Source organism: Nycticebus coucang, chromosome 22 (assembly GCF_027406575.1).
Source record: "Nycticebus coucang isolate mNycCou1 chromosome 22, mNycCou1.pri, whole genome shotgun sequence".
Lineage (NCBI taxonomy): Eukaryota > Metazoa > Chordata > Mammalia > Primates > Lorisidae > Nycticebus > Nycticebus coucang.
Window position 1 is genome coordinate 50,887,741 of NC_069801.1, and position 554,500 is coordinate 51,442,240.

The following is a 554,500-nucleotide window of genomic DNA, read 5'->3' on the forward strand; positions in this document are numbered from 1 at the left end:
GCCACAGGCGCCGCCAAACCCAAGAGTTTGATGTTGCTGTGAGCTATGATTTTGCCACAGCACTCTACCCAGGGCAACATAGTGAGACTCTGTCTCAAAAAAAAAAAAAATAATAATAATAATAAAACTTGCAAGTCAAAATTACTCCTAACTCGTGGCTGCAGAATGGATATTGTGTTAGTAGACATGAAAACAGCATTCATCTTGTGTGTCTCCATTAGAGCCCGTGGGTGAGCAGGTGCAGTAATGAGCAGTGACTCGTGGGTGTTGGGTGTCCATGAGCAGTAATATTTTGAAAGGAATTTTTCTTTTCTTCTGAGCAATAAATCAATAATGGGCTTAAAATACTCAGTAAACCAGGCTACCATCCACCTTTTTGTTCCATTTACAGGGCACAGGCAGAAGATATTTAGCGTAATTCCCAAGGGCCCTAGGATTTTCAGAATGGTAAATCAGCATTGACTTCAACCTAAACTCCCCAGCTGGATTAGCCCCTAACAAGGGAGTGTCAGCCTGTACTTTTGAAGCCTAAAACTGGGCCTGACTTCTAACTAAGAAAATCTTAGATGACATCTTCAAATTCAAGGCTATTGGGTCTATATTGAAATCTTACTCTGTATAGCCACCATCATCAATTCTCTTAACTAGGTCTTTTGGACAACTTGCTATAGCATCTTCATCAGCGCTTCCACTTCACTTTGCACCTATTTTCTTCCTTTTTTGGGGGGGGGGGCGTGGAGGACCAGGGTCTTTGTCGCCTGGGTTGGAGGCTAGAGTATAATGGCATCATTAGTCCTTGCAGCTCATGGGCAATCTCAAACTACTGTGCTCAAGTAATCCTCCTGCCTCTGCCTCCCGAGTAGCTGTATTAAAGGTGCTCACCACCACACTGGTTTAATTTTTCTATTTTCTGTAAAGATGGGGTCTCACTATGTTGCTTAGGCTGTTTGCAAACTAACTCCAGGCCTCAAGTAATCCTCTTGCTTCAGTCTCCCAAAGCGCTAGGATTACAGACATCACTGCATCCAACCCACTTTTTTCTTTTTTAAGCAAGCCCTTGTATGGCAACCCAAATTTACTGGAGTACTGATGCTAAATTATACAAAATTGTATCACTTTAAGGCTTTTAGTTTACATTTGTCACTGTAAAGTAGTTGCAACATTAGATTGGTCAGTTCAGATACTGTGGCTTCTTATTGGGTAAACACATAATCTTGTTGGACAAACACACACATCCAAATAATGCATACAAAGCCTCGAGGAGGCTGGACCCATGGCTCACGCCTGTAATCCCAGAGGTGGGTGGATTGCTTGAGCTCACAGGTTCAAGATGCCATAGCCCTCTACAGAGGGCAACAAAGTGAGACTCCACTTTGTTTCAAAAAAATAAATAAATAAAAATAAGCAACAAGGAATTGTTAAATAAAACATCAATAGTTACTGCAAATTAGGCCTGTGACCAATTACATGATTAAAATTACTTCCCACATTCATGTCCATGGAAGTTATCCACCATTTAACATCTCAACCAAAGCATTACACATGTGAAATAATCTCTAACGGGAAAAAAATACTAAGTGTGTATATTTGGTATTTTTATTTGTTTTTGAGACAGAGTCTCACTCTACGCCCTTGGTAGGGTGCTGTGGTGTCACAGCTCACAGCAACCTCAAACTCTTGGGCTTAACCGATTCTCTTGCCTCAGCCTCCCAAGTAGCTGGGACTATAGGCACCCACCACAACACCCAGCTGTTTTTTTTTTTGTTGCAGTTGTCATTGTTCTTTAGCAGGCCCAGGCCAGATTGGAACCTGCCAGCCCCAGTGTATGTGGCCGGTGCTATAACCACTGTGCTGTGGGCGCCGAGCCAGGTTTTTAAATTTTTTAAAAACTATATAGCTGCATTAAAGTGCTTGTTTTATACAATACTATGATAATAATCTTGAATTTCTTTTCTTTTTTTTTTTGCTTTTGCAGTTTTTGACTGGGGCTGGGTTTGAACCCACCACCTCCAGCATATGGGGCGGGCACCCTACTCCTTGAGCCACAGGCACCACCCCTTGAATTTCTTTTTAAAAAATTATAATAAGCTACAAGTATCAAAGAAGTGAACTTCTCTGGAATATATATAGGAGGGTTTTTTTTGTTTTGTTTTGTTTTGTTTGAGACAGAGTCTCATTTTATCACCTTCAGTAGAGTGATGTGGCGTCGCAGCTCACAGCAACCTCCGACTCCTGGTCTTAGGTGATTCTCTTGCCTCAGTGAGTAGCTGGGACTACAGGCACCCACCACAACGCCTAGCTTTTTTGTTGCAGTTTTGGCTGGGGCTAAACCCACCACCCTCAGTATATGGGGCCGTGCCCTCCTCACTGAGCCACAGGTGCCACCCCAGGAGTTTTTATTATGCTAAAATAGTGGCGTTTTGGATTTATGTTATTGTACTCTCTAATACAAAGTATGGAGCATGTTAGAGCATATAGTACACCATTTTTATACATTTATAACATTGGTGGATAAGAATGTCTCTAAGCAGTAATACTGGATGTAGCCTCTGGTTTTACCAGCTGCATACCTAGGACTTACTATATAGAGAAAAATGTCTCATGATACTGGAACATGATCAGAATATGCAAACTAACACAGTAGCTTTCACCCGCCTCTTAAAGGTACCCACAGAAGAGTCCACATAAGATGTTGATGGGTTTAACAAAGTTGGAATGCTGGTGCTGCTGAATTAGGCAACAGTTCTTCAGACGTGGCTGAGAGATACAATATATTTAGTACATTAAAGCAACTGGCATGAAAAAAAACAAAATAAAGCAGCTGGCATGATGACTTACTTCAAGGCACTGGGATTTTTCTATTAATTTGTCACACTGGGTCATCAAAGATCTCATTAACATTTTTTATTTTGAAGCTGCACGGTTGTTAGATCTAAGGATGCACAGTTGTTCCAATTGTCTTGCTGGATTTTGACCTACTTTCTTCCCTACAACAACTCTTTCATCTTCCAAGCCACGCTTATTACCAACCAGAATCAATAGAACATGAGCAGTGTCTCTAACGTGAAGAATTTGTTCTTTGCAATCTTGTGAATCATTACATGGGGGCTGTGGATTTTTATGTCCAAATCTCTCATTGGTGCACATAGTCCTACTCCTGCAGCATCTAAGATGTCAAGTGTACGCTGGAAGGCGTCCACTTCAACCCGCTGTCTATAAGTATCTTCTATCATAGGGTCATATTTTTCAACAAAAATTCCTTGAACAAATTGTATAACCAGAGCAGACTTTCTAGCACTCCCTGAGCCAAGAACAACTAGCTTATACTCACACACGATACAAACTTGTGTAAACCCACGTACTGCTCATGCGGTCACCCTGTCCCACCAGCCGGCATTGACCCATTCTCCGTGTGGGTCATTACTGTGGGTGCCACAGTGTCCCTGCCACCACCACTCAGGCTAGTTGACAGGCCTAACTCTGGGCCTTCACCTTCTACTTGTATATATGGAGACAACTTCCATCCTTAAATGTCATGAAACAAGCCCTGCTAGCATCAGACTTTCTTTCCATGGCTTTTCCGCTCTTTCAGCCTTCATAGAATTGAAGAGCGTTGGGGCCTTGCTCGGAATTAGGCTTTGGCTTATCGCAACGTTGTGGCTGGTTTGTTCTTCTGTCCAGATCATTGACACTTTCTCCATATCAGCAGTAAGACTGTTTTGCTTTCTTATCATTGTGTGTTCTTTGAAATAGCGCTTTTAATTTCTTTCAAGAACTTTTCCTTTGCATTTACGACTTGGATAACTGGTGCAAGAGGCCTAGCTTTTAGCCTGTTCTGAGCTTTCCTCACTAAGCTTAGTCATTTCTAGCTTTTGATTTAAAATGAAAGACATGTGACTCTTCCTTTAACTTGATTGATCACCATTGTAAGGTTCTTTCTTTTTTTTTCTTTTTTTTTTTTGAGACAGAGTCTCACTTTGTTGCCCTTGGTAGAGTGCCATGGTGTCACAGTTCACAGCAACCTCCCAACTCCTGAGCTTAGGTAATTCTCTTGCCTCAGCCTCCCAAGTAACTGAGATTACAGGTACCCACCACAATGCCTGGCTATTTTTCTTTTTTTTTTTTGCTGTTTGGCCGGGGTCAGGTTCGAACCCTCCACCCTCGGTATATGGGACTGGTGCCCTACCCACTGAGCCACAGGCGCTGCCCCCATTGTAAGATTATAATTGGCCTAATTTCAATATTGTTGTATCTGAAGGAATAAAGAGATCCTAGGAAAGGGAGAGAGATGGGAGAATGGCCAGTGGGTGGAGCACTGAGAACACATAACACCATTTATCAATTTAGTTCTCTTTTTACATGGACAAGTTTCTTGGTCTCCCAAAACAATAGCAATAGTAACATGAAAGGTCAGTGATCACTGGTCACCGTAATAGCTATGATAATAATGAAAAAGTTGGAATATTATAAGGATTACCAAATGTAAGCCAGAGACACCAGGTACACCGTCCATTGTGTTGGAAAAATGGCACAGAGAGATATGCTGGCCACAGGGTTGCCTCAAACCTTCAATTTGTAAGAAACACACAGTCTACAAGGTGCAAAAAAGCAAAGCACCATGGAAGGCAGGTTGCCTGTACTACAGTTTGGCCAACAGAAAACATCTGTGAATACAGTTACCATTTACTGACTGCCTGCTACTTGCTATGCCTTGTTGTTACAACCACCATGGAAGATAGTTATTAGCGTTAGGAAAAGACCACTTAGCCTGAAGTTAAGTGACTTGTTCACAGAGTGTAAGTGACAGAGCCAGAATTTATACACCTTTCCAGCCTTCTCCAAAGAGAGATGTTACATTGCCTTTTTTTTTTTTTGTAGAGACAGAGTCTCACTTTACGGCCCTCTGTAGAGTGCCGTGGCATCACACAGCTCACAGCAACCTCCAACTCCTGGGCTTAAGCGATTCTCTTGCCTCAGCCTCCCGAGTAGCTGGGACTACAGGTGCCCACCACAACGCCCGGCTATTCCCCCCCACCCCCACCCCCATTGCAGTTTAACCGGGGCCAGGTTTGAACCCGCCACCCTCGGTATATGGGGCCGGCACCTTACTGACTGAGCCACAGGTGCCGCCCTACATTGCCTTTTTAAATGATTGTTACCATTTATTAAAATCCCAACTATTAAGTCCATTGAGTAACCTCTGGCATCTCCACAATAGTTGCACAACTCACTGAGATCAGTGATTTGCCTGAAAAAGAGGCAGAGTCTCTTTCTAGACATCCTTTTTTGTAAAGGGCTGGATAGAAAATATTTTAGGCTTTGTAGGCCATGAGGTTTCTGTTGCACCTCCTCAGCTTTGCCCTTGTAGCACAAAAGCAGCCACGCATGATACATGAATGAGTGTGGCTGTATCCAAACAAAGTTTTATTTACAAAAACAGGTGGCTCACTGATCACAGTTTGTTGACCTCTGCCTTAGACCAGTGCTTCTCAAGCCATTTGCTGTGCATGTACATCATCTGGCGATCTTGTTAAAATGCAGATTCCAATTTACTAGGTCTAGAGTGGTGCTTAAGAGTCAGAGTTTCTAGCCAGTTTCCAGATGATCTCAATGCTTCTAATTTGTGAACCATTACAGGCTGTAGACCTTTACTGTCCAATAGAGTAGCCCTCCCTATACAAGGCTATTGAACACTTGAAATGTGGCGAGTGCAAACTGAGATGTACTGTAAAACACAAGCTGGATATCAGATCTCAGACGTGGTACCCTAAAGTATGAAAGTATTGATTACATGTTAAAATGGCAATTAAATAATTCCACTTGTTTTTATTTTTCTAATATACCTATTAGAAAATTTAAAATCACATACACATCATACATTTGTGCTTTGGATTATATATCTATCGGACAGTGTTGCTCTAGACCATACCCACCTTTAAAAGGTGAGCTAAAACCAAGACTTACCAGTAAGAGAGAAAATGCCTCAAGAAATTGAGAACATTGGATTGACATTGGAAGTGTCCTGGAATTTAACCAAGACTTTCATCCAGGTAGGTCTTAGATGTGTGGATCTTAGCTATGACATGTGTTTATTTGTTATTTAGAGCTAAGCAAAGGGCTACCTTTGTAAAGGGTTCTGTTAGCCAGGATCATATCAAAAGCTCCAATTTCTGGAATTTATAAAATGAAAAAAGCAAATACAGGGCAGATTGTTTTTCTTTGCAGAAGTTAAATTGATGGCTGAGTGTGGTGGCTCACACCTGTAATCCTAGCACTCTGGGAGGCCAAAACAGAAAATTTGCTTGAGGCCTGAAGTGTGAAACCAGCCTGAGCTAGAGTGAGACCCCCATCTCTACAAAAAAACAGAAAAGTCAGCTGGAATACCCCTCTAACCAGCTGCTTGGGAGGCTGAGGCTGGAGGATCACTTGAACCCAGAAGTTTGAGGTTGCCGTGAGCTTTGATAACACCACTACACTCTAGCCAGGGTGACAGAGAGAGAGTCTGTCTCAAAAAAAAAAAAAAAAAAGTAGAGTTTTATTTAACATGTTATTTGAATGGACAGTAACACATCTTGTCAAATTCTAAGGGCAAATCAACGGCCACCTATACTTATTAAACTTGGCATATAATGTTATTCAACCCCGAGTCTAATTTGATCACCCTCAACACACACACACACACACACACACACACACACACACATATACATAACCCACCACCACTCCCCTGTTGTCTGGATGTGATGCTGTATCAGAACATGGCATCTGGAATGACTCTCCAAATATCTACCCATTCTGATCAGTTTGGAAGACAAATTTTCCTGCCACATTTACCCCTCAGAGCCACTTCTGATTTCTTCTCTTTTATAAACAGTGTGTGCCTTTAAAGCTAAGATTTCATTTTTGTTAATCCTTTCTTTCAAGGATCTCATATTTCTCAGCTGGAGATTCTTTTAAACAAACATTTCTTGTTTTGATCTGAGCAACTCATTCTGATCTTTCAAAGGGAGTTGTGAAAGTCTGGGCTCTCATGATTGAGACAAAGATTAAGAATTTATGATCAGCATAATATAAATGGGGTAATTTTGTGTGTGTCTAATGTACATATGAGAATAAGCTATTTTTTTAAATTAGAATTTCTTAGTTCTGTCTTCTTAGAATTCACTTGCTGACTCATTATGAACTTCGAACAAATCACTCAATTCTGCTAATACCTCTTTAAAACTATGCTGCCTGGGGCGGCACCTGTGGCTCAGTCAGTAAGGCGCCGGCCCCATATACCGAGGGTGGCCGGTTCAAACCCAGCCCCGGCCAAACTGCAACCAAAAAATAGCCGGGCGTTGTGGCGGGCGCCTGTAGTCCCAGCTGCTTGGGAGGCTGAGGCAAGAGAATCGCTTAAGCCCAGGAGTTGGAGGTTGCTGTGAGCTGTGTGAGGCCACGACACTCTACCAAGGGCCATAAAGTGAGACTCTGTCTCTACAAAAAAAAAAAAAAAAAGAAAAAACTATGCTGCCTGCCTACATAATGCCTGCAAACATGAATGACTCAGTGCTTCTCAAAAGTGTGGTCTGTGGAGTCTTTCATAGAGCCCCAGAATCTTCTGGAGAATTTGTTAAAATGGAAAATCTTGGACCTCACCGTATTTACTGAATCAGAATCTTTAAGTTTGTTAGCATTACATAAGAATCTGATATTAGGCCAATTTTTCTTTCCATGTGGTCATTAGAAAAACATGAGCCATAATTTTTTTTTTTTTGCAGTTTTTGGCTGGGGCCAGTTTGAACCTGCCACCTCTGGTATATGGGGCCAGCGCCCTACTTCTTTGAGCCACAGGCACCGCCTACCATAATTTATTTATTTGAAAAGGTATCTAGAACATTTAACACATACCAGAGGCTGGGGATTCAGCAATGAACAAGCCAAAAAATGGTATTTGCCTTTATGGAGCTTACATTCTAAAAGGATGAGACGGACAAAAAATAAGAACAGTAGGGCTTGGAGCCCGTAGCTCAGTGTGTAGGACGCCAGCCACATACACCTGAGCTCGCGGGTTCGAATCCAGCCCGGGCCCGCCAAACAACAATGACGGCTGCAACCAAAAAAAATAGCCAAGCGTTGTGGCTGGTGCCTGTAGTCCCAGCTACTTGGGAGGCTGAGGCAAAGGAATCGCTTAAGCCTAGGAGTTGGAGGTTTCTGTGAGCTAAGATGCCATGGCACTCTACCTAGGGTGACAGCTTGAAGCTCTGCCTCAAAATAAAAAAGAGTCCATGGCAAGTTGGGTCAAGTTGGATGGGAACAGATAATTGACTGTTGGTGGGGTGGGAGAGAGGAATGTTCAAAGCCCAACTAGAATAGATTAAAGAGAGTGGGAGATGTGGAAGTGGAGACAAAGAACTTCGGAAAAATTTCAAGAAGTTTTACCACATAAGGAAGCAAAACGTCCTAATTCTGCCATAACTAGAGTCTTGGGGTTAAAAGCGGGTTTTCTTTCATCATTTTTTTTTTCAAGAGTGTCTCATTTTGTCACCCTTGGTAGAGTGCTGTGGCATCATAGCTCACAGCAACCTCAAACTCCTAAGCTTAAGTGATTTTCTTGCCTCAGCCTCCCAAGTAGCTGGGACTACAGGTGTCCGCCACAAGGTCTGGCTGTTTTTAGAGACAAAGTCTCACTCTGGTTCAGGCTGGTCTCCAACCTGAGAGCTCAGGCAATCCACCCACCTCGGCCTCCCAAGTGCTGGGATTACAGGCGTGAACCACTCTACCCGGCCCTACTTTCGCAATTTTTATTCAAAAAAATTCAGGAGCTCTCTGTCTTCTCTGCACTGGGAGCAGCTTTCCTGCCAAAGCCCCCCACCCCCGAAAATGTACGCCTGCTCAAAGTTCATCTCCACCCCCTCCTTGGTCAAGAGCACCTCTCAGCTGCTGAGCCGACCACTGTCTGTGGTTGTGCTGAAACGACCAGAGACATGGACACGAACAGATGAGAACCTCAGCATCTTGGCAGCCTCACGTTCCCTGGCCTCACTTGTCCCTAGCCGCAGCTTCCAAACCAGTGCTGTTTCAAGGGACATTGACACAGCAGCCAAGTTCATCGGGGCCGGGGCTGCCACAGTTGGTGTGGCTGGCTCTGGGGCTGGGATTGGAACTGTGTTCGGGAGCCTCATCATTGGTTATGCCAGGAACCCTTCTCTGAAGCAACAGCTCTTCTCCTACGCCATTCTGGGCTTTGCCCTCTCGGAGGCCATGGGGCTCTTTTGCCTGATGGTGGCCTTTCTCATCCTCTTCGCCATGTGAAGGAGCTGTCTCCACCTCCCATGGTTCTTTCTCCCGTTCTCCTCTGCCCTGTGTATTCCTTTCCCATACCTCCCCAGGCAGCCTGGGGAAAGTGGTTGGCTCAGGGTTTGACAGAGGAAAGGTAAATAAATACTGTATTAATAAGAAAAAAAAATTCAGAAGTAGAATAGAACAAATCCCCATATACCCTTTACCCACTGTGGTTAGCTGAATAATGGCCCCACCGGATGTCCAGGCCAGAGTCCACAGAACCCATGAATATGTCACACAGCAACATAATGGGACTTTGTGGTCATGATTAAATTAAGGATCTTGGTGTCTGGGTGTGGTGGCTCACGCCTATAATTCTAGCACACAGGTGGGTGGATTGCCTGAGTTCAGGAGTCTGAGACCAGCCTGAGCAAGGGCAAGACCTTGTCTCCAAAAATAGCTAGGCATTGTGGCAAGTGCCTGTAGTTCCAGCTACTCAGGAGGTTGAAGCAAGAGGATTACTTCAGCCCAGGAGTTTGAGGTTACTGTGAGCTATGATGCCACAGCACTCTACCAAGGGCAAGGGTGACAAAGTAAGACTCTGCCCAAAAGAAGGAAGGGAGGGAGGAGGGAGAGGAAAAGGAAGAGAGAGAGAAAAGTGGAAGGACAGAGGGAGGGAAAGAAAGAAAGGAAGGAAAAGAAAGGAAGGGAAGGCAAGGGAGGAAGAAGAGAGAGAGAGAGAAAAAGAAAAGAAAACAGAAAAGAGAAAAGAAAAGAAAAAAAAAGATCTTGGGAAGGAGAGATTGTCCTGAGTTATCCACATGGATCCAGTGTGATCACAAGGGTCCTTATGAGAGGGATTCAGGGGGTTCAGAGTCAATCAGGGGAAGTGACAATGGAAGCAAGACGTTGGAGTGACACGCTTAAGGGACCAAGAGCAGTGGCCTCTAGATCCTAAAAAAAGACAAGGAAAAGGATTCTCTCCTGAAGCCTGGAAGCAGAGAGAAATACCCAGGCAGTGGGAAAATCCAGGGAGTATTCAAGAAAGAAAAAGTGATTAGCTATCTCAGTCAAAAAAGTGCTGGGGAGGCCAGGTTGGTGGCTCATGCCTATAATCCTAACACTGTGGGAGGGTGAGGCAAGAGGATCACTTGAGCCCAAGAATTTGAGATTGCTGTGAGCTATGATGCCACGGCACTCTACCCAGGGTGACAGAGAGAGACTTGGTCTCAAAAAAAAAAGAGAGAGAGAGAAAATCAGGACACCCTCATGGAAACCCAGAGAGGGGGTGTTCTGATATGGTGGGGGGCCCTTGGCTCTACCTCCTGCTGCAGAGAGGGCAGAGAAGGCAGACAGACTGGCAGTCTGATGTGGGGGTGAGGAGCCGGGCAGAGGAGGAGCTGCCAGAAGGAAGCTGTTTTAATATTGGAGAGACTGCGACATGACACTTGTTCACAGGTGCAAAGAACAAGCCAGCAGAATGAAGACAGTTCTGGACACCAGGGCTCCAGGCTGCATCAGTGTGGTGGCCGCCCAGCTCCACAGTCGTTCAAGTGGAACAAGAGGAAGCCAAGTGCCAGGTGAATGGAGGCAGCCAGGTGTAGCTCTGCAGGCAGGCTTGTGCTGGAGCCTGAATCCTGGATCCCAGGAGAAACAGCCAAAGGCTTTGGGCCTCTGCAGCTTGAGAGGCCTCAGGGGAGGTGGGCAGTGTTTTCAGAAGGGCTTTCCCAGGGCAGAGAGAACAGGTATGGGTTTTGGATCCAGGACTAAGTAGAAAGAGACAGGGTGGATTCAGCAGCAGAAGGCATATTCTAAAGTCACGGCTATCAGGAGGGGTAGCACGTTCCTAGTCTTCAGAAGTGTACAAACAGAGGCTGGTGATTGTTCGGCAGGGTTGGCACATAGACGATCCAAACCTCAGGTTGGGGTTGGATTCTGTGACCTTTAAGGTCCCTTCCAGGCGTGGAAATCTATAATGCTTATCAAGTTTCCCTGGTCATCTCAAAGGATTTTGTGAAATGATCAAAAAGACTATTTTTTTATTTCTTTTTTTTTTTGAGATAAGAGTCTCGCTTTGTTGTCCTCGGTAGAGTGTCATGGCGTCATAGTTCACAGCAACCTCCAACTCTTGGGCTCAAGTGATCCTCTTGCCTCAGCCTCCTGAGTAGCTGGGATTATAGGTGCCTGTCACAACACCTGGCTATTTTTAGAGACGAGGTCTCACTCACTGTTGCTAAGGATGATCTCAAACTCCTGAACTCGAAAAATCCACCCAACTCAGTCTCCCAGAATGCTAGGGTTACAGGTGTGAGACCCAGCGCCCAGCATTCATTTCTTTTTAAATTATGACATTAGCATTAACTCCTGAGGTTAGGGGTAGAAAGGGATAGTGCACATTCATCCACAAAATAATACACCTGGGCAGGAGTGGTGGTTCATGCTATAATGACAACACTTTGGGAGGCTGAGGTGGGCGGATTGCTTGAGGTTAGGAGCTTGAGACCAGCCTGGGCAACCTCGAGAGAACCGTTTTCTACAAAAAAAAAATTTTTTTTAATTAGCTGGGTGTGGTGGCATGCACCTGTAGTCCTAGTTACTTGGGAGGTAGAGGCAGGAGGAATACAGGCCCATTATTTCTTCTTATAATCTGGGAGACTGAGACAGGGTGAGTTCAAAGCTCCAGTGAGTTATGATTGCACTACTGCACTCTACCCTGGGTAACAGACTCCATGTCTAGAGGAAAAAAAAAAAACAGCACATCTAGCAAGTATCGTAGCTCTTTTTTTTTTTTTGAGACAGAGTCTCCCTCTGTCACCCTGGATAGAGTGGCCACGATGGCGTAATTCACAGCAACCTCAAACTCTTGCCTGAGTAGCTGGGACTACAGGCACAACGCCCAGATAGATTTTTTTTTTTTTTAAGAGGCGGAGTCTTGCTCTTGCTCAGGCTGGTCTCAAATTCCTGAGCACAAGCAATCCACCTGCCTAGGATTACAGGCGTGAGCCACAGCCCCGGCCTAGTACTGTAGCTTGTTACTTATTTGGAAATCATTGACTAGTGTTTGGATCAGTGGTGCTCAGAAGTTCCCAAAGGTCACTTGAAGAGCCTATTTAAAAAAAACAAACAGAAAACCTCCACCCTTCCATTTTGACTCTGGAGAGCTGTAGTAGGGCCCAGGAGTAGGCATTTTAAATAAGCAGTATACTCCACCTGGGAATCCGGTGCGACAGATTCCAGGACTCCTCTTTGATTAACTGGGTAAAGATGACGGAATGAGGATAACAACATTCCTCCAAATAAAGTGCACTATAAATTGCAATGCGCTTTGCAGATGGGCTCAGCAGAGTGGAGCGTGTGCCGGAAAAGGCTGGGGGCAGGTGTAAAACCCCAGACTGACTCTCAGGCCCAGGTATTTTCCCCTGGCACTGAGCAGGAAAATGGAGGATTTTGCAGGCCTCAATTGCATTTATTCCTATCACTCCTACCGGGGGTGAATAGGAGTCACTGCCTCAGTCTCCTGGACTGTAAAAAAAAAATAACGGGCCTATATTCTCAACCCATAAGGGAGAATAAATCGGGCAGCGCCTGTGGCTCAGTCGGTAAGGCGCCGGCCCCATATACCGAGGGTGGCGGGTTCAAACCCGGCCCCAGCCAAACTGCAACCAAAAAATAGCCGGGCGTTGTGGCAGGCGCCTGTAGTCCCAGCTGCTTGGGAGGCTGAGGCAAGAGAATCGCTTAAGCCCAGGAGTTGGAGGTTGCTGTGAGCTGTGTGATGCCACGGCACTCTACCGAGGGCCATAAAGTGAGACTGTCTCTACAAAAAAAAAAAAAAAGGGAGAATAAATCTGCAAAGTGTGGATCATCAGGACCAAGTGGGGCTGGATAACTCTGAAGAAAGCGGCTGGGGACTAAATATTTGAAAGCCTAATCCCCAGTGTAATGGTAGTTGGAAGCTGGACCTTGGGGAGGTAGTTAGGGTGAAACAGGTGGTCCCTCTCCCTCTGCCTGTCCCTCTCTGCTCCTATGAAAGGCCATGTAACCATGAAGGGGCCTTCATCGAGACACTACCCATGCTGGCAGCCCCATCTCAGAATCCCAGTCTCAGAACTGTGAGAAAAAAGTCTATCAATTAAGCCACTGAGTCTGTGATATTCTGTTATAGCAGCCTGAACGAAGACAAATGATCTCCTTCTGTTTCTTCAAAGAACTCAGAAATCAGTCACAATGGAATAATGGAGGCCAGATTTGCCATCCTGACTGTCAAAAAACTGGGCAGAATGTAGAAGCAACAGTTTTTTTGTGTTTTTTTTTGGTTTTGTGGTTTGTGAGGCAAAGTCTCACTCTGTTGCCCTGGGTAGAGTGCCATGGCATCATCACAGCTCACAGCAACCTCAAACCCTTGGGCTCAAGTGATCTTCTTGCCTCAGCTTCCCAAGTAGGTAGGACTATAGGCACCCTCCACTATCCCCAGCTAGTTTTTCTATTTTTAGTAGAGATGGGGTCTGCTCTTGCTCAGGCTGGCATTGAATTCCCGAGCTCAAGAGATCCTCCTGCCTCAGATTCCAGAGTGCTAGGATTACAGGCGTAAGCCACTGCAGAGTCCAGGAGAGCCTGAGGCAACCGTTCCTAGATACTGTTAGTAACAAAGATCAGTGGTCCCCAAACAAATGAGGTGAACCCTATGCTTACTCCAGCTAACTGCCTGGAAAGAGCATGGGCAGAGCCCAGCAGAATCCCTGACCTGAGAAGATGAAGCTTGGAGTTTGGGGAAAGCAGGGTAGGTAGAGTTCATGAGAAAAAATACTGGAGAGATGTGGGCGGTGCCTGTGGCTCAAAGGAGTAGGGCACTGGCCCCATATGCCAGAGGTGGTGGGTTCAAACCCGGCCCCAGACAAAAAATGCAAAATAAATAATACCGGAGAGGAGAAATTTGTGCAGAGAAACCCTAGAGGTGTGTAGGGTTACCCTTTTGGAAGAGAACACTTAACAGAGTGCTGAGCAGCACGTGCATGGGAGGAAATACCCGGGCCAGGGAAAGAATCACTGCAAAGAATTACAGGAGCCTGATGTTAACGGCCCCAACGGGCTGAGAACATTTCCTGTTCCTACCAGTCAGACTGGAAACCTCATTATCCATGGGGTATTGAGTATGGCATTCAGAAGAGCCTGGCCTCAGTAGTGGAGAATAATTAATCCTAGGTAATAATTAGCCTAAACACAGCTCTGTTCCCACCCAATAAATCTTAAAAGCAAGACCTGGAAGGATCAAACTGTTCCAAGCAGCTTGACGACACTCGCCGAACAAAGCTCACAAGTATTTATAGGAAATCAAAAACATCTAGCACCTCACAAATTAAAAATTAAAATGCCTAGCATCCAATAAAAAATTATGCAACATGGTCTAGAAATACACCCTCAATTTACAATCAATTGATTTTTGACAAAGGTTCCAAGAAAATTGTGAAAAGAGTAGTCTTTTCAACAAACGGTACTGGACAGCTGGATATCCACATACAAAAGAATAAAGTTAGACCCTTTCCTAATAGTATAAGGTGTCCCAAAAGTAGACCCTAGAGTCACCATACATAGGGAAAAATGGGAAATTTTAGCTAAATGTACCTTTGTTTACAAAATATTCATTATAAAATTTTACAAAATATTTACAAAATAGGGTGGCACCTATAGCTCAGTGGGTAGGGTGCCAGCCACATATGCTGAAGCTGGAGGGTTCAAACCTGGCCTGGGCCAGCTAAAACAACAACGACAACTGCAACAACAACAAAAAATATATAGCTGGGTGTTGTGGCGGGCGCCTGTAGTCCCAGCTACTTGGGAGGCTGAATCAAGAGAATCGCTTAAGTCCAAGAGTTGGAGGTTGCTGTGAACTGTGATGCCACGGCACTCTACCCAGGGTGACAGCTTAAGACTCTGTCTCAAAAAAATATATATTTACAAAATAGTCTCTACATGTTAGCCACATCTTTGTGAAATTTTTTTTTTTTTTTTTTTTTTTTGGCCGGGGCTGGGTTTGAACCCGCCACCTCCGCCATATGGGACCAGCGCCCTACTCCTTGAGCCACAGGCGCCGCCCTTTGTGAAATTTTTTAAAGCAGTGTTTAGTCATGGTGGAAAACAGTATGTCTCAGAAGGATAAGCATATTTACTATGTGACCCAGCAGCCTTACTCCTAGAGAAATTAAAATGTAGATCTACACAAAAATGTGTACACAAATGTTCATTCATAATAGTCATGAACTGATGAACAGATAAACAAAATGTGCTATGCCCACACAATGGACGATTATCCAGCAATGAGAAAGAATGACGTATTGATACGGGCTACATGCATGAGCCTTAAAAACGCTATGCACATGAAAGAGCCAGTCACAAAAGACCACATACTGTATGGCTCCACTGATGCGAAATATCCAGAATAGGGTGGCGCCTGTGGCTCAGTTGGTAAGGCGCCGGCCCCATATACCGAGGGTGGCGGGTTCAAACCCAGCCCCAGCTGAACTGCAAACCAAAAAATAGCTGGGCGTTGTGGCCGGCGCCTGAAGTCCCAGCTACTCGGGAGGCTGAGGCAAGAGAATCGCTTCAGCCCAGGCGTTGGAGGTTGCTGTGAGCTGTGTGATGCCATGGCACTCTACCGAGGGTGATAAAGTGAGACTCTGTCTCTACAAAAAAAAAAAAAAAAGAAATATCCAGAATAGCAAATCTGTAGAGAAAAAGTAGTTGCCTAGGGGTGGGGAGCTGGGGAGTAACTACTAATGGGTACAGGGTTTCTTGGGGGGGTGTGTGATAAAAAGTTTCATTTGTTGGGCGGCTCCTGTAGCTCAGTGAGTAGGGCGCCGGCCCCATATGCCGAGGGTGGCGGGTTCAAACCCAGCCCCGGCCAAACTGCAACCAAAAAAAAATAGCCGGGCGTTGTGGCGGGCGCCTGTAGTCCCAGCTGCTTGGGAGGCTGAGGCAAGAGAATCGCGTAAGCCCAAGAGTTAGAGGTTGCTGTGAGCCGTGTGACGCCACGGTACTCTACCCGAGGGTGGTACAGTGAGACTCTGTCTCTACAAAAAAAAAAAAAAAAAAAGTTTCATTTGTTTTATTTATTTGTTTAGAGAGGGTTCTAGATCTGTCATCCAGGCTGCAACCTTGACCTTCTGTGCTCCACCTATCCTCCTGCCTCAGCCTCCCAAGTAACTGGAACTACAGGCACATACCACCACACTTGGCTGAAAATGTCTTAAAAGTGATTATGATGATGGTTGCACCACTGTGTGAATACATTAAAAACATTTACTGGGACCAGGCGCAGTGGCTCACACCTGTAATCCTAGTACTCTGGGAGGCTGAGGCAGATGGATTGCCTGAGCTCACAGGTTCGAGACCAGCCTGAGCCAGAGCAAGACCCCGTCTCTAAAAAATAACTGGGCACTATGGCAGGTACCTATAGTCCCAGCTACTTGGGAGGCTGAGGCAAGAGAATCACTTGAGCCCAAGAGTTTGAGGTTGCTGTGAGAAGTCATGCCATGGCACTCTCCCGAGGGAGACAAAGTGAGACTCTGTCTCAAAAAAACAAAACAAAACAAAACTGAATTTACATTCTATATGTTAATTAACTATTTTAGAGACAGTCTCACTCTGCTATCTAGGCCAGAGTGCAGTGGTGTGATCGTAGTGCACTGAAGCCTTGAACTCCTGGGCTTATGTGATGCTTCTGCCTCGGCCATCCAAGTAGCTAGGACTACAGGCATACAACACCATGCCAGCTAATTTTTTAGTTTTTTTAAAAGGTAGGGTCCTGCTATGTTGTCCAGGCTGGTCTCAAGCTCCTGGCCTCAAGGAGTCCTACTGTCTCAGCCTCCCAAAGTGCTGAGATTATCTAGGGGTCCTCAAACTTTTTAAACAGGGGGCCAGTTCACTGTCCCTCAGACTGTTGGAGGGCCGGACTATAGTTTAAAAAAAAAAAACTATGAACAAATTCCTATGCACACTGCACATATCTTATTTTGAAGTAAAAAACCAAAACAGGAACAAATACAATCACACTGCCGCATGTGGCCCGCGGGCTGTAGTTTGAGGATCCCTATCTCCTGACCACCACACCTGACCTGAATTGTATATTTTAAATGGGTGAATTGATTGCCATGATGGTGTACCAATAATCCCCAGCAACTGGGGAGGCTAAGGCAGGAGTATTGCTTGAGCCCAGGAGTTGGAGGCTGCAGTAAGCTATTATCATGCCGTTGCACTTCAACTTTGGCAACAGAATGAGACCCTATGTCTAAAATAAATAAGTAAAAAGCTTTAAAAAACGGGTGAATTGTACAGTTTGTAAATTATACCTCCATAAAGTAGTTATACATATATTAAAGTAAAATTGCTAGGCATTAAAAGAAGCAAGAAATATATAAAACACAATAAGGAGAAAAATCAATCTACCTCATCAACCTAGAACTGATGACAGATATTAGAATCTGCAGAGAGAGAGACATTAAAAGTCATAATTGTGTTTTGTATGTTAAGTAGAGGCATGGAGGATTAAAAAAGACCCAAATCACATTCCTACGGATGAAAACACCACTATCAAAGGTGAAAAATGCACTGGTGGGATTTAGTGGTAGATTAAATACTGCGCAAGAAAAAATGAGTGATTCCGAAGACATAGTAACAGAAACTATCCAAAGCAAAATACAGAGAGGAAGAAGAATTTTAAAGCATAACCGGTGAACTACAGGACAGCTTCTGGAAGCCTAACCACATGTATATAACTGGGAATTCAGAAAGACAAGAGAGAAAAGGGGGGACAGAAAGTATATTTAAATAAATAGTGGTCAAAAATTTTGCAGGTTTGCTCATGCCTGTAATCCCAGCACTTTGGCAGGCTGAGGCAGGAAGATTGCTTGAGGCCAAGAGTTCAAGACCAGTCTGTGCAACCCCATCTGTACAAAAAATAGAAAAATTATCTAGGCATAGCAGTGCATCCTGTAGTCCCAGTTACTTGGGTGGTTGAGGAAGGAGGATTGCTTGAGCTCAGGAGTCCGCGGTTGCAGTTAGCTATGATGACTCCATTGCACTCTTCCTGGAGTGATAGACAAGATCTTATCTCAAAAAAAATTTTTTTTATTTTTGCAGCTTTGATGAAAACAAATCCAAGAAGCTCAATGTACCTGAGCACGGTGGCTTATGCCTATAATTCTAACACTCTGGGAGGCCGAGGCAGGTAGATTGCTTGAGCTCAGGAGTTTAACCTGAGTAAAACTCCATCTCTACTAAAGATAGAAAAGCTAGCAGGTTATGGTGGTACACACCTGTAGTCCCAGCCACCTGGGAGCCTGAGGCAAGAGTTTGAGGTTTCTGTGAGCTGTGATGGTACCATGGCACTGTGCCCCAGACACAGAGTAAGATTCTGTCTCGAGAAAAAAAAAAGCAGCTCAATGAACCCTAAGCACAGGAAACGGTGAAGAAAACTGCACCAAGTTATTCATCATAATCAAATTGTTCAAAATCTTAGAAGCAGCCAAAGAAATAAGACACCTTATATATAAAAGAGCAAAGAACAGATTTCTTCGTTTTTTCCCCAGAGTCAAATTTATTTATTTATTTATTTTATTAAATCATAGCTATGTACATTAATGCAATCCTGGGGTACAAGGTGCTGGTTTTATATACAATTTGAAATGTTTTCATCAAACTGGTTAACATAGCCTTTTCACGGCATTTTCTTAGTTATTGTGTTAAGACATTTACATTCTACACCAGAACAGTAGATTTCTTATCAGACACAACGCAAACTGTGGGGAAACCTCTTTAAATTTATACTAACAGACCTGCTCTACAAGCGAAGTTCAAGGAAGTTCTTCAGGCACAAGGAGAATGATACCAGATGGAAATATGGATCTACACACAAAATAATAAGGAACACTGGGGATAATAACTACGTGGCGGAATAGGTAATATCTGTTTCTAACATTTGAATCTGTTTCAAGATATTTGGCTGTTTAAACAAGAATAGCAGCAATGTCTTATAAAATGTATGACAGCTGCGCCGAGGTCAGGTAGGGAGAAATGGAGGTATACTATTATTAGTTTCTTTTTTCTTTTTTTTGAGACAGAGCCTCAAGCTGTTGCCCTGGGTAGAGTGCTGTGGCATCACAGCTCACAGCGCCAATTCCTGGGCTCAAGCGATTCTCCTGCCTCTGCCTCTGCCTCCCAAGTAGCTGGGACTACAGGCGCCCACCACAACGCCCGGCTATTTTTTTGGTTGCAGCCGTCGTTGTTTGGCGGGCCCGGGCTGGATTCGAACCTGCCAGCTCAGGTGTACGTGGCTGGTGCCTTAGCCGCTTGAGCCACGGGCACCGAGCCTAGTTTCTTATACTATATGTGAAATGGTATATCTCATGAGGATAGACTGTGACAAATTAAAGATTGCTACTATAAACCCTAAAGCAACCACTAAAAACAGAACTTTTGTTTGTAAGAGGATAAGCAAAGGAGATAAAATGAAATCATAAAACATATTTAAGTAATCCAAAAGAAATCATGAAAAAGAGGGAAAAGGGGGCGGCGCCTGTGGCTCAGTCGGTAGGGCGCCGGCCCCATATACCGAGGGTGGTGGGTTCAAACCCGGCCCCGGCCAAACTGCAACCAAAAAATAGCCGGGCGTTGTGGCAGGTGCCTGTAGTCCCAGCTACTGGGGAGGCTGAGGCAAGAGAATCGCTTAAGCCCAGGAGTTGGAGGTTGCTGTGAGCTGTGTGAGGCCACGGCACTCTACCGAGGGCCATAAAGTGAGACTATCTCTACAAAAAAAAAAGAAAAAGAGGGAAAAGGGAACAAAGAACAGATGGTAAATAGCAAGATAATTTAAACCATGTCAATAATCACATTAAAATGTAGGTAAATGGCCTAAATATCCCAATTAAAAAGCAGAGAGGGCTTGGCACCTGTGGCTCAAGCGGCTAAGGCGTCAGCCACATACACTGAGCTGGCGGGTTTGAATCCAGCCCAAGCCCGTCAAACAACGACAGCTGCAACCAAAAAATAGCTGGGCATTGCGGTGGGCACCTATAGTCCCAGCTACTTGGGAGGCAGAGGCAGGAGAATCACTTGAGCCCAAGAATTGGAGGTTGCTGTGACCTGTGATGCGACGGCACTCTACCCAGGGGGACAGCTTGAGGCTCTGTCTCAAAAAAATAAAAATAAAAAGCAGAGGAGATTGCAAGATTCAATTAAAAAGCAAAACCCAGGGCGATGCAAAGGGGTAGGGCGCCGACCCCATAAGCCAGAGCTGAAGGGTTCAAACCCAGCCTCAGCCAAAAACTGCCAAAAAAAAAGAAAGCAAAACCCAACAATATGCTGACTAGAGCATAATTAAATATAAATATAATTACATATAATGAATTTAAATATAAAGACACAAAAAGGCTAAAAGCAAAAGGATGAAAAATACACGGGGTTCTGACATTTCGGTTCATGTGTTTGCCGCTGCACTTACGTTGGCAGCGCTGTACAAACAGCTCAGTAAGGGTGGGTAACCTTGGTACTCGTGTTCATGTCAGCATGTAGCAGTGTCTTGCCATGTAGCGTTCCTTATTATTGTTGTATGTTTTTGTGTGCTATTGCAAGAATGTTGGAGCTTGAATTAGAACAATGAATAAACATTAAATTTCTTGCTAAACTTGGAAAGAGTGGAAGTGAAATCAGGAACTTGTTAGTCCACGTCTATAGGGATAACGGCATGAAGAAAGTGGCAGTGTACAAATGCATTAAACATTTTTCTGAAGGGAGAGAAAGTGTCACTGATTTAGAGAGGTTAGGGTGGCCAGTAATGAGCAGAACTGACGAAAACATTGCAAAAAAGTCATCAAATTGCACAACATTGCAAAAATTCATCAAATTGTACAACACTGCAAAAATTCATCGAATTGTGCATCAAAATCATTGGCTGACTGTGAGAAGTGTAGTGGACCAAGTAAACATTGATAGAGAAATAGGATAATCTTAACTGAACATCTTGGCATGAGAAAGCTATGTGCAAAAATGGAGCTCACTGATGAACCAAAGTGAAGGAGAGTCAAAGTCTGCCAAGACCATTTGGAGGGGCAAGCTGAGGTTTGGGGCCATGTTAACACAGGGGCAAAGTGCAGAGTGGAAGTCAGTCAGATCTCCACCACGGAAAAAGTTCCATCAGTCCAAATCAAGAGTCAAAACCATGTTGCTAGCCTTTTGTGGTATCATTATTCCATTTGAGCAAGTGTTCATTATGAGTTTGTACCAACTAGACAAATAGTTAACCAAGTTTACTATTTGGAAGTACCAAAAAAGGTGCATGAAAAAGTTAGACAAAAACCACCTGACCTTTTTGCCAACAACTCATGGCTTTTGCATCACAACAATGCACCAGCTCACATGGCGCTGTGAGGCAGTTTCTAGCCAGTCAACAAATAACTGCTTTGGAAGACCCCCCCCCCCCCCCCGCTCACCTGATCTCACCTCCAAGTGGCTTTTTTCTTTACCCAAAGATAAAGGAAATATTGAAAGGAAGACATTTTGATGACACTCAGGACATCATAGCCAATACAACAACAGCTCTGATGGCCATTCCAGAAACAGAGTTCCAAAATTGCTTTGAAGGGTGGACTGGGTGCTGGCTTTGGTGTGTAGCTTCCCAAGGAAAGTACTTCAAAGGTGACCGTAATGACATTCAGCAATGAGGGAGGTAGCGCTTTTTCTAGGATGAGTTCGTGAACTTAATTGTCAGGCCTCATATACCATGCTGACATTAATCAAAAGAAACCTGGTGTAGCTAAATTTTAATTCTTTTTTTTTTTGCAGTTTTTGGCCGGGGCTGGGTTTGAACCTGCCACCTCTAGCATATGGTGCTGGCGCCCTTCTCTTTGAGCCACAGGTGCCGCCCCTGGTGTAGCTAAATTAATATCAGACAAATAAATTTCAGAGCAAAGTATACTACAGTAGCTCCTCATTATCTGTAGTTTCACTTTCCAAGGTTTCAGTTACCTGTGGTCAGCTGAGGTCTGAGAATATTACTTCTTTACTCTTCTGCATGAGGGCCATTAGTGAGTAAAGTAAGGGTTCCTTGAATACAAGCCCTGCAACCCAATCACAGTCAATCTGATGACTGAGACAGCTGCCCAGTAACTAACAGCAATCCAGGCAGGATGGAATAGGACAGCACAAGATTTCATCACACTGGTCAGAATGGGAACAATTTAAAACTTATGAATTATTTACTTCTGGAGTTTTCCATTTACTTCCCAAAGCCTACGTTAATCACCTCACTTTAGATCATCACATAGGCACTTTATCATCTCACATGACAAGGAGAAGGATGAGGGTTTTTTTGTTTTTTTTCCTTTTTTTTTTTTGAAACAGTCTCACTATGTTGCTCTTGGTAGAGTGTTGTAACGTCACAGCTCACAGCAACCTCCAACTCTTGGGCTTAAGCGATTCTCTTGCCTCAGCCTCCCGAGTAACTGGGACTACGGGTGCCCGCCACAACACCTGGCTATTTTTTGTTGCGGTTGTCATTTTTGGTTAGCTGGCCCAGGCCATGTTCGAACCCGGCACCTTTGGTGTATGTGGCTGACGCCGTAACCAGTGTGCTATGGGCACTGAGCCGAAGGATGAGTTTAATAAGATGTTTTGAGAGAGAGGCCACATTCACACAACTTTCATTACACTATTGTTATAATTGTCCTATTTTGTTTTTAATTTTAATTTTTTTTTGAGATGGAGTCTCACTCTCTTGCTCTGGGTAGAGTGCCGTAGTGTTCCATAGCTCACAGCAACCTCAAACTCCTGGGCTAAATCAATCCTCCTGCCTCAGCCTCCCAAGTAGCTAGGACTACAGGTGCTGCCACTACTAGTGGATATTTTTTTTTTAGAAACAGGGTCTTGCTCTTGCTCAGGCTGGTTTCAAACTCCTGAGCTTAAGCAATCCACCCGCCTCAGCCTCCCAGAGTGCTAGGACAAAAGGCGTGAGCCACCACGCCCAGCTCCTATTTTGTTTTCAGTTGTTATTCTTTTACGGCACCTAATTTATAAACTAAATTTGATCATAGGTATATGTGTATGTATAGAAAACAATATAACATATGTAGGATTCATTGCTATCCGTGGTTTCTGGCATCTACTGGGGGTCTTGGAACATTCCCTGTGGATAAGGAGAGACTACTGTGCCAAAGATAAAGAAGATAAACTCATAACAATAAATCAGTCAATCAAGACAATGTAAAAATCCTAAATGAGTACGCACTTAATAACAGCTTCAAAATCCATGAAGGAAAAACTGATAAACCTGCAAGGAAAAATAGACAAATCCATACTTCCAGCTGGAGATTTCAATACCCCCCTCAACAATTAATAGAACAAGGAGACAGAAAAACAGCAAGGGTGCAGAAGACTCAAAAGTATTATCCAGTACCACGACCGATTGATAGAATTCCACAGCAGCAGAACACAGGTTCTTCTCAAACTCCTGGCCTCAAGTGATCCTCCCACCTTGGCCTTACTTGTTCCTGATCTTGCGGAAAAAACACACAGTCTTTTCCCATTAAGAATGATGTTAGGAAGGACAGTGCCTGTGGCTCAGTGGGTAGAGCGCTGGCCCCATATACCGAGGGTGGCGGGTTCGAAACCAGCCCCGGCCAAACTGCAACAAAAAAATAGCCGGGCGTTGTGGCAGGCGCCTGTAGTCCCAGCTATGCGGGAGGCTGAGGCAAGAGAATCACCTAAGCCTAAGAGCAGGAGGTTGCTGTGAGCTGTGATGTCATGGCACTCCACCGAGGGTGACAAAGTAAGACTGTCTCTACAAAAAAAAAATAAAATAAATAAATAAGAATGATGTTAGGGGCGGCGCCTGCAGCTCAATCAGTAAGACACCGGGCTCATATACCAAGAGTGGTGGGTTCAAGTCCGGCCCTGGCCAAACTGCAACAAAAAAATAGCCAGGTGTTGGGGCGGCACCTGTGGCTCAGGTGGTAAGGCGCTGGCCCCATATACCTAGGGTGGTGGGTTCAACCAGCCCCGGCTGAACTGCAACCAAAAAATAGCTGGGCGTTGTGGCGGGCGCCTGTAGTCCCAGCTACTTGGGAGGCTGAGGCAAGAGAATCGCTTAAGCCCAGGAGTTGGAGGTTGCTGTGAGCTGTGTGAGGCCATGGCACTCTACTGAGGGCCTTGTAGTGAGACTCTGTCTCTACAAAAAAAAAAAAAAAAAGAATGATGTTAGATGTAGGGTTCATAGCTCATAGCAAGCTCCAGCTCTTGGGCTTAGGCAATTCTCTTGTCTCAGCCTTCCAAATAGCTGGGACTGAGCCAAGTGAGACCAGGAGTTAGAGACCCACCTGAGCCAAGTGAGACCCTGTCTCCACTAAAAGTAGAAAAATTATCCAGGGGTGGTGACGGGTGCCTGTAGTCCCATCCAGCTGAGGCAGGGGGATTGCTTGAGCCCAGGAGTTTGAGGTTGCTGTGAGCAGGGCTCATATGTTTGCTGGCCATTAGTCGATCTTCTTTTGAAAAGTTTCTGTTCATGTCTTTTGCCCACTTTTTAATGCGGTTGGATTTTTGTTTGTTTGTTTCTTGCTGATTTGCTTGAGTTCTTTGTAGATTCTGGTTATCAGTCCTTTATCAGATGTACAGCATGCAAATATTTTCTCCCATTCTGTAGGTTGTCTATCAGGCAACAATCTAATAATTGTTTCCTTGAATGTGCAGAAGCTTTTTAATTTGATCAATTCCCATTTATTTAATTTAAATTTCTTGTTGTTACTGTGCTTGCTTTTGGTATTTTTTTTTTTTTTTTGAGACATAGTCTCACTTCGTCGCCCTCGGTAAAGTGCTGTAGTGTCATAGCTCACAGTAACCTCAGTGTTTTGGGCTCAAGTGTTCCTCTTGCCTTAGCCTCCTGAGTAGATGGGACTACAGGTGCCTGCCACAATGGCTAGCTATTTTTAGAGACGGGGTCTTGCTCTTGATCAGGCTGGTCTTGAACTCCTGAACTCAAGCAGTCTACCCACCTCAGCCTCCCAGAGTGTTAGGATTAGTCATGAGCCACAAAGCTGGCCTCCCTGGCACTTTTGTGATTGTGATAGCTAATCACTTATTCCTTCTTGAATACTCCCTGGATTTTCCACTGCCTGGATATTTCTCTCTGCCTCCAGGCTTTAGCAGAGAATCTATTTCCTTACCTTTTTTAGTATCTAGAGATCACTGGTCTTGGCCTCTTGAGCGGGTCACTCCAACTTCTTGCTGCCATCGTCCCCTCTCCTGCTATCAACTCTAACGCCCCTGCCTCCCTCTTATAAGGACTCTTGTGATCCACTGGGCCCGTCTGGATAACCCAGGACAACCTCTCCTTCCCAAGATCCTCTATCTATCTATTTTTGAGACAGAGTCTCACTTTGTCATCCTGGGTAGAGTGTTGTGGTGTCATAGCTCACAGCAACTTCAAACTCTTGGGCTTAAGTGATCCTCTTGCCTCAGCCTTGCCGAGTAGCTGGTACTACAGGCCCCAGCCATAATGCCTGGCTATTTTTAGAGATGAGGTCCTGTTCTTGCTCAGGCTGGTCTCAAACTCCTGAGCTCAGGCAATCTACCCACCTTGGCCTCAAAGAGTGCTAGGATTACAGGTTTGAGCCACCGCGTCTGGCCTGGGTCTTCTTCATAAATTCTTTGGCTAGGCCAATGTCTATAAGAGTTTCTCCAAATTTTTCTTCTAGAATTCTTACAGTTTCATGCTTTAGGTTTAGGTCTGTTATCCATTGTGAGTGGAGAGAGGTGCAGCTCCTGTTTCAGTCTTTCATATGTGGCTATCCAGTTTCCCCAGCACCATGTAGAACAGGAGTTCTTTCCCCCAGTGTTTCTTATCTGCTTTGTCAAATATCAAATGGCAATATGAGGAGCGTTTTAGATCTTAGTTCTTTGTTCTTTTTTGAGACAGTGTCTCATTATGTCCCCCTCGGTAGAGTGCTATGACGTCACAGCTCACAGCAACCTCAAACTCTTGGGCTCAAGCGATTCTCTTGCCTCAGCCTCCCAAGTAGCTGGGACTACAGGCGCCTGCCACATGCCCAGCTATTTTTGTTGTTGTTGTTGCAGTTGTCATTGTTGTTTTAGCTGGCCCAGGCCAGGTTCGAACCCGCCGGCCTCGGTGTATGTGGCTGGTGTCCTACCCACTGAGCTACGGGCACCACCCTAGTTCTGTGTTCTGATCCATTGGTTTCTGTCTCTGTTCTTGTGCAAGTACTGTGCTGTTTTGGTTACTATAGCCTGGCTATTTTTTTGTTGCAGTTTGGCAGGGGCCAGGTTCAAACTGGCCACCCTCAGTATATGGGGCCGGCACCCTACTCAAGAGCCACAGGTGCCACCTGGTTTGCTAGGATTTTATTGCAAAATTTTGTGTCTGTGTTCATAAGGGATATTGGTCTGTAGTTTCCATTTTCTGTTGAGTCTTTTCCTGGCCTTGATATCAGGTGATACTGGGTTCATAAAATAATATGGGGAGGATTCCTTCCTTCTCAATGTTATGATTTAACTTCTGCAGGATAGGTACCCATTCTTCTTTGTAGAAAGCATGCACTTTAAATACGTGTAGCTTATGGTATGTCAATTATACTTCAATAAAGCTGTTTTTTAAAAACTTCATGAAACTATACACTTAAGATATGTGCATTTCATTGAAAGTATTACACACACACACACACACATATATATTTTTTTGAGACAGAGTCTCAGTATGTCCCCCTCGGTAGAGTGCTGTAACCTCACAGCTCACAGCAACCTCCAACTCTTGGGCTCAAGCTATTCTCTTGCCTCAGCCTTCTGAGTAGCTGGGAATATAGGCGCCCACCACAACACCCGGCTATTTTTTGGTTGCAGTTGTCACTGTTGTTTAGCAGACCCGGGCTGGGCTCAAACCCACCAGCTTTAGTGCATATGGCTGGTGCCCTACTTACTGAGCTATGGGCGCTGAGATATATAAATACATATTTTAAAAGATTCATGAATATCCCGTCTACTTTGACCTGGAATTGCTGGTCAAAGAATTCTTGGCCCTCAGAATCCTAGTGGGAACCTCCAAGCAGCACAACCTTGAGTTGGACCCTTTCCTCTCTGGGAAGCTGTATCCTCTTTTGTCAAAAGCCTGACTGGACTCTGAGGTCCTTGCCTGCCCTCACATCTGCGGTTCTGTGAGTCTAAGGATGAAAGGAGAGTCCCGGGCAAACAGTGATGGCAGACAGTTAAACCAGATCAGATTTCCAGTCCAAACCCTGGGCTCCAGCCTAAGCCACTTTAAATTCCATTAGTCTATCCCTGCTTGTTTGCACAGCAAAAAACCAGTTGTTCTTAAAGTACTGATCCTGGGGCCAGGGCCAGGGAGGCTGAGAGATGACAAATATTGACTCTGGCTGCCTGAGTCCTTGCTCCAGGCTGCTCGGCTGATGTAAGACAGGGAAGGAGCTGCCTGGACCCACCCTACAGAGTGCTGTTTAGGAGATTGCTATGACACCTGCTCTTTTCTGAAAGGAAGAACCAATAAACAAGAAAAAAACAAACACCTGTTCTTCTGCCAGCCGCCGCCAGTTTACAGGCTGCAGCCCTTTGGTCTGCGCTCTGGCTCTGCCCTCTAGAGAGATCTGGCTGAGAAAGACTGAGACAGCACAAGGGGTACGATGGCCTGTCTGGATCTTCTCTGGGTCTTAAAAGCTGTATGATGTCGGGTGGGCAACTTCATCTCTCTGTGCCTCTGCAAAGTGCGAGTAACCAAACCAGGTCCCTGTAGTGGTGGGGAGATCTCAGAAAACGGGATGCCAGGGCAGGCCTGTGGCTCACAGGAGTAGGGCGCTGGCCCTGTATGCCAGAGGTGGTGGGTTCAAACCCAGCCCCGGCCAAAAGCCACAAAAAAAAAAAAAAAAAAAGGAAGAAAGAAAATGGGACGCCAGACACACACAGATAAGGCTTTGCAGAAGTGCCCAGACTGTGAGCTCACTGAACACCCACTAAAGCCCCCAGTGCGGAGCCCGGCACCCCTTTCTTCTGCAGGAAGCTTTGCTGCTTCCACAAGGCATTTGCTTTCCAGGGCTCACTCTTTCCTCTCAGGGGGCCTGCAGGAGAGTCTGGCGCTGTGTCCTCGTTCCTCATATACAGAGCAACCCCTCCTCAGAAGGAGGAGTCAGATGCGGTCCTCCTGTCCAAAACCTCTGCCGGGACCAGCAGCTTCCAGATTCAAGTTCCCTCTCTGCAGCCCAGGATCCAAGGCTCGTCCTCCTGCTCCAGGGACCTAGGGCTACATCACACCCTCCCTGCACTGTCCCCTGCCCATGCCCCTCCTGCCTGGCCCCCAGCATCTCTTCAGCCTGGAATGGCCTTTCCCTCCTTCCTACCTGGCTCCCTCCGAGTCCTCCGTCATGGCGCTGCTCAGACATCACCCCTCCCAGGAAGCCTTCCCAGACCTCTGACGCCAGCATGAAACAGTGGCATGTGTCCAGACTACAGCGTTGGTACACCTGGCTCTGTCCCCACCAGCCAAGTTGCCTTGCCTCTCCAAGCAAGAGATTTTAGATGCCCTAAAAACATCCGTACTTCATGCTATGAGGATTAAAGGCAAAGCTCTTACCACTATGCCCAATTTGAGGTAAGCACTCAGCAAACGCTGGCTGTGTGTCCTTAGACTCCTGGCATTGTCCTTGCCCTGCTACTGATGTGCCAAATGCACTTGGACAATTCTGTCTTAGCCTTGGTTTCCTTGTCCTGTAAATGAAGCATCTTGGGTTTTTGTTTTATTTTGAGACAGAGTCTCACTCTGTCACCCTGGGTAGAGGGCCATGGCGTCATCATAACTCACAGCAACCTCAGAGTCTAGGGCTCAAGTGATCCTCCTGCCTCAGTCTCCTGAATAGCTGGGACTACAGGCATGTGCCACCACACCTGGCTAATATTTTTTATTTTTTGTACAGACAGGCTCTCACTCTTGCTCTGGCTGGTCTCAGACTCCTGGCCTCCCACCTCAGTCTCCCAGAGTGCTAGGATGACAGTGTCTTAATCCCCAGGGGTGTGTGGATGGCTTTGGTTGAGGGAGAGGAGAGGAAAGGATAAAATAAAATAATGTACCCTCATATGGTACCCACGCCTCTGGATGTTTATCTGAGAAGTGCCACAGGCCACCGAAGAGGCCCCAGACTGGATGACTGGATGACAGGGGTCCACCTGTGTCTCTCCCAAGGGGCCCACCTGCAGCACCACTGGTCCGTACCGGGAGATGGCTGCTTTCCACCTGCCTGAACCTCCACGGCTGACCCGGTATGAGTAAACAAAGGCTCATGCTCTGATCTTGCCATGCTTCTCCTGGCCAATGCTCAGGGCTTCCTCAATTTAGAGTGTGCTGGCATTTGACTGCTGAAATGAGCCTCCTGAACTTTCTTGTCCGCAGGGACCAATCCATCCCTTTCCCTTGAGACTGGCATCCTGGTGGAGAAAGCAAGGCCCAGGAGGGCAGGAGGTCCGGTGCTCCCTCCTAGGTATACTGGACCACCCCCCACCAGCCCTGCCACCCTCCCAGCCCCCAGAGGGCCCTATGGTCCGTGAGTTCTACCAGTAAACAGCCCTCAACCACCCCCTCTGCTCTGCCCACTTGGTCCATGCCCTTGGCATCTCTTTCTTGGGCTGCTATAATTAAAGGTCATAATGGATCCAGTTTCCCTCCTTAATGCCCCTTGGTGACGCCCCACTGCCCTTGGCATGAAGTGGGACATACCGGGCAGCTCTCCCCTCCCCGCCTCTCCTCCTGGCTCTCTCCCTACCAAGTGATGTCGCCCTCTCTGGATGTTTCCTGGCTGAGCCCTAGCCCGCCACATCCACGCCTTCATTCACATGCCCCTCACCTGGAACGCCCCCTCCCCGCCCTACCTCGGAAATTCTCCATCCCTCGAGACCCTGACAAGATGCCTCCTCCTCTGGGAGGGAAGGCTCCTTTGGTTCAGTGTCACAACTAAGGATACACCAAAGGCTCTCACAGCACCCCTGCCCCCCCACCCCCAGTCCTGCAGTTGGAAATTCGCTGAAGGTGACAGGGCTGAGGAACGACCATCCTCAGGCAGGACACCTGGGAGCTGATCCTCAAGCAGTCGGGGCCAGAAATGTGATTACCCTGGCTCCCAGAGGCCCCTCCTGGGTGCCCTCAGCTCTGCGTTTCCTGTTGTCCCCACCCCATGGGGCATGGTGCCTCCGCCATAAGGTCTCCCATGCCACATGTGCCGAGACCCAGTGCTCTTCTCTGGGACTGCCTCGTGCTCACAGCACAGCCCCAAGCAGGTTCACAGAGACAGTTTGATGAGCGAGGGAACTACTGAGCCAATGAATGGACCAGGGCTCGCCAGTCTCCTGGATGCTCATTTCTGGTTCAAAACTGACAAGAAATTGATATAAAAACTGATTTTATTAATTTTCAATGGGGATCCTCTCTTTGGCCAGACTCCAAGTCTCTCAGTATAGGATGGGACGCTTTCTGACCTTCAAGCTACATTTTTAAATACCCCACAGCGATTCTGCCCCAGCCAAGGCATAATCTGGGCTGGGTGTCATAGACCACATTTGAGTCCCAGATCCAGCACTGACTGCTGTAGGATCCCGAGCAAGTCACTACCCCCTGTCTGGGCCTCAGTTTTTTCTTTTTCCTTTTTTTTTTTTTTGAGACAGAGTCTTACTTTGTCACCCTTGGTAGAGTGCCGAGGCGTTACAGCTCACAGCAACCTCAAACTCCTGGGCTGAAGTGATTCTCCTGCCTCAGCCTCCTGGGTAGCTGGGACTACAGCCGCCCACCACAACAGCCAGCGTGGGCCTCAATTTTCTTGTCTAATGAGGATATCCAACACCTTGCCTGCTTAGGTGTTGTGGAGTTGGAAAGGTATTCAGAGAAGCAACCCACCCAGATTCCAGGATCTCTACTTCAAGGAGCTTGAGCTGTTTTGCTGGGCAGCTGGGCATAGGGTGAGGGGTGGGGAGTTGTGGGGTGAACAGAGGGTGGTGAGGGGCTTCTCAAGCTGTTCTCTCTCCAGCTCTTTTTTTTTTTTTTTTTTTGAGGCAGAATCTCACTTGGTAGAGTGTGTGTTGTCATCATAGCTCATTGCAATCTCAAACTCTTGGGCTCAAGTGATTCTCTTGCCTCAGCCTCCCAAATGTCTGGGACTACAGGTGCCCAAGACAACGCCCAGCTATTTTTAGAGACGGGTCTCACTCTTGCTCAGGCTGGTCTCAAACACCTGAGCTCAAGCGATCCACCCACCTCAGCCTCCCAGAGAGCTAGGATTGCAGGCGTGAGCCACCACACCTGGCACTTCTCAGCTCTCCTATTCTATAGCTCAGAGCCTGCCAGGGTAGCTTCCCACAGTATGACGCCAAATACGGTGTCTTGTGTGCGATCTCATGTGATTAATCGGTGGGGCCGGCTGGAATAGCTCAGCTGAGAAAAGTGCTAAGGTTGCATGCAAGCCCAGCCATATCTGCCTGAGGTCGCCAAGGGTCAGGAAGTGGCATATAGTTCACATGGGTGCCAATCATAAGAGCTAAACTCCTCAGTTTGGTATTTAAGCCCCAGACTTATTTTCTTTCCAAGGGGTGGCAAGATTAGAACCTGCGAGCCTGTTTTGCAGCAAAGCAGCAGATTTCCTCTGTGTTGCCTCAAAGACAGGCCTAAGACCCTGGGAACAGGGTGCCCCCATCTTTGTTAGAAGCTAAGATGGTAGTGAGCTACCAGTTGCTGGAGGCATTCAAGCAGAGGCCAAACAACTTGAAAACAGGAGAGGTGATTCCTATTCAGGAATGATGTGTAGATCCCACGAGATGATTCTGAAGGCTCCTTTGCTGTCTAGGATATGATGTTCGTGTGAAGGGCATCAGCCTTCCATGCTGGCCTGGGTGGCGCACTCAGGGTCCAGGACAGGAGTACTCATCAGACCAGTCAGAGCAGTGCTGCACACGGTCCCGGCAGAGATTCCTCGGGATACAGTCACAGTACTTGAAGACAGTGGAAGGGCAGCGCCACCACCCAGGGCCACAGGGCGGGCACTCAGTCACTGGAGAGATGAGAGCCAGCAGAAGAGCAGCTGGTGTATCCTGGAATGACCTGGCACCAGGGCACTCCTTAGCTCTGAAACCTGCCATAGCTCCCCAAAGCCCCACCCCATCTGATGTGGCTGACTGTATCCCTGGTTTTCCTGGTTCTTCTGCATCAGGGAGAATCAAGAATCCACAACTCAAGGGCTATGTGACCTTGTTACGTCTGTCTGAGCCTCATTTTCCTCATCTGCTTAATGTTGTTTTTAAGTAAAGGAAGAAAGGCCAAGTTCCAGGCACACATTCAAGGCTCAGACCTGAGTGGGTACAATTAATGGCTCCTGCTATGCTCTCCCTCCTCCCCCCAACCCCAGCCATAGCAACCCACTATGAGTCCCCAAGGGCGCCACCCAGCCTTCTCCTTTGCCCTATACCCTGGTCCTCCTGCGTTCCTCCTCACACACGGCCTCTGCCTGTAGAAATCCTGTGTATTCTCTAAGGCCTGCTGGAATGCCACCTCTTCTGAGAAGTCTGCCTTGATTCCTCCAGGGCCCCAGCACTTCCTTTTGATATCACCGTGATGTGATTCCTGGGGTAGGATACATGCCTGATTCCTGACTGTCCCCCACCAGAACCTGGCACAAGGCCCAGCCCCCATCAGGCTTCAGGTATTTGTTGATTAAATACTCGGGAAGAGATTTAAAGGAAACTGAGGCAGTGAAATGACCATAGACTTTGAGTCAAGAGACTGAGGCTTACACCTGGCTCCCTCCCTGTCATTCACTGTATTAAGTTTCTTCTCCTCTTTAGTTCTCCATTTACCTACACATAAGTTAGGGCCAGTGATTCCTGCCCTGCTTTCCTGCAGGTGTATCGGGAGGTACAGAGGAGATGAGGGAAACTCGAGTTCAAGTCCCAGTTTATATCCCTTGCATGGCCACCATCTAGGTCCCAGTTTTCTCATCTGTCCCCTTGAGGCAAGTTCCCCACCACAGATGAATGAACCTCCAGAAGGAGCCACTTGGAGTGGCAGCTGCCACTGGGCTGTTTTCAAATAGAGGATGCCAGGAAGATATGTAGAAGAAACTGTCAGCCTCTCCCTCTGGCCACTGCCTTGCCACCTGCTCCAGCCCAGCCTGCGCCCAGACGCTCACCTGGGCTCAGTTCATCTGAGCAGTCCCCACAGTTGTTGGTTCCATCACATTTTTGGTCCAAGTAGATCCAGGAGGCTGGGTCTCCGCAGTGGGCCACCAGGAAGCTGGGCAGGCTCCGGGGCACATCTCCTGCAGGACAGATGAGACAGGAAGAAGCCCACATCTGGCCATAGCTTGAGGTCATGCCCGTCCATCTCAGGAAGGGTGGGTGAATCACGGGCAGAGGAGTACTCTCTCCCTATGTAGCAAAAAGATGCCCGGAGAGCTGCTATTCCCTGGCTGCCGTATGTTCCCACCCTACACCACTTGCTTCCACTGTTCCCCTCCAGGAAGTCCTCCTTGACACTTACCTAAAACCATTCCACTTTCAAGTTCAGGTTCAAGTCCTTTCCAGGAAGCCTCCTCTAACTGGAGACTAATAAGAATAAATGTAGGGCGGCGCCTGTGGCTCAGTGAGTAGGGCGCTGGCCCCATATACCAAGGGTGGCGGGTTCAAACCCGGCCCTGGCCAAACTGCAACAACAACAACAACAAAATAGCCGGGCGTTGTGGCGAGCACCTGTAGTCCCAGCTACTCGGGAGGCTGAGGCAAGAGATCGCGTAAGCCCAAGAGCTGGAGGTTGCTGTGAGCCGTGTGACGCCACGGCACTCTACTGAGGGCAGTAAAGTGAGACTCTGTCTCTACAAAAAAAAAAAAATAATAATAAATGTAGGCCGGGTGTGATGGCTCACCTGTAACCCTAGCACTCTGGGAGGCTGAAGTGGGTCAACTGCCTGAGTTCAGGAGTTTGAGACCAGCTGAGCAAAAGCAAGACCCTATCTCTAAAAAAATAGCTGAGCATTGTGGTGGGCTATGTCTATAGTCCCAGCCACTTGGGAGGCTGAGGCAAGAGGATCACTTGAGCCCAAGAATTTGAGGTTGCTGCGAGTTATGACACCATGGCACTCTACGAATAGTGACAAAGTGAGACTCTGTCTCCAAAAAAGAAAGAAGGAAAGAAAAAAAGAATAAATGTAGACCAGGTAGAGTAGTTCACACCTGTAATCCTAGCACTCTGGGAGGCCGAGGCAGGTGTATTGCTTAAACTCAGGAATTTGACACTAGCCTGAGCAAAAGAGAGACACCCCCATCCCCCATCTCTGTGAAATAGAAAAAACTAGCCAGGTGTGGTGGAGGGTGCCTACAGTTACAGAGGATCACTTGAGCCCAAAAGATTGAGGTTGCTGTGAGTAAGCTATGATACCATGGCCCTCCATCCAGGATGACAGAGGCTCTGTCTCGAGAAAAAAAAAAAGAAGGTGAGGTGGCTCAAACCTGTAATCCTAGCACTCTGGGAGGCTGAGGTGGGTGGATCACCTGAGCTCACAACTTTGAGACCAGCCTGAGCCAGAGAAAGACCTCATCTCTAAAAAAAATTATCTGGGTGTTGTGGTGGGCACCTGTAGTCCCAGCAGTTACTTGGGAGGCTGAGGCAAGAGAATTGCTTGAGCCCAAGAGTTGGAGGTTGCTGTGAGCTGTGACGCCAGGGCACTCTACTGAGGGCGACATAGTGAGACACTTGTCTCAAATAAAAAAAAAAAAGAAGTAATGTGAAGACTTGCACTTGGGCCTCAGAGCTCAGGGCATGGAGGGTTCACACACCCTGTGAGAGGGAGTCAGAGCATCTTTTCTTGAAAACGGATCTGTGTGAGACAGCAATGTGACAGGGCCCCTCAAACTCAGCCCACATCATAGAGGTGTAAACCTCAGGTTTGTGCCTTGGACTTGCCAGACCAGCTGGAAGTGTCATGGACGCTCCTGGAGACTGTCCAGGAAGAGGGACCCTGGCAGTTAATATGTGTCCTGTGGGACACTGGTAGAGTGGGGAGGGCAGGAACTGGTCGCCAGGGGTGGTGGCTGTGGGAGTTCAAGGGGTTTCCTGGAGAAGGGGACACTCATAAGGGGGGGAAAGAGAGCATCTCCAAATCCAGGCAGTGCCACCATCATGGGAGAGGATTAAAATGTGGTCTGTTGGGGCCAGGGGCTGATCAACCAGTCAGGGGCACTCCTGGGAAGCAGGCCTCAGCTCAAGATAAGGAAGATCTTTCCATGGAAAAACCGTCCAATTCTGGACGTGGCTGCCTCATGTACTGAGCTCCCCACACCAGGAGTATGCAAGTAGAGGCTGGTGGCCTTTGCTGGGCTTGCGATAGAGAGGATTTGGGATGGGCTGGGGCATGGCCTAGATACTGCTGAGACTTCTGTTGTCAAGAGTCCACAGTGCAAGGTCCCCCCTCCCAAAAGCTCCCCGAACCCTCCACTCCAACTCTCCAGGCTCTCTCTCCTGTGGGGCCAGGCACTGCCTTGCACCTTTAATACCTGTTGCAGCCACATCACCTCTCGCTGCAGGTCTCTAAGGGCTAGAGCCAGGGCTTCCACTCATTCATTCACCTGTTATTTAGCAATAATACCCCTCTGTGCCCAGAGGAGTTCACAGACTGATGGGGGGTAGGGGGAGATATGCCAATTGAGAGTGACAACCAGTGTGACTGAGGTTGGGACACAGGGAAGCACAGGAGCTACAAGAGCCCAAAGGAGGAAGCTTAACCCTTTAACCTAATGCGGGAGCCGGGGGAGGCTTCCTGGAGGAGGTACCACTTGAACTCTGCCTTGGAGGATGAAAACAGGTTCTCTGGGAGAGGAGGAGATGTGCAGAGTGAAGTCATCACTCAGTGGGGACCCACAGCATGTACCTGACTGGCACAGGCAGGGGCCGGTGTTCCTAACTGGGCTCTAAATTCCTAACTGGGTGCAAAAGGTGCCTGATATGCTCGGGGCTGGTGGTGCTTTCGTACAGCTGCAGGGAGAGTTGGGAGTGGCTCCTGGGCAGGCCCGTCAAGGGTAGGGCCAAGGCCGAGCAGGTACTCACGGCACAAGCCCTCATCCTCGTCCTCGCCGTGGGCACAAGTGCGGATGCCGTCGCAGACCCTGCTGGCCGGGATGCAGTGGCTCTGGTCGTGGCACAAGAAGCCTGTCCTGTTCATCAGTGTTATACAAACCTGGGGTCCTGAAAGGGCAGCAGGAGGCCCGGAGAGTCAAGCGTGGTGCTCTCAAGGGTATCACTGCCATCAAACCTGCCTAAGTTCCCTTACATAAGCTGAACCGAGGGGCTGGGGTACTGGAGAACATGCTGGATTCGTGCCATAGATGGGGCTCAAGCCCCTGTTTTACCATTGCCAGCTGCTTGACCTTGGCAGATGACCTAAACTCTGAGCCTCAGGTTCTTTGCAAAATGAGGGTCATAGCACACACCCCATAGAACTATTGGGGGGATTAAGTAGAAGCTTTTCTGTGAACAAACATAAAACAGAATGTGCAGAATAAATAAAGTTTCTCTCTCTTATTGAAAACTTATTTAGAGTCTCATAGGGAGCTTCTGAGGACAATGTTCAACTCGATGAAGTGGAGTTTTTTTGTTTTTTTTTCGAGACAGAGTCTCACTCTGTTGCCCAGGCTAGTGTGCCATAGTGTCAGCCTAGCTCACAGCAACCCCAAACTCATGGGCTCAAGCAGTCTTCCTGCCTCAGCCTTCTGAGGAACTGAGATTACAGCTGCCATTGCAATACCCAGCTAATTTTTCTATTTTTAGTAGAGACAGATCTCACTCTTGCTGAGGCTGATGTTGAACTCCTGAACTCAAGCAATCCTCTTGCCTCAGCCTCCCAGAGGGCTAGGATTACAGGCATGAGTCACTGCGTACAGCCCCCAGTGAGGTGGTTTTGTGTTTTGTTTTGTTTTGAGGCAGAGTCTCACTTTGTTACCCTTAGCAGAGTGCTGTGGCGTCACAGCTGACAGCAACCTCAAACTCTTGGGCTCAAGTGATCCTCTTGCTTCAGCCTCCAAGGTAGCTGGGAATACAGGCACCCTGTATTTTTTAGAGACACCTGACTATTCTTTAGAGATGGTGTCTCATTCTTGCTCAGGCTGGTCTAGAACTTCTAAGCTCAAGCAATACACCTGTCTGGGCCCTGCAGAGTTCTAGGATTACAGGCGTGAGCCACCACGCCCGGCTTCAGTGAGGTGGTTTTAATGATGGAGCTCCTGGTACCAGCTCAGGCTGTCAGAGCTGTCCCAAGGATCATATGTTATAATCCCTTACATCTGGGCACAACTTCACGGTCTGCAGAGCACTTTCACATTTTTGTTCTGTTCCCCAAACACCCCCGTGAAGTGTCATCATCAGCCCTCCATGGGGGGAGAGGGGTAGGACACTCACCCTAGGGCTGCCCTAAAGAATTAGAGAGACACCAGCAGATGAGGTGGGAAGCCAGCCCAGCCCCCAACTGCGCATGTGAACGGGGCACGTGTGTGCCTAATGGGAGCAGGTGGCGCGTGTGTACCTAATGGGAGCAGGTGGCGCGTGTGTGCCTAATGGGAGCAGGTGGCGCGTGTGTACCTAATGGGAACAGGTGGCGCGTGTGTACCTAATGGGAGCAGGGACTCCTTTGTGTACATGTGGCTCACCTCTCAGCTCCCTGAGCTGCCTCAGCCAGTGTGAAGTGGGCTAGCTCTGAGGGACGACCTGATTGTCACAGACACACACATAGACACATGTGCCTTGATGCAGACATACTCAAACACAGATATCAGCTCCCAGGTGCACAGTCACACACAGATACACAGACAACAGACGTGTACACTCACACACCTGTACACGCATACGCAGACACCAGCAGATTCACTCACAGACACGCCCAAACACACAGGTGCACTCCCAGGCATTCACATCTGCCCAGCGCCGCGTGCCTGCCCAGGCAGGTGGAGTGCTGTGGATTTTACCCCCCACCTACACCTGCCCTGCCCGGCTACGGCCGACCCTCCGAAGGGTAAAGCTGTTGACACCTCATGCCCAGCTCAATCCCCTTCCTGTGGCTCCTGGATGGTGACCTCCCTCCCCAGGGCAGCCTCCAAGGCCCTGGTCACACGCCCACTGCCACTCCAATCCTTTGTGTCCCTACTTCTCCTGATGCCCCCCCATCACGGGGACTCCTCCTGGCACTGCCCCTACCAACCAACCCCGACTTTCCCTGCACACCTCGGTTCCCTTCCGCCTCCCCAACATGTCCACCCAGACTCCTGGCTTGGGGCAGAGCCCCATCCCAGACTCAGAGCCCCACGAGCCCTACTCTCGTGTGCTCGCTGGATTCACGTGCACACTGCTCTCCGAACTGCTCCGTGAGGGCAGGGGCTGAAGCTGAGGCTGCAGGGAGGCGCTGCACGCGACCCTGTCCTCTGGGGAAGAGGAGCCCAAGCATGGGTTGCGTGGCCCGAGGCGGCCAGGCTGCGGGGCAGGAAGTGCAAGGGCTGTTGCGGCTTAGATGAGGCTTCTCACCCAGGCTAGGGTGTCTGGGAAGGCTTCCTGGAGGAGGTGACTGGGTCCTCTTAAGAACTTGTCACAGATGTGCAAGTGGAGGCTCAGAGAGGGGTGTCTGTCAGTGTGTGTGCAGGAATCTGTGTTCGCATCTGTGTCTGCACCTTAAGGAATGGTCTAAAAGTCACTTAGTGCAGAAGCCAGTCAGGATTGGGGCTCCCTCATCTCTCTGTGCCCCCACTCCCTCTCCATCCACTCTTTTTTTCTTTTTCTTTCTTTTTTTTTTTTTTTTTGAGACAGTCTCGCTTTGTCACCCTGGGTAGAGTGCTGTGGCGACACAGCTCACAGCAACCTCAAACTCTTGGGCTCAAGTGATTCTCTTGCCTCAGCCTCCCAAGTAGCTGGAACTACAGGCACCTGCCACAATGCCTGGCTATTTTTAGAGACTGGGTCTCGCTCTTGCTCAGGGTGGTCTCGAACTCCTGAGCTCAAGCAATCTATCCCCCTCAGCCTCCCAGAGTGCAGAGATTACAGGCAGGAGCCACCTCACCCGGCCCCCCCCTCTCTGGACCACCCTTACCTGGCATGCGCAGTGGGGGTCCAAGGATGATGATCAGGGCAACGAAGGCAGCTAGAGTTGCCAGCAGGAGCAGCATGGAGGCCAAGAGGCAGGCCCGACGGCGTGAGCAGCAGAAGGGACTGCAGCCTTCTGGGAAACAAGCCGGTGGCCTACATTGATGGGGCAGCCAGTGATGGGCCCACAGAGGCCCCTCCTGCACTGTCCCCTGTGAGCAGCCCATCCCCCACCAGGGCAGGCTTGCTGGGGGAGGGGGCTCCTAAGCCCTCCACAGTGTGCCTGGGTTCTGCCTATAGATCCCCCCAAGCGCCCATCCCTAGCCCAGGCCCCACAGCTGGGAAGTGGCAAGGGCAAATGAGGAGGACCCGTCTGTGCGCCACAGCCCTCTCCCTCCCACTCTTCCCCAAGGGGGCAGGCTCCTGCGGACACGGATGAGATGGACAATTGCATATCCAGCCTCTACCGTGGGGCCAAAACTGTCGGACTTTTCATAGCTATTATTTTTATTTTCCAAAATAACCCTTTATTTTATTAATGAGGAAACTGAGGCTCAGAGAAGAAAAGGTCCAGGTCACTCTTTGCAGAACTGGATTGATGTAAAAACCTGTGTCCTGGCTTGGAGCCTGTAGCACAGTGGTTATGGCGCCAGCCATATACACCGAGGCTGGCGGGTACGAACCCAGCCTGGGCCCGCCAAACAGCAATGACAACTACAACCAAAAAATAGCCGGGGGTTGTGGCGGGTGCCTATAGTCCCAGCTACTTGGGAGGCTGAGGCAAGAGAATTGCTTAAGCCCAAAAGTTTGAGGCTGCTGTGAGCTGTGACGCCACAGCACTCTACTGAGGGTGACAAAGTGAGACTCTGTCTCAAACAAACAAACAAAAAACAAAACCTGCGTCCTTTCCACAGTTTCATTCTGGAGTCTTCCAGGACACTAGTTGGAATCTGTTACAGCACTTCCTTTTTTTTTGAGACAGTCTCGCTTTGTCACCCTTGGTAGAGTGCTGTGGTGTTACAGCTCATGGCAACCTCAAACTCTTGGGTTCAAGCGATCCTTTGGCCTCAGCCTCCCAAGTAGCTGGGACTACAGGCATGTACCACAACACAAGGCTATCTTTACAGATGGGGTCTCACTCTGGCTCAGGCTGGTCTTGAACTTGGGCTCAAGCAATCCACCTGCCTCAGCTTCCCAGAGTGCTAGGATTACAGGCATGAGCCACCGGGCCTAGCCTTCACTTCCACATTGAGTAAGTCACTTCTTTTCTCTGTGCCTCAGTTTTCTGGTGTGGAAAGCCGGGATCATAATCATCACCTTAGAGTTCATTAAGAAGATTAGAGCTAGGCTGGGCACAGTGGCTCCACGCCTGTAATCTCAGCACTCTGGGAGGCCGAGGCAGGTGGACTGCCTGAGCTCAGGAGTTGGAGACCAGCCTAAGCAAGAGCGAGACCTCGTCTCTAAAAAATACCCAGGCGTTGTGGCGGGCGCCTGTAGTCCCAGCTACTTGGGAGGCTGAGGCAAGAGAATCGCTTGAGCCCAAGAGTTGGAGGTTGCTCTGAGCTGTCATGCCACAGGCACTCTAACAAGGGCAATACAGTGAAACTCTGTCTCTAAAAAACCAAAAAAGATTAGAGCTGGTTGAGTGGTTGTATTAGAATAGCACTGGGCATGTAGTTAGAGTGTGGGTCCTCATTAGTGCTTACCGAGCACCTATTACGTGCCAAGCTCTACTGCAGAACAGCAGTCATAGGCGACGTCCCTGCTCTCACAGAACTGTATTCACTCCTTTAATTCTCGCTTCCTTACAAAATAATGAAAGAATGCCTTTTAGAGGACCTACTAGGTGCCCTGCTCTGTAGAGGGCACAGTGGCTGTGGCTCTGGTCCTTGAGCTCTGCAAGCTCGAAGTTGCCCTTAGGAGACAAGGCCTGAACTTGTATGAAGGACACATGAGCTGCTGTCCAATTCAGGCCACAGTTACCTCAAACAAAGGGGCAGCGCGGGTCGGATTCATCCCCTGAGTCAGGCACACACTTTGTGAATATGGTGACCCAGAGATCCAGGAAGCAAGGAAAGACCCCACTTGGGCGCAGACGTGTCATTTCCATTCAACCCACTCACATTTCCAATTCAGGGTCCTCAGAAGCGTGGGTGGGATTTCCAGAGGCAGGTGAGGGGAGGGTGCAAAAAGAGGCATTCCCTGCAGAGGGCATGTGGGGACAGTGTGTGGCCTGGTGTGGGGGGAGCACAGGATGTGCCTGATGGGAAACAGTTTTAGGAGACACTGCACAAATCGACATCCCATCAACCCTACTAGCCCCGGCCAGTGTGGCTCTCTCATCATCGCAAACACAGGGCAAACTCAGGTAACCAGGGAGACCGCATGCAAGGAGAGGTGTCCTAGTCAGCCAAAGAGCCCTCCTCAAATATTTGTACAGACTGTGAACAAGGTGGGGCCACAGGAGAGACTCGAGGGAGAACTGGGAGAACCGGCAGAGGCAGACTGGGGCTCACACCCAGGTGAAGAAACTGCACTTTAGAAAGCCAGTGGGTGCCAACCCATCTCCCTGCACAGATGGAGGAGAGGAGGCCGGGCTTCCCACAGCCACACCCATCACCATGGGTGGAGCTTAGAAACCAACAGCAGCGAGGAGCAACGGAAGCTCTGGGGCTTTGCAGCCAGAGGGACCTCCATTCGAATTTGAACCCTGCCCCTGTCCCCTCCTGGCTATGTGACCTTGGCTTGGTTACCCAACCTCTCTCAGCCCCAGCTGCCTCATCTCTTACCGCCCCATAACAGGGCCCGTCTCAGAGTTGTCCCAAGGACTGAAGGAGATCACGCCCGGCCAGGCACACAGTCGGGGCTGGATCCTTTACAGCTGTTATTATTCTCTCTCTCTCTCCCTCTGGACACAGTGGGCCTGTCTCCTCACTGATCAAATGTGGGCCAAGGCAGGGCACACTGGAGATGCTCAGGAAGTGTGAGTTCCATCCTCTGTCTCAGAAAGGTAAAGAGAACTGTCCTGGTCACACAGTGAGTCAGCGGCACACAGAAGGGCTAAATAGGGATGTCACTTTATCCCTTAGAGATAAAGAAACTTGCCCAGGTCGCCGGCTGCACCAGGGCCTTGACTCTGGAGCTCTTTTCTCTGTGTCCCAGCTGGGCACCGTCTGCATGTGGGACCACGAGGGCGGCACACAGGAGGTGCAGGGTGAACACTTGTGCCCAGAGAGAATGAACGACCCTACCGAGCAGGTGCTGTCAGCACTGCTGGCCGGGAAGCTGGAAGCAGACATCACCATGGGGAGAGGTCTGAGGGGCAGCAGGGCCTGGAACCCACTTGGTAGCTAACTGCCTGGATACCAAGGAGCCCCAGCTGGGGGCGGTAGAGCCCTCTGGCGCTGGCCCCAGGCCCTCCCGTTCTTTACCTGCCCCTCCGGAGAGGACTTTGGTTCCAGCAGCCCTGTTGCCATTATCTCCCTGTGGAAGAGAACAGAGCGAGGGGGGCTTGGGTGGGTAAGGGCCCACCTTGGGGCGTTAGACGAGGGAGTTTTTTAGGAGTCACAGAGTGCCTTTTAGGAGGAACCCCAGGGGCCCCACAGCCCAACATGCTGACTGCCCCTGACTCATCACACCTGCTTCACGTGTCCCCGCTGTGCCTCTGCCTGGAATGCCTTTCCTCTCCAGTCACACCCTGACTCCGGCAGCTCCTCCCGAAGTTTTCCCTGAAGCCTTCTGGCCTCCATCCTCCTGGCTGTCTGCCTCCTTCTCAACACTTGCCACCTGAGCAGTGCAGCTGGGTCCCCTGACAGTGAGCCCCAGGGCAGGGCAGGAGCTGCCTTGTTACTGCCCACCCTTCCCCAAGGCTTTGCTTTATCCGGGGCAGGAGACCAGCCAGCCCACTCTTACCTGGGGAAAGACCTTGTTCATGTCTCCACGGCCTATGGCTGGGGACAGAAAACTCAGTGCAGGTTCCCTGCTGTGTCACCAGGGCAGCCAGGAGGAGGGCTGGCAAGAGGCCTGGCCCAGCCCACCCTCCCTTGCAGGAGGTGGTTAATCCCCTCCCAGCTGCCTCCAAGCAGAGCCAAGCCCTGCCGGGGCCAGGCCTCTCCCACCTCTGCAGTCTGACAGCATCACTCTGAGGTTGGACTCCTCCTCTCCATTCTACAGATGAAGAGCCTGAGGTTCAGAGAGGGAGAAACTACCCAGGGGCCACACAGAAGGTGAGAGGGGTGAGACTGAAACCCAGGAACTTTTTATTGTTTGGGATTCATTGAGGGTACAAAGAATTAGGTTACACTGATTGCATTTGTTAGGTACAATACCTCTTATAATTGTGTCCCGCCCCCAAGAGGTGTGCCCTACACCATGACCCCCATTCCCTCTCCTCCTCCCCACTCCCCATTTGCTAATCCCCCAGCCCCCCACCCTTGTATTAGCTCATCTGCTGCCTTCATGTTACAATCGAGTACATTGGATTCTTGCTTCTCCATTCTTGTGATGCTTTACTAAGAAGAATGTGTTGCACCTCAATCCAGGTTAATACAAAGGATATAAAGTCTTCATCTTCTTAATGGCTGAATAGTATTCCATGGTATACACATATCACAGCTTGTTAATCCATTCCTGGGTTGGTGGGCATTTAGGTTGTTTCCACATTTTGATGATAGTAAATTGAGCTGTAATGAACAGTCTAGTGCAAATGTCCTTATGATAAAGGATTTTTTTTTCTTCTGGGTAGATGCCAAGTAATGGGATTGCAGGATCAAATGAGAGGTCTAATTTGAGTTCTTTGAGTATTCTCCATATTTTCTTCCAAAGAAAGGATATCACAAAGTGTCTCACACTAGTGAGAAGGATAGTGTGTGATATTTTGATTTGCATTGTTAAAATGTCTATACTTTCCAAAGCAATCTACAGATTGAATGCAATCCCCATTTAAATACCAACGTCATACTTTCAAGATTCGGAAAAAATAATTCTTCATTTTGTATGGAACCAGAAAAAGCCCCATATAACCAAGCCAATTTTTAGTAATCATCACCCTACCAGACTAGGCGATACTACAAGGCCGTAGTGATCAAAACAGCATGGTATTGACACAAAAATAGAACATAGACATTTGGAACCAAATAGAAAACCATGAGATGAAACTAACATTCTATAGCCACCTGATCTTTAATAAACCAAACAAAAACATACATACACTGGGGAAAAGAATTCCTATTCAATAAATGGTGCTGGGAGAACTGATAACCACTTGTAAAAAACTGAAACTGGACCTGCACCTTTTACCATTTACAAAAATTGATTGAAAATGGACAAAGGATTTAAATCTAAGGCATGAAACAATAAAAATCCTCAAAGAACTTGTGACAAAGTCTCAGCCAAGGGAGCTAGGACAGGAACTGTGGGATCCCATTTCCAAAGTCCGAGATCCTGGACAATTACCCTAGACTGTGCCTTTGGTCGACCTCAACAGGTAGACTGTAAGAGAGCCACACTTGAATATTCCAACCCATCTAAAATGCACTTTGTGCCAAGTTCCCCTCTCCTGCACACCTAGCGTGATCCTGTAAGTGCTTGTATGCTCAGCAACCCCAAACTCATTTTAATATCAGCCTTTGCCACGCACAATTAGGAAAGGGAAATCTGTTGCAAAAAAAAAAATCCTCGAAGAAAGTATGGGGAAAATACTTGAAGAAACTTTTTGTGAAGAAGACTTCCATAGCAATTGCAACAAAAGCCAGGAACTTTCCAAGATGTGCTTTTTACCCTACATTAATGATGAGAAAGGGCTGAGCAGTGGTGGCTCACACGTATAAATCCCAGCACTCTGGGTGGCCAGTGCAGGCAGATTGCTTGAGCTCAGGAGTTTGAGACCAGCCTGAGCAAGAGCAAGTCCTTTGTCTCTACTAAATAGAAAAAACTAGCTTGGCCTTGTGGCAGGCACCTGTCGTCCCACCTATTGGGGAGGCTGAGGCAAGAGGATCACTTGAGTCCAAGAGTTTGAGGTTACTGTGAGCTACGATGCTACAGTACTCTACCCAGGGAGACAGAGTGAGATTGGTACTGGCTCAGTGAAGAGGGTCTGGCTGTCTATCACTGTCAGCCAATACGCAGAGACTGGGATAGGGCCACCAAACTTTGTCAGAGGCCGGCAATTCTGGAGACAGTGAGAGTAGCCTCTTCAAGACTGTTCTGATCTTCCATTTCAAAAATTACAGTTTTATGCATGTAAGTTCAAAGTAAAAACCATGTTAATCTTTATCTTAAACAATAATCAGCATAACCCAAGGCCCAAAACATTCCAATTCAAAAGCTAATCTCCTATGTCAATCCTCCTAAACTACTCAAAATAGGCATCTTTGGGGTAAGAGTTAAATTTATAAAACAATAATAAGAAGGTAAAGGTCGGGCGGCGCCTGTGGCTCAGACGGTAAGGCGCCGGCCCCATATACCGGGGGTGACGGGTTCAAACCCGGCCCCGGCTGAACTGCAACCAAAAAAAATAGCCGGGCGTTGTGGCGGGCGCCTGTAGTCCCAGCTGCTTGGGAGGCTGAGGCAAGAGAATCGCTTAAGCCCAGGAGTTGGAGGTTGCTGTGAGCTGTATGATGCCACGGCACTCTACCGAGGGCCATAAAGTGAGACTCTGTCTCTACAAAAAAAAGAAAAAAAAAGGAAGGTAAAGGTCACTTAGGACCTAAACTGATCAGACCAGCTGTGTCATGTTGGCCTTAGCCTGACTGACTCCATCTTATTTTCACATGTGTGCTCTCAAGACTCTGTCTCAAAAAAGAAAAATATTTAAAAAAGAGGAGAAGGGAGGATTTCCTTCATAGCTGCATGAAGATACTGACAGAAATATGAGAAACAAATGCCATCAGTGTAACCTGGTTTCTTGTACCCTCAATGAATCCCCAACAATAAAATAATAATAATAACAATAATAAAAAGAAATATGAGAAATATCTAGAATTAGGCTGGGCACGGTGTTGATTCCTGTAATCCTAGCAGTCTGGGAGGCCACGGCAGGTGGACTGTTTGAACTCAGGAGTTGGAGACCAGCCTGAGCTAGAGTGAGACCCTGTCTCTAAAGATAGCCGGGTGTCGTGGTGGGCACCTGTAGTCCTGGCTATTCAGGAGGCTGAGGCAAGAGAATCACTTGAGCCCAAGAGTTTGAGGTTGCTGTGAGCTAAGATGCCATAGCACTCTACCAAGGGTGACAAAGTGAGACTCAGTCTCAAAAAAAAAAAAAAAAGAAAGAAATATCCAGAATTAACATTTCAGTGGCTATAAAGCAGGACTCCTTTTCTCATTGATGTTCTTCTGTTCAACTAAATAAGTAATCTAGGTTGAAAGAATATGAATTTTCCATAAAATTATGAAGGAAATATAATTTTAAATTATTTTTAAAAATGGCAATGGCCAAGCACAATGGCTCATGCTTGTAATCCTAGCACTCTGGGAGGTTGAGGTGGGAGGATCCCTTGAGCTCATGAGTTCAAGACCAGCCTGAGCAAGAGTAAAACCCTGTCTGTACTAAAAATGAAAAACGAAAGCAAGAGAATCACTTGAGCCTAAGATTTTGAGGTTGCTGTGAGCTATGAGGCCATGGCACTTTACTAAGGGTGACATAAAAATAAATAAATAAATGGCAATGTGCATATTGATTTTCCCCAAGATGATGCCTGAGGTGGGGGAGGAGGAGGGAGCCAGTTGCTTTCTGAGCAATCCTATACCCCACCCAGCAGGTTGCATTTCCCCAGCAGCCTGTCCCATTGCTGAAGGACCAAGGCCTTGGAGGCTAAAGGGGAGAGTCCAAGGACCTGCCCCCAGGGTGGAGGAGACATGTCCACGTCCAGAAACAAGTTCTGAGGCTCCAGGGAGGGAGCCACAGATTTTCTAACCTGTTATCAGCCTTTTCTTTTGCACTGGGAAATAACATGTTGAATCCACATGGGCAGGGGGAAGCTGCGGACGCAGGGGCAGGCTCAGGAGGCAGCACTTGGTGTGGGAGGAGCTGAACCCTAGGCCAGGAGAAGAGTTCCCACGAGGGCCCTGCTGGCGCTGGCTTGGGAAAGTTACTCCATTTCTCCAGGTCTGAGTTCCTTCATCCATAGAATAAAGGTATAGGCTACATGAAGGGGTTGTTTTAGTTTAGGGTTCCTGAGAATCAGTCTCTAAGAGGTAGAAAGCAGGTAGATTTAACGGGGAGTGATCCGGTTACTGCTGGTCAGGGAGAGAAGGAGGTGAGACAGAGAAGGGACGGGTCCTACAGTGGGCACATAACCAAGCCAGCTCCACTGTGTGCCTTCCAGAGCCGGGGCTGAAGATGCCTTTCAGGCTTACTGCACTTGAGGCAGTGGGGGTGGGGGTGAGGATGGGGACTGAGGTATTTATCCTCCAGCTCCTGCTGGTCATCGGCAGAGAACAGGTAGAGGGTGTTAATTCCTGGCTCCACTGGACTGCCCCGAGCAAGGAGATGCCAGTGTTGGCAGGTGCAAGCTGGGCTGGTGTGTCCTGATGTGGAAGGGTTGAAAGGTCTGAGCAGGGCACCCATGGCACCTGCTAAAGATACCGACTAGATTTCATTTCACAGCCCAACTGCAACTGATTGGTAAAGGCTGTCTGGCTCATGGGGTGCAGGATTCTGAGGTCAGGCTGATGAGTGACGTCTGACGTGGGTGTGAGACTGGAGAGTGGTGTCAGACGTGATGACTATTTGCCATCCCTGGACCGATTCATGCCCTTTAGCCTCTGCCCTTCCTTGTGATTCTTCAGAGTTCCTTTGTGAGAAAGATGCCCCTTCCTCGGGATTCCTGCCCCAGTCCAGGTACGGCCACATCCAACCGTGCTAGAGACATTGCATCTCTCCAGTGCTCCTGCTGTCACCAGGAACCCGTGAGAGAAGGGTAGTAGGGGGTCTTGGCAAGGTGGAGGAGAGGCCCTGGTGCCTCTCAATCCCTGAACTTCTGGAACCACAGCCCTAATGCTCAGGGGAGGAGGATAGACGGAAGGAAGGCAGCTGTTTTTGCTGAGCAGCTCCCATGTTCCCGGCACTACGTCAGCCACTGCACACACTCCTCTCCCGTGATCCTCACAACTCCACAAGGTAGGTAAGATTATCAGACCCATTTGACAGATGAGGAAACTGGGGCTCAGAGAGGTTAGGTAACTTGCTCGAAGCCACACAGTGAGTAAATGGCTAGTTTTGGCCGCTAGGCCTGTGGACCTGTGGCATTGATTTGTGCTTTTGTGTATTTGAGCTCCTGTTCACCATGACTCTGCCAATGCTTAGTGCCATGGGACTTTCTGACTTCCACTAGCCTGATGCCTGGGAAATACACCAGGCAGCTCTCTGGCATCGTACTCTGCCGTCCCCCCTTCCACCAGTGTTCCTTTCAGGAGAATTTTGAGTGATGGAGAATGATGAGTGGTGGGCGAAGAGTTCCAGCAGCAGCTAAGGGTGGTGGCTGTGTGAGGGTAAGAGCAGGAAATTGAAAGGGGTGGGAACGAGGCTGCCAGGGTTCTTCAGGGAAAACTGGAATCTCTGATCAGCAGCAGACCCAGGGGACTCAGGCTCCGAGTGCTGTAGCCACATTTTACAGAAGGGGGAACTAAGGCCTGGAGCGGGGAGAAAACTTGCCCACGGCCACACAAAGGTCAGTGCCCTGATCGGAGAGCACACCTTCCTCTGCAGCAGGTAACCCCAGAACTGTTGGCTTGTGCGCCTCAATTCTTGTTTAGCCTCAGCTTCTTTCTCACCTAGGGTCGCAGCCCTGGGCGCCAACCCCAAGTGCCCCAGGAGCTGCTCTTGAAGGGCACTGTTCAGATGCTGGGCCCACGCTATCCCCTCCTGCTCTACTTTATCTTTCTGGTTGGGTAGAATTTACTTGAGGGGCTTTCGTTGTTTATTCTTGTCCTTGCTGTTGGGATGGTTATATCATGGATTAGAAAGGGCTCAGGCTGTATTGTACAACCTGTACCTCCCCCTGCTGGGCTCCCTTGACCTTGGCTGGGGCCCCTGTGCCAGCGCTGGGTGAACTTCTAACAGTTGCATAAGCTTTGAAACTGATAGTCCAAATGTTCCCACTGCTGGCTGTGTGATCGTGGTTAGCTCACTTAACCTCTCTGAGCTTCAGCTTTCCCATCTACCAGTGGGTCCTGGAGAATGAGAGGACCCCATTGGGTGGACCTCTCTGGGCCTCCCCCACTGAACCCCAGGCCAAGCCCACTCTTTTCACTTGATCCAGCAGCCTTTTCCTCTTTGTCCTATCCCCCAGAAAAAAAGTTTCAGAAAATAAATACAGAAAAGTAGGAATAATGTAACAAATAATCATCTAATTAAAAATGTTAGCATTTGGTCATTTCTGCTTCAGACTTTTTCTATCAAGCATAGCAGCATTGAAGTCCTCCTTGGTTATTTCTTCCTCTCCCTCTCCAGAATCCGTTTCCTGAATACGCCATATGTTTCCAGTGACTGCTTTTTATATTTTTGCCACATGTGCATATATGCATGAAAAAATATATAATTGCCTTTATGGTCTTTAAAAAACATTTACATAAACATCACCTTAGGCGTACATATAGACGTATCCCTCCTGATCTTTACACACTCAGAGCTAGAACCACACTGTGGGGGTATTTACAATTTTCTTACATGTTGCAAACTGGTCTTCTACGTGGCTGTACCAATGTACGTTCCATTAGCAGTTCTGAGAATCCCTGTCTCTCCATCTCATTAGCCTATGAAATTGTCAGATTTCTGTCTCTCCATCTCATTAGCCTATGAAATTGTCAGATTTCTGTCTCTCCATCTCATTAGCCTATGAAATTGTCAGATTTCCCGACATCTGCTGGTCTTGTGAGTGTGGAAGGAAGTGTGGTTTAATTTTCACTCCCCTGGTTATCCTGACTGTTACCACCAATAACATCTACCAAGTACTTTTGCCACACGCTGTACTCCAGCTTGATGTATATTAACTCGTTTAGTCCTCCAAGCCATAGGCAACGGAGACTATTGTTATCTCTACAGATGAAGAAAGAAGCACAGAGACATTAAGTTACTTGTCTAAAATTCATAGCCCAGAAGATGGCTGGCTGAAGCCAGCTTTCCACAGAGGCTCCCGTTCGGAAGGAGAGTTAAAGGACAAAAATTCAGCAAATAACCCGGTGGATTTGAGCTGCACTAAGAGAGAAGGTTGTAGAACGCACGTCAACCCCGCTGAGGCGAGCTGCGACCACAGGGATACAAACAAAAGGTACAAAATCCATCACCAAGTGGACGGGAGTCCCCTCCCCCATGAGAACGGCTCAGAGTGCCCCACAAACAACCAGGCAGAGTTCAAAGGTCCTCCCACTACACTCCACGGGAGAGACCCCCTAAAAACTGGACCTACCTCCCCTACTAGGGTGCCACGGCGTCCTCCTGCCAGACATAAAACTGTATAAACTGTATATAGTCTCTACCTGGAATTCTGAGCTCCCAGCGCTCCCCTTCACTCACACTGGGGTCTGGAGGCCAGTCCTGGTCGGTCAGCGGAGCGGGGACTGCACCGGAGTGGCAGTTCCCTGAGGCATAGTGCGACAGCCGTCTTTTGGTGACAATACGGCCAGGCATAAAACTGTGTAAAGCTGTGTGTGTTCTCTGCCCGCAACCCCAGGCTTCCAGCGCTCCCCGCACTCCCCTCTGCTCTCGCTCCAAGGTCTGGAGGCCTGTTCCCCAGGGGTCCAGACTCTTGGGCAATTGCTCGAGGGGTGTAGACAGTGCTGGGCTACAGCCGGTTGGTGCAGACTCTGGGATACGGGAGCGGAGAGAGGACGGTTGGCTGGAGGGGAGCTATACCAGAGCAACGGTTGCCTGAGCCATAAGGCAGCAGCCCTCTTTTGCTAGCAATACGGCTCACTACAGAATATTCTGAAGCCACACCCCCTGTCACCCTGGGCAACCAGAGACTCTGAGTTTGCCTGAGGCAACTCCAATTTGCAAACCAGGGAAACTCCCAGGGCGGGGCTGATCCAGAGGTCTGCTTTACTAAACCTAAGATGCACCTGGCCCTCAGGGGATCGTCAAACTATAGACAATACAAGAGCAAAGACAAGCTGATTTGGAACTCAATTCAGCTTCTCTTCTGCAGGGGAAACGCAGAGTTGTTCTGTTCTGTTCTGTCAGTAACATTAATCAGGGGCAAGACTGGACCTGAGTGAAAACCCCTCAACCTTCATCTAGCACCCGAGGTTGTCAGGCCTCACCTCCTCCTGCTGGAGAGAGGCAGAGCACAGCGGCCTGGCAGACTTCCTTGTGATTCAGGCAGGTACAAACTCCTGGAGTACCGATTCACTACAGGCAACTGGGTCAGTCAACTGCAGGGCTATCAGTGATTGGGTGTGAAGTGGTGCAAGGTGGGGAAGGAGGCAGCAACCTTCCCAGACTGATTTATAGGCTGGGTGGCTTCTCCTGACTCCACGCAGCACTGGAGCAAGCCACACCAGAGTAGTCACCAGACCCCTGTGATCCAGTTCCCAGAGACCTCTTAAATTCTCTCACCCGAGACAGGTGCAGACTGAGACAATTGATTTGGACATTTTTGTACTGAACCAATCACCAAGGCGAATATCCTGAGGACAAATCAGGTGATGCCCTAGGTGCACGGTGGTAGGAAGGTTTGATTTTTCTTTTCCAATTGTTTGCCGGTGGGGGGTGGGGTGACTTAATTGCTGATATTTCTCCACAGCTGAGACTTCAATCCAAAGTATCTGTTTCACTAGGGTGGAACAGAAACCAGCTGAAAACAAGGCAGAACCATTTAGCCCCACCACACCAGACAGGGCCCCAGTTTCTCAGGCCACAACACTGTACGGGCCCTTGACAAAGCCCCAGGGGAAAAAATCAGAGGGAGTAAAACAACCATGGGGCGGAATCAGCGGAAAAACTCTGGTAACATGAATAACCAGAATAGATCAACCCCCCCAAGGAAAGATATGGCAGATGCAATTGAAGATCCCATTCATAAACAACTGGCTGAGATGTCAGAAATCGAATTCAGAATTTGGATTGCAGACAAGATTAACAAAGTGGAATTAGGAATTCGAGGAGAAATTCAAAAGTTGTCTCAAGAATTTAACGAATTTAAAGACAAAACCACCAAAGACTTAGACACACTGAAGCAAGAATTTGCAGCCCTCAAAGATATGAAAAATACAGTAGAATCCCTCAGCAACAGAATGGAGCGAGCAGAAGAGAGGATTTCTGACATCGAAGATAAAGCCTTTGAACGCTCCCAAACTCTCAAAGAGGAAGAGAAATGGAGAGCAAAAACGGATCACTCTCTCAGAGAGCTCTGGGATAATTCGAAGAAGGCGAATATCCGAATCATAGGAGTTCCAGAAATAGATGAAGTGGCCTCGCTGGGCACAGAGGCCCTTCTGCATGAAATTATGAAAGAGAATTTTCCAGACATGCCTAGAGATTCTGAAATTCAGATAGCGGACAGCTTCAGAACCCCAGCACGACTCAACCCAATAAGACATCCCCAAGGCATATCATAATTAACTTCACTAAAGTTAATATGAAGGAGAAAATCCTCAAAGCTGCCAGGAGAAAGAAAACCATTACCTTCAAAGGGAAGAATATTAGAATGACTGCAGATCTCTCTGCTGAAACTTTTCAAGCCAGAAGAGGGTGGTCACTGACTTTTAATCTCCTAAAGCAAAATAACTTTCAACCCCGGATCTTGTATCCCGCTAAACTGAGTTTCATTTATGATGGAGAAATTAAATACTTTAATGACATTCATATGTTGAAGAAATTTGCCATAAGTAAATCAGCTCTTCAGGATATTCTCAGACCTATCCTCCATAATGACCAACTCAATCCTATACCACAAAAGTAAACTCACTCAGAAACTTAGGATCAAACTCCAATTTCCACACTGGCAAAAGGATTAAAAATGGCCACTGGACTTTTGAAAAACTCGATACCCAAAACTTCACCAGACTTATCAATATTCTCCATTAATGTGAACGGCTTAAACTGTCCTCTAAAGAGGCATAGGTTAGCTGACTGGATACAAAAACTCAGGCCAGATATCTGTTGTATACAAAAGTCGCATCTTAACCTAAAAGACAAATACAGACTCAGGGTGAAAGGATGGTCGTCCATATTTCAGGCAAATGATAATCAGAAAAAAAGCAGGTGTTGCAATTTTATTTGCAGATACAATAGGCTTTAAACCAACAAAAGTAAGGAAGGACAAGAATGGTCACTTCATATTTGTTAAGGGTAATACTCACTATGATGAGATCTCAATTATTAATATCTATGCACCCAACCAAAATGCACCTCAATTTATAAGAGAAACTCTAACAGACATGAGCAACTTGATTTCCTCCAGCTCCATAATCGTTGGAGATTTCAACACTCCTTTGGCAGTGTTGGATCGATCCTCCAACAAGAAGCTGAGCAAAGAAATCTTAGATTTAAACCTAACCATCCAACATTTGGATTTAGCAGACATCTACAGAACATTTCATCCCAAGAAAACTGAATACACATACTTCTCATCAGCCCATGGAACTTACTCCAAAATCGATCACATCTTAGGTCACAAGTCTAACCTCAGTAAATTTAAAGGAATAGAAATTATTCCATGCATCTTCTCGGACCACCATGGAATAAAACTTGAGCTGAGTAACAACAGGAATCTGCATACTCATACAAAAACATGGAAGTTAAATAACCTTATGCTGAATGATAGCTGGGTCAGAGATGAGATTAAGAAAGAAATCGCTAATTTTTTGGAACAAAACAACAATGAAGACACAAACTATCAGAACCTCTGGGACACCGCAAAGGCAGTTCTAAGAGGGAAATTTATAGCACTGCAAGCCTTCCTCAAGAGAACGGAAAGAGAGGAAGTTAGCAATTTAATGGGAAATCTCAAGCAAATGGAAAAGGAAGAATATTCCAACCCCAAACCCAGTAGAAGAAAAGAAATAACCAAAATTAGAGCAGAATTAAATGAAATTGAAAACAAAAGAATTATACAACAGATCAATAAATCAAAAAGCTGATTTTTCGAAAAGGTCAATAAAATAGATAAGATGTGTTGCTTTTTTATTTTGTTTTTTTATTAAACCATAACTGTGAACACTGTTGCATTTATGAGGTTCCGTGTACTGATTTGATATACAATGGAAGATGCTTAAACTGAACTGATGAACACATCCATCACCTCGTTTACTTACTTGTTGTGGTAAGACAATTATTCTCTGACGTCACATGAGTTAAGTTGTGGAGCAGGACAGCTACAGAAGAGTGAGGTGGCTGCCCGCCTGAGCCCCAAAGGGCCAACCTAATCAGGAAAAAAAGAGTAAAATCTCTAATCTCATCAATCAGAAACAACAAAGACGAAATAACAACAGACTCGTCAGAAATCCAAAAAATCCTTAATGAATATTATAAGAAACTTTATTCTCAGAAATATGAAAATCTGAAGGAAATTGACCAATACTTGGAAGCACGTCACCTTCCAAGACTTAGCCAGAATCAAATGGAAATGTTGAATAGGCCCATATCAAGTTTGGAAATAGCATCAACCATACAAAACCTCCCTAAAAAGAAAAGCCCGGGACCAGATGGTTTCACGTCTGAATTCTACCAAACCTTTAAAGAGGAATTAGTACCTATATTACTTAACCTGTTCCAAAAGGTAGAAAAAGAAGGAAGACTACCCAACACGTTCTATGAAGCAAACATCACCCTGATCCCCAAACCAGGGAAAGACCCAACAAGAAAAGAAAATTATAGACCGATATCACTAATGAATATAGATGCAAAAATATTCAACAAGATCCTAACAAACAGAATCCAGCAACACATCAAACAAATTATACATCATGACCAAGTCGGTTTTATCCCAGGATCTCAAGGCTGGTTCAATATACGTAAATCTATAAATGTAATCCAGCACATAAACAAATTAAAAAACAAAGACCATATGATTCTCTCAATCGATGCAGAAAAAGCTTTTGATAATATCCAGCATCCCTTCATGATCAGAACACTTAAGAAAATCGGTATAGAAGGGACATTTCTTAAACTGATAGAGACCATCTACAGCAAACCCACAGCCAATATCATATTGAATGGAGTTAAATTGGAATCATTTTCACTTAGATCAGGAACCAGACAAGGCTGCCCATTGTCTCCATTGCTTTTCAACATTGTAATGGAAGTTTTAGCCACTGCAATTAGGGAAGAAAAGGCGATCAAGGGTATCCATATAGGGTCAGAAGAGATCAAACTTTCACTCTTCGCGGATGATATGATAGTATATCTGGAAAACACTAGGGACTCTACTACAAAACTCCTAGAAGTGATCAAGGAATACAGCAGCGTCTCAGGTTACAAAATCAACATTCATAAATCGGTAACCTTTATATATACCAACAACAGTCAAGTTGAAAAAACAGTTAAGGACTCTATCCCATTCACAGTAGTGCCAAAGAAGATGAAATATTTGGGAATTTATCTAACAAAGGACAAGAAAGATCTCTATAAAGAGAACTATGAAACTCTAAGAAAAGAAATAGCTGAAAATATTAACAAATGGAAAAACATACCATGCTCATGGCTGGGAAGAATCAACATAGTTAAAATGTCTATGCTACCCAAAGCAATATATAATTTCAATGCAATCCCTATTAAAGCTCCACTGTCATACTTTAAAGATCTGGAAAAAACAATACTTCATTTTATATGGAATCAGAAAAAACCTCGAATAGCCAAGACATTACTCAGAAATAAAAACAAAGCAGGAGGAATTACGCTACCAGACCTCAGACTATACTACAAATCAATAGTGATCAAAACAGCATGGTATTGGCACAAAAACAGAGAGGTAGATGTCTGGAATAGAATAGAGAATCAAGAGATGAATCCAGCTACTTACTGTTATTTAATCTTTGACAAGCCAATTAAAAACATTCAGTGGGGAAAAGATTCCCTATTTAACAAATGGTGCTGGGTGAACTGGCTGGCAACCTGTAAAAGACTGAAAGTGGACCCACACCTTTCACCATTAACTAAGATAGACTCTCACTGGATCAAAGATTTAAACTTAAGACATGAAACTATAAAAATACTAGAGGAGAGTGCAGGGAAAACCCTTGAAGAGATCGGGATGGGCGAGTATTTTATGAGGAGGACCCCCCAGGCAATTGAAGCATCTTCAAAAATACACTACTGGGACTTGATCAAACTAAAAAGCTTCTGCACAGCCAAGAACATAGTAAGTAAAGCAAGCAAACAGCCCTCAGAATGGGAGAAGATATTTGCAGGTTATGTCTCCGACAAAGGTTTAATAATCAGAATCCACAGAGATCTCAAACGCATTAGCAAGAATAGAACAAGTGGGCAGCGCCTGTGGCTCAAGGAGTAGGGCGCTGGTCCCATATGCCGGAGGTGGTGGGTTCAAACCCAGCCCGGGCCAAAAACCACAAAAAAAAAAAAAAAAAGAATAGAACAAGGGATCCCATTGCAGGCTGGGCAAGGGATTTGAAGAGAAACTTCTCTGAAGAAGACAGGCATGCGGCCTTCAGACATATGAAAAAATGCTCATCATCTTTAATCATCAGAGAAATGCAAATCAAAACTACTTTGAGATACCATCTAACTCCAGTAAGACTAGCCTATATCACAAAATCCCAAGACCAGAGATGTTGGCACGGATGTGGAGATAAGGGAACACTTTTGCACTGCTGGTGGGAATGCAAATTAATACATTCCTTTTGGAAGGAGATATGGAGAACACTTAGAGATCTAAAAATAGATCTGCCATTCAATCCTGTAATTCCTCTACTGGGCATATACCCAGAAGACCAAAAATCACATCATAACAAAGATATTTGTACCAGAATGTTTATTGCAGCCCAATTCATAATTGCTAAGTCATGGAAGAAGCCCAGGTGCCCATCGATCCACGAATGGATTAATAAATTGTGGTATATGTACACCATGGAATATTATGCAGCCTTAAAGGAAGATGGAGACTTTACCTCTTTCATGTTTACATGGATGGAGCTGGAACATATTCTTCTTAGCAAAGTATCTCAAGAATGGAAGAGAAAGTACCCAATGTACTCAGCCCTACTATGAGACTAATTTAGGGTTTTCACATGAAAGCTATAACCCAGTTACAACCTAAGAATAGGGGGAAGGAGGAAAGGGAGGGGAGGGAGGGGGGAGGTGGGTAGAGGGAAGGGGATTGGTGGGATTACACCAGCGGTGCATCTTACAAGGGTATATGTGAAACTTGGTGAACGGTCTGTGAAGCTAGTGAATGATGCCCCATGATCATATCAATGTACACAGCTATGATTTAATAAAAAATAAATAAATAAATAAAGTTTATTTAAAAAAAATAAATAAATAAATAAAATTCATAGCCCAAAAATGGCAGAGGCAGGATTCAGACCTGGCTGAGGAATTTGCTTTTATCCCTACCTATGACCTCATTGCTCCGAAGTGTGATTTGTGAACCAGAAGCATCCCCAGCACTTGGGAGAATCCCAGGTCTCCCCCAGACCTACCAAACCAGAATGTGCGTCTTCAGAGGATACCCAGATCTGCACGAACATTAAATTTGAAAAGCCCTGCCCTACCCTTTTCTGTTATGTGGCTCCCCTTTAAAATATATCGGTCACATGGATTTCCTCCACGGTGAACTGCCTTTGCAGATATCGCCCATTTTTCCATAGGGAGTTTGTCTTTTTCTTATTGATTCGTGGATTTATGCTGGATTTAAATAATTTGTTACATGGGTTATAATATCTCTTGCAGCCTGTGGCCCATTATTTGCTTAGAGTAACTTCGGCGGGCTTCCTCTACCTTTCTAAATCCATCTTTCTTTCCCAGAACCGGGTAAAAATCTCATCCATGCGGCCTTCTTTGCTGGTCTCTCCTCCCCGGGATTTACCTTCCCTGCATTGCTCCTGCCCCGTGTGCTCTGAGTCTGGCTGTGAGATCAGCAAACCCTAGCTTGAGTTAGACAGACCTGGCTTTTTAATCCTGACTGTGCCGAATTAACCCCTATCTAAATTAAGGTGGCAAGTCTCAGACTCTCCAAGGCTTAGTTTCCACATCTGAAAAATGGGGATGAGAATACTTAATTCAGAGTTATGGTTGGGATGAAGTGAATGCACACATGTGAATGTGGAATATTATTTCTGGATGCCTTGGTTTGTTTCAAAAAGATCTTCCTGAGGCCAGGGGAGGCTTCTTAGTCCTGGGCTCAGCATTATTGGACAATGCTAAGTGGGCACCTCAATTAGACTGACCCGGGGACCTGAGACATCTGGTTCCAGACGTGCCTGGAGACAGGACCCTGGCCCAGCCACAGCATTTATCACTCCTTCCTGTTCCTCCCCTAACTCTGGGATTTCCTCTCCTCTCTGGTACTGTTTCCTCAACTGTAAAATGGAGATGGTAAGTCCCATCCTGCTTTGCTGGAGGGATGCTAAGGATGCATTTAAGATAATACTCGAGGGTGCTATAAGGGGCTTTGCAAATGTCAGAGGAAATCAACAACCACCAAGAAGCCAGTGTGACTTATCTAAGTAGACACTTTTACAAGGTAGCATTATAATACCGTTTAATGCAGATAACCCACATTTAACCCCCTTGCTTAAAAACTTTCCATGGTTCTCCACTGTGCTCAGGATCCAGCACAGGTTTAAGCAGGTCCTTTTTTAATCTAGTCTAGCCCCACTTATTTCTATGCTTTTGCATGCTGAAGGGAGACTTGTAACTCTCCCTGCATTTTCTTTTTTTTTTTTTTTGTGATTTTTTTGGCCGGGGCTGGGTTTGAACCCGCCACCTCCGGCATATGGGACCGGCGCCCTACTCCTTGAGCCACAGGCGCCGCCCTCTCCCTGCATTTTCTTTTGGCTTTCTTTACAAAGTTCACATAAGCATTATGAAATTAACCGATTTGGAGCTCCAATAATGACGGGATGATGGCACCCCTGGGAGTAACAGTGCCAAGAGCTTTTTCTGAGATAGTCTTAAGCTGTCACCCTCAGTGGAGTGCTGTGGCATCGTAGCTCACAGCAACCTCCAACTCTTAGGCTCAGTTTTTCTGTTTTTGTAGAGATGAGGTCTTGCTTTTGCTCAGCCTGGTCTTGAACTCCTGAGCTCAAGCAATCCACCCGCCTCAGCCTCCCAGCGCTAGGATTACAGGCATGAGCCACCATGCCCGGCCCTGCCAAGAGCACTCTAGCCTGGGGCAACAGAGTGAGACTTTGCCTCAGAAAAGAAAGTTTTCATGAACTTTCATGAAAAGAAAGTTTTCATATTAAATGAAAGAAAATAGGGTTACTGGGCATTAAATAAAAAGCACCACTTTGGGGCTAAGAGATTGTTGGCCTCTGGACTTGCCCTCTGGTCTATCTTCCACATTACTTTCTAAGTCAATCACTCTAAAATACTGTTAACCTCTTGCTTAAAACCTTTCCATGGCTCTCCACTGTGCTCAGGATCCAGCCAGATCCTTTTTTTGTCTAGTCTAGCCCCACTTATCACTATGCTTACATGCTGAAGCTCAGCAGACTTGCAACTCGCCCCTGCTGCTCCCTGCATTTTCTCTGGCTTTTTTTGGAAACGGTCTCAGCTCTGTTGCATGGACTCCAGTGCAGTGGCATCATCACAGCTCATTGCAACCTCAAACTCCTGACCTCAAGTGAGTCTCCCTGCCTCTGCCTCCCTTTGTTCTTTTTTAATACTTTATTTGAAAGTATCAGTTTTGTTTAATCATGCTAAAGTAAAAAGGAGCAAACAAATGTTTGAGTGCCTACTGAGTATCAGGAATGACTGGGTATTTCCACATGAAAGGAATAGTCTTTTACAAACAATATGGGAAATAATGTCTAAACTTCGTTCAAACTTTGAAGAGGAATCAAAGTATCTCAGGTGTATCTCATTCAGGAAGCAACAAGAAACAAAGACCAGGCACAGTGGCTCATGCCTGTAATCCCAGCACTCTGGGAGGCTGAGGCGGGTGGATTGCTTGAGCTCCTGAATTTGAGACCAGCCTGAGACAGAGTGAGAGCCCCCCCATCTCTAAAAATAGCCTGGCGTTGTTGTGGGCATCTGTAGTCCCAGCTGCTCAGGAGGCTTAGACAAGAGGATCGCTTGAGCCTAAGAGTTGGAGGTTGCTGTGAGACGTGACATCGTAGCACCCTACCAAGGTCGACAAAGCGAGACTGTCTCAAAAAAATCCCCAAAACAAAAGAAACAAAGCCAAGAGAAGGTGGAAGAATACAGGGCAATTATACAATTGCTTCTTTTTATCTAGGAATCTTTTTGTACTGTCTTATTGTAAAAAGGGAGGCCTTTCCCAGCAGCCGGCTCTCTTACTCCTACAAGGCAGCAGCATTTTGTGTATTCCCCTAGTTTGCGTCACTGGATGCATTAGTTACACTTGAGGCTGGTTAGGGACCTTAAATAAGCACTAGTGATGGGACACAAGCTGACAGGACTTTTTTTTCTGAGACAGAGTCTTAGAAAAAAGACTCTGTGGCCCTGACTAGGTGCTGTAGTGTCACAGCTCACAGCAACCTCAAACTCTTGGGCTTCAGCTATTCTCTTGCCTCAGCCTCCCAAGTGGCTGGGACTATAGGCGCCCGCCACAACACCCGGCTATTTTTTGGTTGTAGTTGTCATTGTTGTTTGGCAGACCTGGGCTGGGTTCAAACCTGCCAGCTCTTGTGTATGTGGCTAGCGCCCTAGCTGCTGAGCTACAGGCACTGAGCCTGACAGGACTTTTCTTTCTTTCTTCTTTTTTCTTTTTAGAGACAGTCTCACTTTGTCGCCCTCGGTGCATCACAGCTCACAGCAACCTCCAACTCCTGGGCTTAGGTGATTCTCTTGCCTCAGCCTCCCAAGTAACTGGGACCAGGGGTGCCCGACACCACGCCTGGCTATTTTTTGTTGCAGTTTGGCCGGGCCGGGTTTGAACCTGCCACCCTCTGTATATGGGGCCACGGCCCTACTCACTGAGCCACAGGCGCCGCCCTACAGGGCTTTTCTTAAAGGTAACTCCAACCCATTCCCCACATTTCACGCAGAGTTCCCATGTTTTCTCACAGAGACAATGACTGCCCGACAGCGACTGCTTTATAGACTCCCGCTCTTCCCCATTTGGACATGTTCACAACTTTCTAACTGCTTAGTCAAACAGCACTACTGCCGATGTCAGTAAGGCCCTGTGATTAAGGAATGTGTTGGTTTGCAAAGTTAACATTTCATGTCTGGATATGGTGGCTCATACCTATAATCTTAGCACTTTGGGAGGCTGACGTAGGAGGAATGCTTAAGGCCAGGAGTTTGAGACCAGCCTGAGATCCCCATCTCTACAAAAAATTTAAAAATTAGCCAGGTGCTGTGGCACACGCCTGTCGTCCCAGCTACCTGGAAGGTGAGGAGGAAGATTGCCTGAGTCCAGGAGTTTGAGTTTGAGGTGAACTACGCACTTTATCCTGGACGAGGGAGTAAGACTGTCTCAAAAAACTCCCCAAATTCCAAGACATAGTGATTCATATATAACGGTAACGAATCATATTGATTCTGGTGTATTGTTACCTATCACCAATGTTTTTAAATCTATATTACTGCGGGCAAAGAAATGGCAATAACACTAATTTTTGTTCAGTAAAATCTGTACTTAATTTTCTATCACAGGAGTTAATCTTACTGTCATAATGAACTTTTTTTTTTTTTTTTTAGAGACAGAGTCTCACTTTACCACCCTCGGTAGAATGCCGTGGCATCACAGCCACAGCTCACAGCAACCGCCAACTCCTGGGCTCAGGTGATTCTCTTGCCTCAGCCTCCTGAGTAGCTGAGGCTACAGGCGCCTGCCACAATGCCCGGCCATTTTTTTTGTTGCAGTTTGGCTGGGGTTGGGCTTGAACCCGCCACATTCGGTATATGGGGCTGGCACCCTACCCACTGAGCCACAGGTGCCGCCATGAACTTTTTTTTTGAAAACATCTTTACCTTATACTTGATATGCTACCTAATAGAAAAAGAGTTCTTTGGAAAGACTTACTCAACAAAAACCTTTAGTTTGTGCAAAATAACATAAAACATATTGCTGAGAGGATCACTTTTGTTCCAACATGGTCCTTGATTGTCACATCATATAGCAATAGAATATTTTGTAATTCTTCTCTGGGTTGGGTAGGGGTGGAAGGAAAGATTTGGAAAATCAGATACTCAAATTTCAGCACATAATTATTCAAATAAAGTTTAATGATTTCAGTTCAATACGACTGAAAATGTAGTGTCACTAAAGGACGTTTCTTGGTAAATTTCAAATTACAGGTTTGTAGACCATTTCTGAGCAGAAGCATCATATCCTACTAAGTATTTGGCTTATTAGTTAACTAAGGTAACAGACAGTCTCATTGTAGGAGATAAGGAAGAACAATGATTAGCTTGTAGAATTTGGATAAGAAAGGAAAAAGACAAAAACCAAAGCAAATAACAAAGCAGCTACAGATATTAGTAAAATAAAAATACAATCCCAAACATCCAGTTCTTAAATTACTAGAAAAAAATACAGGTTAAGTTGTAGCAGAAACAGTCTTCACAGATTTGGGTAACTTTATTTGCATTTCATAGTGATTTCTTAAGGCCTATATCCAATGAAATAATTTTAAAAAGCTCTATGAGAAATGAAAATTTAGATGTCTATTACATTTTTCTTAAAAAAGAAAGCTTAAATTTCTGAACGAGCAAGATTCACTTTTGTAGGTAGAGGCCCTGCTTCTTCATGATCTTCGGTTTTAGATCTAACAACCAGGAGAGAAGAAGTTGGGTATCTGTTTAGCTTTTGTTCATTCACAAACTCCAAGTCACCATAGATACTCAGCTTCTGCAAAAGAAAACCAATGCACATTGGTAATTTGGATAATTAGTAACCTTTCCTAGTAAGTCTTCAAATCACAATTTAACTTATGGATATTTGGTGTAAAAAAAAAATCTATAAACATCTTCGAAAATGAAAAATGCTTTTATTCAAAGTGATAAGTGATTAGCTCCCAGTGGATGGCCGAGGAAAACTTCTCCACACGTCCCAACTTAAAATCCTTGGAAGTGTAAGAATTATCAAGAATAATTTGCATAGATTTAAATGAAGTTAGTGTGGTCATACCTAGAACTCTGGTACTAGATGTTCAATGGATGCCTTAAATGAGCAAGTCCTACACTGGAAGGACTGGATGTGGTGGCTCACACCTGCAATCCTCGCACTCTGGGAGGCCGAGGCTGGTGGATTGCCTGAGCTCACGGGTTTGAGACCAGTCTGAGCAAGAGTGAGACCCCTGTCTCTAAAAATAGCCAGGCGTTGTGGCAGGTGCCTGTAGTCCTAGCTACTCTGGAGGCTGAGGCAAGAGGATCACTTGAGCCCAAGACTTTGAGGTTGCTGTGAGCTATGATGCCACAACAAAAAAAAAAAAAAGATCAAGTCCTTCCAGATCTTAGCTCTCCTACCTAGTGGTAAAATAATTTGGTGTAAGTTGTCCTGCTACTAAATGTTTTAACTTAGCATATATGGAAAATGATATATACCTTTTTAAGAACAGACATGAAACACTAACACTGATAGAAAGGTCTTTATAAACATAGAAGTTCCTTAAATTGTTACTATCATTCAAGAAGTTACTACATGAAAGCATAAACAAAATCACTGCAAATGCCATCAACTCAGTAGGACTAAATGGTAGTATCTAACATCTTTTCAGACTAAGTTTCTACTTAGATTTAGATCAAAGTAGAATAAGTAAGAAGGAAAGAAAATGAGAAGTCTTCACTAGGAAATGGGATAGATTTTGTTATTAATCAACTCATACAGCAACCAATCTCTGAATCTGTGAGTTAGAAATTGAAGTGCTGACATCACTGGCAGGGCAACTGACTAGGTTATAAAGCAAGAACTCAGAAGTACTTGACATTAGAAAGGTGCTTTTAAAAGATACTGGAGACGAGAAAATAGCTTTGAGAGGCGGAGCAAGATGGCAGCCGAGTAACAGCTTCCTTGCATCTGGGCACCGTGAGTCTGCGGAGATAGGACTCCAGGCATCTCTGGCTGGTGGGAACTGCCTATCATCACTCCTATGAAGATACAGGGAGTCAGTGAGAGACTTCTGGACCCCAAGAGGAGGACTAAAACAGTGGAAAACCGGCAAGTGGTCGCGTGTGTTCAATCCGTCTAAACCCGCCCACAACTATCCCTTTTTCTTTCTCAATTTTCCTAGTTTAATTATAATTTCCCATTGCAGCCTTTTTTAATAACTAGAACTTCATTTTTGCTAGTGTTTCTACCGATATAATTTGGTTTTTCACCCAATTTTATCCCCGTAAAGTTTTCTGTTTGTTTCTTTTGGTTTGATTTATAGCATTTTTGTCTTTCCTCTCTACTTGGTGGAGGTGGGGTACTGTGTCTGATCAGGTTAGCAAAGAGCTGCTGACCTCAAGGGAACCACGCAACTGGACACCCCCAGAAGGTGGGGTCTTTTAAGGTTGTGTCAAAGTACCCTACTGTACACCTATATTGCCCTGTCTCCCTCTTTCTGTGCCTCTCTTCTTTTTGTCAATATTCCTTATACGCACCCCCTCTCCTTTCTCTATCTTTCTTTTTCTCTTATCACTCGGTCCTCCTTTCTTTCATCCCCTTTTTTTGCTCTTCAACCTTCTCACCCTTCTGGTCCTGTAACCCTTAGTCCACAGGCACAAGAACTTAAAGAGCAAGAGGAAGTGAAAGGAAAATTAGGGCAAGGAAACAGATAAAAGAAATCACTCATGAGGAAGAATCAGCAGAAAACTCCAGGCAACATGAAGAACCAGTCTAGAACAACCCCACCAAGGGACCATGAGGTAGCTACTGCAGATGATTCCACCAGTATAGAAATGTTAGGAATGACAGAAAGGGAATTTAGAATACACATGTTGAAAACAATGAAAGAAATGATGGAAACAATGAAGGAAATTGCTAATAAAGTGGAAAATAACCAAAAGGAAATCCATAAACAGAATCAAATAAGAGATGAACGATATGAAGAATATAAAAAGGATATAGCAGACCTGAAGGAACTGAAACAGTCAATTAGGGAACTTAAAGATACAATGGAAAGTATCAGCAACAGGTTAGACCATGCAGAAGAAAGAATTTCAGAGGTAGAAGACAAAGTTCTTGAGATAACTCAGACAGTAAAAGAGGCAGAAAAGCAGAGAGAGAAAGCAGAACGTTCACTGTCAGAATTATGGGACTTTATGAAGCGTTCCAACATACGAGTTATAGGAATTCCAGAAGGGGAAGAAGAATGCCCCAGAGGAATGGAAGCCATACTAGAGAATATTATAAAAGAAAATTTCCCAAACATCACCAAAGAGTCTGACACACTGCTTTCAGAGGGATATCGGACCCCAGGTCGCCTCAACTCTAACCGAGCTTCTCCAAGACACATTGTGATGAACCTGTCCAAAGTCAAGACAAAAGAAAAGATTCTGCAAGCTGCCAGGAGTAAGCGCCAGTTGACCTACAGGGGCAAATCCATCAGAGTTACCGCAGACTTCTCTAATGAAACTTTCCAAGCAAGAAGACAATGGTCATCTACCTTTAATCTACTTAAACAGAACAATTTTCAGCCCAGAATTCTGTACCCTGCTAAGCTAAGCTTCAAAATTGATGGAGAAATCAAATCATTTACGGATATACAAACATTGAGGAAATTCGCCACAACAAGACCAGCTCTACAGGAAATACTTCAACCTGTTCTGCACACTGACCACCACAATGGATCAGCAGCAAAGTAAGAACTCAGAAATCAAAGGACAAAACCTAACCTCCACACTGATGCAAAAGATAAAACTAAGCAATGGACTCTCACCAAATAAGACGAATAGAATACTATCACACTTATCAATTATCTCAATAAATGTTAATGGCTTGAATTCCCCACTGAAGAGACATAGATTGGCTGACTGGATTAAAAAACACAAGCCATCCATTTGCTGTCTGCAAGAAACACACCTGGCCTCAAAAGACAAATTAAAGCTCCGACTTAAGGGTTGGAAGACAATTTTTCAGGCAAACGGAATTCAGAAGAAAAGAGGAGTTGCAATCTTATTTTCAGATACATGTGGATTTAAAGCAACTAAAGTCAAAAAAGACAAAGATGGTCACTTTATATTGGTCAAGGGAAAACTACAACAAGAAGACATTTCCATTCTAAATATTTATGCACCCAATTTAAATGCTCCCAGATTCTTGAAGCACACCTTACTCAGTCTGAGCAATATGATATCTGATAATACCATCATAACAGGGGACTTTAACACACCTCTTACAGAGCTGGACAGATCCTCTAAACAGAAATTAAACAAAGATGTAAGAGATTTAAATGAGACCCTAGAACAACTATGCTTGATAGATGCATATAGAACACTCCACCCCAAAGATAAAGAATATACATTCTTCTCATCACCCCATGGAACATTCTCCAAAATTGATCATATCCTGGGACACAAAACAAATATCAACAGAATCAAAAGAATTGAAATTTTACCTTGTATCTTTTCAGACCATAAGGCACTAAAGGTGGAACTCAACTCTAACAAAAATGCTCAAGCCCACCCAAAGGCATGGAAATTAAACAATCTTCTGTTGAATAACAGATGGGTGAAGGAAGAAATAAAACAGGAAATCATTAACTTCCTTGAGCATAACAACAATGAAGACACAAGCTACCAAAACCTGTGGGATACTGCAAAAGCAGTTTTGAGAGGAAAATTCATCGCTTTAGATGCCTACATTCGAAAAACAGAAAGAGAGCACATCAACAATCTCACAAGAGATCTTATGGAATTGGAAAAAGAAGAACAATCTAAGCCTAAACTCAGTAGAAGAAAAGAAATATCCAAAATCAAATCAGAGATCAATGAAATTGAAAACAAAAGAATCATTCAGAAAATTAATGAAACAAGGAGTTGGTTTTTTGAAAAAATAAATAAAATAGATAAACCATTAGCCAGACTAACTAGAAATAGAAAAGTAAAATCTCTAATAACCTCAATCAGAAACGATAAAGGGGAAATAACAACTGATCCCACAGAGATACAAGAGATCATCTCTGAATACTACCAGAAACTCTATGCCCAGAAATTTGACAATGTGAAGGAAATGGATCAATATTTGGAATCACACCCTCTCCCTAGACTTAGCCAGGATGAAATAGACCTCCTGAACAGACCAATTTCAAGCACTGAGATCAAAGAAACAATAAAAAAGCTTCCAACTAAAAAATGCCCTGGTCCAGATGGTTTCACTCCAGAATTCTATCAAACCTTCAAGGAAGAGCTTATTCCTGTACTGCAGAAATTATTCCAAAAAACTGAGGAAGAAGGAATCTTCCCCAACACATTCTATGAAGCAAACATCACCCTGATACCAAAACCAGGAAAAGACCCAAACAAAAAGGAGAATTTCAGACCAATCTCACTCATGAACATAGACGCAAAAATTCTCAACAAAATCCTAGCCAATAGATTACAGCTTATCATCAAAAAAGTCATTCATCATGATCAAGTAGGCTTCATCCCAGGGATGCAAGGCTGGTTTAACATACGCAAGTCTATAAACGTTATCCACCATATTAACAGAGGCAAAAATAAAGATCACATGATCCTCTCAATAGATGCAGAAAAAGCATTTGATAAAATCCAGCATCCTTTTCTAATTAGAACTCTGAAGAGTATAGGCATAGGTGGCACATTTCTAAAACTGATTGAAGCTATCTATGACAAACCCACAGCCAATATTTTACTGAATGGAGTAAAACTCAAAGCTTTTCCTCTTAGAACTGGAACCAGACAAGGTTGTCCTCTGTCACCTTTACTATTCAACGTAGTGCTGGAAGTTCTAGCCAATACAATTAGGCAAGACAAGGAAATAAAGGGAATCCAAATGGGAGCAGAGGAGGTCAAACTCTCCCTCTTTGCTGACGACATGATCTTATACTTAGAGAACCCCAAAGACTCAACCACAAGACTCCTAGAAGTCATCAAAAAATACAGTAATGTTTCAGGATATAAAATCAACGTCCACAAGTCAGTAGCCTTTGTATACACCAATAACAGTCAAGATGAGAAGCTAATTAAGGACACAACTCCCTTCACCATAGTTTCAAAGAAAATGAAATACCTAGGAATATACCTAACGAAGGAGGTGAAGGACCTCTATAAAGAAAACTATGAAATCCTCAGAAAGGAAATAGCAGAGGATATTAACAAATGGAAGAACATACCATGCTCATGGATGGGAAGAATCAACATTGTTAAAATGTCTATACTTCCCAAAGCTATCTACCTATTCAATGCCATTCCTATCAAAGTACCTACATCGTACTTTCAAGATTTGGAAAAAATGATTCTGCGTTTTGTATGGAACCGGAAAAAACCCCGTATAGCTAAGGCAGTTCTTAGTAACAAAAATAAAGCTGGGGGCATCAGCATACCAGATTTTAGTCTGTACTACAAAGCCATAGTGCTCAAGACAGCATGGTACTGGCACAAAAACAGAGACATAGACACTTGGAATCAAATTGAACACCAAGAAATGAAACTAACATCTTACAACCACCTAATCTTTGATAAACCAAACAAGAACTTACCTTGGGGGAAAGACTCCCTATTCAATAAATGGTGTTGGGAGAACTGGATGTCTACATGTAAAAGACTGAAACTGGACCCACACCTTTCCCCACTCACAAAAATTGATTCAAGATGGATAAAGGACTTAAATTTAAGGCATGAAACAATAAAAATCCTCCAAGAAAGCATAGGAAAAACACTGGAAGATATTGGCCTGGGGGAAGACTTCATGAAGAAGACTGCCATGGCAATTGCAACAACAACAAAAATAAACAAATGGGACTTCATTAAACTGAAAAGCTTCTGTACAGCTAAGGACACAATAACCAAAGCAAAGAGACAACCTACACAATGGGAAAGGATATTTGCATATTTTCAATCAGACAAAAGCTTGATAACCAGGATCTATAGAGAACTCAAATTAATCCACATGAAAAAAGCCAACAATCCCTTATATCAATGGGCAAGAGACATGAATAGAACTTTCTCTAAAGATGACAGACGAATGGCTAACAAACATATGAAAAAATGTTCATCATCTCTATATATTAGAGAAATGCAAATCAAAACAACCCTGAGATATCATCTAACCCCAGTGAGAATGGCCCACATCACAAAATCTCAAAACTGCAGATGCTGGCGTGGATGTGGAGAGAAGGGAACACTTTTACACTGCTGGTGGGACTGCAAACTAGTACAACCTTTCTGGAAGGAAGTATGGAGAAACCTCAAAGCACTCAACCTAGACCTCCCATTCGATCCTGCAATCCCATTACTGGGCATCTACCCAGAAGGAAAAAAATCCTTTTATCATAAGGACACTTGTACTAGACTGTTTATGGCAGCTCAATTTACCATTGCCAAAATGTGGAAACAGCCTAAATGCCCACCAACCCAGGAATGGATTAACAAGCTGTGGTATATGTATACCATGGAATACTATTCAGCTATTAAAAAAAATGGAGACTTTACATCCTTCGTATTAACCTGGATGGAAGTGGAAGACATTATTCTTAGTAAAGCATCACAAAAATGGAGAAGCATGAATCCTATGTACTCAATCTTGATATGAGGACAATTAATGACAATTAAGTTTATGGGGGGGGAAGCAGAAAGAGGGATGGAGGGAGGAGGGTGGGGCCTTGGTGTGTGTCACACTTTATGGGGGCAAGACATGATTGCAAGAGGGACTTTACCGAACAATTGCAATCAGTGTAACTGGATTATTGTACCCTCAATGAATCCCCAACAATAAAAAAAAAAAAAAAAAAAAGATACTGGAGACAATCTTTAAGGGTTTATCAATACTAACACGTGCTACAACATGGATGACTCTTAGAAACATTATGCTTACAGAGCTCAGTCACAGGAGACCCCACACTGGTGGTCTGCGGCTGAGGGGGCAGAGGACATGGAAACAAGCACTAGTGAGGGTGGGTTTTATGGAAACAAGCACTAGTGAGGGTGGGTTTTCTTTCTGGGGTGATGAAAATGTTCTAAAAGTGACTGTCATGATAGCTTACTTGAATATGTCTCTGATGTGGTCTACCACACACCTGTCTCAAGGCTACTATCCTGACACAAGGAGGTGTCCCAGTATTTCATACTTTTCTAGTAAGAGAATATCTTCAAGACAAATTCAGTGGTTGATGGGTTGGATATGGATCTGAAACAGTGTGGCCTCCATAAAACCCAGAATTAACATGTGACCATTTGCTCTGGGACACTGTGAGAGAAAAACTTCACAACTCTACCAAACAGCATTTAAAGACTTTGCAACAGCAACCAGGAATTGGTTGAATGATTTCAAACATCAACATAAAAGAGGCTATCAGGGAGGGTGTGGGGGGAGTGGGAAGATTGAGATGTTGGTCAAAGGACACAAAATTTTGGACAGGAAGAAGGAGTGCAGGAGATCTTCTGTACAACATGGTGATTAGAGTTAAGAACACTGTATTGTATAGCCCAAAATTGCTACCCAGAGTAACTTTAAATGTTCTTGCCACAAAAAAATGGTGTGTGAGATAACGAATATGTTAATCTGTTTTATTTAGCCACTCTACAATGTATACATAATATAGCAAAACATTATGTTGTACACTATAAATGCATATAATTTTTGTTAATTTAAAATAATAATTAAATTCTCTGATCTCCTTCCTGAATGTTTTTATGTTCGTTCATTCTTTTTTTTTCCCCTACTCCTTGAGCCACCCTATTAGGCACCACCCTATTCTTTACGAGGTTTTTGTTTCTAATCCTTATCTTAAACATTGTTATTGTTATTAAATTTAAGCCTCTTTAATTTTGTGAAGGCAGTGTATCTTACAAGGGTATATGTGAAACTTGGTAAACGGTCTGTGAAGCTAGTGAATGATGCCCCATGAATATATCAATGTACACAGCTATGATTTAATAAAAAAAAAAAGGAAAAAAAAATTTTGTGAAGGCAAAAAATGGAAACCTAATAAACACATGTATATGTAAAAATAAAAAATATATAATGATAATTAAAAAAAGAAGAGAAAGAAAAGAAAATCCACGTAGCAAAGTGAGAGAACATGGATAATCTAGCTAGCATGTGGCATGACTTTGTGGCTACTGAATACACTCAAATTATTAATCAAGTGCAAGATTTCAATAAAGGTATTTTCAAAAGTGTGAACTTGAGAAGTTTACCACTCAAATATCCTTTATGAAAACAGTTTTGTTTTTTTTTTTGAGACAGAGACTCAAGCTGTCGCCCTGGGTAGAGTGCCATGGCGTTACAGCTCACAGCAACCTCCAACTCCTGGGCTTAAGCGATTCTCTTGCTTCAGTCTCCCAAGTAGCTGGGACTACAGGAGCCTGCCACAACGCCCAGCTATTTTTTGGTTGTTAACTGTCATTTGGTTGTTTGGCAGGCCTGGGCTGGATTCAAACCTGCCAGCTCTGGTGTATGTGGCTGGTGCCCTAGACGCTTGAGCTACACGTGCCGAGCCATGAAAACATTTCTTAAGGAGGAATTCCAACAAAAAAAAGAAGAGTCCCTCAAAGAAAAACACATAGAATACAAGAAACAGTAGCAGTTGAGATGACCCAGAAACTGGGAAGAAAGGTATATCAAAACAAAAAGATCTATTAAGAGGAAGTATTTGGAAGTTTCTCCTGGAAAATCTTTGTTTTATTCAAGTTTACATTGGCTTTTATATGACTCTAATCACTAATTACAGTAGTTGATTCCACTGTGAATATACAATTATATTATAAATTTTTATTTTTCAAATCCAGGTACAAAGCATGGAAGAATAAATTCAGAAGATTTATTATTTATTTGTCATAATAATATTTTATTGTCAAGAGTATGGGAAGAAAAGGAGAGAGGAAGGGTAGCGATGAGGTGTCAACAGAAATTTATAAACAATCATGAAAGTAATAACACACATTACAATACACACAAAATAATAACACACATTATAAAAACTTGAAAATGAAGAGAGGAAGGTGAGTTGGGAAATATTGTAAGGGAACTTCCTCCTTTGGTAGGAAGATGTTAGATAATGTCTAAAGTTGATAAAACAAAAAACAAGACAATTTTAAAATGGAAACTATTTGTACAATTTTTTAAAATTACTGACTGGCTCTTCTAAGAAGTGAAGAAGAAGACATAATTTTATACTGTATGTATGTATTACTTGTCAAAGTTAAAAAATAAGGCTGGGCACAGTGGCTCATGCCTATAATCCTAGCACTCTGGGAGGCTGAGGCTAGAGGACAGCTTGAGCTCAGGAGTTTGAGACCAGCCTGAGCAAGGGCCAGGCCTGGGCATGAGCCACCACGCCCAGCCCAATTCCGTTCTTTTCTTGAGAGCTGAATCATCAAATTTTACCAATCATTTACCTTAACAGTTAAATCATCAAATTTTACCCTTTGAATCATCAAATTTGAATCATCAAATTTTACCCTTTCTCCAAAACACAAATCCTTTCCCTTAACAATTATGTTTCTTGGGCCGGTTAGATTTTAATCACCAAGGAAGCTACAACATCTTCCATCTCTCTCAGGGTTGGATACCAGAACAAAATAACTCAAACACTCTAGCACAGCTGCCTCTAAAGCAGCCTTAACATCATGGCAATTAAATTAAAATTCTAAGTAGTTCCACAAGCCTTTTCTCCTGTATACTACCTTAGAAACTGATGCCTACAGGTTCATTTCAGCTTTAGGAACAAGGAGAGACACTTTCCCCAAGCCAGTCAATATATCTATCACCATTGTAGTTAACATCACAGAAAACCAGGAACAACATTTCTTGTGCTAGGAATCTGTAATTTTCATGTGTGCCAACCCCAACTGCATTAAAACCACTAAATCTCTCATTCTATTGGTAGAGAGACCTTGTTTCTCTAGTTCAACAAGTAAGGGATTTAAGACAGTATGTAGTCCACCTTCACATACTTCAAATGGTCTAAGACAGTGATTTTCAACTGGTGAGCTGCACCAGACTGGTGCGCCAGGAGAGGATCTTAGATGTGCCACAAAAATTTTTAAAGATAATTAATTAAATTATTTTCAGAAAGACCAGCCCGAGCAAGAGCGATACCCTGTCTCTAAAACAGTTGGGTGTTGTGGCAGGTGCCTATAGTCCCAGCTACTTAGGAGGCTGAGGCAAGAGGATCACTTAAGCCCAGGAGTTTGAGGTTGATGTGAGCTATGACTCCATAGCACTCTACCAAGGGTGACTAAGTGAGAGTCTGTTGCAAAAAACAAACAAATAAATACTTTTCAAAAGAAGTTCAAAACACAGTAAGTACATTCTTTTTTTTACTCTTTTCTAAAATCAATATAATTTAAATGTGCCATGGAAGTCTAACTATAGGTTCGGGTGTGCCCTGAGATAAAAAACGTTGAAAAACACTGCTCTAAGGGTTAGAGTGACATTTACCTCAGAGGGGACATACTGCTCCACAGCTGTAGCAACAGTTGCACAACAAATCCAGAGCAACACCATTACCGAGAGGACAAGAGTTGTAGTTAAAATCCACCCAGAGTTGCTGGAAAAAAAAAAAATCAATCGTTAATTAAAATTTATTAATATAAAAACATTAAAAAAATAAAATTTGCTAATATAAGAATAAAAGATCTTTTTATATATTTTTTCTTTTTATTTTATGTTTTTTTTTGTTATTTTTTTTTTCTTTTTTTCTAGGAATAAAAGATTCTTAATAGTTCAAGACAATCAACCTATGGGTACTTAGCTCAACAATATAATTAAGGCTTTGTGTACACCTTTAGAACCATTTCATAAAATACAGAAGGAAATATTATAATTAATCAGGGTTGTAGAATGTCCTTTCCTTTACCTCCAAAGTTTCTGTAAGTAGGCTATATCACTTTCAGAGTAAGAATAATAAAATCAGACATACTGATTTTCTACTAAACATATAAAATTAAATCAAATTACTGTCAAGAGTATTTTCTAATTACTAAATGAGATAAGGCAAATGAAAGTGTCCCATAAGTTGAACACTGCACATGAACCAACTTATATAATGTCTGATTTACCTGTAGTGATTATTAAGTATACACTCTATATTTTTACATATTAATCGTGGTAAGCATAAAATCATTGTAATCATAAAATTATAAAAATAAATTAAATTTCTCTTTTAGATGCTTTACTTGAGCATAAAGAAAGTAAATAAACATTTTTATTTTTTAAACCAAAAAAAAAGAAAGTGTCCCATAAATTGTACACTGTTACATACAAATGTTACATGTTACTTTGCAAGGTATTATAATACTCACTTTACAAAAACTTAACATCCTAAAAAGTTAAGGTATAGAATAGGTAAATTTTAAAGGGATCCTTTGTTTTATAGAAGAATTCACAACAGGTTTCCAAAAGTCAGCTTCTCTAAACATTTCCAATATTTAATTTGCCGCAATTTACTTACACTTCAATTTTTAAAAGCCTATCTATTATGCAGTGTTCTGTAACTATCAAAGCATATCCTTAGTAAAGTGATAGTTATAGTTTCCTTATGATTAAAATATCTTAGGTAGAAGGCCAGTTGTGAGAATCAGCAATTAGAGGAGTTTTTCCATTAACTGACCTATTAAGAGTCAAAGAACAGGAAAAAGTCAAACTATTTTTTCATATTTAAAAGTCTAATTCTGAAAAACTGTATAATAGAGGTAGTGTCTAATTTTTACATCATCTAACACTACATAGTAAGAGATACATATTTACTGCCATAACCCATGCACTGGATAGTTTACAATGCTTGAACATGGTAAAGAAATGTTAAGCACAAGCACTCTGGGAGGCCAACGCAGGTGGATTGCCTGAGCTCAAGAGTTCGAGACCAGCCAAGCCAGAGCGAGACCTGTCTCTAAAAAATAGTCGGGCGTTGTGGTGGGCACCTGTAGTCCCAGTCACTCAGGAGCTGAGGCAAAAATTGCTTGAGCCTAAGAGTTTGAGGTTGCTGTGAGCTGTGACACCACAGCACTCTATTGAGGGCACAGAGTGAGACTCTGTCTTAAAAAAGAAAGAAAAAGAAAAGGTAACCACAGTTACCATTTTCAGAAAAAAGAATGGAGGCTATACTGCATCTTAAAGCAGGTAACTTCTATATGACGTTTCAAGTATTCCAATTTAGAAAGATAATGAAGTAAAAAATACTTTTAATGAAAAAACTACCTTCTTTTCTCTATATATTCCAGCCCTAACCTGGATATTAAGAAGGATATATTTGATATCTTGATTCCAAAGGTACCAGGTAACCAGAAAATGAGAGCTCATCTTAGAGTCTATCTTCTTTAACCTCCACAACAAAGTGTTACAACAAAGTGTTACTATTATTATTGTTACATCCTACACAATCTCTCCAGCTCCACTAGTTCCTGTTCTCCTTTGTCCACTACTCTATTTCTTGCTTAATTTACCAAAACTCTCCAATCTGGTCCTCTAATCTATCCTGACAGGTTTAATTACTTTCCTGCTATCTGGTTCCTGTCTACCTGGTTTGGTCAAATTTCTGACTCTATTTATACTCCATATATAGTAGTGTATTTTATACATTCAGCAGGAAGCCAATATATCTAAAAAATATTTTTTAACAAATCTTCTGCTACAATTAGCAAAAATCTCTACTCGTCATTTAAGGCTTATTTCTGTCTTCTCTGTAAATCCTGCCCCTGAAATCTACAGTAGACTAGCAGACTTAGGTATTCTGCACGTGTGTGTATGTAGCAAATATTGTGGTGATGTGTGTTATTTCTGTGTCTGTCTAGATCCGTGAACTCCTTAGAGCAGGGGTGTCCAACCTGCAGCCTACAGGATGCACACTGACTTTGTGACTTTTTTTGCTTATCTGTGTCAGATACCACAAAAAGTATGCATGGATCTTTTTTTGCTAATCAGCTTTCATTAGTGTTTGTGAATTTAATGTATGTCCCGAGACAACTCTTATTCTTCCAATGCATGGCAGAGGAAAACAAACCTCTGCCTTAGAGGCAGATACTAAACATCTTTTCTAAGTCAAGTCCTTAGTAAATGCCTGGCACATAATAGATTCACCCAAAAGAAATGACAAGTGAAAAAATAAGGATGACCTCAATTTCTTTTTTTATTTGGCGGGGCTGGGTTTGAACCCGCCACCTCCGGCATATGGGACCGGCGCCTCACTCCTTGAGCCACAGGGGCCGCCCAGATGACCTGAATTTCTATTCTGGAGATGAGGGTACCTCCGTAACTCCTATATGGTACAATAAAAATCAGCACTGCTTTGGAAGGCTGAGGTAGGAGGATCTCTTGAGGCTGAGAGTTTGAGACTATCCTGGGTAACATAGCAAGACCCTGTCTCTATGAAAAATTTTAAAAGTTAGTGGGGCATGGTGGTGCACATTTAGTCCTGGCTATTTGGGAGGCTAAGGTGGGTGGACTACTTGAGCCCAGGAGTTCTAAGTTACAGTGAATTTAAGATTTATGATTATACCACTGCACACCAGCAGTGTGAGTGACACGTCCTAAAAAAAAAGTTATACTGTAGTGAGTTTAAGGTTTATGATCACACCACTGCATGTCACTGCTTGTAGATCACACCACTGCTTACAGAATTCAATGAGTAGAAGATGCAGATTTGAAAAACTAGGTTTGAATTTTAACATCGGTGGCTACATAACAGTTGATTTACCTCTATGATCCCCCTTATCGCAGCAGATTGTTCTGAGTCAAATAAGATCACTGAGGTGAAAAAACATTTAAAAAGGTAATACTTTTTATTCAGATGTAGATGCAGATATTATAATAATTCATGTTTCTGCAGAGTAACTTCTAAAGAATAAATTTCAGAACTTTCTAAGGAATAAATTTCTAATTATAATGTTAGTTGTTTCTTAAGTTAAACATATACAAAATTACTTTTAAAGACAACATAAAGCTGGGTATAATAGCTCATGCCTGTATTCCCAGCACTTTGGCAGGCCACGAAGGGAGGAATGCTTGAGGCCAGGATTTTGAGATCAGCTCGGGCAACATAGTGAGATCCTGTCTCTACAAAAACATTAAAAAATTAGCTGGCATGGTAGCATGAATCTGTAGTCTCAAGTTACTTGAGAGGCTGAGAAAGAAGGATCACTTGAGCCCAGCAGTTCAAGCTTGCACTGAGCTATGACAACACTACAACCCCAGCCTGGGGAACACAGTGAGACCTGTCTCAAAAAATATAATAAATAAATAAAAGAACAACATAACACGTAAAGACACAATTTTATTTTGTTGTTGTTTTTTTTTTTAAGAGACAGAGTCTCACTTTGTCCGTAGAGTGTTGTGACGTCAGAGCTCACAGCAACCTCCAACTCCTGGGCTTAGGCAATTCTCTTGCCGCCTTAGCCTCCTGAGTAGCTGGGACTACAGGCACCTGCCACCATGCCTTGCTATTTTTTTTTGTTGCAGTTTGGCTGGGGCTGGGTTTGAACCCACCACCCTCGGTATATGGGGCTGGCGCCCTACTCACTGAGCCACAGGTGCTGCCCATAACGGCACGATGTTAAAGGGCAATATATTACCAATAAGATGCCAGGCAGTACAATATAAAGAGTTCTAATTAATTTAAGATCAGATGATTACTTAGATTTCATCAACTATCAAACTATAACAAATATCCTAAAGACTGGAGAGAAACTGCCCTTTCTTGCATAAGCAAAAAGCAGGTTTAGAAATGTAAAAAAGGAAAAAAATTTAAATTCTCATCTTTTCAGTCTTTCTTTTTTTTTTTTAAGAGACAGAGTCTCACTTTATTGCCCTTGGTAGGATGCCATGGGTCACAGCTCACAGCAACCTCCAGCTCCTGGGCTTAGGCAATTCTCTTGCCTCAGCCTCCTGAGTAGCTGGGACTGCAGGAGCCCACCACAATGCCCGGCTATTTTTTTGTTGTTGTTGCTGTTTGGCCAGGGCTTGGTTTGAACCCACCACTCCCAGTATATGGAGCCGGCACCCTGCTCACTGAGCCACAGGCACCGCCCCCATCTTTTCAGTCATTAAACTTTTTGTTTAGTAAAAGGTACTAATTTACTAATTTTTAAGTTCCATATAACTCTACTGATATCTGATAAAACCTCACAACAAATTATTTCTTTTTTTTATAATAAATTATTAATAATTTAATTTTTTATACTTTTGTAATTTCAAAATCTTTCATAATTAGCATAATCACACCAAACAAGTATGAATTTTATATTTTTGAAGAACAGCTTTGCTTCTTCACATAAACCTGAGCAATTTGAAATTATTTCTATCATAAGACATTCCAGGGTCAGGGTGGCACCCATAGCTCAGTGGATAGGGCATTGGCCACGTACACCAAGGCTGGTGGGTTCGAACCCGGCCCAGGCCAGCTAAAACAATGACAACTGCAACAACAACAACAATAACAATAAAATAGCCAGGGGCTCAGTGCCTGTAGCACAGTGGTTACAGTGCCAGCCACAACTGCAATAAAAAAATAGCCGGGCGTTGTGGTGGGCGCCTGTAGTCCCAGCTACTTGGGAGGCTGAGGCAGGATGATGGCTTGAGCCCAGGAGTCTGAGGTTGCTCTGAGCTAGGCTGAGGCCATGGCATTCTATCCTGGTCAACAGAGTGAAACTGTTTCCAAAAAAAAAAGAAAGAAAGAGAAAATAAAAGGACAGGCACAGTGGCTCAAGCTCTAGCACTCTGGGAGGCTGAAGCGGGTGGACTGCTTGAGTTCAGGAGTTCGAGACCAGCCTGAGCAAGAATGAGATTCCGTCTCTAAATAATAGCTGGGCGTTGTGGTGGGTACCCGTAGTCCCAGCTACTTGGGAGGCTGAAGCAAGAGGATCACTTCAACACAAGAGTTTGAGGTTGCTGTGAGCTATGACACAACAGCACTCTACCCAGGGTGACAGAGTGAAACTCTATCTCCATTTAAAAAAAAAAAAGAAATTCCAGGAAGCATGTAGTTTGGACTACTGTGGTATTACACTGGAGATAGAACAGCCTAGTAGAAGGCTGAGTGCAGTGGCTCAAGCCTGTAATCCCAGCACTCTGAGAGGCTGAGGCGGGGGTGGGGATCGCCTGAGCCCATGAGTTCAAGAAGTCTGAACCAGAGCAGGACCCTGTCTCTAAAAATAGCTGGGCATTGTGGTGGGGCCTGTAGTCCCAGCTACTGGGGAAGCTGAGGCAATGGGATCACTTGAGCCCAAAAGTTTGAGGTTGCTGTAAGCACCACAAACATTCTACCTAAGGCAACGTAGTGAGACTCTGTCTCAAAAACAAACAAACAAAAAAAATACACACACACAGAACCCCCTAAAAGGCTGAGGCGGAAGGATTGCTTGAGCTCAGGAGTTCGAGGCTTCTCTGATCAAGAGTGAGACCCTGACTCATGAAAAAAATGGACAAACCCAGGCGGGTGCCTCGGCCAGTGCCTATAATCCCTCGGCGAGAGCCACCCAGTGGCTTCAGAGGCTTAGGCAGCAGGATGCCCACAGCCAGAGTATGAGGTTGCAGTGAGCTATGACACCACTGCACTCTGCTCAGGGCATGGGGTAGAACTCTGTCTTGACAAAACAAACAAACAAATCCCCAGCCCACTAGCGTGCACACATTGCCAAGCAAAGACTTATTTACCACTATACTGAAATGCCTGGCCTGATATCAGACAGATTATATAATAATCAACTAAGTAACATGGCCCATTGAGTTTCCCTTCTTCCTTTTCTTGGTGTGTGTGTGCGTGTTTGTGAAGGTGTGAGGGGGTGCTCATATCAAAACCCCATGAAGGAGTGGAGGTACATACACTCTGATAAAACCCTCCTCTCAGTCTTAGAAGGTTTGATAATCTTTCCTGGGAGGGCGCAATGTACCCATTACTCCAACTTGCCCACATTTCCTTCACCCTTTAGAACTCCTGGCACAAAGCTGACATTCTTTAGTGTAGTACAGAATACAAAGCCCTTCTTCATCTGTAGTCCTCTATATCTCCTCTAGCCTCATATCTGGTCATGCTGATAAAAACAAAAATAAAAATCTGACTCCAAGGCCAGGCATGGTGGCTCATGCTTATAATCCTAGTACTCTGGGAGGGAGATATGGGTGGAATGCTTGAACTCAGGGGTTCAAGACCAGCCTGAGCAAGAGTGAGACCTGTCTCTACTAAAAACAGAAAAATTAGCTGGGCACTGTGCTGCATTCCTGTACCCAGCTACTCAGGAGGCTAAGGCATGGAGATTGCTTGATTCTAAGAGTCTGAGGTTGCTGTGAGCTATGATGATGCCACAGCACTCTACCCAGGTCGACAGAGTGGGACTCTGTCTCAAAAAAAAAAAAAAGAGAACAAAATCTGATTCCCAAACCATTCAGATATACTTTAAATTAAAATTTAATTTAAATGTCTAGAGGAAAAAAATGTCTAGAATAGCACATTTCTTACTATAAATCAAGGAATCCTAACAGAAAGAATGCTCTTGTATTGTGAAAAAAGTTACCTGCTTGGGTTTCATTAAAGTAGCATGTGTATTACCTTTTAAGCAAATAAAAATATCTAAAAGTACAAGTTTGGAAGGAGAAGGTAAAAAGATTTTACTTCTGAGCTGCCAATATAATCTTAAATTAATAAAAGGAATGCATTGCTCTAACATAAGTCAGATTTTATCTTCTATACACATAATAAAAAGGATTACATACAGAGAGAGGCACCTAAAAAAGCCATCACTTTCTCCGTCTTCAAGGTAGTTCCGGTGTGCCTGTGAATTTCTCATTTGCAGATCTGCTGAAATAATAAGGTGTAAGTTTATGACACTCACAAGCAGGTCTCACGTGACTACTTCTAGATACACACATTCTGCAGATATCCAATTGTGCACATATAATGTGATACATTTTATAATGTGTGTGAGTTCCTCTGGCACATCAAAATCAAATAGATATTCTACCACATTATGGGATTCCTGTTTTATATTCAAATTCTTACTGACACTGATGTCTCCTTTTTAATTAGATGTGGCCCTGAATTTGGTTTATTTTCATCAAAGTTAAATAAGTTCTAGTATAGGCATGGTGGCTCATGCCTACACTAGCACTCTGGGTGGCCAAGGCAAGAGGATTGCTTGATTTCAGGAGTTTGAGACCACCTTGAGCAAGAGTGAGACCCTGTCTCTACTAAAAATAGAAAAATTAGGCTGGTGTATTGGCAAGTGCCTGTCACTACTACTCATGAGGCTGAGGCAGGAGGATCACTTGAGGCTAGGAGTTTAGAGGTTGTAGCGAGCTACAATGCGCCACCTGGGGTGACAGAGAGACTCTGTATCAAAACAAAACAAAACAAAATGTTCTTATGTGTTGTCATTATCCACCCTCTTCCACCTGCCAAAATAATTAGAAGGTTAATTAAATCAGTATCTAAAATAGATAGAGTAGAGTAGTAAGTTTTAAAGGTAAGTAAGCACTAACTTAGCTTGACATTTTATGTTCTGTAAGTTAAAATTCACTTTTAGCATGTACATAAAAATAGAACAGGGACTCATACTTTTGGGATAGTTGGATAATTTATTGGGAAATACCAGAACACTTGATTAATTCTGTACTCAAAACATCTTTTGAAGCATACTAAATGTTCTCAAAGTCTGGTCCCTAGACCAGGTGCATCAGTAAAATCTGGAACTTGTTAGAAATGCAAATTTTCAGATCCTCTCCTAGATTTATTAACTTGGAGATGGGGTCCAGCTGTCTGTTCTAATAAGCTCTCCAAATTCTAATGCATGTTAAAGTTTGAGACCCACTATCTTAGACATTATCTAGTCACCTTCCATTACTAAAAACAAACATACAACCAACCCTACGACAACTAGATTTGACTGCTAATTCTTTTATCCAAATTACTTAAAATAAAACTTACAGGACATTTTGCTTAGAGTTGATTCTCTCAAATTTGTAGGTTCCTGCTCCAAATGTGCATACTGAATTTCTGGCTTAGACTAAAATGATAATGAAAGCAATTAAGTCATTTGCACTTCTTAAGCTTTTTTTCCAGTAACAAGTTCTATACCCCATCATCTCTATAAACATTTAAATTAAGAAAAAGTAACAAGAAGCACAGCATAAAAAAACACACATTAGCCACAATATATTTTAATTGCACTTCCTAAACATCAGATCCAGTGCCTTTCAAAGAAACAGATTTCTGGCACCATTAACCACTTAGTTTAACTTCCTGACAACATTTTTTAAAAAAGGGGAGAGAGGGACAAATTCTGATACACTATATTAAACAGCATACCCTGCAAAAAAGAGTTCTAATTCTAGTTGATCAGGAATAGTTTAGCAGATGGTCAAAATTTTTGGTTAAACACATATTATCTCTATTTTTTCTCATCTGAAACATTCCATTCTTCCCCAAGTATGAGCAATTCATAAATTACAGACAAACATGCCATACTTTTATATAGTTCTGATCCTCTGGAATGAGGATTTTTCATTCCAATTATACTCAAGTTCACACAGACATTAGCAAGAAACACAGCTAATCTCACACCATATCAGGAATGAATGAGGCTGCACTCTGAGAGTCAACCTAAGCTTTGATGTGAGTAGTTTTAGGTAAACAGACCTTATTCCTAAATTTAAAGAGAGCAAATTCCTGTTTTTACTCATTACCAAATTAAGCAGACAGGACCCAAGGCTCACAATGGTGCTAAAACTTACATATTAGCCATATTGTAAGCCACTCAATAAGCCCTAATAATGAAAGGTTTACTTTGTTACCTGTGAGGAAGACAATGCCACAACATAATTTGTTGACTGGTAAATCTGAGAAATTCAATTACTGAATTAAAAGAAAGACAGCCCCAGAGGGTAGTATATGGGTCTTGGTGTTAAGTACCCCGAGTCTGAAGCCTAATTCTGTTATTTACTGACAGCATGACCTTAAATACATTCCTCTCAGCTTCCTCCTCAATAAACTAGGGCTAATATCTCAAAAATTTGTTTCAAGATTTGAGATAATATCTAGTACAAGGAACTTCCAAGGAATAGCAGTTAGCACATCACATGGTCAATGATGAGACAGGAGGAAGTTACCTCTTTAGGCAAAACACTTCTACGATTTCTCTATAAACAACTAAAAATAATTTCATATCACTTTTCTCTAATATCCATATGTGGCCATATATATGCCACTATTTATATTCAACACATGTTAATTATTCTTATCTCTTGTATCTAAAAATTCCATTTTATCAATTTAACCACTATAAAATTTAGCAGACTCAGTTCTGGTTAGATAAAAACCAATGGGTTAGATAAGAACGAATGAGCAGAGGAAAGAATAATCAAACTGTAACCTGATCCCAAGCGTTTTCATGTAGGCCAAACAAGCACCTAATTATTATGTGATGATAAATATGTGTAAGTGACTGAATATAAGGTTCTATGCCAAGAAACTCATTTAAGACATACACATTTACTGTTGTTGGTATTTAGATGAATCTATGAAGCACAGTTGTCACCTGGAATATAACTATTTTTCCATCATCAGCTTGAAGGTAAAAAGTCCAGGATGAGGTTATGAAGCTTTGGGCAGAATCCACCATGTCACTCCAGAATGACCTCACCAGAGTTAGAGGGAAGAGTAGATGCATTTTTGGCATCAAGGACATAAGCTTAAAAAAAAAAAAATCATAAGAAATATATTATTTTTTACACATATATATCCAAGAGAAAAACATAATCAAGAGTCCTCAAATCCTTATTAAAGTATAAACAATTAAATAAATATACCACAATCATCAACATTAGAATAAATTTTTAGTAATCCATGCAAATTAACTACAGTAGAATTTAAAATCCCAGGCTACTATAATTCGCCACCAAACACACTTATAACCTCTATCAGAATAACAGGCTTTTGAATTAAGTCCAAAAATGTGGGGACTCTTTTTTTTTAGACAGTCTCATTTTGTCACCCTAGGTAGAGTGCGCTGGCTCACAGCAACCTCAGACTCCTGGGCTCAAGCAATTCTCTTGCCTCACCCTCCCAAGTAGTTGGGACTACAGGCACCAGCCACAATGCCCAGCTATTTTTAGAAACAGAGTCTAGCTCTTGCTCAGGCTGGTCTCAAATGTGTGAGCTCAAGCAATCCACCCACTTCCACCTCCCAGAGTGCTAAGATTACAGGCATGAGCCACTGCGTCTGGCCTAAGGTGGAGACTTTTTTTTTTTTTTTGTAGAGACACAGTCTCACTTTACCGCCTTCAGTAGAGTGCCATGATGTCACAGGACTCACAGCAACCTCTCTAGCTCTTGGGCTTCCGTGATTCTCCTGCCTCAGCCTCCCGAGCAGCTGGGATTACAGGCGCCCGACACAACGCCCGGCTGGTGGAGACTCTTAAGATACAATTAAATAAGGACTAGAATGTCTCAAGAGGCAGAATGGGAAGGGACAAATCACACCATTCTCAATTTTAATGCCTTCATGGAGAATAAATCATGCTACAATGAACATCAATGGAAAAGAGGAAGGTAAAAAAATCAACCAAAAGAATACATGCATATAATGGTAGACATCTAATAACAGGTAGGCTGAGGGGGAATTCTACAGGCTGAATATAAGCAGTAAGCTACTGATAAGATTTTTTTTTTTTTTTTTATCTTGAACAAAGAATAATATTATTTTAGACAAATGAACACAGGTTTCAGTATTTGGACATATACTGTGAAGCAATTTAGACATATTTTACAAAAATGCAATCTTTTGTATAAAATGGCATGCTAAAAAAGTCTGTTTAGTGCTATAAACTTGGGGTATTAAATATGTTCCATAATCCACTCTTCCCCTACCTTTTTGCAGTCAATGAACAGGTACTGATACATTATTATTAACAGAAGCCCATCGTTCACCTTAGGGTTCATTCTTTGTGTTGTTGTGTATTACATGGGTTTTGACAAATGTGTAATGTCACGTATCCACCGTTACAGTGTCATACAGAATAGTTACACTGTCCTAAAAATCCTCTGTGCTCCCGTGTTCATTCTTCCTGCCCTCTTCCCTAGTCCCCGGCCACCACTGATCATTTTACCATCTCTATAAGTTTGCCTTTTCCAGAATGTCATACAGTTGGAATCATATAGTATATAGGCTTTAAAAATATGCACTCTAAGTTCCTCCGTATCTTTTTGTGGCTTGATAGCTCATTGCTGTTCATTGCTAAATAATATTCCACTGTTTATCCATTCACTGATCAAAAAATGTCTTGGTTGTTTCCAATTTTTGATAATTATGAATAAAGTTACTACAAACATTCATGTGCAGGAGCTTGTGTGGACCTAAGTTTTCATATCACTTGGGTAAATGCTTACGAGTGCGTTTGTTGGACCCTGTGGTAAGACTATGTTTAGCTTTATAAGAAACCGTCCAACTGTGTTCCACAGTGAACGTACCGTTCTGTGTTCCTGCTGGTCCACATCCTCAGCAGCCTTCCGTGTGGTCAGCATTTAGCATTTTAGCCATTCTAATAAGTGTGTAGTGGCATTTCATTGTTGTTTTAGTTTGTGATTCCCTAGTGATAGATGATGTTTAGCATCTTTTCAGGTGTTTATTAGCTTTGTGTTTATCATCTTTGGTGTTCAGACATTTTTGCCTATTAGAAACATTGGGTTGTCTTATTGTTACATTTTAATAGTTCTTTGCGTATTTTGGATCACAGTCCTTTACTGCTAGGTGGGTGTTTTGCCACGTTTTTTTCCCAGTCTGTAGCTTACCTTTTCATCATCTTAACAGGGTCTTTCACAGAGTAGAAGTTTCAAATTTTAATGAAGTCCAGCTTGTCAATTTCATCTTTCATGAGTTTTACACCATTGGTGTTGTAACTAAAAAGTCATCAGCAAACCCCAAATTACCTAGATTTTCTCCTATGTTCTCTTCTAGGAGTTTTATAGTTTTGAACTTCATATTTATGTTTATGATCCATTTTGAGTTAATTTTTGTAAAAGGTATAAGATCTGTGTTTGGATTTACTTTTTTGCATGAGGTAGTCCACTTGGTCCAGCACCGTTTGTTAAAAGACTATCCTTTTTCTTTTTCCTATTAAATTGTCTGGGCTCCTTTGTCAAAGATCAGTTGGCTGTATTTGTGTGGGTATATTTCTGGACTCTCTCTTCTAATTTTTTTTTTTTTTTTTTTTGATGCCAGAAACATCCTTTATACAAGTATTTACATAGTACAGCTAAGTGTTTTTACTCAAGTTGGTGTAGTTTAGAATGCTCACACCATCCATTACATGCTACTGATAAGATTTTAACATTAATTGGTATCATCTCCCCTCCAGTTTTGTTTTTTTTTTTCTTTTAGAGACAGAGTCTCACTTTGTTGCCCTTGGTAGAGTGCCATGGAGTCACAGCTCACAACAACCTCCAACTCCTGGGCTTAGGCGATTCTCTTGCCTCAGCCTCCCAAGTAGCTGGGACTATAGGTGCCAGCCACAACACCTAGCTATTTTTTGTTGCAGTTTGGCTGAGGCTGGGTTCGAACCCACCACCCTCAGTATATGGGGCCAGTGCCCTACTCACTGAGGCCACAGGTGCCACCCTTCCCTCCAATTCAGACACAGCACTGGACCCCTCTATAGAGCACAAATGTGGAATCCCATTTGCTGAACTCTATGGCTCACTTTGGTTCCTCTATAAAGGCATCACAGGGTATCAGAGAGTCTTTAGCATCAGAAGATATGTATTCAGAATTAATTCACTGAGTAAGCCTACAATTATAAATTTAAAGAGATCAGGGACCATGTGCATTTTATTTCATAATGTATACCTGTGTTTAATCTGCATAATCTATATAGGACAGGGGTTAAACAAAGGGTGACACAGGGTGATATATGTATATAAGGAAAGGTACCTAACCCAACTGGAATGATGGAGTTAAGAAGGTTTCAAAAATGAAATGACACTAGCTGGTGTCAGGATTCACTAGGCAGGTGGAGAGTAGAAGAAACAGAAGCAATGAAATAGTGTCATATTATAAAAATTAAGAACTGCTTAGTATGTATACAATTAAGAGAAAAGGAACTTAAGACATTTGAAATGTTCAAACTTAGCATTTGAAAATATGTGTAATATTACTTATAATACTAGAAACACAAATTAAAACTATAATAAAAGTAGTACATTACCAGGGGGTTATGGGAGGAGAAAAGGAGAGTGATTACTAATGGGTATGGCATTTCTTTCTGGGGTGATGAAAACATTCTGGAATTAGATGGTGATGACGGCTGAAAACTTAGTGAATATACTAAAAAGCATTTCATTGTATACTTAGATGAATATTTTAGTATATGAATTATATCTCAATTTTAAAAAAATGGTACAAATTCCACGAAGGGCAATTTTACTCCATTTCTCAAAATTAAAAATGCATATATTGCCAGGCACGGAAGGGCATGTAGTCCCAGCTATTTAGGAGGCTGAGGTGGGAGGATTGCTTGAACTTAGGCCTGGGCAACATAGTGAGATGCCATCTCTAAGTAAAATGAAATAAAATAAAATTTAAAAATGCATGTACCTCTTAACTCCGCAATTCTATTTCTATGATTTTATTCTGTAGGTATACCCACAAATGTGCAAAATATACATCATTTATAAATGAAAAAGATTAGAAACAAGCTATCTGTTCACAAATAAGGGACTGCCTAAATAAATTAAAATACATCTATTTGGAATATTATGTAGTGAAAAAAATGAGTAGCTCTTTATGTATACTTATATTTACAAAAAATATATATGCATATCCTTCCTTGCATATGCCTAAAATACTTCTGTACTGGTGAGCTTGGCTACAGTAATGAAGGAAAACTGAGTGGCTAAGGGTCACAGGAGGTAGGAGACTTTTCACTATATGTATATTCTTTTTATCTTTTGAGTTTTGTGCCATGTGACCATATTTCTTATGCAAAATTTAATAAAATTAAGAAAAATTTCCCAATATCTTTGGAGTATAGAGTATGAGAAGTAGAGAGTTTTAAGAGATGACACTGGAGAGGTAATCAGAAGCAAGGCTGTGATAAGCAGTTTAGTCTTAAAACTAAACATAATTAATGGCGCGGTGGCTCATGCCTGTAATCCCAGCACTTGGGAGGCCAAGGCAGGTGGATTGTTTTGAGCTCACAGGTTTGAGACCAGCCTAAGCCAGACCAAGACCCTGTCTCTAAAAAATGGCCAGGCGTTGTGGCGAGCGCCTATAATTCCAGCTACTTGGGAGGCTGAGGCCAGAGGATCACTTGAACACAAGAGTTGGGGTTGCTGTGAGCTGTGACACCACGGCACTCTACCAAGGGTGATCAAGTGAGACTCTGTCTCAAAAAAAAAAAAAAATTACACGTAATTGGGAGCTACTGAATTATATAGGATAGGAGAATGGCATGAGATGTCAATTTAAGAAAAAAAATGGACACAGAGTCAGCATAGACTACAAAGGGTTAAGGCATAAAATCACTTTGAAAATTATTTTAGTAATACAGATAAGAAATGATGATGTGAGTTAAGGCAATACCAGTTGAGATGGAAGAAAACGACTCTGAAATACAAATTCTGAGCCTGTTTTTTCCTATGTAAAATGGGAATAATATTTTTACTTGTGAGAAAAATATAATGAGATTATGAATATAAAAATAATTTTTAACATAAAATATTATATAAAAGTATTCAATCAACTTGTATTTGCAAACGTAATTTTGTTTACTGAAAATATAACACTAAAATAGGATCAAGTGGGTGATAAATACTTCAAGCAATACAAGTCAATGAATATGAACAGGCAATTTTGAAAGGCAATATTATTTCTTACTTGTTCTTGTCTCAATTCAGCAAATGGCAGCTGATTCTGGCAACCAAGATGGCAAGCATATTGCTCATCAGATTGGGAGTATGCTTCTGTACATGCTGTAAGAGAAAAATAGACAAATTACTAAAAAGAAACAGAGAGAAAAAGAAAGGGGAATGATAGAAATGAAAGAGGTTTAACATTTTACAAATAAATTTTTTATACTTAAAATCATTTTATCGATACAAATTTCCAAAGTTGGTAATTATTTTAATAGCACTCCATACAGTCTCTTTCTCACAAGTCAAATGTTTCAGGTATAAACCTATTAATTGCACATCTAGGCTCTAGTTTTCTAATGACATTAAAATAAGGCGATCCTCATAGCTAAGGTGTGTGTAGTGGAAAAAGACTGACTGGCATTCTGAAGATGCCCCTGAAAGTCCATTATTTGTTAGCTGTGTATGTGACCTGAGTTGAGCTGTTTAACCTCTGGCTACTGATTTCTACTTGTCTAAAACGGAAATACTACCACCTACTGCATGGGGATGAATGAAATAATGTATTTCAGTGATTTACGCAAATGTAAAACAGTATTACTGTTAAAAAGCGAATCACTTAGTTGAGAAGCAAGTGTATTCATGTGGCAAGAAAAAAGTAAAAAACATAATCAGTTTAACACCCTAAATTCTAAGAAAACTGATGTTCTATAGCAAATGATTTTAAATTTGAAATGATTTTAAAGTTGAAATAATATACTTCTCTTTGTTTAGTTCATTAAAGCTACTTCTTTCTCGTGATATAACACATCACGCTAACGATTCACTTCCCAACTCAATCCAGCATTTGTAATACACTTCTCAGAGGTGTTAGATAATAAACTAAAACAGCATTAAGCATAATATAAAGATAAACTGTCAGGAGACTGAGCCATAAAAAGAAGGTTATAATTTCACAGAAGACCAGATGTAAGTCATGGCAAAAAGGTGTCTCTTTCTACACAGAATAAAGTATAGTGAATGGAGACGATTCTTTAAAAAGTTAAATGTGTCAATTGTGTCCTGATTACAGGTTTCTTTTATTAAGCACATGTCTTCCAGCACAAGGTAAGAGTGGTTTAACAGGCGACAAAACCTCTGGTTACTTCTTTTAACAGCATGACCAACAAAGAATACACTGCTAAATACTGAGTCAAAGGCCTCATTCAGTAAAAAACGTGGAGCTAAGCCAACTAACCTATGATTGAAAGGTTTAGGAAAATTACACTGTCTGTGAAAAGGTAGTGATGAATTACAAGTAGGGTAATTACTATTGCTTTTGTCTAAGTGGAATGCTTGGTTAAACAAAGGTGTCATATCTATAGAATAAAATTAATATTGCTTAAACAAAATGACAAAATTTAGAGCCCATGAAATTTCTAACAGCAGCTACTAAAACTCTCAATTCATGATAATTACAGTATATTAGATGACTAGTTTAAACAGTACATTTGTCACTTTTCTAAAGAAAATATGTAAGCAGTATAAACACAACTCAAAGAAAACACCCATGTTACTTTACGTTCAGCTGATGTTAGCATAGCATCTTACCAGATTCACATTCCAATTTGGTCCGATTTAAATCAATTCCATCATCCACAAACTGACAAATTGAAAACAGCCTGCAACCTCTCTGACATGCGTATAACTCCTCTTCCTAGGGAGTTCAAGAACAGGGAAGATTACCAAAAAATAGTATTTTTCTCTCAGGGAAAAAGAGGTCAACAAGAAAGTACATTTAGTAGAGTTTATTATAAGTCATCCAATTAGTTTTATAACTAAAAGAAAAAAATGATAGGAGCCAGGTAATTACTCAAGATTTTTGCCACATAAAGAGGTTTTAATTTCTTATTTTGAAAGTGATAGTAAAAAAAAAAAAGCCAGGTTGGTCAAAATACCACCCCTTTTCCATATTCTTTGTTAAAAGTTGTGGGGGTAAAATTGAAAATAAAATAAACAGTGAGATAAATCATCAGGCTTATCAGGAAAAGGATCATGACTAGTTTCACATGGCAAATGGTAACACAAGGGCCCTGACAAAATGAGGTGTACATCCATAAAAATATTTACACAAAAGGTATTTTTTAAAAACTTGGCTTGCTTAATTTAGCTGAAAATAAGAGCCAATAGTGTGACATATGAGAAAGGCTACTGCAGTCAGACCTGGATCAAAACTTTTAGGTCAGTGAATGCACAAGTATTTTACCTATCTAAATCTCAGGGTTTTCCATCAAAAAGGAGGTTAAGAGCTATTATCTCAAAACCTCTGGAGCTCTGGAAAAATTGGGGAAGATAGCCTAAGGGGGTGTGGAACCTGCAGCCTTAAGGCCACCTGTAGCCCTCCAGATCCCCAAGTGTAGCCCTTCCATGACTCCCCACTTCAAAGAACTCAAATGTGACTTGTATTCATCTTTTGTTATGTGTATATATTGAGTATTACAATTTTAATACAGTTTTTTCTTAAAATGTGTATACATTTTTTGACACCCTCTGTAATTCATTACTGGAAAATATTAACTGCTTAATAAAACTAATAAAAATGTCTTCAATGGGCTTTTCTTTAATAGAACACAGACAGTATTTGAAACAAACTAGTGCATATGGGAGAGCCCCCTCAACTTACTGTGTGATCCACTGTGTACTAACTGGCAGGCACCTAATAAGGAAACAGCATGTGCATATACCAGTAGCATCCAATGGAATACAAAGGTTTGCATTTCTTTCTAGTAGAAGGATTAGTAAAATTTATGCAGCAGCAACAATCCATTAAGAGATGGCTGCAGACAAATATTAAATAAGCTTTATTAAACAACTGTGAAGATAGCCCATTTTTGGACCTCAGTTTTAGCTGCATTTATTGTTAAGGTGAAATTGAAAAAAGAATTAACAATTTAAGATAAATGTCACACTGAGTAGCTTTTGCAAGCTTTGTAAAACAGTGAAAATTCTTTCATGTCTTTGGATCACCACAGATTTCCTTACATTGCACAGAGAAAGCATGGCCTCATTACCATGAGGTATACCATATGCCACTTTCTGGTACGCTTTCTTTCTTTTTTTTTTTGTAGAGACAGAGTCTCACTTTATGGCCCTCAGTAGAGTGCCGTGGCCTCACACAGCTCACAGCAACCTCCAACTGCTGGGCTTAAGCCATTCTCTTGCCTCAGCCTCCCGAGTAGCTGGGACTACAGGTGCCTGCCACAACGCCCGACTATTTTTTTTTTTTTTGGTTGCAGTTTGGCTGGGGCCGGGTTTGAACCCGTCACCCTCGGTATATGGGGCTGGCGCCTTACCAACTGAGCTACAGGCGCTGCCCACGCTTTCTTTTGTTAAGCAAACTTAGTAAGTCATCCAGTACCAACTTCAGAAAACCATAAGGCATAGTGAAAAGAACCTAGGTTCAGGAATCAGCCTTACTCTGTACAACCCTGGCCAAGTTACTTAACCTCTGATTCCACACTTATAAATGAGGACAGTACTAAATGGGCTCAAGTGATCCTCCTACCTTATCCTCCTAAATACCTGGGATTAACAGGTACACATCCCCTGCCTAGCTAATTTTTTCTTTTCTTTTTCTTTTTTGTCTCTTTTTTCCTGTTTTTAAAAGGAAAATTGTCTCTTTTTTCCTGTTTTTAACTCTCTTTTTTTTCTTTCCTGTAGAGACTGGTCTCAAACTCCTGGCCTCAAGCAAACCTCCCACCTCGACCTCCCAAAGTGCTGCCATTACAGGCGTAAGCCAATGCAAGACTGATGTCAATTCTTGACTATTAGGAGTATTACAATAGTATTACTATTATGCTATACTATTTAGTAACTAGGTATAACATTCACAAAATATTTAATAAGCATCCACTATGTGGCAGACACTGTGGTAACACTAACATATTAAGCAATACCTGGCAGAGAGTAGTCACACACTTGGTAGCTATTAAGAATCAAATCCTTATTCTAAGTATTTCATCTTCTCTATTCCAATACTTCATGCCCTATACATCCCTAGTGACTGGAAGCTTATATAAAATTTATCTCTCCTTTAAGGCACAAAGAAATAAATGGTGCTCCCCACAATGCTGAATACCAGCTAAGTTCATAATTAGAAGGTCCCTCAATGATACCATCTATAGCTTTTATAAAAGGTCTGACAATTAAGTCCACAAACTCATTCTAGAAAAAGTGCTACATGCTTCATTGGTGAATATCACTATGGTCCCCTCTGAAGTACTCTCCTTGGGAAGCTATGTGCTGACACCAGCACCTAGTCTACCCTTCAAAGCAATTTTGGAACTCTTTTTCTGGACTGGCCATCAGAGCTGTTGTCATACAGCACACAAAAACATGCAACAGTGATGAATGCCACTCAGTAAGACACCACTACACACTGACACCAACAGACCTGTGAGACACGGAAACCTTACTGAGTTGTCTGTACAGTGCTGCCAACCTAAGTGCACAGTGGCAAGTTTGCGAATTTAACTATCAGACCTCATACAACTATCAGCTCTCACAGTCACTACAGAAAGAGTTCCAAAATTAGGCCAGGTGTGGTGGCTCACGCCTATAATCCCAGCACTCTGAGAGGCCAAGGCGGGCGGATTGCTTGTGCTCGGCAGTTTGAGACCAACCTGAGCATGAGAGAGACCTCATTTCTACTAAAAAAAGAAGTAGAAAATAAAAAGGAGTTCTGGGCGGCGCCTGTGGCTCAGTCGGTAAGGCGCCGGCCCCATATACCGAGGGTGGCAGGTTCAAACCCAGCCCTGGCTGAACTGCAACCAAAAAATAGCTGGGCATTGTGGCGGGCGCCTGTAGTCCCAGCTACTTGGGAGGCTGAGGCAAGAGAATCGCTTAAGCCCAGGAGTTGGAGGTTGCTGTGAGCTGTGTGAGGCCACGGCACTCTACCGAGGGCCATAAAGTGAGACTCTGTCTCTACAAAAAAAAGGAGTTCTAAAATTGCTTTGAAGGGTGGACTAGGCTCTGGTGTTGGTGCACTGGGTGGACTAGGCTCTGGTGTTGGTGCACTGGGTGGACTAGGCTCTGGTGTTGGTGCACTGGGTGGACTAGGCACTGGTGTTGGTGCACTGGGTGGAGTAGGCACTGGTGTTGCTGGTGAAGTGCTTTCCAAAAGGAGCACTTCAAAGGTGACCACAGTGATATTCAACAATGAGATATGTAGCACTTTTTCTAGGATGAGTTTGAGAACTCAGTTGCTACAGCTTGTATATGCATTTTTCTCATCCTGAGCTAAGTCAAACTAACTATTCTCTCATTATTCAGCACTATTAATACTGTACTCACCAAACTAGTTTTATAAAACAGATGAAATAAGTATCTGTCACTGTGTACTAGGCACCGTGCTAAGAACGTCACACAATTATCTTTAATCCTCACCCTACCTCTCCAAGGCCTGAGGCTTTTTTTTTTTTTACAGGTGATAAAAATGAAATTATGAGAAGTTAAGTGATCAGCAAGGATACACAGATAGTAATAGTGGAACTGGGAATGGAACCCAGGTTTGTATGGTTCCAGAGCTCTCAGCCAACAAACAACCAGGCTGACTCTACTTAGCTTTGTTATTAACATGACATATGCTTCTTCCATTTGAAAAGACAAATTATGCAATTATACTTCTGAGGACAAATAAAGAATATATTAATCACAATAATTTTAAAATGACTACTTACAAATAGGTATTCTACTTTCTTGCAAGAAAAAATTAGTCCTCAAAAGGTCATTAAACTGAGATTTCTATCTGCCAGTTACAAATTTCAGACCAAGAGAAGGTATGTGAGCTTGTAAATTCATCTAATTTCTTACAACACATACTGGGAGTTTTTTTTAGAGACAGAATTTCACTTTGTCACCCTTGGTAGAGTACTGTTGCGTCACAGCTCACAGCAACTTCCAGCTCTTGGGCTAGCCGATTCTCTTGCCTCAGCCTCCCGAGTAGCTAGGACTGCAGGCACCCACCACAAGGTCCGACTATTTTTTTTGGTGCAGTTTGGCTGGGGCCGGGTTTGAACCCACCACCCTCGGTATATGGGGTTGGCGCCCTACTCACTGAGCCACAGGCGCCACCCAATACTGGTTTTTCCTGAAGCACAAAGCACAATAAATAATCCAGAAAGGCAAGAGAAATCAGTGAAATAATTAAATATGTTTAATGCAACTTTGTTAGTAGGAAGCAATAGTGAAGCCAGTTTTAGGACTGAATTCCTACTCCACTACTTCTTGGCTATTTGACCTTAGGCAAGTCACTTAACCTTTCAGAGCTTCATTTTCCTTGACTGTAAAATCCTACTTTGCAGGGTTGCTGTGAGAATTAGGGATACTGGTAGGATAAATCCTCCACCACACTCGCTAACAAATTATAGATAGTCAGTATATTTTAAGTCCATCGGGAACAATATGGTTTATAGTTTCTGGTGAGAACAGCTTCAATGAGTAAAAATTATTTATACTATCGCATCAATTGTTAAACAGTAGATATTATAAAAGTAGCTAAAGGTCCCATGAATGTATATCCTTCAAATTATTTAATTATTCTCCCAACATTCTGGTTCATACTACAAATTTGCTATGTGTCTCCAAAAAGGAAACAAACGCTAGTGTGATACAAAATAAGTCTCAGCCCAACTTCAAGCTAATTCATTATTAGTGCGTTTCCTCGTACAATCCTTAATGACAAGATTTTTAGAAAAGAAAAAAATAATGTAGTTAGGGACAGTGCACACCGACTTAAGTCTAGAGTCAGAACTTCTCTTTTATCTCTCAATTGATACATTAATCTCTGACTCTAAAAAATTTAGAGTAAGCCCCCTCCTACACTTTTCCTTTAAGTGGATCATCCTCCTGCAATGTTAAATCCAGCAAGGAACTACTGCAAGTGACAGCATTTAGACTTTTTCATTTCACAAGCCTTAAAAGCACTTGACAATATGAAACATGGTAAACTTCACCAGAACTGTCTTCCCAGCCACTTTGCAGTTTGAGAGCAGAAGGCTAGCTAAAACGGTTAAGCAATCTGCATACAGGAGATGAAGGAAAAACAAAAAGCAGCAGCATCAACAAAAGCTCTTATACAGCAAGGTGGGGGAGGGCATATATCCAAATTATATATAAACAATTTAAAATGTAGAGTAAAATCGAGTTCTTAGGCTGACAGAAACAATTTGAGAAGGGGTAAATTAAAAGAAGGGCAGCAGCTGCGCAGAGGAGGGCAGGAAGTGAGGATAGGGTCAACCCTCCTCGGTAAACTGTGAACTCACTCTTCAGGGCAGTCATTTCTTTATTCCCAATCGCCATCCCTGTCTTCTGCAGTCAGTGGTTGTTTTTCAAAAGCAGAAACCTAACTGCTTCTTCTCAAAGACATCTCAGTCCCTAGTGGCAGTCTTATACACAGTATCTCCACACAGTGCAGAAAGCCCTTCCTCGGTAGCTTACAATTCTTTGAGTTGACTTAACACTTTCCTACTATACTGGAATTGTCTACTTGTCTGACTCCCCGAACAGACTGTGATCCAGGCACAAGCGCTCAGTAAACATGGGGTATGAATTCATCTTTTGTGGACTCATCCCCCCTTCCGTTCCTTGAAGGTGAGGACCCTGCATTAATCTTCTGTATCCTCTTCCCGCTGAGCGCTCAACTCCCCTGTTACCTAGCAGGCTCCCAGTAAAGGGATCAGGTCTTTTTCATCTTGTGTCCCCAAGCCTACCACAGGCAGCGCAGTACAAACTTCCGCTAATCACAACCGAAACGGGGGGCAAGCAGGACTAGGGAGAAAACAGGAGCTACACGGGCGGGAGACGGCGGTTGAACAGCAGAATCAACTGCCAGGTTCCCAGAGCAGACACAGGTGTGGGGAACGCAGACAGACTGCCAGGGAAGGGTCGTAGCCCGTTCGGATGGGCCCTACCTTGGGGTAGGTGTGCAAGGGGTAGGTCAACTGGCAGGCCCGGTGGCAAGACGCCGTATCGCCCAAGACTGAGTCAAACGCTTCAGCCGAGGCGGTTCCCGCACCCCCGGCCAGGGCCATGACCAGCAGCAGCAGCAGCGGGAGCCCCAGTTGGGCCCTGACCCAGAGGCTCCCCTTCGGCGCCGCCATTTTGTTCCCCTCTGTCACAGCAGCTCCGCTTGTTGCTGTTTTCTTTTCAGGGTTTCCTCCTCCTTCTGGGGCCAGCCCCCTTCCCCGCCCTGCACGCCGCCGCTTCCGCCTCCGCCGTCGCTTCAGCTCCGCCCTGACCCGCCTGAAACTGCCGCCTTCTGCCCCACCTCTGTGCCAACGAACTTCTCCTAGGCGGGCGAGAGGTGGTGGATGCAACCATCGCGAGTATTAGCGAGAACCGCGCCCCTGACACCTCCCTTTGCGGGGCAGGCTGGGGGATGTAGTTCTTTGCTGGAGGGAGGCGCACGGTGCTGTCGGGAAAGTTGGCTTCGGAAAACTACAGCCGCGTCTTCCGGCCGCCGCCTTCGCAGTGCATGCTGGGGAGTGTGGTTCGCTGCGGCCCAGAGGTGCGTGGCTGGTTGGCTGAGCTTCTTCCGGGGAGCTGCTGCCCGGGAGGAATCGTCTGTTTAGTTCCTGTGTTAGCGGTTAGAATTGGAAGCTTCAGAGATTGCCGTCTGGAGGGGCCCAGCAGTTGCCAGGGTTGCTTTTCTTGGTGGGTCTCACATTAGACCTGAGCTCCTGAGCGCTGGACACAGAGGAGGATAGTGTTTCTCCTTGCTTGGGGGTCCAGTGCGTGACATTCGTGGTTAGGGTACTCTGACCACCGAGCAGTTGTTTCTGGAAGTGGCGTTTTGTGAGGTTCCCCCTGTTGAGGTCTGGACGTGGTTGTTGGTTGCTGGTTGATAGGGCAATTTTGGGATTGCGGCGATGGTGGGGTAGTTGTTAAAAGGGCTTCATGGAGCCCAGTGTGATCCTAACTGCCCATCCTAAGATAGAAGTATTTAGGAGTCACCAGGTTCAGTACCTGGCCCAGATATTGGAATCCGCTCTACAGCGTGCACTTCTGGAAGCTCGAAACCTCCTAACTCAGAAAGTAGACCGATCATTGTGTACGGGTTTAGTTCTTAGGAAGACCTCACTTTTTTCACTTTATGTAAATTCTATTCAAGAGACCCCATAATTAAGAGTTCTTGCAGATAACCCAATTGTGTCACTTTGGGGAGCTAGCATCACAGCAGTGTTGGTGAAGTTTTAGAATCTGCCCTCTTTTGACCAGAACACACTGCAAGCACGTGAAGTTCCCTAACAATGGACAAATTCGTCATTCGAACGCCTAGAATCCAAGATAGTCCTCAGAAGAAAGATACTGGAGGAAAGATTTACAAGCAGGCCACGATTGAATCTCTGAAGGTGAGAAGGGGTCTGGTAGCAAGGTGGTGTGAGGGATTCTATTGTGGAAGACTTATAGATTATTTCTGGCTATGCCACCTCCCCCAAAGTGTACCTGACCACTCCTTTCTGTTTTTCCCCATACCCTGTACAGTCTTCAGTTTATCAATTCCTGCACTTCTGTTGCACCGGGACAAACCTCCTTGCTTATTACTCTTTTCCAAAATGTTCTTGTCTGATAGGAATGTTAAATTACCAAAACAATTCTATAGAGACTGTATAAATTTAGTCAGGGATAGGTGATAATTCTGTATCACATGGCCCCACAGCTACAACTGAGACTAAGAAAGGTACTGTTTGAATAGACTCTTCACTTCCTTGACTTCCAATCTGATTTCTGTTAGCAAGAAAGATGCAAGGAGTAGGTACAATGAATCAGTGAACATAGGTACCCAGTAAATGCCAAAGTAATTATTTCACGCAAACAATACAGACTTGTAATTAGCCCCCTTTGTCATCTTTTACCTTATCTTGTACATTTTTTTTAATCGCTAGGACTGAAATTTTAATTAAAATTAATAATTCAGGTGAAGAAGAGGCCTAGAGTAGTGTTTATTAAGCTTCTGAGAAATCACATTTATATAAAAGAAATGAAACAAGTCAGCAGAAGTACAAAAAAGATGCAGCTTACATTATTGCACTTGGATGAAATACGCTGCGCATGGTAGCATAATGTTCAGGCCAGGCTAGGCCAGGAGGAGGAAGAGACAAAACAAGAGTACAAACCTCCAGGTAACATTTATGACTTCTTCTCAGTTTCCTTTATTGGTTCCTTTTCCTCCACTAGATTCCTGTTTTTGCTCCTGAGAACTCAGTCATATTTTATGTATTTGGCCAGGGTGACTTTATCCATCCTAAGGCTTTCTATAATGGCAACTGCCAAACCTGCATCTCCAATCTAAATTTTTTTGTTTTCTGAGACAGAGTCTCACTATGTCACCCTTGGTAGAGTGCCGTGACATCACAGCAACCTCAAACTCTTGGGCTTAAGCGAGTCTCTTGCCTCAGCCTCCCGAGTAGCTGGGACTGTAGGCACCTGCCACAAAGCCTGGCTATTTTTTTGTTGCAGTTGTCATTGTTGTTTAGTAGGCCTGGGCTGGGTTCGAACCCACCAGCCTCCGTGTATGTGGCCGGCGCCTTAACCACTGAGCTACAGGGGCTGAGCCTTCAATCTAAATTTCTGAAGGTGAGAGGGAGATGTCAGGCTAGCGAATATGTATGAAGGACTATGACAGCAAGGCAGCATTCTGAGTACTTGACTCCGTCCTGAGTACTAAGGCCAGCTCCTTTTCTAGATGCCCCACAGGCTTTCCAGATCCATATTGGAAAGCAACCAAGGGGAGTATAAACAGAAGCCCTGAGTTCCAGGCCCCGCTTGGCAACCAGCTGACATTTAGTAAAGCAGTCCCTGTGGAGGTTGAATTATATTCGTGATTCTTCAAGGGGGCGTTGTTGGGGGTGCAGGGGGGCAAGATAATTAATTCTTTGGTGCTCTTCTGTGAGTTAACAGGATGCTCAGCATCCCTGACTCTCAGGCACTAGCTGCCAATAGCACCTCCGGCTGTGATAACCAAAAATGCCCACAAATATTTCCAGGTAGCCTCTGGTTGAGACCTGCTGAACACTAGATGATCTTTAAAGTGTCTCCTAGTCTTGCAGCTCTGTGACTTCATAGAATACATTCTGCTTTGTCAGAATATTCAGGATTAATTGTATACAGGAGTGGAAGAAGAAGGTGGAGAGGAACAATTGATTTATACGTACACCTGCCTCACCTACAAACACCCAGATTTGTTGTTGTAGTTTTTATTTATTTATTTATTTTTGCAGTTTTTGGCCGAGGGCTGGGTTTGAACCTGCCACCTCCGGCATATGGGGCTAGCACCCTACTTCTTTGAGCCACAAGTGCCACCCTATTTTTTTTTTTTTTTTGAGACATGGTCTTACTTTGTCACCCTTGGTAGAGTGCTGTGGCATGATAGCTCACAGCAACCTCAAACTCATAGGCTTAAGTGATTCTCTTGCTTCAGCCTGCCAAGTAGCTGGGACTACAGGCGCCCACCACAACGCCCAGCTATTTTTTTTTTTTTTTTTAGAGACAAGGTCTCACTCTGGCTCAGGCAATCCTCTTGCCTTGGCCTCCCAAATGCTAGGATTACAGGCATGAGCCACTGTGCCTGGCCTACAACGTTGTGGTTTTTATTAAGAGATAGGGTCTCACTCTGTTGTCCAGGCTGCAATGCAGTGACCCAGTCTTAGCTGACTGTAGCCTCAAACTCATGGCCTCAAGCAGTCCTCCCACCTTGGCCTCCCTAAGTGCCGGTGTGAGCCCCTGCACCTGGCCTCAGATTCTAATATACCTTCACCTGCCTCTTCTTCTCTCTGTGTCCTCACTTGTGCTCCATGTGAGAGTCAGTATGTGTCATGATGAAAATAAGTGATGTGGGTCAGTTGCAGGGGCTCATTCTTCTAATCCTAGCACTCTGGGAGGCTGAGGCAGGAGGATCACTTGAGATCAGGAGTTCAAGACCAGCCTGAGCAAAGCAAGAGCCTGTCTCTATTAAAAATAGAAAAATTAGCCAGGCATAATGGTGTATGCCTATAATCCCAGCTACTTAGAAGGCCGAGGCAAGAGAATTGCTTGAGCCTAGGAGTTTGAGGTTGGAAAAAAAAAAAGAAAGAAATGATGTGAAGATTATGGAATCAGAATAAACAGCAAACATATGGGATAACATTTCCCTTAAATGCTTTAGCTGTTCTTTTAAACCTGTTCCTTATTCTCCTATATTTGGTTTTATATCCAATACCAAGTTACTAGAACTAACAATGTAGGGAACTATCCTTAATTCTTTGTCTCTTATATACAGTTTTCAATTCACCTTCCTAAAAATGCTTCTTACTTGCTCATTTCCCCCTTTGAATTCAAGATCTTATTACTTCTCACATAGAGCAGTGCTGTAGTCTACTAACTTGTTTCCCTGCCCATGGTATCAGTCTCCCCTCCCCTCTTATGTTGGAGAAATATGCCTAAAACAGAAAAGAAAATCTACCCTGCCTAATCTTTCTGTAATTTCTCCTTACCGACTGATAAAGACTACATTTCTTTACATGGCGCCCAAGGCCTTCCATGAACTGACTGACACCTGCCTGTCCAGTCCCCTGCTGCTCATATTATCTACATTCCATCCAATGTCAACTATTTTAAATTTCCCAGAGATGTTCTCTTTCACACCCCTGTGCCTTTCCATTTATTGCCCTTAACCTGTTGTCCTCGAGGCAGTGTAATAACAGATTCTAGAGCCAAGCTGCCTAGGCTAAAATTCCAGCTCTGCCACTTACTACCTTTGTGAACTTGGGCAAATTAATCTCTCTGTCTTCATCTATTTAATACGGGTTTGAATGAGTCAATAGGCTGGTCACGGTGGCTCACATCTGTAATCCTAGCACTCTGGGAGGCCAAGGTGGGTGGATCACCTGAGCTCATGAGTTTGAAACCAGCCTGAGCCGGAGCAAGACCTCATCTCAAAAAAAAAAAAAAAATGCTCTGTAAATATCTGAGCGTTGTGGTGGGTGCCTGTGGTCCCAGCTACTTGGGAGGCTGAGGCAGGAGTATTGCTTAAGCCCAAAAGTTTGGGGTTGCCGTGAGCTGTGACTCTACAGCACTCTACTGAAGGTGATATAGCGAGACTCTATCCCCAAGAAAAAAAAAGTATCAATATATGTAAAGTGCTTGGAAAGCAGCCTGGCATGTACTAAATACCACACAAGTGTTTTCTGTTGCTGTTATTATCGAGCCTTATGAAATCCTATTTTGTCTCCCATGACCTAGTTCAAGAGTCTTCTCTTCTATGAGGCCTTTCCTGACCATGCTTCTTTTCTCCAGATGCACTTCCTCCTCTGAGTCATACCTGCATCTTAAACATGCACATATCTTTGCACTTAAACTTGTGCTGTATTACAGTTGTTTCACTTGCCTGTGCCCTGTTACTTTAAGTTTGTTTTTTTTTTTTTGAGACAGTTTCAAGCTGTCGCCCTGGGTAGAGTGCTGTGCATGGCTTCACAACTCTTGGGCTTAAGTGGTTCTCTCCAAGTCGCTGGGACTACAGGTGCTCGCCACAACACCCAGCTATTTTTTGGTTGTAGTTGTCATTGTTCTTTGGCGGGCCGAGCTGGATTCGAGCCTGCCAGCTCTGGTGTATGTGGCTGGTGCCCTAGCCGCTTGAGCTACAGGCGCTGAGCCTACTTTAAGTTTCTCGAAAGACTATGTCCTTTTTTTTTTTTTTGAAAGACTATGTCTTATTGACTTTGTGTTCACAGGACTTGGCATATAGTAAGCCACAATACAGTTTTCTAAGTATCCGGCATTAACTGATGGCATCATTGGAGCATCCATTATTCCTTTTTTTTTTTTGTAGAGACAGAGTCTCACTTTATGGCCCTCGGTAGAGTGCCGTGGCCTCACACAGCTCACAGCAACCTCCAACTCCTGGGCTTAAGCGATTCTCTTGCCTCAGCCTCCCAAGTAGCTGGGACTACAGGTGCCCGCCACAACGCCCGGCTATTTTTTTTTTGGTTGCAGTTTGGCCCGGGCTGGGTCTGAACCCGCCACCCTCGGTATATGGGGCCGGCGCCTTACCGACTGAGCCACAGGGAGCATCCATTATTCTTGATGACCAAATGAACTAAACTAACAGCCTTGGCCTGGCGTTTGACACCCTTCCTATCCTGCACTAGTGTCCCTGCTTATCTCTGTGGCTTCTCATTTACATGTACGCATTCCAGCCACACGCCATTCCTTGCTGTTCTTTGAATGGGTGATTATCTTTAGTATCTCCAGGGCTTTTTTGGACTTAGTGCTGCCCCTTTTGTGGAAAGCCTTTCTGTTTTTTTGTTTTGTTTTTCTTTTTGAGACAGTCTCATTATGTTGCTCTATGTAGAGTGCAGTGACGTGACAGCTCACAGCAACCTCCAGTTCTTGGGCTTAAGCAGTTCTCTTGCCTCAGCCTCCTAAATTGGTGGGATTACAGGTACCCACCACATCGCCTGGCTATTTTTCTGGTTGCCGTTGTCATTGTTGTTTAGCAGGTCCAGGCTGGGCTTGAACCCACCAGCTTGGTGTGTGTGGCCGGTGCTTTACTCACTGAGCTCCGGGTGCCGAGCCCCTCCTGTTTCTTCTTACAGAGTGAATTCTTTTTTTCTTTTTTTTTATTGTTGGGGATTCATTGAGGGTATAATAAGCCAGGTTACGCTGATTGCAATTGTTAGGTAAAGTCCCTCACAGAGTGAATTCTTATTTATTTGTCAGAACCACTCAAGAACCGCATTCCCAGGAAATCCTAGGTTATAAATTCTGAGTACAGGGGTCTTGAGAATTTTATTTGTCATAGCATTTATCTTACTATATTTTAATTATCTGATTACCTGTAGTTTTCTCTAATCCACAGTGAACTTGTAAGGCTTGATACAGGGAAGTATCTTACATTCCAAATCTGCTTCAAGATCTAACACAGTGTCTGCTGCATTGTAGATTTACTGAATAAACAATAGGCATTGTTATTCTGGCATGCCTTTATAGGGTTTTTTTTTTTTTTTTTGTAGAGACAGAGTCTCACTGTACCGCCCTCGGGTAGAGTGCCGTGGCCTCACACGGCTCACAGCAACCTCTAACTCTTGGGCTTACGTGATTCTCTTGCCTCAGCCTCCCGAGCAGCTGGGACCACAGGCGCCTGCCACAACGCCCGGCTATGTTTTTGTTGCAGTTTGGCCAGGGCTGGGTTTGAACCCGCCACCCTCGGCATATGGGGCCAGCGCCCTACTCACTGAGCCACAGGCGCCGCCCAAGGTTTTAATAGTAAACTATTATGCAAATATTACTGTGAAACAACCTTAAACCCAGCACTATGCTAAGGACTTAATAAGAGAAATTTAAGATCAATATATGAGCCCTCATGAGACTTCGGTAGGGGGAATCAAATTATAAGAAATTAATAAATAATGATACAAAATCATATGGGATCCATTACAAATTGTTATTTAGACAAGTTAAGGTTTAGAGGGAAGAGATGAGAGAGCTTGGTGTCTGTTTTAGTGGTCAGAGGCTATGTGTGCCTTGAAGGGAAGGGAAGACTTGGCTCAGTAGGGGAAGTAGTGGCACATAACCCTTCATCCGTGGGATTTGCTGTTCTGTTGCCTTTATGTACCATGATGCCTACTTTCATGGGTACGCAATGGCAAATTAAAAATAAGTTGAGTTAAATGTGAATTTTAGAGTTCGCTAGGCCTACTATTTGCCAAGTGACTTATTTCCACATCCCAGCATCACATAAGGCCAAGAATCTGCTGAATGTTCAAGGTTCAGTTTCCTCTTCAGTAATGTCGGGAATAACAACATTTAACACTAAACAACTGCAGGGTTGTTTTGAGGGGTAAATGAATTTCGTGTTGGAAGGGCTGAACATCATACCTGGCATGTAGCAAAAACTGATAGTTTCCTTTTCTTGTATTTGGAGAAGAAAAGCTTTGTGTAGTGAAACTAGAGCTGTGAATTATGGTGGTAATGATTAACGTAGTGACGGTACTCGTGACATTTATCCAGCCCTTTCTAAGGGCCAGGTATTGTGCCTTACGTACGTTAACTCTTTAAACTTAAATCTTTAAATCTTAGCATCAGCTTGATGGAATGTATGCTTTTATCATTTACATTTCACAGATGAAGAATCTGTTAAATAGCTTGTCTAACATCATACAGCTATTAGTGGCAGAGCCGGGATTTGAACTAGACAATCTGGATCCATAGTCTGCCCCCTATAGGGTGAACTTAAGAAAAAAAGTGGAGGAGGCGGTGCCTGTGGCTCAGTGAGTAGGGCACTGGCCCCATATGCCGAGGGTGGCGGGTTCAAACCCAGCCCTGGCCAAACTGCAACAAAAACATAGCCGGGCGTTGTGGCGGGCGCCTGTAGTCCCAGCTGCTGGGGAGGCTGAGGCAAGAGAATCGCGTAAGCCCAAGAGCTGGAGGTTGCTGTGAGCCGTGTGATGCCACAGTACTCTACCGAGGGCAGTAAAGTGAGACTGTCTCTACAAAAGAAAAAAGAAAAAAAGTGGAGATTTCTGAATGCAAAGCTGAGAGGTAAAAAATTGTGGGATATTAGGACCATTGTACTTCTGTTATCAGCATGTTACAAGTAATTTTGCTATAGCCTTTTATCACATTCAATAACGGTGATACTCAATAGAGTTCATGTAGTGTACATTTAAATGGTAAAGGTTAATTTGATTAATCTCTTCTACTCCCTTAAGGGAAAGTGATTTCTTTTGTTGATTGCAATAGATTTTTTTTTATTAAAAGATCCTGGAATATGCTGATTTATTTAGGTTCATCACTTCAGAGTGTTCTATAAACCTTTCCTCCCTTTGTAGAATTGACCAGCCAATATGTTGCTTCCTGTCCTACCAGTGGAATGGTGCCCATTTTATTGCTTATGAGTGAATCATTTTCTCTAATTGGTTTTGTCAAACTTGATGTTTCTGCCGTCCACCACTGTAAGACCAGCTGGTACACTGGAGTACTTATCTTCCTGGTGGTAACTATTTCACTACTCACTGTGGCTTCTCCATTGATATTTTGTGTCCATTTCTCTTGTTACTCTAATTTGAAAGAATCTATTTGGGGGCACATATTTTTTCTATTTCTGCCCTAAAATTTCAAATGTAAAAACTGTACCGTACCTACTCCTTGAAGGTAGGAAGATTTTTGTTCAATTACACCTACAGTGCACTGGAGATACCAAGATATTAATGAATGAGAAATTGTTCCAGCCCTCATGTTATTGGTAGTCTAAATGGGCAGACAGCCTTGTTGATAATTATGCAGAAACCACAGATAGACTAGTAGGAGTCTATACTGGTTGCAAAGGAACCCAAAGGAGGAGAGCATTGTCAACTGTGGCAGAAGAGCAGCAAAAAGGGCTTTATAAAGTCAGGGCTTTATACTAACACTCTGGAAGGCAGAGACAGGAGGATTGCTTGAGGGTAGGAGTTTGCATCCAGCCTAAGGAACATAGCAAGACTTTGTCTCTACAAAAAATAAAAAAAAATTAGCTGGGTGTGGTGGTGCACTCCTCTTAGTCCTAGCTACTCAGGACTTGGGAGGCAAGGCAGGAGGACTGCTTGAACCTAGGAGTTTGAGATTGCATTGACTTATGATGACACCACTGCACCCCAGCCCACCTGACAGAGTGAGAGCTTGTCTCAGGAAAAAAAAAGAAGAAGAAGAAAAATAAAGATTTCATAGAGAAGGTGATGTGTGAAGAGAGCTTTAAAAAATAAATGGGTATTTATCAGGTGAAGTCCAAAAAACAAAATAGCATCCCAGGCAAGGTATAAAAATTTAAAAGACTGATTCATTTAGGAAGCTATAGATAGTTTGGTATATGGGGGTGGAAGGGGGGGGCAATGATGAGACCAAAAAGGATGCCAAGGACTAAGTCCTTATGCCATGCTGGAGAGATCAGACTTCTGTAATTCCATATTTTGAAATGATCTGATGTGGAGCCCCTAACTCAATTCCAACAATGTAAAAATGATGGATAAAAGTCTGTAGTAGAGGGCGGCGCCTGTGGCTCAGTCGGTAGGGCGCCGGCCCCATATACCGAGGGTGGCAGGTTCAAACCCAGCCCCGGCTGAACTGCAACCAAAAAATAGCTGGGCGTTGTGGCGGGCGCCTGTAGTCCCAGCTACTCGGGAGGCTGAGGCAAGAGAATCGCTTAAGCCCAGGACTGGGAGGTTGCTGTGAGCTGTGTGATGCCACGGCATTCTACTGAGGGCCATAAAGTGAGACTCTGTCTCTACAAAAAAACAAAAGTCTGTAGTAGAAAGCTGAACTTGAAAGCAAGAAAGAGATGCTAGGAAAAGAGAGGAAATCCAAACCCAGAGTAAGTTGGAGCTGAAGCCATATAGTTTAGGGGGATATTGAATTTGGATATAATGCTTAGAGCAGCTGAAGTTTTAAGGCCATTATGAGGACAGAAGATAAAAACCTTAGGCTAGGCTTGGCGCTCATAGCTCAGTGGTTAGGGTGGCGACCACATGCACCGGGCCTGGTGGGTTTGAACCCAGCTAGGGCCTGCTAAAACAACAATGACAACAATAACAAAAAAATAGCCGGGCATTGTGGCAGGCGCCTCTAGTCCCAACTACTTGGGAGGCTAAGGCAAAAGAATCACTTAAAACCAAAAGTTTGAGGTTGCTGTGAGCTGTGACAGCACAGCACTCTACCAAAGGTGACATAGTGAGAGTCTGTTGCAAAAAACACACACACACACACACACACACACACACAAAATCTCAGGCTAATATGATATAAGGAACTGGAACTGATTCTCCCCTCCTTGAAGTTGGGAGTGAAGACAGGACTGCCTTGTTTGTGAAAAGTGAGCTAGAAAAATTCCATCCATTGGCCCAAGGATGCAGCATGAAAATTGTAATCTCCTCAGGGTCTTAGATGGAAAAAGCGTTAACTATAATAAATTAGAACCATGCGCTTATTACCATACATGAATTTATATAGTCATCTCTCAGTATCCATGAATGACTGGTTCCAGAACCCCCTACAGATAGCAAAATCCATGGATTCAAGTCCCTTATTAAAATAGCATATTTGGGGTAGTCCCCGTAGCTCAGTGGGTAGGGCGCTGACCACATACATCAAGGCTGGCAAGTTCGAACCCAGCCTCGTCCAGCTAAAACAATAATGACACCTGAAATAACAACAAAAAAATAGCCAGGTGTTATCAAGGGGGCCTGTAGTTCCTGGCTATTTGGGAGGCTGAGGCAAGAGAATTGCTTAAGGCCAAGAGTTTGAGGTTGCTGTGAGCTATGATGCCACGGCACTCTATCCAGGGCGACAGCTTGAGATTCTGTCTCAAAAAAAAAAAAAAAATAGCATATTTGCATATAATCTGTATAGATCTTCCTTATATTCTGGATTACTTATATAGGTTAAGGATCCCTAATCCAAAATTCAGAATGCCTCCAAATCTAAAACCTTTTGCTGACATGATGCTCAAAGGAAGTACTAATTAGTGAATTTCCGATTTTGGGTTTTCAGATTAGAGATGCTCAACTGGCAAGTATAATGTGAATATTCCAATATCCAAAACATTTCTGCTCATAAGCATTTCTCATAAGGGACACCCAATCTATAATACCTATTTCAATGTAAATGCTATGTGAACAGTTAGTGTATTATTTAGGGAATAGTGGACCAGAAAAAAGGTCTGTACATGTTCAGTACAGATGCACCCAACCATTTTTTTGAAAAAAAAAAAAAAATGTTTTCAGTCTATGGTTGGTTGAATCCACAGATGTGGAACCCAAAGAGTTGGAGGGCCAACTGTAGTTGAATTCACATGATTCGCAAAGCTGAATAAAGTTAGTATAAAAACTGATCCAGAACCAAGAATATCCAAAGATCTTGGCAAAGGCAAATGTGAAATTTTCCTGTTAAGACATTTCACATTCTAGGCACAAAGGATTTTCATGGAAAAAAATCCCCTTTAAAAGTGAACTCACGTTAAAAAATTAAAGTCTGTAAAAAAATAAATTACCAAGAGGGAGAATGAGCAGATAGATATAAGTAATAGAATTTCTACTCCAAGAATCAGAGAGCAATCTGATAGAGACCTTAAATATGTTTAAAATATCCATAGAGATAAATAAATAGAAACTATAAGATAAGTACAAGATGGCACGGAAAGAGCCCAGGTAGGTATGGAGGAGGAAGCGAAAACAGAACTTGTTCAGTGAAAATACACATTTGTTGAAGCAGAAACACACTGAGCAGGCTGAAAATAGAAAGGCCACTGCTGAAGAGAAAAATTGTGAATTGGAAGGTAGATCTGAAAAAAATCAGATCTAGACTGTATCAAAGAGAAATATAAAAGAAAAAAGACTTAAAGCATAGACAAGCCTTCGAGTAGAGGTTTCTGAAGTAGAAGCTTGTGAGTAGAATACTGGTAGAGATTTCATCAAACAGATATCTTAAGAATTATGAAATCATACAATAGAATGATAGAAACATAATGTATAAATTATAACCCATAAAGAAGTACAGAGAAAAAATGTCCAATTATCAGTAATCATAATAAATACAAATGTATTAAACATGCCTAATAAAAGATAGAGATTCTCAGATCAGATTGGGGGATGGGGAGGAAGACAAGGCAGGCAAAGGCTCTGTAAAGCATAATGATCCAGAAAACTTGAAAATAAAGAGATGGAAGACAACATACCAAAAATAAATTGTCCTAAGAATTCAGTGAAGCATGCCTGTAATCTTAGCACTTCAGAAGGCCAAGGCAGGTGGATCACCTGAGCTCAGAAGTTCAAGATTGCCTGAGCAAGAGTGAGACTTTATCTCAAAAAACTAGCCAGGCGTTGTGGCAGGCGCCTGTAGTCCCAGCTACTTGGGAGGCTGAGGCAAGAGAATCTCTTGAGCCCAAGAGTTTGAGGTTGCTGTGAGCTATGACACCACAGCACTTTACCGAGGGTGACAAAGTGAGACTCTGTCTCAAAAAAAAAAAAAAAAATTCATTAAAGTAATGTTTATGGAGGTCCAACAATTAAGTTTGTGAACTTGCCACTGTGCACTTATGTTGGCAGCACTGTACAGACTACTCAGTAAGGTTTCACAACCTTGATATATCAGTGTCTCACAGCTGTGTTCGTGTCAACATGTACTGGTGTCTTGCTATGCAGTGTTAATTGTTGTTGTTGCATGTTTTTGTGTGCCATCCCATGTCAATCTTGGACTTGAATTAGAGCAATGAACAAATGTTCATAAATTTTGTTAGACTTAGCAAGAGTGGAAGTGAAATCAGGGACATATTAGCCCAAGTTTATGGAGATAAATGGCAGTGAACAAAGGGATAAAACATTTTTCTGAGGGGAGAGAAAGTGTCACTGATAAAGAGAGGTTGTGAGAGGCTCTAATGAGTAGAACTAATGAAAACATTGCAAAAATTTGTTGAATCGTGAATCACAATCATCAACTTACTGTGAAAAGCACAGCAGACCAAGTAAACACTGATAGAGAAACAGGAAGGTCTTAACTGAAAATCTTGGCATGAGAAAAGTGTGGCTCTTGCATTATGAGAATGCACCAGCTCACAGGGCACTGTCTGTGAGGGAGTTTTTCTTTTTTTTGTAGAGACAGAGTCTCACTTTATGGCCCTCGGTAGAGTGCCGTGGCCTCACACGGCTCACAGTAACCTCCAACTCCTGGGCTTAAGCGATTCTCTTGCCTCAGCCTCCCGAGTAGCTGGGACTACAGCTGTGAGGGAGTTTTTAGCCAGTAAACAAATAACTTTATTGGAACACCCTCCCTGTTCACCTGTTTGGCCCCCAATGACTTTTTTCTTTACCTAAACATAAATGAAATATTGAAAGGAAGACATTTTGATGACATTCAGGACACGTGAAGGGTATGATGACAGCTTTGATGGTAATTCCAGAAAAAGAGTTCCAAAATTGCTTGGATGGTTGTCTGGGCGCTGGCATCAGCTCATAGCTTCCCAAGAGAAGTACTTTGAAGGTGACCATAGTGATATTCAGCAATGCGGTATGTAGCACTTTTTCTAGGATGAGTTTACAAACTTAATTTTCAGACTTCATATAACTGGAGAAGTATGGGAGAAAGAAATATTTCTTAGGGGACTAGATTTCAAAATTTTAAGACATTTGTATATGAAATTAATAGAAAGCTATCTAATACTATTAAATTGAATCAAACACTAATAATACTTTTTTCTTAAGACAGAGTTTCGCTCTGTCACCCTGGTAGAGTGCCGTGGTGTCATCATAGTTCCCAGTAACCACAAACACTTGGGCTTGAGCAATCCTCTTGCCTCAGCCTCCTGAGTAGCTGGGACTACAGCCACTACACTCAGCTAGTTTTTCTATTTTTATTAGAGGTGGGGTCTTGTTCTTGCTCAGACTAGTCTCAGAACTCCTGAGCTCAAGCAATTCACCTGCCTCAGCCTCCCAGAGTGCTAGGATTACAGGCGTGAGCCACTGTACCTGGCCAAATAATACTATTTTATACTGTAACAGATCATAGAAAAGGACTTTGTCTCAATTTTGACGTAGACCCCTAAAGGTTGAGAAGCAAAGCAGTAGGCATCAAATGATTCCCAAAGGAGCTTCTATGTAGACCGTCTGTGCAGAACTCACGAAGGCATGAAGAGGGTTTTGGAATCCTGATGCCATCACCCAACATAGGTTGTAAAGAAGGCTGAAATTAAATTTGGATGAAGTGAGAGTTCTGTGGTATTTCCACGTGGACAACTTGACTTCAGTTCCTGGAGTTGGTGGACAGAGATCGGACCTGTGCTTGGGAAAGCCTAGCGACAAAGGGTAGCTGACCGATGGCACAGGGAGATGTGACTGTGACAAAGATAGGGGGCAACTGTGGGACAGAATGCTGTCTGGCCTGGAGTTGAATGAAAGTCGGATTCATAAGCATCTTTGGAAGGACAAGGGGATCCCTGCAGAGTGAGGTGGGTTGCCAAAAACTGGGGACTCGAGGGAGGACTTGTAAGCAACTGGCTGGAGAAGGCATTGCCCACATTATGGGAACTGGAGGTGAGAGAGCTTACCAGTGGGAAGTCTCCAAGGAACTGCAAAAATACAAAAAAAGGGTCACCTTTCGGTCTCTGCCAAGTCCAGCGAGCACTAAAACCTAATTAGCATAACATCACAACAGGATGCAGGGCTCTCCCTTTCCTTTCCTCTGTTCCTACCTCTGAACCTGGGTGAGTCAGAAAGCAACGCAAACAAGCACATTGGGGAGGAGGAGAAGCAAAGATGGGGAAAGAGGGGGTCGAACATTCTCTGTGCCACTGTGGGTTTCTGGGCTGGAAGCAGACTCCCGCCAAGGGACAAGGCAAGACTTCTTTAGTTGCTTGTTAGTGTACATCTTGAAGAATTTTCACAAGGAGTACACCAGCATCCCAGTTAAGAAAGTGTTACCAGAAACCCAGAAGTCCCCTAGGCTCCCTTCTAAGCCCTCACTGTGCCCACTTCCCCAGGGTAATAACATCCAAGAGAAGATTTGTGTGTGTGTGTTTGGTTATAACAGCAACTTTTTTTTTTTTTTTTTTTTTGTAGAGACAGAGTCTCACTGTACCGCCCTCGGGTAGAGTGCCGTGGCATCACACGGCTCACAGCAACTTCCAACTCCTGGGCTTAGGCAATTCTCCTGTCTCAGCCTCCCAAGCAGCTGGGACTACAGGCGCCCGCCACAACGCCCGGCTATTTTTTTGTTGCAGTTTGGCCGGGGCTGGGTTTGAACCCGCCACCCTCGGCATATGGGGCCGGCGCCCTACTCACTGAGCCACAGGCGCCACCCTATAACAGCAACTTTTATTTTTTGTTTCCAGTTCACTTTTAAAGAAATTCTTAGTTGAAGTAACATTAAAACTATAGCAAAGCTGCTGCAGCACAGTACAAAGAACCTTCCTCATCCCCTTTCCCTAGATTCCTCAATTGTTAATATTTCACACTTAATGGAAAGGTGCACGTTAACAATCAGGTGGTCCACATGCGTGGTTTCTTCTAGGAAGGGAAGGCGAATGAGTTCAGTAAAGGGTGTAAGGAGACTTTCTAATGTTTTATTATTTTGTGTGGTGGCAAAATGTTAACTTTTTTTTTCATTGTAAGTAGTGGGTTATTCTGTGTACCTTTCTGTGTATTTGACATTTTTTTTATTTTATTTCATTTTTTTTGGCTTTTTTATTTTATTTCGTTGCTTATTTTTTATTTCTTTACTTTTTTTTGTTGTTGTTGTTGTTGAGACAGGGTCCCACCCTATGCCCCTGAGCAGAGTGCAGTGGACGTGGTAGCTCACCACAACCTCAGACTCGGGCTGCGGGCACCCCGCTGCCTCAGCCTCCGGAAGCCGCTGGGATTACAGGTGCTCCCCGTGGCGCCCGGCTGGGTTTTTCCATTTTTTTTCACGAGTCGGGGTCTCACTGTCGCTCAGGTGAGTCTCGAACTCCTGAGCTCAAGCGATTCTCCCTCCTCAGCCTCCCACAGTGCTGGGATTACAGGCGTGAGCCACCGCACCCGGCTGTGTATTTGACATTTAAAAAAAATTCTTTGGACAAGAGAGAGTGTGCATTTTATCCTCTAGGAAAAACAGAAATTTTGAGGTGTGCTTTCAATTGCTGAAATAAATGTGTCTTTATGACTTCGCTGCTCTCTGTTCTTGCCTATGAATTGAGATCCTTCTAAGTGAGCTATAGAGCTGATTCACCTCTGCAGCATTTTGGTCTCCTCCTAAGTGCCCAGCGGTCTCTGACATGGTAAGAGGAAGACTTGCGCTCTTCCTAATAGATGCACCTCTCTTCCTGATTTGCAGCAAGCAGGACTTGCTTTTAAGCAATTACCCATCATTTAGGGCCATTGGTTCAGGTCATCATCAATAATTCATATGCCAATAGGAGCCCCATTAGCTCAGGTGAAGGCAGATGTCTTTCTAATGAAAATATTCCATTTTCAAAATGACTTTTCTTTTTCCCAGAGAGTTGTGGTTGTAGAAGACATAAAAAGATGGAAAACTGTGTTGGAACTTCCCGTTCAAACCAAAGAGAATCTAGTTGAAGCCTTACTAGAATTAAAGAAGAAAATACCCTCCAGGGAAGTGCTAAAATCAACAAGGATAGGTATGTTCCTTCTTAATTTTATGAAAAGTGCTTATATTTTGTTTCCTTTTCTTTCTTTCCTCTCTCCCGCAAACTTGAAATTGTCTGTCATATGAGTCCTTTTCAAACTATCTCTGACAAAGAACCATTAAAAGAATGTTTCCCCTTGGTTGCAGGTCAGTACTTTTATAATATGTGTTAAAAATTACCAGAAAAATGATATTAAAATCCATGAAATATAAACCCCAGTTTTTTTTTTTTTTTAATGGTATTTGGCCGGGGCTGGGATTGAACCCGCCACCTCCGGCATATGGGACCAGCGCCCTACTCCTTGAGCCACAGGCGCCGCCCCAAGCCCCAGTTTTTAAATTTGATTCAACAGATACAGAATTACTCTTGTCAAAGTGCTATAAAAGTTCCTAAATACTTACATTCAATTTCTATACCTTACCTCATGGATGGTAACTGTAGTGAACTACAGATAACATTTTGAGTGTGCAAATAAAAACATGTAAATCATGTTCTGGGTACCATTCTGGTCTATACAAGGTATATGCAGTCACAAAGGACAGAAATCGTTTACATATGTGGACTTCAGAAAAGGCTTCATGGAAGAGTTGACATCTCAGTTACATCTTGAAAGAGACTTGGCTTTTCTATCTTAAGTCGAAATAGCCTGCAAAGTGTGGTTTATAAAAGAAAAAGATAGCAACATTGCTGCTTTATCATTTATTACAGCGTGAGATATTTAAAAGGTAAGGCAGGAGCTGTGTTGAACTGCTGTTTTGCCCCAGTATACTACTGTGAATAATATGCACGGGAGGGCCAGCATGTGTTCCTCAAGCTGCTCCCGCCTCCCCAGGGAGTCCAGGGCGTCACTCGCAGCTGCTGTTCTTGCCCTCACTAGAGCTGCCATTGCCTTGTCTGCCTCCCCTTGACCTCTTGTTCATGAGAAGCAGGAGAGAGAGCAGCTTCAGACTGGCACTAACAGCTGGGAAGAGCTGTAGGAAATCCCCAGAGGGTCCCCCAAGAGTCTGAGTGTTGCACCCCTGTAATATAAACCAGAATCTGAGAAAATTAGACACTTAAAGAACATAAAACCCTGTCATTGGAGCCAAGGAGATTCTCCCATCTGCTGCTGGATTTTCTGTCTTTATAGGTTGTGGTCACTAGAGGGCATTAAGACCATTCACATGAGCAGATAAAGTATTTCTACCAATAGGGGGTACTAGTGATTAATATTTTATGACATGGTATATATGTGTATGTATAAGTTCATATTTAGGCACATTCCACAAATACCATATATGATCTGATCTTAAATATTATCATAAGAGGCTAGAATTGTCCTACAAATGCAGAACAGATGACAATTTTAAAAAGTCATTTCTATTTGTGCTTTGAGTACAGTTTTGAGTGTGCTTTCAAGAATGGGTGTGTCTAATGGTCAGAGATTTCGATTTGAAGATTATAGTGAAACCACCGCAACAGGGCTGGACTTAGGAGGAACTGAAAACCATTTAACTTTTAAGTCTTGACCCCACCCCGAGCCTCCCCTAAACCTGAGGCTACTGTAGAAGATAGCAGTTTCTTGGTTTCATAATTAAGTCAGTTGCTGTGTTGAAGATTTCTTTTGGATCATCGCCTGAGGGTGTTTACATTCTTCAACCTTTAGCCTTCCTGCCTGGCCCTATCCTGTGGGTTATAAATGACCAGTGTTTACTAAGTACCTTCTTTGTGCTGGAAGCTGTGCAGGCATGATAATGAAGGACGCAGGTATGTCCTGCCTGAAGTCTAATGGAAAGACAGTTTAGCAAGACTGTGTCATACAACATGCTGAGTGCTCTGATGATGGGCAGCAGTTAGCCAAACGAGTATTTGTGTTGGGAGTAGGGGAGAAGGTGTTGAAGAATATGTCAGGCCGCACAGAGGGCAGAGATGGGAGGGAGCGGGATACATTCCAGAAATTAAAAGAGGTTTGGTGTGTTTGAAATGTAGTATGCTGGGGAGAGTGTGGCAAGAAGTGAAACTGAAGAGACAGTCTGGACCAGATGGAGAAGGCTCTTTGTAAGCCATTCAGACCTGTTTTATCTTGGCATGCGTATTAGTTATCTATCACTCTGTAGAAATTACTATGAAATTTAGCTGCTTAGGACAATGTTTATTATGTCACAGTTTTTCTAAGTCAGGAGTCCAGAAGCAGCGTCTCCGTATGTTTCTGGCTCGTGGTCTCGTATGAGGCTGCAGCAAGCTGCTGGCTGCGGTTGCAGTCATCCAAAGGCTAAGGCTTGACCAGGGCCTGAGGATCTGCTTCCAACATAGCTCACTCACGGGATTGCTGGCAGGAGACCTCAGTCCCTCCTCCTCTGGGTCTCTCCTTAGGGCTGCTCATTGACACGGCAGAACAAGTGACCCAGGAAAGAATAAGAAAGTAAAAGAACAACAATATGGAAACCACAGTGTCTTTCTATCCAAATCTTGGAACAACACACATCAGTTCTGTCCTATTCCGTTGGCCACACAGACCAACCTTGGTACAATTAGGAAGACAACTACACAAGGTCATGAATAGCAGGAGGTGAGAATCGTTGGGGGTTATCTTGTAGACTGGCTACCACAGCATGTATTTCTTTTTACTTATCCTAGATATGTATTATACTTCCTGGGCCTGCAGATTCATGTTCATTTGGTGAAAACTTACAGCTGTTTCTCTTCAGAGGTGCCTCTCTTTCCTGCTCTCACTCCCTCCTTCTGAGAGTCTATAATTAGAAGTATGGGCGGCGCCTGTGGCTCAAGGAGTAGGGCGCCGGTCCCATGTGCTGTAGGTGGCGGGTTCAAACCCAGCCCTGGCCAAAAACCACAAAAAAATAAAAAATAATAAAAAATAAAAAAAAAAAAAGTATGTTAGGGGCATGGTGGCTGGCGTCTGTAATTGCAGCACTTTGAGTGGCCAGGCAGGAGGATTGCTCAAGGCCCGGAGTTTGAGACCAGCCTGGGCAACATAGTGAGACTCCATCTCTACAAAGGTAGAAGAAGTAGCCAGGCATGATGGTACACACCTGTTGTCCCAGCTACTCGAGAGGCTGAGGCTGAAGGATTATCGAAGCCCAAGTGTTTGAGGTTGCTGTGAGGTATGACGCCACAGCACTCTATCAAGGGCAACAAAGCAAAACTCTTATCTCTCCCCCCCCCAAAAAAAAAGTGCATTATACATGGAAAAATATTTCCAGTATATTTTCCAAGTCACTAATTCTTTCTTCCTTTGACTCTAACCTTCTATTTAACCCATTCACTGAGTTATTTCAGAAACTCTGTATTTCTTTTTTTTTTTTTGTAGAGACAGAGTCTCACTTTATGGTCCTCTGTAGAGTGCCGTGGCCTCACACAGCTCACAGCAACCTCCAACTCCTGGGCTTAAGCGATTCTCTTGCCTCAGCCTCCCGAGCAGCTGTGACTACAGGTGCCCGCCACAACGCCCAGCTATTTTTTGGTTGCAGTTCGGCCGGGGCTGGGTTTGAACCCGCCACACTCGGTATATGGGGCCGGCGCCCTACCGACTGAGCCACAGGTGCCACCCAGAAACTCTTTATTTCATTTTTACATGTTTTCTTTATCCCTGCGATGTCTCTTATGAATGTCATTTTTACATTCTGGTTATTGTTTCTTTTCTTTCTTTAAACATTTAATATATAGCACTTCGGTATTTATCCAGCTATTCTAATATTTATGGTTCTTGGGGATTTAAATATGTTGTTTACTGTTTCTGCTGACTCTCATGGTGCTAGTCTTCCCACGTGCTTGTTGATTTTTCGTTGTGAGCTCATTATTTCAGTCTGTAGCAATCTGTATTACTAAATTAGACGTGCTTCTCTCTAAAGGATATTAGCTTCTTTTGTTTCTGCCAATAGTCAGGGGTCACCTCTGACCTGGAATACTTTAGCACACCTCTCAAGGCTTCCAGCTTAGAACAAGAGTTTTAGGATTAGCTCTCCTACCTCACTATTGGCTGAAAGCTAACTTTATATCAGCAGTACTGCTACTGGTATCAGCACTTAGGATAACTACACCCCTTCCCTGAGCCTACCCTTCTAGCCTCTGCTAACTTTTTTTTTTTTTAGATAGAATCTCACTATGTCGCCCTTGGTAGAGTGCTGTGGAGTCACAGCTCACAGCAATCTCTAACTCCTGGGCTTAGGCGATTCTCTTGCCTCAGCCTCCCAAGTAGCTGGGACTACAGGCGCCCACCACAACACCTGGCTATTTTTTGTTTGTAGTTTGGCCGGGCCGGGTTTAAACCCACCACCCTAGGTATATGGGGCAGGTGCCCTGCTCACTGAGCCACAGGCGCTGCCCCAGACCTTTTTTTTTTTTTTTTGTGGTGTTGTAGTTGTCATTGTTGTTTGGCAGGCCCGGGCCAGGTTTGAACCCACCAGGCCCAGTGTATGTGGCTGGTGCCCTAATGGCTGAGCCTGCTAACTTTTGTTATGGGAATGAGATGGCTTTTATCCAGGATCTAGTTGCACTATAGTAAAAGGGTCGCTCTAGTCCACCATAAAGCCTGAGAGTTTGCTCTTTATCTTAAAGATGGTAGGGTTATTACTGAAGAGTTATGAATTGAGAAGTGACATATTCAGATTTTCATTTTAGAAAAATCTATCTGGTTGGATGGCACCTGTGGCTCAGTGGGTAGGCTGCTGGCCCCATATACCGAGGGTGGCCGGTTCAAACCCGGCCCTGGCCAAACTGCAACAAAAAAATAGGCGGGTGTTGTGGCAGGTGCCGATAGTCCCAGCTACTCGGGAGGCTGAGGCAAGAGAATCACCTAAGCCCAGGAGTTGGAGGTTGCTGTGAGCTGTGTGACGCCACGGCACCCTACTGAGGACAATAAAGTGAGACTCTGTCTCTGCAAAAAAAAAAAAAAAAAAAAAGCAGTATCTATCTGGTTGTTACGCAGGAAATGTGTGGGACAGAAGCAAACCTAGAGGGAGGAAGCCCAGTTAGGAAGGTACTAAAACCTGTGGGTAAGAAATGAGGTTGGCCTGCAAGGGGTAGTAGACATGGCAATAGAATTGTAGTTGGAATCAAAAGACATGCATGTAATAAAATCCAAAGGACCTAGGGATTGATTGGATGTTGGATGAAGGGAAGGCAATGAAGGTTGAGTCCTGGGTTTCCCATATGGGTACCTACTGGACGGCAATGCCACTCATTAAGTCAGGATTTGGAGTTGGAGGGAGTACGTTCAGTCTCAGACTTACTGTGTTTGACACACTGTGAAATATCACAGGAAATGTCCAACTGGATGCTGGATATATAAGGGTGAAGCTAAGGAAATAAAATTTTAAGTTTATAATTGGGAGTCATTATCAGCGTGTAGCTAGGAATAGAGGTGATGGGAATAGATAAACTTGCCCAGGGAGAGTATGTAAGCAAAGCAAAAAGCCAAGTCCCAAATCCTGAAGCAAACCAATATTTAAGGGACTTTTAGGAGGAGACTGAGAAGATGTGACCAGAGAAACAGAAGAGAATGCTGTCCTGAAATGCAAAGGACAAAGTATATTTCTAGAAGGGAATTGGTTAGCAGTGTCCATTGTTACAAGGCCAGATAAGTTATGTGTAAAAATTGTGCATTGGGTTTTACGGAGTAAAATCATGAATGATCTTGGTTAGGAGAGTTTCAAAGGCAAGATTAGAAGTAGTTTTATTCCCCAGATTAATATGGGAGTATATAGGATTAGGTTACATGGTTTGCTTTTATAAGGTTAAAGTCTGGGTTTCAGTTGCGGCCTTCACCCAAGAAGGTGCAGTGTACCCATGCAATGCACTCTTGGGTAGGAATTACCCAACTCGCCCCCACCACTTGAATTTAATTGAATTTTTTTCTCACGTGAGCATGTAGTGGTTAATGTACTGGACATAATTAAGTACTGAGTAGATGTGGTGGTGGTTTTTCCGTTTCTGTGATACTGCATTTAGGAGAATGTTCTCCAGGTTCATCTAGGTTGTTACAAAAGATATGAAATTACCATCATTTTTACGGCTAAATAGCATTCCTTAGTATACGTATACCTCGGTTTATTCATCCATTCGTGTGTTGAAGGATTTGTAGTTGTGAAGCATGCTGCTATCAACATTCAAGTACAAATGTCCTTATGGCAAAATGACTTTTTCTTTTGTGTGGATACCTAGTAATGAGATTGCGAGATCAAGTGTTGGGTCTGCTTTTAGTTCTTTGAGGAATATTCATGCTTCTTTCCGTAGAGGCTGTGTTAGTTTGCAGTCCCACCAACAGTACGTGAGTTCCTTTCTCTCCACACCCAGGCAAAAATCTGTTGTTTTGGGACCTTTGATGTGGGCTGTTCTTATAGGGGTTAGATGATATTTTAAAGTTGTTTTGCCTTGCATTTCTCTGATGTTTAGGGACAGTGGTCATTTTTCCATGTGTTTATAGGCCGTTCATCTGTCCTCATGAGACAACGTTCTATTCATGTCTCTTGCCTAGTTTTTAATGGGGTTGGTTGATCTTGTTGATTTGCTTGAGGTCTTTTACTAGCATTTTGTCAGATTTGTAGCACACAAATATTTTCTCCCATTCTTTAGGTTGTCTCTTTGCTTTGTTGAATGTGTCTTAGCTGTGTAGAAGCTTTTTAATTTGATCAGGTCCCATTTATTTATTTTTATTGTTGCTGCCATTGCCAGTGGGGTCTTTTTCATAAATTCTTTCCCTAGGCTGATACAATTAAGAGTTTTTCCCATACTTTCTCCTAGGGTTTTTATAGTTTTATGACTTAGATGTAAATCCTTTATCCATTGTGCATTAATTTTTGTAAGTGGTGAGAGGTGGGGGTCCAGTTTCAATCTTTTGCATGTGGATAACCAATTCTCTCAGCACCATTTATTGAATGGGGATTCTTTTCCCCAGACTATGCTTTTGTTTTCTTTGTCAAAGATCAGATAGCAGTATAAGGTTGGTTTCATTTTTGTCAAAGATCAGATAGCAATATGAGGTTGGTTTCATCTTTAGATTTTCGATTCTGTTCCATTGAGAGTACCATGCTGTTTTGATCACTATAGACTTGTAGTATAACCTCAAGTCTGATAAAGTGATGCCTCCAGATTTGTTCTTATTTCATATAATTGTGTTGGCTATTCAGGTTGTTTTTTGGTTCCACACAAAATGTACAATTAAGTTTTTAAGATCTTTAAAGTATGACATTAGCATTTTAATGGGTATTGCATTAAATCTGTGAATTGCTTTGAGAACTATAGACATTTTGACAATGTTGCTTCTCCCAAGCCCTGAGCATGTTCTTCTGTTAACAGCCTTTTCTCAGGGTTTCATAGTTCTCTTAGTAGAGATCCTTCATGTCCTTTGTTAAATATATTCCAAAATATTTAATTTTCTTTGATTCTGCTGTGAAGGGTATTATGTCTTTGATTTAGTTTTCAGCTTGACAGTTGTTGGTGTATGTGAAGACTACTGATTTTTGTACATTGATTTCATAATCTGAGACACTGGTGTATTTCTTCGTCAGTTCCAGGAGGCTCACAGTTGAGTCCTTGGGGTTTTCTAGATGTGTGATCATATCATCAGCAAAGAGCAATAGTTTCACCTCCTCTGTCGGCACGTGGATACCATTCATATCCTTCTCTTGTCTGATTGCATTGACTTCTAGCACTATGTTGAATAGTAGTGGCAATTGTGGGCATCCTTGTCTGGCTCCAGTTCTGAGGGGGAATGCTTTTAGTTTTTCTCTGTTCAATATGCTGTTGGCTATGGTTTTGTTATAGATGGCTTCTTAAGTGTTATTATCAAAAAAGGATGCTGAATTTTATCAAAAGCTTTTTCTGCACCTATTGATCTTACTGAGAGGATCATATGGTCTTTTTGTTTTTACTTCTGTGTAGATGGTGAATTACATTTATAGACTTGTATATGTTGAACCAGCCTCACGTCCTTGGGTTGAAGCCCATCTGATCATAATGAATTATTTTTTGATGCATAGCTGAATTCTGTTTGCTAACATTTTATTGAGTATTTCTATGTCAATGTTCATTAATAATATTGGTCTGTAGTTTTGATTTTTTTTTTGTTGTGTCCTTTCCTGGTTTTGGTATGAAGGTGATATTTGCTTCGTAGAAGGAATTCGGAAGGGCTCCTTCCTTCTCAGTGTTTTGAAATAGATTCTGAAATGTAGTTATACAGTCTTCTTTGAAGGTTTGGTAGAATTCTGGTGTGAAACTATCCGTCTGAGACTTTTTTGGTTGGAAACTTTTTTATTGTTTCAATTTTAGTTCTTGACATTGGTCTGTGTAAGAGTCCATTTCTTCCTGGTTAGTCTAGGGAGGTAGTGTGGTTACAAGTGTTTCTCCATTTCCTCCATGTTTTCAACTTTCTGGCCATAGAGATTTTTGTAAGTATTTGGTGATGATATTTTGTACTTCTGTGGTATCTATTGTTCTTTCCTCTTTTTCATTTTCTTTTTTGAGACGGAATCTCACTTTGTCACTCTCAGTTGAGTGCCGTAGTGTCATAGCTCACAGCAACCTCCAACTCTTGGGCCAAAGCAATTCTTTTGCCTCAGCCTCCCAAGTAGCTGGAACTATAGGCACCCACCATGGCACCTGCCACAAAGCCCAGCTATTTTTAGGTTTAGGCCAGGTGGTTTAGTTTCCATGACTCTGTATGGGGATGAGATTTTTTTTGTTGTTGGCATTGAGTTCTATTTTAATTCCATTATGATCTGTAAAAATAGAAGCTATAATGTCTGGGGTTTTTTTTGTGGGTTTTTTTTTTTTTTTTTTGTAGAGACAGTCTCACTGTACCACCCTCGGGTAGAGTGCCGTGGTGTCACACGGCTCACAGCAACCTCTGACTCTTGGGCTTAAGCTATTCTCTTGCCTCAGCCTCCCTAGCAGCTGGGACTACAGGCGCGTGCCACACCCGGCTATTTTTCTATTGCAGTTTGGCCGGGGCTGGGTCCGAACCCACCACCCTCAGCATATCGGGCTGGCGCCCTACTCACTGAGCCACAGGCGCCGCCCTATAATGTCTGTTATTAAAAATCTTTTGTGGTTTTGTTTGTGACCTAGGCTATGATCTGTCTTGGAGAATGAGCCATGAGCTGATGAGAAGAATATATATTCAGTAGTATTAGGATGACGTGTTCTATATGTGTCAGTTAAGCTTGTTTGTTCTAGAGTTATATTTAAGTCCATCATTTCTCTGTTTAGTTTCTGTTTGGAGGATCTGTCCTGCTCTGTCAATGGGGTGTTGAAGTCCTCAGCTATTACAGTGTGATTTTTTTATCACATTGTTCAGACCAAGTAGGATTTGCTTTATAAATCTGGAAGCATCTAAGTTGGGTGCATAAATATTTAGGATGAAATGTCGTCTTGTTGGGTTGTTCCTTTGACCAGTCTATAATGTCCATCTTTACCTTTCTTTACTTTTGTTGCTTTAAAGTCATTTTTATCTGTAATAAGAATTTAAACTCCTGCTTTCTTTTGGTTTTCATTTGCGTGAAATATTGTTTTTCAGCCCTTCACCCAGAGTCTTGATTTGTCCTTAGGGGTTATATGCATTTCCTGAAGACAGCATATACTTGGCTTTTTTTTTTTTTTTTTTTAATCCAGTAAGCCACCCTGTGTCTCTTCAGTGGGAAATTCAAGCCATTCACATTTATTGCAAGGATTGGTAGGTAGGGTGGAGTTCTGTTTATCTTGTATGGAAGGTCTGTTGCCTTCTTTATCACTTGGGTCACTGTGGAAGCGAGGCTTTGTCCTTTAGTTTCCAGGTATCTTTACTGTGGTGGTGGTCCATTGTGTTGGTTTGTGTATAGTACAGGTCTGACTATAGTGCAGAGTAGGTCTTATAGTGGCAAATTTCCTCAAGGTTTGTTAATAAAAAAATTTGATTTTTCCATTTAATATGAAACTTAGTTTTGCAGGATACAGAATCCTAGGCTGGCAGTTTGTTTTGTTTAAGAAGATTAAAAGTAGGAGCACACTCTCTTCTGGTTTGTAAAGTTTCCACTGAGAAATCGGCTGTTAACCTGAGGAGTATTCCCTTGTAGGTAGGCTGCTGCTTATACCAGACTGCTTGTAGAACGTCTTTCACTTTGTTTGACCAGGTTCGTTACATTGTGTCTAGGAGAAGCTCTGGTTGAATTAAGTTGTCTAGTGGGAATATATCTGAATTTCTGGCTATGCTTAGTAATATTTCAGTTATCATATCAACTAGAGTTTCTATTTTGCTAGAATTTTTTTTTTTCTGGTTTCTCCTCATGAATGGTTTCTTCTTCTTTATTTCCTTTCCCTACCTTCTTCTCTCTTTTTTTCCTTCCAGTTGTTCTTCTTTAGCTCTAGGCTTTGGGGTTAAAATGATCCTCTTGGGTATCCAGGAGAGTTAAAAAATATATATATATTTTTTTTTAAAGTGAGAACAGTAGGTGGCACTCCAGTATCAGCAGAGACACCCACTTCTGAATGTGAAGCTCTGTGTCTGGAATGTTACAGAGCGGAGAGAGTGAGGAGGCTGCGTCTGGCTCCCGCTCTCACAGCCATTGCAGTACATTGAGCTCCATAGAGACAGCACCAGGGCAAGTGAGAGCGGATGGGCACTGGGCGACTCTGTGCCTCACTGAGGAAAAATAACTAAACATGGGCAAAGGAGATCCTAAGAAGCTGAGAGGCAAAATGTCATCATATGCATTCTTTGTGCAAACTTGTCGGGAGGAGCACAAGAAGCAGCACCCAGACGCTTCAGTCAACGTCTCAGAGTTTTCTAAGAAGTGCTCAGAGAGGCGGAAGACCATGTCTGCTAAAGAGAAAGGAAAATTTGAAGATATGGCAAAGGTGGACAAGGCCCGTTATGAAAGAGAAATGAAAACCTATATCCCTCCTAAAGGGGAAACAAGAAAGAAGTTCAAGGATCCCATTGCACCCAAGAGGCCTCCTTCAGCCTTTTTCTTGTTCTGTTCTGAGTATCGTCCAAAAATCAAAGGAGAACATTCTGGCCTATCCCTTGGTGATGTTGCAAAGAAGCTGAGAGAGATGTGGAATAACACTGCTGCGGAGGACAAGCAGCCTGATGAAAAGAAGGCTGCAAAGCTGAAGGAAAAATATGAAAAGGATATTGCTGCATACCGAGATAAAGGAAAGCCTGATGCAGCGAAAAAGGGAGTCGTCAAGGCTGAAAAAAGCAAGAAAAGGAAGATGAGGAAGATGAAGAGGATGGAGAGGAGGAGGAAGATGAAGAAGATGATGATGAATAAGTTGGTTCTAGCACAGTTTTTTTTTCTTATCTATAAAGCATTTAACTCCCCGTACACAACTCACTCCTTTTAAAGAAAAAAATTGAAATGTAAGGCTGTGTAAGATTTGTTTTTAAACTGTAAGTGTCTTTTTTTGTATAGTTAACACACTACCGAACGTGTCTTTAGATAGCCCTGCCCTGGTGGTATTTTCAACAGCCACTAACCTTGCCTGGTACAGTATGGGGGTTGTAAATTGGCATGGAAACTTAAAGCAGGTTCTTATTGGTGCGCAGCACAAATTAGTTATATATGGGGATAGTAGTTTTTTCATCTTCAGTTGTCTCTGATGCAGCTTATATGAAATAATTGTTGTTCTGTTAACTGAAAACCACTCTGTAATTGTAAAAAAAAGATGCAGCTGTTTTGTTGACATTCTGAATGCTTCTAAGTAAATACAGTTTTTTTTATTAAAAAAAAAAAAAAAAAGATCTGTGTCTGGATTTTGGGTTAACCGGTGTTCAACAACTGGTTATCAATGAGATTAGGGCTGGGCTTCCTGTTTCTGTTCTTGAAGACCTGAGGAGTGGTGTCACAGCCTGGAGAGTGCACTGGACATTCAAGGACATCACATCCTACTTCTGGAGCCAGTTAGGGAGTTAAGTGTCTTTGCTTGAGTGGGAATTATGCCTCAATGATCCATATGAGACCTGCGGATTGAAAGGAGGACTATAGGGAGGGCAGGACTGCCCCAATCTGCTTGGCAAAGCTGCAGGATCAGCCCAAAGATGGCTGCCCAAGCTTAGAAGACAGAGCCAAACCCAGCCACAGCTGGTCAACTTGTAGGGCCTCAGAGTCTCTGGGAAGCCATGCAGAGTGGTGCCCATGTGTGTACAGCAAATTCAGGGCCTCAGCAATCTCCATGCCACCCTGTGTCTCACCCAATTGGAGTGGCAGGCCACGTTTCCCCAATGCTTTTTAGACCACAGAATCCCCTGCTTGCCTGATCCCATACCTAGACCCACCTCAAGAGACAGAAGCTTGAGGAGTGAGGAAGACATTTGTAAATGAAACTGTGAAAATAGACACTCTTTCAAGAAGCTTGATATTGAAAGAAGAGAGATACGACAATATCAGAAAGAATTGAAGAAAGTTCTGGTTTTTAAAATAGAAGAGGATCTTAATATGTTGAATGCTAATGGCAAGGACCCGAACAGGGTGAGCTCCCTAAATTGTTAACATTGACAAGCAAGATGAGGATTAGTAAGAACTTTGGATCCTCATTTGATCTGTGTTTTATAGACTCTAAAATGATTCTTCATTTGTTCATCTGACACATACTGAACACCCTCCATGTAGGGTGCTAGAGAATAATGCATGGTTTGTGTTCGTAAGGCACCCACATTCTCTCTGAACAACTGGGCATACAGATGTATAATTATGATTGACATGTGGAAATGCTAAAATTAGGGGTGAATCAGTACAAAGGTCTGTGAGAGTACAGGGGAGACAGTGACTAGAACTGTTTGAGTAAATTGGGATGGGTTTTCTAGAGGTAATGGAATTTTGCTAGGTCAAAGTAAGATCCATTTCATTGCAGGAAAAAACATAGTAAAAGAACGCAGGCTTATCAATCCTGAGAACAGCATGCTAGAACCTAGGATACGTGGCTAGAATGGACACAAGTGGACAGAGATGGGATCTGATTAGAAAGAAACTTAAATGCTAGAGGCTAGGACCTATACTCTATCCCAGATGCCAATATTTTCAAATCTGTATTTCTTAGAACTCTGGTCCAAAGAGGTGTTACTCAAACAAAATGTTTTGGGTTCATATAACCTTGAAAATGCTGAGCTGCTGTTTCCTCTTCTGGAGAGGCTTTCAGTACACTTTTTTTTTACAATGGTCTAGGAAAAATCCCACAGTAAAGAAACCAATTTGTTATAATTTTGTTTTATGCGGGGTTTCCCAAGGAACTCCTTTGGGGGTTGGAGAGAGAATATCCATTAGCAACCTATGAGCTTTGGAGAAAACTGTTATTGTAAGTAATATTTATTGAACATCTGCCATGTGCTAGACAAGGTTCTGGGTGCCTGTAATAAAAACAGACAAAATTCCTTACCCTTGTGAAGCAATAAAGAAGAAACATCCTACATAAATTATGTAGTGATGTTAGAAGATGATGGTGATGTGGACTAAAGAAAAAGTCTAGAAGGGTAAGGGCAGCGGGGAATGTGGCTGGGGTGGGCAGGACTAGGTCTCAGTGGGAATTGAGGACATGAGCCAGGAGGGCCAGGGGGCTGTAGTCGCGAGGTGAGGCACATGAAGGCGTAGAGAAGTGAGAGAATGGAGAAGAGACTTAGATGTCGTCAGGGAGGGGGGCCCAGACTTAGCAAGGAGTGTCTGGAGGGAGGGGAAGCCAGGAGGCCTTGGTGCCTCTCACCGGGTTGCTATGCTTACCCTCTCCACTGGCTCCTTCTTTCTGCCTTCAGACATGCACAAATCTGTCCCTTTGTCTTTTCCAGACACCTTATTTCTCTTTTTCCCTTTATAGCCAGATTCCTTTAAAAATGATGGCTACTCCCAACTCCCATTTCTGGCCCACCCACCCCTTCATGAAAATCATTCCAAGCTGGCTTCTCCCAGGGCCACTATTCTCATGGGACACTTGTGATTTCATTCTGTCCAAATGCAATGGACTTATCTCAGTTCTCATCTCCCCAGACTGTGAATTTGAGACCATTGGTTGCTTTCCTTTCTGTTGACACAGATGACACTGAACTAATTGTTAATTATGTATCTATTTTTAAACTGTTTGTTTCCTTCATAGCCCTTATCTTACTGTGTATGTATTTATTTAATTCTTTACTTTTTTATTTTTATTTTTTTAATTTGCTAGGCAGTAATTCCAGGCCAGCAGGCCCATACTACTCAACAGCGTATTTCAAGCATCAGTGTGGCATACAGCAGGAGCTCAGGGCATAGTTCTTTAATGAGTAAAAATGGCAAGGCTCTCCTGGCCTTCTACCTGTGTTTCTTACCTTTCTGTGTTTCTGCAGTCCTTTTCCCCTCTCCCCTAACAGGGATTGTTTTTCCATAAAGCTCAGCCCTCAGTTTTTACTGCCCCTTGGACCACTCGACCAGAGAGCTTGTCCACTGCTTCTGCTTGGCTAAGGCCTTAACTCAGATACCTCTGAACACGCATCTCCTGACCTGATTTATTTTTTAAACTTAGATTTTTAGAAAGGTTTTACTATTTTCTTAAAATCTTACTAATTTAAGAGGCAAAAATGGCGGCTTGTTTTCATTTGCTGCTTAGAAGGAATTGCTTTTCCCTGTGTGCGCTGGTACTTTGTAAATTGGCCGTTCACATTCTTTGTCCATTTACTGTTGAGATCCTCTAAATTTCTCTTACATATTTCTTCAAGTTTTATACTGCCGATGTCATAACTCCTTTAAATCCATTTAGCTACTTCACCCTATAAACAAAGAAACTGAGGTCCGGAGAGATGAAGTGACTTATCCAGGGCCATCTAGTGAGTTAGCACCAGACAATAGTGAGAACCAGGTCTCTTGGGGCAGCGTTCCTTCCCGGATAGCAGCCTGCTATTGTGCCCTGCACCCTAGCCATATGTGCCTGCATTTTATTGGACTATGTCTATGGGTTCTGCCATCTGCTCACACTTACCTCTTTTAAACCAGAATTTAGTGCCTTTTATTGTATACTTCTTTTTTTTTTTTTTTTTTTAATTTTGGCCGGGGCTGGGTTTGAACCCGCCACCTCCGGCATATGGGACCAGCGCCCTACCTGCTGAGCCACAGGCGCCGCCTTTTATTGTATACTTCTAATGGGAGTTTTCTTCTAATATTTCCACTTGAGTCAGGGTCTCTAGCGTTTTGCTCTGACATAAACTCTTTAGGTGAAAATGTCCAGTAGGAAGTTAGAAATGTGGGATTCAAGCTCAGGTTTAGACTAGAAATAGATATTTGGAAGTCATTTGCCAGGAAGCTTTTGCTTAAAATCACCGAAGTGGATGAATTCTCCAAGTAAAAGGAAAGGTTAAAGGGCTAAAGGATTGAAGATCCATTGTGGGGGAAATGGGAGGAGGGAGAGGAGCGGTGAAAGAGGCTGAGGGGTGTAGTTAGAAGAGAGGCAGGGCAGCGTGGTGACGTGACGCGCAGGCACAGAGGGGAGGGTTCCGGGGGCCCAGCAAGTGAGTGGTCTCAGTGTTCTCAGGTGGCCTGGGAAGATGGGGAAACTTGGAAAGCGCCTTGGGCCTGGCGGTTACAGGGCTTCTGTTAGTGGCTACCATCAACAACAAACCCCAGTACTTACAACGTGTCAATACTGTCACATCTGCACTTCTCATTTGTTTCTGTAAATTAAATGTAATTATTTTCTCCATTTTACAAATAGGAAAACAGAGGCTTGGAGAGTTTAAAGTAACATGCTCCAGATTAGACACCAAATAAGTACAAAGCTAAGATGTTCTTATAACATGTCAGGCCACCTCCTGAACCCTAAAGATGCATAAAAAGCTAAAATCAAGGTGTTGGTGGGACTACCTACATTCCTTTCTTCTTCTTCTTCTTTCTTTCTTTTTTTTTTTCTGAGACAGACTCTCACTTTGTCACCCTGGGCATTATAGCTCACAGCAACCTCCAACTCTTGACCTCAGGTGATCCTCTGCCTCAGTTTTTCTTTCTTTCTTTTTTTTTTTTTTTTTGGAGATAGGGTCTTACTATGTCGCCCTCAGTAGAGTGCTATGGTGTCATAGCTCACAGCAACCTCAAACTCCTGGGCTTAAGCGATTCTCTTGCCTCAGCCTCCCAATTAGCTGGGACTACAGGCGCCCGCCACAATGCCTGGCTATTTTTTGGTTGCAGTTGTCATTGTTGTTTAGCAGGCCCAGCTGGGCTTAAATCCTCCAGCCTCAGTGTATGTGGCTGGCACCCTCCTCACTGAGCTGTGGGCGCTGAGCCAGTTTTTCATTTTTTAGTAGAGACAGGGTCTTGTTCTTGCTTGGGCTGGTCTCAAACTCAGGAGCTCAAGCGACCCACCCCGGCTTGGCCTCCCAGAGTGCTGGGATTACAGGTGTGAGCCACCGCGCCCCACCCCCTGTTCCTTTTTGGAGGCTATAGGGGGCAGTCCCTTTCCTTCCCTTTTCTAGTTTTAGAAGACCCCTGCGATCCGTGGCTTGTGGTCCCATTTCTTTAACTTTATAACTAGCAGTGGCAGGTCAAATTCTTCTCATATTTCATTTCTGACTTACCTTTCTGCCTCACCTTTTTGCCTCTTCTTCCCCTTTTAAGAACGCATATGATTAGATTGTGCCTACCTGGAAAATCCAGGGTAATCTCTCCTGGAGAGTCCTCTGTCCTTTTGGCCCTCCTTGGGGTTCCCCCTTCAACACTGTTTTAGATCAGGAAATCTTAGGAGCTATAACACTTTTGTGCATTTGTTTAGGTATCAGACCCTGTGCTTAGCCCTACTTGGAGTCCCCTAAGTACAGGCCTCTGTCTTGCTCTGCTTTCCATCACAGTGCCTAGCACGGGGCCTGGTACATGCTAAGTATTTGGTGAATGAGCAAAAGACTGCTTCCTGCAGAGACTTTGTCTTAGTAATGTGCTGAGATGCAGAAACCTGCTAACTTTAAACCCAGGGGACGTGGCCTAGGTCATAAGACCAGCTAGTAGCACTGCTTACTTTAAAACATAAACTTCATGGAGCAAATAATGACTTTTTGCAGATCATTAACTTCCTTGTTATAGCTACTGACCAACTTATGACCTTCAGGAAAGGTCATGGAGCCTCATTTTTTGTTTCATCCAAATCAGGAGGAAGTGAGACTGTGTGATCACCAGAGGTAACAGTAGAGGGTTAACGCATGGGCTCTGGAGCCAGACTGCCTATGTTGAAACCTGGCCCCGCTTCATGCTTGTTTTTGTAAGTTACTTAACCTCTCAGCACCTCAGATCCTTTATCTGTGAGATGGGGAATTATAGCACCTAGTCCACAGATTGCCCTGAGAATTAAATAAGATATGCAAAGTATTTAGCACAGTGGCTGTCATTATTAATGTTATGAAATTCCCTTTGTGATCTAAAATTTATGGTTGTGTCCTGATTTTTTTCTAGAAGGGCATTCCCAGACGCCCCCTCTTCTCTTTTCCTGCCCCAGACTAAATTACCATTCTTGCTGTCTCTCTTCTTTCCTTCCTCTTGCTGAAGTCTTGCATCCCCCCTGGGTTCCCTTATAGCCCTACCCTTCCTGGCCTGGTTTCCCTGTGGCGGGCAGAGCCTCCTGACCAGTCTGGGTATGGCTCTTGGGGGAGCATTTGTGGGATGTACTGCCCCCTGCAGGCCAAAAGTGCCCGCAGATCACTGCCTTGACTAGTCCTGCGGACCAAAAGTGCCCTCAGATCCCTGCCCTGACCTGAGAATTGAGCTTTCCGTCCTTTGGTGACCTCTCAGGACCTGTGCCCTTCTGATTTAGGAATACCAATAAGATGGACAACTTTATCCCAACAGAGCCTTACCGAGTACTTCTTGCGTGCCAATCCCTAGTAACAGAGAAGTGTAGGGTTGGGGTTAAGGGTGCAGGCCCTGGGTCAGGCTGCTTATGTTCTAATCCTGGCTTCCAGACTTGTTAGCTGTGAGACGTTGGGCAAATTACTGAGCTTCAGTTTCTCATTTGCAAAAAGACTTATAATAATGGTATTTAATTCTTTGTTTAGTTATAAAAATTAAATAATTCATATAAAATCTGGAGTGGTAAATAGGAAGAATTTTCTGCAATGAGTAAAAATTAGAAACTGTTCTTTCACCGAGTATGTTTGATTTCACTTCTTTACGGTTTCATTATTTTGTTTGCAGTTGTGTAATTTTTCCCAATCAATTCTATCCATATTCAAATGTTAGTACAAAACCAGTTTGAGAACCACATGCAAATAATATTGTTATTTAACTGTTTAAGTCAATTCAGCAAACATTTACTGGCTGTCTCTTTTGTACTAGGCCCTATGCTAGGAGCTGGGAACAGAATTTGGTCAGTGTAGGGAGGGAGTCAACCATGGAAGTTCTATAGTGTTTATTTTTTAAATTACATATGTACGTACAGCCTTAAAGAACTCCACTAAAATTACCAACTCCTCTGAGCCGTGGCACTGCATGTGTGTCTGCGGTTCAGCTCACAGTCTAGTGCACTGGCTCACCGTGCTAACAAGCCTCCCAGCCCTCGCCGTGCTGTAACAGAGGTATATTCAGGTTTCCTCAGAATAGATCCTTCCCTTCACGGGATCCGCACCTTATCCTTGTCTCTCTCCAGGAGCAGCACTGCTGTCCAGCATTATATCTGAGAAATGAAGCTGCAGAAACCCCAGAGAGTATCTCGGCTTGTCAAGTCCAGTGACCGTCTCTGTCCTGACATCCTTGACCGCTGCTGCCTTCTTTCTTTTCAAACATTCTTTCCCACTGCTTTTTAACACATCTCCTGTCACTGGTTCTCCTCTTCCTTCTCTCTTCTGCTAGCGCCCACGGTTCTCAACCTGTGGGTTGGGACCAGTGAAGATATATCCTGCATATCAGATATTTACACTCCTATTTTTAACAGTAGCAAAATTACAGTTATGACTTAGCAACGAAAATAATTTTATGGTTGGGGGTCACACAACATGAGGAGCTGTATTAAAGGGTCATGGCCTTAGGAAGGCTGAGTTGAACCACCGTGCTAGCCACTAGTCCTTCAGCCAGTCTTTACCTGGCTGTGAACCCCAGCTGGGGCATGGTCCGTGGCCTCTTCTCCTTCTCCACCTTCCTTCCCTGAGTAACCTTACCCACTCTGTGATCCAACAATTTTTAATGGCTGCAAAACCCATTGTTTAAATGCAGTATAATTTATTTGACAAATTGGGCCCTTAATGAGCTTTTAGGCTCTTTCTAGCTCTTTTTGTGCACGTATCTTCTGTGCACACTTTGGCAGGGTAAACGGAGGCTGCGTTCCAGGGAGTGTGTTCTCCTCATCTTTGTATCCTTGGCACCATGGATCAAGTAGGTGCTTAGTAAAAATGTTAAAATGTCCTGAATTTAAGTCTTTGAAGTCCTGCAGCATATCTTTTTTATCTTTGTATTTTTAGCATCTACAACAATGACCAGGAACACACAAAAAAATTATTTGCTAAAAGAATAATTTAGGATTGTGGAAAGCTCTTACCAGAAAAGGAAGGTATCCAGTAGTGATTTCTGCTTTTCAGTAATGGGTGTTTCAGAAGCGTTTTCCTGTGCGTTGCCAGCTTGGAAATACCTTTAAACATTTCTACATTCGATTTTGGCCAAAGGGTTGAGAAGCGATACCTGTAGACATTTCTGATGAACACTTCACATTCCTCTTGTGATAAGTATTGATAGACTCCTTTCCCTGGTCTGCAGAAAGGCTAGATAAAAATTCTTGTTTTTGAGTCTGTCAGACTGGAGTGCTATGGTGTCAGCTTAGCTCACACAACCTCAAACAAAAATTTTTAATAAATAATTAGAGTGGGCGGCGCCTGTGGCTCAGCCGGCCCCATATGCTGAGGGTGGCGGGTTCAAACCCAGGCCCGCCCAAACTGCAACAAAAAAATGGCCGGGCGTTGTGGTGGGCACCTGTAGTCCCAGCTACTTGGGAGGCTGAGTCAAGAGAATTGCCTAAGCCCAAGGATTTGGAGGTTGCTGTGAGCTGTGTGAGGCCACGGCACTCTACCGAGGGCAATAAGATGAGACTCTGTCTCTACAAAAAAATAAAAAATAAAATAAATAAATAAATAATTAGAGTGAGACGTTAAAGACTCCTAATACTATGTTATCCTTGTCTTCCCTTCAAAGTGACATTTCTTTTTCACTTCCAGGATTCCCTTCACAGAACCTTTAAAGTAGGGACAGATTCTTGTTGGAGCCTTACACAGCTAGTGCCCAGTGTAGTACCTAGTGCAAAGGGTAGTCAGGTCAGTGATGTGGAGAGGACAAATGAACCGGCCAGTGTTGGACTATACAGTTGGCATAACTGGAGAAATTTTCTAAAAGTTTTGAGCATTTTCCTAAATTTAAATCCTTCTTCTGCTCCCCTTTGTTCAATTGTGTCTCTGTTACTATATGTTAAATTCTTATTTGTCATAGGTTCTACTTCTGAGTTTCTTTCTTTTCCTCCCTAACCTCTTCATTTTTTTTATTCCACATATCTATCCATCTATTTTATTTTTGGTGTTGGTTCATATAATTTTAATTATTGTTGCTTTATAATGTGTTCTAATATCGTATAAGGCTAGTTGTACCTCAGAACTCTTCTTTTTCAAAGTAGTATTTTATATTCTTGCCTAGTTATTTTCTAAAATAGGTTTAGAAATAGTTGGTTGTGTTCCAATAAAAACAACCTACTGAGTTTTTTTTTATTATTAAACCTATAAATTAATTTCTATGCTGGTATCTTTGTGGTAATCTTTCCATTTCATGATATGGTATATTTTCCCTTTATTCAAATCTTCAGTTATGTACTTTAGTAAAAATGTTATTCTTCATATAACGTGATCTGTCAACCAACCAATCCGCTCTCCTGATTCGCATCTCCTGCCGCTGTGCTCCCTGCTAGAGATAGAGATGAACTCATAGGCTCAAGAAGTTCATTTTGATGAGTAAAAGCAAGAACGGATCAGATAGTTAGAACCAGCCCTGGTAACTGTTGTTCTGTAGAAGCACAAGATGCTAAGGAAGCAGACTATCAACCTGGACTGCAGGGGTGAAGGAAGGCTTCGTGTGGGGAAGGACCCCTGGATGAGTCTTACAGGCTGAATGGAAATTAGCCAGATGAAGAGAGAAGGAAGAGTGTTCCTGGGGGTTATGTTGAAAGATAAAAGAGACAAGAAAAAAATATTTAAATGTTTTAGGAGCTGCAAATAGCTGTGATATTGGACGACAATGGAATAGTAGCTGAAAATGAAGCTAGAAAGTAGGTGGCAGGTTGTGAAGGGACTTGTGTGAAAGGTTAAGAGTTTGGATATAAGATTGAAGCATTTAAGTGGAGGAGTGAAATGGTCAAATTTATGTTTTCAGAAAAAAGTCCTTAAGAGAGAAAATACTAAAATTAAATAAGGGCCACTCTAGCTGCAATATTGAGGGATACCACACTTAGCCAGAAAGGCCAGTCTGGGGCGCTGTGGTCATCTGGAGATGGTGGGGATTGGGAAGAAGGCGTTTCCCAAGCTACTAAGGAGAGGGATGTACGTGTACACTCACACGGCCACTCTGTCAGTGTGCACCAGTGCTTGAGGGTTTTTACTAGTTTAAGCAGGATTTTTGCCTTATTATTCTGACTGGTTATTGCTGACTTAAGAAAGCTGTTGGTTTTTTAAAATATACCTATCTTAAGGCCTAGTGCGGTGGCTCACACCTGTAATCCTAGCACTCTGGGAGGCCGAGGCGGGTGGATTGTTTGAGCTCAGGAGTTTGAGACCAGCCTGAGCAAGAGTGAGACCTTGTCTCTAAAACTAGCCAGGCATTGTGACGGGCACCTGTAGTCCCAGCTACTTGGGAGGCTGAAGCAAGAGAATCACTTGAGCCCAAGAGTTCAAGGTTGCTGAGAGCTGTGATACCACTGCACTCTATCCACGGCGACAAAGTGAGACTCTGTCTCAAAAACAAACAAACAAAAAAAAACCTATCTTGTATTTTTTCTTTTCTTTATTTATTTTTTTTAAGACAGAGTGTCCCTGGCTTCACAGCTGACAGCAACCTCGAACTCTTGGGCTTAAGTGATTCTCTTGCCTCAGCCTCCCAAGTAGCTGGGACTACAGGCACCCACCCCAGCACCTAGCTATTTTTTGGTTGCAGTTTTCATTGTTGTTTAGCTGGCCCAGGCTGGATTTGAACCTGCCAGCTTCAGTGTATGTGCCTGGCGCCCTACCCACTGAGCTACAGGCATGGCCCATATTTTTTCTTTTTCTTAAACTTTTAATTCTAAATGTTAAGTTGATTTCTTCAACTTTTCAAGGTATTTATCTTATTTAAGTACTTTTGTGTATTAATATTTTTGACCCTCTGCCTTTTTTCCATTTTTATTATAAAAATTCAAACATACCCAAAAATGAAAAGAATAGTATAACAAATTACATAATATAGAATAGTAATAAAGAATAGTATAGCAAATCTCCAAACACAGATTCAGTAACCATTAAGATTTGTGGCTTGTAATCCTAGCACTCTGGGAGGCTGAAGCGGCGGATTGCCTGACCTCATGGGTTCAAGACCAGCCTGAGCTAGAGCGAGACCCTGTCTCTAAAAATAGCTGGGTGTTGTGGCAGGCTCCTGTAGTCCCAGCTACTTGGGGGGCTGAGGCAAGAGAATCGCTTGAGCCCAAGAGCTTGAGGTTGCTGTGAGCTGTGAAGCCACAGAACTCTATCCAGGGCAACAAAGTGAGACTTGTTTCAAAAAAAAAAAAAAAAATTGTGCTCTACTTTATCTTTCCCTTTTTTGCTTTTGTGTGACTAAAGTATTTTATTTTATTTTATTTTATTTTTTCAGTCACATTTTAAGTTTATTTACAAACGTCTAGTATGCTGTTGAGTTCAAAAGTTTGATCCCTTTTTCAAAGAGATTGCACCTCTTAAAATGCTCTCCCTATCTGTGAAATGGGTGAATTAAAACATCGTCACTTCTTAAGTAGTTGGTGTCTTAACTATAAAGAAGGGTGCAGCAAATCCAGATCCAAGTACAAAGACATTATAATTAGTAACTGCCGCTTATTTTCCACTGAAAATGGCAAATTCTTCCTGGTGCCCTCCTCACAGTGGCTCCTACTGAGGACAGAGGTTGTGAGCCTCCGTTGGAAGCTCTGGGGAAAACGCAGAGACCAAAGTCGGAAGAAGCTGAAGTATTTTAAAGTAGAATCTCAGACCTTTTGTCATTTCAGCTCTGCATACTTCTGTGTATGCATCTTCAAAAAAATACAGTTATTTTCTTATGTAACCACAGTGCCATTGCTATCATGCTTAACAAAATTTACAATAATTCCTTGGTATAATTTAGTATCTTGTGCATATTCATATTCCTTGTTTATCTCAAAATATCTTTTAACAGTTGGTTTGTTCTGATCGGGATTTGAATCACACAATCACATGTCACATTTGGTAGTTTAAACTCAAAAGACTCTTCAGTCTATAGCAGTCCTTAACCCTACCCCCTTTAAAAAAAAAAGTCATGAGTGGCACCTGTGGCTCAAAGGAGTAGGGTGCTGGCCCCATATGCCAGAGGTGGCAGATTCAAACCCAGCCCCAGCCAAAAACTGCAAAAAAAAGGTCATTATTAAAGAAACCAAATCTGCTATCTGGGGCAACGTCCACATTCAGGATTTGTCTGTTTCTTCCCACTGTAATTTAACTTCTTCTTCTTTCTCTCGTATTTCCTATAAACTGGAAGTTAACCTCTGCCTGACTGAGTGGATTATGGTTCATTTTCTCTTTTGGAGGAGGAAGGGAGACTGCTTCATAGGTGGAGCTAGGAAGTGCCGCCTCTGTATCATAGCCCCACTCCTAGGGATGCTAACATTGATCAAAATAAAATAAATATTTAATTTGTTTTCTTTTATTGTAATTTTTGAGTTTAAGGAATTGGTACTTTCGTTGTTCTTTTTAAGAATCTGTTGATCACACTTCTAGTGTCTGACTTGCTGCTCTGGCTAGCCTGATGGTCCCCCTCCCAGCGATTATCTTGTTATCTCAGGCTTTGTGAAACAGCTCTCTTCTGCTCAAGAGCCTTTACATCCTTGGGTGTGTCATATCAGTCCATCTAGTCCTGTGCTTTTTCAGAAGACAGAACAACCATTCCTTTGATTTCTCTCCCCTGTTCCAGGTCACACAGTGAACAAGATGTGTAAACACCCAGATTCAGAAGTGGCTTGTCTTGCCAAAGAAGTTTACACAGAATGGAAAACTTTCATTGAGAAACATTTGGATAGGCCTTCTATTGAAGTCCGAAGTGATCCCAAAACAGAGTCACTTAGGAAAAACGCCCGGAAATTACTCTCAGAAGCCTTGGAATTAGAGGTAATATCCTGGTTAAAATGTGGTCGCTAGGTGCTTTTGGTTAAATGAGCTTCATGTTTTCATAATGACCTTTCATAGTTTTAATGCTGTGGCTTTGTTCTAACTGGTTATACTTTGAGGATTCTGGATTCGTAAGCATTCTGGGAGACAGTGTTTTGGGAATGCAGGCTTTAGAACTAACAAGACCTGGGTTGAAACCCTGGCTGTAGTACATTCTAGCTGTGACACCTAGAGCAAATCCCTTAGCATTTCTGAGACTCGGTCTCTTTATCTGTAAAAAGAAGATTATAATTCCGACCACCTAAGGTGCTGGAAAAGTTAAATGAACCATTTATACAAAAGAATAGCATGTAGTGCCTGTTGATTAGAAGTTATTTAATATGGGTTCAAGCCCGGCCCAGCCAAAACTGCAAAAAAAAAAAAAGGTTGTAGAAGTTATTTAATAAATGTTGGTTCCTTCCCGTTTAAAATTTTTTTCTTTCCCACTGAAGTAAAAATTCTGGAACATACTGTGTTAGGGAGTATCAGTGACAAGATAAATAGCCCTCTTTTAAAGAAACTCAACTCCCTGGTGTTTTTTAAGGTTTTTTTGTTTTGTTTTGTTTGAGACAGAGTCTCACTTTGTTGCCCTCAGTAGAGTGCTGTGGCATCACAGCTGACAGCAACCTCAAACTCTTGGGCTTAAGTGATTCTCTTGCCTCAGCCTCCCAAGTAGCTGGGACTACAGGCGCCCGGACTGGGTTTGAACCCACCAGCTCCAGTGAATGTGGCTGGTGCCCTAGCCGCTGAGCTACAGGCGCCGAACCCTCCCCTGTGTTTTGTCAGCACTCATATCTGTAGTTCAAAGGCATAAACTCAACTAGATGGACATATTCCTTACCATTTTCAGAGCCAGCCATTCAGGTGATATTAGTGGTTTTAGATACATATATACTGGAAGACTTTTTGCTCATTAACAATGTTATTAGTCGGGTGGCGCCTGTGGCTCAGTCGGTAAGGCACCGGCCCCATATACCGAGGGTGACGGGTTCAAACCCGGCCCCGGCCAATCTGCAACCAAAAAATGGCCGGGCGTTGTGGCGGGCGCCTGTAGTCCCAGCTACTCGGGAGGCTGAGGCAAGAGAATCCCTTGAGCCCAGGAGTTGGAGGTTGCTGTGAGCTGTGTGAGGCCACGGCACTCTACTGAGGGCCATAAAGTGAGACTCTGTCTCTACAAAAAAAAAAAAAAAAAAATGTTATTAGTCATCAATGGCAAACAAAAATTTTGTAAGCTACCATATTTTGCTATGTGAAAGGCACTCCCATGTATAATGTACACCCACATTTTTGGCCTAAACTTTCAGGAAGATGCCCCTCAAGAAAGTGGCCAGCTCTTAGAGAGACACCTCTGGGAAGGGCTAATGCTCCCCTTGCAAAGGAGCCGGTCACACCTCCCTCCCAAGCTGTCTGCTCTGTGAAGGCTGCCGCTTCCCTCTGTCCCAAGAGCCCTTCTCTCCCTGCCATGTCAGGGGCTATGGCTGAGATGCCCATGTGTGTGGCGGTAGGGTGGGAGCTTCTAAGGCCAATCGGCCCATGGGCAGCCAGGCGGATCCCTAGGACCTGTGGGGGGTTCCTGGTCCCCCCTGCACAGCCAGGCCTTGTGCCTTGAGCCTTGCCCCACTTGGCTACAGCCCACCACTGTCCCACCACTGTCCCCTCCCTTGATTGTGGCATTCGGTGAAGGTTGCTCCCGTCTGCTCCCACTGGATCCCAGATCCTCCTGGACTGGAACCCTGTGCGTGTGGTGGCCTCAGGAGCCCACTGGCCTCCCCAGCTACTGAGCCATACTGCCCATGTATAATGCACATACTCATTTTTCCCTCAAAAATTTGGGCAAAAAAAGTGTGCATTATACATGGCAATATATGGTAATTAATACTCTGAAAAATTAGACATTGTAGGGTCGGGAACTTACAGCTTGGGGGTCATATGGCTTTCTGGATCTTTGAGTGCTGCCTTTTGACTAAATCAGATTTTACAGAACAAATCTTTTTTTTTTTTGAGACAGAGTTTCACTTTGTCGCCCTGGGTAGAACGCCCTGTGTCACAGCTCATAGCAACCTCAAACTCCTGGGCTCAAGTGATTCGCTTGCCTCAGCCTACCAAGTAGGTGGGACTACAGGCAACCTCCACAATGCCTGGCTATTTTTTAGAAACAGGGTCTCACCTTGCTCAGGCTGGTCCTATACTCATGAGCTCAAGCAATCCAACCACCTTGGCCTTCCAGAGTGCTAGGATTACAGGCATGAGCCACTGTGGCCAGCCCTAGAACAAATCTTTCTAATAAAGAGATTGTTCTGTGAAGTTTGGATTAGACCAAGGGACGGCGCTTGGGGATCTGGAGGGCCACATGTGGCCTAAGGCCACAGGTTCCCCACCTGTAAGTCTTAGTGGCTCACCCTCTAATCCCAGCACTTTGGGAGGCCTAGGTGGGAGGATTGCTGGAAGCCAGGAGTTTGAGACCAGCCTGGCCAGCATAGCAAGACCCCTATCTCTACAAAAAAATAGAAAATTAGCCAGGTATGGTAGCATGTAACTGTAGTTGTAGCTACTCAGGAGACTGAGGCAAGAAGATTACTTGAGCCTCAGGTCTTGCTCTGTTGCTCAGGCTGAGTGTGCGGTGCAGTCATTGCTCACTGCAGCCTCTAGCTCCCAGGCTGAAATGATCTTTGTGCCTTCGCCTCCTGTGTGACTGGGACTACAGGTGTGAAACATCATGCCCACCTAATAATCTTTCTTTTTTTTTTTTTTTTTTTGTAGAGACAGAGTCTCACTTTATGGCCCTCGGTAGAGTGCCGTGGCCTCACACAGCTCACAGCAACCTCCAACTCCTGGGCCCAAGCGATTCTCTTGCCTCAGCCTCCCGAGCAGCTGGGACTACAGGTGCCCGCCACAACGCCCGGCTATTTTTTGGTTGCAGTTTGGCCGGGGCCGGGGTTGAACCCGCCACCCTCGGTATATGGGGCCGGCGCCCTACCGACTGAGCCACAGGCGCTGCCCCTAATATTCTTTCTTACTTTGTAGAGATGAGGTCTTGCTGTGTGGCCCAGGCTGGTCTCGAACTCCTGGCCTCAAGCAATCCTCCTACCTTGGCTTCCCAAAAATGTCAGGATTACAGATGTGAGCCATGCACCCTGGCCAAAAATTAATACTATTGGCATAGGAAGCAATTCAGAAGTCTGATTTAAATGCTAAATGATTTCCATTCTGTATAAACTTCTTTGGCAAGACAGGCCACTTCTGAATCTGGGTGTTTACACATCTTGTTACTTTATGTTACTGTATTGTATAAGGTTAAATATTTTAACTTTTCTGTCTTAATTGCTTATCCACCAAAAAAAGGTAAATGAACTTGTGGGATATTATTTACTTTTTTAAGAGAAAGTTTTTGGGTTTTTGTAAATACAAACGTAATAGAAAATAAGAGAAATATAGAACAAAAAATCATTAAACCTATTACCAGACATAACCTTACTAACCTTTTGGGGGGTTTTTTGTTTTTGTGTTTGTTTTTTTGGTAAATTATTGTGGCTTTTTGGGCAGCGCCTGTGGCTCAGTGAGTAGTGTGCCAGCCCCATATACCGAGGGTGGAAGGTTCAAACACAGCCCCTGACAAACTGCAACAAAAAATAGCTGGCCATTGTGGCAGGTGCCTGTAGTCCCAGCTACTCGGGAGGCTGAGGCAAGATAATTGCCTAAGCCCAAGAGCTGGAGGTTACTGTGAGCTGTGATTCCACGGCACTATACTGAGGGTGACAAAATGAGACTCTGTCTCTAAAAAACAAACAAACAAACAAAAAATATATATAGTGGCTTTTTAATTGAATGCTGGGCAAGGTACAATTATCTGAGATTTAGTAAGAGCAAATTACATGCCAATATTCCATGATATTTTTATTGATTATTTCAATAACATTGCAGAAAATTGGTATAATTATATACATTTGTGTTGTCTCTTTAATCTTGATAAATTTCAGTGTCAGTTTATATTTCCTTTTCTATGAATCTTTATTTTTTCATATTTATAATTTTTAATATCTATTTGATAGTTCAGTGAATTATGCTTTGAGTTTCCTTAACTTTTCCTAAAAGAAGCTTTAATATGAACATTAAACTCTTGGAAGAGAGAAAAAATACAAAGATTGTAAGTCTTGTTTCCTGGAGTATTGATTAGCCAACAAGACTTGCTATTTTAAATAAAGTTTATTTTTGAAATAAACCAAAATTATTGCAGAAACATACAGTGTGGGTATATAATGTGTAGTTAATGTGGTGGTAAATACCAGTTCCCTGTGGTATCTTTTTAAGTAAATGATAATAACGAAGCTATGCTTGTAAGGATTAATGAGCAGTTTGCCTACTATATTAAACTCCATAATAATTATCCTTTTGGTTTATCCATTAATTATCCTTTAAATGGCACATCAAGTGGTAAGTACTCAAGTGTTATAAAGCAAAGTTAAAAAAGTGATACATTTGTTAGTGCTTTCCACCATAATTGCAAAAAAATATCAGATGCATAGCTAAATGGTTTTGTTCCCAAAGAGTAAATTTAAAAAATTAAAAATACACATCTTACTGTCTTCCTTAGCCAAAAAAAGGAAAAATCAATCTGTTTTCCTTGCATAGACAGCATTTCATAGCATTTTTATCAGTTTGGTATATCAGAGAATATAAATAGAAGCACTTTTCCATAAGGTTGATTCTTAGCATCTATCATCACCTGAGACATTTCCATATTAGGGGAAATCAATGAACCATCTGATCCAGTACCTGGTCTTTGACAGTAACCAGTGTTGACTACATTCGAATCAGACGTAAATGTCCTTAATCAGGCAATAGTAAACCATTGGGTAAGTTATTGGCCCAATGTCTGAAAAGCCTTTACAGTTTGATCCTGGCATGTGATTTGCAAATACCACATTTACTCATTACATTTTTGTAGGAAAAAAAATGTTCCCGTGTTATTTGTTTCAGTCGTTATCCTTCCATAGTGAAGGCCACAGATGAAGAACGCACACACGGCCGAGGGGCGCACGTCTCCGTTACCCTGCAGATCTAGCTTTCTAGATTTGTGGATTATTTCCTTGTTCTTGGAATAGTGGGACAGATGAATAAAAACTCCACAGCTGAAACCCAGGCTCCACTCCCCTTTACTCTCTCCCTTCCGGATCTTCTTTGTTCTTCCCGTCTTTAGATCTTCGCTCCTGTGAACGTCGCCCCACTTCCCCTTCCTCGTTATCCACTCTCCTTTCCTACCTCACGGCCTGTGATCATTTTCCTATTATGTCATTAAAAAAAATGAACCTGATTCTCAAAGTGAGCCTGTATCATTAAGAGTTATGAAACACTGGCTGGTTGGCTCAGTTGGTTGTCAGATGGTGCTAATGAGATCCAGGTCAGGGGTATGTCCCCATATGGGACTGTTAGTTTTTTCTTTATTTAATGGCCTTAGACTGCACCCTTGGCTTTGACCAGCTCTCTCATAAATGTATTCAAGTGGTCAAAAAGAAGTGTGAGTAGCTATGCACAAATCTAACCACGCTATTGGAAAATCCACAGAAACTTCGCTTCCAGTGGCTATTCAGTTCAACAGATGTTTAGTAAGGATCTGCTAGGTGCCAGGGGAGAATACAAACATAAGTGATTGCATTCTCTGTCCTAAGAAAGCTTATCATCTCCTGGCTAGGAGCCCATAAATTATTAACTAAAATATGAGACCGTCTGAAATAGTGGTACTAGAAAGTATGGACCCGTAAAGTGCGGAGCAGTTAAATCGGATGGGGGAGTCTGGGAACCTTTCATGGAGAGATGGCGCTGGAACCTGCCCCTGTCGTATTTTGCCGACTAGAAAATACACATCAAAGGGAAACATTATGTACCATGTTTTATCAGCTAAGTATATGATGTTATTGGAAAAGCAGAAAAAGAGGGAGGTACACATGGGGAGGAAGGACATTGATTTAATGAATATTTATTGAACACTCACTATGTGTCACTCCGTATGCAGTCATGGGGAATTGAGAAATGGATAGGTATCGACTCTAGAAGAGCTTACAGCCTTCTGAGGAAGATAGACAGATCATTAAAATACAATGCAGGAAGTTCTGTATTTAAGGTAAATATGAACAAGACTTTGCTCCTTTGCTTTGAAAGAGCTAGACTTGTAGATATGGCAGACATCACTGATTGATTATGGCACCATTTTCCACTGATGAAGGGGCAGCTCTATGTGGTCATGTTTTATATCTGCCCTCAGGAATAGCCAGTTTGTCCAGGACTAGACACCTGAATAACATACACCTCATGAGCAGAGATAGATACAGAAGACAAATCCAATTCTCTTGTCTCTGGGAAGTGTGAACCAGGAAATACCGAGAAAATGTGGGTGTTGGGCAGTGCCTATGGGTCAAAGGAGTAGGGCACCAGCCCCATATGCCAGAGGTGGCAGGTTCAAATCCAGCCCTGGCCAAAAACTGCAAAAGAAAATGTGGGTGTTAAAGCAGAAGGGATAGTGGAGGAATTAGGAAGAAGCAGAGTTGTGAGTGGAGACAAGATGTGTAGAACAGGGGAGAGGATAAGTAGTTAGAATTGGTAGTCGGGAAGGCCTGTGGCAAGGAGCAAAACGTGAGAAAGTGACCAGGCAGATGATGAGAGAGGGAAAGGAGCTGGTCCCTAAATAAATCCTCAGGTTCCTCCCAGTGTGCTGTTCCCATTCAGGCAGATTATCTCAAGGTCTCACTGAGACTCTCATCCTTTCACCCAAAGGGGCTTATCTACAGGACCACCAGGTTAGGACCCCCCAGGAAGAACTCATCAACTTGGGTGGATATGCGTAGCCCAAAGGCAGTTACACGATGGAGGCATTCTTCACTTCCTGCAGTGAACTTGTTACACACAACTGTGTATGATGAATCATTTTCCCTTCTGATTGATATTTAATGTCACAGATATTTTTCTTCATTTTTTTTTTTTTCATTGATGGTCTTAATTTAAAACTGTTAGGTGATAGCCAGGTGGCGGGCGCCTGTAGTCCCAGCTACTTGGGAGGCTGAGGCAAGACGATCACTTAAGCCCAAGAGTTTGAGGTTGCTGTGAGCAGTGACGCCACACCGTTCTTCCCAGGGTGACAGCTTGAGACTCTGTCTCAAAAAAAAAAAATGGTTAGGGGCAGCGCCTATGGCTCAAGGAGTAGGGCGCTGGTCCCATATGCCGGAGGTGGCAGGTTCAAACCCAGCCCCGGCCAAAAATTAAAAAAAAAAAAAATGGTTAGGTGATTGTTTTCTGTTCCCATCAAACTGCTGGCATGGCACCTGTCAGCTGCTGCCATGCTGTGTGTTTCTGAAGGGCAGAGGTTGTGTCTTTTCTGTTCCATCTCTCCAAGGTTAGGCCAGACTCAGTCTAGCAACTCAGTATACTATTGGGGGAATGAAATATGTGAATTCCAAAGCATTTTCAGAGTTGTTTTTTAATACAGGTACTACATCTTGATGGAATAGCCATGACCTGTTTACAAACACCCACACATACTCCTCCATCTTTCCTTGATAACCACTCTCCTCAAAAAAACAGAAAAAGACTTTTTCTGGCTAAGTGAATCTCCAGCCACTTGGTGACTAACCAGCCTCACGCAAGGATGAGGCGCCTTTCTGGCAAATGCTGGGCAGCCAGCCAGCTCCTTTCTAGCCTCCTGAAGGAGGGTGGTGCCAAGGCTGCTTCAGGCGGGGGGCTAGTTCAGTCCCCACCTTGTGGGTCCAGCACAAGCCTAGGAGGTCATTGTCAGTCCTTGGAAACACAAGCTTTCATGAGTGTTCTTTGTCTGCTAGACCTGGGTGGATGTCGGGCCCGGGTATTCGTTCTCTTGGTTGATAACCCTGCTCTCTTTCTCCTCCCACCATTCTGTCCCCTTCCCTATTCTGATGCGTATATCTTCCAAGTTTCTTTTTTATGTTTGTTTTGGTCTGTCTCTCTGTCATGTTAGAACATTTAATCCAATGACAGATGATCCTTTTTTATTTTGGGTACGTTTTCTCTTTTCTGAGAACTTGCTTTTTACACAGAAGTATACTGTATATACAGAACAGTGAATAAAGTGTATACATGCAGCTTGGTGAATTTGTCAGAACGCAAGCGCCCACCTCACCTGGCCAGGCCCTGCTCCTCCTCCAGGGCTCAGGGTCAACATCCCTCGCTGTTTGGGTTGCTTCCCTGGGGCTGTGCTCCCCCCACTACTCCTTCCTCTCCCGGCACTGGGGACTCTTCCAGTCCTGCTCACGGCCTGTCTCCTCTGTACTGTGCTGTGCATCCCACGGACTCAAGGGCTGTTCCTCCCCTGGTCACTGCTTGTTCCTCAGCCCAAGCACAGAGCTTGACACGTAGTAAAAGCTGAGTAAATATTTGAATAGGTAGCTGAGGTATGGAGGAAATGAAAGGAAAAAAGGAAGGGAGAGATAAATTTATTTCTTGTTATCAAGGAACTTACTACAAGGGAGACAAACTCAAAATATAGATGATTATACCACATTATGACAGTGACTAAGGGGAGTCGGACAGTGGCAGCACGGGAAGACCTTTCAGTCCTTTGCACTAGGGCTTTTTTGTTTTGTTTTGTTTTTACTTTTTCCTGAGCTTTGACATGGAAATAGAAATGCATTTCCTGGGGCAAGGTGTGCCTTGCTAAGGGGACACGTGCAAGCGCAAAAGTGCGTCCGGAGTTAAGATTGGGGTTTGCAGGCGGCGCCTGTGGCTCAGTGAGTAGGGCCCTGGCCCCATATACCGAGGGTGGCGGGTTCAAACCCGGCCCCGGCTGAACTGCAACCAAAAAATAGCCGGGCGTTGTGGCGGGCGCCTGTAGTCCCAGCTGCTTGGGAGGCTGAGGCAAGAGAATCGCTTAAGCCCAGGAGTTGGAGGTTGCTGTGAGCTGTGTGATGCCATGGCACTCTACCGAGGGCCATAAAGTGAGACTCTGTCGCTACAAAAAAATAAAAAAAATAAAAATAAAAAAGATTGGGGTTTGGAATAGTGGGAGATGGGCCTGGAAAGGAAGCTAGAGCTGGGGAGCCCTGACCAGCAGCCCAGCCAGGTCCAGACCATGTGGACAAAGTCCCAGACCTGTCCTCCTTGGGACCACCCCAAGACTACTACAGGTCCCATCCCCTAGGCCTGCTCTGCTTAACTGAACCTGCAGAGGTCTCTCCAAAATCAGCTGTCTCTCTGATGTTGAGGGGGCGGCTGTGCCATGAAAGGGTAGACACATGAACTAAGGAGTAGAGGAGTCCAGGGCAGAGTCCCAGTTCTGTCTCTCAGTAGCTCTAAGACCTTGAACCTTTGGACCTGTTTCCTTATCTGTAAAATGAAGTGATAGAATTATGAGCATTAAATGTGAAAAGTGATTTATAAACTACTTTGTCCACATATTAGGATGCAGACCCAAGGCCAGGTGCAGCGGCTTACACTTGTAATCCCAGCACTCTTGGAGGCCAAGGCAGGTAGATTGCTTGAACTCAGGAGTTTGAGACCAGCCTGAGCAAGAGCAAGACCCCTGTCTGTACTTAAAAAAACAAGAAAGAAATAAAAAGAAAAGGAAAAATTAGCCAGGCATTATATAGCAGGCACCTGTAGTTCTAGCTACTTGGAAGGTTGAGGCAAGAGGATCTCTTGAGCCTAGGAGTTTGAAGTTGCTGTGAGCTATGACACTGTGGCCTGGGGCAACAGAGTGAGACTCTGTCCCAAAAAAGAAAAAAAAGAAGAATGCAGACCCAGTGTTTCTACAATGCTATGAGGATTTTGTTTAAAAGAACTTTAAAAACAACAAAAAAATACAAACAGTTATACTGATTTATTATCCTTGGTCTTCGTTTCCTGGTTGGTAAAGTACAGGACCCAATACCCATTGCTTAGTTTAGGCCAGTTTCCTGTTATAATGGCAAATATTACCACCCGGCAGGGGTTGTGAATGAGGTCCCTGTCACAAAGCACATGGCCTTGTTCCTTAATTGCCAGGGTGGAATTAATTTGCTCTTCCTGTTTCTCTTGTGACAGGAAGTAGATGTCCTTGAAATTCAGTTGATTAATGGAGGCCTCTGAGCAGAGTGCTCCAGCCTCTCTTGCTTTTAATCCTTATGCAATGCAAGGCCCTAATTTGATAATTTTGCTGTTTTTTAGATGGATCACCTACTGGTTGAAAATATTGAACGGGAAACGTTTCATCTCTGCTCCCGCCTCATTAATGGGCCGTACCGGCGGACGGTGAGAGCCCTGGTCTTCACATTAAAGCACCGAGCTGAAATCCGGGCTCAGGTGAAGAACGGCTCGCTGCCAGTCGGCACGTTTGTACAGACCCACAAAAAGTGACCCGAGGACGATTCTAACCCTGGGACGGACAGAGAAGAAAATGGGCTTCTCTGCCATTCAAAGACACTTTTGAGTTTGGGTGATGGCTGGCGCTGGCTGTGCTGGATTTTCCCATGGTGCCGTTCCTTTGCAGACAGAGGATGCAGAGAGCCCTGGGAGACGGCCTGCAGGAACACGCTTCATTAGCTGTGGAGCGCTGGTGCTGCCTAACAGGACGCACACTGGCTGTCACTAGGAAGCGCCATACGCTTGCCGTCACCCATCACGGGGAAAGGGTGATGGATTTCATTGTGCGTATGCCAAGGACACCTCTAAACTTCCCCCATGTCACGCAGATGAAGTTACTACTTTATTTCACCACCCTGCAGGTAACTGAAACTCAATTACTGCTGCTGCTCGCTCCGTTCCATCCCCCTGAGTTTAGGTAGCTCTGGTGCCTCTCAGAACTCCCCTGTCTGTTCTCTTTGCTCTACCCCAGGGGTGAGACTGCCAGAGCCAGCCGACTACCCCTTCTTCCCAGAGCTCACTTATCTGAACGTTTCAGCTCTCCCTGGAAGACCTTCTGCGTGGTCTCCAGAGCCCCCATGCTGAGGCTTCTAATGAGGAACTGGCCTGAAGCCTCCCACACCTCCGGGTTTATTTGAATATGTTGGCTCTCTCACTTAGGGCTCTGTTTAAGATACATAATGAAATTTCTCTTGAATTACCACAGTAGAAAAAAAATACATACATATATTTTAAAGTGAAATATCTCTATATTATAGGCCTGCTTGAACAATTATGTAAATGCTACTTGCTTTTTTAAAGTAATAATAAACTGGGACTTTTTTTCTAAAACAAAAGGTGGAATTTGTTCATTGAAAGGAGTTTTGGGTTGAGAAAGGGTGCAGTTGGTGAAATTAAAGAATGATGGAACAAAATTTGAGGGAGGTAGCAAGACCCAAGGAAGGGGAAACTAGAACATGTTTGTAATTGGAAAGGAATGAGCTAATGGAAAGGGAGAAATTTAAAATCCAGTAAAAAGGATGGGTTGAAAAGCCAGGGTCCAAGGGCAGAGACTAACACCACGGGCTACCTTCTAAGTGCTGAGTACTTTGTCTAAGACAGTTTATTAATATTGACATGGATCTTTATATAGTTTTATAAAAATCCTGTTTAATTCTCTCACCTATTGTCTTAAGTGTTGTAGGGTTGGGTTTTAGATCTGTTTCTTTATTCAGCACCATTTACAGAGTTCCACGGGGTGGAGTGGATGCCGAGTGGTAGCTACAGGTTAGACCCTGAGGCTCACCGAGCAGTTTCCCACCTGAGTAGCTGTTGGAGCTGGAATGATAATTGACTCTTAGCCTGTGCCTGGCACTGTGGTAGGCATTTTACAAAAAAAGTACCACACAGCTATGATTTAATAAAAAAATAAAATGAAATGGGGCGGCGCCTGTGGCTCAGTCGGTAAGGCACCGGCCCCATATACCGAGGGTGGCGGGTTCAAACCCGGCCCCGGCCAAACTGCAACCAAAAAATAGCCAGGCATTGTGGCAGGCGTCTGTAGTCCCAGCTACTTGGGAGGCTGAGTCAAGAGAATCGCTTAAGCCCAGGAGTTGGAGGTTGCTGTGAGCTGTGTGAGGCCACGGCACTCTACCGAGTGCCATAAAGAGAGACTCTGTCTCTACAAAATAAATAAATAAATAAATAAATAAAATGAAATGAAACTAAAAAGCACCAAATTAAAAAAAACAAACAAAAGGAAAGTATCCGATTTCAGGTGAGGAAAGTGAGGCTCAGACAGCCGGCTCACTCAGGAGCACACAGACAGTAAATGATGGGTCTTGGATTCAAAACCCGGCCCTACTGGGCTGTGCATCGCCTCTTTGATGTCATCCGCTCTCAAATTTTCAGGCATCACTGTAAGTGTGAATGACCTTCCAGTTTGTATCTTCAGCCCAGACCTGTCCCCCGAGTTTCAGACAGCGTCTCTAGACATCCTGTGGACATCTCAGATTTAATGTCTTCTCTCAGTTGACATTAACCCAGGCACTCCAGCTAGGAACCCCGGAGGTCAGCCTGGGTAGACGCTTCCTCTCCTCCCTCAGGCAGCCACATCCTGACAGTTTTGCTCCCCAAATATATTTAGAATCTCTCCCCTCTTCTCCATCTCTGCTATCACTTGAGGACTTTATCCTCTCTTGCCCAAATGACCACATGGCCTCCTAACTGGTCCCTCTACCTCCAGTCTTACTTTCTTTGAATTTACCTCCCTATGCTATAAACAAAGCAACATATCAAAACTGGAAATCCCAGTCACACCTTCATTAAAATCCCTCAGTGGGTCCCTGTCATCTGTAGAATAAAAGACACCCACACACTGGTTTGCAAGCCTGTCTGTGATCTGGCCTCTGCCTTCCTCTCCTCCCTCACCTCTTTCCAATCCCTGCCCCAAACTTGACCCTCCATCTTCACATGTTCTGTGGTTCTTCATTGCAGCAGGTTTTCTGAAGCATCCGAGCGTTTGCATGTGCTGTTTTCCCTTTCAGGTATCCACTCTCTACCTAATTCCTTTTCCAACCCCTACCGTAACGCGCTGTACTGCTCTGTACGTAGCCACGTGTTCTGTGGTTTGCTTATCATTCCATCTCCCTACTGGGGTCTGGCGTCCCTGAAGTCGGAGACCTTGTCTCACTCATTGGTTATCTTCAGTGCCTAGAGTAATACTCATCCATCCTAGGAACCAATCAATTCTTGTAAAGCCAGTGGCTGTCCAGATGTCTCTTCCTTGTTTTCCCTTTGTCTATTATCCAGAGTGTAGCCAGAGTGACCCTTTTAAAATATAAGACAAATCAGCGCTCTTCTCTGTTCAAAACCTTCCAGTGGCTTCCATCTCACTTGGTATGAAATCCCAATCCCTCACTGTGTCCTACAAGGCGCAGTACGATCTGGCTGCTGGCCGCTTCTTTGACCTCATTTCCTGACATTCTCTCCCCTTCTCACACCTCCGTGGTCCCACTGGCTCCCTTGCTGTTTTGCACACACATACTAAGCAGGCTCCGGCTACGGAACCTTTGCGCTTACTGCTGTGATTACAGTGTGCTTTCCCCACTTACCTGCATGTTCTTGTCCTCACTTGATTCAGATCTCTCCTTCCCTTAGCAGGCCTTTGCTGACTACCCTGAATAAAATAGCACTCCCTCCCAACTGGTCTTTCATACTCTCTGCTGCCTTATTTTTCTCTCAAGTATTTGTTACCCTTGACACAATTATTTGTTGTCTTTCTCCCCCTCTTCAACGATTTAAGCTTCATAAAAGAAAAGTGTTTGTTCTTTTCTCTGCTGTACCTCCAGCACCTGGAACGGAGCCTGGGACAAGCTAGATCTCCATAACTATTTGTTGAATAGATGAATGACTACTTTGGGAGTTTAGCAGAGGCATCTATTCAATCAGGGAATGCTTCCTGGAGGAGGTGGTGCCTGTGTACAATATAAAAAAGCAGAAGCAGTTTAAGGGTGGTTGAGGTACATGCCTGACAGAGAAAGCAGAGTTAGGGGAAAACCCAGAAGATGGTTGGTACAGCTGGAGTGGAGGGCATGTGCAGGAGAGCAGGGCAAGAGGGAAGCAAGGACCAGGATCAGTGTTGAAGGGTCTTGAGCATCAGGTGAAGGCGTTTGGACTGATCCCAAGCAGAAACCAGTCAGTTTTGTGCTGACAGGCAGTGTAAAAGAGAAGCTGGGGCGGGGAGAGAGCCTGGAAGTAGGAAGCCTCTTGTATAAGCAGCCAGAGTTCTGCTAACTTAGGAACCCAGAGTAAGTTGAAATCAAATTGCTCTCTAGCTGAAAGGCTTCAGTGGGGAAGTTGGGAAGTAAAATAATTGCAGAGATGTGCTTTGCAGACTTGGCATGCAGGCTGTGTTATTTGTGGCTGTTTTCTCCGTGGTGCATGTGCAGAGTTTCCATGAACGCTAATGGAGCTATTCTGAGCACTTGCTGAAGGATAAGAGGCTTGCAGTCCTCCATCCAAGCTTGCCCACCCACTAAGGAGTCCCTCTGAGCCTGTTAAAATGAAAGGATTGGTCATGAAATGGGGTGAAAGAAGTTCCTGGGACCTCTGAATTACCTATAAGTCAAGGTGTGAATATGTCTTTTAAGCACGTTCAGTTGCTAGAGAGAATGTGGGAAAGTAAACACCACTAGAGTCTGCTTCACCAACCCGCGATTCTTTTCTTGTGGTGGTTAAATTGGAGGTCCTGGTCCTTTGGGTAGCGACTGAGTCCCTTTATTTTCATTTGTTCACTTAACAAACAAATGTTGCCCATCTTCTGTGCCAAGGACTAGACTGTTACTTAGGACACAGCAATAAAGGAGATATAATGTCCCCCCTTGAGAACCTCTTAGTCTGATGGGGAGACAGATGCATAAGGAAATAATTATAGTATAGCTTATTGGGGTTCACTAGAGACATTTGTTTAAAATATTGAGAAAATGAGGAAAGGAATGATTAATAACAGAGAGGAGAAAAGTCTTCACAGAGGAGTTCATGTTTGAACCAACGCCAGAAGATAGGATTTTTTTGCAAAGGACTCAGTCTGTGCGCAAAAGCACAAACTGTCAGGGACATGGCTCTTTTCAGGAAAGGCAAATAATATGAGGTGGTTGAAGTATTAGGAATGGTAATCAGAAATGGGACTAAAAGTAACCAGGGCCTTGAAGGGGACTTATCAAGGAGTTTAGACTTGAGAGTTCAAATAATAGGAGATCATGAGAAGTTTTTGAGGAATTGAGGAAACCAATAAGATACATATTTCAGAAAGATAAAAATGTTTCTACAAAAGTAGATATTTTAAGAAAACTTTAAACATTCCAAAGAAACCAAACAACTTAAGGCAAAGGAAAGAAATGCTTGAGATTCAGTAAATCAGAGGGTTTTTTGTTTTTTGGGGTTTTTTTTGACAAATGAAGTTTAGAGTTGCCCAAACAGATATCATTAGAGAGTCCCAGGTTTGAAAAATGGCAGGAGGCCCAGATAATGCATTTACTGTTTTCAGTGGTGAAGGAACAGACAGCTGGCCTTTTTTCATTTATAGAATATCAGGTTCTTAAACTTGTGCCTGTCAACCTTGGTTTTCTTTTGCTGCAGCCCCAGGCCTCAGAGCCTCACTCTGAGCTTTGTAATGTGTTTTGGATGTGTTTATCACAGCCAGATGGGGCGAAGGCTCAGTTTGTTACTGCCCATTATTGCTATCAAAGGGAGTCCATCCAGAAAACAAGGTTTTGGGGGCTTCATTTAGTTTGGTGACACTGCCTTGCTTCCAAAGGATGACATTCTGTTTTTTTTATACATCAACCAAATGATACAGTTGCTGTCAGGGATAGACTTATAAGCTGGGGAGGTTGGTGCCAAGAACCAAGAAGATGGTGATATCCTATCAAATGCTGTATTCATCTTGTTAAAATCAAACATCAGTGCCAGGTAGAAAAGTCACAAGGATAGATAAAACTTAGTGCCTGGCCTCAAGAAGCTCACAGTCTAATAAAGGAGATAAAACAACAAACAGATCATGTTTTTAAAAGGCAAACAATTATGACTTATTATAGGAGTTCAGAGAAAAGAAATAAAAGGGGCTGGGTGTGTTGGCTCATTATTGTAATCCCACTGCCGTGGGAGACCAAGGAAGGAGGATCACTTGAGGCCAGGAGTTTAAGATTACAGTGAGCTAAGGTTGGGCCACTGGACTCCAGCAGCCTGGGTGACAGAGAAAGACCCTGTCTTAAAAAAGAAGAAGAAGAAAGAAAAGAAAAGCCAGTAAACATACTCAAAGATGCTCAGTTACACTGGTGATCAGGGAATGAAGATGGATGCCATCCTTAAAGACCTAGAGGATGCAGGCTTGTGATGACCATATTTCTCTGCATAACGTGCTCATCTGGCCCCTACAGAAACCAGATGGGTCCTGGAAGACGCCTACAGCAAAACCCACCAAGTGGTGCCCATGGCAGCTGCTGTGCCAGATGCGACATCTTTCCTAGAGCATATCACAGTGTTCTCAGGTACATGGTGTGTGCCACTGATGTTATGAATGTTTTCATTCCCTTCCCTATCAGAAAGGAAGATCAGAAACAGTTCCTAGGGACCTGGAACCTGTAAGAGTATACATTTCTGGTCATGCTCCAGGGCTGTCAGCTCTCTTACCCTCTCACAACCTATCTGAGAAGACGTGCTCTGCCTGCACATCTTGTAGCCCATCACACTGATGTACTGTAGCGATGATATCAGTGAGTGAGCCAGACGTGCGAGAAACAGCAAGAAGCCTGGCAGCCTTAGGGAGACGTATGCGAGGCAGAAAGGAGAAGACCTGATGAAGATTCAGGGACCTGACAGACCAGTGACATTTTTAGGGGCCAGTGGTCTGAGATATGCCAGGGACATTCTCTCCAAAGTAAAGGACAAATCATTGCGTCCGCCACTCCTACCATTAAGTGGGAGGCACAATGCCTGGTCAGCCTCTTCGGGTTTTGGAGCCAGCATATTCCACACCTGAGAATCCTGCTCCATACATACACTGGATAACCAGAAAGCTGTCAGTTTGGACTGAGGCCCAGAGCAGGTATAAGCGGCCATGCTGTGTGGGCCAGATAAGCTGGTAAAACCCATGGTGTTTGAGATATCTGTGCTGGGGAAAGATGCCTGTGTAGTTGATGGCAGAGCCCGACAGGAGAATCACAGTGTAGACCCCCAGGGTTCTGGAGCAGGGCCCTGCCATCTGTAGCCAAGAATTGTACACTTTTCAAAAAATAACTCCTGATCTAGTAGAGACAGCAAATAGCTACAGGGATCTGGTACAGACAGATCGTCTGACCATGGACTATCATGTTGGCCACGTGGCCAAAGCTGCCCATCGTGAGCTGGATTTTGCCAGATCCACCAAGTTGTAAGTCAGGCAAGGCCATCAGCAGTTCCTAAGATGCAAGTGGTACAGCAGGAACTGGGCACAGCAGGGCCAGAGTACTGAAGGTAGTTTGTTTGTGTCACCCACTACTTAGGCACCACTACCTCACCCTCAGCCCACACCTTATATCCAAGCTTTGTTCATGGATGGGTCGGCTCAGTATGTGTGAGCAAGACAAAAAGAGACTGTGGCCGCACCGCAGCCCTACACAGGCACATCCTTGACAGACAGCAGAGGGGGACACCCTTCCAGTGGGCAGAGCTTTGGATGGGGCACCAAGCCATCCACTTTCTGTGAAAAGCAGAGGCCCGAGGTTAGACTATACATGGTAAGGGGCTTGGCTAGTCACTGAGAGGTCTAGAAGGTAAAACTGGAAAATCAGGCCCGGTATTTGGTAAGGTGTCCTCACTTTAGGATCATCTGAGGACTTCCTCTTGACTCAATTGGGATTATGGGTTTGGAGGAAGAATGTCCCAGAAGGAGAAGTGCCCTTTTGTCACATCACACCAGGGGCACACAGCATTCCTGGGACTCCCCAGTGGGTTGTTAGCCCGGGTGCTCAGTTAAGGCAGCTTTGCTTTTGCTGTTTGCTGCCGGCTTCCCCACTGTCAACTCAGCTGCTACTGTTTCCTTCCTATCCTCTGTTCTTTGGAGGCAAGTCACCAAATCCAGGCAGCACTCAAAGATCAGAGGACGGGGGGCTGAACTAAATGCCACTCCTAGAGTGTGGAACATCTACTTATATTTATTGGAAATCTTTAAGGAAGATCTGTTCCTTTTGTCCCATTTATTTTGACGATTTATTTACATCAATGTAGATTTACATGTACTTATTTTATACATTGGGTTGTGATTAGTCTGATTTTTTTTTTCCACAGCAAAGATAAACATAGGTACTACATACTTTTTTTTTTTTTTAAACAGAGTCTCACTTTTTTGCCCCCAGAAGAGTGCTGTGGTATCATAGCTCACAGCAACCTCAAACTCTTGGGCTCAAGCGATTCTCTTGTCTCAGCCTCCTGAGTAGCTAGGACTATAGGCACCTGCCACAGTGCCCAACTATTTTTAGAGACAGGGTCTTGCTCTTGCTCAGACTGGTCTCGAATCTGTGAGCTCAGGCAATCCACCTGCTTTGGCCTCCCAGAATGCTAGGATTACAGGCGTGAGCCACCACACCAAGCCTCATATTGCATATTTTTTAATACAGAAAACATACAAATAACTACGCTGTGTGAGAAAAGTTTTATGATTGCCAAGGTTTCTTCTTCCATGGGTACCTTTGAGTAGGGTAATCAGTGACTTACTGTTATTTAACTAGTCAACTTAGACAAGCTCTTTCCACTCTCTGGGCCTCAACTTCCCCATCTACATAAGAGGACGTTTTTGTGAAATGGTCTCAGAAGTGAAGAAAAGGATGATGTTTGTACGTCTATAAGTGTCCAGGTATTTTGTTGCCTAATAATAGAACTTCAGTCCTTGCTGGTCATCTTTTATTTATGTTGGAAAATGAACTTAGAGCTGATAGCTCTTGGGAACATCCTGTAAACATAATCAATTATTTATAGCCCCCGTTACTACTCCAAATGGTTTTCCTTCCCTGCTTCTTCACCCCAGTAAGTGTAATTTCGTTGTTTTCTTCTTCTTAGCTTTTTCACCAGTGGTTGAAATCTAACCTGAGGCCTGGCAGTCAAGGCCGTGCCGTACCAAGCATCTGCTGACTTTTTTCATCTCATTCTTGCACCTGTCATCTACCTGTGCTACACCCACACTGATGTCCTTGTCACTCTGTATCCCCCAAACTCACATCGAAGTGACAGTTTTTAACTCTCATTTAACCCCCCAGTGTGTCAGAAGGTGACTGTATGTGGAGATGGGGCCTGTAATGAGGTAATTAAGATAGAATGAAGTCCTGGCGGCGCCTGTGGCTCAGTGAGTAGGGCGCTGGCCCCATATGCCGAGGGTGGCGGGTTCAAACCCAGCCCCGACCAAACTGCAACAACAACAAAAAAGATAGCCGGGCCTTGTGGCGGGCGCCTGTGTCCCAGCTACTAGGGAGGCTGAGGCAAGAGAATCACCTAAGCCCAGGAGCTGGAGGTTGCTCTGTGTGATGCCACGGCACTCTACCAAGGGCCATAAAATGAGACTCTGTCTCTACAAAAAAAAGAATGAAGTCCTATCGGTGGACCCTAACCCTGTGTGACTGGTGTCCTTGTAGAAGAGGACAACATAAGGACACAGCGGGGACGTGGCCACCTGCAGGCTGAGGAAAAGGCCTCGTGAGAAACCAAACCTGCTGACACCTCGATCTTGGACATCTAGTCTCCAAAAGTATGACAAAGTAAGTTCCTGTTGTTTAGGCCACCCAGTCCGTGATTCCTTGTTATGGCCACCCTGGAGGAAACTAATACACACGCCTGTAAATTCAAATGCTTCCTGCATACCTCCCTCCTCTCTGCCAGGCCCTGTGATAGGTCTCGGGGCACAGAAAGGAACCACACACAGGCTGGGGCATTGGTCCATAGCAATGCAGCGTAACAGAGGGTGTCAGGCCCGTGGGCCACAGTGGGGAGACCTGGTCTGAGGGGACCAGGAAAGGCTTGGCAGAGATGCTGAGCTTTGGGCTGAGCTTTAGCAAGTGTCAAAGAGTTTCCCAGGTGGCGGATGGGACAAGTAGCAGTCTAAGCACAAAGGCAGGTACGAGTGTGAACGTCAAAGCCCAGGGAACAGTGACAAGCGTGCTGTCGCCGGAGCCAGAGGTGAGTTGGACGAGATGTGGCCAGCCTTAGAGTGGTCTGAGTGCTGTGCTGGGAGTTTCAACTTAGAGAATTTTAAAGGTTTTAAGATGAAGAAACTCCTAAGTAAAATTATGGTTTTATACATCAAGGGCTAACTACTCAGGTAGTTGTTTGTTAACTGGCAAATATGGAAGACCTATAGCACACTGGCAACTTTTTTTGTTTTATAGGTTTTCTTTTTTTGAGACAGAGTCTCACTTTGTTGCCCTTGGTACAGTGCGGTGGCATCATAGCTCACAGCAACCTCAAACTCTTGGGCTCAAGTGATTCTCTTGCCTCAGCTTCCCAAGTAGCTCAGACTATAGGTGCCTGCCACAACACCCAGCTATCTTTAGAGATGGGGGTTTTGCTTTGGCTCAAGCTGGTCTTGAACTCATAAGGTCAGGAGACCCACCTGCATTGGCCTCCCAGAGTGCTAGGATTACATGCATGAGCCACCGCGCCTGGCCCTTTTTAGGTTTATTTTAAGATAAGGTCTTGCTGTGTCACTCAGGCTGTAATGCAATGGTGTCATCATAGTCCACTGCAGCCTCCAGCTCCTGGGCTCAAGGGACCCTCCTGCCTCGGCCTCCTGAGTAGCTGGAACTACAGGTGCAGGCCACCATGCCCAGTTAATTTTTTCTTATTTTTTATTTGTTTTGTGTGTGTGTGGATACAGGATCTCTCTACATTTCCCAGGATAGTCTCCAAACTCCTACCCTCAAGTGATCCTCCTACCTCAGCCTCCAGAGTCTCTGGGGTTACAGGTGTGAGCCATCACACCCTCCCTACCTAAATGTGAACTTTTTCAGGGCAGGTACAGTGTCTAATTCGTTTCTTGTCCCCAGCAGAGTCCAGTACAGATCAGGGTCTCAATATACAAGCACTGAATGAGTGAATTAGAAGTCCAGGCAGGATTGGGAGCCAAACCCTCGCTCAGCCACGGGTTTCTTGTTCTGAAGTTGTGCTGGGTCAGTAAATCACTATATGTGCAAGAGCCCCATCACCTCCCTCCTGATGCAGGTCGATTGCTTCAGACCTGGAAAACGCATGGCCCACAGCGGGTTCGCTTCAGAGATAAGCAGCCCACCGGCCATGGGGGATGTGACTGTGACTTATGGCCAGCTCACATGGGAGAAGTGTCTAGCATTGTAAGGGGGGCCAACGGGCCATTACTTGAGCCAATGAAATCAAATATCGGTATTTTTCGAAGCATCATTTTGGGGAGGCTGTGTGGCAGAGGGGAATCAAAGTGATTGAAGCCTCAGCCCTGCCTAGAGAGCGCCTGCTGCATTCTAGAGACTGTGCTAGGTACTCTACAGTCCCTACCTTAGTCTCACTGTCACCCCCCTGTGTGACTCCACTCCATCTCCCCACCCCCAATGCCAGAGCCTCTCCCCTGGTCTCCTCTCCAATTCTACACCTGGCAGGGAGTAAACATCTAGAATGTCCTGCAGGTAATGTCACTCTCCTGCTCAAAACCTGCCAGGGCTCTGATCACACTAAGAATAAAAACAGCCTGTAAGGCCCTGAGTGTCCTGACCTCTGGCCTCGTCTCCATCTGGTCTCCTACTTTGGGCTCCAGCCACTCTGATCTTCTGTCCCCCTCGTTCACCACTGTGCCCCTTCCTCGGGGTATTTGCATCCACTGTCCCTCTGCCCGGCGCACTCTGACCTTCCTGTTGTGACTCCTGGTCCTTCAGGTCTTCCCTGGCCACCCCCACTCATTAGGCCCGCACCTGAAGTCTCCCTCTGACACAGCAGTGCTTTCTTCCTTCATAGACTCAGTGCCATCTGAACTTAACCATATTCACTTTATTTCTCCACTCTTTTCGCCTGTCCCACCAGAACACACTCTTCTGGGAGCAGCAACTTTGTCTCTCCTCCCCGGACCTCCAGGGCCAAGAACAGGGTTGGCCCCTAGCAAGGCTGTGTGCACAGGTGTTGAACGAGTGGGTGGCTGGCTCCCCTACACACCCAGGCTGGCTGACGAGAGTCCATGCAGCCAGGCGACACAGTCTGCGCTGCATGGGAGAAGCTAATCCCAAGCGTGGACACCGACAGATGGTGTGGAGCCCAGGGCTGAGGCACAGCTCCTATTAGTCTCAGTAAGTTTTGCTCAGAATAGGATTAGCATTAAGTACCATCCCGGGCAAGTGGATAAGGTAAAACTCTGCTAGTTACATTCAGAGTTTGTTTCTTTGCCACAAGCCTTTTGCTGAGTGAGTCCAATTCATAACTAAGGCTGCCGCTCAGAGAGACCAGCTGGGATTCCTTCTCAGTCATCTCTCCACATGGCCTCTCCAACCCCAAATCCAATCGTCCACACCAGGCAGAAAGCCTTTTACTGGCCATTTCCTCCGGGTGAGGCCCATCGCCTTATGATGGGGAAGGTGAAGCTGGGGTAAGGGCAGCTGTCACACAGCCCTCCCGTGTAACCCTCGGAGCAGACTTGCAGGGCAGGTAAGTATTGTCCTCATTTGACAAATGAAAATGCCTCACGGGGTTAAATGACTCTCCCAGGGCGACTCAGCCAGTAGGCCACAGACAGGCACCACTCCGGGTCTGTGGGGCTGATGGGACCGGCATTGCAGCATGGGCCAGCCTCCCTCCTCCAGTGCTCCTCCAGTGCCTGGGCTTCAGCCTCTGCCCTATCAGCACGGGGCTGAGACTAAGGCAGGTCTGTCCTGAGGAACTCCTATTTCCTGGCTAAGAAGTTTCACTTGCCTTAACCGCTCCCCTCCCTCTGCAGCTCCATCAAGGATCATTTAGCTTTGGGAGGAGTCATTTTCCACAAAGAAATAGAGTTCTTAGAAATCACTTTGTAATAATGTGTATAATAATAAATACTTTAAGTGCTAAGCTTGTGCTCAATGCTTTATATGCATGATCTCATTTTTTGAACTTTCATTAATAAAGAATCCCTAATACATTAAGAAAAAACAGATTGCCAAAAGTTACATAATGAAGAGTCTCCTTCCTTCCCCCTCCCTACCTCTCCCCAGAAACCCCACTGTGACTCCTATGTCCTACACTGAAAGGCCATGAATTACTACTGCGTCATTCAGGCCTCTCAACAGCCCTTCAAGTATTCAAGGTATTATTATCTTTGAATCACACATGAGGAAACAGGTTCAGAGACAGGAAGTCACTTTCCCAAGCTCACACAGCTTCAAGCAGCAGAGCTGGGAGTTGGCTCCTGCCAGGCTGCCGCTGAAGGCCATGTGTTGAGGGCCACCCCGCCTTCCACAAAGAGAACTGGAAAGGTGAGTTGGGAAGCTGAGCTGGACAGCTGGCTGGACTCACTAACGGGCTTTTGCTCCATACACAGGTCTTGCTGAATTCAGATTGGGGCCCCAGTAAAATGGCAAATTGTGATCTGTCACAAACCTTCGAGGTCATCACAAAAAGTCAAAACCTCAAACTGCAATCCTGAAGGCTACTGGTCGTCAGTTCTTGCTGATTCCTGCTTTCTTGCACCTGAATGTCCTTGGTTTGCCATTCAGAGGCATCAGCTTGGGTAAACTGCTCAGGCAGTGTTTGTCAACCTTTTTTATGTCACGACACCTTTGAACCTATAGTTAAACTTCTGCAGCACACTAAAATTATGTTGATCCAAAAAAAGAACATACTTACTGTGCTTTGAACTTCTTTGGAAAATAATTTAATTAATGATCTTCAAAACTTTTCATGGCACATCTAAGATCCTCTCCTGGAACACCAGTTGAAAATCACTGGTAAGGGGGCGGCGCTGTGGCTCAAGGAGTAGGGCGCCGGTCCCATATGCCAGAGGTGGCGGGTTCAAACCCAGCCCCAGCCAGAAAAAAAAGAAAAGAAAATCACTGGTAAGGGAGGCTCTGGGAAGGGTGGGAAGGGCAGGAAGGGCAACTCTGCAGCCATAAAACCCGGCTTGGGCCCCTCTGTGCCTCAGGGTCCTCACTTGTGAAATGGGAATAATTCCATCTTATTCAAAGGGTTTGGGGATCCTTAAGTCAGTAGAGAAGGCCAAAGGTCAGTAGCAAAGCCCCAGGCAAATGTCGTTAATTTTTAAATAATAAAAGAAAATCGAAGTAAATCCAGTAGATTTACTTTCTGTGGAACAAGCGGGCTTAATTCACACCTACTTCGTTCCATCCCCCCTGGCCCAGCACTTGTGGCTCAAGCAGCTAAGGCACTAGCCAATACACCTGAGCTGGCCGGTTCGAATCCAGCCCAGGCCCGCCAAACAACAATGACGGCTGCAACCAAAAAAATAAATAAATAGCCGGGCGTCAGCCTCCCAAGTACAGGAGCCCACCACAATGCCCGGCTATTTTTTGGTTGCCCAGCTACTTGGGAGGCGGAGGCAGCAGAATCGCTTGAGCCCAGGATTTGGAGGTTGCTGTGAGCTCTGATGCCACAGCACTCTACCCAAGGCAACAGCTTGAGGCTCTGTCTCAAAAAAACAAAAAAAAATTTCCATCCCACCCACCAGCCTGGATTTGTAAAATGTTTCAGTTTATAAAATCTTTTTCATCCAATATCTCACTGGTCCCTGTGCAAGCCCTGTGAAGAAGGAATTATCGTTCCTAGTGGTGAGATAAGGAAAGGGAGGGAACACGAGGGGAAGTGACTTGGCCACGGTCACAGAGCTGCGGAGAGTGGTGCGCGTGCTCTCGGCTTGGCTCTGGAGGCCTGCCGTGATCCAGCCCTCGCCGCCTCCCCAGATTCACCTCCCGGCCCTCCCTCCACACGAAAGTCTTTCCAAATGTGTCATCATTCCTCAAACAATGCCGTGACTTCTCAACCCCTTGTCTCTGCCCCTGATGTCCCTCTGCCAGGCTGCCCGGGCACTCCTGCCCATCCTTTGCCATCTCCTGTGGCAGGTACCCGACCCAATGTTTTCCCTGTTGTCATCATTCCACAGGGTGGCTCAGGGCCCATGCTGTGGGCCCAAGCTGCTGGCTCAGCCACGTACTGGCTGTTGACTGATCCTGGACATGTTACTTAACACCTCTGTGCTGGCGAGGTGTTTTCTCAATGGTATTATGAAGACACCTCCTGGGATTGTTGTAAGGAGTAATATAAAGCAATAAGCACTAGGCCTGGCACAGAACCAGTACTTAGAATGTGCTAGTTCCGTTACTTTCTGTGACTTATAGCAGTGATGAGGGAAGTCCCTCTCCTGGCACACCTAGCTGACTCAGGTGTGACCTCAGAACCCCGGGGAGGAGGGAGGCTTATAAACCCTCCACGATAGGCCAGGCTCGGTGGCTCACGCCTGTAATCCTAGCACTCTAGGAGGCAGAGGTGGGTAGATTGCTTGAGCTCACAAGTTTGAGAATAGCCTGAGCAAAAGTGAGACCCCATCTCTACTAAAAATAGAAAAACTGAGGCAAGAGGATAGCTTGAGCCCAAGTTGGAGGTTGACACCACAGCACTCTACCCAGGGTGACAGTTTGAGACTCTGTCTCAAAAAAACCAAAAAACACGACAATGCATTCATTCTGACCAAGTCTCTCTGTTTTTTGGTTTTGCTTTTTTTTTTTTTTTTTTTTTGAGACAGAGTCTCACTTGGTCACCCTAAATAGAGTGCCATGGTATCTTAGCTCACAGCAACCTCAAACTCTTGGGCTTAAGCGATTCTCTTGCCTCAGCCTCCCAAGTAGCTGGGACTATAGGCACCCACCACAGTGCCTGGCTATTTTTTAGAGATGGTGGGGTGTGGGGGGGGTGTCTCGCTTATATTGGTCTGGAACTCGTGAACTCAGGCAATTCACCTGCCTCAGCCTCCCAAGTGCTGGGATTACAGGCGTGAGCCACCACGCTCAGCTCTTTGTTTTTGTTTTTTTCTAACACGTGATCTCACTCTGTCGTTCTGGGTAGAGAGCCGTGGTGACTTAGCTCACAGCAACCTCAAACTCCCAGGTTCAGGTGATTCTCCTGTCTCAGCCTCCTGAGTAGCTGGGACTACAGGTACCTGCCACGTTGCCCAGCTAGTTTTCTATTTTTAGTAGAGATGGGGGTCTCGCTCTTGCTCACGCTGGTCTCAAACTCCTGATCTCAAGCTATCCACCCACTTCGGCCTCCCAGACTGCTAGGCTTACAGGCAAGAACCACTGCGCCTGGCCCAGTCTCAGTTTTGTCTAAATTTTCCTGTGCCTATATTCATGGGTCCAGGACCATTCTGCAACATCCCTTCTCACCAGAGGTGGCCTGGGTCCTCTGTCCATCCCCACCCAGTGTCTCATCCATGGGGAATGGTTTTGTCAGCTCCCTCTTCTCTCCACGGTTAGCCCCAGAGACAGGCTGTTCCCAGAGTGCAAGGAAGACGCTGCCGCAGGACAATTTATCTCCCTGGGCTGCTTCCCCAGCTGAGATTTATGGCTGTGCCTGTCACAGTGACCCTGCAGGCTCAATTACAGATGTGTTTCCAGGCTAGACTGGGGCAGGAACCTGCCTAGATTTGCCAAGTGGCCCCGAGGGAAAGCCACGGGCCCTGTCAAACCAGCATCTCCGAGAGCATGGGGCCCATTTAACTGCCTCGCTTGTTACACCTGGGGAAACTGAGGCCAGACACAGGAAGGTGCTTTGGAAGCTCCCATCAGGGCAAACAGGCTCAGTGTGAAGTCTAATGTGGGCCCCCGAGTAGCATCAAGGAAGCTTATTTGACAATACATGAGTTATGATTTCATTACCACACCAATAGCTTTCTCCTTATATAACAAAAATGTTTACTATAGAAACGTGCTTTGACGTGTAAACCACAAGCAAAATATTCCACTTCCATAAACAAACCACATTCTGTCCCCACAACACATTAAAAATGTATTAGGTGCAACCTGAACATTGTCTAGCTTCACTGGCCTATAATTACAAAATGAAGTCCCATTTTTGCCTAAAAGATAATGACCTCTGAGCAGAAGCTTCCTGAAGTCCCCAAGAGTAGCCACAAACCAGCCTCTCCATTGCAGTGGCCGTAAGACATTTTCCTGTCCCTCCCCTCCAGCTGTGGCTGCTTTTCCATCAATGTCCCAGTTAGTGTGGCCCTTAAAAGGCTCACTGATGCTGCTGTCAATGGTGCCTGCAGGGGGGACAGTGTCAGGCCCCAGGGAGCCATTTCCTGGTGCCCCACTCTGTCTTTTCTCTGGACATCACCACCCCTGGGGAGGGAGGGAACAGGGGCCTTTGACTCCCAGTCTTACGAATGCAGAATGGAGTTTGACCAACATGGGCGCTTCTTGTGGATTGATAACAGCTGAGAGTACTTGGCCAGGCCACCTCCTTCTCTGAACCTGAGCACCCTCAACAGTGACACAGAGGTGATAATGCCCACTCGGAGGGGCTTATCGTGAAAAATCACATGAGGTCAGATGTACACAATGCCTGGCGTATAGTAGTTGCTCAATGAATGGCTGAGCCGTGATCATGATTATTATGATTATCCTGTCTGAGGCTGGGTAAAGTCTGAGACGAGGATTTGAGACACGTGGTCTATTTGACAGGCGAACAGAGGAAGCGCCTAGGGAGATGGTGGGAGATGAGGGTATGTTAGCAAAAGGGTCTCTGTTATAGCCAGCAGGGGCTCAGTTCCACTGAGGAATTCTGGATAATAGTGTAAAACATGCCTCGAGGTCCCTGTCAAGGGGTGACGGGACTGAGGCATGTATCCACCAGTCAGTGGCTGGCACCTGCTGCAGGAAATGGACTGTGCCCCTGCCAGGCCTGGTGGGCTCTGAGGCCAGAAAAAGTCTTTAAGTGAAGTCACAAGCACAGAAATGGTGAATACCCAGAGGCACAGCGGGACACTCCCAGCACCCACTGTAAATACCCTGTAATATCACTTCATTGGAAAGACAAGATGCTAAACGCACAGCAGGAAGGTAAAGGCTACTTGAGATCTCATTCCACTGCCACCTCCAAATTGACTATGTGACCTTGGTCTGTGCTGTTTCTGCTCCTCAGTTTCCTCTTCCTTTGAGGAGGGAGTTCAGATCAGATAGATCTTGAGGTCCCAATTAGCTCTCAGAAATTCATTAATTCCCAGGGCTTTCTGATTGAGCCTCACAGCACCCATCGGGAGGAGGCAGAAAGAGCCACGGGGACATTCAGGCTCAGAAGGGACATGACTGGTCCAGCAATTCACAAGGTCTAGTCCCTCGACCTGCAGCGTCAGCATCACCTGGACACCTGTGAGAAATGCAAATTCTCGGACCCTTCCCTGGAACTACTAACTCGGAAACTCGGGGGCTGGGACCCAGCAGTCCGTATTTAACAAGCCCTGATTCCAGTCCTGGCATACTCAGGTGTGAGGCTAGTGTCTGACCGCAGGGGAAAGGCCAAGCGGAAACTAGAATCCAAGTCTCCGTTCTCCTAGGTTGTCCTCTGATCTCAGCCTTCCTCCCGAGCTCCACACCCACGCCTCTAACTACTTGGAGGACAGTTCTACCTAGATGGCCCAGGAGCAGCTCAAACTTTCAAGGTCAAAGGATACAGGACCAAGCCTGGCTTTCAGCTCACCTCGTGTCTGAGCTTCTCCCAGATGCCTTTCCCCCTCTCACTGGATGTGCCTGGGGCTTGTGAAAAGTCTCAGCTTGCGGGGTGGGAAAGAACCCTGCTTTGGAGTCCTGGACATTCTGGCAGGAAGCTTCCAGTTAGCCTTTCTCAGCTACTTGCTAGAGCCGTTTATAAACAGGGGCGTGGGTCAGCATTTCCTGAGGTCAGAGCTCTTTCCTCTGCAGAGCCTGGATCACGGCACCACGTAAGGGCTGGCCCTGGTTAGGGTTGGGGGCGGGTGTAGCAAGAGAAGAAGTCATGACAGATCAAAGGCCGGGGGTAGGGGGCACCCAGACAAGGCCACTCAGCCAGACCTGGGCCTCCTGACCAGGGCCCACTGCACAGAGGAGGGCTTTTCCCTCTTGCCCTCCACCCCAAGTGCCTCTCTTTCAGGGTACCTGGGATTGCCCCACCTTTGCTCTATTCTGTGACTCTGGCTCCACGCTCACGGGAGCCATGCTTCCTGGCTTGTGCCAAGCCTAGGCTGGGTGCCAGGGATGCAGAGGTGTGAGTCAGCCTCAACTCCTGTTCCGGAGCCACTACTGAGCGATTCCTGGGCACCCTCCCACCTCACTTGGGGCCCGTGCTCCTTCCAGTCACTGGTCAGCCCATTGTTCCTGGGCTCGTCTGTAGCTGTTCAGGGCTTCAGCCTCAGCCTTCTGAGCCCACTGTCACCTCCTGTAGTCCTGACAGATGGCCTGGCCGCCCATCCCATGAAAAAATAAGAGCATCACATGAAGCTCCCTCGACTGTTCCCTGCCAGAACACGAGCTGCCCTGTTGAGTCGCCAGAAGTAAGTACGGTCAGATCAGTGCCCATCTCCCCCGGTGCTCTGGCCTCTGCTGCCCACTTTGAGACAGGCGCCCTCTACTCCCCTGTCCACCTTTCCCCCTTCCTCAGCTTCTCCCCTCAGTGTTTAGATGCACTCACAGCCCTCCCATCTAAATAAGCAAAACCAAACACAGTCAGCTGGACGCAGTGGCTCATGCCTGTAATTGCAGCAGTTTGGGAGGCTGAGGTGGGAGGATTGCTTGAGGCCAGGGGTTCTAGACCAGCCTGGGCAACATAGTGAGACCCTGTCTCTAAAAAAAAAAAAAAAAAAATTATTTATTTTCTTTTGAGACAGGGTCTCACTATGTCATCCTCAGTAGAGTGCTGTGGCATCACAGGTCACAGCAACCTCAAACTCTTGGGCTTAAGTGATTCTCTTGCCTCCCAAGTAGCTGGGACTATAGGCACCTGCTACAACGCCCAGCTATTTTTTGTTGCAGTTGTCATTGTTGTTTAGCTGTCCCAGGCTGGGTTTGAACCTTCCAGCCTTGGTATATGTAGCTGGTGCTGTAACCAATGTGCTACAAGCACCGAGCCTATTTTTTTTTTTTTTTTTTTTTTTTTTGGAAACAGAATCTTATTTTCTCACCCTCGGTAGAGTGTCATGGCATCATAGCTCACAGCAACCTCAAACTCTTGGGCTCAAGTGATCCTCTTGCCTCAGCCTCCTGAGTAGCTAGGACTACAGGCGTCTGCCACAATGCCCAGCTAGTTTTTATATTTTTAGTGGAGATGGGGGTCTCCCACTCTTGCTCAGGCTGGTCTTGAGCTCCTGAGCTCAGGTAACCTACCAGCCTTGGCCTCCCAGAGTGCTAAGATTACAGGTGTGAGCCACCATGCCTGGCCCTACAAAAAAAATTTTTTTTAATTAACTGGGTCTGGTGGTGTGCAACTGTAGTCCTAGCTACTTCGGAGACTGAAGTGGAAGGATCGCCTGAGCCCAGAAGTTCAAGGTTATAATGAGCCATTGTCACTGTCTTTTAACCTGAGCCACCAAGTAAGACCCTGTCACTGAAAAAAAGAAGGAAGGAAGGAAGGGAAAGAAGGGAGGAAAGGGAAGGAAGGAAAGGAAGGAAGACAAGGAAAAAAAAAAACACACAGACAACAGACAGAAACCAGGATCACCATCCCCTAAGTCAAGCCCTTGCCCCCATCGCCCTCCCCTCCCCTCCAGGGACAAGGGCCTCCTTGCCTCCCTCCTGCTCTCAGCCAAGCTGCTCAAGGGAGCTGTGACTATCACTATCTCCAGCTCATCACTTCCGCTCTGCTTTGGCCCTGCCTTCGCTTGCCCTATCCTCATTCTCAAATACAAGTCAGGGCTGTCAGTCCTGTCCTAGGCTGTGGCTGCAACATCACGTGCTCATCTTGTTTTCTCTCTCATACCCTCCTGGGTCTCGGGCTTTGGTGGACTCCTCTTCACTCCAACAGGACTTAAGTGGCTATCTTTCTTGTGTCAGTCACTGTTCTTGGCTCTGGTGACTCAGTGCTGAACAAGATGGTCGGGACCCACCTACAGAGTGTGACAGGATCCTAAGGGGCCTCTCTGACCTCCTCTGCTCTCCCTGCCAAGGAAGAGCTCTCCATGCTGTCTCTCAAGAATCTCGGCTACACCTTGGTGACTGCTGAGCCCCTGTCTTCTGCCAGCCCCTCCTCCTGAGCTCCACACCCACACCTCTAACCACTTGGAGAGGACGATCTACCTGGGTGGTCCACCAGCAACTCAAATGTGCAGGGTCCTAACCAAACTGGTGTGTTCTCCACCTGAAATTTCTCTTCCTCCCCTATGAAGAAGAACGGGGCCACCCTCCATGTAACTCACAAGCCATGAACTTGGAAGACATTTTTCACTCCTCCCTCCAGCCTCTCCTGCAACCATCTGCCTTGTAAAATCACGGGCTTTGTCCTTCCTGTGGCCAGTAGCCTAGGCCCACATCACTGACACAGCGCCCAGCCCATCTTCCAAATCCAGTCTTGTCCCTTCCAAACCATTGCATGGACACAGCTAGAAAGATCAAATGTGAGACTGAACAGCCCAGCTGTCCGCCAGTGGATGAATGGATATACAATGTGTGTGTATCCACCACGGATACACAATCCATAAAAGGAATGACGTACACACCACAGTGCCGATGACCCTCAAAAACATTAAGCTGAGTGAGAAAAGCCAGACACACAAGGTCACATCGCGCACGATTGTATTTGTACAAAACATCCAGAAGAGATAATCCACGTGGACAGACTGGTGGCTGCCAGGGGCTAGAGGAAGATAGGATGGGGAGAAACTGGGTTTTACTTTGGCATGATGGAAATGGTTTGAGATATTGGTTGCACGACATTGTGAACCAAATGCCACTGATTTGGTCACTTTAAAAAGGTTACTTTTATGTTATGTGAATTACAACTCAACGGAATTTTTTTTTAGATAAATCTGGCCTTGTCAGCACCTTTTCAGTTCCCTATAATGGCCTCACTGGTTTCAGGATTAAGTTCCAGCTCCATGGTCCTGTTTGCACCCCACTTCCCCTCAGGCCTTATCTTCTCCACTCCCTGCACACATCCATCATTCCACACCCCCCACCACCACTTACGGTTGGTTGCACAGCCCACCGTCTTCTCACATGCTTCTGGGCCTTTGCACTTTCTTTCCCTCTGCCTACGACACTTTTCTCCATTTCTCCACTTCCACTTCGTCCTTTAAAACAGGGGTCCTCAAACTTTTTAAACAGGGGCCCAGTTCACTGTCCCTCAGACCATTGGAGGGCCAGACTATAGTTTAAAAAAAATTATGAACAAATTCCTATGCACACTGCACATATCTTATTTTGAAGCAAAAAAACAAAACGGGAACAAATACAATATTTAAAATGAAGAACAAGTAAAGTTAAATCAACAAACTTACCAGTATTCCAATGGGAACTATGGGCCTGCTTTTGGCTAATGAGATGGTCAATGTCCGGTTCCATATTTGTCACTGCTAGTCGTAACAAGTGATGCAAGTGTGTATCAGTTAGTCTAGATCTGGTTGGAGATTTCAGATGTTTCATTCTGGAAAACATCTGTTCACAGACATAAGTGCTGCCAAAGATGTTTGCCATTTTGAGTGCATGGTTCCTGAGATTAGATATGTCTCAGAGGGGAGAGATGCATAGAAATTAGGAAGGCTAGGGCGGCGCCTGTGGTTCAGTCGGTAGGGCGCTGGCCCCATATACCGAGGGTGGTGGGTTCAAACCCGGCCCTGGCCAAACTGCAACCAAAAAATAGCCAGGTGCTGTGGCGGGCACCTGTAGTCCCAGCTACTCGGGAGGCTGAGGCAAGAGAATCATTTAAGCCCAGGAGTTGGAGGTTGCTGTGAGGTGTGTGAGGCCACGACACTCTACTGAGGGCCATAAAGTGAGACTCTGTCTCTCCAAAAAAAAAAAAGAAATTAGGAAGGCTGCTTGACTTGAATGCGTCTTTCAGTTCAGCCAGTTCCGTTTAGTAAATCATATCCACATTTTCTTTCTTTTTTTTTTTATTGTTGGGGATTCATTGAGGGTACAATAAGCCAGGTTATACTGATTGCAATTGTTAGGTAAAGTCCCTCTTGCAATCATGTCTTGCCCCCACATATCCACATTTTCAATGTCAATAGAAAATGGGTTACAGAAAAGTTGTATGTCCTGTTCATGGAGATGAAGCTCTTTAAATCTAAATTGGAACTCCTTTTGCAACTTTTCCAGTGAATCCACACGTTTTATTTGGGAATGCAACCAATGGATTTTCCACTAACAGATTTTGAGTTGTGGGAAGAGAGCACAAATTTTCTTCCTTCATTTGTTTGATGAGGAGGCCTAATTTTACTTCAAATGCTTTCACATGTGATTGCATAGCAAAGAAGAGCTTCCCCTTTCCTTGAAGTTGCACATTGAAACTGTTGAGTAGCTCTGTTACATCTGTCAGAAGGCAAGGTGCCATTTCCATTCTGCATCACTGAATGGATACTGGTACTTCTTTGTTTTTTGAAAGCAGAAAAGCTGTAATCTGTGGAAGTAACTCATAGAAATGTTTCCAATGGACTTCTGTGTGGTACGGAACATCTTCACAGGCAACATTTAGCTCAGACAGAAATTCCTGAAATTGTCTGTGGTTTAGTGCATTACCTCTAATGAAATTAACACAAGATCCCACAGTTCTTATAACAGTCCCACTTCAGTGATTTACTACACAGCGCTTGTTGGTGGATGAGGCAGCGTATGGCTATTGGATGAGAATAGTTATGTTTGTCCATCTCTGGTTAATGCGAGCAATTACTCCTTTCTTAGACCCCACCATGCTAGGAGCACCATCAGTTGTCACACTGGCTAGTTTTGTCCAGTTCAGGTCCAAACTATTCAGTTTGGCAAAACTTTTCATAAATATCCTCTCCTGTAGTTGTTCCTTTGATGCTGTGCAGTGCAGCAAGCTCTTCTGTGACTTTGAAATAGTCATTTGTCCCACAAATAAAAATTAGAAGTTGTGCAGAATCATGAACATCATTACTTTTGTCGAGTGCCAAGGAAAAATAGGAAAGTTTTTTTGCAGAGTTTTGCAAATGCTAATGCAAATTGTCTCCCATTTCTTCAATCCTTCGTGTAATTGAGGGTCCTTAAAGACTCACTGTACTAAATACAGTGAGTCCGGCCTTCTCTGAACACATCTCTTTGGCAACAGAAAGAAGGCATTCTTTAACAAATTCTCCCTCCACGAATGGTCTGCCAGTGCACGCTATCAGCTTGGCAACTTGAAAACTTGCTCGCAGTGATGAAATATTTAGCTGTTTCTGCTTCACAAAAGTATTTTGCTGAGTTGTCAATGTATATTTCAGTTTTAATATTTATCTTTTCTCACTTCTCTGACCAAACAATCATATTTATCTTTATGTTGAGTTTGACAGTGTCGACGCAAATTGTTTTCTTTGAACACAGACACTATATTCTGGCATATCAAACACACAGCGCTTTCCTTGTACTGTATGAAAAAGTAATCATAAGTCCACTGTTCTTTGAATATCCTACACTCCGAGTCAATTTTTCTCTTTCTTGATATCATTGTTTCCTAGGTATTCCAAATTGCTATTAGTAAAATACCAATATATATATATAGAGCTCCAAAAACAATATACCAGCAATAACTTTGCCCACACAGAGACATATAGACTGCACTGCCCATCAATGCAGTCTGATCAGTGCCCATCAACGCAGTCTGATCAATATCCATCAATGAAGCCTTGCCAGTCCACATCATTTCAGCATCGCCAGTACCCATATGGTGGAACTCCGCTTTTACCTCAGGCTCACACTGGTGTGGTGCGGGAACAGGCACGATTACAGAGCCGGTTCCTCCACCACCTTTCCAGTTCACACTACCCTGTGAGAACCGCACTGCGATCTGTGAGCTCGAACAGGAATCTGATTGCATGGGTGAGAAGACCCATGCGATCATATTCCACTGCAGGAAAAACGAAGGCACGTATGCCTTTTTTCTTCCGAATCTAAAGCGAGTTCAGCCATACAAGCATACAAGCATATGGCTGAACTCGCACTGCTCAGAGATCTCAACAGTGTGAACCGGGGCTTACACAGCACACAACATACAACATCATACACAACTGAATAGCAACCGGAATATAAATGCACTTACTGTCAGTTAAATTGGGTTTCCTACTCCTCAGCTGTCTGCAGAGCTGGATTAAGTTCCCATGGGGCCCTACGCAGATTACTAGTTTGGGGCCCCCATGTGATAACACCGAGCACTGACCATTTTCATTAACACTGACCGCTGATCATTTGCGATAACACTGCTGACAATTTGCATTAACACTGAGCACTTACAATTATCATTACCACTGAGCACTGACTATTTGCGTTATCACTGTGATGCAACCCCCCTAGAAACCACCCTCAACCAACTAACCAACTTAAAAAAAAAAAAGGCGCCCCTATCTGCAAAAAAAAAAAAAAAAAAGACCTCCTAACTTCAGGAAAAAAAGGCCCCCCTTAACTGCAAAAAAAAAAAAAAAAAAGGCCCTATTAACTGCAAAAAAAAAAACCAGACCTCCTAACTTCAAAAAAAAATAAATCCTAACTTGTTCTTACCTCGGTCCTTAGGCAGCAGCAGGCTCTGCACAGGCAACCTGGTGACTCCTCCAATTACACCAGAGACTGAGATGAGGAGTCCAGAGACAGAGAGAAGGGGTGGGGTCGGAGAGTTGGCGCACATTCCACACATGCGCACTGCGGCCTGGGACAAGTCTGCTGCTAAGCAGGACAGGCAGCTGTGGCAAAAACACCCGGGCTGGATAAATGTCCTCGGCGGGCCGCATGTGGCCCGTGGGCTGTAGTTTGAGGACCCCTGCTTTAAAACTATGCTTGGGGATGGAGTTCAAACATATTCCTCTTAGTAAAGAATGAAAAAGCAAGTATCCAATGTACTCAATACTAATATGAAGTCAGATGAACTAATACATGCCCACACAAGAGAAAAACTCAGTTCAAGTTGTGGGGAGGGAGGAGAAGGGAGACGGGAGGAGGACTTGTGTGCTCCCAGGTAATGGGCACACCTCCTGGATGCAGGACACAACTACAACAGGGACTTTACCTAACAAATGCAAACGGTGTAACCTAATCGGTGTACCCTCATATTAATCCGAAATTAAAAGAAAACTATGCTTAGAGATTATTGTTTTGTTTTGTGTTTTTGATTTTGGCCAGGGCTAGGTTTGAACTCACCACCTCTGGCATATGAGACCGGCACCCTACTCCTTGAGCCACAGGTGCCACCCATGCTTGGAGATTATTTTCCCCAGGGTGTCTTTTGTTGCCTTCCCCATCCCCAGCCAGGGACCTCTGGCTCCCTCCCCTCAGTGGTGTCCCTGAACGCAGCACATGGAGGAGAGAGCATCCTGTCCCTGTCCCTGTCCCTGAGCCCTGCAGCCTCCTAGAGGTGAGGGCCTTTGAGAGGCAACATTCCTAATTGTAGAGTTGGGACCCAGGGAATGCAGGTGAAAACACAGGGGGGAAGAGGGCACTCTGTCCTGGAAGAGGAATGGGGGCCACTGAGACGTGCAGAGCACAGACTCATAAGCCTTTCAAAGCCTCAGAAGGCTTTGCAGGGCTCCCCACGTGTGGAAACCTGGTCTGCAGGGCAGAGGCCAGATGTGGGGGTCTGAGCACCCATTCTGTCTTTACCAAGAGTCGCACACCACCACAACTACCACACACCATCACAACCATAACCACACACACCATCACTACCCCTACACACATACAGGGCATCACATGTACCCCATCATCACTCTCCCTAGAGCAGTTAGAAAAATCCGTGAGTACAGGTCAAGTGATGATTGCAGGTATCATAGCGATAGGGGCCAGGGTGTGGCCTTGTGAGCACTGGCTAAAGAGCCTTTGACTTCACCCTGAGGGCAATGGGGAATCGCAGATGGGCCTGTACAGAAAGATCCCTTGCTGCCATGTGGGGCAGTGTAAGGGGCCTGAGCTGGCCATGGCCAGCCTGCCCAGTCAAAGCCCCTAAAGGAAATGAAGGGGACCCCACAGCTCCTGTGGTTCGTGGCAGGTAGGAGAGTGTGTCCCCTGGCTGGTGAAGCAACTACCCTCAGGATCTGGAACCTGGAACCAAGTCCAAGCACCATTCTTGCTCATCCTTAGATGGGACTGGACTGGTCTAGAAGACCTCAGGGCAGCAGCTAGAGGCCACAGGGCCAGGGCCAGCTGGTGGAGGCAGTGGGGATGAGAGGGAAGGAGTAGACTAGAGTGAGGGTGGGCCACGGGGTGTGAGGGGGAGGAGGGACCTAAGGCCAAACGGGGGTCTGGCAGGGTGATGGTGGGTGGTGAGGCCACTCACTGAGACAGACCACAGAGGAGGAAGCGGCTTAGGAACATGATTCCACCTACTCCTGGTGGGACAACCTGGCACTATCGTCCACAGCAGCAGATGAGGGGACTGCACCAGGAGTCCGCACTCAGTGGAGACCCAGACCGGGAGTTACCAAATACCATGGAGATGGCAACAAAACCCCCAGGATGGTGGAGACTGTCTGGGGAGTCTGTGGCTGTGAGGCCCCTGCTGGGGTGAGGGGATCGGGCCTCATCTGACTCTACAGACCAAGTGAGGCTCCCAGGAATTCCACCCATCGGTCCCCTTCTACACTTGCTCACCTGGGGTGACCAACCTGTCCCAGCCTGCCCAGGACTCTCTTGCTTTAAAACTGAGGCGCAGGCAAACTGGGGCAGCAGGGGCTTCCAATTGCCCTTCACTGCTCTCTGGTCTAAGGTTTGATGGATTTCTGTCTTCAGAGTCATCTGTAACAGGAGGAGGGTGCCAGGAGGGACTAGGGATCATTTGGGACAGAGGAGGAAGACCCCAGGAAAGTGTCTGAGGTCTCCCTGCCTGGAAACTGGCACTGCTTAGATGTGGCGTCTGTCAGGGACAGACTCTCCAAGTCCCCCAAGCCCTCTTCCCCTCTCTATCTTTCTCTCCAGGGTGTCCCTCAGCTACCCAAAGATATCACGTGTCCCTCCCTGTGTCACCACAAGGTGACGCTGTGTCCAGTGCCCGCCCAGGCCTCGGCCAGGTGGGCAGAGGGGTCTGGGGCCCTGAGCTGGGCTCTGAGCCCAGCTCCCCCACCCTCTCAAGGCCACAGTGCACATGGGCCTGCTTCTCCTCCAGGCATTTACACACTCAGACTTTACACACTCAGACGCTCTGTCCTATCCAGAGGGACGCAAACAGCCCCCACCGAACCAACACACCTTTGCAGGAATGCTCTGGGCAGAGCCAGGAGGGACCCGAGGGGCCTCATCTACAGTCCTCTGTAAAGACAGCCCATGTGTGCACAACCCATACACACACATACACACAATCCTGCCTCCTGCAGCCCCTTAGTCTTTGCTGAGGCCAAACTTCCCCTCCCAGCCTCCTCCTCACGCTCCCTCACAGCCCTGGGGGGCATCAAATGAAGTACTTGGGGAGATGGGGTCTGTAGACTAAAGTGGGTGGGGGCATGCTTGAGGCTGCAGTGGGGGTGACATTAGACACATGGGGACATATGCAAACACACCTGCCTGCTCAGCAACACGCAACTCTCACCCCTACGCCCCAGGGAGCTCAGCATAGGGACACATGGACCACAGCACACAGGGCAGAGGGCTGGTCCAGGCACCTGACACTCATTGGGCCCCCCTTCCAGTGTCCCCTTAAGCTGTAAAACTGAGCCCAAAGGGTTTCCCCAGACCTCTAGACTGATCCCCCAGCCAGCCGCAAGTCCAGCTCTGCCTGGGAGTGTGTGCTCCTGCACCCCACCCACACCCTGGGCCTGGTTCCAGTTCCATCCACACTGGCTGTGGGGTCCCGGCAAGATCCCCCGCTCTCTGGCCCCTCCCTTGCTCCCCAAGCTTGCGTTTACCTCTTTTAGACTTGAAGGGGCCTTGAGCGATCCTGGAGAGAGATCTGGGCAGAGAGGGACACACTGGGTGGGGGGCCAGCACACTGAAGTCAGAAGTGCCTTTCCACCCCGACTCTCTGGGTGACCTTGGACACTCCAGTGACACCTGTTTGTAAGGAGCACAGCAGAGGCAGACGGGAACTCTTTGCTTCCTCTGTAACACAGGGAAGTGTGTGGAGGGGAGAAGGGATGAAAGAAAGGATCTCCACAGCCCTGCAGAGCTGTGTGTCTGATGGGGGGAGCTGCACCACCGAGGAGAGGGGGTGAGTCACTGTCAGAGCCCTCCCAGCTCCTCCCCCACCACTGCCGTGGCCTGGCACCCACCTACCAAGGTGCTCAGGGATGGGGAGGAGAGGGTGTCCGGGATCACAGCTGGGCGCTTGTGTTGTGGTGCATGTGCACGCGTGTGCACACCTGTGCAGGAGAGGGGTGACAGTGTGTGCAAAATCACTCAAATGGTGGTCTGGGTTTGACTCCCAAAGACCCCTGTGGGCTTTATTACCTCGTTTAAGTTCTCCACCTTTCCGTGCCTCAGTTTCCTCATTTCTAAAATGGGGATGATGAGGATAATAACGAAGTAATGGCCCAGGTCTCACGGAGTGAAAGGGATGATGCAAGTCAACGTGGTCAGCTGAGTGGCTGGTGGCTTGTGGCTGGTTAGTGGCTATTTTATATACGCCACCGGCACTACGTGTTCATTCATTCTTTTCCATTTGTTCACTGACTGCATCTCTGCTCCAGGCCAGCCTGTGCTGGGGACGGAGCACACAGAAATGAATTGGACAGGGTCCTCTTATCCTGGAGCTTCCAGAGTGATGGGGGAGATAGCACCTAACACTGATGGTGAGACATGTGTCAGAGAGATGTCTGGGAGACAGGGGGAGGGTCAGCAGCCGTCTGGACGAGGGGGCCACCACCCCTGGGTCCCCACACTCGCTCGTGTGCACCAGCCCTGCTGGAGCTTTCCCTGTTCCTGAACTGCCCCCTGCTTTCTTGCCTCAGGTTTCATCAACCCATTCCCCCTGCTCAGGGCACCTTCCCCTCCGCCCTGCGTAGCATAGCCATGTGGTCCAGCTCAGAGAGGCTTGTCAGCACCCTCCCTCCTGCTCCTCCCTGATCAGAGAGGGGCTTTTAATTGACAGCAATTTCTAGCCCTGATTCATCATCAACTCACTGTGCGACCTTGAGCACACAAATTCACCTCTCGGGACTCAGCTTCCCCCTCTGTAAAATGGGCAATGCCTTCTTCTCAGGACTTGGAGAGCAAAGGGCAGAATGTCTGGGGAAAGCGCTCAGCATCTCTAAATTGCTGGGCTCCTGTACAGGCGAGTTCTTATTCAGACGGTTTCCTTCCTTCTCTCTTTTGGATGTGCGGCCAAAAGGTATGAACATCCCCCACAGGTTTGGGCTGTGTTTACCTGGAGCTCTGTTTACCTGTGAAGCAGTTTCTGTTTGTGTTTAATCTCAAAGGCAGAGAAACTCTTTCACCCAGGTTATATGGTCAACAGAGTTGCCAGGAGAATCCCAAAAGTTCGGGTGGCGATCGCCCCCTACGAAGATCAGGCAGAACCTCAGCCCTTAGGAAGGAGAAAGGGCAGAGAGATTGCACCACAGGGACCAGGTGTCCCTTGGAGTCCAGCGGCCTGAGTGTGAGTATGACTCCCCTGGGCAACCTTAGGCCAATCACCTTCTCTCTGGGGCTTTGGCTATAAGACCAGTCTATGGGATTTATGATTTGGGGAGTCCCTTATATCCTGAAAGTGCTGGGGGTACCAAGTGGAGACCAAGAGCTGGATGGCCACCCGAGGTCTCACAGACCTTGACCTTGGCCTTGGACTTCCCTTCTCTTGCCAGACCCTGTCTAGCCTCATCACCTCCGCCCTTTCCTTTCCACTCTGCACTGCAGCCACCTGATGAACCCAGAGTTTCCTTAGCCTCCCAAATCTCTGCCCCAGACACCGCATCTGAAATCTCCGTCTTCCCTTACCTCTCTCTCTTTTCTCCTGTTCAGTGTCTCTTCCAGGACCCCGCCCAGGGACCACTTTGAAAGGTGTAAGTGGTGGTGCCCAGAGACGAGGTCACAGAGGAGCTGTTCAAGGCAAGTCTATTGAAAGGGGAAGGTCCCTTGCCTGGGCAGAGCAAAGGTGGCATCTGCATCTGGGGGCAGTTAAAGGTCACTTTTACAAGGGGCAGTGAGGAACAGGAGACATTCCACAGCTTTTTTGGAAAGTTAGAGTCTTTTGACAAGAACTTCTCAGGGGTACACGTGAAACTTAGTAAATGTAGAATATAAATGTCTTAACACAATAACTAAGAAAATGCCAGGAAGGCTATGTTAACCAGTGTGATGAAAATGTGTCAAACGATCTATAAAACCAGTGTATGGTGCCCCATGATCGCATTAATGTACACAGCTATGATTTGATAATAAAAAAGAAAGAAAGAAAAAGAACTTCTCAGGGGCTGGGCTAGCCAGGTCCTTTGTGTTTGTCTTAGGAGGAGAGAAGGAAGAGGAGGGGGAAAGGTTAGGCCCCAAAACACCTCTTCCCGTGGGACGTCCCTGTCCCCAGGCAGTGTTGGGGCTTCCTTTCAGGCCACAGTACCCATTTGCTTTGTGTCACTGTTGGTTTATGGGTAGGTCTCCCCAAATCACTCACATTTGCCACGGCCTGCTCAGCACCCACTGGGTTCAGGGCCTGCGGCCCAAAGGCGTGAATAATCACCCCGGAAGCGTCCTTCTGTTGGTGGTGGGGCACTGGGAGAGTCCACGTGGTTTCATAGAAAATACCCCAGAAGGAACTGGGTCCGAGTCCCGGCTCCATCACTTACTCCATCACAGACCAGCTGATGGTCTCTAGGAAGCCCCTCAGTCCTGCTGAGCCTCAGCTATCTCAGCTGCAAAGTGGGGTGATTGTGAGGATTAGAGTGGGCATGTGCCCAGGGACTCAGGGACTGGGAGCCACTTGCTGTGGAATCTCCGCTGCTGCCAGCAATCCCAAGAGCCATGGCATCTGGGGCCCTTCGTAACACAATCCTGGAGCTGCAGCCAGGGAGACCCCGGGTAGCTGAGAGGTATTAGGCCCAGGTGGGGCCAGATTGCTAGAAAGCCGGAGCTGCCTTCCTGGAGGCGTCTGCCACCCCCGGAGCCAGCAGAGGGCAGTGAGCCCTGCTAATTTTCCAGGAAGGAGGCCAGCCTAGTGGAACTTTGTAGGGGGTCACCAGGCTGCAGGGCCTGGGTTGGCCACTGCATGTTCTGGTCCCTGCGTGGGTTCCTGGAAGGTTTGGGGCTCCTGTGATGGGGCAGAAGTTTATTTGGGACCTCTCTATGACCTCCAGAGCCCCAAACTCACATGACAGCCTCTGCGTGGGACTGGGTCTTATTGGTCAGCACTTAGGAAGCGCGAACTCAGCACCGGGCTCTGCACCGTGAAATGGGTTACAGTCGGTGGTTAGAAGCAAGGACTCTGAAATCGGGCCGCCTGCTTTGAGTCTTGGCTGCACCCTCGACTAGCAACATAACTAGGAAAGTAGCCACCCTCTCTGAGCCTCAGTTCCTCTGGCCGGCAGCCTAAACGATTAATACATGCAATGTGACTAGAACAATTCCTGGCTCTCGGTGTCAGTCCTCACCTGATGGGAGCAATTAGCTGTGACCTCAAGCAGGTGTCACTCAACTTCTCAGCAACTCAATTTCCTCATCTTAGAAATGGGAGCCATAGGAGCCCCCATCTCACATTGTTATGAAGCTTAAATGAACTAATTCATGATTCTCAGACCAATACCCAGTACAAAGGGTTCCGCAGAAAAACTTGACTTGTATTTGTTACAGCTACCAAGGTGAGCCACGGTCATTATGTGTTTTCCTCATTGTCCTCCCGACATGCTCTACTGTAACAGTGACATCTGGGCTCTGTGGACCAGTGTACCGCCTGAGTTCTAATCCTGCCTCTACCATTTCTTAGGAGAAATAATAATATTTTCTGTTCAGAGACTCAAATGAGAAATAAATGCAAAAACAAAAACAAAATGCCTGGTGTAGAGTAAATTTCAATAAATGTTCCAACTATTGTTCCCAATATACAGATGAGGAAACTGAGGCTAAAGGAGGTTATGGGATCTTCTCGAGCGTCCACAGACCCTGAGTGGCAGCAACCCCTCATCTCCTGACACCACCTGTGCTCAGTCCTCCCTGAAGCTTAACCCCTCAGTCGGGGTCCTGGCTTGTGCTGGGTGCTGGGAATCGCCTCTGTTGGGAGTGCTAGACTCAGGCCACTCAGTCAGGAGGTGGCCGAGAAAGACTGGACCCCAGAGCGACTCCTTATGCCAAAAATATTGACTTGCCAACAGTGTGTCAGGTGCCCACCGATCAAGAGCCTCTCTGCCTGGTAAGCTGTGTCCCAGGTAGAAACGAATGTCAGAAAAACATATTCACGGGCAGTGCCTGTGGCTCAAAGGAGTAGGGCGCCAGCCTCATATGCCGGAGGTGGCGGGTTCAAACCCAGCCCCAGCCAAAAACTGCAAAAAAAAGAAAAATATATTCACTTGCTTCTCTTGGTCCAGTGGTTGCTTTGTTCTGAAGCCAAGGATACAGGGGGATGCTTCTACGGTCATTCTGAGAGAAGAAGCTGGTGCCTTGGTAACTTCGCAGCCTGTCTTTCCAGCTTCACCCCCACACGCCTCCCTGCCCCTTTCTGGCTCGTGCTGTTCCCCTGCGCCTGGGATGCCATCCCCCTCCTCTGCCTGAGTCTTTCCTCTGTGCCTCTCTAGCACTTAACACGAATTGAGTCCTTCACCAAGGAAGCACTTTGTTTCTCTTTTTCAAAAATGTTTCCAGAGAGACACAGCCTTTAATGAAAATGAAGGTGTGATCTCCACCTTGTTTATCTCTGGGCGCCCCTCAGTCTCCATGTGCCCCAGGATCCCCTGGTCGCACCCTCCTCCCTCCTCCCTGTTCTATGCCCTGGGCAGGCAGTCCACTTTCACTGCACCCACTGCCTGAGAGGACAGGAGAGAGCGAGGTCACGCTCCCTTCCCTGCGGGGGCCCCTGCAGGGCTGTGCCCCTCTGCAGAAGCACACGTGTCTCCTCACCCTTTAGATCTGAGGATGGTAAGGACTACCCACTGTCACGAGCTCCCATGTGGCTCCTCTAGGCTCTGCCCACGCCTTTATTAAATTCTCTTTAAATTCCTAATGTCAAGGCCAGGCACAGTGGCTCATGCCTGGAATCCTGCACTCTGGGAGGCTGAGGCAGGAGGATCCCTTGAGCTCAGGAGTTTGAGACTCGCCTGAGCTAAGAGCGAGACCCCACTCTACTAAAAACAGAAAAACTACTGGCCATTGTGGCAGGTGCTATAGTTCCAGCTACTTGGGAGCTTGAGGCAGGAAAATCACTTGGGCCCAAGAGCTGGAGGTTGCTTGAGCTATGATGATGCCACAGCACTCTACCCAAGGCAACAGAGTGAGACTCTGTCTCAAGAAACAAAAAAACTTCCCATGTCAGTAGACTGCCTACTGGTTCCTACCCCCGGACTGGTACCTGGTTTCAAGCGTGGTGTGCCTATAGTTGGTTTCCCTTCCCCCACTTAGATGGTGAGCTCCTGGAGGGCAGGGAGATGTCTGAGCCTGTCTGGATCTCAGCGCACAAGGAGGATCCAGATGGGACACTTGAGAAATGACCGACGTGGATTGCACGAAAATACAATAGTCCCACACGTGTGGTATTAAATACATTGAATTGAATCGAACGCATCCACCCATCCAGCCATTCATTCAGCTGCAAACACTCATTGAGTGCTGCATGTGCCGGCCCCGGTGGGAGAACAAGATGAAGATGCTCCTGGGGCGAGTGACGTGGTGAGGGCATCGAACACACCGGAAATGCCATTTCAGACGGGGATAGGAGCTTGGAAGGAAATGGAGCACGGAAAGACGTCTATTTTATTTATTTTTATTTATTTATTTATTTATTTATTTTTTGTTTGAGACAGAGTCTCGGTAGGTGCTGTGGTGTCACAGCTCACAGCAACCTCGCAGCAATTCTCTTGCCTCAGCCTCCCAGGTAGCTGGACTACAGGAGCCCACCACAATGCCTGGCTATTTTTTTGTTGCAGTTGTCATTGTCGTTTAGCCGGCCTGGGCTGGGTTCAAACCCCACCAGGTGTATGTGGCTGGTGCCGTAACCACTGTGCTACGGGCGCTGAGCCCAGGAGTGCTATTTTAGATAAATGGTCGGAGCCCTGAGCAGACAAGGATGCGAGGGGGCCAGGGCAGGACGCTCTGGCAGAAGGACATTCCACGCAAAGGATGAGACGGGGAAAATCTGGGTCTGTGACAAGCAGAGAAGCTGGGGCAGTTTGAGTAAAGGAGTAACTTGTAGGAGATGGGGTGAGAACTTGCTTTCTTGTGGGGCCCCTTCTAACTCATTGAAATGTGAGGACTCCTCAGGGAAGCTCTTGCCCAGGCTGGGGCCCACAGCCAAACGCTTCCTGAATCCATCCAGGCAGAAGCCTGACATGGGTGCTCTCCCCTTGTTCTCTCAATCTTCACGATAATCTTATGAAGAGGGTGCTTCTACCTCCCCCCCACACACACACACACAAGGAAACTGAGCTCAGAGAGGCTGAGCAACCTGCGCAGGGTCACACAGAGTCAGGGAAAGGGCTGCAATGAACCCAGGTCTGCCTGGCCTGCAGCCCTGAGGGTGTGTTCCCAAGACCAGCACATCTGTTTGCCAGGAGCCCCACCCATCAGTAACATCAGTCAATGGGACAAGCTGGCCGCAGGACCCAAAGCTCCCATCTGGGTTAAACACAGTCCCGTGGTTGCCCAGCCTGTGGAGAGGGAGCTGGGGTTCAGGCACAGCTCTTTCCCTATCCCCGTCACTCTCTGAAAAGGGAAAACTAGCAGTCGTGAGCGCTCTCTGCACGTCACGCCTGCCACTCTCCCCGGGCGGGGGCGCGTTGTCTAATGGGTGTCATTTCAGCCCTTTCATTTCTAATAGATACTGTGCTGTCACAAAGACTGTCATTTCCCGTGGCTCACGCAGATAATCAACATCCCGGCTGCCTGGAGGGCTGGGAATGGCAGTATCTGGGCACGTCTGTGCAGATAAAACCATCCTCTCATTCTCTGCCATTCTGGTCCTTTCCCAACCAGGCACAGCTCTCACATTTGAGGGCATTGGCTTAGGATGCCAAGAGGCCCCACAGCTCACCCCATAGCCCCACCCTGCTCAGGGAAGAACTGTCGCTTCAATATTACATGGCCATGTCATCTTGGCCACGGCACTTTCTCTCCCAGAGCCCCAGTTGCTTCATCTGTAAAATGGGGGCAGTTATGCCAACTTTGTAAGGTGGCTTAAGTGAAATGACACGTTTTAAACACCGACTTTATCAGTGCATTGTGAGAATTAAATGAGATAGTGTGTGGCAATGCCCAGAACACAGGAAGGACTCAAAGTCCTTTGGACCCCGGAGGCCATGGAAAAGTTCTGACCTACAAACCCAAGTTCTGGGCTCAGCTTTGCCATCGATGTGCTGCGTGACCTTGGAAGAGCCCATTCCCTTCTCTGGCCTCAGTTTCCTCATTTGCAGAGTATGACAAACATCATTATCACAGCCAACACCGTCATTGTCATAGCTCCACTGCCTAAGTACTGACTGTGTGGTTGGCGTTTAGTAATTATCATCCTTACTTTGTAAGTAGGAAGGCTGAGCTTAGACAAGTGAGGTGACTTGCCCAAAGTCACACAGCTAGCAAGTAGTGGAGCCCCCTGGTTTGACCCTTCACTGTCTGGACACAGAGCTGGAGCTCCTGGCCTCTGCAGTGGTCCTTAAAGATCAGCTTTGGGGAGGACACTTTGAGCCCTTGCTTTCCCACACACGTGCTTATGCACACATGCACACACGTGACCTTACATACACACACACCATCATACAGCAGCTTTGAGAATTAGGCTTGGCACAGACTCTACTGTTCTCTCCCCACCCTGATAAGCTGACAAACACAAGGTCTAGCATTCATCCACCTGCTCCAGGTCCCACCAGCAGCACCCCAAGGTTCAGTCCATGGTCCTGGAGGGAAGATCTCCAGAGCACCCCCAGAGACTATCTAATGTATATCCAATCCTTCCCAGACAGGGAAACTGAGGCCCAGGGGATTTGTGAGCTCTTCCCAAAGCAGGCTAGCAAAGGCACCAGGCTCAGATACTGACAGCAAGAAGGTGGGTGGGAAAGAAAGAGGAAGGGGCCTCAGTTCCAAACACTTCAGAATAGATTCAGGACTGTCTCTTGGCAGCTCACTGACCCTGACAGACTCCCCTAAGTCATTACATTGCTACATCCTCACAGGAAGATAAGAACTGTGGTGCCATTTTGCAGATGGGAAAAATCAAGGCTCATAGAATTGAAGTGACTTGCCCAGGCTCACACAATAAGGAAAAGAGCTGGGACTTGAGCCCAGTTCAGTTCCTAATGCCCTTGCTTAACTCATTTCTTACTTTGTGGGTTCTTTTCTCTCTCATTTTTTTCCTTGAAGTTACCAACTCATCTGCCCCTCTCCCTCCCCAGTTCTGCCTGACCACATTATAAACATCTTGAAGGCAGGCATCTAATTTGACTTGTGTATTGATTGACTGTATATATGGAGCCTGCCATAACCACAGACGTGGAATCTGGAAACCAGTGGATGCTTGTTGGGTTGTTGAATGAGTTACAATTGGGCTACGATTTTTTTTTCCTTGATACTGGCAGTGAGCATAGTCAATTTGGAGATGTCCATTGTGGAAGGACTCACTCAAGTGATCATTATGCAAATATAGAGGTAAGCAAAAGAACATGGTGTGTTATAAACGTAAGTTTTGTTTATTTTTCATTAACAAGATTGCTCCATTTCTTTATATCAAGAAGAGCTCTGAGAAGGGTGAACCAATCTGCATAATAATCTCAGAGGTCTTCTCATAGGGAAGGGATGGGAACTCAACCCCTGCTCCCAGACGTGGAGTTAGAAAACTGTGAGTGAACTGGAGTAGCTCTGAGTCGACTGGAGTAGCTCTGAATGAAGTCCAAAGGCAGGAGAAGGTACAGAGGACTCCAGAAAGAACTCTGGAGGGCAAGGAAGGGCTCAACTTCACAGGCGAGGACAGAGACACATGGGACTTCAATCCGCTTTTCAGTCAAGGATCACAAGACATTGAAGGAAAAACTCCAACATGAAAGAGAAACACCAAGTCTTCAGCCTCCAGCCTCACTACAAGGACAGCGTGGGGTCCACCTTGATTTATAGAAGGGACATGATCCAGAAGGGCATCACCCACCTCAGCCGACAAGCACTCGGCAGGATGCGCAGGCCGTTTTCAACAGTGACGTCATGTGGCCGGGGCTGAAATGACAGCACTAGATAGGGCTTTAGCTCCTGGTTCTCAATTCCTAGAGTTTGGAGGCAGAGCTGCCTTGCTTTAGACTAAGTCCCAAAGGTTTCTGGGTCTATTTAGGAGGGTAAAGGGCTCCGGATGGATACTGGACTTCCTGCTACTTGAAGGCTTAGGGTGAACAATTAATTGGGAAAATCAGCAGGGCCATTATTTGTACCTTGTGTTGGTGAAACCCTCATATGTCACAGAATGAGTCAGCTTTATACACACTCTGCCACGAGAGCCTGCAACTGTGCAAACTGACAAGTAACACACACACGGGAGAGTTCTTTCCCGTAGCCAAGCATCTTTAAGACTAACAGTAAGAGCAGTTGATATACATGCGTGGCGTGCTACAGTCTACAGAGTCCTTTTCCATTTATGCTCTTTTCTGAGCCTCATGCCAGCCTGTGAGATGCTAGGCAGAGAGAGGTTGTCTCTAGGAAACCGAAGCTCCGAGGGGCACCTATCCCACCTCTGTTGCAGGTCTCTGAGCTGCCTTACAGGGATGCAGATGCCAGGTCCCTCTCTGCCTGCTCATAGCAGCATCAGGACCACAATGGCAATGACCATGAGGACTCCAGCCAGGATGCAAAGTCCCAGGAAGATGATGTCACTTGTATCCTGGGCCACCGCGGTCACCGGGCTATCCAGTGCCTCTGCCTCGTCCCTGGGTGGCGCTTCCTGAAGGTGCTCAGCAGTGGCAGCATAGGGCCCAAGCCAGTTGGAGCCAGACAGCAGGTGGACAGAAGCTTCCTTGCGCCGTGGCTCACAGAGGACCTCATACTCATGGACGTCATCCTGCCCGGCAGCCGAGAAGTCGATGTACAGCACACTGACAATCACGGAAGTATTGTTCCTTCTCTGTGGAAGCACGGGGCACTCACTCACACCTGAAGGGACTGGAGCTGACCCTGTTCCCCTGTATATGTGTATATGTGGGGGTGTCAGTAGCAAGGGGGCAGAGCTCCAGAGCCTGGGTCCTGGTCCTAGCTTCGCTGCTGTCTGCCATCCCACTTAGAGTCCCAATGTTCCCCGCTGTAAAACACAGGACCCGAGAGCAGAAGGGCCAGAGTTACATAATAAGGAAAGGAGGGGAAAATTGCAGATGCTAGGGGTGGGGGAAAGTTTTAGGGGGCTTTCGTGAGTGAGAGAGCTGAGAAGGGAAGAAAAGCCGCACAGGACATGGCGTTGGTGGCTTTGAAGTCACATCTCTAATGTTTTTAAAGAGACACACGTAAAGCTTGGCATCACTTCATTGCTTTGGCTAGTTGAGTTGTGCTTCTTTGAAAGCAACTCTCCACAGAGGTCGATGCTTGTGGATCTGGGATTTATAAGGATTACCTTGAGATTCCATGAATCTAAGGTCCTTGGATTTTATGTTTCCAAGATATTGACCCCAAGAGTCCATGGTTTCATAGTTCTGAGCGAAACTGGTGGTGGTTCGTGACCCTGAGCTTGAGTGTCTATGAGTCCTTGGTTCTGGGATTTTAGGATTCTGGGAGTCTGTCTCCATCATTCCTCAACTCTGTGGAATGTGGTTCTGTCCTAAAGAAAACCCCTGCAGGACTTAGGGCATGGAGTGGGGGTGAGGGCACAATCTCTTGGCAGCCAGGACTGACACCTCTTCTTCTCAAATCAAAAGAACAGTGGCTGCCAGGAGGCTGGGGATGCAAAGAGGGACGTATGGCTGATGTTGTACGGTGGAGACAGTTTGCTGGAAAGCGTATGATTTCTGCAAATCCCCTGGATTCCAAGGCCGCAGAGTTTCTCATCAGAAGCCACTGTTCCTTCTCTTCCCATCCCGCTTCCTGACCTGTCCCTAAGAGTACAAATATGCAGGTTGCTTGGGCCTCCACCGTGACCCTCTGAGGGCCTCTGCCTGTGTTCATGGCCTCCAAACACAAGGATAGTAGAAAAAATTCACCTGTAAACCTCATGGCCTTTTGAGGGAGGTGAGTCCCATTCCTTGACAGGCTCTTTTGTTTCGAAGAGCCCAGGGGAGGATTTGGTTTGCTGGGTTGGGAGGGGTGAGCAGGGCCCTGACAGCTCTGCACTTGAGGACTTCGGAGCCCCTGGGGAGCTCTGAGGGAGAAGGAAAGGGAGAGTCAAGAACTCTGCCCAAGGGGCAGCCAACAGGGCCATCAGGAGGAATGGCTGGCCGAGGCTTCAGGATGTCTCTGGGATGCACAAGGGGACCCAGTTCTCTGTCCACCCTATTTGAGTTCTTTGCTACCTCTGCACTCACAGGTTTGTTGAGGTAAATAAAGGCAAGAAGGGCTGAGCTCTGCCTCCAGGCTAGTGTGATCACCAGAGAATGACTGGGGCCTTCCAGCAGGGATCAGGGCCCCACCCTCCTGCCTGCCCCCTCCTCCCAGCCCCCTACCTGAGATTCAGTGCCACAGGTGTCAAAGCGGGCCTGGATCCTGAAGTTGCTGCCAACTTCCTGGGCGGCACAGCTCCGGCTGCCCAGGTAGACCTTGGTCCGCTCCAGTGGGGCCAGCGCCTGCGCGGAGATCAGGATCTGGAAGTCTGTGCGGGAGCAGCTCACGTTCATGGGCACCACTGGGAATGAGAGGGAGGGGCTTGAGGCCTTGGGGCAGGTAGTCCAATTCTCACCTCCCCAACAGTGCCCTCTCCCCTGCAAAGGGTAGTAGATAGGGAAACCAAGGCCCAGAGTGGGGAAGGCACTTATGTAGCGCTCCAGGCCTAGTGTGTGATATTTCTCACACGTTAGTCCATTCAATTTCTTCAGACTATGAGCTCTGAGGGCAGTCCCCACGTCTGGTTCCCTCAGTGTCATCTGAGTCCACCAGCACCAAGCTTGGCAAGACCAGTGAATGCTAAATGAATAATTGAATTTTCTTTTCTTTTCTCTTTCTTTTCCTTCCTTCCTTACTTTTTTTTTTTTTTTGACAGAGTCTCACTTGGTTGCCCAGGGTAGAGTGCAGTGGCCTCAGCCTATCTCACAGCAACCTCAAACTCCTTAGTTCAAGGGATCCTCCTGCCTCTTAGCCTCTAGCTGGGACTACAGGTGCCCACCATGATCCCTGGATAATTTTCTATTTTTAGTAGAGATGGGGGTCTTGCTCTTACTCAAGCTGGTCTTGAGCTCCTGAGCTCAAGCTATGGTCCCACCTCAGCCTCCCAGAGTGCTAGGATTACAGGTGTGAGCCACCATACCTAGCCAGATGTTCTTAATCATAATAAAAGCCACTGTTTGCTAATCACTTTGGCAAAGACTAGACGATTCATTCCATTGTTCATCCAATCATTTAACAAACATTTACCACAGTTACAGAAATGGGAAAAAAAAAAAAGCCCCAAATTCTTGCCCTTGTAAAGCTTACATTCTAGTTTGGGGAGGGGGGCAATAAATATGCAAAATACACATAAGTGTCTGAGTGCTCTGAAGGAAAATCAAGGAAAGGAAAAACAGGGAGGGTGGGGAGGGAACTGGGATTTTAACCGCTGGGTCCTCAGGATTCCACGTTTCAAGGTTTCTCCATCCTATTTGGCAGCCCCCTGCGTGTCCTACAGGCCAGGATGGTGTGTGAATGTGACCCTGAGTATCTGGGTTTGTGAGTGTGTATGTGTGTGCATGTGTATATGTGCGTGTGCGTGTGCGTGTGTGTGTACATGTGTGTATTTGTGTGTGTACATGTGAGTGCAGGACAGGGTGGTGAGCTGGCGGGCAGAGGCCTGGAACTCTCACTCCTCCCCGGGAAATGTCTCAGACATATTTTAGCCTCTGATGTCTGGCAGTCAGGGATTTATGGGCCTGCTGTCTCCCGCCATGATCTTGGAGGCACTGGACTGTGTGTCACCCCTGACGGATGCTATGGGTACCCTTCCAACAGAGAGGCCTCCTGCAGCCTGGGCCACTCTGGAGCCTCGCCCAGCACGAGTACCCCTGTCTGACCCTGGGCTCCCACAGGGATCTGGGGAGAAAGGAGGTGGCTGCAGAGGGCGTGAGGGCTCTTGCACTGAAGCCTCTAGAATGGCGCCAGGATTAGAGCCCCTGCCTTCACTCAGTGTCTGCCCTATGGGCTCGTCCTAAACCACGTGCAGCTGGGGGGAGACCGGGGACAATTCCGGAAATAAGATTATCAGGGGCAACAGGGACTTTACAGCCCCTTTAGTCAATGCCTCATTTTACAGGTGGAAAAACTAAGACCTAGGGAGAGAAAGGGCCATGCCAGCTGGCGGGGCCCCAAGGGAACCTGTCTCTTGGGAGTGCTCGCTTGCCTACAGTACAGAGTCAGAGGAAGGGACTGCACGGACAGTCACAGGTCTGCTGACCTGCTCCAGCCCACAGGGGTGGGGGCTGCCCAAGGCCCCCTCCCTACCACTAGCTGGCTGTAGCCCTATATCTCTACCGTCACTGGGGCTCCAACTCCCCACACAGGGAGTAGGAAAACACACGGGGTAAGGAAAGAGGAGAGAACTTTCGATGCTGAACAGGCCAAAGACATCTTTCCTGAGGGAACGAAGTCCTTGGAGCTAGGCACTGTGACCCGCGTTACCTAATTTTATCTACACGACCTGTCTAGAGCATTCATCGACCCGTTTACAGTTAAGCCCACTTGTGTGGCCCATCAATGGCAGGGTTTGGATGTGGCCTTCACCTATCTGAGCTTTCTTGGCTCCCTTCTCATGTGCTGCTCAGACACATAAGGAGAAGACAGGACAGTGGGTTCTAGTCCCGACTGTGCCACCGACTGCCCATGTGACTGTAATGACATCCTTTTGTCTCTTGGCATCTGTTTCCATACCTGCGCAGTGAGGCGCTTTGCCTGGCCAGGCAGAGGGCTCAGTGGGTCCAGAGCACAGGGAAGAGTGGTGGGAGGAGGGGGAAAGATGGTGGATGCTCTTGGCCAACCAATCAAACCAACACTATGGAGCCTGAGCAAGCCAAGCACCAGCTCCCCCAGTCTGCTCTGCAGCCAGGCACGGCCATCAGACCAAGTTCAAACCAGTGAGACACAAGGAACAGTCTTGTGAGAACTTCTAGAAATGCTTTTGCTTTCCTGATAAGGGGACATTTGTGGCTGGCTCTTCCTCTTCCCTCTTCCAGCTTTGACCATGAACATGATGCCTGGAATTGTTGCAGAGACATGGTAATCATGAGGCTAAAAGAATCTCAGAAATATCACCTGTAAGAGTGTTGAGTCCCCGAATCAATAATGCAGCTGCCTAGCTCCAGACTTCTTGTTAAGTGAGAAAACACAAGTACCATTTATTCAATCGGTATTTTTGAATGCCACAGCAGGGCTGGTAGGCAGCTCCATGGTTATACCAATTATTTACCATAATCAGCATTACCGTATTTTGCCTACTGCCCCTACATACAGGGGATAAACCACAGTATAAGGGTCAGGGGCCCCTGGGGAAGGAGCCAGATGGGAGGGTTAGTACTCGTGGAGATGGGAGCTGGAAGAGGAGGAGTCTGCAATATCAGAAACGAATAAGGGACACGGCAGTATGATCTCAGAGGCTCCAGGAGTTGACACAAGGGTACCCACGGGAACAGCATTCCTGGGGGTCAGGACAAGCTGGCGGGATGGAGGAAGGAGGCTGCAAACCCAGGCTGCAGAGCCTCGCCTTCTCCCAGCAGCACACCACACCCTAGGCCCGGCTGACCTCCAATGTAGGCCACAGAGAAGCCCCTGCGGGTGGCGCTGCGGTCCGTGTGCAGCAATAGCAGGAGCTGGTTGTGGCTCGAGGTGATGGGCGGTGGCAGGTGGTGGCCACACCAATTCCCCAGCAGGGGTGCCTCCTCGCTGGCCCCGTCAAAGGCTGCCAGATGGTCAAAGTCACAGGTCCTGGTCAGGCTGTTGGGCTCCTCCAGGTCCAGGTCCAGGAAGAATACCTTAACCCGGTAGCCAGGAGGCAGGCGGATGGTCCAGTGGCACCGGATGTTGTTGGGATAGGAGCCAGGGTACTGTGGGCTGGAGAAGTTGCCTCGCACAGCCACGTACACCTCCTGGCATTCCCCTGGGTGGGGTGAAAAGAGCAGCAGTGAGGAGGGGAAGAGGAGAGAAGTCACCTTGTGCAGTTATAGCAGAGGCTGCGGGTGTGACAGGGGTCCTAAAACCACCTGGCAGTTCGTGGACACTGTGACCAGCAAAGCAGACTGTTGATCCCAAGCTTGCTTTAAACCGACACTAGCTGAGAGCTGGGAATCTCATTGACAGTTCCCTTCAAGAGGATTGGCCTTGTTAAAATTCAATAATAATACCTAATACCTGTCCTGCAGCTAACTCCAAATGCCCGGGCTTGACAATGAAGTTCATGGCCTGGCTTCTTCCCTTTTTCGTTGCTCCATCCACTCCCAGCATTCCCACTTTGCTAAACATCTCCTCTTACTATGAGCACACAGAACACACTCTGTTCTCCATGCCTTGTACATGCTGTTCCTCCTGCTTGGAACACCCTTCCCTTCCATCTGCCTCTGGCTAACTCCTTTAAGGCACTGTTCAATTGGCTCTTCCTCTAGAAAGTCACCCCTGATTTTTACTATTAGCACAGATCATAATGGGCTGTCATGTTGGTTTCCTTATCCATCTCTCCCATTAGGCTGTGAACTCCCTATGAGTTCATTCATTCATCTGTGCAAATATTGACTGAGTACCTACTATGTGTCAGGTACAAAGATAATCACATAAGGCAGGGGAGGCGGACACACAACTGCCGGATAGACACGGCAGTTGTTAAGACACAGTGTGGAAAAGACTTCTATCAGGAGTTGAAGGAAGGGATTAATTCCGAGTGAACCAGGAAGTCTTCACAGAGGAAGTGACATGTTGATGCCTTGGCACTGGCCAGGCAGGTGTCCTGGAGCATTCCAAGCAGGACGAGTGCAGAAAGCCCACGTGCCGTGGGAGCAGGAAACTGTGGCCCCCCACAGTGTAATGGGGAGCCCAGCAGGGCCCCAGCCCTCCTACCTGAGAAGTAGTAGGCCTTGAAGCCCCGGCCTCCAATGTTAAAGTCGGACTTGAAGACCACTTGCAGCTCGTGGCCCAGAGACACCAGGGTTGGGGGTCTGGTGCTGCCACAGTAGTGGTGCCCACGGGCTGGGCCGGGCCCCCCAAGCACAGCCACATAGTCATAGGTACACTCTTCATTGCCCTCCACCTGGAAGTCCACGAACACCAGCTTGATGGTGGCAGGGCCGGCGGCCCGGATCACCCAGTGGCATTCCACATTGTTGGGGTAGTTGTTAGGGTACTCAGGGCTAGTGAGGGCCCCCGACAGGCTGGTCAGGACACCACCACACACATCTGCAAGAGAGCACACTTGAACTGACCTTCCTCTCTCCCTGCGGCTCCTGACCTCCTTGCTTGGGGACCAGACACCCCCACCATGCTATTCCCACAGGCATCTGGAGGGAGCCTCATTGCCATCCACTGAGCACTTGCCAAGTAGCAGGCACAGGCTAGCATGTAGCACCTGTGCCGTCTTTTATAATCTTACGGTAGCCCTACAAGGAATGGGCTGTTGTTTCTTGGATTTACCAGTGGAGAAAATGGAAGTGCAGAGAAACTAAGTAACTTCCCTGAGTTTGGGTTTGCTTGCCCAGGCAGAGCCCAAGACAAGGATTTAAATACAAGCAGTTTACCTGGGAGATCCCAGGGACTCCAGCCAGGGGAGTGAGGGAGCGAGACAGGGAAGGGGAGGGTGGCCAAGGAGTAGCATATCCCCACTGTGGGTGGGGGTAACCTGCTGAGACTTCAGAGAAAAACCCTCCAACAAAGAAATGTGGAGGCTGACAGAAGCATGTTGAAATGACAAGGCCCAGGGGATGTGATCAGGTCCCCCAGAGCAGGTCATATGGCTAGTAATTGGGAAAGTGGGATTTGAGCCCAGGAAGACTAACCATAGAACCTGTGTACGTGACCTTTGTGACCCTCGCTGTCCACTGCTACTAGGCCAGTGGGGCACAGAGGCCAAGGGGCTTGAGTTCAGGAATATGATCAAAGCTTCCTAACAGACAAGGAAACCAAGACTGAGAGAGAAGATCTGATGAAGTAGAGGTTGGTACGACATCTGAAGACAAGTGGCCTCCTAGCTCTGCCTTATATGAGCTGTGTGACCCTGGACAAGTAACCCAGCCTCTCTGAGCTTCACCGGAACTTTAGAATTTATAAGACCCACCCAGTCTAATCTCAGGTGGAGTCTGAGAAGACGCTGCTGAAAGTGATGAGCAGCCAGGTTGGCCGGTGCAACCATGAGGCAGGAGACTCGCTGGAGGTCACTAGCAGAGAGGGCACAGACTGGGTGTATTTCCTGAGACTCCAGAGTACTGCCCCCTGGCATGGCTGGGTGACAGGACCTCTGTACTGAGCAACTAGCACCAGCCCAGCTATGTAACCTCTTGCCCCAGCACCAGCCCAGCTATGTGACCTTAGGAAGGCACCTTCCCTCTCTGGGTCTCAGACTTAGCATTTGTGAAATGAGAGGACAGGTTTAGACAGTCTGAGAGATCCCTTCCAACACTGACAACCTGAGCAGGGGCTCCCCAACTGTGCTCCGGAGTGCCCCAGTGGCCCCCCAGGGCACCTGCCAGTATCTGGGGCAAACTGCCTTCTTACACTGTATTTCAAACTATTTCTTAATGTAATTCAACTCACTCACAGTCACATATCTTACATGTAAAAATTTAACTCATTGGAGACCATCGATATTGACTTGTGCTTTCAAAAATTAGCTTATAAGAAGTAAATGTTAAAACATAAACTTACAAAATAAACGCATACCACCAAAACATCATCTTTATCTCTTTCATATAACAAAAACATAAAGTTCCATTTGATATAAGGGTTTTCCTATTTTTTTAAATGTTGGAAAACATGGTTTATAGTATTATAACTTTGATATCCTAACATTCTAAAAATATAAGGGTCTAAAATTCCAAAACTAGGGCCGGGCACAGTGGCTCACGCCTGTAAATCCTAGCACTCTGGGAGGCTGAGGCAAGTAGATTGCTTGAGCTCACAAGTTCAAGACCAGCCTGAGCGAGAGTGAGACTCCATCTCTAAAAATAGCCAGGCATTGTGGCGGGTGCCTATAGTCCCAGCTACTTGGGAAGCTGAGGCAGGAGGATCACTTGAAGCCAAGAGTTAGAGGTTGCTGTGAACTATGATGCCACAGCACTCTATTGAGGGCAATAAAGTGAGATGGTCTCAAAAACAAATAAACGAACACATACATACATACAATAAAATTCCAAAAAGTACTCTTATGATCACACCAGCCTATTATTCTTATGCTTCAGTGTTCTACAAGCCCATACTTCTAAGTGCACCAAGGACCGGGTGTCCCAGCTGAGTCCCCTGGGATTGCTATTGGTGGGCTCTGTGGACCAGGAGCTTCTGTGACTGTCCTTTGAGCTGACATGACTAAGGCCTGTGGTTTGGGCCTTGGGAGGAGGGAGGTGGTTTGTGTCCGTGCACAGAAGCCTGAGGACAAGGAGGAATGAGTCCAGGAGAAAGACAAGAAGAGCAAGGCCTCCATTCCCTCGGCTAGACTGAGAAGCAGGTGTCAAGCATCATTGAAGGAGGGAGGAAGGAAGCGGGTAGGGACCCAAGACCAGCTCCACCCAGACCCTCCTGTGAGGACCGGGGCGGGGACTCCTGTGCTGTGAAGGAGGGAGGTGCCATGGAAAGCAGCAGCAGCCACAACATCCTCCCCTGTGGCCTGATCCCATGACATGGGCAAAGAAGGACGAGGGTAGAAGTGAGACCTCTGGGGGCTCCAGGAGAAATGGACAAGGTCCGGGGGTGGTCATAGACGTCCAGGAAGCTGCCTTTGCCCCTTAAGCTGTGCGTGAGAGCAGGGCGGTTCAAGTTCCTTCCAGAGCGACCTACGAGCTAAGGTGCTGAGAGCCAGCCTGTCTCACCTGGCCCCACTGCTCTCCTCCCACCTCCACCCTGGGCCAGCCTCTCCACTGCCTGCTCCCTGCCTTGACCTTTCTGGTAGCCTGCAGCAAAGCCGCGGCTGGCCACATGCTTATCCGAGTGGAAGACCACAGACATGACGTGCCAGGAGGAGGTGAAGGGCGGCGGGGGCACCTGGCCACAGAATCTCCCCAGCAGGTTGCCCTTGTCTGCTGAGGCTCCATTGTAGATCTCCAGGAAGTCAAAGTCGCAGGTGTCATGGTACTCCAGGTCAAAGTCATAGAAGGTGAGCAGCACGGAGGACCCCTCAGCCACCACGATCAGCCAGCTGCACTCAGTGTTGTAAGGGTACAGTCTAGGAAAATTGGGGCTGGAGAAGTTTCCGGAAGGTGCTGACAGCACACCCCCACATTTAACACCTGAGGCAAGAGAGAAGGATGGCTCAGAGTAAGCGCTGGGGTTTTGGCTACAAAGGTGGGTCTCTGGGATGGGGTGGCCCTAATTTAGGCCATGACCCTACATCAGTTCATTTATGTTTTTAATTTGCTGATGCATTTCCTTATTGTTCAAATACTTATCAAGCATTCTTTTCTTCAATCAACAAATATCGTGTGAGTGCTAGGCATTGTTCTAGGTGCTGGGGTTATAGCAGACATGAAAACAGACAAAACTTCTTACCTCAGGGAACTAACATTCTGGTGGGGAAGACAGACAAGAAACGTAATAGGTAAAATGTGGAGCATATGAAATAGTGTAAGTGCTGTGAAGAAGAGCAAGTAGGGAAAGGAGACAGGAAGAGCTGGGGTTGGGCCTATAACTTTATTTTGATACAGGGTCTTGCTCTGTTGCCCAGGCTAACATGCAGTGGCACAATCTTGGCTCCATTGCAACCTCCAACTCCTAGGCTTATACAGAGGGATCCTCCAGCCTCAGTATCCCGAGTAGCTGGAATTACAGGCATGTACCCTCATGCCCAGCCAATCTTTAAAAATTTTTTATGAAGACAGGCTCTTGCTATGTTGCCCAGGCTGGCCTTGAATTCCTGAGTTCAAGTGATCTTCCTGCGACAACCTTCCAAAATGCTGGGGTTAGAGGTGTGAGCCACTGCACCTGGCTTGGGCCTATAATTTTACATAGGACATTGCTATGTGCTAGGTGTCAGATATGTGTGGTAGGAACCTTTGGAATTAATAATAATAGTAACCCCTGAGTGAAAATGTACCGGTCTATTCCAATGTTAAAAATAGGTTTTTTAGGACCAGGTGCTGAGGTTCATGCCTGTAATCCCAGCACCCTGGGAGGCCGAGGCAGGTAGATTTGCCTCACAAGTTTGAGACCAGCCTGAACGAGAGTGAGACCCCATCTCCAAAAATAGCTGGGTGTTGTGGCAGACACCTGAGTGCCAGCTACTTGGGAGCCTGAGGCAAGAGAATGGCTTGAGCCCAGGAGTCTGAGGTTGCTGTGAGCTGTGATGCCATGGCTCTCTTCCGGGGGCGACGAAGTGAGCCTCTGTCTCAAAAAAAAAAAGAATTATGTTTTTATATGTTCATATTTGCTTGTATTTAGAAAAAGAAAACAATAGAAGGAAACTAATAAGAATAATTCTCTGTCAGGGAAAGTAGTAAAAAGAGAAAAGGAAGCTCAGGTGACCGCTGGGCATCTTCCAATGTGCCTTATTTCATAATTTTGACTTTGTAATCATGTAAAATATTTTATAGCATTTTAAAAGTTCAAAAACAAAATGTAAAGTAACCTTTAAATGCCCAAAACCAAAACCAATAAACTTAACTGCTTATCAAGTTGGAGGCACAGTTACATGGGGAAAAATGATTTTGAAATATGGTATTTTGGCGGCTCATTCCTACTAGGATATATAAGGACAAAATGAACTGTAAAGAAACCTTTAACTATATTCAGACTATTAGTAATCATATTAAATATTGTTACTTTGCAAGTACCCCACATATTGGAATAAATCAAGTAAATATGTTAATGTCAGTAGAAGCCAAGATTTTCAGTGTAAAAGGGAGAGAAATACAAAATTTTAAAAAATAAGTAAAACCCTGTGATCTTTAATTTGAATTGAGAGTATCAATTTGAACTTGATTTATTTTTATTCCTTAAAAAAAACTTGATTTCCTAGTTCTGTGTACTAAAAAGGCCCAGAAGCTATTCCAGTAGCATTTTGTATCCCTAGGCTTTGGATTAGGATTATTCTGCCCAGCTAAAATGAACCAGGGCTCCTCAAAGAAATGGCTGGAATCAAGTTTAGGACAGGCTAATACACAAGGTACTTAGATGTCCTGCCATCCCAGACAGCAAATGTCAAACACCACTCGGATTGTGTCAGGGTTGTGTCAAAAGACACAGGGACCAGCTCTGCCCCACTAGCTCAGCGGCTAAGGCACCAGCCACATACACCAGGGCTGGCAGGTTTGAACCCAGACTGGGCCTGCCAAACAACAATGACAACTACAACAAAAAAATAGCTGGGTATTGGGGGCAGGCTCCTGTAGTCCCAGCTACTTGGGAGGCTAAGGCAAGACAAACGCTTAAGCCCAAGAGTTTGAGGTTGCTGTGACGCCATAGCACTCTACCGAGGGTGACATAGTGAGACTCTGTCTCCAAAAAAAAGAAACAATCAATTAAATAAAAACTCAAGAATTCATAATACAACTCAAAGAAATTAAAAAGAAACTCATTGATTTCTTGGAGAAGTTCTAGGGCACTAATTCTTTTTTTTTTTTTTTGAAAACTGATAAAATAAGAAAAGAAATTTAACATCTACTTGGCTTTTCTCATAAGGACTGATTTCTCTTTTTGAGACAGAGTCTCACTATGTCGCCCTTGGTAGAGTGCCATGGCATCACAGCTCACAGCAACCTCAAACTCTTGGGCTTAAGCGATTCTCTTGCCTTAGCCTCTCAAGTAGCTGGGACTACAGGCGCCCGCCACAATGCCCAGCTATTTTCTTGTTGCAGTTGTCATTGTTGTTTAGCAGGCCCGGGCCATGCTCAAACCCACCAGCCTCAGGACATGTGGCTGTCTCCCTAACCACTGTGCTATGGGCACCGAGCCAGGACCAGATTCCTATTAATAGAAAACCAATGGCCTGTGGCTCAGTGAGTAGGGTGCCGGCCCCATATGCCGAGGGTGGCGGGTTCAAACCCAGCCCCGGCCAAACTGCAACAAAAAAATAGCCGGGCGTTGTGGCGGGTGCCTATAGTCCCAGCTGCTCCGGAGGCTGAGGCAAGAGAATCGCGTAAGCCCAAGAGTTAGAGGTTGCTGTGAGCCATGTGATGCCACGGCACTCTACCCGAGGGCAGTACAGTGAGACTCTGTCTCTACAAAAAAAAATAATAATAAATAAATAAATAAAAAAGAAAACCAAATATCTGATGAGAGAGAAAGTGGTTATTTATAGAAGATTTCAGAAGGAATAACAGCATTAGAAAAATCATAATTTTGCAAACTCTAATGACATAATGGATCTAGATAACATCATCAAAGTCTGTTCTAATCACTGAGTAAAAAGTTGGAGGGGTAAAAACCCAGAAGGTTGGGTGAATAGGCATTCCCTGTAAAATTCTTTCAATTCTCTTAAATATTTGAACATTTTTATAATTTAAAAAAACCAAACAAGTTAACTTCATAGGAAATTTTATACCAGATAGATCAGGCTAAAAATCCCGGAACACAGACCTATTCGTGTACCCACCTGACGTAACGCACATACACTGCCACTTAGAAAGTCTTCCTGCAAAAAAATAAAGGCTCTGAATCTAATGAAGTCTGTGGATCTGTGTGCAAGCGAGAATTAACATGGAAGTTAGAAGAACATTTATTTATTTATTTATTTGACAGAGTCTCACTATGTCACCCTCCGTAGAGTGCTGTGACGTCACAGCTCCCAGCAACCTCAAACTCTTGGGCTCAAGCGATTCTCTTGCCTCAGCTTCCACCACAATGTCTGGCTATTTTTTTTTTTCTTTTTTCTGAAGCTTTTGGCCAGGGCTGGGTTTGAACCCACCACCTCCAGCATATGGGGCCAGCGCCCTACTCCTTTGGGCCACAGGCTATGCCCGGCTATTTTTTTGTTGCAGTTGTCATTGTTGTTTAGCAGGCCCAGCCCGGGCTCAAACCCACAAGCCTCGGTGCATGGGGCCGGCACCCTTCTCACTGAGCTACGGCCACCGAGCCGTAAAGGAACATTTTAAATGACACTGTAAGGAAACATTTGGCCACATTCAGAATGTGGGACAGCCTATAAGATAAATGACTCTAAAACTTCCAAATAAATAATAATGGTGGGGACACAACTGTTATAGTAAGAGTCAAACATCAGCCAAATGCAGTGTATGGACTTTGGGTTCTGATTTGAACAAACCAAATGTAGGAAGATTTTTTTTGTATGAATAGTTGGGGAAAATGGACTATGAACTACTGAGTATTAGATAAAATTAAGGAATTCTTTTACCATTACAATGGTATTCGGGTTATAAGAGGCCTGACAATTAAGTTCCCAAACTCATTCTAGCAAAGGTGCTGCATCTTTCATTGCTGAATATCACTATGGTCACCTTTGAAGTTCTCCCCTGGGGAAGCTGTGCACCAATGCCAGCGCCTAGTCCACCATTCAAAACAATTTTGCAATTTTGGAACTCTTTTTCTGGAATGGCCATCAGAGCTGTCATTGTATTATACTTGACGTCCTGAATGTCAACAGAATGTCTTCCTTTCAATATTTCTTTTATCACCAGGTAAAGAAGTCTTTGGGGGCCAGATAAGGTGAGTGGGGAAGTTGTTCCAATACGGTAATTTGTTTACTGGCTAAAAAATCCCCCATGGACAGTGCCTGTGGGCTGGTGCCTTGTCATGCAAGAGTCATGAGTTGTTGATGAAAAATTCAAGTGGTTTTTGTCTTTATCACACAGACTTTTCAGCATTTCCAAATAGTTACCTTGGTTAACTGTTTTTCCAGTTGGTACAAATTCATAAACAATAATCCCTCAGGTATCAAAAAAGTTTAGCAACATCATTTGGACTCTTAATTTGGACTGAACTTTTTTTTTTTTTTTGTAGAGACAAAGTTTCACTTCATGGCCCTCGGTAGAGTGCCGTGGCCTCACACAGCTCACAGCAACCTCTAACTCCTGGGCTTAAGTGATTCTCCTGCCTCAGCCTCCCGAGCAGCTGGGACTACAGGCGCCCGCCACAACACCCGGCTATTTTTTGGTTGCAGTTTGGCCAGGGCTGGGTTTGAACCCGCCACCCTCGGTATATGGGGCCGGCGCCTTACCGACTGAGCCACAGGCGCCGCCCTGGACTGAACTTTTGAAACCTTCTGGTTGTGGAGCATTGGCTGACTTCCACCATGCACTTGGACTCTTTGTTTCGGGATCGTATTGGTGCACTCAGGCTCCATCACCAGTGATGACATGGCCCAAATCATTCTCCTGCTTCTCCAAGAGCCCTGGGCAAACTTTGACTCTCCTTTGCTTTTGTTCATTGGTGAGCTCCTTCAGGACCATTTTTGTGCACACCTTTCTCATGCCAAGACTCTCAGTTAAGATTTTCCTATTTCTCTGTCAGTGTTTACTTGATCTACTACGCTTTTCACAGTCAGCGAAGGATTTCGATGCAAAATTCGATAAACTTTTGCAATGTTTTTTTCATAAGTTCTGCTTGTTATTGGTTTCTCTCCCCTCGAAAAACCTTTAATCCATTTGTACACTGCCGTTTTCTTCGTGGCATTATCCCCATAAACTTGAACTAACTTGTCCCTGATTCCACTTCTGCTCTTGCCAAGTTTAACAAGAAATGTACAAATGGGAGAGATTAAAGATGGCGGCCGAGTAACAGCTTCCCTGCAACTGGGAACAGTGAGTCTGGGGAGACAAGACTCCAGGCATCTCTGGCCGGTGGGATCTGCCTATAATCATCCCTTTGAGGATACAGGGAGCCAGCAAGGGACTTCTGGACCCCAAGAGGAGGACAAAAACAGTGGAAAACTGGCAAGTGGTTGCGTGTGTTTGATTGACCTAATCATGCCGGCAATCGTAAGTACAAGCAGCAGTGAGACTGCAAACTGGAAAGGCCTTACCTGTGAACTATTTCAGTGTTCTTGGACTTGGCACTCAGTTGAACTGCCATGGGGAGATTTTGAGCAGGAGTGCGGAGAACTTTGGGCATTGTCTGGGGCCCCAGACTGAGCCACTGAGCTGGGCGCAGGAAGCCATTGTGAAAGAACTGCCCCGGCAAGCTCCGCCCTCAGGGTCTCAGAGCAAGGATTGGGCAGGTCAAAGTAACCTAGTGATTGAGCAGCCTAAAGGCAGGGACTGAGCTGCCTTACAGCCTTAATCCTTAGGGACAGAGTGAGATGGTTTTGGCACACTGGAGCCTTGGGCTGTTGCCCTGGGTAGAGTGCCATGACGTCACAGCTCATAGCAACCCCAAACTCCTGGGCTTGGCGCCGCCCAGACATCCATAAGAGCTGTGCAGCGACCCCCAATCGGTGACCCGCACCCACCGGGCCTCTTCATTCCCTGACTAGGATCTGCGGGAGCCACACAACCCTGCGTCCTCCCTCCTGTGTCCTCCCAGCTTCCACACTAACCCGTTCATCTGGACAGGGACTCTGGTAGGTGCGTGCCCTTTGGAGCCCTCCCTGCCTCTGCGCAGAGCTCTTCTCCTGGCCAGAGACTGCTGGAGCCTTGGGCTCTCTGTGCCAAAGTCACTGGACACCAGGCACTCCCAGAACCATGCGCACCACCCCCAGCCCTGTTGCTGGATCCAGATGTGTCACAAACCGGAGCTGCTTCCACAACCAGAACTCCCTAGCTAGAGCAGCCCCAGAGGAACTACACAGGGTCATTCCCTACAAAGATCCAGCAACAATAGAGTGATCCCACTGGGGTCTAATCTTGGAGAGACACCTCCCCAACTCTGAGGACGGCCAGAGGCAATGGTGAAAAACAATCATGAGGCAAAATCAACAGAAAAACTCTGGCAATATGAATAATCAGAGTAGATCAACTCCCCCAAGAATCAATGGGGCAGAAACGGCACAAGATCCCATGCACAAACAAATAGCTGAGATGTCAGAAATTGAATTCAGGATCTGGATAGCAAATAAGATCGAATTAGAATTCCAAAAGTTATCTCAAAAATTCAACGGATTCAAAGACCAAATGACCAAAGATTTCGACACATTGAGACAAGAAGTTGCATCCCTCAAAGATCTGAGAAACACAGTAGAATCCCTCAGTAACAATGGAGCAAGCAGAAGAAAGGATTTCTGACATTGAAGACAAAGCTTTCAAATGCTCCCGAACCCTCAAAGAAGAAGAGAAATGGAGAGCAAAAACAGACCACTCTCTCAGAGAGCTCTCAGATAATTTGAAGAAAACCAATATTCGTCTTATAGGGATTCCCGAAAGTGATGAAGTGGCTTCACAAGGCATAGAGTCTCTTCTCCATGAGATTATGAAGGAGAACTTTCCAGACATGCCAAGAGATTCCGAAATTCAGATAGCAGTTTCAGAACTCCAGCATGACTCAACCTAAATAAGACATCCCCCAGACACATCATAATCAATTTCACTAAAGTTAATATGAAGGAGAAAATTCTGAAAGCTGCCAGACGAAAGAAAACCATTACCTACAAGGGGAAGAATATCAGAATAACTGCAGATGTCTCTGCTGAAACCTTTCAAGCTAGAAGAGGATGGTCATTGACTTTTAATCTCCTAAAACAAAATAACTTTCAACCCAGGATCCTGTACCCAGCTAAACTGAGCTTCACTTATGACGGAGAAATTAAATACTTCAACGACATTCACATGTTGAAGAAATTTGCCACAACTAAACCAGCTCTCCAGGACATTCTTAGACCTATCCTCCATAAAGACCAGTGTAATTCTCCACCACAAAAGTAAACCCACCCAAAAAATTCTTGATGAAATTCCAACTTCCACAGTCGCAAAAGGATTAAAAATGTCCACCGGTCTCTCGAAAGGCTTATCAATACTCTCAATTAATGTGAATGGTTTAAATTGTCCTCTAAAGAGGCATAGGTTGGCGGACTGGATACAAAAACTCAAGCCAGATATCTGCTGTATCCAAGAATCGCATCTTACATTAAAAGACAAATATAGACTCAAGGTGAAGGGATGGTCATCTATATTCCAGGCAAATGGAAAGCAGAAAAAAGCAGGCATTGCAATCCTGTTCGCAGACGCAATAGGCTTTAAACCAACCAAAATAATTAAGGATAAGGATGAACACTTCATATTTGTTAAAGGTAATACTCCATATGATGAGATCTCAATTATTAATATTTATGCACCCAACCACAATGCACCTCAATTTATAAGAGAAACTCTATAACAGACATGAGCAACTCGATTTCCTCCACTTCCATAGTAGTTGGAGATTTTAACACCCCTTTAGAAGTCCTGGATAGATCCTCCAAAAAGAAGCTAAGCAAAGAAATTTTAGATTTAAACTCAACCATTCAACATCTGGACTTAACAGACATCTACAGAACATTTCATCCCGAAAAAACTGAATACACATTCTTCTCATCAGCCCACGGAGCATACTCCAAAATCGACCACATCCTAGGCCACAAATCTAACCTCAGCAACTTTAAAAAAATAGAAATTATTCCTTGCATCTTCTCCGACCATCATGGAATAAAAGTTGAACTAAATAACAACAGGAACCTGCATACCCATACAAAAACATGGAAGTTAAACAACCTTATGCTGAAGGATACATGGGTTATAGATGAGATTAAGAAGGAATATCACCATATTTTTGGAACAAAACAACAATAAAGACACGAATTACCAGAACCTCTGGGATACTGCAAAGGCAGTCCTAAGAGGGAAATTTATAGCACTGCAAGCCTTCCTCAAGAAAACGGAAAGAGAGGAAGTCAATAACTTAATGGAACATCTCAGGCAATTGGAGAAGGAAGAACACTTCAACCCCAAACGCAGCAGAAGAAAAGAAATAACCAAAATCAGAGCAGAACTAAATGAAATTGAAAACAAAAGAATTATACAACAGATCAATAAATCCAAAAGCTGGTTTTTTGAAAAGATCAATAAAATAGATAAACCTTTGGCCAACCTAACCAGGAAAAAAAGAGTAAAATCTCTAATTTCATCAATCAGAAATGGTAATGATGAAATAACAACAGACCCCTCAGAAATTCAAAAAATCCTTAATGAATACTACAAGAAACTCTACTCTCAGAAATATGAAAATCTGAAAGAAATTGACCAATACCTGGAAGCACACCACCTACCAAGACTTAGCCAGAATGAAGTGGAAATGTTGAACAGGCCTATATCAAGTTCTGAAATAGCATCAACTATACAAACTCTCCCTAAAAAGAAAAGCCCAGGACCAGATGGCTTTATGTCAGAATTCTACCAAACATTTAAAGAAGAACTAGTACCTATACTACTAAACCTCTTCCAAAATATAGAAAAAGAAGGAATATTACCCAGCACATTCTACGAAGCAAACATCACCTTGATCCCCAAACCGGGGAAAGACCCAACAAGAAAAGAAAATTATAGACCAATATCACTAATGAATATTGATGCTAAAATACTCAATAAGATCCTAACAAACAGAATCCAACAACACATCAAAAAAATTATACACCATGACCAAGTCAGATTTATCCCAGGGTCTCAAGGCTGGTTCAATATACATAAATCTATAAATGTAATTCAACACATAAGCAAACTTAAAAATAAAGACCATATGATTCTTTCAATTGATGCAGAAAAGGATAACATCCAGCATCCCTTCATGATCAGAGCACTTAAGAAAATTGGTATAGAAGGGACATTTCTTAAACTAATAGAGGCCATCTACAGCAAACCCACACCCAATATCGTATTGAATGGAGTTAAATTGAAATCATTTCCACTTAGATCAGGAACCAGGCAAGGTTGCCCATTGTCTCCATTGCTCTTTAACATTGTAATGGAAGTTTTAGCCATTGCAATTAGGGAAGAAAAGGCAATCAAGGGTATCCACATAGGGTCAGAAGAGATCAAACTTTCACTCTTCGCAGATGATATGATCGTATATCTGGAAAACATTAGGGATTCTACTACAAAACTTTTAGAAGTGATCAAGGAATATAGCAATGTCTCAGGCTACAAAATCAACACCCATAAATCTGTAGCCTTTATATATACCAACAATAACCAAACTGAACAAACAGTCAAGGACTCTATTCCTTTCACAGTAGTGCCAAAGAAGATGAAATATTTGGGAGTATACCTAACAAAGGACGTGAAAGATCTCTACAAAGAGAACTATGAAACTCTAAGAAAAGAAATAGCCAAAGATGTTAACAGATGGAAAAACATACCATGCTCATGGCTGGGAAGAATCAACATTGTTAAAATGTCCATACTGCCCAAAGCAATATATAATTTTAATGCAATCCCTATTAAAGCTCCATTGTCATACGTTTTAATGCAATCCCTATTAAAGCTCCATTGTCATACTTTAAAGACCTTGAAAAAATATACTTCGTTTTATATGGAATCAGAAAAAACCTCGAATAGCCAAAACATTACTGAGCAATAAAAACAAAGCAGGAGGAAAAAAAAAAAAAAAAGCAGGAGGAATCACGCTACCAGACCTAAGACTGTACTATAAATCCATAGTGATCAAAACAGCATGGTACTGGCACAAAAGCAGAGAAGTAGATGTCTGGAACAGAATAGAGAACCAAGAGATGGATCCAGGTACTTACCGTTATTTGATCTTTGACAAGCCAATTAAAAACATTCAGTGGGGAAAAGATTCCCTATTTAACAAATGGTGCTGGGTAAACTGGCTGGCAACCTGTAGAAGATTGAAACTGGACGCACACCTTTCACCATTAACTAAGATAGACTCTCACTGGATTAAAGATTTAAACTTAAGACATGAAACTATAAAAATACTTGAAGAAAGTGCAGGGAAAACTCTTGAAGGAATTGGCCTGGGTGAATATTTTATGAGGAGGACTCCCCAGGCAATTGAAGCAGTATCAAAAATACACTTCTGGGACCTGATCAAACTAAAAAGCTTCTGCACAGCCAAGAACAGTGAGTAAAGCAAGCAGACAGCCCTCAGAATGGGAGAAAATATTTGCTGGTTATACCTCTGATAAAGGTCTAATAACCAGAATCCACAGAGAACTCAAACGTATTAACAAGAAAAGAACACGTGACCCCCATCTCAGAATGGGCAAGGGACTTGAAGAGAAACTTCTCTAAAGAAGACCGACGCAAAATCTACAAACACATGAAAAAAAGCTCATCATCCTTAATCATCAGAGAAATGCAAATCAAAACTACTCTGAGATATCACCTAACCCCAGTAAGAGTAGCCCACATAACAAAATCCCAAAACCAGAAATGTTGGCGTGGATGTGGAGGAAAGGGCACACTTCTACACTGCTGGTGGGAATGCCCACTAATACGTTCCTTCTGGAAGGATATTTGGAGAGTACTTAGAGACCTAAAAATAGACCTGCCATTCGATCCTATAATTCCTGTACTAGGTTTATACCCAGAAGACCAAAAGTCACAATATAACAAAGACATCTGTACCAGAATGTTTATTGCAGCCCAATTCATAATTGCTAAGTCATGGAAGAAGCCCAAGTGCCCATCGACCCACGAATGGACTAGCAAATGGTGGTACATGTATACCGTGGAATACTATGCAGCCTTAAAGAAAGATGGAGACTTTACCTCTTTCATGTTTACATGGATGGAGCTGGAACATATTCTTCTGAGCAAAGTATCTCAGGAATGGAAGAAAAAGTATCCAATGTACTCAGCCCTACTATGAAGCTAAATTATAGCTTTCACATGAAGACTATAACCCAACTATAGCACAAGACTATGGGGAAAGGGCCAAGGAAGGGGAAGGGAGGGGGGAGGTTTTGGTGGAGGGAGGGTAATGGGTGGGGCCACATCTATGGTGCATCTTAGAATGGGTACAGGCGATTGCACTAATGTACACAGCTATGATTTAACAATAAAAATAAATAAAAAAAAGAAATGTACAAATGTTTGTTCGTTGCTCTAATTCAAGCTCATTTTTGCGATGACACCCAAAACACACAAAAATGACAGTGTACACCAATCAGCAAGACACTGTCAGACATCCACACAAACACTGCTGTGAGATATTGAAACACCAAGGTTATGAAACCTTACTGAGTTCTTCGTATAGTGCTGCCCACGTAAGGGCATGTGGCAAGTTCGCGTACTTAATTGTCAGACCTTGTGTATAGCTTAATGTCTTTCTCTGTTAGAGACATATCCTGACGTATTTATGGGTAAATAATATGCCATCTAAGATTGGCTTTAGACTTCTCCACCTGCTCCTAAATGGGGATGGGGTGAGACAGAAGAAACCAGAAAGGCAGAATGGTCAATAATTGTGGAAGATGGTTATGGAGACCCAGGGATTCATTATACTATTTTCTCTACTTTGTGTATGTTTGAAATTTTTCATAATTAAAAGCTTAAAAAACAGCCAGCACATTTTTGGTCACCTTCTCTGCAAGGCCATCCCCAGCCACCCTGTTTACACCCTGAAACCTTTCCCTTGCCCAGACCTTAGTGCTGTATTTTTCTCCCTGAGCATTCAACACCACCTGCCATACTATTTATTCTACTTACTTATTTATTTGGTTCATCATCAGTCTCTTTCCACAGAAACATAAGCTCTTTGAGGGCAAGGATTGCTGTCTGTTTTGCTCCCTGCTGCATCCAGAGATCCTGGCACAAAGCAGGAGCTGGGGGTATATTTCCTGAATGAGTGAAAGATCTGATACAATCCTCACAACAGGCCCATGAAATAGGCAGGTCAGGTGTTATCAACTCATTTGACGGTTGAGAAAACTGAGCCCCAGACAGGGAAGTTACTTGCTGAGTTGACATCTATTGCTTTATGGGCCAGCGTCCCTTGGTCCACCTCCTACAACACACCCTCTTCTAACCGCTGCTCCCCTCCTTTCCCCTCATGTGGTAAAACTCTCTCTCCTCTTCCTTGCCTGGGAGTGGGGAGTGGACATGTGACTCTAGCTGGACAATCCCACCACCTCCACAGTGACTGGCCAACAGGGTGGGCGTGTGCTCCAGGTGAGAATGTCTGGATCAGAAGCCTTTCTCTCCCAGTCCCTAAGTGGGCATGGGGGCTCTAGGTGAGACTGTGTTTGGGGTTTATGGATAGATCCTGTCAGCCGACTAGAAGAACAATATGAAAAGTGGAAATGACCTTGGTGCCAAGAGTTGCTGGCTGCCAGCATCCCTGAGCCCAGCTTGGGTATACTGCCTCCCTGGTTACAGAGCCAACGCATTCCTTTTTGCTGAAACCCATCCAGGTTAGGTTTCTGTCTCTTGCAACCAAAGCCATCTTGAAGAATACGCTTGACAGAGTCTCCGTAAGAGAAGACTCATTGCCCAAACCCGTGTCCTGTACGAGTCCTATGCTGATCCAGAGTGGGCGCCTCCCAGGAGAGCACACAGTGGGGAGGAGGAGTCGGTCAAATGAGATAAAGCCACACATGTGATTGTGCTGTGGCCACAGGCTCTCAGGTCCAGGGCAAGGGAAGCTAACCTTGCTGGGGCCAGTATTAGGGGAGGAATAAGATTCACGGAGGACGTGATTAATTGAGTTTGATGGGGATGAATGAGGTGATTTTGTTTGTTGGGGAAGATTTGGGGCAGGAAATGGCATGGACAAAGGCTAAGGTGTGTGATTGCTTAGCCACTGTGAGCTCAGTCGTGCATCTGTGAGATGGGGATGACAATGCCCATGAGCGGTGGCTATGAACACTTGACGGATAAAGTCCACACAGAGGGCACACCAGGTGGAGTTATCAGCACCCTGCCTGGCTCTGCTGCAGGACAGGGCAGGAATGGCATCTAATCCTCACCTTTATGGCAAGAGGACAAAGGGACGTTCTGTCTAGGGACTGTCCTTATTCTTCTCCAGCCCAGCTCTGCCCACTGGGCAGTAAAAGCTGTGAGAGCCTCAGAGCAGAGTTCCTGCAGCCCAGCCACCCAGCACCAGCACAAGTGGAGGTCTTGTTCACTATGACAGCCAGGCACACTGACCCCCAGGGTTACCCCAGGGCTACTAGAGCCTTAGTGGCTGGAAAATAGGAGCAGCCAGCTCCTCCCACAACCCAGGTATGGGTTAAGATGCCTGTCTGTCCCAGTGACTGGGTGGCCTCTACCAGTGACTGGGTGGCCAGCGAGTTGCGTACAATGCCTCCCCATGAGAGCCTGCAGGAAAATGAGATGCCACTGACTGGTTGCTGAGCCCCTGTGCACATGCACGGCCCTTGCAGGAGAGGGAAAGGATACTGCCCCAGCTTCACACATAGGCAAACAACGCTTGGAAAAGTCAAAGCTGCGTAAAGCCACCTAGGACCACAGAGCAAGCAGAGAGCTCTGAGAGCCCCAGTGACACTGTTTCTGAGGTTGATGGAAGGTAATAGAAGGCTTCCTTCATCTGAGCTTGAAGGATGAGGCAGATGTTCTCAGGTGGAAAAGAGAAAAGAGACTTTTAGAGGGAAAGCAGGGCTTAAAATCCGTGAGGATGGCTGGGTGAGGTGGCTCACGCCTGTAATCCCAGCACTCCGGGAGGCTGAGGAGGGTGGATTGCCTTAGCTCAGGAGTTCAAGACCAGCCTGAGCCAGAGCAAGATCTTGTCTCTAAAAAAATAGCCAGGCTTTGTGGTGGGTCCTGTAGTCCCAGCTACTTGGGAGGCTAAGGCGAGAAGATTGCTTAAGCCCAAGAGTTTGAGGTTGCTGTGAGCTGTGACACACAGCACTCTACCGAGGGCAACAAAATGAGACCCTGTCTCAAAACAAAACAAAACACACCTAAGCTCACAGGTTGAAGACCAGCCTGAGCTAGAGCAAGACCCCTGTTTCTAAAAATAGCCAGGCATTGGGCAGCGCCTGTGGCTCAATGGAGTAGGGCACTGGCCCCATATGCCGGAGGTGGCAGGTTCCCAGCCCTGGCCAAAAACTGCAAAAAATTAAAAAAATAAAAATAGCAAGGCATTGTAGCAGGTGCCTGTTGTCCCAGCTATTTGGGAGGCTAAAGCAAAAGAATCGCTTGAAGCCCCAGAGTCTGAGGTTGCAGTGAGCTATGAGGCTATGGCACTGTACTGGCGGTGACAAAGTGAGACTCTGTCTCAAAAAAACAAAAAACAACAACAACAACAAAAACAAAGAAAATATCCCTGAGGACGAGGCATCTCCAGAAAGGCTTGTGATTCTCCTGTCAGAGCATGATGTGCCCAAGGGGTGTGGGCAACTGAGGCAGATATGGAAATTGCAGCCAGTATTCACAGGGCACTGAATGCCATAATAAGGAACTCTGATTCCATTTTGCTGGCAATGGGGCACACAGCAGGATCTCAGGAGGAAAATAAAGATTGCTTCCAGCAATAAACCTCTAACAGTTCTCTGAGCTATTCCCTCCACCCTCAGTAACCATGCAGCCCAGGTTACTTAACACCTCTAGCTCTCAGTCTCCTCATCTGTAAAATGTGCAGGGGGTGCACGTAATACCTACTTGGAAGTTTGTTGTAAGACTAACTGCAATCACATATGTAAACATCCAGCATACAGCAGTAACTAAATAAATACTATCATCCCTCATCTCAGAAACAAATACTCTCAACCCAGCCAACTCTCCCAATTGGGGTTTGCGCTTCTTGTCTTCTTACAGATGTGTAGAAACCTCCTGAGCCCCTGGCTGGCTGGTCCTCCCTCTCCTCTCCTCCCAGGACCCGGCTGTCCCAGGAGCACTTACCTTTCATCGCTTGGGCTCCAGGGCCTGGGCCCAGCAGGGCCACTGCCAACAGGAGACAGGACCCCAGCTCTGCCTGCATTTCTGCTCTAGGGGCTCCTACGGGTCTGCAGAGGTCAGGCAGGCCAGGATCTGAGGGTCTGGAGCAGGGGGAAGAGAGGTGAGGTGGAAAGGGCCTCCAAGTGAATGGTGGCATGAATAATTCATTGGCCCCTAGAGTTCGTAAGCTGATCTATCTCCAGGTGCTTCCTTCACCCACTCTAAGGTGATGGGTCCAGTGTCACCAGCTTTACACGTTCTGAGATCTGCACTGGCCTCACTGCAGGGGAGGCACGCTGGGCTGGGAGGAACATGGGTAGTGCAGAAAGGTTTGGGGCCAGGTAGATCTGGGCTGGATCCCAGTTTAGCCTGTACCTGGCTGGGTACCTTTGAACTGGTTGTTCATCTCCTCTGGGTCTGTCCAGTGGGGCCACTCTCCTGCAGGGCTGTTGAGAAAATGAAAGGAGATAACACAGGCTACAACACACGGACGGTGCTTACTGCAGGTTTTTCTTGTCCCCACCTTCAAGCCTCAATTTGGTGGGACAAATGGGACCGCTTCCTTCAAACTCGAGAATTTAGTTCAGAGGAGAGGGAAGTCTGATGAGGGGAAGTCTTTTTTGTGGGAGGGTGTAGCGGGAGTAACAGTGCTGGAAAACAGCACTGTGTAACTGTTGATGCAATAAGGGATCTGGGCCACAGAGCAAATTCTGGCCAAAAATATGAAATGTTTACGTCTTTATTGATCCCCAAACTTGAACATCACTAGGTGCCCGACCCTGAGCTAAGAACTAGAGCTACAGAAATGCTCCAGGAGCTCTGTGCCCAGCAGAAGTAGGATCTTCCTAGTTCTTTCAATTAGGTCCTGTTCAGCCCAGCAGGCAGCTCCTTCTCCGCGCAGAGCCTGCGCCAGGCATGGGCGTGGGGAAAACGGAAGCACCGGGGCTCTGGTGCTACAGACTAAGGTCTGAGTCCCTGGCTCCGCTCCTGCCTGGCTGTGGAAACCTGGGAAAGTGGCCCACCTGTCTGAGGCTTTCTGGACTGTGAGGCAGGAACTTTGGTAGCAGCCTGCAGGTTGCCGTGAGGATTGGTTGAGATAATGCTGGGACGTCTTAGCCTGTGTCTGGTGCAGTGCATGGGAACGTGTATGATTTTTATTCACCGTGGAAGAACCCAGACGTCCATCTGCCAGATGACAAGTTGCCTCTGGGACACACCCCCAAGGGAGTCTTTGCTGTAGACACCAGGGCCACGTGAAAGGTGCTCAGCAAAGAGAACTGGGAATGGCCAGCGATGTAGGATTGGCTTGCCTGTGGGGCTTGATAGGCAGGAAAGAAAAGTTCAGCTGTTCTGGGCAGCCTGGGGAGATGGGAGCTTTCATTAAACACCTACTGTGTGTGAGACACGGGCAGAGAGCGGGAGCTCACCCAGCTCTGTGGGGTGCCGGGCAGGATGCTGGCAGCTTCATGCAGCTCACCAATTTTCATAGGACACATCAGACTCCCCAGGTGACAGCTCAGAGGACTGAAGCACAGAGGGTTTGAGCCACTGTGTTGGGTTGAGTTCCTCCATGAGAAGACTCCAGGACAAGCAGTTTCTGTAGGTCACCAGGAAGCGCAAGTTGGGGAGTAAGACAAGGCAGGGAAAGAAGCCAGTCCAGGGTGTGTTGGTGAGCCGGTTACCACCATGGCACAGCCAGAAGGAAGTGCAGACTATGCCCGCAAGTGGTTCCAGCTGAGGGCCAAGGAGATTGTGTGTTTATCCACCAACTCCCAGCGGCCGTTGGTTGGAGGCTGCTCCGTGGGGGTCATCTCCCAGGCATTTGCAGCCTCCACGTGCATGGCTCAGCAGCCCGAGGTGGAAGGTTCAGGGGTTGCAGGCAGGAGCTGTCTGCACCTGAACATGAATGGCTGCGGCCACATCTACTGAGCCGTCATCCTGATTGTGTCTACTCCTTGGACTTAACATCCTCTGGAACCAGATTCCATAATCACTCTGCCTCCAGAGTATTTGTCTCACTCCCTGAACAACTGTCTTTCCTTCCAGCACCTTCACGTGGACTTTCCAATCAGACCCCATCCATGGAAGCCACCATGGTGCCCTGTGGGTCCCTCAAAATCAACAGCTCCCAAACTGCACCCATCACTGATCCCAACACAGCACTTGCCTCTCCTCTGGCATTTCAGCGTGACCAGCCCACAAAGCCAGCATGTAGGAGCCCTCCTCGACTTCCTTTCCCCTCTCCCCCCTCCCCCATGACCACGCTTGAGCTGGATCAGCACTGCTGCCTCTGAAATGACTTCTGAGGCCGTCCCGACCCAAGCCCCTCATCCCCATGTGTTTTTACCACAGCTCCCCACTGGCCTGAGCGTGTCTGCTCTGCCTGCTTCCTGCCCTTTGACAGGAAACCTCTGACCTTTCTGTGGCACGGTCCTTCTGACCATGTCGCACCTCTATTCAGGATGAAATCCAAAGTCCTCTGCTTGGCATTCATGCCCCTCCGGTCACCTCCCCACCTTGAGCTCTGTATCCCAGGCCCCAACAAGACTCTCGTTTCTCTGCACATGCTGTGCCTGAGCCCGGATCATCCTGCTCTCTGCCCCACAGGCCCTTGATGGACTCTTAACCTTCGGAACAGTACTCACCTCCTCCAGGGAGTTGTCCCACCCCACCCCAAGCTGGAAGAGCCCCTCCTTGCACCCTAGCACAGAGAGGACAGATGCACTCTGGCTGCTGGTTTTTCTGAGGATACCTTTTGTCTTCTTGGGCTTTCATTCTAGTGCCAGGCTCGGGGCTTAGCCCAGAGCACACCCTCACGCTCATGTCTGTCCCCCATGGGCCCCCTAGCACTTCCTAAGCACCTAGCAACCCTTTATGGGTTAAACGGCTCAAGGACACACAGCTAGGAAGTGTCTTGTCAATTCGAACCGCTGTTCATCTGTATTCCAGCCTGTGGCTCTAACCCCGAGTCCGTTTGGGCTGCTGTAACAAAATACCACAGGCTGGGTGCCTAATAAACCACAATTTATTTCCTACTGTTTTGAAGGTTCAGGAGTTCAAAATCAAGGTGCCGGCAAATTCAGTGTCTGATGAGGGCCCATTTCTTGGTTCTTAGATGATGCCTTCTTTCTGTGTCCTCACCTTCCAAAGGCCCTGTAATATATAATACCTATAATCCTCAGACCTGTAATCCTAGCACTCTGGGAGCCAAGGCAGGTGGATCATTTAAACTCAGGAGTTCGAGATCAGCCTGAGCAAGAGCAAGACTCCATCTCTACTAAAAATAGAAAAACCAGCCAGGCGTGTGGCAGGTGCCTGTAGTCCCAGCTACTCAGGAGGCTGAGGCAAGAGATCACTCAAGCCCAGGAGTCTGGGGTTGCTGTGAGCTATGACACCTAGGGTGACAGAGTGGGACTATCTCAAAGAAAGAAAAGAAAAGAAAAAAAGCCCTACCTCCCAATACCACTGCTTTGGGGGTTAGGATTTCAGTATATGAATTTTGGAGAGCACATACATTCAGACTGATAGAGTGGCTAGATGGTCTGGTGGGGTGGTTAAGCACAGGGTCCCTAGAACCCAGATCACATTGGTTCAAATCACAATCCTGACAGTTATGTGTGACCCTAGATAAGCCACTTTGTCTCTCTGGGCCTCTGTTCCCTCACCTGTGAAATGAGTAGAGTGGCATCTACCTGTCAACACGGGGAAAGTGTGGCGAGCAGCCCCAGCATGAGGAATGCAGCCTCCCAGCCTCCAGCATTCCTTGCACGTGAATCTATACAGCCCTCAGGTCTTCTTGTAGTTTCCTTTTTAATCCATCTCTCCTTGAAGTCACCTCTGAGTGGGGCCTCCTGCTGCCTGGCTGTCCCTCCCTCCAATCAGCAGCTCGGCCATGCCTTCTCTCCTGGTCCCCAGTGGAGCTGGTGGAGAAGGAACAAAGGCCGCCCACCTGCCAGAGTCATTAGGGAGTGCCAGAGCCACCCATAGGACGAGTCAACCCAGAGTGCTTGGGCGCCTGCTGGTGCCCTGCTGTACCAACCCCCACGAGCTGAGCTCAGAGGACCCACCCTCAAACTTGCAGGGGGACTTTCTTTTTTTTTTTTGTAGAGACAGAGTCTCACTGTACCACCCTCGGGTAGAGTGCCGTGGCGTCACACGGCTCACAGCAACCTCTAACTCTTGGGCTTACGTGATTCTCCCGCCTCAGCTTCCCGAGCAGCTGGGACTACAGGCGCCCGCCACAACGCCCGGCTATTTTTTTTTGTTGTTGTTGCAGTTTTGGCCGGGGCTGGGTTTGAACCCGCCACCCTCGGCATATTGGGCCAGCGCCCTACTCACTGAGCCACAGGCGCCGCCCGGGACTTTCTTTTGGTATGAGATGGGCCTCCCCACCATGGCTGGTTCTTCAGCTGCCCGGAGCTGGACACAGGATATCCTTGAAGGGGCATGAGCTCCATGAGGTTGTGAGTATGCTCCTGGGACAGATGCCTCCCCAGGGAGGAGGACCAATGCTGTGCGTGCCAGTTTCTGTCACTGTGCACACATGGGCACCTATCTCTGGGTGACATGGTTCATCATTTGGTTATGCTGTTTCCTTGGGTACATGAGCCTGTCTGGGTATCTGTGGGTCAGGTACTAAGTGTAGTGGTCTCTCTGTGTGCAACTGTCCTTTTCTGAGTGTGACATGCCCTTGTGCAACTGTACCCTTGCTGTGCATTCATATCTGCTCCTTTGCACACACATCCACCTCTGCACAGAACACAGATCACACAGTCCTTCTACGTGCGTCCCTCGGTGTGTCTGAGTCCCATTTATTTATTTTTGTTGTTGTTGCAATAGCCACGGAAGTCTTCTTCATAAAATCTTCCCCCAGGCTGGTATCATCAAGTGCTTACCTCACACTTTCTTTGAAGATTTCTATTGTTTCATACCTTAGATTTAAATCTTTTATCCATCTTGAATCAATTTTTGTAAGTGGTGAGAAGTGCGGGTCTAGTTTCAGTCTTTTACATGTGGTTATCCAGATCTCCCAATGCCATTTATTGACTAGAGATGCTTTTCCCCAGTGTATGTTCTTGTTTGGTTTATCAAATATCAGGTGGCTGTAAGATTTGATTCACATTCGAATTTCTCCAGTTTTTCCGATGTGTCCTTTTCCAATGTATTCACTCTTCTCTCAGAGAAGGAAGAGGAATCGGAGCCGGCCTGGGCCCCGTGCTGAGTGTGTACTGACACATCACAGCTGTGTGTGGTGCTCCCCAGGCACCTGCTGGTTTGGGAGCCTGCCCTTCACTCTGGGCTCCAGGAATCAGAAACCGGGTGCCTGAGACCACACACACCTGCTCACAGGCTGCCGAAGGGGAGTTTCACGGAGCCTTGCGCACAGTAGAACATGGTGACACCTGTTTTACAAACCTGGCTGAACAGCGCAATGCAGAAGGGAACAGAACCCCTTAGATGACCATGCTCTTCTGGCTTGGAAAGTTTCAGCTGAAAAGTCTGCTGTCATCCTAATGTCTCTGCCTCCATAGATCAGATGGCACCTACTCCCTGGCCGCTTGCAGGAGTTTTTCTTTTGTTGTGACTTTGGACAGATTCATTATCATATATCTTGGAGAAGCTCTGCTTGAGTTGAGATGCCCCAGGGTTGTAGATCTATCTGAAAGGAGTGTGTCAAGCGCTTTGGTAAAACTTGGGAAGTTTTAATTTATGAGTCTCTGGTAGGGCTTCCATTCCCTTGGGACAATCTTCTTCCCCTTTGGGGATCCCTATTATTCATGCGTTTGAATGCTTCATGGAGTCTCATAGTTCTCTAAGTGACTGTTCCGCTTTCTCTCTCTTTTCTTTTCTGCCTCTTTTGACTACCTGGGTTAACTTGAAAACTTTATCCCCTAGCTCTGAGGTTCTTTCTTCTCCATGGTCTAACCTATTTTTGATACTTTCTACTGCCTTTTTACACTCCTTGATTGTCTCCTTTATTTCCTTAAGCTCTGCCACATCCTTTCTATACTCTGCATATCTCTCGTCTGACTTTTGGATCTCTTTCCGTTTTCTCATCCATTACTTTAATTGTCTTTATCATTCATAGTTTAAATTCCCTTTCTGTCAAGTCCATTAATTCTGTATAGGTGGAGTCTTCTGCGGTAGCTGCCTCATGGTCCCTTGGGGGCGTTGCTCTGTTTTGGTTTTTCATGTTGCCCAGATTTTTCTGTTGGTTCCTCCTCATGTGTTCTTTCTTGTTGTTCACCTCCTTGTCTTCCTTTTTCCTTCTCGCTTCCTCCTTTGCTTCAAATTACCTTGTCTCAGAGCTTAGGTCTTGAAGTGGCCTCAGCCTGAGCAAAGTCAAACGCTTCCTCTGCCAGGAGTCCTTGCTCTAATGAGTCAGATTTCCATTGCTCCAGTCACACACTGTACAGCTCACCACCACCTCACTGTGCTCCTTGAGCTATAACTCCAGGCAAGGTCTCCATGCCAGGTATGGCTGGGCTATCTCTTTTTCTCCAGCCGTACTAGGAGAGCTCAGGAGAGATGGGGGTCTCACTCTTGCTCAGGCTAGTCTTGAACTCCTGAGCTCAAGTGATCCACCCTCTTCAGCCTCCCAGAGTGCTAAGATTACAGGTGTGAGTCACCGTACCCAGCCATTTTTTGCGAAGGCTTTAGAAGAAGAGTATGTGACCATGTGGTCAGCTCTATTAAGCATTCATTGATTTAAATTAAGTCTGAAATCTCTGCAGCACCTTTGCAAGGTCAGGATTACCAGCTCCATCCCACCGTTTGGTGATTAGGCCTCAGAGAGAGTTGCTTTTATTAGTTTTTTTTATTCGACACCCATCTACTGTGTGCCAGGTCCAACGCTCGATACCTTATGCACATTATCCCATGTAACCTGCACAGCTCTGTGAGAAGGTCTTGGCAGCCCCAGTCCCCCTGCAGGAGCGGTACTATCCTGGATGACACCCGGCTGTTTGTTTTTTGTCTCCCGCAACAGCTCATAAACTCTGGGGGATCAGAGAGCTGAATTTTGTTCACCACTGTATTTCAGTTCTCACACAGATTAAGGGCTCAATAAATATCTGTTGCAAGAAGGAAAATGTCCCTGGGTTATAAACATGGAAGCCGAAGTTTAGAGAAAGGAAGTGATTTGCCCAAGTGGCAGAGCTGAGATTAGGACCTATGTCTGACCAGCTTGAAAGCCTGTATTCTTACCATGATGCCATTTTTACCCATGCAGACCCCCATTTGTGGAGAGGAAGAAGAGATCTCAGCTGAGGTGCAGACTGGGACAGAAGGTTGTAGATATCTGGAGTGGCAGGTGGCTGGGGGCCAAGACTCCCACAGACTCCTTCCTTGAGAGCCCTGAGTTCCTTCTGCCTCGAACCTGCCTACTTTTGTCTCCTCTCAGGTGGCTGGTCATTCTGTTGAGGGGAACAGCACTCCCTCATCTAGTCCTCCAAGAAGGGGGTTCAGCTGAACTTCAGAAAGTCCAGACACTGAACCTGCCACACTCGGCCTCCAGGGCCTCATCACTGCAAGCAGGCTCACCAGCTCAAGGTGAGAGGGAGGCTCAGCACGGAGGAATGGAGAGTCAGCCCTTAGACCAATAGTTTTCAACCTTTTTTATCTCATGGCATACTTGAACCTATAGTTAAACATCTGCAGCACACTTAAATTATGTTAGTAAAAAAAAAAAACTAAAGGGCTGCACCTGTGGCTCAAAGGAGTAGGGCGCCAGCCCCATATACTGGAGGTGGCAGGTTCAGGCCCAGCCCTGGCCAAAAACTGCAAAAAAAAAAGAAAGAATATATTTACTGTGGTTTGAACTTCTTTTGAAAATAATTTAATTATGGAGATACACCTAAGAGCCTCTCACAGCACACTAGTGTGCTGTGGCACATCGGTTGAAAATAGGCTTGGTGCCTGTAGTTCAGCAGCTAAGGTGCTGGCCACATACACTGGAGCTGGTGAGTTTAAATCCAGCCCGGGCCTGCCAAACAACAATGACAACTCCAACCAAAAAATGGCCGGGCATTGTGGTGGGCTCCTGTAGTCCCAGTACTTGGGAGGCTGAGGCAAGAGAATCACTTAAGCTCAAGAGTTAGAGGTTGTTGTGACCTATAACGCCACGGCACTGTTCCCAGGGCAACATAGTGAGACTCTGTCTTAAAAAAAAAGATCACTGCCTTAGACAATCAGAGCTGGAGGGGACTTCTGAGAACAAGTCCCACCTCCTATTTCTTACCCATTTTCTGGCTACGGAAACTGAGGACCAGGGGGCAGAAAGGCAGAACCCCACACTCTCTGAGGGTCCGTGTGTACCAGGCAGAACTCCAGGCTTTTTACATTTGTTATGAGAACATCTGTAGTCCCCAGGAGACTGTGGACACCTCCAGAGTGAAGGGCCTCAAAGACCCAGGAGAAGACCTGCACACAGCAGGTGTTTAGAAATGTTTACTGAATACCTGAATGACTGAGTTCTTTAGTCCTCAGAATAATCAAGCAAGGTAGGAATTAATATCCCATTGAGGAAGCGGAGGCTCTTAAAGGAGGAAATTGACAACAGCCCCAAATTCTGCAGAGAGGCACAGTGGTTCACACTTAATCCTAACACTCTGGGAGGCTCTGGGTGGTGGATCGCTTGAGCTCAGGAGTTAGAGACCAGCCTGAACAAGAGCAAGACCCTGTCTCTTAAAAAAAAAAAAATAGCTGAGCATAGTGGCGGGCACCTACAGTCCCAGCTACTCAGGAGGTTGAGGCGAGAGGATCACTTGAACCCAAGAGTTTGAGGTTGCTGTGAGCTACGATGCCATAGCACTCTAAGAAGGGCCACAAAGTGAGATGAAAAAAAAAGAAAAGAAGAAAGAATGAGAAGAGAGGGAGGGAGGGAGGGAGGGAGGGAGAGAGGAAGGGAGGGAGGGAGGGAGGGAGGGAGGGAGGGAGGGAGGGAGGGAGGGAGGGAGGGAGGGAGGGAGGGAGGAAGGAAGGAAGGAAGGAAGGAAGGAAGGAAGGAAGGAAGGAAGGAAGGAAGGAAGGAAGGAAGGAAGGAAGGAAGGAAGGAAGGAAGGAAGGAAGGAAGGAAGGAAGTCTGCTGAGAAATGACCTCTAGGCCTTGGGGACTTTATCAAGAGCACATGGGGTGGAGAGGGGGAGGCGACCACAGAGAGCAGCAGTGGGGAGTGGAGAGGAGAGAGGAAGCAGGCACTGTAGGGTGTAGGCAGCTCTTCCAGAGAGACTAAGAATGAGAGCAAGACAGGGAGGGAGATGAAGGGTCTTCTCCCCCAGTAGCACGGAGGGGAGGCAGGTGGAGGCTGTGCTGCAACATGGGAGAACCTAGACAGGCTTCAGTGCTAGCTGGACAGAGCCAGCAGAGATGCTTTGGAGATGCCCTAGAGGAAAAGATCCATTTATCTGGAGGGTCAGGGGATCATTGAGCTGAACAGGAAGGTCTGCTTCCTGGGAAAAAACCCTGCTCCCCTTAGAGGGAGACAGAGGAAGGGAATTAGCACTTACTGAGACTCCCCTGGGGGCCAGGTGCCAAACTCCTTTGCTCTACAAAGCATTTTCCAGAAGAGTGGTCACTAACCCACAGTCACATGGCCTCCACCAGCTCATTCATTCCTTCAGCATACACTAGTTCAACACTATGGCCAGGCATCACACTCAGCAGGGTGCTGGAGGTGGCCCCAACCTCCTGCCTAGTTACTCGTGAATCCATTTCTTCGTCTGTAACATGGGGAAGCTGCTGATCCCTCGGCAGCTTGATTGTGAGAATTAAGGGAGCTGACATGGCCCAGCCTGTTGATGGGCCACCCACATGGCCCCGCCCACCAGAGCTACCCTGTGGGAACGTGGCGTGTACACTGATGGTTTCCTATGTCTCTCTGCCTCAGGGCATCTCCGTCTGTCAGGCACTCAGCCGACCCAGGAGGGAGTTCCTGCCCTCATCCAATGGGGGAGTAGGGTCATTGGTGGGTAAACATCCCCGTCCCCTTGTCCCTTGAGGTGGCCTGTAAGGTGTGCTCTGCAGCCTATTGGCAGAGCCCCAGTGCGGGGCCGAGCTCCAGGCCACCCCTCAGGCCCTCCCTTGTCCTTCCTCCCCATTCCTTCATACTTCCCTGAATCACCTTCCATGTAAGCTTCTGGCCCCTGAACCTTTGCTCAGTGGGAAATCTAGCCTAATGTGATGGCATTTTATAGCCATTCAGCAAATCTGTCCACATGATGACTTGTTTTCGTTTTTATGGAATTGAACATGTCCGAGAGCACAGTTGCAGCTCCAGGTGAACCTCTGCCAGCCTATCAGCATCACCAGGTTTGCGCCCGTGGCCTTTGGAGAGGGAGAGGAGTTAGGGCCATGGGCTAGAGGGCACTTGCTGCCGACTGCGAGGGTCACCTCTGCCCTACACGCGGCACCATTCACACGCTGGGTTCCAGGGTCTGCATGCCATTCTCCATCCTATTGTTACAAATCTTATGCCACAACTCAGCTTACTGGGCTTCAAGCCAAAATGCTATGTCTGTTGCAAACACATCCTACCACACCTCCCCCTTCTCCTTCCAGGTTCCTCTGTGGTCAGCCAGGGCGGGGGTGAAGTTCCTGTGTCCAGGCAGGGCAGCTGATGCAGGCGCACCTGCCCTCTGAGCTGGTGTGTGCAGCCCACCATCCAGCATGGTGGGCCCACCTGGGCACAGTTGTTTTTTTTTCTTTTGAGACAGAGTTGTGGTGTCATAGCTCAAACTCTTGGGCTCAAGAGGTCCTCTTGCTTCAGCCTCTCAAGTAGCTGTGACTACAGGCACGTGCCACCACGCCCAGCTATTTTTAGGAGAGACAGGATCTCACTCCTGCTCAGGCTGGTCTCAAACTCCTGAGCTTAAATGATCCACCCACCTCTGCCTCCCAGAGTGCTAGGATTACGGGCATGAGCCACCGTACCTAGCCTGGCCACGGCTCTGAATGCTAAATCTGGGATCTGGTCAGTCAAGGCTGTCACCCCACCCCAGTACAAGCTACTATGCTCTGTCAGCATCAAGAGCAATGGGGTGGTCTCCACCCAGAGCCAGGGGGCTTGGAGGCACACCTTTGCCACCTCCCACTATGCAAACTCTTCTGAGTGCACAGCATCTATTTGGGGTGTGCCCTGTAGAATGAAGTGTCTAAGACCAGTGTGGAACCCATGTGGGTGGCTAGCAGCGAAAGCTCAGCCCCCAGCCCACCGGCCAGTGACCACCTGCAAAAGCAGCACTGCCTAAGCAAGGCCGGCAGCTTTCATGACTCATGGTCAGGTAAAAGAGTGAGTGCCTCTACATTTACCCCTCCTCGGGCACCCAGACCACACACACTGCTGTGTTCCTTTGCCTCTGGCTGGAATTATGTCAGCCGCGTGCAGCTCCCAGCTGGATGTACAGATCAGAAGCTCAGAGGGGCAGCTATCTATGTCTTTGATTAATAAAAAATGGGAAATAAATTAATAATGCCTTAAAACATACAATTTGGGATCAAAATCTCCCCAAGCATGGGAAAAATAATAAAAAGGGGAGGTCTCGATAATGCAGAGTCTGGGGACAAATGCCGTCCTAAGTCAGTCGTGGGTTGAGCACTGCTGGGGAGGGCCACCAGGAAGGGGAAAGAGAAGGAAAGAGGGACCTGGGTCTCACACCCACTCCAAGCTGGGTGCTGTGCTCAGAGTCTACATGTTTCCCCTATGCTCACACAGCCCTGGGAGACATTGCTATCATCTCCACTTCACAGATGAGAAAGTGAGGCTCCCGGAGGCCAAGTTGCCTATCACTGGTCACAGAATCAGTGAGAGATTTGAATGTACGTCTGCTTCATTTACAAAGAAAAACAAAGGTGGAGCATGGAGGCTCACCTCTGTAATCCTAACACTCTGGGAGGCCAAGGCCTGAGGTGGAAGGGTCACGAGCTCAGGAGTTAGAAAACAGCCTGAGCAAGAGTGAGACCTGTCTCTACTCAAAATAGAAAAATTAGCTGGGTGTTGTGGCAGATGCCTGTAGTCCGAGCTACTTGGGAGGCTGAGGCAGAAGGATAGCTCAAGCCCAGGAGTTTGAGGTTTCTGCGAGCTAGGTTGAGGCCACAGCAGTCTAGCCTGGGCAACAGAGTGAGACTCTGTCTCAAAAATAAATAAATAAATAAATAAGAAAAAAGAGTCTAACTCTGGTATCTAGCAAGTCACTCTGATTTGAATTTATGAGGAAAAGAAGAGGGACCGCAGAGGGGACAGCATGTTGGCTCAGAGGATCTGGAGTGATCCGTACCATTTAGTGTTGTGCCTCCCACACCTAGGACAGGGCCTGGCACACAGTAGGTGCTCACAAATAGTCTCCAATGAGTGATTGAGAAACTTGGAGGCACAAAGGCCTATTTTGACGTGGGAGAGAAGACGCGAATGTTTTTAAGCCCTCATTTCTGAAAAGCATTGAACAAGCACATTTGATAAATAGGGTGGCCATAAAGTTTGTGTGCAGTTGCACCCCATTTTAAATTGCACACAAAGTTTATGGCCACCCTTATATTTTTTAAAATCTTTAATTATGATCTATTTCAAACACACAAAAGGAAAAATAATATAGCAGACATCAGGGAACCCATAAATCAGATTTACCAGATATTCATATTTTGCCGTGTTAATTTCAAACATTTTTGTAATAAAATACCATGATAGACGTGGGTAAAAGCCCCTCTGCCCCATCCCATGCCCTTCCATCTGTCACCATAGGTCACCACTCCCCTTAAAGTTGGTGGATCGTCTCCTGAGCACTAGGCATAGTTTTGGGTTGTTATAATCTCTAACTACCGGGATCTCACCACACCTATCCTGTACAATGTACATTTCACTCAATTATTCTGGTTTTAGGGCTGGATTTAATCTATGTTGGTATGTGTAGATCCAGTTCATTCATTTTCACTGCTGTGGGTTCTCCCTGTGGGAACACAGAACCATGTGTTTCGCCATTCTCTTTCTGATGGACGTATAAGCAGTTTTTAATTCTTTGCTATTTCAAATAGTGCAGCAATAAAAATCTTTATACACATCTCTGGGTGCACTCAGGTGTCACATACGACCTTTATAATAATTACAACAGGTTGGAATCTGTCTACCCCTACATGACCTTGGAGAAATGCTTAATGTCTCAGCTTAGTTTCCTCATCAGTAATTGGGGCAATAAAAAAAGCACCAATGCTGGTGAAGACTCCATGCTTCAAGCCTTCTGCCACTTGTAAAGGAGTCTATGAATATTAACTGTTCGTTGCTCAGGTAGTCAACATTCAGGATGTACTGAGCACCCTCCCACATTGGGGACAGGCCCTTGTTGAGCTCACATGCAAATGACAGTCTGATGGGTGCAGAGATGGAGAAGCACCAGACTCTATGCACTAGTCTAGCTGGAGTGTGACAGGCAAAAAATATGAGTGGCAGAGAGGAAGGAGGGTCTGGCCAATACAAAATGAGTCTGGAGCCTGGAAGGTGGATATAAGGGGCAGAGCAGAAAATCAGTCTGGAGAAGTAAGCAGAGCTGTGACGCTGAATCCTGAGGGCTACCAGGCGCCATGGAGGGATTTCAAGAAGGGGAGTGACAGGCTCAGATTTGTGTGCTAGACAATCAGTGTAGTCTCAGTGTGGAGGGAGGCGTGGAGGGCAGAGACTGGGGCTGGGAGGCCCCTGAGGGGAACGTGGGAGTGGTACAGGCAAAACATGGTGCAGGGGACCCAAGAGAACATGCTGTAGCCCCTTTGGCCGCTCTGCTGTCTGAAGCTCGGGACTCCGCCAAAGACCCATCTGTCTGCCTCACAGAATGGGGGACACTATATTGACCTCCTGTGCCATGCCCCACTGCCACACACACAGTGGCCATTGCCCCGGCAGCACACTTCTCGTGTCACACTGTGCTGCAGGCGCATCAGAAGACATGGCAGAAAGGGCCAGCTGATGGGACCCTCACCCCAATTCCAAGAGGCCTGAACTCACACATCACAGCCAATCTTCTTCCTGGGCTTGCTTAGCACCCAGCCATGAGCTCTCAAGTTTCTGGGTGACAGGAGCCCCTTTTGGCATCCTGTACCAAGGGCACAGCTGGGTCCTCACCAACGTCCCACGATCAGAGATCCCAGCAGCAGCAGACTGCGCCAACCCTGCCTGGAGTGAGGGGACAACACATTCTAGGACAAGAACACTGTCAGTTACTACAGGGCAGCCTTCTCTAATGGCTACACATCCAGGGCCTGAACCGAGACAAGGACATAGAACCCCCCAGACACTATCCTTTAGGTGGGGACCCCTTCAGCACCCTCAATTATGAGTATTCTATCTCAGTGGCAGTGGTGTGTCCCTGGCCCTCCCCTAGGCTAGGCCAAAGACCTTGTCACCCATAGTCCCAGTGCTCTTGGCCCTTTTAAAACTACCAGTTTAATTTCTGCCTTCCTTGCTGGGCTGGAAACTCCCCAGTGGGAACAGCTGCCTCTGCCTGGTTTGCTGATGTTTCCTAGAACAGCACTGGGCTCATCACAGGCCCTCTAGTAACTGTGAGTAGTCAGCCGGGTAAGAGTGGAGGAGGAGCCTCTGGTTTCATAGCTCCTGAGAGGAAAGGTGTCTTGCCTGAGTCACAGGCTAGGCGGGAAGAGATCACAGTTTCTGCTTGGGACCTCTGACTCTCATTACACTGTGCTAGAAAGAGGTTTTGAAACCCATAGAAAAGGCTTCCATAGTGAAATAAGTTTGAGAAATTCTGGGTTAAACAAAATGAAGTTCCCTTATTGCTGGGCTTTCCAGAGCCTTTACTATGCCCCTATGATTCTTGGAGGCACAGTCGCCCATACCTACCCAGCCCTGGAACCCTGTGGCAAAAGTCTGAAACCTCCAGCCCAGTAGCCCAGTTACTCATCACGACTGTGTATTAAACATGGCATAGAACAGAGATTTGTTGTAATTTTGGGGGTGGGACAGGAAATTCCACTTTAAAAAAATAAAAATTACTCCAAGCCCCAAGGGGATAAAAATCGAAGCGTTCTGGTTGAAGGGAAACTTGGGGGCTTGGTGCCTGTAGCACAGTGGTTATGGCACCAGTCACACACACCGAGAGTGGCGGGTTTGAACCCAGACTGGGCCACAGGAACGATGACAACTGCAACAAAAATAGCCGGGCGTTGTGGCGGTGCCTGTAGTCCCAGCTACTTGGGAGGCTGAGGCAAGAGAATCGCTTAAGCCCAGGAGTTTGAGGTTTCTGTGAGCTGTGATCCCATGGCACTCTACCCAGGGCAACATAGTGAGACTGTCTCAAAAAAAAAAAAAAAAAGAAAGAAAGAAAAGAAAAGAAACCTGGGGATCCGTTGGGCTGTCTGTTCACTGCTACTGCAAGGAAGCCTAGCACCCCGTGGAGCCGTTTGAAAACCACTGGTGCAGAACTCTGTGCACAAGGTTGAAAGTAGGAGACTTTTAGTGATGGCCCTGACATGAACTGTTTTACCCTGAGCAAGCCATTTTAGCCTCAATGGGCCTTAGTTTCTCCACTAATACATGAAATCTGTTACCTTGGAGGCCTGAACTTTCGGCTTGGATATGATGAACACTGTGGATATGATGAAAACTGCAGTCTTATAACTATAAAAGTCTACATGTAATATTCCATGGCTTAGTGTCCCAATGCTGGGACTATCCATGGTGAGCCTCAGCCAAATTCATTAATGGCAGTGCACTGCCCAGGGGCACCAGGTTCCTGGGGTGGTGAGGGAAAAGGAAGTGTATCGGAATCAGCAGCCGCTCAGTGGGCAGAGCTGGGAGAGGGACCCAGGTCTCCTGACACCTGCTCTATCTTTAGATCCCCATAGCAACCGTCGCCAGGGCACCGGAGCTGAAGGCACAGGCTGAGCGGCTGCCTACAGGGGGAAGGAGGGCATGTGTTTGCCTCCTGCCTCTGCTTTTGCTAGGGAAAGGACTCTGGACCAGGCTCTTGAACCAGGAGATGGGAACTAAGGCTTGAGTCAGTACAAAGGCAATCTAGGGTCCACCTCTGCTCTCAGAACATGGTCAAGTCATAGAACCCAAGCACTTTGGCATGTCAGGCTCAGGTACTGGAAATATATAAGGCTCTCAGCCTCTGCCTACACACCGAGGGAGTCCTAGTTTGAGCTGGTGCTGAGGCCATGGTCAGAGCCCCTCCATAGGCCCTCTGATCAGAGGGACCAGGGAAGTTCCTCTGGCCCCTTCCCCGGCCCAACTCCTATTTGTTCTGAGGCTCAGCCTGGACTTGGCTTCCTCTGAGGAGTCTTGTCTGCCTCCCAGATAGGGGTCCCCCTCGAGGCCCCTGTAGTCTCCTGTGCTCCCCCCAACACTATTGTGTCAGAAGGCAACAATTAACCTCACAGGACCAATGAGAAATGGAGGTTTTGAGACCCTTGCCTGAGGTCACTGGCAAGTTAGCAGTGGGGCCAGGCTGGATTCCATGTCTTCTGGTTTCAAGCTGCAGGCCCGGCCCGGGCTTTGGAAGGGTGGCCCAGACTAGAAGAGGAAGTAGGAGTCCCCGGTGAGGCCTGCACACTGCAAGCACCTGGCTACGTCCTGGGTAAACTCAGCTGAGCCACAGACCAGTGCAAAAGGTTTTCTCCGACAACTGCTGACCAGCTCTTCAACCAGGCCTAGGCCCAGACGGCCAAAGCGGGTCTTCTCCCGGTAACTCCAGGGAAGCTGCTCGGAGGAGCTCTCCTGGGAAGAAAAGTAGCAGGGTGAGTGCTGGGAGGGAGTCCTCAGGGTTCATGGGCCAGTCGTTTGCCGAATGAGGAAACTGAGGCAGGAGGGTGGGAGGCCCACCTTCGCCAAGCCCTATCCTGAGCCAGCCACTTGCCCGTCACCTCCCAAGGAGCCTCCGGGTAGGCTGTTACCCTTCTAGGACAAGTGAGGCACAGGGAGGAGGAGAGCCCCCTCAGCATGCAGCAAGCCAGGGGCAGCGGCAGAGCCGGACGCGAGTCCTGCCATTTCTTTCTGCATCCTGCAGCCACTGAGACTCGCTATGGGAGAACTGTTTCCTCCCCATCACTGTCACCCTCGTAGGGTAATTTCTGTTCATGTTGTAAGGTCTCAGTTAACTTCCTCAAGGAGCAGAAACTTGCCAGGCACCATGCTGGGCACCAGGGGCAAGGCAGCTGCACAAACACACAGGTTCCTGCCTCATTCTGCTTCATGCAACCAGATCCCAGGTAGCAGTGCTGTCACCAAGAAAGGAGTTTCTTTCCCTTACCTAAAAAGGCTACGCTGGCACTTAGGAATGACGATGTCCTCCTCCCACCGTCCTTGCCCAGGCTCTCGGGCAGGGCCCTGCCCTCACCACGCCTCCCCAGGGCAGGACAGACATCCTGCTGCTACTAACGTTCACCACACGAGACCCTCTCGATATTCAAGCCACTGCACGGTCTGCCTCGGAGCTGCAGCCCCTGGACACTTAGGAACTCCAGTACTTGGAAGGGAACTCTAGTTTCTTGACCCCCACCCACCCACACAAACACCCAGCCACAAAACTGAAGACAAGCAGGTCTTTAGGGACTACATAAAGCTGCCCAAAGAGAGGAAATGGATGGGAAGGATGTTGGCTAGTCCAGGGCAATGAGGCTGACCTTGAGCAACAGAGAATGGAGGGAGGCACAGGAGGTGCAGGAAGGAGACCCAGGGGAGGCAGGTGAACAAAGGCTTGGTTTGAAATAAAGGACAAAGACAGCCCCCCATGCTGTGGCCAGTGGGGAGGGCCCAGGAAGGGACACCTGAGCAAGCAGAGGGGACAGGGAATCAGAGGGAGGGGACAGGAGGCAGAGTGTCTTCCAGGTAGACACTTGCAGCCTGGTGAGTCTGACAGCAGCTACCCTCCCAGAGGGACAGAGTGGTGAAGAACGTGATCCACCCAGTGAACTCAGATCCAGTTTACTCTACCATCACTGAGGGAGTCTCTACTCAGAAGCTGCCCTGTGCTGAGCACTGGAGACAGCGCTGTACCCCAGGCCCCACCGTGTAAGTGATGCTAGAGGGCGGTGGGAGGCAGCCAAGCACAGAGGGAGAGCTGGGGAGCCAGGCAGCCCTGGGCCGGAATCTTGGCCTCGCCTACCTAGCAGCATCACCTGGCTGGTACCTTCACCTCCGAGCTTCTTTCCTTATCCATATCACAAACACAATACCTGCATCCTGTGCCAGAAATACAGGGGGTACACCCCCATGTAAGGGGTTATTATTATAGCTTGAGGAAGAGGCTGCAGCCGGTTCTTGGGCTGGGTACAAGGGGACAGCAGAATCTCGATCATGGAGGGAAGTGGCCACCCTGGGCTTACTTACCTGGCTGAGTACAAAGAAAATACGGACATTCCAGAAACGGGCCTGTTCCTGGAGGAAGGTTTTCAGGTAGATGCCTTCAAAGGTCTTGAAACAGCCAACTAGAGTGACAAAAGTCTCGTCATCTTCATTGTCTGTGATGCTCTGGAGGATGGGCACCATGGGGGCCAAGCCCGTGCCTGCAGCCAGCATGAGGAGCTCACCATACTGGGGATGGAACAGGCACATGACAGGGGGCTGGTGGCCTCACCCACCCCACCCTACCACCAAGCTTTTCTTGGGCTCATTTCAACTTGGGACAGCAGTGCCCCTCCGAGGTGTCCACCAATCTACATCCTCTCTCTACCTCCTCCAGGAAGCCATCCTCGCTTGTGTGCTTGTGAGAGGTACATGAGATTTGGGTGACAGAGGCTATGGACTCTTGGGGCTGAAAGGGAACATGTAACGGTGTAGCCCATCCTGTAAATGGCTTGGGTGCCTGTTAAAGCATCAAGGACTCTGCCTACACCCTTTTGCTCACAGGGAGCTCACTACCTCCCAAGACAGGCTGCTCTATCCTAGGCCAACTCCCCTTGCTAGGGAGGTCTTCATCTGCTCCTGCCAAAGCTGTGCCCAGTCCAACCCCATCCCACTGTGGGCTGCTTCCCCTGTCCCACAACAGCCCTGCAGAGATCTCAGGGCTCTCCCCTCCCTGGACTCCCGAGCCTGCTCTTCCCTAGTCTGGATGAGATAACATATGTAAAAGCCTAGCACAGCACAGGCAAAAAAGAACCATGCAAAAAAGGGGAGTTCCCATCCCAGGAAGCCCCGGCTCTAGGCCTCTTAACCAGGGGTCATCTTTTTTTTTTTTTTTTTGTAGAGACAGAGTCTTACTTTATCACCCTTGGTAGAGTGCCGTGGCACCACATAGCTCACAGCAACCTCCAACTCCTGAGCTTAGGCAATTCTCTTGCCTCAGCCTCCCAAGCAACTGGGACCATAGGCGCCTGTCACAACACTGGCTATTTTTTTGTTGCAGTTTGGCCAGAGCTGGGTTTGAACCCGCCACCCTCGGTATGTGGGCCGGTGCCCTACTCACTGAGCCACAGGTGCCGCCCAGGGGGTAATCTTCCTTAAGGTCCATGCTTTAAAAGTTAGTGTCTGACCTACACAGAGAGCTATTCACCACCCTCATTCTAGAGATTAAAATCCCCCAAGTTGTGATCTGGGTGAGCTCTTTCACTCATCTGAACCTCGGTTTCTGCAATGGTAAAAAAAAAATAACAGCACTTCCCTGAGACGGCACCTGTTTCAGAATTGTCATAGGATTAAATGAGATGACACCAAGTGCCTGGTGGATAGTCTAGGCTGAAATAGGTTCCTTCCTCTTGCTGAGCCTCTGAAACCCGCCCCGTCAGTTACTGCTGGCCACACCATCCTGTCCTGTATTCCCGTTCTCTCCAGGTCTTCTGCCTACCACGCTCCTCCTTTCTGCCCTCTCAGCTCAGACGACCCTCTGAGAAGCCTTCCCAGGGCTGGGGGGCAGGAAGAGGGTCCTTCCTTTGTGTTCCTACAGCTCCCTGGGCATCCCTCTGCACAACACTAGTCACACTGTGATGTCACCTATTGATGTGTCTGACTCCACCATTAGACTGTGAGCTTCTGAAGACAGGGGCCTCATCTGAACCATCTCTGGGTCCCCAGAGTCCAGCATGGACCTGGCCCTGGGGTGGACGTGGTGTCTGTCTGTTGAAAAGCCAGGACTTAGCTGAACTTTCAGGGTGAGACACCATTTCTTTTTTCTCCTGCCAGGCTCAAGCCCCTACAACTGCCTGCATGGGCTTGAGGCGGTGCCTGTGGCTCAAAGGAGTAGGGCACTGGCTCCATATGCCGGAGGTGGCAGGTTCAAACCCAGCCCCGGCCAAAAAATGCAAAAAAAAAAAAAAGAAATGCACAGGCTTTCAAGTGTTCTGTGGATGCAGAGGAGCAGACACAAGGCATCCGGAGGCTCTGCCCAGAAAAGCTGGTCAAGAGAATATTCATCTGGTATCCACTTTAAGTCAGGAGGAAATGGGAACAATTCCCCTTCCCTGCTCTCAAGGGTCTGAGGCACACAGGGGCACACTCAGCTAAAATGCCAGGCTTCGTGTGGGGAGTCCTAGGAGAATATTGCGGAAGAACATTAATACCTGCACACCCCAGATCTACAAATGGGGGTTGTGGTCCATAAGAGCTGTTGTGAAGATTCAGTTACTACACAGCAAGGGCCAAGGTCAGAGCCTAGCTCACCAGGAGGTGTCACATATTTTATACATATACATGCGTGCACACACGTGTACACATGTATGTTTGCCCATATCCCCTTGTTGAAGAGGGTCTGGAAGGCTATACACCAAGGCAGTAAGATTGGTGTGTCTGGCGGGCACAGAAGCTCATACCTGAAATCCCAGCACTTGGGAGGTTGAGGCGAGTGGACTGCTTGAGCTCGGGAGTTTGGGACCACCCTGAGGAAGAGTGAAACCCCATCTCTAAAAAATAGCCGGGCATTGTGGTGGGCGCCTGTAGTCCCAGCTACTCAAGTGGCTAAGGCAAGAGGATTGCTTGAGCCCAAGAGTTTGAGGTTGCTGTGAGCTGTGATGCCACAGCACTCTATCCTGGGAAAAAAAGCGAGACTCCGTCCCCCACCTCCCAAAAAAAATTGGGGTGTCTTGGTAGGTGGCTAATGGGTGTTTTTTTCATTTTGTGTATGTATATGTCTGATGATTTTTTGGGTAATCAGTATGTATTGTACCTGTAATATGGAAAAAAATAAAAGCTATTTTTAAATTAAGCAAAAAGAATGAAGACAAAGGCATGATTCATTCCTTTCCATTTGTTCTCATTTTGCTTTGTTTTCCTAATTATAAAGGTAATAGGTGTTCGTTGAAGATAATTTAGAGGGTATAAGGAAGAAAATAAAAATCACCCAAATTCCACCACCCAGAGCTGCTAACATTTCATTGCACTTTTTTTTTGTAGAGACAGAGTTTCACTTTATGGCCCTCGGTAGAGTGCCGTGGCGTCACACAGCTCACAGCAACCTCCAACTCCTGAGCTTCAGCGATTCTCTTGTCTCAGCCTCCCGAGTAGCTAGGACTACAGGCGCCCACCACGCCTGGCTACTTTTTTTTTTGGTTGCAGTTTGGCCGGGGCCGGGTTTGAACCCGCCACCCTCAGTATATGGGGCCGGCGCCTTACCGACTGAGCCACAGGCGCCACCCTCATTGCACTTTCTTTCCATAATTTCTCTGTGCAATTTAGTTCCCAACCCGTTGTAGATTCAGTTTTGTACCTAGTGTTTGTCACTTGATCTTACAGCATGAGCATTTAACACCATTGATAAACGTGATTTTAAAATCCAGAATGTACTATTCAAGCACCTGTAACCCCCCCCTTCTACAAACCCCTTTGGTTTATAGAAGAAGCTGAACTGTTCCCACTACTGTAGGATGTTCAGTTGTCTCCAACATTCTGCTATTATAAAGAAAGAGGCAATGAACATGTGCAAAAGAACCAGCATTTTGGATTCGGTCCATAGGCTAGACTTCCAGAAGTGGAATTACTGGGTCAGAGGATTTGAAGACTCTTAAGACTCTTAACACATACTGCCAAATTGCTTTCCAGATATGCACCAATTGATCAGAAATTACTAACTCTTTCCGGGAAAATCAGGAAGGGATTTGAACATGCCATGAAGAGGAAGAACCTTCCAAGCTTGGGAGTGGGCTACCAATTAGGAATTCAGGGGTGTATTTAGTCTAGAGACAGGATGTCAAACCGCAAAGGCCTGTGAGGGTCAAACGACATAGCGGTCCTGATCACCAAGCATGTGAGCCTCACTTTCTAAGCAGTGGGCAGCCTGGGACCATTCTGGAGCATGGAAAGGCAGTGTCATTTATTAGTGTCTATCCCGTGTCCTCCCAAGCTCACAGCCCTTCCTGGGTGTGAGCACAGGAAGAACAGCTCAGTGAGACTGTATGGCCCAAAGTGTGAAGACCATAGCCCTGGAGGGTAAGCCCTGGAGATCTCCTGAAGACTTGGGGTGCTAGCACATACCTGGTTTGGTTTATAGAAGAAATTTCCAAAAGGGCCTCGCCAGAAAGCTGTGTCTCCTGCTCTCCAGGACTCGACATACCGGGACATCAGCCCAGCCTGGTAGCACTGAAAGCAGACACAGGGGGACCCCAGTGGGTAGGCACATGCTGCCGACACAAACCACCGCACCTCATGCGTGCACAGCACTTTTCCTGCACTATCTCATTTACCCCTCCTCATCCTACAAAGTTGGAACGATTATTCCCAATTTCCAGACCAGGCCCAGAAGCTTCCGCAGGAGACAGATGGAAAGGCTGGGATGAGAACCCACAGGACCTATAGCCTTCACCTCAGAGGTCTCAGACCTGAATGCCTATGGGACCCATGCAGGTACCAACAATTACACTCAGTCTTGGTGTTAGGGAGAGAGTGGGGAAGTGGTGGGAACTGTGATCAATTGGTGAGTGGATGTTCCCTCTAAAGGGGGAAGCCACTTTTCAAGTTCCAGCCCAGAGTTTGTGAGGCCAGATCTATTGATTTTCTGAGGGGCAGGAGATTCATATTTTTACCCTTTTTTTTTTAGAGATAGTGTCTTACTCTGCTGCCCAGGCTGGAGTGCAGTGCTGACATTATAACTCACTACAGCCTCAAACTCCTGGGCTTAAGTGAGCCTCCCACTCAGCCTCCCAGGTGGCTGGGACTACAGGCACATGCTACTATACCTGGCAAATTTTTCTATTTTTTTGTAGAGATAGAGAGTCCAAGTTGCCCAGACTCATCTTAAACTCCTGGGCTCAAGTGATCCTCCTGCCTCGGTCTCTCAGAGTGCAAGGATTACAGGCATAAGCCATAGTGCCTGGACAAAACATCCCATTTCTAAAGTGTCTACAATTAATTCAAATTTTTTAAATACTGGTCACTGTGCAGGCCAACACCTACTGTATTCGTAGGCCAGATTCAGTTCACAGGTTACATATTTGCAATCTGTGTTATCCTATACCATCTCCTGGCTGGGTGTAAAAATGAAGGGGGTAGAAGTGATTCCTCCATCGGGGGAGGGCAATCTAATTTCCTGGGTGCCTGCCAACTCTGCCAGGCACCATGCTGGGGCTGCAACGGCGACAATCAGCTCTTAATTACCACAAAGGCAACCAGTGTCTGAACCATGGAAAGAACTTAATAAATATTTGAATGAATGAATCAGTCAATCCAGATTCAGGCTCTCCCCTTATAGAGCTCACAATCTAAGAGGGACCTAAGTCTCAGGAAGACAGAAGGCAGACACTACCTGACACTCCCAGGAGAGGGGAAAAGTGCTAGCGGGTCCCTAAGGAGGTTAGTCACTTCCACAAAATGGGGTCAAAGATGGCTTCCTGGAGGAGGAAGCATTTGAATTGGACCTTGAAGGACGGGCAAAATTGAATTCACTGGGGATGGGAGCACAGAGTACAGAGAGGATTCTGGACATCAGGTGTGGTATGATCAGGGTAGAACAACCTGGGTCAGGTTTTGGGAAGAGCAAGTGGACATGTTGGGGTGGGAGTGAGGGAAGCACCAGGAGATAGAACTAGAAGGCTGCCTGGAGGGGAGTAAGCCAGGCTTGAAGGGAGGCTAGACTGGCCCCACACCCGTCCCTTAAGTGCGCACAGCCCCCTCTGACACATCTCTAACTTCCTTGGGCATCACCTGCATAAGGCTCATCTGGAAGAGGTCTGGCAGGGAAGGTGTGCCTGTCTTTTTCTCCTGTCTTGCTCAAGATTGTGTCTCACGCACACTTTGTTTTCTGGGCCCAGTCTTGAGAGAGCCACAACCCCAGCTGTGGCCCTGCAGGCCCTGCAGCATAGATACTATCCAAGGAGAAGGGGGTCTCCAGCACCCACATACAGCCTGGTACAGAATAAATGTTCAACACATACTTGTGAGATAGAACTGACACTTTTATCTTTCCAGTTGGGATCACATTACCCCAGGAGCCTTGGGACAAATGGTGTCAACTCTCTTAAGCTTCAGTATCTTCATCTGTAAAGTGGGGATAATATGATCTGCAGGGGAGTTATGAAGTTGGAACAAGATATTAAAGAGCTGGAAGCAGTGCCTGGTGCCCAGAAGGAGCCTGAGAAATGGGAATCCCTCCTTCCCTTCAGCGTGAGAGGGTAACCCTATAAAACCCCGCCTGCCCTTCTAGTTCACAAAGGCATTTGCAGCTCTTCCTAACCAGCAGCTTAGAGATAATTAAGCATCTCTCTAAAGAGAGGCTTTCCGGTAAACGAAGGAGAAAATCACAGCCTTGCAGCTGGGAGAGATCCAGCTGCCCTGAAGAACTGTCTCCAGACTTATCCCTTCAACAGAAATACACCAGACAAGCAGCTTGGGGAAGCAGGCCATTTGGAGAGGATTTGTGGAATCTCCCAGACAAACAGTTGCATAAAGAAGAGATCCCATCCAAGCTTATGAGTGAGGGAATAAACATTGGGCTCTTGAAGGCAGGCAGGAAGGCAGGAGCTGGAGACAGTGCTGGGGCCTTGGGTCCTCCTGGGGCTCAGTTTGCTTATCAGTGAAATCAAGGTAATAATTCATGTCTTATAAGGTAGATTAAAGATGTGAAAGCTAGCCACCTCCACGAGTGCCCCGCTCATGAGTGACACAGAAGTAGTCGGGCTCACACAGAGGTCCCTTTGGCCCATGGCCCAGATAGAAGTTTCTTCCCAAGGCACATTTAATGCCTGGCTGGGCCCAGGATGGAGGCTGCCGGGCCCACAGGCTTAAGAGGAAAGTCTCTTCCAAATTCCCCTGAGGCCCGGCGCTCCCTTGGCTCAGCCTAGTCATAGCACCCTCAGCCCGCCTGTGTTTGGCTTTTTCCTCAACTTTGAACTGGCCTGTTTAAAGTCACACTCCTCCCATCTTTTTTAGAAAGGGGAAAAATAAAAAATGGATGTTTCTGCTATATTGTAGCCAACATTCTGAATAGAGGGAGGTTGAGTTTTTGAGGAAAAAACTGAGGGAAGTATAAACTAACCCGAGAGGGTATTCATCGGCAAAAAAAAAAAAGATATGAAAGCTATTCTTAAATACTGGTACTCCCTAGGATGCCATCTGGGAAATGGTGTTCTAGAGCTATTTATTAGGTTGACCCATATGAAACTGGTGTTTCTGTAAGTCAAAAAATGTTACGAGTATCAGCAAGTTCATATAATTATTTTTCCACATAATTGGATTTCCATGAACTCTCACGTTTGTTGACTATTCCTTGTGTCTCCAAGGTGTTTTGTATCTGAACCACTTCGTTCATCTCATCTCTGCCAGTCACTCCACCCCGGCTACCCCACAAACACCCCCTCCTTCCGCCACTCGCGCTGGGTCCCCGAAGGCCTGTTCTACTTCACCCCTCCCTGCCTTTCGTTATCTGTTCCCTCAGCCTACAAAGCCATTCCCCGTTATTGCCAATTTCTACTCCTTCTCCAAGGCCCCACGCAAATGCTCCTGCCCCTGTCCACCTCTCCCGGAGAGGTGGGGTCAGCCGGGCCAGTCCACAAGGCTCTCCACATCCCACCCCTCACCTGATTCTCTCACCTTGGGCCCTGCTCCCTCGGCACTCCCCCCTTCTGCTGCACGACAGATGTCGTATTTCCCCAAACCATGCCTCTTTGGCCACTGTCCATGCCGTTCCAGTACTCAGAGCTTCCTTCCCACATCTCCCTTCTGCCTTCCTGCTCCTTAAACACCCAGCTTCTACGAGGAAGCCCAGCCTAGCTCCCCTGTAGCCGTAGTTGCCCTGAGTTGCTGGGCCTCCTGTGTCACGGCATCTGTCACGCTGTACTGTCCACATCTAGTCACTTGTCCTGGGTGGATTCCTCGAGGGCAGGCACTGTGCCCGACACACTCTGGACCCCAGCGTGCAGCACACAGTAGGTTTGTGGGACTCGGCGCCCCTTCTCCTCCTAGCTTGCTGCTTACTCTCCACAGACAGGTAAAAAGGTGAGGAGAAGCAGCCTTCCCGTTCCCAGTCTGAGCCTCCTTTGAGTAAACTCTGTCAGGAATATGCTGGAACAGACCTCTGCTGGTGGTCTGGCAGCCCCTTCTCTCCAGGAAAGAAGGTAAAGGGAGAAGGCCTCCTCCCTGTCCCTGTTCCTCCCTGGAGTCAGCCCCCTCCTGTGAATGTAAGCTTTTCCACATCAATGGGCCAAGCTGGCAAGAGAGGCACCATCGTGGTATCTGAGAGCATCTTTGAGGGTCAACTCACCTTAATTAAAACTTCAAAGTATCCTTCTGCGTTGGCTGGGCTGATGGGCGTGTAGGCTCTCTGAATTTCTAAGTTATCTACTATTCCTCTGAGAAAGAGAAAAATGCAATCAGGCGGTCAAGTAGTCATTTAACAAACCCTTATTGGGTGCCTCCTCTGCCAGGCTGGTGAGGGCGGAGGTGGGGTCTGGCCATCCCCAGAGGTCCTCACTGAGGGGCAGGCAAGGTACAGCAGAAAAAAAGAGCCTTGGACTGACCCACTGCCACATGCTGGCTGTGAGGCCTGGGCAGGTCAATTCATCCTCCAGCTGCCCCTTCTGTGAAATGGGGACGGAAGACAGACACAGCCATCTGTGTCCCAGTTATGTGGCTCCACTGTGGTCACAGATGGCAGGGTGCTTCAAACAGTACACTAAGGTGAGAGTTGTTTTGTTTTTCTGCTTTGCAGCTGTTTTGGTTTTTCCTGACTGCTTCTTGACCATACAATGATAAAGATAAAAACAACTTCTAACATTCATTAAACACTTACCACCATGTGCCAGGAGCACCAGAACTGGAAGGATCCTCAAGATGATCCTCGCCCAAAGCCTGCTCTCACATATGGACCGTCTACAGTGTTCTCAACAACACTGTTCTCATGATCGGGACGGCGATCATGAGCCTTAGTAACAGCCATGAGGCCTACCGTGCACCATCACCTCATCTGATTCAAACCATAACCCACAAGAGGAATCCAAGACTTAGAGAAAGGAAGTCACTTGCACAGCCAGAATTCAACCATGGCTCTCATCCCAGAGCCAGGCTCCTGCCCACTAGTCCTCGGAGCGTCCCAGGGGTGCTGCACACTCCTCTCGAGTCCTACATGTACAAAACTCTCTTCTCTGAGGTATGCAAAGATCACAAAGGTCCTCCTATCAAAATACCAACATCGTACTTTCAAGATTTGGAGAAAATGATTCTGCATTTTGTATGGAACCGGAAAAAACCCCGTATAGCTAAGGCAGTTCTTAGTAATAAAAATAAAGCTGGGGGCATCAACATACCAGATTTTAGTCTGTACTACAAAGCCACAGTGGTCAAGACAGCATGGTACTGGCACAAAAACAGAGATATAGACACTTGGAATCGAATTGAAAACCAAGAAATGAAACTAACATCTTACAACCACCTAATCTTCAATAAACCAAAGAAGAACATACCTTGGGAGAAAGACTTCCTATTCAATAAATGGTGTTGGATGTCTACATGTAAGAGACTGAAACTGGACCCACACCTTTCCCCACTCACAAAAATTGATTCAAGATGGATAAAAGACTTAAATTTAAGGCATGAAACAATAAAAATCCTCAAAGAAAGCATAGGAAAAACACTGGAATATATTGGCCTGGGGAAAGACTTCATGAAGAAGACTGCCATGGCAATTGCAGCAACAACAAAAATAAACAAATGGGACTTCATTAAACTGAAAAGCTTCTGTACAGCTAAGGAGACAATAACCAAAGCAAAGAGACAACCTACACAATGGGAAAGGATATTTGCATATTTTCAATCAGACAAAAGCTTGATAACGAGGATCTATAGAGAACTCAAATTAATCCACAGGAAAAAAGCCAACAATCCCATATATCAATGGGCAAGCGACATGAATAGAACTTTCTCTAAAGATGACAAACGAATGGCTAACAAACACATGAAAAAATGTTCATCATCTCTATATATTAGAGAAATGCAAATCAAAACAACCCTGAGATATCATCTAACCCCAGTGAGAATGGCCCACATCACAAAATCTCAAAACTGCAGATGCTGGCGTGGATGTGGAGAGAAGGGAACACTTTTACACTGCTGGTGGGACTGCAAACTAGTACAACCTTTCTGGAAGGAAGTATGGAGAAACCTCAAAGCACTCAAGCTAGACCTCCCATTTGATCCTGCAATCCCATTACTGGGCATCTACCCAGAAGGAAAAAAATCCTTTTATCATAAGGACACTTGTACTAGACTGTTCATTGCAGCTCAATTTACCATTGCCAAAATGTGGAAACAGCCTAAATGCCCACCAACCCAGGAATGGATTAATGAGCTGTGGTATATGTATACCACGGAATACTATTCAGCTAATTAAAAAAAATGGAGACTTTACATCCTTCGTATTAACCTGGATGGAAGTGGAAGACATTATTCTTAGTAAAGTATCACAAGAATGGAGAAGCATGAATCCTATGTACTCAATTTTGATATGAGGACAATTAATGACAATTAAGGTTATGGGGGGGAGGAAAAGCAGAAAGAGGGATGGAGGGAGGGGGGTGGGGCCTTGGTGTGTGTCACACTTTATGGGGGCAAGACATGATTGCAAGAGGGACTTTACCTAACAATTGCAATCAGTGTAACCTGGCTTATTGTACCCTCAATGAATCCCCAACAATTAAAAAAAAAAAAAAAAAAAAAAAAGATCACAAAGGTCCTGTCCCAATGCATCCAAAGCGGGGAAGCTAGACATAAATATTTAATAAATGCTTGTGAAACAAATGAGGGAATAAGGATCAGAACATATGATGACTGCTCTAACAGAGTGAAAACTGACGTATTTCAGGAGGGTGACCACTCTCACCTGGGGAACCTCAGAAGCCTCCTGGAGTTGGGTACTGAAGGATGAGCAAGCCGCTGACAGGTGGAGGTGGAGACAGGCAAGAAGTAACTCCAGGCAGAGGGAACAGCCAGGCAAAAAGCTTAGAGCAGGACAATGTGGGCATGTCGGGAACTGGTGGGTGGAGCAGGGGCTGAGAGGAGAGCTGTGTGTCAGGTGGGGGAATGGGGGAACGCGGTGAGAAAGGAAGCTGGGGGCTCTGGCTTAGGATATCATTGTGGAGGCAATGTGGCACACAGAAGGTGTCAGAACAGGGAGGGACAAGGTCCAATGTGTTAGGAAAGTCACTGACGTGACACAGAGGATGGAGGACGGGAGCCAGTCTAGAGGCAGAGAGTTCTGGGCATCACTGGCTTACTGGTGGAGGGCACATAGGGCTGCGACCTGTCCTGTGGCCCCTATTACCCACTGGAATAGTAAACTTCATGGACCACGGGGTAGGTCACAGGCCAGTGTAAGATAAGTGGTCAGAGTCTGACCAGCAATCAGCTCAGCTCTGGTTTCCACCTCGCTCTCTGAAGGCACTTTCTGTCTCTGTCTCCTTTGCTGGCCCCTCCTCCTCTTGCCGACGCTAAATGTGGGTTTTTCTAGGGTTTGTTTCTATGCCCTTTTCTCTTTCCACGCATACATGTTCCCAAACACCATCCAGGTATGAGCCAATGACCCCCAAATCCGTATCTGTAGCTCAGATCTATTGAGGCTCAGACTCACAGAGCCGATTGCCTGACAGACAGCTCCACTTGGACATTCCAAAGGGTCCTGAGCCTTGGCAGATGAGGGTGGGGAACGGGGTGTGAGCAGAGTGCCTAAGTAGGCTGGGAGCAGGAAGGAAGCTCAGAGGAATGGCTAAGAGTGTAACTCAGAAGCCAGGCTGTCTGGGTTTGAATCCTGGCTCCATGACTTACCAGCTATGTGATACTGGGCAAGCCCCTTATTCTCAATGAGTGTCCTTCCTACCAACTGGTGCTAATTACATTAGGTTAATACCACTGGCTGTAGCGCCACGCTGCTGCCCTCAAATCCTGGCTCCAACACATCCTGACCATGTGGCCTTGGGCAACTTCCTGCACGTCTAACTTCAGTTTTTTGGGGGGGTTGACAATGGCACTTACCACAAAGGACTTTGTGAGGGTTAAATGAGTTCACTTGGATGTAAATGCTATTCAAGTGCTCATATTATTATCATTTATTATAAAAATGCATTATTTAGGTCAATCCCAAGAACCCTCTGAGTCATGTATCACTGTGTCTATCTTGAAGATGACAAATGGGAGGCTTCAGGGAGGTTAAGCAGTTGCCCAAGGTCACCCAGCTAGCCAATGGCAAAGCAGGGCTGCTAAGCTTTGGTCTTCCCACTACCTGAGTGTACCGTAGGATGAGGTGTTGGCCGGGATGCAGGCCGAGCTGGCTGTTCCCAGGTAGTGCAAACTGAACACGATAGGTGTCCTTAGTGAGTCTGTCCATGGCACTGATGCGGAAGGCCAGGAAGGTCTCTGGGCTCAGCTTGGAGGTGCAGCTCTGCAACAGGAAGAGATCCCACAGCTGGAGGCAGGGGCTCACAGGAACACAAGCACCCTTCCCCTTTCCCCAAGGAGAGGCTGTCTCACCCAGTAAGCTTCCTGCGTAGTGGAGAGCAGTTCCACCTCAGCCTCCTCTTCACGATCAAATCCAAGAATGCCAGACTTGCCCTGGTCCTACGCCTTCCACCACCCCCCTCAGCCCCAGGATAAAGTGCAGGCTCCTTAGCTGGACACTCAACAGCCTTGTAGATGACCCCAAGTTTCATTTTCTCTCCATGCATCAGATGCTAGACTTTTCTCCATCCTCCATCCTCCCAAGAAAACCCTGTTGCCTCCTACCTCTGAGTCTTCATTTGCTCAAGCTGTGCCCTCTATCCAGACATTTATCTCAGTGTATGAAAAACCTCCCCATTCTTCAAATCTGCTAAAATCTGGATGGGCAGAATTTAGAAACTGATGGGACCTCAAAGATTATCTAATCCATACATGGGGAAACTGAGCCTTGAGTGGAGGTAGCTTACTGGTCTGAGGTTGCACTGTAAACAGGGATGCAAATTCATGCTTCTCTGGCTTAGCCCACTGCCCTTGACATTCCACCTGACCTGCACCTCCTCCAGGAAGTCCTCTCTGAATGCCATGACTCATGGATCCTTCTCTCCTGTAAAATGCCCACACCTGAGTCACTGCTGGGGCTACCCCGTGTCCAGCTCAGGGCCTGGCACCCTGTGTCCCTGTGGCACCAACTCTGGAACCAATCACTCATGGCAGTGCTGACAGTGTCACAGAACTCACAGAACCTCTCAGGCTTGGCATCAAGGCCTCACCTCACTGCACCCACCCCCACACCCCTCATCCAGGATGGCCTCTTCATCTTCAGAGCACTTGGCACCCTCTGTCACAGCAGCCTGGCACTCTGGAAAAAGCACTGGGCTGGGAGTCAGGATAACCGAGTGTAAACACAGGTCAGCTGCCGACCACCTCTGGGGCCTTACGCATATATCTGAGCCTCTGGATCTCGGCTTCCTGGTCTACAAAAAGGGGCACTGATCCCTGATAACTTCATAGAGTTACCACAAGGGTCAGATGAGACACAATGTAAAAAGCATTTTTAAAAAATGTCAATTGCCATGGAATGTAAAATATTTATTATTATTATTATTGCTTCATTAAAAGTTAAAATATATTGGGCGGTGCCTGTGGCTCAAGGAGTAGGGCGCCGGTCCCATATGCTGGAGGTGGTGGGTTCAAACCTAGCCCCGGCCAAAAACCACAAAAAAAAAAAAAAAAAAAAGTTAAAATATATTATTCAATTAAAATATGGTACTTTATGCTGGGTGCAGGGGCTCACACCTGTAATCCTAGCACTCTGGGAGGCCAAGGCAGGTGGATTGCCTGAGCTCACGGGTTCAAGACCAGCCTGAGCAAGAGTGAGACTCCATCTCTAAAAACTAGCCAGTGGCAGGCGCCTGTAGTCCCAGCTACTTGGGAGGCTGATGCAAGAGAATTGTTTTAGCCTGAGAGTTTGAGGTTGCTGTGAACTGTGATGCTACTTTTTGCCTACCAAGGGTGACAAAGTGAGACTCTGTCTCAAAAAAAAAAGGAAAAAAGAAAGGAAGAAATATGCTACTTTACAAGACAGACAAAAACTGGTAATATCATTTAATTTTCTATTTGTTAATAATAGGTGATGACAGCTACTATTTTCTGGGCACCTACTATGTGCCAAGTGCTTTACGTATTTATCCCATGAAATCCTCATAACAATCTATAAAGTATTGACATCCCGCCTTTCAGATGAGAAAACTGAGGTTTAGCCAACTGAAATGACATGCCCAGTATCACGTGATTAACAGTCAGAATTGGGCTTCGGTTCTTACTCTTTCTACATTACAAAAAACCATTACAACTCTATGGGTTTTTGTCATCCTTCTAGAAGCTGAGATGTTTGAGGTACCCTGGCATCCTTACCATCAACCTCCGTGTGCTTAGCACACAGGACAGGACTCAAGGGATTTGTTCATTGAACAAATACTCAGTCCCAACTACAATGCCAGGAACTGCTCGAGGTGCCCACAAAAGTGAGCAAGACAGAGCCCCTTCTCCTATAGGACTGATGTTTTGGCAAGACGACACAGACGGTATATGTGTAACCAGGTGCATCTAGATGGCGTCTGGTGGTACTAGGAGTTAGGAAGGAACATGAACTTTGGGCAGAGATCAGAAAGAAGTGAAGGGTGGGCGGCGCCTGTGGCTCAGTCGGTAGGGCGCCGGCCCCATATACTGAGGGTGGTGGGTTCAAACCCGGCCCCGGCCGAACTGCAACAACAAAAACAAACAAACAAACAAAAATAGCCGGGCGTTGTGGCAGGCACCTGTAGTCCCAGCTACTTGGGAGGCTGAGGCAAGAGAATCGCTTAAGCCCAGGAGTTGGAGGTTGCTGTGAGCTGTGTGAGGCCACGGCACTCTACCGAGGGCCATAAAGTGAGACTCTGTCTCTACAAAAAAAAAAAAAAAAGAAAGAAAGAAAGAAGTGAAGGGATGAGCCAGGCAGAGATGGAGGAGAGCAAGAAGGAACAAGCAGAACATGTCATACATGTCCCCCATGTCCCCCAGTCACGGGCAGAGGCCACAGAGGTCTGGTCCCCACCACTAGTAGCAGAACTGCAAGGAGACACTTAAAAGGGGTAAGTATAAAGTCATTTTTAGGGGTTCAAAACAACAACCGTTTGGGATGTCTGATCTTTAGCGTAAGAACAACATGTGTAAAAATGACTAAGGTCTGGTCCAGTTTGGGCCCCCAAATGAGGAATGGTTGGCCAGAAGTGATGGTGACACCAGATTGCATTAACAGAGGCAGAAATGGGGGACGTCTGTACTCCACACCAGCAGGAGGGATGTGAACAACAGGAGGATGTTCAGAGGTGCAAGACCAGATGGAGACAGACTCAAAACCAGCCCTGTGCCTGGTGTCACAGAGAATGGCTCCCCAGTTTATCTGTGTAACATCAGGGTTGAACTCAACAGTGTTCTGACATCTGAAACTGTAACTGGGAACCTGCCCAGACACTACAAAGACAGGCTGAACTGCTTGGTCTATGAAGTCCCCTGGAAGTTCAGCAAAGGAGGAAGAAGTCAGCGAGGGATGGATAAGAAATAACAATACTATCAGCTCCCACCCCATCTCCATTTTTCTAGGGTAAACAGTGTGCTAATTTGCTCCACAGGACAAGGACTGTGTCTGTCTCGCTAACTCTCAAATACTCAGTGTCTCATAGGGCCTGGTATATACTAGATACTCAATAAATATTTGTTAAATGAAATGATTATCAAGATCTGTGCTAAATATCACTAATGTTCAGCCTTATTCTATAGAAAAAGAAACTAACACTTAGGAAGATTAAAGGACTTTGCTTAAAACCACACAGCTGCCAGTAAGTTGGTTCCAGGGCTGGGCTCTGCCCCTGGATCTGTTAGCTGCCGCAGGCTTTCTTTCTGCTGTACAGAGCAGGTGTGCGAGGCAGAGCCAACATGGGTAGACTCTGTCGCACTGGGCCCCTTGTCTGAGGAGCAGCCTCTCACCTGTGACTCCTGCCCACTCAGCAGGCTCCTGTCCTTGCTGGCTCGGGCTGCCTCCCACCTTGCCAGGTCTCGGTGATAGAGGTCGAACACGCAGGGTGAGCAGCCGCCGCCACAGCACTGGGAGGGCAGGGGCTCCACTGGCCGTAGCTGTAGCCAGGCTTCCTCGGTGCCATCGTCCTCCCTCACAGCCATCATCAGTGTGGCCTGGACAGCCTGGGAAGGACAACCAGGTGTTCTTCCCAGAATAGGCCAGGCTTGCTGAGACCATGGGCCCAGGCCCTGTTCCCCTGACAGCCTGAAAGAGGGAAAATGTGGGGGTTATACTCTGGTAACCTCCATTCCTCACATTCTCCCTGAGGCCTGCAGGTACCAGGCTCTGTGCAAGCACTGGGGACAGGGATGGATCAGACATGGAATCTACTGCCTTGTGGGGAAAACTTACCACTTACTACACAGGTTTTAGAAGGGCAGTCCCTCTGTGTGAGATCAATCTTTCTTTTTTTTTTTTTTTTTGTAGAGACAGAGTCTCACTTTATGGCCCTCGGTAGAGTGCCGTGGCCTCACACAGCTCACAGCAACCTCCAACTCCTGGGCTTAAGCGATTCTCTTGCCTCAGCCTCCCGAGTAGCTGGGACTACAGGCGCCCGCCACAACGCCCGGCTATCAATCTTTCTTTAATAGAGGAAAAGGTTTGGCTTCAGAAACCCTGGTTCTACTGCTCATGAGCTCCTGTCTTCAGAAAGGTTCAGCTGGCTGGGAACCCCTTGAGGACAAGGATGGTATCTTATTATTTCTGTATCTTACCACCGAGCACATCCTGGCATATGAAAGCTCCTGGTGAGTGGTGAATGTCCATTCAGTTTACAAATATGGTCTGGGAGCCAGCACAGTGCTAGGTGCTAGGATGCAATGGGAGTACACACGTCACAGTCCCGAGGTTCACAGAGCCTCTGTAGCCTAGCATGGCATGGTATCAATTCAATTCTGATTGCATGCTATATACCAGGTATGCATGAGTGAATGAGGTCTGGTCCCCTCTTTATGCCAATTTCTTACTCCCTGGGATTTCTGCAGGCTAAAGTGAGATAAGTGAAAGCTGTGTTAACTGAAAACTGCTATCCAGTATGAGACTCAATCTTTGCCTTTATCTTTGCATTTTAATAATCCCACTTTCTCTGCCATTTCGAAAATTGTCAGAGAGGTTGACTAGGTCAGCCATGAATTTTTAAGGAGCTACTTCATGCCTCCTCTCAGCCACCATGTTTTCAGTGCAAGAGGCACCATCTTTAATCCAGACCTTGACATGTTGGTGCCTCAGCCTAGATGACTCTTCCTACCCTTTGGGCCTTGATTTAAAGATCATCTCTCTCGGTCAGGCCTGGTGCCTCACACCTGCAATCCCAGCACCAAGGAGGGAGGACTGCTTGAGGTGACAAGTTCCAGACCAGCCTGAGCAAATTGAGACACCCCCCTCCCCCACTGTACTAAAAATAGAAATTAGCTGGGCATGGTGGTGGGCCCCAGTAGTGTGGGCTACTCAGGAGGCTGAGGCAGGAGGATTGTTTGAACTCATGAGTTTAAGGTTGCTGTGAGCTACTCTGAAGCCATGGCTCTCTAGCCTAGGCAATGGAACAAGACTCTGTCTCAAAAATAAATAAAGATCACCTCTCCTAGAGGCCCACCCTGAACCTTCTCATTATCAAGCACTCTATTTGTTTCTGTTAGATTTTCATTCATTAAACATTCATTTACTACACGCCAGGCACTGGTCTCAGTTCTAGGTATACAGCAGTAAAGAAACAGAAACCCCTGTCCTCATGCAGCCATCCTAGGGGGAGAAACAGTCACTAAGATCAAGGATGGAAAACACATGGTATGACAGTGTTGAATTCTAAAGAGAAAAATAGGGTCGGGCATGGTGGTGCACCCCAGAAATCCAAGCCCTTTGGGATGCTGAGGAGGGAGGATCCCTTGAACTCAGGAGTTCAACACCAGCCTGAGCAAGAGTGAGACTCTGGCTCTACTAAAAATAAACAAATTAGCGGAGCTTTGAGGCGCTGCCTGTAGGCCCAGCTACTCCGGAGGCTGAGGCAGGAGGATCGCTTGAGCCCAAAAGTTTGGTGTTGCTGTGAGTTATGATGACGCCAAGGCGCTCTAGCCTGAGGGTTGAAGTGAGCTATGATGATGCTACTGCACTCCAGCCTGGGCGACAGAGTGAGATCCCGCTATAGATTTAGATTTACTAAAGAGTGCTGTGGCGTCAGCTGAGTTTACAGCAACTTCAAACTCCTGAGTTGAAGGTGCTCTCCTGCCTCAGCCTCCCAAGCAGCTGGGACTACAGGCGCCCACCACCACGACTGGCTAATGTATCTATTCTTAGTAGAGACTGGGTCTCGCTCTTGCTCAGGCTAACCTGGAACTCCTGAGCTTAAGGGATCCTCCCACCTCGGCCTCCCAGAGCCCTGCCTTGAGACCCTCCCTTAAAAATTTTTTAAGAGGGCGCCGGCCCCATATACCGGAAGTGGCAGGTTCAAACCCGGCCCTGGCCAATACAAAAATTTTTTTAAGAAAGGAAATTCTCAGAGTATGGGAGGAAACTAACTCGCTTTCTGCACGCGGGGAACAGGCGCGCAGTATGAGCAGCGGAGTGCAGAGCTGGCCTGGAGGGTCACGAAGGGGCAGCGATAGAAGCGCCCAGAGTAGTGAGAAGATGATGGGGAGCAAAGCCAACTTTTACCAAGCACCCACGGCGCGCCGGGCCGTGTACAGATGCGCCAGCTTAGGCATTTCCATCCCTATTTTTTTTTTTCAGCGAGGGACACTGGGGCTCAGGGAGAAAAGCGTCCTGCCCAAGTTCCAACCGCTTCTAAGAGGTCAAGCAACCAACTCCAGGTTGGAAGCACTAGCTAGCGCTCCCAGCCCCGACCCGCCGGTGGGACGCGGCCACTCACCGACCCTGCGGGGTTTACCCGGCACTTGAGGTTCCTCCAGGTTCCGCCCCACTCCTGGGGAGGCGGGGCGCGCTCAGCGGGTCTCACCTATAAGAAAACGAGAACGGCCTGCAAGGAAGGGGGAGGCAATCGGGGATTCCTGACTGTGATTGGTTGAAGTGTCTGCCATTTACAAAACCAGCTTGGCGCCCAGCCCCTTTCCTTCCCAGCAGGCCCTGCGCGGGGGATTATGGCCGCGTTCAGGTGGAGGTAGGGGGCAAACGAGATCGGCATGGCGTTGCTGTCGGGACCCGCTAGGCGGACGCTGGTTGGCTCCGGGCTGCTCGGCCTTGGAGGCTGCGGAGCCCCGAGACGCGGGGCGTACGAGTGGGGCGTGCGCTCCACGCGGAAGCCCGAGCCTCCTCCCCTGGACAGAGTGTACGAGATCCCTGGGCTGGAGCCTATCACCTACGCGGGGAAGATGCACTTCATGCCCGGGCTGGCACGGCCGATCTTCCCGCCCTGGGACCCCGGCTGGAAGCACCCAAAGTACCAACGCCAGCCCCCGATTCACGAGCATCCGCGGTATAAAGAGCAGACCTGCCACGTTTTCCACCAGGGTTGCCGCCTTGTCGAGGGTGAGGCTCCAGGAGGGATGGGACCTTGTTCCTCTGCCCAGCACTGACTCTGACCCTCTGTGGCTTTGGGCAAGACACTGAAATTGTTTCAGTGTATGCGATATGGGGGCATAGTGATTCATTCCCATCTTCTGAGATTTGTCAGAATTAAGTGGAATGTAAAAAAGCTGTGCTTATGTGAGGGAGTAATTGAGTGTCAGCGTGAAGAGACTTGGTGATTTGGGGCAGGTGCCTGGCCCTCGTGAGCCCCCATTTCCTGTGTAATGAACAATTTTGACTAGACATCCCCATTGACCTTTCCAGCTCTGAAATCCTGGAGTTTAACTGTACATTTAAGAAGTAGATGGAGGGAAATTATAGTGGAAAGAGGAAGCAGAAAGAATGCTTAATCTCCAGGCCTATCATTTCATTTCACAGAATTGGTAATTGTTACAGAGAAGGGAAGTGATTTACCCCCATGCACCCTGTGGATTAACAGAGATGCCAGGACTACTAGGTCAGCGTCCTTCATCAGAAGTCAGAGCTGAGATGTTTTCAAGGAAAGCATCTGGACCCAAAAGTCTTCTAGGCCATTTCTACTCCTCTGTCAGTCTCACTAGGAACAAATCAAAATGAATTTCCCAAAACCCGTCTGTCTAGAGCACTACCTTGAATTATTTTCCAGAGTGCTTTGGGGAGGTTCATTTATTGAGAGTCCCTTACCTAATTTTTCTATATTCCTTCCCCACCCAGATGAGGATGGGAATAGGGCAGGTCCTGAAAACAAAATGGTCAAGGTAAGTGAGAATGGTATTTTCTCTGGTGTAATTAAGAAAGAGATCTAGCAGTATTTGGGGACTAAGCTAGAGAATAAATCCTAGGTTTGAAAAAACTTAAAGACAATTGGCTGTTCTCTTAAAGAGCTTCATCCCATTCCTAAAAGCTGATTTTCTAGCTTGTAAATACTTTTACTGTCCTCACAGGTGCTGTGAAAGATCTCACGAGACTTTGCACTCCTGAGTGACGCTGGTAACAGAGTGCCAAGTGGATGAACATATTAGCAGTGTTTTAGAAGTTAAGATTACTCCTGTTTGACAAGGCTGAAACATATTTTATGCATTCGCCACTCGCAGAGAAGTTCTGTAATAAAACTCCAGAACAGTGTTTCTCAACCTTCCTAATGCCGCACTGTACTTTCATTGTTAAAAAGGGGTCACGACCGGGGCAGCGCCTGTGGCTCAGTCGGGAAGGCACCGGCCCCATATACCGAGGGTGACGGGTTCAAACCCGGCCCCGGCCAAACTGCAACCAAAAAAAAATAGCCAGGTGTTGTGGCGGGTGCCTGTAGTCCCAGCTGCTCGGGAGGCTGAGGCAAGAGAATCGCTTAAGCCTAGGAGTTGGAGGTTGCTGTGAGCTGTGTGAGACCACAGCACTCTACCGAGGGCCATAGAGTGAGACTCTGTCTCTACCAAAAAAAAAAAAAAAAAGGGGTCACGACCCACAGGTTGAGAACCACTGCTCTGGAAGATACAGGGCTAGAGAAGCTGATTGGGGTAATGGAGAAATTATGGTCTTTGAAGTAGACAGATTGAGGGTCTCCTTCCAGCCCCATCACCTACAAGGTATGTGACTTGAAGCAAATTTCATCATCTCTCTGACTTTCATCCTTCATTTCATAAAATACCATCTAACTTGTAGGTAAAGCTCCTGGCACAGAATAGATGGTGACATTCAGTAAGTGGCAGCTCTCATTATTACATATTATTCATATGCTAGTGAACCATAACATCTTAATATTTTATCCATTTCAAGTTTAAGGAATAGTGGCAGTGTCAGGACTAAAATTCAGTTTATCTGACTCCCAGTCCAAAGTTCTTTGTGTTGTACCACAGAATCAAGAAGTTACTTTTCTAAATCTTAGTGTTTCTCTTGTGATGCCTTGTGAGCCTTAAAGTGAAGAATCATATTGCACTCATGGCCTTTCATTTACTACCACAAGAGAAATTGCCAGAGTGAGTCTCTTCCACGGTGTTCTGGGCTCCCTTTCATCCCAGGCATGGAGAAGAAGACAAGTCTTTGAGTCAGGGTAGTATTTTTCCAGCTGGGATGGGTAGCCTGCTAATCAAAGCAGTCACCAGCCCTCTCTCAATTTGTGAGCACAACAATCGAAAAGAATATAGTGTGAACTTTCATTTGGGGGTGGAGGACTGGATCCAGAACTTAGGTACCTAGGCTATGCCTATTCCTTCCTTAGGGAAGCAGTGTTTAGGGAAATGAAGCTAGGGAGGTTTTGCCTGGCAGTACAGCCCATGCCACTGAGAGTAGCTAAGCTTCCTTTATGTTTAAAGACTCAGTCTAAATGGAATCTATTTTAGTTTACTTTCTTTTAGTTTACACTTTCTTTTCCTAAAAAGTATTTTGGGCAGCTTATTTATAACACAACCCCATTAAATAAAAACAGGTGAGGAAATCAGTACAAAGGAACAATAAAACAGTGGGGTAAAATACCAAAACAATTCTGTGAGGTTTTACTTGCTAAAGGGAAGCCCCAAACTGACTGAGGTGCTAGCAGTCCACAAGTGGTACAGAGCTGGGATCATCTAACTTGGCCAGCTGTTTCTTTTTGTAAGTAAAGTTTTTTGGTTTTGGGGGGTTTTGTTTTTTTTTTTTTTGAGACAGAGTTTCAAGCTGTTTCCCTGGGTAGAGTACCGTTACATAACAGCTCACAGCAACCTCCAACTCCTGGACTCAAATGATTCTCTTGCTTCAGCCTCCCAATTAGCTGGGACTACAGGCGCCCACCACAGTGACTGGCTATTTTTCAGTTGTAGTTGTCATTGCTGTTTGGCAGGCCCAGGCTGGATTCGAACCTGCCAGCTCTGGTGTATGTGGCTGGTGCCTTAGCCACTTGAGCTACAGGCGCCGAGCCTGTAAGTAAACTTTTAATGGAAGAAAATCACACACACTTGTTAGTTATTGCCTATCTCTGCTTTCATGCTACAATGGCAGAGCTGAGTTGTGATAGCCACTGTGCAGTTCAGAAGCTGCAAGTGTTCACTATCTGGCTTTTAAAGAAAATGATCATTGCTGGCTCAGCACCCGTTGTTCAGTGGTTAGGGCTCCAGCCACATACATCAGGGCTGGTGGGTTCGAACCTGGCCTGGGCCTACTAAACATCAATGACAACTATAACAAAAAAATAGCCGGGCATTGCGCCTGTAGTCCCAGCTACTTGGGAGGCTGAGGCAAGAGAATCACTTAAGCCCAAGAGTTTGAGGTTGCTGTGAGCTATGATGGCACGGCATTCTACCAACGGCAGCATAGTGAGATTCTGTCTCAAAAAAAAAAAAAAGAAAAATGATCATTGCTTTTCTTATGGATACAGATTCACTGTATTGTAAGACAAAAAAGTGCAGTACCCAAGAATAGCCCCACCTTTCTCTAAGGCCAGAGAGGTTCAGAAAGTCTCAGAGAGCATTCTGTTTAATAAATAGAACAACATCCTCAGTATAACCCTTTTGACAAATACAGTAGTACATTTCGTAGGGCTGCATCTGTTTTGTTTTGTTTTGTTTTTTTTCAAACATCTGTTTATAGAATAGCTCTTACAGAGTCTCAGGGTTAAAGTGAGATGTGAAAAATTAACCATGTAAGTGGCCCTAAACTCAGGGCTCCTTAAGGTATTTACAGAGATCCAAAAGTTATTCCCATTATTTCCAAAAGCTGCTTTTCCTTGATAAGGCAGCATGTGCTTGATCCTGGGCCCACACCTAATAAATGAGGTATAGTTGGTGAATATGTGCTGTTCTTGTCAGGGCTGGGTGGGGACTAATTGAAAGGCTCTTAAGGGCTGGCATTAAGCGATCCAGTTCCGTAGCCTAGGGTCTGCTATCTGCGGGATTTGACTCTGACCACTGCTGCTTAGCCACTGTTTGAATTCCTCCCATGGCTCACTACCTCAGTCAGTTGTTAACTGTGCCCAAGTACATCGTCATTCCTAAAGCTGATCTGGCTCTCCTAGCTTCTGCTCTTCATTTTTTATTCTGTCTCAGGTATTGCAGTACAAATCCAGTTTCTTTTTTGAGGCGACCCAAGATGCTACTCAGCAGGTCTAAGCATCTCTTCCTGAATTGTCTTCTTTTTTTATTTTTTTGTGGCTGATTACTCCAAAGGTGTAAAGCAGGCCCTCTGGCTCACCAAGTCCAAGTTAATAGAAGGCCTTCCAGAAAAAGTGCTTAGCCTTGTCGATGATCCAAGGAACCACATAGAGAACCAAGATAAACGTGTTCTGGACGTGATCTCCCATGCTCGCCTCTGGCATAGCACTGAGGACATCCCCAAGAGAGAGACCTACTGGTAAGTTCCCCCAAGTAATAGGATTTTCAACTAATGGGAAAATCTTTTGGGGATTTCACAGTCACCTATTGCTTTAACTTTCCCATTGTTTCTTCTTTTCGCCAAGCCCTGTCATTATGGATGGTCTGATACAGCTGTGTAAATCCCAGATGCCCAAGCATCCTTCTCTGGCCAGGAGGAGCTGTACCAGAAACTATGTGTTAACCGCCAGCTGGAATCGAGGTGGGTCATCTTATACACCAGAAAAACTTGGTTTGCCTTTTTGTATATTTCTACTTTTAGCCCACCTCCAGCTCACCTCTCCCTCTCCCCAATTACCTATCCTCAGTCCTGTCCTTCGTGGTCTGATTTTGTTGGCCTAGATACATCCTTTGGATCACTAGCCATACATGGCTCAGCCACTTTGGTTTTTAATCTCTTTTGAAACTGTTAATTCAGCCATTAACAGTCAGCCAAATCTGTTGGGTGCCTGCAATGTGCTTGGGGATGACTACTCGCCAAAGATAAGGAATTAATGAAGCACACACAGTCTCTGCCTTCACAAGCTCACATTCCCCTGCAACAGCCTTCTGACCCTATTCACACTTCTCTGCTCTTCCAAGTCCATGTTCAACATTGCACCTAGCGCGATCTCTCTAAAGTGTCCCTCATGTGTCCCTCTCCTGTCTCAAATCCTTTACTGTCTCCCAGTAGTGAAACCATCTGTCATAGTATACCAAGCTCTCGTGATTTGGACCTCACCTCGTCTTTCTTTTTTTTTTTTTTCTGAGACAAGAGTCTCACTATGTTGCCCTTGGTAGAGTGCTGTGGTGTCACAGCTCACAGCAACCTCAAACTCTTGGGCTTAAGCGATTTTCTTGCCTCAGCCTCCTGAGTAGCTGGGACTACAGGTGCCCGCCACAATGCCCGGCTAATTTTTTGTTGTAGTTGTCATTGTTTAGCAGGCCCTGGCCGAGTTTGAATCCACCAGCCCTGGTGTACGTGGCCAGCGCCCTAACCACTGAGCACAGGTGCCGAGCCACTCACCTGGTCTTTCCAGTCTTTTCTTCCGCTCTCCTGTCCTGTCCTGATCTAACTTAGCTACTTGCAACTTTTTGGCATCAAGCTCTTACACCCTCGTGCCTGGGCATGTGCTGTGCATTTTGTCTGGAATGCTGTTTTCTACTTTCTTCCTTTAACCACATTCTGCTTACAGGCTGAGTTAGCTGTTCCTCCTCTGTGATCCTCGTGCTGGCATGCCGCCATAGCACAGAATATACTGTACTGTCAGGGTCTAGTACCTATTCTGTCTGTCCACTGGCCTGTGAACTCCTGAGGGCAGGGACTGTGTCTCACTCATTCTGCCCATGGTGTCTAAGCGTGCAGCACAGTTGGTGCTAAGGGGGAAGAGATGAATACCAACTCTCAGGCTCTTCAGGTAGGGGCGTGCAGGGAACACAGGTGTTCTAACTGGTAGAATCCTGGAGCAGGGGAACGGGCTATGAAATGATTTGGGATTTCAGGACATCTGCTTGCTCAGGTCTCTCTGGCGTGCCCCTTTGTGTATGGGCTCCTGGCAGGGAGTCAGCTTTGCAGAGGTAATGGCACCACTGAGGAAATTAGTGAACCTCATTAATAGAGGAGTACTTTTTTGGCCCAATATCAAGTATTACCTCTAATTAAACTGCCCCATTTGGAGCTGTCACTGGAGGAGGGATGTGGAGGGAATTGAATTAGAAACCACACTAGAGCGGTCTGTGGGGAGAATCTGAAACCCAAGGTTAGGAGAGGTCCAGGCACATTTATTCTCCCTGCAGATTATATGTGGGGAAACAGGAAATACTTTTGGAGAATGAGGTGTGAGTATGATATATTTTAGCAGTCAGGTCAGAGTTGCTCCATCTGCAGATATAGTATCCGTTCTTCACACACCCAGTCAGGGAGGCTACCTGCTAGAATCAAAAGGCAGTGCTATTGGGCGGCACCTGTGGCTCAGCGCGGAGGGCGCTGGCCCCATCTACCGAAGGTGGCGAGTTTGAACCCAGCCCCGGCTAAACTGCAACAAAAAAATAGCCGGGTGTTGGGGTGGCGCCTGTGGCTCAAGGAGTAGGGCACCGGTCCCATATGCCTGAGGTGGCAGGTTCAAACCCAGCTCCAGCCAAAAAAAAAAAAAACCACAAAAAAAAAAAAAAATAGCCGGGTGTTGTGGCGGACACCTGTAGTCCCAGCGAGGCTGAGGCAAGAGAATCGCCTAAGCCCAAGAGCTGGAGGTTGCTGTGAGCTGCGACACCACGGCACTCTACTGAGGGCGACAAAGTGAGACTCTTGTTTCTTAAAAAAAAAAATGGCAGTGCTATTGACCACACCAATTTCTAAAACATAAAAGACAATCAGCTTGATTCATTGACATCACAATGTGATTTGACTATTTCTAAAAATCTGAGCACCTTCAGAGGAAGATTTTGCCTCCACAGAGACTCCCGAGGAGACCATTCTCAAGGAGTTTTTCTAGGAACATTTTGCCTGGCAGTGGTGCAGGGACCTCAGCGAAGGGCACCCATGTGCGCTCACAGTGGCAGGCCTGACGGATGAATTTGTTTCCTCGTACCACTGACATCTCCACGTAGCATATATGCTAACCCAGCTTAAGCGAGGCTTTCTCGGGGGCCGAGTTGTTCTCGCTGTCAGTTGTTAAGGACAAGCCAAGCCTTTTCCTGGGTTTGATAGTCTCCCCCACCGCTGGGCTCAGTGCTCCTCTCCATCCCTCCTTTCCTGCTGCACCATACTCAGTCTCCTGGGTTTGTTTATTTCCCTAGACTCTGCTGTGGAGTTGCACGCTTAAGTAACTTTGCACATGTTACTCCTTAACTGGAATGCTTTTTCTCCCCTCTTTCTTTGCCTGGCAAACTCTTACCCAGTGGTTTTCAACCAGGAATGGTTTTGCCCTCTTAGGGGACATTTGGCAATGTCTGGAGACATTTTCGATTGTCATGAGGTAGACGGGTTATGGGGAGATGGGATGAGGACATGGTCATACTGGCATTGGTAGGCAGAGGCCTGGGATGCTGCTGAACCTCCTGCGTGCACAGTGCAGCTCTGTGAATAGCGCCGGGATTGAGAACCCTGCTCTGATCCAACCTTTAGAATGTAGTTTAAGGCATTGCTCCTTTCAGGGAGCTTCCCAGAGAAGGTCAGTTTCCCCCACCTGGACTATTTCTGAATATGCTTCAGGCTTTTTGTGGTAGCACCTACTGCCTGGGAAGGTGTTTGACAACAGAGAGTAATTAACTCCTTTCTGGGTCCCCAGCTTAGAGCTGGGGTGGACCTGAAAACCCAGAGACAAGACCACCAGCCCTCAGGGTTTGTTGGGAAGCGAACATAAGAAAAAGGGTGCTTTGGCTCACCCCATTCACCAGGATGCTAGGATTTACATTCTAAGTCAAAGTTTTGATCATCTGGACCAGCTGTAAATAGTCAACTTGAGACTATTAGACTTTGTTGACTTTAAAAGTGGTTCTAGATCGGGTAAGACTAACCAGCTTTCTCTCTTTTTAGAGTCTGTCCTCCTTCAGGTCCGTGGTTTTAGTGGAGCCCGATTGAGTGCCAAGGATCCTCTCTCCCCCATTGCCTCCAGAGAGGAGGTTGAAGCTACTAAGAATCATGTTCTCGAGACCTTCTATCCCATATCCCCCACTATCGATCTTCAGGAATGCAATGTGTATGATGTGGAGGACAACATAGGTAAGGATCAAAGCCTCTGATCCTTAGGTAACGTGGAGATGAGGGACAAGCTTTTTCTGAAGGGAAAGGATATACTAAGACCTTACTAGGTGCTGGGCACCCCACATGCGTTACTCCTAGGGTCCATGCGGCAGCCCCATGAGGCCGGGATTCTTATCTCTATTTTATAGGCAAGGAACTTGTAGCTCAGGTAAGTGATTTCCTCAAAGGCTGCCTTGCTTTTTACCCCTGAGAAGTAACTGTTACATCAGTTTTAGGTGGCTTTAGCAGCTTTTTCTTTATAGGTATCTTTCAAGATACCCTCTTTTTATTTACCCTGTGAACTCTGGCCACCCTCCTTTAAGGACTGAGGAAGCCCCATGGGCATTGAATGGAACCATTAATCCAAACTGCACCAAACAAAACCCTACCATACACTCAGTGAGCCAAGACAGAATTCCTGCCATCTTCTCTGTCATCATGAGCTACAGCACATTCCTCATAAACCTCTTCAGTTTTGCAACCACGACCTAAGTCAGTCCTGTTTTCTTTACCTAGCCTGTTGCTGCAGCCCCCTAGCTGGTCAGTCTGAGTCCAGGCTATTTGCTCCCCAGTCTAGTTCACAGTCCAGAATAACCTTTCCACAGCAGTTGTGTCCTGCTTCTGTGCATGCCCACTTCCCATTGCCTGCTGGGTGGAGTTGGACCTCCTTAGCTCATTATGTGAGGGCTTTCAGGTGAGGCTCAGCCTTGCCTCTGTCGCCCCACCCCTTCCGTCACCCTTGACACATCCCCCCTTTCTCATCATTGGCTTTGGCACTTCCTCTGCCCGGAGCTCTCCACTCTCCTTGTTTTGTCTTCCGTTCGGCAATCCCTCATCTTGCACAGTTCATCTTAGAACTCACTTTCTTACAGAAAGGCTCGGGGATCTTCCTGTCTCATCAGGGCCTTATACCTGCTCTGCACAGCCCCTGACTCACCTCTTATCTTGACATATACCTCCAACAGCTGTGATCGATTTTTCTGTGTCTCTCCCCTCCTTAAAGACAGTAGCAGGCCCTGTGTGGCCTCTGTTCCTGGTGCAGAGTGAGTGCTGGGTATTAACGTGCTGAGTATCTGAGCAGACCCCAGGACCAAGACATGCGGGAAAGTAGTGCACTCCTCTGTGACTTTTATTATTATTATTATTTTTTTTTTTTGAGAGAGAGTCTCACTCTGTCACCTTGGGTAGAGTGCCATGGCATCATAGCTCACAGCAACCTCGAACTCCTGGGCTCAAGCAATCCTCTTGCCTCAGCCTCCCAAGTATCTGGGACTACAAGCATCTGCCACAACGCCCAGGCTAGTTTTTCCATTTTTCGTAGAGACAGGGTCTTGCTCTTGCTCAGGCTGGTCTCAAACTCCTGAGCTCAGGCAGCCCACCCTCCTTGGCCTCTCAGAGTGCTGGGATTACAGATGTGAGCCAGAGCACCCGGCCTCCTCTTGGATTTTCCCAGCCTCTTTGTTCCTCCTTTCACTCACATTCTGATCCAGGTCCCTCATTCTAGAAGTCTCCAGCCTGCCAAGCATTACTTACAGCCAAGGAGGAGAGAATCATGACTTGACAGGGGCATGGCCGGGATGAGCCAGTGCTGAACTCTGCTTCTCAGCATGAGTGTGTGCGGGTCCGTGTGAGTTCTGAGGCGAGTCTTTTGCTGCTAATACTGAAATACTGAATTTTGAAATGACTTGCTGCCTTCTTAGTAATTTCCACAGATTGGTTATAGGGACATGCTGCTACTGGTAATTTTCAGTACCACAGATTGCAGGTTACCCCTCTCCTAACATCACTGTCATCTGTGCACCTGAATGAGAAAGAAAGGGGGAAGCTAGAACTGACAGGTTGGCAAGCAGTTTCCGTGAAGAGCCAAATAGTAAATATTTTAGCTTTTACAGGCCACATATGGTCTGTGTTGCAAGTACCCAGTAGACATACGTGAGTGAGTAAGTGAGTGTGATTTGTGCTCCAGGAAATGGTATTTTCAAAAGCAGGCAGCAGGCCAGCCAGGCAGCTGAAACCTCCCAGCCCCTGAGCTATAGTGACAGTATCTTTGTCTACCCTGGAGGTAGAGTGAGGTTCTTTTCCTGAGGTTTTGTGTCAGGGCTGATTAACTTTTCCACCCCTCTCCATGATTATGTTTCTGGTAGGATTCCTGGAGGGTTATCCTTACCCCTATCCCCACACCCTGTACTTCCTGGAGAGAGCCAATATACGACCACACCGCTTTTGGCCAGACCAGCTGCAGGCCAAGATGATCCTGTTCGCTTTCGGCAATGCCCTGGCTCAGGCCCGGCTCCTCTATGGGGTACGTGTGGAGGAGAACGCTGAGCTGCTTTACGTGGGATCAGTCTCCTGCCTGAAGGGCACTGCTCAGAGGAAGGAAAGGAACATGGGGAGACTCCTTGGTGGACTGAGGAGTTAGGGAGAAGCATTTGCATCCACCCTGCAGGGATGAACTGACATCACTATGGACTGACTGTGCCTGGGGCTTTGCCTAGATAGCTCAGTAGTTGATCACAGTTGCCCACAAGCTTTCATTGAGATCCCCATTTTCCAGATTGTGCCATAGAATCAACAGGGAGGCTACACAGTTTATCCAGTATCACGCAGCAGGAAGCAACAGGGAGAGGAGGGACGTCTGCGGCCCTGAAGTCTCCCATCCTCCGTGCTGCAGCATGTTGCCACTGTTGTGCAGGGTCAGAACTGGAGCTCAGGGCTCTGAAAGGCAGGTGGGAGGAAGAGACACAATAGAGATGGCCCAGTCCCACCTACCAACTCAGGATGGGTGCCAGGCACCCAAGATTCCACCTGGGATAGCCCCTTAATCCTAAGAGTAGGTCTCCTAGGTGGTATAGAATGTAGGCTGAGTAATTGTCACAGAGGCCCATCCCAAGGTTGACAGATGACCTGGCCTCAAGGGAGAGGAGGGCTGCAAGAGCCAGCAAACAGTCCTGGGACACCAGGTTCCTGGTTTGGGGGTAAAGGGCACAGGGATTCTGAAAGCTGCCGCCAGCTTCCAGGTATTAGGGCCAAAGGCCCTCTGGAGAAGAGAGGAAGTTTGAGGTAGTGTCTTCATCCTGCTCGGAGCAGGCACTGGGCGGGGCAGAGGAGTGCACAGCTAGGCAGGTGGGAAGCAGAATGCACCCTGCCTGTACTAAGCATCTGCTACGGGCCAGACATTTAATTAGGGGGTTGATATCAATGGTTCTGAAAATACAGTCCTGGATAAGCAGCAGGAGCATCACCTGGGAACTTGTTGGAAAAGCAAATTCTCAGACCCACCCCAGACCTGCCCTGGGATTGGAGCCCCGTAATCAGTATTTTACCAAAAAGTGATACCGATAGATACTTTGTCATTTAGTCCTTGTAGTTATTTAACCGCACGTGGGAGATGCTATTACCTTCATTTTACTGATGGAGAACCAGGCTTAGGGAGGCTGAGTACATGCCCAAGGTCACATAGCTAAGAGATTAGCAGCTGTCACATCTTTGTGTGACCTTCTTATATCTTTCCAATTCCAGGAAGGCTGTCTTTTCCCATTCTCTGACTGTATAGTTATTAAAGGCTCTGAAAGTTTAGGTAATTTGTCCAAGATCCCACAGCTAATGAGTGGGGAAGCAAGGGTTGGAGCCACGATCCCTCCAGCTTTGAAGTATGCACTACCCCCCAACTCAAGCAGGGGAAGGAGCAGAGATAGTCGCATGCCTGGTTCAGCCCTGCGAGCTCATTGTCACTCTCATGCCAGCTACTGCCAGCACAGCCTGGGTAGCAATGATGCCACTAATTGCCACCCAGTTGTGTAGGAGAGGAGGCCTCTCCCACCCCCTTGATACAAATTATTCCTGGGGATGTGAAGTTGGGCAATTATGGGAAGAGCCTCCGTGTAAAAGGTAAAATTGCTGAGAAATTTATGTACTACCTGCAGTTTTATTGATCTGTAGAGGGAGATAAGAGTCAATACAGAATTCTCAGCTAACACTTACAGGTACTTTTCTTTTTATTTATTTCTCATGCAGTTAAGAACAGATATTTCTAAGGCCAATAGTTCCAGGGTAGTCCACACCGAGGTCTGGCATTAGCTATTCCTGATGTCAGATTCAGCCCTGGCAGGGTGAGTGTAGGCTGTGTTTCCAGATCAAGTCTGTCTGCTTCCTGGGGCCTGCGTATTGGCTCTTTGCTGAGTAGCAGTCACCAGAGTGGATTGCTGCAAAGTCCCCATGCATTGATCGTATGGTTTATCATTCAGAGTGGGACAGTACTAAAAATGAAAAGAGGTGTCACTGTCAGATACACTGGGACCTCGGGTGTAAACCAGAACAGTGGGGTTTTAAGTGGCTTATAGCATGGGGTCTGATTCTGGCTTACATCATGGGTGACCTGGAGCACCTATCCACCTCCCTGAACTTCAGTTTCCTTGCCTGTTAAGTGGGAATACTTCTAGGTGTTTGAGAGCAGAAGGAGCTTTATAAAATTGGCATCTAAGTAAGTGGTTTTAGTGTCATTACTGTTACCAAATGGCATGAAGTGAAAGAGGTCATTAGCAAATGCACTGACTGGTGAAATCCTGATGTTGACGTGATTGGGGTGGACACTTCAGGAGTATGGCACGTTCTGAGTTCCAGTGTGAGCAGGTGAGATGGCCGCCTGAGAGCTTAGGGAAGTGCAGGATGCTGGGCCCTTAGGAGCAAGGCAGAAGTGGAGAATGTGCCTAGTCTAGCGTGAGCCAGTTTGGGTTCAGTGCCACCCATCTTTGTGGCTTCAGACAAGTTCCCACCTCACTGAGTTTCAGTTTCCTCATCTGTCAGATGGAAACAGAACTGAATGAGATTAGATCTACGCATTGACCCTCCAGGTTAACACTTGATAACAGATATCACTGGTGTCCCCACAGGGTAATGTCATAAGTTTAAGGGATTTCTGTCATTCACCTCCCAGCTCACCTGCCTGAACTTTGCGTCTTGCCCAGTAGTCACCTATCAGTGGTGGGAATTATTACTTTAATGTGCTCAAGCTGGAGAGCAGGTACCCCGGGGCCACGAGGCATCAGAGGCCAGGCAGAGCCAGGCTGGGTTAAGGAAGGCCTGGCCTGGACAATGCCCTGAAATCCTCATTCTATTTGATTTGTTTAATTTTTTTCTTGGAGACAGAGTCTCACTATGTCGCCCTCAGTAGAGTACTGTGACATCACAGTTCACAGCAACCTCAAACTCTTAGACTTAAGCGATTCTCTTTGCCTCAGCCTCAGGTAACTGGGACAAACAGGAGCCTGCTACAAAACCCGGATATTTTTGTTGTTGTAATTGTCATTTTTGTTTGGCAGGCACAGACTGATTTTGAACCCATCAGCCCCTGTGTATGTGGCTGGCGCCCTAGCCACTGAGCTACAAGCACCTAGCCCCTCATTCTATTTTAATTGTCCCCAAGGTGAAACCATCAAGTGGGAGTGGGTAGGGAATGGCTGGGTGTCGTAAAGCACAGAACTGGAAGCTGTGTGATCGGTGCTGCTCCTAAGGCCTCACCATCTCACTGGTTCCCTTTCCCTTTCAGAACGAACCCATGGTCTTGGAGCAGCCCGTGGTGGTACAGGGTGTGGGTACGGATGGGCGTGTCTTCCAGTTCCTGGTGTTACAGTTGAACACCACAGATCTGGCCTCTCATGAAGGTGTCAAGAACTTGGTCTGGGTGGACTCAGACCAGCTGCTCTATCAGCATTTTTGGTGTCTCCCTGTGATCAAAAAGAAGGTAGTTGTGGTAAGTCCTGCCACCTCCAGCCTGCTGATTGGAACAGGGCCTGGCCGCCTCCCACCTAGCCTGAGCCTGGGCTGACGTGGAAGAGAGGCCCTGTGAGTAGAACCCTGGCTCTGGGGTTCCTGCCCAGCATCTCTGCCTGGAGCGCTGCTTCAGACCTGCCCCTCACCTAAGGCTTGGCGGCTTCCCCTGGGCCTGGTCAGCTCCTCTTTTCCGGCTTCCCTGTGCCCCCCTGCAGCTATGCCCCGCTGCAGGGCGCCTGCTGCCGTGTCAGCTCGGGGCCTTCGTAAATGCCACTCCCTTCGGATAGGAGGTGTCCTTGCTGCTTCCCTTCCCCTGCCCCCATGTCTCTTTTTTTCTGGCTGCCCTCTACTTGTCCTTCCAGGCCCAGCATAAGTGGTTCTTACCCCGGGGAGCCTTCTCTGACCACTGCCATGCCCAGCATCCCTTAAGTGCCTCTGGTGGACTCCCCTGGCCTCCGTGTTCCCCTGTCACAGCACACTTGTGCTGCTGTGCCCTACTTTTCTGTTCACGTCTTTCTCCTTCACCAAACCAGGCTCCGAGCTCCACGAGGGCAGGGCCTGTGGATGAGGCCTCCATTTGTTCCATTCCACAGATGAGGAATTCTGCCTGTGCCACTGTCACCGCTGATTCCCAGTGCCCAGCTGACAGAGTCCAGGCCTGCTTCCAGTGCAGCGGGCAGCCTCAATATTTATTTATTTATATTTATTTTTTTGAGACAGAGTCTTACTTGTCGCCCTCAGTAGAGTGCTGTGGCGTCACAGCTCACAGCAACCTCCAACTCCTGGGCTTAAGTGATTCTCTTGCCTCAGCCTCCCAAGTAGCTGGGACTACAGGCGCCCGCCACAACACCCAGCTGTTTTTGTTTTTGTTTTTTTGTTATTGTTGTTTGGCAGGCCCAGGCTGGGTTTGAACTACCAGCCCCAGTGTATGTGGCTGGTGCCCTCCCCACTGAGCTACAGGTGACAAGCCAGCAGCAGCAATATTTAAATAAATTCCTGCTAGAACTCCAAGCAGTGATAGGCACGCAGACATACAGCAGGGTCGGGGGCTGAGAGGACACATTGTGGGTATTGACTGTCCCACACAGGGCCTGAGCACAGGTCTGCTAAAAGCAGTCGTTGAGCCTTCGAACACAATCAGCACTTCAGTTCTTTAATCGGTTCTCCAGCATCTGTCACTGTTTTTACCCTTGAAATGACCACTGGGTCTGGGCCCTGGTGTTTGGTCCCAGACCCTCTGACTTTCACAGTCATGCCAGCCACCTCTGGTCCCTCTATTGTTGGTCGTGTTCTCCCTCCACACCTTGTGTCCTCAGGTCCTCTAGCTTCAGCCTCGCACTTCCAGAATGCTGCCTAGCTTGGCACAGGCCCGTGTGGTTTGGTAAGGCGGCTCCTCCTCACTGCCCCCTCCGGCGGGAGCCGGGCCCTGACCTGCTCTTGCTCTTCCTGCTGTCGTGTCTTCCAGTACGGCCGCACATGCAGACTCTCCGGAGTCTCCTTTTCTTCTGGCCCATTGTACTTGCCCTCCATGTGTGAGAGTTGGTGAGGTAGGCATTTCTCCCCTACCTTCTTTGTTTTGTTTTTTTCTTTTTGAGATAGAGCCTCAAGCTGTCGCCCTGGGGAGAGTGCCGTGGTATCACAGCTCACAGCAACCTCCAGCTTCTGGGCTCAAGCGATTCTCTTGCCTCCACCTCCCAAGTAGCTGGGACTACAGGCGCCCACCACAACACCTGGCTATTTTTTGGTTGCAGCTGTCATTGTTGTTTGGCGGGCCAAGGCTGGATTCGAACCCACCAGCTCAGGTGTATGTGACTGGTGCCTTAGCCACTTGAGCCACGGGTGCCGAGCCTATTTTTTGGTTGCAGATGTCATTGTTGTTTGGTGAGCCCGGGCTGGATTCAAACCCGCCAGCTCAGGTGTATGTGGCTGGCACCTTAGCCGCTTGAGCCACAGATGCCAAGCCTCTCCCCTACCTTCTTAGCATCTTTTTCTGACGTCTAAAATGGATCTCTCACCATTTATTTTCACTATTTGAACTCCTGACTATAGACTATAAGCTTGACAGGAACCAAAGTCAGGTCCCTTCTGGGTCTCCAGCACTGGCCCAGTATGGAGCAAGCTGGTCCCTGATAAGTGTGTGTGGAATGGGTGAGGGATTATTTTCCCTGAGGTTAAAGGGGCAACAGGCCATTTGTTCTAGGGGGTTGAAGTGAGAGGGCCCTGGGAGCAGGGCAGTGCCCACAGCTGATTTGGCAGAAAGAGGCTAAGAATGTTTCCTGTCTTGCTCGCCTGCAGCCCTCAGCAGCACTTTTGATGTGAGAGAGAGGTGACACCAGAGAAAGAAGCAGTTAGCATCCAGGCACTGCAGAGTTACACGACAACCCTTGTTTTAATTGCTACTGTTCAACGTGGTAGCAGGATCCTAATGGGCTGTGTTCTTTCTAGGAACCTGTTGGGCCGGTTGATTTCCAGCCAGAGACGTTCAAGAAGTTCCTAGCTCTGTATTTGCACGGTGCTGTGTGAGCCCCCTGGGCCCCTCCTGGAGCCTCAGTGCTGTTTGTGAGGTCTCGCTGACAATAAAGAACCCTCAGGCTGCGCTGGAGTCTGTGCTTGGGTGGGGGCGAAGGCAGGACAGGAGGGATGCCCCGCTAGTCAGGCCCTGGAGCCTGACCTGCCCAGCTCTGCCCTTGATCCACGTTGTGACCTCAGATAAGCACTTTCCCCTCTCTGAATTGCAGTTTCTTCATCTGAAACTTGGGCTGACATTTCCCAGCTTGTCGTGCAGACTGTCGAGTATGTGCCTGTAGTGTCTGCTGCGGGGCAAGCGCTCCACGATGGGCACTAGGTCTTTTGGGATTCACTTGTGGACACATTCCACAGTGACTACAGAAAATCAGAATAAATGCTCTTTGTGATGTCTCACTGGTGTCCTGTTCATGAACTGACTGCCGTTCACATAATGTCACATCCCACTCTGTGCCAGATGTTACTACCACACCAGCCATTTCATACACAGCATCTTGTTTAATCCTCACACACCCTGCATGAGGCTAATGTCATTTTCACATTCGAGAAGGATACTGAGTGCCTAGTGTGTGCCAAGCACTGTTCTGGACCCTAAAGAAAACACACAGTTAAGGAATTTGCCCCGGGTCACACGGCTGGTGCTGCAGGTCATCTTCCCTGGGAAACGGTGCAGGTGCCAGTGTGGGGAGAAGCCACAGGACCAGGACTGGTGGGAGTGACAGGGGCAGCAAAGCTGGGCACGAGCTTTATGTGGTTGCACCTGAGGCCCCAGGTGCCGTCCATGGGCACTGTGGAGCCAGAGTCCCCCCTGAGGCCAGGGCGATGAGCCTACAGCTACTGCTGGTCTGGCTGCTGTCACTGCCTGCTCCCCTCAACAGGCGAGACCTGAGTGGGACCTTATGGGGCTGTAATTCTCATGAAGGACTGCTCAGCAAGGGTTGGGAGGGTGGCAGAATTACTGGGGAAAGCAGGCCAGAAGGATGCTGGTATTGGGCAGTGTAAGGGGAGTTGGGGCTGACGCTGAGCAGCCCTCTCATGATGGGCTTGAACCCCAAGTACCTGACTTCCCTTGGGAGGTGATCTGGGGCTGGGGGACTCAGTGAGCCCTGTTTCCCATTCTACTTTTTGTTTTAAAGAGAAAAAAACAATCACATGTCAATGGTAAAAATTTATAGAGTTTGGAAAAATATAGAAGTCACCCCACTCATGGCAATCCCTAGTCCTCCCTGAGGAGAAGCACAGCTACAATTTATTTTTTGTTGAGCAGGCCCAGGCTGGGCTCGAACCCAACAGCCCGGAGCCTGTGACCGACACCCTAACCACTGAGCCACTGAGCTATGGGCGCTGAGCCAACTTACAATTTCTTATGTCTGTTAGGATGCGTGTGTGTATAATGAGTGCACGTGTGTGCATTCTAGCGTCATGTTTGTAACCTCTCTGCACTCCTGCTTCACCCAATACCTTTGGGTCGTGGGATCTTGCCACATCAGCACTTAGGACCTACCTTGTTCTGTTGAGCAGGTGCATTAATATCTATTGATGGATATTCAGGTTGTTTCCAGTTGTTATTAGAAATAATGCTGAGTGAGCATCCTTGTTCACATATCATGAGTGCTTTGCCAGCATAGCCATCGGGTAAATTCATAGCAGTGTGATTGCTGAGTCAAAGGGATTTTTTTAAGAACACTGGTGGGAGCGCAGAGGACGACTTGGCAGGATGACAGTTCAGAGTCCAGCTGGAGGCTCCTGCTGTAATCCTTAGGCCAGCCTGGTGATGGCTGGAAGAGCAGGCTGAGTCCTTGGAGACTGGTTGAACAGGGAGTGAGAGGGTGACGTGAACTTGAGTCCTGAGCAGGTGGGGTGGAGGCACTCAGCAGACAGCAGATGGCCTTACAACTTGAGGACTGCCCTGAAAGGGGCAGTCTGCCCTCCTTCCAACCCACACTGAACCAGGACAGCCCCGATGCCTGCCATGGTGCTGAGTTGCAGGGCCTGGAGCCCAAAGGACTCTCCCTCTGAGGGAGCTGCAGAGCAAGGCAGGCAGAACTGAAGTTTTTATTCTCTATGTAGAGAAGTGGGGACAGGCTCAGAGCCCACGTGATGTAGTATGACATCCTGAAAGGTCGTATGTGATGACAAGTGCTCCTCCACAGATATGTCTTCACGCCTCCAAATCCCAGACACCCACCTGCCTGGCCCTGTCACCTCATTAAACCCAGGAGAAGAAAAAATGCAGGATGGCCGTCAGGACCTGTCCCACCTTGAGGCCTGAGAGTGCTCCCCAGCCAGCAGAATGGACTGGGAAAGAACGCAGGAGCATCATGGGCGGGTCCTTAAGTCTCGTTATAGGGACTTTTCTTTTTTATTGAGATGGAGTTTTGCTCTGTCACCTGCTGCTACAGTGCCGTGAGTGGCATCATCCCAGCTCACCGCTCACAGTGACCTCAAACTCCTGGGTTCAGTGGGTCCTCCTGTCTCAACCTCCCAAGTAGCTGAGCCTGCAGGGGCCTGCCACAATGCCCAGCTAATTTTTCTATTTTTAGTAGAGATGGGGTCTCACTCTTGCTCAGGTTGGTCTCCAATTCCATCAAGCTCAAGCAACTCTCCTGCCTCAGCCTCCTGGAGTGCTAGGATTACAGACAGGTGTGAGCCACCGCACTCAGTCTGATAGGAACTTCTAAGCAACAGAAGTCCAAACAACCAAAACGTTGGCATTCTGGTTGTGAACATTTACATAAACATATTTCTATTTGTCTCGGTCCTTTAAGTGCCCGGTTGATCTGTTAGGAAACTCCTTAAGAAGACTGGGCAAAGGGGCGGCGCCTGTGGCTCAGCGGGTAGGGCGCCGGCCCCATGTGCCGAGGGTGGCGGGTTCAAACCCAGCCCCAGCCAAACTGCAACAACAACAAAAAAATAGCCGGGCGTTGTGGCGGGCACCTGTACTTCCCAGCTACTTGGGAGGCTGAGTCAGGAGAATCGCCTAAGCCCAAGGATTTGGAGGTTGCTGTGAGCTGTGTGAGGCCACGGCCCTCTACCGAGGGCAATAAGGTGAGACTCTGTCTCTACAAAAAATAAAAATAAAAAAAAGAAGGCTGGGCATGGTGGTGGGAGGTGGCGATGAACTGATGAGGCCACTGCACTCCAGCTGGGCAACAGAGTGAGACCCTATCTCAAAAAACAAAACAAGGGCGGCGCCTGTGGCTCAGTGAGTGGGGCGCCAGCCCCATATGCCGAGGGTGGCGGGTTCAAACCCAGCCCTGGCCAAACTGCAACCAAAAAATAGCCGGGCGTTGTGGCGGGTGCCTGTAGTCCCAGCTGCTCAGGAGGCTGAGGCAAGAGAATCACGTAAGCCCAAGAGTTAGAGGTTGCCGTGAGCCGTGTGACGCCACGGCACTCTACCCGAGGGCGGTACAGTGAGACTCGGTCTCTACAAAAAAAAAAAAAACACGCTTCCGCCTCAAACTCAAGTTCATTTCCACATTTCCAGCAGACTTCAACGGCAGGGAAATTGTGATTGTGGTCTGGGGAAACCATTTTTTTTTTTTTTTTTGTAGAGACAGAGTCTCACTTTACCCCTCTCGGTAGAGTGCCATGACATCACACGGCTCACAGCAACCTCCAGCTCTTGAGCTTTCGTGATTCTCCTGCCTCAGCCTCCCGAGCAGCTGGGACTACAGGTGCCCGCCACAATGCCCGGCTATTTTTTTTTTGGTTGCAGTTCAGCCAGGGCTGGGTTTGAACCCACCACCCTCGGCATATGGGGCCGGCGCCCTACTCACGGAGCCACAGGCGAAACCATTTTTTTTTTTTTTTTGTGGAGTCAGAGTCTCACTTTATGGCCCTTGGTAGAGTGCCGTGGCATCACACAGCTCACAGCAACCTCCAGCTCTTGGGCTTAAGCGATTCTCTTGCCTCAGCCTCCCGAGTAGCTGGGACTACAGGCGCCCGCCACAGCACCCGGCTATTTTTTGGTTGCAGTTTGGCCGGGGCTGGGTTTGAACCCGCCACCCTCGGCATATGGGGCCGGCGCCCTACTCACTGAGCCACAGGCGCCGCCCAGGCAAAACCATTTTTAAGAGCTACCATCTCAGTTCCTCATCTGCAAAGTGGGGATAAAGCCCGTCCCATCAGGTTTTCCCCAACTTTGGATCGAGTAGGCTGCATTTGAGTCAATAGACAGGCTTGGAGTTTCAGAGGCCCTATGACAAGGTGGGCTTGCTTGAGGTGCCTTACCTCAGTTTGCTCTCTGCCCTCCCATGGTTGGCTCAGGCTGGACCCAGATGGGTTTTTGACAGAGGCTCTGAGAGGAGTTGGAGGGCTCTGTCCCTCCCTCAGCTGCAGCCCTAGGCTGGAGAAGGAGCAGGACAGGGTCATTTAAGGCTTTAGCATCTCCCTGGATTCTCTTTTGCAGTGCATGAAAGTCCCATAGAGCATGTAGGTGACCTGAGTGTCACCTTTTACGTAAGTACTCAGGTCGCCGTGACTCACAGGCCTACCTGCTTGATTGCTGGAAACCACCCTGGTATAGCAGATATGCTGGGAATGGCCAGAGATGTGTGCTTGTTAGCAGTCCTGGTGCCTTCTCCTAACCTCAGGAGGACGAGTCTCAGCTACTGGACTCATTCCCCTGGCCAGTATTTCCTAAGCACCTAGTGCATGTCAGCCATGGTGCCAGGCACTGGGTATTGAGCACTGGAAGACCAGGGGCCCTGCTTCCATGGAGTGTGATATCCAGTTTACCTACACCATAAATACATACGTGTAGGCCAGGCAAGGTGACTCACACCTGTAATCCTAGCACTCTGGGAGGTCAAGGCAGTTGTATTGCTTGAGTTCAGGAGTTCAAGGCCAGCCCGAGCAAGAGACCTGGTCTCCAAAAGTAGTTGGGCATTGTGGTGGGCACCTATAGTCCCAGCTACTTGGGAGGCTGAGGCAAGAGGATCACTTGAGCCCAAGAGTTTGAGGTTGCTGTGAGCTATGTTGCCACAGCACTCTACCAAGAGCGTCAAAGTAAGAGTCTGTCTCAAAAAAAGAGATAGAGAGATACGTGTCAGAATGATATGGGGAACAATGGACTCATTCAGATGGGGTTCCCCGGAAGCAATCTGATGGAGAATAGAGGCAGACATTTACTGCGGTGTCCTCTTTGGAGAGAGCTGGAAGGAAGCAAGGAGGGAACAGTTGGGCAGCAGTTTCCTTCTGAGGCCTCACCAGTTGTAAAAAACTTGGGAACCAGGGTGGCCCTGCAGAGTTGTCCCAGACTGAGGCCAGGTGGTGGGGCCTTGGCATACCCCTTCACTTGGGAGAGGTGAAACCTTGGGTGAGGTAGTCCCCTGGGGCCCCAGGCAGCTCACAGGAAGGGACGCGCGGTCATGTGCATCAGCAGGGGGGCAATGGGTGCGTTGGCCTTTAACCTCCCAGGATAAGGGGTGCTGCATTAGGTAAGAGGGCAGGGAGGGCCTCTGTGAGGTGACATTCAACGAGTGACCTGAATGAAGTGCGGGAACAGACTGAGTCACAGCTGAGGACAGTGCAGGGGCTCTGAGGGCAATGAGGAAAGGCAAGGAGCCCATCCCAGAGGCCACCCGCACCCCACCCTTGCATGTGGACCCGTCAGCCCTCCCTTCTCGCAGCATTTACGGAATTGGATTTGGGGTGTCTTTGGCAGAAGGGGTAGTGCAAATCACAGAAAAGCCAGGTCTATAGGAACCTTTTTTTTTTTTTTTTTGTAGAGACAGAGTCTCACTGTACCGCCCTCGGGTAGAGTGCCGTGGCGTCACACGGCTCACAGCAACCTCTAACTCTTGGGCTTACGCCATTCTCCTGCCTCAGCCTCCCGAGCAGCTGGGACTACAGGCCCCTGCCACAACGCCCGGCTATTTTTTGTTGTTGTTGCAGTTTGGCCGGGGCAGGGTTTGAACCTGCCACCCTTGGCATATGGGGCCGGCGCCCTACTCACTGAGCCACAGGCACCACCCTATAGGAACCTTTTTAAACTTTTATTTTCATTTATTTATTCCAGCTCAGGCTGGAGTTCAGTGGTATGATCACGACTCCCTGCAGCCTCGAACTCCCGGGCTGAAGCCATCCTCCTGCTTCAGCCTCCCAGAGCGCTGAGAGTACAGTTGTGAGCCATTGCACCCAGTCAGGGACCTCTTGTAGAGGTGGCAACAGCCCTAAAGCTGGGATGAATTTTGTTTGAGGCCAGAGTGACGTGGTTCTGACTCTAGCTCTGCCACAGACCTGGGACTCCAGGAGCCCCCATCCAGCACATGTTCCCCCCATCCTCCCCCAGCTGCCTCACACACTTCTGCTGGGGGACTCACTACATTTTGATGAGTTCTCGCGTCTCAGGAGGAATGTCATCCTGTGACTTCAACACAAGGGCCCATGCTCTGCCCTTCTGTTCCTCCAGCCAGGGGCCTGCCCTGTATACATTTGAGACTGGGGTCTGTGTGCCTCAAAAACAAATAGCCCAGAGCCTACCTCCCACTGAGCCTCTTCTCAGTCCCTGGTTCGCCCGTTCTAGGCCGAACATCACAGAGCAGGGCCCAGCTGAGTAGGGTGGAAGGAGCAAGGCCAGCCCTTCCCGTTCTGGGTACTCTGCCTTGGTTACCACCACCTGAGCTCCTCAGTCCAGACACAGCAGGCCGCCCCACCTCAAACCCAAAGGCTCCATCGGGGCCCCGGGCTTGCTGCCCAGGCCAGGCCCGCCATCCTTTAGAGTCCAGCCTGTCAGCAGCAATGTGGCCCCTGCCTCACCCCAGTACACACACAGACACACAACCCGTGAGTCTCTTCATTCCATTGATGGAACCCAAGGACAGGACACTAAGCCCTGAGGTTCCCCACTATATATCTCTACAGGGGCAGTCCCATCACACATTTTGTAAGTGCCCACTGTGTGCTGGGTGTTGTGCAGAGAAGTAGAGAGGGAGACGTGGCCCTGCCCTCCGGGAGCTCCCCATCTGCCACTGACAGAGCAGTCAGTCTCCTTTGGGCCTGCAGTAGCAGATGCCCAGAAAAGGCCAACACTTGCCCCACCCCTGAGCGCCTATCCACAGATGGATGGGTACCTATGATGGGGAGGGTGCCACTGAGCACCTACTGGGCGCCAGGCCCATGCTGGGTGAATCTGGGGACAAAGAGGACTCAGACATGGTCTCTAGCCGAGGAGAGTTCCCAGCCTGGGGGGAGGCAGAACCATTATAGCAGGGGGATGTGAGGACCCAGAGAGAGCCAACCCAGCCTAGAGGACTTTCTGAAAGTGAGGTCAGCTGAGCTAGGCTATAAGGGGCAGGGAGAAAAGAGGAGGGGACAGCGAGAACAAAGGCCCTGGAGGCAGACACCCCCAGGGTTCTGCTGGGTTGGAGCAGAAGGAAGCGTGTGGTGGGGGAAGAGCAGGAGAGGCCTGTGGGGAGTGCGGACTTGGTCCTGGGGCTGTGGCGTTGTGGCCAGGTGCACCCTCCAGCAGCACTCTCCTCTCTGCACCCCCTTTCTTCACATGGCCCCCAGGGCCTTGTCTTCTCCTCACTCCCCTGCCTCCTTTGTGGGTCCCTCCTGTGTCCCATATCTGTCACAGCTGGTGGTGCCCAGGCCAGCTTTTGGCCCTTTTCCATTCACCCCTTGGTGATCTCAGTCAGTCTGGCAGCTTTAGAGACCATCCAAAGGCTCGGCACCTGTAGCACAGCGCCAGCCACATACACCAGTTTGAACCTGGCCCGGGCCAGCTAACCAACAATGACAACTGCAACAAAAAAATAGCTGGGTGTCATGGCGGGTGCCTGTAGTCCCAGCTACTTGGGAGGCTGAGGCAAGAGAATTGCTTAAGCCCAAGAGTTTGAGGTTGCTGTGAGCTGTGACGCCACAGCACTCTACCTAGGGCGACATAGTGAGATTAAAAAAAGAAAAAAAAGACCATCCAGAGAAACAGCCAGCAATTCCCAAAGTGTGTTTCTAGCCCACACCTGCCTACCTGACATCATCACTGGTACTTAATCTGCATCTCAGGTATAACTTGCTTTGTTCACTACTGTATGTATCCCCAGCGCTCAACACAAACGTTGAGGGGATGGATGGAAAGAGGCAAGAGTCTGTAGAGGCTCAACAGTGAGGTATTTGTGGCACTGAGGGGGCTGAGAAAGAGACAGGAAACCGAGTTGGCTGAATGTCCAGAAACCAGGTGCTAAGTACTGGGGCTTGGGCAGGCCCATGTCAATGGAGGGGACACACCAGCACACCGCCCCAACCTGATCCCTTGTTTCCAAACCCCACCCCACAGTTAAGCCCATAGTGAGCCCACAGGGGCAGAATAGGGCTCCCCTGCATCCAGCCCCGGCTGCCCGACAGCTCTGCAGACCAGGTCTGAGCCCCAAGAAGCGCAGCTCCCCTCAGTCAGGGGCAGAGGGCCTTGGGTTCAGGCTCCTAGAGTCTGTGGAGTCTCGGGACACTGTGCCCCACCATTCACAGGACTGCAGGAGCAGTAGTCCTCAGGGTTCCCCAGGGAAGCAGGCTGAGCGCCACAGTCCCAGGGGGAGCGCTGCTCTCTGCGCCTCTGCTTTTAGAAAGTGGTGGTGGGGGCAAGTCTCTGGCCTCAGGGCTGTCACTAGAATCAGGTGCCTTGTGGACATGATGACCAGCAGGAGAGCAGCGGCTGCGCTAGGCCAAATCCTGGAATACGAAGCCCAGACAGGCACGACACTCTTTCCTTGCCCCTCACTTTGGGATCCTCTTACTGGCCTGTGGAGCACCCAGGTGACCTCTGTTCAACCCCAGGCTGGGCACGAAAACACTGGGAGGCAACCTCCAGTCCTTTCCCCAAAGGCCTGCCCCCAGGTAAGGCTGACTCAGAACTGTTTATGTTGTAAAGAGAACTTGGGGACTACGGAGTGGTGAGGAAGAATGCTCAGGGTCATCACCCCCCCCCAGCAGAGGTGGGCGGTAGGGTGCAGAGGTACTCCTTACAGGTTGCGTCCTGGGACCTGCTGCCCTCCAGCTAGGACGCCCCCCTCCTGGGCTCCTGCCCGAGGCTGACGCCTGCTCTAAGGCACACAGGTGACAGTGAGGGCATGGAAGGGGTGCCCCATCCTCCCCACCTTTAGCACTGCTTAACCGCAGCCTGGGCCTTCTCTCCTGTCCAACGGGGACATTTTCCCAACAGTTCCAAAGTGTCTATGGAAGGAAACCTTGTCCCAAGGTGAGGAGGGCAGGACTCATCACACCCATTAGGACCCCCCCCCCCCATTGAGTAACAGCAGTAGCACTTATGGCAGATACACGGCCCTTCCTATATGCAAAGCCCTGCTGCAAGGCCTTTACGTTCTGGTGGCTGAAACCCCTGTAAATAAGGAGTCCAGGTGCTATGGGTCCCCGCTCCTGCCACCAGCCCAGAATGACGTCCCCAGGTAGGTAGAAAATTCCATTTTCTAGGCGTTGGGCAAGTCAGCGCCCACCGCTGCTCACCTCACCCTGGCCCTCCTGGATGTTGGCTGGGATGGCTCTTCCCACAGGCTCAGGGCCTCTGCTGAAGCAGATCACAGGACCCCACCGTCCCGGCCAGACAAAAAACACAGGGCACCAGGAACCTTTCTCTGCTTCCAGAAAGATACAAACATTCCAGCAAAGCAAAATATGTTTGCTAGACAAGAAACCGAAGCTGGCTTCCAGAAGGCCCCCAAATATTTAAACTGAGGCAGGTATTCTCTCCTCCCAACCCACCTCCCCAAAGGCCACCACACCTCTCACAGAATGCACACACCCAGGGAGAGAACAAAAACCTCATTATGCACCAGGAACAAAAACCGTGCCCAACAGGTCACCTTGCATTTTGAAATGAGTATAATAAACTCCAACCCACGTTCCCCCAAACATGTCAGGAAGGGCTGCGGAAAAAAGATGTCCCTTTAATAAAACGTTATCAACATATATCGTACACAAACTACAATGTATCATAATTACTTTTTTTTTTCCTCTCTTAATTCAGAACCAGACTACAAGGTAAGAAAAAACACAGAAACAGCTACAATGTTCCCAATAATCCGCACAAGGTCTTTTTTCAGGCAGATGATATCTCACATAATATGATATACATGGATAAGAAGGGGAGGTGGTAAAACGAAGACCAGCTACAGGGCAGGGGCAGAGGGGCGCGTCAATGTACAAAGAACTCGGGTGTCTTCCAGGGCAAGACACGGGTTTCCATGGAGGATGATGAAGCGAGGGGGGCCATGAGTTACCCTCCTGGGAGGGCACAGGCTCCACTGTTGGGTTTGTCGGTTTTTGAAAATAAAAACAGGACGGGAAACAGCACATCTGTTTGGTTGCTGGCATCCCCCCCACCCCCCACAGCCACTCCAGTCTTTCCATCCAGTTCCAAGCATATACAGCACGATCCTGGTCAATATCCCGTCTTTGAAAAAGGAGGACGAATAAAGGGAAAAAAAATCAAAGAGAACCAAAACTCCAGCCCGCCCTGCCCATGCCCACGACGGTGATGCTAGCAAGGGTCATGGGACCCGAACGTGGTGGTCACAGCTTCCAGGTCCCAGCTATCCTGTCCGGTGGTGGCCTTTCCTACTCTGCTCCAGGCCACCTCCCAGCTGGCAGGATTCTTGCTGGGAAGAGTGGGGTGGGGGCAGAGGAGGGCTGGAGAGGCAGGGAGGCCAGATGGGATGGGAGAGGTCCAGAGAGAGAGGATGCCGCTGTCCTGGGAGCACAGCGCAGTCACGGGTCATGGCTCAGGTCTCAGCTGTGGTCGATCCTGAAAGGGGTCAGGTGGTCTGGCCCTTCCAGCCACGTGACGAGGGTGGGTAGGTGTTGGGGTCCAAGTGTGCCACTGTTGTTGCCACAGAAGCTAGGCAGAAGCAGGCTCCCGCCACCCCAGGGCCATTGCACAAACCAGCCAGAACCCCAAGCGGAAAAGGCTGACTTCCTTTTTCACCTTCCAAAAAAGGCTTTTTCAAAGAAACCACTGATTGTAAACTGTCCAGTTTATTATTACTTTTAGATGGCTACAAAGACAGTGTGAGATCTCACACCTAGACTAGCTTTCCTGGTGGAAGGGCTCGGGTACAGACAGCAGGGCTTCTGGATTTGGGTGGTTTTATTTTATTTTTTTTTTGCCTTTTTCCTTTTTTTTTTCTTAGAGAAGAAAGCATAGAGGTTGATTGGGATGGGGGTGGGGGGCTTGCTAGAAGCTTTCGTTTAAAAAAACTTCCCCCAAAAAACCCCCCTGAAAACAAATTAAAAAAAAAAAATCCCAACAATGGTAAAATCCCAAATAAACAACAACAACAAAAAGTGTCATGTACAGAAAAGGTCCTTCTGGGACAGGGCAAAAGGTGGGATTTTTCTGGCCATTGACTTGAAATAAATTTTTATTTGGAGTTTTGTCCTTCATGTTTTATGGAACTAAAAGTTCGGCCTTTTTATTGCATGAAACTAAATTGGGAAAGGTGGGTGTAGAGGGGGGTGGGGGTTGGGGGGAAGCAGGAGACGCCCTCCCCCAGCTCCTGGATAATGACACCTCACTTCTTCTTGCATAATTTCTGGCATCTTCCTGCCTGCAATGCCGGCTCTCTCAGTGTCTTGGAGAAGGGGGTGGTCACACACTCATCGTCATGCTTGGAGAATACTGGAAGGGAGAAGCAAACAAGAGGGGTGGTGAGGGCCAGGGCTGGGAGGATGGGGACACAGCAAGGTGCCAACGGCTCTGAAGGTTTCATGGCACAGGCTAGACAGGGCCTTCTGGGGGGAGGTGTGGCTGGATGGACAGGGGAGCTAAGGGATGTCTCCCATCAGCCCCTCCTGCCCCTCCCCCTTTCTGAATCATTCCCTTATTTCCAGACACTGCCCTCCTCCCCCAGTACAGCCCTGTGATGAGCCAGAGAATAGCCAGGGTGCCCTGGGGAGGGGCCAGTCCCTGTGGGGTTCTGGAAAGCAACTTAACAGTAACACTGTCTCCAAATGAGAAGGTACACAGAAGCCACTAGGGGACAACCAGGCAGCCAGCCTGCCTATGTTGAGCCCCTTGGAAATCACTGGTTGTGCAAACCTTCCCCCCCATGACAGATGGAAAGGGACCCAGAGCCAATGCTGGCTTTGACTCAGCCTAGGGCTCCCCAGCCATGTCAGCTTAATTTGCACCAGAGGCATCCATCCTGCCTGCATGAGGCCACCACCAGTGGGACCTGCCAGCAGCACACTGAGGGCTCTGCACTTCCAGTGGCAACATACCCAAGGTGGAACGCCCACCAACAACGCTGGTAGGCCACCAGCTCAGGGGCCAGGCTACAGCCACAGGGCTCGTGACCCTGCTAGACCAGGACAGCAGGTGGGGTGGGGCTTACATTGTCGTTCTGGAAGGAGTGGAGGAAGTTCCCTCCTAGCTCGCCATCATCTCGAGGGGTGCCTGGAGGATTGCTAATGCCACTTATGTTGTTAGGAGAATTCTGTGGACAGAGGAGAGGAGGTGAGCCTCCATGTTCCCACAACATGCCCAAATGACGGGGTGCTGTTGGGGGGAGAGATCGTGAACACACTCACTTTTGGAAGTCCATCTATGTCACCTGATCCTGAAAGGAGAAAATAGCCCAATTCAGAACTTGCATGCTGCTCCATGGAGGGGTCCTCAGGCTCTGAGAAAGACCCCTTCCTCCACGGGTCCCTGGGGCCTCCAAGCCCTTCCACCCAAATCCTACACTATTTCTATGCAAAGAATTTTCTGTGGGCAGTATCTTTCTCTCTGGATCTTTCTGAGTACCCATCCAAGGCCAGGGCTGCGAACCAGAACTAGTTCCCAGAACTGAGGCAAAGGTCCAGCTGCCTGGGCAGGGCTGGGCAGGATAGGGAGCATGCTCACCTAACGATCCGTTCATGTGGTGTGGCTCCATACCGCCCATGCCGCCCATCGGGCCGTCCGAGCCAGGACCCATTGGGAACTGCGGGAGAAGCACAGAGCATGGCAGCTCGGCGAGGCCCAGGCCCTCCGCACCCCTTACAGGCTCCCACACCCCCGAGGCAGTCAACAAAGATAACTGAACACCTGCAAGGGCCCAGGCCCTGGGCTGCTGTGCACAGGAGTCCTGACCTCCGTGAGCTTCGGCTCTGCTCGGCTCTACCCACGCACATTTAGGCATTTAGTACTGGGGGGCAGGGACAGGCCCCTCACCTCGGCCCTCAGAGTCGTAGGACAGAGGTGCTCACTCCCATACACCGGCTAAGGGAATAAACTCAGGGAGGGAAAGAGACTGGCCCAAAGCCACCCAGCTTCACTCAGAGACAGCTCTCCAGTCCAGCCTCTCATCCCATTGCAGTGAGAGCCTCATGCAGATGGCTCTGACCATGCCAGGCCAGGACCTAGAAAGATCAGGCTTTCCATCCCCTCTACGGGTGAGGAGGCCGATGCACGGAGTGGGAGAGGCCATGCCCCGGGTCTCCCAGGCCAGAGATGAAGGAGCTGGGACAGAAACCTGGTGGCCATGGAGCTGGCACACAGGCCTCCTCTGGGCTAATAAATTTCAGAAGATGTAAGTGAAAAAGCTTCCTGGGGTGGTGGTGAGAAAACATGGGGTTTGCCAGGTGGTGGGAGAGTGGGAGCTGGGGGTACCCAAGGACAGGGGAGGCAGGTGACTAGTGAGCTTGCCCTGCAGACCAGAGGCTCAGACACAGGACTGGATCCACCCTGTCCTCAGGAGTATCTGGAATCATCTATTCAGAAAGGAGGGAAGTGAGGCCAGGGGTCATATCCTACAGCTACAAGCCACAGGCCAGGGAGGGAGGGCGAGCCCCGCCTGGAGAGACCTGTGATGCAGGCTGGGTAGCGGATGGGAAGGAGTGGGGGTAGGGGGACTGTTTGGCACCGAGCCTGTGTTGGTCACTGACCAGGCAGAGCTGAGTCACACCCGAGCCCCAGCTCAGGGGAGAAGCTCACAGACACCCAACTACTCCACAGGAACACAGAGGTGCCAAGCTCCACACAGCTGTAGACAAAACCCAGAGGCAGGGAAATTGGAGCAGGCTGCACAGAGGAGCAGGCAGGGCACCACCAAAATTGAGGGGGAAAGGTCCGGGCAGGCAGAGGCCTTCCTACAGCGGTCATCCCAGGCAGGGGCCCTGCAGGAACAGGTGACCCAGCGGGGTACAGTAGAGAAGGCCAGAGCATAGAGATGGGGTATAGGGCTCTGCTGGAGTGGAAGCTGTTTCCCCACACCCACTCGCCCACCTTCCCACCTTGGGGTGCAGAGACCTTTCTGCCCCAGGAAGCTCCATGGGCTTTTAGGCACATTTTGCCATCTGACAGCAAATTTCATGCTTATTAATCCAAGTGACATGAGGATGGGAGTAACCATCCTAGGTTTAAGCATCCAACCTAGGACTCAGCCACACCAGACCAAAAAAAAATCCCCAACATGATAATATAATACATAATTATACACACGGATGTTATTACTGCAACAAGAATATAGCATTACTTTAACATATATAAAAACGAGCATTTATTTGAAATTACATATTACTGTGTTGTGTGTATTAAGTTTTGTGGAGAATGTAATTCATATCTCATACAACTAACTCTTTTAAAGGGCATAATTCAGTGGTTTTTAGGATATTTACAGGGTTGTACAACAATCAGTTTTAGAACCTTTTCATCACCCCAAAAAGAAATTCTGTTTCCCTTAAGTCATTCCCTGGCTTCCCTCTCCCCCAGCCTCAGGCCATCATTAATCGGGCAATGGACTCACTGGCCTATTTTCGTATAAATTAATTCATGTGACCTTTGGTGGCTGTCTTTTTTTCTTGAGACAGAGGCTCAAACTGTAGACCAGGGTAGAGTGCGGTGGCATCACAGATCACAGCAACCTCCAACTCCTGGGCTCAAGTGAGTCTCTTGCCTCGGCCTCCCAAGCAGCGGGGACTACAGGCACCCACCACAATGCCCGGCTATTTTTTGGTTGTAGTTGTCATTGTTGTTTGGCAGGTCTGGGCTGGATTCGAACCCACCAGCTCTGGTATATGTGGCTGGTGCCTTAGCTGCTTGAGCTACATGTGTGGAGGTGGTGGCTGTCTTCTTTCACAAAGCATATTTCAGGGTTCATTCATGTTGTTGCATAAATACTTTATTTCTTCTTACTGAGGAGAAGTAGTCCTCTGTATGGATATACCATATTTTATTATTTTTTTTGAAGTTCGGCCAGGGCCAGGTTTGAACCCACTACCCTAGGTATATGGGGCCGGCGCCCTGCCCACTGAGCCACAGGCACCGCCCCATGTTTTACTTTATTTACCATATTTTATCCATTCATCAGATAATGGGCTAGTCCAGTTGTTTCTACTCTGTGGCTGTTATGACTAATGCTACTTTGGACACTTGTGTGCAAGTCACTGAGTGGGCCCATGTTCTAATTTCTCCTGGGTAGATACCTAGGAGTGGAACTGCTGGGTTGTAAAGTAACTCCATGTTTGACCTTTACAGAAAATGTCGGGCTGCTTTCCAAAGCCGCTGTACCATGTTACATTCCCACCAGCAATGTTAAGAGGTGTCCACATCCTCGCCAACATTGGTTATGTCTTTTTGACTACAGCCATTCTTATGGGTGTGGCGTGGTCTCTCTCTGTGGTTTCCTAACTCACATTTGTATTTCCTAATGACTAATGATGCTGAGAATCTTTTTTTTTTTTTTTTTTGGCCGGGGCTGGGTTTGAACCCACCACCTCCAGCATATGGGACCGGTGCCCTACTCCTTGAGCCACAGGCACCACCCGATGCTGAGAATCATTTCATGCACTTATTGGCTATTTGTGTATCTCTGGGGAAGTCCCACATCAGATATGTGATTTGCAAATATACTCTCCATTCTGTGGGTGTCTTTTTGTCTTTTTGATTTTTTTGAGATAGAGTTTTACTATGTCACCCTCAAAGTGCTATGGCATCACAGCTCACAGCAACCTAAACTCTTGGGCTTAAGCGATTTTCTTGCCTCAACCTCCCAAGTAGCTGGGATTACAGGTGCCCACAACAATGCTCGGCTATGTTTTGTTGCAGTTGTCACTGTTTTTTTTTTTTTTGTAGAGACAGAGTGTCACTTTATGGCCCTCGGTAGAGTGCCATGGCATCACACAGCTCACAGCAACCTCCAACTCCCGGGCTTACGCGATTCTCTTGCCTCAGCCTCCCGAGTAGCTGGGACTGCAGGCGCCCGCCACAACGCCCAGCTATTTTTTTTGGTTGCAGTTCAGCCAGGGCCGGGTTTGAACCCGCCACCCTCGGTATATGGGGCTGGCGCCTTACTGACTGAGCCACAGGTGCCGCCCTGCAGTTGTCATTGTTGTTTAGCAGGTCCAGGCTGGTTTGAACCCATCTGCCTTGGTGTATGTGGCCAGCACCCTAACCACTGAGCTATGGGAGCTGAGCCATTTTTCTTTCTTTTTTTTTTTTTTTTGGAGACAGGGTCTCACTATGTCACTCTCGGTAGAGTGCCGGGGCATCACAGCTCACAGCAACCTCAATCTCTTGGGCTTAAGCGATTCTTTTGCCTCAGCTTCCTGAGTAGCTGGGACTACAGGCGCCTGTCACAACACCTTTTTGCTTTCTTATAGTGTCTTTTGAAGCACAAATCTGTTTAATTTTGATGAAGTCCAACTTATTTACTTTTTCCTTCTGTTGCTTATGCTTTTGGTGGTGTGTCTATGAAGGAGTTGCTAAACCCAGGCCATGAAGGCTTACTCCTATGTTTGATTCTAAGTGCTTTATGGTTTCAGCTCTGATGTTTAAGTCTCTGACCTACTTTTGAGTTAATTTTTGAGTATTGGTGCAAGGAAGTCGCTCAACCACATTTGTTTGCATGAAGATGCCAGGTTCTCCCAGTACCACTGACTTATGCTGTATTTCTGTTACATAAATCCTATTATTTAAACAAAACAACAACGGAACTAGTTTAAAGTGGCAATTAGAAGGAAGACTAATGAAATAAATGGCACATATGAGAAAAATGACATTTTTCTTTTTTTAGACAGGGATTTGCTATGTCACCCAGGCTGGAGTGCAGGGGTATTATCATAGCTCCCTGCAACCTCAAACTTCTTAGTTCAAGTGATCCTCCTGACTCAGCCTCCTGAGTAGCTGCAACTACAGGAGCCCACCACACCTGGTTAATCTGTCTGATCATTTTCTGGAGAGACAGGGTCTTTCTATGTTGCCTAGGCTGGTCTCAAACTCCCGGACTATAAAGCGATCTTCCCACCTCAACCTCCCAAAGTGCTGGGATTACAGTTATGAGCTATCATGCCTGTAATCAAAATACATGCCAAAATATAACATTTTTATTATTTATTTATTTTGAAATGTAGTCTCACTTTGTCACCTTTGGTAGAGTGCTGTAGCATCATAGCTTACAGCAACCTCAAACTTTTGGACTCAAGTGATTCTCTTGCCTCAGCCTCCCAAGTAGCTGGGACTACAGGCGCCTGCCACAATGCTGGCTATTTTTATTTTATTTTTTGAGATGGAGCCTCAAGCTGTTGCCCTGGGTAGAGTGCCGTGGCATCACAGCTCACAGCAACCTCCAACTCCTGGGCTCAAGTGAGTCTCCTGCCTCCTCCCAAGTAGCTGGGACTACAGGCACCCGCCACAATGCCCAGCTATTTATGTTTTTGGTTGCAGCCATCATTGTTGTTTGGCGGGCCCAGGCTGGATTCGAATCCACCAGCTCAGGTGTATGTGGCTGGCGCCTTGGCCGCTTGAGCCACAGGCGCCGAGCCAATGCCCAGCTATTTTTAGAGAAAGGGTCTTACTCTTGCTCAGGCTGGTCTCGAATCCCTGAGCTCAGGCAATCTACTCCCCACCCCCACCCCCAGCCTCTCAGAGAGCTAGGATTACTAGCTAGGCGTGAGCCACCGGGCCTGGCCCTAAAATATAACATTCTCATAATGTTTCTGTCCTCTGATTCAGGAGCAAGTCTTTAAAAAAAATTCTTTATTGAATATTTAAATTTTGTGGGCTATATTATTTAAGTTTTTTAGTTTTCTCATAAAGATGCACATATTATTAAAAATAGAGAACAAATGAAACAAATACTACATATGTCTAATATTTAATTTAAAAAATAACGTGTTTCTTTCTGCCCCATGATAAAGCAGAGTATTTTTGTTCTGCTTCCTTTTCCAATATTCCTTCCCCGAACTGACTGTAGCCTTTAGGATATCCTTTCTTAAAACAGTGGCAAGCCAGGCAAGGAGGCTCACGCCTATAATCCTCGCACTCTGGGAGGCCGAGAGAGGTGGATTGCTCAAGCTCAGGAGTTCAAGACCACCCTGAGCAAAAGCGAGACCCCAACTCTACTAAAAACAGAAAAAAAAACCCAAACCAGTTGGACATCATGGAGGGCAGCTATATTCCCAGCTATTTGGGAGGTTGAGGCAAGGACTGTTTGAGCCCAGGAGTTAAGAGGTTTCTGGGAGCTATGACACCACTCTACCCAGGGCGACAGAGTGAGACTCTGTCTTGAAACAAAACCAAAACAAAAAAACCAACAAAAGCAAACAAACAAAAAAACTAAATAGTCGAATGTACAATTCATTTGACTTGCTGCAGCAGCTCACGTCACCCTGACTCCTGGTGTTAAGTCCAACTTGATGACACCAAACCAAATATCCTCTCCACAAAAACCCGTGTGCACAGAGCACCTAACAATTTTACATCTTAGTATTATCATAGGTTTTGGACTTGCAGAAATTCACCTCCAGCTCTCCAAAGATGTTGATCCACTTTTGTGCCTATGGGCAGGGGCTGGTGTTAGTGGGCTGGCTGCTTGTCCACCAGGAACTTTGCATCTATCAATTCATCAGATGGGCTATTCCCATCTAAGACATCTGTCACTTTAAACACTCTTAAGCACATTGGATGTCATTATATATGAAACCTCTCTTTCTCAGGAAAAATGGTTTTGAAGCACAGAGGTAATTTGAACTCATGAGATCCAAGCTGGATTCCAAAGAAGTTACAGTTCCACCAAAGAAATTGAGAAAGTCCTGTTTAACTTAGTGACATTTTTTGACTTCTCAAGCTGTCTCATTTCCCAAAAGCGAGTCATTAATTTTTGCTGTGTGAGGTTTTGGTGCAACCTCCACATGACGCTGAACGACTCAGGTGTGGCTCACCTCCCCCCAGGCTCCTCCTGGCCTCTTTAAAGATCAGTTTTGGAGAAAAAATATGGACATTTCCAGTTTATTGTCATCGCTTTTTCCATTCTCATCTCAACGCATTTCCAAATTAGAGAAGGACATCCTTCTTGTCTCACACTTTAAAAAATAGAAGTTTTTCCAGCAGGCCAACATTTTTAACATCTTTTCCATGACCAGCATCAATGACAGTCTCGTGGGCACGTGTATGAGGCGTTCTCCATTTCTACGAAGTTGAATATCTCATTCAGTGGCTCTGCACGTTTTGAGGAAATTGAAAAGTGGCCCAAAACTTTCATTACAAAAGCTGATACCACAGGCAGCCCAATCACACGCCTCTGTGGCAATGTCAGGTACAAGGTGTGCAGGACATAACAGATGAGGTATTTTCATTTTCACTGGTAAAATGCTTACAGCCTAAGTGAAATTTGCCAAAAGTAACTGTGTTCTGGCTGCCAAATATGCAGATAAAATGAGTAAAGTTTAGTTTGTATTTGGACAAGAGAACAACCATCTTTGATGTTTTCCGCAGCTTCACTGAAACCTTCCTAGCAATCAAGAAGATGATTTAAAACTCCAGCTTTCAAATCAGCACACCTAAGAACTAGCGAGAACCCGTGGTTGCCACGACTTGGGGGCACAATTTTTATGTCACAGAAGGATCGATGGTCTGAGATCAGACAGAAATCAGCTCCGGGGCAGCGCCTGTGGCTCAGTGAGTAGGGCGCCAGCCCCATATACCGAGGGTGGCAGGTTCAAACCCGGCCCCGGCCAAACTGCAACAAAAAAATAGCTGGGCGCTGTGGCGGGCACTTGTAGTCCCAGCTGCTCAGGAGGCTGAGGCAAGAGAATCTCGTAAGCCCAGGAGTTAGAGGTTGCTGTGAGCCGTGTGACACCACGGCACTCTACCGAGGGTGGTACAGTGAGACTCTGTCTCTACAAAAAAAAAAAAAATCAGCTCCGCTGTTAAGGGTCAAAATCCCCTGTCTTTTGTTCACACAAGGACTTTCAGTTGTAACCTCGGAATCAGGAAACATGACCTTCCTGGTTCGTGGTGCAATCCGGGCAACAACATGATAATGGCGTTCATTTGCAAGGGATGCCCATGTTCACGCAGCGACTGCTCTTTTTGACTGAGCACTGCTGTCTCTTTGGAGGTCAAAAACCCCTTGATTTAGAAGGAGGTGCCAGTGTCACCCCACCCATCCAGCCACCAGTATACTTCTGTGTCCCCTTCTCTGCCACTCTGAGCCCAATTCTTTTTTTTTTTTTTTTTTTTGTGGTTTTTGGCCAGGGCTGGGTTTGAACCCACCACCTCTGGCATATGGGACCAGTGCCCTACTCCTTGAGCCACAGGCGCCGCCCCTGAGCCCAATTCTGCTCTTTGTCCCGTGCAGTACATAGCCTTGGCTCTTTACTGACCTAAACCACTTGTGTGTGTCCTTTCAACCGTCATTAAAATAACGTGGTCGTTTAGCCTTTTCTGTTGCCGATGCCTGGGTCACGCTGGCGCTGGCACCGTCATCTGTCTCATTTTCATTTTCTGAACTCTTAGGAAACACGGTCACAATATTCACAATGCTAAATGAAACCAGCACTGTCTCGACACGGGGCTCCAGGTGGCTGCTGCGAGCCTGCACAGCTGCACACCCGAGCTGGCGCCCTGGGAGTGACGCAGCACAGGCGATCCATCGGGGAGAGCCACAAGTCATGACTGCCAGCACCCATGGTCAGGGGACATGCAGTGACAGTGACCACAGGACAGATAATCTATGCCATTTCTATCTGACATCAAAAATAGTGTTAGCCTTTTGGGCCTCTGTGTGGGTTGTATATTCCCCACCCCCCCCCAACCATCTCCATCTATTGCCAAACCCAGAGCTTTTTTGTGCCTGAGATTTCTCTGGATGCAAGGCTTTTTTTTTTTTTTTTGAGTCTCACTGTACCGCCCTTGGGTAGAGTGCCATGGTGTCACACGGCTCACAGCAACCTCTAACTTTTGGGCTTACGCGATTCTCTTGCCTCAGCCTCCCCAGCAGCTGGGACTACAGGCGCCCGCCACAACACCCGGCTATTTTTTTGTTGCAGTTTGGCCGGGGCTGGGTTTGAACCTGCCACCCTCGGCATATGGGGCCAGCGCCTTACTCACTGAGCCACAGGCGCCGCCCGGATGCAAGGCTTTTAGAGCTAAACCTGGATGGCAGGTCACCCTGGTGAGGAGGTGGCCATGAGGGTTGGGTGGCGGGAGGTGCTGGCTGCTGGTGGGGGTATTCACACCCCACACTTCTTGTCATAGGACCCTGGTTCAGGAGACAGACTTGAGACCCTCATGTCAGTGGGCTGCTGGGAAGTGAAGTGTGTAGAACACAGTGCAGGGCAGCCTACGCTCTGGGTTAAACTTGTGGGGCGATTCAAGCGCCACCTTAGGAACTGAGATAACAAAACCAAAGGGACCCAATCCCTTCAACCAGACCAAAGACAACTTTGGGGCCCCAACCCCACTCTCTGCAGTCCACAGATTTCCTTTCAGACCCTGAGTTCCAGAATAGGCGGGGCCAGACAGAGTCACCTCCCTGCCTACAAGAGGAGGGGGGTGAACAGGAATGGAAAGGCCATCTACGGAGGTGAAGGCGGCCAGGCCCCATGCTCAGGTAGCCCCCAGCTGGACTCGGGGGTACATCTGCACAATCCAGTCCCATCCAATGGACTCGGGGGAGTGAGTGGGGCCAAGCCAGGATCAGAAAAGCTGGCATCTGAGCTGTAACACTTCCAAGGTCTAGGACTCCAAGAGGCAACATAAAGGGAGGCAGCAGCTCCAGACGAGAGCATGGGCCAAGGAGGGACAAAGAAACTGCCAGGCAGGGGAGTCTCAGACTCACGACATCAGCGCAAGGCAGGCAGGTCCCCAAATGAGCCACTTGCTATAGTCTCCACCCTCAGCTTCACTGCCAAGGAAACAGGCCCAGGAGGATGGGATACACCCGGGACGGTGAAGTTGGCTGAGTAGGGGGTGACAGCCCACTGCCCCCACCTGCAACCTGGTGCCTCCCCACCAGCACCCCACATGGTGGTAGGTCCCCCAAGCGGCCGGCACCCTCGCTCTGACTGGAGGGGTGGGGACTGCCCAAGCCCTTGTCACTCACCCCCTACCAGCGATGAAACGGATCCGAGTTGCCCAAGAGTTAATCACTTTTCTGACGGTTTATTTTATTCATCTTAGGTAACAAATGGCTGAAATCAATTAAACTTGCTTTCCCCTCAGCTGATGAAGTTAATTATGATTTGTTATGGTGTCTGATATGTAAATTATTAGAAAGCAGACTTACGTTGGACCGGCTGCCTCCCGGCGGCACCGGATTAATCATTGTGTAGATGTTGTCACTGGAATTTGTTGAATCTGTAGAACAGTGGAAACCCGCAAGTCGGGGTGATTAATTCATTTCTTAATTAAAACAAACTCGTGGCACTTGAACTCATTCTTTTGTATTTTATCACCTAAAATTTCCTCTAAGTACCACCATTTTCTGGCTAATTCGTATTTAATGAAGATTCACAAAGTTTTTAATCACAGAAAATTCAACTGTGAAAACCACTCAACCCCAGCAGCACGGACAAGGCATGGGGGGATTACAGGTTGGAATTCCTGTCCCCCAACCCCAAACCAAATCTGGTCCCCTGACGCTGCCTGGGGCACCGTGCGGCAAGACCAACACCTGCTCTCCCTACCACCACTCCAGCCGGTGGTTTTAATCAAATCAGGGCAAGTGAAATGCTTGCAAATTATCCAGAGGCCACCCCCGCCAAGCTGATGGGGCAGGAGGGCAAGGAGGAGACAGGGCTGGAGACACATCATTAACATATGGAGTGGGTCCTTGTGGCCCAGTCTGAATGTAGGTCATGCAGCTCATCAAAATGCAGCAGCCGAGAGGGAGCCAGAGCTGGAGCCGAATATCTGGGCTCCGCCAGCTCCACCCCTGCAACCGAGCAGCATCCCCAGGAAGGAGAACTGAGGAGGGGTTGGGGGAGGCTCCCTTCCATCTCCCCAATTAGCCAGAGAGTCTCCTTAGGAAATCAGCAAAAACATTTATATCAGGAGAGGCACCTTAATTCTTGGGCAGAAATCCAACTCCTCTCACTTTTTATTTTTGGGGTAGGTAAGGATCATATGTTGAATTCCATCTAGCTGGCTGGTATGCTATTCTTAGCTGGGAAGAAACATTGTGATGCTGTGCGTGTGCGCGCGCGCGCATGTGGGCATATGCCCACGTTTGTGCACACATGCCCTCTTTCCATGAAAGAAAAAAGGAGAAGGGATCGTCTAAATAGAGGACCAGAAGCCGAGAGCTTTGGAAACTCAAGGATATCAAGCCTTAGAATCCTGGTCCCGGGATACCACAATCCAAAGCCCCTTTTAAACTCATCTAGGTAAATGCCTACCTCGGGCAGGGTTCTCCCTAAGGAGAGGGAGCGGGTGTTCCCTGGACTGCCTTGCTCAGGCCTAGCTTTTATAGAGCAGTATCTTGAGAACCAAAGAGAAGCAGCCGGAGGCTATACGGTGGGTTAGTAACATCAAGGCCTCCCTGCTCCCAAATCCCTGGATGCCACGTGCAGGGGAGGATGTGCTGCTCCGGGAGGAGCGCTGGGGAGCTGCAGCTCTGCATCCAGCTCTGAACATCCCACCTCTACAATAGGACCTCCCCATCCCCCAAGCACTCTTACCTGCAGGACTGGGCATGATGGGTGTTCCTGGGGGGCCGCCACCACCAGGGGGTCCCTGGAGATGAGATAAAACCAACATCAGTGATGTTGATGACACACATGGGGAGGGCCACCACATGCCTTCCCCAGGCAGCAGCGAGTGCCCACTCGGCCCAGCCTGCCCTTGTCTCTGGCTAAACCTCCAGTGCTCACTCAAAGCCAAGGCCTTTCAAGCTTGAAGGAACTAAGCTTGTATCTCCCCACTTTGTTTTCAAGACCGGTGGCACCTGTGTGTGCACATGTGTGCTCGCCCACATGCCACCTGGACAAAACCAAGGGCTACGGTGAAAGCCAACCAGTCCACTGATCAGCAGCCCCAGGAGGAGACCCCACTGCCAGCGCTAGTTTGGAGATTTCTGGACCACCCCAGGCCTGGACAGGTGCCTGAATATTGACAACAAGTTCCAGCAGTTTGGAATCTCTGCCTAGGATGTGTTTTGAGAAGAAAAGTGACATGGAGCCTGAGAAGTTCTCCTGCACGCTCAGTCACACATGGTGAGGCATACAGTGCCCCAAACCCACACTTACCACATAGGTCCCGGGTGATGAGGAGGAGTATGGAATCTGGAAATGAATGTGGGGTGCCATGGGTCAGAGTCACTGCCTCTCACAGGCAGTGCCCCTTAGCGTCTAAACCCACTTGGGGACACAACTCCACTCTTCATAGGAAAGGCCTCAGGACTAGGGCACTAGCTACCTGGTCAGTTTCCCCAGGTGGGCAGTTCTCTTTGCCACACTGAACTGGCACATAGTCAGTGGGTTATAGGAGGCCCTCCAGGTTAGGAGGGCAGAGAAGAGAGTCTCACTCCATCCCTCTGGCCTTCTTCAGTGGTCTGTGCTGGACCCTTTGCCCACACCTTGTTTTGGAGGCTGAGAGGCAGCTGCCGAGGCAGAGGAGCCTCTGCTCTGAAGGGGGCTCCCTGAGCCCAGCTTAGACCTTATAGCGTCTGCAGAGCAGTGGGTGAGGTGGGGGCAGGGCCTTCCTTCCAGGCCTCCATCTACACGTGGCCCTCTCGTTGGAGGCACCAGGGGTGTTCTGTACATCCCCTCTCCCAGCGGCACCTCTAAGCCCCACCCAGACCCCCTCCGATGACAAACACCACCACACCCGACCTGGGTACTCACTGAGTTAGCACTGTTAGGATTGGGCCAGGGTCTGCCAGCTCCCGGGCCCCTGAGAGAGGGAGAGAGAGATGGAGACAATGAAGAAGGCGCCAGCAACTCCAAGGGTGGAGGTGGCAGGGGCAGGAGAGGGCTGACATCAGTAACAGGAGGTCCTTTGAACTGTCCTGGGCCTCAGAGGCCGTCCGGCTCCAGGTAGTAACAGGCAGTTCCCTGGGTGCAAATCTATGAACTCCTTCAAGTTACATACAAACTTTACAAAATACTTAAAATTATACATAAAACATAAAATTTCCTATGCATAAGCATTTTCCTAGGAAGGGAGTCCACAGATTCTCACAGAGGAGTTAAAAATCAGTGAAGCATAGATAGCAGTGGCTAATTGTACAGGGGTTCAGATTCTGACTCTACCCCTGAGCTGTGTGAGCCTGGGCAAGTTATTCCACCTCTCTGTGCCTCAGCAACCTCATCTGGAATGGGGGATAATGATGACTGCTTGGCAGGGTTCTCCGGAAGATTAGGAGGGGTAATGCAGGACTGGGCCTGGCACACACGAGCACCATCTGAGGCTGAGGGCGCATCACCGGGATCACCAACATCCTCATTCTACCAATGAGGAGACTGAGGTCCAGAGAGGTACCAGCAGTGGCTCTTGTGTGAGTCTTCTGGGGTGTTGGCATAGGGTGGGGAAAGCCACGGGCCCTGAGCCACTGGCCCGGTCGTGTTCGCCTTACATGTTAATCCCGGGCATGGCGGGGCCGAGGGAGTTGGGTGGTGGTCTCATGCCGCTGCCGTAATTCTGCAACGATAACCAAGGGTCAGTCTATGAGAAGGAGAAAGGAACCGGAGAGAGGAGGGAGGGAAAACAAAAAGACAGAATATAAGCGAGAGGGTTAGTCTGTGAAAAAGATCTGAGAGAAAAATAATACATTCTTTCAAAAGAGGAGGGGGAGGGTGGGGACCAAGTGGCGGGGACCACAATGACAAGCCAGCACAGAGGGACAGTCACAGCACTCCATGCACTTCAGGGTAATGCTGAAAGGCATGTGGATGGCTCGCAAGCCGCTCACGTCTCTGGGCTCCTGTCCCACTCCCCCCAGGCCTCCAGCAGGCGAGAAGGGGTGGACTCAGTCCCACACCCCCTCAGAAACTCTGGGGACAGGACACTGTGGGGGCTGGGAGGCAAGGTGCTGAGCATGGGAGGGAGAAAACACTCCTGAGAAGCCTGTGCCGGGCAGTGCCAGGTTGTCCCTCCACCTGTGCGTGAGCATGGGGCCCCCCACAACAGGCACAGTGTTGGAAGCAGGAGAAACTCCACTTCTGCACTCAACGGGTTTCCATTCTACTTGAGAGGTGGCTACACAGAACTCAGGAAGTCCTGTGAGTCCAGGACAGCTCAGTACAACCCCATGAGGCAGAGGCTCCTAAGCATCCTACCCGACTCATCCAGTCACAGCCAAGCCAGCGTTGTCCCCTAAGTCTTCTCTTCAAGTGTTACTTTCTTTGCAGAAATAAATGCTTGCTTCCTGCTCCCCTCGGTGAGCTCCCATGTGCCTGGCAATGCCCAGCGCTGACAGTGGCTCCTCCCCCACCCTTCCCTCGGGCTACTGGCTCCACACAGCTTTTCGCCCTTGATGCTTTGAAACAGTCTCCCTCCCAAGGCCAGCAGCTCATGGGGCTGTGAGCATGGCCATCTTCTGTCTCTCCTACTGGACTCTGAGTACTTTTTGAAGGAGGGGACTGTATTAATGGTCACATGCCCCCTTCACTCTATGCCACCTGACACAGACCAGGCGCTCACTAAACCGAGACTGAAGAAACTGATGAAGGCATTTATAGTCTACATTTAGTAAGTTTCACATGTACCCTTGTAAGATGCACCGCAGGTGTAATCCCACCAATTATCCTCTCTCCACCCATCCTCTCCCCCCACTCCCTTTCCCCTCTTACTAAATATAGAATATAAATGTCTTTACACAATAACTAAGAAAATGCCATGAAGGCTATGTTAACCAGTGTGATGAAAATACGTCAGATTGTATGTAAAACCAGTGTATGGTGCCCCAAGCTCGCATTAATGTACACAGCTATGATTTAATAATAATAAATAAAAAAAAGAAAGAAAGAAAGAAACCGAGGAAGCAGTAAAGAAGTGACTGTGCAGTCAGTCTGTTATAGCGTAAGCGCTGCCCTTACAGGATAATCTGTAGACGTGGGTTACTAGAACTCTGATGGCAAAGCTGAGCACATATCTGGTCTCTGGTTGGATCTTCTTCTTTTATTTTTTATTTTTCCTGAGAGACAGGATCTTGCTCTGGTGCCCAGGATGGAGGAGTGTGTGACCCACTCAGAGCTCACTGTAGCCTCACACTCCTGGGCTCCAGTCCTCCTGCCTCAGCCTCCTGAGCAGCTGGGACTATAGGCGTACACCACCCATACCCAGCTATGTTTTTTATCTTATGTAGAGATGGTTTCAAACTTCTGGGCTCAAGTAATCCTCCTTCCTCAGCTTTTCAAAGGGCTGGGAGCACAGGTGTGAGCCGTGGCACCTGGCCTCTAGTTTGATCCTTACAACATCTCCACAAGGCTGGTATTATTCCCATTTTACAGACTAGAAAACTGAAGATTTGATTTTTACAACTCCATGAGGCTGGATACTGTTCCCATTTTATAGAAAGGAAGACTGAGGTCTGAGAAAGAAATGTTTGCTTAAAGTCACAGTCAGCGAATGGCGTAACTGGGTTTAAACTTGGATTTGCAGGATCCCAGAGTCTGCGTTCTTACACATCTGATGAGAGACAGATGGGAAAGGAGCCTGAACAGGAGGAGTGAGAGTCAGAGCTGACAAACTCTGAGAAAACATCAGGCCGGTAGTAAGTTCTTCACACAGAGACCATCTCCCAAATCTCATCCACTTGGGCCACCTGCTCTGCTTGGTCAGCTACAGACGGGCTGGGAGTGTAGGATGCCCAGACAGGAGGTAAAGACGATGGCAGAAGCAGCAACACCAGGCTGGCTGGCAAAGAGCAGGGCATGCAGTCAGGGAGGGCAGGGGGGTGGCTAGCAGTGGAAGCCTGTGGCGGCCAGTCCTCAAACCTCTTCTCACCACCCCGCGCCTGCTTGTGGAAAGCCCTATGGGCCAGGAAGACATGTGCACTGGCCCATGAGCAAACAGTGGCAGTCTTGGGGGAGTATGCCAGGGCCAGGCCATTTCACAGACAGATGCCCACAGGATGGGGAGCAGAACTCAAGATGTGAGGTAGAACACAGGAGAGCTGGCTTTGGCTTGGACACTGCTAGTGACTTTGGGCATATTACACAAATAATAACAACACTTTGTGGCGGGTCATGCATGCTGTATCACCACCATACACGCATGTCAATAATCCCTTAACTCTCCCCACTCTAGAGTTTAGAAAGCTGAGGTGCAGGGTAGAGTGAAGGCCCCACTGCCCATCTGCACATGGAGAGGTGGGACTGGAACCCTATAGCCTGGCCTCTGCAATGCTGCCTCACCTGTAAGATGGGGACAAAGAGCTCCATGCTTCTGTCCTGACGGGGCCCCATGCTCGACAGCTCAGAAGGGCTCTGTGAGCCCCAGGGGGTGTGTGATGACCTGGCCGTTGGCAGCAGAGCCCAGAGCTCGTAGCACGGCCGTGTGTTGCACCATCACAGAACCCCTACCCTTCTACAAACTTCAGCCGCACTGAAGCACCCCCCACTTCCCCAGGCAGCCTACGTGCCACTGTGTTCAGTCTGCCCATCAGAAAGGTCTTCCAGATAGACTGAGTCCCAGAAAGGCCTGTGTGCTAAGCCCACAGAGTGAGGTGACAGGGAAAGACAGACAGCACAGGCTTCAGAAAGGCGTCTGGACATGCAGCCCGACGGTGAGGCTCTGGGTGCACCTGCCCAGCCTTCGGGAGCCTTCCAAAGGGCCAGCTCAGCAGCTTCCCTGGAGGGAGCTTTCCCACCAGGTCCCTCTCCTACAGAGAGGGGCACCAAACCTGGAGGGCTGCTCACACCTTGTCATTTCACAGATGACAACTTGGAGGCATAGACAGCCAGAGACTGGCCCAAGGGTCTGTTTTCCCCAGCTTGGTGCCAATGTGTACATATCACAGCTACTGCTTCACCCCACCCTCTGATGAGTCCCTGAGGATGTCACCTGGCATCCATTTTGCAGATGAGGGACTGGAGGCCCAGTCTGGCTGAGATGCAGGCAGAGCCATGTTTTCCAGCTCCAAGTTCTCGGCTTGCCCCTCTCCTGTCTCCTGGCAGGGACCAGGGCAAAACCCTCAGGGATCAGAAAGAAAGGGCCTACAGAATGTGGAATCTGCCCTCTCTCCATCCCCAGCCCCAGAGTGCATAACTTCCAGGCTCTGCTGTGCTCAAGACAACCCTTGATGCTCACTCCCTGGCTGGCCCTAGAGTTGAGAACCACTGGTCTCACTTTCCTAATGCCGCGAACCTTTAATATAGTCCAAAGGGGTCGTGATCCACAGGTTGAGAACCACTGCTCTAGACCCTGCAAATCCAGTGCACACTCCAACCCTGTTCTGGGCCCAGCACTGCACCAACACCAGGCCTTCCTGTGCTCAGGAAGGGGCTGGTGTGGATGTCTGGGGTGCTTTGAGGGAGACCTGGGCAGAGCACTTTAGGGTTGTCATACTGATAAAAGAAAGTAAAATAAAGAGGAGAGATGTCCTCAGAGCTCATGATGTTGGCGAGGGTAGGTCAGCTGACCTTAGTTACCCATGGGCTGCCATCTCCTTCCAGGGACACTTCCCGGGCCTAAGTGACCTCCACCCCTTGTACTCCAGGGAAGCCTGGCTGCGCCAAAGACACCCTTTCCCTTAAGACCACAAACTCTGAGACCTTCACCTCTTTTGAGAGTGCCCCAAGGAGTATGCTGGCTACTGGTCAGGAACACCACTATGATGAGATACTCACTAAGCCAGGAGGAAGCCCTCAACTTCCAGAACATTCTGCTTTCAATCTGGTAACATTTGTTTTCAGCTTCTAGAACCTCAATGCTACTATAGGCTTAACAAGCTATTAATAATTTAGCCAGAGAAAAAGAAGAAACTCAAAGCAATTACTGTATACAAAGTCCAAGCAACTAGAGATGTGAACACTGGTTGTAAGTCTCCAAAACTGAAAGCCATAAGCCGTGCACTGTGCCCAGTGCCACACCAAGAACATGGCCCTCTCTCTGCCTGCAGTGGTCTGATGAGGCAGGTGCTGCTCACATCCCAATTTTACAGATGCAGCTACTGAGCCCTGAAAATCGGGGTGGGCGGTGGAATTAAATTAAATTCCCTGTCCCTTAGATTTCACCTTTCTGAATCTCACCCAGACCTCCCATCACGACCTCCTAAAGATCCAAGGCCACTATTGATTTCTATACCAGTGATATGGGACTGCCATGGGGCTCAGGCCGGGAAGCCCAGCCCGCAGCCCCTTCACACCCCCAGGCAGAGACCACGGGCAGGAGGGGGCTGCTCTAGCAGCTTTAAAGGAGAAGGTGCAAACACCAACTTGGGGGGATTTGAGGAAGGAGCAAAACGGAACCCAAGAGCTGGTTTCCTTTCAGGATTACGGGCCAGCAGAAGACAGGACCTCCCCAGTCTTTCAACACCACAGATGTTCCAGGCTCCTCAGAGAAGAAAGCAGCGTTTGCTGTAACCACAATCCCAGGACGGAGCAGGACTGTGAGTCTGAGGGGCACGCCCCTCTCCCTATAAAGGGGAGCGTGTGAGAGTGAGTGAGCTTCCCTACTGCACCCCAGGGAACCAGAAACCTGTGGAGAGGGCCTGCGAGAGGGCCCCAAACACAAGCAAAGAAGGGAGAGACTAGCAGACCAGGTTCCAGGGGAGGGACACTCTTGGCTCTCACTGTGAGAGACCTCCTCCTCCTCATTATTCAGACTTCTAGCTTCTTTTAGGTCCAGAGAATTCCCAGGGAGCAAACTCTCTGTACGGCTACAGGAAATAGCCACATGTAAATGGTCACGGGGGTGGAGCAACTGTGAGAAGGTTCCAGAGCAGAGTAGCCCATCAGAACTTTGCCTGGACAGTCTTTCCCTCTGGGGTGTGGAACTGAGTCATGAGGAGTGACTGCTTTGTTGTAATTGTAAAGAGGTAAAAAAGACTCTTGATAATCTCTTCCAGAAGTTTCTACACAGCCCTTTTTGGCAATGGAGCCCTCTGGTCAGCAGATGAGGTTCCCTGAGCCTATGGGCTGGGAGGTGCTGGGAGCCTGGGGGCTCTGAGGACCATGGATACACGCGCCTCATTCATTTGGCAGGTGGGGAAACTGAGCCCTGCTGAGGCCCATAGAGGTCAAAGTGATTTGTCCAAGGAGTCCCAGGTAGAGATTGCCTCTGGGTCACAACAAACTGGGGTCCTTGGAGCCCCACACCATGTTTAAGAGCCCTCAAACCTCCTGCTAAGACAGCCACCTGGAGAGAACCTACTGACCAGAAGGCCTAGCTCCCAGGGACCCCTCAACTCTGCCTGGTGCCTGCTAAGGGAGGCTCCTGGCTGTGTGTGAGGCCAGCCCGCCAGGGAGGAAAGGGGAGTTGGGGACGCGGACATGCTCTGCCTCTCACCCCTGTGCGCTGAGAGACGGGGAAGACAGACTGTGGGAAGAGGAGAGAAGGCGGGGGCACACACAGAGATGGCCAGGGAGAGGGACAGACAGACAGGTGGACGGTTACCTGTGGGCCAGGACCCATGGGCCCCATGCCCCGAGGAGGGTTCATTCTCTGCATGGATCCTCCCATGTTGGGGTGGCCTGTGTGAAAGAGGAGATGAGCTTGTGGGGTGGAAGAAGGAGAGGGAGGAAGGGCCCCTGCTGACACCCAGGCCACCCCAGCCCCACCCCGCCCTCCCTACCTTGTTGTCGTGTAGGGTCCATGGAATTGGGCAGCAATGGCTGTGTCCCAGGAACTCCTCCTGGAGGCTGCAAGAGACACGAGACAGCTGAGCAGCTGCTCCCAAGGCACCCACCTGTCTCATTTAGTCCCCTCCTGGCTCCCCAAGGCTATTCCTGCTGACTGCCCTTGAGGAAGATCACCCTGGGGCAGCACAGGGCTGGGGCCTTGGTGGGAGAGGAGCCTCCCGCCCCACCCTGCTGTCTTGGTGGGTCTGTGCACCTTTCAGAGACCTGACAAGAGGCAGGAACATTGCTGGGCTCTGTTGCGGCTGCACCATCTACCACACTCCTCTCAGAGGCAGCAGGGCCCCCGCCCTCCAACCTGCCCAAGCCCCAGCCAATGCAGTTTTAAGCCAAACCTCACCTTCCCTTTTTCCTCACAGACATAACTCATTTTATTTCCACTCTAAATTATGAGGCTTAAGAGACCCCTAACTAAAATCCTATCCACCTGGGAAGACCTTTTAAAGGAGAACAGGGGGGAGGAGGCCACTGAGATTTGGGAGGGGAAACTGAGGCCCCCGGGCACCCACTCCCCTCTCAGCCAGAGGAGCACTGACGGTGCTTCCTGCCACCTTCCAGCCCAGCAGAGCAGGGGATGCTGGCTGAGTGCCCGCCCTGCAGCTTAGCAATTGTGGTGGACGTTGGTGCGACTGCCCCTGAGAAGGTGACGACAGGGTGCCACGGGTTTCCTGGGCAAACACTCGGCACACCTACTGTGAAAACCCATTAAAAGTGATTCACTTTGGACTGAGGTTATCTCCTCTTCGACTTGAAGACAGTAGTGGTCACCGAGGAGAGTTTGCTTATAAGGCCCCATCCCTAGGACTAAACGTGAGTTCTTGCCTTTGAGGAGAAAAGCCTCTGGCGACAGCTGGTCATCTTTCCCTATCTGTAGCTGCCAGTGTTACTCGAAGGCTGGGCAGGGGTCCCATACCCAAAGGCCCCCGGCCTTGGCCATGCTGCTTTGAGGATGGGTGAGTGGGAAGCTCATCTGCCTTGGGCCCAAAGCAACAGAGGTGATGACAAAAGAGGGACAAACTGTCACTGTTTTGCCAGCTTCAGGATGGCAGTGGGGGGAGGCCTGCCTGAGGGCCGTGCACACACACTCTGGCCTGGGGAGTGCCTGACTTTCACCAAGCGGCATCTGGCACCTGCTCTTTCCATCTGCCTGGGGTGCTTAGCATCTGACTTTCCAATCCCTGGGCTTTAGCTGTTCTGACCTCTCGCTTTCTCCCAGCCCTGCTTCTTGGCTCTGAATTCCTGAGCTCTGAATCACTCGGCTGGTTTGTGTCTGCCCACTGGGGATGTTCATGGAGGTTGGTTACAGGACTCTGAGCAGATCTAGGAAGGCCTGCCTCTGAAGCTGCCTTAATCGGTGGACCCCAGAATGTTGAGATGGCTGGGCACCCTCAGGGTCACAAGTTACCCAGAGGAGGACCACCCCCATCCAACCCTGATGGTGCAGCCCTGGGGGTTGGGCAATTGCTCCCTCTCTAGGTGGCCCCACGTTGACCAAAGCTCCTCCTTGGTTTCTCCTACCCCAGCTGTGTGTCAGAATACTGGGAGCAAAGCTGGGCTATCCCAAGGCTCAGAAAGGGCCAAGCAGTCACTTATCTCACTGGAGTGACTCTGAGAGAGGGACAGGACAGTCTGGGCCTCCTCTGTAAGGGAAGGAAGGTATGCAATGACCAAGGAAAGGGGTCTTGCATTGGGAAGGCTGAAGCCCTTCAACACAAGGAAGAAGGAAAACGATGGCTTGTAGATGGGGCTGTAAGCACACTGTGTGCACCCTTGGGGCCTGCAGGGGAGAGGGTTCTCTGGGACTGTCACAGGGCTCCTAAAGTAGGCCAGCCCTTCTCTTGCAGCAGTACGGGGCAAGACAAAGGAAGCATCTGTCCAGGACACAGATCCCAGCTGTACCTGCATTTACTCACCTGCCTGGCAGCTTGGCCAAGCGGGAGCTCTGCTGATGTGTGCGTGGGTGGGGCTCTCTGATAGCCTCCCAGCCCCTCCTCCCCTAAACCTAGCTGATCTCTATCACCCACTCAGCCGCCACTGCTTGAGAAAAAAGTAACATTCCTTACACAGCCCCAACCTCTAGTTAGGGAGGTAGGGGAGAGGCTGGGCTATCGAGGGTTTGGGGTAACATCCATGACCCTTAACTTCTTGTTCTCCTAAGCAGCCAGGAGCCAAGTTTCCTGTCTCTGTCCACCCACCCATCACGGAGGAGAGAGCCCAGCTAACTCGAAGCACACAGGTGCTCCAACTGTGGTGCTCTCCAAGAAACCAGCAGGGGCAATACCTGTGCAAGGGGCACATCCCTCTTAGGATGATAACAATTTTTTGAGTTCATGGGAAACTGGATGTAGACTTCTGATGGAGGAGGGCAGGGAGGTTGGGACACGGGCTTGTAAGACAAGGTGCACATGACGAACCGATTCTCCCTTTGCTCCCTTAGGTGCTTGAGCATGCTTAATTGTTAAATAGAAATAACACACTCCCTCCCCATGTCCCTGAATTGCTGGAGGAAGGGCCACAGTTACGGTAAGGGAGTAGCTGCTCTCTCCCTGGCGGAAGCCATTCTGAAGCAAGGAGAGCCCAGAGGGAGCCACACTGGGGCCCACAAGGTACTGGGTTTAAAATAAAGGTCAAGGCACCAGTGTGACCCCTGTGAAGCCTCAGAGAGTGGGGTGGGCACAGCACATCCAAGAACAACGCAGCCTTGTTTCTGGGCCGGCCTTCTAGCCTTGGCTTCCTCATCTGTGATATTGCCAAGGGTCCCTTCTTGCTCAGAAGCTGGGTCTCTAATTCCTCTTCTTCAAATGTTTCTCCTTCGTGTGAGAGACAATAGGAAACAACTTTGGGGGCAAAAAAGAAAAGCGGGAACCTGATAGGCCATTTCACATTAAAACTGAGGCACTGGTCACAAGTAAACATCTCTCCATTGCCCCTGTATTATCACTCGGAGGCTTTCTGCAGAGCCTCGAGGACAGAAAGAATCACACGCACAACACCAGTCTTGGTGACTAAGCTCCCAAGACAGCAAGGGCTGTCTGCACTGGCATTGCTGTCAGGTTTTTTTGAAGGGCTTTTGCAAAGTCATGGAAAAAATTCCGTTAAAAAATATTTTGGCATGACAAGAAATTTCCCTGATACTTCTTTAACGTTTCTTTTAAGTCTGACTATCCTCAAAAGTCTTTTCATCTTCATCTCTACCAGAGGGAGCATGGGGCCGATTCCTTCAGACCCCCCAGAATTGCCAACCCTTGGGGGCCAATGGTAGGCCACGCAAGCCCAGGGTGAAATGTGCTCCCCATGAGTCCCGCTTTTCTCCTGACATGAATAGATCTTCCTTGTTTTGAGCTGGTGTGGGAAGCAGGCAGACATTACCTAAAAACTCACCCATGCCCTGCTCTGCCGTGTCCAGGCTCCTGAGCTAGGCATTCCTATGGTGTTTTACCCCCAATAGCTAGATTATATTTACCTGCCTTAGCAATTCTCAAAAGTTTCCAGGAAAAAATGCCTATTGTCAATTAAGTTCATTAAGAAGAAAGAACCTTTTCCCAAGTGGGGCTGGAAAGAAAGGGTATTGCCGCCTTCTTCAGAATGGCAGAAACCCTACAATCCCACCCCGGCTGCATCTGCTGCTGCCTTCTGATCTCCAGAACCAGCTGCCAGGAGAGGCAGGTAAAATGCTGCACAGGGGTACAGAGGGGACACAAGGCCCTCCTCTGGGAATCACTGGTAAGCTTACCCCCCATGTTGAAAGCTGTTCCTCCATCCTTCAAGCCTGTCCCCTAATTTTTATTTGAATTAAAGTTCACTGAGGGCCAAGGATGGCTGGCTGAGGCAGGGGAGAGAGAACACGAAAAAGTACAGTACCTGGTTTCCCATTCTGATCGGGGGCCTGGGGCCGCCTGCGTATCGCGGTGACATAAAAGGCTGCAATTACAGGGAGTTAGTTCAATGACAGCCTGCCCTACTGCACAGTGACAAACATAAACGCTCTCCACTCCACTAGTGATCTTTTAAGCTTTCCTTCTCCCAGTAGCCTCTTCCCTCTGGGCAAAACTTCCTTTGGGCAGAGGGAACAACAGATGCACACAAGTGTGTCCCCAGCTCCGCCTTTGTTTGCAGAGATCTACTTTGGGTGGAGGGGCAGCAGCTGGGACTTTGCACAAGACGCAGAAGAACAGTTAGGTCAGTGCAGGGCAAAGGAGGAAACCCGCTCTTGGTGAGGGCAAATGAAAGAATAAGAAATAGGACTTACACCGAACATTTCTGGGGCCTGCAGACAAAGCTGGACACGTGCGCACGCACCATGCGCGCGCACACACACACGCGCACACACACAGCAACCACCGACAGAGGGGTGGGAAGGGGAGCGAGGGCTGAAGGGGGAACACGATGGGGGCAGTGAGGAGACAGCGGGTTCCCTAACTCGATGCGGGGGAATGGGCGGGAAAGCTTTCTCAGAAGCAACAGTGCACAAAGAAAAGCCTAGGGGTGCAGCTTTGGTCACAAACGATGGTCAACCAAACTCAAAATCCAAACCAAAAATGAGAGAGGAAAAAACAAAAACGCAAAGGCCGCTGACAAGGTCACAGGAATATATATTTTTTGTCTTTTCTTTTGGTTTCATATCCAAGCCGGGCGTGATGTCCAAGGAACGAAGACTATCTTTAGAGCAAAAAAATTTTTCTCTTTTTAAATTTAACTTGTCAATAACGACTCAAAGGCAATGGCTAGAGCACGTTTTGATTTTTGTTTTTCCTCTGCTGGCTCTCTGCTTCCTCCGAGCCACGGTGCGTTTACCTGACTGTGGGGTCCCATCATGCTGCTAGGATTGTGAGGTGGAGGCTGTGCGTGCGGCGAGGGCTGTGACCCCGGAGGACCCTGTGAGGCCAGACAGTAGAGGCAGGTTACAGATCACAGCACATGGAGAAGCGCAGAAGAAGCTTAAAAGAACAAAAATTAAACCAAAACGAAGGGCGGGCGGCGGGCGTGCGGGTTGGCGGGCTCTGGCTGGCAGGGAGGCGGTGGGGCTGCTGCTGAGGTCGCCGGCTCAGAGGCTAAGACAGCGAGCACGAGGGAGGGAAGCCGGGAGTACATTCACAGAGGGGGTGGGAAGGACAAAACTGTAATGAAGCACCTCTGTCACAGCACACGGGACACCGTCTTGGGCACGGCCCATGTGGGAGCCAAGTTTGCCATATTAAACACATTGGTTGAGAGGGGCTCAGAGACAGGCGTGGAGAGCACAGGGACACACACAAACAGGGTGTTCCGTGCTTCCAAGGCCCAAGTGCAGAGTGCATGGCTGTGTCTGTGGGGGCGGTGGCGGCCCAGAAAGGGTCCCTTGCCCTCGGGAGCTCACAGTGGCAGGGGACAGATTTGTGGGTATGGGTAACTTGAAGCAGGATTAATCAGGGTTGGTGAGAGGCTCACGGGTGTCTAGGGGCCACACAGGCAGGGAGAGCACCCACACTGCTGGGCGCCTCTCAGGGCAGGCTGCCTGGGGTCCTGTAGTTAACGTGCCTTGTGAGGTGGGGTTTCATTCTGATTTTTTAATTAATAAGGAAACTGAATCTCAAGGGATGAAGGGACTTGGCTGTGGCCACCCAGAGCCAGAAGGAGAAGCCCAGTGGGCTGCCTGCAACCCAGGGGAAAGGGCGGGAGACCCGACTGTCGGGAAGGAAGTATGTGGAGAGGCTGGGTCCTCCACAGCAGTCAGCGGTGAGCCCCACTCCCCAGTCCAAGCTGACCCTCAAAGCTCCACAGAAGAAATGGTCAGATGAAAACCCTTTTGGGGTAGGGGGGGTGAGATCAACTTTGTAAGTTTTAACCATTATTTTCTTAAAAACTGAAACAATAAAGAAAGAACAGAAAATATCAGAAGTTTGTGTGTTGTAAGGCAGATATTGTTCCTGAACCTCTCTTCCATGTGTAAACAGACGTGTGTGGGAGGCCTGGGTGACGATGCCAAAGGATTTCCCTACTATGGGTCACAGAAAGTACCTCCGGCCCACCCTGGCCACTCAGAGTGGACAGTGGTATGAGGGACCAGGAGCCAGGCCCCAGTGTGCTCTTTTCTACCCAAGACTGTGCCATTATCCTTGCAATCAGCTCTGGAGAAAAATTCAGAACATGCATGGGAAATGGCTACATTTAAAACAGAGAGGGAGTTACACAGGTAGGGCTCCCCCCTCAGAGCCAGGCCACCCACGAAGCTGTAGGAGGCACCTCGCAGAGCTGGGAGGGGGCGGAGGGTAGACATCCAGTGAAGAGGTGTGCACAGAACATCGCAGGGGGCTGTACAGAAACCTGGGAGAGCCGCTGCCAACAGGTCTGCGAGTTTCTTGGCCGAGTGTGGGGCTGCTCACTTCCGGAAAGCTCGGAAGAGCAGATGTTCCCCTACCTGCCACGCTACTAATTTCAACAAGTGTGTGTCTTTCTAGCGGCTGCCAGCAACGGCATGGTTTGTTACCATGAGCAATTTTCTTAATTAACAGACATTAATTAGCCATTTAGCAATTTTGCAAGCATTTGTTTAGCGGCTTTCCTAAACATGAATACCACTGTGATAATGGCACTGATTAGAGGGTCCCCTAATTAACAGTACAGGGAAGGAAAATTGAAATCACATAAATTAAAAAGGGAGGGGAAGTTAATGAAGGCGGGACATATTTGCACCTGCAAGTCTTTTGTACCACGAAACTTGGGTGTAATGTAAACAAAACAAGATAATTTGAAGCCAACTCCCAAAAAAAGAAATATAAAAAGAACCGAGGAGGAAGGTTCAAGGGTGAGGTCCAGTTGCCAAGAGGGGGCAAAAGGCCTTCTCTCAGCCCTTCAGCTCTTGGCAAGAAGAGAGCGCTGCCCCTCCCCATCCCTGAGAAGCCAGTGCCTCCTCAGGGCCCTCAGCGTGGCTCCAGGATCCCTCGCACCTGTGTGCCCAGTGGTCAGAGGAGGTCATGGTGGCCAGCACACTGACCGAGTAGAAAAAACACAAGCATGGCACGTGAGAACGTCAGGCTCACACAGTGGGGCTTCCATCAATGGCCATCTCTACAAGGGCCAATGCTCAGACCAGGGTCCAGGACCTCTCCCACAGGCCCCCAGGGTTCAGAGGGCAAGGCTGGTATGCTGCCTCCTTAGCAGCTCCCTGTGGGGCTTCTGGCAGGCCCTGAATGAGCAGAGGCCCCGACCCCGTCCCAAAAATCTCTCTGGCTCGTGGGAGTGGGCTATTGAATCTGATGGTGGAAACGGCAACTCTAGGGTCTCCCCTGAACCGAAACTAGGGTGTGGAATAATCCTGGTCCAGGCCAGCAGTCACCCAGAAGGAAAATCCCACCACAACCTGACAGAGGTGAACAGGCTGACGCCCACCATAAAAACTCTTCTTCCAGCCCCGTCAGATGGCCCTGCTTATGCACCTGTTGGCACAGTCGCCAGCACTACAGGGACTTTAGGGACCAGAAAGCTTTCTTTCCAAAGAAGAGCCAAACACCTGCCATCTCCCAGCGGGTCGCCCATGTCCACACAAAGCACCTCAGCCTGGAGCTCTCTGGTCTGTGCTGTGTCCCCGAGACTGTCCAGCCCCACAGGGAGGATCCCTGAACAGCTTGGCACGTCATCAGGAGTAGAGAAGGGAACCCTGTTTGGAGAAACATTTGCTTCTACACAGAAAACGACAGATAAGTTGCCCATCTCTGTGAGGAAGCCAGGGCTCTCCTGTCCTGTGGGTCTGGCCTTCCTTCCCAGCCTCATTGAGAGCCCTATAGGAAGGTTTAGAGAAAAACCGTCTTTTCAATTCGTTAACTCACTCCGGCAAAAGGCTACATAGGAGGCAGCCAAAAGGATCTTGTGTGGCAGCTCTGACCTCTGCTGGGCCAGGGGCCTCCCTGCTCCCCCAACAGATCCTGCGGGCAGGATGAGCAGGCTGTGGGGGAGGTGAGAGGAGGGGAGGCTCTCACAGCTGAAAACGCTGAGCAGTTTTCCTACACAAGATAACTCCCCTGCAGGGCCTCCCTGGCTTCTACTTGCTGAAAGCTTTTGAGGAACCCCAAATAGGTACCTCTGGAAGCTGTTTGGCTAGGACAAGCTTCTGAGCCTAGCTCCATTTAGACCGTGCACGCTGGAAGATTTCTGTCCCAGGAGTTGCCGGAGTAGCCCTCCCAGGACAAGAAGAGATGGGCAGATAGCACACCTGAGGCACAAAATTCTGGGCTGGACCAGGGTGGCTGGGGTCCTTACTGAGAGCTTAGTGAGAACCACGTCCACTCAGTCATCCCCTGCTTGCTGGGTCGCTCTGACACATTCCATCATCACTTCTTTCAACATCCTCTTATTTACAGGGGATGACAGAGAACCAGTTGGTGACTGAGCCACATCTCCTCACTCCAGCCCATTTATTTTACATAAAGAAATAAGGTTTGGGAAGAAATGGGTTCAAATCCTGGTCCCGCCACTGCCTGTGCTCTGCTCTCTCATCACCAGAGCAGGTGCACTTAAGGTGACAGTAGTGGAGAGTGTGATCTGGACCTGAGCTGAGGCTCAGAAAGGTAGGGCCCCTTGCCAGAACCACACGGCCATTCACGGGTGGAGCCAAATCTTAAAGTCTGATTCTAGAGTCACAGAGTCTTGGGTAGCCCACCATCCTATAAGCCACATATGGCCCCTATGTCATGCGTCAGGGTAGAGAGAGTGGGGAGAAAACAGGAATGACTCCTAGAGGTTGGAGAACTTGGGAGTGCACCTAGATCTCAGGTGCTGAGTTCCTGCATGTCTGGCCAGCGCCATGCTGGGGTCACAGCGGCACATCGGATGCATCTTGGCCCTGGAGAGCTTCCGGGCTAGCTGGGGAGAAGAATGAAGATGCCTCAAGAAGCAAGCTTGAGTCTTCACTTACCCTGCCTTAGGCACCAAGAACACGTGATGCCTACCACCCTCTCACTCCCCAGACAGGGGAGCTGAGGCCCAGAGTGGCCAGGGAGTGCAGGCCTGGTCCTTTCATGAGGCAACAGGGAACTAGGGTGAGAAGTAGGGTCCCCTCGGGAGACCCCAATGGGGGGAAATCCTCACTCAAGAATGCGGGAGGAGGCAAGAAACGTGTCCACTTCCTATCCAGCCTGCGCAAGCCCCAGGCCCTGGTAACGGACTTGGCTTCTGTCTCATCTGTTACCAAGATCTCCCCAACACCTAACTCCTGCAGTTCCTTTTTATTCTTTTTCCTGTAATTTCAGCATTGGGTAGTGTTATATCCAGCAGCTTCTGAGAGCCTCTCAGGCAGGGCCCAGGAGGCTCTGCTGGGGGTGTGATCCAGGCAAACCCGGGGCTATTTCACAAAAACTCCAAAGTGTGGACACTGACAGTTTAGTGAAAAAGCCTTCACTAGCACCGACACAGCGGGGAGCAGAGTGCTCCCACAGCAGGGCGGGATTTGAGGCCCTGTGGAAAAACATTTCAGAATGTCAGGAGGACCCCATCCCTCCTGTCACACTCCAACTAAGTCCTGGTACTTCCTCTGAAGCCATCCTCAAGACACAGGCCGGGGCGTGACCAGAAGGGCCTCACCATCGTGCAGGCCAAGGTCCGATCCCAGCTCCTCCAGCACATGCCGAGACCAGGTCCCGACTCGTGCTGTGCCTTGGTATCTGCGTAAGAGAAATGACTATTCTACAAATACTGTTCCAAATCTTCTTGGTTCCCCAGGCCCCCTGCTCCTATGGCCACTCACTTGCCACTTAGAGGGACGGTGGGAGCTTGACTTGCTGGTCTCTCTCTGCTGCAAATGGTCCCCACCCCCAGCCTGTCGGGGGCCACACAACTCTCCTTCATGACGCTTCTCCTGCTCCACCCAGTCACGTGCTCTCCAAATACACAGCCGCCTGCTCTTGACATTCTGCCTTCTATGTGGGTGCCACACGTGCCCTCAAGGGCAATGACTACTGCCGTTTACCCCCACAGGGTACATCCAAGGCAGGGCCTGAACAGAGCAGCGAGGCTTGGCCGGCAGGTAGACCGCCTACCGTGGTCAAGGGGCAAGACCCAGCCAGACATGGTGGCTCACACTTGTTGTCCTAGCACTCTGTGAGGGCAAGATGGGAGAATTCCTTGAGGTCAGGAGTTTGAGACCAGCCTGATCAAGAGTGGGACCCCATCTGTACTGAAAATAGAAAAAACTAAAAATAGGAAAGCAAGCCACCAAACACTGTAGTAGAAGCCTAGATTCCCAGCTATTCTGGAGGCAGAGGCAGGAGGATTACTTGAGCCAGGAGTTGGAGGCTGCAGTAAGATATAATGACCGCACTATACTTCAGCGGGGGCAAAAGAGCGAGACTCTAGTAAGACCCAACCATCCCCTGGGTGGGCACATCTAGAACTTTGGTTTCAAGGAATCAAGAAAAAAACGTTAGTACCAATTGGGGTGGTGCCTGTGGCTCAGTGGGTAGGGCGCCGGACCATATACTGAGGGTGGTGGGTTTGAACCCGGCCCCGGCCAAACTACAACAAAAGAAAAAATAGCCAGGCGTGTGGCAGGTGCCTGTAGTTCCACCTACTTGGGAGGCTGAGGCAAGAGAATTGCCTAAGCCCACGAGTTGCAGGTTGCTGTGAGCTGTGATGCCATAGCATTCTGCCAAGGGTGATAAAGTGAGACTCTGTCTCTAAAAAAAGAAAAGTTAGTACCAATAGGTTTACCAAACTGGTCCCTGAGCTAAAAATTAGAGGGTTAGAGGGGGTAGCTCTTTAAAATTAAAAATCAGACTTCAAAAAAAAAAGAAAGAAAGAAAAAAAATCAACCTACAGTGATTTTTTTGAAAGAGAAAAGTGATAAGCTATGTGTTAAGTTAAATATTCCCCAAACTCAATGTTCCTTCCCCAAATACCACCCACATTCCTCAAAACTGCCTAAAATCATGGACTTGCAGAGAAACCCAGTTGAGATTTAAGGCCATGCTTTCTGGATTCAGAGATGAGTCTGGGAGAAGCCTGCACAGGCTGTGGCCTGTGTTGACAGCACCGGTCCCAAAAGCACTAGGACTGGAGTCCTGGGCCTTATAACCCTGGGCTTCCGGGGGCTCATCTATAAAGCGAGATGGAGGTCAGACCATACCTTCCCCACGGGTCCCCAGAGCCCTGAGAGTACTCACTCTCTTCGCCACCTAGGGCCACCCTAACAGAAGGTGCTGGGCAAAGAGGACCTGAGGTTTCAGGGTGTTGAGAGAATATACTCTAAGCATCCTCGTCCTTCCTGACTCCGGGGGATGCTGGTGTGGTGAGGCTGCGGAGCTGGGCTTTCCCAACCAGTAGGGGGATGCGGAGCACTTGTGGCACAGGCAGCCCGTGTCAAGTGCCCGCTGGGTGTGTCACTTTAACTGAGCGAATACAAAATTACGGTAAATACATGCACGGCCAAAGGCCCTCGACAGACAATTCAATTTGCTACTTGGACACAAATGCTTGTGGGAAATGCTATAAGCCTACTCCAGGGAGAGGGCCAGGGTGTACCCATGTACCACAGACACCCTGCCACCTCTGTGAACGTGGCCTGCCTCGCCCACAGCCTCCCTGGAGCGGGAAGCTGACCACCAGGTAGGTGAGGGAGGGACGCCGGAGTCAACTTTACATGTGGCTCACTGGAAGAAAGGTACTTCCTCATTTCAACCCCTGGGAATGAATTCAGCATGGCTGAGGGCTGGCTTCCCATCCTGTTTCTATGTGTTCCCTGGGGAAGAGGCGCAGGCGTGTGTGTGTATGAGAGAGAGAGAGACAGACAGACAGACATGTAGGCCCGAGCCAGGGCTGAGATAATCAACTCCAGGGCAGAAAGCATCTGAGTTTTCTGTATCTTCACCCCGTCAGGATCCTCAGGGGGCTAAGCTCGGACACACCCACTGGTGAGACCAACTGCCTAGGCTTCAGCAATGTCTCCAGAGAGCTCATTGTCAGGCAGGCTCCCGGCCACATGACAGATGTGTCTATAACACTCTGGGACCTCCGTGGGGTCTGGCAATGGTGCAGACCACCTTCCTAGGATGGTGAGGAAGTTACCAATCCAACCACCTTTTCCCTCTGGGGTCCTGTGTAAACGTCAGAAATCCTCACAGCCACTGAGGCCTACCCTGTGCAAAGATCAGCAAAAGGCTCATTGATTCCATGTGAGCACAGGCCCCAGCCGACCTCCCTTCTGCCAGTCTCTCAAGGAGCCCGGACAGCGCTAGGCAGACAGCAAGGGCACAAGGTCTGCACAGCTGGGGATCTGGCTTCCCCAGACGTGAGCTTAGACATGCACAGGAGGCACTCAATGACAGTTTTGTTTAACAGGCACGAGGCTGGCTTGCCTCCTGGAGGAACAGAATCAGTAGGCAACGATTTTCAAAACAAAGGTAGGAAACATGGCAAATGAAAAGCATGGGAGGCATCTCCAGCTCTAGCGTGGAGAGCTTCCACGAGCTGCTCACGCCGCCTCCTTTTCTAGAGCTTGGACTATGCCATTATGCAGACGGGAAGACTGAGCCTTAGGGATGTGAGTTCACTGGTTCCAGGTCCAACCCACTTTCAAGGTCTAGGCTGGGTTCCCTGCACGACAGAGTGGAGGCTGGGGTCAGCTGCAGCACAAGGACCCCCAAAGCACGGCCAACAGGCTGAGCTACAATAAGCGCAGGGCCAAACTGGAACTGCCACCTGTTTTTATAAATTAAGTGTAATTGGAACACAGCGTAAATCAAGTTTTACTGAAACTAAGCCACATTCCCCTGTAAACTGTCCACCACTGCTTCTGCATTATAGTAGCAGACTTGAGTACCTGCAAAGACCAGATGGTCCACCATGCCTAAAATATTTCCTAGCTGGCCTGCCACAGAAAGTTTGTGGACTCCTGAGCTATATGATGCTTCTCAAGACTGAAGAGGGGGAAAAAAAACTGGGGTCTTTTTAAATTCTCAAAATAAAATAGTACTATATTTTCAGATTTTAAAATCACATCTCTCTTTCAAGACAAATGAAGCAAAAAAAATTAACCCCATCTTACAAAGGAGAAAACTGAAGTCTAACAACATGAAGGTATGAATTAGCAGAGACAAGATTTATCCTACCGAGGACACACGGGAGGAACACCGGCCCCGGAGTCAGCAAACCTGAATTCTGCTGTATCACCAATCAATGCACCCTGGTTTTCTTGGCCATTGATCTTGAACAAGACCAGCGTTTATGTCTAGTGGGCTGGTCCTAGAGAACCTCCTTGCTGATTTTACTGTTACCACAATGTTGAGGAATGAGCCCTCCTTTGCTTGCCAGCACAAACATTCTGGGGCAAACATTCTTGCCAGCAAACCATTTAGACCCTTTCCTGTGGTGTGAATTCATGGAGGGATTCTCTGGGGTCATCTCAGCCAGGAAAAGGCTCGGCCTCAAGTGGCTGTAGTTGGGATGGGGTAGGATGTAACAGAGATGACTTTGCCTACAGCCATGACACCTTCGGAGGCCTTCCTGCTGCAGACCGTGTGTATTGGTGTGTGTCCATACCACTGGGCATGCTTTTCAGGCATATAGAAAAAAGCATTAATATCCAACAGTCCATCTTGCCCACTAGATACAAATAACCTGTGTTGAGTATGTGCTAAGCGCTAGAGACACGTGAATACCCAGTACTCTGCCCTCCCCTAAAGAGTCCCAGGCTTGCTGGAGAGACCAAGGTGTAACAAATCCTGCAGCAGCAATAAAACAGAGGCAAGTCTCAGGTATGCTGTGGGGCGGAGGGGACAGTGATCATAGAGCAATCACATTTTGGCAGGACTTAAAGGATGAACAGGCATCTTCTGGCAGAGAAGAAAAGAAGAAGATTCTCGGCTGAGAGGACAGATTCCATACATCCCAAAGGCAGGTGTGGGTGTGGTTCTGCAGAACCTAAAGAATAAGGCTGTAACCTTGAGGCTGGGACCACCTGGTCGAGGAGGAGGATATTAACTCCCAGGAGCTCCCCCAAGGAAGCAGTCATCAGATCTGTATCTTGCTTGGGAATCACACATCCATTCTGCTCCTTTCCAAAAATGTTTCTACTCCCTCTAAGTTGGAAACTCATTAGATTGTTAGTTATCTGAGTGACTCTTTCCATCCTACCCGCTGCCCTGCCAAGCTACACTGCCACCTTGCAGTCAGTTCTTTCCATTAATTTCTTAAAAATTATTTTAAAGATGGGGTCTCACTATGTTACCTAGGCTGGCCTAGAACACATGGGCTGAAGGGATCCTCCCTCCTTGGTCTCCTGAGTAGCTGGAAGCCCAATGCCCAGGGCAGGGTTTCCAGTACCCACTCCCACCCAAGTGGGCTTCTGGTAGGATCCAGATGGCACCACCTCTCCCTCACTGCACAGGCTTGGGGTAAATGGGAAGGAAGAGACAGACCCAGGATCCAGAACCATGCAGGTCCCTTAGAACACAGGGAAAACATGCTGGCCTCAAAGGAACTGAACCCTCCCTCTAGAAAAGGTTTTCTTTTGCTCTGAAAACAGATAAGCGCTGCAGAGATGCCTCCCGCGCCTGCCCGCCGGCCTCCACCACCTCTCGCCAGCGCTCAGGCTCCACTGCTAATCACGACAACACAGCGAAGGTGAGGTGCATATTAAAAAGGCACTGCCTCATCTACCCAGAGGTTTCTTGCTCTACTTTCAGCTCTCCAGACACACGTGTGCACACAGCCTTCCTGCCCTACCCCTTCATACCCTGACACACAATTCCAAAAAGTCATGATTCATCATATCCAATGAGAAAGGTGGGGCCTGCAGTGCCCTGGAAACCGCAAATCCAGAATGTCCAGAAACCCTGGCAGTTCCATTCTTCTGTCCACTGAGCAAAAGAGGGCTAAGAATGGAACAGAAAGTTCGCCAAGGTTTTCCCTTGTCATCCTGCAGCTCCCTGGATGACCGGGTGGTTTGTCTGTGCCTCTTCCTTCTTGAGAAGCTCAGGGAATGTTCCAAGACCTCTTCTTCCTTCTTTTAGGAGGAAACAAGAGGATGGAGCAGGGGAAAGGACTCTGGGGAGAGGGGAAACGTGGCCTGCGGTCATACTGGCAGATGCAACGAAGCCTGGTGCACTCCATGGAAATACACGAAGGAGCTCTGTGGTGCTCTTGGAAGAGCCCCAGATTCATAGGGCCAGAAGCCCAGCCTGTGGTTCCCTCTGAAACTCACTCACCTTGCCTATGAGTGTAGGGCTGGCCTCTCCTTACACCTTGCAGAGAACCACAGGACTGAGATACTAAGAGTCAAGTGCTTGGTCCAGTGTTGGGAACTGTCCCCCGTACAGGATCCCTGCAGTTGAGATCCTCTCTGCCTCAAGGAATCCTTTGGGAGCCTCCTCTTTCTTGGACCCAGCCTCCCTCATTAGCCCAGGGAGCTACGCCTCTTGCCAGCCTCTTGCCAACCACCTAATGCCGCCTCTTCCCCAACCTAATGTGAACTAGCCTCAGGGAGGCCCTCAGCAACCCACCTGACCCTGGGAACTCCTCAGCAAGCTCCACGGGAGCCACCCGGTCTTAGAAGTGGTCTCATTTCTTTTTCCCCCAAGGCCCTTGATCCCCACCCCAGCACAACCATGGACAAGGGCCAGGTTTCTTCTGCTCACCACTGCCCCTCCCATCTCCACTCTAACTGCTGCATTTATAGGTGGGGAGATGATAGCTCAGAAAGGTAAAGCCACTGCCCCAGAACAGTCCATAAGTTTCTGAACTCTCATGACCATTTTCACAACTCCAGACTAAGTTTCCCTTTTCAGCTTCTATAACTAATCTAAGAGGAACTTAATTAGAACCACATGTTGAGCCTATCTTTTTTTGACCTGGAGGCAAGACTTTGTCAAAGTCTTCTTGAATAAAAATGACCTGAAAGGGAAGGGGAGGGGAGAATTCTGGAGCCTGCAGAAGGATCCAATCCATGCAGACTGATGGAGAGGCAGAGGCCAGAGACGATAGGCAGCAGCCCTGGCGCTTGCCTTGGGGATCAACAGCTGGCCCAGCAATGCGGCAAGGGGAGCAGGCTAGACCATGAAGAACTAACTCTGAACGTCTTACCAAGAACCGGGACTTTATTCTTCTGATGAACACCAAGGACAAGGACGAGTACTCGATGGAGGAAGATGAGCCATCCACCAATCTGTGGTAGCCCAGGCTGATGTGTGATGACCCACAGGGCGGCCTTGCGTCCTAACCCTGGGAGCCTAGTGGGGCTAGGCAGAAAGCCATTGCTTGCCAGGATGTGCCGAATGAATGAAGGATCCCATGCCAACCTCCAGGAAGGAGCCCTGGTGCAGGCTCCGATCCGCCTTTCATGCTGATCACATTCCCAAACTCTCTGGTACAACACCTACCTGGGGAAGTGGAGGGAGGGGCTCCCCTTTCAGAGGTGGAGAGAAACAAACTCAAATGATACTAGGGACAGAACTCAGGTGTACAGGCAACAACCCAGCTCCCTGGCAGAGGCCTGCTGCTCTCCATCAAGCTCATGTTAACAAGCCTTGGAAGGAACAGAGTCAGAGGCTCCCAGACTCTCACTCAGCCTGCTTCCCTGCCTCTGCCTGCCCTAGTGGCTCCTGTTAGGTGGACCAGGGCACAAGGAGTCAAGGAGGCAGGGTTCAAGGGAAGTAAAAGGGCCATACAGGGCCTGGTGCTTAGTAGGTGCCAAATTTCTCAGTCATACCAATGGGTTAAGCATTGGAAAGCCAACCAATCTCAAAAACATCCAGGACCTCTCTCACACATCAGCACCACTGAGGCTGTGCTGAGCCCCCTAAGACTCCCTTCTGGAAAGAGGAGAAAAACTTGAGGCAGGGCCTGCTTTTAGAATAAGCTAGAAGACCTGGCCTCTAGCGATGAATCATCTAGATATATCTACAACCATGTTCCAACAGCTAACAGGTAGGGAGTGCTGATGCGATGCCAGGCGTACTGTCTCCTGGCATCCTCACATCATCCACAGTTAATCAGATGAAGCAACTGAGGTTCAGAGAGGCCCACTGACTTTCTCAAGATAATGTGTGTGCCCACCCAGGCAGGCTGCATGATGACCTCAGAGGCTGCCAGGAAGGACTGACTGCCTTCAGTGAGGGTGAGGGAGGGACAGAACCCAGCGTCTTCCCACGTAGGACAGAGGGGCCAGATGAACCAGCAGGTACGCGGGGGCTCCAGGCCCAGCTGCTAGGCTTCTGACCATTGGTCAGCACAGATCCTGAAGCCAATTCAGACATCTTACAATGGAAACAGTAAACCATTACTACAAATGAATACACATTACACGTTGAGTTGATCCTCACCACAGCTCCCGACAGAAGCACCATGATTTGTTGCATGACCTCCAGGACAGCTGGGAAACAGTGCCTGCCCAAACCATACCGCCAGAAGTCGCAGCGAGCTGCCTTGCTCCTAGGCCCCTGTGGTCTCCCTGAGCCCCAGCTGGGTGCTTCCAGAACCCCATCGCTGCCTTGCGAACAGGCCTGGGGTGTGGAGCCCCTTGGGAAGCCCAAAGCCGAAGGCTGTGCCCTACTCAGGCCTCCAGTCTCTTTCCCTACCATTGTGGTCTTAAGCAAGCCACAGGGGGCTTTTCTAGGAAAAAGTTTACAGAATCACAGGTTGGCCACAGGGGCTTCAATTATTCAAGGCCTTCCTCTAAGGGAAGGGGAATTTCAGGGAAAGGGTGCTTGGGGAGTTACCTTAGGCAGAAAGGGGACATGACCCGATACTGTCCCATCCCCAGTGCTCAGAGCGCACTATAGCACCTAAATGCTGAGCTCCAAGCAGCAGCACTTCTGACTCCAGGCCAGGACCCAGCCCAGACCCTCTCTAGAAGGACAGTTTCCTTTTACTGTGGCGTGATCTCACTCAGGGGGTCCATCCTGAGCCATGTAATGCTGAGGCATGTTATTACAGGATTCTGCTGGAATTCTCTTCCTCAAACCTCTTTTGGTACAAGGGTTGAGGAATTTGACCTTTTTTTAAAAAAAAAAAGAGAAAAACCTCAGCACAATTTGCTGAGAAGGAAGGTGGGGGCAGGAACAGGGGAAGGTCTACCCCCTCAGTGAGCTATGAAAAGCCAAAACAACAACACCCTCCACCCCATGGGGTCCCCACCTCCCCAGTGACAGGCAAGATCTCCTGGGGAAGAGGGACAGCCACAGCACCCTGCCAGGAGAGCTGACAACCTGGCAGAGGAGCTTCCAAGCACAGGAAAGTACTGAATAATCCCCTTCTAAGAAAACCCAAAGTAAAAACACATGGCCAAAGGGGAAACAATAAACCAGCCCAGGCTCTTAATAAACGAGAGGTGAAGTCAGCTACTGACACCAAACCCATCAGCATGAGATGCACAAAAGCCAGCGATCCAAGAGCTGGTCTACAGCCCAGAAGGAGAGAAAGGCCCAGAGAGGGGCCGACCAGGGGCAGCAGCAGGAGCAGAGCCCGGGGCCAAGGGTCCTTCCTTCCAGGCTGTCTCCCTTTCCCCTTCCTCAAAGGGAGGAGAGAGACTGTGGGGTGAGGGCAGGGGAGGCCAGGAGGAGGTGTGTGCCGCCTAGCTGGGCTCCATGGCGTGGGGCTGGCTCCGCATTAGGGGGCAGTCGAGGCCCGTGGTGCTGCCGGGTGCTTTGTTACCGAGCAAATCTCCCAGGCACTGACTGCTGATGCATAGCTAACTGGGCGGCAGACATTGATTTATGTTCAACTTTCCATTTCATCAGTGAGAGTTACGGCGCTACATGTGGAGTTCACGTTTTTTGAAGGAGGAGGGAGAGGCAGCTTGAGTGTGCAGACACAGACGTGTCCAGACGCGTGTCCACAGGCACACATGCACACAGGCAAACGCACCAGTCAAGGCCGCAACTTTTTTTCCTTTTCAAGAGGGCGGGCAAGGGGGCTGAGCCAGCCGCCGAAGCAGCCTGGCACGTCAGAAGTAACCTTTTGTCCACTGTTGCTAGGAGCCCCGGTGCCGGTCATCTGCCGCTGGGCAGACGTTAGGCACCAGGCTGGCTGCCGCTGGCTGCCGGGTGGGGCAGGGAGGGGAATGAGCCTGACCTTCGTGGAGGGGGTGTTGGCAAGAGAAAAGGCCTTTCTTCCCTCTCTTCTGCCCCAGGCCTGTTCACATAGGCCGGACGACGGTAGGGTAGGACCAACCCAGACCAATGACTCCCCTCAATGGACAGATGAGCAGGCTTGGGCTCAGAGAGGATGGCTCCCTAAGGACACGCAGGCATTTGGCAGCAGGACTAGACTCCAACCAGGGTGTCCAATGCCCAGGGCCGGGGGCTTTAATCACAGTCCTCAAAGGAGGGGGCAGCTGCTCCCATAGACAAGCTAGTTTGGAGCAAGTGGAGGCTGGGGGTTGGGTAGAAGAACAGTTCCCCACCTCCAACTGTGGCCTAGAGCCCAGCAGTTGGGGTGCCCCACCTCCTCTCTAATCCTTCTCAGCAGGGGTGACCCTGCCTTCTGTCAGTCTGGAGGCAGACAGCAGGGAGGGGGTGGGGTGTGTGCTTCTGTACCCTGGAGGACCAGGCACACTCACCCTGACCTAGCACTTCCAGCTCTCCTCTCCCACAGGCCAGCATCTCCTTCCACCAGACAGATTCCTTCCACCCTCAGGGAAACAGACAGGGCAAGCCACTGGGGTGGGAGGACAGGCCCTAGAACGGGACAGACAGCTGGGTCCCACCGCCCCATGTAGGCCTGTCTTCTCCAGCAGGCTGGGCCTCAGGTTCATTATCCGTACAGTGAGCGTGCTACTAGTTCCTGGGGCTATCTCGTGTGGGGTCAGATGTAATCACAGAAGGGACTTCCACCAGCAATGACAGAGGGGGCCAGACAGTTCCACCTTAGGGCCTGGGACCATTGGCAGGCCAGGCAAGAGGGCTTGGCCGGGCCACTCCTGGACCACACACTGGGCCTCCTCAAATCTACTGGGAGGCCCTGTCATGGCAGGGGAGCTGCCCTCAGTCCCACCCCATCACCACTGCAGCTCAGACCACAGCCAGACTCCACAATGGCTAGCCTGCCATTAGCCCAGCCCTCCAGGACTCGGAAGTTCTTCCTGCGAATCCTGTTGTTCCCGATACGAGAAATCTTCCACAGCTCCTCTAGGGCCAGGCCTGCCCACCTCTCCTGGATCTGTCCCCACACCCTGGCCAGCCACCCAGGCCCCTGCCATCCCAAACTTGCCCTTTCCCATCACATCCGGCACACACCCTCTCCCGGCTGGCACACACTCCCCGCCCTGCCCTTCCCCACTCACTGCCAACTGCCTCCTCCTCTTCAGCTCAATGTCAGCCCCTTGCTGGGCTGGCTGCTCCCTGTGCTCTCCCGTGGTATTCTGTAGTCAGCCCCCTCCGTGTGGCCTACCCTGCCACGTAGCCACTCCTCCTCCACCAGACTGTAAGCCCCTGGAGGGTGAGGGCTGTGGCTGTCTCTTGGGGGAATGAAAGGTCCCTGTGCCCTTAGAGTCCCTGTCTGACTGACGGGCTAGGGACAATCATGTAAGCCTGACCAAGTCTCACACAGTTGAGGCTTAGCTCCTTTACCCGCCCAGCCTGGGTCTTGCCAACGTCAATGGGGACAGCTTCGTCCAACCATCAAGCCCTCCCAAGGAGCTGGCTTTGGAAACCCAGACAAGGTGGCTTAATTCTTCCCAAGGCTTCCCTAGTCCCAAACTTGTCCGAGTCAGCACAGAGAAGTCTTTCCTGTTGCAGCAGCTTTCTGGCAGGAGCGTTTGCTCACTCTGCTGCTCCCTGCTTCCTGCTGGACAGGAAGGCAGGAAATGGACAGCACTTGGCCCAGCTCTTAGGAACTGCCTCAGTTGCTGCCGTGGGCATATGCTCAGTTACTGGGCTTAGACCCTCCCTGTAAGCACATCACTCTCCCCAAGGTTCACAGTGCCCAGGGCTCTCTCCTGGGCACCCTGCCTCTGCTAGGCTACCACCATTATCAAGCAGCTCACCACTTCATCGTTAAATTGGACGGTGATAAAAAAAATCCCTCCCACACAAAGACTCAAACTGGCCTCCTTCTTCCTCTCTCCTAAGGAGCTGGGATCTGAGAGCCACAGGCTCACAGAGGCAGAGCCCTCCTAAGGCTGCCTCTCTCTCAGAGAAACCCCAGCTACCTATGCAGAAGGTGAGGAGAAGCATTTCCTATAATCTCAACAAGAAAGATTTAAGGCCACATGTGTTTCTATCCCTTCTGGATCCTGGGCTGTATATATCATGTGCATCTTCTCACCCTCTCTCCCATAACTGACAGGGAGGGTTCTTTAGGGACCTCAACCTCTCTCCAAGGCCAGTGGACTCGGGGCAGCAGGAAGGAGGGCCCCCTGGAATGAGGGGATGTATTAATTGTCCCCTGCTGTCCCCCACCATGCTGGGAAGTATCCGGGGTGTTCAGAGCAGAACTGGCTGAGTTTTTGGCAGAGTTAGGACCTCCCCTAGGATTATCGTTTCCAGAGGAGGTACGGTCTTTTAACTCTATGACCTCTGCTGGGTCTCTGCAATGCCAGCATCCATATCCTTGTGGTCTCCTGCTTCTTAAGCACCACCTGCAACACCAAAGTCCCTGCCTCTGCAGAGCCACTGGAGCAATCAGAGTAGCTGCCCAGGACGCAGACCTGACCAGGGCACTGTCCAGCCCAGGGTGCTCTGCTAGTCACTGGATAAGGCCCACACTCAACAAAGGCCATGAGCAATTGCAGCAACTCGTCCAGCCTCATCCCCCACTGAGCACCTGACAGCCGCCTCATTGTAGACACAGCTCAGCCAGGATGGCACTGCCTCCAGGAACCCCTTCCTGATCTCTCGTCTTGGCAGGCAGGGCTCTTCTGTGTCCCGCTACAGGGCATGGATTTACCTGCCAGTCTCCCCAGCAGGCTGGCTATTCTGCTGAGCAGACTATGGGTGGTTCCGTTAATCTAGGCTATGGCCAAACCCTGAGCCTTGCATGTTAGACATGCCGATGGCTATCACTAACACGGTCCCTTGACCTCTGGGATTCCATTTCCACACCTATAAAAGAGAAGTCTGGAGTAGACTGGAATTGCCACATAAATAGAACATGCACCACCACTGACACTCGAAGCTCATGTTCATGGTAGACTTTGCCAATCGGTATCTGCTGAGCTCAGACACAGCTTCAGAATCATCCTCAGCTGAGTGTTCTGAGCAGCACCACTAACCACTCCGAGCTGGCATGTATAGGGAAACTGATTTGCTACTTTTAAGAGAAGACAACTGCGGTTTCTCTATCCCCCTCTCCCTCCTTTTCTCTTGTTCTCCATTCTCTCTCTGCCTCCCCTAGACAATCAGACACATATCTATCCACATTTGGACTTCTAATCATTTGTGGAAGAACAGTTCGTCGGAACCAAAAAGTCTGGGTTGGTAACTTTGGGCAAGTCATTCACCTCCCTGAGTCTCACTTTCCCAATCTGCCATGCCTCCTCTGCAGAAACACTATGACCAAAAGGAAAGCAAGTTGCATGTTTAAAAACACTACATAACTGAAAACAATTGTTGGAATTTAAAAACAAAACAAGAACAAAAACAGTCTGTACCCAGTGCTCTGTTCTCCATGACCCCTGCCCTCCTGTAATTCCCCAGTCCTGGACTTAGAAATCCTTACTGGATGATGCCCCTCTAGGACCACATCAGGGCCAAGGAACTAGGAGACCCACCCAGACCAGCAGGGCTAGCCAAAGCCAAGCTGTACTTGCCAGATGTGCAGCCCAAGTGAGTTAAGCTGCGTGAAAAAAATGCCACTGCTTGATTATGTAAAATCCATAAAAAGCAGAAAATCAAAGTTGGAAAGGCCCTCAGAGACCATCTGGTCCAGCCTGCTCCATCTCCTGCTGAGAAAACTGGGGTCCAGAGATGGGGAGCAACTTGCCCAAGGTCACGCAGTGAGTTAGTGGCCAAGGTCTCTTTGCCCTTCCCTGTTCCAAAACACCAGAACACTGCCTCTGCACTCTCAAGCCAGCTTCCTGTTAGACCATCCCTGCTCAGAAGGCTGGGTATGCAGCACCACATATAAATTCAGTTCCGACATTTACTGGGTACCTGGTGCATGGGTGCTGTGGATGCCAAGATTAGGCAGTTACTTTTGTTTAAACAAGGAACACAGAATTAAAATGCCCTTGCTAAATTCTACCAAGACTCCAAAACCCCACACTGCTCCTCAGCAGTTGAGATGTGGTCAGGTCAGTTTCCAAACCAGGTCTCCTACCTGTCTTTAACCTGCTACCAAACACATCTCACGACACAGGGCCAGAAAAACACTAAGCACCTTGGAAACATGGGCACCGAAGAGGAAAAAGCAGGAGCTTCTGACCCCAGGAGCAGCCATGAAGACTGGTGGTCAGGGCCCTGATGAAGGGAGTCCCTGTGTTGTCTTCTGCGGGGTAGGGATGGAGGGTGGACAGCTGCTCCCTCCCACCCATCCTGGGGCACGCTGGTTTCTAAATTTAGGACTAGCTGGGGGTGAAGTCCTGACCTGAAAACTAGGCTGGTCACGGCAGGCCTGGGTCTGGCCAGAGCTGGCTCAGCCACCCCACCCTGGGCTGACTCCTTGGTGCAAAGTCTTCCTGCGGCACAGCTGCCTACTCAGGCCCCGGCCAAGCAGGGGAAGAAGCACAATCGTTGGCAGCAGATAAAACTCTCGATACCATCTCTATTTCCCTTCTAATATCAGAGTGGCCGCTTACAAGATGAACGAGGGGCAGGGCCAGCAATCAATAGCTAATATTCCTGTTGTGAGCTAGCCTGCTCCGGAAATGGGCAGCCACTACCTCCTTCCAGAGAGATACCCTTTCCCCTTGGCAGTGACCCAGCCTGAGAGGTTTACCATCATGGCCAGGAAGGACCAGGCTGAGTACCTGGTCTCACTCACTCTCCTCATCTGACAGATGGGAAAATGATGCCAGGAGTGGAGGAAAAAAAGAGACCAAGGAAGCAGAGAGGTCGTGACACACTGCTTCCTGCTGGGTGACCCAGCCAGCTCCCAACAGTTCATCCTGACCAGGGAGTAGAGATGACCTCAAGTCAAGAGGGTCCAGAAATCACCTCTGTTTGACAGTGGCTGGTGGCTAAATAAGGACAAGAATCAGTCTAGGCTTTTTGACCACACACCCCCAAACGTTACAGGGGAGGGCCCAAGAAGTATGCCTGGAATTAGGCCTTACCCACTGGCAATTATACCAAAGCAGGAAGCTGGTAGCTGCCCACGTATCAGGCAGACCTGAGCCTTACCCGAGACTCAGGCCAAAACAGAAGTCAAAGGCCTATTACAAAAATACAACTAGGCCAGGCACAGTGGCTCACGCCTGTAATCCCAGCACTCTGGGAGGCCAAGGCAGGTGGATTGCTTGAGCTCAGGAATTCTGAGACCAGCCTGAGCAAGACTGAGGCCCTGTCTCTACTAAAAATAGAGAAGCTAGCCAGGCATTGTGCGCTGGTGCCTATACTCCCAGCTACTCAGGAGGGTGAGGCAAGAGGATCTCTTAAGCCAAGAGTTTGAAGTTGCTGTGAGGTATGATGCCACTGTACTGTACCCAGGGCGACAGAGTGAGACTGTCTCAAAAAAAAAAAAAAAGAAAGAAAGGAAAAAGTACAACTGGCTATCATCTACCTCTTCCCACCCTAGTGGCCTGCACTAGACCCTGATGCCAGAAAGCAGCCTCTATGAGGATGCACACCGGGGGAGCACGGTGCCTGGCAGGGCCACATCCACCCAGCAGGGAAACCACACTGGCACTGCATCAAGGGCATCCATGGTGTATGTGCCTGGAAAGAATTCCCAAATGGACAGAATGCCAGTAGGAAAGGCCACCAGAGAGGTGCAGAATACCATCTGCAGTGGCCAGGAAGATGTTACCGTCGGTGTGGACAACACGCCCACACAGTAGCCCCTGGAGTCCCTTCTTTGGGAAGGGCACACTCCACCCAGCTCCTGCCCTTTTTGGGTTGCGTTCATGGGTTTCAAAGAGGGGGTTTTAAGGATTTTAAGGCCTCACTCTCTCAGGTCCTCTTCAATATGTCTGTGGCCTTACCCCGTGCCGAGACCCTGGCAATGCCTAGTCTGGTCTCACCTGGAACCTCACACGCTGATTCTGAGGTTATAACCGTCTCTGCCCCTCGGATAAAACCCCAGTTTTGGCAGCATGCTAGACACGCATACATCCACGTGTGGCCACCAATGCCCTGAACTGCCACATCCTATGTCCCTCTCTCTCCTCCCATTACCATCTTGAGGAGGTGACTTGCTGCTTCTGTTTTGGAGGAACACCCAAATTTCTCTGATGTCCTTGGCTGGTGAGCAGTGTGTCCCAGCCTTCCTCTCCCAGGAGTTAGCAACAACCGAAATGCAAAATCTTGCAAAGCAGAAGCATCTTCCAGGTCATCTCCCACCCAGGGGAACCCTGTCTAAGCTCCCTAAGCAGTATCTGTCATGTCTTTGCTCAGACGCCTTCAGTGCCAGGACACTCATTGATGGACATACATGGGTGCTAAATTCACCTTGTATCAGCAAAAATATCCTTGCAATCTGCCTCACTGAAGTCCCAGTTCTGAATTCTTAGGCTTCACAGTGGAAATCTCTGCCTCCTTTGCCATGTAACAGCCCTTGCCATACTCTTTTTGGGGGGTGCCAACCTTTCAAAAGGTCTAAGGAACCCAGGCAGATTCTCAAACTCAGCTGCAGACAGGCTTGAAAAAATGAGAGATGTTACATTCAAGAGTTTCATCATGAAAGTCCCTTTACAGCCTTGCATGCTGATACCTAAGACAGCATTTCTCAGTCTTGATTTGGCTTAAATCAAACAAGGCGCCAGGAAGGGAGGGTAGAGGTGGGGGGAGGAGGAGGGGCAGCGGGGTGGTGGCCGCACCCAGCCCGGCAGAACAGAAAGCTCGACTTCACATACACCCCAGAAAAAGCCCAACAAGGTGTCTTTTGGAGAAGCCTGGGCTCTCCATCCACGTGGGATCTGTTCCTGCCTGTGGCGGGCAGAGTGTGGGCACAGATGCTTGTGGGATGCTGTCTGTGATTACACTTGGAAAAAATCAAGTGGTTAACCAGAGGGCAAGGATTCTGAGACTGGCTAGCATGGTGGGGTTTTTGGTTTTTTAGATTACGCCTAAGGTTTGAAGTTGGAACAGGCAAAGTAAACAGTGACAGTGACAGCAGCAACAAAACAGAAACAAAGAACAGTTCACTTATCTTTTTTAAAAAAGCGTTTTGTTAAAATAAAGCTCCACTCTGGCTTAGAAGCAGCCCTCACGGCCCCCTGGCCAGGGGCAGGCTGCTGGTATGAAGAAAGCCAACCCCAGCAGAAGTGGGGAGCAGTGCGGGAGGCATCTGCTTTCCCATCTCATTTCTCCCTTCTCAGCTTTGAGAAGGGCTGGAGGGAAGGATGTGAACCAGCACAAAGACACTGTATTTAGACCATGGCAAACTGAGCTACTTACTTCTCTCACCCTCCCTCCCCCCGCCCAGGGCCTCAACCTGAGTGCACATAAGGCCCAGGGACCTGTCACATACCTGAAAGAAACCCGGTGGGATGGGGCCTCCTGGCATCCCATCGTTGGGGGGAATGTTGCCAAGCACTGGGCTTGGGGCAGCTGCTGCACTCTGCGGAGACAGGAAGGTGTGGGGTGAGTGGCCAACTCACAACCAGAGACACAGTTCCAACCCCTGCCCTCGTGCCCCAGGGGCCCTTCTTAAAGCCTTCCCAACACCCCAGCTAAGTGTCATCTCACTGTTGACAAGACGTGGCTATAAGGATGGGAGTGGTGGCTCATGCCTGTAATCCTCGCACTCTGAGGGTGGATCGCTTGAGCTCAGGAGTTCAAGACCAGCCTGAGCAAGAGAAGACCTTGTCTCTACTAAAAATAGAAAAACTAGCCAGGTGTTGTGGTGGAAGCCCATACTCCCAGCTACTTGGGAGGCTAAGGCAAGAGGACCACTTGAGCCCAAGAGTTTGAGGTTGCTGTGAGCTGTGATGGCAAAGGACTCTATTCTACCCAGAGTGAGAGAGTGAGACTATCTCAAAAAGAAAAAGACATGGGTATAGTTTAAAATTCCAATCTGAACCCAATTCCCAGGTGTGTCACACTCACTGGGCAAGTGATAAACTCTCAGCCTTCTTTTCCTCATCTGTAAAATGAGAGAACACCCATCACCCAGGAAGGCTGCGAGAACGGAAGAGAGGAAGTGCTGATGATATTCCCTGGGGTGCAGAGCGGGGCTAGTGGCCACTGTGCTGATCCCTGGCACTGTGCAACTGGGCCTTAACCTACCAGGTACTCTGAGAAGCTCTTAGCGGGCAAGTAAGGTGATTTGTAAATTTCTGTGACCTCTGCAAGTAGCTGGTATGTCACATAGAGCAGAAGATTACCAAATATCCAAACTCGGAATAAATGGACATATGCTGGGAGACATCGCTGGAGAGAGTAAAGGAGGACAGGGTGTCTTTCTAGACCCCTGCAGGGTCCCCTGTGTTAAGAGTAGGGCTGCATGATGGGGGTGTGGCTGTCATCGCCATTCTCTTTACATGCTGCTATTCTGGCATTTACCTAGGACATCTTGCCTTAACAAATGCCTCCCTGGGCTGAGGAGACTTCGCTCCCCCAGCCTGGCCTCCTTCCAAACGATCTGGGTCCCACCTGTTCACATGCTGGGCATGTCTGTGCCTGGCCCTGTGCTCACACAGGCAGGGGTGAGGCCGAGGAGCCCAGGCCCCTGGCCCAGAGGAAGATACAGGCCTGACAGTCTACTTGGGCCTGTTTCCTGTCCCTCCCCATTAGTTCTAAACCTCCAGGTGCTCCTCCTACAGGAAGCCCACCTCCAACCATGGTGGTCCCCAAACCCCTCCATGACCAAGAATGTGACACTTAGTCATCAGTCACTTCCCAGGGTTCTGATGGGTGGGGACGGGGTGGGAGGGAGCCCCTCAGGGTCAGGAGACAGAGTGCCTCTTTTTCTGTTATGAACATAGCCTCCCGTCACCACCTTGAAAAAGTGACCACTCCTTCCCTTTCTTTCTTTTTTTCGCAGTTTTTGGCCGGAGCTGGGTTTGAACCCGCCACCTCCGGCATAGGGGGCCGGTGCCCTATCCCTTTGAGCCATAGGCGCTGCCCTACTCCTTTCCTTTCATCGGCCATAAAATAGGAACCAGAACCTCTAACTTCCAACTTTGATGGAGGGAAATACATGCAACAAAATGAACAACGATGTCTGGGGACAAATGCACCTGGCTTTAAGCACTGCCACCCGTACCAGCAGTGGGACAACTGTAAGCAAGCCACCCGAACCTTCTAAATTTTTTTCCCATAAAAAGTGGGATGGCTGTTGTCCCACCTTTTTGCCAGGGTTGTGGAGGATGAATGACGGGTTGGGGTGTTTTGTAAGCTGGGAAAGCTCTGTGACCCCGGACGCAGAGGAGACAGCACCAGGCACATCACAGGAGTGTAGCAGACCCCAGGTGAAGAGAACGGCTGAGCTGCACTTTGCTTTTCAAAACGATTCTGCCTACAGAACACCAGCCCTCTCTGTAACCATCCTGTCACGTGTTTCCAAGTTTTGAGCATCTCCAAAAATGAGGCCTGTGGGTCTCTCCACCCTCAGACACACCACAGGCCACTCAGGAGAAAAAGACACCAAGCCTCCTGCCTCACCCCAACCTATAGACCATTTGAAAATGCCACTTTTTGTGATTAACAGTCAACAATTACTTGTCAGCAGCAGGAACAAACAACTTTTTTTGAAATGGGGTAAAGTCATCATCTACCCTGTATTTTCGTGAGGTTCTTTCAGAGACTGATGCTACATTTAACTCTTTGATCCTTCAGAGATGTACCGGTATTTAACCAATTAAATAGGAAGCGTTAACTGGTGTTTGGTATTTCTGACTCACCCTTTGGATCACTACCTTTTGACAGGGTTCCCACCGGCCATTTACAGATCTGATCTTAACGGCAAAACATTCGGGTCCTTTGGTATTTGAGTGTTTGACTTTTTATATATGGAAGATATAGGATGTGGGTATAGTATGGGTTTTTTAAAACCTTTCAAGCAATAACTTAAACCTGCGGGTGCTCTGCTGTGTTACTCACGAGGCTCCTTCACCCTCAAATGTCTTTTCCTGCAAGACCAGGAGTGAGTCAATGGTTCTAGGAACTGGGACAGAGGTGGGTGGTCAATGGTTCTTTGAATACAATGGCCACCACAACCCCAGTTCTAGTAAACAGTAATTCTCTGAAATCTGGGGTGGAAGATGGAGTTTTGCTGTCCTCCAGTGAAGAAGGACAACATGGGAAGGCCATGTTAGCAGTGGCTAGGGGACAGGAAATGAGGACATGCTTTTATCATTTAAAACCTGCAGCACTGCGGTGCTTTAATCTGTGCCTTGCATTTGTGACAGTTACTTCTGTTCCCCTGTGATCATGAAGCTAACGTGTGTTTGCAAAAGAAAACTTTAAAAAGGACAGAAAAGTAGGAAGAGAAAATGTAAAGCAGCGATCAACATCAGAAGGCAACGAAAGGGTCAAGTGTTTGGAGGATGGAGGGGGGTGGCTCAGAAATAACTTGCTCAAAAAATCAGAGCCAAGGGACCTCTCATTATACTGCACCCCTCCCCACACCCTCGTGCACCAAGCAGCATGCACTGCTCTATCCATCTACAAGAGCAGCACTTGGAAAAGCATACAGCAGGTGTTCAATAAATGATTATTGTAGATAAAAGACCTCCATCTGGAGCCAGGCCTTTCTAAGATTGCTAGGAATCGGCCTCTCCTTGCGGTTTCCAACTTTGTGAGTTGAGAGACCCATTAAGGCACTCAGCAAAGCATCTCGTGTGAGTTTTCTCTAAAAACACAAAACCCAGGCCAGGCTCAGTGGCTCATGCCTGTAATCCTCACACTCCAGGAGGCCGAGGAGGGTGGATTACTTGAGCTCAGGAGTTCAAGACCGGCCTGAGCAAGAGTGAGACCTCATCTCTAAAAATAGCCAGACATTGTGACAGGTGCCTATGGTCCCAGCGCCTGGGGAAGCTGAGGGGAGAATCACTTGAGCCCAAGAGTTTGAGATTGCTGTGAGCTGTGATGCCACAGCACTCTACTGAAGGTGACAATGTAAAACTCTGTCTCCAAAAAAAGGAAAGAAACCCACAAAACCCAAACCCCAAGCCCTGACGTTCACCAGGGCCTACAGCATGCTAGGGCTGTAGCAGGTGCACAGGACAGAGCTACCTCATTAGAGGAAGAGAGAAAAAACAGTGGATTCAGAAGGCAGAGCCCATACACGAGGATTCAGGTCCCAGCTGGGAGCCCATGGACAAACCCCTCCTTGCTCTAGGACTCAGTTTCCCCATGTGTCCAGAGTGAGAGGAGATGACCCCAGAGTCCCTTCTTCTCTTTTGCTCTCCGCAGCCCAGCCCACACACCCCAGGGAGCAGAGACTGTAAAGGCCGCTCCTACATGAACAGAAAGAAATGCAATCCTCTTTCCAGGGGCTCCTGAATTTTAACTCTTCTCTGTTCACTACAGAACATGTAGAGATCTAAGATTAAAAACTACCCAGAGACCTATTTGTTATCTGAGCCCACAGATAACAGCAGCTGACATTTGGGCTCTAACCACCCAGGCCTTCGTCGCCAACATGCACCCACACATGCGCACATCCGTGGACCCAAGAAAGCAGACTCAAACTGGGTGTGCAAGGTGGTAACTTGTACTTTAAAGGGAAAAAAAGTGATTATGAATTCTTTCCTAGAAAGGCAGTAAATAGGCCTTGCCCAGGGTGATGTGGCCCAATCCAGCCAGACACCTCCCCTGAACCTCGGTGGTACCTTGAAAAGCCTGCAGACCTAGGAAATGCCTGAAGTTCCCCACTCCCTGCCAGGGAGACTTAAGAGGAGGACTGCTTGCATAACTTTCTCTCTGAAGAGCAAGATTTCTTTAAGATCCCTGGATGGGCACACAAGCCACCAGTCCCTGCAGGGCCTCTGCCCTATCCATGTGCTTCAAAGGGACAGACACACGCCACTGCAACCAGGCATCCCTTGCTATCCGAGTCTGTGTGGCTTTGGGATACCTGAGCCCACAGGTAACGGCAGCTGACATCTGGGCTCTAACCCAGGTTAGAGTACCTCACCACCAGCCCCACCCCAGGTCCAGGATAGTCTCCCCACTACCCTCCAGGGTAGAAAAGCAAGATTCAAACCCACGACCTCAGAGTCAGAGCAGCTGGGCAGCGGCTTGAAAGCTGGGCTGTGGAATTCAGACTTTCCACTCTGCGCAGTGGGGAGGATTTCTAAACAGAAGGGTAACCTTAGTGCCACGTCACCCCTTGCCAAGCACACTAAGGCATTGCTGACACACGGCAGCACCACCAGTGTAGTCAAGACTCCACACACAAGTGGCAGAACAAGAGGCCTCTCCTCTCACCCAGGGGAGCAGCATCTCATAGCAGGCAACGGTGCCTGTGCTCCTCCTAGGAGCCGGGGTGCCGGGACATCTCCCATGAGATACCATCTTCTGGCCTCGCCCCCAACAACTCAGCTGTCCTCACTCACAGACTGGCATGGGATCCCCCCACCCATTTATACTCTTTTTAAAAATAGTTCTAGGCGCACAAAAATCCTGGAAAACTGGGCCGGCACCTGTGGCTCAGTGGGTAGGGTGCCGGCCCCACATACCGAGGGTGGCGGGTTCAAACCCAGCCCTGGCCAGCTAAAACAGCAGTGGCAACAACAACAACAACGATCCTGGAAAACTGAATAAAACCAAATGCTCAGAGTAAACCATGGGACTCCCGCCAGGTCGGCTAAGCCCTCCTGACTGATTTACAAGGCTGCAGAATGGTACTTTGTTCTGCGAACCCCCCTCCACTCCCCACCCTAACACTTGGGCCTTGGTGTGTAGCAGTGCAGGGCCACGAGCAGAACCACCAAAGCACAGCCTTCTTTGACGGGATTCAGCTCAACCCAGGCGTGTGGCCCTGGGCCCAAACTGCCAAGGAGTGTGGTGTGTGTGCTGAGGGTGTGGCCATGGTGTGTGTGCTGAGGTGTGCACCAGGCTGGGAAATGGTCCTAGGAGCTCCACACATTCCCGCGATCCCTACAGCGAGTGAGACAGGAGGCCTGAGTGATGCGCACATGATATCCCACGGAGGAAGGATGCCCATGCTGGTGTGGACAACAGGGAAGTTTCAGTGCTCTGTGTAAAATACGGAGTGATCTGGGTCCCCCTGGGGCCAGGTTTCCTGAAGGAAATTTTAGCAGCATCAACAAAGTGAAGACGTAGTGCAAGAATGAAGGGACCGGCTTGGTGCACATAGCTCGACAGCTTGGGCGCCCAGCCACATAAACAGGGCTGGCGGGTTTCAACCCAGTCTGGGCCTGCCAAACAATGACAACAACAACAACAAAATTGCCAGGTGTTGTGGAGTGCCTGTAGCCCAAGATACTTGGGAGGCTGAGGCAAGAGAATCGCTGAAGCCCAAGAGTTTCAGGTGGCTGTGAGCTGTGATGTCACCAAGGGTGACATAGTAAGACTCTAGTCTCAAAAAAAAAAAAACAATGGAGGGACTGTCATCACTGCCCAGATAGAAAGGCCACAACAGAGAGGTTAGGTTCAAAGACCGGAAGGGGATAGAAAGAGAAGTCTCTGGGTTTATGCACAGACTGTAGAACACAATCAGTTTTGGAGAACAGGGGCTCTGGTTCTGCAGCTTGGAGAGAACACAGTTGCTACGTGAAGAGACAGAAGCAGTTGTCGTTAAAAATAGATTTGGATGACACACAGGAGTGACACTGGATCCTTGCCTTCAAATAGCCAAGGGACTGTCACACGGGAGGATGGACCTTCCTCCTGCACTGAGGGATGGGTCCAACAGTAGATGCCCCAAGCTACAAAAAAGCTTCTCCGAGTATCAGACTGGAGGTGGTGGGTTGTGATGATCTGAGGTCACTCACAGTCTTGATGTGGCACAACCCATGTTAAAAAGGGACTGCCACGTTGCCCAAACTGCCTGGTGTTTCCTGGGGATTAGTATGAGAGAAGAGCTCCGAACCAAGAGTCCCAAGACCAGAGTTCCTGCCCTGGCTGCAAACCACCTTCTGTGCGACCTAGTTAGGCCTTCCTGTTCCTAGGTCAGTTCTACAGAGGCAGCTGGGGTCCTGCTGCCCCACTGACACAATGGTGTCATACTGGGCTCTGCAGCCAAAGAAGAGCTGAGCCCCTGAAAAGAGCTGTGTAGAGATGACACAGGTCAGCCATCAGGGCCAAATAAGGCTGGTCCTGATGTCCAAGCTGCTTTCACTGAGTTCCATTTCACTCTTGTCCCTGGGTGAGAGGATTAACCCAGGAGCGCAGAAAGGGCAGGAAAAGGAAATACCTTTCACCCTGATCCCACAAACCAGGAGAGACGGAAGGAAACATCTGCTCCCCCAACATCCGAGATGTGTCCTACTGGAGAGGCGCACCACCTTAAGGTCATACAACTAATAAGTGGCTCTCACATTAGTCCCTATGTCCCTCCACCTAGATCTTGGGTTCAAGAAATCCAAGTAACCTCCCACCAACCCCTGCAGTTCCCAGGAAAAGTTCCGTGCGCTTTGACTTATGAAAAGGAACGGCAGACAGACAAATCACTAAAAACGTTGAGAACAATTCATTCTCTGTGCCTGGGATTATTTTGCTCTTCTCCAAGTAGGGGGACCTTCTAACCTTGCGGATTCTGACAAATATCCCAATGAGATGGCATTCATTTAAGGGTAGAGGTGCGTGTGCATGTGTGCGAGTGCATCAAGGAGTCAGAGATCCCTGGAAGAGTGTTGGATCTCACTGGCAAATCGCCCTGGGAGGAGGAGGAGAAACAAGGCAGGTGAGGAGCTTAAAGAAAGGTGACGAGTGCTTTCTGCCCGAGGATGCATCAGGCACTTGTGCCTGGGAACGCCCAGACTGTGCCAAGGCCACAGGTCAGGAGATGACAGGGCACGGGTCTACCCTGAGGGTCTAGATAAAATGAGTTGCCGTGACAGAGAACTGAGAGCCAGGGGACAGTGCACTGGGCGGGCATCCTGAGACAGGGATTAGGGGGATCAGGGAGGCTTTACAGGAGAGGTGGCACCTGAGCCAGGGCCTTAAAGGATACAAAACTCAAAGATGCAGGTGGTGATATGGAGGGTGAGATTATCGAGGGTGAGATTACGGCTGTCATCTTAACCCTGCTGGGCCGCAGGGCCTCCCGACAGCCTCTCCTTCAGAGCGCACATCCCTCTAGGACTCCACCTGCTCACTCCATCTCCAGGTGGGATGGGCGTGAGGCTTACCCGCCATCCCAAGGCGGTCACTTCTGACGCAACACATGGTGTGGCTCATCCAGTCTTTCCCTGACTCCTCCCAATAGTCCTGCCATCACTATGGGAAAACAGAGGCTCCGAGGGTAAAGGGGCTTGTCCAAGGTCACAGGGCTTAGAATGGGCAGAACCAGATAGAAGTCATGCCCAAATCTGCCAAAACCACAGCCCCAGCTTCTTCAATCCCAGTTTCAGACTCAACACTTTAAAGGCAGCCCCCTAGGAACAGAGAGGTCAAGTTCAGGACCCTGCCCTTCCAGAAACTCACTAGGAGCCATGGGCCCTTACGTTTTAAGGTGGGTACAGGGAACTCTGGTTGCTTAGGCCAAGATGGGTAAATGGGAAACTCTGAGGCAGTAATCCGGGTGCCAGGCAGGCAGACAGCTGACATGCTGCCTTTTATGACCCCTTGAACAAGCCAAGCTGGGGAGTGGGGGGAACAAAAGGAAAGTGAGAGCTTCAAGAAGACAAGGTCTTGTTCAACAGAGGCTTCTGAGAAGTGGTTCCTCTCTTCTCAGTGTCCACCTTAGAAAAATATTTCTTTCTTTAAGAAATAAAGGGCAGGTACCCTGGTCAGAACATTTCCCCTCTCAAAAAGGAACTGGCTTCCCTGTACTGAGGAGGCTGGGGGCACCATGCCACTGGGCCCAGCCCATCCATCCCAGAGAGCACCAGCTTCTTCTGGGAATTGGATCAAAGGGCAGCATTTGGGTAAAAGGTGGAGCCCCATGCAACTAATACCTGGTTACACCATGGATCCCAGCCAGGGCACCCTCCTCCCTGTGCAAACACTTTCTGGCTGGGCTGCACAGCACAGGGTGCGGGTCCTAGGTGTGGACACGTGAGACAGGGGAGATTAAGGGCTAGAGGTCCCCCGGCATGGATGAACACTGCTGAGTAGATCAACAGCACACTATTTGTACAACCCGATTTCTTCTTAAAGAGAAATGAGCTTCAGGCCCCGGTTTACACCATTAGCAAAACACACACATACACACACACTTCCCACTGTCTTAAAGGAGCTACTTACAACCACAAACATGTCATAGTAGGCCGGTGACAGCTCCTTAACAAGAACACTGGCAGTTCCTTCTGCAAAGTGGAAAATTCCCTGGCGTGGACTCATGCACACGCTCAGTTCCAATGACAACTTAATCCTGCCAGGACTGAGGTGTGCAGAGAACAGAAAACCACCCGCTTCTAGAAACTTTAAGTTTAGAATAAAGCATTAAAGGCAGCGCCCTGAGAACATCTTTCAAGGGTGGGAGCTCACACTTTCCTCAGGTAGAATCAAATTTAGTGGGGAAAGAGTCACGTTCCCTTACCTCATCCTCTGCTGTGATGGGGTGGATGTGCACAGAAGGACAAGTTCACCGGGGTGTCCCGATATTAAGGCTGGGAAAGTTTACACTTGGCAGAGAAGGGACACATAAACCCAACTCCGCGTCTTACGTGGAAAGGAATGGCCAAGAGTCCCCCAGCCCTCCCGGAGCCGCAAGCAGCAGGGTGCTGGGGTTTGCACAGCCACCCAGAGCACAACTGCCACACAGGCTCAGCGCCGAGCAGATGCCGCCTAAGCCTTTAAAGTGTGCACTAATTGCGCTAATTTAGCTAACAGTCTCGGTTTCGTCCCCCACCCAAGTCAACCAGCGTCCTTTGGTACTGCTGGAGAGATGCAAGCTGTTGGCTTTAGTGTTATTTTGTCAGCCATTAAACGATTCATCGGAGTCATTAATTGATTTATTACTGCTGCCTGCACAGAGGGTTGAGCAAATAAAGAATGATGTAGGTCACGATGCGAAGGAAATCAGACCAAACAACACCACAAGGGGCTGGGCACTCAGAGTGTCTGCCGTTGTCCACTTGGGCAGCCCTCCATGCCCAGCTGTCAGGTGGGGAATAGTGTAGATGGGTCTCCTGCCTGAAATCCAGGTGCCAGCCTGCATCCTACTCAGGCACTGGTGGCCACCAAAGATGCGGAAGGTGAGGGACCTTGCCCAGAGCCTTTGAAGCCAGCCAGGTATGGTCACCAGCAACAGAGTACAAAGGGAAAGAAGCCTACACTGACCCTTCTACAAAACAAGCCGGCACTGAGTAGCCAGCAAGAGGTCCCCTAGCCACAGCTCTAATGCCCTGGAGGTGACATGCTCGGCTGGCCCCCTCGTCCCCTTGCACTACTGAAGGGAAGAGCAACAGCGGACCCCTTAACAGGTGCTCCTAATGCCTGGCCTTTGACGTGCTCATCTCAGGACCACGCAATAGTCCTAGGGGGAGGTGACATCATCTCCCTATGTTCCAAAAAAGAACGTTAAAGTTCAGAGAGCCGACCAGCTTACAGCTGGATGGCAGGCCAGGAAGTGGCAGTCCTGGGATTTACACCTGGATCTACCTGGCTTCAAAGTCCATATTAATTCCCCTCTGCTCAATTTTTCAGACCAACACAAAAGGGCCCTATAGCTCACACTTAATGAAAACCCTGAGAGAAACGAGGTAGGTAACCAAGGGCAAGGCAATCATTGTCCTTTTACAAGTCTCAGGTGCCTCATTTGTAAAACGACAATGTTAAGGTGGGCAAGCCCTGGGGCCACATCGCGGGATGAGGTTCTGGGGCACAGTCCCTTCTACCTCCCTGGTTGTCCCAGCCCTCTGGGACACCTAATGTTCCTGCCTCGTGGAACGCTCCTATGTTGTGCTTCTCTGTTGTGGAAAACCCCTCTCCAGGCCCTGCACCAGCCCCTTAGGGTTCCCTGGTGGTTGACCTGCCCATCAAGCCCTAGCATCCGTGGCAGATCTAGAAAAATTTGGGGTACTCAGTTAGACTAGAGCAAATGTTAACACCATAAGGTCATGGACTCTTGAGGCATACAGATGTGCGTCTGTCTCTGTGCCAGGAAGCAGGATAGCTCTGGTACCCAGCATGGCCACTCTAGATGTCTCAAGTTCTGGTATCATGACTATCAGCCCCTCAAAGAGGCAGCATATTCCCATCCCACCTTGTAGCCTTCTACAACACAGCCCACCCTGCCAAGCTTTCAGTGAGGGCTCTCAGAGGGTGACTGGTTTACTCCAAAAGACACAGGGGGACAGAGGGTGGGGTGAGGGTTCAGGCATTCACCAAGAACCAGTCTGCATCTGACCCAGGTGCAGCCCGGGCCTGCACTCCGTCTGTGCAGCCTGCTGAGGTCTGCAGGGGGCCACAGGGAGTTACAGGGCGAGGCAGAGCTACTGGTCCAAGCTTACCACAGGTATCTATTGAGTGTCTACGAGGTGCACAAGCCAAGGATTTCTTGTTAGCACACCCCAAGATGAGGCCAGAGCACCCAAATCCTTTAGGACCCCTGCTAAATAAAGACCTGGGGCCAAGAGTCTGGCCTAGAAGGAACAGGAGGCAAGCTGGCCAGTCAGTGGCTTCTAGAGAGACGCTGGGCATTCACCCACTGAGACTCTGGCCTGAACTCAGCATCCCCACACAGGTGGGCCACCTCCATTCCTCCATCACTCACCAGGGTTTGTATGCACAGGGAAGGTCTTTATGAAATCTTTTTTGTTTTTTCTTGGGGGTGGGGGCGGGGACAGAGCCTCAAGCTGTTGCCCTGGGTAAAGTGCCGTGGCATCACAGCTCATTCCTGGGCTCAAGCGATTTTCCTGCCTCTGCCTCCCAAGTAGCTGGGACTACAGGCGCCTGCCACGATGCCCGGCTATTTTTTTTTTTTGGTTGCAGCCATCACTGTTATTTGGCGGGCCCGGGTTGGATTCAAACCCGCCAGTTCAGGTGTATGTGGCTAGCACCTTAGCCGCTTGAGCCACAGGCACCGAGCCGTCTTTATGAAATCTTTATTGGGGTTCAGTAAATTATACTCTTTAAGTCCTATTCAGAAAAAAAATCATCTATTCTTACGTATATGCAAAGGCCTCTCCTTCACACACATTCACCTGATGAATACACCCAGCTACCCCGGCACAGGCTGGTCCCTCTCTTGGGAACACGGTCCTCTTCTCAGGTCTAGGTGATACCTGTGTCCTTTATGTGTTCCTCATCATAGCACTTGTCACACCTGACTGTTAATTCCTTATTAAATTAGCCAGCTGTCTTCCAGGGATGGAGGCCAGGACAGTGTATGCAGAGCAGAGAAGATGCTGGCTCAGTAGGTATTTTTTGGAAGAATAAAACTCTTGCAGAAACGAAGCTTTTCAAGTATAGCCACCATGCCTCCAAGGTCAAACTCCAAGAACAGTTATCTCAGTCACCTTCTGTTAACTTAAGCATTTGGCTACATCCTAATAACTAGTCCTTCCCCGTCAAATGCCACCACCACCCTCACACACATACACACTCTGCCCATGCAGTCTCAAGACACATTGTTCCCTCTGTCTGCAAAAGCTCAACTTTAGTGCTTAGCAAACCTGAATGCTGGTGCTGCTCATCCCTTGCTGGCAAATGACTCGGGCAGGCCATGTCTCCCAGAGTCACCAGGCATATCAGTAAAATGAGAATCATCATTGTTTCCCTGCTGCCGAGGCAACTGGGAAGACAGCCTTAGCTACCATCTGGGGAAAGCATTCATGGTTCCGAGGAAGGCCAGAGGTGATGAGCAGGATCAGGGTGGCCTCAGCAAGCTCAGCTCCTGCTTTTACTCACACACAGGTGGTCCACCTCCATTCCTCCATCACTCACCAGGGTTTGTATGCTACTGTGGAAGTAGTCACGACAAGCCCAGCCTCCCTTCCAAGCCCAGCCTCCCTTCCGTCTTCACAGCAAAGCCTGCTGTTTATTCTGACAGATTAGATGCCCTGACTTCTCTGCAAATGGAGTTCTGCTCCACTGGCCCAAGCAGTCACTGTCTCCATTAGCCTCTGAAAGGAGCCAAGAGCACCTGCTGCTACCTGTGGGGCCCAGGAACAGCAGAAGGGCAGGGTCTGGTCCTGGCCTAGGTGGAAGGTGAGGAGGACAGCAGGCAAAGGTCCTACCCCAAGAAGCCTTTCTCCACTTCCCAGAGATGCACCCCACAGGCTGACGATCCCCTGTCAACCTAGGGACCGTCCTTCACTGCTGGACCCTCCCTGCCACAGATTTACAGGAGACATGGTGCTTGAAATCAGAGATAAACCACACAGCAGGCCCTGAGCTCACTCAGGGGGAATGTATCGTCCTTGTCCTTTCTCAGTGCTTGGCCTGACAAGAGATGAAACCTGACAGGGGCAGAGAGAAGGCAGAACACTGAGAAACCAGGCTCTCTGCAGCCTGCTGGGGCCCTGGCTACACCCTGCTCTGTCCCAGCCCTGTACTCACCATGTGCTGGGAATGGCTCCAGACATCCCCTCAACAGTCAGGTTTCAGGTCACCATACCTCTCTATCTATATATAGAACTCCTAGTCATCCATCAATGCCCAACTCAAATGCCCATTTCCCAGTCATGAGTAGGTTCATGAGCTATACAACTCCATACTGGAAGATATCAATTCTCACCTGTCCCTTTCATGAGGCACCAAAATGACATGTGACACCAACGAGCTGCCTCCTGACCAAGGGCGGCAGTGGAAAAGCAGACTGAGCTCTGGCTTTAGGGCAGGAGCTTCAGCCACTCAGCTAACTCAGAGAGACAGGCAGATCACCCTGCCTTGAGACATCCCCAAGTAACACAGGACAATCACTGTCTCTTGGGGTTGGCATGAGCATTAAAGAAAACAAAGAGCTGGGTGGTGCCTGTGGCTTAAGGAGTAGGGCGCCAGCCCCATATACTGGGGGTGGTGGGTTCGAGCCCACCCCCAGCCAAAAACTGCAAAAAAAAAAAAAAAAGAAAAGAAAAGAAAACAAAGAGCTGACAAAAGGGCTTGTCTCAGCCTCTCATCTCTTCCTTCCATCCCAACCTGCCTCTTTTCTTATATCTTAAGCTTCAGCCACAGAAAACAACGGCTGGTCCCCACTTTGCATGTGCCATCATCCCCTCCTCTCTGCCAGTTGCTACTATTTCCACACATCCCTTAGGTAGCTCTGGGCACCAGACACTGGGACTTATTATCTCACAGGAGACCCCACCTATGACTCTTGTAGCATTTTCTACATGGACAAAAGCTACCTCCCTGCAGGACTGCTGGTTCCAAAAAAGAAGAATCCAAATATTTACCATGTCTAATATCAATAAATATCAAGTGACTGGTGGCTGTGTAGGAGCTTTCTGGACAAAGCTAGTCCTGGCTCTTCTGGGAAATTTCTCCCTTCTTCCCTATTTGTCTCCTCTATAAAGAGGTAACTTTAAGGAACAGAGAGGACTTTGGTAAGCCCAAAGGTCAGAAGTGGCAAAAAGCAGCCTTAACTCTGAAAGGTTTCAAGCTCTTCTCCTTAAACAAATGCTGAAGGAGACAACCAGGGAAACCTCTAGAGAGATGTGAATTTACATCCTGGTTCTGTTTTTAACTTGAAACTTGGAAGCCAGATAGAGACGGCAGGCCCACTCTTGACATATGACCAAGCTCCCCACTCTGCTGCAATGCTGGTCTAAAGCAGTCTGTTTTTCTTCTATTTTTGCCCAATTCCATTTCAGGCCATTGCCCAGGTCTTTTCCATCCCAGGCAGGAATTATTAAACATGGGCCTTCCGAAACTTTGAATCTAAAACCTTAGAACAGGAAGGCGTGCCCACAGCTCAGCTGTATAGACGTAGCCTCCAGCTCACACACCAATGTCAAGGAAAGGAAAGCTCTGAACCTGGGTTTCCCAAGATATCTCTGCCTTGGCTATTTCATCTAGAAAATTTAGGATCATAAGCCCTGCCTGCCTACCGGATTTCTAAGGGAAAAGTTTCTTCTGCATCCCCTGAGCACAGTGTCTACCGTCTATCATAAATGCCCGTTGAAGGGACACTCCTCCTAAACCCTCCTCTCTATGTGTTCTCAGCCAAGGAGGCCTGTCCCCTGCAGGGCAGACCTCAGAGCTCTCCTATCCCTGCCCCTAAAGCTCCCTGGAATGGCAATAATCCCCCACATGCTGAGATTCTATATAGGCACCAAGGGAGGCTGTTCTCACTTAATCCTCCCAACAATCTCCTGAGGTGGGTGAATCCCTCCTGCATTTTATATCAGACCTATATTGCTGGTGATGATCAGAAGAGTTAAGTGTCTTGCACAATGTCAGAGTTAATGGATGGTGGAATTTTCTTCCTGGCTGGGTCCAGATATCACAGACCCACATACACCTACCCCTCAAGTGGGAGCCAGAAGGAAAACTTAAGTCATGGACAGGAAAGACCTCAACCCTTGAATCAGGCCTTCTGGGTCTGGTACCAGTTTGGAGCAGGTCTCCAACCTTACTTTGCCCTCTGTGAAATGGGAAGTTGCCGTTCCCTACCTCGACTACCTCACACAGTAACATGAAGCACAAATGAAGAAAAAAATAATAAAAACTGTGTGACGAGAAGAGCAAGACGATACAGCGGTGACAAGAGCCCTGGGCCAGTAGTCAGGTCTGGGGGGCTGCCCCCACCAGGCCCTTTCCCTCACCTTCAAAAGAGGGAGTGGATTCAATTCCTGGCTTATAGGCCTGGCTGCGTGTCAGAATCACCTAGTGAACACTGCAACAACTCAGCTGTCCGTCTTCTTGAGGGTGCAGGGACCCAGCTTCTGGGAGCTGGAACAGATGTTTCACCAGATCTCTCTTGGGTCCTGCCTCTGGCTGACTCGAGCAGGGGAAACAGATCCCAGGTTCTGGGGAAGACTGGGCCAGATGGGCAGGCCTCATCTGTCCTCTTACCCTCCCCAGCCAGGCTCCCAGGAGGCCCACAAGAAGCCTCTGGTACAGGTCAGGGCTTAGACAGCTGCCCAAACAGGTATGGACCCAGATTTAATTGGCCTCTTGGTTAAGCTTTCTAATCTCATTAAAGCTGCCTCCATCGTGCAGACTGAGGCTCTGAATTTAATAACAGAAGAGCACTGCCCTGCCCCACTGTAAGCTGATTAGGCTTGGGGAGGCCTGAGTCGGACCCCTCTCTGTACCACCACACTGTGCTGTCACAGGGAAGGCACACACTCAGACTCCAGTCGAGGGGCACAGTGACATGGGGGCAGGGAGGAAGGAAGTGTGGGGCAGTGGTCCTAGCAGGGTGCAGAGCCTGACTTGTCTGCCCCAACCTGGGGAGCCAGTGCTATTCCCAAGACTTTCAATAAATACAAACTACAGAGTAATTTGATTTCCTATCTTATCAATGTATAATACCCAACTCCATCCATCCCAGGAGACAGCTGCCCTTCTGGGCAGAGTTTAGAAGGCACAGCTAACTCCCCATATTTTTTTTTGTAGCTTTCTACCCAGCTACTTCATTAGCTGGGGAAAGAAGGTGGCAGAGGGGTGTGGTGTGGGGATCCCGACTGCTGCTTTATGTCTTTGGAAGAGAAGACTCCAGTGCCTTGCCGCTCATTCTTTCCCTGACTCTCCCACCCCTCCAAGAGAAGATACACCGCAGCCCTTCTCTGTTCCTGCTCCTAGACATCAGCTCTGAAAACGTCATGGTCAGCGTATGCAAACAGCCCTGTGCAAATACACATGGCCCACTTCTCCATCATCTTGCTTTATCTAAATATATCTCAAGGAAATAACTTGGCAGTGGTGAGAAATTCTGCAGTGACTCCAAAGTAACAAAAACAAAACACACGCTCTCTCTCTTCTGTTTAGGGTGCCACGCTGGGTGGAGGACGGAGACACAGACACTCACAGGCGACACCTCCTGGGGTCGGCTGGGGGTTCAGTCCTGCTGAGGGTTCATGCTTGGTTATTATTAATATTTAATAGGGAAGACAGTATTTTAGAAAGGAGAGGACCCCATGCAGGTCCCAGCCTGGGCTAGCATAGATGCTCTGTCCAAGGGAGATGTTAAGGGGGCACGCCTAGCCAAGTACGCACACACCCATCCCCACACCCTCTGGGATGCACTTAAGACACTGGCATTTTCCACTCCACTTGCCAAGAGTGGAGCCACCCTGCCCTGTGTACTTGATCTTCAGTCCCTGGAAACAAAGGCGGCAGTCACAGGGGTGTGCTAGCACATCCAGGCATTGGTCTGATGTTCCCACACCTGCTGCCATTTTCACCAAAGGGGAAACTAAGGCCCCAAGTAGAAAACGTTGCCCAGGGTGCTTCTTATTTCACCAACCTGTCACCCTTTGGATAATTTGGATGGGGTCGTTTTCTTCCCCCCCCGCCATGTACCCCACAAATCTAAGTTGTTTACAATCATCCCCAAGCCTACCCTCTTGGGTATAAGGACACCAAATTATTAGGAAAATGTCTGAGGGTCGAGGGGGTGTGGGTAATGCTAGCTCTCAAGGGGCCAGCCCATTCTCAGTCCCAGAGACTTACACCAGCACCTGCCTCCTCCATCCGTCTTTCTGGACACACACCTCAAGCTGGACCACCGCGTCAACTCTTCACTGATTAACTGGACTCAGTCTACCCCTTTCTCCAAACAGATCTAACCCAGACCACCGACAGCGCAGGCTCATGCCCTTGGGGATTCTCTGCTCCCTGCTGCATACCAGCTTAGCTGGGGCCTCCACGACCCGGCCTGAACCAACCTTCCTTTCCAACTCCTCCCACACAAGTCCTCCTCCTCTGACCGTGGCATGTCCCTTCAAGCTTCCCTGCATTTATACAGACTCTCCCCTCACCTGGAATGCCCTCCTTACACTCTTTCCTCGCAGTTACCAACTTCTATTTCTTTCTCCTCTTTCAGATCCATGTGAAATGCCACCTTGCCCATGGAAGCCACCCGGGGAGAGCCAGCCAGGCCTTCTCTGAGGCTGCCCAGGACCGGGTCCCTGCGCACCATCAGCATCTGCTTGTGTCTTTCTTTCCCACTAGACCAGTGATGCTCAACCTTCCTAATGCCGCAATGTATTGTCATTGTGAAAAAGGGGTCTCGACCCACAGCTTGGGAACCACTGTACTAGACCATGAAAACACATCAACTGTGGTCTCTTCACACCTCCAGGCCCCGGCTGAGGGCTCAGTACATCGAAGGCATTTCCAGGACAACAGCATTTCCAAAAGAAACTTAAAGTCTCAGAACCAATACCGGAGACACTGTTTAATCCAACCCTAGTTATTTTAAGTCAGGAAAACAAAAAAGCCAGGCAGAGAGATAACAGAGTGTCAGACATCATCCTGGTCAGCAAGGACCGGTGGCTGTTCCAAGTCTTCATGGACACCTCCAGGCCGGACAAAAGCCCCCAAAGACCATCCCCCAATTCACCAGGCCCTGCAGCAAGACCAAACCCAGGAGAGGGCTACTAAGGACCAAATATCTAAGAAAAAGGCCCTGGAGAGGTCAGGGACAGCCCAGAAAGAGCTGGCCTGGGCGCTCACAGGCCAGTAGAAACAAAAAGCACATAACAGCCTGGAAACCCTGGGAGTGGAGAATATCACGTCAGTTCCACTCGGGAGCCCAGAACAGGTGTGCATCGAGGATGCGAAGCAGGACCACGTAGCTGGCACGTGGAGGCACTTGACATACATTTGCTGCCGCACAAATTAATGGCACAAGCGACCGTTTATAAACCGACATGCTGCGTGGTACTACACAGGCCTGTCCTCGGCCCCAGGATCCCAGAGAAAGGAAGGATTATTTCTGCTGGAGGGTGGGGCAGTCTGGGACAGCTTCACAGAGCGGTGACATCTGATCAGACACCATCTGTTATTTTTCTCTAATTGTTCCACATGTGTGAAATTTTGATTCTCAAGCTAGAATGTAGACTCTGGGAGGGCCGAGACCATAGCTGCTTCTGTCTTCCCTGCCCCCCCCCTCCATAGTGTCCATCCCGTGGCTGGGCTCCCTGTAGATACTGAAGGAACTCCAATAAGAGTGTTGGGCCACATGTTTTTATTTCAAAAAGAAGGTCAGAGTAAAGCTATTTTCTCACAAATACACTTTACCCTGCCAAAGATCCCTGAACCCCATCAGAAAATCCACTTATATCCATAGCACTGTAACAACCCAAATGCTCTAGGCACCCAGGGTGGCATTCAGGAGACGGGCACTTTTAGGTTCTACTGAACACTTCTCACGTCCAGTGGGTGACACCGGTCTCTTACACACCTTTTTTATTTCCCCTTCTTGACAACCCTAAAGGATAGGAATCAACATCCTCATTTAACAGAATGAGAAAACTGAGGCTCAGAGGTCACTTGGCAAAGTCAAGGGCCGACCCACATCCAGTCTTTCACCACAATCACCCTGCCGGCATATTAATTCTGTGCCAACAGTTTCCTACAACAGAAGCTTCACCAGGACCATTTGGGAGAAAGGAATTAATGCCCATTCAGAAATCTCATCTGCAAGAAAGCACTAGTCAAGACTACCACCAGCAGCATGCTGGCTTTGCCTTAGCAGCACAAACTAACCTCAAGGGTACATTAACCCAGGAGGTCCTCACACGTGCAGACCATCCTGTACCTCATTCCTACAGACTGCACCCCAACTTCTCACTTTTCCTGAGGTCTCAGCACCCCCCAGCCACATCCCAGTTTCCACAGAAGCCCAGAAGAATGCAAACTCCAATTATTCCCTTTCTTGTTTGGATAATGGCCACTTCACAATTCTCCCTCCCATGCTGGGACCCTTGCTGCTCCCAAGGCGCAGAGCCCTGAGCTGGCACTCAGGTCGGGGAGAGAACAACTGGGAGGGGGGATGAAAAACACACACAGCAGTAAGCTCCAACCCAAACAGAACTAATCCATTCAGAGCCAAGCGAGGCTGAGCAGATGGGAAGCCAGGCATCCCCCACCCGCCCGCCTGCCCGCCACCGCCGCCACCCCAGGTTCCAGGGCCTTCGCCACAGTGGTATAATTACAAAGGGTGATCCAGCCACATGCCCACAGGGCCGCCTCCTGCTCCCAGGCACCCGTGGGCACCACCTTCATCTGGTTTGGGTTTAGAATCCTCCCCACGCCTCCCCTAAATTGTATACTCAAAGGCAGGAGCACAAACATCCCAGCCCCCAGCCCTGCCTCCTCGGGAAGAAGGAACAGGGCCAAACTTTATACCATCCTCTCTGGATTCTCTTAGGACTCCAGAAGAGGGTGAGAGAGTGGAAAGACCCTCCACTCCTCCCAGCCCGATACCCTACGGGCGTGGAGACATCTTCATCCCTGTGTGCCCATTTCCCTATCTGCAGGACAGGACCACTCTGCCTTACCCACCGCGGCGGCCCCCGCCCCCCAAGATCAGCACAGGCGAGGCTGTGCGCAACCTATTCAAATCCCTGCTCGAGGAATGTAGCTCATAACTCTAAGTACAGGACTGACACGTTTATTCCTTTAAGATTAGTTTCCTTCTCTAGCCCTTAAGCACCCTGAGGGCAGAAATCCTCTCTGCCTGCATTTGTCCTCACCTCCCCAAGAACGACACTTAGCAAGCACTCAATAAATACTCGCTGAGCAAAGGAGTGACAGTTCACCATTTCAAGAACACCTTTGAGATATGAACCAATGGAGGAATGTCCAGGATATTTAAAGACTGCTGGAGTTGCAGGAGGGCTCAAACCACTGTGTCACCCTGTCATTGTCTGCAGGCACAGACCGAGTCAGCGTGGCCAATGAAGGACTGGAACCCAGGCCCCAGGCGCAGCCACGCCCTGGGTGATGCTGGGCCCTGAGGGGGGAGGAAGAGGACCGCAAAGATGGCGTTTTCACAGGGAGCAGGTAGTCGAGCAGGCAGCCGACAGGCACGTGAAACAATTAGTGAACAAGATAACTGCCAGGCTGGTGTATTATATGCTGATATAATAAAGTACATGCTGTACAACACAATTAGAGACAAGAGCCAGGCACACCGCACTAATTACACAGGACAAAGGGTGTGCTAACAGAAGCCATGGGGCGCCGGTGCTGCTGCAGCCGGCTCCGGAGGCCAAGAGATCAGAGGTGGGTGCAGGGCGAGGCGCCTCTACCACGAAGTCTCCCCGGACTATGCTCCCTTCTGACATTTCGCTGCCCTTGTTCATCCAGCCAGCCAGCCCAGGGGGCAGGGGGACAGGTCCTGGCACCATGCCAGCCCCTTGTTTTCTCCAGGCTATGTGCTGGGTTCGATGCTGAGTCCTCCCACCCAAACCTCCCCCCAGGAGGTGGAAATAAAGAGCTGGGGGAGGGAAAGTCACCTGCCCAAAAGCCGCAATGCCAACCAAAGGCAGCGTCAAGACACAACACAAAACAGGCCCGGCACTCTGCGAATCCTGTGCTCTCGTATCTCCACACCGACAGGGTCCTGCATGGCAGCCCTACCCACCATCGCCACTGGGCACTTGGAATGCCGGTGGTTTGAATGGAGGTGCCCCATCCGACTAGAGCATGCATCGGGTTTCAAGGCCAGTGTGAGGGAAAAAAGAATGTAAGTGATCTCCTTAATGATGTCTGTATTGACGACATCTTACAAAGTTATTTTAGATATGCCTACGTTTTCAGTCATGATTAAATAAAGCATATTATTCATATTAATCTCATGCGTTTCTTCTGATTTTGTTGAGTGGCTATGAGGAACTTTGAAATGCCCTGTGGGGCCCCGCACAGCAGTGTCTCCATGTGTCTGCCGAATAAGTGATGGAGGGGACGTCACTTCAGGCTAGGAGAAGCTGGGAGTCAAGGGGTGACGTGGGGGGCAGGGGCCACCGCCCTGAGCCCAGGCAGGACAGAGGGGCAGTGATGAGATCTGAACGTAACTGGGGAGCACTTGGCCAGGTGTGAGTGTTGGAACCAAATGACGAAAGGGAAGGACTCTGACCCAGGATTTTTGGCAAAAAAAGAGAAAAAGGCAGCAAGGCTGTCTACCACTCCAAGAGAGACCTGGGAATGACTCCATAGGATATCAGCGGCCTGGAACTAGTCACCCGCCTGGCTCCCTCCCGGAACATGACAACAATACCTCTGGGATGGGTCTCCTCCAAAGACCAGGAAACACTCAGTCAGCCTGGGCACAAGTCTAGCCACACATGGTGGTGAAGAGGGTGCTCAGATAAAGAGGCACTGGCCAGATGAGGCTCAGCAGCGAGTCAGAAAATGGGGTGGGGGTGGCAAAGGACACAGCAGGGTGGGCTACAGAAGAACGGGTCATCTGGGTCATCCAGTGTGTGCAAAGGGTACATGCGGTGGGGAGGGAGGGGTGCCGTAAGTGTTGAGCGTGCAGCCACAGGCAGAGGGGAGAGAGCACAGTCCAGAGAAGTGAGACTCTGGGACTCACTGCTAGATGGGGCACGCGTGTTGGTACAGGCCTGGAGGATGAGCCTGGGATGCTGTCAGAGAATGGACAGGTCCTGACCATGGAAACAACCCCGGGCCTGGCACCAAAGTCTCTCAGCCAGGGTAGCTGCTGAAAGGCGATCACACAGCCCATGAAATGCCACTGACACCACAAAGGTGCAAGGAGGCTCGGGATGGACGTAGTTCTTCATGGAATACACTCACTCCACCAGTGTGGTTCAGGCTGCCCTCCACATGCAGCTGAGACTTACCACGACCAGAGAAAGGCTGGGCAGGGACTGCTGGGCGAGTGCATTGATGGCACTCGAGGTGTGGCGTGGGAGGCCTGGCCACAGGCAACTAGTCTCTGCTGTGACACTACCAGCCACTGACTACTCCAGGCTATTTCTTAACACAGTACCAAGGGGGCTCGGCGCCTGTGGCTCAAGCGGCTAAGGCGCCAGCCACATATGCCTGAGCTGGCGGGTTCGAATCTAGCCCGGGCCCACCAAACAACAATGATGGCTGCAACCAAAAAAAAATAGCCGGGTGTTGTGGCAGGCGCCTGTAGTCCCAGCTACTTGGGAGGCGGAGACAGGAGACTCGCTTGAGCCCAGGAGTTTGAGGTTGCTGTGAGCTATGATGCCACAGCACTCTACCCAGGGCAATAGCTTGAGGCTCTGTCTCAAAAAACAAACAAACAAAAAAACACAGTACTAAGGGACAACCAGCACTTTTAGTCTCTGGGGAGTGTAGGAGGAATGAAGAGACTGAACAGCTGCCGAGTTACCTAGGCCCTTCCCTTTCCAGCATCATTGTCCTCCAAATTCTGCCTTTCCCTATGAGGCAGGGACTGTCGCACAGCAGGCAGTATGGGGTAGAGATTCGATAAACAACAAATTTTCTATTATCAGATATCACAGCTAAGGAAACAGCAACTTAGAGCCATCCCAGGCTGGAGCTGGAGCTTAGAAGAGCAGAAAGTTACCTGCCTGAGCAATCTCAGGGCCAAGAAAAACTCTTCCAATGAAGAGACCTTCAAGCTGGAGGCCACTGCCTCCCTCGGCCAGGCTGAGCACTGGGAGGCATGGAGGAGGTGGGGGGCTCAAGTTGGAGGATTTTATAAAAAACATGCCACAGGGGGAAAGAAGGTCTCACTTGAATGAGGCACTCAAAGACGGTAAGTACGACCTGGTTCTCTGTCTAGCAGAGATGCTGTCGCCCCAAGCCCAGTCACTCTGACCTGCAAGCTGTTTCCTATGACTATCATATCTTCCACCATGGTCCCCTTCACCAACCCTCACCTAGCTGCTCACCTTCAGGGTCCTGTGGAAATGACAGGTGCTCAGTAGCCCTTCCTGGACTTCTCCCAATGAAGGCGCGCCCGCTCCCATCTCATCTCCAACTCCCAGAACCTTCTAGCCTGACTGGCAGCTCCTTCTTATTCCTCTCATGGTCCCTCCCAAGGAGCCAGTGGATATTCCACTCCACACTGTTGCTAGAGAAAGAACAGGAGAAATAAGATAACACACACCTGGGTGAGATAAGCCCCAGACTGGTGTCAGCCATGTGTCAACGAGCACATCCACGGGAGGGCAGGGGAAGTGACAAGTCCAAAGAGGCATAGAGTTTCAGGCCAGGACACCAGGTTCACTATTGGCAGAGACCTGGTTATTTGAAACCAGCCTATGTGGCACAGGTGAAAAAAACCTGGCCACAGCCAGTCTCACCTGAAGCCATCGCTCTGAGTGGGAAAGTCACTGGCCCTCACATTTCTTAGCCTCTGGTATTATCATCAGAAAGAGGATAATCGTAAACATTTTTTTGTGCTTCTGTGTGCTGAGCACTTCATGTAATCACCTCTCTTTACCCCCTTCACACAAACCCCAATACGTAGATACTTCACAAAAACCACATCACAAAGTGGGAAGCTGAGGCTTAGATTGCCCAGGCTCACCCAGAGAAGCTGGCAGAGGTGTCCGCCTGACACGGGCCTCTTTCTGCTACAACTTTCCCACCAGGCCCCATCATTACGCATCTTGACTTTCAACCTCCATATTCTTTTTCTTTTTTTCTTGTGATAAGAGTCTTACTCTGTCCCCCTGGGTGAAGTGCTGTGGCATCATCATAGCTCACAGCAACCTCAAACTCTTGGGCTCAAGCCATCCTCTTGTCTCAGCCTCTGGAGTAGCTGGGATGCTAAGCGCCCTCCATGATGCCCAGCTAGTTTCTCTATTTTTAGTAGAGATGGGGTCTTGCTCTTGCTCTGGCTGGTCTCAAACTCTTGAGCTCAAGCAATCCCTCTGCCTTGGCGTAAGCCACCAGGCCTGGCCTCAACCTTGGGATTCTAAAGGCCAAACAATGAAGACTCAAATGGCATTCCAGCCATTCCCCCCGCCCACAGCCTGCAGGATGAAAGAGGCATAGAGTTTCATAACCCAGGATTCACCAGGTTACCTGGCCTCGCTACCTGGGGTACCCTACATTCCCTCTCCTTTTTCAGCCTCCTGGCCCTAAAGAAGGGGTCCTCAAACTACGGCCCGCAGGCCACATGTGGCGGTGTGATTGTATTTGTTCCCGTTTTGGTTTTTTACTTCAAAATAGGATACGTGCAGTGTGGATAGGAATTTGTTCATAGTTTTGTTTTTTTTTTTTTAACTATAGTCCGGCCCGCCAACGGTCTGAGGGACTGTGAACCGGCCCCCTGTTTAAAAAGCTTGAGGACCTCTGCAGAGCCTGAGGGCCCACTGCCTCCTTTGAAGAAACTGGCCCTTCCACTACCCCCTGGCAAACACCTACTCTCTCTACTCCCCAAACAACTTGAACATCACGTTCCCTATCAACTTTCAGACCCACTGCTGGATCTCCCCCCGCCCAGGGAGACCCCATCTCTCCCCTCTCCTCTGTGCCCCGACATACCCTGCCTGGGCCTGGGGAGGAGCCCATGCAGCTTTGCTTTGCTTAATGTTTTTTCTGCCTCTGCTGGACTTGGTTCCTGGAGGGCAGAGACCTTTCTTAATTCATCTCCATATATCCCCAGTGTTTGCAGAATATATTAAGTCATGTTTTAACGCCTCCTCCCAAACAAATAATCCCCAAAGCCTTTACCAGAGATGCTCTTCAATAATTAAAATTACCAAGAAGAAAAGAATAAGTTGTTGATCACCAGGAAAGCAGAGATAACTTTCCAAGAGGTCAGTTCTAAAAACTAAGACTCAGAATACCTAAGTAAAGATAATCTCTGCTGGTGGCTCGTACAAGAAAAAATCTCACTGGGCTTGGAGCCCACAGCTCAGTGGTGAGGGCACGGGCCACATACCCAGGGCTAGCGTGTTCAACTGTGGCCCAGGCCTGCTAAACAACAATGACAACTACAACAAAAAAATAGCCGGGCGTTGTGGCAGGTGCCTATAGTCCCAGCTACTTGGGAGGCTGAGGCAACAGAATCGCTTAAGCCCAAAAGTTGTAGGTTTCTGTGAGCTGTGATGCCTCGGCACTCTACCGAGGGCAACAGACTTAGATTCTGTCTCAAAAAACAAACAAACAAACAAACAGAAAAACTCACTGGCTTGGAATAATTGGGAATAGGAGGTAAAACACTATGACAAAATTATGGGGCTCTTCTGATGAGTGGTATAAGGACATACCCAGAAAACAGCTTTAGCAACTACACAGGGGTCATAAGCATAGCCAGTGGGGTAAAACAGAACACACTGATTCAAGCAGTTTACAACTATTGAGCAGGTTTTATAATCTTCCCACATCTTTTTAACACCACTCATTTGCTTGGCAAACCTGCCTTCTGGTCTTGGCCAGAAGGAGTGAGGCATGAGCCCTGCCCTGAGGGAGGTTCTAAATGTCTCATTCAAACTGAGCTGCCAGCAAACTGTACACAATTTCCCAAGTATCCTAAAGACGGCTGATGATGCTGAGTGGAGCCTGATCAAGTTGACATCGGCCAGGGAAAACTTTAGCCAAGACGTAACAGTAGAACCACCCAGGCAACACCGCATCCCTTCTCTGCACAGCTAAGGGAAATGAAGCGGCCTCTCTCTCAGCCAGCAGTGCCGTGGTCTGCTACTCGGGGAAACGTTCCCATTAGGACCCGAGGCAGACTACACTGGGAGAAACTATTTGTCCTATGCACATGTATACAATGAGCTGAAATATCACCCGTGGTCAGAAAGTTGGCTTCTTTGCCACTCACTGTCCCTGACGCTACTTGGTGACTTGCAGACCCTGGAGTGGTCCTGAAAACCCGTAACTCCCCAATTGCCCTCTATTCAGAAATAACCAAAAGCGTTAGTTGCTGCCAAAAAAAGGAAAAAGAAAGAAAACCCCAGGAACACACCCAATCCATGTCCAACTCCTTTGCCCCTTGGAACAAAACCCATTGCAGGCGCACACAAAGAGGGGAGGGAGGACAAAGGAGAGGCCGGTCACACTCGACAAGGCGCTTTCTCGTCGTTTCCAAAACAGAACTGTCCGCTGTTAAAACGCTCTTGTTGCTCGGATGTTGGTGCGGGGAAGGGGTGGGGGGAGCAAATCTCAAAACAAAAGGCAAGACACAGCACAGCAGTGTGGAGGGAGGCCCGAGCAGGCTCCTTCTCCCTGCACACTTCCAAGCCTTTGAATGCCCGCAGACCTCGGTCTAGAGCTGGCAGCTGTCTGTTATTATCCCACAACTCCAAGGGCCCCAGCACCAGGGAGCGTGTCCCAAGCAGGTGAACACCATCTGCCCGGCTGACAAGATGCCCACATTGGTGCCTGCTGCTGCCAGCAGGCCGTGTGGACCCCGGGGAGGTGAAGCCAGCCTCCAGGCCCTCTGGGGGATGATTCTTCAACTCTCAGCCAGGCTTTCTTCTTTCTCCCCAGGGGCCTCAAGCTCAGTCACTACCTAGCATTTATCACTGAGGGAGAGCTCTTTTAAAACACACTTGGTCACCTTTCATAGAAATTTCTAAAGGCATCGAGAGTATGGCTTTTCTGTTGGGGGAGGGGTGCACACAAGAAAACAGCCCACGGGCGCACCTTCCCAGGGGTTAATTTTAAGAAGGGTTTTTAATTGATCTACAAAGAGAAAAAGGTTTGCTACCTGCCTTTTTAAAAGCACTCCCTGCATTAGCTAAAACACACCCTAGCCCATTTTCTCCTTCTCCACCCTCACCGTTTTAATTGGGGTAAGTGGCTCCCTGATGCAATGTGCAAAGTACTAAGCAAGACTTCAGGGAGAGCAAGAGGTGAGTGAGAAGCAGGGCTGGGTGGACGGAATCCCAGGATGGGACTCAGAAGGCCCAGGGAAGAGAGGAAGGTCACCACCACCCCCACCGCTGCCAACCATTTCACAGATTAGAGTATTTCCACTTGCCGGTCTGCCAAACAACCTAAGAGCCTTCAACACATGCGGCAGGCACCCCACCACCCTCGAGGCAGTGAGCCGAATGTGACTCACCTGAGAACACGCGGTTTGGCGATGGCGAGCGTGCCTGCCTTTGAGTCTGGGTCTTTCCGTGGGGGCTGACGGCACATGGAAGGACCGCAGGTCCCCACCCGCATCTCTCTGGGTAAGAAATCTGTGACTCAATGTCTTTCAAGCCACAGGTGCTTTCGAGAGACTTGTTCCTCCTGCTCCTGCCATGGGCCAATTCCCTGATGGGAACACCAGGTGGGGACAGTGCCTGGGAAGAGAGCGGGTCATCCCAGAAGGGGGCAGCAGAGTTAAGGCCTGGCCCTGGGCAGCTGGGCTCAGAGTGAAAATCTACCACCAGCCTCCAGTGAGGACCAGCCTTGAATGAGGACGTTTAACGCCCAAAGCTGAAAATACCCAGGGGAAGGGCCCAGACCCAAGTGCTCCCTGCTTCTGAACAAAAGCGGGGGAGGAGAAAGGCTGTAGTGCGGAAACCCTACAAAGTCAAAGCCAGGTCCAACCCTGCTGTGCCCCCAAGGCCCTGGGGAAACTTCTGGGCTGAGTGAAGGCAATCACCCTGCCTGCCTATGACTTACAGGACCCGCTGTGGGGCCCAAGGGCAGTGGAGGCCTTGAAACACTATCAGAGGACCCCACCAACAAGATGCCCAAATCAAGTCAATCCCACCTACCATGCTGGGTGCCCATGAGCCAGCCATGCAGGCCACAAGGTAAGACATCACATCCATGGTCGTGGCCTCACCACCAGCACTCAGGGAGACGCAAGCTTAGGAGGGCAGCCCCACCACATGGAGCAGGTGCACCTTTCTGTGCCACCCCCATACCTCTGTATTCAGAGTATCCAATTTCTAAGGTCTTTAGCTGGAAAATGAGCTGAATTATCATCACTATAAAAAGACAAAGAAGCAGCACATAGAAATAGTCCTTTTATTACTCTACCTAAAAGTAACTTCTGGGTCCACGGTTCTCAGGGCTGGCTGACATCTACAGTAGCCATCCCTGCTCCCCACCAAGTGCACCCACAGCCGGTAGAGGGTCTCATACAGGTCTGTCGTAGGCTAAACCCAACTCTTCCTTTCCCCAGCATCGTGTGGCTGATTGGCCTTCACTCATTCTTGCGCAATAATGCAGCAGCTCACAGGGCTCTGGCACATAGCATTAGCTCTGAGCTCCGCAGCATTTCAGAGGAAAGGGAGACTGTTTCTTTCACGAGCAGGGTGTAGGTTGCAATGAGTCTTAAAGGATATACAGATTTCTCAGAGGACCAGAGAATATGGTCCTGTTCACTCTTTCATAGCCTCTACTCTGGGCCCAAAGGAAACAGACAACCCTCTCTGTGCCCTTAAGGCTGTCCCATCCTGTTGTCACATGTCTTGAGACCAGTGTTTATATCAGATCCTCTTCATCACGCCATGCGACTTCTAGGCCTCACAACCTCGGGTCCCACCCGGGAGACAAGAGTCCACAGCACAGCCCCACACTGAAGCCACCGGGTGTCTCTCTCCACCTAGCTCCCTCTCCAGTGGGAGCTGATGTGTCCAGCTTCCTGGAAACATCTCCTCCACTTTGAATCCACTTTAGAAAGGCAGGCTCAGGCAGGAGGCCGGGAGGGGCTAGGATGGGAAGGAACATCCTGTCTACATCAGAGCAGGGGAGCAGGGGAGGTGGCCCTCAGCCTGCCCACGTGTGCTTAGAGCTTTTTTCCCCCCCAATGAGCAGGAAGTTCATTCAACCGACTAACAAGCATGTGGGGTCATGGTAGGGTTAGGGCAGTGGAGCCAACCTCTGATTTGTAGAAGTGAACGATCCAAGACAATGGGAGTACAACAGCGGAGAAATCAGCTCCAGATGCAGGCCAGAGCCAGCTGCCCAGAGACCAATGGGGGTAATCAATCCTGTTGATATGTTTATTCTCAAAAGGACCTGAGGGAGGGGGCTGCCCCCTCTGCCTCACCAGACAATGGAGGGCAGCTGGGAGCACAGCCCCGCAGCCCTCTCTTCTGACACAGTCTGGGGGTCTTACTTTCTCTTCTGTCTCAGAGCTTCCCTGATTCCCAGCCAAAGCAGCTATATGTGTGTGTGTTTAAGAGGCAGGGTCTTGCTACGTTGCCCAGGCTGGACTTGACCTTTGGGCTCTTTGACATTAATAGTAAAGTACCCTACAGTCAAAGCCCAAGTTCTTGTGCAAAGTTGTGGGGGCACAGACTGCCTTTCTCTACATGACTACAGGCTGCCCATCACTTCTGTGGAGATGCTACTTGGGGCAATCCAGCTAAGCTTTCTTGAACTTTGAGGCAGCTGGTAAGCAGGAAGCCTGGGATTTTCGCTTTTCAGACCTAGTAGATATCAGAGTCGTTGAGATGGAACATGGGGTCCAAAAGAGGCTTAGCCAAGCAGTTAATAAAGAACAGAATTGGGGCCTACACTCAGGTTTCCTTTCTTATCCAGCCCTCAACACGTAACCCTAGACCCCCAAGGGCCAGACAGAATTACTTGGTTATCTGGCAGGGGTTGAGGAGAGGAACTATACCAACCCAGTGTATGAGAGGACAGGACACATCCAAAAAAGCAGTTTTGAGTACCTACCAAGTAGCACAAACTCAGAGGAGAAGCAGAAAGAACGAAGAACTCCCATTCACAGAGCTCTCAGGTCCACAAGGAAAGGGCATTAAAAAATCCTTGTTTGTCACACAATGTCACCGAGAGCTGTGGCCTGGAAGTTGGACCCAAGCACGGCTAATACAGTTAAGTCCATGTTGGTAGGAAGAGCAAGGATTCCCCACCTGGCACACAAAATAAGTCCTCAGAAACAAAACAAACAGAAGATTTGTTAAATAAGTGGATGGGAAGTTAAGCCTGATACCGGGAACACTGCTTCCCAAGATAAAGATTCCACGAGCTTAAATATTTCCTTAGATCCTGCCGAAAAAAGACCTCCAAAGGTTCTCGTGGAAAACAGTTGTTCTTTTTACAGAAATGGTCTCACCAGAAGTAGAAAAGGAGCTGCCTTGTTAGACGGTGAGCCCCTGGCCAATGGCTGTGTCCCCGGAGAGGTTGAGAACGCTGCCTTCCCGTGTCCCCTCCCAGCATGAGGTCAAAGCCACCGGGGTATAAGCACTAGACAAGAAGGGAATACTTGTTGATTTGCCTAACCTTTCTTGATAAGAAGGAAAGGGGGAAGGGAGTTGAAAATCCTAAGAACAAAAGAATGGCAGAGCTTGTCACTGGGCCCTGAGCGTCCATGGCACCCCATCCAGCCATCTGTCACAGCACACAGAAATCCCTGTGTGTGATTCCGTCTGCCTGGGGACATGGCTCCTATCCATCTCCCTGTCCCCACTGAACATGGTGCCCAGGAAGCCCCCCATGAACATTACAGAACAAAATCTTACATCATAGATCAAATCCAGGTACACCTATTCCTCAAGGCCATGGTTCTCTAAACCACATGACTTCCTTTCCTCAACTTCTGAGAGTGCAGATACCTCACCCCGCGCACGGTGGCATGAGATCACACCCGGTCTACCTCTGCTTCCAGCAGCTTGCCTGCCAGTGCCTGACTGTCTGGGAACAGAAGGAATTCACTACACGCCACTTGGTCCTATGAGAGGCCCACAGCAGACAGACTTGGTAGTTGGTACCGAAGCAGAAAAGTCAGGGTTTCATCTGGAGCAAAAAAAGAGCTTCCTTAAAAACTTGTTTAATAATCCCCAGTGCAAGGACAAATGTAGTTCGAATGCTCACGTATCTACTGATAACATCAGTATAAACTGAAGACAACCTTTTCAAAAATAACTTGGCAAAATGATTCGAGTGTCTCGAAAGGGTGAGGGGGTCCATATTTTCGGACCTATTAATTTCACTTCTGGGAGTTTATTCCAAGGGAATTATCTTAGTCTATTCCTGCTGCTATAACAAAATACCTTAGACTGGGTGATATAGACACAACAGAAATTTGTTGCTCATACTTCCAGAGCTGAGAAGCCTAAGAAGAAGGCGCTGGCAGATTTGGTGTCTGATGATGCCTTCTGCTCCCTCCTTACCTGGAGAAGGGGCTGAATGTGCTCCCTTCAGCTTCCTTCATGAGGGCACTAATCCCATGTATGCAGGTGAAGCCCTCATGACTTAATCACTTGCCCAAAGGCCCCATTTCCTAATACTATCACACTGAGGATTAAGTTTCAACACATTAATTTTAGGGTCATAGCAGAACGCGTCCAAAATAAAATGCACAGGTGTTTGCTGCCATGTTCCATACTGTGGCAGGGTGGGGAGGAGGGGAGAGTAAGGGATAACCAATGACAGGGTTAAACCTATGTGACCATGAAAGCGTAATTATGAAAATGCCAGGAAGGCTATGTTAACCAGTGTGATGAAAATGTGTCAAACGGTCTATAAAACCAGTGTATGGTGCCCCCTGATTGCATTAATGTACACGGCTATGATTTAATGAAAAAAAAAAAGGCGTAATTATGAGTAACTGAAAAATCGTTCACGAAAAGAAAGCGTACCAGACCACAAACACATGGATAGACCAAGTGTAGAAGTTGTGAGAGGATAACAGAGTGAATATTTTCTTTTCACTTTTTAAACTTTCTCTGAAGTTGTCCGTAAGAGACAGGGGACCATACTTAGGGGAGGAGGACAGTGAGGCTTGTGTCTCCAGCCTCTTTCTAAGCCATCTAGCTCACCTCCAGGCCTGGGTCGGTAATGACAGGGGGGGGGGGACCCTCTGAACCAAGGCAAACGAACATGGTTTCAAGCAGTGTTAACATGACACCTCTAAGAATGACATTTAACCAACAGGAACCTTCTGGGAATATTTAAACACTCTCCAAAAAAACCAAACGAGGCAGGCAGGCTTTATATATGTACCATGCATGCATGTACAGAGCCACAATTTTCAACACAGAGAGAGAGAGATAAACCATTCTGTTCCCTAACAGCAGCAGTGGCCAACTTTCTACCCCAACCAGCCATCTGGGGCTCAAAGGGAAGGTGTCAAATTGATCACCAGGGTAGGATTAAATTTTTTTCTTCTTAAATCCCCTTAACTGAGAAAGCAGCTTGGGCCAATTCTGCTCTCCTCACACACACCAAAACACCAAGCTATAGTTACACCAGTTCATCTTCACACCCCAGAGTTTGGGGGGCTGGGGGAGGATAAAGCTTTCCAAGCAGCTCTCTGCCGAGTCTCACCTCCTGGTAGAGGAGCTAGAAGCACAGGCTGCCAGGAATACGACTGCCAGGAGAGGAGCATGTCCGCAGCACTGCCTGCCCGGGTCTCCTGCAGATGCCGGAGGTGGCGGCTCCTCATCCTGACCCCAAGCCAGTTATCCTCCCGCTCCTCAGCTCTCCCGCTGCAAAGCTGTTCTAGACTATTGTACCACTTTGTACCAGCCTGACCTGTGCCAGTTAGGAGAGCCTTAAAACTCAGGGAGAGAGTGACTGGAGGGAAAGGGCTGTCCCATCCTGGGAAGTATCAGGCATCTTCCTCCCCTGATTTCATCTTCTCCCCTCGGCAACCTGGGGGGTAGGAATTCCCATTTTACAGGTGGAATTGAGGCTGGGAGACACTGCGATTCTGTGGCTGAATCCTTCGTGTTCCAGGCTCTCCATACTACACGGGCGCTGGAGACCACGCTCAACAGAGGGGGAAAACCAGGAAGCAACTGCCACTAGAGGTGCTGGTGCTTCTCCCGGAGTCCTTGTCACAGCCTAGAGAAGAGGACTCCTTCCTCATCCCCAACCTACAGATGAGATAACTGAGGCCCAGAGATGAGCAGACTTCCTTCTCATGCAGTTTCCAAGTGATGCGCTCGACTGGAGCCCAGGTCCCAGAGCGAGGGCCCTGTCCTCCAACAGAGAGGGTGTTCAATCATCTCTTCCCCACCACAAGATGGAATGTTCCACTATAAACTGCCTCTGCAGCTCCTACCCAGGTCTACACCTCACACTATACAGGCACTCAAGACCTCTGCTTTTGTTGGGGGCAAGGGAAATGGAAACCAGGGACCCCCCCCAAATTTCCCTCTAATGGCAGGAACTTCCAAACACATACAAGCAGCAGCAGCCTCCCGCTAGGCTCCTTGCTAAGCCTCATCCACTCGGCATCGCGTCTGGCCCCACATGCACCCCCACGTGAGGGTTCTATGTCACTGATGTTACCACCCAGACCCCCCCTGGATTTGTTCGTTACACGCACCCCCATCTGAGGGTTCTATGTCACTGATGTTACCACCCAGACCCCCCCTGGATTTGTTCGTCACACGCACCCCATCTGAGGGTTCTATGTCACTGCTGTTACCACCCAGACCCTCCCTGGATTTGTTCGTGATCAACCCTCCATGCGAGGTCTGGAGACAGCAGTTCCACCTCCGGGAAAAGGAAAAATAGCCAGAAGCAGGTTTTGCATCAATTTATTAGGTTGTAAAAAAAAAAAAAAAAAAAGATGGGGGGGGTCCCCCAAGGAAGAAAGAAAAGGAGGTAAGACATGGTGTTTCCAGAACTTTGATTGTTCTTTTCTTGGCCCCTTCTCTTTGAAGGAGGCAGGTGGCCTGGGAGGGGGTGGGGAGGAATAAGCCGAGGCCAAAGACTAGTACTGGGGAGACTGGTTTCGCTCACTGTCTAGACAGATTTCATAACTTTTAGGTTTACAGGAGCAGGAGGGCTCCCTCAGCTCCCAACCCCCTCTGAAATGCAACCCCAGGAGGCAGCTTACACCCATATCCATTTACACAGCAGGATGTGAAAATGTGAGATGGGAGCAGGATTTCAGGATTTCGGAGCTGAATCAGAGGGGTCCCTGCCCTCCAGGTGCTTCCAGTCTCATAGGCAAGAAGCAACACGAACACCACTAACTTCCAGGGGGGAAACCACTGAATGAAAATTATACAAAGGCAAGGCCAGTTTCTAAGAAATGCTGGTACTGACCCCAACCCCACTGTGAGAGGAGGGGAACGGGAAAGAAGCCACAGACAAAGGTTGTATCAAATGGGATTTTTTTTGAGACGGAGTCTCACTCTGTTGCCCAGGGCAGAGTACATGTGTCAGCCTAGTTCACAGCAACCTCAAACTCTTAGGTTGAAGCGATCCTCCTGCCTCAGCCTCCCGAACTGCTGGGACTAGAGCCGCCTGCCACAAAGCCCAACTTATTTTTCTATTTTTAGTAGAGATGGGGTGTTGCTCTTGGTTGCAAACTCCTGAGCTCAAGAGATCTTACTCTTGCCTTGGCCTCCCAGAGTGCTAGAATTACAGGTGCGAGCCACCATGCCCAGACTCAAACTTCTTTTTTTTGAGACAGAGTCTTACTTTGTCTCCCTCGGTACAGTGCTATGGTGTTGTAGCTCACAGCAACCTCAAGCTCTTGGGCCCAAGTGATTCTCTTGCCTCAGCCTCCCAAGCAACTGGGACTACAAGTGCTGACCACAACACCTGGCTAGTTTTTTTCTATTTTTAGCAGGGATGGGGTCTTGTTTTTGCTTAGCTGGTCTCAAACTCCTAAGCTCAGGTGATCCACCTGCCTCAGCCTCCCAGAGTGTTGGGATTACAGGTGTGAGCCACTGAGCTGGGCCCCAACCAGGGTCATGAGAGGTGGGTAGACAGGCAGGAAGTAGATGTTGAGCACCATCCAGGGCTAAGAACCCAGGTGAGCAGATAGACAGGCTTTGACTTTAAGGAAACTAGAGGGGGGTGGCGGAGAACAGACAAGTAGGTAATTGCAATCCACAGAGGAAAGCTCCAGGGGCTCCCTGCGCAATTCCAGCCACTAGCGCCGTGCCTGGCATACAGCAGGCACTCAGCCCATGAATTTGTGAAAGGAATGAACAGGAGTACAAAAAAAAAAAAAAAATAAGGGTGCAGTTTTTTTTATCTTGGGAGACAAGAAACATGTGCTGGGAGTGACCTGCAACCCGTTCATAAAGGGGAAATTGCCAAAGGAGGAAGGGATGTGCCAGGCAGGGGGCACTGCGTTGTGTGAAGGCCCGGTGGCCTGAGGGAACATGGTCTACATATCCAGGGACTCCACAAGGTCCTTCTGTTCATGCCCAACTGACAGGGTATGCTGTGGGCAGAGGCGCTGGCCCCACAGAGCTCCTGAGGCCCAGCTAGGGAGCTCAGGCTTCATCCTGAAGAAGAGAAAGCCCGAGACCACGGGTGCTGGTGTGGCAAGGCCAGATTTGCATTTCAGAGCGACTCTGGCAGGAGTGCGCATTCATCTCAGCGTCCTCCGCTTATAGAAGAAGAAACTGAGGACTCACATGGGTCCACCATATGCCCGCGGTCAAGTCACTGGATGGTGTCCACGCCTGGCTTCTGTCCCAGGGCTGTTTTCACCACACCCTGCTACCATCCTGAAAGCTCTCACCCATTACCTCAATATTCCACAAATGCTACAAAGACTCTCCCAGGAGAATCTGCACCAACATGTAGCAACTCACAGGCTAGAGGCCTGGGAAGACCTTACCCTTTCTCAGCTCCCTCCTGTGGAAAATGGGAGGATGGACTCTAGACCTAGTGTTGCAAATCAGATGAACTTGAACTTTGCAACTTGATTTGTTGACTTGAGACGGTGAGCCCTCTAAAAATGACACACTAGTGTCACTCATGCAAACACACCTGAGTGGCTGCTATGCTGCTACTTAGTAATTAAGGGCAGGGTGAGGAAAAGGGAGCTGGCTCTGCAGGGTCAAATGGACAAAGTGTCTCTCAGGGAGGGGGAAGCGGGATCTGAGCCCACTGGCCTGTAGAGCAAGGGCTGGGTGAGGAGTGAAGGCAGTGTTCTGTGCACTGCTTGACTGCTCAGAAGCAAAATGTTGGCTGGGAAAACGGCTAAAAAAAAATGGAATGCAGGTGCTCAACCCTGCCCTTCCCATGCTTCAGGACTGGAAAATGAGTAGGTCTACCTGACATCAAAGGCTGTACGGGGGTGAGGTGAGGGGTGGGGGCACAATGGTGGCCCTGGTTCCAGCCTTTTCAATGTCTAGTTTATAAGATCACTGTACAAGAACGATCTGCTTTGATCTCAAGTCTCTGCTGGTCCTCTTGTCCCTGTCCGGCTATTGGGACAGGCAGACTAGGCAGGAGTGAGGAGTGCAAAGTTTCAGGTAGTAAACAGTGTTACTGAGGACTAGGACTCCTGCGGATTTGAGGCATTGGTGGTCCACTGCAGTGAGCTGAGATATAGGTGAGGTGAACCGCCATGGTCAGCAGCCACCAGCCTTGTCTGATCTTAGTGCCCACCACTAAGCTTCTGCCCCTCCAGGAGCCACAACGGAGCTCATTCTGACCACCACCATCTAATAATGCACCTAGCACATAAATTCAGGATGGCACCTGCTTCCCCATTCCCACTCCATCCCCTGCACCCCACTGACTAAGCCAGGTTCAGGCAAAACCAACAACCCACTTATGCCTCAAATGTTAAGTTACCTGGCATCCCCAGGCCCTCGACATAAAGCAGGGAACTACACAATCACGGGTTACCCAAAAACTACATAAGGCACTTTTGAGGGAATAGGGAAACCAAGAATAAAAAACCAGAAGTCCTGTCTTCTGGGACATTACTGATAAATAACAAGGTACACTCCATGGGTCTGTTCACTGAACCCCGGCCCATGATTTTCAAGGAACTTAGAAGGAGACTCCATGCTTCCAGGACACAGAGATAGCAGCAATGTACTTTTGAACTATTAGGACCTTCCTGAGGTGAGCAGAGAAGAGACAACCCTTCAACCTTCCCTCACCCCAAATCAAAGAACCAATGAACAGCACTTGAGCAAGTCAAATTAAGCTCGCAGAGTACCTAAAACTACTCTCCAGTTAGGAAAGAAAAAAAATCTAAGCCCCCAAACTCTGCCTAGGGACTTAGTTAGTGTAACAAACCTGAAAATGTACAGATAACAGGTACTTTCACCCAATAGCTGGAAAAGTAAACTACAAGATACAGGAAAGATACAAACCCCCTGCCCCCAGACCTCTGGAATCCCAGGACCCCTCCAGCAGGTGGGGCTGGGAGTCAGTCCCGGAAACCAGTTCTTCCAGCAGGGCAGGATGCCAAGGCGTCCAGCTAGGAGGCTCCCCATCTTCCTGGGAGGGGTGGTGCTCCAGCCTCTTGTTCTGGCCTGCTCGGCAGACCCTGTCCCAACAGGCAAGCAAGGACTACTCCTGGCCTCACCTGCCCTGCTATCTGCCTTCAGGCAAGCGAAGGCAGGGATAAGGCCGGCAGAGGTGTGGGTGGGTGCGGGTGCCTGGGGGAAAAGCACAGCCTTAGATTGCAAAAGCCTGGATTCCAACAACAGCTGAATTCCCACCTGCTCTGGCAATTAAAAAGGACTGACCTCAGAAGGAGCAGAACAAGGCTCTGACCCGGAGACTCACCCAAAAAGTAAGGCTGCAAAGACCAGTGGGTGGCAGGGGGAGATAGGGAACTAGCAAAGAGGAGGGTCTTTCCCTTCCAGGCCAGCACGAGCCCACCTTAACAGGGAGTACAAGGGGGCGGCCGTAGGCATCCTGTGTCCCTCCCCCTTAGATTTACTGAGTATCATTTGTAGAAAGCCACCAGCACAGTAGCAGGTCTTATTCTGAGCGTTTTATAAGAATTATCTCATTTAAACCTCAAGCATCCTTGGAGAATGTGTTTTACTCCCGTTTTATGAGTGCAGAACAAAGGGAGCTAGGAGCTAGGAGAGTAAGTCGTTGCCTGAGTTGCCAAGGTTAGTGACCAAGAAGGCTGGCCTTTCAAACCCAAAGCCCCCGCTCATGGACAGCATCCTCTTCCAAGAGGAGGAAGCCTTCTGATCATGGAAATGAGAAGTAGGGATGGATTCAGGGCTGTGGACAAAGCCCTTTCCAACAAAATCCCTCTCTAGCAACCAGACGAGTCGGGGAAGGGGCCAGTCCCTACCTGACAGTCCCTGGCACTGTGGCAACGCCCCACTGCATGGGCTTGGTGCAGTAGCTCATGCCTGTGATCCTAGCACTCAGGAAGGCCAAGGTAGGTGGATTACCTGAGATCAGGAGTTCAAGATTAGCCTGAATGAGAACGAAACCCCAAACCCCATCACTAAAAATAGCTCGGAAGGCTAAGGCAAGAGGATCACTTGAGCCCAAGAGTTTGAGATTGCCGTGAGCTATGATGCCCTGGCACTCTACTGAGGGTGGCAAAGTAAGACTCTGTACCCCCCTCCAAAAAAAACCATAGACCTCCCCCATGACAACCCCTCTCCCTTCCCCAGAGAATGCTGTTCACTCGGCAATCCCACAGGCTACAAAAGGGTGGAGAAAAGCAGCCCCACAAGACTGACTCCATCCCAGGACGCTCTCTGGAAAGCCAGCAAGGCCATAGCCATGGTGGGCAGGCCTGCCCGGGAGAGAGGAGAGGAGAAAGAAGGCCTGATTTACAGAATTTACCAAATGGGTCCGTTTTTCACTACGTTCCAGTCCTTTTGGGAAAATTCCAGGTTTTTAGGAGTAGATTAATGGCAGAGAGTTAATGGGGCAGTGATATATCCTGCTCGAAATTTTTTGAAAAGTTCTATGTCGAGGTGGCCGAGTCCAGCGGTCCAGCTGTGATTTAGTGTGCTGGCCCCCAAGAACAGGCAGGTCTGATCTGCCGGTAAATCTGCTAAACGAGTTGGTTTCTGGAGGGCGATTTTCAAAATATACGGCCTGATGTGTTGCCAAACTTGCCAGCTAGCTGAGCCCCAAATGTGAAGGCAGTGGCGGGGGGCAGGCCGAGCAAGCTGCTCTCCCACGGCAGGAAGGCCGCCACACCGGGATGGGGACAGGGACCTGGAACTCACGATTCTATGGCTTTCAGATTTCGTGGCAGAGTGGGGTTTGAGGATCAACAAACTTCAGTGATTAGGGCCAAAAGGGAACTATGATATCATCCACGCATTTCCATTTTATAAATGGGAAAATAGGCAAGAGAAGTGTACAGGATCGGGACCACACACTAGAACGAGACTTGGTCTCTGAAGCACTGAGCACCCAGTGGCTTTTGGTATTTTAACCACAACTCCCTGCACCCTCCAAATCCCTACCAGACCCACAGCCTAGGCAAGTGTCCTCAAACTGCGGCCCACAGGGCCACATGAGGCAGTGTGATTGTATTTGTTCCCGTCTTATTTTTTTTTACTTCAAAATAAGATATGTGCAGTATGCATAGGAATTTGTTCTTTTTTTTTTAACTATAGTCCAGCCCTCCAATGGTCTGAGGGACAGTGAATTGGCCCCGTTTAAAAAGTTTGAGGACAGGGTGGCGCCTGTGGCTCAGTCGGTAAGGCGCAGGCCCCATATACCGAGGGTGGCGGGTTCAAACTCGGCCCCAGCCAAACTGCAACTAAAAAGTTTGAGGACGCCTGGCCTAGGGCAATGATTTTACCAAATGGCACACTGGTGTGCTATGAGAGGATCTTAGGTGTGCCAGCAAAATTTTTTAAAAGATCATTAAATTATTTTTGAAAGAAGTTCAAAGCACAGTAAGTATATTCTTTTCTTTACTCTCTTTTTTCTAATCAACAGAAATTTAAATGTGCGTGGAAGTTTAAGTTATAAGTTCAAGTGTGCCTTGAGATAAAAAAGGTTGAAAAACACTGGTCTACCCTTTTCTCTAAGAGCCATGTTGGCCAACAAGATAGCTCCTGGGCCTCTGATCGCATTGGGAACTGAAGGCAGGAACTGAATCTTGATTCTCCAGGGACCCTCTGCTTCTCTGGGATCCACATGTTGTGCTCAGATGAATGAGGCCAAGAGTGGTTTGTGGGAAAAGGTCAGTCATGCCATACCAAAGCATTCCGAGGACCGAGGCTTTCGAGAGGTAACATAGCCGATCACAGTCGCTCCTCCCACAATGAAATGCTCCCTCATTCTGTAGTTCCCGCTGATGTAAAAATCCGTATCAGATCAATTACAATGCCATCATTCCCCATTACCTTTGCTGGGGGATTCAATTATTGGATTAATTTATAATCTGCCTTCCTGGTTGTTTTTTGCCTCTTACTCTCTTTATACTAAAATCACATGTAAGTAGAACTTAATCAAACAGTTCAAAAGGCATCTGAATTTGTCTCGACTGCTCATGTCAATTCATTAGCGGCGTTACTGGCTTTTTTCTGGTTTCTTTCACACTCCTCTCCTTATTTTGAAATCCCTATAACCAAACCTCTTATCTACAGGCTTTACAGAGAGGCAAAGATAATCAAAGGGAAGCTCCTGCTTGGCATGGGGAGACTGTGCTTTCGGGTGGGTTTCATGGGCAGGGCCCGTCCCACCTTCACTCAATGGGTTAGTGAGCACCAGCCAACCCTGGGCACAGTGGCCTAGGTACCAGGAGCAGAGTTCCTTTCAGCAGGGATGATGGTGCTGGTGGCAGTAGCAGCAGCAGCTCAAACTCTCAAATCTCCCTCCTGGAGCTCAGGGTAATCTCATGATCACAGTGGGTAATTAGAGTCTCTTACCAAAACAATTGGCGGATGAATGAACAGCCAGTCGCATCCCTGACACAACTGCACACACCACTGCAATGAGGGGGGAGCAGGAGTCAGGGGAAATGACAAATTCCAACCCCCACCATCCTGCCCATTCTGGGGGACACCAGGACTCCCTTCCCGCATCTGCTGGGAATACCCTCCTGCAATTCTTCCTTTCTTCAGCCGGTCAGCTTCCTCTTCCTTCCTAGCGTGGCTTGGGTATCTCTCCCAATTCCCTGGATACCGGACTCGCAATCCTCCCTGCTGATGGTCCTGCCAGCTCAGCTGTTCCTCTGCCCCACCGTGACTATTTAACCAGGCTGGGACACCCTGGCTGGACTCGAAGCTCTGACTTCACATGGCTTCTGGTGCCGGGAGAGGGCTCCATGAGTGTGAAGCACGCAGGAAAGCCAGGCCTGCCTTCCTCTCTCTCTCACGACCAACTCCAGCACACTCCGGCTCTACTGAGTGTTTTCCTGGGAATACCCAGGCCTTTCCACCCAGTGCCCTCGTCTGCAATTTCATTAGCTAATGTTTAAAATTCAAAGCTCTTCCATCATTTCCCGTGTCTCCCCATCTGTAAACAGGCCTGTAGGTCTGATACCATTTGTTTCCACCACGGAAAATACATAAGGATTAGGCAGAAGGCCCTTTCGAAACATAATCCTAAAGCAGTCCAGAACAATTTGCAAAAGGAGCTCAAAAGTTGGTCCTCTCTGGTTGGTTTGGGGACCTAGGAAATAGGGCCAAGAGGAAGGGGTGCCCATGATGTTTCTGGGGTTTTTGAGGACAGGCAGCGTAAAGGAAGAGCTGAGCCTCCTGATTTCTAAGAAGCATCTTGGGCACTTGGGGGCACATCATCTTGGGCTCAATCTCTCCAGGATTTAATCCTGGTGTCACACTCAAAAGGGACACGTTCTGGGGTGCTCTGAGGGTATTGGGTGCTCCCCCAACTTGGAAAGACAGAAAAAGGAAAAGGCAAGGGCTAAAGCAGAGTTCTCCAGCTGCTTTTGTTTTCCATCGAGTTCCTTTCAAGGCCTGGGATCTGCTAAGCCACAGCATCATCTGTCCACTTCCCCTCTGCAATCTGCCACCCTGCATGCACTTGACAGCCATCAATCACTCTGCAATGTGCTGACCTCAAGGCTCAGGGGACGGAATTTTCAAGTCAAATGTAGCCGTTAACATAAATAAAGCATTGCCCTGGATTTCTTTCTTTTCTCTCGCTTTCTCTGCTTTTTCTCTCTCTTCAATGATGCCGCAGCTGCTGCTGGGGACTCGGTAGGCAACAAAAGTGAGGGCAGACAGGCAGAGTGGAATGGCAACTCTACTTTTTCTGAGTCATAACAATTATGACGTTGTGATAAGAAACGTTGTCTATGAATTTTTAAGTGCCAGTCATCCTGTTTGGGGAGGGGGCAGATTCAACGTGACCCAACTCAGGCGTCCTGAGCAAGGCAGACCCCTGGATCCCTTTCCCACCCCCACCCCATGGCCCCTCTAGCTGGGGCACACTCTGTATCTTAAATAAAGCAGTTGTCCTTTAAGCACATTTACATGCAAACGACTTCCATATACCAAATATAGTTCTGTAAGCCAGCGTTTATTTTTAAACATGAAGAAGAGTCTCCCATAATAAAGCTCATGATAAATGTTATGATCCTCAAAATGGTTTTTAGGGAAGACGAAGGGCCACTCTAGGGAGTGAGAGGAAGAATGGGGGCTTGTACCCTGGAGTCACAGGCAACCACCTTGACCACATTCATACCTGGGCAGGTAATATTCAGGGAGGCATCCCTCACCCTGTCTCCCTGTACCCCCTAAGCAGTGGGGCCCAAGAGAAGAACAAGCAAAGGACCACATCATCCAGGACACTGTATTCACAACACCAAAGGGACAGTCCCCAGTCATGTGACTGCCAGGTGCTCCTGTTCTACCATCAGGACCCTTGAGTCACCAGCAGGAGGCTAAGGTGACAAAAAGCTTTGGACCAGGGAATAGATACCTGGCTTCACTGCTGAGCTTCTGTTTAACCTTGGCCAAGTCACTGCACTCTCTGGATGCTAAATTCTCATCTATATTAACGGTGGAGGCTTGCCTGGACCTAACAACTACCTGGACACACACTTGCCCTCAGGTGGGAGGCTTTGTCTGCCAGAGTTTCAAGGTTCCTCAATCAGCCTAACAGTGTCCTTTGTTCTCATCTTAAAAAAAAAAAAAAAAAAAAGAAAAAGAAAACAACTCTAGGGTTCCTCCAATTCCTACTGGGAGAAAAATCAACAGCCACATTCCCAGGTCATCTGTAAGAAGCCACGCACAATGACAAGATATGAAGCCCAAGGGCTGATTCACCATCCGAAGGCATCTCTTGTACCTATGGCCCAACACCTGCCCAAATCTTAACAACTGAGCTTAGAAAGGGCCACTATGCTAACCTTGGAAATAAAGTGCTGGCCAAAGGCAGCACCACAAGAATGTGGGGCCCCCCTGTACCAGGCCCAGATTCCGTCACAATATCCCAGTGCTTGCCTGTCTCAGAAGGCAGGGGCCAGAGGGTGCCTTAAACTTTTCGTAATCCTCGGGCTAGTGGGTTTTTGTGACCATGGTACCCAGATGCAACTAGAAACCAGAGCTAATTTCACAGGTCCAACAGCAAAGTTCCAAAAAAATATTCTAGAAACTCTGTATATCTTTATCAGCCTCAAAACGGGGTGGGGGGGGCGGCACCTGTGGCTCAAGGAGTAGGGCGCCGGTCCCATATGCCGGAGGTGGTGGGTTCAAACCCAACCCCAGCCAAAAACCAAAAAAAAAATAAAAAAATAAAAATATTTATTAAAAAAAAAAAAAACGGGGTGGGGGGAGAATATACCTCCTGAACTTGTAAAAGGGAGGGGCTTGAGTCTATTCTCCAGCACCCAGCAAAGCTCTGCTCCTGAGGTGGATAGACCATCATAGGCAGAGGGAGAGGGGAAGGAACTGAACAGCCTGTGACCCTGAGGATGAATGATACACTTTTTTTAAAGGCCTGTTCAAGGCAGACACATTAAGAAGGCTGCATATTTATCTTTCTGACATTTTAAAATATGCTGCAAAAAGCTGAATCTTAAATCAAGGTACATTTTTAAAGGCATGTTAGATCAGGGACAAAACCTCTTCCTTTCTTCCTTCAAGGAGCATGCCTGACTCGAAGCAAGGATTATTGCATGTGACAGTCCCTGTCTCCTGCAAAATCAATACTGAGTTATGTTTTGGGAGGTGCCAGGATGGCCGGTCAGGCTGGGGCTCACAACCACTTGAGGCCCACTGTCATGCCATTGTCAGGCCACTGCCTCCTGGCCCAGGCTCCGTCCAGGGCCCCAGGCTAGCTATGGGGGAGGTGAAAAAGCTCAAGGTGACCATAGGCTTGAGAGGGATGACTAGAAAGGACATTTTCCTGTTCTACTTCAGAGATCCACCTCCCCATCAATTGTTCCATGTTACACAGGCAGAGAGCCCCCAGGCTTCTTGGGAATCTGGTGCCATGACAGCAAATGTCAGCGCAAAACAGCTGCCCCAGACGTACCCCTGCCTGGGAAGTGGGGGAGGGGAAAGTCCTGGCTGGCTGTCCTCACCCCACAATTCGTGGTCAGCTACTAAGGCTAGGGGAGGGGAAAGGGAGGAAAACTAGGTTGCTTTCTGGGTAGATTTTAGTCAAATTCTCCATAGCTAGAGAGCCTCTAACATATACTAAAGGGACCATACATCTCAGAAATATCCAGGGTCACAAATGCCACCCCCGCATACTGATGAATACGTGGTCCCTTGATACCTGCACACCAGAGCCCAGAGAAAATGTATGGGGCTCAATATCAGAACTGAGCCAGAGGGAGACCTGTGCAAACTCCACTGTCAACAGAAAAAAGCAAAAATCAATAAACACAACCAATGCTGAGGGCTCCCCCTGGGGGGCACTGGTACCAGGGATAGGAGGCCTGGTGCCTGCCAGAGGGAGGTGTCGTCAGCCCTCCTTAACAGAGGCATAACAGGCAGGGTTCAGAGAGAAGCAAATGCTGTGCCCAGGCAGTCATCCAGCCTGGCCCCCTAACCTTCACATGTCTCCATTTTACTTACACAGATACCAATTCTTTCCAGCATTGAGTTTAAAACGTTACAGTGAGCAGCCAACCAGCTAGTCTCTTGAAAACAGGGGCAGGGGTGACCCCTTTCTTCACAACAGTCCCCCCTGGTTACTCACACCCCTCTGATGAGGTTCTCAGCCCTGCTGTCACCCCCCAGGTGAGGGCGCAGGGTCCACCTGCTGACATAGCCCAAACTGCAAGGCAAGCAACAGTTGCCATCTTGTACAGTCAAAAAATGCCTTTGCAGAGCCTAACCCTCAAGGACATAACCAGCCCAGAAATCCCTCAGGGCAGGCTCCCTCCCACAGCAAAACCAGGCAACTCTAAGACGCCATTAGCAACTCATCAATGGGGGCCACCCTGGAGGCTCCTCCAGCACCCCATGTCAGTGGGGAACCACCATTCCTCGTGGTGGGGGCAGGGTCCTGTGATGCCTGGTGCAGCACAGCCTGGAAATAATGAGGAAATGGCTAATGACAGCCACTGAAGGCACCGTTTAATGGTTTATTAAACTTCGTAAAGAAAAATACATCAACATCCATCATGGCAAACACTTTTACATACAAGAAGTCCTTGAGAATTTCCTCATTTTAAGTAGAAAAAGGTTTATACGTATATATGCCGCATAAGCTTGTGTTCCAATGTAACAATCTGTGCATGTAAAGTCCTCCATACTGAGAGAGACACAGGTTTGTGCCTGGCTAGAGAGACAAAGGCGTGTTATCTGGATACAGGCATGTCGCATTACAGAGGCATGCGCGCGCGCGTGCACACACACACACACACACAAACACACACTGCCTCAGACCAGATGCCCAACCATTTCCAGATGCTACAGTCTAGGATACCCTTGGTTAAGGAAGAAGAGAAAAAACTTGTCCTCATCATGTCCAAATACTTGGGCTCAGGTTACACAAAACAGGATTAGTTCAGAAAACAGTGCAACTTCACAGCCAAGGCAAAAACCAAAGAATGAAAACCATGTAAACAGCCAACACAATAGAAGACTAAAGACAGTGACAAAAGGCCAAAGCCTTCTGCTTTTGCTCTGATGTCCCCGCCCCGCCACCCCCAAACTTGTGCTCTAACTTGGGCTGGGGTCTCCCAGGCCTAATAACAGGGCTAGAATTCCTCTCACACTCAAGGGTCTGGCACCTGCCTGTGCCTGGTTGTCACCCCAGCCCAGGGCCACACCAGTCAGCAGCCAAGCCTGTCACTCACACACCCACCAGTAACCTCTCCACCCCAGGAGGTCTCCACCAAGGAAGAGCAAGCAATGTCAGGGCTGCCAGTGTCAGACGAAATGGCAGAGAAGGGATCAAGGATGGTGGTCTTTTTGCCCCAATCGCCCAGCGGTGCCCAAAGCCAAGACAGCTGTTGTTTAGTGAAGGCAGAGGAGTGACGCATGCCTGTGCTTCTCAACACGGGACTCTTCCCACAAGTCCACACCTGCCCTTCCAGAGAGCTCCAACCTCAGGTCAGCATGGCTGTCCCTCAGGACCTGCAGTGCTGAACAGTCACTGGAAGTTATCTAGTCCAAACCATCTTACCTCCCAGATGAGAAACCCAGGTTTAGAAAGGTTAAAGGACTTGCCAGGGCCACATAGCTGTGGAAGAGCTGGGACTAGATACCAAAGCTGCTTGACTAAGCCCATGCTCCTTCCCCTCAGTTCCAGCTGCTGCCAGCAGCTCCTGGGAGGCAAAGGAGGTGACCGCTGGGATAATCAGACATTGGCAACCAAGGAAGGTGGCAGTGAAAGGACATGTGCATGACAGCCGCAGCCACTCGCATCGGTCCTGCGGTCCTGCGGGAAAGGCAGCAGCAGAAATGAGATGCAAGGACGCTCAATGTGGGAGCAGGGAGGACCTGGGATACGGAGCCCGGAGATGTAGGTTCTAGTCCTGGCTCTGCCACTGACACCTTGGATGGGTCACACTGCCAGTCTGGCCTCGTTTCCTCATCTGTAAAAGCCAAAGGGTAGGTGAGATCATCTCAGAAGCCCTCTCACCAGGGCCTGGCTACTTATAGGACCTCTATCTAGTAATAGTAAAGTCACTTCACCTCTCCCTGCCTTCATTTCCTGATCTGAGTGGAGGTGACAGGCTCCCAGGGCCCCTGGGCAGGCACTCCAAGAAAGCCAGTAAGCCTAAGGGGCCCCCCAACTGTCCTGGTATAGGGAGAGAAGCCAAAGCAGGCGCTCAAGGTCCCCGTGTGGGAGTCAAATATATCTGAGGGTCAGAACCAGCACCACAGGGGAGTGTGTCACAGAGCTGGCACTTGGGTTGGGAGGAGAGCAAACACAGACACACACCTCCACCCACGCAGCATTGTTCCCCAGTGCTGCCGTCAGCAGTTCTGCTGAGCTCCACAACTGGGGCTTCCTAATAGGACTGGAGGACCTGGCGAACACCCGGTCACTTCCCCTCCAGTGGTCCGCGGGGATCATCACCACTAAACATACCACTGCCAGGGGGTGGGGAATGTCCAGGAAAGCTGGCCTTGTCCTTAACAAAGCACTGGGAGCCGGCCAGCCAGCTATGTGGGTGTGCCCTGCCGACCTCTCATATCCCACACAAGGTACAGAAAGGATCTTCCCGGCATCACAGGCTCTTAGGGGAGATGGTCTGCTCCACCCTCCCACCTCTATGGCTCGCCTGACTGGTGGCAGTCACCCGGCAGCAGGACCTCACTACCACCCTCAAGGAGCCTACTCCATGGCCACCCGACATCCAGGGTTAGGAGAGCAGAAGCCTCTCTCAAGTCGTGTCTACCCGAAGGCTGTGGTCCTGCCCCAATCCAAACAGGATAGCCGTCATCCTGCCGGGGCGCGCAGCCAGCCCTCTCCCTGTCCCACCCCCTCTGATTCTCCTTAAGGCCAAAAGGCCCAGTAATTGAGACCTCTAAGACATGCCACCTAGGTCTGAATCCCAGCTCTGTCACTTACCCTCTGTATGCCTCAGTTTCCTCCTTTGTAAAGCAGGGATAATAATGGAGTTGCTATGTACAAACTGTTGAGAATGGTGTCTGGTACACAGTCAGGGCCATGCAAAAGTCAGAGGTTATTACAACTGCCTTCAACTTTCTCCATCCAGGACCCCCGCCCTCTACTGCCTCTGGTTCATTCCAGATGACACGGACTGTGAGACGGACTTGGATTCCAGAAAGTTTTGCCACTTTTTTACAGTGTGCAACACTGGTTAAGTCACTTAACCCCTCAAAGCCTAGGTCTCTCCTCTTCCAACAAAGGAGGGACATCCTCCAATCTTAGAGGATGATTTTAAGGATGGAAGGATAATACACATAAGGCACCTGGCTATTATTATGAATTATTAACAGTAACGACATCAGCCTTCTCCTCGTGGACAGGACACTTGTGCCGTGGACCTGTGTGACTCTCCTTCAGTGATGGCCAACTGCCGGCACACAGACTCACTGTCGGGGAAATTCAAGAGCCAGTTTCTCACTCACTGTTAGAATGAATCTTCCTCATTCTGTGCCTGTGAAGCAAATTTTTTTTTTGAACCCACCACATGGGACTTTACATTTGTGCCTATTAAATTTCCTCCTGTTGTTCTGGACCTGGATCGGCTAATCAGCTACGACGCCACCAGCACAGAAAACCGTCCTAGAAGAGCTACAACCCCCAGGAAAGGTCAGGGGTCCTGAAAATCCAGGCCCCCAGGACTGAGAAGGTGACAGCCACTGCTGCGAGAGCCCCTGGACAGCACTGCCCTTTGTTTGCCCAACACTCGGCACGAGAGATGCAAGAGACAGCTCTCGCTACCAGAGTCCTGTCGAGAGGGAGAAAGCACCGTGCTTTCGAAAATAAAGCCACATGTGCAAACTGCTGTCATAAACACAGGCCCGCTCAAGGCCTCCGTGGCATTCCTCCTCGCACAGCAATGTGTTTCGTTTCTTCAACATAAACACAATCAGATTTATTACATTCCAGCAAAGTTTCTAGGATGGGGACTGAGAAAGCAATGTTTCCTGGGTACAAAAGGCACTTGTGCTTAAGTGTGCAAAGAAAAAGGAGAAAAGTGTGGAAACCACTGTCCAGTCTCTGGGCCCCAGCCACTGTCAAGAACCTGAATGCAATCTGTCCCCCAGGGCCACAGGACACAGAGGCTGATTTAGAGTCGGGCTGAAGATCATGGGTCTGGCCAGACTTACAACTACAGACTGCCACGGGGCTGCAGAGATTCACACCATTTAAAGTGTTCTCTCCCCTGAGCCCAGAGGCCTCAATTCAAAGAACCCTTTTTGGGACCCTGAGGAACCCAGTAAGGCAGTGAAGCTCATCTCCACCTGTCCTCTGGAGATGGAAATGGGCACACAACTTGGTAAGGCGAGCACTCTACTCCCTGGAAGGTGTCAGAGCAGAGAGAAGGGCTGTGTTCCCGCGCAGACACGTGGCTATCTCTGCCTCTTTCAGACTGGACAGCCAGTACCACAGTGCAATTCCTGGGGAATCCAGGCAGGAAAAGGAAGCGGTAAGGGGAAGGGTAGGAGACATGAGTCTTAGAAGCAGTGAGGACTCAGCCAGGGCCAGTGTGATGTCATAGGACAAGTATGGGCACTGGAGTCAGAGAGACGGTCTCAAATTCCAGCTTCACCACTTCCTGTGTGGCTTTGGAAAGATGACTTAACTTCTCTGAGCTTCATCTAGTACGTCTGTAGAAAGAAGGGCATAAAAACAGGACCATCTCTAAGCTGCTTCTAACACCAACACTCCAGGGTCTTAGCCAGGGACTTCTGCATATCTACTCCAGAGAGACGAACACCGCAAGCCACTGTGTTTCCTTTTACCTGGGAGGTCTGGGCAGGAGCAGGGCAAATATGAGACTAGATTAGGCAGATGCTGACTGACATGACCCCTCATCTCGGGGGACATACCCAAATTCTTCCTGAGGCCTTGGCCCCCCAGCTCCTCACCTCTCGGCCTCCTCCCCTCCTTCACTCACGGCACCGATGTGAAATGACAGGATTCAATCCCTACCCAGACTCCACGGGCACCCCCTGTCGCCACCATACCTAGAGGTTGGGAGGAAAGAGCCAGCGCGGTTCAGAGGCTCCCAAGCCCACAGAGCCAACAGGCTCCAGGCAGATGCCCTTGGCTCTCTGCAGATGGACCCGGTTCAGCAGCTTTTCAAAGTCAACAAAGTAAGGTTTTCAAATCCTAAAAGGCTTCTCAAGCCCCTTCTAATCTGTCTACCATTTTGTTTCGTCTGCTCAGCTTAAGTCAAGGGGAACTTGACATTTGGAATACTAACTGCAAATAATCCCACACCAAGGACAGGGCTTTGGCGTACTGTAGCATCAACACGTGGTTTCCAAGGACAGTGTGGAGACTTCAGCCAGAAGCAGAGGGTCCCAGAAGGCACACGCTGGGCCAAGCCCTCAGCCACTTGTGTGGTGACTGCCCTAGACGGTCAGTTCTCAGAAGGCAGGACTGGACCTACGTCACTGGCTTCCTCAACACCTTGCACAGGACGTGGCAGAAGAGGTCCCAGAAGCAGAAAGAACACTGAGCTAGTATACTGACAGCTCTGACACACGCCCCAAACCAACCATATACATACTGTACCGTCCCAGGTGAAAGCTCTGCTTCTCTGGGCTACTGCTGTCTTCTCTGCCACACACTTTGGGACAGTCACTGAATCCACAGTTAGTCTTCACTGCAGCATCTGCTAGCAACCCCTCCACCCTGGCCCCATACCTCCACCCACCAGATGGCTCAGCAGGACATGCAGGTAGGCCCTGGGCCTGTCCCTGTCTCACGCACACTCAAACAGCAGCGGGTGCAAACCAAGCCAGCACCAGAGTTTGGGGAGCTGGTTTCCTTAACTCCTGCTTTGCCATAACCCACCCTGACTTCCTCTCTCAAGATAGACAGGGACAGGGATTTCAAGGCAGGTTTTGCACAGCTGAGGCCACTGTCACTTCCAATCTCTGACCTCTGAAGCAACAAGGGCTTGGCTACTACAAAGTACTCCTTTTCTCAAACTTTTCAAAGACAATGAGCTCTTTTGGGTGTAAAAATAAAAACTGCAGGACCTCAACTGACTAATGAAGTGAGATGTAGTAACTATAACCATCTATAACATCATGTATGTATACAATATTGCTCAACAGCAAATAAACCAATAGTACTCATCTCCCAATTCATTAAGCCAGCTCCCGTCCCTCCACGCCTCCTCCAGGAAGCCATCTTTGACCACTCACGTGATCTAGGCCCCCCCTTTTTGAGATGCCACAGACACTGGGCCTCTCCTGTAAGGACACTGCATCTCCAAGCACCTCCCACAGAGCTGGCATACAGGCTCACCTTGCATATGCTAAACTGAATGTTTATTTTTTCCATTTCCCCAACTAGACTATAAAATCCTCGAGGGACAATACCTTATTTGACTTTACTTTGTAAATACCTGGGAAAAGATCTCACATGTACCTAAAACTGAAAAACCATCTGTTGAATAATAAGGCAAATGGCTGAGCACACGGCCACCCACACTCACTAGCACTCTGAAGAGCCCTGGACAAGCTAAGCCACAATAAGACAACGCTGAACTATCCAGGGTGACTGCACTGTCACTCTGGGTCCCTCTGCTTTTGTAGCATTATATACCCAAGGGGTATGAGCTCAAGTTTCCATACAGACCCAGGCAGCAAAGGGAGTTCTCTCTCCCTGGCTGAGGCTAAACAGGGACTCAACCACAAACATCCAGTAATTCTGAACATGACGTGGACAAAGTAAAAATAGCTCCTGTATCTCTTTGCTCCTACCCTTCCCCCAGCAACCTAAAGGGCAGATAAAGTGACACCCCTAACAAGCCTCAGCTTGTTCCAGCATGAACAGCCCCAGCCTCCTACATCTGGACCAGCTGCTGTGAGCCAACAGGGGATTCCAAATTACATTTTAATTACCATAATTTTTCACAGGTACCTGAAACCAGATCGTGACAACACTGCAAGAAATCCCCAAATAGGAAGCATGAGGTCCAAGTGAAAACTAGTCTCTAAACACACGCCTTTTCTCACATGCCTTCCATTTCATGCAGCACTTTACAGTTTGCAGAATGCTTTCAATGGCCCTTTTCTCTCCCACAGGATCTGAATTAAGACAATATGGTTCACTTCCAGCCTCCAGAGAATCCTGCCCTCTCCAGAGACCTTGGATCAGCCACTTCACCTATCACCATTTGGTGCAATCTGTGAGAAACAAAAAAGACAAGGAAATGCGGGGGGAGGGGGGGTTCTTTTCGCACAGGTTACCAGGAAGATTAAACAGAAAGCATAGATTTTTAAAGAGAAAGCAGGGGGTTGCCTGTGGCTCAAAGGGGTAGGGTACCGGCCCCGTATGCAGGAGGTGGTGGGTTCAAACCCAGCCCTGGCCAAAAAACATAAACAATAAATACATAAATAAATAAAATTCCTTTAAAAAAAAAAAAAAGAGAGAAAGCACCTATTCAGGATGACTCGTATTGAGCGGATAGTGGAGTCTCAGCAGCCACACATCCTCAGCATGGATGTGTCTATCTAGCTAGTGGTTACAAGCATATTCCTCCAGATCGCAATACTTTAGGCTGTGGGGCATTAGACAAGTTAATTAACCACTCTGGGCCTCAGTTTCATGAACTTGAAACTAGAGATGATAGCAGTGATTACTTCATAGGCTCATGTGGAGTTGATGAAATAAATGTGAGAAAAATATTAACCTAGCCCTAGCACACAGTAAATGCCCAAAAAAACTAGAGGAGGCAGGACTCTCCAGTGCCTTCAGGAAGGGGAAAGGTAAAACATAGTTCATTATCATAAACTAATTCTGGAAGGGAGTGTGGTGTAGAAGCAGGACCCTGGGACTCTCGGCTCTCCTGCTACCTTCGGACCTCTTTTTTCCCCACCTAGAGAGAGGACATGTGCCTTCAAGGAAGGGACTGTGTTGTGTTGCTTTTCGGTAAACTCCTGGGTCCCTGACATGTGACTTGGCATAAAACTTCTGCTTAGTCAATATTTACAAAATTAATTGAACAAATTAATTTTATCTCTCTTGCCTCTGTGCATTCCAGATATAAAAGAAAAAAAAAAAAAAAAACACCAGTCTAACACAAAGAAAGTCCTCTAAAGGTGGCTTGTCTCTCTTTAGCTGCAGTAATATTTGCAGAGTTGGCCTCCCGCATGTGCCAAAGCGCCAGCCCCACCAGCACCACGCCAGCTGGCCCACCAAGGCTCTGTGAGCTGCTGCAGAGAACCAGAGGTGCGTCCTCCTCCAGGCCCCAGGGCGTCTGCTCTCCAGAGCTGAGCAGCACCAAACCCACCCAATGGCTCCAACTAGTGGAATCACTATGCCTGGCTCAGGGGTAGCAGGGAAGGAGGGACAGAGAGGCAAGTGGCTCCCATGAAGCCCCAGAAGAAAACGCAGGCGCGGCAAGGAGAAATGAGCACACACTATTTTTAGCCACAAACATGAAAAGTTACCCTCAGAATGGTACAAATTTTGCTTTATCACCCTCAGTACCTTCCCAGGATCCCCAGTAGTTTCCCAGGGAAATGGTAATTGATGTGGGGCTGGGGCTGGGGGTGGGGGGGTGAGGCTCCCTCAGAGGTGGTGAGGCAGGAGACCAACAGGAGGTGAAACCAGATGACCCCAGCATACCCCCATGCCGACCCGGTGACTGAGCCAATGGAAGCCCCGCAAGAGGCTGCAACTCCACTGGCTGATGGGACACAGCAGGCCCCTACCAGAGCCCACCCAAGAAACGAGGCTAGCATCCTCCCACCCCACCCTGCCCGGGGCTAGGGCAGTCCAAAGAACCCAGCTATGGGAAACTTCCGAGTTCCAATCCCGCCTCTGCTGTGTTCAGAGGCAAACAGCCAAAGCTTCCCGAGCCCCTCTGCCCTCCTTTGCGACATCAGTGCTGCCACAACCCAGTCCCTCTACAGGGCCAATGAAACTACATCTGCAGAGTAAGCCGGCTGGCACCTGGTGCTTGGTTCATCCTCTTTTCACAATTAAAAGAGGACCTAGAGCCAGGTGTGGCAGTTCACACCTGCAATCCCAATGACTTGGGAGGCTGAAGTGGGAGAATCCTGCAAGGCCAGGAGTTTGAGATCAACCTGGGTGACGGCAAGACCCCATCTCTAAAAAAATTAAAATAAAAAATAAAATAAATGGGGCCTGCATAAAGGTATCCCAAGGCTCTACTATGGTTTTGGCTGAGTCCTTTCTGTTCACTGGACTCCAAGTCTTTCGACCCACAAAGGGAAGGGGCTGGCGGAGAACACCCTCCTGGTCTCCACCTGCTCTGGGATGCTGTTAAGCATCCTTTCTACTGGACTGTGGCAGAAGTCTCCGCCTTTTGAGTGCTGGGGACGCCACTCTGAAACATCCTCTGACCTCCCAGTGGGCCCACACCTGGAAAAACATGAGGAAATCACAGGGACTGTCAATTATGATGTTTATTCTCTCCACCCTCACCCAAATCACATCCATGGGCCAAAGGGAAAGGCCCTGACCCAGCATAGTTCATTCCACAAGGTTTTCCTGAGACCCCATGATAGTAGGTGCTATGCCAAACAATGGATATTTAGCCAAGAACAGCCTAAGGTAAAGAACAGGATAGTCAAGAGGACAGACCAGTCCCTGCCTTCCTAGAGCTTGACTGCTCCATGCTGTAAAGTGTAAGTAAATTATTTTATTATGCTCTGGAAAAACCATAAAAGAGAAGTCCCGGAAGCCATAGGGATGCATAGAGGAGGCCTGGCCTAGTCAGGGGTCAGCACAGGGTCCCCAGGAAGTGGGGTGAGGCCTGAAAGATGAGCAGGTGCTAACCTGGAGAGAAAGAAAGGGGGGAGGGGGGGAACGCACCTTCCAGGCAGAAGAGCGAGCACATGCAAAGGCCAATAGCTGACACTTGGAAAAACCAAGGCAGGGGCTGGGCTTCTGGGAGGTCCAGGCAGGTGGATCACTTGAGCTCAGGAGTTCAAGACCAGCCTGATCAAAAGTGACATCCTGTCTCTACTAAAAAATAGAAAAACTAGCCAAGTGTTGTGGCAGGCACCTGTAATCCCAGCTACTCGGGAGGCTGAGGTAAGAGGATTGCTTGAGCCCAAGAGTTTGAGGTTGCTGTGAGCTGTAACACCATAGCACTCTACCCAGGATGAGAGAGAGAGAAAGAGAGAGAGACCCAGTGTGTGGCTGGAGGGCAAAGAGAAAGGCCATGTGCTCGAGTCAGGGATGGCAAAGTGGACTTCTGAATGGGGACTGCCACTGTACACAGACTTAGGTAACACGCCCCCACACAGACTGAACCATAAGAGACATAGACAGGCCTGGGCACAGGAAAGCAGAGCTGTCACCAGGGCGGACTCCAGGCGTCCTGGTCTGCAGCTGGGCGCGGGCTAGGGAGGGCCTGCCTCAGTGTCCTTTCAGTCCCCTGAGGTCTTCTCTAGCCCCGGCCCCCAGGGCCACTTGTTTTGCTTCTTGTCTTATTTTTATTTATTCTTCAATTGGGGCCTGCTTACGGTCAGGTTAATGCATTTTTAAAAAGAAAGGCAAAATGTGCTGTGGTCCTCCCGCCTTGGGAGGAGCTGGAGGATCGATAGCCCTCTCTACGTCTTCCTCTACGGCCAGCAGTGGCCAGAGGAGGGCGGGGGCCAGGGCACACTGGCCGGACAGCAAGACCCATCCCCTCCTTCTCTCTGCCCCCCATTCCTGGGCTGGGTCCTCCACACCCTGCCCATCGCCACCTCCAGTGTGAGGCCCAGAAATAGGAGGGACAGACTGGGACCAGGCAGAAAACACTGGACAATCTAAAACTTAAGTTCAACCCTTTGCTGCTCAGCCTCTTCGCAGCCTTGAAACCTTGGATGAAAAAGACACAACCTCCCTGAACTTCAAAAGTGGGTATCTGTCTAAAAAATGAGTGAAGTAATAGGGAAAGGGAGCTGGGTATAACCCCTTGCTGTGTCTCCCACACGCCAGCCCCCGGGCCCACCCTACTACCACAGATCCTCCATGCCCCAGCCCCCCTCAGTGAGCTGGCATGCTCTGAGCTTCCTCAAGGGAAAACGCTCCCCGATGCCGACAGATGGGGAGTCCTAAAATACAGTGTATGGATCATGTTTCGTGACTAGCAAAACATGCCAGCCGGGACACTTCGAGAACCCGGTCGGTTTTCAGGAACAGGATTTTACACATTTCTCAGGATTGGCGGATCTGCACTCGCCTCCACCCGCCCGCAAGCTCCTCCGTAGCCCAGATCCTGTACCAGGAGGATGCTTAGGGCAGGTGGGGGCCTGCGGGAGATGGGAGGCCATGTGCTAACCCTCCCCTGCTTTTAGTATGGCTGCTGCCACTTACTGAGCCCCTGATACGTTCCCTGCAGCGTGTCAGGTGTTTGGCATACTCCCTTAAGCCTGGGTTCCTAAACCCTGCCTGGGTTCCAATCCTGGCTCTAGCTGTCACTTTACCTCTCTGAGCTTCAGTTTGCTCATCTGTGAAACGGGATAGTAATACCTTCCCCTCCCTGAGCTACAGTGAGGACTGGGTGAATACCATCCACACTCAGCAGATGTAAGTGACTATCATCATCTCCATTCTCACAACTACACAGCTGTGAGTTAAGGGTCATTGATGTATCTTACAGAAGGAAAATGGACACCCAAAGGACACCAGCCATCCAGGCCCACCCAGGGGCAGGGAAATATGTCTGCCTCTAACGGGGCTCTGGGATGGGTTTCAGAAGGTCAGCAAACCCCAAACCCTGGACTTAACAGTTATTTGCATGTGTGAATGTGCAGAGTTTGAAGAAGAGAGCAATGGCTCGGCGCCTGTAGCTCAGCAGCTAGGGCGCCAGCCACATACACTGGAGCCGGAGGTTGGAACCCAGCCCAGGCCCGCCAAACAACAATGACAACTACAACAAAAAAAAACAGTCGGGCGTTGTGGGGAGCACCTGTAGTCCCAGCTACCTGGGAGGCTGAGGCAAGAGAATCACTTAAGCCCAAGAGTTTGAGGTTGCTGTGAGCTGTGACACCACGGTGCTCTACCCCGGGCAACATAGTGAGACTCTGTCTCAAAAAAAAAAAGAGAGGGCAATGAATTTCATTTTCATAAGCATCTGTGATCCCAGAAAGGTTAAAAACCATATGACCTTACTTCCTCAACACACACAAGGTTACCTGGCACAGAGGTCCTAAACTCTAAGATCTGCAGGAAGGATTATATCCCACCCCTGTTCCCCAAAGGCAAGAAATGGGTTCTTGGCAATATCAATTACAAAGAGCTTCTCACTGGAGGAAGGGGCCGTGAGAGCCGTGGCAGAGAAGTGTGTGGGCAGCCCTTCTGGAAAGAAACTGCATCAACACAGGCTCCAGGGTTTAGAAGAATTTGCAATTCGGCAAACTGAGGAAGGCTGATCCGCACTTACAGAGGCTCCAGGGAGACCAGAGGAGTAGAAAGGATGGATAGTGGGGAGCCCAGCACCTGGCTGCTGAGGAAGCGCACCAGGAAGAGGGCTACGATGGCCGAGGGGTGGCTCCAAGTAGATACCCAAGCCCAGTCAGCCAAGACTCATACAACCCACGGGATGTGGCCTCATAGGGGCATGGACGTGTTTAGGAAGAAAGTCATAGCAAAACAAAATATAAATCAGAATACGAAAAATATTAATCTCTGAATAGGGGAATGACCAGAGTTTTGCCTATGTTTATTAACTAACTTCCTTCGTTATAAATTTGTATCTAAACATACCTGGGAAATAAGGCGTGAAACAATCTACTTACAGAGACACCTACATAGTATGCACAACTGACCTTGGAGGGATAAATATTCGCGCCTCTGCCCAGTGTAGGCTCTTGAAGGCCCCTTCTGGGAGAGGGTGACCCAAGACACTCCCAGGAAAGGTACCACTTTAAGGATAGAGAGTGGGAAGATTAAAGTATGTAAAAGATACTTCATGGCTGGTTCGTTTGGACGTAAAAATGTGCTCTGCCTCCCAGTGATGCTGTTAGAAAGGGCGGCTAATCCAGTTGACTCTGAACACGCTCAATACATCCAGCGTGGAGAAGATCTTGTAACGAGAGGAAAAGAATTGCGAGAATGGCCAATTAATGTTTCCCCTCCCTTTTTTGGGGTGAGGAGCGAAGAAGAAATGAAGGACAGCCACCCAAAAGTGAGGCCCCGGCTGCCTGAGCCCGTCGCCTGCAGACGGCACTCCGAGTCCACGCACACAGCTGTACATTTCATTTGGTGTGTGCGGTTTTCCGTGGCAGCATTCTGAGGATACATATAATCCAGACTTCCTATTTACATTACATTGGTTTTCACTAACACAATAGCGACAAATGCTTTCTACTCCACTCTTGTCTGTGCGGAAATTCTCAGGGGAGCCTGGAAAGTCATGGGAATTCTTGTGCACGAGGAGACCTGGGCTGGGTTCTTTCTGCTCAGATGGGACACTTCTGTGAAGGAAGAACAAGGGCTGTCCCCAGCCCTCAGAGACCAACCCACACTTGGGTTCTTCGTGTTCATCCACAGCAAAAACACAGGAGCCCCTATAAAAATACATCCTTATTGACACGACTCAATATTTGCCCTTCTAATAAAATCGTTCCTAGCTACGAGGCTGCCTGGAACAGATGACACCAAGAACCACACTCGAAAAGCCACCCAAGTTCCAGTCCTCCCTTGCAGGGAGGGGAACACAGTGCTGAAAGAACAGCCAAGTCCAGGAGACCCTGGCCCCCTTCCTCACATCTTTCAGAGAGAACAGAGAGTCAATGCTGGCTTGAGCCAGTTGGCCTCAAAATTAGTAGGGTAGGAAGGAAAAAGCCTGTCTCTATGTCTAAGGCCATCGCTGAAGCGGCTGCATAAACATTCTCTTTCAGTTTTCTTCAAAAACTCCTGGTTTTCAGAGAAGTAGCATCTCACCCCAAAAGCCAGGCAATAATTTCACTTCTGTGCCTGGCCAAGCCCAGACCGTGGCACACCGATTTCCTAACATAAAATTATTGGACTGAGGGCGGTGCCTGTGGCTCAAGGAGTAGGGCGCCGGTCCCATATGCCGGAGGTGGCGGGTTCAAACCCAGCCCCGGCCCAAAAAAAAACCACAAACAAAAAAAAAAATTATTGGACTGAAATTTCAGAGTAGGTTAGGCCCCTTAGAACAGGGATTTGAATTTGGGTCCTGGCACTGTCATGCTGTGTTGTGAGTTAAATTGTGTCCCCCGAAAAAATATGCTCAAATCCCAACCCCCAGTAACTATGAAGGTGGCCTTATTTGCAAATACGGCCATCTCTTGGTACCCAGTCCCCAACCCCCACTTCCATCCAACCACCAGGAAACCCAAATCCCTGGGTGCTCAAGGACCTTTATAAAATGGTACAGTATTAGCATGTAACCTGGGCACATCCTCCCATATACTTTAAATCCCGATATAATGTAAATGCTATGTAAATAATGGTTATATTATGTTTTTAAATTTGTACTATTTTTTGTTTCTCCCACCAAAATATTTTCAATCCGTAGCTGGTTGAATCTGAGGTTGAGGAGCCCACGGATACGTAGGGCAGCCTATCGGTCCTTTGCAGATATAATCAAACTAACGTGAGGCCCTAATTTTAGCTTGACTACATCGGTGGGCCCTAATCCAATGACTGGTATCCTCATAATAGGAGAGAAATTTGGGCACAGAGACACACGGAGAACGCCGCGTGATGACAAAGGCAGAGACTGGAGTAACGCAAGCCAAGGGATGCCAAGAATCATAGGCAGCACCACAAGGTACGAGAAAAGCGTGAACAGATCCTGCTCTGGAGCCTCCGGGAGCGCGTGGCCCTGCTAGCACCTTCATCGTGAACTTTCCGCCTCCAGAACGGTGAGGGAATAAATTTCTATTGTTTGATGCCACCCAGTCTGTGGTACCTCGTTATGGTGTTTAGGAAACGAACACATTTTGGATTCTTCCCAATGTTCTCAACACTCTCATCCCTTCCCCACCCCCCCCACCCCCTTTCCTAATTGTGGGTACTGTTCCCGCTTCGGGGTTATAGGACACAGAACACAGCTGTACCTGGACATCCGCACAACCAACCTTCACCTTCTACCAACACCACCTGGGAGAGGTCAGAGTCTCCATCCCCACCCGGGTCACAGCAACACAATGTCACCTTCACTGGCTGATGGACCAACTGAGAACAGGCAGCAAGGAGTTTAGAACACGCAGGTGTTGGAAACCACAGAGAAGGGGTGGGGAGGGGTGGAGGGAGGGTTGGTGGGAATTAGGAGAGTCAGCAGAAAAAGGAGGGTAAGAACAAGATTCAGAAAGGAGCCTGAAGGTCAAGGGGACACACAAGACAGGGGAAGAAAAAAAAAAGTAGACGCCCCTCCACCCTGTCCCACCATGGCTGGCCACGTGCTCCTAACTCCCTCGCCCACATGCTGAGGCCTGCCTGGGACTTTACTCCAACAGCCTGCTGAACAGGTGACACCCAGAGAGCTGGCAACCCACACAGCTGTTGTACTTTTAGCGTCCGCAAAGAGAGAGCCAACCTGCTTCCGTCTAGGGGCCGGGCTTTGTTTGTTTTGGATTTCTAATACCTGGAGCTTGAGGGGGCCAAGTCAATATCAGAAGGCCAAGGAGCTGGCCAGGCAGATGGATGGGGCATGTTTTCCACATGCTGCCGCCTCCTCTGTGCCGGCTTCGGGTCACCTGTGGTCCTGGGCAACAGGGCAGGCATAACCCATTCCCACTCCCCACCACGCTCCCAGCTACGAAGACAACACCAATGTACCTGAAGCAGCAAGGCTGGGTACTCACGGGGCCACAGGACTGAGTGGCGTCTAAATCTCACCTCCCCTCTGGTAACTACCAGAAACACAGGAATCCTCCAGTGGTGGTGATGGCGAACAGATCTAGTTGGTTATGAACCACACCAAGATCTTACACCACAAAGTAGGCTCTCCCACTCACCTACACGAAGGCAAGTCTACAAAATCAGACTAGCCCCAAAGTGACAGGTGCAGCCCTAAAGAGGCAGCCTGGTGTCCTGTTGAGAGCCTAGACCAGGCTAGAGACCCAGTTCCACCAACAGCAAGCTGCTGCCCTTCTTCCGTACAATAGCACTTACCTAGCACCAACCTGTCATGTGTTCTCAGCAGCCTCTTCTGCAAAGGGCATAACCACAACTGCCTGAACCAAGCTCTTCTGAGGATGAAACATGATGACAAATACAAAATGCCCAGCACAGGCTGGGTCTGGGGCTCACGCTGTAATCCCAGCACTTTGCGGGGCTAAGGTGGGAGGATCGCTTGAGGCCAAGAGTTTGAGAGCAACATAGCAAGATCCTATCTCTACAAAATATAAAAAAATCAGCCAGGTGTGGTGGCACCTGCAGTCCCCGCTACCAGGGAGACTTAGGTAGGATGATCACAGGTGCTTGAGGTTATGGTGAGCTATGACAACACCACTGCACTCCAGCCAAAGTAAGAATGAGACCCCTCTCAGTAAAAAGGAAAAAAAAGCCCAGCACAATGTTGGGCACATCAAGAAGAGCCACCACAAAGGAGAACTTAGAATTATTATGCTGACATCTTCCAACCCAGAGCTTGAGACCCAGGCGGGTCTCTGTGCCCTGCACCAGAACAACAGCTCTACAAGGACAGGCAGAGATATCACTGCGTTGTATCCCCAGCACCTCCAACAGTACCCGGTGCACAGCAGGCACTCAAATGTTTGTTGTGTGAACAAAAGAACTGCTGGGTATCGAAGGACCCTGAGGTGGATGTAGAAACATCAAAACTACGTGACATGCTGAGGATTGTAGGGACAAAAGGACAGAATTTGAGGTTATAAAACAAGTGGTCTTGCCCTGCAGCCCAGAAACAAACGCCACTAGTTCCCCCTGAATGAAACCAAATTAAAAGAGGAGACCAGAACAGAGCTCCCTCAGGCTTCCTCCAGGTAAAGGTTAGGCATGCCGCTTATTCATATAACAGGGGTAGGGGAGTCACAAGAGACGGGTATCCAACAAGGAAACAGGTGTGAGTAGGCCGGAAAAACATACCCAAATCAATATTTTGCAGATGTCTTTTTCAAGAAATGGCTCCCAGTCAGGATTCGTAGCAATTTCATCTTTTTTAACCTGTGTCTTCTCTACCCATTTCCATTTTAGGTTCAAACATACCTAGCACATGTCCTGGAACACATAACACAAACTGCTGTCCATCTGGAGCCCCCAAGGACACCCCCCTATATCCAGGGTCCCTTCAGCCTCCGCTGCTGACTATCACTCCAACCCTCTAGCCCAGATTAAACTGCACTCATCTCCAACCCTGGGCATTCAACCAGAAATGTCTCTACTATTTCCCTCTACTGGCTGTCTCTACTGGCTGTGCCTCAACCTGCCACTGACAAGCTGGGACTATGAAAACGTCCCAAGACGTATTAACATCCAATTGGAAAAGCATCACAACGGAGTGACAGTTTGAAGATTTAGGAATCTGAAGGTTTCACCACTGCCTTCCTTTAAGGTGGTGACTTGAGGACGGGTTGCTCATGTGGTTTGAGCCCCTGTTCTGCCACCCATAAAAACAGGCAAAAAAACAGGAACAGTAGCCTCCCCCCAACAGGGTTGTTGTAGGGATGAGACCAAGAGGGGCTCCTAAACCTTTTTTTGTTTTTGAGACAGAGTCTCACTCTACTGCTCTGAGTAGAGTACCGTGGCATCATAGTTCACACCAACCTCAATCTCCTGGGCTCAAGCGATCCTCTTGCCTCAGCCTCCTAAGTAGCTGGGCAACAAGTGCCCACTGTGACACCTGGCTATATATTTTTAGTGGAGACAGGGTTTTCCTCTTGCTCAGGTTGGGCTCAAACTCCAGAACTTAAGCAATCCACCTGCCACAGCCTCCCAAAGTGCTAGGATTACAGGTGTGAGCCACGACGCCCAGCTAAACAATTCTTTTGAAAGTGTGATAGAAACACTGTTACTGGGAGCACCGATCGCCCTTCTCACCAGTGGAAGGGACGCGGCACCTGTGGCTCAAAGGGGTAGAGCGCCGGTCCCATATGCCGAAGGTGGCGGGTTCAAACCCAGCCCCGGCCAAAAAAATAGAAAAAAAAGAAAAAGAAAACCATGCCAAGCACAAGGCAGCCCTGCAAAGCAGAAGTAGTCTTGTTTTTCTCAAGTGATTAACAGGTCCAAGAAAGGCTGCGCTGAGATTTACGAGGGTCCCAGCCAAGAGAGATTTATATGCGTATGGCCTTCGGATGGTTTTCTAAGACGTGTGCACAACCCTGGTTTGGCTGGGGATCTCAGCAGCAAGTAATTTTCTAATTGATTCATTAGCACTCCAATCAACTACTACTTTAGACACAAAGGGCTCTGCTTGGGTCTGAATGCCACAGCCCAGGATGCTGAGCTGAATGGACAATTCCTGCATCCACCCTTCTTGGGGGGGCAGGGAGCAGTGGGCCCAGGGATGGACAAGAGAACCCCACCCAGAAGCCCTCCAAAACCACACCTACACCCAAATAAACTCAGTCTGGAAACAGAAACAGACCTTGCACAGATTTTTTTTTTTTTGGTAGAGAGAGAGTCTCACTGTACTGTCCTCGGTTAGAGTGCCATGACGTCACATGGCTCACAGCAGCCTCTAACTCCTGGGCTTACGCGATTCTCCTGCCTCAGCCTCCCAAGCAGCTGGGACTACAGGCGCCCGCCACAACACCCGGCTATTTTTTTTGTTGCAGTTTGGCCGAGGCTGGGTTTGAACCCACCACCCTTGGCATATGGGGCCTGGCGCCCTACTCACTGAGACACAGGCACTGCCCCCTTGCACAGATTCTGAAATGCTAGCTTTTATAATGGGAATTTTCTTACCAGAACATGATTATTAAAAAATAAAAAATAAAGGCTAAGTGAAAAAGTGAAAAAGAAGAAAAACAGCCTCAAAGGAAATTCTCAAAAAGTTAGCACAAAGTCAGTTCTGGTTGTGCGAAACTTTGTCTTTCTTCTACTTTTCAAAATAAGTTTGTACAGAATGCATAACTTCTTCAGCTTCCACAGGTATACGTAAGAGTGGCAACAATTGTTAGACCCACCTCCAATGTTACTGTAAGGATGGAATTGGATTACCTGTGAAACAAGCAGGGCCAGAAAGCTGTGGGTGCCAGCCGGGTGGATCCACCAGCTCAGCCGAGGAGCTGCTCATGGACTCACCTGCTTCTCCGGCCAATATGCAAGTTATGTTCAGGAAGATTGTAAATTACTCTGGTCTCTTGTGAACTGTGGAGCCACAAATGCTAAAATTCAGAGATGAAGAGTAAAGCTGTAATGATATAAATTCAACTCTGTAAAGCAATCTTTCTCCATCATTCCATACTCATATGAGACAGAGGTCCCCAGCAGACCAAGCTAGTAGGAAGGAGCTGCCAGCAGATACTAGTCGGAGGACCCTTGTAAGAGCCCTCCTGTAGGGGACCGGCTTGCTGTATACTCGGCTATAGAAAAGCCCTCAAGTGCCAAGCAGCATTTGGAAGAACTCCTGACTCAACCTGCCCTGGGCCAGCTCTCTACCTATCCACCCACCCCACCTCCAAACATGGGTAAGTTGATTTTCCAGAAGGAACTCCTGGAGGGACTCCCAGCAAACCAAGAGGCTTCCACAGTAGTAAATAGCAAAACTTATCAAGACCCCTCAGTTTACACAGCCTTAGGGCTACAGAGGGCTCAAGGCACTTACAAAGACCAAAAGCCCCAAACTTCAGAACAGGATCAGGATGCATTAGGAAAGCTGAAGAAACAAATTCAAATCTTACTTCGCCTGACAGGACTTTAACTTATTACCCTACAAAGTAACATCTCCAGAAAAGCCAAACCGGCCCAAACTGATGGGTAGCTAAGATGGCTTCAAGTGACACTTTGGAATCTGTCAGAAACTGTCCGCACTGGGTCACTCACTTCCTAGGAGGTGTCACCTCAGTCCAAATCCAAAAGCCCTTCCTCCCTTCCCCTCACCTCCCAGCCCTCTGGGTAGAAAGCGTCAATTTCAGGCCTTACCACGGTGACTTTAAGGTGACTTTAATGGAACAAGGCAGAAAGAGAATGGGGTGGCTGTCACCCTATTGGACATGAGAACATCCAGGACTGGAACTGTATTCACTACTATTGTCGCTACGGACAGAAACAGGCAGAGCTCCCCTCTCAATCAACCACTCTGCGATTTCAACCCAAGGGTAAAGACTCCATCATTTCTTTCCTACTCTAAAAGAAAGGATGAGCAATGATACAAAAAACCTCAACAAAATCCACAAAGATTCCCCCACAGCAGAGTACAGAAAACCCCATCCCACAAAATGTAAGTCAACAAGGGACCCCTCAACAGACTCAGAGGGGCACCCCACTAAAAAGAAAACCCAAGAGCCACAGGAGAAAAAAGCAAGGAGCAGGTGCCAGGAGGAGTGTGGCCCTCCAAGTCCCAGGCTGCAGTGCCGCCCTGCCACAGCATGTCCTTAGACCATCATCCCATCCCCTGCGTGGCCCTCAGTTTCCTTGTCAATTGAGGGTATCCAGCAGAAAGTGCTCCATGGATGGTTCCACACACACCCCTGCCACAGCGCAGGCAGTTCTCAGAGAGCCTCAGCCAACTTTAGAGCTGGATGCACAGTCTGTTTTATTTATTTTGCATCAGACAAGGTCTCAACTCTCTAATTAGAACAGCGCAGACCCATTCTTTCCATAGAAATCAGGCCCATTGTAAGGGGAAGAACTGTGGGCCCAAATCCAAGCTAAAGGAGGAAACAGGAAGGTCACTTCTGCTTTTATATCCCAGAAGTCCCAGAAAATCTTCAGCTCAACCTGACCCCACCACCACAGCCTGTGACTTACACACACACAGCCAGGCCAACCCCTGAGGCATCAGCCTTGAAGGAGTGCTCTTCAGAGATGCTTGTACTTTTAAAGACTCTGGGTACCTTCCATGCTCGCCCAACACCCAAATCAAGATCTCAGCCTGACAGTGAATCATGTGCAAAGTCGGAGACCAGTTCTGCACCCTCTCACAGTTCCCACCAACACCACACGAAAGCAGGCAGGGTCTAAGGACCGTTCTCAAGGCACATCCTGACTCCATCTCACCTGTGCTGCAGCCCAACTTAAGGGAGGTGGCAATCCACAAACCCTCGTGGAATTGTGCTTGAAATGGGCAAAATGACATACAAGCCAGTAAAACCCAAAGCCTCCTTCTCCCCTAAGAACCTAGCCTGATGCCCAGCAGTGCAGAGACTTTGATGAGATATCTCTTTCTAGCCACAGACTTGGACTGCGGGAACACAGAGGAGCTATAGATGATCAGGTCAATTCCTTCATTCTCCAGATAAGGAGACTGCAGCATAGAGAGAACTGAACCCCTAGATCACGGGGCCGGACCCACCACTGTCAGTGCTGACCCCCACCACTCCCCAGAACAAACACTCTGACACCCCAATGTTGTGCCAGGCTGTCCACAAGAGATGAGACTCCCACCCCACTTGCCCAGAGCCAGTGTATCCTACTGTCTATGGACTCTCCAGCCTCACTGCCTTCTGCAGCATCAGTGCCCTCCCCACCATCCCCCCCAACTCCCACCCACCAAGAACCACATTCTAGTTGGACCTTTCCCATACACCTGCCATAAACACAGTGGTAGACAGCCCAGTGATGACATGGTACAGTGGGGCCGGGCCCCAGGAATGTATACCCTATCACCCTTGCCATGCCCCTCCCTTTCTGGTCCTCAGCATCTGCGTCTATGAACTGGGAGCAAGGAACTCCCATAAGTACCTGCTGGGCGTCTAACAAACAGACCTCACCTCCAAGTAAGCCACTGAAGTCCCATTAAGCATGAAAAACTACTCTCCACCCACTTTCCTCCTCCCTCACAAATCCCAGGAACACTGACTTCTCCAGAGGGAAGAAATCCAGAAAAACAAGAAACCCAGAAGCCAACCAACTGGAAATCCCTCTGACCCTGGGCCTGACCTAACACAGAACTCTGTGTAGGACACAGAGCTTAGGGAGGAGTGGAGTCCAAAACACACCATCTATGTGTATGTACATACCATCTCATTATATCTAAGAGGAGAGGGGAGAAAAGAGAAAGGTAGATGGAAAAACGGAGTGCCTGATGCCTTCCCAAGGCCTTGACTACTTTCTGCCCTTGACACAGGGTTCCTCTAAAAGGAAAGGGAGGGCTGGGCTGGGCTGGTTCCTCCTCTCTCCTGCCCTTGCTTTGAAGGCTCCTCACACAACAGGCGGCTCTGAGGCCGGGTTCAGTGGTGTGGCTTGGCCCTTCTCTGCAGTGCCTAGCTCATCCAACAAACATCTGCTGAGTGAGTGAAGGAAGCCAGCCACTCTGTCCCTCTCCACTCTGCCGCGGCACACAGCAGACACCAGGCTGAGGTGCTCAACTGAACCAAACTTCTAGACAACACCCAGCTGTCTAGAGTAAGGGTAAGGGTACCCACCGTAGACAGTGCCATGGGGGGGTCTCCCCTGACTTTAACAGGCCCCCCAAAATTTAAGGAGGCTTCTTGGAAAACTAAAGGGAGTTCCCTTAAAGTCCTTCTAAAAAGCTGTCCCTCTCCAGGTACGAAACAGGATTCAGTTTACAGGAGCTGGTGTTTCAAGAAGGCAGCTGCTTTATGCAAGAGAGAAAACTCTGAGCACACCCCCCTGTCCACACCCCGCTCTTTGTGTGAGGGGACACAGTCCCAATGAGGGCCCCTGGAACCCAGCTCCCCCTCCTCCGCCCACCCTGCCTGGCCAGACCCCCATTAACGCACTGCTGGTGCCATCAACACTGTTGTTTTGGAATGTGCCAGTAATTCTAGTGGCAGGAACAGCAAGCTTTAAGCTCAGCAGAGAAACCAGCTGGAGAGGCAGCCTCATGAAATAATGAAATGCCAAACCAACCCCTACATCTTCTCCAGTCTCTCAGGTCACCTACCAGATTAGAAGGCCTGTTGCTATGGCAACCATATCTTGCAAGTGCCGGCTGAACTTCCCCGTAGTTTTTAACCCTTTAACTAGCTTGGAGAGGGTGGCAGCGTGCAGACGAGCCCAAACCCTAGAGAGAGTGTTGGCCTGCTCTGACTGCTTTTACAAATTAAAGCAAGGGGGGAAAAAAAGAAAGAAAGAGAAGAAAACCAGTAGCTGGGGGAGGGGCAAAAGTCCACAGTTGGGCAAAGAGATAAACAGTGCAAAGGAAGTAGGTGCTCACAGCCGCCTTCCCGCCTTCCCTCCCTCTGGCGCTCCACCAAACAACCCCACCAGCTGCTGCGGCTGCAAACTTTTCACGCACCTGGCAACTCCCAAGTACCAGGAGCCACAAAGAAGATGGGAACAAACAAAGGCAAAATGGAACTCTGCCTGCCCCTCCCGGCCAGGCCCCATGCCCTTGTGCGGCAGCACAGCACCGGGCCCTTCTGTGGGAAGCAGAAGGCGGCCGGGAGCTAGGCGGAGGGGACAGATGGCCACGCAAGCACTGGCACTTTCCAGTTGTCTGATAGGCATGTGCTGCCAAACAAGCCCCCCACCACCTCCCAGCCAGCTCCCACCCCAAACAAAGATCTTGGGAATGCTGCTCCAAAGGAAACCAGTGCTCCGAGCTTCTCCCCCTACCCTGGCGTTCTTCCCACATCTGCAAGTCCTCTGGGATGTCCACTCCCTGGCTGCCCAGGCCTCACCTTCTCTCCATTTCAGAGAAGTCTTCCCCCACCCCAACCTGCTTTGTGTTTAATAACTAGAGATCATGGGGTCTTCAAAGAATAAATCTTTTTTTTTGGGGGGGGGACAGAGTCTCACTCTGTCACACCTGGCTAGAGTGCCCTGGCATCATAGCTCACAGCAACCTCCAACACTTGAGCTCAAGAGATCTTTTTGCCTCAGCCTCCCGAGTAACTGGGACTACAGGCACCCACCACAATGCCCAGATAGTTTTTCTATTTTTACTAGAGCTGGGGTCTCACTCTCAGGCTGGCCTGGAACTCCTGAGCTCAAGCAATTCACCCATCTTGGCCTCCCAGAGTGCTAGGATTACATGTGCGAACCACAACACCTGGTTAGTTTTCATTTCTTTCTTTCTTTTTTTTTTTTTTTTGTAGTTAGTAGTAGAGGTGGAATACTTTACTCAGGCTGGTCTTGTACTTCTGACTCAGGTGATCCACCTTCCTCAGCCTCCCAGGGTGCTAGGATTACATGTGTAAGCCACCACACCCAGCCTGAAAAATAAATCTTTTTTTCTTTTGAGACAGAGTCTCACTGTGTTGCCCTCAGTGGAGTGCTGTGGTGTCACAGCTCACAGCAACCTCAAACTCCTGGGCTCAAGCGAAACCTCAAACTGGGCGATTCTCTTGCCTCAGCCTCCCGAGTAGCTGGAACCACAGGCGCCCACCACAACGCCGGCTATTTTTTTTGTTGCAGTTGTCATTCTTGTTTAGCAGGCCCAGGCCAGGCTTAAACCTGCCACCTTCAGTGTATGTGGCTAGCGCCCTGCTCACTGAGCTATGGGCACCGAGCCAAGAATGAATCTTTAAAACGACTTTCTTTGGTGTCTGCATAAGTTCATGCAGAAGCAGAGAAGGGCCCACCATAGCTCCAACACTAGGGTGAAGCCCCCTCACCTCACACCACATCTTCTGGGTGGAGGGAATGGGGCTTACTGGGATAACAGAGGCTCCTGACCCACAAGAGGCCCATGTGCTTTCCCTGGAGAAGTTAAGAAATGGTCCCTGGGAAGGGAGGGATGGAGGGAAGACAAGGAGAGAAGACTGAGCCCGCAGTGAGAGAAGAGAGAAAACCAGAGGAGTAAAAAGACAGAAGGAAAAAGGCAGTTGGAGCAGGAACACAAGTGACAACCCAGGACTCCAATCACAGGCTTTGCAGTGGCCGCCAGAAGTCAGCGCCCAACTCCTGAGGCTGCTGTGTTGCACACAGATCAACAGCCCACTCCCAAAGGAAAGCTTGGGGTACACTTACAAAGTCGGGGAGTAGTAGTGGAAGGAAGGGCAGCATCAGGGGAGCAGTAAGTAGTTCAGTACGTTTCTTTTGGGGGGTGCACCACCAGGTCAAAGACAAGGAGAAACCTCACACATCCCTCATCCTCCTGCTCCCTAGCCTGCCTGACCACCTCTACCTCACCTCCACCTGGATTCCCTGTTCCAGAGGGAACAAAGGAAATCCAGCGGAGTTCCAGGCACAGTGGCACACTCAGGTAGTCCCAGCCACTGGGGAGGCCAAAACGGCAGGATCACTGGAGCCCAGGAGTTCGAGACCAGCCTGGGCAACATGGGGAGACTCGTCTCTTAAAAAATCAATTCAAATCAAAAGTTCTAATGTCCTCTTTCACAAGCAGATAATGAGACGTGCCACAACCGATCTAGCACCCGGAGAGGGGCAATGATCTTTACCGGCACATTCACCTACCCCCCAGCTCTTCCGCACCACAGCAGTCAGGTTAAAGAGGAGCTGAAGGGACAGTAGGAAGCGAGGGTGAGGGTAGACCCTGGGGAGGGTGCAATTCAGCTGGAATTTCATCACTGGTCTTCACGCTTACCAGGCATTTGGGGACTGATCAGTGTGGTACCCATGAGACACAGAGAGAAATAGCTGGGGAGGAAGCCCTTAAGGGAGGACTCTCCAAAATCAAGTGGGATGGGCCACCAGCACGTACAAAGCATCTACACTATACCGTTCAGGCCCAGGGTGGAGGGTTCTTATGGTTAGGATCGCCTTCCCTGATCCACTCAAGGGCAGGGCTATGATGCATCTTTAAGGTCCCTGTGCAGTGTCCAGGGCAGGGCAGGAGCTCCAAGAACACTTTCAAGATAAAATGGGCTCTTTCCATTTTAACCCACAGGATGGGCACTGACTGTGTGCCAGGCACTGTGCATACAAAATGAGTACTAACACACCTGTTTGCCCTCAAGGCAAACCTCTTAGCGGGCAACAACACGCCGTGCTCTGCCAGCTCTCCCTTTCTGCCTGTGTGCAGTAGACCCGAGGTATGTGGATCCTCCTGGGCTCTCATCAGGTGTGCCCCCAGGGCTTGGTCAGCCCACCCAGCTCAGGTAAAAAGGAAAACAAGGCTTCTGTGCAAATCCCAGGGCCTGTTGACTGGCTGACCAGCTGGAAGCTTTCTAAGCAATTCCACACCTGATAAACGAAAGACTGGTTCTCAGAGGCTGAAGTTCATGCCTCACCACTGGTCAGAGAGTACACCAAGGCAAGGGACAAGAAGCCCAGCTGCCAACCCTGTCGGGAGACGGAAAAATGGGTGACTTCCACCCACAGGCCTCTGCTGGCCCTTCTGGTTAAATGAGGGGACGTGCAGTCTGGTCTCTGAAGACATCCTAATGAATGACACCAGACTAATACCCTCCTAGCTGGATAGGGCTTCGGGGCCAATGGATGCAACAGAGAGGATGCCAGGCAGAATGGGCATCCCGCCAATGCGTCCCCACCTACACTCAACGACACAGGGAAATTCTGCCCACAGCTCTGAATAATAATAGAAGTAACATTTAGGTAAGGTTGGGGATTAAGCTAAACCTCACTTAAGAGGCAGGGATGTTGGCATTTGGGAGCAGGAAACAGGCCTGGGAACGTGGTTAATACCTACCACAGAGCAAAGCGGATCACCGCCAGCTCCTGACTCAAGAGCGTCTTCCGCCCCGCCACACTTCTCCCTCTGCCAACATCAGACACTTCAAAGGGGCCAGGCCAAAGAGCGGGGGCTGGAGGTCAGTTTTGGAAGCCACATTTTCACAAAAACACTGCCAAACCAGAAGCCTGGGAGATGCCTTCCAAAATGCCACAAAGGCTATTTTAAATGAAAGTCCATTGGTGGAGGTAGAAGAGTTTTATAGGAAGACCAGAGAGCTGGGTGAGTTGCTATAATTAACCTTTCTCCCCTCACCATCCCCCCCCAAAATGCTTTATGGGAAGGAACTTTCCATTTGGTGGTGGTGATGCCTAGGACTTCTAACTGGTCTGTCTAAAACTGAAACAGGCTACCCTTTCCAGTAGTGAGTTCCTTGTCACTGGAGGTAAAGCAGAGGCTGTACAGGGAACATGGGCCAGGGAGACGCTCATAATCAGAAGGGACTTTAGAGGTTATCAATTGATAACCTGCTAATGGCAAAATACCTACAAAGGGGAGCATACATGCTTTAAAACAGGCTTTCCTTTAAAAGATAAAAAATTTTAAAAAAGCCTAGGGTGCCTAAGGAGGACAAGGAAAGGTTTGGCCTGCCCCTCACTGACCTATAAACGTAAGGTTTCCCTGGCATCCTTGGTCAGATGCCATCCATCCTCCTTCCCAGCTGCAGAGGTCATTATGTTTTTGTGGCAAAAGCTGCAGGTGGTGACTAAAAGGCTAGAAAAGAAAAGCTTCATTATGTTAAAACTTAAATGTTTAGGGCACTTCTGCAGAGCAGAGGAGAAGTAAGTTTCCAAGAGAAGATGCTAACGCAAGTGACGCTGCAGGCCAGCCTTAGTCGTTCCAGGAGGATGTGCCCGCCACCTTGGCATCCCGAGGCTGTGTCGCTGGCCTGACAAGCTGAGGGTGGATGGGACCACTAAACTTGGAGAAAGGAGCCAGACTTCAACCTCCCAGCACTACTGAGTGGCAGTGTGACTCCAGCACACTGTAACTGCCAACCTGTTCAGAGTGTGCTCACCTGCTGAATTCTTGGGACCTCGAATTATGCCCAGCACACAGCATGTGCCTGAGAAATACTTATAAAAAGAACAGGCCTTAAAAGCAAACAAGCAGGGCTGGGCACGGTGGCTCACACCTATGATCGTAGCACTCTGAGAAGCTGAGTGGATTGCCTGAGCTCATGAGTTCGAGACCAGCCTGAGCAAGAGTGAGACACCCCCCCCATCTCTACTAAAAATAGAAAAACTAGCTGGCCATTGTGGCAGGGGCCTATAGTCCTAGCTACTTGGGAGGCTGAGGCAAGAGGATTGCTTGAGCCCAGGAGTTTGAGGTTGCTGTGAGCTATGATGCCTTGGGACTCTACCCAAGGTGATGGAGTAAAATTCTGTCTCAAAAAAAAAAAAAAAAAGCAAACCAAGTATTTTTTCTCTCAGTTTTGGAATTAATTACTTAACTTCAGCTATTCACCTATCTCCTTATACTCAACCCAAAATACCACACTAAAATTACTTTGCATTCCCTGAGTCCAGGGTAGAGAAAAGAAGAGCTGTCTTGAACCTTAGGGAGAAAAGTTACAGCACAGGAATATGAACTTCAGCCTGGGCTCCACAGGGACAGGAATGTTTGTGTTCTGTTCACTGCTTCATCCCGAACACGTGGTTCTGTGCAGTGGCACAGAAGATGCACTCAACAAATACCTAAAAAGAACCAGCAAACAAATTCACTATACAATCTTGGAGAGTCACTTCTCTCACCAGACCATTTTTTCTTAACTGTAAAATGACAGGGCTGGGCAGCTCAGAGGTCCCTAGCCAGTTCCAGTGTGTCTGGAAGCCTGTGATCCGGGTAACGGGGACTAGACGTGGCTCTAGTCAGAGAAAGCGTGCATAGGTCGCCCCAGGTGTTTACACCAGGGAGGAAGCTAGGAGGCAGTGTGGTGCCACAAAATCCCAAATTTAGAGCCCAAAATGTTAGAGTCCCAGCTCAGCTTGGGACACATGATCTTGGGGAAGTCCCTGAGCCTCCTTGAACTTCAACTTCCTTGTCTGCCAAATAGTGGACCATGCCTCCCCACGCTGCAACCTGGAATTTATGATAACGCACAAAAAAAGCACTTTGCCTACAGAGTAAGATTCCGTAATTCCTCCCTCAGAGGGACCCACTTCACTCCCGGCTCTAAAACTTACAATTACATCTACCCGTGACAGGAGAAGCCAATTTGGGTCAAAAGATACTCAAGACCAGTTGACAGGCCAGGTGTGGTGGCTCATGCCTGTAATCCTAGCACCCTCGGAGGCCGGGGCGGGTGGACTGCTTGAGCTCAGAAGTTACAGACCAGTCTCAGCAAGAGCGAGACCCTGTCTCTACTCAAAATATAAAAAAACTAGCTAAACATCATCACGGCATGGGCTTGTACTCCCAGCTACTTGGGAAGCTGAGGCAAGAGGATCACTCATGACCAAGAATTTGAGGTTGCTGTGAGCTATGCTGACGCCACAATGCTCTATCCAGGGTGACAGAGTGAGACTGTCTCAAAAAAAAAAAAAAAAAAACAGTTGACAAAGTAACAGTCTACAAAAATTCACACCATGTAACTTGGCCTGGCCTAAATGAACCTAATTCATCTCTAGAGCTTTCTGCTCTCTTCTGAAGAAACTGAACAGAGAGATGTTTAACACAGATAAGGGAAACCTTTAGAAAATTGAACCACTCTAAGAAGAAAATAAGTGGCTTCCTAAAGCTGCAACTGAAGCCCACTTTCGGTGGGTGTGGGATAAGCAGAGACACGCTGCCCCCAGCAGACTGCAGACCTCCAGTGCCCATCAGAATTCAGGGAGGGCCTCTTGGAGAACTCTGGTGCGACCACGTGGACTGAGGGAAGAGGTCTGGAGCCTGTTCTCAAAGTCCATGGGGTGCCCTTCTTCCTCCCCACAGCTAACTACACAAGTAAGGCTGTCATGGGTGGTATACATTACATCAACAGCATCTACGAACAGCAGAAGTGATACCCAAAATCAAGACAGGTGACCTTACTGGACACTCCAGATACATTCAGGCCCCTAGGCTGCCATGATGCACAGGGCAATGTGATTATCATTAAAAGGCAAAAGCCTTCATTTTTAACCCTCCCTTCCTGGTTGCCATCTCTTACCCCTTTGCGTTTGTTCTCCCTTCCTCACTCCAAGAGGGGGCAACCAGAAAGTTCTAGAAAAAGACTAGAGGCATAATTAAAACAGCTCGGGAAGAAGAGCTGTTGAAGATATGGGAAAGGTTCCTTGGGTGGCAAAATTCAGAATTGACAGCTTTTCATTCCCCGTCTGGCATCTTAATTATCTTCATGCTGGACTTCACCTCCCTGGTAAGGACAAGGATAGGAAACCACAAATAAACACACCTACACAAATATCCTAGCAAGAAAAATCCCTCCCTCTTCTCAGTACTCATTCAGTATTTCCCCACTCCAGATCCAGGGCTCCCTAGGAGCAAGCTCAGTGGTTGCTGCCAGCATTGTATCTCCAGGACCCTCCCCAGCAACAGGGAGCTGCTCACTGGAGAACAGATGTGTCCTCACGCCCAACACATGGCCCGAGCCCACACCCTTCGAGACAGAGAAGTCCCCCAGGTCATGTTCTTCACCGTCCTCTCTTCCTCTAAAACAGGGCTGGCAAAGAGCGGGGACCTAGGGACTGTCCTAGTGAACGAATGAGGGAGGGGCACCTGGGCTCACCCACTTTAGGGCCACAAACAGTGCCTGTCCCCTTGGTAAATGAAGACACCCACAGGCTTCACCTCCACCAACCCCCAGGGCTCCTCCAGGCAACCCCTACATAAGCACGGGCTCCCCCCAAGCCAGGAAAGGAAGTGGTCGGACCAGGAAGGAACACCCAATGGTGTATCTCCCACCCTAGAAGCTTCTAGTCATGAAAGCTTCCGGAAATAGCAGGCCCCCAAATCCACCTTTGTTTTTTATAAACCAGGTATTTGGTTTTATTTATTTAAGTTCTAGTTTATCTTCTTAAGCTGTCCAAATATTTGTCTGAGCATCTCAGCCACATGGTAGGCTGCTCTGGGGGTTCATTCTGCTTTCAGCGTGGGTTTTATCCCCTCATTTTCCCTCCCAGATAACAGCAATGCTGGCATTAATGGAAGCCGGCTGTGACGGGACACCGGTCTTAATACCGGTTAAGGTGGGCTTTCCACAGCACACAGGAATCTCTGAAAGAGGGGCACAATCCTTCCAGCCTCCACCACTCTGGATACACTGCTTCTGGAAGGCATTCCTGGGAAGGGAGGTACCAGGCCTTAGGACACCCACTTTAGCCCAGCATCCAAAAATGGCCAGATACTGTTTGCTGAGTCATAGCTCAATTTCCACAGGAAAACAATAAAGATACTTTCTGTTGCGGCCACATAAGATTTTCAAGCCAGGACTGCAAACCTCTTAACTGCACAGCACCTTGTTTTGCCAGTCTGGGAAATGGGAACAAGGTGCTTCTTCTCCCTACCAGCCAGTTCAAAGCAGGAGAACTTGTACAGCTTTCGGCAATGGTGTGAATATGAGCACTTCTTCACCTGAAAGAAAAGTACTTAGCACAATTCCAAGAAATCAGAGACAACTGTGCTACCAAATATCGGGCAGTTACAAATAAGAGAAATAACCAAATTTGCCCATTGGCGGCACCTGTAGCTCAGTGGGTAGGGCACCAGCCACAAACACCAGGACTGGCAGGTTCGAACCCAGCCCAGGCCTGCTGAAACAACAATGACAACTACAACAACAACAACAACAAATAGCCAGGCGTTATGGCGGGTGCCTGTAGTCCAGCTACTTGGGAGGAGAATTGCTTAAGCCCAAGAGTTTGAGGTTGTTGTGAGCTGTGATGCCATGGCACTCTACCCAGGACCACAGCTTGAGACTCTGTCTTAAAAAAAGAAAAAAAAAATTGCCCTTCATTTATACCCCATTCCCCCTATCATCACCACTAACCACAGCCTTTCTGGCCCCTCGTAGAAATAGCCTCTTAAAAGCCAAAAAGTTATATATGAGGGAGAAAAACACTATCATCCCTGAAACCACCCTCTACACCACCACTTTTTTTAACGTAAAAATAAAAGGAAAAAAAAAAACCTAATTGGCAAAAGCAAACAAGGTTTGATTTTTTTCTTCCACTGTAAAGTATACTACAGGAAAATACGCAGAGGAAGTTTTATTGTTTTATGGCAGAAAGTTTCTTTAACCAGACTTAAAATGGAATTTACCAAATCTCACAATTCTTTAAGAACAGAGCTAGCCAGGTGCAGTGGCTCACACCTGTAATCCTAGCACTCTGGGAGGCTGAGGTAGGTAGACTGCTTAAGCTCACCAATTCGAGACCAGCCTGAGCAAAAGTGAGACCCCATCTCTACTAAAAATAGAAAAGAAAAAAAAAAAACAAAACCTAAGACAAGAGGATCACTTGACCCCAAGAGGAGGTTGGAGGTTGCTGTAGAGCTATGACGCCACAGCACTCTATCCAGGATGACAGCTTTAGACTCTGACTCAAAAAAAAAAAAAATGAAGAGTGATTTTCATAGAGCCAGGCACACCTGCTTAGAGAAGCCTGGACAGGTCACCTCCTCAGCCACCGGAGGGGAAACACAGAAAACCGACAGGATTGCTCGCAAGATCAGATTGGGAAGAATGGGGGGGGGGTCCAGATTTTGGTCCCCCATTCAAATAAGAACTTCTCATGGACTAGTCTGGCGGAAGATGAGACACCCCAGAGCTGGGGTTGGCAAGCTAAGGCCCACGGGCCCAATGTGGCCCACCATTCGTATTTGTAAACAAAGTTTTACTGGGACACAGCCACTCATTTCCATACGCTCTGTGGCTGACCTAGTGCTAAAATGGCAGAGCTGAGCAGCTGCAGCAGAGACCACACCGTGCTCAAAGCCTGAAATGTTTACTACCTGCCACTTCATAGAAAAGTTTGCTGAACCCCACTCTAGAATCAAGTGAATGCCATTACAAAGGGCTATATAGTAACAGACGGTTTTCAAAGAGCGAGCATAGCTAGTTTAGCTTCTCTACTTTACACATGGAGAAAGTGAGGCCCAGAGCAGGGGAGATGACCTGCTGGGGTCAGACCGCTAAAAAGACTGACATCCACCTGCCTTCCAACCCAGCACTCCGTTTAACACAAAAGGGTGAGGCTTCTCAAAACAAAACACCAGCAGTAGAGAAAAATATAAATAGAAAATCAAGTCCTCCAAATAAACAATGCTTGGCTCACGTTTAACACCAGAAATGTAAAAAACGAGGAGGGGAGGAGAAGTACATTGGTGGGGAACCTGTGGCTTCAAGGCCACACGTGGCCCTCCAGACTCCCAGGTGTGGCCCCCATCTAAATCCAAACTTCACAGAACAATCCCTTTATTAAAAGGATTTGTTCTGTAAAATATGGATTCAGAAGGTCACACTCAAGGATCCAAAAGTCCACATGTGGCCCCAAAGCCACAGGTTCCCCACCCCTACGAGGGCAGACTATTTTAAGCCCTTTACAAATACCTCTTCCACATACCCTAAAGCACATGTGCTAATTACAAACCCTGCCTCCCTCCCTGCCCAGGAAGATAGCCACTCTGGTGAACTTGGCAATACCAAGTTCTAACAGTCTTTCTCTACCAGGTGTCAGCTTTTCTGTTTCTCACACAAACCCTGCCTGTGAGGAGTCCAAATTAGTGAAGTCTGTGCTACATTTTAGCGCTTCAATAATCAAGACCTCTCTTGAAAGGAATACCCAGCATTTCTCCCAAAACAGCCAATGAACATCAGGGTGAGGCTTGGCGCTCGCAGCACAGTGGTTCTGGCACCAGCCACATACACCAAGGCTGGCAGGTTCGAACCCGGCCCAGGCCAGCTAAACAACAATGACGACTACACTCAAAGAATAGCCTGGTATTGTGGTGAGCGCCTATAGTCCCAGCTACTTGGGAGGCTGAAGCAAAAGAATCACTTAAGCCAAGAGTTGGAGGTTGCTGTGAGCTGTAACGCCATGGCACTCTACCGAGGGCAACACAGTGAGACTGTCTCAGAAAAAAAAAGAAAATCAGGATGAGACAGAAGTGCAAATGGAAAGCACCTCAGCCTTCACAGAAGAGACAGGAGGGAACAGGGGCCGAAAAGGTGGGTCCGAAGGCTCTCACTCCGCTTCCAGCAACAAGACCAACACGTATACGCCAAAGGGCTTTTCTTTGCACCCGCACCAGGAAAACATGAAACACCATGAATGGTGCAAGGAGTTGAAGCAACATCACAGAGTTAAAATTAATTAGCTGGCATACTGACAGAGGCTCATTGTGCCGCACACACAGTGAAGCAATCAAAGTGCGAGGGCATGGCTCACAATGTCGAAAGGCCCTTGGCAGCCACAGGTACAAGAGGGTGAGACATGCTCTGTCGTGTCACCAACCTGGTTCCCTGTAGGAAAGCACACCTGCTTCTGTGTGTGCACGGGTGTGTGTATCCAGTGGCTAGGGGTAACATGTCTGGGGTTAGGCTTTTTTAATCTCAAGAAAACAATAACCAAGCTAGGCACGGTGGCTCACGCCTGTCATCCTAGCACTCTGGGAGGCTGAAGCAGGTGGATTGCTTGAGCTCAGGAGCTCGAGACCAGCCTGAGAGAGAGCAAGACCTTGTCTCTACCAAAAATAGAAAAACTAGCCAGGCATTGTGGAGGGCACCTGTAGTCCCAGCTACTCGGGAGGCTGAGGCAAGAGGATCGCTTGAACCCAGGAGTTTGAGGATGCTGTGAGCTGTTGAAGCCACTGTACTCTACCCAGGGCAACTGAGTAAGAATCTGTCTCAAAAAAAAAAAAAAAAGAAAGAAAGAAAGAAAAGAAAAAGAAAAAGAAAAAGAAAAAACACAAAAGGAAAAAAGCAAGCAATAATCAAAATACAATAACATCTACTACACTATTTGAGAACCAAAGTGAAAGGCTACAGATAGGAAACGGACCAGCAGGAAGCTGGCCTACAAGCTACTGGGCAGCCTGGGAGGAAAGCAAACAGGTAGAGGATTGGCACTTGAGTACTGGACACAGGGAGGACAGATGCTCACCCAACTCAAGTGACAGAATTGTAGGTGGGAGGGTCCTCACTATCACAGTTATCAGGGATCCTAGGCACTCCCTCATCTGCCGCAATCACCCTACCCAACTCTGTCATGAAGCAGGGCATCCACCCACCTGCACACCCGCCATCTCCCCAGGCTGCCAGCAGCTCTTGCGTACCTAGCCCTGCTCACACTGGTTCCTGTGCTCCTCTGCTCCAGCCCGCTCTTTCCTTGAAATCTGGGGGGAGGGTGTGTGTGTGTGTGTGTGTGTGTGTGTGTGTCCGGCCCGCTCTTTCCTTGAAATCTGGTGTGTGTGTGTGTCCGGCCCACTCTTTCCTTGAAATCTGGTGTGTGTGTGTGTGTGTGTGTGTGTGTGTTGTACAATCCAGCTGCTATGAGCCCTGACTCCAGAATCAGGCTGCCTACACTCAAATCCTGGCTCGCTCATGAGCTGTGACACCAGCAAGTTACATAACCTCTCCCTGCCTCAGTTTCCTCATCTGGGAAATTAATCACAGTTCTGACTCATAGGGTTATTGATATGGGTTCATTAGTTTACATAGAACATTGCTTGGCTCAAAGACAGAGCTAAATGAATTAGCATTAAGGTCCCCACCCCGCCTTAGAGGGCACTGGCTCCAGAAAGTCTTCCCTAATTCCCTCCTAGGGTTAAACTGCTCCCTCCTAGAGCCTGGCGCTCCAACTGCTGCTAACACCTCTCTGATGGCATTTATAGCTGATTTTGTGCTCAAGCCTATTTATATCACTGTTGCCCACATGCCTCTGAAGGCAGAGTACTAACTATATCCCTTCCTGCAACATGGGGGTAGTCACAGGTAACTCTCCCCAACCCTTGCTCTGCACCATATACTAGGCCATTACACAACCGCCTTTCAACAACCCTAAGATCAAGGGTCCTCGAACTTTTTGAACGGGGGGCCAGTTCACTGTCCCTCAGACCATTGGAGGGCCGGACTATAGTTTAAAAACAGAACTATGAACAAATTCTTATGCACACTGCACGTATCTTATTTTGAAGTAAAAAAACAAAACGGGAAGAAATACAAACAACACCGCATGTGGCCTGTGGGCCGCAGTTTGAGGACCCCTGTCTAAGATCCTCTAGGACTATCATCCGAGCACACAGATGAGGAATCTGATGTATCTCTCCAGGATGAGCAACTTACCCAAAGTTACAGAACTACCACGCTGCTACTCAATTCTGATCTGCTGAAATTAAGGTGAGGGCCTCCAGTCAGAACTGAAGCGGCTTTCCCAATGCATGAAAAACATTAATGCTTATAAATGCACAAAACTTTACAAAATATTCTCTACGTGTCGGCCACCTCTTTGTAAATTTTTGTAATGAATATTTTGTAAACAAAGGTACATTTAGCTACAGTTTCGCATTTTCCCCTAAGTATGACAACTTTAGGGACACCATCTATTTCTATATATTAGCAATTTTTAATGTAAGAAGTACTTAGGTATTACTCGTATAATTAAAAATAAAAAGAATCAACCAGGCATGGTGGCTCATGCTTGGAATCCCAGCACTCTGGGAGGCCCAGGCAGGCAGACTGCCTGAGCTCACAAGTTAGAGACCAGCCTGAAAAGAGCAAGACCTCGTCTCTAAAAATAGCCGGGCATTGTGGCAGATGCCTGTAGTCCAGTCCCTACCAAGGGTGACAAAGTGAGACTATGTCTAAAAAATAAATAAATAAAAAGAAAAGCAACCATATTAAACTTACGTCCTACCAAAGTCCTCTAGATCATTCTAATTTTTTTTTTTTTGGAGACAGAGTCTCACTATGTCACCCTCAGCTGTGGCATCACACCTCACAGCAACCTCAAACTCCTGGGCTTCAGCGATTCTCTTGCCTCAGCCTCCCAAGTAGCTGGAACTATGGCGCCTGCCACAACACCCATCTATTTTTTTGTTATACTTGTCATTATTTGGCAGGCACCAGCCGGGTTCTAACCCACCAGCCCCAGGGTATGTGGCCGGCGCCCTAGCCGCTGAGCTATAGATGCCGAGCCTTAATTTTTTTTTTTGAAACAGAGTCTCACTTTGTTGCTGTCAGTAGAGTGCCATGGCGGCATAGCTCACAGCAACCTCAATCTCTTGGGCTCGAACGATCTTCATGCCTCATCCTCCCGAGTAGCTGGAATTATAGGTGCCCAGCACAACACCCAGCTATTTTTTAAGGGACAGGGTATTACTCTTGCTCGGGCCAGTATTGAACTCCTGAGCTCAGCTGATCTACCTGCCTCAGCCTCCTAGAGTGTTAGGATTATAGGCATGAGCCACCGTGCCCAATTCTATGATTTAATTCTTTTTTTTTTAGAGACAGAGTCTCACTATGTCGCCCTGGCATAGAATGCCATGGCATCACAGCTCACAGCAACCTCAAACTCCTGGGCTTAAGCAATTCTCTTGCCTCAGCCTCCCAAGTAGTTGGGACTATAGGTGCCCGCCACAATGCCCGGCTATTTTTCTGTTGTTGCAATTGTTATTGTTGGTTAGCTGGTCTGGGCTGAGTTTGATTGAACACTCTAGCCTTGGTGTATGTGGCTGGTGCCATAACCACTGTGCTATGGGCACGAGCTCTATGATTTAATCCTAATAAAACTTTAGGGGTAGGCCTGGTGCCTGTAGCTCAGCAGCTAGGGCACCAGCCACATTCACCAGAGCTGGTGGGTTCGAATCCAGCCTGGGCCTGCCAAACAACAATGATAACTACAAACCAAAAAACAGCTGGACGTTGTGGCAGACGCCTGTAGTCCCAGCTACTTGGTAGGCTGAGGCAAGAGAATCACTTGAGCCCAAGAGTTTGAGGTTGCTGTGAGCTATGATGCCAAGGCACTAGTCTACACCCAGAGTGGCACAGTAAGACTCTATCTCAAAAAAACAAAAACAAAAAACAAAAAAATAAAAAACTTTAGGGGTGTTCTAATTCTCTTGGACCAAAAGCTTGGTTAAGAACTGGCTTTGGATTCAGACAAACTTGGCTTCAGTTTCCACAGCGTTCTCCCCCCACCCTTTACAGTTGAGAGATCCTGTTCATGGTAGTAAACCTCTCAGAGCCTTGAGTTCCTTAGGCTAGAAAGAGAACTGTGATACTGATGCCAAAGGTTTACATGAGGAACACATGAACAGCACACAAAGTTCTGACACAGCCGCACACCACAGGCCACAGACGGGTTGCTTTCCTACCACTGCCACAGCCTACTAACCTGGCTTCTAAGGGTTAATCCCAGTCTGCATCCATAAGTCTGTCTTTCTCCAAAATGATCTACTTGGGGCTGGACGGGGTGGCTCATGCCTATAATCCTAGCACTCTGGGAGGCCGAGGCCAGTGGATTGCTTGAGCTCACAAGTTCAAGACCAGCCTGAGCAACAGCAAGACCCCATCTCTACTAAAAATAGGAAAACTGAGACAAGAAGATCATTAAGATCACTTAGCCCAAGAGACTAAGGTTGCTGTAAGCTATGATGATGCCATGGCACTCTACCCTGGGTGACTAAGACTCTGTCTCAAAAAAAATAAATAAAAGAAGAGCTACTTGAACAAAAGAAGGGGGGGGGAAAGGATGCTACCAATCCCTCTTGCCCGTAAACCCCAATCCCGCTACTTCCCTTCTGAGAACACCAGCCATGCATGGTTTAGAGTCAGGCAAGACCCGGCAATAAAAGCAGAGACAGAAACCTTCTTTCAAACAAGGTCCCTGATGGCCCATTGTCTCTATAGTCCAATCTGTGCCTCTCACGCACGGTTTCAGGGACATAAAAAGGATTCAGACAAACGAGTCTCTACTACTGAGCTCTTACATAGGGAAAAACATCTAAATCTAAATCAATTAATATGTATTAAGTCCCCACAGGGCCCACCACTCAAGCAGAGTGCTGGAAGCATGAGGGGAGAAGGGCCACAGGCAGGGTTCTCAGAGTTCTAGCCCTCTGGAGGTGCCAGACTGGCCAGATAAGGCCACACAGCAAATTATTATACATGAGGCCCCTGTCTGATTCCCCAGGACTGGTTACCCGGGCCAAGGCTGCCTCCCAGCAGGTCCCCTCCGATGACACTGCTTACTAACTAGTTCCTTCTCCACGAACTATGCTGGGAAGCAAAACTCAAATTGCTCTGTAAAGCAATGTGCTGGCTATTCCGACAGACTCTGTTTCCAAAGCATGTACCGTATGACCTAACAATTCCACACCTAAGAATACTACCGTGTCCACGTGCTCATTTACCCACGAGGATGTTCATCACAGTGTTGTTTACAATATGAGAAACCTGGAAATAATGTAAAAGAACATTAATTGGAAAACCAGAAGCAATCAATAGGAAGGAACTGGTGAATTACTGCACATTCAAGAAGCAGAAAACGTGATGATCACTAAAAAAGAGAGACAACATTTAATGGCCCGTGAGAGCCCTTCAGCTGACACCAACACAGGTGCTTAATGAAGACAGACAGACGCTTTAAAGAACAGAGGTGCTATGCTGCAGCCTGGAGAGGGGCATTGTTCTTGGACCGTCAGCCGGACCCACCGCTCTCCAGATTTGAAAAAAACAGGGCACCGACTTACAACCCAGTCACTCCCCTGCCTACAGCATTTCTGAAACAGTTTTACATATTCCTCAACCACAGGAAGTCCTATATCAAATAAGTTTGAGAATTACTGTCTTTTGTACTGTTTACCCATCCTTACCTCCTCTACTGAGATCTGCAATGTATTCTAATGTGCTAAAAACCCTGAGAAATCCCCAGGGGTGTCCAACTTTTTCTCATTAGCCGAATGAGTTGTCTTGGGCTGTGCATTAAATACACCAACACTAATGAACGTTGATGAGCATATTTTTTATGATATCTAACACCACAGGTAAGCAAAACAGGCCTCAAATTATCTACCTATCTATTTGCAGCCCACGGGCCTACATTAAAGAAGCTGCCTCAAGCCAGTCATGTTGACTCACACCGGTAAGCTCAGTACTTTGGGAGGCTGAAGCAAGAGGGCTGCTTGAGACACTTGGAGACCAGCTCGGGCAACACAGTGAGATCTTGCCTCTGTAAAAAATTTAAAATTACCGAGATATGGTGGCAGGCACCTGTAGTCCCAGCTACTGGGAGGCTAAAGCAGGAGGATCCCTCGAGCCCAGGAGCTGTAGGCTGTAGTGAACTATGATCACACCACTGCATTCCAGCCTGGGTGATACAGCGAGACCCTTAGCCTCTAAAAATGGAGGATGGGGGGAGCTGTTTCACTCTGCACTTTCCATAAAGATATGACTACAGACCCTTTATTGTAATGTGCCTATTGAGCTGGAAATGCTGACAGATGGAAAAAGCACCCTGGATATGGCAGGAAAGCCTGAGGACCCTCGTGACTTTCTCTTATTGGGGATACTTCAGCCAAATCATCTTCTCATCCCAGGTATCACCTGGGAGGCGAATGAATCAGATGTACCCTGAATTGTGCTCAAAGGGGAAGCCCTGGGGGCCTTAAAGGGAGGCATTATGGTGGGAAACTCTCTCAGCACTGGGCAGGGCATGGTGGCTCACGCCCATAATCCTAGCACTCTGGGAGGCAGAGGCGGGCAGAATGTCTAAGCTCACAGGTTTGAGACCAGCCTGAGCCAGAGCAAGACCTCGTCTCTAAAAATAGCCAGGCGTCGTAGGGGGTGCCTGTAGTCCTAGTACTCATGAGGCTGAGGCTAGAGAATCACGTGAGCCCAAGAGTTTGAGGTTGCTATGAGCTATGATGTCACATCACTCTACCAAGGGCAACAAAGTAAGACTCTGGCTCCAAAAAAAAAAGAAAAAATGTTCAGCACTCCACCCCTCTCAAACAAGTAGACGGCTCTGTTTTCATGTTTATTTGGGCTTCTGTATAAGACTTCATTTAAAGAAAAGGTTTTCTTGCTAAAATCATATAAAAGTCCACCTGAAATCCTGAAGCCTATATTCTATATGGTCCCTCCCAACCATTAAAGTTGATTTTCTTTTTTTTGCAGTTTTTGGCAGGGGCTGGGTTTGAACTCACCATCTCTGGTATATGGGGCCGCTGCCTTACAGTTGATTTTCTTTAAACCTGCATTCATGTTGGGAAAAGTATCCTCGAGTTAGGGGTGCAAGCCAGGCTTCCGGGAAAAGGCAAGTAACTTATTTTGAGCTCAATGTATTCCCAAAAGTGTTTCCACAGGTTAGGGCTGGGGATGAACCCGGGGGGCCTGCCCACAGGCAGGAAGGCAGGGAGCTTGGGTGGCCATCATGGGGGGTGGGGAGGACCTGAGCAGATGAAAAGGCATCTTGAAAACCAAGGTCAAGAATGCCCACATGGAGGCTGACAGCCAAGAAATCGGCTGACGTCTGAAATGTTATGAGAAAAAAGAGTTAGGTGACCATGGCAGACAGCTTCTGTGTCTCCTCGTGGAAGAAAGACTGAGGTGAAGGAGGCTGGCAGTCATCTGTTCTTGTGGTCTGAATGTACGTGAGCAGATGCAGAATCCAAAGTTCAACATGAATGAGAACTTCAAACTCAACCCCTGGCTGAAAACTGGTATACAAAGACACCCAGAACAGGAACAGGTGTTGAGACTCACCAACCTATCCAAGAACTCACACTGTTCTTCTGGCCAAGATGGGACTCCCAAGGATGGTGCCCTCAACGGCATCCTGGGCAGAACACCTCTCAATATTTTTCATCCCGCCATCTCTTCTCTCAAGATCCCCACATCCCATGAGGGTCTTGTGTGGTATTAAAAAAACCACTGATGGAGCGACACCTGTGGCTCAGTGGGTAGGGCACCAGCCCCATATACCGAAGGTGGCGGGTTCAAACTCGGCCCTGGCCAAACTGCAACAAAAAAATAGCCAGGTGTTGTGGCGGGCGCCTGTAGTCCCAGCTACTCGGGAGGCTGAGGCAAAAGAATCACCTAGGCCCAAGAGCTGGAGGTTGCTGTGAGCTGTGTGATGCCACGGCACCCTACAAAAAAAAAAAAAAAAAAACACTGATGGGACATCCCAATAAAAATCCAAAATGAGGAGAGGAACTCAAGGTGCCTGGAAGAGAAGGACGTCTGTGTTTCCTCCTCTGTGCTTCCTTCAAGTGGAAGGGTTCAATCATGTTTCCACAGTCTGCTTGTTCCACCTTCCATCCCCTTCTGGCTCACCATCTGGCACCTCAATTCGAGCAGCCCTTCTTCAGTCAAATACCATGCATCTTACTGAGAGTCTCCAGGGCTCTGAAAGCTGGTAGCTGGCTGTCAGGCAGGTACGGAGCTTCCAAATGGAATTCATTTATGATATACATCCAACTTTCACTTATCTGGAAATCCAAACAACCGTGAAACCCATACAACATCCCTGGCCAACTTCCAGCCTGGTGTGGGACACCAGTTGACAATGAGCTCATCCTGCATGCCAACGTTGTTCAATTGATAATGGCTGACTAGATTGCTGCAATGAAAATAATTCTGGACCTGGGGTTGGCAGGAAAAGAGTTACTGTGATCAACTTGCAATGTCTGACACCAGCAAGAGAAGAATGTCAGAGCACGTGCCAAGCATTTACCATCTGTCCTGTATACCATGACCAGCCTTCGGATCGGGATTTTGCTCTTAGCTTCATCATATACTGGACGTGTGATTTTGGAAAGTCACTAAAGCCACCTGCCTTTTTATCAACAAAACGGGATAATAAGCCTTGCCTCTCTCCCAGGATGGCCGGAGGGTGCCAAAGAGCTCACACACAGGAGACTGTTCTATAAAGTGTCCGGTACAGGAGATTATTATATTTAAGGGATTACAGTTCTTCTCCACGAGAGTGGCCCTCGGGCACTACACAATCCTGAAGAGGTTTCCAAATCAACGAAGAGCGTGGTGGCTGTGAGTGATAGCAGACTTCTGCGTGGCTCAGTTTGAGTCTACAGTTAGGAAGAGGCTTGGGGCCTGGTTCTCTCTTCCCCTGCCACTGAGGATAAAGGGACCCCTGTGTCTTCCGTGGCTCTTCCTGATGTTGCCTAGCACAGCACCACGGGCACTTATGGACTAGAGACCCAAATGTTCAAATGTCCTGGGGCCAGTGATCAAAACGACAGGGTGGTGGGGAGAAGAGCAACGATATGAATGCCAGGAAACAGCTCAAGACGAATGTGTCCAAGTTCCAAGGGGAAGGGTCTCCAGGCAACCCAGCTACAGACACTTGCATTATTTTTATATCCGTATCAGGTCACCCTGTGGGCAAACACGCTCTGTGTTCTCGGACAGGAGCTGTAGGCTCTTACAAGACAAAGTTGTTCAGAATAGAGATTCAGTTTAGAGTGCATTGCCACTCCAGCACCGAGAACACTGCTGGTTAAGTAGAGACGTTACCATGAGCTCAAGAGCCCCAGTGGGAGAAAAAGCGTGTGGACACCACATGTGTAGAGCCCGCTGTAACGGACTCAGCGAGCAGGCATGGAAGGCTGACTCTGAGGAGGCCTTAGGCGATTTTTAAGCCTCGCTGAAGACAAACAGGGAGAGCCTGCTGGAGCCTCCCCACGAGGTGACACAAGAGCATAGGAATTGGAGTGGGACACACCCAGTGTGGGTCTCAGTACGTCTGGCAATTATTGTGACTTTGGAAGCACGATCCATTCCACTATCCACCCCCAAGCTGTCTCCTCTTCTGTGAAGTGAAGCTAAAATCACCCTGCAGGACTGATGAGAGGACCACTGATAATAATTACTAATATCAGGAGGTGAGACACAAGAATGAAAATGCCTACTGTTTACAGGGGCTGTGCACGTGCCAGTGCTACGCCGGGCACTCTGCCCACATTTTATCTAATCCTGCCAAAGTCCGACAGGCTCCTGGCCTCTAAAACAAAGACAGGCAGGGATCGTTGGAGGGAACACATGAGTACAAGTGCCTTTCTACGCTGCAACCACCACCTGCAAAGGAACTGGGGGGATGACAGCTTCCGACACCACTCCACACTCATGAGCATACCCCAAAGAGCAAATTTCACCCAAGAACCTCGCCTGGTTTCACAGACATGGATTATATCACTTTATAGATAAGGAAACTGGGACGGAGGGACTCATTGACTCTCCCAACCCACTAGGTTAATGAGTACCTCTCAACAACCAGACCTGGGCTCCCATGGGGCGTGACCGACTACAAGTGTGTGGTCTCAGGAACCCAACTGTCAGGGTTTGTAGACTGGGCCCACCGTGCTGTGTTTAAGGCTCGACAACTTGTTTCACTTCCCTTCAGCTCAGTTGTCCAACTGCAAAATGGGATACTTGCCCTATGAGGTTGGCTGGTTATGAGGATTAAACTAGTTCATACATAGCCCTTAAACAGGAGCTAGCACAGACCAGGAGCCCAATAGCGTCAGCCACTGCTAATGGTCACTGGCCACAGTCCTCCAAAGCCAAGGGCCTGCACCTGCCTGGGATGCCCTTGTCCCTCCACCTTCTCTTCCTCACTCCTTGGAGGCCCAGCTGTAGCACCCTCTCCAGGAAGCCCTCCCAGACCCTGGCCGCGACTCCCCTCCCGGGATCCCTTCAGATTCTGCCTTGTGTTCCCTCCAGACACTGACCATCACCTGCCTTATTAATTAGTTTGTCTGCCCTTCCAGACAACAATCAACACAATTCTCACTCAGCTCTGTTTTGCATGCCGGGTGCCGCGCTCTGGCAGGACCTAGGTAACACCTGATAACAGTAATCACATGTCCACAGGTATCCAACTCTGCTTCACCAGCCACCCTTTCCTGAGGGCCCAGCAGCATCAGGCACGGCACTGAGCATCACGCGCCTGTACAACTATTGTAGCCTTGTGCCCTGACCCCTCTTTTATGTATATGTAAACTGAGCCCCAAGGACCAGGCGATGCCCAAGGCCTCAAAGCCTGCCTGGGTCCAGAGCAAAGTCTAACTGACTTCCCTAGATCATACTGCCTAGCCATCCTCTTTCTATGCTTTCCCTTCCTTTTCTATTTGGGTGGGGAGGGAGATGTCCCCACATATAATTTCCCCATGATGGGGGACAACTGATAACAAACCAACAGACCTAGGCACCTGGGGCTCTGGTGTGTCCTCCCAATGTCAACAGCACCAACCCGCTGCCATAGACACTCAGCTGCCACCCAACTGACAGCCATGCTCCCACCTTTTTCCCTCTTCCCTTCCGGGAGCCCCCAGAACCTACAGGGGAAGTTGGTTGCTAATGGCAACAGCCTCAGGAGCAAGGTGAAGACCTACCAGCCCACCACTGAGCTGAAGGGAAATTTTCAACAGCCCCTGGGGCCCTTTTTTGTCAATCAGGGTGGTCTCTTCCCTACCTGGGACTCACTTCCTACATGATTCTAGTTACAGGGCTGAGAAGGGTTAAGGGAATCCAGCCCATCCGGGCAGGGGGACCCAGATGGTTTTAGACGTGTCGGCAAAGGGTTATTTTAAAAAATAAAATAGGCAGGGCCCTCAGCTCCCCAGCCCAGCTGAACACCACCCGCCCTGCCCCATGCCCTCCACTGCTGTGGTCCTCCAACTCCCTACTCACACCCGGGGACTGCGCAGGCAGGGGTCCCAGCTGAGCACCCTGGCCTGACCCTAGGAGACTCGAGTTCTGACTGCTCCTGCCTGTGTGCTTCTGGACCTCTGGAGCCACAGTGACTGTGATTTTCATCCTTCATCACCTGCTAGAGGGGCAAGGCGGGCTGTTACTGCCACCTCCTCACAGAGCTGTACAGACATTATAGGAAGAGGTGACGCTGAACAGGCTTGGGATGGAAACCTGTCTGGAGAGAGACAAAGCAGTCTGGGAAGCTTTCTTGGGAGATGTCAAGGACCAGGCTGGTGAGACACAGGTGCACAAAAGGAAACAGGGTGATGGACGAGCCACCATGTGTCAGAGGCCCAGGGACAGGGCAACCGGGTGGATGGAGGCCTGAAGCCTTCCTATGGCTACTCGCAAGGAACAGGCTCCAAGGAGATGGCTCCTCTGAACAAACACCCTGGGAAAGCCTGCCTCATCCCACATGACCTTCGTTACTAATCCTTCCAGCAAGCCATGAAAGGGCATCACCATTCTCTTCAGGCACTGCTGGCCCAACCCGTTTCCACCCACCAGTTTTTGATGTGGCCAAGCCTTTCTGGAGTTACCTATACGAAACCACTGAACATTTTCCAGAATGACAATTATTTACAAGCCACCCTCAACCATCCGAAGATGGATGATTACACTATCCCCATTTCACAGATGAAGAGGCTGAGGTTCAGAAGTAGGCACTCAATGAAGCTTGTGCCCCATGGTACAAGCGTTCCCTATCTTGCTCTCCCTCTCCCTCTGTCCTCACCCCACCTGGCAAGTGACAGACTGCCAAACAAACCCACACTGCGCCCAGGGGACCTACAGAGAATACTCAGCCCTCAGCCCTGGCCCCCACGGGAACTCGGCAGCAGTTGCCAATGAAGCATAAGCTGCTGACCCACTCAACTCAACCTACACTACTCCCTGACCAGCAGGGCATGAACTTGCTCAAAAACATTTTTTAGACCTCTTTTTTTAAAAAGCCCATAACCTGAGCATACTCAGGTAGGCAGGAAGCCAGGACCAGAGATGGGGAGGGGAAGAGAGCACCCCCGGCAACAAGAGCAGCAGCACCACACCCCGCCCCTGGGGAGGATCTTCCCTCCCAACCCGCAACCCATAATCTTGACTTGCGGCAAGCCGGGAGGCTTGAGCTGACACTCTCCTCCTCCAGAAAAGCGGTCTCTGTGTCTCCAGGTGCTGGGCAGGACCCTCTGATCAGGGCCTTGAAGGCTCAACACCCAGTAGGACAGCAGGAATAATCACAGAAGGTCTGACAGCCTGGACTGCTAGTACCATTTTAAGAGGAAACTGAGGATCAGACAGAAAAGCCCCGAGGTGGATGACAAACCACTCAGGTGGTCTTTCTGCCCACCTGGGGTCACCCTGCATGCACATATCCCCAGACTGGGGTCTGCAGCAGTGAGCAAGCTCTGTTTCCTGCCATAGGCACCTCTGCCTCTGTCCCATTCTAAGACGTGGCTGGTACAGCCATGGGGCACCAGCCACCAGCCACATTTCTAGCAGCTGCCTCTGACTTCTCAGGTGATTCCTCAAAATTGTCCAGTCGTGAGCCCAGGGGACCTCCAGCCATAGTCTCCCTCCAGAAGCCCCTCGTCTCTAGAGACGGAAGCAGCACATGGGAGCTCACACAGAGACCGTTCTTTATGGAGCACTGGCTTTTAGAGTCAGGCAGCCAGGGTGTTCATGTGGGCTTTATCTTGACAGTGCAGGAGGCTGCGGTGGCCCTGCTTGCCACCATGGCCCAGTCTGCAGGGATGCAAGAGCAAGGCTAGCCCAGTGCCACCAGCTGACCAGAGGAGCCACAAGGAGGCCTGACCAAGCTCAGGGGCCAGAAAAGGAAGGAGTGAGAGAGGCAAGGAACAGAGAGGGAAGGGAGGGAGAGGGATGCAAAGAGCGTGTGAGGAAGGGGCAGGGAAGGGGAGAACAGAGCCAGCGAGCTGGCCCTTCCCCCACAGTCCCCAGGAGCAACAATCAGATACGCAAATAGGGACCCTCCCCCAAGCCCTGCCTGGCCAGCCCCTCCTAGACCCCTTCCCCCTCCCTGATCTCTGAGTCTCCCCAGCACCCCCTCACAGCTGCAAGGGCCCCCACGCCTCACCCATTCAGAAAGAAAACCTGGCCCTTTGCCCCCACCTCCCCTTCCTCAAGTTCTTTACTCCACACAATTCCACTTTTGTGCATTTTACCCTGATTTCACCACTGCCAGCAGTGCCAGCCTGTCAACATACTACACGGCTCACTCTGGCCAATCAAGCTACGGAGTCCATAACCAGAAGGTGGCCACAGCACTTAAAGCTTCACAAAGCAACTGGGCAGACTGTGTTTGGAGTTCACTTTGCTAATTCTCTCAATGAAATTCAATAATCTGAAGGAAAAACCTGGCTCTGAGGCAGCACCTTCCATGTGTGCCTGGCTTGGGCTCCCACCAACCACATGGACAATCTCAGCCAGGTGACAATTTCCAGGAAGGGCTCTCGTCCCCCTTCACTCTTCTTCTTTTTCATGAGATATACTTTTGATCCTTTCAGTTTCAAATTACATCAAACATCTAAATTGGGAATCTCAGCTCCTCCACCAGGGGCGCATCAAAGGTGGATATTCAAAGCAGCACTTATTTACAAAAGGCAATGCAAATCTGTCCCTCAATCTGAACATCCCTACACACACCCCTGCCACTGCCCATCCCAGGAGATTCCATCCCCCGGGAAGAGGAGTGTCATCTGTCACCCCGTGGCCAACATGATGGTGACAATGACACACACAGAACCTGGCACCTCTATCATAACCCCACTTAAGCTTTTGCCAGCTTTAAAATAAAAATCATTAACAGGCAAAGCCTAAATGGTTTCCAGGAGTATTTTCCTTGGAATGGCAAAGTCTTCTCTGACTTCCTAGAAGAACAATCTACAACCCGGGGAATCTAAACATTCTACCCTGGGAATGCCAGAGGGTGGGCCACGGGCCTCATCTCATCCTGTTACTTCTGATCCTTTCCCCCAATGGCTTCCCCATTCCAAAAACCCAAAACTGAAATCCACCCTGGTCCTACCATTCTCCCCAAAGTCTGCCTCCAGGTTTTGTCTCATAGGCCATCAAGGTTACTCCAAAAACCAGAAGGGCAGGAATGCTCCAGCCAACCCAACCTCCTCTAAGTGAGAAGGTGCTGGGTGCTTACTGCATATAGGCTATACAGGTCACTGTTCTGAATTCCTCACATACTAATCCTGAGAAGTGAGCCTTAGGCACTATGTCAACTGCTTCTTACGAGATGAGGATATTGAGGCTGGAGAAAGATCAGGATCACACAGGTGGCAAGAGGTAGGATGCCAGGCCCTGCTCTCCATCATCAGCGCAAAAGTCTCACCTGCTGCAGTATTTCCAACAAGAGATACCTAATTGGTACAAAGCCACTGTCTTAATATTATAATGGGCTCCTGTGGCTACGGACAAAATTCCTAGAGCCAGGATCATACAGAAAATTGAAAAATAACAAACAACTTAGATGTTTGTTGGGGTGGTGGTCATTTGTCCTAGAAAGGTGGGTTAGCAAACAAACGGTGGCTTTGGTGAAAGCATTTAAGATGATGTCAAAAATGCATACACAGAACTAGAATAAAATTTCTTAGAGAAGTTGAGGGTGGAACAAAATTATTTCTAAATGTACACATTATCTTCTTTACCATGTAAGAATAAAATTGCTTATGTAGGGCGGCGCCTGTGGCTCAAGGAGTAGGGCACCGATCCCATATGCCAGAGGTGGCGGGTTCAAACCCAGCCCCGGCCAAAAACCACCAAAAAAAAAAAAAATTGCTTATGTAAGTTCAGTGTGGAACATAGTATTTCTAAATTTACATATTCTACAATATGTAATTTTAAACATGTATAGTTAATAATCTCTTTTGTGGAGACAGAGTGCCGTAGTGTCATCACGGGTCACAGCAACCTCAAACTCCTGGGCTAAAGTGACCCTTCTGCCTCAGCCTCCCAAGTTGGTGAGACTACTACCGCCTGCCACACCACTAGCTCATTTGTCTAGTTTTAGTAAAGACGGGGTCTCGCTCTTGCTCTGGTCTGGAACTTCTGAGCTCACGCAATTCACCCACCTAGGCCTCCCAAGAGTGCTAAGATTACAGGCGTGAACCACTGCACCTGACCATCAGTAAATATTTTAAAGTTGCGAAAAATACTTCTGGCAATGATGAAGCCACACCACAGTTCTGCCCCACTCAACATGAAACGAGGTTCGTTGCTACCGAACCTCAAACCTCAGCAGGCCTGGGTCTTCGCCACTGTAGCCCGACGTGCCTGGCCACACAAGCCCAGCAACCAGATGCCCTCAGACCTCAGGCCACCAGGTTAGAAACAAGGCACAAGTTCCCATTTTTGTCACAAGTAAACTAAATCAAGCTCAACTTTTCCATATTCTAAGCACCTTATGTTTATAGATATTCTTTTCCCCCAACTGTTTTTCTTCCCCAATTTCTGTTGAACCCCCTAGGGACTACTGATCCTTACTTAGCGAGGATTAAGACAATCTTCTAACAAATGTGGGTGCTTCACTACACAGAAGTGTGGCTGAGCTGTTAGACTTTAGCATGTCCATATTTCTGGGCCACTGCACGAAGTTTGAGTTACCAAAATGGCCCAAGAACCACATTCAGGGCAGCAGAAATGGGAGGGGTTCCCCGGCCTCGGCTGCAGCCCTAGACCCCTCTGGCTCAGGCAGCAAGGCCGCCCTAATACTGCTCTCAGCCAACAGCCAGCACCACACCTCCAAACTAACTACCACCTCTGAGGGGCTGGGGCCATCCGTGGGCTCCTTTCAGTCCGTGGCCCTAACAGCTACTGCTGTTGTTTGTAGGGGAGCAGGGCCTTGGGCTGAGTTAAGTTTTGCTGGTGACTGGCCTGCAGGCACAAAGGAAGGAACCACTGGGGGAGGGGAGGCCACAGAGCTGGAGGGCTGGGACAAAGGGGACAAGAGACAAAGGGACAGGAAAAGGGAGCCCTTTCTCCTCTGAGGAAGGAACTCTGCATGAGTCTATTTCACTCACACTTCCCTGGGCTAGAACTGAGCCCAGCACACATTGCAAGGGTGGCTCCAGGTGGCTCCCACACCCCTCCCCACCTCGGCTGGCCACGCCCCTCCCAGGCCCTCCCAAGCCCCCTCCTGCCCGGCCAGGTCCCCTCCCCACCCCACTGTTCACAGTCAGCAGGGCTGAGGCTGTCTTTGATCAGCTGCTTCCCTCCAGCCCCGATCTGCCACCCTGAAGAGAGACAAACCATTATTTATTTGGAGAAAAGGAAAACCTTCAAAAGTGTTAGCCAGTGACAGACATGACACTTGCTGCCCAGGAGTAAGGCACAGGTTTTCCAGTCTGCAGGGGGCTTTCTACCACAACACACACCATGGCCACCCAGGGGACCCTCAGCCACTCTCTAAAATCCCACCTGAGTAGACCTTGTTTGTTTTGTTTTTCTTTCCTTAAGACCACTGCCGGCCTCACCCAGAGGCTGTGATGATTAACCATATACTGGAGCTCAGACACATCTGAAAGGCAGGTACAGGCGGCTGGCCCCCGGGCTGCAGCAGGGGAGCCCTCAGTGAGGTCTTCACTGAGGCCCTCCATTTGTCTTGTTTTGATTTTGGTTTGATTGTGATTTTGGTAAGAAAGACACATGATCCCATCACACTGTCCATTAATAAAACAGATCTGGCACCCACCACCAGGACCAAGCCAAGAAAGTGATGGTTTAAGGGTGAGGCCAGAAGCTGGCTGTCACCCGCGGCAGGGACTGTGAGAGAAAGCCAAGAGTGACTGGTGCCCCTTCCAGAGACTGCCCAAATACCGGAGCCCCTATAACCGCCAGGCACACAGCACACCCCCGCCATCCCCGCCATCCCCGTGAGAGCCCTTCTCACAAGGCCTCTGCATCCCTCCTGCCTGCTGTTCTAACACTCGAGACTTTTACTGAGAGCTCTGTGCCCAGGTCTGGGGGCTCACTCATTTGTTGGGGTTGGGAATGGGGCACTCCTGGTCTCACAATGGGACAACAGGGTTAGGGCCCTCTGGTCAATCTAATCAGACAGCCTTGTTCTGGGCTCCTCTTCCCTGAGGGGTCTGGTCTGGGCGGCCAAGCTGGTGGTGGCCACCGCTCCCTCAAGCCTGCAACACCACCCCACCCCCGGAGCAGCAGAGACTGCCCTTTCTAAGGGGAGTGACACTCCCTGTGCCTGGAGGGAGAAATCACACCACCCCGCTTCTCCCTCCCAGGGTTCCTCCTCACCCCCAGGCCCAAATGCTTGATTACACCCTGGACAGGGCCCCAGCAACTGGCCTGCCAAATAATTAGCCCAAGGATCAGGCCACAACCGGCTTTGATAGAACCCGTCTCTCTGCCACGTGCAGTGACAGCTTCTGTCCTCGAGAAAAGAACGCCGGGCGACACATGCTCTGAGTTAAAAACATTTTCAGAAAGAAAATGGGAGGGGGAAAGAAACCATCTGTATCTCAAGTCGGTGAGGCAGCTCTGGACAGGGCCAGCACCAGCTTCCTGAGAAGCTGTGGCCCATAGAGGCCCTCACCCAGGGAGGGATATTCCAGACAAACTCGCTGACTCACCGGAAAGGGTGGGGCTGTGGCCAGCACCTGAGTCTCAGAGGTGGCAACAGTGGGGTGGCAATGCCCAATCCGCACCCATGGGGGGCTATATTTGGTAAAGCCTAGAAAAATTAAGTCAAGTCCAAGAGGATGGCAGTCCCTAAAACCTTTAAAACCTGTGTATCCTTTGTTCTTTTAGTTTATGTTCTTGTGGATATGTTTCCAATAACTAATTTGTTTCAAATTTTTGCTAGAATAACAGCCTTGCAGTTTTTTTTTTTTTTTTTTGGCCGGGGCTGGGTTTGAACCCGCCACCTCTGGCATATGGGGTCAGTGCCCTACTCCTTGAGCCACAGGAGCTGCCCCTAGAATAACAGTCTTATAATAAGACATTTTTGCTTCAACTGCCTTGGAGATGTATTATCACTCCAAGGGGCAATCGTCACTTTCTCCAAACTCCCACCCCATCCCTGGCTGAGGCACTGGAATGGCACCCTGGGACCACAATGGTATAACCTCCACTGCCTTACAGTCTCGCTGAGCTGGCGGGGAGGGGCAGAGGCAGGGTGCCGGCAGGCCCAGGGAAGGATAACCTTGCTGATGCTCTCAGTCTGGGAAGCATTCCTGTGCTTTTCTGGGGAACCAACCAACCTGAACCAGAAGGATAAACTCCAGATAAAAAGGAAGAGTCTATAAGCTCCGTGAGGGCAGAGGATTTGACAGCGTCCCTCACTTCTGTAGCAACAGGCATCAAATACCTGATGAATGAAAGACCAAATAGACTAGATGAAGATCTGAGAAAAACAAATATCTTCAATGACCCATGGGTAGATTTTTGGATAAACTGTCCTCGTGAACTGATTCTATGAGGATAGTCTTAATACAAAGTGGCTGTTCAAAGGGAGTGAGTATTTCAGGCCCTTGGAAAAGCCTGAACAGCCGATTACAAATAAAGATGCCCCTTCGCTAGGGTGTGGCTGGACTCTCTCTGAAGAAAAGATAAGAGCCACTCACAATTAGAAGCTACACACAAAGACCACAGCCCCAAGCCCTGAGCCAGCCCCATTGGAATCTTGTTAGTCCTTGTAAGCAAACACAAGTCTCCTCAAATAATGCAAAGGTCAACTGTAGACTTGTATGGCCCGATGGAGGTCAAATAATAAAATATTTCTACAAAAACTGTGGGAGAATTAGGTAAGTCAGAACAATTTTCCATCGTCCCAGGTTAACCTCCTACTGAGACACGGGCTGAGAGATGACGTCCAGGGTTCCAGACCATGTCCCTGGCCGCCCACTCCTCTATGAAAAGCAAAAACTGGGCAGAAGAATGATCACTTCTTGAGGGGGCCAGAAGTTGGCGAAAGACTGGATTAATTGAACACTGAGCATTTTCCCCACACATCCTTGAGGATGCTTCAGTCTGAAGCTCCATCAGTGTGTCAAAGGCCTACTTTAGAAAAGAGACACCAAGCCAAACTTGACCTTGTTCTGAGGGTATCACAACTGCGGGAAGCTACTCACATACACTGACTCCACACAGATGGGGCCCTGGGAGGTGGGCAGCCTCCTGACCTTCCTGATCACTCTTGGTCAACAAACATAAGTCACGTTTCCATCAGGTGTCAGGCCCTGAGTGTGTAAGATTCACCATGGGCCCTGCCCCCAGAGACTCAAAAATGGTTATGAAAAGTTTTTTTAGAATTCAGTGAGGTCTACACTGAGGCATGAAAATGAATATGGCTTTCCAAGGGGGAGAAAGGATGGAGTAAAGTGCTCCAAGCCAGAGACTGTGCAAAGGCCCTGAGGCAGGGAGCGTGACCCTTCCCCTTCCTTAACCCCAGCAGTCTTGGGGTTCACATTGTACTCCAACAACAAAACCATGCAGCCATAATTTTTATTTTCAAAACATGAAAGCATCCCCCAAATCCCCCAAACTTTTCCAACACGTGAGGTCCACCACCTTCCTTTTTGTCTCTGCTGCCCTGTCTGCTGACCACACCACCTTTCCATGTCTGCAGTGGTTTTCCCCAGCAGTAGCTTTTTTTTTTTTTTTTGAGACAGAGTCTCACTCCGTCACCCTGGGTAGAGTACCATGGCATCATACACCACAGCAACCTCCAACTCTTGAGCCAAGTGACCTCTTGCCTCAGTCTCCCAAGTAGCTGGGTCAATAGGAGCCCACCATTATGCCTGGTTATTTTTATAGATGGGGGGGGGGCTCACTCTTGCTTAGCCTGGCCTTGAACTCCTGAGTTAGGTGATCCACCCACATTGGCCTCCCAGAGTGCTGGGATTACAGGCATGAGCCACCATGCCCAGCGAGCAGTGGCTTCTAATACCTGAACAGCTCACATAGGCCTCCAGTTTAGGATACACCCTATTCTCCTCACTGGCCACCGGTCATCCAGCTGCCTGTCCATGTCTCCACAGCATGGCTGGGCAGGGACAGGGAAGGACATGTTTCTAACCAAAAGAAAAAGAGTGAACTGCAGGCCAGGAAGGAAGTAGGAAGCCATCCCCAGGGCAGAAATCCTCGCTTGTCCCGAGATGAGGCCAGAGCACAGCCCCAGTGACAGGTGACGGGCACTCCTTCCTGGAGTGGAACAGGGCAGCGGACTGAGGAAGGGAAGGTTTGTCTGCAGGCAGGGAGCAGGATGAGATCCTTGCCTGCTCTTCTGAAGGACATGGCACATACTGAGGACACACGAACACTTCAAACCTAAAGCACTTGGCTCCCTGGGCTGACTCTATCCTTACCCCTACTCGCCACCAAAAACAGACTTCAGGAAGAAAATGAATCAAGTTTTACAAGCTTCCCTATTTACCCAGGGCTACAAATCTATCAGCCGGGAAGCTTTTAAAATAAACTCTCTCCCAGCACTGTCACTTCCTTTCTTGTATTTGTCACTACCCCCTAGCCCCCAAACACACCCAAACATACGCGTGCACACCCACACACACACCATCTTTGTGGGTTTCTTTAACCTCGACTGTGGATCTTGAGTCTGAAGGAGGAATTCCAAATTCAGAACATACATCAATCCACCACTCGTAAATACTTCCTGCTTTTCATTCTAGTCCTCCCTTATTTATGTTTCTAACTATGTCCCAGGATAGCTCCCTAAGCAGGAATACCTTTCCCAAGAACACGGGCTACCTGTCAGCCTCTTGTTCTTTCATTCCAAACATGTTTACTAGATCTAAGTTGTTCTGCATCATTATCTGGGGATAGTTGAGCGCAGTCCCCATTTTACAGAGGGGGACGCGGAGGCTCAGAAGTTAAGCACCTGTCACAGGTGACACTGTGAATAAAGGCCTTGGTGAAGATAGGACCCAGGCTGCTGACCTTCAAAAGCCCTTGTTCTTTGCACCTTGGCTCCCCATCATCCCATATCTATCAGACACAAAAAGCAAAGTTGCTTCCTATTTCAAAGAAAAATGACTCATCCTGGATCATCAACAGCTTTAAATATTGAATCTTGAAAGGCAGAAACTATTTTTGTTTTTTTGAAACAGAGTCTCACTATGTCGCCCTTGGTAGAGTGCCATGCCGTCACAGCTCACAGCAACCTCAAACTCTTGGACTTAAACAATCCTTTTTTTTTTTTGGTACAGACAGAATCTTTTACTTTGTCGCCCTCAATAGAGTGCCGTGGTGTCACAGCTCACAGCAACCTCCAACTCCCGGGCTTAGGCGATTCTCTTGCCTCAGCCTCTCAAGGAGCTGGGACTACAGGAGCCCGCCACAAGGCCTGGCTATTTTTTTGTTGCAGTTTGGCTGGGGCCGGGTTTGAATCTGCCACCCTTGGTACATGGGGCCAGCGCTCTACCCACTGAGCCACAGACGCCACCCCATTGAAACAATTCTTTTTTTTTTGGTAGAGACAGACTCTCACTGTACCGCCCTCGGGTAGAGTGCCGTGGCGTCACACGGCTCACAGCAACCTCTAACTCTTGGGCTTAGGCGATTCTCTTGCCTCAGCCTCCAGAGCAGCTGGGACTACAGGCGCCTGCCACAAAGCCCGGCTATTTTTTTGTTGCAGTTTGGCCGGGGCTGGGTTTGAACCCACCACCCTCGGGCATAAGGGGCCGGTGCCCTACTCACTGAGCCACAGGCGCCGCCCACAATTCTTTAGCCTTAGCCTCCCAAGGCTATTTTTTGTTGCAGTTATCATTGTTGTTTAGGTGGCCCGGGCTGGGTTTGAACCCAGTATGTGGCCAGTGCCCTACCCACTGAGCTATAGGAGCCGCCTGGTAAAGACCGTTTTAAATGACACTTCAATAAGCATCATGGAAGACATAGCCCACGAGAAAACAAGAAAGCAGAGCCTATGTATCACTGACAATGCAGTTCACTGCAGTTCCAGAGGCACGGGTGTTTAGGACACCTTTCCTTAAGACAGGGGGACGTCCTATGTGTATTTGGAGACCTGGGGTTAGAGCTTCAACCTTCTGCTCCCCACAAGAAGGGGGGGGAGATATGTCCCTTATTCTCAGACATTTTAGAAACATAAATAAGTGAACGGAGTAGAATGAAAAAGTCCACAGGACTTTGCGCAAGAAGTGAGGGCTGGGTGGTCCCTGAGCCTCTCCCAAGGTTTGTTGAGATTCTCCAAATAACAATCCATGTGCACAGCACCTTATGCCTTCCAGAGCTTTACTGTCCACGTCATGAACTCCCAGGAACTGGGGAGGACAAGGGTCAGGGCTACGTTGGGGTCCTTGGCTGAAAGCAGCTCACTTCTTCTCACCCCAAGTTCCAGGGCTGCTTATATTCCACATTCCAGTGTCTGCAGGGGAGGCAATAACATAGAATCCCCCAAGAAAAAAAAATGGGAAGGGCTGCTATATTTTCAAGCTGACCTACTACACCATTCTTCCTATATTCACTGGCTGGCTTTCTATACCTCCGAAGCCATAAACTGGCCCTACTTTCTGACCCCATCTTCCTCCCAAGCGAGCGGCCTCTCTGACGTCATACCCAACCATTCCCTTAAAGGGGATTTGGTCTTTCCTGCCTGTCAGCACCCACCCCTGCCCATTCGCCTGGGCACCTCACTCCCCAGTTCACAACCTTCCTCACCCAGATTCCATCCAGTCTGAACTTTCATGCCATCTGTCCCTCTCAATGGGACATCCAGCATACAAGAAAATGCTTTAGACCGAGTTGTACATTATTCACACATGCTGGTGTCTCCGAGATCCTACCAGGCGTCATTCTCAGCGGTTTCCTCCGTGGACTCTGTCTGCAATTTCTGACCATTTCCAGGGTGTTAGCCAGAAAACCCTTGAAGGTGAGAGGATGGGGGAGACCCTAAAAAAGAACTCAATGACTCCACTACTTAGAGTTGAGATCCAGCCTCTTATTTACAGCAAAAACAAAGCTGCCAAATGCTAAGCCACGCTTCCTTCAAGAAAGGAAGGATTTCCAACTAACCCTTTCAACTAAATCCAACGTGGGCTCGCTACTGAAAATCCCTCCTACTCTACAGAAGGGCCTTCTCAGATTATTTTCCTTCAAAAAAACATAATTTACACATTGAATGTCTTACTTTCCAAACCATTCAGAATTAGGGAAAGGGGGGAAAACACGTCTGTTTCTATTTGAAACTGTCAAAATTAGCATTCAGTAATTAAAAATCACACCCTTTCTCTTAATAACCTAACCAGCATGATACAATCAGGTTGTGCCAACTCTTTAATCTAATTGACTAATTACAGATTTTAATTTAGTCAGTTACTGAACAACTGTTGACAATTTGTTTTCATTAGGGACAGAACAGAATAAATATTTAGGCTTCCAGTCACAAAGACTCCTGTGATCGGCACTCCACTGTGACCCCAACTTCAGAGAGAGCTCTGGCTCCATCAACATCCTCAGACACAGGTACCCATGGTGGCTCTTGAGCCACTTCTCAGCCACAGCCAGTGCCAGAGCAAACCTTCCCACAAGTCCTCTTAAGGCAAAAAAACCTCAAGTACAAGTAGCGGCCTCCCTTCCCAAAGTACAGGCAATTCCCAAATTCACACACGTCACTCAAAAAGTGGCAAACACTTAAACGTTGTGAAGAAAAATAAATTCAATGCTACATGTCACTGGCTTTTAAGCAACAAAATAAGTTAACAGTCAAAATAGGTTTATCTGCATTCATCTCACTGGAAAGCAAACTGTCACTGCCATTTTTTTTTTTTTTTTAAGACACACGTTTACAGGTTTCCACTGAAATGATCCAGTTCTTTCAACACGCATTTTCCCCCAAGGTCCTCATCTCTGAAAGTCATTCACAAGTTTGTCAAAGCAGCAGTGTGGCTAGGAGTGAGGCCCTGGGTTCAAATCCCAGCTCTATTATCTGATAATTTCATAACAATGGGCTCAGGACTTCTCCAAAGTCTTGATTTCCTCATCCAAGAAATGGGATCATAACACTTCCTTGCAGAATGTTACAGAGATTAAGTGTCACACCCACACAGAGTGCCTGGTCAGGGTAAATGCACAATGAGGACTTGTTCCTGCTATTTTGGAAGCCACTGTGGTATTCCCCAATGTCCCCATGCCACCTGTCCGAACTTACAGAGCTACCAAGCAGGAAAGTCTAGCGGAGAGAAGATGACTTTAGAATTGCTATCCAGGGAGTGGGGGCTCTGCAGCGCCTCCTGCAGCCAGGGGCCTTCCTCCACTGGGTCTTCCATTCCTCAAGCACCTGCCCTCTAAGCTGCATCCCCCTAGCAGGGAAGCCTTGCTTGCACCAACCAGGGAGTGGGGTAGGTGACTTGGCACATCCAGAGAGCACCCTGCATCCCAACCTTCCTCTTCCTGACTCCTGGGGGAAACAGGAGGTACTTCCCCCTTCACAGAAGCCAACCCTTGCCACTCCAGGACAGAGTCAGAAGGCATCAACTACACTGCTAAGTGGCTCCTGCCTACAGATTCTCGCCAGGTCTCTGGAAAACTTTACTGAGGACTCTTGAGGTATTGCTGGTATTTTTTTTTTTTTGGAGACAGAGTCTCACTTTGTTGCCCTTGGTAGAGTGCTGTGGCATCACAGCTCACAGCAACCTCAAACTTGGGCTCAAGCAATTCCCTGCCTCAGCCTCCCAAGCAGCTGGGTCTACAGGCACCTGCCACAATGCCCGGCTATATTTAGAGACAGAGTCTTGCTCTTGCTCGGGCTTGTCTTGAATCCATGAGCCCACACAATCTACCCACCTTGGCCTCCCCGAGTGCTAGGATTACAGGCATGAGCCACCTCGCCCAGCATCACTGGTATTTTTTTAAGCGCAAAAAGAATCGGGTCTTCATGAACTGAAATGGAAACTAAAATTCTTTTTTTTTTTTTTTTTGTAGAGACAGAGTCTCACTGTACCGCCCTCGGGTAGAGTGCCGTGGCATCACACGGCTCACAGCAACCTCTAACTCTTGGGCTTACGCGATTCTCTTGCCTCAGCCTCCTGAGCAGCTGGGACTACAGGCACCCACCACAATGTCCGGCTATTTTTTTTGTTGTTGTTGTTGCAGTTTGGCAGGGGCTGGGTTTGAACCCGCAAACCCTGGGCATATGTGGCTGATGCCCTACTCACTGAGCCACAGGCGCCGCCCAGGAACTAAAATTCTTAATGTCTTCTGTTGACTAGAATTCTCCTAATCTTGTATGCTCACACTGATTCCCCTGAGCTGATGAGAAAATCTAACCAGTGACTATATAGTTCTTGATTTTCAGATCTCTTCATGAAAATTAATGGTGACTCAATGCAATCTCTTTTTTTTTTTTTTTTTTTTGAGGCAGAGTCTCATTATGTCACCCTCAGTAGACTGCTGTGGCGTCACAGCTCACAGCAACCTCAAACTCCTGGGCTCATGTGACTATCTTGCCTCAGCCTCCCAAGCAGCTGGGACCACAAGCACCCGCCACAATGCCTGACTATCTTCTGGTTGCAGCCGTCACTGTTGTTTGGCAGGCCCGGGCCAGATTTGAACCCACCAGCTCTGGTATATGGCCAGCGCCCAAGCCACTGAGTTACAGGTGCCGAGCCCATGCAATCTCTTTTTAAGTAAAATATTTTCAAGCCTGGAGTCCACAGGGGGTAGTAGGGGATTAGTAAAAGGGGGCCTTGTAAGTGAGAGATAGAAAGCTTGTTCTTTAAGTTATACAAGTCGCAGAGCAGCTCAGTTCCTCTACCCTGTACCCTGAGGAACACCGCATCACAGAAGCAGAGCTCTAGATTCATCCATCTCCCACCTGGGCCTGCTAGCCCCCCTCCCCGCCCCCAAGTTATCAACCCACTCTGGAAATGAGTCATAAATTACTTGGCTGGGTGCAGTGGCTCACACCTGTAAACCCAGCACTCTGGGAGGCCAAGGCAGGTGGATTGGTTGAGCTTAGGAGTTTGAGATCAGCCTGAGCAAGAGCAAGACCTATCTCTGCTAAAAACAGAAAAATTAGGGCGGCGCCTGTGGCTCAGTCCGTAGGGCGCCGGCCCCATATACCGAGGGTGGCGGGTTCAAACCCAGTCCCGGCCAAACTGTAACCAAAAAAAAAAAAAAAAAAAAAATAGCCGGGCATTGTGGCGGGCGCCTGTAGTCCCAGCTACTCGGGAGGCTGAGGCAAGAGAATCGCTTAAGCCCAGGAGTTGGAGGTTGCTGTGAGCTGTGTGAGGCCATGGCACTACCGAGGGCCATAAAGTGAGACTCTATCTCTACAAAAACAAACAAACAAACAAAAAAAAAAAAAAACAGAAAAATTAGCTGGGTGTCATGCTGCACTCCTGTAGTCCCAGCTACTCAGGAGGCTGAAGCATAGGGATGGCTTGAGCCTAAGAATTTGAGGTTGTTGTGAACTATGACGACACAATGGCACTATATCTAGGATGACAGAGTAAAACTGTGTCTCAAAAAAAAAAAAAAGCCAAATCTGGTATTAATTCTTAGATAGGCAGCATGGTCTAGCAGTGAGTGGTACTTTACAAAAAGACAAAGCTAAATTGAAGTCTACCTTCAACATTACTTCTTTACCTCCACAAGGGGAATCAAGATGAAACTTAACCCACAGTGTTGTTCCGAGACTGACATGAGATAAAACCTCAGGTGCTTAGAATGGTACCTGGCATACAGTTAGCACTCAATAATTGTTTGCTATTGGTATCATTTCTTCCTTTTGTGAAATGGGAAGAATGCCCCACCCCTATATTGCCCAAACAGGCAGAGAAGTGACTGAGAATCCTTTTGAGGGCTGGGTACGATGGCTCACGCCTGTCTTGTCAGGAGGCTGAGGAAGGAGGATGCCTTGAGCTCAGGAGTTCAAGACTAGCCTCTACTAAAAAAATAGAAAAATCGGGCAGCACCTGTGGCTCAAAGGAGTAGGGCGCCAGCCCCATATGCTGGAGGTGGCGGGTTCAAACCCAGCCCCAGTCAAAAACTGCAAAAAAAAAAAATAGAAAAATTAGCCAGGTGTGAAGGTTTGTAGAAGGTTACTTGAAAGGCTCAGGCAGGAGGATCACTTGTACTCCAGGAGTTTGAGGTTGCTGTGAGCGAGGCTGATGCCAGGGCACTCTACCCAGGGCAATAGAGTGAGATTCCACCTCAGAAAAAGAGAGAGAGGGAGAATACTTCTGAAGAGTCTCACTCATAGTAAGTGCTCAATAAACACTAATTTGCTGCATTAATTTAAATAAGGGATGAATTGTTACTAAGCCACACGATGCCATTTAGTAATTTTTCCTCTCCAAGAACTCCCCACCCAACTCCCGTGGAAGATTGCCACTCTCCGGAGGCAAACGTTCCAACTGTCATTAGATTCTTCTTCTCAAGTTCCCTCTGACGAACATGCTGCTAGCAAAGTAACAGCAAAGAAAGTATGTGGCGACAGTCAACTAGATTTAAGTTCATTTTCTATAGCTCGGGGTCAGCATCGACTGAAGCACTCTGGTGATCAAGTTTTCTGCAATTCCCCCATTCCACGCGTTAGCGCGCTGACAGAAATTCACTGCAGTATTTAAAGTGGCAGCCATCACAACTAACTCAAATTGTATTGGCGTCCCTGATGCTGAAATGCTCTGCTGAAATCATGGGCAGGCGACTCGGAGGTAACGTGGTGGCTGAAGTTCCCCGGCATGCTGTAAAACTCCCTCTGGAAGCGGCTGCCCAGCGGAGACCACAGTAAGCCCTGCGCCCAGCACTGCCGCCCGTAACACGAGTGACTCTGGGCGGAGCTGGCCGGCAGGCAGCCAGCGCTGCCAAGAGGAAGGGCCTCCAGAGAGCGGATAACATTTTCTACTGGAAGCCTTCTAAAAGCCGGCGAGAAAAGACCAGCCGCGTGCACGCGCCCGACACCAGGCCTGCCCACTGGGCCGCCTGCCCCCTCAGCACTGGCCGGATGGCCAAAGCCACAGGAAGCTCTTGGCCTCTCCCAAAGAAAGCTGCAAAATTCCTCAAGGATGGCACAGGCGCAGACGCAGGCCTCTCGGGGAGGTTTTCTCCAGTCGTGGCCGCCACAGGCATCTGGAACACATGCAGCCTCAGACTTGCTGTATTAAAGTCCTACTCCAGGCCTCAGTTTCCCCTTCTGGAAACTGAGCGGCTCCGTCTCGACATGCCTTCTATGACTTGATGGACGGTATCAATTTGAAACGGCCTTCTCAAAAGGGGACCACAATTCACAGAGCATTCACAGGCTCTTACCTCTCAGCCAGCCTTTCTTTCATGTGCTTTCATATCGCAGGTGAACAAATGAGCGCTCAGAGAGGCCAAGTAACGTACCCAAGGTCAAGTGAAAGAATCAGAACTTGTACCCTGGCCATCTAAGTCCAAATCCTGAGTATTATCCATGATGCTGCATCAGGCCCCACCACACCACTGCAGCACCAGGCAGGCAGCAGCACCCAGGAGTAACTGTCCACCAACCCACTGCCACTCAACGATGCCTGCAAAACTATGCTCTCTCCACCCTAAGAGCGGGCAGGGCTGCCAGCATCCTGCATGTGGGGCAGCCAGGCCCCTCCCAGAGCCTCCTCTCTCAAACAGCCTTTTGTGACTAGTAAAGAGGGATCAGAGGAAAAGCTCAGACAGTGGCCCCAGGGAGCAAGCCGAGCTTCTTCAGGTCACAGGACTGGGAAACACAAGTGAAATGTCAGGCACTTCACCCAAACACACAAAGGGCAGGGGACACAAAGCCTGTCCAAGGAGCTGTGCAAACAGCTGTCACCAGGAGGGGACAGGGAATTTGGGAGGCTGGGTCAATAGACGCCCTGCAACCTATTCTCAGGATTCTAGCGGTGGCCATAGCCTGAGCCCTGTTCAGACAACACCCTCCACAGGGGGCAGGGGACCCCCACCTCAGTCACAGACAAGCAGGAAGGGCTGTCCTGCGGCCAGTCAGCAGGGACAAGTTGCAAAGTTCTTGGGCTTCATCCAGAAAGCCATGCGACTCTGCCGTTGAGAAGCAAGTGTCCCTGCCCACTCAGGCCTTCTCCAGAGGGGTCCACGCCCCGGTCCCACCCGTTTAAGCAGGAACTACTGCTGACTCAGCATTCACCAAGCATCTGTTGAGCACCTTCTGGGTTCAGTGCACTAAAAATACGGTGACAAACCACAGAGACAAAGGTGCCAACTGCCTCCTGGGCCCACTCTGGATGCAGCCAGCAACTCTCTGAGGTAGGGATGATTTCCTTCTTAGTACAGATCTGGAAACTGAGGCTCAGCAATCACCTGCCATTTGACCCAACACACTCAACCTATAGGAATCAAGATTCAGTCTCAGCTCTCTCTGAGCTAGTGCCTTTTGGAAAGGCTGAGCCCCACAAATAGGCAAATTTTACATCATACACCCAGGGCACATATATTTATATACACATAGAAATCACTCAAAACAGACATTTCCAGAAGCGATACTTACGTCTACTCTGTGCAGTACGGTTGTTGCTCTCTCTGTACTTGTCAGTCATGACCCACTAAGTTGGTTCCACAATGTACTGATGGGTCACAACTCACAGTTTACAGAACGATGCTTCACCATGTGCCACTTGTCCGTCTTCATTAAGACATGTACTTAACACACCTGATGGCTTAAATAAACCCATCACTCTCAAGGTTCAGTCTTGCTCACCAACCTCAGCATGTCTTCAAGACTCTCGAACAGGCCCCAGGAATGAGGTGCAGAAAGGGGATGGACATAAAGCGCCAGGGGCTTCCCTTCCAGAAGCAGGAATGGAAAGACACAACTGATTTCAAATAACTCCTTCCATGCAACCAATAACAAACGAATAAGAGAGTTCAGAGCTCCTGGGAAGAAAAAAGCGGTGTCTTTTCATAGGAGGTTCTAGCAGACCTGGCAACAGCAGCCACATTCTGAGCTAGCACCTGCTCTCCGGAAGGATTAGTTGGCAGGAGAGCAAAAGACCTCTCTCAGGTACAACACCAAGTGGGGATCACAGGGAAGGGGCCAAGCTCCCGAGCAAAGAACCTGTTCTGGGTTCCACCAACATGAGAAGAGGCTGCGAGAGAAGAAATCAGACAACCCTGGGCCAGGTGCCGCCAGCAGCACGCATGTGCCAACTCATTTCATCCTTGTGAGCAGCGGGGCTGGTTTGGAGGCTGCATGTATAATCCCCCCCTACCCGCACATTGCTCAAAAGTGTCGGAAAAATAGGGACAAGGTAAGCAAGCCCACTCCACTGGCACATGCCTCACACTGACCTCACTCTGCCGCCACCCAGCTATCAATCACCGTGAAGCCAAGACTCTTACCAAGCCAGAGATGAAAGGAGAAAAATGACAGAACACATTTACGTGTCACTTGCACTGTGCTAGGCACTATTATGTAGACTGTATGCACCTGTGCAAGCTCATTTAATCCTCGTGACAACCTTAGCACATGAGGCAACTGAGGCACAGAGGTTACTTAAGGTGGCCGTGTCCGCATAGCTCATGAGTACAGAAAGCAAAGGAAAAAGTCCTGGACCTCGGTAGGGTTTCCAGGTTTGAGTCATGCTGGTGAGCTCAGGCAGGGAATCTTTCCTCTCAGCGCCTCAGTTTCCCCGCTCATAAGATGCCCAATTCAATCAACTGCAATCCTATTTACACCTATATTAAATATATTTCCCACTGCCACACAGGGGTAGGGCTGTTCATCTGCTCCCCCACCTCTGTCCTGACTCTGCAGGCTGGTCTCTCAGAAGCACAAGGTCATTCCTCAAGATTTTCTTCAAGCACTAGCACATCCTAGATTGCATCTGTTACTGCAATTCAACAGTGAGTAGAGCAGGGGCTCAGGAGCCTCGAAACTCAGCACTGTCTTGTACTCCTTCCTGGTCTGGGGGCAGATTGATCACCCCAGAAACCAACGTATGTACGTATGGAACCGGCTTCCCACGGACCTGCAATGGCAACACTCCTCTTCTCAAGCTCAGCTTCTCTTATTTAAGCCTCCTTTTTGGGACTCCTTCACATAATCAAAAGAAAACCAGGTAACGTCTAAGTACCTGCCAGGGCAGGATATATAGCCCAGAGGATGACGCAAGACCCCTTGTTTAAGGACTTTCAGTCCTGTTCATCCCTATCAACATTTGCAGAGTATCTCACAGCACAACTCATTTTCCCTGGACCCTTGGACAGCGTTCCATGCCTTTCTCACGGTCCTCCCCATGGTGGGCTGCGCGAGGACAACCCTTGTGCCCATTTTAAGCAAAGAGATGGACTTTGAGAGAGGAAGGCCCCCACAGCTAACAAGGATTATGAAGCTGAAATTCAAATCTAGGTACCTGCTAATACCCAGGGGCAAATGCTCTGGGCCTTACCAGTTAGCTGTGCAGTGGCCACATGCAGGACCACTCTGCCCAAGACAGATAAGGGCACAGATGTCTCAGGGGAGCACTTATCAGTGCCAGCCTATGGCAGAACTACCAGCTCTGCTCCTTGCACAGGTGCAGGGGTGAGACAAGAGCGTTAGATGGGTTGGGCGGAGTGGGAGAGGTCTTGGAACCAATCCCCCATGGATCCTGAAGGATGACCACGCCTTATTACTTAGCCCTCACAACCACCAGGCAAAGAAAGCACCATTTCCCCCATTCTACAGATGGGGAAACTGAGGGTCCCAAAGTCCATCCAGCCATGCCATGGCAGGCCGGGGACTAGAATTCAAGTAGGAGTCCCAACCAGTCAGTGCCCAAACCCCTAGGAATCCAGGGGACTCAAAGCCCAGAAAAAGACACGCAAATAGAAAAAAAACTATTCCTAAAACTCATCTCACCAGGGCTACAAAAAAACCCCATTACCCTGGCGAATCAAAAACAAACAATCATCATTGTTTGCTGTAAGCTCCCAGCCACATGTATTAAAGAAGTTTATGTGAATCGTCTAATGCACTTGTGCCGTGGTCAGAATTATTACCAAGCTAAAAAAGATTAATTTTTCTAAATACGCTAAACCCTCAGACACTATTGTAAAGGCTATACAGCTAGTGTAACATTTCTGTTATCTTGGCTGTCAGTCCCCCAAGCACACGCACCTCCCTGCTACTTCTCCCTGTAAGACTTGAACACACAGAGGCACAGAGGCCAAGGGAAGCGAGCCAGACACCCTCGGCCCGGGGTCCCCAGTAAAGATCCTGCCGCCCTTACAAAACTGAGATGACCTACCCAACGCTGCAGGAGAACTGGGTGTCTCCCAGCTCCCTCCAAGTGCCGGCTGGCGCAGAGCTCACTCTCGGTCCAAATTTGCAAATGCTTAGCTAACAAAGATGGCATTATGCAAAAGGCTGGTGCACACTGCTGGTCTGGGAGTTCAAATGAAGTGACCACTGCCAAAAACTTTGTTTGGGTCCTCACTGCTAACCCCCTCAACACACACCCCCACCTCCCGCCTTGAAATAAAGGGCAAGGATTTGCAATGTAGGGTCTTGCTGCCACTTGAAACCTATTAAGGTGACTGCACTACTCAAATTCTGGCAAAATGCAATTCCAGTTTCTCATTTAATGTTTAATTAGCTACCGATGGAGGAGCCTGGCAGCCTCTGGGGTTAAGAGGAATCGCAGGAAGAGGGATAGGAGCCCAGAGAAGGCACTCAACACAAAATCTTCAGCTCTAAGGGGCATGAAAAGGAAAAAATACTGTGTGCATGCTTTGTTTTTCTAATCTGCCATACAAAGGTGCCAAGGGTCAGAGCCAAAGGCAATGCCATGAACTTGCCAGGACCTCTGGGCAGATAGCTAGGCTGGCTTATCGCTGGGGAGAGCACAGCCCCAGCTCCCTGAAGCCCAGCTGCAGGCCTCCTCCTCCTATTCCTGCCCGCACTGCCACCCTCTCACCCTTCCCCCACAGGGTTCTGGCAGGCGTGGACACTGCCTGCCTGGCAGGAACCTCAGCTCAGCACATCCAAGGAGAGTCCTCTCAAATATCACTTTGCTATTTCAAAGCCACCAAGGACGCTGGACCCCTGCCACACAGCCGCAGATACCTTGGCTCCCGCCTACGCCCACCCACGCCCACCACTCCAGGGGCACTTTCCTACTTTAAAAGCCCTCCCCATGCACAGTCTCACTACTGGGTGTGCAGGGTGGGGCCAGGGGCCAGCAACCACAGGGCTAAGGAAGCCAACACCACTGAGCTGGGGGTATACAATGGCCAACCTGAAAGAGACCTCAGGTCTTCAGAGCAGGGAAACTGAGGCAGACAGAGAAGACTCGCCAAGGTCACGGGACTCCGTGTCCATTTCACCCTGAAGTTCTCACAGAGAGGCCTGGGGTTTGGAGCAGCTGTCCATGAACCTCCTGAAATCACCTACAAAGTCTCCTTTACGGGGACACGTGCATTTTCTGGAAATAAAGCCCATAGTTTTTATCACATATTTCCTGCCAAAAGTTAAGAGCCACTGCACCATAACAAACTCCCGTCCCAGAGTTCAGGTCTCACCTCTGCCAGGGACTTTGCCATTCCCCTCTCAGGGGCTTCAGTTCAATTCTGCTAAGTTCATTTCTTTAGTGAACACATATGGGGCACCAATTAGGTGCCAGGGACAGTTCAGGTCAAATGCCAAAACTTTCCTTCTGTTTCACAGGGATTCTCTATCAAATCAGTGTCATCAAAAGCTGAGGGGCCTGGAGTTTGGAAAACCAGTCCATGAACTGGAAAGACAGAGAATTTCTAGGCCCACATTGCCATCACCAGGCTCCAGGCCCTAGGACAAGCCACCTAAACTCCAGGCCTCAGTTTCCTTATCTGTAAAGTGGGAATGATATTTTACAACAAAACCCAGCCAACAAGGCAGCTGTGAGGTCCAACCACAATCACCATGAAAATGTGTCACAAAGAGCACAGCGGACGTGAGCAATGCATACTCTAGTTTCTAGCATCTTCAGCCTCAAGGCCACTTCAGGGCCGTACCTACTCCACTCTTTCCACCAAAAGGAAAACACCAGGCTGGGCATAGTGGCTCACGCCTGTAATCCCAACACTCTGGGAGGCTGAAGCAGGAGGAATGCTTGAGCCCAGGAGTTTGAGGTTGCTGTGAGCTAGGCTGATGCCACAGCACTCTAGCCTGGGCAACAGAGGGAGACACTGTCTCCAAAAAAAAAAAAAAAAAAGGAGGGGAACTGAAGAAAAGGTAATTGTTATAGAAGAAAAGGAGATACAACTTACCCATAATTATAGTTCCTGAGTAAGAGACTAGGAGAAGGCCAGGCAGGTGTAAGTGGCTCATACCTCCAGTCCTAATTACTCAGGAGGTTGAGGTGGGAGGATCCCTTGAGCTCAGGAGCTGAAGACCAGCCTGAACAAGACGTAGACCCTGTCTCTACTAAAAATAGAAAAATCAGCCAGATTCATGGTGGGCACCTATAGTCCCAGCTACTTGGGAGGCTGAGGCAGGAGGATTACTTGACCCCAGGAGTTGGAGGCTGCTGCGAGCTAGGCTGACACCACAGCAGGCTGACAGAGGTAAAAGAGTTAGGGTAACAGAGCGAGACTCTGTTTCAAAAAAAAAAAACACGAAATTAGCCACCACAAGGAGGAAAGGGATTGCTGGTAGTTTGAAGGCACCAAAGACACTTCCGCAATGACCCCTCAGGTTCCCCCTGGAGCAGATCAAAGTGGAGAAGGCAGTCATGACACCACTTGCCCAGACTAAGGGACGCTCACGTAGTTAGCAACGTCCACTCTACAAAGGACAGGACCCAGACAAACAGCGTCTAAGACAGCGGTTCTCAACCCGCAGGACTGTATTAAAGGGTCGCAGCATTAGGAAGGTTGAGAACCACTGGTCTAAGAGAACCCAAAGGGATGCTCCAAGGGGACCTCACAGGTTTTTGTCAACACTCTGAGCAGCACTGCTCTGGCCTAACAGTAACAGCAAGGAAATCCCAACAAGGGCCCTCCTCCCATGGCCCCAGAGCCTGTTCTGCTTTAAGGCCAACCAATTTCTCAGAAAAGCCCACCCAGATACCAAGTCTCCCAGCACTCCAGGTGACAGGTGGTTGACATCAGACTCTCGGCCTTAGAAAGAAAAAAGCCAAGAAAACTCAAGTGGCCAGGGTGTGAGGGGGAAACAGACTGTGGCTCAAAAACTTGCCAACTCAAGGCAAGTCTAAATCCCCTCCCCACCGAGGCCCAACAGCCTGGCCTTGACCTGGAACTAAATTTTAGCCCAAGTCTCAGGAAGGGGGTAAGATTTGCCAGGATCTCAATATCATTTCCCTGAAAGAGCTGGGGCCCCAAATGGAAGATCCTGGTCCTTTTCAGCCCCACAGGAATCAGGACTCTCTCCTTATCCCTCCCCCCATAAGCACTTACTATCCCCCAAAGACTGGGTCTGCTATCTGGGCTATACAAACTGCCCATACCCTGAGAACCTCTGAATCTCCTTGACAGGAAGTCAGTTAACAGACACTCTTATTTACGCTCCACTGGATTTTCTAGGAAGGATTTAAGGCAACTAGTTAACTGACATTATAATCACCTTGTTCAAGATCACCCACAAAAACTGAGTCACCAAAAGAACACCTTCCAATTTTCCACTGACTGTTCCAGCCTGAGTTACTCACTGACCTCAAATTACCTATTCGCTCTTACCTTTATCTTAATTCCTTCACCGAAACAGCAAGTGTCCCTACTATGTGCGAGGTGTTGTTGGAGCTACAGAGATGAACAGCTTGTGATCTCTACCATGGAAAAAACTAGTAAGCGGCCATCTAAAAGAGGACCGTAAGTGAGAAGTGAGCTGGAACAGCACAAACAAACATTACTTGCCATGGGCCGGTGGGGCCCAGCCAGGCAGTGTTTGGAACACCCACTCTGGAAGCAGTCATGACCTGTGTGTGCACTCTTAACTCAAAACTTACCCACTGGGAACTAACCTTTCTGTGTCTCAGTTTCTTTATCTGTAAAGTGGAGTTAACAACATGCCTTCTCTCATTGGGTCACCAGCAGGATGAAGTGAGAGACTGAACCTTTAGCACTTTGCACAGTGGCCCAGAATATGGAAAACTGCCAAAAGGGGCTCTGCATAGGTGAGTTTTTTGTTTTGTTTTGTTTTTTTGAGACAGAGTCTCACTCTGTCATCCTAGGCAAAGTATCACAGCAACCTCAAATCTTGGGCTCAAGCGATCCTCTTGCTTCAGCCTCTTAAGAAGCTGGGACTACAGACGCCCATCCTGAGCTAATTTTCCTATTTGTAGCAGAGAGGGGGGTCTCGCTCTCACTCAGGCTGGTCTGAAACATGAGCTCAGACGATCCACCCACCTCGGCCTCCCAGAGTGCTAGGAGTACAGGCATGAGCCGGTCATTTTTATACACCTTGAGATGAAAGGGAGATCAACGTGTGTAGAGAACTATGGTAAAAGTCCTCCAAGAAGGAGACCCAAGGCACACAGGGTTTCAGCAAGAAGCTCTCGCAATAATTCTAGCAAAAAGGAATGAGGGCTAACAAGATGGTAGCTACCAAACGGAGAAATGAGATAAAGACCTGAGAAGGACAGGGCGGCGCCTGTGGCTCAGTCGGTAAGGTGCCGGCCCCATATACCGAGGGTAGTGGGTTCAAACCCGGCCCCAGCCAAACTGCAACCAAAAAATAGCCGGGCGTTGTGGCGGGCGCCTGTAGTCCCAGCAACTTGGGAGGCTGAGGCAAGAGAATCCCCTAAGCCCAGGAGTTGGAGGTTGCTGTGAGCTGTGTGACGCCATGCCACTCTACCGAGGGCCATAAAGTGAGACTCTGTCTCTACAAAAAAAAAAAAAAAAAGATCTGAGAAGGACAAACAAAAAAAGAGGGCTCCTTTTCTTAATTTTCATAAGTATTTCTGAATTTTCCAGTTGCTTCTCTGCCACCACCCCTTCAACTCAATGCCACCCTGTAACCTCTTCATAGTCCCCATTCATCACGCCATCCCTCCTCCCACGTGACCTGACATGCAGGCCACAGGACACAGTAGAGCCCGATCCAAAAAAGCAGGTTTTGATTCCCAAACCTATGAATCATAGGCCTCAGTGCACATGACCTCATCGCTTCATAGCATCTTCTAAATGTCAGCACCTACCTCACAATCTCTACACAATTCTACTGTCATTCCTCAGCAAATCATGGAAAGCAAACCCCCATACGAACTTACACTGTTGCCATAGTTTCAAGATGGCAGACTATATCACACGTTGCCAAAAAAGAGTCTCACATTTATTAGAGCACCGAACTTAGTTAAATCTCGACTCCTCTGACAGATACCACCAAAACACAGCATAGATGTCCTATATCAAGAGACTGGTTTGAAATAGGCGTACCCCACACACACACACAAGTCCCTACTCTACAATAAAACCATTTTGCATAGCAGCAAGACTAACAACAAAGTGTGGGCCATCCATAGATTTAAAAACAATTTTTTTTAAACTACAAGGTTTTTACTAGGTAGCACAAATTCACCAACTTTTCTTTTTTTTGGAGACAGAGTCTCACTTTGTCACTCTCGGTCGAGTGCTGTGACATCACAGCTCACAGCAACCTCCAACGCTTGGGCTCAAGCAATTCTGTTGCCTCAGCCTCCCAAGTAGCTGGGACTACGGACACCTGCCACAACCCCTAGCTACTGTTTTAGAGATGAGGTCTCGCTATGGCTCAGGCTGGTCTCGAACCTGTGAGCTCAGGCAATCCACTTGCCTCGGCCTCCCAAGTGCTGGGATTACAGGCGTGAGCCACTGCACCCTACCTTACCAACTATTTTTATGTGGCTGCTGCACCTCTTAGCCTCCCCCAACCTCCAGTTCAGAAACTCTATGATCATCAGCATGGGATCGTTTTTATTTTTTTGAGACATAGTCTCACGATGTTGCCCTCGGTAGAGAGTGCTGTGGTATCACAGCTCGCAGCAACCTCAAACTCTTGGGGTTAAACAATTCTCTTGCTTCAGCCTCCCAAGTAGCTGGGACTACAGGCACCCACCACAACACCTGGCTATTTTGTTGTTGTTGTTGCAGTTGTCATTATTGTTTTAGCTGACCTGGGCAGGGTTTGAACCCACCAGCCCGGATATATGTGGCCAGCACCCTACCCACTGAGCTATAGGCGCCACCCATCACCATGGGATTTTCCCATAAGAACTACATGACAAGTGAATCAGTCACCTCTCCTTTCACTACTTAAAGTTGACCAGGCCAGAAGTACCATCCACCAGCTTCTCTTTTTCAACCCTGGAGAGTGCAAAAGAAGGGGTCAATTTCCTCTGTATTCCTCGGGAAAGGCGTTAACTTTTCATTCACAACAAAACTGTATCGTGAAACCTGTAGGGGCCTCCAGCTAAGTCTCTGCCTCCTATTACAGGAGAAATTTTCACCATGAAGACATTCACGGTAATGGGATCTGACCATTTGTGAAACTTAACCAGAAAGGTTCTGGTCTCCTAGTCCAGTTCAACCTCTGCATGCAAAGAACTCAGAGGGTCTGGACAAGCAGGTGGGAACCTGATGATGGTCAAGAAACCAACCCCCATGGACTCCCAGAACCATTCCTACCCACTTCATGCAGAAAAACAAGAACAGATCACACCTGTTGTGTGCAGAGATCTCTCTCTCTCTCTCTCACACACACACACACACACACACACACACACTTAACCATCTGCAGGGCCACCTGGAAGCAGGACCTGGAGGGAGGGCACAAAAGACCTTCAGACACTTCCCCTTCCAACTCCCCCAGAAATACCCTAATCTGTGTTGTTAGAGCATAAAGTCTGACTCCAAGCAAGTCTGGAGACCCCCTTTTTTTTTTTTTTTTTGTAGAGACAGAGTCTCACTTTATCACCCTCGGTAGAGTGCCATGGCCTCACACAGCTCACAGCAACCTCCAACTCCTGGGATTAAGCGATTCTCTTGCCTCAGCCTCCCGAGCAGCTGGGACTACAGGCGCCCGCCACAACGCCCGGCTATTTTTTTTGTTGCAGTTTGGCCAGGGCTGGGCTTGAACCCACCACCCTCGGCATATGGGGCCGGCGCCTTACTCACTGAGCCACAGGCGCCGCCCCCCCCCCCTTTTTTTTTTGAAGAGTAGTGCCATGAGAGATGGACACAGGGCAGGTGTCTCTCCTGCAATAATTTCATAAATCTTAAGAAATTCATCCAGGAAGAAATGAACGACGGGGAAAAAAATACTTGAACCTGATGAAATTAACCATCTTCATAAGAATATTTCAGGCACAGCACTGCAGAGTAGCTGAGGGTCTCGGAGTACACGTCATCTTAGTACACACAACTTGAGCCCCTTACCAAACACACACACACACCATAAAGTGAAAGATCGCTCTCTACAAGGTTCAACAATAGTCCTTTCTACCACATTCATGTTCAACCACCCCTTCTACACCAAAACACAAGTTTCATATTTGCTTTCTTTTTTTTTTTTTTGGTCGCAGTCACTTTTTTCTTAAACCAATACCAAAGAGGCTCTGCCCCCTCCCAGCTAACTGTCCACCCTAAACGTAAACCTCACACGGTTCCGAGCCCTGCACGATACCATTTAATTCTCCAGATAGGGATCTGCACTCTTTTGCATAACTGCAACATTATGAAACACCATTCACCAAGTTAGAACACTGTTGGAAGAGGGTGTGGTGGGGAGGGCACCAGGGAGGTAGGAAGGGGAACAGAAAGGCAAAGAGAAAATAAAGACCACTGCCAACTGGCTGTGTATTTGCTTCTGGTACTAAAGAAGTTAGAGCCATCCAACCCTGTAATTATTGCTAGGATTAAAAATTTGTTACTCACGTAATCATGAAAGGCTTTTGCTTCACTTGAATGTTCACAAGTGTCTCTCCTTTCAGGAGCTGCACAGTAAAGGTCCCAAAATACGCTGCAAGTTGAAAAATAAAATAAGATCAAGTTTCTAATTATGACTTGCGCACACAACGGCAAGTGCACGACGCCTGGGCTAACAGTACCGGGTTTCCCAAAGGCTCAACCCCACCTCACCAGCTTTTATCCGGCAACATCAGCCTAGAAAACAAAATGGATTCGACCTCTCCTGCCAAGCCAGTAATTTGTAGGAACAATAACAGGTCTCATCTATGAAGCACCTACTGTGTGCTGGATGCCTCAACCCAGACTGTTCATGTCTGCCATATACTGTAAGGTGAGCAATTTGCTCTCAACTTTACCCATGGAGCAACTGAAGCTCAGAGAGGATACAACCCACTCACAGATGCCCTGGTACGACAGGTAGGAATTTGGGTAGGAATCCATGCCTGTGTCACCCGTGCTCCTTTTACCACCTGACACCAAAATGGCTGTGCCTCATAAAAAGGTTCACGCATCAAAGTCAAAATACAACTATGATTCATATTTATAGCAATCTGGGTGACTCTGGCAATAAAGAAAACTCACTGGTTCTTAATCCCACAGCCGACACCCTTACTCTTCCCACCTCACCCCCATTCCCATCCAATCCCTCCCCCAAGAAAATCTTAGACAAGAACCACTCTTTCCCCTATCCACCAAAAAACACACATCAAGGAGCCAAAGGAGAAGTTACAACCAGGTATCTTGTCCTTTCCCATGGAAACAGAGAGCCCTCTTCAGAGAAGCACCTGTAGAGAAAGCGAGCAGGCCTAGAAATAGCTGCCTCACTCCCCAGCATGATTCTGTATGGTCACTGCAACACTCTGTATTATGTGAGAACAGACATCCAAGTCCTCTGTCAACCAGTACAGCCAGACACAAACACAGACAAGTCACTGGCATTATTAATCAGAGATCTTAGACACTCACAGAACCAACATGATGGGTAAAGTGGGCATCAGAACCAAGGTCCCACTCCCAGCCCAGAGCTCCTGTCCCCGTCACAGCCAGCCAGCTCTGTCAAACAAGCATCTCACTCAAGGTGTGTGAATAATGCAGGCTGCCCTCACCAGATCAGCTCCACTGCTTCCTCCCGCTCCAAAAAGCAGAGGTCATTTTCTCAGCGTCAAATCGCAGGAGGCAACTTCTAACAACCAGGGCCACAGGCACAATTACTCAGAGCTACCACCGCCTGAGCCCAGCACAACAGACTGCATTCCTGGGGCTGAGACAAGGATGCAGCCGCTTCAGGGGATTCTGGGTATAACGGGAAAATCGGGGACTTTTACTAGCTGCAGAGGGGGGCCAGAGCACATTCCTTTCTGCCTTCTGGAGCTTCATACATTTGATTAATTCCACACATTAAAGGTTTCTAAAACTACAAATTCCCCAGCCCCTTCTAAGTAACTTTCACTCATAAACCTAAATTTCTACAAGACCCAAGACAATCAGACCCCACCAACCCCATCTACCTACTCCCTCCAAAGACCACACAGAAAACCTATCACCTACTCCTACAGGTGGAATCCTCAGGCCACACAAATGTCTCCAACACCGGCAGTTCGCAGGCTGGCAGAAGTAATTAAAAACTCATTTTCTCTGCACAAGTTAGAACAGACACTTCATCCTCCTGCTGTTCAAAGAGACTTGAAACAGTAACCTGAGCTGGCAATCAGGTAAACTTGCTGAAAGATCCCAACAACAGGACACTACATTTTCCTGAACTCCACCAAAATATCACAAGCCACTCTGCTTTTCTTTTCCTTTTCAGAAGGATGTCAAAGACTCCAACAATCAGTCCCCTGGAACACCCAGGTCACACACTCCCGGCAACTGGCTCCCACTGGCTCTAAGCCTCCCTCTTGATTGCCACAAACCTAACACAGACCAGACCTGCACTGGCCTCCATACCCACAGAGCCCAGAGGCCTGGTTAGAGTGTCACAAAGAGAAAACCCCTCACTGCAACTCTGGGAGGTAGACTCTGACCAGTTAAGTTCTTGGTAAAATGAAGCTTTGTGGTTTGGGGGATGCTTGGGGGGAGGGGGGTTTGTGTTAACTCACAGAGGAAAGGAAGGGCCAGTGAGTCTGAATCAGTGTCTTTAAAGGAAGTGGCAGCCCTCTCTTGCTTTTTCTCAGGGAGCCAAGAGAAGGCTCCAGTAGATGTCCTCTCTTAAGATTCTTAGCTCATAGAAGAAAACGGAAGGGACAGTCCAGTTGTAAAACAGACCTGGTATCCCTTCCACTCTGCCCCACCCCCACTTCTCTAATTAAAGCAGCATGCAGAATTGACAAAAATCCTTCAAGGATTTTTCAAGCCCCCTGCCTAGTGCCCCAGAGTGAGATGGAAATGTAAAAAGAGTTTCTACTCCAACACTGCAGGTTTAGCTGCTTTTGTACAAAAACTTGAGGGAGCATCCTCCTCTGTCCTTTTCCTTCTCGCCCAGTTCAGCCTGGATGCCCAGAGGAGGCCTGCTCTGTGCAAAGCTGAGGGCAAAGGGATGGAGGGCCCGCTCCAGACCTTCCCTCTTTGTTTGTTTGGACCCAGGGCCCAGAACAAAACAAGCACAACGCACAAAACTATCACACAAACTTACCACCACCACGAATGCAAAAACCCAGGCGGTTCTCCCAATGTGATGTTTTTTTCCCATCGAATCTGGAAAAGAGAAAACGGAGAAAGCTTAGAGGAGCAGAGCTGAGGGGGTGGGCCGGGGGCTTCCCAGAGCCAAAAGGCTGTGAAGACCAACCAACAATAAATGCCAAAAGGTGATAAAAATTCAAAATGGTGGCCACAGTGACTGCTCCTGAAAACAAAGGCTCTAAGAACAGTGAGGAGGAAGGGGTGTCAAGAAACTGGATGCTGGGGGGAGTCCCACTCACCTCTGATAAGAAGGTCTGTGCAGATTTCTGTGCTCCAACGTGCAGTAAATATTCGTAGACGTATAAAGCTAACCTGGAAAGTGGGCAGAGGGCAAAGAGAAAGAGAGAGAAGGCGTCAGATCCCATCGAGCGCTGCTCCTGGACCTTGCCAGCCAGCCTTGAGCCCTGTCTGCGCTGTCCCATTGTGGTCCTGACCAGAGGTAGCAACTAACTCACCCAACGCTGACTACGGGGTGCAAAGTTAAGGGGTGGAGACCGGGCAACACATTACCTCAAGCTTTGAGGGCTAGAAGAGCAGCCCCCAAACTTGAACTTCCAAGTGGCCAAACCCACCTAGGTCCCTCAAACTCGAAAGCCACCAACCCCACAGTCGCCCTCCTTTTCCCGACTCTCTTCTTCTTTCAACCCTCTCCCCAGCTTTGGAGGTCCGGGGAGACTCAGCCCTGGAGTCCGGGTACTTGGCGCGCTCTGGAGAGGGCAGCAAAGCGCCACCCTCACCACCTCGCCCCGAAACAACTGTCCCCCAAGCCTGGGGCCAAGCCGGCGCCGCCGTCCGTGCCCAGCCTGGCGCCCTGCAGGGCGCGGAGCCGGCGGCGAGACCGAGGGCAGAGAAGGGAGAGCGCTCCCGGCCGAACAAAGCCCCCGGCACACACTCCTCACGCCGCGGGCGGACAAAAGGAGCCTTCGGGGCTACAAAAGCCACGCGCCCCCTGCCCGCGCCCGGTGGGCAAAGTGCAGCCACCGCGGCGAGCGCCTGACCGGGGCGAGCGCCGAGGCTCGCTCGTGGGACCTCGCCTACCCCTCACCTCGGGGCCCCGCGTCCGGCCCACCCCGCGGCCACCAAGTGTCCCCTCCCCGGCGACTCCCCCCAGCGCCCCTTCCCTAATACCCCAACCTCTACCGGCTCCCAACAATGGGCTCTCCCACGCTACCCGCCGCGGCCTCAGGAAGGGGCCAGGGAGGCGGCGCGGGGACCCGGGACCCGAGGGCGCAAGAGCCCCCCAGTCCCCGCCCGCAGCCCGGTGGTGGCGCGGCCGCCACTTGCAAAATAGGGCTTACTTTTCCCGAGCCTGCCCGTCCGAGGGCACCGCCGAGCCTTTGCCTTTGGCAAACATGGTTTGCAGAGAAGAGGGCGCCAAGCCTCACCGCCGCTGCTACCGCTCCGGCTCTCCCGAGCTGCCCCCTCGCTCCCGGACCCCTCCCCGGTGCTCGCTCGCTCGCTCGCGCTCTCCTCGCCGCGCTCCCCTCCCTCCCCTCCAGGCGCTGGCTCCGCGCTCTTTCCAGCTGTCAAAGCGTCAGCCCCGGCCGCGGCCCCATCGCCCTGGAACTCCTCCCGCGCCGGCTCGGCCTGGGGTGCCGCCGCCGCCGCCGCCGCCGCCGCCCGCACGGCCGCTCGCTTGCGCGCCCGCCCGGCTCCGCCTGCACCGCCCTCTGCGCCTCCGGCACCGCTGCCGCCGCCGCTGCCGCTGGTCTACTCGGAGCTCAACCGAACGTGGCTACCCGGGCGAGGGAGCGAGGCGGGCGTCAACGTCCAGCGATTGATGGCCGCCTGGGCCAATCCGCGCGCGCGGGGGCGGGCCCGGGCCGGTCCGGGAGGGACGCCCTGTCAGCGCCCGGCCACGGCAGTCCCCGCTGCCGCCGCCTCCGCGGAGTCGCTGCCCTGCTCCTGCAGGCGAGCTGGGGGTGTCCAGGGGCGCGAGCCTCTCTTCTGTAGTTGGGGCTGGGGCAACACGAACAGGGTTGGGGGTGCTCTGGTCTCTGGCACCAGCGAGGAGGGGGGATTTGACCAGCGCTCCCCGCGGCGTGTACCCCCGGGGTGGGGGTGGGGAGCGCTGCGGCGGCGTTCGGGGGGAGGGGGTGCAGACCCCCAGCGGACGCCACTCGCTCCCTCCGGCCACGTCCTTCTCCCTTATCTGCCCCTCACCTCCCCCCGCTGTGGCCCGCGCCCGCCCAGCCCTTATCTCTCCCTCTCCTGGCTGTCCTCCCTTTGGGCTCCTACCCGACCCCCTCCCCAGACTCTTGCCCGGCCCCCAGCCCGCCCCGCCCCGGTCCTCCGTCTCGCCCAGTCTGGCTTCCGAGCGCCCGGCCCGGGGCTCCACGCTGAGAGCTGGGCAGCTAGAGCCGGCGCCGAGGCGCGCGGCAGCTCCTTTACTAGATCATTAAAATACTTTGGAAAACCCCAAAGTGGAACCGCGCGAAAATGGCCCTTGGCGTGCTTTCGGGAGTCGGGGGGAGGAGACAGGGGACTTGGGCTAAGAGGAGGGAGAGTGATTACTCCCGAATTTCCAAGGTTTGCCAGCCCTGGCAAGTTAGCCTTCGGCTTTTGCTAGGGAAAGGGGATGGGGGGCGTCACCTCAGCGCCCTGCGACGCGGGATACATGCCACACAAATCTGCAAACTTCAAATAAACGGAGCTAAATTGGGGAGTGGGAGACAAGAGTCAGGCGTGGGGGGAGGGGAAGCTTCCATTGTCAGTGACCCAGGTGTACAATGGGAAATTGAGGGGGGGGTAGCAGAATGACCCAGCTATTTGCTGCTTTCTGCCAACGCTGAGAACCCAGAAGACACTGTGTGCTCCTCATCAGAGAGTCTTAAGACCAGAAACCGGCGAAGTAAGGGAAGACTCCCCCATTTTCACACTGTTTTTAGAGCGCGGTTCTCTTTAAATGTGATAAAACACTGTAGGCACTGTCTCTTTAAAAGAGTCAAGCAGAAAAAGCTGTGTAAGCGCTGATTGGCTGCCTGTTTGGGTACATCTTTAGGGGAGCCTTGAAACTGTTAGCCTAGGTTGATTTTTTTTTTTTTTTAACTGCGCTGTTCCAATAAACAAGTAACGCCCCTCCCCCTAACATGCCTCGCACCAAACAATTAAAGGATAGGTCAGTGTCCTGGGGAAAACACGTTTCAACTAGGAAAACTCAGAACTAGGTTTTCAACAAAATAAACAATAATTCCCTACCATTAAAGTTTGCTTATTTTAATCTGTAGAAGAGAGAAAGGGGGCTTTTAAAAGAAATGCCTTGCAGCAAATAGATCTGCATAGGTTCAGGAAGGACACTCTGGGTGCATTTTTGGAATAATACTGTACTCAGTGTAACAGCCTCCCTACATTAGAACATAGCCAGGCCCTGTGGACACCTCTGGACTGCTCTCTTCTGAGACTCAGAGCTCACAGGGGAAAGGGGCAGAAAAAAGGGAACACTGAACCCTAGTTTATGGGGGTCTGTGTGTTAGCCCCTACTTTACGGGTTGTTTTGTGAATGAGGGAAACATGGAGGTTGGAAGGAAGTTGAAATACAAGGATAGGGGAAAGAAGGAAATAATTAGTTATTTTTTCCCCTAGGCTGTTCATTTAATAGGGCTAACGTAAGGTACCTTGCAGCCCACACTAATTAAATTGGTCTGCTCATACCTTTCCCTGACTTCTTTCTGTTTTTGATGGGCTAGGAATGGCCAGGTATGGCTTGTCCACAGACTGACTCACAAGAAGCCTGACTCATCTTGTGTCTACACAAATTGTGAGTATGGGTTAGGTCCTGGCTAAAGAAAAACACTGCCTTTCTCCAGCCCTGGTACATCCACCATCTGTACCAGGTTGTCCATGCCCTGTCAACATCAGGGCTGCAGCACAAGCATATTTATTTGCACATCAGCCTCCTCATCTTACAAATGGCAAGGGAGGTTAGAAATATTTCTTGATAGTCTGATGTCCTGTGATTGCTCCTCTATATTTTTCTCTCCCTGGAGAAAGGACTAGTACCTCCTTCCAGACATGTGTGGCAAAGGGAGAAGGTGGTGTTTGGAGACCCTACGCCAGGTATTGTCCCTGTGGTCTGCCCTTTGCTGGGGCTCGACACAGAATGGGGCTTCTGTGGGTTGGTATGTTAGTGATGGTGCGGAAAGAAATGGTGAAAAGGCCAAAGCAGGGAACGCAAGGAGGGTTTTTTATCCACCCCTTCATTCCCTTCTGCTGACCAAAAGGGTTCCATGGAAGCAAGACCACTCAGCAGGTGCACACTGCTGGCCAATCACCTAAAATGTGGTGGGATCAGAAGCAAGTCTCAAGAACACCCAAGAACAGCATCCGAGGTCCCAGCCTACCTTCCTCACTGATCCTCTGGTCCCCACCTCTCCTGAGCCATGTCTTTGGGCCTGATGTCTCTCTGGGGTGCCTTCTGACCCACTTCCTTCCTCAACAGTTTTTTAAGGTTTAACATCCCTGCGAATGCCATCATGAAAACCGCCTTGCTTTCCTTTCCTGTGGCAAAACCCATCCTTCTGCCCCTCTGCATTTGTCTATTTGCTTGAACCTCCGTAGTAGCTCTCTACCCCTCCCATCCATTGTGTATCCACTTGTTTACTGTCTACCCCCACCAGACTGGGAGGGCAGGACTAAGTCTGAGTCATCCAGCACAATACCTGTGTGTATATTAACACTCAGTATAGACACAGGAGCTACCTGGAGACCTAGTGAGGAAGAAAATCACCCTATCCCCAAAGCACTCTGGGCCTAGTGGGGAGATAAGGCAGGGACACCACCAATAACAGGATTAGATCAGGCCACTCCCTCAGCTTGGCCCCACCCACCTAAGCTACAGCCACCTGGAAGTACGATACTTTCAGTTTGCAGAATGACCGTGCCATTTCACACATCCACCCTAGACTCCCGTGCTCTCTCTCTCTTCCCTTCTCTCTTCCTCTCCTCTTCCCTCCCTCTTGCCCTTCTTTTCTTTTCAGACTTGTTTATTGAATACCTACTATTCCAAATATTGTTCTAGGCACTGGATAAGAAATCAGACAAAAATCCTTACCCCATGGAGCTTACCCTATTGTGCAATCCCCTGTCCAGGGCCTCTTCCTGTGACAGACTCCTACTAATACTTCTAAAATCTAGCCAGGAGAGCCTCATCAAGATCCCCTCTCTGAACTCCCAGTCGGGCTCCAGTATACCTTCCCTTGGTCATGACTGTTCTTGGCCACACTGCATAGATTTACCCTTTGGGAACATGACTCCTCAGGGTCAGGGAATGATTGTCATTAACCTGGGGACTGCTGGGGCCCAGCAACAATGGTGAAAGGAACAGGAAAACTAGTGAAGAACTGAGTGACCAGATGTGGAGGGGCAGGCAGGTGAGGTGGGAACAGGGAGAGGTGAGTTCCAAGCTTAGGCTCGAAGCTTCCTTCCTCTCTTAGCTTCCAGAAACTGGGGCAGCAGAAATCCTGTGCTCTGGGACCAGGTTGGTGGATCCAGGCCTTTGGACGGTGGTAGTTAGGAAAAGGGACTTTAGGCCCATGGGCTCAACCCAGAGGTGGTGCTTACCAAGGATGCAGAGATCTTGTTTCTTCTCCCTGATTGAAATCTCCCTTTCAGTATTGCTCATGGCTTCCAGAAGGATGGGAGCTCCCCTTGGGGTGTTAGGATGGAAGCAGAGCATCCAGCCCATCCCCCTCCTGGGCCGGCACACTCAGTCCTGGAATTGCATGGAGATACCTCTGGTCAGAACCTCGGGCTGCTCCCCAAGGCAGGCTCTGGCAGGGCTGGTCAGCCTGGTTTAGCAGAAGTTTCCCCAGGGGATCAGGGGCCTCCACAGGAGCACAACTACAGCTGCCAGAGGCCAATTCACTGCCTCACAGCTCAACTTTGAACAAGTGATGTGCCCTCTCTGAGCCCTAGTGTCCTGTCTGCTCAAGGCGGTTGGCAAAGCCCATGGAAAATGCAGGCTGGGAGGACAAAGTAAGAATCACCCACTAGGCTATTGGTCAGTGTACCCAGTTTGGAAGGTTGTTTGGGATGCAGTGGAGATAGTAATTGGAGAAACGTCTTGAAAATTTTAAAAGAGGATTACTCCTAGGGTTATTAACATACGGAGCCAGCAAACAGAGAGGTGCTAAGGAAGAAGGAAGTGGATTTAAGTTTAAAATCAAATGTGTTTTGAAATATCTTCTAATGGACACATACTTATGCTGAGCTACCTTTCATAGCAAAACAGGTTTTAAGCAATACATAGAGTGGGTTTAGTTCACTCTGGAAAGCACCTACAGTTCGGGTGCCGTGGCTCACACCTGTAATCCTAGCATCCTGGGAGGTCAAGGCGGGTGGGTTGCTTGAGCTCAGGAGTTCAAGACTAGCCTGAGCAAGAGTGAGACCCTGTGTCTACTAAAAATAGTAAAAACCATCTGAGTGTGATAGCACACGCCTATGGTCCCAGTTACTTGGGAGGCTGAGGCAAAAAGGATCACTTCAGCCCAATGAGGTTGCTGTGAGCTATGACACCACAGCACTCTACCACTCTACCACGCGTGACAAAGTGAGACTCTGTCTTAAAAACAAAAAAGAGCTGGGCGTGGTGGCTCACGCCTGTAATCCTAGCACTCTGGGAGGCCAAGGCAGGTGGATTGCCTGAGGTTCGAGACCAGCCTAAGGCAGAGCCAGACCTCATCTCTAAAAATAGCCCAGCATTGTGGTGGGCACCTGTAGTCCCAGCTACTCCAGAGACTAAGGCAAGAGAATCACTTGAGCCTCTTGAGATTCTGTCTCCCCCAAAAAAAAGAAAGAAAGAAAGCACCTACTATGAGTTTGGCTGTGAGCCAGGGACTGAGAAGTTTAAGAAAGTGAACAAGAAGGCCCTGCTACCTGCTGCTGCTGCTGCCTCCTCCTCCTCTCCAGAGGAGAGTTCACGCACATCACCCTCCAGGAAGCCTTCTCCAGCGTGCCAGCAGTTACCCCTTCCATTCCCTTAGTGCCTGTGGACGGCACGGCTCCATTTTCAATCCATAGTCATGCCTCTACGCTTCCCGTTCCCTCTGCCTGGAACACTTTCCTCCCAGGTAAAGGCTTTGCTCCCTCCTCAGTTCCTCTAGGTCACCATCCCTGGAGCCCTCCCTTAGTAACCTCTACAGGATGGCATCTGACCCCATCCTGCTCTGCTTTTCTCCATAGCAACCATCATTACCTTATATGTTTACTTAATCGATCCTACCTGTTTTCTTCATTAGAACTCAAGCACTTATCCCCACTTTTAGAACAGGTACTCAGTATAAAAATGATTACACAGCAAATAATTCACTAAACAAAGGCTTCCTCAGCATCGGTATGGATGGGCTGGGCTTTACGGTAGGGGCCATGGTGAACAAGACAGTCATCTTCTCCCATGTGAAGTTTACGGCCCAGCAGGAAAGGCAGGGGATAACTCAGAAGGCACACAAATAAATATGTCATTACCAGCTGTGCCAAGTGCTAGGCAGAATCGGTAGAGGATGCTGTAACAGCAAGTAATAGAGCAAATGACAGCGGGTCTGATCTGGTAGGGGAGGGTTGGTGGTCAGGGAGGGCTTCTCTGAGGAGGTGACATTTGAGCTCTAAAGAAGTGTAGGAGTTAACCTTGCAAAGGAGAGGAGGAATGTTCTGGGCAGGGGAAGGAAGTCTGTGTGGCTGGGAGGAGCCCTGCCAGGTGAGATTATTGATAGCTGGTCCTTGTGGCAGGAACAGCATGCCCAGTGGCTCTGTCAGAATCCCTTGCCATGGTATAGGAGAAACCCCAGGGCAGGACACAAGAGCTCCTTGGCATAGCTAAGAGAAGATGCTGTCAGGTAACACTGCAGGAAGTGGGTTACTGCAGCAAGTCTAGAGTGAAACCGGAGCCCACCATTTCACAGCCATTAAGATATCCATTACCAAAAACGAAAAACAAACAACAACAAAAACCGAGAAGGTAACAAGTATGGTGAAGAAACTGGAATCCTCAGGCACTGTTGATGGTACAGCCACTGAGGAAAACAGTATAACGGTTCCTCGAAAAGTTTATGATCATAGAATTAATCATGTGATCCATCAATTCTATTTAATACTTCTACGTATAAGCCCAAAAGAACAGAAAGCAGATATTTGTGTCCCTATGTTCATGAGCAAGAGTGAGACCCTGTCCTTTTGAGAACATGGTGGCTCATGCCTGTAACAAAATAAAATAAAAAGGGGAGGGGAAGGCTGGGTGTGGTGGCTCATGCCTGTTCTGAGAAGGACAGTGAGACCCTGTCCTTCTGAGCATTATTCAGAAGACAAAAGATGAAAATAACTCCATCGACAAATGAATAGATAAAATGTGGTGTATACATGCATTGGAAGACTGTTCAGCCTTAAAAAGGAAAAAACATTTTTTTTTTTTTGAGGCAGGGTCTCACTCTGTCACCCTGGGTAAAGTACTGTGGTGTTGTAGCTCACAGCAACTCCAAACCCTTGGGCTTAAGCAGGCCTCTGGCCTCAACCTCCCAAGTAGATGGGACTGTAGGCACCCACACACCACCCCACTAGTTTTTCTATTTTTATTTATTTTATTGTACTGTATTTTATTTTGTCTTATTTATTTATTTTTTGAGACTGAGTCTCACGATGTCGCCCTCGGTAGAGTGCTGTGGCATCACAGCTCACAGCAACCTCAAAGTCCTGGGCTTAAGCAGTTCTCTTGCCTCAGCCTCCCAGTAGCTGGGACTACAGGCGCCCGCCACAATGCCCAGCTATTTTTTGTTGCAGTTGTCATTGTTGCTTAGTTGGTGCAGACTGGGTTCGAACCTGCCAGCCTTGGTGTACATGGCTGGTGCCACAACCTCTGTACTATGGACGCTGAGCCATATTTGTTTGTTTATTTATTTTTGAGACAGTATCTCAAACTGTTGCCCTGGGTAGAGTGCCCTGGCGTCATAGATCACAGCCTCAGTTTTTCTATTTTTAGTAGAGAAGGGGGGTCTCACTCTTGCTCAGGCTAGTCTCAAATCCCTGAGCTGGGAGGTGCCTGTGGCTCAGTGAGTGGGGCGCTGGCCCAGTGTACCGAGGGTGGCAAGTTCGAACCCGGCCCTGGCCAAACTGCAACAACAAAAATAAATAAATAAATAAACTCAAACCCCTGAGCTTAGGGGATCCTCCCATCTCAGCCTCCCAGAGTGCTGGGATTACAGGTGTAAACCAATGCACAGGGCTGAAAAAAAAGAAATTCTGACATGCTACAACATGAAAACCTCGCAAACATTATACTAAGTGAAATAAGCCAGTCAAATACTGTATGATTCCATTCATGTGAGAACTTAACATAGCCAAATTCTAAGACACAGAAAGTAGAATGATGGTTGCCAGGGGCTGGGTAGAAGAGAAAGGGGGATTCGTGTTTAATGGGTCCAAGGCTTCATTTTGAGAAGATGACAAAGTTCTGGAAATGGATGGTGATGACGGTTGCACAGCAAGATGAATGTACTTAAATACCAGCTGAGCTATACACTTGCTCAAACATGGGTAAAGAGGTAAATTTTATGTACATTTTACTGCAATTTACAAAGATGGGGGAGGCCTGGCAAGGTGGCTCATGCCTGTAATCCCAGTACTCTGGGAGGCTGAGGTGTGCAGATCACCTGAGCAAGATCGAGACCCTGTCTGTAAAAATAGCCGGGCATTGTGGCGGGCACCTGTAGTCCCAGCTACTTGGGAGACTGAGGCAAGAGAATCGCTTGAGCCCAAGAGCTAGAGGTTGCTATGAGCAATGTCGCTAGAACACTACAGTGAGAGGAGTTGGGGGGGAGCAACAAAGTGAGACTCTGTCTCAAAAAAAATAATAAGTAAATATTAGCGGGGGTGTTGTGATGGGCACCTGTAGTCCCCGCTGCTTGGGAGGCTGAGGCAAAAGAATCGCGTAAGCCCAAGAGTTTGAGGTTGCTGTGAGCTGTGATGCCACAGTATTCTACCAAGAGTGACATAATGAGACTCTATCTCAAAAAAATAATAAAATAAAACACAATAAACAGTGGAAGGGAGGGCTGAGTGTGGTGGCTCATGCCTGTAATCTTAGCACTCTGTGAGACCGAGGCCAGTGGATTGCTTGAGCTCACAATTTCAAGACCAGCCTGAGCAAAAGTGAGACCCTGACTCTATTAAAAATAGAAAAACTAAAGCAAGAGGATTGCTTAAGCCCGAGTTGGATGTTGCTGTGAGCTATGACTCCATGGCACTCTACCCAGGGCAACAGCTTGAGACTCTGTCTCAAAAAATAAGACCTCACTGGGTGCAATGGCTCACACCTGTAATCCTTGGAGGGAGGCCGAGGTGGGTGGATTGCCTGAGCTCACGGCTTTGAGACCAGCCTGAGACAGAGTGAGACCTCATCTCTAAAAATAGCTGGGTGTAGGGCGGCGCCTGTGGTTTAGTCGGTGGGGCGCCGGCCCCATATACCGAGGGTGGCGGGTTCAGACCCGGCCCTGGCCAAACTGCAACCAAAAAATAGCCGGGCATTGTGGCGGGTGCCTGTAGTCCCAGCTACTCGGGAGGCTGAAGCAAGAGAATCGCTTAAGCCCAGGAGTTGGAGGTTGCTGTGAGCTGTGTGAGGCCACGGCACTCTACCGAGGGCCAGAAAGTGAGACTCTGTCTCTACAAAAAAAAAAAGAATAGCTGGATGTTGTGGCAGGTGCCTATGGTCCCAGCTACTTGGGAGGCTGAGGCAAGAGAATCGCCTAAGCCCAAGAGTTTGAGGTTGCTGTGAGCTGTGACACCACAGCACTCTACTGAAGGTGACAAAGTGAGACTCTGTCTCAAAACATAAATAAATAAATAAATACATACATACATACATACATACATACATAGGGAAGGGGACTGGACAGAGGGCTCTTAGGCAGGGCACAAAGATGTCTAATAAGGGATGTCACCAGACTTCAAAGAGGATACCTAAGTGTCGGCACCCAGGTGAGCCTGGGGTGGGGGGGTGGAGTGATGGCAGGAGGGGTCAGGAAAGCTGTCTGGAGGAGGCCAAATCTAAATGGAAGTTGGAGCAGGTCTTGGGGGTTGGGGACTTCCGAGTGTACTTCAGAGAGAGGGACTGCAGTTAATTAACTTGATCAACTGAGGGACTTTGGGTGTCAGGCTAAGTTTGGTCTTTCTCTTGCCTGCAGGGGCTGTAAGGAGGGAGTGGCCTACTTCTGTTCCAGACAGAGTGCTCTGCGGGCCCTCGGGGAGCGGGAGCGGGTGAGCCTGGAGGGCAGGCAGGGAGCCTTGAAGCAGAATGAGGAGCAGTGGGAAGAAGGGGCTGGGGCATGGGAAGAAGCTGGTGGGTGGGAATTTTCCAGGGGTTGGTAACTGATCAGTTGTGAGATGTCCACGATGATGACTCCCAGGCTTCTAGCCTGGGGGTGGTGGTGCCATTTGGGGAGACGGGAGCCCAAGAGGGAGCAGGTCTGTGAGTGGGGAATATGACCAGATCAGTCTTAGACAAGTTGAAATTTGCAAAGCCTGTCCATGTCCAGGTGGAGACATCCGGGAGACAGGCAGACGATGAGTCTAGAGCCCTAGGGGGGGAGTCTGGCCTGAAGACATAGTGTAAGGAGTTATCAACACGCAGAATTTAGGTGCAAGCCCTGAGGAATAGCTAAAATGAGCCAAAAATCACACGTGAGAAAGATCATGCAGAGTGGAAACGCCACCTCTGAGCTCCAGAGAGGCACAATGTCTCAAAACCCTCTACTCCCACTTTCCTGGCTCCATTCTTTCCTGGTTTCCCTTTTCCCCTCTGACGATTCTTCCTGTTACCCTTGAAGGGTTCTTTTTCTCCAGCTTCCTCTTCAACTTTTATTAGTCAAGCTACTGCTGATACAACATTATGTAACACAGCCCCCAAATCTCAGTGGCTTCTAATAACAGCCATTTACTGCTCATTCACAGGTCTGCAGTCAACTAAGCAGCTCTGCTTCAAGGTGCGGCTGCCATTTGGGGGCACAGATGAAGGGCAGAGGCTGCCTGGCACATTCTTTTCAGAGACAGAGGAGTGCCAGAGGCTGCGGCAACCTATGGAAGTCTCACGTCTGCTGTGCTCCCAAGTCACATGGCCAAGCCCAGCATCTGTTGGGCAGGCACAGGCTCAAATATTTGCTAACAGTGATAGAATTGACCAATGGGCTTCTTGAAGACTCTGTCCCAGACCTTCTCCCTCTCTTTGGGCAGGTTCACCCATGCAAACGGCACCGGCTGCACCCGAACCTTGACAGTAGTGACTCCTGAATCCTTCCCACTGGCCTGGAGCTCAGCACCCACACCTACCTGTTCAGTTGAGGGCTTTTCCATCGGCTTCTGTCTCCAGCCTTGAGCCCAGAAGTGGCCCCATTATTTCTCCCCATCGAATTCCGATATTCAATCTCTACCTCTGCATGTGGTGCCACCGCCCTAACCTGAGACAGAAACGTGGGAGTTGGTCTCTGCTTCTTCTCTTTCTCTGGCCCATGTGCCTCCCTCCAACTGCACTCTCACTGCTGTGGCCCAGCCCTAGATGACACGCAGCCTCCTGCTGGCCCCTGCCTTCGGAACACTCACCCTCTCATCCGCCCTCCCTTCCCCAGCCCGAGGGACGTGTTTGAGGCACAGATCTGCCCGTGTCATGCTCCTGCTCAAAACTCTTCAAGGGCTCCCCATCTCATACCAGATGAAGCCCAAGTTCCTCAGCAAAACAGTTCAAGGTCCTTCATGACCTGGCTCCTGTCCCTCTCTGCAGCCAGGGACGCTTAGGAGTGTGGAGCCCTGAGTGTGTGCAGCCTCTGAGGGAAGCAGATGGCCATAGTACTTACGATACAATGTAACAAGGGACACGGTGGCATGCAGTGGCCCCTCTGGGCACAGTGCAAGGCTCCATAGTGCTGGAGCTGGTTCAGGGGCCTAGGGAAGGTGGTCGGGAGGTGACCTGCTTTTAATGGTAGTGGATGACCTCTCTCAGGGAGAGGCTGGGGACCGGCTCCAAGGAGGTCTGACGGAGGAGCAGTCTGCCCATAGGGGCAAGTTGGGAGGCAGTTCAGGGAGGGGGATGCAGGGAAGCTGAGGTGGGAGGATTGCTTGAGGCCAGGAGTTTGAGACTATCCTTAGACATATAGCAAGACCCCATCTCCACAAAAAAATAAATAAAAGAAAATTAGACAGGTGTGGTGACACATACCTGTCAGTTGCTTGGGAGGCTGAGGCGGGAGGGTCATTTGAGCCCAGGAGCAGAGCTGCAGTGAGCCGTGATGCTGCTACTGCACTCTAGCCTGGGCCACAGAGGGAGACCCTGTCTCAAAGGAGAGAGGAAGGAGAAAGAAGGAAAAAAGAATGAAGCAGAAAGGAGGCAGAGGAAGGCAGGCTCAGCACAGGCGGAGAGCGCCATCCCCCCTCTCTGGACATGTGGACATGGAGAGATCAGCCTGTAGCCTGGAGGTCTCACAGTCCAGGGGATGGGGCTGTGCAGAGAAGGTAAGCTTGGAGCTGCGGCTTTGAAGGGTGAGTAGGAGCTTGCCAGGCAGCCCAGCAGGGGTAAAGGGATCCCAGGCAAAGGACCCATCATGCACAAGGCACAGAGGCGTGCCACAGCTAGGAGGTTAGGGTACCATGTGGGGCCAGGAGGGTTCACAGGGCACTCCTGCAGGAGTGAATCAGGAGCACAGAATGGACACCTGCAGGTGCTACAGGAAGCCAAAGACTGTTTCCTGTTCACTTGTAACTGGTTTATACATGCGTCGAGTAAATGAAGGATCCATGTTTTGTAGCAAAGCCTGACAGAATTATTCATTCTAAGGATGAATGTTTTGAAAATTGTGAAGTTCTTCATCTGGGCCATTTGCTCCCCATCCATGCGCCAGACACCAGGCAGGGTGGGGAGAGAGGTCGGCACCAGATGCCCTGAGCACTCAAGTCAGGTGCTCATAAAGGTCTGTTGTGTCCCTGTGGGGCCCTGTGCTCCAACTCCTTTCCAGCCAACCCCCCTCCACAGGGGCTGTAGCCTCATGCTGGGGGCTAAGGGGGCTCCAGAGGCAGGCCAATGATCCCCGAGTGCGCCAGTCAGCGGCCTTCGCGCAATCTGGGGCACCTAGAGCAGAGCTCACAGGCTCGTTCTTGGATTCTGATTCCTGTTTCCACGGAAACAGACATCGGCAAACGTCAAAGTCCCAGCTTTCAAACACAGGCCTCTTCCAAAACTTGCTCTCACGTGATCCATACACTGCACGGTTGTTGAGGCTGCAAGAGTTTTAGACAGCGCCCCCCACCTTCCTGCCATAGGGTCCTGGCTCCCAGTTCAGTGCTCTGTCCTTCACTGGGGGCTACCCAATCCAGGAGTCCCAGGCAGCCGTCCTGAACTGTGCTGGGCCTCAGCTGGCCCATGCTATGCTGAAGCAGTAATGCCTGCAGTCAGCAGATGCTGGTTGAGCACCCCAGGATCCTGCGTGCTCAGTGCCAGGAACCTGTAGTCCCAGCTACTGAGGAGGCTGAGGCAAGAGGATCCCTTGAGCCCAGGAATTTGAGGTTGCTGTGAGCTTTGAAGCCATGACACACTACCGAGGGTGACAGAGGAAGACTCTCTCTCAAAAAGAAAAAAAAAGCCCACTGGGTTCTGCCTCCCTCCACCTCTGGGACACTGTCCTGCTCCCCTGCCCCTGGTGTCCCCACCTTCTTGTCACCCTGCTCAGTCTCTGTCTTAGGGTCCAACACTTGCTTTATTCCTGCATCCCCATCTGTCCCGCCTCTTCCATTTCCCGTCTTGGCTCACCTCTGCCCTGGGCCTCTCCATGTTGCTCCCTCTTGGTCTCTCTCTGAGGGCCTCTCCCTGGATTTTCACCTGTTTTCTCTGGGTTCCTCTGTTCTCCCACTAGAAAGCTCCGCGAGGACAGAGATTTTGTCTGTTTTGTCCTCAATGCAAAGAATGACATGGGGTCCATAGTAGGGGCTCAAGGAGCATTTGTCAAATGAGTTCATTCTCTCTCCCTCCGTCCCTCCCTCCCGGCCTCACCTCTTTCTCTCCCCCACTCCCTCCCTGCGAATCTTTGCCCATCTCTCTGTCCTTTTTCCTGACCTCATCTACTTTTTTTTTTTATCTTTTGACTTCCGTTTCTCTTTCTCCTTTTCTTTCTTTGTTTTTTATCTCTTTTCCTCAGTCTGTCTCTCTCTCCCCCTGGCTCTTGCTGTGTCTCTCTGCTGCTGGCTTCTCTTACACACACACACAACCATCTGTGGCATTCTTTCCCATAAATGTTTCCTGGGTTGATGTGGGTTTAGGAAACTAACTTCAAGCCTTCAGCTCCAACCGTCAGAGAGCTGCCCGCCTACACACACTCCCCACCTTCCCCAAATTACCGTGAGGAACAGGACCAGCCATTGGGCAGCCCACAGCAAAACTGGGAAGTCAGCAACTTGTTTCTGATGCTTTTGCCTAGCTCCTGAGTCATTGTTTTTCTGTGCCCAGTGCCCCTCCTGCAACAGCCAAAGCACTGCCCCCTCCAATAATCTGTTCCAGGAAAGGCTCTGAGATGGCCACTTCCGAGCACCTGGTGTGACGCTAGACACCATCAGAGTCCTTCAGGGGCCTGCCTAAAAGTTTCTTCTCTGGGGAATGGGGAAAGATGAAGGGGTTTTCCCTGGAAGAGCAGTTTTAGGTCCCTAGAAACACAAGGCAGCGGCATTTGGGGAGTTCATAGAAAGCGGTTCCGACCTTGCGGACGGTCCTGTAATGGAGAAACAGTGTGCTTCAGCGACGGGAACCCCTGGGTCCACCTTGCTCCACTGCTCCCTCATTGTGAGGCCTTGATGGAGCTGGCCAACTTCTCTGGGTCTCAGTCTCCTCACTTTCCTCACATGGAAAAAGGGGGTGATGATACCATCTTTTTGGGGGTGAGACAGAGGGCAAGATATGTAAAGCACTTTACAAGGAAGGATCATTTTTATTTCTCACAGAGGATTTGACAGGGAAAACGAAGTGAAGACGTATCAAGTATCTGTAGTGTGTCAGGCTGGTTTTGTGTGATGGTTAAAAGCTCTTTATCTGGCCGGGCATGGTGGCTCACGCCTGTAGTCCCAGCGCTGTGGGAGGCCGAGGCGGGTGGATTGTCTGAGCTCAGAGGGTCAAGACCAGTATGAGCAGCAGTGAGCCAGAGTAAGACCCCGTCTCTACCAACAACATCAAAAACAGCCAGCACCACCAGAGGAAGAAGAAAATCAACAAAAAAGGAGTACTTCACACAAAGAAGAATGAACAAGCAAACTGAAATTAAAAAAAAAAAAAGCTCTATATCTGGGTTCAGAGAGGCCTGAGTGTGACCTGGTTCTCCCACCTTAATACTGTCATTCTGTCATTGACCTTCTGGGAGCCTTGGTTTCCTCATCTGTCAAATGAGAGTCACCACACCAGGTCTTAGGTGTGTGAGGAGATTAAATGTGATAATAGCTGTAAGTGCCAGCCATGTGCCTGGCCTGGTATTTGATCAGAAAATGGAAGATGGGGGCTGGGCATAGTGGGTCACGCCTGTAATCCTAGCACTCTGGGAGGCCAAGGAGGGTGTATTGCCCGAGCTCACGGGTTGGAGACCAGCCTGAGCAAGAGTGAGACCCCTGTCTCTAAAAATAGCCAGGTGGCTCAGTGCCCATAACACAGTGGTTACGGTGCCAGCCACATACACTGAGGGTGGCAGGTTCAAACCCAGACCAGGCCAGCTAAACGACAATGACAACTGCAACAACAACAAAAAATGGCTGGGCGTTGTGGCAGGCGCCTGTAGTCCCAGTTACTTGGGAGGCTGAGGCAAGAGAATCGCTGAAGCCCAAGATTTGGAGGTTGCTGTGAGCTGTGACGCCATGACACTCTACCCAAGGAGACATAGCGAGACTCTGTCTCAAAAAAATAAAATAAAAATAAAGATATAAAAAAATAAAAATAGCTAGGTGTTGTGGCGGTCACCTGTAGTCACAGCTACTTGGGGGGCTGAGGCAAGAGAATTGCTTGAGCCCAAAAGTTTGAGGTTGTTGTGAGCTGTGACGGTACAGCACTCTACCAAGGACGACAAAGTGAGACTGTGTCTCAAAAAAAAGAAAGAAAATAGTAGATGGATGAGAAAAACTCATTTCAAATTGGGGGGAGAAGTAATGGGGAAGGGGCTTGAGGTGCTCTCGCTGAATGGACACAAAGTAGGGGGGGCACACTTTTTGTGTGTGGGACATAACCACAAGATGAACTCTACCTAACAAAATCAAATATTTTGACCTGGTTACTTGTACCCTCACATTAACCTGAAACAAATTTACTTACAGTTAAACAAACAAATAGAAAATGGTAGCTGGTACTAGTTTCTGTATGTTATCATATTGGCTATTGCAACAGTCCTAAAAAGTAGGAGTTTTCTACCCATTCTCCAGAGGAGGAAGGTGAGGCTTGGAGAGGAAGGGTGATTTACCAGGTCGCCCAGCTGGTAGGCAGCAGGGTCAAGACTGGAATCTGGGTGTCCTGACTCCAGCCTCTTACTCAGCATCATCATGTTATAACTTTTGCTCTCCCTCCTGGAGCCCTCAGGACCCAGAAGCCGAGCCCGAGCCTGGACATCTTCCTGGAGCACGCTGTGTGCTAGACAGTGATGATGTTATTACAGGGGCAAGCAAGTCGTGGGAGCAAGACCCTTGCCATGAGACGCTAAATACCTGTGCTTACCCAGGACATCCCACGCTCTGCCTAACCCTGAATTTTTTTTTTTTTTGAGACAGAGTATCAGTCGGTTGCCCAGGCTAGAGTACTGTAGTGTCATCATAGCTCACAGCAACCTAAAATTCCTGGGCTCAAGCAATCTTCTTGCCTCAGCCCCCTGAGTAGCTGGGACTATAGGTACCTCCCACAACACCTGGCTAGTTTTTTCTACTCTTAGTAGAGAAAGGCTGGTCTCGAACTCCTAAATTCAAGCAATTCACCAACACTGGCTTCCTAGAGTGCTAGGACTACAGGTGAGAGCCACTTGAGTTGACCCACCTACCCCTAAATTGGACATGGAACCACAAATGGTTGGAGAGGGCTGGAGGGAGCCCCTCAGCAAAAGTGTGCTAACATGGTTTCCAGGAAAGTGTTATGGCTGAGTGTGGTTCGTGTTATATCCTGACATGGAAACAAGCATAGTAAGCCTGGCCCCCTCTAGCACTTCAAGACCTCCTACAGAGGGGATGAGGGTGGACCTCACAGGATTAGCTTGGAGACAGGGAAGGGATCTCAAGGCAGAGAACTTGGCTCAGCCCGCCTAGAGCCTGGGCACTCCATGCCTGAGTCTCCCAGATGCCTTGAGGTCAGGGCCAAAGCTGATGGGCAGCCTGGAGTGAGAGGACCCAGCTCAGACATAATACCTGGCTACAGCTGCTCCCTGCTGTCCCCTAAGTGGCTCCCTTCCAATAGGAAGATGGAATGACTGACTCAGCCATCTGGGGGTGGGTAAAGGGGTGGGAAGCCTGGAAAGAAAGCAGGAATCTCAATTACCAACAGTGTCTTTGGCTGATGGGAGTGCCTGATAACACTAATCCCCCCTATTTTCGGTACCTGGTTGTATTTTCCCAACTTGTCAGAGCTATGAGTCACCCTCTACATGGAGGAATTCCCACGCCTAGGTGCTGGTTGGTTGGCAGAGGCCAAAACAAATCAAAGACCAAGTAGTGAAGTGCTTGACTGGGTTTGATCAAGGTGCCAGGGTGGGATTCCAGGGGAGGTATTATTTCTTCTTGGAAAATGAACTGTCTTCAGAGCACCAAGTTCCTCTCCTGGGCTGGGCATTTATTTACCCCCTGCCACTCTGCAAACATGATTCCAGTTCAAAGAGCTTATAACAAAGAGGTTGTGTTTAAGGTTAAAGGAAAAAAGAAGGGGCGGTGCCTGTGGCTCAAAGGAGTAGGGCACCAGCTCCATATGCTGGAGGTGGTGGGTTCAAACCCAGCCCTGGCCAGAAACTGCAAAAAAAAAAAAAAAAGGAAAAAAGAAGAAGGAAGAAAGAAAAAAGAAAAGAGGACCAAAGAAATAAAAAGAGAATATTTGCTGTGAATGAGCACCAGATGAAGTTATAAGCTCCCTGCTGTCCAAGGCAAAAAGGGAAACATAATCTTATGGAGCTCTTGATGTAAAGGGAATAGAAACTAACATTTGTTGAGTACAATTCCAAGGTTTGTAGCATGCATTATCTCTTTCCTTCCCAATACCTGTGCCAATACGCCATTGTCATTGCCATTTCATGAGGAGGGAAGTGAATCTTAGACCTTGTAATGGAGACTGTGGTGGCACTTCCCTGAGACGCCCTCCCCAGGGCCAGCACACTAATCACTTTCTGGGAATATTGGCTGCTGATGGTTCACAGGAGCATCTCACCTAGGCATTACCTTTAGCTGCAGGGTACTACTTCACCCAAAGTGACATCCCTTTAGGGGAGTTTGCTATCCTTGTCACATGAGGTTCTGGGGCTCTAGGGCCCAGAATGTTGGGGGGAATGTTCTCATCAGGGGACATGAAAGAGTTCCATTGAACTTTAAACTCCAACTGCTGCCTGGTTATTTTGAACTCCTTGAGCTAAGGAAGGGAATCAACCATCCTGGTGGAGACCATTACTCCTGGTCATCAGTGGGAGGTAGGCAGTGTGGCTAAATATAGGGACAGGGAAGAACGTGTCATGCTCAGGTGATCCATGGTGGGGTCCTCTCCTGCTGCTGCCATCACCAGTTCTTTTTTTTTTTGCAGTTTTTTGGCCGGGGCTGGGTTTGAACCCACCACCTCCGGCATATGGGGCCGGCGCCCTACTCCTTTGAGCTACAGGCATTGCCTGTGCCATGACCAGTTCTATTGGTACTTGGACAAGTAAAGCAGCCATGGCCGGAGCAGAACGTGGTAACCCAGGGCTCAGAGTTGAGGGTCTGGGTCTCCACAAGGTGAGCTGCCTAAATCAGGAGAAATGCTGGCAGCCTGGCCCCAACACACAGTAGCATGTGCCTGTAGTCCCAGAAACTTGGGAGGCTGGGGTGGGAGGATCACTTGAATCCAGCAGTTCACGGCCACCTTGGGCAACATAGTGAGAGCTTATCTTTATTTTCTTTTATTTGTTATTTTTTGGAGACAGAGTCTCACTTTGTGAGTGCTATGGTGTCATAGCTCACAGCAACCTCAAGGTCTTGGGCGCAAGTGATCCTCTTGCCTCAGCCTCTCAAGTAGCTGGGGTTACAGGCACCCACCATGTCCTGACTATTTTCTTTTTTTTTTTTTTTTTGTAGAGACAGAGTCTCACTTTATGGCCCTCCGTAGAGTGCCGTGGCCTCACACAGCTCACAGCAACCTCCACCTCCTGGGCTTAAGCGATTCTCTTGCCTCAGCCTCCCGAGTAGCTGGGACTACAGGCGCCCGCCACAACGCCCAGCTATTTTTTGGTTGCAGTTCAGCCGGGGCTGGATTTGAACCTGTCGCCCTCGGTATATGGGGCCGGCACCTTACCGACTGAGCCACAGGCGCCGCCCACTATTTTCTTTTTTTAAGAGACAGGGTCTCACTCTTGCTCAGACTGGTCTCGAACTTCTGAGCTCAGGGGTTCCACCTGTCTCCCAGAGTGCTAAGTTTACAGGCGCGAGCCACCACGCCCAGCCGAGAGCTTATCTTTAAATAAGTGAAGAAATAAATAAAAAGAAATGCTAGCAATTAGTGGGGGGATCAGGCCAGGTAGTGGAAGAGAGTGATGGTAGCAAGTGGCAGCTGCAGCCTTCGGATCACCTTCTGCAGCTGGTTCTGTAGTTTTTCATCTCACTAACCCTTCTCTTTTGGGTTTCATAGAAAACAAACACAATCAGAAACCTAGAGAAGCTATTCCCAAATGGATCAGACTGCACAGAAGCAAGCGGAGAGGGGTACCACAGGGGACTGCGGCGGGCACTCAATCCTCTGCCTAGACCCAGCTTCAAGGCTCACGCACCCAGCCTAAGCTGCTTGGAATATTGGCTGCTGTTGCCTCCAACTTGTATCTTTCACAAGGGATTTCTTGGGCTGCAGCAGTACTCATTCAAGGTCATACACCCTCCCAGAGGGTGGCCCATTGCCAATGGCTAGCTTATGTGGAACTGCAATGCCTAGCTTCAATTTAGGATAAGTCTAAAGGGTCATCTCAGTGCCAGGGCCCTCTACTACAGCCACTGCAGGTCAGCTCCTGCCTCTGCCCTGTCCTGCCTTCCTGCCCTCCTGCAGGCACATCTTCCAAAAGCACGTCCCAGTAAACCTTGGGTCACAAGTCTGTAAATCAGGCTTGGTTTCCAGGGAATCCAATCTAAAGTGGGCAGGTTAATAAGGTTGTCCAAGGTAAAGCCTAGACACACATCTAGACACATCTTCCCCCCCAGTGTCCTAGAAGCAGTCTCTCAAAGTAAACAAATGTTTTCTTGCATTAGGCTATAAATTTTTTTTTTTTTGGTAGAGACAGAGTTTCACTTTATTGCCCTTGGTAGAGTGCCGTGGCCTCACACAGCTCACAGCAACCTCCAACTCCTGGGCTTAAGCAATTCCCTTGCCTCAGCCTCCCGAGTAGCTGGGACTACAGGCGCCCGCCACAACGCCCAGCTATTTTTTGGTTGCAGTTCAGCCGGGGCTGGGTTTGAACCCGTCACCCTTGGTATATGGGGCCAGCGCCCTACTCACTGAGCCACAGGCGCTGCCCAGGCTATAAAATTTTAATTTGATGATTATTAAAGACTCAAAAGGGGCCAACTGCAGTGGTTCACACCTATAATCTTAGCATTCTGGGAGGTCAAGGTGGGAGGATCCCTTGAGCTCAGGAGTTTGAGACCAGCCTAAGCAAGAGCAAGACCCTGTCTCTGCTAAAAATAGAAAAATTAGGGTGGGGTGTGGTGGCTCACGCATGTAATCCTAGCACTCTGGGAGGACAAGGTGGGTGGACATCTTGAGCTCATGAGTTCAAGACCCCATCTCTAAAAATAGCCAAGCGTTGTGGCAGGTGCCTGTAATCCCAGCTACCAGACTGGCTGAGGCAAAAGGATCTCTTGAGCCAAGAGTTTGAGTTTGCTGTGAGCTATGATGTCATAGCACTCTACCGAGGGAGACAAAGTGAGACTCTTTCTCAATAAATAAATAAAATAAAAAAAAAATAGAAAAGTTATCTGGGCATTGTGGCAGGTGCCTATAGTCCCAGCTATCTGGGAGGCTGAGCCAGGAGCATCACTTGAACCCAGGAATTTGAGGTTGCCGTGAGCCATGATGATGCCACGGCACTATATTCTGTGCAACAGAGTGAGACTCTGTTTCCAGAAAAAACAAAACAGTCAAAAGATTTTAAAAGTGTATATATTTTACAGGAGAAATTTCCTTTATTCATTACTGTTGTTATATAACCAACCACCCCAAACTTAGTGATATAAACAATAGTTGTTTGATTGTGCTCACGGGTTCTGTGGACTTTGGACAGGACACAGCAGGGATGGCTCATCTCTGTCCCATGGTGTCTGGGGCCTCAGGATGACTCCAAGAGTTCACAGGCAAAACTTTCTTTCTAGAGCCTTCTTCACTCCCATGTCTGGTGCCTAGACTGGCATGACTTGAAAGTTGAGCTCACCTGGGATTGTGGCTTCTCTGTGTGGCTTGGGCAATTCACTGCATGTCAGCTGAGTTTCGAAGAGAAGTCCTGAGAGAGAGTGTTCCGAGAAACCGAGGTGGCAGCTTCATGAACGTTGATGACCTTGCCTCAGAGGTTACGTATTGTCACTTCTGCTATAGTCTAGTGATCAAAGCAACACAGTTTCACCCAGATTTCAGGGGAGAGGATGTAGACCACACCTCTTGATAGGAGGTATATTAAAGCATTTTCAGCCATCTGTTTTCTTAAAACCACTCACAACTCTTAGGGACTTATCATAAGGAAGTAGTACGAGTAGCTAAGATGGGGTGACGCCTGTAGCTCAAGCGGCTAAGGCGCCAGCCACATACACCACAGCTGGCAGGTTTGAGCCCGGGCCTGCCAAACAATGACAACTATAACCAAAAGATAGCCGGGCGTTGTGGCTGGTGCCTGTAGTCCCAGCTACTCAGGAGGCGGAAGCAAGAGAATCGCTTTAGTCCAGGAGTTGGAGGTTGCTGTGAGCTGTGACATCACGGCCCTCTACCCAGAGCTATAGCTTGAGGCTCTGTCTCAAAAAAAAAAAAAAAAAAAAACCCCAAAATAAACAAACAAAAAAACAAGTAGCGGGGCAGCACCTGTGGCTCAGTGAGTAAGGCGCCGGCCCCATATGCCAAGGGTGGCGGGTTCAAACCCAGACCCGCCAAACTGCAACTAAAACATAGCCAGGTGTTGTGGTGCGCGCCTGTTGTCCCAGCTACTCGGGAGGCTGAGGCAAGAGAATCGTGTAAGTCCAAGAGTTAGAGGTTGCTGTGAGCCGTGTGACGCCACGGCACTCTACCCGAAGGCGGTACAGTGAGACTCTGTCTCTACAAAAAAAAAAACCAAAAAACAAGTGGCTAAGATCTATGTAAAAGGGAGTTTATTGCAACATTGTTTATAACACTGGAAAACTGGAAACAATCTAAATGACGGACAATCCATAGGGGTTGAATAATCTGTGGCAGTGTATCAATACCATGAAATACTACATAGCTATTAAAGTCCTATAATTGGAAGATTTTTATATTATATTGTTAAGTGGAAAGAGCTGGTTACTGACAGACTATATAAGATACATTTTGATTTAAAGAATAAAATGCTTTTTGTTTTAATTACAGAAATATTAAAGAAGTAAACTGAGCTGGGTGCCCGGTGGCTCACACCTGTAATCCCCTCCCTTTGGGAGGCTGAGACAGGCCGATCGCCTGAGCTCAGGAGTTGGAGACCAGCCTGAGCTAGAGCAAGACCCATCTCTAAAACTAGCCAGGTGTTGGGGTGGAGTGGGGGGGCACCTATAGTCCCAGCTAATTGGGAGGCTGAGGTAAGAGAATCACTGGAGCTCAGGAGTCTAAGGTTGCTTTGAGCTATGACACCATAGCACTCTGCTATGTGACAAACTGAGACTGTTTCAAAAAAAAACAGAAAAAGAAAAAGAAAAGTGAACTGAGTTTCTTCTGAGCTCAGCACTGGGGACACAGAGGCCATCAGAAGCAGCTCCTTGCTAGCAAAGAGCTTCGGTCCCATAGGGCAGACACACACTTGAGAAGAGGGATGTTGCTCTTTGGCGATTTTCCAGAGAAGGTAACACTTGAGGTTTTTTTAAAAAATATTTATTTAGGGCAGTGCCTGTGGCTTAAAGGAGTAGGGCGCCAACCTCATATACTGGATGGAGGTGGTAGGTTCAAACCCAGCCCCAGACACCCCCCCCAAAAAAAATTATTTATTTATTTATTATTATTTGAGACAGAGCCTCAAGCTGTCGCCTGGGTAGAGTGCCATGGCATTACAGCTCACAGCAACCTCTAATTCCTGGGCTCAAGCAATTCTCCTGCCTCCGCCTCCCAAGTAGCTGGGGCTACAGGCGCCCGCCACAACACCCGGCTATTTTTTGGTTGCAGTCGTCATTGTTGTTTGGTGGCCCAGGCTGGATTCGAACCCGCCAGCTCAGGTGTATGTGGCTAGTGCCTTAGCCGCTTGAACCATAGGTGCCGAGCCATATTTATTACTATTTTTAAAGGTTAGTCAAGTAGCAGTGGGAGTGGAGAAAGAACAAAGGAATCTATAACTGGTTGTGATCAATTAGTTGTAAACACTACTGCACTCAGACCAGCCAACACTTGAGTTTTGAAAAAAAATTAGCCAAATGAAGAAGGCAAGTATCGCATTCATGGAGGTTGACCACCCAGCATCCCTTCCACCAATCATTAGCTCATTTCTATTGCAAGTGTTCCTTTAGGAACAGGTGTGGGACCATCCTAGCCAATGTGAGGTGAGGGGAAGTCTGCTTAGGAGGCTTCTGAGTAAAGTTTCTGAGCACCTGATAAAGAGAGACCAGAGGCTGGGTGAAGTGGCTCACCCTGTAATACCAGCACTCTGAGAGGCCAGGGCAGGAGGATCCCTTGAGCTAAAGAGACCAGCCCAAGCAAGAGTAAGACCTATCTCTGCTAAAAATAGAAAAAATTAGGCCGAACATGGTGGCTTACACCTGTAATCCTAGCACTCTGGGAGGCAGGTGGATCACCCTGAGCTCACAGGTTCAAGACCAGCCTAAGCCAGAGTGAGACCCTGTCTCTAAAAATAGCCTGGTGTTGTGGGGGGTGCCTGTAGTCCTAGTTACTCTGGAGGCTGAGGCAAGAGAATTGCTTGAGCCCAAGAGTTTGAGGTTGCTGTGAGCTGTGAGCTGTGAGGATGACAAAGTCAGACACTGTCTCAAAAAAAAAAATTAATTAATTACTTGATTAAAAAATTATATATATATATAATGGAAGAAATTAGCTGGGCCAGGTCAGATGGCTCATGTCTGTAATCCTAGCACTCTAGAAGGCTAAGGCAGATGAATTGCTTAAACTCAGAAGTTTGAGACCAGCCTGAGCAAGACTGAAACCCTGTTTCTACTAAAAATAGAAAAAACTAGCCAGCCTTATGGTAGGCATCTGTAGTCCCAGCTACTCCAAAGGCTGAGGCAAGAGGATTGCTTGAGCCCAGGAATTTGAGGTTGGTGTGAACTATGACACCAAGATACTCTAGCCTCCATCTAAAAAAAAAAAGAAAAGAAAAAATAGCTAGTTGGTTGTCCAAAAGCCTCTAGTACCAGCTACCCAGTAGGCTGAGGCAGGAGGATCACTTGAACCCAGGAGTGTGAGATGCTATGAGCTAGGCTGACACTACAACACTCTAGCCCAGGCAACAGAGTGACACCCTATCTACAAAAAGAGAGAGAGATAACAGACAGGGTCATTATTATTCCTGTGAATGTTGTCTGTCTGGGTGTGAAGTTGGAATTTGCTACCATTTTCTTCCAATCCAGAGAAGATTCAGCTTTAGAATGAATCTGACCCCTCAAGGCAGCAGAGAAGAGATAGAAGGAGCGGCCTCCTCAACATTGCTGAGCTGCTGACCGCATAGGGCCCAGGGCCATCTCTGGGGAGACTCCAGTTCCTAATTGCTTAAACCAGTTTGAGTCAGGATTTTCTGTTACTTGCAGCTGAAAGCATACTAACTATTGCAGAAAAGCATTCTAGGCACCAGGAATAGATAAAAGAGAAATGGCCTGTGATTCAGCATGGCTCCAGGGGAACCTGCCCAGGGGGAGGAGGAAAGCTGACAGTGGAGAGGCCAGTGGGGCCCAGTCGTAACAAGATTATCCCATTGTACAGTGTCAGGATTAATCTTGAGTGCTGCTGGAGCTGGTCAAGAGTTTTAAGCAAAGAAGTGATTTGTTGCTTAGGAAAATCACTCTAGTGGCTAGGAACATTTTGAGAGAGAGCCAGAAAAGGAGCAAGCAAGTGGAGGAGACTGGTTAGAAGGCTGATGTGCACAGAGAGAAATGGAGAGCAGGGGAGAGTCAAGAAATGGGAAGGAGGCTGAGTTGCCATGTTGGAGATCAACTGGTTGTGGTGGAGGAGAGAGGAGATCAGATTTCCTCACAGGGCTTGGGCTTCTGGAAGGACAGTGTGCCATGTACCAAGCAGGGAATGCCAGAGGAGCTTTGTGTGGGAACAAAGACTTTAGTTTAGATGGGGTGTGTATGAGACGCCATCTTCTTTTTTTTTTGAGACCGTCTCACTATGTCACCCTGGGTAGAATGCTACTCACAGCAACGTCAACTCTTGGGCTTAAGTGATTCTCTTGCCTCAGCCTCCCAAGTAGCTGAGACTACAGGCTCACGCCACAACGCCTGGCTATTTCTAGAGTTGAGATCTCCCTCTGGCACAGGCTGATCTCCAACCCGTGAGCTCAGGTGATCCACCCACCTCAGCCTCCCAGAGTGCAGGATTACAGGTGTGAGCCACCTGGCCTGGCCAGAATCTGAATCTTGGTCTGTCCCCAAGGTTATCAGTTCACTCCCAAGAGAGAGTTTAGCCAGGCATTGTGGTGAGCACTTGTAGTCCCAGCCACCCTGGATGTTGAAGAAGGAGGATCCTTGAACCCAGGAAGAAGGAGGATCACTTGAACCCAGGAAGAAGGAGGATCGCTTGAACCCAGGAAGAAGGAGGATCCTTGAACCCAGGAAGAAGGAGGATCACTTGAACCCAGGAAGAAGGAGGATCACTTGAACCCAGGAAGAAGGAGGATCCTTGAACCCAGGAAGAAGGAGGATCCTTGAACCCAGGAAGAAGGAGGATCACTTGAACCCAGGAAGAAGGAGGATCACTTGGACCCAGGAAGAAGGAGGATCACTTGAACCCAGGAAGAAGGAGGATCACTTGAACCCAGGAAGAAGGAGGATCCTTGAACCCAGGAAGAAGGAGGATCACTTGAACCCAGGAAGAAGGAGGATCCTTGAACCCAGGAAGAAGGAGGATCCTTGAACCCAGGAAGAAGGAGGATCACTTGAACCCAGGAAGAAGGAGGATCACTTGGACCCAGGAAGAAGGAGGATCCTTGGACCCAGGAAGAAGGAGGATCACTTGAACCCAGGAAGAAGGAGGATCACTTGGACCCAGGAAGAAGGAGGATCCTTGGACCCAGGAAGAAGGAGGATCAATTGAACCCAGGAAGAAGGAGGATCACTTGGACCCAGGAAGAAGGAGGATCCTTGGACCCAGGAAGAAGGAGGATCACTTGGACCCAGGAAGAAGGAGGATCACTTGGACCCAGGAAGAAGGAGGATCCTTGGACCCAGGAAGAAGGAGGATCAATTGAACCCAGGAAGAAGGAGGATCACTTGGACCCAGGAAGAAGGAGGATCCTTGGACCCAGGAAGAAGGAGGATCAATTGAACCCAGGAAGAAGGAGGATCACTTGGACCCAGGAAGAAGGAGGATCCTTGGACCCAGGAAGAAGGAGGATCAATTGAACCCAGGAAGAAGGAGGATCACTTGGACCCAGGAAGAAGGAGGATCCTTGAACCCAGGAAGAAGGAGGATCACTTGGACCCAGGAAGAAGGAGGATCCTTGGACCCAGGAAGAAGGAGGATCAATTGAACCCAGGAAGAAGGAGGATCACTTGGACCCAGGAAGAAGGAGGATCACTTGGACCCAGGAAGAAGGAGGATCCTTGGACCCAGGAAGAAGGAGGATCACTTGAACCCAGGAAGAAGGAGGATCACTTGAACCCAGGAAGAAGGAGGATCACTTGAACCCAGGAAGAAGGAGGATCACTTGGACCCAGGAAGAAGGAGGATCCTTGAACCCAGGAAGAAGGAGGATCCTTGAACCCAGGAAGAAGGAGGATCACTTGAACCCAGGAAGAAGGAGGATCACTTGAACCCAGGAAGAAGGAGGATCGCTTGAACCCAGGAAGAAGGAGGATCGCTTGAACCCAGGAAGAAGGAGGATCGCTTGAACCCAGGAAGAAGGAGGATTGCTTGAACCCAGGAACTCGAGGCTGCTCTTGCTCATGCTGGTCTTGAACTCCTCATCTCGAGGGATCCCACTTTCTCAGCCTCCCAGAGTGCTAGAGTTAACAGGCATGAGCCACGTGGCCTGGCCTTCAAGTGAGTATTTTATTGTGGAAAATCTGGAGAACTGGACCAGAGGGGAAAGTACTTGGGTGTGTCTTGAAGAATGAGGAGTTTCCAGGCAGGGAATGAGGGGCAAGGGACTGGTGGATAAGGAATTAGGGGAATAAAATCACAGAGGTGTGGAGTGACAGGGAGATTAGGGGGTGTGGGGAGAGGTTATGGTGGGGGAGGTAGCTAGGGAGTGTGGATCTGGTCCTACAGGTAACCTTTACAGTTTATAGTCAACAGTTTCTTGTGTATCCCTCCAAATGTTTTCTATCTATTTCTACATTTTATATATTTTACATACATATATATATTTTATTTCTAACAGATAAATTTGTTATGTGCATTATTCGGTAGCTTGCTTTTTTCACATAACGATAGATCCTAGTGGCTTGGCACACGTAGCTTAGTGGCCACATACAACGCGGCTGGTGTGTTCAAACCTGGCCTGGGCCTGCTAAACAACAATGACGACAACAACAACAACAAAATAGCCGGATGTTGTAGCAAGCACCTGTAGTCCCAGCTACTTGGGAGTCTGAGGCAAGAGAATCGCTTAAGCCCTAGAGTTTGACATTGCTGTGAGTGGTGATGCCACAGCACCCTACTGCGGGCGACATAATGAGACTCTGTCTCAAAAAAAAAAAAAAAACAAAACCCAACAACAACAATACATCCTAGGCACGGAGCCTGTAGCTCAAGAGGCTAGGACACCAGTCACATACACCAGAGCTGGCGGGTTCGAATCTGCACCGGGCCCGCCAAACAACAATGACAACTACAACCAAAAAATAGCTGGGCATTGTGGCGGGCGCCAGTAGTCCCAGCTACTTGGGAGGCTGAAGCAAGAGAATCAATTAAGCCCAGGAGTTGGAGGTTGCTGTGAGCTGTTATGCCACAGCACTCTACCCAGGGTGAAAGCTTGAGGGTCTGTCTCAAAAAAACAAACAACAACAACGACAAAAACCCCCAATAGATCCTAGACATCTTTTCATATGTCTTATTCTGGTTTTTTGTTTTGTTTTGTTTTCATTTTGTTTTGCTTTGTTTTGAGACAGTAGGTCTTTGTCACCCAGGCTGGAGGTTGGAGTGCAGTGATGTGATCATAGCTCACCACAACCTCAAATGCCTGGCTGAGTGTGCCACCACAGCCAGCCAATCTTTTTCACTCAAACTCCTGGCTGCAAGCCATCATCCTGCCTCAGCTTCCCAAAGTACTTGGTTTACAGGTGTGAGTTACTGCACCTGCCCCATCTCATTCTTTTTAACAACTTCATAGTGTCCCATTAGATGGGCAAACAAATTATCCACCAAAACATGTAGCACCAAGAATGTAAGAGTGTTCCAGTGAGGCTACTCCCTTCTCAACATTCTTTCTATCTTTTTTTTTTTTTTTAAACAGTCTCATTTTGTCACCCTCAGTAGAGTGCTGTTGCATCATAGCTCACAGCAATCTCAAACTTTCAGGCTTAAGCAATTCTTTTGCCTTAGCCTCCCAATAGCTGGAACTATAGGCGCCTGACACAACGCCCAGCCATTTTTAGAGACAGGTCTTGCTCTGGCTCAGGCTGGTCACCTGTGATGATGCACCGACCTCGACCTCCCAAGTGCTGGGATTATAGGCTTAAGTCACCATGTCCGACTCTTTCAATCTTTTTACTCTTCACAATCTGATAGGTGAAAATGGAATGTCATTGTTTAAATTCGCATTAATTTAATTAGGAGTGAGTTTGTTCATCTTTTTCTGGTTTGGAGCCATTTATATTTATTTCTTTTTATACAATCAGCTTGTTCATACCCTTCATCCATTTTTATGTTTGTCAATTTATCTTACTAATTTATGAAAATTATTTCTGTTTCTTTTTTTAGAGACAGAGTCTTATTTTATTGCCCTCAGTAGAGTGCTGTGAAGTCACAGCTCACAGCAACCTCAAATTTGTTGGCTCAAGCAATTCTCCTGCCTTGGCCTCCCAAGTAGCTAGTACTATAGGTGCCCTCCACAAAGCCTGGCTATTTTTTTGTTGCAATTTGGCCAGGACCAGGTTCAAACCGGACTCTGTCTCCAAAAAATAAATAAATAAATAAAAATGAAGTTTTTTATGTTCTCACATTTATCATTATCTTCTTTTATATCTTCTAGGTTAATTTAATGCCCCCAAGTTTTTGTCCATTCCCAGGTTATGACATAATTCATTGATATTTTCCTCCAACACATTTTTTCTTGAGACAGTGTCTCACTTCGTCACCCTTGGTAAAGTGCTGTGGCATCACAGCTCACAGCAACCTCAAACTCTGGGGCTCATGCGATTCTCTTGCCTCAGACTCCCAAGTAGCTGGGGCTACAGGCACCGGCCACAACGCCCTGCTAATTTTAGAGATGGGGGTCTTGATCTTGCTCAGGCTGGTACCCCAACACTTTCATGATTGGTCACTTATACTAAGATCGTGATTCTACCTGGAGTTTAATTTTTTATTTATTTATTTTTATTTAGTTTATTTTTTTGAGGCAGAGTCTTACTTTATCGCCCTTGGTAGAGTGCTGTGGCACCATAGCTCACAGCAACCTCATGGGCTCAAGCAATTCTCTTGCCTCAGCCTCCCAAGTAGCTGAGATTACAGACACCCGCCACAACGCCTGGCTATTTTTAGAGACGAGCTCTGGCTCAGGCTGGTCTTGAACATGTAGCTCAGGCAATCCACCTGCCTGGCCTCCCAGAGTGCTAGGATTACAGGTGTGAGCCACCATGCCCGGCCCCTGTTAGTTTAATTTAGATGTGAATGTCCCTGAGCACACACTTTGCTGGCGAGTTGCTCTCTGTTTTCTCTCCATGTCCTCAATTTCTTCTTCCCTTTGCTTAATCATGTTTGGATTTTCTTCCCATTTCCAACTTGTAGGTGAAGCTTATAAGAAAGACTACGACCAAATTGCAAGCAGTAGGCCGGGTGCGGTGGCTCACGTCTCTAACTCTAGCACGCTGGGAGACTGAGGCTGGTGGATCACTAGAGCTCAGGAGTTGGAGACCAGCCTGAGCAAGAGCCAGACCTGTCTGTACTAAAAATAGAAAAACAACTAGCTGGACATAGGAGTGGGTGCCTGTAGTCCCAGCCACTCAGGAAGCTGAGGCAGGAGGATCACTTGAGCTCAAGAGTTTGAGCTTGCTGTGAGCACTGTACCCCAGGGTGACAATGAGACTGTGTCTCAATAAAAGAAAAAAGAAAAAAAGAGAGAGAGAGAGAAAAAAGATACAAAGAAGGATGGGAGGAAGGGAAAAAGGGAGGGAGGGAAGGAGGAAGGAAGGAGGGAAGATAGATTAGTGGGGTTGGCTGAGCACCCATAGCACATTGGTTACAGTGCCAGCCACATACACTGAAGGTAGCAGGTTCGACCCAGCCAGGGCAGAGTCTTACTTTATCGCCCTTGGTAGAGTGCTGTGGCACCATAGCTCACAGCAACCTCATGGGCTCAAGCAATTCTCTTGCCTCAGCCTCCCAAGTAGCTGAGATTACAGACACCCGCCACAACGCCTGGCTATTTTTAGAGACGAGCTCTGGCTCAGGCTGGTCTTGAACATGTAGCTCAGGCAATCCACCTGCCTGGCCTCCCAGAGTGCTAGGATTACAGGTGTGAGCCACCATGCCCGGCCCCTGTTAGTTTAATTTAGATGTGAATGTCCCTGAGCACACACTTTGCTGGCGAGTTGCTCTCTGTTTTCTCTCCATGTCCTCAATTTCTTCTTCCCTTTGCTTAATCATGTTTGGATTTTCTTCCCATTTCCAACTTGTAGGTGAAGCTTATAAGAAAGACTACGACCAAATTGCAAGCAGTAGGCCGGGTGCGGTGGCTCACGTCTCTAACTCTAGCACGCTGGGAGACTGAGGCTGGTGGATCACTAGAGCTCAGGAGTTGGAGACCAGCCTGAGCAAGAGCCAGACCTGTCTGTACTAAAAATAGAAAAACAACTAGCTGGACATAGGAGTGGGTGCCTGTAGTCCCAGCCACTCAGGAAGCTGAGGCAGGAGGATCACTTGAGCTCAAGAGTTTGAGCTTGCTGTGAGCACTGTACCCCAGGGTGACAATGAGACTGTGTCTCAATAAAAGAAAAAAGAAAAAAAGAGAGAGAGAGAGAAAAAAGATACAAAGAAGGATGGGAGGAAGGGAAAAAGGGAGGGAGGGAAGGAGGAAGGAAGGAGGGAAGATAGATTAGTGGGGTTGGCTGAGCACCAGTTACAGTGCCAGCCACATACACTGAAGGTAGCAGGTTCGACCCAGCCAGGGCCAGCTAAACAACTGCAACAAAAAAATAGCCAGGTGTTGTGACAGGCACCTGTAGTCCCAGCTACTTGGGAGGCTGAAGCAAGAGAAGCTTAAGCCCAAGAGTTTGAGGTTTCTGTGAGCTGTGACACCATGGCACTCTACTGAGGGCAACACAGTGAGACTCTGTATAACAAAAAAAAAAAGGACATAAAAATTAGCGGGGCATTGTGTTAGGTGCCTGTATTCCAGCTATTTTGGAGGCTGAGGCAGGAGGATGGTTTGAGTGCAGGAGTTTGTGGTTGCTGTAAGCCAGGCTGACACCATGACACTCTAGTCTGGGCAACAGAATGAGATGCCACCTCAAAAAAAAAAAAAAAGAAAGAAAGGAAAAAAGAAAAATACAAGCAATAAAGATAAAAGTAACAGGCAGTTCTGAAGCCTGCTGTCCTCCACATCTGAGACATTTCACGTTCTGCACAAGAATGCAAATGGAATGTGGATACTTACTTTGTTGCAGAAAGGGGAGGACCATTGTGACCAGTGCCACAGAGGCTGTGATGGCCTTGGGCAGGCTCATGGAAGCTGGTGGGACTGTCCCTGGGACTAGTCCTTCTGAAGGGTAGGGTTGTATGTTCTTTGGCTCAGTAACTTCTGGGAATGAACATGAACTAATATGAGATGTGAATATTCAAATATGAGAGGGTTTATCACAACAAAATTAATAGAAAGGACGCAGTGAAACAGTTGTAATAGCAATAGGTTACAAATAGATAAATGAATAACATATCAGTCATGCCGGAGAATATTTTATAGCCATTAACAATCACATTTTAAAGAAATAGTGAGTGTCATGGGAGAATGTTTATGATATACTCTTAAGTGAAAACATAAGAATAAAAACTAATTATAGAGTGGGAGAAAATTTTTCCCCGAGTTACATGCGCATGATGTATGTGTGGTATTTCAGCAGTTAGTGACTCTGATTTTGAGCAAATCACTTTTCCTCTCTAAGTGTAAGTTTTCTTCTCTGTAAAATGGGACACTGAAGGTCCTTACCTTACAGGGTTCTTGTAAGGATTAAATAAGACTGAATAAAAAAACATGAAAAGCATTTGAAATAGGGGCTGGACTCCGTGGCTCACTCCTATAACCCTAGTACTCTGGGAGGCTGAGGTGGGAGGATTACTTGAGCTCAGGAGTTGGAAACCAGCCTGAGTTAAGTGTCAGACACTATCTCTAATAAAAATTGAAAAAGTAGGGCAGTGCCTGTGGCTCAAAGGAGTGGGGCACTGGCCCCATATAACAGAGGTGGCAGATTGAAACCCGGCCTTGGCCAAAAACTGCAAAAAAAAAAAAGAAGGGCGACGCCTGTGGCTCAGTGGGCAGGGTGCCAGCCTCATATACCGAGGGTGGCGGGTTCAAACCCAGCCTTGGCCAAACTGCAGCAACAACAACAAAAAAAAAAAAATAGCCGAGTGTTGTGGCAGGCGCTTGTAGTCCCAGCTACTTGGGAGGCTGAAGCAAGGGAATTGCCTAAGCCCAGGAGTTGGAGGTTTCTGTGAGCAGTGTGACGCCACGGCACTCTACTGTGGGTGATAAAGTGAGGCTCTGTCTCTACAAAAAAAAAATTGAAAAAGTAGCTTGGGGGGCCAGGCGCGGTGACTCACACCTATAATCCTAGCACTCTGGAGGCCAAGTGGCAGATCAATTGAGCCACTAGTTCTAGACCAGCCTGAGCAAGAGCAAGACCCATCTCTTACTAAAACTAGAAAAACTAGCTGGGCATTGTGGCAGGGGCCTGTAATCCCAGCTACTCAGGAGGCTGAGGCAAGAGGATCGCATGAGTCCAAGAGTTTGAGGTTGCTGTGAGCTATGACGCCATGGCACTCCCCCAAGGGCAACAGAAAGAGATTCTGTCTCAAAAAAAAAAAAAAAAATGAGGTAGTTCTTTAGGCACAGGAAAGGGCATTCCAGGCTAAGGGACAGCACGTATGAAGAGGACATTTTTCATATTCATAGCTTTGCATGTTCTGAATAATCTTTCTGTATTTGAGGTGATTCTCCCTAATGAGTCCAATCTTCCCAAGGTAGAAGACAGAACTCCAACTCCCAGCTTCCCTTGCAGCTAGGAGGCAGACACGTGACCTAGGCTCTGCCAATCAGATGCACTTTCCCAGAACTTTGATTCTGGAGGCCCTAGAGGAGCTTGCTCATTGCTGTGCACTGGTAGCACCTGCACTTGCTGTGGGGTGGGGGTGGGCTGATGCAGCACAGGTGGCAAGGTCCAGTCTTTGACAGGCGTGCCATTGGTACTTTCGGCAGTAGTGAACTACTACTGAAGTTGAAGCCTTATCTCTGATGCTTGGTTATGGTGGTGGCAGCAACAGTAAGTCCCCAGATGGCCAATGCTACAGGTTCATTGGGGCTTTGTTTCTTTTTTATTCCTTTTTTTGAGACAGAGTCTCATTTTGTCACCCACGGTAGAGTGCTATGGCATCATAACTCACAGCAACCCCAAACTCTTGGGCTCAAAGTAATGTCTTGCATCAGCCTCCCTGGTAACTGGGACTACAGGCATCCGCCACAACGCCCAGCTATTTTTTTTTTTTTTGTAGAGACAGAGTCTCACTTTACCGCCCTTGGGTAGAGAGCCCTGATGTCACGCGGCTCACAGCAACCTCTAACTCTTGGGCTTACGCGATTCTCTTGCCTCAGCCTCCCAAGCAGCTGGGACTACTGGTGCCCGCCACAACACCCAGCTATTTTTTTTTTGTTGCAGTTTGGCCGGGGCTGGGTTGGAACCCACCACCCTCAGCATATGGGGCCGGGGCCCTACTCACTGAGCCACAGGCGCCACCCAACGCCCAGCTATTTTTTAGAGATGGGGGTCTCCATCTTGCTCAGGCTGGTCTCGAACTCCTGAGCTCTATCTTCTTCCCTGGCTTCTCATCTATAACTCACCACTTCAATGTGGGCCTGTCCTGGACTTCACTTGTCTTCGTTCGGCCCTTTGTCTCCAGACCATGTCCTCTGCTGTCCAAGCTTCTATCACTTCCTTTAAGCCAGTGGTTCTCCACCTTCCTAATGCCGCGGCCCTTTAATGCAGTTCTTGTGGGTCTCAACCCACAGGTTGAGAACCACTGCTTTAAGCAGAAGATATCCATGGTGACAGTCCCATGGCCCTGCTTCTACTGGACAGCTTCACCTCCATATGCCTAACACGACCAATAAATAACTCATCGTTCAATGCTAGCCTCGACCTGTAGTCCCCTTCCCTAGGATGGCACTGCTGTCAGAATGCCTGGATCAGAAGCTCTTATTGTCCACGAGCCTCAATTCTAATTTGTCACCAAGTCCTGCCCACTCTACTCTCCAAGTCTCTCTCTTCCTGGGACGCTCCATCAGCCTCCTCTGTCACCGGGCTGCCTCCAGTTTTGCTCACTCTGATCCATGCTATAAAATGGGATTCCAATAGGATCAAGTGGGGCTTAGCCCCAAAATGCAAATTTAGTTTAATATCCCAAAATATATCAACGTAATCATCACATTCATGAAACAAAAGAGAAATATCATTCCAATCAAAGGAGAGAAAAGCATTTGATAAAATTGAATAACAGTTTATAATAAAAACTCTCTGGGAGGCTCGGCACCTGTGGTTCACACCTGTAACCCCAGCATTCTGGGAGGCTGAGGGGGGAGGATTGCTTGAGTTCAGGAGTTTGAGACCAGCCTGAGCAAGAGTGGGTCCCCATCTCTACTAAAAACAGAAAATCTATCTGGGTGATGTGGTGGCTGCCTGTAGTCTCAGCTACTTGGGAGGCTGAGGTAGGAGAATCACTTTAGCCCAGGAGTTTGAGGTTGTTGTGAGTTGTGATGATACCACGGCATTCTACCTAGGGCAATAGAATGAGATTATGTCTCCAAAAATAATAATAAGTAAACAAACAAATAAAAAACCTCTCTGCCAACTAGGAACAGGAATGATAGTGAACTTCTTTAATGTGAAAAGGGATATCCATAAAAATCCTATAGTTAGGCTTGGTGCCCACAGCTCAGTGGTTAGGGCACTGGCCACATACACCAAGGCTGGTGGGTTCAAACCCAGCCTGAGCCTGCTAAACAACAATGACAACTGAAACAAAAAATAACTGGGTGTTGTGGTGGGCACCTGTAGTCCCAGCTGCTTGGGAGGCAGAGGCAAGAGAAATGCTTAAACCCAAGAGTTTGAGGTTGCTGTGAGCTATGATGCCACAGCACTCTACTGAGGGCAATATAGTGAAACTCTGTCTCAAAAAAAAAAAAATTAGGCAAGAGACTTTTACACACAATTCAACTATGAAAATGTGCTCTAAATCATTAGTCACCAGAGAAATGCAAATTAAAACCACAATGAGATACTATTATACTTCTACTAGAATGGCTAAAATGAGAAGGACTGACATTCTCAAGTATTTGCAAGGATGGGAAGCAACTTGTTAGTAGGATGTGAGGCATACATTATTTTTTGTTTTTTGTTTTGAGACAGAGTCTTAATATGTCGCCCTCAGCAGGGTGCTGTAGCATCATAGCTCACAGCAACCTCCAACTCTTGGGCTTAAGTGATTCTCCTGCCTCAGCCTCCCAAGTAGCTGGGACTACAGATGCCCACCACAACACCCAGTTATTTTTTGTTGCAGTTGTCATTGTTTAGCTGGCCCAGGCTGGGTTTGAACCTGCCAGCCTTGGTGTATGTGGCTGGTGCTGTAACCCCTGTGCTATGGGCACCGAGTCTGAAACATACATTGTTAGTAGGAGTATAAATTGGCATGATACTTTGGAAAACTGGAACTATCTACCAATGCTACACCACACACAGAGGGTGGCAAAATGTATACACATATTTTAAGAAAAGAAAAAAAAGTATTAAAATTGGAATATTCACTGGGCTTGGTGGCTTACACCTGTAATCCCAGCACTCTGGGAGGCCGAGGAGGATGGTTTGCTTGAGCTCAGGAGTTTGAGACCAGCCTGAGCAAGAGCGAGAACTTAAAAATAGCCAGGCTCGGGCGGCGCCTGTGGCTCAACGGGTAGGGCGCCGGTCCCATATGACAAAGGTGGCGGGTTCAAGCCCAGCCCCGGCCAAAAAAAAAAAAAAAAAAATAGCCAGGCTCTGGCTCGGCACCTGTAGCACAGTGGTTATAGAATCAGCCACATACACCAAGGCTGACAGGTTTGAACCCAGCCTGGGCCAGCTAAACAACAATGACAACTGCAACAAAAAATAGCCAGGCATTGTGGCGGGCACCTGTAGTCTCAGCTACTTTGGAGGCTGAGGCAAGAGATTCGCTTAAGCCCAAGGGTTTAAGGTTGCTGTCAGCTGGGACGCCAAGGTGCTCTACCCAGGGTCACACAGTGAGACTCTATCTCAAAAAAAAAAGATGCCAGGCTTTGTGGTGAGCTTTCTGTAGTCTTAGATACTTGGGAGGCTGAGGCAAGAGAATCACTTGAGCCCAGGAGCTTGAGGTTGCTGTGAGCTGTGACGCCAAAGCACTCTATTGAGGTTGACAAAGTAAGACTCTGTCTCAAAAAAAAAAAAAGAAGAAGATAAATGCAAGTCACGTTAAGCACCTCTTATAGTTGCAGAAGTCAAACATGACTTGAGTGTTACAAATTTAATAGTTTTTTTCTTTCTTAAAACGTGTATATTGGGTGGCGCCTGTGGCTCGAAGGATTGGGGCGCCAGCCCTGTATGCCAGAGGTGGCGGGTTCGAACCCAGCCCCAGCCAAAAACTGCAAATAAATAAAAGTAAAAAAATAAAAAATAAAAATAAAACCTTGTATACTTTTTTTAGCACTGCGTGTGTGCGAGTCTCCTATGTCTCAGGAACCCTACTGCTGGGTCTGTACTCACCAGATATGAGCATGTGTACGTCCACCAAAACAGATGTACAAAAATGTACATCTGGGGGGCCGAGGGGGAGGATCACCTGAGCTGAAGAGTTCTGAGGCCAGCCTGAGCAAGAGCGAGACCCGGTCTCCACTAAAAATAGAATGTTGGGGTGGGTGCCTGTAATCCCAGCTACTAGGGAGGCTGAGACAAGAGGATCACTTGAACCCAAGAGTTTGAGGTTGCTGCAAGTTACGATGACACTAAGGCACTCAACCCCAGGGTGACAGAGTGAAGCTCTGTCTCAAGGAAAAAAACGAAGCCAGATACAAACAAGTATGTACTATATATGTAATTCCATTTATCCGGATTTGAACACAGGCAAAACAAATATAAGGTGATAGAACTCAGATTAGTGGTTACTCTCTGGTGGCAGGGATGGCTGGGAGGACACATAAGAGAGCCTTCTGTGCACTGGAAATGTTTTGAATCTTGGTTTAGTGGTTATAATTCATCAAGTGCTACCCTTAAGATCTAGGACATCTAATGTTTGTAAACTATGCCTCAGTTTAAAAAATAGACAGTAAAAAAGCCAAAACCATCCATGTCCATCATGTCACCCCATTGCTCCATTGCTTACAGGAGGGAATACAGATGTTTCTTCACAGCAATGATGGTGCCTGTTCTATGACAAGGCTGTTAAGTTCCACGAGGTCAGGACAATGCCTGCACTTCCCCGCCCACCCCACAAGTGAGTTGTACAATGACTGCACTTTTAACTGTTGCAATCTCATCTCCTAGAACAGTCCTTGGCAAAGAGCAGGTGCTCAATCAATGTATATTTTACTAAATTAGTGGATGAATAGTGGCTTTACCTCATTTCTACAGCTCCCTCCCCAGCCTCCCCTAAGTTTCTGGACCCTCTCCATTACCGGCCAGCCCCTCAGAGATGCTCACCCCTGCCCAAAAGGCTGTGTTCTCACCCATCTCTGTCACTCCCATGTGCCGTTCTGCAATGTTCTTTCCTCTTTCTCTAACAAGCTCCTGCCTATCCTCTCCCACCCTCATTTTGTTCATTTGTTTTTTGGGAGGCAATAATATTAATATATATCTCATAGAGGTGCTGTGAGGATTAGCTGAGATCATGTATGTATGTAAAGTGCTCAAAAAACATGAATTACTTTTTTATACTTTCATATTTTATTTTTTGCATTTATTTTTTAATTATTTTTTATTAAATAATAACTTTGTACATGGATGCATTTATAGGGTTCAGGGTACTGCTTCGATATACAATGTGAAATGTTTAAATGGAACTAAGTAACACATCCATCACAATTATACTCATTTCTTTTTTCTTTTTTTTTTTTTTTTGTAGAGACAGAGTCTCACTTTTTTGCCCTCGGTAGAGTGCCGTGGCGTCACACGGCTCACAGTAACCTCCAGCTCTTGGGCTTACGTGATTCTCTTGCCTCAGCCTCCTGAGTAGCTGGGACTACAGGCGCCCGCCACAACGCCCGGCTATTTTTTTGTTGCAGTTTGGCCGGGGCTGGGTTTGAACCCGCCACCCTCGACATATGGGGCTGGCGCCCTACTCACTGAGCCACAGGCGCCGCCCATTTCTTTTTTTTTTTTTTAATACTCATTTCCTAATAGTTTTGCAATGTACATTGCATCATGTACATTAGGCGAGGTCCCCCCAAAATCCTCCCTCCTCCCGTATCCCTCCTCCCCTCCCCCTCTCTCCTCTTCCCTTCTACTTTTTTTTTTGAGACAGAGTCTCACTATGTTGCCCTCAGTAAAGTGCAGTGCTGTCACAGCTCACAGCAACCTCAAACTCTTGGGCTTAAGCGATTCTCTTGCCCCAGCCTCCCAAGTAGCTGTGACTACAGGTGCCTACCACAATGCCCGGATGTTTTTTTGTTGCAGTTGTTTAGCTAGCCGGGGTCAGGTTCGAACCCGCCACCCTTGGTCTATGTGGCTGGCACCATGCTATGGATGCCAAGCCATGAATTACTTTTTTTTTTAAAAGAGACACAGTGTCAGGCCCATGCAGTGGCTCACGCCTATAATCTCAATACTCTGGGAGGCAGACACAGGAGGATCCTTTCAGCTCAGAAGTTCAAGACCAGCCTGAGCAAAAGCGAGACCCCATTTCTTCCACAAATAGAAAAACTAGCTGGGCATTGTGGTGGGTGCCTGTAGTCCCAGCTACTAGGGAGGCTGAAGCTAGAGGATTGCTTGAGTCCAGGAGTTTGAGGTTGCTGCGTTGCTGTGAGCCAGGCTGATGCCATGGCACTCTAGCCTGGGGGACAGAGTAAGAATCTGTCTCAAAAAAAAAAAAAGGTCTCACTACATGTATATTGCCCAGGTTAGTGTCAAACTCTTGAGCTTAAGTGATCCTCCCACCTTATCCTCCCAAGTAGTTGTGATTACAGGCACAAGTCACTGTGCCCAGCCATCTTTTCATTATGATTTACTCCACCACCTAACTCTGAGAGCCTCTCCTTCATTGATGGAGGTTCAATAATGTTTTTGAACTAGGGCGGCGCCTATAGCTCAGTGGGTAGGGCGCCAGCCACATACACAGAGGCTGGTGGGTTCGAATCCAGCCCGGGGCCAGCTAAAACAACAATGACAACCACAACAAAAAAATAGCCAGGCATTGTGGCGGGCCCCTGTAGTCCCAGCTACTTGGGAGGCTGAGGCAAGAGAATCGCTTAAGCCCAAGAGTTTGAGGTTGCTGTGAGCTGTGACACCTTGGCACTCTACCAAAGGTGACATAGTGAGACTCCGTCTCAAAAAAGACAGAGTCTCACTGGGCAGACATGATGCAGATAAAGAAAATCTTTAGGGGCAGCGCCTGTGGCTCAGTGGGCAGGGCACTGTCCCAATATACGGAGGGTGCTGGGTTCAAACCTGGCCCCGGCCAAATTTCAACAAAAAATAGCCAGGCATTGTGGCGGGCACCTGTAGTCCCAGCTACTCAGGAGGCTGAGGCAAGAGAATCACATAAGCCCAGGAGTTGGAGGTTGTTGTGAGCTGTGGGACGTCATGGCACTCTGCCAAGGGCGATAAAGTGAGACTCTGTCTCTACAAAAAAAGAAAATCTGGCTTGGTGCCTGTGGCTCAAGCGGCTAAGGCGCCAGCCACATACACCTGAGCTGGTGGGTTCGAATCCAGCCCGGGGCCTACCAAACAACAATGACGGCTGTAACCTAAAAAAAAAAAAAATAGCTGGGCGTTGTGGCAGGCGCCTGTAGTCCCAGCTACTTGGGAGGCTTAGGCAGGAGAATCACTTAAGCCCAGGAGTTGAAGGTTTCTGTGAGCTAAGATGCCATGGCACGCTACCCAGGGTGACAGCTTGAGGCTCTGTCTCAAAAAAAAAATAAAAGAAAATCTTTAAGGGACCATGTAGCACAATGGTTAGGTGGAATCAGACTACCAGTATTTGAAACCTAGCTAGTGTATATATACTTTGAGGGAAGGAGTGAGCAATGATACAGAGTAACATAAGAGTCATCATGGTTTTTATAGACTCATAGAATCTTTGGATTTAGCTGAAGAACTTTCTAATAAAACTGTCCATTAGGGCGATGCCTGTGGCTCGGTGGGTAGGGTGCCAGCCCCATATACCCAGGGTGGCGGGTTCAAACCCGGCCCCGGCCAAACTGCAACCAAAAAATAGCCGGGCGTTGTGGCGGGCGCCTGTAGTCCCAGCTACTTGGGAGGCTGAGGCAAGAGAATCGCTTAAGCCCAGGAGTTGGAGGTTGCTGTGAGCTGTGTGAGGCCACGGCACTCTACCGAGGGCCATAAAGTGAGACTCTGTCTCTACAAAAAACCAAAACAAACAAATAAAGAAAAAAACTGTCTATTAAAGGGAATGAGATTCCCATGTCTGCAGGGGTATAAACTCTGCAGGTAGATTAGCCAACTGATTTGCCAGTTCAACACAGCAAGTGGCTCTGGAGGTAAAATTTTAGATTTTTAGATTTTTAGAGACATTTCTAGCCCCAAGAGTATGGAGTCAGAAGAAAAAGGAAGTCCTTTGATTTTGAAGGCTGAGTCTACACGCAGACTCACATTTTGGTCCTACACAGTTCTTAAATATCATTCAGTTTGTTGGCCTCATTAATAGAAGAACAAATGAAGCCCAGAGAGGGGAAGGGACTGGTCCAAGGTTATGTAAACAGGCTAAAGCCCAGCTGTCCTTACTCCCAGCCTCCTTATGCTTCCACATGCATCAAGCCTTGGAAGCAGCTTATTTCTCTTACAAATCTGCAAAATGACTTCTCTCCAAGCCTTTCTGGAATCAGACAGAAATCACAGCAAGGCTTTGGTGCTGGCAAGAGGTCAGGCTGCTGGCAGGGAGGGGCAAAGTCTGAAGTTCTCTCCAGGACAGCTCATAAGGCAATAAGACATGGGGTGGCAGTGGAGACAGGGGCCTTGCCTTTTGGGAGCTGTTGGGAGAGAGGGAAATGATGTGGTCAGTGTGGGCCAGAGCAGAGTGGGTGCCCCTTGGAGGCAGCTCTCAGAACTTTCCAGCAAAGTGATGGATGGATGGGGGAGTGAGCTCCTCATTCCTATGGGGCGCAGCAAGGCTGCACCACTCACCAGTCATTAGTTTTGGAAAGAGGAGTCATTGTTGGAGAGAGGAACTAGGAGTTTCCTGGGTGGTTCCTTCTTGCATATACAAAATTTCAGAATCTTGAGGTGGAGAAAAATCAAATTCATCTGGTTTAACATCCTGATGGGATGCTGAAAGCATCTCTACAATATCCCCTGGCAGCCCGACATGCCTTGGGAGCCCTCTCCTTGGGCCCCTATATTATCACTGGCCTCGCTTATCTAAGCACACAGCTTCTTTTCTTTTTTTTTTTTCATTTTCTTTTTTTTTAATTTCAGATTAATATTAGGGTACAAAAGATTAGACTACAGTGTTTGCATTTGTTAGATAAAGTCTCTGTTGTAGCTGTGTCTGGCACCCAGCAAGCGTACCATATACCTTTAAATTGTGTCCTAGGTCAGAGTGCACCAATCCCCCTCCCTCTTCCCCTCTCCCCCTCCCGCTTTCCCTTTCTCCACTCCCTCCTCCCCCTCCCCACAACTTGAACTGAGTTGAGTTTTTCTCTTGTGTGGGCCTGTGTTCGTTTCATATTAGTATTGAGTGCACTGGAACACTCAGCTTCTAATTATGAGTGTCCACGCCCTGGTTAAGCCACCCTCAGACCTCTCCTAAGATTCCCAGGAGCTCTCTTCATTCCCACTCCCCATTTTCTCTCTTTATTTTTTTTTTAGATTCAGTCTCACTCTGTCGCCTAGTCTAGAGGGCAGTGGTACAGTCATAGCTCATGGCAGCCTTAAACTACTGGGGTCAGGTTCCTTGAGTTGCTGGGACTAGAGGCATACTCTCCAACACCCAGCTAATTTTATTATTTTTTTTAGAGACGGGGTCTTGCTATGTTGTCCAGTCTGGTCTCAAACTCCTGGCCTGACAATCCTCCTACCTCAGCCTCCCAAAGTTCTGGATTATAGGCATGAGCCACCATGCCTGGCCCACTCTTCATTCTCTACCCAGAAGCCAGGGCAACTCTCTTCTTTAAGCCCATTACACTTAGCATCAAGTCCCACAGTTCACAGGCCCCTACTGGACTGGCCTTTGCCCACCTCCCAGATTGCTGTCCTCCACCTCCCCCCCTCCCTCAGCATGTGTCACATGCTGGCCTTCTTTCTGTGCCTTAATGAGGCTGAGCTCATTTCTTCCTTAGGAGCTTTGCACATGCTGTTCCCTCTGTCTGGAATGCCCTTCCTTTAGATTTTAGTAGATAAATGCAGTGGACACTGTGGTGTGCCTTCCAAATCTCCACTGAGGGCTGAGGTACTCATTCCCTGGGGCTGAGCATGCCCTCATCAGAACTCTCTGTAGGATAGTCTCCACCAAAGACATCTGGCTTGCCCCGAGTCCTGTCCCTTCCTGTGGGTGGCCACATCCAGTGGCTGGTCACAAAGGCCTGGCCCTGCTGCCTTAGCTAAGACAACTCTGAAAAGCTATCCTTGCTCCAGAGCTCTGTAGGGGTCAGCTGAGGCCTTTGCTGTGACTTCAGCACAGCCCAACTTCTCCCATTCCCTTCTCCCCTCACTCCCCCACAGGGGCCAAGCCCAGGAGCCCTCCCCCCAGTCTTCCTGACTGCAGATCTCCTGGCCTGAGCCAGCATGGTGGGCCTCTGAGCTCAATCATTATCCTCCCTGACCACTGTGTGCGATGTTGCCCAGTCTCTCCGTCCCCTATCTGGATTTATTTTTATCACCTTTTGAAATCACCTCTTATTTTTGTCTGCTCACTCATCTGTTGTCTCTCCCCCACTGGAACATTCGTTCTATGAGAGCTGCCATCTTGTCCTTTCCTGTGACCCCAGTGTTCCTGACAGCACCTGGTACATAGTTGGCACTCACTAAATATTTGTGGGAATGTGAGTGGGTAAAGGAGTGGATGACTTGGGAGTGATGCCTGCCTTTCCTGCTCTCCCCTGCCCTGCCCCACCCCCTTGAGCCCCTGAGCCAGGCGTTGGCCCCCTCCCCCATGTGACCCCGGCTGGGCTGGGGCCTCCTGGGGGGATGAAGCCTGCAGCCCATCTTGGCTGCTTGCCCTGTATCGATCAAAGCTGGGAGGCCTGCTGGCTGAGGTCTGTCCCAGCCTGTGGGGGTGGGAGAGTGGAGAGGGCTTCTGGCTGAGATTTGTGCAGGGCTTGCCTAGGGCAGAACAGTACTGCTAAAGATCCATCTGCTTCAGGGGCTGACAGGGCTCCTTCCCCACACCTCCTGAGGAAGATCAGACTAGTCCCAGGAGGGTGGCTGCACAGAGGATGCATGGGACAGCGGCCAGGCTAGGGCTGGGCCTGAGCAGTGAAAGCCCCTAGTCTGCTGCAAAGCCATGGATTGGATCACATGTCACTGTTATGGAGCGCCTACTATGCTCCCTCTCTCAGGCAGGGGTGGGGAGTGGGAGTAGAAGAATCCCTTTTATATAGGAGGCCGCAGTGCAGGACCCTGGCATGAGGTTCTCTCACTGGTGAGCTCCAGCTCAGGATGGAATGACATTTGTAATGCCTTGTCATGATCACAGAGCACAGCAGGGGGTGAGGGGGACCCAAGGGTGGTCCCTCCCTCAGAGTCCCAACCTGGGAATAAATAGTGAGGGTAACTCCTAAGTGGCCTAAAGGGAACTTCATTCAGAAAAAGAAGTGACTTGCCCAAGGTCACACAGCTATTAGCAGTTATGCCTTCTCGGCAGGTGGACTCAAAATATACACAGGCACTGAGCGCTGCCTATGGGCCAGGCCAGGTGACAGGTGCTGGAGATGACATGGGCATGGGCAGGGCACCACTCTGACCTCAGGTGCTCATAGCCCAGGAAGACTCACACCCACACAAGTTATGTGAACTGATGCCCCATGCAAAAGGCACAGAGTTGGAAACTGGATGTCAGAGGAGGGGAGTAACTATATCAGAGACAATCTAGGAAGACTTACGGGGGATGTGGTCCCTGAACTATGTCTGAAAACTGGGTGAGTTTTAAAAAGCAGGAGATATTGGGAAGAGGCAGGGCCACCCAGATGTAGGCCACAGCATGAGCAAAAGGTCTCCAGACTCCAGAAGCTCCACCCTCCCCCGGTGAACTTCATCACTGTAGATGGTGCTGCTCTCCTGCTCAGCGCCCAGCTGGAACTCCCCTGTGCCCTCTAGATGGGGTCCTATCACAGAACTTGAATGCTAGGGGTTATTTCAGGCATCCTGTGCCCAGATCTTCCCCTTTTACAGAGAAGGAAACTGAGGCCCAGATAAGATCACATAGCAAGTCAGGAGCTACACAAAAGAGTGGCCTTCTGCACCCTGGGAAGGCTCTTTCACTGACAGCACATCCCCTGATCTGCCCTTACCACCCAGCTGGCATTTAAGGAGGGAAGTCTGGGCTTGGCACCTGTAGCTCAAGCGGCTAGGGCACCAGCCACATACACCAGAGCTGGCGGGTTTGAATCCAGCCCAGGCCTGCCAAACAACAATGACAACTACAGCCAAAAAATAAGCAGGCGTTGTGGCAGATGCCTGTAGTCCCAGCTACTTGGGAGGCTGAGGCAAGAGAATTGCTTAAGCCCAAGAGGTTGAGGTTGCTATGAGTTGTGACACCATGGCACTTTACCCAGGGTGACAGCTTGAAATACTGTCTAAAAAAAAAAAAAGAAAGAAAAGGAGGAAAGTCTGGGCATCCTTAGCTCTGGCCAGAGACTCTGAATAGCAAAGCTGGGAATGGATTCTGGCCAGCACTTAACTTAGGCCTGCATTTCACGGATAAGCAAACTGAGGCCAGGAAGGCAAGAATCCTGGCCTTCCCATCAGCCCTGTGGTTCCTAAAACCCTGGCGTAAACATGCTTTATTAATTCTCACAACTCTGGCTCGGCGCCTGTGGCTCAAGCAGCTAAGGCACCAGCCACATACACCTGAGCTGGCGGGTTCTAATCCAGCCCGGGCCTGCCAAACAATGACAGCTGCAACCAAAAAATAGCCGGGCGTTGTGGCAGGCGCCTATAGTCCCATCTACTTGGGAGGCAGAGGCAGGAGAATCGCTTGAGCCCAGGAGTTGGAGGTTGCTATGAGCTGTGATGCCATGGCACTTTACCCAGGGCAACAGCTTGAGGCTCTGTCTCAAAAAAAAAAAAATTCTCACAACTCTGGGAAGGAAACTGGGACGAAGTTTTATGACCATTTGATAGATGAGGAAGCTGAGGTCCAGAGAGCATGCTGATGCTTCAGAGTCACGTGGGAGGCCCATTTATTCATTCTCTATATACACACTGTGTGTTTGTTCCATGGGAGACCCAATGCTGGGGACACAGCAGGAACAAGACTGCTGCCCCTCTGTGCTCAAGTGCTCATAGTCTACCTGGCAATCCAGACAAGCCATAGCTCAGTGCCCTGCAGTGGGAGCCAGCACAGGAAGCCCAGGGGCTGGGAGCCCACAGCAAGGCTTTAGGAAGGGGGTGGATATTTCAGGGGAGCTCAGAGTGGGGGCTGGGGGGAGAAGGAGTTCCAGGCAGGGCCCAGGCCTGCCAACCCAGGCTCCTTCCTGGAGGATTTAAGACTGTGTTGAGCAGTTGTTTTAAATTTCCGGGTAGGGGCTGCAGGGGAGGGATAGGGGGAGGAGGGGTGCTACAGGCCGTCTGGGGTGTGGGCTGCTATTTACCAGGGCCCTTTGTGGGATGCAGCTCTCCAGGCTGGGGGCTCCCACAATTGCTTCCAGCTGGGCTGTCAGCCAGCCTGGGAGGAGTTGGGGGTAGGTGATGGGGCTGGCAAGAGAGGACCATAAGGGCACAAGAGGTCCCTTCCAGCCCAGTGTCCCCTCTGCCTCCCTGGGTGGCTGCTCTCACTGGGCTTTCAGGCCTGGTGGAGCATCCTTGAACATAAGTGTATCTATAAACCAGGAATCCATCCGGCCTGGACGTTTCTGAGCTTTATGGCCTTTATGCACTTAATCTTTCATTTCCGTTCCCTGCTTCATCACCCTGCTCACTTCCCCTCTTTCCCAGGAGGAATTGCTCAGCTCCATCACACCCCCTCCCCCATAGCATGTTGAGGCTGTGGGGCCCCTTTGTCAGAAGGTACCTGTATGTACAGCTGTCCTGGCTTCCGTGGCCTGCCTGGACCCCACCATTCATTCTATTACTACAACAATAGTTAATTAACACTGGTGGCATAGAGATCCCCCTAGGCTCCTGGGTACCCACAAGACACACTCTTTTTTTTTTTTGAGACAGAGTCTTACTTTGTCACCCTTGGTAGACTGCCATGGCATCATACCTCACAGCAACCTCATACTCTTGGGCTCAAGCGATTCTCTTGCCTTAGCCTCCCAAGTAGCTGGGACTATAGACACCCGCTACAATGCCTGCTATTTTGAGAGACGAGGTCTCGCTCTGGCTCACGCTGGTCTCGAACCTGAGAGCTCAGGACTCAGGCAACCCACCTTCCTCTGCCTCCCAGAGTACTAGGATTATAGGTGTGAGCCACCATGCCAGGCCCTATAAGACAGACTCTTTAGCCAGGCAGCTGAGACCTGCTGGCCTCCTCTCTCTGTCCTCCCCTCAGACACCACCCTCCACTCCCCAACCTTGCTCCAGCCACAGTGACCACTGTTGTACCTTGCCCACGTCGATCCCTTGCCCAGACCCTCCGCTGCCTGTGTCATGCTGGCCGAAAGGCTCCCAGGGTAGGTCAGAGCCTGTCCTCTGTGAGCCTGTAGCCTTATTTTCTGTGGAAAGACGACAATATTTGGTCTTGGTTGTCTAATAAGTTTGTTTTTTTTTTTTTTTGGCCGGGGCTGGGTTTGAACCCGCCACCTCTGGCATATGGGACCGGTGCCCTACTCCTTGAGCCACAGGCGCCGCCCGTCTTATAAGTTTGTTGATGGATGAAGCGGGTAAAAGAGCTTTGGAGTTTATGTAGGACTGTGCCAATTGGAGGCCAGTCCTTCTCCACCATTTTTGTGGGGTCCTACTTGAACGGAAACAGACCACTTTTACTTCAAGTCACTTTGTGTCCTTTCCTGATGGAATCCTAGGATGAGATTCTGGAAATCCCGGGAGTGTGACTCTTCTCTGGCTCAGGAAATCTCTCATCTAAGAGATCCTCCAGTTCTCCCCCTTCGTTTTATACAAGGAAGACCAACGCACAGAGAGGGAAAGGAACTCACTCAAGGTCACACAGCAAATCAGGACAGTATTGAGACCAATTTCTTTAAAACACACTGAGAAATCAGTGAATGAAAGGACCTCTTGGCTGGGAGCAAGAGAATGGGTTTAGCCCCAATTTAGCTTCATCCCAATCTCAGATGAGTCACATGACTGTGGTGCCTTTAGACCTCATTCTTGTCTCTCTCCTTATCTGGTTTTCTTCCTGCCAATTCTGATCTTAAGGGTGAGGAATGCTTTCTGAAAGAAGGCTCTGCTCCTTTAAGGCCCCTCCCTCCCTCCTTCTCTGCCTACCTCCCCCTTCCCCTGTGCAAAGCTTCCCCAGAGAGCTGGGCCAGGACTGGGGGGAAGGTGGCAGGTCCCAGCTGCAGGGCTCGGTGGACCCACTCTGAGAATCAGTCTGCACAAGACAAAGAATATCAAATGTCCCTTTTGTTCTGGGGGTGGGAAAATGGGGATGGGATGGGGATAGGGGTCCTGGCCCAGGATGGGAGGAATGAAGCAGGAGGGGTCTGCACGGGCAGGGTCATGGACCAAGATGGGGAGGATGGAGTGTGGGTCCAGAGAGGTGGAAAGGTCAGGCAGAGATGTGAGTGTGGGCGGTGCCTGTGGCTCAAAGGGGTAGGGCGCTGACCCCATATGCCAGAGGTGGCGGGTTCAAACCCAGCCCTGGCCAAAAACAGCAAAAAAAAAAAAAAAACAGAGATGTGAGTGTGGAGCCTGCCCTCTCGGGCCTGAGGGTTCCTTGGCCTGTGGGGCACTGGTGGGTAGTGGTTGGGGGTCACTTGTCTGGTCCCCAAGCAAGGCGGTGGGGACTATGAAGGCCTGTGTCCCACAGCTCACCCCACTGGTTTCTCTTCACCCCTGACCCACTATTTGCAGCTCCACTGCGCTGTCCTTTCTCAGTCCTCAAAAGTGCCTCAGGTGGATGGTCTTGTCACCCCTATGTTACTAGGTGGGAAATGACATTCAGAAAGCAGAGTGGCTTGACTCTAGCCGTTCAGTTACAGACAACAGAGTCTGAAATCAAGTCTAGCTCCAAAGGCCAGGCACTGATCATCTTACCTTTGAGGGCAAAGGTCACTCCATGCCAGATTTTAACTGGACATAGGATCCTCAGAAAGGTGAAATGGGCTCAGCGCCCATAGCTCAGCAGTTAGGGCACCGGCCACATATACCGAGCTAGCAGTGCCAGCCACATACGCGGAGGCTGGCAGGTTCAAACCTGGCCTGGAGCAGCTAAACAACAATGACAACTGAAACCAAAAAATAGCCGGATGTTGTGGCGAGTGCCTGTAATCCCAGCTACTTAGGAGGCTGAGGCAAGAGAATCTTGAGCTTAAGCCCAAGAGTTTGAGGTTGCTGTGAGCTGTGATGCAACAGCACTCTACCCAGGGTGACAGCTTGAGACTCTGTCTCAAAAAAAAAAAAAAGAAAACACAAAAAAAAGAAAAAGAAAGGTGAAGTGATGTAGTGATTTGCCTCAGGTTACCTGCGTGCTTGTGACAGGGTCTGGCCAGCCCAGGCCTCCTGCTTGCTCCATTGGGTTCAGCCTCTGAATGTCAGAGTGACTTTTCTAGGACTCTCAGACTGTCTTCCTCCTCCGGGGCCAGTTTAAGCCCCTGGATTGGCCTTGGAGCCCTAGAGTGAGGAGGGGAAGTGAATATCCACCTTCTTTCTTTTTTTTTTTTTTTTTTTTATTGAGGCAGAATCTCACTATGTCGCCCTCGGCAGGCACAGCTCACAGCAACCTCAAACTCTTGGGCTTAAGCAATATTCTTGCCTCAGTCTCCCAAGTAGCTGGGACTACAGGCACCCGCCACAACACCTGACTAATTTTTTGGTTGTAGTTGTCATTGTTGTTTGGCAGGCCCTGGCTGGGTTCCAAACCACCAGCCTTGGTGTATGTTGCTGGCTTAACCACTGAGCTACAGGTGCCAAGCCCTCTTTTTTCTCTTCTTTTCTCATCCCTCTTTTCTTTTCTTTTCCTTCCCTCCCTCCCTTCCTTCTTTCCTTCCTTTCTTCTCCCCTTCTCTTTCCTTCCTTCTTTCCTTTCTTTCTCTCTTTCTTTCTATTTTTGACAGTCTCGCTCTGTTGCCTAGGCTACCGCACCATGGCATCAACCTAGCTCACAGCAACCTCAAACTCCTGGGTTCAGGTGATCTTTCTGCCTCAGCCTCCTGAATAGCAGGGACTACAGACACCCAGTATGATGCCCAGCTAATTTTCTTAGTTTTTAGAGACAGGGTCTCTTGCTCTTGCTCAGAGTGACCTCTAACTCCTGAGCCCAAGGGATCCACCCACCTTGGCCTCCCAGAGTGCTGGGATTACAGGCATGAGCCATGACTGCCTGGCCAACATCCACCTTCTTGGGGACTAAGTTTCCTCTCTGTAAACAGGTTCTGCCTTGTAGGGTGGCTGGGAGACCCATGAGATAACGAGACGAGGCGAGGGTGAGGAGCTGACCAGGTGCTCAGTGGAGGTCACATCTCCTCCGCCTCCTCCTTCCTTCTTTCCTTTTTCCTCCTTTCTTCTCTTCTTGGCTCTTTGGCCGGGAGGAGGTCAGGCCTGACCTGATTAATGGGCCAGGCAGGAAGCGAGTTCATCAGGGTTGGGGAATTCAGGCAAGGGGAGCGGAAGGAGGAGGAGGTTGGAGAGGGATGGGAAGAGCAGAAGACACGGGGTAGAGGGGAAAGCTGGGGAGGGCTTTGGCTTAGGGCAGGGTTTCACCTGGTTCCCTGTGTTTGGGTTTCTTACTGCAGTCTCGCCCTCCAGAGTCCCAAACTGTCCTGGAGGGCGATATTCCCCCTCTGTGGCCCAAATTGTCCAGGTGAGGAGACCAACACAGGGCCTCATCCAAGCACTGGCAGAGTAGCCAGAGAGCAGGGCTGGTCCTGGGGGATTTCCCCACCATGGGCAGCCCAGGGAGGTGAGAGAGGAGCTTGTAGAGCCAGGGAGTTCACTCAGGCTATGTTTCCATGTAGGGTGCCAGGAGATGGAAGCCTGGACAAGTACTCTACCTTGGGGTCTCCTAGGACTGACAACCCACAGTCTATTCTATCTACATGCACGTGTTCCTAGCTCTCCACTCAGGCTGAAAAGTAAACCCTGCACATGAGGGAGGATTCCCATGGGCTCACCTCTCTGTCCAGCTGGATCAATGCCTGAGTCTCCTACAGAAGATGCTCAGACCCTTTAAAAACAAATAAACAGCAGGCCAGATTTAAAGTCTTACCTGAACACTCCCAGCCTGTCTTTATTCTTCTTCCCTCCTGCTACTGCGGCTCTGTGGTCCCCAGGGCCTGAGCCCCTCCTAGGTATCTAAGCCTCCCCGCAGAGAGGGAAGAGGAAGAGTAGGGAGGAATCTTGTGTTCTTTGGGGGCTTTTCAGGTGCCCAGCCCTTGCTGCACACTTTCCCTCATTATTTCAACCTCCTAACAACCTCACCACTTTCATAGAACCTGGCAGAGGAGAAACATCAGGCTAGAGAGAGGGTGGAGAACTTGCCCGAGGTCCAGCCACGTAGAGGCAGAGCTGGTCCCTAGGCCACCCCTGCTCAGGACCTCCTGGGTGACAGCGCAGGCTGGGGCTGAAATGGACAGGCATGAAGCTAGAAGGGCCCTCCCAGGCCAGTTCAGACAAGGCTTCCTTAGATGGATGGAGAGGTTGAGACTCGGAGAAGGCAGTGAACTTATCTGGCATTCCATAACAAGTTATTCTAAGTGCCAGGCAGGGTCCTAAAGGCAGGGAACCTGTGAATGAAAGGACAAGATTCTGGTCTCGTGGAGCGCTTAATGACGGGAGGGGAGAGCGCAGCTGTACAGAACAGCAGGGGCTCTACAGCAAAGTATGGCTCACTCTACAGGGATAGACCCTGTCCTGGAGGAGGTGATTTCTGAGAATTGGAGGGTAGGAGGAGCTAAGCAGAGAAACATGAGCGGGGAAGAGCCCTCCAAGCACGGGAGTTTTGTCCACCCTCTCTCTTCCCCAGGAAACTGCTGGAGAGTTTTAACTAGCAAACTATACTGGTTTAGGATTGCCAGGTAAAATACAAGACACCCTAAAGTAAATTCAAATTTCCCGTAGACAACAATTAATAAATGTCAGTATATGAGCAAGCATTTCCCATGCGATATTTGGGATTTACTTATATTAAAAAAAATCATAATTAAACTGACATTCAAACTTAACTGATTTGAATTTTTTATTTTATTTTTTAATTTCAGGTTAATATATGGATATACACAATTAAGTTACATCGTTTGCATTTGTTAGGTAAAGTCCAAGCAATTTACAATTTAATTTAATTAATTTATTTAATTAATTTTTTTTTTGAGACAGTCTCACTATGTCACCCTTGGTAGAGTGTCGTGGTGTCACAGCTCATAGCAACCTCAGATTCTTGGAATTAAGCGACTCTCTTGCCTCAGCCTCCAAGTAGCTGGGACTACAGCTGCCCACCATAATGCCCAGCTATTTTTTGGTTGTAGTTGTCATTGTTCTTGGGCAGGCCCTAGCTGGGTTTGAATCCGCCAGCTCTGGTGTATGTGGCTGGTGCCCTAGCGGCTGAGCTACAGGCACAGAGCCTTTAATTTAATTTTAATTTAATTCTGAGCCAGGCGTGATGGCTCATTCCTATAATCCTAGCACTCTGGGAGGCCAAGGTGGGTGGATCACTTGAGCTCAGGATTTTGAGACCAGCCTGAGCAAGAGCAAGACCCCCATCTCTATTAAAAAAAAACTAGAAAAATTAACCAGGCATGTGGTGGGCACCTGTAGTCCCAGCTACTTGGGAAACTGAGGCAGCAGGATCACTTGAGCCCAATAATTTTTTTTTTTGTTTGAGACAGAGTCTCAAGCTGTCACCCTGGGCAGAGTGCCATGGTGTCACAGCTCACAGCAACCACAAACTCTTGGGCTTAAGTGATTCTCTTGCCTCAGCCTGGGATTACAGGCACCTACCCCAATGCCCAGCTATTCTGGGGGGAGGGCGGGGGGTTGCAGTTGTCGTTGTTTAGCTGGCCTGGGCCAGGTTCGAACCCGCCACCCTCGGTGCATGTGGCTGGTGCCGTAACCACTATGGGGGCAGAGCCTGAGCCCAAGAATTTGAGGTTGCTGTGAGCTATGACAGCAACTCTACCGAGGGCGACAGAATGAGACTCTATCTCAAAAACAAAAAAAGAGACAGAAGAGGGGCTGGAGTACAAGCGAGTGGGTCAGATGATCCCAGAGGGGTTAGGAGATTGAGTTTGGATTCATGGAGTGAGGGAGAAGGAAGGGCAAGGCTAGTACCTTGACTCGGAGTGCCCAAGTAGGGATGGAGGTGGCACTCCCGCGGAGGATGCTGGGAGGTAGCAGGGTAGATGCTGAGTTTAGTTCTGCTTGGTGGTGGCTGCAGTTCTCTAGGCCTCTCCAAGTAGAAACGTTGGTAGCCTTTGGGGATAGAATTAGAGGGTAGCAGCTAACAGGTGTCTTTGGCACAGAGTAGGAGAAAGAAGATTCCAGCAGCGGGAACAGCAGGAGCAGAGGCAGGGGTTTTCTCCTCCCATCACGTGCCCCAGTTTTTTTTTTTAGACAGAGTCTCACTTTATCGCCCTAGGTAGAGTGCTATGGTGTCACAGCTCACAGCAACCTCCAATTCCTGAGCTTAGGCCATTCTCTTGCCTCAGCCTCCCGAGTAGCTGGCACTACAGGCGCCCGCCACAACGCCCAGCTATTTTTTGTTGCAGTTTGGCCGGGGCCGGGTTTGAATCCGCCACCCCCAGTATATGGGGCCAGAGCCCTACCCACTGAGCCACAGGTGCCGCCCCATGTGTTCCAGTTTTATCTATGGCTCAGGGAGGAGTTCGGGGGGTGGTGGTGCAGGCACTGTGCTGCAGCTGTCCTGGTCCCTGGTAGTACCACCTCAGGTTTACCTCTGAGAGTCTCTGACAGCCTCACTTCTGAGTACTGGAATTTGACTTTATCTCCCCCATAGGTCACCTTGCCCAGACCCTTGCCCTGGGGGTGGACATTCCTCACATTCCGTGGCCCTCACTGGAGGTGGCAGGCCCAGTTTCCATCCATCCTCAGCTCTTCTTGAGAAGACTTACCTACTAAAGGCAAAAGTCTGCCATGGGTCCCTGGGGTCTGGGTTAGGGTCTAACCAGCCTGAGTTTAAATTTTGACTCTGCACCCCACCTTCTGGGTTACCCCTGGGTGAAGTACCTCTTCTTCTTGAGCTATGTGGTCCTCACCTGGGGATGATTCTGACAGGCTGTCAGGGGTGTCCTATGATCATGTCTTTAAAAACACCTGCCTCAGCACTTGGCATTCAGTAGGTGCTCTAATAATGCTAGCTCCTCTTTTGCCTCCTTGAAGCCTCTGTTCCCTCATCTTTAAGTGAGAATAATATTACCTCCCATGACAAGTGAGGGACTGGGCACGTATAGGATGTGAGGCCTCAGAATTCCACCTTCCCCAGGACCAGCAGAAGGTGTGACTGGAGGCAAAGCTTGCAGTGACCTCAGCTAGTCAGGTGGCAGGCAGATGGACAAATGGCCATTGGGAACCAGTGGGATGGCCAGAAGGCCTTGGTGGAAAAGCCTGATAACAAGAGGGGCAGGGGAGCCCAGAGCTGCTATAAAGGATTCTCCAGCCTAACTCTCCCTACAGAGTGAGGCATATGTGGACCCAAGGGCATATGCCCACCTGAGGCTCAAGCTCACTATTCTAGATCACTTTCCAGGTACCTTGGGGCTAGAATTGTTTGCCCAAAGTGCTTTGATCCTGTTCCCAGGACCTAGGTCTGTCCTCCTGGTAGACATAGTGTGTGTGCACAAGGATCCTAGTAGTAAGGAATGAGGCAGGTGGGAAGAGAGAGAGGAACCTGGCAGGGGGCTGCCATTTGAACTCTTGTAATGTTAGGGGTGCTGCCTGGTGGAGGGGTTGGTGCCAGAGGAGTCCCAGGTTGGTGGTTGGGGGCTTTGATCCAATGGAGACCAGTTTTACCTGCAGATTCCCAGACGCACCCCTGGAAATTCATATTCCTAGATCCCAGAACCCAGGAATTTACATGTTTAACAAAAGTGGCTTCCTCATGCCAGAAGCGATGCTGGGAGCTTTGGGTCCACCATCCCATTTAATTATTACCATAACCTTGCCACGTGGGTACCTCCAGGAGGAAACTGAGAGTGGTGAGATTTGCCTAAGACCTCACAGCAGGTAAACAACAGTGCTGGGACAGGTCAGCTTAATACATACCTCTGGGAATCCCCACAATAGTCCTTTAAGCCCCCCAAAAGTTCAGAAAGCAATAATGGTACCTATAGAGTTTGCATCAGAATTCTTGAATTTCTTTTGGATAAGTTTCACTTGGGCCCCAGGGAAAGGGTATTTAGAATTCAGTTAGAGAATTGGTCCTCTTCTTGGTGGAGGGGGATGGTGGCCTGGTTAGCTCCCCCCACCTCCTGACCCTGGCAGGACTTGTTGCCATTGAGACCCTGATGTCTCTTTCATTGTTGTCTCCAGCTCAGGCCTCTTGGTTCCACTCTGAAGTGTTCTCAACTGGCCAGCATCCCCACCCTTCCCCTTTCTACACACAACTCTCGTCATCTTTCTCCTCCCTCAGACCTGCCTCTCTTGGGGCCCTGCCAGCCTCCCAGTGCCCAAGCCAAGCACCTGAATGTTTTTTATGTCCATTGCCACATCCAATCCCTAGGTCATCACCTTGTGATATCTACTTCCTTAGTAATTCCTGATTCTGTCCCCTTCTTCCAGTGACTGCACCTGTCCTTGGTCAGGCCTTATAATTTCTCAGAAGAACCCCACGCCCCTCTAAATCATCCCGTATATAGCAACCAGAGTGATCTCTAGGAAAACAAAGTGCTACATCACATTTCTGTTCAAAACCCATCAGTAGCTCTTGTGCCAGTGCCCTCCGACTAAAACCCAAGCTTGTCAACCCTCTCCAGCAACACTGACTGGGTTGGGACTCCTCCTCTTCTCCCTCTCTTGCAACATTTGCAGCAGCCTACAATAATAATAGCTAATATTTACTGAGTGCATTTTTCTTTTCTTCTTCTTTTTTTTTTTTTTTTTGCAGTTTTTGGCCGGAGGCTGGGTTTGAACCCACTACCTCTGGTATATGGGGCTGGCACCCTACGCCTTTGAGCACAGGTGCCACCTGAGTGCATTTTTCTTTTTCTTTTCTTTCTTTCTTTTTTCTTTTTTTGAGACAGAGTCTCACTCTGTTACCCAAGCTAAAGTGCCGTGGCATCATCAGAGTTCACAGCAACTTCAAACTCCTTGAGTTCAAACGATCCTCCTACCTCAGCTTCCCAGGTAGCTGGGACTACAGGTGCCCACAATGCCCGGCTAATTTTTCTATTTTTAGTAGAGACAGGGTCTTGATCTTGCTTGGACTGGTCTCAAACTCCTGAGCTCAAGGGATCCTCCTGCCTTGGCCTCCCAAGAGTGTTAGGATTTCAGGTGTGAGCTGCCACCTGCCTCATTTTTCTTTATTGACCCAAGTACTTCTCACAACCATTCTGAGGCAGGTTCTATGCTCAACTCCATTTTTCAAATGAGGAACAGGTTAAGTAAAATGCTTAGGGTCACACTACTTGAGGACAGGAACCCACGCCGGCTGTTTCCACAAGGCTGGCCTCTAATTCGGAGACGCTGCCTCCTGCCATCACTCTGGGTGGACATTTGGGGGTCTCCACGACTAGAACGTGAGATCCCAGAGAGTGGCTTCTGACCCACCTCGTGCGCCCAGCAGCCAGCCATCTCCACCGCAGGGGGAGGTGCCCGACGCCTGGCGCAGTCGGCCCTAGTCTCCGGCCGCTGCGGGGCTGTGGGGGCCCCCGGCGGGACCGGCCGCGGGCGGCCCAGCTGGGGTGGGCTTGGGGCCAGATGGGCTGCGCGGCGGCTGGGAGGCCGGGGCTGTGCGTTGCCATGGGGACGGGGGCGGGGGCCCCGCCCCGGCGGGCGGGGGAGCAGGTGGCGGGACGGTGAGCAGGCTGGGGGAGGGGCCGGAAGGGGCCCGCGGGGTCGGGCCGGCGGGGCGCGCCCCCGGCTCCTCCTCCTCGCCCCAGCCCGGCTGCTCCCGCTGCTTCCTCTGCGCCCTGGGCCCCGCCAAGGTACTAGAGGCTCAGACTCCCTGAGCATCTGCGCAACTCACCGCCTTCACTCTCCCCCACTCCCCGGCCTCAGTTTCCCCGACGGAGAATGGAGCAGTTGGAACAGGAGAGTTCCGTGGCTCTGGTATAGAACCAAGAGGATTCAGAGATAGACAATTGCTTATCCTCTTTATAGGTGGAAGCATTTTCTCAACAAATGACGCCCACCGTTGGATCCAGAACTGGGGATATCAGTTAGAAGAGCTGTCAGAGGGGCAGCTCCTGTGGCTCAAGGAGTAGGGCGCTGGCTCCATATACCGGAGGTGGTGGGTTCAAACCCAGCCCCGGCTAAAAAAAAAAAGAAGAGCTGTCAAGAGTCTCTCCATTGTAGAGGGGACAGTAACAATTCAGAGAGGGTGCGGGGACCTGTTCAGGGTCACATAGGGATGGGGAGGCAGAGGCATGATGAGAAACCTCCTCTTAGCCTCCCTAAGCTCCACCTATCACCTTCTGCCTTGGAGCCCAAACTGGTGTGACCCTGGGGGGCGGGGGGCAGTTTACTGTGGGGGAAAAAAAACCAAACACCCTGTTCTCTGTTTTCAAGCTCCTGCTGCCAGGATGATGCTTGAGAGCCTGAAGGCCAGACCCCGGGCAGCAGCGGCTTCCTGCCTGCAATAGAGACCCTGGTGGCTGTCCTGTCCCGTCCACACCCACATGGCCTCCATCAGTGACTGGTACACAGCTGTGTGCCTCTGCCACCAGCCTTCAAAAGAGGTGTGGAGGTTGTAGCCTCCCTCCACCAACCCCTCCCCAGTAGGTGGAGAGATAGGGTCTCAACCCTGGCTGGGCCTGCTCTTCTCCCCAGCCCCCAGTTCTCCAGGGAACCCTGGCTTTCCTCAGGAATAAAGCCCCATTCTCCTTCCTCTTACAGGACCCGTTTCTGAGCTCTCAGGCATCAGCTGCCCAGGGACTGGGCTTGCTTCTCTTCCCTCAGGCTGGAGTCGCTGGGGACCAGCCCTGCTGAGTTTGCTGATGTGGTGGGGAGGTGGCCCTGGCCTGGGGAGGAGGCAGAGGAAGCAGGCAGAGGCAGGGTCTGTGCCTTTAAGGTGCAGCTAGCTGTTGGAACGGCACGCGCGCATATACACACACACACACACACACACACTCACACACGGCCTCTCTTTTGCACATAGCCACACACATATACTCCCAAGCTCTGTCCCTTCCCTCTCCCTCCCTCTCTGTCACCCTGGCTTTACACACACACAAATACACACACACTCTCTCTCTCATACTCTCCCAGGCTCTATTCTTTCCCTTTCTCTCCCCCTCTCTCCACACAGGATATGTACACTCAGCCACACACACACACACACAGAAGCATCCACACACTCTCTCTCCCTCACTCCCCAAGGTCTAGTTTTGAAAAACATGGGCAGGGGAGGAGGGGCAGGGCCAAGGAATCTGACCTAGAAAATGGCCCTGCCTCCTCCTGCCCCTCCCAGGCCCAGGAAAGGGGGTTTATTTTTCAATTTGGTATCACTGCCCTGGGTCAAGGCTGCAGGGAGAAGTTGAGCCTGCACAGAAGGTGGGGGTCAGGCTTCTGGACTGGGAGGAGGGGCCTGTTCCAGGCCCAGCCTGTTGGACACAAACCCAGGAGTCAGGGGGGAGTCTCTTCCTTCCTTCCTACTCATACAATATGGGGCTCACCTCTAGCATAAAGTAAGCAGGTTTAGGGGCAGAAGTAATCAGGGTGACTTAGTCATAAAGGGATGGACCAATTGACTTTTGACATGATTTAGGTGACTCTGTTTAGGTCATTTTTTTTTTTTTTTTGTAGTTTTTGGCCAGGGCTGGGTTCGAACCCGCTACCTCTGGTATATGGGGCTGGTGCCCTACTCCTTGAACCACAGGCGCCGCCCAGAGGTCATCTTAAATGTTTACTCAAATCCTAGACTAGAATGCTTCCCAGATCTCTGGGGTAAGTCTCTCTTTCTTCTTCCTTTTTATAGTTTTTGAGATAGAGTCTCACTCTGTTACCCTGGGTAAAGTGCAGAGGTGTCATAGCTCACAGCACCTTCAAACTTTTGGGCTCAAGCCATTCTCTTGCCTCAGCCTCCCAAGCAGCTGCCACAACACCTGACTAGTTTTTTTTTTTAATTTTTAGTAGAGATGGGGTCTTGCTCTTGCTCAGGCTGGTCTTGAACTCCTAAGCTCAAGTGATCACCTGCCTCGGCCTCCCTCGGTGCTGGGATTATAGGTGTGAACCACTGTGCCCAGCCCAGGGTCACCATTTAACACACGGTAACACTGTGGCTCAGCTAACCCCTTTGGTTGAATAGCTAAACAGGATTTAGATCCACATCTTTCTCTTGCCACTTTAAACTCTTCACAGGCCCCTTAATATTACTACAGGAGACTCAGTGGACTAAGGGAAGTCCCCTTCACTTGAAAAGCCCTAGGGGGTCAGAACTGATGTTACCACAATGTACAGTAAAATGTACCCTCTAATTCAGCAAAGCTTTCCTGGACACTTCTGGTGCCATGAAATAACCACTGTCTTCCATCTGTAGGGATGATAGGCACAGACAGGCAGTGATGACCTAGCGTTCGTGGGGTGGGATGCTAGGATCCCACCGGAAGCCCTGACCCAGATGGCGAGGGGTGTTGGGAAAACTGAGAGAGGGCTTCCCAGAGTGATTTCCTGGAAGGCTGGACTGAGAGTAGGAAGCAGCCAGGTTGACTTGGGCTTGTGAAAGACAGTTTGGGGAAGCCGTGGAAGAACCTTGAGTGCACAGAGCTTCACCTTGATCTCAGGTGGGGTGAAGGGGTCCTCCTAGGACTTTGGCTTCATCAGTGCTACTCCCCAAATGCTGCAAGGTCAGACATTCTGCTTAGACACCTGCTGATAGCTACTCTCCACTCTGGGAGTGTGGAGTCCTAGAGTGCCCTCTTTGGAGCCTCTCAGAATCAGAAGAGTGAGGCTATAAGGCCCAAGACCTGCCACCCCAACTTGGGTTCCTTCCTTATCTCTATTTCACAGAGAGTGCGGCCAAAGTTTTTGCAGCAACTGGCATCGAAGGGGATAAGGAAAATTCCTTGGTAAGTAGAGTTGATTCCATCTTTAAATGCCCAAGGAGACAACTACCTTCTTCCCTTTTTTAAAAAAAGATAAGGCAGGTGTGGGTGGCTCATACCTGTAATCCTAGCACTCTGGGAGACCAAGATGGGCAGATTGCTTTTTTTGTCTCCCTCCTTAGACTGCTACAGCGTCACAGCTCACAGCAACCTCAAACTCTTGGGCTTAAGCAATTCTCCTACCTCAGCCTCCCAAGTAGATAGGACTATAGGCGCCCGCCACAACGCCCCGCTGTTTTTCTGTTGCAGTTGGCATTGTGCTTAGCTGGCCTGGGCTGGGTTTGAACCCATCAGCCTTAGTGTATGTGGCTGGCACCATAACCACTGTGCTACGGGTGCCAAGCCGGACAGATTGCTTTAGCTCAGGAGTTTGAAACCAGCCTGAGCAAGTGCAAGACTCTGTCTGCACTAAAAATAGGAAAGCTAGCTGGGCGTGTTGGTGGGCACTTATAGTCCTAGCTATTTGGGAAGCTATCGCAGGAGGGTTGTTTGAGGTTGCTGTGAGCTATGATGACACTATGGCACTCAACCCCAGGGTGACAGAGTGAGACTTTTGTCTCAACAAACAAACAAACATCCTAGCACTGTGGGAGGCTGAGGAGGGTGTATTGCCCTGAGCTCACAGGTTTGAGGCCCGTCTGAGCCAGAGTGGACCCTGTCTCTAAAAATAGCTGGGCATTGTGGCGGACGCCTGTAGTCCCAGCTACTTGGGAGGCTGAGGCAAGAGAATCGCATAAGCCCAAGAGTTTGAGGTTGCTGGGAGCTGTGATGCCACGGCATTCCACTGAGGGTGGCATAGTGAGATTCTGTCTCAAAAATAAAAACAAAATTTAATTAATAATCTTTTAAAAATTTCACAGCACACCTATGATCCTCTCATAGGACACTAGTATGCCACGGCACACCAGTTGAAAATCACTGCTATAAAGGAAGATTCATAAGTGTTAGGAAGGCGTTAAAGACCTACCAGTCCCAAACTGAGCCTTTCTCCTCTCACACTCAATTAGAACAAAGAACTGAAAAGGTATAACTTTCTCTCTCTCTGTTTTTTTTTTTTTTTGAGACAGAGCCTCACCCTGTTACCCAGGCTGGAGTAACTTCAAACTCCTGGGTTCAAGCAATCCTCCTGCCTCAGTTTCCTGAGTAGCTGGAATTATAGGCACCTGCCACAACACCTGGCTAATTTTTCTATTTTTTTGGCAGAGACGGGGTCTCCCTTTGCTCAGTCTGGTCTTGACTCCTGAGCTCAAGAGATCCTCATGCCTTGGCCTCCTAGAGTGCTAGGATTATAGGTATGAGTCACCACACCCAACCTCTATTTATTTATTTATTTATTTTGAGACAGGTCTTGTCATGTTGCCCTGGCTGTCCTCGAATTCCTGGGCTTAAGTGATCCTTCTGTCTCAGCGTCCTGAGTAGCTGGGACTCTAGGCATGAACTCTCTCTCTCTCTTTTTTTTTTTTCTTTTTTGAGACAGAGCCGCAAGCTGTCACCCTGGGTAGAGTGCTGTAGCATCACAGCTCACAGCAACCTCCAACTCCTGGGCTCAAGCGATTCTCCTGCCTCCGCCTCCCAAGTAGCTGGAATTATAGGTGCCCGCCACAACGCCTGGCTATTTTTTGTTGCAGCCATCATTGTTGTTTGGTGGGTCCAGGCTGGATTCGAACCTGCCAGCTCAGGTGTATGTGGCTGGCGCCTTAGCCGCTTGAGCCACACGCACCAACCCCATGCACTCTCTCTCTCTCTTTGAGACAACATGTTGGAGCCTGGCTGGAATCGTTCTCATTAAGATGAGATTGAGGGCGGCGCCTGTGGCTCAAGGAGTTGGGCGCCGGTCCCATATGCCAGAGGTTGCGGGTTCAAACCTAGCCCTGGCCAAAAACCAAAAAAAAAAAAAAGATGAGATTGAGGTCCCCTTTTTGTATATGGCCAGGTCTCTGAACTCCCTGACGTCATGCCTACCCCCTTGAATATACCTGTCCCACACTTTGGGAGATTTTGCCTCAGTCTAAGCCCTTTGGTTCAGAGAAAGGCGAGAACATGCTTAGGGTCATTCTGTAAGGGAGAAACCGGGCAGGAACCCAAGATATATGACTGAGGGTGGACTGGTTAAAGAGAGGCTAGCCTGCGTGGAGAACCAAGGGGCCTGGCAAAGGAGAGTGAGCCGTGAGCTGTGAGACGCAGAGGCCCAGCTCCACTTCCCTACCCAGATGTCCCTGAGTAAGGCCCAACATTGCTTAGAGCCGCAGGTTCCTCATCTGTATGGGAGGATGAGTTGTTTCTGAGGACCTCTTCACCTTAAGTTCTTTGTTACTCTGATTACTCTCCATTACACATGAACCCCTTGGACACCACAGCTTTCAGGGCGTGGTCCTGCCTTCCTTGTAAGACATGTAAGCCTGTCCCCATTCCCCCTCCTCCACCATCATGGTCTGGTCCCAGCCTACCCTACCAGCTCACCCCTTCCAGTGCAGCACAGCCGCCTGCTGCACACAGTGCCTGGAATGGCATGTCACACACAGACCTGCCATCAGGATCTGTGGAATGAATGAATCAATGAATACTTCACCACGTGTTCCACACTGCCTCATCTCTGCATCAGCTGCTCCCTTTGCTTGGAATGCTCTTTCTTCCTTTCTTGGTCTCCAAGCTTTTATTCATTTCTTTTTTTTCTTTTTTTTGAGACAGAGCCTCAAGCTGTCGCCCTGGGTAGAGTGCTGTGGCATCACAGCTCACAGCAACCTCCAACTCCTGGGCTCAAGCGATTCTCCTGCCTCTGCCTCCCACGTAGCTGGGACTACAGGCCCGGGTGTTTTTTGGTTGCAGCCCTCATTGTTTGGCGGGCCCAGGCTGGATTCGAACCAGCCAGCTCAGGTGTATGTGGTTGGTGCCTTAGCTGCTTGAGCCACAGGCGCTGAGCCCTTTTGTTCATTTCTTAAAACCGCACTTAGATCTGCCCCTCTTCTAAGATGCATTCTCTGAAATTTCCCAGAAGAGGTAACTACCCATTAATTCAATAAATACGTGTATCTATCGAGCTTACCGTGAGAAAGGCATGATGCTAGGTGCAGAGGAGGCAGGAGTGACCAGAACAGAAAAGAGTCCTTCCCTCTCTGATCCTCCCTTCTCCTCTGAGCTTCCCAGCACCCAGCTTTTGTTGCCACTTTCCTTGTGGCCACACCTGTGTAGCAGCTGTTTGTGCCTAGAGCTCCTAGACTGTGCACGAGCTCCCAGCTTGGGGTCATCTTGGTGCCCCAGTGCTCAGACCTATGCTTGATAGTGGTGCACTGTCCACCACTGGGTACCTGCCCGGCAGGATCTATGGACAGCGTGAGCACGGGCAGAAGCAGTGCTGGCCACCACCTGCTGAGCCCATGAGAACCTACTGTGTGCCAAGCACCTGACCCACCTTTTCCACCACCCCGAAAGGACATCTGTACCTGTGGGCTGGGACTCCAGCCCAGGCGTGTAGGCCACGCTTCCTCCCCAGCAGCCCCTCAGCCCTCTGGGAGCCCCTTCCCCAGGCGGGATTCCAGGAGCCTCCTCAGTCTGGAACCTGCTCTGCGCACCCCATCCCCCCAGCACTGGCTTAGCTTCCTGGAATTTGTCCTCCTAATTGAAACCAAACACCGGGGCTCCTCCAGGGCTGTGCCCCAGAGGCCCTGGTGGGTTTCTCTTTTTTTCCCTCCTCCCTTCCCCAGCTCAGCCCTAGGCAGCCTGAGGGGGCACTTCCCCTGCTCAAGAGTGTGAGGTAAGATACTTTCCCTATGGGGGGGTCTGAGTGAAACTCTGCCCTCTGGAAGGCTAGAGAGGTACAGAAGAGGGCAAGAGGCAAGTGAGAGGGAGGGAAAGGAGATGGTCTGTTCAGTTAGAATAGCCCCTGGAAAACCCAGGACTAGCCCTGTCTCAGGCCCAAGGCTTGGGAGCTGGAGGGCAGATTCATGAAGGTCGGCTCCCTCTGGACCTACTTGGTGACCTTGGGCAAGCCGCTTTACCTTTCTAAGCTTTATGTCCCTCGTTGTACAAAAATGGGGCTATATAGAACCCTACATAGAACCTAGAAAAATTCCCAGGAATATTTTTTTTTTTTGAGACAGAGTCTCACTTTTTTGCCCTCAGTAGAGTGCTGTAGTGTCATAGCTCACAGCAACCTCAAACTCTTGGGCTCAAGTGATCCTCTTGCCTCAGGTTTTCTTTTTTTTTTTTTTTTGTGGGTTTTGGCCAGGGCTGGGTTTGAACCGGCCACCTCCGGCATATGGGACTGGCGCCCTACCACTTTGAGCCACAGGCGCCGCCCCTTGCCTCAGGTTTTCATTTTTTTTTTTTTGTAGAGACAGAGTCTCACTTTACCGCCTTCGGTAGAGTGCCATGATGTCACAGGACTCACAGCAACCTCTAGCTCTTGGGCTTCCGCGATTCTCCTGCCTCAGCCTCCCGAGCAGCTGGAACTACAGGCACCCGCCACAACGCCCGGCTAGGTTTTCATTTTTATTAGAGACAGGGTCTCACTCTTGCTTAGGCTGGTCTCGAACTCCTGAGCTCAAGCAATCCACCTGCCTCGGCTTCCCAGAGGATTACAGGTGTGAGCCACAGCACCCGGCCTGTTTCCCAGGATTTTGGAGAAATTTAAAGTTTTTTTTTTTTTTGGCGGGGGCTGGGCCTGAACCCACCACCTCCGGCATATGGGACCGGCGCCCTACTCCTTGAGCCACAGGCGCCACCCGATTTTGGAGAAATTTAAACAGGATAACCCACCTAAGTGCCAGTCTGTGGTCAGTCTCTAAGGGAGATACAGACACCAGTGGTGTTCCTGACAGTGAAATGGGTCTGTGGGGCCAGTGCGAGGTGGGCTTGGGAACGGAGGGTTTTAGGATGTAGTTGGAAAGGTCCCTCGGAGTCAATAAAAGTTTGTTGAACAAGGAATTCACTCAACTTCCAACAAACATTGACTGAGCGTCTCCTCTGCACCAGGCTCTGGGACATAACTGTGGGGCGGCAAGGCTCTGCCTGGGAGGGCCAGAGCTGGGGGGAGAGGGTGGGCAGATGACGGGCACACCCATTAAAGGTGACGACAAGGCAGACAAGTGCTGTGACAGAGGGAATGGGGGCCCCTGGGAGGGCTTAACCCAGGCTAGGCAGGGACAGGGCCACCAGGGATGGCTTTCCAGAGAAAGTGACAGGGTGACAGCTAAACCTGACCTTCTTGATGCCCTTACTTAAACCAGCACTTGACATTATATGCTACCTAGACCCCGGTACTGCCTGAGGCATGCAGCTAGGCTGGGGAGCCCAACTGCTCAGTGTCAGGAGGGGGTATCTGGCCTCTCCTGTGCCACCAGCACACTGTGTTCCTTGCCACGCAGCATCGCTCCCCTGGGTCGCCCATACAGTGACTTGTTTGTATGCCTACGCTCCTTGTAGCACTGTCCCATAGACATGTAATGCAAGTGACAGAAGTGAATCATGCCTGTCATTTAAAATTCTCTAGAAGGCGCCGCCCTCATATACCGAGGGTGGCGGGTTCAAACCTGACCCCGGCCAAACTGCAACCAAAAAATAGCCGGGCGTTGTGGCGGGTGCCTGTAGTCCCAGCTACTCGGGAGGCTGAGGCAAGAGAATCGCTTAAGCCCAGGAGTTGGAGGTTGCTGTGAGCTGTGTGAGGCCACGGCACCCTACCGAGGGCCAGAAAGTGAGACTCTGTCTCTACCAAAAAAAAAAAAATTCTCTAGAAGACACATTTTAAAAAGAAAAAATAAACAGGTTATTCATATTACTTTCATGAATACAACTGTTTTAAATTGCACACGAACTTTATGGATACTCTGAATGTATGTTTTTTTTTTTTGAGACAGAGTCTCACTATGTCACCCTCAGTAGATTGCTGTGCTGTCATAGCTCATAGCAACCTCAAACTCTTGGAATACCCTGAATATTAAACCAAATAGATCCAAAGTGTCATAAACATGTAATCAATATAAGGAAATTATTAGCAAGCTAATTTACATTTTTGGGATTTTGGATCTTTGAAATCTGGGGTGCAGTTGACACAGCACACCTCAATTTGGACTGGCCACAAATCATGGGGTCATTAGCCACAGGTGACAGGTGGGGAGTGGTTACCACGCTGGATATAGTGCAGCCCTTGAATGTGGGTTCTTCTAGGGCAGGGACCCAAAGAAACCCAACCTTTATTCAGTGGCTAGAAGGGTGTCCTTAGGTAGAGGGCACAGCGCACACAAAGGCACAGGCATGAAAGAACAAAGAATATTCAGGGAACAGCAAGCCACAAGAAAGGCCTTGAGTAATGTGCTAAGGAATTTGGACTTCAGTTATGTGGGCAACTCAAGTTATCATTTATTTATAAGCAGAGGAATGTTGTATTCAGGTTAAGGCTTCAGAAAGAGCCTTCTGGTAGGCAGCGTGGAGGCCCAGAAAGCTGACGCAACAACATACTTGGGGAGTGATCGGGAGGCAGCGCTGGGAATGACTGGGGAGACAGTTCTGGAAGGCAGAACCTCAGGACCTGGGACTAGCTGACTGGAGGTGGAGTGGGAAGTCAAGAATAACTCCCAGGTCTGTAGCTTGTGGTGCCAGTTTTCTGAGCCAGGACACATAGGAGGAAGGGGAGGAGGAGCAGGTCTGTTGAGAACATCAAGAGTTCAATCTTGGTACATGCTGACTTTGAGATGTTAGCAGGATGTCTTGGAGGATGTCAGCAGTCATGGTTAGGATATTCATAGGTGGTAGTGAGCTCCCTGACACTGGAGGCATTGAAGCAGAGCATAGACAAACCCTAGCCTGGGATGTTGTAGAGGCCCTGTACACATCTCAGGTGAGCTGGGCCTTATGACCTACCAGCCTGGATAGTTTCTGTCCCTAGGGTTTTGCTACGTGTGTATGTGGGATGCAGTCTATTAGAGCTTGGGCATCTCTATAATTTGGGGACCTTTGTGGTGTAGAGGTGATTTGCTTTTTTGGACCTTGGCCCACACTGGAACTGGGGCAGGATATAGGCATGATGGTTGCATGGAGGCAGAACCTCCGTCCCAGTAGACCTCAAGAGAAAAGAGCCTGGAGCCCTGTTGAACACATATCTTAGAAGCACAGAACAAGAAATACCTTGATGTTCAACTAGCCTCTCTCCACTCCAATTTATTATGGGCAAACGGAGGGCCTTGCTCAAGGTCACAGAGCGAGGCATGACTTCTCCCAGAGACGTGCTCATGTTAGAGCCCACTCTCATCTTCCCAAATCCCAAATGCCCCTTAGTGTTCACGTCTCCTTGTCTTTCCTGGGCACCCGAGATGTTCTATAACACGTGGAAAGGGATCCTGGTTCTTTTTAATTAGGAGGATACAAAGAGAGAAGTCAGACGCTGCCCCCACCCACAGTTGGAAGACTAAGTGCTCCCCAAATTACACAGCAGATGCCAGGGCTCTGGCAACAAGACCCAGCTTGATAGCTTTGTGGTAACCACAGCCAGCACAATTTTAGTTTTATGTTTTAACTCCTCAGTGATATATAGACCTCTCACAGGCAGGAGAAATGGCATCCAGAACTTCTCCCTTAAAAAAATTATTTTTGAACTTGTGCAACACACACCCAGTTTAATTAACCCTTTTGTCAGGAAGCTTGGTCTGCCCCAGGCTGGGTGAGAAAACTGTTTCTCCCCTGTAAGGAGGGAATAGTGCAAAAAATGCGTGCCAGCCGGGCCACTGCCCTCTGCGGGACCCCTGCGTCCTCATTGGACAAACATCTGTAAGGGCAATTTTATGTGCCTCTTCTGAGGTCTCTCTTTTCCTCTGCTTTAAAAATTTTAGCCTCGGGGCGGAGGTGGGTGGGAATAAAAAGAAAAAAAAAATTTTAGCCTCAAGTGCTTGTTCCATAGGGGTCCCTGCATTTCACCTCTGCACCCCTCAAGTCCCTATTTCCATAGAGACTTGCTATTCAGAACTGGAACCAGAATGTTTTGAATCAAATCTCCCTCTGCCCCCTCCCACTCCCTGATCTCCACGTGCTAAAGGGATGGAGGTGCCCCCTGATCTCCATGTGCTAAAGGGACGGAGGTGCCCCCACTCCCAAGTCTCAGCTGTGTTGGTTCTCTCTCTCTAGCCACACTGACTCTGCCTGTGTCACTTGTGTTACTACATACCTCTTTCTGCTCTCTGGTCTCCCTTACCTTTTTAGCCCTCAGCTTTGCTCTGTCACTTCCTTGGCCAGAAAACTTCAGGGATCCCCCCCCTTTGTCTGAGGGATCAAGCTGCAACTTCTGCACCTCCTAGCCCTGGTGCCCCAAGACCTAGCCGGTTCCCTCCACCCCTCTAAGTTTTCCATGTTGAGTCATTCCATGTGCAATTATTTGTCAAGCCCTTGCTCTGTGCCAGGAATTGTGTGGGGCACTCAGGAAATAGTTGATGCACAAATGCCCAGAAACCAAGTGTGTTTTGAGAGCTTGGGGGTTCAGGGGCTTGAGGAGGGGCATGGAATTGAGAGAGGGACTGGGCTGCTGCCAGCTCTCCTCACTGGTTTCCTGTTTACTATTAACAGCTGCCCATCCCTCCCAGTGCACAAATACCCAAGCGAACCTCAGTATGTGTTCGGAGGAGCAGCTCAATCACAAACGTGAAGCAGGCTACTTGAAATCTGACTTTAGCTCCCTTGAAAACCTGCAAAGGAACCCCCCCTTTGATCCCTCCTACCCCATGCTCTCCCCAACTTCTACCTTCCTCTCTCCCCTTGGAGGACATTTGGCCCCTTAAAGTTTTTGTTTGCTGGCAGAAAGAACCCCCCTCCCAGCTCTAGTGTGGAGAGTTTTTTCCTTTTTCTTTCTTTTTTTTTTTTTATTAAACATCAAGAGACATAGCAATCTGCTTGCAGATACTGTACGTGCATAATTAATAAAATCTCATCATTTATTTATAAAGAGACCCACGAGGAACTGGAGAATTAGGGCTATCCCCATTATATAGGAAAGGGGGGAGAGAATGGGAGAGGAGAAATACTTTTTGAACATTAGATCCTTCCAGAGAAGTGTCTCTTAATATGCGATGAATAAAAAGACATGTACTTCTTGCCGAAGTGGTGCTCTGTGCCCAGAGGATCAGAAAGCAGAAACCTGGGTTAGGAGCTTTCAAAAGGAACAGACAGATTCAGTGTGCGGTGCCCAAGGTGGGCAGTGTCCGGGCAGGCTTGGGTCACCGGCAGAAGACCCAGGAAGCACTGTAGGGGTTTTGGCCACGGGAAGAGATTTGAGAGATTAGGGTACAGAATCTCTGGCAGGTGTCGGAGAAGCAGGTACAATCACCCCATTGGGAACCCCTTAAATAACCCAGATGCTGGCTAAATGGATCCCCTAGCTCCTCTGGCCCATTACAAAGCAGGTCATTTTAACTTGGTGGTCGTGGTGGTGGGGTTCTTCTATATGGCAGCTTTGCCTTTGATCTCTGCATCCCGGACGCCCAGGCAAGACCGCCAATATCCATAGCCTAACTTATTATATAACAGCCTCTGAGACCAGGGAGGCAGAGGTCAGGTCCTCCCAGGCTCCTTGAGTTGGAGGAGAATCGTCTCTCTCCTCTCTCTTTCCTTCTCCCTCTCTCATTTTTTCTTGAGACATGCAGTAAAATAGAAAACAGGCTTGTGCAGGGACCAAACCCATAGAAAGGGGGTGGTTTGTACCTCCCCCCCATCTCCCTCCAGTGCAAGCGACTCCTGCAGCACAACTCTCGGCCTTCCCCGGGCGGTGGGCTCCCGGTGGAGGCGCCGGGGGAGTGTCGGGGGATGGGTGTCGGAATGGGCAGCAGCCCCCGCAGGGTTACCCGGGCGCGTGCAGGGAAACGTCTCAGCAATTCCAGCGCCCGAGCGGAGCGCGCGGGGGGTGGGGGCGCGCGGCGCGGGGCACCTTGAAACCGCCGGCGGCCGCGCGCTGATTGGCCGAGCCGCCGCCTCGGCGTTCCAGCCAGGCGCCCCTCCCCCCGCGCCGTCCACCCCGGAAGGAATTTCCTCCTCTGGCGGCCGCTATTGTTGTCCGCCTTCGCTGTTTGGGTCGGATCGCGTAACCATAGTATCCAAACTGTGTCCGCGCGGGGCCCCAGCCTGGGACCCTTGTGCCCCCAACCCCCCAGCCCACCCCCCACTTTTTTTTTCTTTTTGCAGCCTACTTATCATGACTTCATCGGACTACCGAGAGCTGGAGAGGGGGTTGGGGCGGAGGGCGGGGAGCTGGCCCCTTTCTGACGCCCCTTACTTCGAGATGTTTTCAATTATAATTTTTTAAAAAGTCTGCTTTGTGGGATCGGGGCTTTTAAATTTTTCCTACTTGCGTCCCCCGTCCGTTAAACCGTTGGGCTAAACTTGAATGGGTTTCCCCCCCTCCATTTCCCCTTTACGGTCTTCCTTCCAGCCCCTGACTTCACGGCTTACAGATGTGGTGGGAGGACTCGCAGCGGGAGTCGCCCCCGAAGCGCAGCCCTTCGGATTGTGGCTCTGTCCCGGTCCCTGGGCCTGGGTTTGAGCTGGGGAAGTAGAGGAGGGTTTGGGGTGGGGGACATCAGGAACTGCAGTCCCTACTCCCCAGCTCCCGGGCGCTTCCTAGCGCGGTTGGGGGGATCCCCAGAGATGCATCTGGGGAACGTGGTACGGCATGGATGGGTGGCAAAGAGATTAAGGGGTGACAGGGGAAGCAGTTGACAGGTTCTTGGAATAACAAGCCCCGTAGCCCCTCCAATTTCTCTTACGGATCTTTGAACACAGACATTTGTAGTCCGCGCGAGCAGCCTGAACGAACTGCCGGCCCCCACCCCAGTAAAACCAAAAACAAAAACAAAAAAATCCAAACAAAAACCCTGTCTCCAAGAAGTGCATTCTGCTGGGAGAGGTGGGGAGCCAGCAGCAAGCCCGCACCGAGCGTGCAGCGTGCAGCGCGCGGCGCGGGAGCCCTGGGCTGGGGCAGACAGCGGGGGGCGGTGTGTGTGCCGGGGGAGTCTAGCATTCCCAGAACTCAAGTATTCTCCCGGCGCTCGTTGGGGCGGGGGCAGTGGCGGCGGCGGCCCAAGTTCGGGGCAACACTGCCCCCTAGGGGTCGCCGCCGGAGGTTTTCAGCTGGGGCGGCGAGGGGTCTTAAGGTTTGGGTCTAGTCTTGGGACAAGGGTCTCTGCCGGCAGTGTTTCAGAGGCCAGCTGAGCCTGGGAGTACTTGGGCAGGGCTGCAATGATTCCCAGGCAGTCTGGTGATAGCCCAGAGGAGGGCCTCCAAGTGCCAGTTCTGGGAATCTGGGAGATGCGGTGGTGGGATTTGCATTGTTGCTCTAGAATTTATAACTTTGGCAGACAGTTGGGCACATCCTACAGTGCCTCAGTGATGAATTTGACCTCATGGGCCCCACTGCCCTCATTGTGCCTTTGGGAAACAGGTCCAGAGAGGGCAGTGACTTGCTCAGGGATGTGAGGTCTGAACTCAGTCGTTGTGCTTTTTATCTGAGGTCTGGTGTCTTTTTTGAGGGTCACAGAATCCTCTTTCAATCCTAACATCCATGGCTCCTTGTGAGAAAGGCATTATCAGTCTCATTTTACAAATCAGAGAGGTCTTGACTTGCTCAGTCAGCCTATACCAAAGGGACTCTGGGGGACTTGAACCTTAGGCTCAATTAGCAGGCCAGCCTCCTATTCTGGGCCCCCAATGGTGTTCTGCACTCATCCCTGACAGACGAGAGTGGAGGTGGCTGCTCCAGGCTAGGGGGTCCAGAGGGAATGACTTTGCTGAAACCTGGGTTCTAGGTCTCTAAACAGCTGTCATCTCTGAGCCTCAGTTCCCCCATCTCTAAGGAGGGAGGGTGGCGGTGGCAAGATGTTCAGGAAGGCATCTTGCATCTCCTGAGGTTGGTGACACAGTTCGACTTCTCTTTTGTCTGCCATGCCTTCTCATCTGGCTGGCTCTCACTCCTTGGTTGGGGTCCGCAGGGCTGGCTTCTTCCTGCCTTCCTTCCTCCCTCCCTGCAGGGCCTCTGTGACTGCTGCCCCTCCCCTCCTGGCAGGCGCAGAGCTGACTGCGGGAGGGAGCTGTGGGCAAGGAGCCAGCAGCTTCAAGTCAACCCCTGGGGAAGATGGGGTGGGGGAGCTGCTGGCTGCTGCAGTAGGCTGCTGTCAGGGCTGGTGGGGCAGCGTCCCTTGGGGTTATTTGTGTCCAAGGTAACTGGTGTCCGAGCTGACAGCTAGCCTTCCCCTTTCTCCCTGGAGACAGGGGCACTGCTCTGGGAGTCATCTTGACTCCACCCTCTCCTTTACTGCCCAGGGAAAACCAGGCTCCACGTCTGGGCCTTTCTCCCCTTAAATACCTCCAGTCCTTGTCTTTTCTCCATCCCCTCAGCAGGCTGAAATCCACAGGCCCGCTGCTCTCCCAGGGGCTCTAAGCTGGAGCCTTCTGAGGCTCCACACTGCCCTGGAACCTCTTTAGCTGCAAATCCTGCCCTGTCTTCCCTCACTCTAGTGACCAGCCCTCATCTCCAGCCTCATTTTGCGTCCCACTCTGACATATACTTTGTGTCCTACTGACATTGCATATGACTTCCAGAGCCTCCCATGCTCCCTGAGTTCCCACAGGTAGTTGGTCAGTCAGGTCCTACCAGGCCTTGGTGACACTGCAGTGGACAGCTCCAGCCCCTCCCGCCCCCTTCCTTGCTGACAGCTCACAAATCCTTGGGGGAGACCGCCAGCATGGTCATAGAATGATTGTGAATGGTGAATGGGATCTTAAGAGGATCCTTACCCAGCCTGGGGAGAATCAGGGAAGGCTCTTTGCAGGAGAAGGAGCTGGTCCCATACACAGAGATGCAGAGAGGAAGAAAGTCCAGGGAGAAGGAAGGTCATGGGCAGACGCAATAGCGAAAGAGATAGGGCGGTGCCTGTGGCTCAAAGGAGTAGGGTGACGAAGAGGGCCCCATATGCCGGAGGTGGCCGGTTCAAACCCAGCCCCAGCCAAAAACTGCAAAAAAAAAAAAAAAAAGAAATAGTGAGAGAGAAAACTCTTAGGAAGTGGTGAGACAGTGTAGCAGAGGAGTAAGGGGAGATGTGAGGCTGGAGACAGAGTAGGATGAAGGCGATCCTTGTGTTCTGGCCCAAAGAGCTGGGACTGCTATGTGCCCCCCGGCTGTGGGAGCTCTGGGCTGGGCCACATGTTGGGAACACCAGGCTCTGGGAGTGCAGAAATGACTATTTTTATCTACCCAGTCTGCCTTCTTATTTCTTGCTTCGTTCCATAAAAGATCTGAAAGGGCATTAAAGAAGAATCATATCTGATTCTTGCCTTCAAGGAGATCGCAGACTGGGGTAGGTAGAGAATAAACTGGGTCAAGGTAAAATGAAGAAAGCACAGACAGAACTTTCTAAAAGACATACCTAGTGGCCCTATAAACCTGGCTTTCACCTATTCATGGGTTCTCAATGCCCTCAAGGGGCTACCCTCCAGCCAAGGCTCTTGGTGTTAGCGCTGGTGGTGGCTCCAACTCCCCTCAGCCACACATCTCACTCCCTTTACTCCAGCCAATTAAGTTATTTGCAGTTCCCTACATATACCATGTTCCCTTCACCCAGCAGGCTGTGGCCCATACATCACTCTCTCTAGGAGGTCCTCTTTGATGCCCAAAGTTAGGTTTAGTTCCTCCTTTGAACTCCCATTATCCTTGTGCTTCCTTTGATCATAGCACCATCCCAACATAGATTAATAATCCATAGGAGGCAAGGTGTGGTGGCTCACGTTTGTAATCCTAGCACTTTGGGAGGCCAAAGCAGGAGGATCACTTGAGGCTAGGGGTTTGAGACCAGCCTGAGCAAGAGCAAGACTATCTCTATAAAAAATAGAAAAATTCGCCTGTTGTGGTGGTGCACACCTATAGACCCAGCTACTCAGGAGGCTGAGGTAGGAGGATTGCTTGAGCCCAAGAGTTTGAAGTTGCTGTGAACTATGATGTTGCCACTGCACTGTAGCCCTGGTGATAGAGTGAGACCTTGCCTCAAATCATCATCATCATCGTCATCCACAGGAAACTGGTAACCTCCATCTTTGATTCACCCCTGGGTCTCCTATGGGTCATACACTCCTGGGTAGAGTAGATGCTTAGATAAGTTTTTGTTGTTCAGGATAACAAAACCACTTGCTGTGTGCCAGGCACTGTACTACCCACTTGCAACATGGTATTTTCCTCTCTTACAACAACTCTTATGAGGTCAACACTATCCCATTTTGTAGATGGGGGAATTGTGACTCAGACAGGGGAAATGACTGTCAAAATGACAAGAGTATTTGTCAAAACTCAATAGATTCTCTGAAATAAAGATCTGTGCGTGTAAAGTATAACTCAACTTTCTTTTTTGAGAAAGAGTCTCACTCTGTCACTGTAGGTAGAGTGCCATGGTGTCATCATAGTTCACAGCAACCTCAGTATCTTGGGCTCAAGAGATTCTTCTGCCTCACCCTCCCGAGTAGTTGGGACTACAGGTGTCTGCCATGATGCCCGGCTAGTTTTTCTATTTTTTTTTTTTTTGAGGCAGAGTCTCACTTTGTCACCCTTGGTAGAGTGCCGTGGAGTCATAGCTCACAGCAACCTCAAACTCTAGGGCTTAAGCGATCTTCTTGCCTCAGCCTCCCAAGCAGCTGGACTACAGGCCCCTGCCACAATACCTGGCTATTTTTAGAGCCTTAGCTCTGGCTCAGGCTGGTCTCAAACCCATGAGATCAGGAAATCCACCCTCCTTGGCCTCTCAGAGTACTAGGATTACAGGCTTGAGCCACCGTGCCTGGCCCTAGTTTTTCTATTTTTAGTAGAGATAAGGTTTTGCTCTTGCTCAGGCTGGTCTCAAACTCCTGAGCTCAGGCAATCCATCTGCCTGGGCTTCCCAGAGTGCTAGGATTACAGGCATGAGTCACCCCACCTGGCCTCTCTGTTGTGTGTTTCTTTATCTGTCTTCCTGCTGAGTGCTCTGCAAATATCTGGATTGACGACAGCTATGGAACTGCCTCAGAGCAGGTCTGTCCTCTGCTGCAGAGTGGTCAGGTTGGCTCCAAAGGCCTGACATCTGGCCAGTGCTCACCTTGATCCCGGTATCCGCCATTTGAATTGTTATTTCACAAACCTTTCCTGAATGCTTACCCTGTGTAGGGACCAAGGACCCAAACAACTCAGCTACTCCTGCCTCTAAGAACACCCAGTGCCGTGAGGGGGACAGAGTAAGCAGAAAAGAGTTATTTCAAAGATTAAATGAGATGATGGATGCACAGAAAGCCCTTCTCCACTAGTGCCCCCTCCTACCTGATGGTCCTGGCTTGAGTAATGGAGGAAAACATGCATCACTGCACCAAAGAATCCACACCGACCTTCTAAACAGGCAGCTCCAAACTTGGAAGGCCCTTTGTTTATGATGAGCGTTGGGAAGGGTGCCTGGGACTGAATTCAGGGCAAGGAGTCCTGGAAAACTGCTTAACCTACCTGACAAAAATTTGGATTAGGGGTGGAGTTGGGAGTAAGAAGTGAAGAGGAGACATATGGTGAGGTGTGTAGCATGAAGAGGCCCAGGCATGAACCCCAGCCATGAACAGGGACGTTTAGTATTCAATTTCATGGCATTCAAGTTGCTCCTCTGTCTCCTTAAATCCTTAGCAAAGCCCACCATGCCCTCGTATGCCTTAGGGGAGAATTTAGTGGAAACGGAGGAAAGGATTGAGTATCTATGGAGGTCTCATGGCTTATGGCAGGTCAGCACCCACAGGATGGTAAGATAGTCTCCAAATTGATCAAATACAGCAGAAGCAGGAGTTTGGAATCAGAGATGAGCATGGTAATATAAGTCAGGACTTGGGGAATTTTCAGAAACATGGAGGCATTAACTTCCAAGGGTGAAGAGAGGATTTGAGGTAGTCTCATTTAGACCTAATTGGGTTTTATAGCAAAATGTATTTTCTAAAAATGGTCACAATAATAACTCTCACCTCATATACTCTTCTTTCAATGTGACTTTGACACTGCCATCAGATCAAGAGGCAAGGTCTACATCGCCTCTCTTTGAACCTGGTGGAACTTTAAGATTGCCTTGACCAATAGAGTGTGGCAGAAGTGACACTATTTTTATGACGAAGTCTAAGCCATAAAACACAATGTCCTTCTATTTTGTTCTCTTGGGAAATTCACTGTGGTAGAAGTGGGCTGCTGTGGAAGAATTCTGACTACCTTGGAACTGCCATGCTGTGAGGAAGCCCAGAGGAGTTCAGCGAGCACATGGAGAAGCCCAGAGACCAGCTGGACAGAGAAGTGTCCAGCAGTCATCCCCCAGCAGCCCCTGTCCTCCGCTGTGTCATCTCCAGCTGCTGTCTGATCACAGTGCATGGGAAACCCAAACTAGAACTGCTCAGTTGTGCCCTTTCCCAATTCCTTACACACAGAAACTGTAAGAGATAAGAAAATGATTGTTGTTATTTTAAGCCACAAAGTTTTTTCTTTTCTTTTCTTTCTTCTTTGATGCAGAGTCTCACTCTGTTGTCTTGGGTAAAGTACCATGGTATCATAGCTCACAGCAACCTCAAACACTTGGCTTCAAGAGATCCTCTTGCCTCAGCCTTCCAAGCAAGTAGCTAGGACTACAGGCATCCACCAGAGCACCCAGCTAGTTGCTAGTTTTTCTATATTTATTTATTTAGAGACGGAGTGTCACTCAGTTGCCCTGGGATAGAGTGCTGTGGCATCATAGCTCACAGGAACCTCAAACTTTTAGGCTCAAGTGATCCTCTTGTCTCAGCCTCCTGAGTAGCTGGGACTACAGGTGCCTGCCACAACACCTGGCTAATTTTTCTATTTTTAGTAGAGATGGGGATCTTGCTTTGCTCAGAGTGCTCTCAAACCACTGAGCTCAGGCAATCCACCGGCCTCAGCCTCTCAGGGTGTTAGGATTATAGGCATAAGCCACCACAAGCAGCTAGTTTTTCTATTTTTAGTAGAGACAGGGTCTTGCTCTTGCTCAGGCTGGTCTTGAACTTCTGAGCTCAAGCAATCTACCCATCTCAGCCTTCCAGAATGAGAGCATTGTAGGCGTGAGCCACCATAGTCAGCATTTGTTACACAGCAGTAGATAATCCAAGCAGGTTTATACTTATTCTCTTTGATATCAGTACTCCCTGGTAGACTACAATTATTGTTTTCAACTCTATTTCTGGCATCTAGTCCGGAGCATCCCAGGTGTTCCATGAACACGTGTTGTACAAATGAACCAAAGTTAACAGGCTGTATCAGCATGGTGTTTGGGGCATCCAAAGGGCTGGTGCAAACCAGAGGGGCTCCTAACCCACCTGAAAGATCCAGGAAGACTTCCTGGAGAAAGTGATGCTGCTCTGAGTCCCTGGGTAGGACCAGGCACACAGGAATATCTGTTCTTCCCTGGATACTGCTTGTTCATTCTTGGCCCAATCGAGACTTTCTGGCCTGGTGTGTGTCCAGTAGATCCATCTTCGTGTTCTTTTGAGGGCATCCCTCTTCCCTCTCTCTGCCCTCCTCTCTTTTCTCCCTCCTTCCGAAGGCCTGTAGCTCACTCTTCCTGCCTCCTTTGACTCTGGGTCTGTCTGGAAAAAATTAAGTCAACAGGGAGGGAGGAGTTGACAAATAGACGTCCAGTAATTGAATTCTTTTCCCCCTCACCCTCTCTCCACCCCACAGAGAGCAGGAAGGATTAGCTCTCTAGACAGTGGTTTTCCCTGCTTAAGGGACTCTGGTAGCTGCAGCCCCTCCCCTGCCTAACTAGCGCGGGTGGAGGGAAGAGTGGCCAACAGGGGTCTTCTGAGGATCATCTAGGGCTGAGCCTTGTATAGAGGAGGAAACTCAGGCCCAAGGAGGGGCTAGACTTGCTGCAGGTGCTCACCAGGTTAGACTGTGAGCCCGCGTGAGAGGGAAAGGCGGTTCAGGCCAGCTCTTGCACTGCCCAGAAAGGTGGGGGAGCAGCAGAGACAGACTTCAATGCCTACCAGGGACGCAGGGTGGGTCTGTGCAGAAAACCTGGGGCTCCTGAGTCTCTGGCAGGAGGCAGCCCCTTTATAATGGTAATCCATTGGGATTTCCTGGCCAGGAGCAGGAGGAGTTGGTAGGTGCTCACCCAGCCTGTTGCTCTGGAGACCCAGCCACCTTCTCCCACCTGGCCTCAGCTGTTCTTTCTTCCCCTAGAGCACCCTCTAGGGGCAGAGGTGAGGGCTGCCCGCTGGGTGCTGACCTTGGGCACAGGAGAGATAGGACTAGAAATACAACCTGCTAGAGGCTTGAAGTCTCAACATTCTTAAAAAACACAGGGGGACGGGCGGCACCTGTGGCTCAAGGAGTAGGGCACCGGTCCCATATGCCAGAGGTGGCGGGTTCAAACCTTACCCCCAAAATAAATAAATAAATTATAAAAAAAAACACAGGGGGCAGCTTGGATCTCAGAGCTGAATGAGTTAGGGAGGGTACCTGCTCTTAGTCGACCCTCAATTAATAGTGACTGTTACTGGCTCATTGTCGAGATGAGGATACTGAGGGTCCAAGGTGACCCGGGTTCGGACTGAAGGCTGGCAAATGGCAGCGGCAATGCCAGGATTCAAACCCCGGGCGGCCTGGGGCTCCTAAGGCCACTCCCCACACAGGCTTCTGGGTGAGGGGGGAGGCGGCTGCGGTCTGGGGGTGCAGAATCTGCTGAGCTGGGGCAGTATGGAAGTGGTGTTCCGGGCTGCCCCCCAAACCTCGGCCCAGCAGGGGTGGGCGCCGCAGCCCCGCCTCACAGAGCCGCGAAGACTGTCTGCTCCGGGAGCGCTTGATTTATTAAGCTAATGTTCTAGCACATTTTCTCCATCCCGTAATGAGCTGTTTCCACCAGGGGTGTCTGCAGAGCGACTGCGGCTTCCGGCTGCTGGGGAGGGAGGCAGGGCCCACCGGCGGGCGGTCTGCGGGAGGCTGGGGGCGCCTGGTCGTCCGGGGAGGGGTGAGGTTGCAAAGTCTAGGAAAATCACCCCCTGGTGGTGGTGGGGCTGGGAGAGAAGGCAGAGGCCAGTTCCCCCGTGCAACTTGGGAAGGAAACACATTTCCCCTGTGACATCCTGGCCAGCTTTCCACCAACTAGGGGAGCCTAAGACGCAACCCTGGCCCTGCAGCCTGGTTCCTCCCCGCACCCCACTCAACCTTCTAAGGCTCCGCCTGCCTGTCTCGCTTATCTCCCCCGAGTTGGCATTTCTGTGGCTTGATGTGACAGTTATGTCCTTAGCAGCCAGACAGATCCAGCCCAGCCACCTTCTAACTGTGACCTTCAGGGGATGCCTGACCTCTATAGGCCTCAGTTGCCTGTTCTAAAATGAGGGTAAGGAGCCATATTTGGGGAGCTGCGTGGATAACCCCTGTTGATGTTGGGCAGACCTACTGGGCAGTATAACCTCTGCCTGCTGGCCAGGTGCAGCCAACCACACCTGGACATCATAATCCAGCCTGGTCAGAAGCTTTGCTTTCCTCAGGCCAGGCAGGCAGCGCTCGGTATTTTAGCTTTAAAAGACCGACTTCATTTTCCCTCACCAAGCTTACATCCTCCAGGGCTTAGACTCTGCTGGATTGAGCGACCTGCTTGGCATTGAAACTGTTCCACCCCACGCTCATTTTTTGGTGTTTAGTTTTTATTGTGATTTTTTTCTTTAGCACATGCCTTTAGAAAGCAGCATCAAGTGGTAGCTATCATGGCCCTTCCCGCTGACCCCATCCCCCACGAGGGGGCAATAGTCACTAACCATTCCACCGTGCCGTGGTGCTGTGTGGGGCTCTGGGGCTGAGTGGCTGCCCAGACACCTAGGATGTTCAGGACCAGAGCAAAGACTCCAAAAGCAGTGTGCCCCAAACTCCTCCAGGAAGTTGCTTAGGGAGCCTCCTGCTCTTCTGCAGACCCCCAGGACAAAAGGGAGTTCTCTCAGCTTCTTACTTGCAGTGGGGTTAACCATTCCTGGACTCAGTGAATATGGAATTTTGTAGAACCTTTTCAGGAAGGGCTAAGTTTGGAGTAGGAGAGGCTCAGAGGACCTCACAGGGTCCCTGCTGTACCTGTTGTCTTGATTTTTGTTCCTCAACCCCACCCCTGCCACTGCCCCAGAGGTCTGAGCCACCCAAAGCATTTATGAGCAAGTGGGATGAACTGAAGATTAGAACAGAGATAGACGAAGCCATTTCTGTTCATGGCCTGCCGCAGAGAACCTGAAGAAATCCCTCTTGCATGTTTTGTTCTCCCGTGGTCCTGCCCAGGGGTCCCCCCTTCTCACACTCCACTCCTTGCTTTGGTTGGTTCTCTCTTCCTCCCTCACTTGCCAGCCTCCCCAGCCTCCTGTGGTGTCCCTCTGCATGGCCGGTGCCTTTGAGCAGCTAGTCTTCTGGTCACCTCCTCAAGTAGGCCTTCCCTGACCCCCTGATGCAGAGAAGGCCTCCACATTGCTGGCGTCTGCTGGGGCTGTGGTTGCCATCTAAAGTTCCTTGTTTGCTGCCTGTCTCCCTCCGGAATTGAAGCTCTGCTGCCTTCTTCCCAGAACAGCCCTGGAACACAGTGGGGAGTATTCCACTTTAATTCCTTTCTTCTCAAATTCACCTGGGCCTCAGCTCATGGCTTCAAACTTGTGCACCTAAATTTCCCTCAGGACTCCAGTTAACGGGGATTTTATGTCAATAGCATCTACTTTTCTGACTTTTGCTAATATGTGTGGGGTGTCTGCTAGTTAACAGGCACCAAGGACTTTCCATATGTTAACTCACTTATTAAACCTCATGCTTCGAGGCAGGTACTACTGTCATCATCCCCATTTTACAGAACTGGCCCAGGCTTACACAGCCAGTAAGTGGTAGGCTTGAAATTAAGAGGGTGAGTTCTCAGGAACTCCCATCCCAGACTACTTCTAGAAGCAGCATGGTGCCTGTCTGCCTCCTGGAAAGCAGCTTCCCTGTCACATTACGGGATGTGGATGAGCCCTTGATCCCCCACATCCCCCCACACTGCAAATGGCTTTCCAATTATTTCTTCCATATATATATATATATATATACACACACACATATATGTATACACGCATATATATATATATTGCATTCGTTCCAAACTAGACATGTTTAGAAGATCAAAATTTCCTCCATTTTGTTATGCATTTAACAGAAACCAGCTTATGAAAGAAAGGGCTATGCTTAGAGGAGACGGAGCCTCTCCTGGAGTCCGGTGGAGCCAGGTCTGGGGTCTGTGTAGGCCTGGCTGGCAAGCCGCCCAGTCTCATTTTCTCCAGGTGCCCTTCATCTTTCCTTCATACTTGTCCTTTTCATGGGTCATCTCTGTGGCCCAGTTTTCTTGGCATTTTCTAGGTTCCAATAGATGATAATTTCTGCATGGAGCATTTACACACATTCTGCCTCTGGAAAGGTCCATTCCTAGGATAACAGATGCAATCTAATCGGCAGAGCTTGAAGCAGGTGGTTCTATCCGTGGCTCCATTCCCTGTGACAGAGCGGGTGTGTGAGGTCCTAACAGGCTGTTAAGGCCTGTGGGGGTGTAGTCTTCAGAGATGAGCTGAGCAGACAGCATTAAAAGTGACTGCCCTTAGGCGCCCTTAGCGCAGTGGTTACAGTGCAGGCCACATGCACTGAGGATGGCGGGTTCGAACCCAGCCCAGGCCAGCTAAATGACAATTGCAACAACAACAAAAATAGCCGGGCGTTGTGCTGGGCCCCTGTAGTCTAGGTACTTGAGAGGCTGAGGCAAGAGAATCGCTTAAGCTCAAGAGCAGGCGTCCTCAAACTGCGGCCTGTGGGCCACATGAAGCGGTGTGAATTGTATTTGTTCTCGTTTTGTTTTTACTTCAAAATAAGATATGTGCAGTGTGCATAGGAATTTGTTCATAGTTTTTTTTTTAAACTATAGTCCAGTCCTCCAACGGTCTGAGGGACAGTGAATTGACCCACTGTTTAAAAAGTTTGAGGACACCTGCCCAAGAGTGTGAGGTTGCTGTGAGCTATGACGCCACACCACTTTACTGAGGGCGACATAGTGAGACTCTGTCTCAAAAAAGAAAAAAAAAAGTGCCTCCTGCCCTGGTCGTGAAGAGCCTGGACACCAAACAGAGGAACTTACCCTTGAGGTGAGGAAGGTTTTAAGCCAGGGAGTAGCAGAACGCAGCTTGCAGTTTTTGTTTTGTTTTGTTTTTGAGACACAGTTTTGCTCTATCACCCTGGGTAGAGTGCTGTAATGTCTTAGCTCACAGCAACCTCAAACTCTTGAGCTCAAGAGATCTTGCCTCAGCCTCCCAAGTAGCTGGGACCACAGGCATCAACCACAATGCCTGGCTATTTTTTACAGACAAAATCTCGCTCTTGCTCAGGTTGGTCTCGAACTCCTGAGCTCAAGCAATCCTTCCACTTCAGCCTCCCAGAGTGCTACGATTACAGGTGTGAGCCTTGGTGCCCAGCCCTAGCTTGCAATTTTGATGGCTTTCCCAGGGTGGAGGTGGGCTGGGGGCCAGAGTGGACACAGGAGACTAGCAAGAGAACTCTCACTCCTGTGTAGGGCAGTGAGGGCCTGGACATGAGGGAATAGAATACCCTGAGTGGAAAGCAATGGCCACCTTGCATTTTGCAGTTTCAATTCAATACAGGCCTACAAGAACAGGCAGGAGTTGAATTCGTGAAGCTACAGTTAGGAACTTCCGGGGGAGGGGACAGCATCGCTGGAGACACAGGTGGTTCTGTTAGTGTGTGCAGTTAATAGGAATGAAATCAGAGGAGGACAGAGACCTTCCTCTGTGAATGTTCCTCATGTAACATTTTGTTTTATTTTCTATCTCTTAGAGATGTTGTCTTGCTATGTTGTCCAGGCTGGTGATTCATAGGAGTGATCAGAGCTCACTGAAGCCTTGGACTCTTAGCTTCAAGCAGCCAGCCTCCCAAGTAGCTGGGACTGCAAGTGTGCACCATCTTGTCCAGCCCATGGAATATTTTAAATGCCAAGCAAAGGCATTTGAGTTTATGGTGTGGCACTGGGGAGCTATGACTGTGAGCAGAAAGCGACGTGTTCAGTGTTTCCTTTTAGGACTTTGGCAGCATGGGTTCTATAAATTAAACCAGGGAGGAAAACATTCAGGCATTCAGAGTACCAGAGTCTCAGGGAGTCCTTCATGCCTGGAAATCCCCACAGAAGTGCCCATCGCAGTGTCCCTGGGTATTTGGGAGCAAGGTGGTTGATGAGGCCAGGAGTAGTGTGTGCGGGTACCAGTGGCTGTGTCAGGCACCACATGGCTGAGGGCCCGAAGAAGCTGCTGATGGCTGGAGGGTAATTAACAATTATAATCACTCCTGTCATGACATCATTAAACTCCGATTGCACTGGCTGGGCTGCTGATGGATGGGCCTGGGAGTCATGGCTCAGGGAGAAGTCAACATCATTTGTCAGCAGGCAGAAGACCAGCAATGGGGACCCAGTTCTCTATATGTGGGAGCACTGGTAGCCCCTGAGATGCAGACTGCCATCCTGAGCCTGAGGGGGCGAGGCTGGGCCCAGGCCCTGTACAGATCCAGACTCCAAGAGTCTCATGGGAAGACTGAGCCGGAAAATCTGGAGAAAACATCCAGTGATGGTGCTCTGGTGGGGGCTGGGAGAAGGCACAGGTTGTGGGGCTCCAGGCACCCCCTGGAAGGGCAGAAGTGTCTCTAAATGGCTCAGGTTGGTCTTGAACTTGTTAGCTCAGGCAATCCACCTGCCCTAGCTTCCTAAGTGCCTGGATTATAGCCGTGAGCCACCATGCCTGGCCCTGAAATAAGAGATTCCTACCCACATCCTCCAACCTACCCACCCCAAGGTTTGGAGCCTGCATGTTTTCATTCAAGATAAGCTCAGGAACAAGCTGTGATGTCCCAGCTTCCGCTGGTTCTTCTTCTTTTTTTTCTGTTGGTTCTTTGTGTGCCCAAAGTGGAGACCTGGGGGAGGTGCCTGTGGCTCAAAGGAGTAGGGTGCTGGCCCCATATGCCGGAGGTGGCAGGTTCAAACCCAGGCCTGGCCAAAAACTGCAAAAAACAAAAAAAAAAAACAAAGTGGAGACTGGGCTAGGAGGCTCTGTGTTTGGCCAGGTCCCTGTGTGTTTGCAGATGCTGGCTTGAGGCCCAGGGGTGGGGAAGGAGGGAAGAAGACCACATGGACGGAGCAGGAACTGGGGAGTGTGCCCAGGCAGCCGGTCTGAGGGGAGGAGGCCAAGGCTCAGGTATGTGGGCTCCGGCTGCAAAAGTGTCACCTGCCTCTCTGCCCCTCCTCAGCCCTTAGCTGAGATGTGCTGTAATGAGCACTCTCCATCTCTGCGTTCCTCTTGTTGACTCCACTTTGAATTGATAAAGTTGTAGGGAGGTAGGGGAACCCCAGGAAGAATCACTACTTTACAATGCAACGTATGTGGGGATGGGGGTATCTGGTTATTGTGTGCTACGTATCAAATCAGCCTCAAATTTAGTGGCATACAGCAGTTGCACGCTTTGCTCACGGATTCCCTGGAACTTTGGGCTGGGCAATCCTTGCTCCAAGTTCCTCTCTTTCCTCAGCAGGCTCTTGGGGAAGTGCAGGCAGCCTCTGGGAGCCCATTCTCTCCTTTTTTGACTGCTATTCTTGGAATTGGGGGACAGTCATCGGGCAGGGTATGTGCCAACACTTGGAGGTAGGTCGAAGGCCTTCCATTCCCCAATCTAGCTGGTCTTCAAAGGGCTTCTGAGGTCATGGGCAGCAGGTGAGGGACGGGCTCCCCGCCTTCCATGGGAGGGAGAGAGGAGTTAAGGGTAATGTTGTGAGCTTGTGAGAGAAGCATGGGCTGAGAGAGGGACATTGGTGGGATAGACGGTCAGTTAGTGCTCATGACAGTAACTTCGGAGATATTTCCTGCTCTGGGCCTGTGTACTTTTGTTGCCATGATTCTTGGTATACACTACTACACACGCCAATCTTGTGTTAGTGGGGACTTGGAGGTGATGGTGGAGGAAGAGGGATGAATCAGAATGGGGCTGGAACTGAGGCAGCAGGCAGTGTAGACGGGGTAGAGAAGGCTTCTTTTTTGTTGCCTCTGGTACAGTGCTGTGGCATCACAGCTCACAGCAATCTCAGACTCTTGGGCTCAAGAGATTCTCTTGTCTCAGTCTTCCAAGTAGCTGGGAATACAGGCACCTGTCGCAATGCCTGGCTATTTTTAGAGATGAGGTCTTTCTCTGGCTCAGGCTGGTCTCGAACCTGTGAGCTTAGGCAATCCACTTGCACTGGCATCCCAGAGTGCTGGGATTACAGGCATGAGCTACCTCACCTAGCCTGAGAGGGCTTCTTGTGGTAGCCAGCCTTCAAGATAGCCCCAATGACCAGAACTTCCCAGCTTCCCAAAGTCCTGACCCATGAAATTTGTGTGCATAATAAACAATTGTGTTACGACACTAAAATTTTTTTTTTTTGTAGAGACAGAGTTTTACTTTATTGCCCTCGGTAGAGTGCTGTGGCGTCACACGGCTTACAGCAACCTCCAACTCCTGGGCTTAGGCGATTCTCCTGCCTCAGCCTCCCGAGTAGCTGGGACAACAGGCGCCTGCCACAACGCCCGGCTATTTTTTTGTTGCCGTTTGGCAGGGGTTGGGTTTGAACTCGCCACCCTCGGCACATGGGGCCGGCGCCTTACTCACTGAGCCACAGGCGCCGCCCCACGACACTAAAATTTGATATTATTTGTTGCAGAACATTTGATAACTGGATATCCCCTTGTCTTAGTCTATTCCTGTTGCTATAACAAAATGCCTTAAGCTGGGCAATTCATAAACAACAGAAATTTATTGCTCACAATTCTAGAGGCTGGGAAGTCCAAGATCAAGGTGCCAGCACATTCAGTGTCTGGTGAAGGCTCTCTGCTTTATAGACAGTGCCTTCTTGCTGTGTCCTCACATGGTGGAGGGAGTGAGGCAACTGTCCGGGATCTCTTTCATAAGGGCATCAATACTATTTATGAGGGCAGAGGCCCCATGACCAAATCACTTTTCAAAGGCTCTATCTCTTAATACTATCACACTGGGGATTAGTTTCAACATAAGAATTTTGGGAGGATGCAAACATTCAGGACATAGCATCTCCAAATACTCCAGAGGAAGTATTGAGAGGGGGAGGGTGGGAAGGCAGGTAGATAGGGATAGAAAGATAGAGGCCTCATATCCCCTCATGAAATTGGGGGAGAAATCTGGAAGTTTATCAGTCTGGAGCCCTTCAAAATGGTCCCCTCTACACGTTGGGTCCATGTAAGAGTATTCTGTAAAGTTTCCTAGAGTGAAAGAGGGGTGAGAGTTCTTGCAGAATAAATAGACCAAAGTTATTAAACATTATCAGAGATAATATGTAGACACAATGAGGGTCTAGGGAAACTAGGAAACTAGTTTTTGAGGTGTGCAATATGTCTTATTTTTTATTTTATTATTATTATTTTTCAGAGATGGGGATCTTGCTCTGTCCCACAGGGTGGAGTGCAGTGGTGCAATCATAGTTCAGTGTATCCTTGAAATACTGAGCTCAAGAGATCCTCCTATCTCAGCCTCTTGAGTAGCTGGGACTGAAGGAATATGTCACCATGCCTGGTTAAATGTTAAGTTTTTTTTTTCGTAGAGATGAGGTCTTGCTATGCTGTCCAGGCTCCTTGGTTTCCCAAATTGCTGGGATTATTGGCATGAGCCACTGAACCCAGCTATGACTTTTTAGATGTATGGGGGCGGGGGGAGCAAACTGCAATCTGCACTCCATAACCTCTTTTATCACCCACAGGATCCAGAACTTTCCCCCCTCCTCAGCACACAACCTGATAGAGAAGAAGATGCATTGACTTAGAAGATTCCAGGAACTGGGAATTCACAAGCCTCAAAATTTGATTTGGGACATCTGGGACTGGATGAGGGCAAGGAAGAGGAAGGTTAGAGGCTTAGATTTGAGGACGGGGAAGAGCAAATGCAAAAAAAGGGTTCCACTACAAAAATAATTGAAAATAACCCGTCTAGGGCAGCGCCTGTGGCTCAGTGAGCAGGGCGCCGGCCCCATATGCCGAGGGTGGTGAGTTCAAACCCAGCCCCGGCCAAACTGCAACAACAAAGAAAAAATAGCTGGGCGTTGTGGCGGGCACCTGTAGTCCCAGCTACTTGGGAGGCTGAGGCAAGAGAATCTCTTAAGCCCAGGAGTTGGAGGTTGCTGTGAGCTGTGTGACGCCACGGCACTCTACCGAGGGCCATAAAGTGAAACTCTGTCTCTACAAAAAAAAAATAATAAATAAAAAAAGAAAATAATCTGTCTAAATGAATCCCTTCAGACTTCCCTTACCATCATTTTGTAGAAGAATGGGGAGGGGTGCCTTAAGTTGTGTTTTCCCCATTAGCAGATCCTGAGACAAGGGCCGGAATGCAACTTGTTTGGAAGATGATCCCAGGAAGTGCCAAGAAGGAAGGGCAAGTGAGCCGGGGAAGGGAAGGTCGCAAGGAGGGTGTGTTATCAGTCTGGTCACCTCTGTAGGCATCAGGGGAATCAACCCACTTTGTAGCCCCACCCAAGGATGAGGAAGCTGGGCGTTGTCTTCCAGCTCCTCTTGGCCATTGGCTGAGAGCTGATCCTGGGCCCCTCTTGTCTGCCTTACACCATACTTGAGGTGTAGAGAAAGCCCTGGGTGAGATGAGTTGCAGACTTTCAGCTTGCACTGGGGTGAGGGAAAGGTGGGGTCCTAATGCTTTGTGTGCAAGCTGGCTGTCCCTTCAGTGCCCAGCCTCAGTGGCCTTTCCCATGCGGTGAGGTGGCTCAGACTACTGACTGCTGGAAAGTCAGTGGAAGGTGGGATGTTCTAGGAGGGATGCTTGTTGTGGGGGAAGGGCTTGAGGTGGACTTTAAGACAAATTGTTTCAAATACTGCAGACGCAGTCTCTTACTGTGTAATTTTTATTAGGTTTATCTCCTTTTTCGGTCTCAGTTTCCCTGGTTGCAAAATAGGGTTTATAATTCCTATCCTGCTCACCTTGAATGCTTAGAACATTGCATTGGACATTGGTAGTTTGCCTCCTGGTCCTCATCCTGCCCTCCTCCTTCTGGCGTTTGGGGACACAGCCCTCTCTCTCTCAGCCCAAGTGGTGTGGGTGGGACTCACCCCAGGATCCAGCCAATGTATGCATGCCATTCCCCTGACCAGTGGCGATTGGTTCAGAGATAGGGCATGTGACCTGAGCCCATCCAATCAGAGCCAATCCCAATGATTTTATACACTCTTGGAGGTCGTCTTTCCCCATGAACTAGATTCTGGAAAGTGAAGGTGAGTCTGCTGCTTCTTCTTGTTACTGCCTGGAGCTTTAGAATGAGGCCACCGAACAGGAGGAGTGAGAACAAGACATGGAGAAAGACAGGGCCTATTGACTTTGTTGAGCCCCTGAACCCACCATGCTCAAAGCGGCACAGCTCTCCCGGACTTCTCAGTTACCTGAAGCAATTAATTACCCCTTTGCTGAAACTTGTTTGGACTTTCATCACTTGCAACAGAGTATTTTTTGTTTTTGGCAGTTTTTGGCTAGGGCTGGGTTTGAAACCATCACCTCTGGTATATGGGCCAGCGCCCTACTCCTTGAGCCACAGGCACTACCCAGAAATATTTTTAACTGATTAATAGGAGTATTGAACACCAGGTTGATGTGAGCTGGGACTTGAGCTTTAGGTTTTTTGCTTAGAAGATCATGTGTGAAACACGCCAGGCCTAGAACAGAGTGTTTGTTGAATAGATGAATAAAAGAAAAGCCTCATTCGTAGTTCCCCTTCTGTCACTTCAGTAAATGGACAGGAGGAAAGGCTAGAGGAGTTCGTAGAATTTTGCCTTTCCCCCCTTAAAATTGCAGAACAGTCCCTTCTTGTCCTGTGGATAAGGCCAGGCTCTGCAGTTGCAATGGATATGTGGAAAGGCCCGGACATCAAGGAGAGGAGGCCTGAGATGAGAAGTGAGAATCCGGCTTGGTGCCCGTAGCACAGGGGTTACAGCCACATTCACCCAGGCTGGCTGGTTTGAGGCCGGTGGGTTTGATTCTGGCCCCGGCCTGCTAAACAACAAAGACAACTCCAACCAAACGATAGCCGAGCATTGAAGTGAGTGCCTGTAGTCCCAGCTACTTGGGAGGCTGAGGCAGGAGAATTGCTTAAGCCCAAGAGTTTGAGGTTGCTGTGAGCTGGAACGCCATGGCACTCTTCCGAGGGGGACATAGTGAGACTCTGCCTCAATAAAAACAGCAACAACACTTCCGTGGGCTGATCTCGCATGACCCCACAATCTATGTGTGCATCTGCATGTGTGTGAATGTATGCACATTGTGTGTATAGATAAGTGCATGCTACATTTGTGTGCATGGGTAAATGCAAACACAAATGTGTGTATGTGCGCCTGATGGCGTATGTGTGTGTGTGTGTGTGTGTGTGTGTTTTCCCAGCACTATTAGTGGAAAGCTGTAATTATGTTTTATGGAAGTGGCAACAGCAGCAGCAGCTCAGTTCCCCCAGCCATTAAGCTGCCTCCCTCCACTCATCTGGAGGTGGGGAGTACCCAGAGCCACTGCCCGCCCTCCTCATCCCTGCATGCTGGATGAGCACCCGGCCACCCCCCCCTCACCATATGCCTGTCTTTTACAGTTCTTTCGTGCGTGGTGCTCATCAAGTGGCTAATTAGCTAAATGAATTAATTGACATCCATACATGTAATTAGCAACTGGTTATAAACAGCTATTCTCCTTGGGATGTCTAAAATTTCTAAGGGTCGGATGCTGAAGGGGTGCTGGAGGGAGTACAGAAGAGAGGCCAGTATGAGTGGCAAGGACCAGCCCAGGGGCGCTCTGAGAGCTTGATGGCCTGGCTGTGGATGGAAGGGGACTGGGAAGAAGGGAGGAGGCGCCCTTGAGCCCGGTGGGGGAAACTGACTCCATGCACTGGAGTCAAGACCCTCAGGTTCTGCAACTTTCTCTGTAATGTTGGGTAAGTCCTTTCTTCTCTCTGGCTTACTGTCTCCGCTTCTAATAGGGGTGGACGGGACCGCAGCTGGTGTCCGAGGACTTACTTGCTCAGCTCTGACATTCTTCTCTACTTTAAGCCAAACTTTCCAGCAAAAAACAAGGCTGTGTAAAGAGGAGGTGATGTGCTCCCCTTGTTTATTCTGAGGAACCCCATCGTCATGCTCCCACACTTTGAGATTTTGGTATACGGTGTGCCCTCTACTCCAAATGCACTCATCCACCTTCTCTGCCTTTAAGGTTGTCTAGAACAGCGCTAGCCAGTAAAACATTTGATGTTATGGAGATGTCCTGTGTCTCGAAGTCTCTGCCATCCCATATGACAGCCATGAGACACATGGAGTTACAGAGTACTTGAAAAGTAACCAGTGCAACTGAGGTGATGAATTTTACATTTATTTACTATTTTTTAGCGACAGCATCTTGCTATCTTGCCCAGGCTAGCTGTTCACAGGTGTGATCATAGCTCACTGCAGCCTCATGAACTCCTGGGCTCAAGGGATCTTCCTGCCTCAGCTTCCCAAGTAGCTTGGACTACAGATGCCCACCATTGCATCTGGATTGACTTTATTTACCTTTAATTCACTTAAATTTAAATAGTCATGTTTGGCTAGTGGCTACTGTATTGGGAAGCTTGAGATCTTTAAGATTCATTTCATTCATTCATTCACTAATTTGTTCACTCATCCAACAAATATTTTTTGAGTGTCTGCCATGGCTAGGCACTGGGGAGATTATTGAGAATGAACAGACATGGCCCCAGCCTTCGTAGAGCATTTATAACGGGAAAGGATAGGGGAGAGAAGAAGGAATAGACAAAATGATCAGATGGTAGACTAAAAGTTGGGAAAGAAATCAACAGGGGCTGAGAGAGAGAATAGGAAGACCTGGGAGGCCTTCTTTAAACAGCGTGGTGGGAAAGGTGTTACTGAGAACCAAAGGCGAGAAAGAGCCCCCTGGGGAGGGGGTGGGGGAAGGCGCTCCAGGCAGAGGGTCCAGCAGGTGCTGGTGTGGAGGCACAAAGGAGCTGGGGGAGTCTGGATGACATCGGTGGGGTGAGAGCATGGTGAGTATGGGGCAGGGCCAGGAGATGAGGGGCAGAGGCTGGACAAGGAGACCATGTGGAAAGACTATGGATTTTGTTGTAAGAGCAACAGGTGTTCCTAAGGGGTTCTGTCTGGACAGGGCACATCCTCAGAAGCTGAGCTGGCCGCTTCTTGGGGGTGGGTTGGAGGAAGCCCTAAGGACAGCTGGGGAGGTGGTCATCTTGGGGAGGGACTTGGCCAGGCATTGTCAGTGCTCCCGTCACCTCTGTGGGGAAGCTGACCCTGACCCCCTGGCCTGGTCCAGGTCCTCTCTGTGCTTCTGCCACCTCCAGGCCTGACTGTGCCATGGCACTACAACCAAAAAAAAAAAAAAAAAGCTGGGGGGTGGCGCCTGTAGCTTAAAGGGGTAGGGTGCCGGCCCATATACCTCTTTCTGCCATCACCTACGAGGGTCAGACCTACCGGAGTGGGCCTTCCCCAACGCGGCCATGCCCTGAGTCTGTGTCTCCCCCTCAGTCAGCACAGAACCTGGGTGTCCTCCATGTCTTCCACGTCCTCCCCGGGAAGCTGGCGATGGTGGTGGGAGAGGTGGGCGAGACGCCCGGACTCCTGCTTCCCCTGCAGCCCGTCTGCCTCGTCACTGCGCTTCATAGTTCATGGAGCCTCTTTTCTGTCTGCAGCCTCAAGGACTCTGAAAAACCCTAAGAGGGGGGTTGCAGTAATCCTCATTTTTCCATTTTAAAGGTGAACAGACAGGGCTCGGGGCCTGTAGCTCAGTGGCTAGGGCGCCAGCCACATACACTGGAGCTGGCAGGTTTGAACCCAGCCCAGGCCTACTAAACAACAATGACAACTACAACCAAAAAAAAAAAAAAAAAGCTGGGGAGTGGCGCCTGTAGCTTAAAGGGGTAGGGTGCCGGCCCATATACCAGAGGTGGTGGGTTCAAACCCAGCCCCGGGCAAAAACTGCAAAAAAAAAAAGGGTGTTGTGGTGGGCGCCTGTAGTCCCAGCTACTCGGGAGGCTGAGGCAGGAGAATTGCTTAAGCCCAAGAGTTTGAGGTTGCTGTGAGCTGTGATGTCATAGCACTCTACCAAGGGCAACATAGTGAGACTCTGTCTCCAAAAAAAAAAAAACCAAAAACAGACAGCGGCCCAGAGAGGCCACATGCCTAGGGCTAGAGCTGTGTCCCCTGACCTCTCTGCAAGTTAAGAATGCACAGGTTAAGTGTACAGTGGTGGGTCTGACTGTCTGGGTTGAATGCTAGCTGTTAATTTCTTAGCTGTGTGACTGCAGGCTAAATACTTAATCTCTCTGATCACTAGTGTCCTCGCCCATAAAATGGAGAGAATAAGTGTATGTGTTTCTCAGCGTGGTTGTGGGGCTTGGAAAGTCCTCGGGGGAGCAGCTAGCAAGGGAGAAGCACTTAGTACTGCTAGCAATTGTTACTTGGGAATTGATAGGAATACAGGACTCCTGTGCAAAGGACGGATACGTTTCAGAGGGTTCCCAGAATCTCTGCTAGCCAGCCGTGATGTCTGGGAAGCATGGACCCAAAGTTAAGAAAATGTAGTAAGAGGGTGGCGCCTGTGGCTCAGTCCGTAAGGCGCTGGCCCCATATACCCAGGGTGGCGGGTTCAAACCCAGCCCCAGCCAAACTGCCGGGCGTTGTGGCGGGCGTTGTGGCGGGCGCCTGTAGTCCCAGCTGCTCGGGAGGCTGAGGCAAGAGAATCGCTTAAGCCCAGGAGTTGGAGGTTGCTGTGAGCTGTGTGAGGCCACGGCACTCTACCGAGGGCCATAAAGTGAGACTCTGTCTCTACAAAAAAAAAAAAAAAAAGAAAATGTAATAAGAAAAGCCATACTTGTAATAGCAGTAAAAGAAATATCTAAGGAAGGGCGGCGCCTGTGGCTCAGTGAGTAGTGTGCCAGCCCCATATGCCGAGGGTGGCAGGTTCAAACCCAGCCCCGGCCAAACTGCAACAACAACAAAAATAGCCGGGCGTTGTGGCAGGCGCCTGTAGTCCCAGCTGTTTGGGAGGCTGAGGCAAGAGAATCGCGTAAGCCCAAGAGTTAGTTAGAGGTTGCTGTGAGCCGTGTGACGCCACGGCACTCTACCCGAGGGCGGTACAGTGAGACTCTGTCTCTACAAAAAAAAAAAAAAAAAAGAAATATCTAAGGAATAAAATGTCTAAGGAGTCAAAGATGTACCAAACCAGCATGGAAAAAAATGTTAATACTGTGGGTCACTGGAAAATTTTTTTTTTTTTTATGGGCAACCTCAGAAGTGCAGGGACGGCAGCAATTTTTTTTTTGTTTTTTTTGCAGCCCTCAACGGGAAAGTTTTGAGACAGACTCTGTTATGGTCCATTGTTTCACTTCCAAGATCCACAGTTGACAGCGTCCTTTCTGATTCACTGGTACAAGTTTCACCTTGCTTGGCTTATCAGTGCTGTTGGGAGGGCTCCACTTATTTCTGGTTACATGGATTTTCTGTGTCCTGATTTTTGTGTATCTCAGACTTTCGTAATGGTTCACATACTTAACTGCAGGACATTAAAAAAGACAAATGGAGAGAAAGAACTAACATTGACAAATGTATCAATTCTCCGTAAATTAACATATATAACATAGTATATAAATATATTTAATGAAGCTGCAATCTGATATTCCAACCCCTGCTTCTGTGGAACTTGATCACACTGATGCTGAAATGTGTATGTAAGAATAAAGATCTAGGGCAGCGCCTGTGGCTCAAAGGGGCAGGGTGCCGGCCCCATATGCCAGAGGTGGCAGGTTCAAACCCAGCCCTGGCCAAAAACTGCAAAAAATAAAAAATAAAAAATAAAGATCTAGGCCAGCATGGTGGCTCGTGCCTGTAATCCTAGCACTCTGGGAGGCTGAGGCAGGTGGATCCCTTGAGCTCAGGACTTCTAGACCTGCCTGAGCAAAGTGAGACCCCATTTCTACTAAAAATAGAAGAACTAGCTGGGCATTATGGTGGGTGCCAATAGTCCCAGCTACTTGGGAGGCTGAGGCAAGAGGATCACTGGAGCCCTGGAATTTGAGGTTGCTGTGAGCTATGAAGCCACTGCACTCTACCTAGGGTGACGGAGTGAGACTCTGTCTAAAAAAAAAAAAAAAGAAAGAGAGAAATCAAGAAAGAGTGGGCGGCACCTGTGGCTCAGTCGGTAAGGCGCCGGCCCCATATACCGAGGGTGGCGGGTTCAAACCCGGCCCCGGCCAAACTGCAACCAAAAAATAGCCGGGCGTTGTGGCGGGCGCCTGTGGTCCCAGCTACTCGGGAGGCTGAGGCAAGGGAATCGCTTAAGCCCAGGAGTTGGAGGTTGCTGTGAGCTGTGTGAGGCCACGGCACTCTACGGAGGACCATAAAGTGAGACTCTGTCTCTACAAAAAAAAAAGAAGAAAGAGAGAAATCAAGAAAGAAAGAAAGAGAAAAGAAAAGAAAGGGCAGTGCCTGTGGCTGAAAGGAGGAGGGCGCTGGCCCCATATACAGGAAGTGGCAGATTCATACCCTACCCTGGCCAAAAACTCAAAAGAAAAAAAGATCCAAACATTAACCAAGACATTTCTTTTTTCTTTGTTTTTGCGGTTTTTGGCCAGGGCCGGGTTTGAACCCACCATCTCCAGCATTTGGGGCCAGCACCTTACCCCTCTGAGCCACAGGTGCTGTCCTAACCAAGACATTTCTGAAGAAGATTAAGGTGGTTAGACTTCTCCTGCTACATCAGGATTTATGACAAAGCCCTAAAAATTAAAACAGTGTGGAGTGGGTTCCAGAATGGACAAATTGACCAGTGGAATAGAATTGCAAACCAGACACAGATCTCTGCATTTAATTTAGATGACAGAAGCAAAAGACATTATCACATAGAGGTTAAAACTATGGTAGATTCTGGAGCCAGACTGCCTGCCTCTAACGCTTACTAGCTGTGTGATCTTGAACAATTTTCTAAATATCTTTGGCCTCAGTTTTCATGGTGAGGAAAGATGGACTGTTCAATAAATGGAAAACTGAGGTATAGATATGGAAAAAGGAAATTGGATCTGTACTCAACTTTTAACTAGAAAGTCCATTTCAAATGGGTTAAGTACTCAAATATCAAAAGCAACACTTTGGGATGGGCGCCCGTAGCTCAGTGTTTAGGGCATTGGCCACATGCTTCAGGGCTGGTGGGTTTGAACCTGGCCTGGGCCTGCTAAACAAGCAAACAAAATAGCCGGGTGTTGTGACAAGTGCCGCTAGTCCCAGCTACCTGGGAAGCTGAGATAAGACAATCGCTTGAGCCCAAGAATTGGAGGTTGCCGTGAGCTATGCTCTCATAGCACTCTACTGAGGGTGTCTCAATAAAAAACAAAACAAAACAAATGGCACTTTGAAATTGTGAATGTTAAGTGGGCCTAGAGAGGCAGCTCATGCCTATAATCCTAGCAGTATGGGAGGCCCGGGTGGGAGGACTGCTTGAGGCCAGGAGTTTGAGACCAGCCTTAGCAACATAGGGAGACCCAACATAGGGAGACCCAGTATCTGGAAAAAAAAAAAAAGGGTGTGGTGGCGTGTGACAAAAGACCCTGTCTACCCCACCAAAAGTGTAAGTGATGATCTTTCTGACCTTAGAGTAGCTTTAAGAGAGACCTCAAAATTGCTAACCATAAAATATTGATATGTTTGACTACTTAGAACTGAGAACTTCTCTTTCTTTTCTTTCTTTCTTTCTTTTTTTTTTTTTTTTGAGATAGAGTCTCATTTTGTCGCCCTGGATAGAGTTTAAGGTGTCATAGCTCCTCACAGCAACCTCAAACTCTAGGGCTCAAGCGATGCTCTTGCCTTAGCCTTCCAAGTAGCTGGGACTGTAGGCACGTCCCACAACACCTGGCTATTTTTTAGAGGCCGGGGGGCGGGAGAAGGTCTCACTCTGGCTCAGGTTGGTCTTGAACCTGTGAGCTCAGTAATCAGCATGCCTCAGCCTCGTAGAGTGCTAGGATTATAAGTGTGAGCCATAGCTCTCGTCTTAAGAGAGCTTCTTTTTCTGAAAAGAAATCTTACAAAGTAAAAACAGGCTGGGCGAGGTGGGTAATCCTAGCACTCTGGGAGGCTGAGGTGGGTGGACTGTCTGAGCACCAGGTTCGAGTCCAGCCTGAGCAAGAGCGAGACCTCTTCTCTAAAAATAGCTGGGTGTTGTGGTGGGCTCCTGTAGTCCTAGCTACTTGGGAGGCTGAGGCAAGAGAACTGTTTGAGCCCAAGAGTTTGAGGTTGCTGTGAACTGTGATGCCATGGCACTCTACCAAGGGCAACAAAGTGAGACTGTCTCAAAAAAAAGAAAAGAAAGTAAAAACACCTACAGCTTGGCGCCTGTAGCACAGTGGTTATGGCGCCAGCCACATACACGGGCTGGCAGGTTTGAACCCAGCCTGGGCCAGCAAACAACAATGACAACTGCAACAAAAAATAGCTGGATGTTGTAGCCAGCACCGGTAGTCCTAGCTATTTGGGAGGCCGAGGAAAGAGTTTGAGGTTGCTGTGAGCTGTGACACTACGGCACTCTACCGAGGGTGACATAGTGAGACTCTGTCTCAAAAAAACAAACAAAAACAAGAAAACAACAACAACACTATAAATACAGAAAATATATTTACAATGTATATAATTCATAAAAGATGGGTATCAAGAATATGTAAAATTAGTAAGAAAGAGCAATTAGCCCTATCAAAATATGGGGACAAACATGAGTGAACATGGCTCTCTATATAATATACATATTTATTTTGAAATATTAAGGGGACAAACATTTCTTAGAAGAAGAAATATGTATGCCAATAAATTATGGAAGAGGTGCGCAACTTCTAGTAATCGGAGAAACAAAAATCAAGGCGACAATGAAATACCACTTTACAACATTTAATTGACTAACCTTGAGAAATCTGACAATTGGAGAGCTGCAGATCTGTGAGAATGCTTACCCTTTGCTGGTAGAAGTATAAACTGGTTCAACAACTTTGAAAACATTTATTATTATTTTGTAACATTGGATATTTTCTTTCTTTTTTTTTATTTGAGACAGAGTCTCAAGCTGTCGCCCCGGATAGAGTGCTGTTCTGTCACAGCTCACAGCAACCTCAAACTCTTGGGCTTAAGTGATTCTCTTGCCTCAGCCTCCCGAGTAGCTGGGACAACAGGCACCCACCACCATGCCAGGCTATTTTTTGTTGTAGTTGTCACTGTTGTTTGGCAGGCCCAGGCTGGATTTGAACCCGCCAGCTCTGGTATATGTGGCTGGCGCCTTAACCTCTTGAGCTACAGGTGCCGAGCCAACATTGGATATTTTCATACCCTATAACTCTAGGAAGTCTACTCCAGGTATATTCAAGACAAACTTTTGTCCTGCACTAGAAGTCCTGTCTAAGAATTTTCCCTATAGCCATCTACAACCGCAAAACAACAACAAAACTCAACTCTCTCAAAGCAAGAGAATGAGAGATACAAAATTCAGAATAGTGGTTCCATTTGGGTGAAGTGGGAGGAGATTATAAAGTTATCACTGACGCTCTAAAATGTGGGTGGTGGGCTCGCAGGTTTTTATTATACAGGGTGGATATAAAGTTCGTGCGCTATTTAAAATAGTTTAACATGGTAAATTGCACATGAACTTTACGGACACCCTGTATTATTGAAGATAAATGGATGCTTGCAGAAATCCATAGATTGTACAAGAGTGAATCTTAATGTAAACCGTGGGCGTTAGTTATTAATAATGTATCAGTATTAGCTCATCAGTTGAAATAAATGCGCCCTTCTAATGCAAGGTGCTAATGGTAGAGAAAACTGGGAGGAGGGGAGTGAGGCGGCACCTGGGAGCTCTCTGTACTTGTTACTCAACTTTTCTTTATACCTAAAATTGCTAAAAAATAGTATATTAATTAAAGAAAGAAATAAAAGGTCAAGCAAATGAAGAATAAATAAATATAAAAGACAGCCAGAGGTGTCTTAAGCCAAGGATTATGATTAATCCAGTTCTATGCATCTGAGAGTTATTAAAAACAAACAAGTGAATCAAAGACAAATAAATTCCTGGACTAGAACCCAGACAAATCTAACCCTATGAAATAAAAGTAAGGAACATGTTTTGCAGGCAGATATCAATTGTGTAAACAGAATGCAGCGATTACTAGAGATTTATGCAGGAGTAGTTCTAGAAGTCCTCATTGGCCGCAAGCTCAAGCAATGCAGGGCTCTTTTGTTGTCGTTTTAAAAGACAACAAGAACATAGTCTTAGGCTGTATTCATAACATTATTACTACTTGAATTTAAGAAGGTGTTCTGGGGCAGTGCCTGTGGCTCAAAGGAGTAGGGCGCTGGCACCATATGCTGGAGGTGGCGGGTTCAAACCCAGCCCTGGCCAAAAACTGCAAAAAAAAGGTGTTCTGGAGAGCTCCAAGATGGTGTCAGTGAAGGAGAAGAAACTCAGGGATGTCAAAGTAGGGGAGCTGCCATGTTGGATTTCGATGCAGATTCCACCCTTAAACGCATTGTTGGGAGCCTTTCAAAGAGGCTACCACTGGTGTTACAGCAAGTAGATCAACGTGAAGAAGGGGAGCATTGCTGGGGTTTCTAGGTGCTGGCAGCTTACATGCTTTTCAGCCATTATCTTTTTTTCTGTGTTTTTTTTTTTTGAGACAGAGTCTCACTATGCTGCCCTCGGTAGAGTGCTGTGGCATCACAGCTCACAGCAACTTGAAACTCTTGGGCTTAAGCGATTCTTCTGCCTCCGCCTCCCAAGTAGCTGGCACTACAGGTGCTTTTGTTGTTGTAGTTGTCATTGTTGGTTAGCAGGCCCCGGCCAGCCCCAGTATATGTGGCCGGAGCCCTAAGCACTGAGCTACAGGCGCCGAGCCAAGCTACTGTCTTTCTTACAAGGAGCTCAAACATGAATGGCTATGCAAGTACCACTGAAGAGGGGCCCATAAAGGGGTACACTCTGCACTCCTGACCTTGACCTCATTGGCCCAGCACCATCTGTGAGGAACTCGATCACTATTGAATCTTTTCATATCCTAGTGAGAATTTTTTTTTTTTTAAAGGAAGAATTTTATTTTATTTTTTGCAGCTTTTGGCCGGGGCCAGGCTTGAACCCGCCACCCCGGTATATGGGGCTGGTGCTCTTCTCCTTAAGCCACAGGCACCACCTCCTAGTGAGAATTAACCTCCAAATAAAAGGTGATTGGTAAGGGGAAAAAAAAAGATGATGTTCTGACTTTTCTTCTTTTCCCCTTCCCTCCTCCCGTCTCCCTCCTCTCCCTCTCCTCTCCTCCCCTCCTGTTCCCCTCCCTTCTCTTCCTCTTTCTTTTCAGAGTTTCACTCTGTTGCCCAGGCTAGAGTGCCATGGCCTCATCAGGCCAGCTCACGGCAACCTCAAACTCCTGGGTTCAAGTGAGCCTTATCCTGAGTAGCTTTTCTACCTTTATTTTTTAATTTTTTTGTCACCCTCGGTAGCATGCCATGGTGTCATAGCTCACAGCAACATCAAACTCTCGGGCTCAAGTGATTCTCTTGTCTCCGCCTCCCAAGTAGCTGGGACTATAGGCACCCACCACGACACCTGGTTATTTTTAGAGATGGGGTCTCGCTCTGGCTCAGGCTGATCTCAAACTCCTGTGCTCAAGCGATCCTCTTGCCTCAGCCTCCCAGACTGCTAGAATTACAGGTGTGAGCCACCAGGCCCCCCAGATTTATTTATTTTAAAAATGTCTTCTCCTTAACAAGACTGCGCTAAAGTAACAGGAAAGGAAACATAAAGTACAAACCCACAATTATGAGGAGGCTGGAAGGGACATCAGAAAATAGGAAATTTCAACAAATTTTAGCAATACCCAATCTAAAAGACAGGAAAGAGATGGGGGGAGGCTCGGTGCCCGTAGCACAGTGGTCAAGGCGTCAGCCATATACACTGAGGGCGGCAGGTTTGAACCTGGTCAGGGACAGCTAGACAACAATGACAGCTGCAACAAAAAATAGCCGGGCGTTGTGGTGGGCGCCTGCAGTCCCAGCTACTCAGGAGGCTGAGGCAAGAGAATCACCTAAGCCCAAGAGCTGGAGGTTGCTCTGAGCTGTGATGTCACAGCACTTTACTGAGGGTGACAAAGTGAGACTCTGTCTCCAAAAAAAGAGAAAGTAGCAAAGGAGGAAGCTGGTATGTCTTACAGAATCCACCAGAGTCACAGGACTGGGGATGTCAGATATACTGAAGGTGGGGATAAGACTTGAGTAGAAAATGAGGGATGAAGTCCAAGTCCAGTTGCATCAGAACACCTGGAAGCTAGGCATCTACCACACAGGCAACCATTCAAAGGCTCTTCTCTAAAGAAATTGGATGGCCTCCCCAAAAAAGAGCTTTGCATAGAGGCAACTAGGGTCTCTCAGCAGCATCATCTGTTCCCTACTCCAAACCCTGATGTCTGTTTACCATTCACCCTTACCATGTTCACACAGACCTCCCAATCTATTTAGTCTCATTCTGAAGTGTGAACTGATCGCTCATCAGCAGACACTTGAGAAAAGTCTGCATGTGGCACAGGGCAGAAACAATCAGGGGACAGAAGAGCAGGCTAAAATGCTTAGTGTCTGCAGAGAGGTTCAAAGCCATCTTAGATTCATAAAATATTAGTAGGATGGCCCGTGTGGTGGCTTATGCGTGTAATCCCACCACTCTGGGAGGCCCAGGCAGGTGCATTGCTTGAGCTCAGGAGTTAAGAGACTAGCCTGAGCCAGAGTGAGACTGGATCTCTACAAAAAAATAGAAAAACCAGTGGGCTTTGTGGTGGGCGCCTATAGTCCCAGTTACTCGGGAGGCTGAGGCAAGAGAATCACCTAAGCCCAAGAGCTGGAGGTTGCTGTGAAATGTGACGCCACAGCATTCTACCGAGGGCGACAAAGCGAGACGCTGTCTCTAAAAATATAAAACAGGTGGCACCTGTGGCTCAAAGGAGTAGGGCACGGGACCCATATGCCGGAGGTGGTGGGTTCAAACCCAGCCCTGGCCAAAAACTGCAATAAATAAATAAATAAAAATATAAAATATATTATTGCTTATTTATTTATTTTTTTTTTTGTAGAGACAGAGTCTCACTTTACTGCCCTCGGTAGAGTGCCATGGCGTCACACGGCTCACAGCAACCTCCAGCTCTTGGGCTTATGTGATTCTCTTACCTCAGCCTCCTGAGCAGCTGGGACTACAGGCGCCCGCCACAACGCCCGGCTATTTTTTGGTTGCAGTTTGGCCGGGGCTGGGTTTGAACCCACCACCCTCGGTATATGGGGCCGGCGCCCTACTCACTGAGCCACAGGCGCCACCCTATTGCTTAATATTTCCATGCAGCAATCGTCTGATTTCTTTTCTGAATGTATTTATCTTTGTTCGTTCTTTATGAGGTTTTTGTTTCTAGTCCTTAAACATTGTTATTGTTATTAAATTTTAAGCCTTTTTAATTTTGTGAAGGCAAAAAGTGGAAACCTAATAAACACACGTATATGTAAAAAAATAAAAATAAATAAACACAAAACCATGAGTAGGATGCTTTGGAAAAGGAAAAATCTAAATAACAACAATGACAGAAAAGCAAAAATATGCTTTCCAAAATAGCTAAATAAAATAATGGATTAATGAAAATGACACATTCCAAAAACAAAAATGAGACAAAACAATAGAATTAGCCATGGAAAGAGAAGAGACACGGGATCAGTATACCAATAGGTATTTCAGTGATGGAACAGAGGAATTATCGAAGAAATACTATAAAGGAATTTCCTGGGCATAAGACTATAGATTAAAAGGGCCTACCAAGTGGCTAGAAAAATTAATAAAATGAGATTCAGACCTAGAATTATCTTTGAGATTCCAGAAAACCCGTCATAAAGAGGACTGACAATTAAGTTCACAAACTTGCCACTGTGCCTTTATGTTGGCAGCTCTGTACAAACAGCTCAGTAAGGTTTCGTGACCTTGGCATATCAGCATCTCACAGCTGTGTTCATGTTGACGGGTGGCGGTGCCTTGCTGAATGGCATTCATTATTGTTGTTGCATGTTTTTGTGTCCTGTTGCAAGAATGTCAGAGTTTGAATTAGAGCAATGAACGAACATTTGTAAATTTCTTGTTAAACTTGGTAAGAGCAGGTGTAAAATCAGAGACGTGTTAGTCCAAGTTTATGGGGATATGCCATGAAGAAAACGGCAGTGTAGAAAATAGATTAAGCATTTTTTTCGAGACAGAGTCCTACTTTGTTGCCCTCAGCAGAGTGCCAGGGCATTATAGCTCCCAGAAACCTCAAACTCTTGGGCACAAGTGATCCTCTTGCCTCAGCCTCCCAAGTAGATGGGACTGCAGGTGCCCGCCACAATGCCCAGCTATTTTTTAGAGATGTGGTCTCACTCTTTCTCAGGCGATCCACCCGCCTTGGCCTCCCAGAGTGCTAGGATTATAGGCATGAGCCACTGTACTTGGCCTTGGATTAAACTTTTTTTTTTTTTTGACACAGAGCCTCAAGCTGTTGCCCTGGATAGAGTGCCATGGCATCACAGCTCACAGCAACCTCCAACTCCTGGGCTCAAGCGATTCTCCTGACTCTGCCTCCCAAGTAGCTGGGAAGGTAGGCACCCGCCACAACGCCTGGCTATTTTTTGGTTGCAGCTGTCACTGTTGTTTGGTGGGCCCGGGCTGGATTTGAACCCGCCAGCTCAGGTGTATGTGGCTGGCGCCTTAGCCACTTGAGCCACAGGCACCAAGCCTAAACAATTTTTTTTTTTTTTTTGCGGGGAGAGAAAGTATCACAGACAAAGAGAGGTTAAGACAGCTGGTAATGAGCAGAACTGATGAAAACATGGCAAAAATTCATAGAATTGTGAGTCAAAATCGTCTGTGAGAAGCATAGCAGACCAAGTAAACATCAATAGAGAAACAGAAAAATCTTAACTGAAAATCTTGGCATGAGAAAGGTGTGTGCAAAAATGGTCCCAAAGGAGCTCATCAATGAACAAAAGCAAAAGGGAGTCGAAGTTTGCCAAGACTTTTTAGAGAGTCTAGATGGTGTTTTGGGCCATGTTACCACTGATGATGAAACCTGGGTGTATGGGCTGTGCTCAGTGGCTCATGCCTGGAATCTTAGCACTCTGGAAGGCTGAGGTGGGTGCACTGCTTGAGCTCAGGAGTTCGAGAACCAGCCTGAGTAATGCAAGACCCCCATCTCTACTAAAAATAGAAAAACTAGCTGGGCATTGCGGTGGGTGCTTGTAGTCCCACGTACTCAGGAGGCTGAGGCAAGAGGATTGCTCAAGCCCAAGGGTTTGAGGCTGCTGTGAGCTATGATGCCACAGGGCTCAAGTGATCTTCTTGTCTCAGCCTCCTGAGTAGTTGGGACTACAGCTGGGACTCACCACAATGCCCGGTTATTTTTTTGCTATTTTTAGTAGAGCCTGGGGTCTCACTTTGCTCAGGCTGGTCTCAAACTTGACCTCCAAGAGTGCTAGGATTACAGGTGTGAGCCATCATGCGTGGCCCAATATAGTCACTTTTTTTTTTTTTGAGACACAGTCTCATTATGTTACCCTCGGTAGAGTGCCGTGGGGTCACAGCTCACAGCAACCTCAAATTCTTGGGCTTAAGTGATTCTCTTGCCTCAGCCTCCCAAGTAGCTTGGACTACAGGCACCTGCCACAACACCCAGCTATTTTTTTGTTGCAGTTGTCTTTGTTGTTTTTAGCAGACCCAGGCTGGGTTTGAACCTGCCACCCTTGTTGCATGTGGCCGGCATCGTAACCACTGTGCTATGGGCTCTGAGCTTCATAGTCACTTTTTAAAAAAATTTTTTTGTAGAGTGCTGTGGTGTCTGCTACAGCTCACAGCAACCTCCAACTCCTGGGCTTAGGTGATTCTCTTGCCTCAGCCTCCCGAGTAACTGGGACTATAGGCGCCCACCACAGTTGCAGTTTGGCTGGGGCCGGGCTTGAACCCACAACCCTCTGTATATGGGGCCGGCGCCCTACCCCCTACCCACTGAGCCACAGGCACCGCCCCATAGTCACTTTTAAAAAAGGATAATCTGGGCTTGGTGCCCGTAGCACAGTGGTTTTGGCACCAGTCACCTACACCAAGGGTGGCAGGTTTGAACGTGGCCCAGGCTAGCTAAACAACAATGACAACTGCAACAAAAAATAGCCGAGCATTGTGGCCGGTGCCTGTAGTCCCAGCTACTTGGGAGGCTGAGGCAAGAGAATCTCTCAAGCCCAAGAGTTTGAGGTTGCTATGAGCTGTGATGCCACAAAACTCTACTGAGGGCAACACAGTGAGACTCTGTCTCAAAAAAAAAAAAAAAAGAAAAAGAAAAGGATAATCTGGATATCTTTAGGCTTCATCATTTGATTATAGTATCATATTAAAATTAAGCCATGATTTATGTGAGGCCAGCCATCCTGCCAGCATGAGAATCCCCTTCCCTGCAAACTTCACCTCTCCCACATGTTTCTGGGTGTTCCCAAATGTGTCTTACTGACGCTTTGATGTCATTTGCTGTTACTGACCCCTGGGGCCTCTGCTGAGCCGAGGCTCCAACATTAATGCTGCCTGCTGAGCCAGGGATGCCGGTGGTGTCACCCTGAGGCTGCCACCGAAGCCCTTGTGTGGGGTGCTTGTCATACCTGCCCTGAGGCTCTCACCTTGACAGCGCTCTGAGAACATGGCCAAAGCCAGTGACCAGGGAAAGACCCCATCTTTGCTAC

The 554,500-nt window shown here is 48.4% G+C and overlaps 8 protein-coding genes and 1 pseudogene across 16 annotated transcripts; 3 read left to right on the forward strand and 6 right to left on the reverse strand.

The window, feature by feature from the left end:
• Positions 1 to 2,701: 2,701 nt before the first annotated feature.
• On the reverse strand, positions 2,702 to 3,421 carry LOC128574736 (ras-related protein Rap-1b-like; annotated as a pseudogene).
• A 5,388-nt stretch (positions 3,422 to 8,809) lies between these two features.
• Positions 8,810 to 9,448, forward strand: LOC128575053 (ATP synthase F(0) complex subunit C2, mitochondrial). Its single transcript, XM_053576302.1, has one exon. The coding sequence runs from the start codon at positions 8,863 to 8,865 to the stop codon at positions 9,292 to 9,294; it is 432 nt and encodes a 143-aa protein (XP_053432277.1). The 5' UTR covers positions 8,810 to 8,862; the 3' UTR covers positions 9,295 to 9,448.
• Positions 9,449 to 32,140: 22,692 nt separating this feature from the next.
• On the reverse strand, positions 32,141 to 43,369 carry LDLRAD1 (low density lipoprotein receptor class A domain containing 1). 2 transcript variants are annotated; one of them, XM_053576300.1, is made up of 5 exons: positions 43,319 to 43,369; positions 42,838 to 42,889; positions 36,392 to 36,529; positions 33,483 to 33,611; positions 32,141 to 32,348 (listed from the first exon to the last, which is right to left on the reverse strand). In XM_053576300.1, exons 1-5 carry the CDS (start codon positions 43,337 to 43,339, stop codon positions 32,200 to 32,202), a joined length of 489 nt encoding a protein of 162 aa, XP_053432275.1. In that variant the 5' UTR covers positions 43,340 to 43,369; the 3' UTR covers positions 32,141 to 32,199. The 2 variants fall into 2 exon arrangements, with proteins under 2 accessions (XP_053432275.1, XP_053432276.1); XM_053576301.1 differs by lacking the exon at positions 36,392 to 36,529 and having other exon boundaries at positions 32,200 to 32,348.
• A 19,690-nt stretch (positions 43,370 to 63,059) lies between these two features.
• TMEM59 (transmembrane protein 59) lies at positions 63,060 to 97,848 on the reverse strand. Of its 2 annotated transcripts, none has more exons than XM_053576295.1 (8): positions 97,387 to 97,848; positions 91,028 to 91,133; positions 89,463 to 89,557; positions 84,129 to 84,281; positions 82,520 to 82,598; positions 81,310 to 81,394; positions 74,047 to 74,155; positions 63,060 to 63,348 (listed from the first exon to the last, which is right to left on the reverse strand). In XM_053576295.1, the coding sequence occupies exons 1-8, from the start codon at positions 97,573 to 97,575 to the stop codon at positions 63,193 to 63,195; spliced, it is 972 nt and encodes a 323-aa protein (XP_053432270.1). In that variant the 5' UTR covers positions 97,576 to 97,848; the 3' UTR covers positions 63,060 to 63,192. The 2 variants fall into 2 exon arrangements, with proteins under 2 accessions (XP_053432270.1, XP_053432271.1); XM_053576296.1 differs by having other exon boundaries at positions 81,310 to 81,391; positions 97,387 to 97,838.
• A 158-nt stretch (positions 97,849 to 98,006) lies between these two features.
• On the forward strand, positions 98,007 to 150,083 carry TCEANC2 (transcription elongation factor A N-terminal and central domain containing 2). Of its 2 annotated transcripts, XM_053576298.1 has the most exons (5): positions 98,007 to 98,128; positions 98,693 to 98,826; positions 114,443 to 114,584; positions 138,692 to 138,885; positions 149,089 to 150,083. In XM_053576298.1, the coding sequence occupies exons 2-5, from the start codon at positions 98,725 to 98,727 to the stop codon at positions 149,275 to 149,277; spliced, it is 627 nt and encodes a 208-aa protein (XP_053432273.1). In that variant the 5' UTR covers positions 98,007 to 98,128; positions 98,693 to 98,724; the 3' UTR covers positions 149,278 to 150,083. The 2 variants fall into 2 exon arrangements, with proteins under 2 accessions (XP_053432273.1, XP_053432274.1); XM_053576299.1 differs by having other exon boundaries at positions 98,016 to 98,826.
• A 37,462-nt stretch (positions 150,084 to 187,545) lies between these two features.
• On the reverse strand, positions 187,546 to 213,167 carry CDCP2 (CUB domain containing protein 2). Its single transcript, XM_053576293.1, has 6 exons — positions 213,011 to 213,167; positions 197,210 to 197,557; positions 194,187 to 194,522; positions 192,883 to 193,236; positions 189,626 to 189,804; positions 187,546 to 188,103 (listed from the first exon to the last, which is right to left on the reverse strand). Exons 1-6 carry the CDS (start codon positions 213,087 to 213,089, stop codon positions 187,777 to 187,779), a joined length of 1,623 nt encoding a protein of 540 aa, XP_053432268.1. The 5' UTR covers positions 213,090 to 213,167; the 3' UTR covers positions 187,546 to 187,776.
• Positions 213,168 to 216,120: 2,953 nt separating this feature from the next.
• On the reverse strand, positions 216,121 to 250,428 carry LOC128575049 (NADH-cytochrome b5 reductase-like). Of its 3 annotated transcripts, none has more exons than XR_008376910.1 (8): positions 250,362 to 250,428; positions 247,411 to 247,705; positions 243,681 to 243,829; positions 239,663 to 239,750; positions 235,444 to 235,548; positions 231,373 to 231,576; positions 227,032 to 229,761; positions 216,121 to 216,199 (listed from the first exon to the last, which is right to left on the reverse strand). XR_008376910.1 is itself a non-coding variant. In XM_053576297.1 (7 exons), exons 2-7 carry the CDS (start codon positions 247,603 to 247,605, stop codon positions 229,558 to 229,560), a joined length of 945 nt encoding a protein of 314 aa, XP_053432272.1. In that variant the 5' UTR covers positions 247,606 to 247,623; positions 250,362 to 250,425; the 3' UTR covers positions 225,522 to 229,557. The 3 variants fall into 3 exon arrangements, 1 of the variants encoding a protein (XP_053432272.1); XR_008376909.1 differs by lacking the exon at positions 216,121 to 216,199 and having other exon boundaries at positions 225,522 to 227,195; positions 229,459 to 229,761; XM_053576297.1 differs by lacking the exon at positions 216,121 to 216,199 and having other exon boundaries at positions 225,522 to 229,761; positions 247,411 to 247,623; positions 250,362 to 250,425.
• A 131-nt stretch (positions 250,429 to 250,559) lies between these two features.
• On the forward strand, positions 250,560 to 267,742 carry MRPL37 (mitochondrial ribosomal protein L37). Its single transcript, XM_053576294.1, has 7 exons — positions 250,560 to 250,978; positions 255,130 to 255,313; positions 255,420 to 255,535; positions 258,848 to 259,033; positions 261,199 to 261,356; positions 264,600 to 264,803; positions 267,269 to 267,742. Exons 1-7 carry the CDS (start codon positions 250,633 to 250,635, stop codon positions 267,344 to 267,346), a joined length of 1,272 nt encoding a protein of 423 aa, XP_053432269.1. The 5' UTR covers positions 250,560 to 250,632; the 3' UTR covers positions 267,347 to 267,742.
• A 9,489-nt stretch (positions 267,743 to 277,231) lies between these two features.
• SSBP3 (single stranded DNA binding protein 3) lies at positions 277,232 to 449,609 on the reverse strand. Of its 4 annotated transcripts, none has more exons than XM_053576304.1 (18): positions 449,195 to 449,609; positions 448,136 to 448,208; positions 447,850 to 447,911; positions 445,185 to 445,269; positions 325,895 to 325,984; positions 304,160 to 304,240; positions 303,227 to 303,286; positions 299,302 to 299,368; positions 299,124 to 299,200; positions 293,140 to 293,204; positions 292,409 to 292,457; positions 291,812 to 291,847; positions 291,245 to 291,299; positions 289,852 to 289,922; positions 280,209 to 280,287; positions 279,893 to 279,921; positions 279,697 to 279,798; positions 277,232 to 278,981 (listed from the first exon to the last, which is right to left on the reverse strand). In XM_053576304.1, the coding sequence occupies exons 1-18, from the start codon at positions 449,248 to 449,250 to the stop codon at positions 278,952 to 278,954; spliced, it is 1,167 nt and encodes a 388-aa protein (XP_053432279.1). In that variant the 5' UTR covers positions 449,251 to 449,609; the 3' UTR covers positions 277,232 to 278,951. The 4 variants fall into 4 exon arrangements, with proteins under 4 accessions (XP_053432279.1, XP_053432278.1, XP_053432281.1 ...); XM_053576303.1 differs by having other exon boundaries at positions 293,140 to 293,228; positions 449,195 to 449,604; XM_053576306.1 differs by lacking the exon at positions 304,160 to 304,240.
• Positions 449,610 to 554,500: the final 104,891 nt, after the last annotated feature.

Coding starts and splice junctions, on each gene's coding strand:
- LOC128575049 (XM_053576297.1), bottom strand. CDS start 247,605: ATGATGGCTGTGAGGGAGGACGATGGCACCGAGGAAGCCTGGCTACAG. Junction 231,577..235,443: donor TCTTCTATAAACCAAACCAG/GTATGTGCTAGC, acceptor TTCCATCCCCAG/TATGGTGAGCTCCTCATGCT. Junction 229,762..231,372: donor TTTTCTTTGTACTCAGCCAG/GTAAGTAAGCCC, acceptor TTTTCTTCCCAG/GAGAGCTCCTCCGAGCAGCT.
- LDLRAD1 (XM_053576300.1), bottom strand. CDS start 43,339: ATGAACAAGGTCTTTCCCCAG. Junction 33,612..36,391: donor CGAGGATGAGGGCTTGTGCC/GTGAGTACCTGC, acceptor TCTGTCCTGCAG/GAGATGTGCCCCGGAGCCTG. Junction 32,349..33,482: donor CTCAGATGAACTGAGCCCAG/GTGAGCGTCTGG, acceptor TCATCTCTCCAG/TGACTGAGTGCCCGCCCTGT.
- SSBP3 (XM_053576303.1), bottom strand. CDS start 449,250: ATGTTTGCCAAAGGCAAAGGCTCGGCGGTGCCCTCGGACGGGCAGGCT. Junction 325,985..445,184: donor CAAAAGCCTTTCATGATTAC/GTGAGTAACAAA, acceptor CTGTCTCCGCAG/AGTGCAGCAGCTGCCCCAAG. Junction 278,982..279,696: donor ACTCCTTCCAGAACGACAAT/GTAAGCCCCACC, acceptor TCTCCCTTCCAG/TATTCTCCAAGCATGACGAT.
- TMEM59 (XM_053576295.1), bottom strand. CDS start 97,575: ATGGCGGCGCCGAAGGGGAGCCTCTGGGTCAGGGCCCAACTGGGGCTC. Junction 82,599..84,128: donor GAAAAATAGTTATATTCCAG/GTGACAACTGTG, acceptor TTATCATTTTAG/TCTAAGCCAGAAATTCAGTA. Junction 81,395..82,519: donor AACTCTAAGCAAAATGTCCT/GTAAGTTTTATT, acceptor TTATTATTTCAG/CAGATCTGCAAATGAGAAAT.
- MRPL37 (XM_053576294.1), top strand. CDS start 250,633: ATGGCGTTGCTGTCGGGACCCGCTAGGCGGACGCTGGTTGGCTCCGGG. Junction 259,034..261,198: donor TGATGTGGAGGACAACATAG/GTAAGGATCAAA, acceptor TGTTTCTGGTAG/GATTCCTGGAGGGTTATCCT. Junction 264,804..267,268: donor TCAAAAAGAAGGTAGTTGTG/GTAAGTCCTGCC, acceptor TGTTCTTTCTAG/GAACCTGTTGGGCCGGTTGA.
- CDCP2 (XM_053576293.1), bottom strand. CDS start 213,089: ATGCAGGCAGAGCTGGGGTCCTGTCTCCTGTTGGCAGTGGCCCTGCTG. Junction 193,237..194,186: donor CAAGGCCTACTACTTCTCAG/GTAGGAGGGCTG, acceptor CACCCCACCCAG/GGGAATGCCAGGAGGTGTAC. Junction 189,805..192,882: donor CTCTGTGGCCTACATTGGAG/GTCAGCCGGGCC, acceptor TCTCATTCCCAG/TGGTGCCCATGAACGTGAGC.
- LOC128575053 (XM_053576302.1), top strand. CDS start 8,863: ATGTACGCCTGCTCAAAGTTCATCTCCACCCCCTCCTTGGTCAAGAGC.
- TCEANC2 (XM_053576298.1), top strand. CDS start 98,725: ATGGACAAATTCGTCATTCGAACGCCTAGAATCCAAGATAGTCCTCAG. Junction 114,585..138,691: donor GCTAAAATCAACAAGGATAG/GTATGTTCCTTC, acceptor CCCCTGTTCCAG/GTCACACAGTGAACAAGATG. Junction 138,886..149,088: donor CAGAAGCCTTGGAATTAGAG/GTAATATCCTGG, acceptor GCTGTTTTTTAG/ATGGATCACCTACTGGTTGA.